The sequence below is a fragment of the Microtus pennsylvanicus genome, chromosome 2, assembly GCF_037038515.1.
Source record: "Microtus pennsylvanicus isolate mMicPen1 chromosome 2, mMicPen1.hap1, whole genome shotgun sequence".
In the NCBI taxonomy this organism is placed as follows: Eukaryota; Metazoa; Chordata; class Mammalia; order Rodentia; family Cricetidae; genus Microtus; species Microtus pennsylvanicus.
In genome coordinates, this window is record NC_134580.1 from 62,382,640 (window position 1) to 62,959,355 (window position 576,716).

General features: G+C 46.6%; 3 protein-coding genes and 1 long non-coding RNA gene across 12 annotated transcripts in view; 2 read left to right on the plus strand and 2 right to left on the minus strand.

The window, feature by feature from the left end:
* The first annotated feature begins 41,493 nt into the window (after window positions 1-41,493).
* Window positions 41,494-388,327, plus strand: Ncald (neurocalcin delta). 8 transcript variants are annotated; one of them, XM_075961176.1, is made up of 6 exons: window positions 41,494-41,618; window positions 155,021-155,077; window positions 228,156-228,206; window positions 366,943-367,339; window positions 382,915-383,020; window positions 385,800-388,327. In XM_075961176.1, the coding sequence occupies exons 4-6, from the start codon at window positions 366,962-366,964 to the stop codon at window positions 385,895-385,897; spliced, it is 582 nt and encodes a 193-aa protein (XP_075817291.1). In that variant the 5' UTR covers window positions 41,494-41,618; window positions 155,021-155,077; window positions 228,156-228,206; window positions 366,943-366,961; the 3' UTR covers window positions 385,898-388,327. The 8 variants fall into 8 exon arrangements, with proteins under 8 accessions (XP_075817291.1, XP_075817286.1, XP_075817285.1 ...); XM_075961171.1 differs by lacking the exon at window positions 41,494-41,618 and adding an exon at window positions 41,937-42,139; XM_075961170.1 differs by lacking the exon at window positions 41,494-41,618 and adding an exon at window positions 42,152-42,587.
* Window positions 106,775-108,343, plus strand: LOC142843582 (actin, cytoplasmic 2-like). The gene has a single exon (XM_075961169.1). The coding sequence runs from the start codon at window positions 106,814-106,816 to the stop codon at window positions 107,936-107,938; it is 1,125 nt and encodes a 374-aa protein (XP_075817284.1). The 5' UTR covers window positions 106,775-106,813; the 3' UTR covers window positions 107,939-108,343.
* A 5,039-nt stretch (window positions 388,328-393,366) lies between the features above and the next one.
* Grhl2 (grainyhead like transcription factor 2) lies at window positions 393,367-518,107 on the minus strand. 2 transcript variants are annotated; one of them, XM_075961180.1, is made up of 16 exons: window positions 517,741-518,107; window positions 487,116-487,311; window positions 482,769-482,836; window positions 478,081-478,474; window positions 468,302-468,357; window positions 466,462-466,618; window positions 463,671-463,782; window positions 436,132-436,226; window positions 416,119-416,277; window positions 413,715-413,802; window positions 413,162-413,301; window positions 409,257-409,288; window positions 405,056-405,147; window positions 401,925-402,010; window positions 395,555-395,619; window positions 393,367-393,729 (listed from the first exon to the last, which is right to left on the minus strand). In XM_075961180.1, the coding sequence occupies exons 1-16, from the start codon at window positions 517,758-517,760 to the stop codon at window positions 393,615-393,617; spliced, it is 1,875 nt and encodes a 624-aa protein (XP_075817295.1). In that variant the 5' UTR covers window positions 517,761-518,107; the 3' UTR covers window positions 393,367-393,614. The 2 variants fall into 2 exon arrangements, with proteins under 2 accessions (XP_075817295.1, XP_075817294.1); XM_075961179.1 differs by having other exon boundaries at window positions 405,056-405,150.
* A 32,696-nt stretch (window positions 518,108-550,803) lies between these two features.
* Window positions 550,804-576,716, minus strand: part of LOC142844826 (uncharacterized) — a 71,457-nt gene continuing 45,544 nt past the window's right edge. The window contains exons 2-3 of the long non-coding RNA XR_012909780.1: window positions 552,318-552,457; window positions 550,804-551,108 (exon numbers count right to left, since the gene is read on the minus strand). This is a non-coding gene — a long non-coding RNA (uncharacterized LOC142844826). The remainder of the gene's footprint in view (window positions 551,109-552,317; window positions 552,458-576,716) is intronic.

Sequence of the window (576,716 nt, forward strand, 5' to 3'; positions counted from 1 at the left end):
TCTGTTCAGTGTCTCCTGTGTGTACAGTGCACGTCACAGTCTGTTCAGTTTCTCCTGTGTGTGCAGGTCAGTGCACGTCACAGTCTGTTCAGTGTCTCCTGTGTGTACAGTGCATGTTACAGTCTGTTCAGTGTCTCCTGTGTGTGCAGTGCACGTCACAGTCTGTTCAGTGTCTCCTGTGTGTACAGTGCACGTCACAGTCTGTTCAGTTTCTCCTGTGTGTGCAGGTCAGTGCACGTCACAGTCTGTTCAGTGTCTCCTGTGTGTACAGTGCACGTCACAGTCTGTTCAGTGTCTCCTGTGTGTGCAGTGCATGTTACAGTCTGTTCAGTGTCTCCTGTGTGTACAGTGCATGTTACAGTCTGTTCAGTGTCTCCTGTGTGTACAGTGCACGTCACAGTCTGTTCAGTGTCTCCTGTGTGTGCAGTGCATGTTACAGTCTGTTCAGTGTCTCCTGTGTGTGCAGTGCATGTTACAGTCTGTTCAGTGTCTCCTGTGTGTACAGTGCACGTCACAGTCTGTTCAGTGTCTCCTGTGTGTGCAGTGCATGTTACAGTCTGTTCAGTGTCTCCTGTGTGTACAGTGCATGTTACAGTCTGTTCAGTGTCTCCTGTGTGTACAGTGCACGTCACAGTCTGTTCAGTGTCTCCTGTGTGTGCAGGTCAGTGCACGTCACAGTCTGTTCAGTTTCTCCTGTGTGTGCAGGTCAGTGCACGTCACAGTCTGTTCAGTGTCTCCTGTGTGTACAGTGCATGTCACAGTCTGTTCAGTGTCTCCTGTGTGTACAGTGCACGTCACAGTCTGTTCAGTGTCTCCTGTGTGTACAGTGCACGTCACAGTCTGTTCAGTGTCTCCTGTGTGTGCAGTGCACGTCACAGTCTGTTCAGTGTCTCCTGTGTGTACAGTGCACGTCACAGTCTGTTCAGTGTCTCCTGTGTGTGCAGTGCACGTCACAGTCTGTTCAGTGTCTCCTGTGTGTACAGTGCACGTCACAGTCTGTTCAGTGTCTCCTGTGTGTACAGTGCACGTCACAGTCTGTTCAGTGTCTCCTGTGTGTACAGTGCACGTCACAGTCTGTTCAGTGTCTCCTGTGTGTACAGTGCACGTCACAGTCTGTTCAGTGTCTCCTGTGTGTGCAGTGCATGTTACAGTCTGTTCAGTGTCTCCTGTGTGTACAGTGCATGTCACAGTCTGTTCAGTGTCTCCTGTGTGTACAGTGCACGTCACAGTCTGTTCAGTGTCTCCTGTGTGTGCAGTGCATGTTACAGTCTGTTCAGTGTCTCCTGTGTGTACAGTGCACGTCACAGTCTGTTCAGTGTCTCCTGTGTGTGCAGTGCATGTCACAGTCTGTTCAGTGTCTCCTGTGTGTACAGTGCACGTCACAGTCTGTTCAGTGTCTCCTGTGTGTACAGTGCACGTCACAGTCTGTTCAGTGTCTCCTGTGTGTACAGTGCATGTTACAGTCTGTTCAGTGTCTCCTGTGTGTGCAGTGCATGTTACAGTCTGTTCAGTGTCTCCTGTGTGTGCAGGTCAGTGCACGTCACAGTCTGTTCAGTGTCTCCTGTGTGTGCAGTGCATGTTACAGTCTGTTCAGTGTCTCCTGTGTGTACAGTGCACGTCACAGTCTGTTCAGTGTCTCCTGTGTGTGCAGTGCATGTTACAGTCTGTTCAGTGTCTCCTGTGTGTGCAGTGCATGTTACAGTCTGTTCAGTGTCTCCTGTGTGTACAGTGCACGTCACAGTCTGTTCAGTGTCTCCTGTGTGTACAGTGCATGTTACAGTCTGTTCAGTGTCTCCTGTGTGTGCAGTGCATGTTACAGTCTGTTCAGTGTCTCCTGTGTGTACAGTGCATGTTACAGTCTGTTCAGTGTCTCCTGTGTGTGCAGTGCATGTTACAGTCTGTTCAGTGTCTCCTGTGTGTGCAGTGCATGTTACAGTCTGTTCAGTGTCTCCTGTGTGTGCAGTGCATGTTACAGTCTGTTTAGTTTCTCCTGTGTGTGCAGGTCAGTGCACGTCACAGTCTGTTCAGTGTCTCCTGTGTGTACAGTGCACGTCACAGTCTGTTCAGTGTCTCCTGTGTGTACAGTGCACGTCACAGTCTGTTCAGTGTCTCCTGTGTGTGCAGTGCATGTCACAGTCTGTTCAGTGTCTCCTGTGTGTGCAGTGCATGTTACAGTCTGTTCAGTGTCTCCTGTGTGTACAGTGCACGTCACAGTCTGTTCAGTGTCTCCTGTGTGTGCAGTGCACGTCACAGTCTGTTCAGTGTCTCCTGTGTGTGCAGTGCATGTCACAGTCTGTTCAGTGTCTCCTGTGTGTACAGTGCACGTCACAGTCTGTTCAGTGTCTCCTGTGTGTACAGTGCACGTCACAGTCTGTTCAGTGTCTCCTGTGTGTACAGTGCACGTCACAGTCTGTTCAGTGTCTCCTGTGTGTGCAGTGCATGTTACAGTCTGTTCAGTTTCTCCTGTGTGTGCAGGTCAGTGCACGTCACAGTCTGTTCAGTGTCTCCTGTGTGTGCAGTGCATGTTACAGTCTGTTCAGTGTCTCCTGTGTGTGCAGTGCATGTTACAGTCTGTTCAGTGTCTCCTGTGTGTGCAGTGCATGTTACAGTCTGTTCAGTGTCTCCTGTGTGTACAGTGCACGTCACAGTCTGTTCAGTGTCTCCTGTGTGTACAGTGCACGTCACAGTCTGTTCAGTTTCTCCTGTGTGTGCAGGTCAATGCATGTCACAGTCTGTTCAGTGTCTCCTGTGTGTACAGTGCACGTCACAGTCTGTTCAGTGTCTCCTGTGTGTGCAGTGCATGTTACAGTCTGTTCAGTGTCTCCTGTGTGTGCAGTGCATGTTACAGTCTGTTCAGTGTCTCCTGTGTGTACAGTGCACGTCACAGTCTGTTCAGTGTCTCCTGTGTGTACAGTGCATGTTACAGTCTGTTCAGTGTCTCCTGTGTGTACAGTGCACGTCACAGTCTGTTCAGTTTCTCCTGTGTGTGCAGTGCATGTTACAGTCTGTTCAGTTTCTCCTGTGTGTGCAGGTCAGTGCACGTCACAGTCTGTTCAGTGTCTCCTGTGTGTACAGTGCACGTCACAGTCTGTTCAGTGTCTCCTGTGTGTACAGTGCACGTCACAGTCTGTTCAGTGTCTCCTGTGTGTGCAGTGCATGTCACAGTCTGTTCAGTGTCTCCTGTGTGTACAGTGCACGTCACAGTCTGTTCAGTGTCTCCTGTGTGTGCAGTGCATGTTACAGTCTGTTCAGTGTCTCCTGTGTGTGCAGTGCATGTCACAGTCTGTTCAGTGTCTCCTGTGTGTGCAGTGCATGTTACAGTCTGTTCAGTGTCTCCTGTGTGTACAGTGCACGTCACAGTCTGTTCAGTGTCTCCTGTGTGTGCAGTGCACGTCACAGTCTGTTCAGTGTCTCCTGTGTGTGCAGTGCACGTCACAGTCTGTTCAGTGTCTCCTGTGTGTACAGTGCACGTCACAGTCTGTTCAGTTTCTCCTGTGTGTGCAGGTCAGTGCACGTCACAGTCTGTTCAGTGTCTCCTGTGTGTACAGTGCACGTCACAGTCTGTTCAGTGTCTCCTGTGTGTGCAGTGCATGTTACAGTCTGTTCAGTGTCTCCTGTGTGTGCAGTGCATGTTACAGTCTGTTCAGTGTCTCCTGTGTGTGCAGTGCATGTTACAGTCTGTTCAGTGTCTCCTGTGTGTACAGTGCACGTCACAGTCTGTTCAGTGTCTCCTGTGTGTACAGTGCACGTCACAGTCTGTTCAGTTTCTCCTGTGTGTGCAGGTCAGTGCACGTCACAGTCTGTTCAGTGTCTCCTGTGTGTACAGTGCACGTCACAGTCTGTTCAGTGTCTCCTGTGTGTGCAGGTCAGTGCATGTTACAGTCTGTTCAGTGTCTCCTGTGTGTGCAGTGCACGTCACAGTCTGTTCAGTGTCTCCTGTGTGTACAGTGCACGTCACAGTCTGTTCAGTGTCTCCTGTGTGTGCAGGTCAGTGCACGTTACAGTCTGTTCAGTGTCTCCTGTGTGTACAGTGCACGTCACAGTCTGTTCAGTGTCTCCTGTGTGTACAGTGCATGTTACAGTCTGTTCAGTGTCTCCTGTGTGTACAGTGCATGTTACAGTCTGTTCAGTGTCTCCTGTGTGTACAGTGCACGTCACAGTCTGTTCAGTCTCCTGTGTGTGCAGTGCATGTTACAGTCTGTTCAGTGTCTCCTGTGTGTGCAGGTCAGTGCACGTCACAGTCTGTTCAGTGTCTCCTGTGTGTGCAGTGCACGTCACAGTCTGTTCAGTGTCTCCTGTGTGTACAGTGCACGTCACAGTCTATTCAGTGTCTCCTGTGTGTACAGTGCACGTCACAGTCTGTTCAGTGTCTCCTGTGTGTACAGTGCACGTCACAGTCTGTTCAGTGTCTCCTGTGTGTACAGTGCACGTCACAGTCTGTTCAGTGTCTCCTGTGTGTACAGTGCACGTCACAGTCTGTTCAGTGTCTCCTGTGTGTACAGTGCATGTTACAGTCTGTTCAGTGTCTCCTGTGTGTGCAGTGCACGTCACAGTCTGTTCAGTGTCTCCTGTGTGTACAGTGCACGTCACAGTCTGTTCAGTTTCTCCTGTGTGTGCAGGTCAGTGCACGTCACAGTCTGTTCAGTGTCTCCTGTGTGTACAGTGCACGTCACAGTCTGTTCAGTGTCTCCTGTGTGTGCAGTGCATGTTACAGTCTGTTCAGTGTCTCCTGTGTGTGCAGTGCATGTTACAGTCTGTTCAGTGTCTCCTGTGTGTACAGTGCACGTCACAGTCTGTTCAGTGTCTCCTGTGTGTACAGTGCATGTTACAGTCTGTTCAGTGTCTCCTGTGTGTACAGTGCACGTCACAGTCTGTTCAGTTTCTCCTGTGTGTGCAGTGCATGTTACAGTCTGTTCAGTTTCTCCTGTGTGTGCAGGTCAGTGCACGCCATACAGAAGAGCTCTGGAAGGCATTTCTTCCCTCCCCAGATCCCACCACACAAGAAATAGCCTGACTTTCTGAAGGTCGGAGTTTGGGTTTGCCTCCAGCCATTAGCTCTCTTCCTCAAGGGACGAGGCAGTCAAGAAACTGTTCACAACTGTGTGGGTCTCTGTCAGCTGCTGGATTCAAGGATCAACAGCACTGCTGATACTCATGACTTCACAGAGCTGATGGCCTAAAAGGCAAAGTGTTCTCTCTTATGGAGCCCGAGTGTGCAATGTCCTTTTCCTGAGAGCCCCTTTCTCTCCCTTAATGTCTGCAACCAATCTATGTTAAAAGCATTTCTCCATGAATTCCAGGTCATGGCTTATACTTCATTTTGATATGATAACCAATGTCCTGAAGTGTTGGGACCATTTGGAGTCCTGGCCTCCAGCTGCTCTTCCCTGCTAGAGATCTTTACTTTCCTTCTGATTTGAGTTACTAAAGGCTGTGTCAAAGTTGTTTACCAGCTCTGCTTCACGAGCACGTGTTGCCTTGGCCTTGAGGATCAGAGGATGAGGTTTTCACCTGTTGGCCCACCTGACTGTGTTGGGTATATAAGCCTCTGTGGCGCTATTCAATAAGAGGCTTCTTTACCAGTGACTAGAGGTGTGTGTCTTTGTGTGTTTGAATCTCCAGCCCCTTGCCCGAGGCCCACGAACTGTATGGTACACATAGAGTGAAGTTGGGCATTGTGCGCTACACTGAAGATGAAAATATTTTTCTCCACTGTGAGTCTTTATCCACTCTTTGCATTGAGTATGTGATTAATCATTTTAATTCTGAAATTTCTGTTTTCTCAGACTTGGAAACTTTCCCTAAACTTTCCCATGGTATCTCCTGTTCATGTTGAAAGTACTGTTAATTGAAAAAGTCCTTAAATTATCTGTTTCACATTCTAGATTTCCTCAATATTAGTTCCAGCCCTTCAATTTTGGTTTTATTCTTTTATCCTATTTTTAAAATGTTATTTTACAGTGTGGTGGTTTAGATAGGAATGATCCCATAGACTCATAGATTTGGATGCTTGGGGGAGTGGCACTGTTAGAAGGTGTGTCCTTGTTGAGGTAGGTGTGTCCTTGTTGGAGGAATGTGTCCTTAGGCTTGGGCTATGGGGTTTCAAATGTGCAAGTCAGGCCCAGTGTCTCTCTCTTCCTGTTACCTGCAGATCCAGGTGTAGAACTCTCAGCCACTTCTCCAGCAAGCACCATGTGTGCCTGTGTACCTACCGGCATGCTTCCTGCCATGATGACAGTGGACTAAATGTGTGAACCTGGAAGGCAGGTTGAAGCCTTCAGCTCAATCTGTGTCCATCAGAGCAGTAAGTGAGAGAGTGCTGTGTTCTGGCCCAGGCTTCTGCTATCTACTGTGCCGAGTCCCACATTGTAATCCCTCCACTTCTCAGCATTCTTTGCTGCTCTTCACTCCTTGTCTTTTAACCAGCATGTTTGCCAGCATTGATGGGGACTCAGATTTTATGAAAAAGTCACTTATGGTGGTGCCTACCGGTCATCACAGCAAGATGCTGGGCATTTGAGTCGCTGGCCTATAGAGCTACACTGTCTCAAAAGTTTCATGTAGGCGTTTCTTTAGCAAGATATCCTTTTTGTTTTTGTGGGAGGTATGTGTGTGTAATTAGCATATGCTGTGTAATATGTAATCACATTATTAACAGTTAAGGTCAGAAGGAAACAACTTGTGTTTGCCAATAGTCAGATATAAGGGAAATTGGGACAATTTGGCATAGGCAACAAAGCCTGCTATAACTTGTGAATGCATTACTCAATAAAGACATTGTGGGAAGACCCCCCCCCAAAAAGGTGGATCCTTCAGTTTGGCTCCATGGAACCCATAAGAATTCTTTGGGTTTGTGAAAACAGAAGTTTTTGACTTATACATTGTATAAACAGTAGCATATTTATGTCAGAATGACAGTGACAGATGTTTTTGCACAATGGAAAGTATTTTTAAGACTAAGGAAGACAGCTTGAGAGAGAAATTTGATAACTTGTATTTATCTTCACACCTTTACAACTTGCAGGTCTTGTATTTGTATTTTACTGAAATTTGTTTGGTGAAGTTGTCCTTTTAAACTGACAAAACCTCCCAGCTGTCAAACTGCACCAGAGATCTTTGAGGAGGATAAAATTTTACTTGAGTTACTGATTAAAGAATGACAGAGAACTTACTTGGTTGGCACCTAGAGCTACTCCTCAGGGTCCTTCATGGCACCAATGTAATGGTAAAAGTAAAATGTTGCAGGTTCCTGAGTGGCTGCAGCAGCAGAAACAGGAACCTGCAGCGTTGTCTCGTGGCGTGCCCATCTGTCTGTTCCTCCTTGTGGGACTGGCTGCCCCATTGAGGTCTCTCACCCACCATGTGGCTCCCTGCCTGGGACTGGCTGATCTTGGGATCCACTGCCTGCTGCCACTTTGGGGACCTGCAGTGTGGTCTCATGGCCCGTGGCCCACTGCAGCCGCTTGGGGAGCTGCAGCATTTTACTTTTACTATTACATATGTGGCATGCAGGCAGACGTGGTTGCTGGAGAAGGACCTGAGAGTTCTACACGTTGATTCTCAGGCAATAGAAAGTCAACTGAGATACTAGGCATGGCTTGAGCATGGGGACCTCAAAGCCTGCCTCCACAGTGACATACTTCCTCTAACAAGGCCACACCTACTGGTACAAAGCTACACCTCCTAATATTGCCACTCTGAATGAACTTTTGGAGGACACTTACATTTAAGCTACCGCATTCCTCTCCCTGGCCCCCATAAGCTTGTAACAATATCATAATGCAAAATGCATTTAGTCCAACTTCAAAAGTCCCCACCATCTATCACAGTCTGAACAATGTTTTAAAGTCCAACATTCAAAGTCTTTTCTGAGATTCATGTAATCTCTTAAATGTAACCCCTTGTAAAATAAAAATCAAAAAGCAGATCACATAACTTCCAACATATAATGACACAGGATATATATCAACATTCCAAAGTGTAGGGAAGCGAACATAGTGAAAAAATATTGGACCAAAACAAGCAAGACCAAAAGCCAGCTGGGCAAACTCCAAACCCTGTATCTCCATGTCTGATACTGAAATGCTCAGATCTCCAACTCCTTTCAGCTTCTTTCTCTCAGATTGTTTCTACTCCCTGTTAGCATCTCTCCTCTGAAGGTATTCCATGACTCTGGCAGGCCCAAATCATGGGTTCTCCAAGGCAGTCCAGGCTTCCCCTTCAAAGCTTCATGCAATGACCTCTCTAGGTCTCCATTCAGCTTTTTTTTTTTAGTTGTGAAGGCAAATTCCAGAGACCCTTTCTCCTTTCCTTAACTCTAAAGTCAGAACCTCATGGCCAAAGCTGCCAAGCTCTGCTGTTTACTGGGGCTAGAACATGGTTTCCTTGTTCAGTTATATCTTCACCAGCCTTCTGATTTTGATGGTTACCTTTACTGCCTAAGCTTGGCTGTCCTTGAACTTGCTCTGTAGACCAGGTCTACAGAGGAAAGGGTGAGGTGGTTTGTTAGTCTGGCAGCTTGAGGTGTGGTGGAGAGGCAGTGAAGAGCCACCTACTGATGGAAAAGCAGCGGTTTCAGCTTCTACGGCCTTTAGGGAGACTCAGCCATGACAGGACGCTCGGTGTTCACCTGCACTTTCTGTGTTCTGCCAGGCTCTCGCAGTCACACATCCTGTTCCTGTGCACTTCCCCATGTTGTGAGTTCTCAAGTCATAGAAACAAATGGCAGTTGAAATCTGCCAGGGGCACACTTGTGTGATCTGAGTAATGGTGGAGATGTTGGCCGTGATCTCAGCGGTCTGAGTAACGGTGGGGATGTTATGTTGGCTGTGATCTCAGCGGTCTGAGTAACGGTGGGGATGTTGGTCGTGATCTCAGTGGTCCCTCATCAAGAATGCTAGGGTTCAAGGTTTGTGAATAAGAATGTACCCTTCATTGTATCTTGAAATTTTCTTTTTTGGCATAATTAGCATTTATGAAAACCTTGTCACCTACAGGGTAATTTTGCAGTATCATTGGTAAGAGAAGCGGCACTCTTGTCTAAGCCCGTACCGCTAGTACATATCTGCAACAAGACTCCAGTCAAGGGGGCATGGCTCAAAGTCCCTTCATCCATTCACTGAGGGTGCCCAGATTTCTTTCCTACTGCCAGGGGTACTCCAAAAGATCCCTTGAGATGTGCACACTCACAATGCTCCGTTGGGAGGTGTCACCGAAGGTTTCATCTGTCTCTCTAGGGGCTGCAGCACAACCTGCTAAGTATCTGATTACACAGGGGTGGAGGGGCTTGTCTGCTGGAGCAGCTGAAGCAGCTGGAGCAGCTGGAGCAGCTGGAGCAGCAGTAGTGTATGTGGACGCCTCACTTGAGGGTAATTGATATCTGTTTGCTAGTCATATCTGGAGAATAAATCTCCATGGGAAAGATGAAAGAAAAGTAATTTTATTTCAAAGTACCAGGTGCAAGTAAACACAGTGTGCCATGTCTGAGTCCCAGCATGGGAGTTAATGACAGCCGGAGCTGTGTCATCACAGCCTGCCCTAACAAAACAACCAAAGCCCCTAAATGACAACAAAATGAAACCCCACACACCTGAACACCAGGTGGGATGGAATGCACTATAATCTCAGCACTCGGGAGGCTGGGGGTAGGAGAACCTGAAACAGCTGGTTACATCTATGGTCAGAAGGAAGCAATAGATGCTCGCATGATAACCCCACTGCTTTCTCCGCACCTATAAACCCAGGATCCCCTGCATAGGCCACAGTGCCTCTCACAGGGACATATCTTCTCATCTCAGTTGATGGAATCAAGATAAGCCAGCACGAGATAGGCATGCCCAGAGGCCCATCTCATGAGTGAGTCTAGATTCCGTCAGGCTGACAACGCTAACCAAGCGTCCTACTTGGCTGACTCCTCGAATCTCAAGGGCTCACAGTGTCCCTGGCACAGTTTACCGAGAGCAGAGATAGCATCAGCCTTCCTATCTCTGTGTAGACAGCACATTAAATCTCTATTCCAGTCATATTTTATGTGCACATTAAAATTCATCCTCATCTCTGGGACTCAGTGTAGGCTATTAGACTACAGGACTATTAGATTTCCTAACTATTCTAGATTGTCCATGGCCCCGGCCTTCTGTAATGGCAACTCTCTGTGCTTTTGGCGCCTTTCTCTTATGATTATTTTGGCACATGACATAATGGTTTTGTACCTGATCCACTTTAGGGTCTAGACCTATGGTTTTTGGACTTGCGTTGTCCTGGGTTGTTGCTCAGCCGTTGAACGTTTGCTTAGCACTGAAGAGGGACAGCGGTGGTGGCAGACACCCTGTGTTGTCCCTGACGTTTATGTGATGGACAGGAGGGGTTGCATGGTGAAGCTGCTGTCGTGCCGTTGAATGGTAGTTAGCTCCCATCACTCACCACACGCGTGGGAAACACACGCTTCATTTAATTTCCTAACTGTTTTAGTGAGAGGTGGTTTTTGTACCTGGTACCTGGTATGCTGGGATTGCTGGAGATAAAATCAAGACCTGCATTTTCCAGGAGGGTCGACACACAACGAGCAACGTGTATAAAATACTGCCTTCGTTTTTAGTTTCAGGAGCCATCGTGCCTTAAAGTGGCAAAGCCAGAACTCCGGGCCTGTTCTGAGTTTTGCTCAGAGCGCCCCAGTCCAGAGGGCACTGCGCTGGTGGGTAGCCCCTTCCGAGGGTGGCCCACCTCGACGTGGCTGTGAGAGGTGGGTTGTGCGGGAGCCTGCCAGGCTTCAGGGAAGCTTGCAGAGGTGAGAGCATCCCGAGCCAGCTGCTGGGAGCAGAGCTGCTGCAGGCAGCGGGGATTTGGTGTCATATGGCTGATGGAGAACTTATCGACCCAATTCCACCCAGTTCTCCTAAAGGGAGGAATCATTCCAGCATCTTGTTGGCTGTGAGTTGCCAGCCTCGCGTGCCTGTGAAGGGGTTAGGGGGAGCCAGGAGACAGAGGTTAGTGGGGCTTCTCTGGGGCCGGGAGGAAACAAAGAGAAGAGAGAGAGGCAGGGTGACAAGTCCCCTTCCTCCCCGATCTGCTCCACTTGGCTACTCTAAGGGTCCAGGTTCCCCTATCTGTTCCCTGGGGTTCACATGAAGGCACCTGCTCCCAGCACCCTTGGGGACCATGTAGTTTAGCGCTGTGTTCCTGGCTTCAACATGGTGGCGCTCTTGAACCACCAATCTCTCCGCTGGGAGGGTGGCTCTCCCACTGCAGGGACTCAGGAAGCAACTCTCTTCCCAGGAAGAGTCTGTCACCAGAGGAGCCGCCAGGCATCTGGACACAAAGATCTGTGAGCTCAACCCTCTCTCTCCCTTCAGGACAGATTTCCTGAAGGAACCGCTAGGGAATAACAGCCCTGGCCTGCTGGAAAGAGACCCAAGTCCAGGGGACAATGTAGAGGTGTGGGAAAAGCCTGTATTGTGGTTCAGACTGAAGGAGTCTGTTTCCATAAACGGATCCCAAGTGGCTACAGAAAGGCTGATAAGAAGCCACGAACCCTCCCTGTGAGGTGTCAGGGCACCTGGAGCTATCAGAGTTCCTGGGACTTCAGTGTTTGCTCAGCCACCATCTGGGCAGGAGGGGAGGGGTCAGAGACGATAGGAGGACAGCAGTTAGCCCCCGCCCCCACTCCTGGAGAAGCCCACCGAGGGGGCGAGGTCTAACTGCGGTCAGTGGGGGTGCGCTGGTGCGTTCTTTCGGTCCTGGACACCTGAAGGTCACTACCCCAGTGTGAAGTCAGGCCAACCGCGGGTGGGTGTTGTAGCAGTACTTAAAATAGCTCTCAGCATATGGTACTCAGTCAACCAGCGATTCTCAGCCTTCCTAACGCTGCGCCCCTTTAATCCAGGTCCTCATGCTATGGTCACCCCAACCGTAACATTATTTCTGTCGCTACTTCTTAACTGTTATTTTGCTACTGTTACGAATCATATACACATGGGATCTGGACACAAAGGATAGGCAGGACATCTGACATGTGACCCCCAAAGGGTCTCCACCCACAGGTCGAGACGGCTGCAGTAGACTTCGTCCAGTTACTGAAATTGGAATGCCATGCTCGAACATTCCCGTTAGTCTAGAAAAACACTGTCAGTCAGTTGGCTAAGGTTGTGTTGTTCTGTTGGTACCCTCTTGTGTCACCCTTTGAGTTTTTTTTCTTGTGTTTGTGCACATTTATGTGTGAGTGCCCACACGCGGCAGCGTGCCTGTGGAGGTCTGAGGACCTCTGCTGTTGGTTTGAGACAGGGTCTCGTGATGTTCGCCGTGGACAACCTCTCTGTGCTTCTCCTCTGTGTCTCCCTCCTCCTGCTGGAGCATGGGGACTACACATGCTAGTACCGTGTCTCGGGGTTCTAGGTGGACTCTGGGGATCTGAACCCAGGTCCTCAGGTCCTCACACTGGCACAGCCAAAGTTTTTACTCGCTGAGCCGTTTCCCCAGCAACCCTTTTTGGAGAGAGGGTTTTGTAGCCTAGGCTGGTCTTGAACTTGTGGCAATCTTCCTGCCTCAGCCTCCCACTTCTGGGGATTACAGGTGTGATTCACCTGCCTGGCAACAATTTCTTCATGCATAGATTTCCATCTGCAAATCTGACCGTGCACATTTTTAGCATGTATTTCCAATGCAGCAATTTTGCTACCTGGGAAGTACCTCCTCCTGCTTCCTTAGCCTCCTATATTCTGCCTATGGCATTTGAGCAGTGAACCGGAGTTCACATTAATTATCTGTGCAGCCTCAATGCCTTTTGTTGCTGTAATCATGACCATTTCCTTTTAAGGTTAATGAGGAAGTCATCAGCCCTAGTGAAGGGTAATTCCCGCGACGCCCAGCAAGGAGCTTCTGCAGCACGTGCTTTGCTGCTGGAAGGAGAGGCTGCTGTGCCTGGAGATCTCACCCCACACCTACGAGGATTCGGGCACAGCCTGACATGGAGGAAGAACCTTGTGGTGGCTTGCCTGGAGTGTGTGTTTGGAGGCCCCCTAGGGGGGAGGAAGGAGACGAAGGGTTCGCCCCATGCTGAGGCCCAGGTGCAAACCCTTCCCGACAGAAAAGAAGGTGAAGGCAGGACTTAAGGTGCTTTCACGAAACCTTGCCCACAGAGGGGCACAAAGCATGGATGGAAACTCTTTGAGAGAGGGACGTTTTTCTCTCCAGACCAACTTGGTATCTGAAAGTGGGGTGTGTCAGGATGTGGGCCATAGGCACCACCCACAATCACTAATTAAGAGAATGCCCACAGGCCTGCCTACAGCCTGATCTTACAGAAACACTGTCTCAGCTGAGGTTCCCTCCTCTCAGATGACTCTAGTCTATGTCATTTTAACATAACAATTAGCCAGGACACTAGCCCATATTTTCTGTTCTGTTGGGTGAATAAATTCCAGATCTCTGATTGAGCCCCCCCCCCCATTGTGCTTCACCAAGTAGACCTCTGAGATATGCAAATAAAACACTTTGGGAGCAATTTAGAAGTAACATTTTTTTTGATGGATTTAAATTTATCTTTTCCCTTAAGAGAACCCTACAAAGTTACAAAGTTTCCCAAATTTACCCAAAGAAGGAAATAGAAAATGATTTCCGAGGCTTTCCCCCCATGGCGTCATTATTGGAGAGCAGATGCTCTCTGTTTAGATCAGGACAAAGAATCCCTCCAGTTAATGAAATCACAGATTGCAGGCACTTCTCGATGAGAATGCAAATTGTTTGATTAGGGAGACCTCACTGTTTTGTGTGTGGTGCTGAGGTGGCTATTGAATTTAATTGGAGAACAGTTAGGATTGTAATACCCAGTCCCCCACCCCCAACTCTTTTAAATAAAGCACTAACTCTCTAGTCAGTTGGTTAATGATGCTGATCATATTGTTGTGAAATCAGAAATCGAGGATAGAAATCACTGTGAGTGGATTTGTGGAGATGAGCATCCTCTATCAGCCTGTGGATTATTCCAGGATGGAACCACCGGTGTCCTTCCTCAGATCCTCCCATGAAATAGCTCCTCATGGCGGTGCTGGTGAGGACAGAGGTGGTACGGCTGATGCCCACACATGGCCATACACTTCCCAAGCATATGACCTTATTAAATAGCAGCTATAACCACACAGATGAGCGCTATTACCAATCCCAGTTTACAGATGAGGAGATTGGAAATTTCTCAGAGATTAGGTTGTTCTAAGTCACATGGTCGTGCATGGCAGACCCATGAATGTTTGATTCCAAAGACTACTGTGATTGTTAAATAAAAATTTGGCACAATCGCGAATGACCTAGGACGGATGTCTCAGAGAGGGATTGTCTAGATGAGGTTGGCCTATGAGATTGTCTGTGGAGTATGTTTCGGTTACTCTGAAATGGGAAGTCGTGACAGGTATGGGTGGTACCGTTTCCTAGACACGTGGTCCTGAATTTGAGGAGTGGAGAAAGGTAGCTGAGTAGAGGCTTGCATGGCTTTTCCTTTCACTGGTGAACATAGCTGTCTACCCTGTCTGCCCTGGGAACTCCATACTTTCAACAATTACCTGCAGGGCCTCTTTTGTTGCCAGAGGCTACTAGTTCATTTCCCAACTGCTCTGACTCAAAATCACCACACAAACTATTTACTATACTGTTTGGCCAATAGCTTAGGCATATTTTTAGCTAGCTCTTACATCCTGAACTAACCCATCTCCATTAATCTGTGCATCGCCACGAGACTGTGGTTTACCAAGTTCCATCCGGCATCTGGCATCTGTCTCGGCAGGGCTCCATGGCTTCTCCTGATTCTACTTTTATTCTGGCTATATTCTGCTAAGTCGTTGGCCCAAAGCAGCTTCTTTATTAACCAATAAAAACAACACATACATAGAAGGGCTTCCCGCACCAACAGGCTGTGTGGGTTATCACAGTGGGTTGTGTGGAAGGACTGTAGCTGGTCTCCCTGCAGTGCAGCCCTCATGGAACTGTCCATGGTGGCTCCTTTAAAAGCTAAGAAGCCTTTAGGATCTTCCAGTATTGGCCACAGTGCTGGATTTCTTACCCATTCTCATAAACTACTTTCTACTCTCTTTTTGCTGGGCATTTTTTTTTTGCAGGGAGGAGGGGAGTTATTTTTAGTATATATACTTACAATAAGTATATATACTTACAATAAGTATATATACTCTCTCTTCATCTTTCTTTTTATGTGTTTGCGAATTACAGAGACATTAATGGGGAGTCTGATTTGTTTTTCTCATGCGTTGACATAGATTTCAGATTTTTTTTTTGTTGTTTTTCGAGTCAGGGTTTCTCTGTGGTTTTGGAGCCTGTCCTGGAATTAGCTCTTGTAGACCAGGCTGGTCTCGAACTCACAGAGATCCGCCTGCCTCTGCCTCCCGAGTGCTGGGATTAAAGGCGTGCGCCACCACCGCCCGGCAGATTTCAGATTTTTATGCTGATTTTCTGATGATGATAAATAGATACGTAGTTACCACATAATTAAATGATGAGTGCCCTCTTGTGAGAGAAATCATGGGCTACTTAGAGCATATCATTTGGTATCGCCTATCCATGTCTTTAAATCCTAGTAAAACAGAAAGAAAAAGGCCTATCTTAGTTAAATTTGGTAGGATAACTTTCTCTGTAGACAAGGCTGATCTTGAACTCACAGAGAGCTTCTGCCTCCTGAGTGCTGGGATTAACCACCACCTGGTTTATAAGGGCCACTTTCTTGTGTGTTTTTGTTTTTCGAGACAGAATTTCTCTGTGTAACAACCCTGACTAGCTTTTGTAGACCAGGCTGGCCTCGAACTCACAGAGATTCGCCTGCGTCTGCCTTCCGAGTGCTGAGATTAAAGGTGTGTACCACCACTGCATAAGGGCCACTTTTTAAGGATCAAAAGAAACTAATGTGTTTGTTTCTGTGTTACCATTTGCCCACAAATTGGTGCTTTTATTTATAGTCTGTGTAAATATTTACACCCCTGCCTTGTTATGCTCAGACCTGGCCAGGCGACTTGTTTAGACCAGTCAGGTATGGTCCACTTGAGAGCAAAAGTTACTGAGAGTCAGCATATTTGGTCCACAAGGCCGAATACTAGTATTGTTCTCCACGTAGTCTTCCTTACTAGCCGGAGTCCCCAGGTAACAACCAAAACTATCAAAACCACAGCTGATACTCATTGGCTAAGTGGAGCAAGGGAGAAACCAACCCTGGTTACAAGTTACTGGGTGTCTAGGACCATTTTTGACTGCAGGGTCACCTTGTCCATCCAGAAAGACACACCCAGCTACTGTTGTTCACTTCTGCAAAACTCGCTAGTGAAAAGGCGGCGCCAAACCAAATTCTTAGTGCCAGAATGCAGTAGATTTTGAATTTGACATGAATTTGACTGTTCAAACCCTTCTCTCGCTGGCTAGACTTTGCAGCTGCACTTTCCCGGTTTAGGTTGTTGATTCTAGATGGCTCTTCACACCCGTCTCTTGGCTGCATATAAAACCTGTGAACGTCTTACATACCAAAGCAGAGCTCGTGGAAGTAGTTTAGAGAATGCTAGCACAATAGTTCCTTGGAAAAAACAACAGAGTTGCCAAAAATAAAAACAAACATCTAATTTAGGCTAGTCCTAACCTAAAATTAAAGGAACCTCTTGTCTCCTTCCCCGTTGTGTTTACTTGTCAGATGGAATGAATGGATGAGTTAGTTCTATCAGGTTCGCCGGAAACATGTCGTCCAACAGAGAGTTGCATAACCCCAACATTTTAGGGGCAGAGGTGATATGAGCGGGTGATGTACCTGTAAGAATCTGAAGATTGCATGAGAAGCTAGAGCAAGAATCACTCAGCTGTGTGCAGCATCTGAGGCTTTAGTTCTTTCTATGAGGTGCAAAGGATGTGGGAAAACTCAATGGTCTGACGTAGATGCAAAGGGGATTGGCCATCAAACTCAATTGGTCATTCCGGTGGGCTGCCGTCTGGAAAGGAATAGACGCTTGCGGAGTCTCAGTTCTGAGGCTGAGGAAAGTAGTAAGAGACACAGTCATGGCCTGTTGTTAGTGGTTGATTACCCTTAAGCAGTCGGGGAGTCTGTGGACAGGAAAGGGTCTATGCGGGTTTCCGTTGATATCCTTGTGCTTTATAGGCCGCCTTGATTCCTGCCCCTGTGCCGGAAGTTGGGCACACATCCCAAGTGCTAGGCAAGCCCTCTAGAACTCTAGAAAAGTAAGGCCTAGTTTTTAATATATGAAATACATTGACCAGCCAGCTAGCTATTAACAATGTCAGAGATCTGAGGACAAATTACAGCGGGAGGTATGATCTAAACGGTCTATGCATTAATTAAAATGACAGAGACTAACTCACTGCCTGTACTGTTGCCCTAGGCTTCTGAGATCTTGATGGCTTCATTGGGGTCCTAAGTCCTTGATGGAGGAAGGTCATTGGTTAAATAAAAAGACACTGCTTGGTCCTCATTGGTTAGAAGATAGGTGGGAGGAGTAAACAGAACAGAACCCTGGGAGGAAGAGGAAGTGAGCTCAGACATCACAGCTCTCCTCTCCGGAGCAGATGCCTCAGAGAGACGCCATGCCCCAGCTCCGACCCAGGATGGACTTAGGCTAGAATCTTCCCGGTAAGACCGTGCTCACAGATTATTAGAGATGGGTTGATCGGGATATCAGAATTAGCCAGTAAGGGCTAGAGCTAAAGGGCCAAGCAGTGATTAAAAGAATACAGTGTCCGTGTAATTATTTCGGGGCATAAGCTAGCCGAGCAGGTGGCCGGGGTGCTGGGGACGCAGCCCCGCCGCCCTTATTACTACAAGTCCTCTGCTGTTATATGGGACAGCATTAAATTTTCAGTTGTCACACAGAGTGGCATCGACTTTCAGCTGCCAGATCCAGAAACTGAGAGATTTTCCTATGGATGAGGAAGTTAGGAAGATTGGCCTACCTTGATGGTAGACAGAGTAGGGCCATCAACCCAACAGTGGCCACAGTTTGTGCAGGGCTCTTGAGACAGGTGAGGTGTGGGACAGTTTTCCCTGGTGGTTGTTACCACAGTCCAGGTGGGGTCCTCATGTTCTACCTGTCCTCTTTGGGGACCTTAGGATTCCCACTAGTACTGACATCTCTGTCTGTTATGGGAAGCTTTTTCCATTAAACATTTAAAATGGCCTGTTCAGCAGATCTCTGAAAAGGTTTGAGGGCCATCTATGAAGTGTACTTGATATTAAATAAACTTGTTTTAGTTACTTGTCTTACGTTTAACCTGAAAACATATATAAGAGGCGAACAAAGCTTGTCCCTGTAAGTGAGTTACAGCTGTGAAGAGTCTGGTCATTTGTAAGGTGACTATTCATTTACATGTCTTAATTATCTTTAACAGTTTACAGCAAGGCAGTACCTTTTATAAGACTAGGATTCTGCAGTTATCTGTGTTAAATTTAGCCTTAAAAAACTGCAGATTTTGGGGCTGGAGAGACGACTCAGCAGTTAAGCACACTGGCTGCTCTTCCAGAGGTCCTGAGTTCAATTCCCGGCACCACATGGTGGCTCACAGCCATCTCTAACTTGGTACGATGCCCTCTTCTGGCATAAAGGCATACATGCAGATAGAGCCTGACCCAACCTAGAGTCACCTGGGAAGGAACAACCTCAGCTGAGAAATTGCCTGGATCAGAATGGCTTCGGCGACATCTATGAGAGGTTGTCTTGGCTGATGATGGATGTAGTGGCACCATGCCCAGGCAGGTGTGTCTGGGCTGTCTAAATAAGTTGGCTGAGCACATGTCATGACTGAGATGAGAGCTGCCTTCTTCCGTGGTCTCTGCCTCTAGATTCCTGCCCGACTTCTCTCGGTGATGAAATTTTGACATGGGGATATAAGCTGAAATCAGCCAACTTCCAAAGGACTTCTGGGCAGAGAGTTCGACAGAACCAGGGCAATTGCCTTGTAAATCCAGCATGAGGGTTGCCTGTGGCCCTGGCTGGTATGGGAAGAGAGGCAGTGTTTGTGACCACAGCTTCTCGTGTTGACCAAGGGCAACAGCTGGGCCATGGTTAAGATTATAGAGCAGAATAACCAAGGAAGCTTTTCAACCCCACCCCCACCCCAACTCAGTCTAGAAACTCCTATGTGTGTGTGTGTTTATGAATATGAAAAATTACATAGTCCCAATCTAGAGGATTTTTGATATAACCCTGACCAACTACTGGATCTCTTTAACCAAGAGCAGAAATGTTTTATTGTTCATACTCCTGCCCTGAACATATTACCTTGCTACTTCCAATGGACCAATATGTAATCAAGACCCTCCCCCCACTTCCCAAAGACCCGCCCCCCACACTGGCTAGTTTTGTTCAAGGGGTTAGCACTCTCAGGCCTTCCTGGAGCTTCATCAGCCTCTTCCCTTTCACTGACCTCTTCTTGTCTTAGGACGTTGTTGGGGTTGATCTTTTTATATTTCATGAGCTCATTTAGTCATAGCAGAACCAGCGAAACACAAGGTGTGAACTCATAATACAATTCCCTCCGACGAGAACAGATCACCAGGGAGCAGAAACAAAAGAATCGATATTTAAAGGAACGAGTGGGAGGTGAGTACTCAGGAAACAAGGCCTTTGCTGCCTGGAGGTTTAGCCTCTTCCTGTCCTCTCTCCCACAGTAGCCTCTCTACTTTTCCATCTGCCAGACAAAAAGATACCACAGGGTAGTGTCTTCCAAAGCAAAGCCAGGCTGTTATTGCACTTAACTGGCTCCTCTGAACCAAAACAGCGTCCAAAGGGTCAGAGGAAGGATGTGCCTGTGGACCACGTGGATCACGTGGGTACAAGGAAAGGCAGGTGAATCAAAAGTCTACCCCGCGGCGCATCACGGCTGATTGCAGGGTTAGGTGATTAGAAAGTGGCCTCTCTGAGAAGCTTCCCCCAGCTGCAGCCCACTGGAGACGCCAGCAGCTGAGGAGTGTGTGGGGAGGTGCCGAGGGAGAGCTGAGGACCACAGCTGTAAGGAATAATTCTTCATCTTCTCTGAAGAGAAACGCCCCCCCCCCCATGTCCCATCTTGCTATTCCAGAAAGATTAAATAATGGCCCCGTGGCAGTTGGAATGTAATGGCCTCCCTAAGCACATTGGGACTTAATGGCCTTGTTGGAGTCAGTGTGGCCTTGTTGGAGGAAGTGTGTCACACAGGGTCGGGTTTTGAGGCCCCCAGGCTTAAACTATGCTCAGTTCAGTTCCCTTCCTGTTGCCTGCGGATAAAGATGCAGGACTCACAGCTCCTCCTGCACCTCCTCTGCCTGCACACGGGTGTGTTTCTCGCCATGATGAGAATGGATTAAACCTCTGAAACTGTAAGTCACCACCACAATTAAATACCTTCCTTTAATGGTGTTGTCATGGTCATGATGTCTCTTCACAGCAACAGAAACCCTAACTAGGACAGGTACCAAAACAATGGGACGCTAGACATGGCCGTCCTTGGGGAATCTTTGAAGTTCCCTTAGCTACAGTAGTAGTATGTGTGTGTGTGTACATGTGTGTATGACGATAGGCTGGGAAGACTTAGGGAGTGGCAGAGGTCTCTGGCTAGCACTATTCTTTGTTCTTTAGGCTTCCTGGGAAACTCAATACAAAAACTGGCAGATAATGAGGGTTGCTATGTGCCCTACACAGAATCACAAAACTTACAGAAGGCTGGGAGATGGCGCAGCGAGTGTGCAGACAGAGGACCTTGGCTCAGATCCCTAGAGCTCTCTCAGCATTAGTGTAGAAGGCAGGTTTGTCACCTCACTGTCCCTAGAGTGAGACCTGAGGTAGAACAGGAAAATTCCAGGAATCTTGAGGATCAATTAGCTTAGTGTTCACAGCATGCGACAGACCCTGTCTCAAAGAAGGCAGAAGGCAAGGACTGGTAAGCCCAGGCTCTCCTCTGACCTCCACATGTCCTGTGGCATATACACTGGAGCCTATAGCCGAGGCTCTCCTCTGACCTCCACACGTGTTCTGGGGCATACACACTGGAGCCTATATTCTCTTTCATAAACAAGTTTCAAAGGTGAATCGTTCTTTGCAACGCATCTGACTAGAGTCAGACTCGTAGATGTCTTTGGTGCAGCGTCTTGGCCAGTTCACCCAGCGTTCAGCAGGAGAGCCATCTTCGCATGGGCATCAGCAGATGGGGTCCTTCTGGAGATGGCGGTATGGTTGAGATCCTCTCTGTTAGTCATGACGGCTGGATGTGAGGGCGGAAGCTGGCAGGCAGTGTGAGCCATCTGTGCACACCTTGGAAACGACGACCAAGACGTACAGAAGCCTGGTGGGACAGCCACAGTCTCGCGCTTTCTGTGTCGTGCTGCTCTTGGTTAGCGGATTACACAGCAGAGTTTGAATTCCTCCAGAGTTGGAGTTAGCTGCACCCTTCCACTTGTCTTTGTTAAAATTAAGCGATTTCATGTTCTCCGTGTTTTATCTGCTTTCTATGAATGGGTTTTGATCGTGTGAGTAACTTTCTTAACTGGATTAAGCCATTGTGGTATTCCGTTCCCTATGGAAGCACAAACAGTTTACAGAATATTCTTTTTCATGGTGCGTTACGAAGAAAGTACTTTTGCTAGCCGGAGATGGCGGCTCATGCCCATAACTACAGCACCCAGAGACTGGGGCCGGAGGATTTCAGCAAATCTGAGGTCAACCTGGGCTACCGAATAAGAATCTCTTATAAGAAGTTTCATCCCTTGTTGATAGTAAGCTAAGCAACTTCATTATCTTATTACTCATATGTAATATTTTATTTTTATGTTTCTTGTTTGCGAGTGGGCATGTAAACATTCAGTCATGAACTGAAAATGAAATCCTCTGGGCTTTCCTTTTATTGTGGTGCTTTATATTTTGGTTGTACAGAAATTAAATATGGAAATACAACCATGTTCTGTTTGATAAACATGGAGCAACTTGTTTTTCACTCTTACCATTAATTCCAAACCACAAACACCTTTAAACTGTCCAAGTCAGCTAAAATCCCAAGATTTTACAGCATCACCACTCTCTAACTCATCTTCACCACCCCTCCCCCATCTGTGCCCGTTATTCCCGTCTCTCTTGCCGTCACAGAGGATGATGTCATCAATGAGGAGGTCTCTGTGAGTCAGACTCACGTGTCCACCTTGGCTCTTGCTCACTTTGTCTTTGGCATGTTCTTCTCCACGCCTTGGGGTTAAGAGATGTCTCGGTCCCTGAAGTGCCTGCTGGGAAACCGTAAATACCCAAGGCTGATTCCCAGAAGCCGTGTAAAGTCTAGGCCCAGGCTCGGTACTACCCACAGTGGGCTGGGCCCGCCCACATCCCTCCTTAGTCAAGGCGGTACCCCACAGACCAACCTTATGGACACATGTCTTTTTCTATCAAGGTTTCCTCTTCCCAGGTAATGTCTGGGTTTGTGGCAAGCGGCACAGAACCAACCAGTGCAGCAGTGTCTTATGTGTTTGTGGTTCCTTTGTTGACCGACATCACACCGGTTGCTTTTCTGTTGTGATGAAGCCCTGTGGCCAAGGCAGCTGACAGAAGAGGGTTTGTTAGGGCTCCACTGCGTGTGGGGGCATGGCAATACAAAGATGGGCACTCCCGTGTGAACCGCAGGTGCAGAGCAGAGAGGGTGAGCTGGAAGTAGGCGAGGCCTTCTAGTCTTGAAGCTACCCCATGACGGCCTTCTCCAACAAAGCTGCACCACCTGAACCTCCCCGAACAGCGCCATCAGCTGGGGACCAAATTTGCCTGCCTGACGCTGCAGGGGACATTTCTTATTCCAATTGCTTCTGTGTGTGTGTGTGTGTGTGTTTCTATGAGGATAGACTTCACTGTAGAATCACAGCGTCTTTTTTCCACATCTCCTTTTCTTCGCCTCCTTTCCTTCTGGCCTTGTATCGTTCAGAGAGGCAGCACACTAATCCATGCGACAGACTCAACTTTCCGGGGACTCTGAGCTAAGGAAGATGGACTCAGTTACCGTTTGCTGTGCCCGCCCCCATAAACACCTTTTATTTAGAGGAACAAGAGCCATTGGTGCTCACACTTCACGTGTTATCGTGTGTTATTGTGTGTTGATTATCTTCCCCAGCTTCTCAAATTCTGTGCTCATGATGGCGGGTTTGAAACTCCTGACAATCAATCGACCATTTTGCTCAAGTTTTCATAGTGATTGGCTAGAAGGTGCCTACTACCTCAGACAGGGGCCGTTTGGGTCTTAGTGAGTGCGATTGTGTATTAGCAGTTCTGGTATGATCCAGGGACAGTGTCTGTCCACCTCCCAGGTTGCAGGCCCCAGGCTTCTTGCAGGGTGTGCTGTTGCTCTTGGGTTCGGTCCATGTAAACAGGGGCATTGCTGACAGGCACTTCTAGACAAAGCAGGGTGCAGAGCTTTCTTCCCTAAGTGGTTCTGATTTTTCTGTACTGTGCTGAGCAGGAGTAAAAACTCAGAAATATTTTAGGGTTCTTTTTTTCTTTGATAGCTAGGGGCCCAAAATAAATAAAATAATTGCTTGTACGTGCCTCTGTCTCTTTGTCTGCAACACTTCATGCAGTCAGATGAAAGCCTCCCCTCCCAAGGCTTTCTGTCTTCATGTAAATTAGGAGCAATTTATTTCCTGTTAGCCCCAGAACTTTATAAATATAGCCAGGCCAAAGAGGCTGTGGATAAAAGCAGGCCCTAGATGTTCAGCAAAAGCACATTTCTTCCAATGCCTTTGATTTTCAGAGCCACAAATTATAGACTCTTTTATCAGCAATCAGAGTTCAAGAGAAGGTGCCTGGCAGCGGAGCCAACACCTGCTTTCTTCCTTGGTCTCATTTTCTAGCATTTTTTCCAGGCTTTTCTCTTGGTTTAAGGGAGCTCTCCATCTGGAGATGACCTTACCATCTGACGGTGACTCCCGTGGAAAGGGCGTTCTGGTTGCCGTGCGCGTTAGACACCATAGACTGTCAAAGATATCCTACAATCCCCCCGACTTGAGTGAAACAAAGAAAACGCTCTTCCAAAGTTAGAGACCACTCCGTTAGTTCTCGAGGACAAAGCAGTGTGGGCAAAGGGGAAGCCATGTGAGCATGTGAGGTGAGGTAGTTAGTAACAGGAAATTAAAAATAAAAACCCTTGAATGTTTGTCTTGACTTCCTGGAGCCTGTAAGCCAAATAAACCTTTTCCTTTCACAAGTTGCTTTTGGTCAGAATGTTTTATTACAGCAATAGAGAAGCAAAGTAGGTCAGTTGGCTGTGCGGTTACAGCTGTCTCAAGGTCACAGAAGCCCTTGGAGCTGGGCAGGGGAGTGGGCATCGGGGTGCAGACACTGAGCCACCAGGAGCATGTGGGTAGGCCCACATGATGGGAAGGCAAGTCGAGAGAGGAATGCAGAACTTGTTGACTAGGAAGGAGTCGTGTTTTGAAGGCTCTTTTCTAATCAAATTTCAGAAATCTGTCTATTTTGTTTATCAGCTTTCTCCAAAGATGGTTTATTAGGAAATGTGATGGCCAGCCTCAGTTGTGAACTGGATGGGACTGAGAATCATCCTGGAGCCAACCCTCCGGGACCTTTACCTGCAGCGGGCAGACCCTCCCAACCCACAGGCTGCTGACCAGGACTCCGTGTGAAGGAGGGAGCATTCGCACCGGCCTTCATTTCTCTCTGCTTCCCGACCTCATGCTCCTTCCCCATATCTTCCCTGCCGTGATGGGTAGTCCCATCAAACTGTAAGCTGAAACGAACACTTCCCCTGGAAGCTGCTTTCCCTAAGTATTTTGCCACAGAAGCAGGAAAAGTAATGAAAAAATATTTCAATGCTTTACTGAGACACAACTGACATTTACTGAATGGCATCTCTCCAAAGGACACAATTCGAGAAGTCTTAATATTTATGCACTAGTGACGTGTCTGTAACCTTCCGAAATTTCCTTGAGTCTTTTGTAATTCTCCCTTCCTGCTCCTCTCACCCACAAATGGTGGTTTGTTTTCTGTCACAGACTTCTTAAGATATTATGGGACTGTGGTTCTGGGGAGCTGGCATACCGTCTTTCAGTCAACAAAATTGAGTCTCATACATGTTGCATGCATCAAAATTAGTATTTCATAGATTTTATTTCTCTATTTAGATTTAACTACACACATGTGCACATCTATGTGGGTGCCCTTAGAGCCCAGAAGAGGTTGTCGGAGCCCCTGGAGCTGGAGTTGCAGATGGTTGTGACCCGTTTGATGTGGGTGTTGTATAACTCAAATCCTCTGCAAGAGCAGTTGTGCTCGTATTTCGGAGCCCCGACTCCAGAACCAATTGTCTGTATTGACAAGGGATGCTCGGTTGTCTGGTGCACTGTACTTAACTCATTCAACTGTTGATGAATGTTTGAATGGTTATGAGTTTGGGGATTTTATGAGTAAAACAATCATGATACATATATGTAAGTCCCTTATGAGTAAAACAGCCATGGCACGTGTGTAAGTCCTTCTGTAACCTCGTGCTTTCATTTTCCTTGCGTGGATGCTTTGGAGACAAATTCTGGGTTCTGTATTTGGGATGCACTCAATACCTTAGGAAATTATCATGCTGGTTTGAAAATAGTCTTTAGTATTCCTGTCAGCAATTAATGGGGGTCCTAGTTAATCTGCATCCTGACCAACGTTTGCTTTGGTGAATATATAGCTATGTAGTGAGCGTGTAGCTTAGCTAATTTGTTGTGTGATGTTTTTCCTTTGGGCTTTTTGAAGGGTCCACCACCAAGCTCTCAAGTCAAGCACACACAGAGGTTTATTCTTAGTTATGAATGCTCGGTCTTCACTTGACTTGTTTCCTGACAACATTTTACAAATTCTTCCATACATCTTGTGCTTCTGTGTACCATTCTTTACTTCTTTCTCTGTGGCTGGCTGTGCAGCTGGGTGGCTGGCCCCTGACGTCCTCCTCTCCATGTTCTCTTGCTCCTCGTTTCTCCTTCTATTTATCCTGTCTTCAGCCCCATCTGTCCTTGCTCCTGCCTCACTCTCAGCCATTCAGCTCTTTATTAGGACCATCAGGTGTTTTAGACAGGCAAAGAATCACAGGGTCACAGAGTTAAACAAATGTAGCATAAACAAAAGCAACACACTTTGAACTCATATTCCCCAACATTAACTCCATATGATTTTGCTTTGTACTCCCTTGTTTCTTACACCTTGGCCTTCTGAGGAGCACCAGCCAGGTGTCTTGTGTGATGTTTCCTGGGATGAGCTGTGATGAAGTCTTAATCCCCGAGGCCTCAGCAGGTACCGTCTTTGATGAGGGGGTCCTTGGAGAGATGATTAAAGTGAAATGAGGGGTCCTAGTGTAGCCCTGAGCCAATGACACAGACACACACAGAGCGCCGTGTGGAGACACGAAGGAAAGATGACTGTCTCTAGGCCAGTAGGAGAGATGACCCCTGCGGTCACGTTTGTTATCCGATGTTCTCATGTTTACTTTGTGTTTTCCCTTGTATCTTAGCATGCCTTGTAGGGTTTTATTGGAAGAAGGCGCAACAGACACACTGGAAACGGGTAAGTTTGAAGTTAATGTTTGCTGAATCTGTAGATGTTGGGCACTGTAGTTGTTTATTGCCCTGGTTTGGTCAACCCTACAGACTACAGGTTTTCATAATATCTTAAATAGTTTGATTCTTGCAATTCCTTCTGTTGTAATCCATTCTTTTAAAAAAAGTTTTATTAATTATTTTATGTGCATAGGGGTTTTGTCTGCATGTATATCTGTGCATTGTGTGTGTGTGTGCCTGGTGCCCTGGGAGACCAGAGGAGGGCACTGGATTTCTTGAGACCAGAGTTACAGATGGTTGTGAGACACCATGTGGATGCTAGGAACTGAGCCCAGGTCCTCTGTAAGAGCAGCCTGTAGCAGGCTTTCTTTGGGTCACCAGCCAGCTCCCCAATCATGACAGAGATTTATTATTAGTTATGAATGCTCAGCCTTAGCCTAGGCTCATTTCTCAGTAGATCCTACAGATTATTTTAACTCATTTCTCTTCGTCTAAGGTTTGCCTGGAGCCTTTGCCTTTCTCTTATTCTGTGTGTCCTATACCAGGTCTGGTTCGCAGGCGGCTGCCTGGCTGGCTCCAGGCAGCTCCCTCTCTTTCTCCCCCTTTCTCTCTCCTCTCGAGCCTAGATTCCTCCTCCTGCTTATTCCCTGCCCACCAGCCCTGCCTACTGTCTACTGCCTAGCTACTGACCAGCTTTTTATTAGAACAATCAGGTGGCTTAGGCAGACAACGCAACACATCTTTACATCATTAAAGAAATGCCACGCAAACAAATATGACAGATCTTTGCCTCGTTCAACAAATCTTCCACAACAGCCGCCAGTGCTCTTTACCCCCGAGCCATCTCTCCAGCCCCATCTGTTAGCTTCCTGACTGACCTTTTCATATTTTTATCTTCTTCTTCCATGAATTATAGTATATTTTATGGTCTTTTGTGGTCTGATAAGAGCTAATATTTGTTCACTTCATTAAAATAGATCTTTGAGCCTTTTTCACCTTTTATGATACAATTTGATATGAATTGTTCCATACACACTAGAACCATAATGTAAGTGATTTTGAAACTTGAGAGAATTGTTTGTCTATTTTATTTTTGTCAAAAATCACGGTGATGCTTAATTTTAGTTGTCAAGTTGAAACAGTCTAGAAGCAGTTGGAAGGAGGGTCTGCATGAGGGACTGTCTAGATTAGGCTAGCCCATGGGCACATCTGTGGAGGATTATCTAGATCAGGCTAGCCCATGGGCACATCTGTGGAGGATTATCTAGATCAGTTTGGCCCATGGGCATGTCTTTGGAGGACTGTCTAGATCAGGCTAGCCCATGGGCATGTCTGTGGAGGACTGTCTAGATCAGGCTAGCCCATGGGCGTGTCTGTGGAGGACTGTCTAGATCAGGTTGGCCCATGGGCGTGTCTGTGGAGGACTGTCTAGATCAGGCTAGCCCATGGGCGTGTCTGTGGAGGACTGTCTAGATCAGGCTAGCCCATGGGCATGTCTGTGGAGGACTGTCTAGATCAGGTTGGCCCATGGGCGTGTCTGTGGAGGACTGTCTAGATCAGGCTAGCCCATGGGCATGTCTGTGGAGGACTGTCTAGATCAGGTTAGCCCATGGGCATGTCTGTGGAGGACTGTCTAGATCAGGCTAGCCCATGGGCATGTCTGTGGAGGACTGTCTAGATCAGGTTAGCCCATGGGCATGTCTGTGGAGGACTGTCTAGATCAGGTTAGCCCATGGGCATGTCTGTGGGTGTTGCCTTGATTGCTAACAGATGTGGGAAGATCCAGACTAGAAGTTGGTGGTACTGTTTCCTCAGGTACAGGAGTAGAGGTGTGAGCTGAGCAGGAAGCACACACATCAGCCCTCTCAGCTCTGTGGATCTGATGTGATTTGTTGCTCCTGCTGCCTTGCCCTGCCTCTGGGTGATGGACCATGACCTGGAGCTGTGAGTTAAAACAAAGCGCTGCCCTGAGTTGCATTTTTATCATGGTGTTTTATCATAGCAATGGAATCCAGATGAGGGCAGCAACCTTATTTAGAGCACATGGCTAGAGATCCAGGATTTCCTCTCTTTCTTTGCCCCTTCTGACTTTCTAGACTTTGAGAAAATATAGTTCATCCTGTCCTTGCTCGGAACTCTGCTATTTCTGCTTCCTAGTTCCTGCAGCATCTACTTGAAATACTTCCTGTCTTAAAACAGGGAAGTGGGCACGACTTCTTGCAAGGACAATTTAACTATAATTATCTCTTTTAAATACAGACTCCTCTTGATCAGTGATTTAATTCTGGGAACTTGTCCTGTCAATTTGCAATGGTCGAACAGTTATGGCCCCACAAATTCATGTCAAGAGCTAGTCTCCAAGGTGATGGAATTAGGAGCTGAGCCCCTCTTGAGTGGAGCTGGTACCTGTATAAAACAGGCCTCCTGGGAGACCCTTGCCACCCACCATGGGAGGGCACAACAGCAAAGCATCACTTATGAGCTGAGATATATAACCTTATAGATCTAAATTCTAAATCTGCTGGTATCTTGAGATTGTATTTCTCAATTTCTACAAAATTTTTATGATCTAAAATTATATAGTATTTGGTATCTTGTCAGGTAATCCTGAAAAGACAAAAAGAAAGGATTATCATGTATGTGCTCAAAGATGTATGTATGGAAATGTTTGTTCAGCATTGCTTATAATAACAAAAAGCTTAAAACTTACACACCCACTAATTAGGAGTTGATTAAATACAATGCGCTAGCAAGCACATCCTAAAGATTCTGCAGCCACAAAGACTAAAGAACAACTATGCACACTCATATAGAAGTGTTTGCACGCATCCTGCTGAGCATGTGTGGAATGCAGAGTGTCATTACAGAATTCTCACGTGTAGGATGACCCAGTCAAAGAATTTTCCTAACTTGTTTTTGACACACTTTTGTCTTTTCTAAATTTTGTTTTTACCACATTCAAGTATTTCTCAGTTTAAAGCAATACAGTCTCCACTTCTGGTCATGGTCAAGAACAAAGACTGAATCTTCCTTCTTGGCTCAATTGTCTAACATGCTAAGATATATGAACAGAGCTCTCTGGACATAGGACAGTAGCAAGCACAGGGGAAAAAGGAACTAGGTGAATCAGGCCTGGAGAATGTTCCCACCCAAGCCCAAGAAACCCCGCTGAGGCCCAGTGGTTCTCCGGTGGAGGAGAAACAGGCAGGAAGTGGGAAGTTACTATGGTGACTAGAACTTTTAAGGCTGTCTACCTGAGAGAGAAGAGCTGAGGGAAGGAGCGATCGGGAGGTCAGGAGAGAGTCCCCTGGAGACTTTTAAACATGTGTGCTGAAGAAGAGGCCGGGAGAGAATAGCATCAGCAGACTGAAGAAGTGGCTTAGCGTGCCCCAGACAGGCAGAGAGTGGTTCATACTCCTCCAGTCCGGGCGGGAAAGCTTTGGAGCACAGGGAATATTCAAGAGCATCAGTTTCGGTGGGAAAGGCTGCCTGTGGCTTGCCAAACAGTTAAGTCAAACTGTTGCCAGTTACTGAGCTTCCTCTGTTGTTGATGGTATTTTTTTTCTCTTTGACTTTTTACTCTTTTGGGGGGCCCACCACCCAGCTAGGGGCCTCTTCTTTTCTTGCTCTTTCTTTCTTGCTCTTCCTTTTCCTCCCAGATGTCTCCTCCTATTTATCCTCTCTGCCTGCCTATCCTGTCTCTTGCCTTGCTATTGGCTGTTCTGCTCTTTACTAGATCAATCAGGTGTTTTAGACAAAGTAACAGCTTCACAGTGTTAAACAAATGCAACATAAATGAACGCAACACATCTTTACATCATTAAACAAATGTTCCACAGCATACATGAATGTAACACACCTTAAAATAATAGTCTGCCACATTCATCCTCACAGGAAACTCGAAAATAGTTCGAAACTTGAAAATAGTTCAAAGAAATAGGGAGCTATCTAATAGAAAATAGTAAAATTCACAATGTCTGACAATCAATAAAAATGATCAGTCATGCAAAGAGCAGAAAGTATAACTTGAGAATAAAATTAATCTCGATAAGGGGACCTGGGAATGACACGGGTGATGGCAGACAAGGCTATTGCAACAATCATTATAAATTTATTCTGATGTGTTTCAGAATGTGAAGACTACTTACGTCAAGGAGCTACATGGGGAAATGGAAGCTGACCCAGGAGTAAACTTTAGAAATGTGCTATGTAATAATTAGATTGGATGCCAATGGAGACAGGATAGTTAAATCTGATGGCGTAGGAATAGAAAATATATAGAGAGAGGTATAGAAAGGCAGAGAGACAGAGAAAACCAGGGTGCTCTATTGTAAAAAATTAACAGAACGCCATGGAACTATGCAACAACTTTATCTGATGTAGCATACATGCATTTTATGTTTCTAAAGAATGTCTGTGGGAGGCTATTTTAAGAAACAATGGTCAAAAGTTTCCCAAGTTTGATGGGAAAAGCATTGTATAGATCAAAGAAATGAAATACGTTTCAATCACAAGAAACACAAAGAAAGACACACAATGTCTTATCTTCATCAGACTTCTTGAGACCAGTGACAAAGAGAAATGCTCGCAGCCACCGTGGAAGAGAGACACAGTGAGGACCGGAGCCTGAGGGCAGGCATCTCCGGGAAAGCCAGAATTTAGAAGACAGTGGGACTTTTCCACGTATTCAGAGACCCCACACTTCAAACTGCACTTGCAGCCAAAATAAACACCAGAGTAGAGGTGAAATCGACTTTTCAGACACATGAGATGTGCAAGCCTTCGTTAACAGAAGACCCTCATCCCAGGAAATGTTAGAGCAAGTCCTTCAGGCAGATGACAACCGAGGTCCAATGGGAATCTGGGGACACTTAGAAGCATGAAGAGCAATGGAAATGAGAAATATAATACTCATTTTTAAAAAGTCTTAACATAGAATTGTTTAAATAAAAATAAAGCCATTTTATTGTGAGTTTTTTCCCCCTCATACATACATAAACAGAGCCTCAAATACTTAGAGCCAAGAACTGATAGCACTCCAGGGGCAGGTAGACAATTTAAGGTACATTTGCCAAAATCCTCCCCAAATACTTTTCCAGTTTCTTGAAATATCCTCTTTGCCCAACAAGCACTGTAGAAAGGACCAGGCTGCTCAAATCCCACACATTTGGTGACTTCATTTTCAAACATTTCAGGATTTTCTAAGAAAACGTTCTGTTGTTGACTTCAGTTTAACCTGTTCATACCCAGAGAGCAGAGAAGACATCTCAATCTTGGAAAGTCATTAAAGCTTGTTTATAGTCAAGGATCTGTTATGTGCCCTGTACACCTGAAAAGAATGTTCACCGTGTTGCTCTTGGGAGGTCAATGAGATCAGATCAGTAGTGTTATCCAGGACCTGTGTGTCCTCGGAGAATCTCTGTTGCATGGCAGGTTGAAGTTTCCAGTGTATTCTAGGGTGTTCCTGCTGCAGGGCTGAACCTGTGGTCTGAGGCATCTGGCCCACGATGACTAGAAATACGCCTGGCACCTAACTGTAAATTGCAGAGCATTCCAACTTGAACTTGGTAGCTGATCATGCCATGCTACCATGAACGCATGGACAGGTATGCTCTTGTGACCTTAGACTTCCAGCGGGAGACCTCCAGTGTGAGACCGAGGGTAATAGTTTCATCATTAACTCAGGGGAAGTTAAGCTTTGGCTACCCCAAATTTACAATCGATCAGCCTGCTTAAATCTCCATTCAACAACCACACTTCCTGGTGCTTCCACTTAAAAAAACATAAATGTTTTTTATATGAAACAGGCTTCATCATCATCATCATCGAGAGAGAGAGAGACAGAGAGACAGAGAGAGAGAGACAGAGAGAGAAGGAGATTAAACAGTTTATAAAATCACAGAGTCCACCTGTAAGAAATGATGGTTTTGCAACTCCAGGCTGTGTTAGCGACTTCTCAAATCCAGACACGGGCTATCTAGGTATTTTGTTACATAGAGTTACTTTGTGAAGTTAACCATCATCCCCGGTCAATAGATACAATGATCAGCCAAAGGAAGGAGGCGATGTCTCAGGACATCATGGTATCTAGCACAGAAGTGGGACTCTGCTAGGCTTTGAGCTTTGCTTGCAAAGTTTTTACTCAGAAGTGAAAGCCAAAGTTTTTAATTTGCTAGAATTTCTTAAAATAATATATCCATTCAACTTCATCCCTTTAGGATTTCATATAACAGAGTTTAGCCTCCAATACCACACAAGGACTGGTTAACTGCAAAGTTTTGAAACTCTGTGGACCTGAAGCTCTTAACGCCGGGAGAGATAAAATGAAATGTCCCTCGATCAGAACATGACAGGGAAAGGATTGTGCAATGTGCCTTTTAAGTGGAAATAAAAGATGTGATCTGTCAAGAAATTTGTATTGAAATCACGGGGGAAGAAAGAGAAGCATGGATTCATCTTTCAACTGTAAAGAAATGAGTGGCAAGGCCAACCCAGTCAGTGGCAGAACGCAGTGTGAGAACATCAGTGTGATTTGGGGTTTGGTAATTGCTTTTTGTGAATGCGGTTCAGAATATTTTATAGCTATTCCATTTATTTTGATTGATTCTTAAAGTTTAGCATGCAGTAGTCCCGGAACCCAAAAGAAATTTCTTCTACCTTGAAACTGAAATAAATTTGCCCCATTGCCATCTCATTAAGCGAGGCTACAGTATGGCCTTTCTGTGTTTGGACAAAATTATAAACATGTTCTACAAATGCATTGAGGTGTGGCTCACGGAAACTGTAGTAAAGAGAGACTAGTTCAAAAGTGCCCTTAGAAGAATAATCTTTATTTTGAAAACCTGTATGTGTGTGGTACACGTGGCACATCTCTTAGGGAAGAGCTCATTTAAGAAGTAAAATAAATGCTTTTTTAAAAAACATAAAAGTTGTTGAAAACTAAAGAAAAAAAAGCCCATATTTTTAAATTATCAGATAGAGCCCAGAAATAAAAGAAAATAAAGCACAGAGGACAAAAGCAGAGTTATTGTGACCGGCTGAAATGGGAAACAGGGACAGGGACTGGGAAAATCCAGACAACATTCCTGCTCCTCCAGTCTGCCTTCAGCCTTGCTGAGCCACAAGAAGACTGAAGAAAACTCCCTTTCAAATCACTGTATAAAGGAAAGAAATGAAGGCGAGAGACTGAGGCAGGGCATCTTTTCCAACAGTCACATGCTTCTGTCTGCCTAAACTTGGATGCTCTTTCTCGCTTTGAGCCTTTCCCCCCCTAAGTCCTATATACCCTTCAGGATGCAGCTCCAATCCCATTTTGTCTCTAAAGGTCTTTTCAGTGGGATGTGATATCACTGTCCTATAAGGTCCAATCACCATATATCATGTTTATTTATGTCAATAAGCTTGATATTTACTCATTTATTATATTTCAAGATGGACTTCTAACTCTCATCTAGCCAACAGTGACCTTGACTTCTCATCCGCCTTCCTCTGCCTGGGGGGGGGTTGAAATCACAAGCGTGCTCCGGTACACTCAGTTTTCTGTAGGGTCAGGGTTGAATCTAGGTACATGCAGACACATTAGACCTTTAACAATGGAACCACACCCCCAGCTCTACCTCTTGTTGGCTATTCCATGTGATGAGAGAGTCTGTAGGGATGCGATGGGGGATGAGACCATCAGGTAAGCGCTCTGTCCTTTGGAGAGCATCTCTAGTGGCAGGTGGCAGTGAGGCAGAGGAGAGAAAAGACGGCAAACAACACAAGGCGCCAAGGGGCTTCTCTTGTAAATTCAAAAAGTGACAACTTGGAAAAATCACCAAGTGTTCTAACTGCTGAGCCATTTCTCCAACCCCATGATTATCAATCTTAATAATGATCCACCTGTAGCCCTGAGTCCTTCTGTTCCTGGGGATGATGGGTGGACTATCTATGGGGCTGTTAATACGCCGAGGGCTTTATTATGATTGCAGACCCAGTATCTCCAAGTGGAGACATTGCTGAGTCACCAATCTTTTCAAATCCTGCCTTGGCTGTGGGGTAATAGCGGCATCTTTCCTGGGAGGTTGGGTGAAGATGAAGCGTGTTGATGTGTGCTGTGTGCATCGAGTGTCCAGGACACACAGCACTCGGTTTTTCCTAACCATAAGACAAACGACATGGGACCAGGGGGTCGTCAGTCAAGGCATTTCCCCAGCATGCATGGGGCCTTGATTTTGATCTCCAGTCTTGGGAGATGTCTACAATGGAAGTGTTCTCAGACACCTGGTTGGTTCTTGTCACATCTTCCAGCTTGTGGGATATATCTATCATTTCCTTCTGTGGTATCTTTTCAGATGAAACAAGTACTCATTACCAAGTTAATCATTGATTGTTATGGGAAGGACTAATTAAAAATAATTTATTAGTTGTTGTATTTTATTAGCAAGGAAATTTAGAAAAGCAATCAGCTGTTGGAAGTGACTAGTCTGGATAAGAAGAGGCAGCCATGTAGGTTTAGAATGTGGTCGATTCATGTCCTAGTCAGGGTTTCTATGGCTGTGACAAACCACTGTGACCAAAAAGCAAGCTGGGGAGGAAAGGGTTTATTCAGCTCACACTCCCACAGCACTGGAGGAAGTCAGGACAGGAACTCAGGCAGGGCAGGATCCTGGGGACAGGAGCTGACGCGGAGGTCATAGAAGGGTGCTGCTTACTGGCCTGCTCCCCATGGCTCGCTCAGCCTGCTTTCTTATAGAACCAGGACCACACTCTCAGGGATGGCACTGCCCACAAAGGGCTGGGCCCTTGCCCATTAGTTTTAATTAAGGAAATGTCCTACAGCTGGGTCTTATGGAGCCACTTCCTCCACGGAAGTTCCCTCCTCTCAGATGACCACAGCTTGTGTCAAACTGACAGAAAACTCGCCAGCATAGTTCAGTCCCCGGTATCATAGAAAAGAAAAACAGTGGTGGGGGTCCTTCCTGTCCTGTGGCAATGAAGAGTGGGCCAGGAGTCCCGTGCGGCACTGGAGGATACTGCTTCTCAACAAAGTTCTTCCCACCCCTCCACTCCCCTCAGCGGAGTCATCTCCGTGGCTTTGTCAGCGTGTCCATTGAGAGTGGGCTTCAGCTGTAATGGAACGAAGACATATTATTAAATATAGGCATATTGGATGCAGGAAAAACCCCATCACTGGAGTGAAGGGTGTACACACATGATCGTTTCTGCTAGAAGGAGGAAGAGAGATCTCATAGAAATGCGGTCTTTTTCCAGTGGCTGTAAGAGGGGAGTGTGGACTTGAGAGACAGTGAGAGAGTGCTAAGTGGATAACAGGATCAAATTGTCTCAGGGGAGAGACAAATCCTGAGGCTGCATAACCAGGGGACACTCCTTGGGGGGCAGAAGCCAGATGGGCTGTTGGGTGGTCCTGAGGGATGGCAGGCTGACCTACATCTCAGGGGAGCTTGCTGAAGTTCTAGGCTGGTCAGTCTTCTGCAGGGGTCTAGGTGTCATGTGCCCCCAGGACGTGTGTGCATTGCCCTGGAACACAGGCTTAAGGAGTCTTCCCTTTAGGACTTAAGGTTGGTGAGGGTGGGTCTCAGTTTTGATTTCTGTGTATAGAAGACCCCAAACTCTGGGGCAGTTACGCTCCTTTCTCATACTGTAGTCCTGAACCATAACACCACTCTGTGTCCTACACACTGTTGCGGTCATCAGTTGTCAATTTGCAATGAATTTTTTTAATAACAAGTGAATCAGAAGCTGAAGGCCTTGAGATTGTCTTCTGTGAGCAGTTGGCCCTTTGAAGTCTTTCATCTTTCTAGCTGATCAATTTCAAAGCTTGAAGATGAGGAAGACAAGTGTTTGTCTCCGAGAGCAAGAGTGCTGTGTGCGAAGACAAGAGTCTTTAAGAGCGGTGCACAGCTTGCGATGTTTTAGTGCTTGTAGTCAATCTGTCTGGCATGGAAGGAAAGCAAACACATGTCAACACGTGTGCAGAACACAGCAAGTTGACTCACAGGGCTTGAGATCGGAAACAGTGAAGGAGAAAAGGCTTCTAGTCTGGAGGTCTCCAACACGCACTGGAGACTGGGATGACCTGTGGGAGCATGGGGTGTGCTTATGAACCCTGACACTAAACATGTACATGACACGATTTGCTCCTCCCAAGGGAGACTACCCAAGGTGCTCACTAACCTGGCCAGGGCAACTCTAACATCTGGGTGTTATACTTTGTAACCAGGCACCTCTTTTGTTTTACCGCACTCCAGTTCCACCTTTCCAAGTGACCCTGATCTCTCTCTCTCTCTCTCTCTCTCTCTCTCTCTCTCTCTCTCTCTCATCTCTGTCTCTGTCTCTGTCTCTGTCTCTCTCTCTCTCTCTGTGTGTGTGTGTGTGTGTTTGGAAGTCTGATACCAACAACTCCAGTACAAACTGAAATCACCCTTGCTAGGGTGGCATCTTCAGGAGCCAGGGACATCAGCTGAGATCATTGTATCATTTTCTCTGGGCCTCTACATCTGTGGCGTGTGGAGAATGGTTAGTGTGGTGTAAGGTAGTCTTTCTTCTGTCAGACTGAGAGTCCTTTTGCTCAGGGCAGTGAGGGCAGCAAAGAGTCCAGGGCTGTCGTTAGGGAGCCACATGGCACCTTTCCCAACATCTTTGCTTATTTACAGGACTGTGAACACCAGGAGTCCTTACCACAGAACATAAAGAATTTACCAGAGATGCTAATAGTGGGGTTAGCATTTTAAATAGTACCTAATACCTGCCCGGTATCTGAAGGAGGGATGCCCCGCTTGCCTGTTTCACACTATTGGTGAGAATGTAAGTTGGTTTACTCCTGATGAAAAACATTATGAAAGTTCCCTTGCAAACTTAAAGCAGAATGACCATCTAACCCAGCCTAAGCCTTCTGAAGTTATGAAGCAGTGTGTTGCAGAGATGCCCGGACTCCAGTGTGGGCTGCAGCCCTTGTCAGAGCAGTTCTTAAGGAAGACTTCAGAACACTCTGGAGCCGATATATGCACCCATCAGATGACTGCAGAAAGAAAAGGTGCTATGCATGTTTATAACACAGGATTTTTCAGCCTTTAAAGAAAGGAAATGCCATTTATGACAGCAGGGATGACGTCAGAGGGCAGTATGCTCGGCGACATGAGCCAGGTGCATGCAGACAGAAGCCACATGTTCTCACTTGCATGTGTGAGCTAAACAATCAGGCTCATGGGAACAGCGAGGAGGACAGTGGCCACAGAGGCATAGGGGTAGGTGCAGGGAGATGAGGGCCAAATGGTATAAGCTGAGTTAGGCAGGAAAAGGAAGAATAATTTCTTTCCTGTTGCGCTAGACAGCACAGCATGGCCTTATGCTACAAGAGGTATTAGATATTAAAAGGTAATAAGAGAATGGATATCAAATGTTTTCACTGTAAAAATGGTGTTTGAGGTGATGTCTCTGTTAATGAACTGGATTTAATTATCCCACATTGTATTCATAAATCATGAAATCTCTGTGCACCTCATAAATAAATGTATGTACCAACACTGTGGAGATACTGAGTTCCACTTCCACACCACCCAGGAGTGCTGACGAGGTAGTAGCCTGCACCGGCTTGCCTCCTCCACCTTCCTAGGTGTTTGGAGTGTCAGAACAATTGACTTGTTTTTTTGAAGCCCACTGAAATTGAGGGGATTCAGAATCACCATGGAAACAAAACCCTGAGCAAGTCTGTAAGGGCAATACTAGAATGATCTAACTGCAAAGGGAGACCCGTGTGTGAACAGCCTGACTCCAGGGCCTGCGGTCCCAGGGAGAATAAAAGGAAGATGAGCATGGCACCAGCATCAGCTCTTTCTGCCTCTTGACTGCCGACACAATGTGACTAGCCACCTGACATTCCGGCCGCCATGCCTTTCCTGCCATGACAGGCTGTTTCTTAAACTGTGAGCCAAACAAGCCTTCCTTTCTGTGAATTGATTTTGTTAGGCATTTCATTGCAGCAAGGAGAAAAGTATCAGAAATCAGCACCTGTCTTGGGTCTTCCAACCTCCCCAGTGGGGTTCACACAATCTGCTGAGTTGAGCCCTTGGCAGGTGGGAGAGACAGGGACGAGCAGGAGGTGACATAGCCCCCACCCCATTCCTGCTCTACTGCTCTCAGACCAGGTTCCCCGCCCCTTTCTCTCTCCTCTGTGGTGCTAATGCCTAATGCACATGCTCTGCTCTTTAGAGATTCCCAACCAAGACATCCTTTAAGCTCTGGCCACACTAGCTTTGTGTTTCCGAATGGGTTGTGGTTCCGCTCTCCCTCCAACTGAGACTCTGCATGCAGGAGGCAGAGGTAAGTGGATTCTCTGAGTTTGAGGCCAGCCTGGTCTACATAGTGAGTTCCAGCCCAAACTGAGCTATGTAGTGAGAACCCATGTTAAAAAATAATAATAAAACAAAAGGAAGAAAAGAAAGAAAAGAGGAGGAGGAAATGGAATATTGATACATTACAGCAATGAAGAACCTTGAGAATGTTATGCTAAGTAAAAGAAGCCAGGCACAATTTCATCCATATGAAATGCCCACAACAGACAAATCTATTTCTATATAAGGAATGAATTAGTGACTACCAGGGGCTAAGGATTGGAAGCAAAAAGCAAATATGAGCTAACAGGTATGAGATCTCTTTGGATGGGAGGGTGTGGATAAGATTAACTCTAAACTTGATTGTGGATTTGGTTATATAATTCTGTGCATCTATGAAAAAAATGCTTAAATGAGGATTACTATGGCATCGGAATAACTCTGTGCCCTCGGAGCTGTGTCCCTTGACTCCTGGTAGAAGCCTGGAAGCTCAGATGTTATTGAACCCTGTATACCCCACATCTTCTGCATGTCTCCAAGCGTTGCCATAGACCCAGTCAGTGACCCCATCCATGTTTTATGCCTGTTGCCTCCTCTTCCTCAAACTTCCGGCACTGTGGGGCAGAAGGGGCCACACAGGGGCTGTGACACTGGTGGCACTGACCTGACAGGTGACTGCCGAATTCTGTCGACAGCCTGGATACATTGGGCAAAGGACCGGCTTTTCACCTAGACCTCAGAACAGCGGCAACCAAAAACTTACATAGTTCATTCAACACTTTGAGGCTGGGTTGACTTTGACTAGAGGAAGCAAACCTCAGATAAGAAGGGACTTCTTCACTGCATTCCAATAAAGCTTTTTTAAAAGTCAAAACCACAAAACCATTAAATAATTACAAACTGGATAAAAATCTCTCTCTCAGATGAATCCCTGCTTCGGTCATAGCCACCTTCCATCTGCCTGTGCTGTCAGAGTTTACTGGGACCACAGAGGCCACAGAAGATGAGCTGATGACCAGGGGACATTCTGTGGCCTCCAAACCCTTCTTTTTGCTTACATAGCTTGAAAATACCTTGAAATAAATTATTACTTTAAAATTAGAAAAAAAAGCACATTAAAATGAACTTCTGACTTCTTTGGAAAAACTCAAACCTAAACTAAAATAAGATTAAAAAAAAAAGATGGTCACACCAGACATGCATTTCTCACATGGAAAAATGAGGCTGCCCTCTTCAAAACCATGGTGCCTTGCTTCGTTTGTTTCTGTTGCCATAGCAGAATTACAGAGACTGAGTAATTTGTAAAGAAAAAGGTTTATCTTGGCTCTTGGTTCTGGAGGCTGGAAAGTCCAAGACACAACTGCCTCCGTGAGGGCCACGTGCGGCTTCAGCGTATGGTAGGAAAACCAGAAGGGCAAGAGGTGCTAACTAGAAAGCCAGGGCTCCCTGACCCATCCTAACCCCTCCCAGTGGGTCCCACCTCCCAAATTGCCACACTGCCTAGCAATTGCAGTTGGAACAAACTTTTGGGGAACATCCTCAAATCATAGCAGTCCCCATCCCCCACCCCGCCCGTCTGCCTCTGTAAACCTACCTTAGGTCACAATTTCATCACCTGTTTTAATCTCTAGGGACATTTGAGTTTGCAATAGCGGCGGAGACCTTTCCTGGCCTCAAAACTGTGTTTTAGAGTTGTCTCGGGTTCTGCTTTCTGATTGGCTGATCCTATGGTGACTACCAATCCTATCTGCACAGCTGTCTTGTAAACACATCCATGTTGGATCACAGCCCTGAGTCACAGAATCTCTTGGGGTGGGGGTGAGGTCCAGGACTAGTTTTTAAAAATTAAAATTAAACAAACAAGCAAACAAACAATCCAATTCCAGGTGACTCTGGTGCTTGTCTAAAGTGTTGGGTTTATCGCTAAATCCACTCTAGACAAAGATTTGAATTTCGATTTGCTTTTCAATTTAACTGGACCCAAGGAATAACAGTTTTGGTTAGAGGAACTCTTTAGCTGATGTTCATTAGCATATGTGACTGCATGGACCTAAAGTGTCCCCTGTTCTGCATGTGTGTGTGCGCGTGTGTGTGCATGTGTGTGTGTGTGTAAGTGTATGGGCAGAGGCTAGGGGTCAACCTCAGGTGTCATTCCTCAGGCACTGTCCACCTGCCTGTCTCTCACCGGCCTGGGACATGCTCTTTAGACTGGGTTCCTTGGCCATTGAGCCCCAGGAATCCGCCTGTCTTCAGCTCCCAGTCAAGGTGCACAAACCCACACCACCTCCCCCGGCACTGGATCTGGTGGGGGAACTGAGGTCCTCAGGTTGGCCTGGCAAGTCCTTTCCTGGCTGAGATATCGCCACAGCTGGTAATGTCATTTCTCTCATCATAATATGGCTGCAGTCTTGCTAACACGCATGGCCAGGTCACTGTGCTTTCACTGCTCCGTTATTTTTAGCTGAGTTATTTTTGTTTGTTTGTTGTTTTAATTAAAGAAGAGTCACCTGGGTTGCCAAACAGGAGAAGTTACAGTGGCTTTTTCCGGAGGTCATGAGTAGCCAGCGCAACACGAAGGCACCCGACAAATACAGGGTGAACGAATTGTCAAGACATTTGGGGCTCACTGTCTTCAGATGGAGAGGCTGGTGACATCCAGCAGTGTGAGGGTGTGTAAGGGGCCCCTTCGCTGTCCATCTGTGCTGAGGTTTTGCTAAGCCATCGCTTGACAGAGATATCCGAGTAGAGAACAGGTCAGCGAGAAGGAGAAGTCATCCCACCTCGTGGACATATGGGTGCCAGAGAGGCTTGTTTTTGTGTGTGTGTGTCGGTTGGAAAAGGTTCTCGAGGATTCCTTGAACATACTGAGAGATGACAGGGACGCCATGCCTACCATTGCAAGCTTGGGAGAGATTCTAGGTTGAATCTGACCTCCCCAGCCCTCCAACAGATAACAGATAACCTTTGGAGAGTGCTTGACTGGAAGCCTGGGTGGTGGGCTGGGGTCCAAGGCAACCCGGGCTGAGGCCGGAGACTGCACCAGGGCAAGGCGGGGCTGCGGCTGCACCTGTGCCTCCCAGCTCCGACTGGTCCCCCTTACCCGGGCTGCCGAGCCCCATCCCACGGAGAGGCCACGGCCGCTTTGGGGAACGGTCGGCGAGAGTGGCTGGGGAGGGGGGCGCGGCTGCGGCCGTGCTGTCCAGGGGGAGGCGGGAGGAGGGAAGGCGCCGCCGCCTCGCCCGTGGCGACACAGACGCTGGGAGCGGCAGAGGCGGTGAGTCGCAGCGCCTTCCCTCCGCTGGCCCGGAGCGGGAGCCGCAGCTGGGCGGGTTAGCTGGGGAGCGACTGGGGAAGAGGCGCTCTCGGGTGCAGAGGGAGCAGGGGATGCAGGTGATCGCGGAGCCCCCAGCCCCGGGTCCTTGCTGCTCCTCCCCAGGTGCCACCCACCTTATCAGTGTCAACCCCCACGCCGGCGCCTAGCAGGGACCAGCAAGCTTTAAGCCCTTAGTCCCCCGCCCTCCGCCAGGCTGGTGGCTGGGGAGGAGAAAGCAACTTTGCAGGGGACCCGGCGTAGCGCGCTGGCTCGAAAGGGGGCGTTAGCGAGCCTGGCGGTCCGGACAAGTATCGAGCATCCCCACCCGGGACCAGGGGCGTCGGTATCGGCCCGCGGCGGGCCTGCAGGGTCGGCAGTGAAAAACCGCCGCTGGAAGCCTTATCCCGAGGTGGGTGGGTGGTTGGGGAGGGGGCTGAGGACTGCGCCAGGCGCCGCTGGAAGCTGAGGCAGCGATCCGCTGCGTTTTGGAGCCAAAGATTCTCATGTGTGGCCCTCGCGGGGCTGGGGAAGTGTGTGCTGGGAGAGACGCGTTCGAGAGTTTTCAGTGCATACCGATTTATTTTTAGCTTTGGAGAAGCAGGATGTGCAAAGTGGGTTGTATCAGCCCGGGAGGGGCAGGAGGTCTCCTTGTCCGCAGGAAACAGTATACAAGTTTCTCGTTGCAGATGCTTGCTCTAACTTTCATGCTGGGGAGGGGGGTGCGGAGGAGAGGTACGGAGAGGGAGAAGACTCCGTTTGACTCTTCCTGAGGGTGGGTTTGTCGGAGGCCACAGGCCAGGATGGCTAGGGAGATGCTGTGTCCCTAAACGTCAGTCCCCCACGGAAGATGCAGGTTCCATTCTGCTGGCTACTAGTGTGTCACACAGAAGCTGGGCTGCCAAGGTTCAGCTCTCTGAGAAGGAAACCACACAAGCCTCTGTTCAAAGTTTTCCTGGTGCTGACTATTTGAAAAGAACGTATGGCACTGTGTTACCAGGAGCAGGGTTGCTGGCGGGCACGCTGCGAGGGGTATGGGGGGGGGGGGGTTGGTGTGGCGGGCCGAATAGGCAATGTTCCTGAGGGTTTGTACTCTAACTGGGAGAGGCTTGCGTTTCATGGCCAAGGCAATGATGCCAGGGACTGCAAAGGAAGGCGGGTAGGATGGAGTGGTGGAGAAAAGATGAGAGGGGTTCGCACAGATGCGAGGGTGGGGTTGGGGTAGAGAAGATGTAACTCAGTATCCAGACACCCAAGGCAACACCCCTGTGGACGTTCCCAGCTGGCTCTGCAACCAGACCTGATAGATTTGAGTTCTGTATCAGACCAGAGCAGTGCCTACCCACCAGCCTCCCTTGGCCTCTTCTGTGGTTCCTGACGCAAGAAGGAAAAGGAGCTACCTCAGGGGTGCTGTGCCGATAAGATGTAGCCCTCAAGCCGGGTGGTTAGGTAGGGAACAAGTGAATGTGACCCTTGCTTATTTTTGTGGGTGTTGATTGATTTCCTTCTTGCCTGAATTGCTGCGGTTGCCTTTCCAGCTGCCTCGTTGGTCCCAATCAGAACCTCCTTGCTTCAGTTCATTCTCCATCCCGTGGACAGTCATTCTGAAAACAAAAATCTAAGCCTGTTTGTCTGGCTGATTTCCTCCATAGGAGTCTCAGAAGCTTTCCAGAAAAAAACCCTGACTCCAAGAACACACACAACCATGCTCCATCTCACCACAGCTTCTGCACCTCCGGGCGCCCTCCTTCCTGCCAACTCTTGTATCTCTTGGATCTTGTATCCCAGATGCTACCACAGGGCCACATCAGAACCTGGGCACACCCCTCCCAGGTGGCTGGCCTTGTTTCACGCAGACACCTCTTCTCACTCTTCACTGTGTCAATTTTCCTGCCTGCCAGGACCGGGGAAGAGGTGAGGTGGGGACTCTGGGTTTAGAGAGATGTTTGTTGAATGAATACATTAATATCAGTCAAGCAAAATTCAGTCTCTTTCACTCAAGCCAGAATTAAATATGGAGAATAATAAAGAGGAGAACTAAACACATCTTTGTACTTAATAATTCATTATCATAAAAGCATCAGAGAGTGCTGGAGATTCAAGAGAGGGAATGCCACTTTAGTCTTCCATGTGTCCTTTCGCTCTCTCTTCCCCTCCCTTTCTCCCTCCCTCCCTCCCTCCCTCCCTCCCTCCCTCCCTCCTCCTCCTCCTCCTCCTCCTCCTCCTCCTCCTCCTCCTCCTCCTCCTTCTTCTTCTTCTTCTTCTTCTTCTTCTTCTTTTCCTTCTCCCTCTCCCTCTCCCTCTCCCTCTCCCTCTCCCTCTCCCTCTCCCTCTCCCTCTCCCTCTCCCTCTCCCTCTCCCTCTCCCTCTCCCTCTCCCTCTCCCTCTCCCTCTCCCTCTCCTTCTCCTTCTCCTTCTTCTTCTTCTTCTTCTTCTTCTTCTTCTTCTTCTTCTCTCTCTCTCTCTCTCTCTCTCTCTCTCTCTCTCTCTCTCTCTCTCTTTCTCTCTCAGGATCTTAAGTAGCCCTAGCTCCAATTTGTTTTGTAGCTGAGGCTAAGCTATGGACTCACACTTCCCCCTGCTTCCGTACACCACATTCTGGACTCACAGACATGAGCTACCACGCCAGGTCAGAGGCACCATTGTGAGAGCCAATTATGAGATTCCAGCTGTGAGAGGCAGATGAGCCACCCCAAACTCCTCTCTGCTTAGCTCTCCCATAAGCCTGGCCATGGGGTGGAAGCCTGTCTCGCAAGCTTGAGAAGGGTAGGGCCATGACCAGCCTGACCCTCTAGTCCAGTGGTTCTCCACCTTCCCAGTGCTGCAACCCTTTAATACAGTTCCTCGTATTGCAGTGACCCCCCTACAACCATAAAATTTTTCACTGCTACTCATATTCGCCACTGTTATGAATTGTAATCTGCTGTGTGACTCCCCCCCTCCATGGGGTCATGGCCCACATATCGAGAACCACTGCCGTACCCCCTCCCCTCGAGAGTATGGTTTTCTTCTGGTGTGGGTCTCAGTGACTCCGATGAAAATAGGAAACCTCCTGTCCTTAAATCTCGCCATCACTTTTCAGGTGATCTGATTGGTCGTCTCAGGGTCAGCGTTCCCAATATTCCACTGTTGTCCACAGGATCCTGCAGGGAGCTAAGACGGCGCCTTGTTTTCTGCAGCCCTCCAGGCTGGCTTCAAGGCTTAGCAAGGAGCTTTAACCAAAAGCTACGTTTTCCTGTATTTAAAGGGATGTGAATAAAATCAAGCACAAAGAAGAATGTTTGGTAGAGACTTCCTTCTTCGTGGAAAAACTTGGCCAGCTGCGAGGCTGGAGCCAGACAAGTGGGTTTCATTTTGCATGTCATCTCTAATTGATTGGTAGTGACTGCCTAGAAAGATGGGGCCAGGCTCAGCAGGAGAGGGGGCTGTGGTCAATTAGTGATTTCTGTCAGGGAATGGGATTAGGAGGTGGTGACAGCGTTTGTCCTCATTCTTCCCATCCTGGAGGATGTCATGGGAGGACAGCAGAGGCAGAAGTCAGGGACAAAGTGTGGGATCCCTGCACGAAGGCAGGAACTTTCCCCTGCAGTGCTGAACAGACACCACAGATAACACATTTTCTGGGAACCGCGTGTGTTTTCATCTTTGCAGAGCTTCCCCCACCCTTGAAACATTAAAACTTTCTCTTTAGATTTATTTATTTAATCTTAAATAATTAAATGTTTTCCCGCATGTATGTCTGTCTCCTGCATGTGCGCTGGGGCCTGAAGAGGTGTGAAGAGGCGTTGGATTCCCTGGAGTTAATGATCGGCCTGAGTTGATTCCGTGTGATAGTGGGGACCAAACCTGGGTCTTCTGAGAGAGCAACAGGTGTTCTTAACCCTTGAGCCAACTTTCCAGCTTCAGAAAACCTTATAATTTTGTTGTGTGAGGAACTCCCAAACCCCGACTATTTTTTCTATTTTATTTTACTTGTATGGATGCTTTGCCAACGTGTGTATGTGTAACATGTGTGTCAGAGCCCCTGGATCTGGAGTTGTGACTCCAGCTTTGGTAGCAGGATCTAGTGTCTGGCCTGTTTTGATTTGTTCTCTTGGAGCTAGTGGCATTTTAAGCTCCTTGTCACTGTTGGAGAGCTGGAGGAGCCCTTACACAGTCGGGGTTTATGTCCAGGGAGGAGGGAGCTCCTCCCTCAGCACTGCTCACAGTGGCTTGCTCAGGTGTATTATCACATCGTAGATCCTGTTTAACTAGTGAGCCAGAGGCTGAGGGGCAAGGCTACTTCTCTTATAGAAAGCGGAGGTCACCAGGAGACAGGGCCCTGAATCTTGGACTGCACACAGATGCCGTCTAGACTCTTCACAGACACCCACTGTCTAGACTCTTCACAGACACCCACTGTCTAGACTCTTCACAGACACCCACTGTCTAGACTCTTCACAGACACCCACTGTCTAGACTCTTCACAGACACCCACTGTCTAGACTCTTCACAGACACCCACTGTCTAGACTCTTCACAGACACCCACTGTCTAGACTCTTCACAGACACCCACTGTCTAGACTCTTCACAGACACCCACTGTCTAGACTCTTCACAGACATTCACTGTCTAGACTCTTCACAGACATTCACTGTCTAGCCTCTTCACAGACACCCACTGGCTAGACTCTTCACAGACATTCACTGTCTAGACTCTTCACAGACACAGATGCTGTCTAGACTCTCCGCAGACCCATCTAGACTCTTCGCAGAGTTCCCCTCTCCAGATAAGGATTGGCAGGATTCAGCAACTTGCCCAATGTCACGTGGCTGCAAAAACAGTGGAGTTTGGGGTTGAAAATCACAATTTATGCACTTGGAAACACACACTTATTACTTGTGAACAAAATGTTCAAAGGGAGTTTGCTCTGGATCCAACCTCTCTGTTTCTGAAAAGATGGCTCATCCACTTCAGTAAATAGAAAGCATCTCCTGGCTGGAGAAAGTGAGAGAAAGAAGACAGAGCCCCCTCTCGCTCCCCGGCTGGGCTTTTACTCAAAGGATGCTTCGGAGCAGTTGCAGGCATGCTCAACACTGTGCTGGGTTCTCAGGATGCAGGCCGAACCGGCTCTAGTTCCCGTGTTTGTCACTTTGTGGTGTCACCAAATACCTAACACGGGTAACTTTAAAAGAGGAAATGCGTATTTTGCTTCATTTCTGAAGGTTCTGCTTAACCCTGGGCACAACACTGTGGGAGTGTGTGGCAGAGACTGTTCACCTCTGCACAGGCAGGAAGCAGAGAAGGGGAAGAGAAGGGGCTAGGGACAAGACGCCTCCATGGGCCCACCCAGTGATTCACTTTCTCTAGCTCAGTCCCTCCCAAGAAAATTCACAGACTCTCCACACAGCCTTCCCAGCTGCGGACCTGCACCTTAACATGTAAGTCTGTGGGAGACCTTTGCTATTCGAACAGTGCCATCTTCCTCCTTTTAATTCATATAGGGAAGGATCATCACAAGATTGGAGTACGGGGCAGGGCTCATATGATGGGGACAGCGACCTTTTATTTATGGTAGCCCCAGGAACACGGCTTGTGTACTAGGTGAGGAAAAAATATATATTGAATATATTAAAATCATGACTAAATGTAATCAGTATAAAACTTGCTATTTTAGCCATTTTAAGGGATGAGTTTTGTGTCACTGAGCACATTTGTGCTACTGTGCTCTCCCCAGAGCCCCTTGCTCTTTCTTAACTGAGGTTCTGGGCTTATTCAGCAGCCTTTCCCATTCTCCTCTGCCCTCTGCCCCTGACTACTCCTTCCTCCTTTCGTTCCTCTGAGACCGAGTACCTCAAGGACGCTGTGTCCTTGGCACTGTCCCCCACACTCACCTTTCGGGCAAAATGCCCCCAGGATTACCACGCTGTGACAGCTGTCAGAATGTCTTTCCTTCTCAAGGCGGAATGTACTCCATCACCTGCATCTGGCACCTGTGGCTGTCTGTTTGCCTGTTGCTGGGCACAGGTGTGTCCGTCTGTCGCTGTTGTGCACAACACCACTATGAACACAGCCGTGTAGGTGTGTGTTCAAGTTTCTACTTTCAGTTCTTTTAGCACTCAGAACTGAAATGGCTGGATCACATGATAGTCTATATTTAATCTCTTGTAACTTCCATGCTGTTTTCCACGAGGCCTCCATTTCACACGTCCTCCGGCAGGGCAGGGCAGAGGGCTGCGGGTTCTCTCCAGCTGGCCATTGTTTTCTTTTGTCCTCATGGGTGTGGAGGGTCGTAGCCTTGAAGGCAGATGAGGAGCAGGGACAGACCTTTGAAACTGGTTCTGGAGACGTGGGGAGCCACTGGATGTTTGTGACCCTGAGAACAGCATAATCAGAAGTCTCCTGACAGGGAGGGGAAGAGAAATCAGGCTGCAGGAGAGGGAGGGGCTTTCTCCACACCTGCGTGACCGAAACCTGGCATCCCTGTCCTGTGTGGTACTGAAGTTGGGAAGGGAGGTCAGCACGGCACTGTGGTATTTTCCTCAGACATGATGACTAGTTGTTCACGGTAAATACCTACTTGAGTCTTAAGTGTCGATTCAATTATTCCGGCAAACTCTATCATTTATCTACTAGGGTTCCATAATGAGGCACACTTGAAGGGTGGCAGGGACGGAAGCCAGCTGAGGTCGATGGACTGTTTACACAGGTGTGGGTATGGTGTGTGTGTGTGTGTGTGCCCTCGTGCATTCTACCCAAGGGGGCTGCCACAGCAGTTTCTGGAAGTGCTTTGAGAGTCAAGCTGATGGGAGAGCATTTCTTAAGGAGCGGAGCAACGCTCTTCATCCTTGCAGAGAGGTCCGTAGTCCGCGAAGTACCGGGTCACTCTTGTTCCCACTCTCCACTCTCCTGCCTATGGCACCTCCTAAGTGGCTAAACTGCCCTGAAGCCAGGGGCCAAATGGGCTTGGGACCAGGGTGCGGCTTGTAGGGCGCAGAAGGTAGGAGGGAGGCAGGGCACCCAGCGGTGGAGGGACCTTGGTAAAATGGCCTTGGCCCAGTGAGCAATCCCTTGGACTGGGCAGGGAGTCTCGCAGACAATGGGAGCAACAGGGACATTTCTCATTCTTCCAACTGGCTCTGGAGTGGCAGTCTGTCCCTAAACTCCGGTGACCTTAAGTCTGGTGTGGTCCTGGTAGGTCCCCTACCCCTCCACACCCAGGCATGGCTGGGGGCTCCGCAGCCCGAGCGAGCTCAGAGGAACTGGGTATTAGCATCACCAAGGGCTCCTTATTCTGCATTGGGGGAGTGGTTAGTTGCATTCTGGGACGAGATTGAGGCCCCTGTGCACTTAAAACGACAGCCTTAGGTGACTCAGAGTTCCCAACCCTGCTGCCTACAAACGTGAGGTCATACACGAGGGACGGAGCTGAGGCTTGTTCCTGCGTCTGTGGGACAAACTGCCGCAACTGGGCACCTCCACACGGTAGACACCAGTTCTTCCACAGCCGCGGGAGCTCTATGTCCAGAGACAGAGGTGTTGCTGGGGGCCCCGCCTCTCTAGGTACTCAAAGAGAATCCGTTCTTTTAACTGTGATTGATGCATCTATTCCTGTTTGTTTACTTAGAGATGGGGCCAGTGGGAGATAGAGGGGTGAGGGGGGGGATTTCTCTCAGTCCTTCTGATGGCTGTTGTCCTCACCTGCCCTGCTGTCCTCTCCTTTCTCCTACAGCTCCTGCTCTGCCCTCCTCACCTCCTCCTACAGCTCCTGCTCTGCCCTCCTCACCTCCTCCTACAGCTCCTGCTCTGCCCTCCTCACCTCCTCCTACAGCTCCTGCTCTGCCCTCCTCAGCTCCTCCTACAGCACCTGCTGTGCCATCCTCACCTCCCCCCTACAGCACCTGCTCTGCCCCTGCCCTCCTCACCTCCCCCTACAGCACCTGCTCTGCCCTCCTCACCTCCTCCTACAGCTCCTGCTCTGCCCTCCTCACCTCCCCCTACAGCACCTGCTCTGCCATCCTCACCTCCTCCTACAGCACCTGCTGTGCCATCCTCACCTCCCCCTACAGCACCTGCTCTGCCATCCTCACCTCCCCCCTACAGCACCTGCTCTGCCATCCTCACCTCCCCCCTACAGCACCTGCTCTGCCATCCTCACCTCCCCCTACAGCACCTGCTCTGCCATCCTCACCTCCTCCTACAGCACCTGCTCTGCCATCCTCACCTCCCCCTACAGCACCTGCTCTGCCATCCTCACCTCCCCCCTACAGCACCTGCTCTGCCATCCTCACCTCCCCCTACAGCACCTGCTCTGCCATCCTCACCTCCCCCTACAGCACCTGCTCTGCCATCCTCACCTCCCCCTACAGCACCTGCTCTGCCATCCTCACCTCCTCCTACAGCACCTGCTCTGCCATCCTCACCTCCCCCCTACAGCACCTGCTCTGCCCCTGCCCTCCTCACCTCCCCTACAGCACCTGCTCTGCCATTCTCACCTCCCCCCTACAGCACCTGCTCTGCCCCTGCCCTCCTCACCTCCCCTACAGCACCTGCTCTGCCATTCTCACCTCCCCCCTACAGCACCTGCTCTGCCCCTGCCCTCCTCACCTCCCCCTACAGCACCTGCTCTGCCCTCTTCACCTCCCCTACAGCACCTGCTCTGCCCCTGCCCTCCTCACCTCCCCTACAGCACCTGCTCTGCCCCTGCCCTCCTCACCTCCCCTACAGCACCTGCTCTGCCATCCTCACCTCCTCACCTCCCCCTACAGCACCTGCTCTGCCCTCCTCACCTCCCCCTACAGCACCTGCTCTGCCATCCTCACCTCCCCCCTACAGCACCTGCTCTGCCATCCTCACCTCCCCCCTACAGCACCTGCACTGATCCTACCCTTCTCACCTCCTCCCTACAGCACCTGCGCTGACCTTCGTTCTTCTCAGCAGAACCAAAGCACAATCCTTGAAGTCCTGCCTCATCTAATGGACTCAGCAGCTCTGGACTGGGCTTTGACCACACCTCTTGCTAATGCAGAGCAGGAAGTGAAGCTGTTATGATGAGTGCTTTTTCAGGACCAGCTTCTGGGCAGGGCTGGACAGTCTGGTCACATGCTTCAGCTTTACATTACTGTAATCAAACATCTGGATAACCCGTTTAAAAAGGAAGCAGGCATATCTGAACTCATGGTTTAAAAAGGAGGCAGGCATATCTGGACTCATGGTTTTGGAAGTTTTGGTCCATTTTCATGACCGTGAGTCCGTGGGGAGGCAGCGTGATGTTGGTGACAGAGGAAACTGCTCCCTTCTTGGTGGCCTGGGAGCAGGGGTGAGGGGGGAGGAAGGGGTTGGTCGCAAGATCTCCTCCAAGGGCGTGTCCCCAGGGACTGCTTTCCTGGATCTGACTTCCAGGCTCAGTAGTGATCATGTATCATGTTGGAGATGAAGAGTGTTTATTGGTTAAGCGTAAAGTGTTCCCGTGATTTAGCCTTCACCTCAGGACCAGTTGGAAGGGAAAGGGACACAGAGTGACATCCAAGGCAGACGATGCCATAGTCACCTGGATAAGTGGGACAGAGGAGAGTTTTAAATACGTTTTTAAATTTTGTCGACGCACTACGCTTTGGTGTTAGTCTACCTTTGGTTTATGAAATAGTTAGACTTTAAAGAGTGTTTTATTATTAGCAGATGTGGGCACGTGCATGTGGGAAGGTGTGTACGCCATGGCATACCTGAGGAGTGCAGAGGGACTGTTACAAGACTGGTTCTCTCCTCCTATTTTTATGTAGGTTTCGGATTTGAACTCAGTCCTCGGAAGGCAACCGCTTTGACCTGCTGAGCCATCTTCCCAGCCCAAGTATTTTTTCCCTCATTTAAAACACTTTATTTTTTTCACTTTTTGAGATTATAACACAAATACACTATCTTCTCTTTTCCTTCTCTCTGCCCATCGCCCCCTAAATTACCTCCTGCTTGCCTTCAAAGTCATTGCCTCTTTCTTTAAAACATTTTGTAAACGTTCATTCATTTTTTTAGTGTGTGAATATATGAATGTGTGTGTGTGAGTGTGTGTGCACTTATGTGCCACAAGGCACAGCATAGCAGATGTGGGGGTCAGAAGAACGTATCAGTCTCTCCTATCACGTGGGCTCTAAAGATTGAACTCAGCAGGCAGCAGGAGCCTTTATCAGTTCAGCCACCTTGTTGGTCCCCAAATATTTGAAAGAACATTTTTCTTAACAGATTGTTGGCCCAAAGTTGAGGCAGTAATGGCTTTATTACCTCTATCTTATTTTGTATGTCAGACTTGTTCTGTGTCTGGCTGGCTTCTCCCCAGGTCTCCTGGTGACTCCACCCTTCTTCATTCCGGTGTTCTCTTCCTGCCCAACTATTGGCCATTGAGTCCTTTATTATATAGAGACACCTTATGATCTTACTAATGTACACTTGTTACTTATTAATGACGTTTCTTTCTGTGCCTACTCTTTCTTCTTCTATATAGTCTTTTAATTAATATATTTTTATAATAGTGATAATTTTTGTTCAAGAGGTAGCAAAAATAGATTTAGATTTATATATGCTTTTCTAAACACCTTCATATTTCTGGTTGTCTGGGTGACATTTGCAAGAGGCTGTATGCTAATCTGCTTTTATTAAGGCAGAAATATAGTGGGAACTACTTTTAGACCCTTTTATATCTCTTCTTTTTCTCCACCAGACCACTTAATTGTTTTTATTTTTTCTGTTTTCATGATCCAAAGGTCGTGTATAGCTTCCTTCCTGTCAATCTCATTTGGGGTTTCTTTCACTTTATAAATTGACACGGGGAATCCATCCTTCCATTCAGGGTGGTGCATGTGTATTGATGCCTGCTCATTTAGTTTGTGGATACTAATGGTCTTTTCCTGGGTTGTCCAGATCAAGCTCAGACAAAAGTTATTATTATTATTATTATTATTGTATAAGATGAAGGCTTTGTGCGGTCTGTGGTGTGTAATCACAACACTTGGGAGTTGAGCGCTATGTAGGCTGTCTGCAGTGTGTGGCGGGTGAACACAACCCCTGTGTAGGGTGTGCAGTCTGCGGGGGGTGAACCCACCCTCTGGAGCCAGGCTAACCAGCCCTCCCTCTTTAGTTCTGCTACTTAGAAGCCGTGAGGCCCCACGGAGCTTGATTTCCAGGAGTCCACTGTAGCAATAATAATCCCTGCCCATGGGCTGTTCAGAGGACGGAGAGGATGAGGTGGTGGGTTTACCATGAAGGGCAAGGCAGGATGTCTCAACCATCGGCAGCATGCTGCTTCTCTTTAAGGTCAGAGCACAGGTGACCATCATTTTATTCTTATAAATTAAAGAGACAAATCTTGGGCTTGCTGTTCTCTTTAGTGAAATGCTTTAGTTTGAACAAATCTCTCAGAGAATTTCTTTCCGTGGTCAGCATTCTCGAGTGTGTTTACGAATGCACTGAAATTAAAAATCTCTATCTTACTCCTGCACTTTAAGGAACATGACCGTGAGGTTATCATGCATGATTCCAATGTGTGTGTGCATGTGTGCACACGTGTGTGTGTATGATTTATGTGTGCACGTGTGTAGTGTGTGTGTGTGTGAAAATGTGTGTCTCTGTGTGTGCTTGTGGAGACCAGAGGTTACTATCAGGTGTCTCTCTTTACCACTCTGCACCTTACAAGGCTCTCACTGAACCTGGGGTTCACTGATTGGCTAGACTGGCTGGTCAGTGAGACCCAGGGAACCCCCCTGTCTCTCTGTCTCCAGTGTTGGGGTAGCGGGCGTGACCACTCTGATGTGGGTGCTGGGCTCCCCTTCCTTGTCCTGTCAATAATCTACTCACCGAGCCACTTCCCAACCCTGAGCACAAGCTCTCTGATGGACATTTGTCCTGTGACTTGGAACCGTGGCGGGTGGGGGTGGGGGTTCTATGACTCTGAGTCCCCACTGCCTCGCTCTATGGAAGGTGTTGTGACAATTTCCACACTGCGCCAAAAACAGGCAGTGAGGACCAAATGTGTTCTGGGCTCTGAAGTTTCTCAAAAGGTACAGGGAGACATTTACAGAATGCACCCCCAGCCTATGAGCCATTCTTCCCTGTTCTGTTTTTCCATAGTTTTGAATATAAAACATTACCATAAAGACATCCGCACAGAGCAGAAAATTAGTAAGAAGAAAAAGCCACCCATATCCATGGATTAAAGACAACCAGGAGCATTCCTCTGTGCTGTTTTATATGGAAGCATTTCTTAGTTGCATAGTCATGTTTATATGTCATTTAAATTTCATGAGATTATGTGTGCCAAGAATTTTTCATTTCATTCCATAATCTTCATAGACAATACTTCCCTGAGAGCATAATACTCCACAGAGTGGGGACTCCCGCCTTGTGATTTCATTTTTGATCATTTAGTTAAACTTTCCAGAAGTGTCATGGCCATCATGGTTTTGTGCAATAACCTTTCTCGGTGTGAGATTGTACTCTGGATATATTTCTAGGTTGAAGACCTGAACATTAAAGAGAATCTTAACGCAGTTTTGCCATTTGCTTTCTACAGGGGTTAGAACAATCCATACTGGGTGTTGTATTGACTGCTTGTCTGGAATACCATAAGTAGACTATGTTTGCAGACACCACCTTCCCTGGGTATTTCTTTGATTATGAATGAAGCCAAACATATTTCTATTGTTGTACACCCATGGCATTTCTCCTTTTCCTTTTTAGTTATGGGTTCTTTGCCTTAGATGTCTTTCATATCAGTGAAAATAACATGTTTTCAAAAGAAAAAGGCGATGTGCACTTGTGGGGATTTGCTGCAACCCTGTGCATGAGTGTGCACATGCAGTGCAACCCTGTGCATGAGTGTGCACATGCAGTGCAACCCTGAGCACGAGTGTGCACATGCAGTGCAACCCTGAGCACGAGTGTGCACATGCAGTGCAACCCTGTGCACGAGTGTGCACATGCAGTGCAACCCTGTGCATGAGTGTGCACATCCAGTGCAACCCTGTGCATGAGTGTGCACATGCAGTGCAACCCTGTGCATGAGTGTGCACATGGAGTGCAACCCTGTGCATGAGTGTGCACATCCAGTGCAACCCTGTGCACGAGTGTGCACATCCAGTGCAACCCTGTGCATGAGTGTGCACATGCAGGCTGTCTAGGCTCTCACCTCTGCTCTCCTGGGCCTTGAGAGAGGCAATGTTAGAGCCAGGTGTGAATTTCTCTTCTGTTTTCCACAGGCTCAACATAAATAGAAAATACTAAATAAAATACATAAACAAGTAAAATATTTTTAAAAGCCAGAATTGTACCTGCACTGAAAATATTCAGGCTTTTTTCCTGTCATTATTCCTTAAACAACCCAATTTGACTACATAGCACTCAGATCGTAAGTATTACGACTACAATCTTCAAATGATTGGAATGATAGCGGGGTAGTGCACGTGTTGTGTGCCAATACCACACTGTTCTACATGGCACTGGAGGACCAGTAGGTGAGGAGTGGTGACATCGTTAGCATCAGTTGTCAACGTGAGGAGAGAGGATGCCAGCTTAGCCTGTAGACATGTGGGCACATGTGTCTTCTTAATGGCTAATTCATGCAGGAGGACCCGGGCCACTAGAAATAATGCCACAAGGAGTGAGCCAGGAAGGCACACTGCTCCACGGTCTCTGCATCAGTCTGGCTCTCACGACAGAGGTCTTGTTAAGATATTAGTCTGTAACTCGCTTTGTGTCTTCACATCACTACAGACTGTGGGAGTACGCTCTTCACCAACACGTCATGTCTCTGGTGTGTTTGCTGCGAAGCCTTCTAGGGTGCCATTTGCCAGTTTGGCATTATGGAGTGGGCAACTGTTTCCCTGCAGGTTCCTCCCACAGCACAGCCTGCTCGGCCCCATCAGAGTTGGATCAACATGCAGCTCTCTTGCCTGCTGATTGTAAAATATTCTTGACTGCAAAAAATCATTATTTAATTCAACTATCATTTGTTTCGGTGAAGGGAGAGGAAGAAACAAGGATCAAGATTGCCTATTTTTCTTCTTTAACATATTTGCAATTATCTCATCACATTTATTGAATGTTGCTTTTAAAAAGAAATTCAAAATCACCTTTCTGTAAAGCGGATGATGTGTCTTGAGCATCTTCTCAAACCAGCACTTCTGGGGAAGGGCAGTTCGGTACTGACTGGAGAGTCTATGGGCACACCGAGAACAGCTTGTTCAAGCCTTTGCCTTGAAATTTGAGTTCCACAGTGCTGGGGGTGTGTGACCCAAGGAGTTCCAGTGTCCTTGGGTGACTTCTCAGTCATTATCACCATCTGGCTGGGTGTAGGGCACACAAATAGCCTAGCCTTCAGCTGAGGAGGCTCAGCAGACCTCAGTGACCCACTCAGGGTCATTCCTATGCTCCTACCCATGATTATTATTTTGCATTCTGTGACTTAATGCATTCCATGTTGTTCACATTACCCCAGGCTGTACTCTTGTGACTTAGAGCATCCTGTATTGCTACATTACCCCAGGCTGTGCTCTTGTGACTTAAATATTTCGTGTTGCTCACCTTACCCTAGGCTGTGCTCTTGTGACTTAGAGCATTCTGTATTGCTCACATTACCCCAGGCTGTGCTTTTGTGATCCCCTTTTCTCAGCCACACATTTATTTTTGGAATTTCAGTTTTAGTGGGATCCTTTGATTGCCACGTGGAAAATGCCGGGAGTTTCTTTGGAAATCAGGCTCCTGGTCACCGCGTCTTTTATTGTTGCTCATCTTTATTAGCACACTGTCATTGGGCCTGCACAGTCCAAGGCACCAAACCAGAAACTGTGGGTTTTTTTATTTATCTCACTAAAGGTGGGAGATCCTTCCCATCATGCACGACGTGTAAGGGCACCGAGTGCTGAGTGCTCTCCATAGATGGACTGTGAGGTGTTTAGGACACCCAAGGACCCTAATGATGCATAATTCATAAACTGAGGTGGCCTTGGGGATCAACCTTAGATGTCTGCATCTTTGCGTCTAACCACACTTCCCAGCCTCAATGTGGTTGTCTTTGGATATGTAGATTAGTCATTTGATCAACTAGCATCTAAAAATAAACCTAGAAGCGTTGAGAGAGCCCTCCCCTTGGCTTGCATGACGTGTGTTCTAAGCCGTACTGTATAACTATTTACTTTTGCATTATGCATAGTGCTTAGCAACCACCAGTGGAAATGAAAGCTAAGAGTACAGGCTGACGTGGGGTTGCTGGCCAGCCAAGTCCCGGAGAGTTTCCCTGCCATCCATGTCCTGTACTCCTTGGTTCTCTAGTTCCTGTTTTCTGCCTTCTGGACTGGTGACCATGTGGTGACCAGAAAGAGGGACAGGGGGGCCGGTCCTGCCCTATGCTTGTGGCTGGAGGTTTCTCCTTTTGGGTCAGCATGGGTGGATGCAAGGATGGACTAGACTTGGCCACAACTGATGTCTGGGTACCAATGATGGCTGAGTCGGGTCTATGATATCTAAACTTGTCTGAATTGTGGGTCGACTATTAGGGCATCTACAGGAGCTGGGTGATGAACTCTTGGAGAACTCTCAAGTTAGAAAGTCCCTTGTGGGGTGCCAGAAGTTAGTGCTTCAATGCATTGTGGGTAAGAATTCATTACACCCAGATTGGGAAGAAACACAGAACATGCTCAGCTTGTATGTCAAGTGATTGGTTCTGAATTGAAGGTTTAACTTCTTCCTGCATGAATTGTCACTGTGCCCAACAGCTGTGCCCAGGGTGCCAGCCCTTCCAGTCTCAGCCTCTCTGTGGTTCTAAGAATGTTTTTTTTTTTTTGATTTTGTAGCCTAGCAATTGTACTAAATTATTCACATTCTGATTTCACCAGTGGACAAAGGAGGGATAACCTTGAGAATATAAATTTAATTCCCCAATTATTCTCTTTAAGTAAATAATACAGAACTAGATATATCGATTGGAGAATTGTGATAGGACTTTAGTGTTTTCCTGAAAAATATCAGACCTCTGGTGTAGCAGCTCACAGCTGTAAGCCCAGTGCTGGCAGGAGAGAGGAGGACCAGGCTACAGGAGATCCCGACTCAACAAATGGCAAACAAAAAAGCAAGCAAACCTGGGGTTCTCCTTTAAGGAAGTCACCTCTCGCTATTCTTGCTGGAACCCAGGGTTTGCTCTGCCACTGACTTATATCCCAAGCACTTGCCTCTTCATCTTAGTGCATTTAGGAAACAGTTCCAAAGAACATTTCTTTGAAAAACTTTCCTCCTAGTGGAAATAGGTTTGAAAATAAGGAAATCCTTTATAAATTATCTTTACCACCCCCTTCAGTAAAATCAGTTAATTTTCCTTTTCTAAAGACAGAAAGTGTAGCTGAGCAGCCTTGAATGACCAATCAGTGATTATTTGGTGAGGGACAGAGCCCTTGCAGGTTAGCGTAGTCTTCACAGTGGCACAGACCAGTCAAAGGGCAAAGTCACCCAGTCCGTAGGTGAACTATTTTTCTGACCTCAGAAGAGATGGCCCCTTGAAACAGGAAGCAATCATGGGACAGCGGTGGGGCAATGAGAGAAGGATCCTGGATCCCCCTGGTGATAGAGAAGGCTCTGGATCTTCCTGGTGATAGAAAAGGCTCTGGATCCCACTGATCTGCTTTCCTCAAATGGGAAGACCAGGAGGAACCCCTGCTTTCTAAGGAGTCTGTGCTCTTCTGAAGTGTGATGCCTGGGGCCCCTCCCCCAAGAGCAGGTGACACAGAGCTGTCTGGAATCTTAGATACTTGCATCAGCTGCAGAGGAAGTCTTTGGAGCTGGTTCACGAACCCTGATGGATGCAGGTACCGAGGCTATGGTGGAGCAAGGGGGTCTGGGTGGGTTATAAAGTGAAGCTGAGAACAGGGAGCATCCACCATCTGAACTCACCCAACTCACTCTCAGGCTACCCATGGCTAAGACTCCTCCCCGAGAAGAGTCGCACTGTACACATTCACATGTAGACAGTTTTATCTACAGTGGGGCTAGAGAGAAGACCCAGTCAGCAAAGCGCTCGTCAAGCATGGATTTGGATCCTTAGCCTCCACCTAAAGAGCTCAGATCCTGTGGTCCCGGCGCTGGTAGAGAGAGGAGGGGACAGGAGGGCCTGGGCTCCAGGTGGGTGAGAGATCTTGCCTCAAGGAAGGTGTGGTGCCACGCACACTGCGCCCCCCCCCCCCCCCCCCCGTGTCTGCGCTCTGTGTGCTGGCACCCAGTTCGCGAGCTTCGGGCAAGGGGCTGGAGGTTAAAATACACAGACACACACAGAGAGAGGGACAGCAACACGGGTCATTCTTGAATTCCCCAAGAATGCCCCCTTTATTGTGTTCAGGGGCAGATTATATGGAGATAGCCACGCCCCAGCCAAACCCACCAGAAACCACTCTCCTGCCATCAGGAACTCCTGAAGGTCTCGTGCTCAGAGCAGCTGTAGGCACTCAGATCAGGGGAAAACAAGTTGTTTACAAGAAATTCAGGATCTGGGGTCTCACTGCTCCCAACAGTGTGGGGCTGGAGGGTGACTCTGGCTGCTTTTTCAAAGGACCTGGGTTTGATTGTCAGCACCCACATGGCAGTTCACAACCATCCTAACTCCAGGGGATCTGCCATTCTCTCTGGCCTCTGATACACATAGAGCACACAGATACACATGCAGGCAAAATACCTATATATATAAAATAATATTTTTTTTAAAAAAATGGGGTGGTGGAAGCAGTAGAAAGACATACGACAATGACTTCTACTCTCCACATTCATGAACACACATGCATGAAAATTCATACACACATATATACCCAGATAAATACTCAAATGCACACACACACATACCCATACACACATATACACTTCCACATAGACACTCAGAAAGATATATGACAGACAGACACACATACATACAAACATATATACCCCTAGACAGACACACAGACACATGCACATGCAGACATACTGATTTATGCTAACCATTTTGTAAATTGTTGCTTTCAATTGAGTTTTCTCAGGGCTGAGAGCTAGGCTAGCATGTTGCTCAAAACGTTTGGAGAAAAAGAGCTTCACTGTAACAGTGAAAATTGTCACTGTTATGAATTTGGCTTCACTGTAATGGTGAAAATTGTCACTGTTATGAATTTGGCTTCATTGTAACAGTGAGGATCGCCACTATTATTAATGTGTGTATGGAGAGCAGGCGGCTCATGTGCACACAACATGCATGTGGAGGACAGAGGGCAATGTTTGGGGACCAGTTCTCTCTTTCTCTTATAAGACCTTGAGGATCAAACACAGGCCGTTAAGCTTGGCCACAGGTACCTTTGCCCACTAGGGATTTCGCTGGCCCCTTCTGCTCTAAGCTGCTAAGTTTGGGAAATGCTCCCTCCAGCATGCGGTGGTAAAAAAAGCCAGGCCTTGAATCCTGGAGGCTGCTAAGGGGACATGGTCTCTAACTGTTGTTCTGCTGAGGGGATGTGGTCTCTAACCGCTGTTCTGCTGAGAGGACGTGGTCTGCTGAGGGGACGTGGTCTCTAACTGCTGTTCTGCTGAGGGACGTGGTCTGCTGAGGGGACATGGTCTCTAACTGTTGTTCTGCTGAGGGACGTGGTCTCTAACTGCTGTTCTGCTGAGGGACGTGGTCTCTTACTGCTGTTCTGCTGAGGGGACGTGGTCTCTAACTGCTGTTCTGCTGAGAGGACGTGGTCTCTAACCGCTGTTCTGCTGAGAGGACGTGGTCTCTAACTGCTGTTCTGCTGAGGGGATGTGGTCTCTAACCGCTGTTCTGCTGAGAGGACGTGGTCTGCTGAGGGACGTGGTCTCTAACTGCTGTTCTGCTGAGGGACGTGGTCTCTAACTGCTGTTCTGCTGAGGGACGTGGTCTCTAACTGCCGTTCTGCTGAGGGGACGTGGTCTGCTGAGGGGACGTGGTCTGCTGAGGGGACGTGGTCTCTAACTGCTGGTCTGCTGAGGGACGTGGTCTCTAACTGCTGTTCTGCTGAGGGACGTGGTCTCTAACTGCTGGTCTGCTGAGGGACGTGGTCTCTAACTGCTGTTCTGCTGAGGGACGTGGTCTCTAACTGCTGTTCTGCTGAGGGGACGTGGTCTCTAACTGCTGTTCTGCTGAGGGGACATGGTCTCTAACTGCTGTTCTGCTGAGGGGACGTGGTCTGCTGAGGGGACGTGGTCTGCTGAGGGACGTGGTCTCTAACTGCTGTTCTGCTGAGGGGACGTGGTCTGCTGAGGGGACGTGGTCTGCTGAGGGACGTGGTCTCTAACTGCTGGTCTGCTGAGGGACGTGGTCTCTAACTGCTGTTCTGCTGAGGGACGTGGTCTCTAACTGCTGTTCTGCTGAGGGGACGTGGTCTCTAACTGCTGTTCTGCTGAGGGGACATGGTCTCTAACTGCTGTTCTGCTGAGGGACGTGGTCTCTAACTGCTGTTCTGCTGAGGGACGTGGTCTCTAACTGCTGTTCTGCTGAGGGGACATGGTCTCTAACTGCTGTTCTGCTGAGGGGACGTGGTCTCTAACTGCTGTTCTGCTGAGGGGACATGGTCTCTAACTGCTGTTCTGCTGAGGGACGTGGTCTCTAACTGCTGTTCTGCTGAGGGGACGTGGTCTGCTGAGGGGACGTGGTCTGCTGAGGGGACGTGGTCTCTAACTGCTGTTCTGCTGAGGGGACGTGGTCTCTAACTGCTGTTCTGCTGAGGGACGTGGTCTCTAACTGCCGTTCTCCTGAGGGACGTGGTCTCTAACTGCTGTTCTGCTGAGGGACGTGGTCTCTAACTGCTGTTCTGCTGAGGGACGTGGTCTCTAACTGCTGTTCTGCTGAGGGACGTGGTCTCTAACTGCTGTTCTGCTGAGGGACGTGGTCTGCTGAGGGGACGTGGTCTCTAACTGCTGTTCTGCTGAGGGACGTGGTCTCTAACTGCTGTTCTGCTGAGGGGACGTGGTCTCTAACTGCTGTTCTGCTGAGGGGACGTGGTCTCTAACTGCTGTTCTGCTGAGGGACGTGGTCTCTAACTGTTGTTCTGCTGAGGGACGTGGTCTCTAACTGTTGTTCTGCTGAGGGACGTGGTCTCTAACTGCTGTTCTGCTGAGGGACGTGGTCTCTAACTGCTGTTCTGCTGAGGGACGTGTTCTCTAACTGCTGTTCTGCTGAGGGACGTGGTCTCTAACTGCTGTTCTGCTGAGGGACGTGGTCTCTAACTGCTGATCTGCTGAGGGACGTGGTTTCTAACTGCTGTTCTGCTGTACTCCGAGGAGGGAAACCAAGACTGAAGCCAAGTGCAGCTGGGCCTGGCAGGGCCCCACACGAGCTCTGGCAGGCTAAGAGTGCGTCATTTTCTTTTGCAGCGGTCATGTGGTCTCTGTTTAATGAGCTTCTTTCTCTCCTGCCATCTGTTTCTTCGACTTGTATGTGGTCTCCAAATGCTCAACCCAGTCCATAAAGCTGAAGCCTGTGACTTTAATCCCCGAGAAACCCTTGCTTGCACTAATGAGCCAGCCATCTTCACTAGTCCAGTTCTTGTCCTCACTAGTCCAGTTCTCGTATCTGAGGCCGCACAGGCTTTTGGAGGCTGGCCAGCAAGTAACGACCTGCTTCTGGGCTAGCTGCTGATTCTGGTTTTGCTGATGGCCATCTCAAGCACATTTAGTGTCCCCATCGCCTTTTCCTGAGCAAGGGACGATGGTATGAGACGCACGCGGGAAAGCAGCTCACAACAGAAAACTATTACTTCAGAACCAAACTACATTCGCATATCAACGGACACTTTTGCTATCTGTATCAAATCTCAAAGGAAAAGAATCACTATCTGTCCATTTTTCGTTAGGTGGGAAATAGAAGCCTAATTCAAGGGGATGTAGGAAACAGTCAAACTGGTTCATGTAACTGGAGAGGCAAAGGCCTCAAGGGATGTCACTGGAAACCCATCCCTTAGCTTCCTCTTCCTCTGGATTGCTTTTGTTCTAAGGTGAATTCTTGTTTCCTGATATCAAGTCACCACTAGAAGGCTCCAGGCCCTTCTGCCACTGAGCCACCTCAGCAGGGGGCTCCCCTCCACTGTAGTGTCTGGGAAACCTCCAGATTCCATGCTTACTGCCCTCACAGTGGCCAAGGTGATTGGTCAGGCCAAGGGGGATCCTTAGAGAGAGGTGATTTCCCTCTTCCATGAGAACACTGGACAGGGGGATAGGGCAGTACAGTTTCCAGAATCATCTCAATGAGGGGCTGTCTACACTGGGTTAGCCTGTGGGCCCAGCGCTGGGGGTTTGTCTTCCGGGAGTTAAGCGAGGTTGAGACCTACCTCCGTGCGGATGGTACTGTTTTACAGACTGGGCCCTCAGTGGATAAGAGTAGAGAAAAGTAGCTGAACAAAGGCCAGCAGGCAGCGTGAGTGCCACTCCTGACCGTGGATATGGAATGACCGACCACTGTACCCAGTTCCTGCCCCTGAGACTCACCGGTAATGATAGACTACAGCCTAGAACTGTAAGCCAGGAGAACCCTGCCCTCCCTGAACTGCGTCTGTCAGAGTATTTTTTATCACAGCAACAGAAATGAAGCTGGGACCAGAGACAACAGATACTAACACCAGAGAGATGGGGAGGGGCTCTGCGCAGCCCAAAGCAACCCTCAGCACTGTTAAACACTTCCAGGTTTCTGCCAAATAACCGCACAGGCACAACCAGGATTTGGGCCCTTGGCTTTCATTTTCTCTGTACGCGGCAAATCTAAATAGCTAGGAAATCCAAAGTCTAGGAAAGGCTTTTAATGCCCATGTTCCCTAAGTCACAATTAAGAAAGATGACGCCAGCAGGAGAAAAGACATCAGCAGGATCGGAATGTTTGGAGAGAGTCGTCGCAGCACGGTCCCTTATCTTCATGCTCTGGTCTAGCAGGATGCTAAGGTCTGAGATGTTCCTGCTGGCTTGCCATCAGAAGCCAGCCCTGCTCTGGCATGGAAATGACTGGTGAATTATGGGAAGGCTTTGGGCAAAGCTTCAGCAGGGCCTAGGATTTAAGACCCAGCTTACCCGGCTAATGGGTAAAGTGCCTTGATTATACAAGACTGAACCCACACCCGCTGGGAAACTGCTGCTCAGTGGTGAAGCCTTTCACAAATCGGGAAGCTGGAGTCTTATGGGGTTAGACCAGCAGATGCTCTCCCTTGTAGATACAGGGTGGGGCCACGTGAGTTCTGGTACTGAGTAGAATATTGTGTGTGTGTGTGCGTGTGTCTTCACTTACTTTACCCCCAGCAATGACTTCAGATGTTTTTGGGGACAATGGCTGCTTGATTTTTCTCTGTCAAGCTTCCAGTGGTTTTCACTTATTTTAACTTAAATTTAAAGATTTATTTTATTTTCATGTGTATATGTGCACACCTGTGTGGGAGTAAATACATTGTGTGAAGGTTTCCTCTGAGGCTGGAGAGGGTATAGGACCCTGAGGCTCGAGTTACGGGCAACTGAGAAATCTAGATGTGGGTGCCGGGAACCGAACTCTGGTCCTCTGTAACAGCATCCTTAACCACTCACCCATCTCTTCAGCCCCTTTTACGTCTTTAAAAATGTGAGTTGGTGGGGTGGAAAACTGCTCTCCTATGACAAACTGCTTTTCCTCCTTTGCTTTCCTGAAGCAGCTGTTATTCCGTTGCTCGCTGTTTGGGGGTTTCCAAAAGCAAGCAACAGCTCCCTTAGGCAGAAAGGAGCACAGAAAAGCCTGAAGGAGTTCACAGAGTCAGGCTTGGAGGCCATGCAGCTAGGAACACACACAAATCCCGCCACTGGTGGCTCCATAGGCACTCATAGAGCCTTCGCTGAGTGCCCTGGCCGATAGGTGCTTTCCTCCCGAGGGGCCGTCCAATGCTGCTGCCTCTGGAAGCTGAGTATCTGTGCCACCTCCTACAGACTCGCAGCATGGTGGATGGTGGGCAGTCCCTCCTTCTCCACCTCACTCTGTCTGAAGAGGACGTCTCTGTGCTGCTGCTCCACTCAATCCTCGTGCTCACACCTGGTGCAAGTCACGGGGAAAATGTCTGCCTTCCACCTGGGGAGCTGTAGACATGTAGAAATTGCTCAAGAGTGGAATATCCCCCCAAATGCTTCTCACAGACCCAAGGGAGGGACCTTGTCTTGTCTACAGATGCTTGTCTGTTTCTCAATCATTTTGTGTTGCTGTGTGTCCACCAGCCTGACGCTGGCCGTCATAAAGAAGAGGTTCCTTTGCCTATGGTTCTGGAGGCTGAACACTAAGAGCAGGTGTGCCATTTGCTTGGGCTCTGATGAGCTGCACTTGTGATTGTATCCCAGCATGGCAGGAAAACAGAGAAATATCCTACCTTTACACTGGCTCACTTCCTCCATAACAGCTAAATAGGTGTCTGTGCCTACATGAAGGTGAAGGGGATCTCCAGAGAACAGACGGGGCACCCGGGGCTCAAAGACCAAGTTTATCCCCACGGTTCTGTTCCCCCAACAGCTGCAGTGCTGAGCTAGGGAAGGACAGAGTGTGGCAGAGGGCCAGCTGGGTCTCCGTTGAGCCCCAAACCCTGTTCTAGGCGCTTTACAAAGGTGGATTGGGCAATATAGTAAGAGAGATAGGGTTTACCTGTGTCTCTGCCCCTGACGGATGTGTCTTGAGAAGAGGTTTTACATAAAGTCATAAATGGAAGCTTTGGAGACTAGAATCTTCCAGCGGCGTGATTTGTTTTATGGTATAATTTATTATTAGATGGCTGGGATAACAGTGACAGCTGTGGCAAAATCTAGAGGAGCAAAGAGGACGTGAAAGCAGTGGGGACACCTTCGACCGGGGGCTTGGTGGGGAACATTATTGTCAGGTTTGTGACTTTTGTTTACAGCTGCATTTGCTTAACTGTGAAGCTGTGTTACTGTGCCTGTCTAAAACACCTGTTGGTCCTAATGAAGAGATGAACGGCCAATAGCAAGGCAGGAGCAAGGATAGGCGGGGCTGACCGGCAGAGAGCATAAATAGGAGAAATGAGGAAGGGGAGGAGCAAGAGAAGAAGGAGAGGAGGACACCAGGGGCCAGCCACCCAGCTACACAGCCAGCCACGGAGAAAGAAGGTAAGAAAGTACAGAAATAGAGAAAGATAAAAGACTAGAGGCAAAAGGTAGTCGGGTTAATTTAGGTTCAGAAAAGCTGGCTAGAAACAAGCCAAGCTAAGGCTGGGCATTTATAAGAAATAACAACCCCCATGTGTGATTTATCTGGGAGCTGAGTGGTGGGCCCCTCAAAAAGCCAAAAGAGTAAAACATCACACACCAGGGGCGTATTAAAGCCTTCTCAGTGGAGTCACTGATGGCAAAGGGTGCGATGCTGTGGTCTCCCTGCCTGGACCAGCATCCTGGAGGCGGCCTGCTAGCTATGGATAAGTTATTTAACCTTTGGACTTGCATTTCTTAAAAGACCCTGTCATCGAGACCTGTCCCACAGAGTTGGAGAGATTAAATGGAAAGGAACAGAGCAAGTCCCGCCCTCTACAGGTGTTAGTGAGCAAGTCCCGCCCTCTACAGGTGTTAGTGAGCAAGTCCCGCCCTCTACAGGTGTCAGTGAGCAAGTCCCGCCCTCTACAGGTGTCAGTGAGCAAGTCCCGCCCTCTACAGGTGTTAGTGAACAAGTCCCGCCCTCTACAGGTGTTAGTGAGCAAGTCCCGCCCTCTACAGGTGTTAGTGAGCAAGTCCCGCCCTCTACAGGTGTTAGTGAGCAAGTCCCTCCCTCTACAGGTGTTAGTGAGCAGGTCCCACCCTCTACAGGTATTAGCTCTTCACATTTTCCACAGGCAGAGAGTGAGCACTAGGTGTGTTTTGGGAGGAGGGAGGTAGCAGTTGTATATGAAGGATTTGTGGTGAGCCTAAGAGGGGGGCGAAGTCTTCCTCCTTGTCTCCCCTGCCCCCCCCCCCCCGTTTGCACTGGAGTTTGAACCCGAGGATTTCTGAGTGTAAGCGTCTGTGGCAGAGCTACAGGGCCGCACAGGATGCGTGTTTACAGAGAGCGCTCCTCTTCCTGGTCTGGCTCCCGAAAGGCTTCGGAGCCAAAGTGCACATCCTGACCCACCTAACGGGCTTCTCGTTGTGCTTGCACAGACTGGCCTTCTGCTTTATCAATCAGAGTCTCCAGCATTTGGTTGGCGCGAGCCTGTCCCCCAGAGCATCATCATCCCTGTGCAATCAGATAAAGTCAAATTCCTCAGTGTGCAAAACTGAAGACCAGGCCTTGGACCCGCGGTGACCCCTCCAAAGCGTGGGCATTGCTAGATGTAGCAGGAAACAGAAAGCTGGCCCACCCTGCGAGATCTTGCTCCTGAACTTTCCTAAACCTAAAAGCTGAATCTCAAGCATCTGGTGGGACTGGGCAAAGCCTTTCCGGTGCAAGGTGTCACGAGGTGTTCTCAGCCCATTGGGAAAGGGTGCATGCTGCCATGGCGCTGTGCAGCGCTCTGTAGCGCGTGCGTGCGTGCGTGTGTGTGTGTGTCATCCTGGGGGTCCGCAGCAGCAGGGGTCATCCTGGAAGTGGATTTGGGTTCCCAACATTTTTGTTAATCATACGCATTGGAGCCCCAGGAGACTTCTCCGAGCAGTGAGGACTGAACCTGAAGGTGCAGACAGCAGGTGGGCCTCTGGTATCGCTGCCAGCTCTGGTCTCTTTAGGTCCACCAGGTCCCACGTCTGAGTGCAGACATAGCGCAAATGCTTCCTCCACAAAGCCAGCTGGGAGCCACAGGGAGGTTACGCTGGCTCTAGGCTTGAGTTCCTTCCCACCTGTTTGCCTTACTGCCGCTATTTGAAATGTGAGTTGAGGGAATTGCTTTGTGGAATGAAGTGTTGGTTAATTTTAGAACTGAAAATGAAGTCAATTCAGATAGCTTATTAGAAAAACGTGGGTAGGTGGGAGGAGGAATGGAGGGGAGGGAGGGGAAAGGCTGGAATTACTAAAGTTGTGGGCCTGTGGATGGATACAGGTCCTGGTTCGAATCCTCTATGCCATGGCAATCCTGAGCACATATCAACTTGTTGTATAGAACTGACAATAATTAATTCAATTTGTGTGGTTATTCTCAGGTATTTGCTTCACCTGTACAGTTCAGGGTAAACATAAAATCCTGGTTATTTTGAAGAGAATTTAAGTTTTCAGTTATCTAATAGATGTGTTTTAGTTGAATTTGATGAGTTCCTTCTGAGGTGTTTTATTAGAAGTTTATTTTCTTTGCTCTACTTCCAACTTCTCTTTCATAAGATAGGAAATAAAAAGTGACTTTTATTTTCCTGCAGACTCAGGCTCCCTCAGCTGTAAGAGTTGGGACATAAAGCTCTCAGATGCCCTCTGTCACCTTAGCTAAATGCCGCCTGCATTTTGTTACTTTACCTTCTACAGTGGGACAGTCTTTTTGTGTCCGAGACTCACTAAGGCTCTATTACACGAGTCAGTCAATGAACGACCTCATATACTCTGTGCTCAGGGTTGTCAAGGAGACAGGCAGGATGGTTCAGTGCAAAGGCACAGGGTTGTCAAGGAGACCGGCAGGATGGCTCAGTGTGAAGGCACCTGCTACTGAGTCTGATGACCCGAGGGAAATCTCTGGGGCCCACATGGTGACAGGAGAAAACAGACTTCCAGTTGCTGTCTGACCTCTGTAGATACACAGTGGTGGCCCTTAAACATCAATGTAAAGTTAAAAGGAATTCAATATAAATATAATATAAAATATAACTAATATAAAATATAAACAATAAACAAAAGTGAAACAACACTCATCAAAGGCCCCCTTTCCATAGTTCATAGTCTAGAATAAGGCTGTGGCTGGAACACATGCCTGTGCCTCCTCTCAAAGGAGAATCACAGCGCCAACAGGAAATGCTCTGCACAGACAGGAAATGCTTTGCAGTACCAGCTGATGTGTCAGGACTCAGTTCTCTCCCCGGGACCAGTAGCTGCCAACCTACTGTCTACATCAGAGGCCTGTGCAGCCATTTTGTTTGACTTGAAGTACCTTAAAAACATATCACCAACTTAAAGGGACAAAAAGGATGCCTCGTTAAAAATGTGGTTTCGAGGCTTCTCTTGAAATTCGTGCCTGTAATACCGGGTCCAGTTCCCGCATGGCAGCAATTGGCTAGCGGAGAGGGCACGGGTGCATTCTACACCATTACACAACTCCGCACTCTGCCAGCACCTGCTGCCCATACTTCCTGCCCCTGCGATGGACGGTTCCTGCATCTTGCACGGAACCATACGGCATTTGTCCCTTTGTAATGGGCTTATTTCTTAGCATGGCCTCCAAGTTCATCCGTACTGGACCGGGTGTTGGTCTGAGTGGGTTGCGTTTCCATCCATCACTAGTGGATACTGGGCTGTCTGTTTTAAGTAACATGATGAAGCAGCACAGGGAGCCGAGTCCCTGAAAGACAATTGGTTTTGGAGCTAGGGTCTCTGGAACTTACTGCGTAGACTCGGCTGAACTTGCAGCAAAGCCATCATCCTCCTGCCTCTGTTTCCTGAGTGCTGGCCTCACAGGTGTGTGTCACCATGTCCAGCTCATGTTTAAAGTTTTGACAATCTTCGCAAGAGCCCCTCAGCTGGGCCCTCTGACCTCTAGCCTTGCCTTCTCCCACACTGAGCACTGGAGGATGAGCTTCAGTCTCGTGAACGAACTTCCGAATGGGGACCAAGCAGCATTCTTTCAGACATCCACAAAAGTGATGGAGGTGCTTAAGCGTTGTAAAAAGTAGTGACTGCCAGGTGTTTTCAAGGTTTGATATCACAATAATAACCATGTCCGGGAACACTACCGTGTGAGTTATTCAGCCTTGGGTTTGGTTCTGAGAAGTTCCTGTTTGAGAAGGAAATGTGTATGGTTTTCTTGATCAGAATGAAGCTAGTTTGCCTTTCTTCCAGTGCGCTGTGTACGCCATTGAGACCTTTTTGTTTTAGATGCTGGGAAACACTGAAATTATATACGAGTCATTTAGATTTTATTTCTGAGTTTTCAGGCTGTCTTAGGGTAGGAAAGACATGGTGGTTCTTTTCACTGTGTGTTCAGTGGGCAGGGGTTTAGCTCTTTGGAGAAATGGCTGTTTCTGACTTGGTTTTAATAGGGAAAGTAACATATTCTAAGTGTCATTATCTGTCAAGGGCATATCGTAATTCAATTTTATCATATGGAGAAAATGTTGATATCAACTTAGAATTTTAGAGATTTTGATACGCTGTGGGTTGGGATTTACATTGCTACTATTAGTCTAGCATTTTAGACTACTGTAGTTTCGGGTGTAACTTTCAAATTTTATTGATGTATGCATTTACTTTCGTGATAGAATCTCACTATGTAGCCCAGGCTGCCTTAGCCTTCTGAGTGCTAGGGTTATAGGTTATGTACAAACGCCCGGCTTGGATGTTTAAGAACACAGCCAGTAAGGTGCAGAGAGCATTTAACTTCCTGAGAGAACACGCTGTCTTGAAACACTTACAGAAATGGAGAAGTGGATTTGCAAACGGTTTGACATGCTGGTCGCAGATCCTCCTGCACGCTTCACTGTGGCTGGGCCTTCACAACTGCTCTCAAGGCTTCAAAGTTGCTTTAAAGCCTGGCTCCGTTTTAATGGCTCATCGGGAGCCTTGTGATTACATTTCTTTAAAAGTGTTTTTATTGCCTGATCTTCTAAAGTAATGGAGCAAGCCCTTCAATAGGCTGCAGCTTTAAGAAAATGGGCTACTCCCCAATCCCTGCCGTGTGTGTTTGTGTTTGTGTGTGTGTGTGTGTGTGTGTGTGTGTGTGTGTGTGTGTGTGTGTGTGTGGTTTAACCACCTTGGCTTAAACATTAAATCATGTGTGAAGGGTCAAGCCTATATCTTAACATGAACACGCTATCTGTTGACCTTCCTTCCTTCCTTCCTTCCTTCCTTCCTTCCTTCCTTCCTTCCTTCCTTATTTGGAGACGGCTGAGGTGGCTCTGAGGGTAAACTCACTTGCTGTCAAACCTGATAACCCGAGTTTGGACCTTGGGACCTAAAAACCACGTCTCCAAAGTTGTCCTCTGCCCTCCACACTAGAGGGCATGTGGGCACATCCTATCTACCCCCAAACAAACAAACAAATACGCATACATTTAAACTTTAAGATATGTAGGAAAGACACCTGAAGTCAAGTCTAAACTTTCTTGTCTCACCCCAATGTGTTGTAGTTTGAAGAGTCCTGTTCCTCTGTCCGGCCCCTGCTCCCAGGACTGGCAGTGTTTGTGGCTGTTAGAAGTGATTCACTTTCCTATATCAGCTCTGGGTGCCTTGGATTACAGATTTAGCATGCATTCAGCATAGGATGCCGCTACTAAGTTCAGGGGTGGAGTTCAGATCCTCCTGGATGGAGGAATCCACCTTTCTCCCACCATCTGCTGTCTGTCTTCCATCTCTGTTAACAGAAATCTCAGCCTGTTTGCTCTCACAGAGGCCACGAGGGTCACAGCAGCGGCATGTGTGCTGTCTCCTCACAGCCAGTGCCCGTCAGTGTACGTGTGTGTACAGTCCATAGCAGGAATGATGGTGTGTATGAAACCCAGGGGGTCCCGGATGACTCACCTCCGCTTCTGGAGACGAAATTGTCATAGAAGGCAGTGGTTGGCCAGCCCTGGCCACATGGCCATCGGGGAACAAAGGTTGAGGGAGGATGGGAGGTGGATTAATGGGGAAGGACACTTGCTGCACCAGCCTGAGGGCCCAGTCTGGATCCCAGGACTGGAGTAAAAATCCGGGTGGCTGTAACACTAGTAACACCGGTGTCAGCGGGGGCAGAGACAGGAGAATAGCTGGGGTCTGCTGGCTGCCAGCCTGACTCTGGAGTCAGTGATAGACCCTGTGTCAAGGGAATGAGGTCAACAGTATCAGAACAAGACACTCAAAGTCCTCTTCTGTCATGTGGGCACCTGCATCTTCATACATATGTAAACATATACCTCTGTGTGTGTGTGTATGGGTGTGTTGTGCTGTCTCTGTATCTTTCCCCCATCACACACACACACACACACACACACACACACACACACACACACACACACACAGACAGGCCATGCACCGATGAAGAGCAAAATGAAACAACAAGGGACTGTGGAGTGGTAGAGAAGGTTCCTTACTGAAAGGCAAGGGTCTGGCGTCAGCAAAAGCAAAGATCCCCAAAGTGCTGATCTGTCCCACAAGGTCTCCGAGTGGAACAGACTGGTTCTGCCTCTGTTTCCTGCAGAGTGAGTGGTGCTGGAAAGCTAGAGTTTAAGCCCCAGTCTTGAAGTTGCTCACAATGTGGGCTAAGCCAAATAACAAAGCAGGCTGGAGACATGATTCAATCGTTTTACCCTCTGCCTAGTTCTGTCTTAGCAAGAACATGTGTTTGCTAATGACTTCATACATTTCAGGGTGTACCTTCGGGGTAACAGTCTCCCCCCTCGATTCTGAGCATTTGCTTCGGCTAACTGGAGCCTTTCATTGAACTCACTAACAATACCTCCGGCACTGTACTAAACCAAACACAGGAGCCAATTTCCACTCGGTAGATTGGTCCAAATGCAGCCGATGCCCAGAACCTAAGCACAGGACCGAGGTGGTTTACCTTTCATGGCCTTGTTCTGGATAACTGGCGGACACATCTCTCCAGCTCTTCCCAGTTCGGTGATGGGGGCTCCTGCATCCCCATGTGGGAAACTTGTTTTGCTCCTATCTTATTGGTCCGGCTCAGTTCTTTGGCCTCCGGACCCCCGCCACACTGACTTTTCCTTCCTGACTCCATCTGCCAGCCTCTATTGATCTCTTCTTCCCACTGCATTTCTGGAACGGGCAGAGTCGGGTACTTGACAACTTACCAGACGCTCTGGCCAGTGTCCGGCTCTTACCACACAATATGACGCAGCACGTCCAAGCAGACATGTTACTACTGACACCGAGCCAGCCTAACTTTTCCCTAGACCACTGCAGCAAATGGCCAGCAATACAGAAGCTTGACCCAGCAGGGTTCTTCTTGTGCAGTTCCGAAGGCCAGAAATCTGAAACCACGGTGTGAGCAGGAACTGCTTACTCCAAAGGCTCTTGGGGACTTTCCTTCCTAGCTACTTCAGCCCCTGGAGGCTGCCTGGCGTCTGCTGCCTTCTGGGACTTGTGGATGCCTTCCGACGTCTTTTTATCTCCAGACGGTATTCCTTCTTAGGTGTCTCTGGACCCAGATCTCCCCTTTAGATGGATAGTTGTTGCTGATGAGGGCTGTCCCTACTCTAACATGGCCTCATCTAGACTACTTATGACCACAGAGATCTGGTTTCCAAGTAAAGCCACGTTCCCATCAGGAGTTAAGACTTTTGCATACCATTTATGGGGTAAAATTCAACCCATACGAAGTTTCTAACGGTATATCCCATGAAGTAGTACCGGGGGAAGTGTCAGCCACACAGTGAAGATACTGGTGGTTGCTGCCCTTGAGGCAGATAGGGTAAGAGCAGAGCAATGTGGAGGTGAGAGGGAGAGGTACCTGACCACTTCCTTATTGACAATGCCCAATGTCGACCTCCCAGAACTATGGTGAGGACCAGAGGAAAAGGGTGTGTGCTCAGGGCACCTGGCACACACACCATGTTCATTTACCTCTCCTAGTTAAACTGAGCTGATTTTGTGTACAAAGCGTCACAAGCTTCATTGTATACAGCATAGCGGTTACAGGTAAGTCATGCTGCTGGAGCCCGCTCAGACTCAATCCGTGTAGAAATACCAACACACAACAATCTCAGCACTGGGGCGGAGACAGGAGGATGCCTAGGGCTTGCCGGCCAGCAGTGCAGTCTAACTGGTGAGCTCCAGACCAGTGCGAGAGGATGCCTCAGCAGGAGGTCGCTGCATGTCGGAGGCATGACACCTGAAACTATGATGGTCCCTGTTTCCTGGTATGATGAACTTTTTATTTTTTAAAATATTGACAATACAAGCTACTATTTAATGAGCAATACTATAGTATTTCAAATAAATTACATTTTTTGGTTGGAAACAATTTCCTAAGGTTGAAATTTGTAAAAATTGGGACTATTAAATGATCATATCTAGTATTTGAAAAACATGATTTAATATAAATTTTGTTAACATCAAATCGTTATACCTATATTCAAAGGTTATATAGTAACTACCAGGTTGCATGAAGAGGTAATTTAATTCTGTTGTATTCCCCACAAAGAAATTATTTTCAATTTCTAATTTAAAAAGTATATGCCTAGATACAGTGACTGCCTTGTCAAGAGTAAATGATTCATTTTACAAAAGTTTTCTAAAATTATAACCTTCTTAACAGAACCATTACAAAATTCTCTACATTTTATTCCATACACTCAACCAACAGATGAAAGATAAAAGCAGGCAGCCTTGTCAAATCTGTAATAAACAACACACATGTAACAGACTTAACTGACAGAGAAGGCTAAAGCCAGCTCTACTCCTCTGCCAATGGACAAACCTCTAGGTCACCATCTACTGACCATAGTAACCATACTTCTTAACACCATTCTATTGAAAACAGATTGGGTGTTGTCTTAGGGCTTCTATTGCTGTGAAGAGACACCATGACCACGGCAACTCTTATAAAGGGAAACATTTAATGGAGGTAGCGGCTTATAGTCCAGAGGATCAGTCCATGATCATCGTGGCGGGAAGCGTGGCAGTGTGCAGGCAGACATGGCGCTGGCTACATCTTGAGGAGGAGGCAACAGGAAGTGGACTGTCACTGGGAGTAACTTGAGTGTAGGAGACCTCAAAAGCCACCCCACAGTGACACATTTCCTTCATCAAGACCACGCCCACTCCAACCAGGCCACACCTCCTAATAGTGCCACTCTCTTTGGGGTCTATTTTCTTTCAAACCACCATAGGTGGTTAGAAAAAGAAAATAAATGAATTCAATGATGTTTACCAAATACTGGCTCTTGGAATCGCTTAGGAAACATCCACGAGCATCACTGTGTGTCCTTGTAGGCTTCAAGGTCAAAGCACAGGTGCTGGCCCTGAGCGCTCTATCTGGGTGGAGGTTAGATTATGCTTTCAAAGCACCACAGGCGAGCCCTTTATCTCCTGAAGAATCTAAAGACTTGGCATCACTTAACAGAATCATTTGTTGATTTTATAGATATAAAACCAACTGTCAGCTGGGCAGTGGTGGCACACACCTTTAATCCCAGCAGAGGTAGGCAGATTTCTGTGAGTTCGAGGCCAGCCTGTTCTACCAGAGCTAGTTCCAAGACGGGCACCAAAGCTACACAAAGATACCCTGTCTCAAAGAAAGAAAAATTAAAAAAAAAACCCAACTGTCAAAGACACCACTTGGATATTCTGGAAAACTTTCTAAAACTGAGTTGGATGACAGACTCTCTGGCATCCTTCTTTAATGGGGAAACATGGGGGATGGAGTCCTGCCATGGCCACCACAGCTGAGGCTGGGAGACCATTGGGGCCTAGCTGAGCAGGGATTGGAGAGTAACTGGGAGAGCATTGGGTTTCCTGGGACTGACTGCAGGCAGGAGGGAGAAGAGAGATGAGATGGTACTGAAGCCATGGTGGAGGGCTGCAGACACGATGGCCGTGCCTGGGGTATGGGTACAGCAGCTGGTCATGAGGGCAAGGCGGTGCCCAACAGCCTGAAGCTTGTGCAGGTCCTGCCCCTGGACACGCTGCCAATCACATGAACAACATATCCGAGAGGAAGAATGGGTCATTTTCTGGGTTGTCTCCTTGAAAGATTTCCATCATCTGTGCTGCCATGGAAGCCATGTTGATGTCTCTGATCTGTACTGCCCCTGGAGGTGTTGAGCAAGGAAGCCTCTTTTGCAGTGGTATCGATGACTGCAGACTCATGACGGAGAATGAGAGACATTGAAGGCTTCTGTGCCAACCTCCCCCCATAAAGAAACAATCCAGACATGGAGTTATTAAAGAGTCCTTAACAATTGTGATAAAGATGCTGAAGTGCAGCTCACCACAATTTTATGGCTGCTAGTGGGGGTGGGGAAGGACTCAGTTCCCATAAGGGGCTGGCCACTGAGAGTTTGACCATGCTCCAATGAGTATATAAGCAGCACAAATTGAACTTGATATTTTTTCTTTTGGGGGGTGTACAAGGGTGGAAGAGGGGACCTGGGGGTGGAATGGAAAGTGAAGTGTGATCAGTATGAAATTCCCAAGTAATTAATAAAAAAAATATGTCGGGGAGAATGAGGAAACATGGGCGGTTAGGGTACAGATTCTGAAATTACCTTTTGCTAAGAGGGTAAAGGGCATGGGCAATGGAACTCGTGTGCAGGTTCCATATCGGGTGGGTGTTGGGGTAGGTGCCAGGTTCCTCTCCGCAGCATAAGTCAGTCTGGGAGACGCTGCAGGCAGGGCCACTGCATTTACCTCTCTGTGGTTTGAGGCAGTGAGGAATAGAAGAAGACTAAGATTCTCCACTGGGGAGAAGCTACCCCTCTGTCACGTAGGACACGAGGAATAATTCATCTTTACATAAGGAGGAAGGCTTTTGTTTGTTTTTTCTGATTTGGCTACATGGCTGAAAGTTGGCAGATCTACATGGTCAGAGCTGGCCAAGCCTACACAGCTGGAGGCAGAAGCAGCTGACCTTCCGGCAGGTCCTCGTCCTGTGAGGCCTGTATGTCACCTACTCCAGTGGGATGACTTGTGCTCCATTCTAGGGGGATTCTTGAGCCTGGGAGTATCCTGCCATGCAAGTATAGCAATTTTAACCCATTACTCAGTCTTCAGCTTTCATAACCAACTTTCATATACTTGATTTGCATATATTCTATATTAAACCTTAAGAATACTTTAAGCTTGTTTTGACTTATGTTAGACTTAATTTTGACAACCTATGCAGAATCCCATATGATAGGAGATAAAAATTGGTCTTTCTGTCCAAGCTTGTCCTGTAAATGAATCACATTTGTTACTGATTGATCATCAATTTGTATCTTAATTATCACTAACAGTTCATGAAAGTTTGTACCCTTTAAAAAAATTGGAATTTTAAATTTTTATTCCTGCTAAGTTTGAGCCTTAAAAAATTATGATTCTTGAATTAAAGATCTTTTTGTAATGTATTTTTACAAAATGGCAGTTTTTTATATGACTAAGTTTCTCCAAATAGCTAAAGCTTAATGAAGATAGCAAAAATATCACAGTTTTTATATGAGCCAATTTTAGAACAAACCATCTTGGAAGCCTGGTGCTGCCTCCCTGGTCTAAACACAGGGATACAATGATAGGCGGAGGGAAACCACGTGATCACCTTAACCAGGCCCGTGGCACGTTTCCATCCTGACGAGGTCACCAGCCAAGATGGCTGCAAGCCACATGGTACTCCAAGGTGAGCCCATACATACATAGTATGCTGTAGCAAATTCAGATTATTTGTAGATAGACGTTTGACCATTAGCATGTGTTGTTACAGAGTTGAAGCTGACTTTGTATGTTTGGAATCTGGAGCCTTTTAAAACCACACTTACAGATTTTGAGATATGTATTTTTGGAATGGTAACTATATACAAGCAGGACTTTTCAGGCTTGGAGGGATGGGAAAAAAAAGTAGGCCAAAAGCATGAAGCAAAACTCTCTGATTGGAACGCATTGGTTGTGTAGCCTTGCTAGCCAGCAAGCATCAGAGATCAGCCTGTCTCTGCCTCGTGCTGCTGGGGCTGCAGGTATACGCTGTGATGCTGACTTTTGATGGATCTGCTATTCTGAGGTGACCATTTCAGTAGAACAGGTTCTACTCAAAAGCTTTTGGTTTGGTCAATCTCAAAATGACTTCACCAGATTTTACCAGGTCTGGGTTGGGGTGAGATTTGGTCCTGGCTTGGTCTTGGTGTGATATTTGAAACTCTATTTCTCTGGGATTTTAATAAAATGTGCACAAAAGACTTGTATCATGTTGCACGTTCCAAAGAAAAATGCTTAGACAATGCTTCCCTTGTCTCTTTGAGAACTGTAGCTTTCTTCACTTAGCAGAATATGAAAATTAAGGAATTGAGTCATGTGGCATTGAATACACCTCCCCAAACAGTGCGCATTGCTGATTCTTCTCTGTATTGAACATTATTTACCCAAATGTCAAAACCCCCAAGTGTATGAGGAGACAGGGAGTGAAATGGTGGCGTGCAAGAAAGAATAAAAACCAGAAGTGTGGACGGGATAGAGGTGAGCGCCAACTGACTTGGGTGTTGGCTTTGTTGCTGAAGCCTTACAGTCGATAATAAGTCCATTGGTTTGTGCCCCCAAACTCCCATTAGTTTCAGCTACTGACGGCACTGGATTGAAGGGTTTTTTGGTACAAGGCTACTTCCGTGATTGGGGGCCAAAAGATTCCACAAAATTCTTACCACGCAACAAACCTCATGCAAGAGATTTATGGGGGTGGGAGGCAAAATGGCTGCCTCTGAGCAGGGCTAGAGACAGCGACAGGCCAGGCTGTGATGGTGGGCTTTATGGGGGTAACTAGGGAAGATACAGCGAGGACACGTGCCGCATTGGCTGTTAGCAATGGCCAGCAATGAGCGGGTAAGACAAGGCAAGAGTGGAGGTTATCTCTGTTGGGAAACGGGCAGTAAAGCAGGAGATGCTGACAGGACTCTCCCCCTACAAGACAGGTTTCTGCCTGCCGCCCACCCTGAGTGCCTCCCATCGTCTTTCTGATGGGTCTCTGGAGAGGGAACAGCTAGCCAAATATTGCAGAGTTGAGGAAGCTTATTTCACTTGGAACTAGAGATGAGAATGCAGAGGGGAAAAGAGCAATTAGGAGGAAAAAGAATACAAACAATTGAAGACAACATTAACAAAATAACTTCAGGATAATTCTAGAGAATTAAGAGAGGCTGCCTCATTCTTTAGACCAAAATATTGTGCTAGCAATTCAGTGGGACGCTGGGAAAATAGAAATCATTATTGGATATAAATAATGAATGAAAAAGGGTTTTGAGATCTTGTCTCAAACAAAACAGAACAACAAAAACAAAACCAAAAAATTCTCGGAAAAGTGTAGACCTGAAAGATCCAGAGGTGAGAAAACAGAAAATCCAGAATGTGTGTGGGTGGAGTGTTCTAACAGACAGGCTGCCAGCCAGAGAGGATTCCAAGGAGGCCATGGGAGGACCAAGATGAGGAGCAAGGGAGGGCGTGGGAGGACCAAGGTGAGGAGCAGGGAGGGCGTGGGAGGACCAAGGTGAGGAGCAGGGAGGGCATGGGAGGACCAAGGTGAGCAGGGAGGGCGTGGGAGGACCAAGGTGAGGAGCAGGGAGGGCGTGGGAGGACCAAGGTGAGGAGCAGGGAGGGCATGGGAGGACCAAGGTGAGCAGGGAGGGCGTGGGAGGACCAAGGTGAGCAGCAGGGAGGGTCTGGGAGGACCAAGGTGAGGAGCAGGGAGGGCGTGGGAGGACCAAGGTGAGGAGCAGGGAGGGCGTGGGAGGACCAAGGTGAGGAGCAGGGAGGGCGTGGGAGGACCAAGGTGAGGAGCAAGGAGGGCGTGGGAGGGCCAAGGTGAGGAGCAGGGAGGGCGTGGGAGGACCAAGGTGAGGAGCAGGGAGGGCGTGGGAGGACCAAGATGAGGAGCAGGGAGGGCGTGGGAGGACCAAGGTGAGAAGCAGGGAGGCCGTGGGCGGATCAAGATGAGGAGCAGGGAGGGCGTGGGAGGAATAAGATGAGGAGCAGGGAGGTGAGGGAGGATCAAGGTGAGGAGCAGGGAGGGCATGGGAGGACCAAGGTAAGGAGCAGGGAGGGCGTGGGAGGAATAAGATGAGGAGCAGGGAGGCGAGGGAGGGGCTCCATGGGTAAGAACACTTGCTGTGTCAGTATGAGTTTGAATCCCCAGCATGGTGTGCTACTGTCACCAGAGAACTGGGGGAGGTAGGGGGAGACAGGATTCTGAAAGCTGGTTGGCCTGTTAGCCTAACCAAAGCATAGTTTCTATTCACTGAGAGACTGTTTCAGGACAACGAGGTAGAAGGTATGGAGGTAGACACTTGATGTCTCTTTATCCTTGTGCACAAACATACATTCAAGCACATGTACACACACACACACACACACACACACACACACACACACACACACAGAGAGAGAGAGAGAGAGAGAGAGAGAGAGAGAGAGAGAGAGAGAGAGAGAGAGAAATATAAAGAAAATTCTAAGGGTTTGAGCTCACAGATTAGATCCAATGGGTGTGATAAGAACTCATGTCACCATGAAATTTTATACAAGGAACGAAGAAAATCTGACCTTTCCAAAGTTCTTGGCTGAGAAAACATTTACCTCCCCTGTACTTTCTTGAGTTCAAGACTAGCCAGCGCTACATAGGACCATCCTATCTCAACAACAACAAAACAACAAACACCCTCCCCCCCCACACACAAAGAATGCAGAGCCTTCTCACTATGCTGTCACTCACGCTAACTTTCAGCTTGTGGCCCCATCCCTAGCCTGCGAGTTATGAGAGAAGCAATCGCCGACCTGATGTGTGTATCAGACCCATGGGATTTGGATGAGATGCTCTCAGAAGGATGTCTTCAAGGAAGACAAACTATGCGAAGTTATGCCTGTATCGAGGGGAGTTTGAGTCTTAGGGAAGTTCTCAGGACACATAAAGCTGTGTGACAATCTAAGCAAAGGAAAAGCAAGGCACAGGCAGATGGAGCATGCCCAGAAAGCAACCTGCTTGAGGAAGTAGTTCATGGAGAGAGTCCATCCTAGACTAGTCATGCTAAATGTCATAATTCATCATTTGATGGTCAACACCATGGACCCAGGAAGCAGCTGACAATGTTGCTTTTGTTTTGTAAATACTGAAAACCACACTCGGGTTCATGGGGCTCGTGCCTTTTGGAGGCAAAGTTTGAAGCCAGGCTGTCTGGGTTCACGGGTGTTGTGCTGAGAATGCCAGGCTGTCTGGGTTCACGGGTGTTGTGCTGAGAATGCCAGGCTGCTGACACCCGAAGGTGATATTCCCGTGTAGACGGGAGACGCTGTGGGGAGATGGGAGGAAGTCGTACAGCCAAATTTTAGCCTCAAAGTAGGAAATAAGAGATGTCAAAATGCAAAAGGAAACATGAGATGACAAAGAAGAATTTATATGAAAATATGAAATAGAAAGTAAAGAGTTGAGAGTGGTGAAGGCTTGGTACAGGCTGCATTTTTCCTTTCAGCTTTATGGAGCCATTTGACTCTGTGTGTGTGTGAGTGAGTATATTCAGATCTGGTTTCTGAGCCTTGAGCTCACTGATTTGGTTAGGCTGGCTGTCCCAGAACTGGTGGGGATGCTCCTGTCTCCATCTCTGCAGCACAAAGATTACAGGTACATACTACCATGCCCAGCTTTAATTGTGAGTGCTATGGATCTGAACTCAGGTCCCTGTGCTTGCTTGGCAAACGCTTTAGCACCTGGGCCATTTTCTTTAAATACACAAACACATAAGCATCTGTTTGACTATCGCTCGTAGTTAAATAAGGCTGAAAAGGCTAGAGGAGCCCCGTGCTTGTGCTAGGTAGAGAGAATTTGCTCGTTTCATGACTGTAGCTCTGGCGCTTGGCTGGTCAGGGCAAGCCTGGGAGGCATGTTCTAGAAGGCATTGCTTGTTGCAGGATAAACTCAAATTCTGCTGAGATGCTTTGAAACATGAGTCTACTGTGTATGGATTATTTTAAGGGAAGCAAAGTGTCTTGGCTGGAGTCTGTGGATTTGATTAGACAACAGAGTCAAGGTTGTGGGGTCAGTGGACATTTTAGAGCTGTGTCCGGCTTTATGGGTTCATAAGCAAAGCAGTCACTGGGGTCAGATTCATCTCCGATGCGTGTTTGTTTATTGTCTCGTTCTTCAGCTGCTGTAAAAAGTTACTGTTAATCTATGCACGGACCGAAACGAGCTGACTTTTCTTTTGCCCCTTGGAAACGGAAGAGTGAGGATGCTCTCACCTTAGCACCGCTCTGGATGCTTCTGGTTCTCCAGTGCTTTACTCAGCATGGCCTGGGGAATAGTCCGAAAGGGAGCCAGGGCCTCAGCCCCTTCCCACCGCTCCTGCAGGCAAGGAAACTCTGCCTCCTGTTGAGGAGGCTTCTACTTGACCCTGTGGTGTCTGGAGAATAGGCCATTATTATTTTTCTGCTACTACTTACTGCAATTGTCATCATTATCATTATTAAAATGCTGAGTTCTTCACTGACAACCTGATGTCAGGAAGAATGTTTCTAGGATGCTGAGGAAATATGAATCTTCTATATTAAGCATATACCCTGGGGCTTGGGGCTTTGAGGGCATTACAAAGGCTGAGCGGATGACTGTTTGGAACTGAAGGGGCTGTGTTTTGCTTAGAGAGACACTACAATTTGGAGAGGCCCCTTTATAGTTCTGTCACTTCCTGACAGGGCCAGAGACTCCTATGTCTCTCACAGCAAGGCGCGGGATGAGGCTCCTGCCTCTTCTTCCTCATACCGTTGCCTCCATGACTGTTCATGACTGTTCAGGCTCCTGCTGGTGCAAGTATCATCCCCTCCCAGCTAGAGTTAGCACCTTGTCAAGGACTGCCGGACAAACGTTTGACCAAATGATGACCCATGTTTCTGTCCAGGGAATCCCCTTTACATGCAAACTTGATGCCTGGCTTTAGGTACGTACAACACAGCTCTCTGGTTGGCTTTATGGAAACGAACGGGAAATGCAGGAGAAGGAAGGTTGGTGGCTCAGAGCAGCAAGGACATGCTCCTAGTGCTACCCGAGAGTTCCCATGGGATGCGTGCAATCAAGAACAAGAGAAACGGGCTAAACGATTCTTAAGCCCAGGGACAGTTTGTGCCACAGCATAATCTTGTTTCCTTCAATGCCATATATAATAATAATGAATAATTTTCTATATGTAAAGGAATTTTCTGGACCAGTAAAAAACTAAACGACTTTCTAAAGAGATTAACCTAACAAATGAATGTACCCTTAAATCCCAACCAGACAGAGTTCTAGGCTGCTCTTATTTATATTCCTGAGATTTACTAACCCTATGGTAAATAGCACAATTTCTAACTTTATTAAAGTCATGAAAATTTTTTTTGACAATAAAACAAGTCCCCAAGAAAGAGGTCAGAAAAGGCCCTTCTAGCTATGTATGGTGGTACGTACTTGTAACCCTAGAACCGGGAAAGCTGTAGTTGGAGGACTGAGCATTCAGGGCCAATCTTGGCTACAGAGTGAGACCTGGACTAAAGAATAACTAAATAAATAGAAAGTAAATTGAAGGATGCTTTCATTATATCTGTTCGTAAAGAGCATTTCTCTAGCTCGCTGGGCCTGCGTAAGAGACCAGAACTGCTTCCTGTTTATGAGACTGAGATCATAAACAGATAAACACAGAGGTGCCAGCCCTTGTCGTAAGGGCATTTGCCTCATGGTGCTTATTATTTTAAATAAGACTTCCTTTTTGTTATCGTTGCATTTAGACACAGGTCTTGCTGCAATAGTATTTTTTCACTGGACAGTTAGGTGGGGAGCGTTAGAACAGGGCCTCAGGGAGTGAGGCTGGCAGCCTGAACTCATTTGTAGGTGACTATGGTCCAGGTGCTCCGGGCACCGCGTTGCAGAGGGGACACCATCAATCCCTCTGGGAAATTTCCTGAAAATCTTTTCTAGCATTAAAGCTTGTCTCACCGCTGGGACCCCCAGTCCCTCTCATGTTCTCAGACACTTAGTCTTGAGGCTTAGCAAGGCCAGCTAGAGCTCCTTGACACCACGTGGTAGCGCATCGTTTGAGAACCATCCATTTGGTGTGACACATGCCAGTCCCTGTGTGTCCTCGCGGTAGTATTTTTCGTTTACAGCCACCACGGAGTGTGCCCAGAGCCCACACTTAGGCTTGGCTCTTTTCTGGGCAGAAGGAAATTCCAAGTCTTCCCCTTTGGTGAACAAGAGTACATACTAAATTCCCTCCTCCTACACACCCAAGACAAGAGTGCTTGAATCCTGCGGGTTCCCTGAGGTTCAGTAACCAAGGCCAACAGAACAAAACACTGGGCTGCTTAGGAGTCAGGGTTGCAGACCTGCTGTGGCCTGACTGGTTTGCCTTCTCCTGCTGCTATCACCGGCAAGAATCGGCTGTAACGTTTATTGTTTCTGGCCAGTCTCAGAATAAATGCTTATAGGAAGCTGTCAAAGTGAGCCTGGTATTAGACTTTAAAGGTCAATTGGGGGTGGTTTAAATAAGGGCACCTGCTCGGAGTTGTGCAGAATAACGGAACTCTTAAGTGAGAAGTCAAAACAGAACATTGCTGGCTGCCGGCGGTGCCCTGCACTGTTAACCTTTCATGGGCAGTCACTGGAGGAGATGAATTATGTTTCCCGGGTGGAACGCTTTTTCTGAGAAGGTGGGTGGTGGCATGGATCTATTTTTATTAAGAAGGTTGGCAAAGCACACTGAAATGGCTGTTTGGCATCAAGTCTTCCCTGGCCTTTGACGAGGTAGATTAATCGGGGGGCCCCATCTCTGCGACATATCGTTGGGCAGGCTTTGTCATTCTTGGGCAAGTTTGCCATTATCCTTCTGTCTTCATTTTCTCACTTCCTTGAACGTGATTTAATGCACCGTGGCATGATGGAATCTCCTTAAACGCTGGCAGATTGCTTTGTGTGTGCGCAGGGAAAGCTATCCTATTTATTAATTACACCCTGCAGCCAATATTCACTTGGAGCTGTGAAGTGCGCAGCCGTGGGAGGTGCACGGGAGGGGCTGTGAAGACAGCCGCAGCTGTTGCTATGGGTAGAGATCGTTACTGGCATGCCCAGAAACTTTGAAGAAACACCAAAGGTAATTTTTAAAGCTTTATTTAATGAAAATTAAGTTCTGAACAGCAGGGATTTTGTATTCCCTTTGTGGAGAATGAAGATTAATCTCGCTCTGACCGAATGCCTGAAGAGCGGGTTCCACATGCAAGGCACAGAGTGTCTCACAAAGAAGAGGATCGGTCTATTTTGTTTCCATCAGCTCCCCCTGGCAGGGACTGCTGCTGTCGGACAACAGGAAGATGTATGTACACCTGGCTCTTGGTGTCCACTCCTGTAAGATGGGGAGACAACAATGGCCACCTAGCTGGTTTCTCCAGGCAGATATGGAGGCTGTGCAGTGTCGGGTCTCAGCCCACAAGTCGCTGCAGGTAGCTCAGGTAGAGTAGGTCTTGTGGAAAGGATTGGCAGAAAACTTCCCAAAGATAGGTGTTTCTACGGGCAAAGATGCTGCAAGGCAGCCAGGCTACAACGAAAGAAAGAGGGGCAGGAGATGACGAGAAAGGAAACTGAGGTCTGCACTGGCCAGGCCTGTAGCGCTTTTTCCTCTCTGCTTTGGAGCACAGGTGCAGCCTGGCCTCCAACCTTGCAGGCACATCCTTGACTCACGGGTGTATTCTTCTCCACTACCTGTCGAGATGCTAAGACTCACCTGCTTTTGTTGACTAAACACTAACGGGTGCCCGCTGTGTTTGGGCATGGTATCAAGCCGCTCCCCTTAGTAGAAAGTTAAGGCGGTAATCAGAAAAGCAGAGCAAATGAATCAATGAACTGTTGTGTGAAGGGAAAGGGGATCGAGATCCACAGAAAGTGAGCCTGCTATGTGGTCAAAGGAGGGTTGCAATCTTGAGTGCTAACCAGAACAGCAAGGCAGAGATCTAAGGAAGTTTGACTTTGGGCAGAGAGGTCAGTCTGTCAGGAACAACTAGTGTATTAGAGGGGCAGCCCAGAGCCATGGTATCTGGGGCAGAGTGCGCACGGAGATGCGGCAGGATTGAAGGTCTGAGACCGATTGGGAGAACTCACAGATGGACTTGTAGAGTGTTCTGTGATGGACACTTTTCATCTCCTAGAAGAAAGGAAGAGCCAGGGACCGGAAAGACCTTAAATTGGGGACTTGCCGTATCTGTTTAAAAGATCACTCCAGTGCGAATGGCAGGATGGAGAGGGCAGGAGTGGAAGCGAGGGGGGGCAGGGGGCAAGTAAAGGAACCCCCTTGAGAGGTGACAATGGAGAGAGGCAGCAGGGTTGGTGCAAAGTGGCCATCGGATGTCACAGTTCATGGGTGACGTGGATGTGAGAGGCTGAGGGAAGGATAAATCAAAGCTGATGACAAAGCCCCTGCCAGAGGCACTGGCTCCATAGGGTTTTCATTGACAGATGTAGGGAGGACTCGGAGAGCAATGGCAGGGGATTACATTTATCCTGTGGCTGTGTTGTTTGAGATGCCAACCAGAGGGCGAAGGATGCCACACTGCTCCTTAGGTGTCCGACTCTGGATCAGGGGAGGGGCCAGGACTGGATGGCAGCTACTTCCTGATGGATGTGGGATCTCCAAACCTCCAAACATAGCCAGGGAGACAGCAGTGTGTAGGAAGTCCGGAATTCGGTGTCTGTCTCCACCACAACACACAGGGCTCCTTCACGCCTGCTCTGACCTTTTATCCTAGTCAACGGAGTTCAAGAAAAATCGGTCAGACTTTGTGGGCAGAGCCACATTGTTTGAGAAAAGGCTGGCCTCCAACTCCCAGAGATCTGCCCACACTTTGCCTCCTAAGTGCTGGAATTGAAGCTATATCCAGCTTCGAATCTTATTTTGAGAGTTAGATCTATAATGAACTTTTTTTATATCCAATGATTTTTTTCTTGAAAGGATGCTTTTAAAAGTGATTATAACATTCTGAAGTTCCCACTACAGGGCATTTAGGTTATTTCAATGTCTTTTGTATTATACATAGGGCTGTGCTAAATATCTCTTCCATTTGTCTTTCTGATACTTTATTATTTGCATAATAAAACTCTAGGATACATTCCTGGAAGTAAATCGAGTGACAAGATATAAAGAATGTGCAGAATCTACGTGTGGGCCAGTTGCTCTCCAGATACTGCACCCTGTGCACTTGGGGTTCCCCTAAACCCTCTCTAGAAACATGCAGCAGGGTTTTAAAGTGTCTGGGGTTGTACGCCTTGACTCTCCTGTTTGTCCTGGGCGTGGCCGTGTGGGCAAGCATCACTCTCTGGGGCCTTTAGGCCGTGAGTCTGAGCACCCCTCTCTTGGTGTTAGGCCTGAGGATGGGCACCCCTCTCTGAGTGTTAGGCCTGAGGCTGGGCACCCCTCTCCAGGTCTTTTAGTCTTTGCTCACATTCTGTAATTGTTGGTTCCTGTGCCCTGTGTGGGAGTTTTTAACTGGACGGTTTTTTAGGTAAGGTGATTCGTTTTCCCCAAATGCACAGTGCCTGTTAAATGGATTATATAGGTCTGCGATCATTTTCAGTCTCCCGTCTGTGATATTGCTGGCTTTTCCTTTTCTCCATAAACTGGAGTTGCCTATAGAGCTGTCCTGGACCCCTATTTTATTACTTTGTTAGACAGAGTCATATGAAACTATCATTTTTAGGGAGTTGAAAAGTGGCTGAACCTGACATGTTCCTCCTGTAGGTCTGACTTTGTTCCCTTCTTTCTAGACCCTTCCTTCTGCCAAGGATCACACAGTCTGCCATGTGTGTAGTGATTTCTGTCCATCCCACCCTTGAAGGCATCACGGTTCCCACAGCCTTCTCTGCCTGTCTCTCCGGCAGCATTCCACCTGCCTGTTTCTTCCTGTGATTTTCTTTATCATTCACAAGTGCACAACTCCTCAGTTGTCAACCTTGATGAATTCTCACACCCGCATGACCCTACGCAACAGGCTTAGTTCAAGATACAGGCTTCCACCACCCTGGGAACTTGCTCATACTCCTGGCTGGTCACTAACCATTATCTACAACCAGAGATGTTAACTGCTCTGACCTCTATCACTATAGATGATTTCACATGGCCTTGAACTTCAAAGAAACGCAATCGTACTTACACCTTCTTCAGGTTTGGTTCTCGTCTCTCAGTACAAAATTCCCAACTATCTGTCGTCTGGGCGCGTCTGTGTCGTGTGTTTCCTGGGGGTGTGTTCATTTTTATTGCTGTGTAGGATTCCATTGTGTCAATATCTAGCTGGCAGGTTCTTCTGCTAATGGACACTTGGATTATTATAAAAATGCTTTTAACAGTCTTGAGCCAATTTTCTTTTGGAAATATCTGTAGGAATAGATTGCTGGCTTACGGGGTAGACATATTTAGTATCCAGAGAAAAAAAGCAAGCAGTTTCTGGATGAACTTATTCCATGTTGTGCTCTTTCCAGAAATATGTGGATTAGTGTGTTTGTGTGTGTGTAAAGGTCAGAACTTTTTGTTTTGTTTTTTTTGAGACAGGGTTTCTCTAGCCCTCACTGTCCTAGAACTCGCTCTGTAGACCAGGTTGGCCTCGAACTATGCCTCCTGAGTGCGGGGATTAAAGGCTTGCACCACCACTGCGTGGTGTGTAAAGGTCAGAACTTACGGGGGTTGGTTCTTTGCTTCCAGCATGAGGATCCTGGAGAGCAAACTCAGGCCATGGGTCTCCATATGCATCCACTAAGTATCTTGTTGGCCCACGTGTGTAAATTTTTGCAAAGAGGAATCTTCTGAGATCTTGAACCTGACTGTCGAATGGCTAGGTCGAGTTGAGAGAACTGATGCGATAAAATGTATCGTCCGTTTCATCTTGTTTTCTTTTTTTTTTCTTTCTTTTTTTTTTTTTTTTTGGTTTTTTCGAGACAGGGTTTCTCTGGTCCTAGAACTAGCTCTGTAGACCAGGCTGGTCTCGAACTCACAGAGATCCGCCTGCCTCTGCCTCCCAAGTGCTGGGATTAGAGGCGTGCGCCACCACCGCCCGGCTCATCTTGTTTTCTTTTACTATCACCTCAGTACTGCCAGGAAAGAAGCTTGGGCCTCTCTTGTTAACTGTATTTCTACATACTCGATCTGTGCGACTGTGCGTGACATGCACATGCGTGACCATCTTACATACTGAGGCAGGCCCCTCACTGAACACAGATGCTGTTCCTAGCAGTCTGACAAGCCAGATGCTGGGGGGGTTTGTGGCTCTGCTTCCTCAGCACTGAGATTACAGGCGGACTGCCACACCCTGGCTTTCATGTGGCTCCTGTGAACCTCTGGCCCGCAGACTTTCATGGAAAACTGTGGGCACCGAGCCAGCTCCCCGGACCCTCATCTTTCATTGTTTAAAACATAAGGTCGCAGACTGTAATTTTTAATTTTAGTTTTTTTCCTGGTTGCCAGCATGTGAGATCTATCATAGTTTGGCATACCAACTCTATCTCATTTCCCTTAACTCATTTCTTAGGTTTGTAGGCAGACTCCCTCGGGTTTGTTAGATACAAAACATATATTATTTCTCTTGGCCATGTATTTAGGAGTAGATCACCAGCTTAATCATATTTCATACTAAAGAAGGCCTGCTTCTCTTTTTCCAACATTAATCTCTCTCCCCTTTCTACCACATCTCATGGTTTCTGTGTATTTCTTTCTCCCTTCACACTGTAGGCTGCTTGAGGCGCAATGCTCCAGCATGACGCTCTCAACACCGGGGTATTAGCACTGGGGCTGGCTATGTGAGTGATATTAGGGAAGACAATGGGATTATTATTGATTATCAACTGTTGTGTTGTATGATTAGTAAAACAACCCCCAGGAAAGGGAACTGGTTGAAACCATTTTTTAAGTTGGTCCACCTGGATTCATGGCTTGGCTTGTGGCTGTCTGTTTTGTTGGCGTTCATTGTATCATTTCTATTTTTTTCTATAGACTTTTGCTAGTAGTTTGAGATGTCCAAAATAGCAGTGACTGTTTCTCCGGGGCAGCCCAGGAGCAAACAGTTCCCCGGACTGCACTGACTTCAGTCCCAATCCCACAAGCTTCTGTTGGTGTAGGAAACAACAAACAACAACAACCATCAAACCACCGCCCACAAAACCCCCTCAGTGCTGCTGGAGCGAAGCCTGGGAGAAGCTCAGCTCTCAGCTTTGGATTCCAGCAGGCTGCGTTATTTTTAGATTTCTGTTCTGCACTTGGAGTCAGAGGAGTGAGAAAGTGTGGAGCTGAGTGGGTGGTGGTCTTTCCCTGGAAGCAGGAGCCCTTGTCCTTCCTGGAGGCTCATGAGGCTGAAGGGGCAGCCCGTGTTCTGCAGAGGACTCCAGGGCCAGGGGATATGTGGGCTGGATTCTGATAGCTGTTCCTGCATTTGGCTGCAGTGGCCATTTTTCTTGTGAATTTCACTTTTCAGGAGCAGATTTGTTTCCTTCCATGCATCTCTGCGAGCTGCAGGGAGCTGTCAGGGCGTTAAATAGTAGGGGCAGGCGAGGAAGGCAGCTTGATTGGCAGGGCTCGCTCCCTGATTTCCCTCTGCCTTGGTAGTCAGCCCTTTTCTATCAGATAGAGCACTTACATGTATGTTACGTTTTTGTGAGTGAGTTAATTGAGAAACTTGAAAAAGGTTACACATGTAGTTTGAAGGCGACGTTAGCCACTTGATTGTGCTCTAGGTAAGAGTCTGTCCAGATGGATACAGTCTTTCAGTGGCTGCCGAGGATCCGTGTGGACACGGGCGTGAAGCAGTTCAGCCAGTTCCTTGTTGCTGGTATTGTTGCTGAAGCCCTGCTTTCTGCCTTTACCGAGACAAACCCTGCGGTGGGTGTTGTACATTGGTCTCGAGCACCTCACTGGTTACTTCCTAGAGTGAGTTCTCAGAATGCAAGTGCAGGGCCCACCCGATCACATCCCGCTTTTGATGTATACTGCCAAGCTTCTCTTTAGAAAACCCGACAATCTATATTCTCATCAACATCAAATTGAAAACATTTTCTTAATTGCGCTATTGCCAGCATGATTTTTGTGAGTCTTTTAAAAGGTTTAAAAATTGGTTTTTTTTGCTTGGCAAATAATAAATGTATAAATGTATTGACGACAGTAATGATTTTCCCATATGTGTTTATATTGTAGAACGATTACATCCAACTAGTTAATAAGTTATTTCACATGTCTTTTATTCTTTCCACGCTGAGAACATTTAAGATCCACTCTGGAAATTGGGAATTAGGGAGTACATCATCAGCTGCGGTCCCTCTGCTGGACAACACCTGCTAATCTCGATTAATCAGATTGGCCTACTTTACACCTGGGACATCTTCCTAGTCTCCCACCCAGCCGCCCCCAGCGGCCCTGATTGTGTGAGAACCTCTACCAGTTTGGCTCTGTAGATTGCTAGGATTGTTCCCTATGAATCTTTCTGTGCCTGGCTTAGCACAATGCCTCCCAGGATTGTCTATACTACCACAATCAACAGAATGTCATTCTCTTTTAAGGTCCACTAGTGTCCCACCCCACTGGTCCCCCCACTACCATGTTTCTATTCATCCGTGGGCATCTGTAAGGTTGGTTCTCTATGCTGACCACAGTGGACAGTGCTGCAGTGGGCATGAGCGTGATGACGTGTGTCTCAGATGCCAGCGTTCATTTGTTCTTCTAATGTGATGACCTTTAACAACTCCTGCCTCAGTCTCTCAACGGCCGGGGTTACAGGCGTGCAGCCCCATGCCTGATTCTGACATGCTACTGTCAGTTCATTTGAGATTATGCCCTGAGGAGACCCTTCTGGGTCCTGGCGGTTGCACTTTCCGCGAGGAATGGCCATGCTGTTTCCCAGGCTGCTGTCTTCGTTTATGTTCCCGCCAACATCATTCCAGGGTCTCTTTCTCCGTTCTTGCTGCTGTTGATAACACGTCAGGAGGTAAAGCATTGCCGTGTAATTTGCATTGTCCTTACACGTGAAGGTGAATACTTTTGCATATAACTACTATGTGCATATCTTTTTGAGAAATATCCATACGGGTTCTTGGCACACTGAATGAGGTGGTGCACTTATGCTCTCTCTATTCAGCGTGGAGAGTAGCTCTTCCCAGATGCACAATATAAAAATGTTCTCTCCCGGCCTGTGAGCGATCTCCACTCGGTTGCTTCCTTTGCTGCAGAGGAGCTCTTCAGCCCGGTGCGTTCCATTTGTCCATTTTTACTGTGTCTTTGAGGTCAGAGACAGTACGCGGTCACTCAGACATGTCAGGCTTCACTGTGAACTGTGAAATTATTCTATCTTATGTTATGGATATCGGTGTTTTGCCTGCATGCATGGCTAACACGTCACATGTATGCAGTGCCATTGGAGGGCAGAAGGGGTGTCGGAGCCCCTCAGAGTGGACCTGCCAGTGAGTATTGGGACTCAAACCCAGGTCCTCCGGAAAAGCACCTGGGGCTGTTAACCACTGAGCCATCTCTCTAGCCCCTGTTGGGGATTTTCACTTGAACTTTTGTGGATTTGTATTTTTGAGAGAATTATAAGTTAAATGGGAAACCAGATCTATTTCTAGTAGCAGAGACTCCATACTGGGAGCTGTATCTGTGGATGCTGCGGACCTGACAGAGCCTAAGAGACATCCTGAAGCCCTCGGGATGGCAGCAGGAAGTCATCTTTTCAGGCAGAGGGAGAGCTGTAGAGGAACACAGACAGAAGCAGGAGGAAGGACCCAATCCAGCACACATTGCCAGTACAAACGCTTCTTGAAAACAGAGCCCTTTCTTCCCTAGAGTGACCTACTAATGCTTGTATCCACAATGGGCATATGGAACACACCTGTAGCTAGATGGAGGCCAATCAAAAGGTGAGTCTTCATATCCAAAATCTGCAGTCTAAAACCACCATGAATTTTATGTTAAAATTCCAAAGAAAATCTGATGGATTTTTAAATGTCAGCTACTCCTGAATTCACAAATAGTTAATACCAGATACACACAAAAACTCAAGGTATCCTGGGAATCACAAATCTGATCTTTAAATCTAACACAAAAGTGCAAACCTGAATTATTTCCTCATCTGATATTTCCATCTTCCTGTTGTGTGAATGGGAAGCGGGGTGAGGTGACATGTTTTTAAACAGAAATGAGCCAAGATAATTGTCTCCTGTAGGCAGTGGGTGCCTCCTTGGCCAACAATTTAAGACCACAATATAGTTGCGTATCAGTTAAGACTTAATTTCGAATCCCCAGAACCTATAAAGGCAGGCACATGTGCTCGTAAGCCCAGTGCTCTTAGGGCAAGACGGAGTGAGACAGAGACAGGAGGATTACAGGAAGTTCACAGGCCAGACTGGTGGGTGTGGCGGTAAACAACAGAGGGGTTCTGGCCTCAAGAAGGTGGAAGCCAAGGACCAACAGGTTCTCCACCTCCACATGTGTGCTGTAGTATGAGTGTGCCATCACACACGCGCACACACACACACACACACACACACACACACATACACATGCACGCACGCACACGCATGCCCACCCCACAGTCAAAAGCTGTCATTCTCCTGCAGTGCAAACATCCCTGAATAGCCTCTACGGGGCAACTAAGTATTAGACCAGACATGAAAAATAAGCCAATGATCAAGACACATGTTTTTATTTAAAAAATTGTTTTAGAATAGACAGAATGAAGAAATCAGGTAGTAACAGAACCTGGAATAATTGGCCTGGCACAACAAGCGACTTTGGACTGGATGACAAGAGGGGCCTTGCTGGGGAGACAACAGCAGCTTGAGCCTAGGGAAGAGCATTGCAGGCAGGTGCAAAGGCCCTGAGGTTGGCTGATGCTGTGATGGGAACCTCAGCTGTCATTTCTAGGGAACAATGGATACAGATGTGGCCAATGCAGATGTGAAGGGAGGTCGAATGGATGAATGGCTCGAGACCAGTTTACTCAAGGGCTGTTAAAAAAAGGCTTCCTGCAACTGGAGTCCAGACTGAAAGTGATGTTAGGGGACAAAGGAGAAAAGGGCATGAGGAATAGGTTGGATACTGTGAAAGGGGCAGTGTGCTTGCTTGATGAGATCGGTGAGTTCTTTGTTCTCTGCTCTTCCATTGTACAACTGCTTCCTGCAGGAGCCAAGGTGTGTTAGCTAGTACAACAGCACGCACAATTGAACTCTTGACTCTTGTGAGGAGCAGGTGTACCCTGTGCAGCATGCAACGTACACCATACACCATATAGCATACAGTGTATACCATACAGTGTACACTGTACACCATATAGCATATACCATACACCAGACAGTGTAGACCGTACACCATATAGCATACAGCGTATACCATACAGTGTACACCGTATACCATACAGCATGCAGCATAAACCATAGGCTGCCTCAGCCACAAGCTCAGCTGACTTTGCAGCATACTTTCCCACAATTCAAAAGCTGTCCATCCACTCCGGTGGCACGAGGCAGCTGAGATTCAGCTGTTATGTCTTTATGAAGCTTTCTTCCTTGAATGCCCTGTCTGAAAGGAAATTGTGTCAAGGCTATATAAGGGCAGTTGGCGTGTGTGTGTGTGTGTGTGTGTGTGTGTGTGTGTGTGTGTGTGTACGTGTGTGTGTACGTGTGTACGTACGTACGTACGTACGTGTACACGTACGTGTGTGTATGCATGCATATGCACACTTGGGACAAGCTGATGCTTAACCGCTTTAAAAATACACAGCGTAGCAATGAGAAAGGCCACAGCAGGATTCAGCCTTTGAGTGACGTCTCTTCCCAGTGGCAGCTGGTCTGAGTTAGAACTCGTACCATGGGTAGCAGGCTTTTGCAGTGGCAGAAGGGGTGGTGGACCCCCTCTCTCCCCGGTAAGGACCAGGCAATGGCAAGGATGACTTTTTAACTGGGGTAGTTTGATCGGTCAAGCAGAATAACTTGATTTTTTTGTCTTTTGACTTCTCTGATTGGAAAGATTTCTATCTGTCTTTGGGAAATCTATTTTAAAATGTGAACAATTTGAGTCTGTGCAGCCAGAAGGAATAGAAATGATATAGGGATTGGTGTCCAGTCCATGGAGGTGGAGAGCTTGGAGGGGTCAGAAGGTCACAGGAACCTTGGAAAGATGGCATTAAGAACTAGCAATTGGTCAGGCAGCTGTTTCCTTCAAGAGCTGGGCTGCATAAAGACAGCTCTCTGTGCGATGCTGGGTGTGCATAATGGTTTTGACTGAACACAAATTGGTGTGTTTTGCATGAGTGGTAACGTGTACAGAGCTCACGTGACTTTCTCAGAGCACAAGCGTTAGGTGAAGGCTTCCTATTTGGACAAGCTGCAGGCCAGGTGAACTTTGCTCTGCTGCTGGTCTCCACCCCCGCCCCACACCCTCCAGGGAGATTTTGTAAATGAATGTATCTCTTGTTAAAATAAATGACAATAATAACAGAACAGCTATTTATGCAATGAATGTTTTTCCTCATTCTGCCCTAAACCTTACAAGGGCACAACTTTGTCTTGTCTTTGGTGTCTTGTCCTGGTGCCGCATCACTGGCAGAGCTGAGATGCAGTGATAAAATGAAGCTGTCCTAAGAACCGGCTGGGGCATGGCTGAGTGGGGAGAGTACTTGCCTAGCATGCACCAAAACCTGGGGTTGAGCCCCATCACTGCATAAAAACTGGACACAGTGATGCATGCCTGTAATTCCAGCACTCAGCGAGGTAGAGGTCAGGGGAATCAGAAGTTCAAGACATCCTGGGCTACATAGCAAGAGTTTGAGATCTATTTAAAAACAAAGAAGTTCGCAAGAGACCAGAACTCAGCACTTTAGTATTTCAGTTACACTCTGGGAAAGTGAGCAAGTGGACCATCTTGGGGTCATGCCTTTCATCCTAACATTTGGGAGGCAGAGGCAGTGAGTTCAAGGGCAGCCTGGTCTACACAGCAAGTTCCAGGCCAGCCAAGACTACAGAGTGAGACCCTGCCTCCACACAAAACAAAATGAATGAGCAGGGCAGTTCTGGAACCTGTCTTGTGACTGTTCCGTGTTCTACCCAATTGCCCCCACTGGATCATTTCGGTGTTGATTGGTGGCAGTAGAGGAGAGTAAAAAAAATGGCTCATTGTGCTGACACTTGGGTAGATCCAGCAAGCTGAACCTAGCAGGTGACAGAAAGAACCCCAGAGTGCCCTAAGACTGTCCTTCCAAGAATAGCAGGGCCTCATCTAGTTTTGAAATTATGTATAGTGGAAACCTTCAGAAGTCTGTAGACTGCTCTGTTTGGAAATGTGATGCTTTGGGAATGGGCTGGCTTTGTTTTCTTTGTGGGAGAGCAGTGGTGATATTTATAATATTGCAGATAGCTCCTAGAGCCCAGGGGAGTTTGAAATTGGGGACGAGATTGGAAAAGACCAGGCAGTGGGATAAAAAAGCTGAATTCCAAACAGAAAATGCTCTGTGGACACACTGAAGGCAGGATGAACCTGGGCTTATTTTTAAGCACTTGGAAACAGAGGGGGGATGCCCTCTGGGAAGGCTTGCGGAGAGTTGTTGGGAATCAGGCTGTAGTGGGGAAGAGAAGTTGCTACCACTCCACCCTGAGCTAATAGGCAGTCACCTTCGTGGGAGGTGGTGTCTGTGTGTAGGGCAGTGGAAACACACGGGCGGATATGAGAAAGGAACCTTGCTGATTGAATCAGGACCAAGCAGTGTGGCTTTCCATTCCAGATGAGCAGATGGAAATCTGTCTCATGTGCTCAGCAGCTCTATTTTGAGCCCAGAGAACATCTCCCCAACTGTTTCTTTCCTCTCTCCCCATTCCGTCTCCAGACCTGGAAGCCCCTCTGCTCTTTAGTTTTCTCGATTTAGTGGTAGGGTTGGCTCCAAAGCTGTACCTTGAGGTTTCTTGGCTGTGGGCTGAGAATTATCCACTGTGATACTTGAGTAGTTAGGACTCGAGTGACTAGGGGGTGGTGCTGGCTTCTCCAGGAATACCAGCTGGATGAGTGAGGGTGTGGGCAGAGAGGGAAGCTCACTTAGAACACAACCCCAGCCACTTGAAGTGTGAACTTTCTTCACTAGGCTGGCCACTGGTGCCTTGCACACGGCTCGCACGTTGTTAGAGGACAGTTGGCATCACTGGCTGGTATGAAATTCTTGGGCATTTAAATTGTATTTTATGTATATGGGTGTTTTCCTTGCATGTATGTCCATGTGTGTGCCTGGGGCCTGTGAAATCCCTAAGATGGCATCAGATTTCCTGGAACTAGAGTTGTGAGCAGCCATGGGTGCTGGGAGCCAACTCCTGGTTCTCTGGAAGAGCAGTCGTTGTTCCAGCCTGTCTCAGGTACCCCTTATCATGAGAAAATCAGCTTAGTTACTATAGACAACTGAGATAGGTACCTGACAGAGCTGTACATGTATGCTGGCATACACATGTGTTCTCTGTGTACGTGTGTGATGCACGCATGTGCACATACACACCTCTGCAGGCTTGAGCAGCTGTGCGGATGTCTGAATTACACCTCATAAACCCTGAAGTTGAAATAGGGGATCTTTCTGGTATTTCAAGGAAAGGAAAAGAAATAAGATACTTTCATCTGTTTGTTTTTTTTTTTTGTTTCAATGCTTTATTTCTGGAGAAAACCAAAATTTAAAAATAAGTCTGTATCCTTTCTTTTTGTTTTATTTTGCCCATGTAGACCAGCTCTGCTAAGCTGAGGGTCCTAGGACTAAGCTAACACACCTACCCACCAGGATGTGCCAACTGCTTTTGACATGGCTTCTGCTCTTATTGATGATGGCATCACTAGTCTAAGTGATGCCAGAGTATCAGTTGTGAGTCCCTTCTTCCTCAACGTCACCGTGGTCACTGTCGTCGTAGAGGACATGTCTATGCCTGCTTTCAGAGAAGCATAAATACAGTAAAGGTTCTCATGCTACCCTAAGATCTTCCAGCAGTCCCTGAGCTGTGGCAGGAGGAGGGGCTTCACTAAGTGTCTAAGTGACTAGTTCTAACGAGTGGGCAGAGGTCTAGATGGGTACCTGAGCTGTGGGGGTCACAGTCCCTTTAAAACACACACTGAAGCTGGGTGTGGTAGTGCACATCTTTAATTCCAGCACAAGGAAGACAGAAGCAGGTGGATCTTTGTGAATTTTGGGGCCAGCCTGCTCTACACAACAAGTCCCAGGCTAGCTGGGACTACCTAGGGAGACCCTATGTAAAAATAAAGTACAGAACTCTCGTTGCTTTTGTCTTCATGGCTTTATGGGTCCTTCGGTAACAGGTACTGGGAAGGACACAGATGAGCTGTGTCCCTTTAGAGCTGTCTGGCTGATTCTCCCTCCCTGCTCCCTGTAAGGTGGTGTGGGAGGGTAAAGGCAGGGACCCTGTTCTCCAGGACCTGTGGTGAACTTGGCATGGCATGTTCTTGTCATGGGAGAGGTGAGGCAAGGATCGGGTAAAAACAGGAACTCTGAGTGGGACCCCTGGGTCTTGGTTCCTGCCTCCCAGCCCCTGCTACTCATCAGTGAGTTGGACAAGCTACTTAGCATCTCTGTGAATGTTTCTTCACATGTGAAGTTTGGCTGAAGGCAGTAACTGCTCCGAGGACTAATACGTGTTTGTCCTTAGAACACTGCCTACTTCACAGCTGGTGGCATACCAGCGTTTGCTACCAATACTGATGTTTTTACCATTATTACTGTATTCCAGCAGTGCCACTCTGAGGTGGGCGGAGGTGGCAACTTTGTCATATAGTACAGGGAATGGGTTTCCTGAGCAGTTCTACCCACAGTTACCCTTACACTTGACCCTGAGGTTTTAGAGAGAATGGATTTTCGTTACTGTCTGCCCCATGCCATCTGGTTTTGACCTGTACCAGTTATAATATAAAGGGTTGAGCAAGCATCTTGGAAAGGAGGGATAGGCCTACTGCAGAGAAGGCTAGCAGGCATGATTTGCTTGGGACACTAAGACCTATACCAGAAAGATATGACGAGCCATACACTGGTTCTTCTTGGGCCCTTCTTGCCCCAGTGACATCTGTTTGAGGAATCTGAAGGCAAGTTGGATGAGAAATAAAGCTGTCTTGCAGAAGCAACCCATGGCCATACCTCAGTCCCTGGCAATGGGAGGTTCTGGAGCTGGAAGAGTTAACTCAGGGCCGCAGCAGCTGAACGTGCTGCATAAACAGCATTTGGGAATGAGATCACTTCTGTTTTAGGAACCTGAAGGCAAACACGGTTACATTTATTCTGTAATCATTGCCTGGCTTGAGACTGTTTATGTTTAGAAACTCATGCTGGAATATTTATCAGTCGGGTGCTGAAACCAAGCCTGGCTACTTCTGCCAAAAAGGAACCCGTTGGAGGCATGGGGTTCTTCCCGGGACTGAAGGAAACCCATGGAGTGTGTGGGGCCCAGCCTCATGTACGATTGTTCTGAAGGCTCGAGGGCAGTCTTTTCCAGACTCTTTTCAAGAGCAACCATTTTCCTTCGTGGTCCTCGGCCACTGGGGATCAGACTCCTGGGGTAGTCTGCTGCTTAGTCAGGAAGGGCCCTCATGAATGCCAGTGTGTCTGTGGAGGATGTAAGGACGGTTGCCGAGGAGCTGATGGGTGACTGATTGCCCCTGGCTGTCATCTTACAGCTAAGGTTTCCTGTCTTCTAATCTTTTTTTTTTTTAAAAAAATGGTTCTACATTTGAGCTTTTAGAGCAAGCTCGGGGTTGTAGGCCCATCAGCAACTGTGAATACAAGAATGCATGAGAGCTACATGGAGGCACAGGTGGAGCTGGAGTTTGGGAAGAGTGGCTGAGTCGGTGCGTGCTACTGTGACAGAACAAGGAGGACTAGATGATGTATAAAGAAGTTTGTTTCCTCATAGTTCGGGAGGCTGGGAGGTTTGATTGTCTGGTGTTGGCTGCTTTGGGTTCCCGGATGGTGTCTTCTCACCACACCCTTGGGAGGGGAGGTTGCTGTGAAGTCCCAGAAGGCAGAAGGGCCAGCTTGCGGACTGTGTGGCGTCTCTCTCATAGAGCCCCTTGTCGCACTCCAGGGGAAAGAGTCATCGTGGTAAAGCACCTTTTGAAGACCCCAGCTCTGGTACTGTTACACTGGTCATCACATTTCAACAGCTGTGTTCTGGAGGGCACATTCAAACCGTAGCTCTGTTCTCAATACCCCTCACACACTCGGGTCTGTTTCTCTGAGACTTCTCAACAAGAGCTTTAAATATTTTGACGTTTTCATTGAAAGACAATCTTTAAAACGTATCCCTTTGTCCATTTAGTCTCTCCACTCATTCTGTTTGTTTGCACTGGGAGTGAAGCAGGACTTCACAGGCAGGGTCTCCTGAGAAAGATCTGGAGGCAGGCCTCACGTAAAACTGCGCAGTTGTGTGGAGCGCAAGCCAGAAGACAGCAAGTGCTGTTTCAGACAGAGGAACGTTTGGGAAGCAGGTCTTCCCACGGCACGCGTGATACCGCACGTGAACTGAGAGCAGTGATTTGGATTCAGCTGGACAATTTAATCTTCAATGCGCTGCTAATGGTGTTGTGGGTTTTATTGGCTCTGAAGTTTGGGATTTAATTTGTATAGCTGTTCTTAGAGTACACAAGGCTTCGAGGGTCATTTCGTGCTTCTGTATGCTTAGCTGAGTTAATAAAAGTCAGCTCTGGGGGTCCTTGAGGCTTTCTTTCTCTTTAAAGGGGAGAACTTGATTCAAGGTCTGTAGACGCTGACCTGGGGGAGATAGTTACCACGCCCTAACTCCATCTCTTCATGAAGAGCCCTTGTCATGGGGCTACTGAGCTGACCGTATGACTTGCTGGTCCCATATTATGAGACATGAAAAAAGGCTTGAGAGAAACCGGTGACTCAGTCATCCTTTTCCATGAAGAAACATGCTGCTTCTCCTACCATAGATGATAGAGGGCTGCCTGTGTCCAGCTGAACCCAGTGTAGATCAGCTAAACTCTGACCATGGCAGAGGACTGATCAGCAGAGAGAGGCCTGTGGCGGTTTGTTGCAAAGCACTGTGGGGCAAGAGCTGAGCGATACAGTCTAGCACACTGGTTGGTCTGCAGCACCCCAGGGTGTATGCATCTAGTTACCATTCTAGTTGCTAGAGCCAGAATATGTGGCAGAAGTGACCCCAGGGAAGCAGGGTTTGTTCGGGCTCATGGTTTTGGGGGGGTCATCAACCCACCGAGGTCTGAAAGGCGTGGTGTGACTTGGTCCCTGGTGGTGGGAGGCTGCAGTATGGGTTCTTCCTATTCTGATAAATCAGGAAGCAGAGATGAGACTAGGACTAGGGCTGGTTTTGTAGCCAAGACCTGTCCTCAGTGACCCTCCTCTTACAGTCAGACCCCATCGCCTCCAAAACAGTGTGGCCTGCCAGCGGCCACGTGTTCAGACATGTGAGTGTGTGACATTTCCTATCAGCCTTACATCATAACAGCATATTAGCATGGGATTTAATTCTTTTTCTCCTGGTACTGGGGATTGAACCCTGGGACCAGCATCAGACAGGCAAGTGTTCTGCCCCCAAGCTACATGCCTAGCCTGTAAGAATTGGGTTTCATCAAACACGTATTATGGGCCAGTCATAGTCATAGTTGCCAGGGCCACAGCATGGAAAAAGACAGACCAAGTCTCAGAAGTGCAGGAAGTTCAAGGGTATGTTTTTGTTTCAAGGAGTATGAACATTATTGGAGATTTCCCCCTTTTCACATATTTCTTCCACTCTGAGGCTTTTGAAGAGCAGCAATGTAACCAGAGAGATGTGAACCCGTTTGTGAATGGGTTTACGTTGAGCAGAAGAGTCAGGAAGTGACACGGCTCCTGGGTTCTCCCCATTGTCACCGTCATTAAGGCTTTTACTCCCTTGGGTGCATGTGTAGAAATGTCTAGAAAGAACGTAAAAATAGATAAAATGAAAACTATCATCTGGTCTACCAATCTCATCCTTGGTTGATTTTGCTTCATACGGCACTGCGGCTGGGTTCCGTATCTAAAAATAATCGCCCTGTGTACGTGCAACTTCTCCAGGGTAAGTGGCTGTGTATGAGCTGATATTTATGTGTGCCTGGAAATTCTGCCGACTGCGGAGGTCTGCAGCAGCTGATCTGGAATGAAAACAGTCCTGGGAGGAGAATCTGAACACAGCGTTGAATACATTTAAAAACATTATCCAAATGACTGCAAAAGTTCAGTTTCATGAAATGTGAACAACCGGGAACGTGGAGCAACTCTTCACGTTTCTCGTTCCAGGAGGAGCTGGGCTGAACTGCAGCTGAGCATTCCCAGTTCTTAGAGGCCTTAACATTCCAAGCCCGGGTTTGGAATAACTGGAAAGGGAGCCACCAGTGTCCAGGCCGGTGCTGGGAGGGTAGTCACAGACAGGAGGCAACCGCAAAAACACTTTGAAACACAGCAGAACTGGGCACTTTCTCGCCTGTGTGATCAGCTTTGTGTGTGTAAGGCCCAGTGTGGGTGGCATATGGCTGGTAGGGAGCCTACACAGTCGTGTGGCTCGTTGCCCCCCCCCCCCCGGGAGATCCTTTGGCAGGGGTGTCGGTGGTTCTCAGTAAGGACCTGCCATTCCCCCTTCATCCCTCTGCAAACTCGACCTGATGTTTTTCTCTCAAGAGTTCCTGTTTGCTCAGGGCCCGTGTCCTCACCCGGCTGTCACTTCTGCGAGATGGACTGTGTGGGGATAGTTTAAGTAGGATTTCTGGACTATACCAGGTTTGCAAGACTGTGGAAATGGAAAGAAAAAAAGGACGGATTAGAGAGTGACACAGAGGCGAACAGCATGTGTGTCCTGCATATGGAAGGCACGCTGGAAATTCTTTCTACCATGAATGCCCTAATCTGAAGGTTGGAAATGAGGCCGACCACCAGATGGGGCGATGCAGCCAAACCTTGAGGCAGATTTGAGAGCAAGGCAGTCGGCTAGAGACGATGTTTGGTTTCTGGTTAGAGTGAAGGCTTTGCTTTGCTTGAGTTAAGCCCCGGTGCAGATGAGCAGCTGTAACGTGATCCTGAAGGACATGCTCTCAAGGCTGTTGGGGTTTCCGCATTCGTCTGGCAGCCTAGCGCCTCTCAGGCCCAGATGTTGCTGCTGGTCGGTTCCTATTACCGAGCTCTGGGTTATGGCATGGCAGTCATTCCTGGGACCACACACGGGGGAAGCTGAAGAGGAGCCAAGCATCCGGTCCCATCAGAAAGGTTCCATGCTTAGTTAGAAATAAGTGTGCAGGGTTAATTCCCCTCCTTTTCCAGCAGTCTGGGGTAAGCCATGAGCCGGTACCTGGGCTTGGAAGTGAAGTCTACATAGGCGGTCTAGACAGGCCAGAGGTGCGGTCAGAACCTGAGACCACAGAAGCCAGGTCCTAGATCCGAGTTTCTTAGGCTTGTTAGAAACATACTTCTCTATCTATTCCACACCTGCCCCGCCTGATACTCTCAGGGCTGGGCCTGTGTGTTCCTACTCTCTATCTCGTATTCTCAATGCCCAGTGGAGCCCACTTTCTCAGTATGTTTGCCTAATGAATGGAGGGGGCAGAGACATCTTGACATCCTGGAAGAATAGATTCTTAGACAATCAAGATACAGAGCTCGTGCTAGGAGAGATGTGAACTCCCGTGGAAGCACATGAGAGGGGCTTACCCAAGAATTAGGAGTGGTCAGGGAAGCTTCCACGTCCTGCAACTGAGAAAGTACTGACTGGAGCTTGACTCGGGCACTCTGTTCAAGTCCAGGTTCTACCCTCCATGATTTTGTGTCCTCACACACGGCGAGCCAACATTGTAAGTCCTGCCTTCTCTAACGTTGAAAGCACACCAAGTGCTTCTTCATGGGAGCCATGCTCCTTTCACTGACTGAGCCCTGACAGCTCTTTCTGGTGCCTGGATGTGAAAGGCACACAGCATCAGCCTTCTGTCTCCACAGAGCCTTATGAGCCAGGGCAGGACAAACGCAGAGATTCTGGGTGAGATGGCAACCTGAATCATGGAGAAGAGGAGAGGGGGCAGGAGGGAAGAAAGGGGAGAAGAGGGCAGGGGAAGAGAAGAGAAGGGGAAGAGGCATGGTCCTGGGTGTTCTTCCTGAGCGACTCCTTGGCGTACTGACCGGCTCCACGGAGAGCAGGGGTGGCTGGCCACACATTAGTTCTTTACAAGCACAGTTACTGCATTTTAATGTAAAATGTAGGTGTGCCCAGCTTTGTACACAGGGAGACATCCGTTATCTCCCCCATAGCTGTGAGAGTGGTCACGCAAAGAAGTCAGGGGGTTTCCTGAAGATGAAGGTCTATTTCAAGGAGCAGCTTGAGAGTTCTGACTTATTATTGCTTACAGTTCAAATTTCCCAAAGACATAGTGTGGTTGTTTGAAAGAAAATGACCCCCCAAAGGGAGGGATACTTTTAGGCGGTGTGGTCTTGTTGGAGGCAGTGAGTCAGTGTGGAGGTGGGCTTAGAGGTCTCATATATGCTCAAGAGACTCCCAGTGTATTAGTCTACTTCCTGTTGCTTGCATACCAACATGTGACAGCTCCTTCTCCAGCACGGTGTCTGCCTGCATGTTGCCATGTTCTCCATCATGATGATGGACTAAACCTCTGAAACTGTAAGCCAGCCCCAATTAAATGTAAGAGTTGCTTTGGTCATGGTGTCTCTTCACAGCAATAGAAGCCCTAAGACACATAGCAAGCAAACAGATAAGTGAAAAGAAAGGCAGCTCATATTGTTCTCACTCTCTTCTTGTTTTTTCTCTCTCTCTCTCCTTCCCCTCCTCCCTCTCCCTGTTTGTGTGCACCTGCAGATACATGTCTTAGAGGCCAGGCAAGAACTCTGTGTGTCCTGTGGGACACTCTTCTCTTTGTTTCTTTGGGACAGAGTCTCTCACTGAGCCTGGAGCTTTGCTGGCTGCCCTCTTTTCCACTGTGTTGGGGTTGGTTGTGTGTGTGTGTGTGCATGTGTGTATATATATGTAAGTGTGCACAGTTGTGTATGTGTGTGCATGTGTTTGCATGTGCATATATGCGTGTATGTGTGCGCATGTGTGTATGTGACCATGCCCTGCTTTTCACAGTTCTTCCAGGCTTGTGTGCAGGCACTCTTCCTTCTCTCTGGCCCTCCAGTTCTTTCTAAAAAGCTTAGCACACATTCTTTGTTGACATTTGAGAAAACAGGTGCAGTTCTGAATTCTGCATCTCCTATGCTATCAAATCTGAGTACTGTTTTTAAAAAGTGGAATTATCTAGACTGAATGTACACAAAAGTTGTTAGAGCTTTAAAAATGTCGGTCAGCCTGACATCTTAAAAGAGCCCATGTTACCTCCCAAGGTTGCATGTTCTTCTTTTTGCGAACCTCTACTGAAGAGAAGACTGAGCATTCTACGCTCTGGGTGTTTGGTAGCCACCCATGTCCCTGATGTAGGAGTCTGAGACCATGGCTTTTCTGCACTCTGGGTGTTGGGTAGCAGCCTATGTCCCTGTGTGGGAGTCTGAGACCGTGGCTTTTCTGCACTCTGGGTGTTGGGTAGCCACCCATGTCCCTGATGTAGGAGTCTGAGACCATGGCTTTTCTGCACTCTGGGTGTTGGGTAGCAGCCCATGTCCCTGTGTGGGAGTCTGAGACCGTGGCTTTGCCCTGCAGCAGCAGAGCTGTGCACAGCGATGCTCTACTCCTCATGTGCTCTCGCAAGGGCTCTCCAGAAATAACAAGATAGGTAAAGAGACAATTAGGTTTTAGCATGGTGTTCCATCATGGACTTCCAGACAGTGGGTGCCATGTCCCTAGAAGCATCCCACAGATACTTCACTTCTGCGCCTATCTTCTTGAACCAGCAGGGATAGTTTAGAAGTCATCTAGCTAAGTGTCGTCTTCATCAACACATACAGTGATCGCTTGCCTGCTCTGCAGCGGTGGGTGTGGCTCTACAGCCCTTCCATCACCATTGCAGGATGGTTTACAGACAGGCTGCTTCCTCAAACCAGACGTATGGGAAAGCTGTATGCCTCATTGGTGCTTAGAGATGCGTGAGACTTTCTCCAGTTTATCTGGTGGGCTATGGGGGGAGTGTGAATTAGTCAAGAGTCTCCACAGAAACAGACAGGACTATGTGTACCACAATGCATGCTGTCGCCTCTTGGTGTGCAGGGAGATTGGTTCAGGGTCTCCCACAGATGCCATATCCAATGCCACAACATAGAGCCTACACACTATCCTCCAGGACACTTTGTTACCAGTACATTGTTTATACTATCTAATATTATGTAAATGATCGTTCTATTGTATTATTTAAAGAATAATGACATGGAAATATTTACATTTTGTCAAGATGTGAGTTTTGGGAAACGTGTTTGATTTGGGTTATTGAATTAAAAAAAATTCAGAACCCCCTGAATATGAATGGATGCTTATGCATATACAGATACTCTTAACAAATATTTTACAGATACATAAATAGTATAATGTATACATTATAATATATAATGTACATATATAAGATTTATTTTTATCTGTATAGGCATTTTGACTGCATGTTTATGCATCATGTATGTGCAGTGCCTGTGGAGGCCAGAAGAGGGAGTCAGATCCCTTGGAACTGGAGTTAGAGACGGTTGTTGGTTTCTATGTGGGTGCTGGGAACTAATTTGGGTCCTGTGTATGAGCAAGAAGTGCTCTTAACTGCTTAACCACCTCTCTAACCCCTTATGAACATATCTTTAGTGGCTAGGAAAAAAAATCCAAAGAAAGACATGGCACATAAAAGTGAGACGAAATTCAAATTTCCGGCTCACACTCCGCCGCTGGTTTGCGCGTGTCTTCCAGCTGCTCTGTCTCCCCGGCATTCGCTAATCGCCATGGAAGAAGAAATCGCAGCGCTCGTCATTGACAATGGCTCCGGCATGTGCAAAGCTGGCTTTGCTGGCGACGACGCCCCCAGGGCCGTGTTCCCATCCATCGTCGGGCGCTCCCGACACCAGAGTGTCATGGTGGGTATGGGCCAGAAGGACTTGTACGTGGGTGACGAGGCCCAGAGCAAGAGAGGAATCCTGACCCTGAAGTACCCCATAGAGCACGGCATCGTCACCAACTGGGACGACATGGAGAAGATCTGGCATCACACCTTCTACAACAAGCTGCGTGTGGACCCTGAGGAGCACTCGGTGCTTCTGACTGAGGCCCCCCTGAACCCCAAAGCGAACAGAGAGAAGATGACGCAGATAATGTTTGAAACCTTCAACACCTCAGCCATGTACGTGGCCATTCAGGAGGTGCTGTCCCTGTATGCATCTGGGCGCACCACTGGCATTGTCATGGACTCTGGTGACGGGGTCACACACACAGTGCCCATCTACGAGGGCTACGCCCTTCCCCACACCATCTTGTGTCTGGCCCTGGCTGGCCGGGACCTGACAGACTACCTCATGAAGATCCTGACTGAGCGGGGCTACAGCTTCACCACCACGGCTGAGCGGAAAATCGTGCATGACATTGAGAAGCTGTGCTATGTTGCCCTGGATTTTGAGCAGGAAATGGCCACTGCTGCATCATCCTCTTCCTTGGAGAAGAGCTATAAGCTGCCTGACGGGCAGGTGATCACCATCGGCAATGAGCGGTTCCGGTGTCCAGAGGCTCTCTTCCAGCCTTCCTTCCTGGGCATGGAATCCTGTGGCATCCACAAGACCACCTTCAACTCCATCATGAAGTGCGACGTGGACATCTGCAAGGACCTGTATGCCAACACGGTGTTGTCCGGTGGTACCACCATGTACCCAGGCATTGCCGACAGGATGCAGAAGGAGATCACAGCCCTAGTGCCCAGCACGATGAAGATCAAGATCATCGCTCCCCCTGAGCGAAAGTACTCTGTCTGGATCGGCGGCTCCATCCTGGCCTCCCTGTCCACCTTCCAGAAGATGTGGATCAGCAAGCAGGAGTACGACGAGTCGGGCCCCTCCATCGTCCACCGCAAATGCTTCTAGATGTGGACGAGAAATCCCCAGCCTGGTGGATGTGTGAGCACCGTGCAGTGATCTGTGCAGGGTATTAGCTGACTGCTGACTTCCAGGATTTCTCGAGGCTGGCAAGGGTTCCTGAACCAGTTACCACTTCCGTCTTGCTGGTCTAACAGGGTGGGAAAGTCCAAGCCTTAGGACCCAGTTCTGGTGTTTTCCCTCCTGACCGCGTGGGTTGTTACTTGCCTTGAGTTGGGAACGTTTGCATTGACACCTGTAAATGTATTCATTCTTTTAATTTATGTAAGGTTTTTTGTACTCAATTTAAGAAATGACAAATTTTGGTTTTCTACTGTTCAGTGAGAACATTAGCCCCCAGCAACATGTCATTGTGTAAAGAAAAATAAAAGTGCTGCAGTAAAAAAAAAGAAATTCAAATTTCCGTGGCCAGGACTTTTTTTTAGAACATTGACACATTGGTTTATATTTGTTTTCTCTATGGCTGTTTTTTTAGCTATACCTGCAGTGCCAGGTGTTTGATTGGGACAAACTCTATGGCCTACAAAGCCTGCAGTGTTTACTGTCAGAATTTTCAGGGAAAGTCTATTGAGTTGACTTCCACACCAAGTGTAGGAGACCAAGACAAAAGCCAGGCATTTGGCTGAGTCCACTTGAGAGCCTGGTAGCAGGCAAGGAAAGAGACAGCGCCTCTGAGTCAAACTGAGTGCCTGGACTAGACGTGGGTTTAACGGCTTCAAGTTCTATGTATAGTCTGAGAAGATGTGAGTGACGGACCCAGAGGGCAGCGCAGCCTGTGAGAGCAGAGCCATGTCTGCCAGAGCTGTTAGCAGAAGGTCGTGACGGTGCGTGGGTCTGGGGTAGAGGCAGCAGGAGGCAATCAGGGAATGGAGCTCATAATTTTCTTTAGGCCCAAATGCATTAGATAAAAAGAACACAACCCAGTGGGAGGGACTTTGCCTTTCATTTTCTGATATCCTCAGGCAGCTATCTCAACCCCCCAATGGGATTCATCGCTGTAATTACTAAGATCTGAGGTGCACACTCTAAAAATGTCAGAAAAATGTATTATTTCCTTCAGAAAATTATCCTAAACTGCCACCGTGAAATGCTTTTAAAAAAACCCACAGTCTGTGTAGAAGTCTACCGAGTGCTTCTGAGAGATTCATCCTGTTTACTTTGCTGTTGACAGGAACAAAAAGCAGAGGAACACGACGTCCTCTTCCATGTAGGTAGGGCATCTGGAGGGTACAGGTTCTTGAGGCAGCTGCCATCTTGAAATGTTTCTTCCCACATTGGAACCCTGCTTTATTTCAGGTGTTACTGAGATGTCTTCTTTGATTCCGCCCTTTGTTGTGTGGAGTGATCTCCTTACAGAAAAGGTGCTTTCTAGAAGATGTGCGTTTTTTTAAAAAACGTAGAAACAACAGGACAGTTTGCCGGTGTGGATTCTGAATGGCACAATTTCGACTTCTGTGTTCTGATTGCTGGATTGACAGGGACGGCTCAAGGCTTGTCAAGTTCCCTGTATTATTTATTCTTGTTGTCTTTCCTCTCTTGCACTTTTGGGGTTCAGTGCTGCTCAATGAGACTGCTAGCTCAAAGGTCGAGTTCAAGCTCAGGAGCACGGGACAGTCAGTGGTCACACTGTTGTCAGAGAGTTGTGCACAGAAGTCGCTTTGTAGGCTTGTAAGGAGGAGAGAGAGCACACCACACCCATGTCACAGAGCCAGTGAGGCACAGGGCAAGACAGAGTGGCGGGGCGGGGCGGGGGGGGGAAGGCATTTAAGGGATGGCCTGCCAGAGGTCGGCCTGAGCCTCATGTTCAGCTTCTCAATACTACTTACAACTGAGGTTATCCAGATCCATTGCAATGTTTGGTGATTATGCCAAAGTTGCTATTTGCACATAGTTGAGTTTGTCTATATACTTTATACAAGCTATATATAAATGTAAATAATATATACTGCATAGAAAATACTTACTATATAAAACATGTGTCTCTATATATTCCTTTACTATGGTCTTATTTTTAATAATATGAGAACCTAGGAATGGAGCCACCATTTTTTGTCTCCCAAGTGGCCCTACAACCTATTAGAAGCAATATTATTTAATGCATAGGATAAATCAAATCCTTGAGTGATAAGTAGGTAATTTTGTCAGCGCTCAGCTTCTCACCTTGCTATTAAGTCATAGAATGTTAGCTCTGTTTGTTAAAAACACCCAAACAGGCCAGGCTCTGGTGGCACACATTTTTAATCCCAGCACTCAGGAGGCAGAGGCAGGCAGATCTTTGAGTTCGAGGCCAGCCTGGTCTACATAGGAAATAGGCTAGCCAGGGCCACACAAAGAAGCCCTGCCTTGAAAAAACAAGCAAACAAAACAAAGCACCAAGAGAGATACTTGGTTTGCTATGGACAGATAGTTGCTTTCAAAATGGTTTGAGTAAGACAGCTAGGGCTAGAGAGGTGACTCAGAAGGTGAAGGGTTTGCCATGCAAGCACTGGGCCATGTTACTCTGGGTGTGGTGGTGTGTTCTTTAACTCTGGTGTTCCTGCAGAGAGGTGGGAGATGAATCAGGAAAGTGCCTGGAAGCTTGGGGAGCAGCAACAAAGAGGCACTCACTCTGCTGTGAAGAAGAAGGCAAGGGCTGCTGCCCACAGCTGTCTTTTGACCTCTAACACAGCTGGGCACATGTGCACCCACATACAAATGCACACACATTGCACACCTCTCTCATGCGCGCATGCGATGGAAAACCATAAACTTAAAGAAATATTTGAAAAAATATATCTGATCAAAGACCATATTCAAAATCTTATAGCAAAGAACTATTGGAACTCAATAATAAGAAATAATTTAACTTAAAAATATCTGAATAGACACCTTGCTAAAGAAGATACAAAGTCAGTGCATAAACAAGGAAAGGATGGCCAGTATAATTTTCTGGAAATTACTATACACCTAAAACCCCAAACCCTGATATCACAAATGCTAGCCAGTGCTTTTGGTGCCCGTGGAGCCACAGGAATGACTCTTTATTCCATTGGGAATGAAAATAGTGCAGTCACTTTGGATGAACAGAATTTGTTTCTTGCAAAATTAAGCACACTACTTAAAAAAGGATTTATTATTAATGTACATGTGGTGTAGTGTGTATATGCTATGTGTGTGGTATGTGTGTGTGTATGTGTGGCATGTGTGTATGGTGTGTGTGTGGTATGTGTAGTGTGTAGCTTGTGTGTGCGCATTGTGCGTATGGTGTGTGTGTTGTGGGTGCAGGCAAGAGTGTGCCCATGCGTGCATTCAGTGCTTCGGGAGGCCAGAGGAGGGCACTAGACCCCTGGAACTGGACTTATCAGTGGTTTGTGAGCTGCTGTGTGGAACTGGGAACTGAACTCAGGTCCTTTGGAAGAGCAGCAAGCTCTCTTAACTGCTGAGCTATCTCTCTAGCCCCTTCCTTTAATTTTGCCCCCGCCCTTTATTCCCACCCAGAGCTGAGGACCTGAGGGTCTTGTGCTTGCTAGGCAAGGGCTCTACCATTGAGCAAACTCCCAACCCCTTCCAATGTACAAACAAGAAAATGCTATTCAGTGGAAAACACGAGCTATCTAGGCAGGGAAGGACAGCGAAGAAGCTTACATGCATGTTACTAAGTGAAATAAGTTAATTAGAAGAAACTGTATGCTATATGATGTCCTTCATAGGACTCTAGAAAAAGGCCAAACTATACAAAGAAGAAAAAGATGAGGGCAGGAGACGTGAATGAGGGGAGCACAGGGGATGATAGGGCAGGAAGCCGTTCTGCACGACATTGCAGTGATAGATACAGGCCACGATTCAATCACCAGAGCGTATAGAATATATGCCGTGAGGTCTCAAGTAAACCACTCATCTCTTATAACATGTGGCACACTGACACACACTGTGGGGAGGACATCGTGGCCTCAGGGGTGGGACACACTCTAGTTTCTACCCAAGTTTTTGGTCAACACAAAATTGCTCTAAAAATAAGATTGTGATTGTTTTAGAAAAAGGCAGAGATGTTAGCCTTGATCTGATTGGCCTTATTAATACTCATTAGTTTAGAAACCCCAACACTGATTAAAAGGGCAGGACACCATGCTCATGTAACCAGGTGACGGGCATACTTGGAAGGTCCATTTCCATCTCTCAGCTCTGCTGAAATGAGCGCCAATGGGATGGACACATGCATGGGACAGACCATCCAGAGAGAACACTGGGCTGCAGGGCTTGGAGACAGAGGGTGAGGCAATGGTGAGAAGCTCTTAGGATTTCTATTCCTTTCCAGACTAAAGAATACATGTAATGAAGCCAGAACGAGGGTGGTGGGCGTGTAAGGAACACACAGTCAGCCAGCCAAGGTCTGCCAAGTACCAACCACTGTGTGCCAGGCCCCGAGGATACAGGTGTCCAAATAGATGGGGCTCCACCCTCTAGAGACTGCAGTCTAATGGCTCTGATTTTCTTATGTTTGAGACAGACTCTCATGTAGTCCAAGCTGGCCTTGAACTCTCTGTAGCCAAGGATGACCTTAAACCCCTGTTCCCACCTCCCAAGTGCTGGGGTTGCAGATGCCTGCCCCATACTTGGCTTCAGTGGAGTTTCTTTGACTGTGAGATTGGGGAAGACAGTTTTAGTTCTGTTTCTAGCTGCAATGCCTACCGGCTGTGGCATCCTAAATGATTTTCATTATAAAATGGGGACTTAGATGTATCATTATTGTTGGATTTGAGGGCTGAATCAGGTTTATAAAGTGCTTTACACAGAGACTGCCCGCAGGTTAGAGTCACATCCCTTCCAGTGAGATTAGAAGGCAGTTAAGGCTGTTAAAGGTACGTGTACTCCCTTAACTCTGCCATTGCCACAGCTCAAGGCTTGACATAAAGACATTGATCCCAAAAGACGGCTCAGCAGCTATAGGCACTTGCCACTAGGCCCGCTGACCTAAGCTTGGTCCCAGTGGCCCCACGTCACGGAAGAACTGACTCTCACGAGTGGTCCTCTGACCTCCACAAGCATACTGTGGGACACATGCCTCCCCATTACACACATACAAATTAACAAAATAGATAAATAAATGTCAAAGAAAAGAAAACTTATAATGAGGCTGCAGTGTCTTGAAGAGTGAAGTCTTTTATCTCTTGACAAATGACCTAGTGAAGACAAGTCTCTCTCCTCAGAGGCCTTGCTGTAGCTACTGCTTCGGGGAGAAAGAATGTATGCATATGTACATGTGTGTGCACACATGCGTGCTTGAGTATGTGTACATGTACATACATGTAGTTGCATGTGTATGTTGCACATGTATGTACATGTGTGCATATATATTTTGTAATTATTTTTGTTCTCCACATAAGTAGAAACAAAACCTACAAATAAATTCAAGCACTTAGTGAGACCTATGACACACACCCTGTACACACATACATGCCTTATATGAACATGGACCATACACACACTCTACACACACATGTATCATGCCCACACAGTATACACATGCATCATAATACATACATCCTATATACTCCACCACATATACCATACATAAACAGATACATACCACACACACCTTATATATACATATAGACCATGCACACACACTATATATATAGCCTAAACATACATATACCATGCATACGCCACATACACATATCCTATACAAACATGCACCACACATAAACATGCCATACATAAACTGTATATACATACCATACACATGCACCATGCATACCCCCACATACATCATACACACCCCCATATGTATATATACACACACATATATTTACATGCACTGTGTTTGTATACCATGTACACACACACCCCCACACACAGATTTTGTTCACTTGTAAGCAGGTGGCAATAAACACTAATTAATAAAATCTCCCGCTGTGGCGTGAAGAAGCTCTGTCACCCAGCCCAGTGGCCCTGGGCTCCTTTCCTTTTCTCCTGCCCTGTAAATGGAAAGGGTTTCTAAGTGGCCAGCAGCAGCCATAGACATGAGAGCTGCTGCTCAGAGGATCCTGACAGAGCAGCGCAGGGGACTGAGGGCCGAGGGGACTCTGAACAGAGGGTGGTGCAGTTTCTCTCAGGAAACAATGGCTGTTTTTCTGAGTCGTGTGCCTTTATGGAGGAAGAGAGAAACAAGAATTGCATATTTGATACCTTTGGTGAAACCTTAATGTTAGTTTTATTAATTTTATTTATTTGGCATATATGTATATGAGTGCATCTGTTTTTGTGAAGGCCAGAGAGGAGGACTGGGCGTTCCCCTGTCACTCTGTGCCTTGAACCCTTGAGGTAATTGAGGTACTGAGATTATATTTTTCTGGGCGGGCTGGTGTCCAGCTAGCCAGCAATCCTCACGTCTCTGTGTGGGGCTTGCACGATAGGACCGCATCCAGCTCTTTATATAACTGGGATCTGAACTCAGGTCCTTGTGCAGTTGATCTACTTCTGATCCACGCATCCATCTCCACAGCCCCCAGTTTGATTACTTTGTCAAGAAATAAACAACAGATTCTCTGCATAGCCAAAAGCCTGATGCTGTTATTAATTAACTAACAAATTATTACTATATTTTTTCCTTAGCTGGGAATCTTTGGTCCGTGTTCTGTCTCAAAACTTAAAAGCTTCGTTCCTTCTGCTTTCCTCCCTGAGGGATCTCTGCTCATTATGGTCCTTGGATGTTTTATGAATTCTAATCTATAAGCTGCTCAAATCTTCTCAGAGCCGGGCAGGAATAAATCTTAAGTAAATGTAAAAATAGTATCTTGTCCTCGAGTGGGCAGTCTTCAAACCATAAATATAATCGAATTCCGGCTCACCCCTTGAACCCAAAGCTCTTGTTTAAATCATAGAGACATGTTTTTAGAGCTGTAGTTATTCTCTGCTGAAGATTATTCCTTTCTTCAGAGGCCAAGTTGGGCACTAAGTAGAGATTTTTTAAAATGATAATTGAAAGACAATTTATTCTTAAGTCTCTTAGAAACAGTGTGTTTTCACATCTATTGAAACCAGAAGAGTGTGGAGGGGGGTGGTGACATGCAAGGAGGGAAAGAAAGGAGAGATGAGGGGAAGAGTAGGGGAGAGGAGAAAGAAGGGGAGTGGAGGGTAAGGGAAGGAAGAAGAGAGGAGGGAAAGAAAGGAGAGATGAGGGGAAGAGTAGGGGAGAGGAGAAAGAAGGGGAGTGGAGGGTAAGGGAAGGAAGAAGAGAGGAGGGAAAGAAAGGAGAGATGAGGGGAAGAGTAGGGGAGAGGAGAAAGAAGGGGAGGGGAGGGTAAGGGAAGGAAGAAGAGAGGAGGGAAAGAAAGGAGAGATGAGGGGAAGAGTAGGGGAGAGGAGAAAGAAGGGGAGGGGAGGGTAAGGGAAGGAAGAAGAGAGGAGGGAAAGAAAGGAGAGATGAGGGGAGGAGAGAGGAGAAGGGAGGGTAAGGGAGGGTAACGAAGGGAAGAAGAGAGGAGGGAAGGAGAGGAGAGATGAGGGGAGGGGAGGGGAGGGTAGGAGAGAAGAGAAGGGAGGGGAGGGGAGAAGAGACAAGAGGTAGGGGAGGTGAGGGTAGGGGAGGGAAGAAGAGGAGGGACAGAGAGGAGAGGGGAGGGGAGGGTAAGGGAGGGAAGAAGGAGAGGAAGGACAGAGAGGAGAGATGAAGGGGAGGGTAGGAGAGAGGAGAAGGTAGAGAGGGGGAGGGAGGGTAAGGCAGGGAAGAAAAGAGGAGGGAAAAAAGGAGAGATAGATGAAGGGAGGGGAGTAGAGGGGAGAGGAGAGGAGGAAGAATGGTAAGTGCTGTGGGAACAGTATAGTACTGGGGTAGAATCTGAATTTCACGCATGTTAGTGGTGGTGTCTCAGTTTCCTCGGCAGAAAGACAGAGCAATAGTGCTCGCCAGCGAGGATTTCTGTGGGGAGTAAACTCGGTGAACGCCTTGTCCTGCCCTTCTTCCAGGGTCGATGGCGCGTCCTAGGGTAAATGCTCTGTCTGCACTAATGTTCATATCATGCCTGGCTGTATGCGGTGATTAATCAAGATTTAAATGAAACTAAAATTCAGTCTTCCGGGACATTAATCTCATTTCCTAGAGCGTCCCCTACGTGGCTGGTGGCTACTGTGTGGCAGTGACGGCGCAGTCTCACCACCCCAGAAATTCCGTGAGGCCAGCCTCTTCTGGGGCTTAGCCAACAGGGTTCGGGACACACGCACCCAGCCATCTTTCAACTATTGTCTAAAGTGGGAATGACACCAGATCGGCATAACCTTGCTAACAGTCAAATTATATACTGTGAGATAAATGAAAACACACGGATAACAGAAAAATATGGCCAGACAGTTAGATCTCTGGATCTTGCAGACAAATGGAGCCTCACATGCTTTGGTGGTGGCCTTGTAGCGTGTGAGAGACGGCAGGAGACGTGAGGAAAGTGTCTGGGGGGGGGGGGCTGAGAGCAGCTCCGGCTTGTAGTAGAGATCAAGTACCATGAAGTAAAGCCTGCTTTCATCTTAGTGAAGGGGTGAGTGTCTGTCTGCCTTCCTTTTCTGTCTCCACTTCTTCATCCCCATCTATCGTTCCCTCCCTCCACCCACCCTTCTGTCCGTCCATCTGTCCATCCGTCCATCCGTCCATCCATCCATCTGTCCATCCATCATCTATCTAATCTATCTATCTATCTATCTATCTATCTATCTATCTATCTATCTATCTATCTATCTATCTATCTATCTATCTATCATCCATCTATCATCCATCTATTTATCATCCATTCATCCATCTGTCTGTCTATCATCTATCTCTTTCTTTCCCTAGGAAGATTGTCTAAGACCCACAAGTCTTTATTACATGCTATTCTCAGCCAACAAAGTGGAGTTTAATAGGTGCTCGGCTTAACATCAGGGACCATGTACTCAACAATGAATTGTTATACTGTGATTAATAGACAATCAACGGTGACATTTAAAAATACACGTTGTGAGATGAGTTCAGATAAAGAGCAAAAATAATAACAGCATTGCCTATTTTTAGAGCAGCTGAAGCAATCTTGATCACATACGCTACTTATTTGGAGAACGGATTGTAAAACTTAGATGTTCTCTGAACACTTAGTCTCCAGTCCAGTGCCTACCACGTCACAGGCTCTACCAACATCAGCGGACTGCTCGAGATGGTTGGCATAAAATGCAGCATTGTCTTAAGCACTGGGGGGCATCATGGCATCAGCTTTGTGGGGCGGGGTCACAACCAACACTTCAAAGATACAGTGCAGTGAAGTGGAAGGGAGGATAAGCAGAGTATTCTGCTTGAGTTTAGGACAGAAAAATAATATATTGTGAATTGTTTGGTAGACAGACACATTCACACAGTGAGCTGGGACAAATAGTTTTTCACCATGGACCGTGATAAAACATGTTTTCTTAAAAGCTAGCGATACAGGAGAAATTCATTCATCAGTTGGACAGTAGAATCCTGTATTGACGAGGAGGACAACAGCTTGTGCATTTAATGTAGACTGGTGTAATTATCTTTTTATTTTCAGAAAAGTCAAAACTTATCTGGAAAGGGTTATGTATAATTCCACCTTGAGATGAAGAATAAAACACAGAAAGGTTTTAATTTCATTTTCATAAGTGTCCAGGGAGGTAGGCCTTGTAAGATAGATAGAAAGTCTCGGTGTGCGTCCCGAACACCCTGTGAGCGTAAACATTGTTCTCGAGGCCCCATGGCTGACGCACGCGTGACTTGACCTGACTGTCTGCAGGGTTCATGGGCTAGAACGGCTGCCCTATGCTTCCACATGGCAGTGCTCAGCCTCTTGACCACTGCGTTATGGCCCTGCCACCGTTCTAGAGCCCGGGGAAGTGACAGGTGATGAAACTGAGCCTGCTTCCCTGAGTTCAAGGCAGCATCCACCACAGCAGAGAACACAGTTCGGAAACACAGAGAAGGTGCTGCCCTTCGAGCCCTTTGAGCCCTTCTCATTCCTTTTCTAAGCTGTTGTCAAGGGACAGTGCCCTCCAATCCCGCACCCTGTGCCGGCACCATTCTGAGCCGGATCACACTGGGCTATCACAGAGCTTACCCACTAGCTTCTCTTAGCACCCCTGTTTTACTAATGTTTAGCCTGAAGCCTGCAAAGGACCTGAGAGTAGCCCAAGCCCACAAGCTACACATGGCAATGCTGGACCTGCAGCCCTGCCCTAGAGCTACGCGCTGACCCTGACAACACAGGGTCCATACATTGTTCTGGTTCATTTTCTTGGTCATACCTTTTCTTCACTCTCGTTCCTCCCTCCCTCCCTCCCTCCCTCCCTCCCTCCCTCCCTCCTTTCATTTCTCCCTCCCTTCCCTCCTCCCTCCCTCCCTCCTTTCATTTCTCCCTCCCTCCCTCCCTCCTTCCCTCCCTCCCTCATCTCTCTCCAGTTCCCCCTCTCCATTTTTCAGTGCTAGAGAAACCCAGGGCGTTGCACAGCACACCACTGAGCTCCGTCTGGTCCCTTCCGATTACTCATGGCAGGACGTTTCTGAGTTCATAGAAATATCCATTCCACTTAACATGGTCACACCATCAGCAGCTCTTTGTGGAACCAACAGGCTTTGTTCTCAGAACTCTTGCAGAAGCCCTGCCCCTGCTTCCCTCCAGTTTCCCAGATCTCCTCTTCTGGAGCTCAGGCCAGTGTGGCCTCAGAGTCGCACTGAGGACTAAGGTTTTTTATCTGTTTAATTTTATTAAATGCCCATTTCTTCCAGCCTTTTGTAAGAATAAATCCATTCTTCAGTTCTTTCTCTTATCAGAATTAAATTTATTTTTCTTTAGCTATTTAAAAGTTGGTTTAAAATAATCCACGTAGTGACTTCCCTTTGCCATATTCTTCCTATAAGGAGGCTATAATTGGCTGCAAGGGAAAATACCTTGAAATCCCAAGTGGAGGTGCTCGGAGTCCAGCAGCATTTTCATTTCAGTCTTCGGAGGCCGGCCAGAATCTGAACTGAAAGCTTGGGTTATTTTTCTTCCCTCTTAGACATACAACCAGAGCCCTGGAGCTCTGGGGCCATGAATGTCCTCTTTGGCATGGCCTTTGTTTTAGGTAGTGGCAGGGAAGTGAAGAGGACTGAGCGGTGTTTGTCCTTCTCAGTCCTCCAGCTCGAGTTTGATCAAATGCACCTGATACAGCTTACACCCTTGCTCTCTGGAGCCAGAGCAGCCGACTACCTCTGGACAACTCACCTGGAGGCCTTGTATTTCAGGTCATTCCTCAAGACTGTGTTCTTCTTTGATGAAGTCTGTCTTCTTCCGCCAGACTCCAGATCTGCAGCCTTGACTTGAAGGGTATTTTGTTCATGTTCAGATTTTCAATCTGGAACAGGCGGTTAGTGTTTCATCAAGAACACAGTCACGTGTTGCTGGGTTAGGGGATAAGACAGCTGTCAGCTATGGGGATCCTCTCAGAAAGGCACCTGAGAGCAGAGGACACCTCCAGACCCCAGACCTGTGTGCTCCAAAAGAGTCTCCGCCATTTAAATTTGCTTGCTGTGTGGGTGTGGCTGAAGCACCAGGGTTGGTGGGGGTCTGCTTTCCCTGTCACTTTTTCCTGCCTTGTCTAGTGTCTTGTCCTCCATGTGTAAGGACAAGGGAACCAGAGAGTTTTGTTTCAGCGTGACTGAGTTTGGATGGCTTTGTGCTCTCGGGGTCTCCTAGGAGGTCTTTGGATTGTTTAGACGCCTGTCTGTCAGCTGGAGCGCACCCTCCTGTCCCTGGCTCGTGACTTCCCTGTCTTCACTAACTCCTTTGCTCTCAGGAATCTGCAAGCTGCCTCACTTTCATTCCCTATGCTTCTGGGAGAGCCTGAGCGACAGGACCTAACTTGACTTGACCCGAATTCTGTCTGGTATGTGGTCTCCATCTTGCCTGATGATGAACATCCATGATGATGTAGACTCGGCGGGGGGGGGCACCCTCTTCATCACTGTCTTTCTGCTTAGATCAGCATGCTGCCCCAGCTTCCTTTGGCTCTCTAAGACAGAGCAAGGGGGCTGTTCCAGACTCAGGTCAATGAGGATGGCAGTTTTCAGGAAGCAGTTCTTATTCTGCTTTTATTTCTGAGTTCCTCACACCTGTGCCAAGGGATCTCCAGTCCTTGTAAACCTGGGTCACAGGTCATCACCGCCAGTGCTTCTGCACCTGGTACTTCCTGGGGGGTGGGGAGTAGGCGTGATTCTTCTGGTTTTTCTGATTTCCCGTTTGAGCATCTTTTTGGACATCTTCCCAGTGAATTAAGGTGGACTCTGAAATAAACCAACACGCCTCTGTGTGACTGGGTGATCAGATAAAGTGCCGTTACTGTGGCTTTTCATTTCCTTTATCAAAATTGTGTTGCTGGGAGGATTGAGTTTTGGAAATAAGAACAAGATAAAAAAGAGAGATTGGCTATTCAGTGTTCTGCACTGCACAGGTGAGAAAAAGAAACTTGGCTGGCCAACAAAAATCAGAACAATAAAATAAAATCAATAAACCAACGAGACAATTAGGCATCCACATGGACCTTATGAGTTTTTGTTTGTGTTTTGAGACAGGGTCTCACCGTGTGGCCCTGACTAAGCTGGAATTTACTTAGTAGACTAGTCTTGCCTTGCTCATAGACACCAACCCCTCTGCCTCCCAATTGCTGGCCCATGGCTGGCTAGACTTCCACACTTTGTGGTTGCCCCTAGCGATGAGGGCTAATCTTTACAAACTGAATTGAGACGTTAGAAGCCCAGGGATGCCTGAGTTGGTCTTGGGCTAGTGGTGCTGTGTAATGGGACACAGAACAAATCTAGGCAAACAGACCCTTAATCCCTACACGTTCATAGAGTCACAGTGTCCAGGAAGCAAGACCTGCCAGTCCAACACAGTAGCCCTGACGTGGAACTTCCCATCTGGTCTGGTAGTGTAATCTTTGATCATATGTTGTTTTATGCTTCTGTTTCTGTGTTAAAAGGAGGGTAAGTGGGAAGCCCTCCTTTACTATGTATGACTGGTAGCCCTGCAGGAGACATGGCCAATGCTCTCGCTCCTCTGGCAATTGCTCATGGGTTTTAGGATGACAAGTCCACCTGGAAGAAAGACCTCTTGCTATTGGCACACCTGACGCCTAGTCACATGTCACCTTACTCATGCTACAGACTATGATGCAGGCCACATGACCGACCATAGTAGCAGGGACCCACTTGTGGTGTCTGTATCCTCATCTCAACCCCAGAAAACGGTTTGAACCAAGGCTCTATTTGCAAGAAAGTCCTTATAGTCCTTCTGGAATGCACCACCAACTCGTCCACTGGTCTGTGTCCTGGCTGTCCTCGGGACAGGACCTGGAGGGCAGGGCACCATTGTGCTAAGTTTCACGTTCCTTTTCTCTGAGATAAGGCAGTGTTACCACTGTGGACCCTGTGAGAACTTTAGGCCGCACCCCCTTTCCAGGATTAATGCGAACGCTAGGGTGACTTTCTTGAAGTATTTAGATAACGCCATTGATAACGGGGATGACAAATACTTACCTAGTGCCTGCTGTCACTAGGCTTTATGCAAAAACCCTGAATTCTCTCTACCCTCTATGAAGGAGGTGTTTTGCATCCCCGTATGATACAAAGGAGTCTGAGGCAGGGTGACGTGTTGTCCTGGACCCATCTGGGGGACAACACAAGATCCAAATTAGGCTGCCCAGCATGGGAGTCTGTCCTTATCACTACTTCTTGAACTCCATTACAGTGATGTAAAATCAAAATAAAAATGCGCCTAAAACTAAGTAAGTGCTGACTTTTGGTAAAATATCAGCCTTCTGTCGGCCTTTTCAGGGTTAATGCTCTGGACAAGTGTCTTCCTCCCAAGTTGTGTTATTTCCATCTAGAGACAGAGCGTGATAGCATCAACAACACCTAACAATGGCCATTGCATTCCTTTTCTGTTTGTTGAGACAAGATCTCTCTCTGTAACCCAGGCCACCCTCAAGATCACCGTCCTCCTGTCTCAGCCTCCAGGGTGCTGTGTTACAGAAGTGAACTCATGCATAGCTGCCTTGTATCGGTTTATCTTGCCGTGTAACAGATTATTGTAACTCACAGACCGATGACCTCATAGTCCACATGGGTCCAGAGTCCAGCACAGGTTAGCGAGGTGATCCAGCTCCTCTGTCTGGGTCTCAACAGGCTGAACGCAAGGTAGCAACTGTGTTGGGATGCCCAGTGGGGTCTCAAGACCCTCTGTGCCACTCGGTGCTGGCTGGCAGCTTCCGTGGCTTCAGGTTGGAGTGCTGAGGTTCCTGTTCCATGCTGGTTGTGAGTGAGGTCCCCTCATTTTCCATAGATACCCATGGCAATTTGCAGCACAGATGTTTACTTCCTTCCTGGCCAGCAGGGAGTGTGTTTCTCTGACTTGTGATTCTTTGGGTCAACGGGGATGGGATGACTCTCCCATGGCCGCTCATCCCACGCTTGAGAGCTGGGTGAGGAGTAGCCGTCCCAACGTTTTCACAGCCACCACCCACCACCCTCTTTGAAGGGCAGATCATTAGACAGTATAGATATTATTACAAGTTCTACCTCGTGGAGTTGACGTTCCTGGGGAGTCTCTGCCAAGCGCTAAATGTGTGGAACTGTTTATTAGCCAAAGTGGCTACACCACCAAGATGTGGTTGAATGAATCTTTGGGATCAGGTGTTTTTCTGCTCAAGGCCCCTTGTTGTCATGGAGGACAATGAAGACCACTAAATGCCAGGTAGTGAAATTACTGAGCTAGCTCGCGAATGTGGTCTTGATAACAGTGTTTTCATAGACTGTGAGCTCTAGGCAGTGCCTTGGGCGATGGTCTTTTCCCATCTTGAGTGGCATTGTTTTATTTTAAATAATAAAGTTAGTATATTTGTCTTGCTGACCCTTATCAATTGTTATCTTTCCTTTGGTATGGGCAGAATCTGTGGGAAGGTACTGCTTTAGTTTTGGTCCCTTCTTCCTTTTGTTTTTGTTTTTCTGGAAGCAATTTTAATATGAAAGTTGATCTAGTTGTGAATTATCGTGGAGGAACTTCAGGGTCAATTTGGAACAGTAAGGCAAAGGCCACTAGGTAATCACTGTGAGTCACATGGTCTTCGTACCCTAATGAACAGCACAATCTGTATCAGGGAGGGATTTTGTCTGTGAGGTTTAATTGCCTTCCAACTTTAAATTCTGATGACCTAGGGGTGAGATGGGGAAAGGCAGGTACTTTATCTAGACAAGCATAGTGCATGCTGAAATTGCAGGCATTGGAACAATAAAAATCTTTCATCAATATTAAGAGATTTTTATTTGTAAAGTGCTGTGAGTTCCAGTCATTTTGTGTTTGTGCTTTCCAAAAGGAAGCAAGCCCTGTGTTTTAGATAAAAGAGGAGGGACCTGAGGAGACGTTCTTCAGTTTGTCCTCAAATGGTCAGGCCGAGAATTCCCATCTTCTAAGAGTTAGGGCTGAAGACAGTGACTTGTCGGGAATACTTAGAGCAATGGTGAGAGCATTCTTACATTTTTATGATAAATGGAATTCAAGCTAGTTGTAAAAAGTGAAATTGTTGAAATAGAAGTAAAACAAGAGTCTCTTACTTTTAATACTTTGAATAACAACTGTCCATATTCTGACATACTGTGAATGACATGTATAATATATACATACTTACTTGTCTAAGTCATGCTAAACAGATTCAACATCTGTGAACTACAATCTGGTAACTTTATTTTCAAATGTTATTCAGTTATGTTTTGAAGTTTTAAAACATTTTAATTCCTATCTATGTGTGTGCATGCATGCTTGTGTGTGTCAATGTCTGTTGTCTTTCTCTATTGCTTCCTGTCTTATTTTCTTGCTGAACCTGGAGCTCACCATTTCTACATGACTGGCAGCTATGAATCCTGGGGGCCCACTTGTCTGCACACATCCGAGCTCTGGGATTAGTTTGTATGTGTGTGCTGAGGATTTGAACTCAGAGTCTCTTGACTGTGCGTTTTACCTATGGAGCCACTCCCCACCCCCTGGAGATTTAACATGTAACTAAATATCTCTTCATACCTAATGATGGCTCTGGGTAGGCACATGGTGAGTCAGACTGCTTGAGTCCGAGTGAATCCTGGCTCATCCATGCTTGCTTTGCTTTGGTCTAGATATGTATCTTCAGGTAAACCCTTTCTCTTTGATAAGTAAAGGCAACAATGCAATTTCATAGTCTCACAATAAAGAGTAAATGAGTATACATGTTGACCAGTTTGCTTAAAATACAGCCTGGCACACAGTAATTGCTATAAAGTATTCTGCCTTTGTTGATGTCGTATGCAACTCTGTCTGCATGTGCTGGCTATGATTTGTTTTCTTTAGCATGGGCCGATATTTGATTAGGAATAATGATCCTGTATATACTTTTTCATGTGCCCATTAAAGTTATTTCTTTAAGTTACATGCTTGGAAGTAAAGTTCCTAGACAAAAATATAGATATCTTTTTAGGTTTTTTTTTTTTTTTTTTTTTGTCTTTTGGGGGCAATTTGTCTCGTGAAAGTCTGCATCGACTTACACTTCTGCTTGCAATGTTGTATTTCCTCATCTCCTTGGGCCTTAAGGCCACACTCATATCTTGTATTATTTTGATCTTGTGTTATTTCGATTTGCAGTTCTTGTGAGCTAGACAGATATTTTCCATGTGTTTATTTGCAATTTATACTTATTCATAAATCTTTGCTCTCCATCTTATTTTTACATTTCTCTTTCAAAGTGACATTGATTTTCATGTATCAGAGACTGAGCTTGTTTAAAAGCTACGGAGCTGAAGGGCTGCTCAGCATGTGGCATGCGCGACACAGACCATGGCCTCACACAAGTTGATTCCCACACAGGCAGGTGCTGTCTCTGACCTTCCATCAGAGATGTTCCACTACGGTCTGTTGCTTCTGTGTGAGAGGCGTGTTTGTAGAGCAACAGTATTTATTTCTCATGTAAATGACACACATGGTCATTAAGTAAGGGGTTGTCGGGCACAACGCTACAAATGCTGCTCGTCCCCGTCAGCATCCTGCCTCTGTAACTTCAGAGTCACCGCAGCTCTGTGGGCTTTGATGGATGAGATTTCATTAGCAGCAATTTGCATCTTACAATTGTGGTAAATATTGTGACTGCCCGGGGAAGGAGTCTTTTGGTTTACTAAGAAACGCGGTGTTTCTGAGTGGGTAACTGTTAGGTGTCTCCCGCACAGGTGGAGGAAGGCTTACTTTTCAATGCTCACTCAAACAGGAGGGAGCACTCAGCAGCGCTGCTTAGGTACTTCCTGAGTTCTGAAGACTCCCAGAAGCCAGGAGACCTCTGGCTGCACAATGTGCTGTCATCGGGCGCTGAATACCAGCTGTAACTGATAATCTGTGTTTGTTGGTCTTGCTTTGGGTTGGTCTTGTGTTGAGTTGGTCTGGCAGGGTAAAACACTTGATAAAACGTGCTTTTTAAGGTAGTACAAGTGAACTAGAGATGATGGGGGCAGTGTGTTCTGATCTAGAAGTCACACCTCAACTGAAGGGTCACTGACTATGTTCAGCTAATACAGGGAAGAATCTGTCATTACAGGAAGTAGCCTTCTAAAAGGTGGCCACCCAGAAGGCAAGGCTCATTTCCCAAAGCAGTAGAATCTCTTCCAGTAGAATCCAAGTTACCAAGACGTAAAGGTTACTGAATTCAAGATGAAAAAGGAGGATCCAATCACAGGGCAAGATGCCAGAGCAGATGGCTTTTGTAATTTCTCTAAATCCAGATTTTCAAGCACATGAGGTTTTATTTATTTATTTTTACTTGCTTGTTTGTTAGTTTGTGTTTTGCCGGTTTGTCTAATGGAGCACATTCACAGAAATGGAAACTGGATGATAATCAGCAGGGACAGAGCCGGGGGGTGGAGGGGGGTTGGTTAATGGACACAGACACCTGAGTTTGGAGTAGGGAGAAGTTCCGGGGATGCACAGACAGTACGTGAATACACCGAATGTTTCTGGGGTGTGCACTTAAGGTCACGACAGCGCTGGCAAGATGGCTCAGTGGGTGCAGTTGCTTGCTGCTAGGCCTGAAGATGCAAGTTCAATTCCTAGAACCAATGTGGTGGAAGAAAACTGACTCCCACAGGCTGTCTTCTGACCTCCAAATATGTTCTGTGGAGCATGTTCTTGGACATGCAAGTATGTGCATATGCACACACGCACACACATTCAGACACACACATGCACGCTGAAGAATGGTTAAGATAGTAAATTATGTTCTGTGTGTGTTTTTTATTTTACACACTAAAAGAAGAAAACAAAACAGTAAACCCACATGCCTACTGCGGGTTTTCTTTGACCAGTCAGTACAGGTGACGTGTATGTCCAAGGCAGGTCCTGCTTTCTGTTGGCTCACAGTCTGTTTCTGCCACAATTGAGTACTTTTCAAGCATTGGGAATCACACCAGGGTCTTGCTAGTGCTATACCAAACCTGTGGCCTCCACTGGAAAAAGAGTTATGTGTCTATATAAATATGCATGTTTTGTAAAAGGAAGAAAGCACTGTAGCTGATACGGCTCCTACTTCTGTAGTAGATGACAAGGTCATGGTATATATAGGTATGTTATGTAGATAAAATAGGTGTATATCAATGATAACATCTACTACAAACACACACATTTATTGGACTATATCTAACACAATACACTGTGTATGTGTTTCAGTTTTTCCTTATCCATCCCCATATTTCTCTTCTTTCCAGCCAGCCACTTGGTTCGCAGGGATTCTTTTTCTGGTGGTTTCCTCTAGGTCTTCATTGCTGAAGCGCCTGAGTCTTTAGTCACCGCCTTTTATTGGCTTGTTAAAATACTCTGCTAACTTTATCCTTGCACTTGGAAGAAACACAGGGCAGCCAGGGAACCCTCTGGATTCCAGACGTTCTCTCCTGTGCCGCCACTGTCAGCAGGAGCCGTATTTTAAGCTTGAGAACTCTGACTCGTTACCTCACTCGGGTGAGCCCGCTCTCTGTAAGCTGGCTCGGAGGCATGAGGGACTTAATATATCACTGTTGCAGTCTCAGGTTTGACCCCAGTGGAGCCATCATGTGGAAATAGTTTCCGATAGGAATAGCTAACTCTGCCACACCATGGGAACACAACATGATTGATTTGTATATTGTGTTATTAGGTGAACTAATACAAATAGATCCTCCAGCTTTAACCCTTGGCCCTTAGACCTATGGATTTTAGTTATCCAAGAAACTGCGCTTTGACTTGAGTTCCAATTGGAACACTGGATACATGGCACACAGCCGTCCAACTTGCTCCTAGTTACCAGCCATAGGTTAGTCTTCCGTCAGTGATCCCACCATTCTGCCCGTCTCTTTTGGGAGGTAAAACATATACAAAACAGAGAATTACACACTCCACACAGGCTGCTGTGAGCAGAGACTGCTCTTCCGTTCCCGGCCGCCCGGACCCGAATAATCACACAGAAACTATATTAATTACAACACTGTTTAGACTATTCACTCAGGCTTCTTATTAACTAACTCTTGCATCTTAAATTAACCCATTTCTATTAATCTGTGTATTGCCACGAAGCTGTGGCTTACTGGTAATATTTCAGTGTGTTCTTCAGCAGCTACATGGTGTCTGCCTCCTTCGGCAGCGTCTCTCTGACTCCATCTGCTCACTCTCTCTGTTCTGATTCCCTGCCTGGCTTACTCTGCTAATCCATTGACCCAAAGAGCTTTACCCATCGACCAATAAAAGCAACACAAATACAGAAGGACTGCCCACCTCAGCGTGCTATGGGAGATGTGAGGGTAAGCACATCTTGTCTTGTGAATGGGTGATGCTTATGAAAGATGAGGCACAGCTAAGGGGGAGCAGCTGTTCCAGTGAGGATGGTTTTTGTGCAATCCGGTGGTACAGATGCCTCGCTGGCCCATGTAGGCTCCTTGTTAGCATCTGCTGTTGGCAGGCTCCCCACTCACTAATGGTGAGGGCTGAATTTGCCTTGTAAGTCTACACAGAACCTCCTTAATGGTTGCCATGACGACTCTGAAGAGAAGTTCATGGAGAAGGCACTTAGGGTCTGACCTAGTTAGGGCTGTTATTGCTGTGATGAAACACTACAATCAAAAGCAACTTCCACATCACTGTTTATCATCAAAGGAAGTCTCTGGACAGGAACTCAAATGTGGCAGGAACCTGGAGCAGGAGCTGATACAGAGGTCATAGAGGGTGCTGCTTACTGGCCTGCTCCTCATGGCTTGCTCAGCCTGCTTTCTTATAGAACCAGGACCAGCAGTCCAGGGATGGCACCACCCATAATGGGTCAGACCGTTCATCAATCTCTAAGAAAATATCTACAGCCCAATCTTATGGAGGCATTCTCTGAATTGAGATTCCCTTCTCTCAGATAACTTTGTTTTTTGTCAAGATGGCAGAAAACTATATAGCATAAGATCCTAAAAAAGGAGGGAAAGACGATTGATACTCTCAAAATGTATTATCTTGTCCAGTTAATTATCTTGTCCAGTTAATTATCAAGAACCTTCTTAGTGGCGTCCTTAAGTGGATAAGACACAAATTTCATGATCTCCATCCATTCCAAAAGGTTATCATTATAACAATTCTCTCCAGATGTTTTGGGGTTTTCTAATTTTCTAATTCTGTCCTTTCTAATTTTACAACGATTTGGCCAAACCAAACACTACCTAGTTGAGTTGATACAGAGTCTGAGCCTTCTGCAGTTCTAAGAAAGTGGACATCTAGACATATGCCCAAGTTCTACTACTTGGGAAAATGTTCCTTTGTGTTTGAAGGGGCACGTCCGGGTGGATCCTGTGCCGGCCTGCCCCCAGGTAGTGCTGGTAGGCAGTGGAGGAGCACCTATGAATGTTTATAATGACCGCCAACCTGATGGGATCCAGAAGCCTCTGGAGACAAATCCCTGGGCACTTCTGTGAGGGGCTGTCCAGACTGAGAATGGCCTTGCTGAAATGTGGGCAATAGCCCTCAGTGGGCTGGGATCTGGGGCTGAATTAAAAGGAGGAACTAAACTGAGCACTGGCCTCCCTCTCCCCACATCCTGACTGAGGATGCCATGTGACCAACTGTCTCCAGCACTGTCGCCACGATGTCCCGCCATGGTGGGTTATGCTGGGGGAACTGCATCCCCAAAGGAAGACTTCCTCTCTTACTTTGCTTTTGTCACCGCAAGCCATAGGACTCATTGTTCAAGTCCCCAGGACACACTGAGGCTCAGTTACCACTTTCCCCTGGTGAGAGAAGCCAGCAGTACTTAGCTGATTTGATGGCTTGGGGGGGGGTCAAATGGTGACCAGTTTATAGTGCGCACCTCAAACACGGCCATCAGATGTCCATGGAGCTTTATGAAGGGGTTTTGAAGACAGAAAATTAGCAGCAGCTGCTTCTTCAGTGGAGAAAATTAACAATGACAACAGCAGGCTGGTTTTGTTTGAAACTCTTGTCTTCTAAGCTATGAGTCTTACATAGGGCTTGATATTGAACGTACTTTTATACCTAGATACAAGCAGCAATGCCTTCTGGGACCACAGGCGTATCTATGGAAAATCACTGGAGGCCGTAGAGTTCAGAGAGACAGGAGATGTATTTCCTTAGACAAATGACATTTTTCCTTGCTAACTGTTTATAGTACTGATAATAAAAATGTATTGTGGACATTTGGGGTGATCTTTCTCCAGTAATAATGGCTTCTGCTTTGCTTACCTGCCATGTCCTTAAACGCTTTAGAAAACAGCAGGGTGTTTTGTTTCTAAGGTGTTTCATGAGATCATTTCCCATTCTGTTTTTATTAAATTACATTATTTTATGATAAGACAGAGCCACAGTTTCCATTACAAATCAAATACATGATGAATCACCTCAAGGCAAACACATTTGTAATCAAACCAAGAAATAGTTCTGCCTCTGTGACCCATTTCTGTCATAACACCCTCCTCCTTCCATAAAGTAAATGGCATCTGTTTTTCTAATCATCACCCAAATATGTATCCCTAGATATTATAGCTTGTATTGCTTAATTAAAAAACAACACTTTAAAATTCATATATTTATCTATTTCATAGCATCTTTGTAGTTTGTGGGTGATCTGGGGGTCTACTCAGCGGTGTTTCTCACAGTCTGGATTTTTCTGGCAGTATCCTCGCTGGTTCTAGCTGTGTTCTTCTGTTCTTCAAGTCCCCCAAAGCATCCTCACTGGGTTTAGGGGTTTGATCTGACTTAAGACACACACACACACACACACACCCTTTGGTTAGAGTTCCAGGAGAGTTTCCCCTTGAGAAGTCCATGTTCTCCACAGGTCCGTCTCTTAGTAATATCAACAATTGCTGATGTTCAAGCTCAGAATCATTTCTCTATCGGGCTTTTCTTTAATCTTGACGTCCTGTAGCCAGGCCTGTGATCCGACTTTGGTGAGAATTGTTTTTCCTTTTCTAAGTTTCACTTGCCAGAAAAAAGCTTTCTCTAGACTTTGTTTACTAGACTTAAAAACCGCAGATCAGTTCTTTTGTTACCCTCCTCCCCAACACGTGTATCCACGTAGGAACTGGTGGCTTCTGCATGTGCCTGGGTTCCCTTGGATTTGCAACGGTTGTTTTGAGAGTCCAATAGATTGCAGGTTTGACCAGTGGAAATCTATTAAAGCTGACTCTGGATACTTCGCCTGGATATTATTCCTGGATGTCTTTTGTGGATATGAAGTTCTATGAACTGAAGAGTCAACAACTTCTCATGCCCAGCAGGCCTTGCTCCAACTTTTTGATGACCTTAACTGACCAGGGAATGTGTTTGAAACAGCAGGGAACGCCCTCTATAAAGAGGGAGTAAGTGGTTTCTATTTACAAACGCTGTTGGCTTTGTGTTTGGAGACCAGAACACTGGCTTCCTGGTGGGCTATTCTTCTTTGTAGATGAGATTGCTTCCCCAGTGCTGTCCCTGTTTTCCGGAAAGATTTGATATTAATAGTTTTCTCTAGAATGACTTATTCTTCTGCGAAGCAGGAAATCTTGTTTAGTCAAATGTCTGGGATGAAACTGTGAACACAAGAACACCAGTCCCTAATCCCCCCGAGCTCACTGCATAAACCAGCAGATCCCTACAAGTCACCTTTAGGGAAAAGCTAATCCAGTTTATGAAGCACGTGACTGCCTCAGGCTTCGGTGTGCACTGGATGCACCGTGCCTAGGAAATATCATTACTCCCCATCCGCAAAGGAAGCCGATTGCTTCTCCTCTTAGTCGCCCGCTGCTCCTGTAACTCAAATCCTGTTTTCTGTGTCTCGTTTTCTAGCTGGGACAATCCTGAGCCTTTTAACACCCTCGTTTTTGTTTATGTGATAGCAGCTTCCTGGCATTTGGGCTATGAAGAAGGTTTATGATGCAAAATTGACAGAAATAACACTTGACCCAGCACATAAAACAGAACTCACAAGAGAAAACAAAGGTCATTTTGAAGAGCTCATGACACGATCGCCTGTGACAGTCGCTTCTGGTTTATGTGGCTGGTGTCTAGGGCCGTTTTCTTTTCCTATGGGCGTGTGCTTGTAATACAGATTTGCACTTTTGGATGTTCTTGGGGGTTAGGAAGGCTTCAAAAAAGATGGGAGATTCTCCATGACTGTATCCTTACCTTCGGGCCTCTGCAATCATATCGTTGCTTTACTCCCAAGCCTTTGACAGGGTGAGGATGATCTCTCACTCAGTAAAGAGCTTGCCATTTAAGTGGAAGTCCTGAGTTCAATACCCAAGACACATAGACATACACACACGGGGAGCGGGGGGAGGAGACCTGGCATGAGAGTGTACGGCTGTTACCCCAGCTCTAGTGAGTAGGTAGATTCCTAGGGACTCATTGGCTAGTCAGCCCAGCCAAATCAGCATGTGAGATACACAAAGATATATATGCATATACACATATGTACACATAGGAACACACAGGAACACACATATGTACACATATGAACACACATATGTACACATATGTACACACATGAACACACATATGTACACGCAGGAACACACACGAACACACATGCATATAGACATGTGTACTCACCCACACACATATGTACACACAGGAACACACACATGAACACACATGCATATAGACATGTGTACTCACCCACACACATATGTACACACAGGAACACACACATGAACACACATGCATATAGACATGAGTGTGTACTCACCCATACACATTGGACATACAGGAACACACACACAAACCCTTTCACACACGCAGATATGCATAAATACTCATCCGCACACATATGTACACATAGAAACACACATTCCCTACTGTCTAGGGGGAAAGCATGAACTCCTATGGCTATGTTTTCTCTCCAGACTCATTCCCCATGTTTCTCACAGACTCCTCTTTGGATGGGCAATAGTGCATTGGTTCCTTCCTGTGTCCTTCTCCCCAACTCTGAGACTTGGTGAGTTTGGAAGGAAGTGGAAAGACTCGAAGGAGCTTTCTAAAAGGTTCTGTTGTGGTCATGAGTTTGGTTTTCTTCAGTCGTTACAGATACCAGTCAACACTGTGTTCTTTTCCTGGCCTCTTTCACAGGGCGGATCCCTAAATGTGACCTCCCCTTGGGATATTTAGTCTTCAGGGACAACCCATACATAGTCCTTTCCCTTCAGAGGAGAAAATATTAATGTCTATAGGAGGAAAAGCTTTCTTCTGGCTCTGTTCTGATGCCTTAGAATATCTGAAAGGGATTTTAGCAGATCAGAGGTCTATGATCCAAATGAGGATACTTCTGACAGGGCAATATTTACAGAGAAGGTGATAGTGGTGAGATTGGGTATTTAGTCCAGGGCAGTGGACTTAAGCCCCAAGAGTACCTGCAACCCAAGGCAAATTCTTGCTTTGGTGGCTACAGACCCTGCCACCGGCTCTGCCACATGAATAAATGTAGAAGGCACAGAGCTCTTTGTACTCATGGGTAAGCACTGGGGAACCTGGAATGCCCCACACAGAGGGTTGCTCCTTCAAGGGAAGAATGTTAAACCTGTTATCTGGCCAGAGACTGGACGCAGAAGCTCTCTTTAGCCTGGTGACTTGTTTGGCTAGAGACTTCGGGCTCCAGATGCTCCCCCAAACTTTTATTGTAAATTTGTTTCTCTCAGTAAATCTATTGAACCCATCTTTATGGACATGTCCTGATGGACAGATCAGTCAAGTGTGATCTGTATTTAGCTTACTTCGTTCCTCAAAGAAATTTATGTCTGGTTTGTTGTGCACTTGGAATTGAGTTAATTGTCACCAGAATACTTTTCACCAAGTTGCTCTGTGCTTAAATATGCCTGAAATAAACCACTTAGCATTAGATTCCTCAAGTTTGAGCCAACACCAGCTACTGGGTCATGTTGAGCCGAACGGCCTTCTTGCCTCCCATGGCTCGTTTCTTTGCAGTCCATTCTGGCTGGAAAGATCCCCCAAAGTAAAATTATAAATAAACAGAGTGGGAAGATGTATGCATGAGTCCTGCCCTACAACAAAGACGATTTAATTGGGCTTAAACTAAAAAAGAAGATGCCTGTAGAGAAATCAGAAACTTGATCTGTATGCTGGTTTTTTCTCTCTCTCTAGCTGGTAAATCCTTTGATGGTATGAAACATACAGTTTTTACTTATTATTTATCTTTTCATTAACCTATTCACGTATTCATCCAGCTTTTATTGAATGTCTGCAACTTGTAGGTGTGCTGCCAGATTCTGAGGAGAGATCAGTAGCATGGGGAGAGAACCTAAAAATAGCATCACATAATTATGTCCTTTTCTCTTGCTCCAGCTAGAATTTTCTATGAATAAACAAGCACATGCTTGTTATTTGTGTTGGGAAACCCCTCTAACATGTACCTTAATATACAAAATAATCTTGCTAGCATTGTTTTGAACCTTCACAACTGGCACCCCTGGATGGACATATGTTCGCTCTGCACCTCTTTTGTTAAAAGACCCACATGTGCAAAGATTTCTGTCTGAGAAGCTGTGGTGTAGCAGGAGAACCACACAGATGTGTGTTCGACCTCACAGGAGCTCTGATTACGTCAGCACACAGCACTGCTGAGCTGCAAGGGAGCCAGTGGCCCCTTTTACCTTCACAGTAGAAACAATCCAAAGCTTCTTGATAAAGGAAGGGAGGAGGCTGTTGCTATCACACAGTGGTTTTAAAAACGTGTATTGGGCTAGAGAGATGGCTCGGTGATTGAAAGCACTTGTCATTCTTGCAGAGGACTGACGAGCAGCTCCGAGTTACCTGTGTTGGGTGGCTCACAGTCACCTGTGACTCCAGACACAGGGGATCAGATGGCCTCTTCTGATCTCTGCAGGAGTCTGCCCTCACTTTCATGCACCATCCTCCCACATATATGTAACTAAAGCAAGATAAAAAAAATCTTTAAAAAATAATCTGGTGTTAAGCACTAGGCACTGTGTTAACCTCTGAGGATAAACAAGGATAAACATGTGTCCGAACAATTACTACTTCGAAAAGGTGATGAGCGTGCCTTGAACTTGGAAAGCGCTGAGGCAGTAGCCACACTCAGAGACAGAACCATCATTGTGGTAAATGCAATGACGGGCATGGGTGAGAAACACATGCTGGAGAGAAATGCCCTTTGCAACAGTCTCTCCAAGGGAATCCCATTCAAACAGAGAAAGAAAAATGAATTCAAGATAAGCAGCAGGTTGGTAGATGGGAAATGTCTCTGTCTTGCAGACTTGACTTTGCTGATGAGGGAATAGGCCTTTCAGAGCGATGGATAGTGGGGGGGGGGCAAGAACAAGAGAGAAGGGGGGAATAAGGAGGGTGAAGAGAGAAAGGAGAAATAAAGATAGAGATTAGAGATGTAGACAGAGAGAAGGGAGTGACCGTGTTGAAGGTAACATAGGAGCCAGAAGGCTTGTTAGGATGGGAAGTCTCAAGTATGATAACTAGAAAACCATAAGAAGTTTCATAAAACTGGAGCCATGGACATGGGGAGTACACCATGTTGAATCTTGAATTTTGAGTTTATCCTGGAGGCAGTTGAGTGGGCATGACCAAGGGTGGAGTTTCAGAAAGATCAGTCTCAAAGATGGATGAGTTGGTTGACAACACTAAAGTCTGGGGGAGCTGGCGTATGACCACTAAACGGATGCTAAAGGCCACCTCTAAGGCAGGAGTGCCCAACCGTCTGACATTGCACTATGACACTGTGGTCTACATACGTGCTGAGTCTCTTGGATCACACAAGGGTCATGGGACATAGGTCATGGGCACACCGATCCAAAGCAAAAGTGATCAGAATGGAGAATGGGAGCTGGATTGCTCAGTAGTCACGAGCCGTAGGGCTTCCTTACTGAAAGTGACTGTAGGAGGAACATCACATCCTGTCTCATGTGACGATGAAGACACAGGAAGAGAAGGAGCTGACTCCATTAAGGGATGCTGCATGCAGCGTGCCTCCATCAGTGCTCAGAGCTCACGGGAGAGCCAGCCTGATGTTATGCAATAGCTATCTAGTTAGTGCTTCCTGAGGTTAATAAAGTCCTGACTGAATATCTTTGATATGTTAACACAGCATTTATTGAAGGAACTGGAGGCATGTGAACTATTCATGAAAGAGTTTTCGCATTTTATAATGGACAGATTGCTTGACTCAGAGTGACTCATGATAGACTTTTTCTGAATGTGTTTGAGAGACACTCGACTTCATAAATTTGAAAATACATGTTTTTGGCCTTTTTAGAGGATGACTTCTTGTTTGTTTGCTTGTTTTATTTTTAAGGATTAGCTCTTACGATGAAGCTTGCCACATTCTGCTTTCTCCCCACTCAGTTTCCCACAAGGTCCACACGTCAACCTCTGGTTTTTGCTCTTCTTTATGAGGACCCGACAGCAGTCGGACTTAGGCTTGACACGACAAAACACGGAGTTTAGAGCGTTCTCGTCGTGAGCTGGGTCAGCGGTCGAAAAGGGCAGTGTGGTTGGACTAGCCCTAGATAATGTTATGAAGGCCACTTCAGAGAGTGCCTTTTATGGATGAGCATTCTCAGGATGCATGGGATAGCCTAGCTGGATAGCATCCTGCAAACCTGAGGCGGGAATGTGCCGGGGGCTTAGGCAGGCGTCAGGCCAAGCCCGTGCATAGCGCTTCTTCTTCTCTGTTCTTTGTCAGGCTGGAACTGTTGGCTGATAATGGTAGGACTTCTTGTGTGCGTCACGTTTCAGTGTCTAGTCCTTGGCCTCTGAACTTGGGAGTCTCTTTTCCAGTTAGAGAGTCACATATTTTGCAAGCTGGAAGGTTCCTTGATGATGAACTTAACCCAAACTCCTGGGAGAAAGTGTCACCCGTGAAAAGAGTTTAGGCAATATGGTTACAGTTTTCTGGCTGACTAATTAGTGACCGCTCTGCCTCCCCCCCACTCTCCAATCTGAACTCTGTGGAGAATGGTCAGGTGCCTAGCCTCCCTCTTCCTCCTCTCTGTTATTTGGCAAAAGTCAGAGTCTTCCTTCACTCGACAGAGCCTCTTGGAAATAACCCGACTCACTGGGAAGATGAAAACAAACATATTTCTCTGGAAACTTATTTTTGCCTCTTTCCAGATGGGCTTTCATTCGAGCCCAGCATGATTGCTTGCTCTTCTGAGAGCCTTCCACAGCCCAGCATGAGATCTCTCTAATGGTCTTGCTCCTGGTTGGAGATCAGGATGATGGTTCCAGCGCAAACCCATGTGCTCTGAAGTCAGGAAACGACAGGTGCTGTGGACTGCGGCCAGTTTGTTTACAGGTGGTGGTGCTCCAGACGCCCTCAGAAGCTGGCTCTGTGTTCGAGGGAAACTTGAGGCAGTAGGATTGCTGTGAGTTCAAGTCTGCACGAGCTAAGTAGTTAGGTTTTACCTCAAAAGAAAGAGCGGAGAGGGAGGAAGAGAAGAGAAACAGGAGGAACAAGACACCTCATTCTTTCTCTTATAACTTTGAAGAGTCCTTTTTGAGCCTCTGTTTTGTTAACTCTAAGGCATTTTCATTTCTGTCTCATCACTATTCTCTATGCGGTCCAAGCAGGCCTGAAGCTGGTGATTCTGGCCCCACCTGCATTGCAGGTCTGTGCCCAGCAAATTTCCTCACTTATGAGAGCTCATTTTATTTCTGGAAATCCCACCTGACTCCTTTATAACTCCCCATACCTACCAGAGTGCCCCATTTTGCTTGCATTTTACCCTTCTTTTCTCTGAGTCTTCAACATATTTTGACGGTGCTCTTGAAGCCTCTCTCCGTACCAACATATAGGTCACTCCACCCTAGTTGTGTTGTTTGCTTTATCTTGACAATGACTTGGCTTTTCTTTTCTCTTTTTTCAAGCAGCTTGTAATTTTCATAGCATGTGGGACAGTGTTCGTAGAAGAGCAGTGGATGACGAGGGTAATGCTGAGCACTGGGCACTGTCCTGTCAGGCTGCTGGTGTGGGGGCCGGGTCAGTCTCGCTACAGTCTGCCAACATTAGAGGTTCGTGATGAGCGTGGGTGAAACTGGACCCACAGCTGCTCACGGCTCCGCACTAGAGAACCGGGGGGTAGGAATTACCTTTGCCCGGGTGGGTCCAATGCACTAAGCTTTTATTGTCGAAGGTTTCATTAGCTTTCAGCTGACTGGATAGCTGCTCTGCCTAGGGAGTCTTCTTTACGTTCATCTCGAGCAGTGAGGTTGCTTTGCTCTGTGTGGGGAGAAGCTGTGGTGGTCAGTTCTCCTGGCCCAGTCTTCTTCTTAGGCAGCCTGATGTGTCCTGGCTTGGAGACAGGGCTGTGTGAGCGTTGAGCAGGGGATCTCTGCCTTGTTCCGACAGGTGTTTGAAGTGGAGAGAGTGGCCTGGTCCTCCCTCTGTGGCTTTTCCTTTGTGTAAGCGCAGAGACACTGGGGAGTTTTTTGTTCTTCCGTTGGGCAGATGGCAAGCTTTTGTTTCTGTCCATTCCCAGGGCTATTCCCTGTGGACAGTGGAGGGCTGAGGAGGTATTCTGTTGTTCTGTGTTTGAAAGCTGTGGCTCACCATGAAATATCATTCTGGGAAGAGACCGAGTCCTGTTCCTGTTTCTAAGTACAAGGGGGCATTCTCTAGTCTCTAACTTTGCCCTTAGTCTTTCTCATGAATGCCATGGCAGATCCATGGGGAACAGCACAAGAGGGGTTTATAGACTCCGTGAGGCTCCCAGGAATTCCAGGCGGCCAAGGAGACCACACTTGGCCTTTTAGACTCCATTCCATTTTAGCTGTTTCTCTCTTGGGTTTCTGATGGCCACCTTTTCCTACTATGTCTGGACAGCAGTGATATTTTATGTGTTCTTTTCTCCAAGGAGGGACGTGCCACATTTAACAAGTTAATTCTTATAATTGCCTTGAGACCATTGCCTTCTGATGGACTCAAATGAGGCATAACTTTATTAATTATGAGAGTGATATTTACCGTGACTCTCTATTACATACAACTGTGTATGATTTAAAGAGTTTAATAATCACTTGCATTAAAGGAAAATTTTGGCTGTAAATAAAAATGCCAATCAGAAATGAACAAAACTTGAATCAAAAGAAAACAACAAAAATCACAACCTAGCTGGGGGGGTGATGGTACATGCCTTTAATCCCAGCACTTGGGAGGCAGAGGTAGGCAGAGCTTTGAGTTGGAGGGCAGCCTGGTCTACAGAGTGAGCTCCAGGACAGCCAGGGCTACGCAGAGAAACCCTGTCTTGGAAAACGGAACAAAACAAACAAACAATTCACCACTTAATGCTTACTAGGCAAACTGAAGACTCAAATCTTACTCTTCTCCTGAGCTACAGTATTTGACATTTTTCTTTCTTTTGTGCCTACAGTAGTAGAGACAGGATAGGAGAGATTATCCCTAGGGTAAGGAGAGGAGAAAGGCTTGCTTTTTCCAACCTTAAATGTTTTTGTGGAAGGGACGTCAGAAAGAGACCAATGAATGAGTTAAGAATGAGACAATAGAGCGTGCTCAGCAGCTCCCAGCTCCAGAAGAGGCTGTGAAAGGAAGGGTGCTGAGGAAGGGTCACTAATGATGAAGGAGCTGAGGAGTGCGTCCTCCTAGTTCTGGACAAAGCTCAATGACTTAAGGCCATTTGCGGACCGGTCACCGGGGCTCCTCAACATCTTTCCTGCCTTCCTTATTTATCTTTGAGACAGGGTCTTACTCTGTAGCCCAGGTTAGCCCTATAATCCATTGGTTAGCACAGGCTAGTTTCTAACTTGCAGTAGTAATCCTCTCTTAGTCTCTTCAGTGCTGGGATTCTAGGCATGGGCTGCAACTGCTCCATGGTTGTGGTTTGAATTCACTCTGGTAGCTCCAGGAGCCACCATGGGGCCACCCAAACAGCACCCCTGAAAGCCTTTTGGAAATATGAAGTGTGGGCTGGGGCTGTCTGTAGTGCAGTGGTGGGGCTCTTCCCAGCATGCACAGGGTCCGGGGCTTGATATGGGGGAGGGGTGGTAACCCACAACTTTAAAAGAGAAATACAGCATCACAGTTACTACCTCAGACTTAGTGAGTCATACCCTTCCCTGTCAAAAGACTAATGAGAATGGTTCTTAAGCACTTGAATGTTTGAGAAGCAGTATTTTACATAATCACTATTTCTATTTTTTATAGTTGCATGCACTCCTAGTAATAAGATTAAAATCCTTCATATCAAAATATTGTGAAGGTAAGTCTCCTTGACGATACCCCGGGGTATAAGGCAGAGAATTAAAACACTTAAATACATCTCATAGTAAGATTATTCAATTTAACAGAACAATTATCACTGGTTTACATGTGGAATGCTTTAATTCTCATAGTCCTGTGAGCTTTGCCCTTCTAGCTCTCGAGTGCCCAGCTCCTTCTAACAGTAATCTTTCTGGGGCTTTCTCTTCTAAGGGATGGTGAATGAACCCACTGCTGAGGTCTGGGAGAGGACTGGAGCCTAGGGAAGCCCTCAGGGATGGTGTTAGTGCCCTGCTAAAGAAGCCAAAAGAAGCTCATCGCTCGCTGAAGGCCTGGTTCCCATAGGATTTTGCCTGGGACTTCTCACCCCTTAGCGCTGTGAGAAATGCCTACTGTTTAGATTTGAGTCTCTCTGTGTAGCCCTGGCTGGCCTGGAGCTCACTGAGATCGGGCTCCTGATTGCCTCCTAGTATAGATGGTCATCTGTTAGGGAAGCCAACGGAGGGAGAACGCATGTGTGGTGAACGTTGGTACCCACATAAAGGAGGGGCATGTTCTACTTATAGATGTTAAAGAATGGGTGGGATGAGAATGGCTCCCGATAAAGGACTGCGTGATTCAGGATGTGTTAGCATCCCAGGCCATGGCCAGCGAACTTCAAGCTACTGCAGGATTCCATTTGAATATTCTACAAAGCCTTCTAGAACACACACATGCACACGCATGCACACACACGCACACATGCATGTACACATGCACACACATGCACGCATGCATGTGCACACATGCGCTCATGCATACACAAAGACTTATGCACACACACATGCACACGTGCGCATTCCCTTAGACTGGGCTCCTCCAGCCTGCATGCTGCTGTTCCCCTCTGAGGAGAAACTTGCCATGGGTGAGCAGCCTGCCTTGTTCCCCTTTGCGTCCTTGTCATCCCTGACTTCTGCTGCGATGCTGATTTGTAAATTTCTAGCAACTGGTCCAGCTTCTCACAAAGGCTCACCCAGGAGTTTAAGTTGACAGATAATTGTCACCGCTGATTGCTTTGCTGACAGTGCTTTGTGGCTATTTTGGGCTTTTCTCGAGAGTTCCTTAATTAGAGAAAATAGCATCGTGTGCTGTCCAATCAGCCTCTTGTCAGATATTATTACATCCGTAGCAGAATCAGGCGACATTGGGTTGCTATGAGGTTGGCATCCTGTGTGGTACAATCCTCTGCCAGGACAGCGGTCCCCACCCAGCTCTGAGGAGGTTTGTTGCTGGGCTAAGGGAAGAACATCCCATGTCCTTATGCCTCCATTAGGGGCACCCATACAGGCATCCGTTCATGCAAATGTCACACCTCAAGGGGGCCGTTGCCTGATGGAATGCTCACTTTATTCTTTGGGAAGTCATATGTTGCAGGATTCTTTGGTACTTGCTTTTCTGTCTAGAGTGGGGATCCTCATTTGAGAAACGCAGACATGATCTAAGGTCGGTTCCTACTTGAGGGAGCCTTAAAGGTGGCTTCCCCTAAGGTCTAGTGAGATATTGATACACTGTCTTAATTTTATTTTATTTATTTTTATTTTATTTTATTTTTTATTTTAATTTATTTATTAAAGATTTCTGTATCTTCCCCGCTACCGCCTCCCATTTCCCTCCCCCTCCCCCAATTAAGTCCCCCCCCACTCAGCCCGAAAAGCAATCAGGGTTCCCTGTTTTGTGGGAAGTCCAAGGAACCCCCACCTCCATCCAGGTCTAGTAAGTTGAGCCTCCAAACTGCCTAGGCTCCCACAAAGCCAGTGCGTGCAGTAGGATCAGAAACCCATTGCCATTGTTCGTGAGTTCTCAGTAGTCCTCATTGTCCGCTATGTTCAGAGAGTCCGGTTTTATCCCAGGCTTTTCCAGACCCAGGCCAGCTGGTCTTGGTGAGTTCCCAGTAGAACATCCCCATTGTCTCAGTGTGTGGGTGCACCCCTTGCGGTCCTGAGTTCCTTGCTCGTGCTCCGTCTCCTTCTGCTCCTGATTTGGACCTTGAGATTTCAGTCCTGTGCTCCAATGTGGGTCTCTGTCTCTGTCTCCTTTCATCGCTTGCTGAAGGTTAATATTCAGGAGGATGCCTATATGTTTTTCTTTGGGTTCTCCTTATTTAGCTTCTCTAGGATCACTAATTATAGGCTCAATGTCCTTGGTTTATGGCTAGAAACCAAATATGAGTGAGTACATCCCATGTTCCTCTTTTTGGGTCTGGCTTACCTCACTCAGGATAGTGTTTTCTATTTCCATCCATTTGCATGCAAAATTCAAGAAGTCCTTGTTTTTTATTGCTGAGTAGTACTCTAATATGTATATATTCCATACTTTCTTCATCCATTCTTCCATTGAAGGGCATCTAGGTTGTTTCCAGGTTCTGGCTATTACAAACAATGCTGCTATGAACATCGTAGAGCATATACTTTTGTTGTATGATAAGGCCTCTCTTGGGTATATTCCCAAGAGTGGTATTGCTGGGTCCAGGGGTAAGTTGATCCCGAATTTCCTGAGAAACCGCCATACTGCTTTCCAAAGTGGTTGCACAAGTTTGCATTCCCACCAGCAATGGATGAGTGTACCTCTTTCTCCACAACCTCTCCAGCAAAGGCTATCATTGGTGTTTTTTATTTTAGCCATTCTGACAGGTGTAAGATGGTATCTTAAAGCTGTCTTGATTTGCATTTCCCTGATCGCTAAGGAAGTTGAGCATGACCTTAAGTGTCTTTTGGCCATTTGAAGTTCTTCTGTTGTCTAAAAAAGGTTGTCTTAAATTAAAATGTGGCAGGCTGTACGTTTCAAGGGGTTTGTCATTCTGAATCCAGAGTGCCCTTTACCAGCTATTAGCGGGAAGCTTCTCATCTGAGGCTCCTTGATAGGAATGCTTTATTTCAGAATAGCGCACACACTGCTCATGTGCTTATCTGCACATAAGCCAGGCATGAGAATTTTAAAAGATGACTGTCAAGTGCACACTGACAGTTCCCATTCCTTATTCCTGGAATTAACTCCTTGCATCAGTGATTGATTGCACTTGGTGAGGTAATCGGCAGTTAAGACACTGAAGGGGCGGTCCCTTTCTCAGGAACTTAACACTTTGATTGCCAAGTTCACTTTTGCCGGTTGCTCATGGCTTCCTCCAAGGTGTTGTGAGGATGCGTGCTTCTTCTGGAGTTTTCAGTGTTGGAGCAGAGAACAAAGACTACAGAATTGACTCAGGGTTGGACATCGAGACTTCCACAGAAATTCTGTCATATTCTTGGATTATGCCGAGAAGAAAGGGTGTGTGTGTCCGTGTCTATCCATCCATCTGTCTAAGTGTCCATCCAGGAGATGAAGTGGGGGTTGGTCATAAAGTGGGGATATGGGGAATCTAGCTCAGGTCCTCTGGAAGAATGTATGTGCTTTTAACCGCTGAGCCACCTGGATGCCTGCCTGCATGCATACACATGGAGTTCACGCAGTGTCTGCAGAATTCAGTAGAGGATGCAGGCTTCTCTGCGACTGGAGTTACAGATGGTTGTGAGCCACCATGTGGGTGCTGGGAACCAAACATGGACCCTCTCCCAGAGTAACAAGTGTTCTTTAACCCTGAGCTGTCCCTCCAGCCACAATTTCTAAGTATTTTATAACTGGCTTGCACCGCCCTGAGTCTTTGATTTAGCTTTGTGCTTCATTGTTGTTCTGAGGCACTGGGAACCCAAAAGCCAAGAATGGTGTGTCCCACGTCCAGTTTATTCCTGCCAGTGGCATGTATCCCTAGTACTTATTTTCTCAGGCAACATTTTGAAATTCCTCAAACTCTACCCTAGACAAGATAGAATTGACCGGAATCGTGCGGTTACCATGGCATCCAAAGACAGCCTTTGGAAGCTCACCGACTTCTCCAGACACAAAGACAGTAAACGGTTTGAAGGAACATTTTCTACCTCAGAGGCCGAGAATAGAAACAGTATTTATCTGAGGCAGTAAAGCTGATTTTCAGAACTTCTCTCCAGAATAATCTTTCTCAAGACGTCTGCTGAAAATTGCTCTGTGGTTTGGGTACGTTCGCATTGACTGGGACAGCTTCTCTTTCATCTCTAATCGGAAGGCTTCTTTCTGAATAAAACAGATGTGAGTGACCCTGGCTAAGAAATCCTTTTACATTTCAGAGAGTGGCTAAAGCTGTTGAGCCATCCTGTTAATTCAGGAGCAAAAATGAGGCTACCGAGAGAACAGGACAGATCTGTGTTCTCTAAGAGCACCCTCTCTCCTCTGGTGGAGTTCTTTGTTCCTGTCTTGAAGATACAATGTAACATGTGTATCTGAGGTTTAAAACAGTATTATGGGCTAGATGGAAAACTGGTTACTATGGAGAAGCAGATGAGCAAATCTATTATCTCCTCCCTTTTTGACACTAGCATCAGAATGGACTTTAATGAGAACCTGCGGTACCATGAGGTATCAACTTCGGTGCTCACTTTCTGTTAGATCTCTAAACGTATTTGCCCCTACAGCTGTTATAAAGCCTGAACTGCATCTGCACCATCCCATAAGCCCTTCCCAACCACAGTTCCGTTTTCTGTGCCCTTGTTACTTGAGCTAATGTATACCATATTCTCACACACAGGCAAGATTACGATGCTTTTATTTTTAGTTAAACAATTCTTTGATGCTAATCTAATTTCTATTAATTTCTGGTTAAATTAATTGAGAGGATTGGGTTTTATAGATTCTTATTGTTTGAAATTGTTGCTGCACGGAAAGGCCCCGGACCACCAGCTTTTTGCCTTAGAGTTAGGAGGCAGGGACTGTTTAAGCTGCTAATTTCTATTGTGTGGCATTCATGCAACACTCGGCTGCCGAGCCCTTCTTTAACCACGTTATTTGAACTACAAGGGGGGTAATAACTTCCCTTAGGCAGAGAGATTTTTGTTTGTTTTCAGCCCCTACCCTTTTCAGACGAAAGGACTGAGGGAACACAGGCAAGGCAAACTTCCCATACTCCACCCCTTGGTTGTTAGTGTTGTCCTTTGTTTTTATAAGACTGGATCTTCGGTACCTCAGGCTGGCCCCAAGCACTCACCAAGCAAGGATGACCTTTAAATTCCAAAGCTTTCTGCTTCTGCCTCTCAGGTGCTGGGGTTATAAGTATGCACCAGGAGCCCCTCCACTGCCTTCCCTTTAGAGTCTCCACTTCTGCCTTAAGAATCATAGGACAGGTCCTGAGTTCCTTGCTCGTGCTCCGTCTCCTTCTGCTCCTGATTTGGACCTTGAGATTTCTGTCCGGTGCTCCAATGTGGGTCTCTGTCTCTGTCTCCTTTCATCGCCTGATGAAGGTTAATATTCATGAGGATGCCTATGTGTTTGTCTTTGGATTCACCTTCTTATTTAGCTTCTCTAGGAACATGAATTATAAGCTTGCGAGGGGTGCACCCACACACTGAGACAATGGGGATGTTCTATTGGGAACTCACCAAGGCCAGCTGGCCTGGGTCTGAAAAAGCATGGGATAAATCCGGACTAGCTGAACATAGCGGACAATGAGGAATACTGAGAACTCAAGAACAATCGCAGTGGGTTTTTGATCCTACTGCACGTACTGGCTTTGGGGGAGCCTAGGCAGTTTGGATGCTCACCTTAGGAGACCTGGATAGAGGTGGGCGGTCCTTGGGCTTCCCACAGGTCAGGGAACCCTGATTGCTCTTCCAGCAGATGAGGGAGGGGGACTTGATCGGGGGAGGGGGAGGGAAATGGGAGGCGGTTGCGAGGAGGCAGAAATCCTTAATAAATAAATAAATTAAAAAAAAGAATCATAGGACAGAAACACACCGACCTACGAGTAAAGTACAAACATTGCTTAAAGCAAATCTTACAGGACACAGATAAGGAATAAGAAATGAAGCTCCCATGAAGAATTGACCTCACATGGCAAGTTGACAGAGGCTAGTAAACCGGGAAGTGTGACTGGGACAGAAGTTCCTTTGTCCTGACACTCTCCCCCAGCCCAGAGTTTCCCACTGCAGACTCCTGTCTTTCTGGTATATCGTGATACCTTAAGTGCGGCTAATTTAAATTCTGGTCTTAAGGAAGCAGAGTGAAGGTCAGAATACGCATCTTTGTTATATTAATGCCTTTAATTCAAAATAATATCTCTGAACAGCACAACTTAGGGCGACATTCATGACCCAGAAATGCGTCTTGCAAAACCAAACTTTTCCTGGAGGCAGGTGCCTCTAGCCTCCTCTTTCGGTCCCCCATCCAGCCTCAGGTTGCCCTATCAGAGTGGCACAGCAGGAGGAGGGGGAGCACCCAGAGCTGTTTATCGTGTACCCTCCCGTGCACCCCGGTTTGCTTTAAGTACCACAAACCAGGTCATTTTTCTCCCAGTTGTATTCTTTGGACTAGGAAAGCTCCCAACATCCAGGAAGAACTCTGCTTGAAGTGTAATTCTGTAATGAAACAGGTGGCATTTTTGGCCTGCTCTCAAGAAGCAGGGGCAGACAGATCTCCATGAGGTCTAGCCCAGCTCAGTCTAAACAGGGGGTTCCAAGCCAACTAGAGCTATCTTAGTCAGTGTTCTATTGCTGGGAGGAGACACCATGACCACAGCAACTCTTATAAAGGAAAGCATTTAACCGGGGCTGACTTAAAGTTTCAGAGGTGTAGTCCTTATCATCATGGCAGGGAAACATGGCAGCATGCAGGCAGAGATGGTGCCAGAGAAGGAGCTGAGAGTTCTGCATCAGGATCTGCAGGCAGCAAGAAGAGAGTGTCTGGGCTTGGTATAGGTTTTAAAATCTCAAAGACCACCCCCTATGAAACACTTCCTCCAACAAAGCCACACTTCTAATCCTTTCAAATAGCGCTGCTCCCTGGTGAGTAAGTGTTCAAATCTCTGAGCCTACAAGGGCGAGGGCTGTTCTCATTCAAACCGAAACAGCGGTCTTCGAGAAAGAAAGAGTAAGAGTAAAGCAAGTCTCACATTCCACCTCTGCCTATCCCCTCTCACGTCTGTGAAACATAGAAAATGCTGAGTGTAAGAATTCATCTGAAATAAATTTGAGTATAGAAGGGAAATGTGTATTTTCAATCTATTGACCTGGGCTGCAGGCAGCCTCAGGAGAGAGCTAACTTTCAAACCTGCCCTCAGGGAGGTCAAAATCTACTCAGAGAAACAGGCTCCCTGTAGAGGAAGGTGTGAGCAAAGTCAGTGTGGTTGGCCTGACCCAAAGGATGCCGACCACAAACATTTTGGTTTAAGAGAGAGGGAGGAATAGCAGGGCTCAACCATCTCTTTGTCACATTCTACAATTGCTTGTGTCTTTTCAAGGTTCTTCTTTTTCACTCTAAAACTGAATTCAGCTACTTGTTTAGGGAAGAACCATTCTAATTAACTTCCTTGGAAGAGAAGATGAACTTTGACATAGCTTTAATTGGCCTTTTTCTTTAAATAGTCAACTATGTAATAATTTAGTATTAATAAATAGTTACTTCCGTCTTTGTCTCACCTGGGTTACTAGGTTCAGTAGGACCATATTTTTCAAACTCTCCCATTAAGGGTCCACTGCTGAAGCTCTGACTTGGGATCCGGGAAGCCAGTTTTTCTTAACAAAGATTTCATTTTGGGGAGGGGGAATGGAAAGATGGTACAGCCGTTAAGAGCACTGACTGCTCTCGCAGAGGACCTGAGTTCAGTTCCCAGCTCCCACGTTGGGCAGCTCCGAATCACCTATAACCCCAGCTCCAGAAGATCCAATTCCTTTTTCTGGCCTCTGTGGGCACCAGAACTCACATGTTCTCACCCACACGCAGACACATGCATGTGTATGTATGTACATAACCGGAAAGGAAAATAATTTATTTTGGAATAATTTTCTCTTTCCAGTGAAGCTGCAAAGACAGTGTGAAGAGTCCCCTCCTCTTCTCTAGCCTCCCCTAATGTCAACATCTCAAATAACACAATGCAGTATCGAGACTAACAAGCCGACATCTGTATAATAGAACTAAGCTGCCGGTGGCTCAGACTGCCCCAGATTTCCCAGTAATGACCCTCTCTGTTCAATCCTCGATGTTCTGTCTTCTTAGCGGCCCTTCTTGTGTGGTGTTTCTGCACTTTTAACAAGATCCACTTCCTCTTGATGGGCACATTTGTGCTCTTCTCCCAAGTTAAGCGCTTATCAGCCAGGGACCTAGCGGAGCACATAGGGTGCAAGCTGCAGCATCCTGGAGAAATGGAACAAAATGTTGTTTACAGAGGTGGAGACAAAATTAAAGGAACAGATGGAGGTCGTTAAGGCAGCTGGGAGCTTTCTACCGTGGGAAGAGGTGCAGGAAGGAGAGCAGTGGTCAGACATGTATGTAGGAGAACAAGCCACTGACAGATCTCCTGCACCAGCCTCAATTTAGTAAACCTGACGTGACACTGGAAAGCGGGGTCAGGGTGTTTCATCTCCTGGCTGCAGACACAAAAGGAAGGGTGGAGAATGAATACATTTACATTTAGCCTTGGAAGCGTCCTGTTTATCAACCCGTAGCAAGTTCAGCAAATATGCTGGTGGAAGTTTAATAATGCAATGAAAACTGCAAATAAACAAATATCCAGACAGAATGAAGGAGGCGTCTCCTCAGGCAGTCACGGAATTGACAGCAGGCTTTTACAGGGAAGTAGACAACCTGGAGACGTTTGCATAGAACGGTGGTTTCCATTTTTTTCTGTTCTGTTACTTGGCTCTGGGTTTTGAAAGAATGATGGTTCCTTCTGAACAACAGCAAGTTCGGTTCTGGAAGAGAAGATACTGAAAATGTAATTTGCTTTTTATTCGAACTGCACAGTAATGAAGTCGAATGGGCAAGCATTCCTCTCGCTTGGCTGTGGGGACTCACGAGTCTTAGAACCCACGTTCCTGGCATTTGGCAGGTGCTGGTGTTTTCTGCTGTGTTTTGTCTTTGGATAGTGGGAATGAGTGGGTGAGATTCCTTTGTTTCATATGAGGAGTAGGAACTTAAAAGGTTGAATCAATCTGTATTTGCATTTTTTGACATTGAATACATTAGATTTTTTGCCAGAAAGCAGGTTCTGTGGAAATTCGTGGCCACCCAACTCCCCACCCCGTAATTCCTGCCTCACATATGTGCATCTTATCCCGTGGCTCCTCCAGGAGAGAAGCCCTTCTGCGTTCACCTTGAAAGTGCTTGCACTGGGGCCTTGGCAGGTTGGAAACTCCTTCCCGGGGTTTGAAGGAAGAACCTTCAGTGAAAGGACTACTGCAGACCCTAGAAATAAAGGGGTGGTCTGGCCAGAAACCAGCAGGGGTGGGAAGCCATTCTTATTTTGGTTCAAAGGATGAAAGGACAAATAATGAGATCTAGTAAGGGTTGTAACCGCAAGCAAAGATCTCAGGCAGAGGCCACGTGGGTGAGGCTTATCCAGACCCTTCAGTATAAGCCAAGTGAGGGAACAGCGGTCATACTCTTCCTTCCACCTGTGGGTGGTTTGTCCACTGATGAAAGCCAAGAGGAGAGAGAGGGCAAGAGTCAGGACTTGTCACTATGTTCCTGAGAAGGGGAGTGTAGATTGAGGAAAGAAATAGGAGACGGAAGGAGAGAGTCAGGAGGGCTTCCAGTGAAGACTGTAACAAAAGCCCGTGTTTATTGCCCACAGTCTTTATATACCCTAATCAAAGGGGGGAGGGCACATGACTTCCATGATACAAGGAACAAGCAGTAATTACCTCCTTACATCTCAAAACACCTGGTAACCACGCCCAAAGTCTAACAACCTGCTGTCCGGATTTGGAGGAGCAAGGCTTCCCGTAGCCACACCTTTGGTCAAACGTCTTCTTTGTCTTTGAGGGGCAAGAATAGGTTTGAACTCTCTGACCTTTGGAGGAGCAAGGCTTCCCATAGCCACACCTTTGGTCAAATGTCTTCTTTGTCTTTGAGGGGCAAGAATAGGTTTGAACTCTCTGACCTTTAGTCAAGATGGGACTGATCCAAAACTGTGGCTCTCACAGCAAGGGAGTGTGGATGGTGCCAGTCAGGGGAGATGTCCCAAGGGAGTGTGCAGAAGGCCACCTAACTGGCCCATCGTAACAGAACACTTTCCTCAAATGCAATTAACTGGCCCATTGTAACTCAGCCTGGTCCAGATTATCGTAAACTTAGATTTGGAGGAAATATAAACTAGATGCAGTAAACTAATAAGGAAATCTACTCTTTAAAGAGCAATTTATGGTTTTAAAATGAAGTCCTCTTCCCCATCCTGTTGAGGTTATTGGTTCGAAAACGCCCTATGTCTTTGAGTTACTTAGCCTCTTAGTATATTGAGAAAGATGTCATCCTTTAGTAATATGGAGGCTGAAGGAGCCTGTAGGCCTCTGAAGAAGGGGGCCCAGCAGTTGCCCCAGCTGGCATTGTCAGAGTTAAAATGGCCATTGCGGCCTGTGTGCGATTATTGCCCTAATGGGTTGTTTCTATTAGAGCTAATTGTAATTATTAAATAATCATTTCCAGTTGTCCACTGATGATTTGTGCATGAAATAATTTAATGAAAATAGACCCAAAAGTTTCAGCCATGGAAAGACCCATTTCTGGAGAAGAAAATATTTGTGCTCTCTCTTACCCTAGCTGCTAGTTCTTTGAAAACGAACACAGAGCGAACTTAATTGCTTCTGGCAACTCTCCGAGAATGTAGTCCCAGGATCTCTGCGGAGCCTGGTGTGAGCCTGGAGAAGCAGGAAGGGCTAGGAGTGCCGTCCTAGGAGAGGGACCTGAAGGTTTCTTGTTTAGCCATGTGTTCAGTGAGCGACACCTGGCAGCACAGTTCCAGGAAAAGGAGTTCATACTGGGTTTTCCTCTTCCTGGCAGATGATCTCTGAGAAAACTTAACATCAGCGTTCCCAAGGTGCTGATGCGCCTGTCACGGGCCTACACTTACTGTGTTTGTTCTAAATCCTTCCCATAGTAGTGATGGATTCTCAGGCAAAGCTGCCTTTAACGTTCCTGAAAGCAAAAAGGGTGTCTGCTGAAATAGTAGCTATTTATGCTGTATGTTCACACAGACTCTTATCAGGTCAATCTTGGCTTTTGTTGTTCCTTAGCCAGAAAGGGTCCGGACCTGTCTTTGTCTCCAGCCGCGTTGCCTACAGGAAAATACTGAGTAAAAAATGTTAAAATACGGCCATCAGCTCATGAGCGATTCACTCTAGTGGTCAGCCAGCCCAAGCAGGGATCAAAGGCCTCTGACTCTCATGGTTTACATGAATTTAATTGAAATTCTAAACAAAACTAAAAATAAATTTGTCTAGCATGCTTTACCAATGGACTGTTGCTGCTTGCCAAGGAACTAAATCAGTGGCTCACGGTTAACCTACTCTAAGCAAATGCTGTGACCTTTGCTGTTGCCTTGATTTGACCTGTGTGAGATACCAAAGCAGCCCCGGTGGCCGGTGCCACACCATGCTAGCTGCCTGTGACCCAAGTTAAGAGTCAGAACCCCATGACTTTGGGCATTGGCTCCAATGTATAGAAGGCCTCTGACCTTCCACAGTGCTTTTTGCTTGATTTCAACGTGGTTTCTGAAAGAGGATTGGTAAAACTCAGAGAAGTTGGGGTTCTTCCCAAAGATCTGAAAAGCAAAGCAGCCAGCCACTGGCTTTTACCGCAACCTCAGTCCAAAACGGCGATCCTGCTTTCAGCAATCTCAGAATGAGACTGAGAGTCATCTTTTCCCATCTTCTATTCCTCTCTAGTGCTGCGATTAAAGGCGTCATGCACCGCCTGGTTTCTACGGCAACCGGTGTGGTCACTGGGATTAAAGGTGTCACCACTGCCTGGTGTAAGGCTCATCAGTGGGGCTGCTTTGTTTATTAAAACAGGTGAAATGCAGGTTCCTATGTCAGTGAGCAGCAATTGTGCATGGCTCTGCTTCTGGCCTTTCGCGCTCCCTCAAACGTCAGTTGCTCACCGTGCTTGTCCTTCTAGTTCTTCAGAGGATACTCATTCCCTTTCCCACGGTTAGCTGTGTAACCAGAGCCCTCCCCCTGCCTGAGCTCTAGAGCTAACTTCTAGGCAGCTTCTCTGCTCAGTGTTCTCTTGCGCCTGCTACTGTAGCGAGCTGCGTGGAGTCACACCTGATGGAGATGTATAATCAACTCCTGAGATGGCTAAGGCCTGACCTATGCTATGATCACGCAATGATTATCAGCTGCCTGCATATGTGTGTACCTATGGGCAGTGCCCACCTGGCAATCCGGGATTGGCAGCCCGTGCCTACTTAAGGGCTCGGAGAGGTTTTGCCTGGAGAGAGGGAGAGAAGAGAGAGAGAATTGTAAAAGGTCTGGAATAAACTGCAGTGAGAAGAGCTCCGGTGTGTCGCGCGCCATCCTTGCAGGTCGAGGGTGGCCGTTACATGCTACCAACAGGCTTCCTGGACCATTACATATATCGGGTCTCTTGTTAAAAGCTCTCCTCCAGTCTACAGTGGGCAGGACAAAATCCTCTGTCTGTAGTCACCGTAAGTTCCTTTTTTGCAAATGCTGTGGGCAAGACTCAGTGCAAGATGCTTTAGGAAGGACAAACAGGCCACCTTGCTGGTCTTACACTGTGTCCTTGATTAGCTTGTGGTTTCCTGCATGGCAGACAGGGCATTGTTAGCTGTAAATGTGTAGGGCCAGTCAGGTCTCCAACCACATTCTTTATTAGATATTTCTAGTTTGTATCATTCTATAAGGTGTACAAGCTTGGAGACCCATGGAGTTCTCCCCAGGTTTCTGATGGGGCCTCTGATATTTCAAAAAACTAGCCGCCTAATACCCAGCACTGTATCAAACTCGTGGCATTTACAGCATGTTAAGGCCACCAAGAAGGACAACAGGGAACACACCACCGTAGACCAAGCTGGTTTTATTTTTGCACTGCAGCAAGAGAGGACTCATGTCCCGGAATGCTGTGGAGTCAGGAAGACATGGGCGCTGTTGAGACTGCAGACTGGTCAGAATCCTCTAGCGATGAAGTTTCTGGGACAGTCAGAAGTCTCATCTTTAGAATATGGACCTGTGCAGAGCTGTGGTTGGGTTTTATTGCCTCCTGCTGAGAGCCAGCCGGGTGAATGGACTGCTGTTATATGTCTGGACTCAGTTCGTCTTGCACATCGAGGTCTGTGTTATGAGTCATGGTTTCACAAGCTGCGGCTTTTACTTAAGTCCCAGGTCCCCTTCCACATGCTGGTTATAAGTTGAATTTGCTTTACTATAAAAGTAGAAGAAATAACGGCGCAGTCTCTCCTGGGAATTCCCAGTTGAGGCTATCATAATTGGCATGTGACGTAATAGAGTTAAGAAAAAAAGTTTTTCCCTTGTTCTTATTTTTTAGCATGCCGTTTTTGTTGTTTTTCTTGCATTATTTTTTTGAAGACAGGGTCATAGTTAGCTCAGGCTGGCTTTGAGTTTGCTGTGTAGCTGAGGCTGGCCTTGGACTCTTGATTCCGTCTGCTTCTACCTCCCAAGGACTGGGATTACAGGTGTGTGCCACCACATCCGACCAAGCATATTACTTTGTTGAAATTCTATGTTACACAAGGTTTATTTGCATACATTATACACTAAGCAAATTACATACTTTTTTAATTTAATTCCAACAATATGAAGTAGGTGATATTTTTCTTACTCTTATTTTAAAGTAAAGAAACTGAGATGCAAATCGGTTGACAAAGCATTCCTGGCCACCCTGCCAAGATACAAGGGCCTTGGACTTTATCAGACAAGCATTTACATAGGCGCTCTCCCAGTGCTTTTCCTAATCTGAAAAACAAAGCTTGGAAGTAGCTGTGACCTGGGAATGTGAGGTAGCTCCCCTGGGGTTACATGACGGAGGAGGATCTGGCATCAGGCACTGAGGCCTCTGAGCTGCTTCCCTGCTTCCCTTTAGCCCTGTCCTGTGGAGTCTAGACTCCCACATCTGTGTTCACCACCACTGAACAGCCTCAGGCCGGAAAAGATTCATGGATGTGTTAGCTGGGCTTGGCAGATAAATGGGATTATTTCTGCATGGATCATGGAAACCAGGCTCTGACATTCCACTGGGAGCAGGGGGCCTTGAGTAGCCCTGGGAACCAGAGCAGAACAGTCAAGAAACAATACAGTTCTGAAATACAGAAGATGGAGAAACAGTAGGTGGTGACCAATGGAGCTGGAGACAGGAATGAAAACCAGACTGGGGACTTCATTCTTCATGTGTGACCAAAAGGATGCCCTTCTCAATACCACACTTGGCTCCAAATGAGCATGCAGGAGGGGCTGGCAAGGATATTCATGCTGAAGGCAATTCCAGAGATGTTTTGAGCATGCCTGAGACAAAGGACGCTTCAGGGAAGAAGTGTTGTTCCTGAGACAGTCCTGAGGAAATGGCTTTAAAGAGCCCAGCGCCCATGTTAGTGTGTAAGCCCTTGCCACTACTTTCAATCAGTCCTGAGTCTGTAAGAACCTCCTTTGTGTCTGGAGTGCTGGGGGGGGGGGTTAATCTGCGTTTAGTGTTCACATCGATCTTATAAGGTAGATGCTATTCATGCCCTAATTATATAATTGAGGAAACACGCTCAGAGGACTCAAGGGGTTTGAGGAATTGACCCGACGGTGAGTGGTAGAAGCCAAGGCTTCCATCCGGTCTGATTCTCGCATTCATACTGTTGTATTGCCTCAAGGAGTTTGTGGCCTCTGTTTAGGAGATGCAAAATACCTCAAACTTCACAGCCTTCTTAGGTCCCTAGGAGGCTGGGGTGGCTGCGGGACTAAGAGCTGAGGGTTTCAGAGCTGGTTTATTCCTTCCCAGGTCTGGGCCGGAACCCTCTTTCTCTGCTTGCTTCCCTCCAGTCATTTCAGCAAGGAATATCACTTCTAAGTAATGCTCCCAAGGCTGCAGACTGAGGTCCTGGTCCCTGCTGGTTGACTGCGCTCTTCCTGGGGACACTGGTTCATTGTCCAATTAGCAGTTACCTTCGTGTGGTCCTTCCTGTCGCTGACGCTGACGGTAGCTCCCTTATTTAACTAACAGCAGGTGATGTGCCCTTGGAAACGCAGACACACAAAGGCCTTTGCTAATTGGGAGCTAGTGTTAGCTTGGCTAATTTAGGGGTGTGGCATTCCCAATCCCTGCTGCAGCAAAGGAAAGGTTGGGATAAGGCTCATGGATCGTGTATTCTTGAAAGAAGAGAGACTGTTGTAAAGTTTTTATCCTCTGTAGAATGCACTTAAAAGGTCTCTTACTTTATTGTTCTAAAATGAATTTTCCCACTGCCTCCGTTGTCAACCACAGGTAGAGCGGCTAGCAAGAGCCTGGGCCAAAGAGTGAAGTCACCTTGGAGCGTCCTTGGTAAGTTACACTTTCTGCATCTAACTGTAATTATTTCTCTCTCTCTCTCTCTCTCTCTCTCTCTCTCTCTCTCTCTCTCTCTCTCTCTCTGTGTGTGTGTGTGTGCGCGCGCGCGCGCACGCGTGTGCATGTACATGCAAGTATGAGACTGGAGAACAGGTCAATTTCGGGTGTTGTTCCTCAGGAGTCCTTGTGCTTTTGGGGCACAGTCTCTAGTAGGAATCTGGGATCCCCAGTTAGGTTGTGTTGACTTGCCAGCCCACCCCAGGGGTTCTCCTGTCCCCCCCCTCCCGCCCCCAGCACTGGGATTACAAACGTGAACCACACTCAGCTTTTACACACATGGGGACTGAACTCGGGTTCCCGTGTTGGCGTCCGGGCGTTTTACCAACACAGCTCTCTCCCTAGCCTCAGTTCTTCCAGTCTCTCATGGTGGTGGTCAGAAGACGTGACCTCATGGGGCATCTCAGTGATTAGACTAGAAAGTCTTTGGAAATCCCTTGGCAGACACACCCCTCAGTACGTAGTGAGAACTCTGCACACGATATTGCACTAAATACCAAGGAAATGGCTGTTGTATGGTAGGCTTGGGTATGGGCTGTGTGCTGCCTAACTCCCAAGATGGGCGTGGTAGAGATGCCACCCTGGGCTCATGCCTTCCCCCAAACTGCCTGAGTGTTTTCTGGGTATCAGTTCTTTTTACCCTCACTCCCATCCACTTTTACCCTTGCTGATGACCTAGACACAGATGTTATATCCATGTTCCAGTTTATCTGGCTGTTCAGCTTGGTGTGTGAGCCATTCATGCTATTATGGCATGGTTCAGTCCAGGTGACCTCTTTTCCGTCTGCCACAAAAGCCAGGGATGGTCTCGATGGTCTTGTTTTGTTTCGGTTGTTGATATATCATATATTGGTTGCCTTTATGTATTTTAGTGTTTCCTAGGCTACTTTTACATTTTCAACATTGGTGAGTAATACATATAATTTTAGCTTTAAAGATTACATTCATTTTGTGTGCCCTTGCGTTCAGGCGTGTGTGTTTACATATATGCTGTGTATATTCTGGGGATTGCACTTAATTCATCAGGCTTGGTGTCAAGTGTCTTTATCTAAAAAACGATCTCGACAGCTCCAAATTCTAGCTTTCCAATAATTTTGATAATGGAAATTCATGATTTCACTTGACCTTGAAAAATAATTACACTTCTGCTTAAGAGAACTTAACTGTATATGATCAGGGCAAGAAGAGAAAAGGGGAGACGTGGAAAGGTGGGAAGGAGTGTTAAGAACGAGCCCCATGGTCATTGGGGTAGAACCAGCAATCGTGTCTGCCTGTCCATCTGGCTCCAGCGAAGGACGGTCCCTGGCCACACCCACTGCTCAGCTGGCTCAGTTCTTAGTGGTTTTCCTTATGTGGGCATATTGCCCTGTGGGGCTTTAATAAGTACTTTATATGTCATGGGACTCAGAAGCCTGCTCCTTTAGCAAGTTCTCATCCCAAGAAATTGGGGTCCAGTCCAGCACCTGAACGGAAACTCAGAGCAGTGCTGAAACCGCTGATGAGCGGTGCAGCAAGTCCCTGTGAGACGTGTTCGTGAGTCTTTAGTCAGATGAGCGGTGCAGCAAGTCCCCATGAGACAGGTTCATGAGTCTTTAGTCAGACTGACCTTTTCAAGAGACCTCCTCTGTGTTGGATGGTGTGAAATGGTCCCGGGCTTCCCAGAGCTCCTGCCTCAGCCAGACAGAACCTGTGCAAATCCCTGCAGGTGCATTCCCTCCTCCTGTTTGCCCGCTGTCTTTTCCACCCAGGCCCTCTGCACGTGCTGTGGTACTGAACTCCATGCTCCTTAAGGTCCTGTCTTGCTTACTCCTCTCTGTTGGCGCCAGAAACTTGTGCCTCTCTGGGCTTCCCTGAGAAGGGAACTCAGACGAACGTATGTGGCACAGATAGCTGAAGTCCTACATATTCCAGAATTAACTCTTATTTCCCCAAAACTTTATTCAGAGAATTTCAAGGCCAGTGTTTTTGTATCGGTGGGCTTGTCTTTGGGATAGGTTAAGGCTGGCTTTTCTTCACAAGTCCAGTACTATGTGACGTAAGGGCCCATAGTTGTGAGTAGGTTGGGAACGTCTCTGTGAGAGGTGGAGGGTGTACCTTGATGTGATGTCTGTGACGGGCAGTCAACACACAGCCTCGCCAGCTTGCTGGATTAGGCGAGGTCAGGGTTCAGGAGACCTTGAGGAGATATTTTACATAGAAATAGGATGCTAGCCATTCCATGCCCTTCAAAGATGACTCATCTTGCCCTTGCCATTCTCAAAAAAATTATCAAGCATGTCTTCCTTTCTGCCTAAGCTCCAAATCAAGTTATTTTCTCCCACTGCCATCCAAGGAGCTGAATCAAAGCCAAGCTAGATGGCAGGAAGAAACTCTTGTCATTAAGAGAGAAAGAGAATCAAAAAGCCAAGAATAGCATTTGTGTGGGGTGGGCAGCCATGGGATGCTGGTGTAACTGCTGTCAGTCACGTTTGTCACCATCTGATGAGATGGTTGCTGTCGGCTTTGCTAGGACATGTTGTCTACCCCAGTGCCATGGTGTCTAAGAGAGTATGGGTTAGAAACAAGAATATTGACGACTGGGGAGGTTGCTCAGTTAATAAAGAGTTTTTCATGAGAGCGTGATGTCCTAAGTTCGATCCCCAGAACCTGCTTAAAAAGCCAGAGATGGCTGTGGCTTCCATTGCCACCAAGGTCATGGATGCCCCCGGGTCTGGACTGCTACCTGAGACCATGTTGTTGTCTGAGGCCCATTCTACCTCCAGGACTGAGCTGCTGCCAAGGACCATGTCTGGGTCTGTGTTCCTACTGTAACTAGTGTCTGTGTTACCACAGTGGGTCATGGGAATCATGTGTGTCAAGGTCTAAGGGCCATGCTGAGTAAGCCCCACTCCTCACTGGCCCTGGGATAGCTGGCCCTGCTCCTCACTGGACATCACAGCAGAAGAGTTGGACCTACCCCTATGGGAAAAGGTGCTCCCCCATACAAATGAAAATGTACACACACACTCTCTTACGTACACACACATGCACACAATGTACACACATATTCACACACATGATGGCACACATGCATATACACACACTGACAAATAGACACACTTGTGCATGCACACATGCATGCACACCCATGTACACACATATACGTGCATTCACACACATGCACACACATATACACACATATAAAATATATATAAAGAGAATCTCAGCAGGGCCTAAATCTCCATTTGCTTCCCACCTCTTCTCTTTGAAGCTGACCTAGAAAGCCGCCCCCTCCCTGGGTCAGCTGTGCTCTCTTTGTTTGCCAGAGTTTTCTCAAAGCCTTTGGCAGGAACAAACTATTCTGTGCACTTTGTAAGTGGAGGCTGTGACATGATTGGTACCCACGACAGGGTCTGGCCGATGATTGGTGCGCCCTTGCCGAGTGAACGAGTGACAAGTGAAAGGATTTAAGATTCTCTGCTTCTCTCTTTTTCTTGCAAGTTCCTTCCATTCAAAGCCAGGACTAGCTGTGCAGGGCTCAGGGGCTCAACAAAGGCCCTCAACAAATCTTTGTGCCTGGTCTGCCTCCTGCTGTTCCAGGTGTGCCCGGCTGGCATTTAAAGGAATGTGTTGTGAAAGCTTTTGTTAGCCCTCTCAATCTGATTGAGAGTATGGGACTTTACAAAGCCTCAAAACCAGAGGAATAGCTTTTCTAATTCTTCCTGGGCTAGAACTGGGGGAACAAAAGGATCCAGGCCACATCTTTCTAACCTGGGTGGGCAACTCTGGGTTCACGAGGGTGAGATGAACACAGTCATATACTCTGAGGAAGAGGAAGGGTTTTGGGAACAAGGAGAAGAACGCAACTTAACCAGAAAGCATCCACAATGAGGCTATCATCCAGGGTTTCTTTAAGTGATGTCTTTATCAATTCGCTGAGAATTTCATACAAGGTACTTTGATCTAAGTCAGCCCCCATTGACCTTCTCTCCCCAACTCCTTCTCTCCCTAACCCCACCACCCTACCTCCCCCACAACTTCATGTCCTTTTCTTGTTTAAACAAATAACCCCTGGACTCTCATTTGGGCTGCCTGTAGACTGCTGGGTGTGGGGCCATCCACTGAACATGGGCTACCTATTGGATACCACATCCTTGAAGAAAACTGAGCCCCCCTGCCCCAGAAGCCATCAGCTGTCCATAGCTGGGGTAAGGCTGGGGGGCTGGGGGTTGGCTCCTAAGCCCTTCTAACTCCCCCAGAAGCCATCAACTGTCCATAGCTGGGGTAAGGCTGGGGGGCTGGGGGGCTGGGGGTGGGCTCCTAAGCCCTTCTCATTCCACGCCCGATGCTGACTGACTTGACAGTGTGTAGGCACCCACAGCTGCCGAGGTGTCATGACTGCTGTGGTCCTATCTTGTGCAGGGGCAGCTCCCGTCTAGGCCTCCCCAACCTCTGGCTCTTAAGTCTTCCCACCCCCATGTTCCTAGGTGGTTCCTGAGTCTTGGGGAGAGGGGGCACTCCCTGTGGCTGAGCAATCCTATGACATTAGCTCTTCACTCTGACCAGTTATGAATCTCTGAGCTAACCACTGAACAAGTGAGGCCCAAGAACTGCACCAATAGAGACAGAAATTTGAAGGCAGTTTCTACTCTGCATTTAGCAGAATAATAGTCATAGGTTGACCTCCCGGTGCCTGTGAGCTCCCCCTGACCGTGTGCTCTTGACCAGATTTGCAGTGCCTTGTATGTGTTTCCTTTTGTGGAGTGTAGGCCCGTGATGTCAATCATTTATTTATTTGTGCGTTTTGGGGGTGGAGTGGGAATGGAGAAGCCAGTGTCTGCGTGGAGGAGCACAACTTTTGGTAGTCCTTTTTAATCCTTCTGCCATGTGGGTCACACTAAGGTCATCAGGCTTGGCATCAGGTGCCCCAACCTGCTATGCTGTCCTGCTGGCCTTGGCCTAAGATAGGAGCAATGACTTTTTTCCTGACTCCTTGAAACAATGTGGAGAGCTCTAGAATGATCATTAGTATCCTGGAATTTTACAAGGCAGCATTACATCATAACATTTCTTCAAGTTACAACATTATTTTGTTAAGCACAGCCATACCATTCTGTTATATCAACAGGCTATGATTTGGGTTGGTTGTTTCCATTTTTTTTAAACTATTATGGACCATGCTTCTGTGAGCATCTTGCATGCTCCAAATTTCTTGCTTTGTCTTTAAGTGAATGAATGCTACATTAAAGAGGGAAGACATTCCCGTGCCTCTGGATACAGCTTTTCAAAGGGCTGGGATGAATCACATTTAGTTCGTTTTGAAGGTTCTGTGCCCTGTCAATGATGTTTACGTCTGAACGGCCATCTGTTCATATCATTAATCTGAAGCCATAGCCTCCAAATTACATTCTCTTTGTCACTTTGCCATGCCACAAAAGAAGCTGGGTTCCTATCAGGGTCTCGGTATAGTATCACATACAATAAATGCCAAACTATCCAAAACAAGGAGAAAGCACCAATGTTATAGTTAGCAAAGAAATGAAAGTCCTCCAAAGTTCGTCTCTTCCCCTCAGTCAAGCCATGCTGGAACTGGTCCCGTTCATATGCTATCTTATTCCTCCACGGCTTTCCTGTTGATGCATACTATAGCTTGGGTATTCAGCTGCCTTCCCAGAAATGCCTACCCACCTCAGCCCACTCCAAAACATGACTCTCTTTGCTGTCTGGAACCTCCCCTGGGGAAGAGTCTGAGTATCTTGCAAAAGAGTTTGTTCATACTCAGATTTCACCCAGTGAGAAAGAGGAACGTAGTGGTTTGGATGAAACGCACCCCCGTAGGTCTTGGGCTTGAGCATCTGGTCCGATTGTGGAGGCTTAGGAGGCATGGCCTTGCTGGAGGAAGTGTGTCACTGGAGAGCAGGCTTTGATGTTTCAAAAGCCATGTGTTGTGTCCAGTGTATTCTCAGCTTCGAGTTTGTGGTTTAAGATATGGGCTCTCAGTCCTTGGTACCGCTGCATCTTGGTCTGTTGCTACAATTCCTTGATGTATGCGTATTGCTTCTGAACCCTGAGTCCCAAATAAAGCCAGCCTTCTGTGTGTGGCCTTGGTCATGGGCTTTATCAGCAACAGAACACTGACTAATACAAACTCCAAGCGGAGCTGAGGAACAAGGGGATGCTTCCTTAACTAACTAACAGTGACTAACCAACTAACAGTAACTAATACAAACTCCAAAGGGAGCTGAGGAACAAGGGGATGCTTCCTTAACTAGCAGTGATGAACCAACTAACTAACAGTAACTAATACAAACTCCAAAGGGAGCTGAGGAACAAGGGGATGCTTCCTTAACTAACTAACAATGACTAATCAACTAACTAACAGTAAGTAATACAAATGCCAAGCTGAGCTGATAAACAAGGATGTGCCTTTCCTAACTAAATAACACTAACTAATAGTAACTAATTATCTAACTAGCAGTAACTAATACAAACTCGAGGCTGAGCTGATGAACAAGGATATGCCTTCCTTAAAAGGAGTAGAGGAGATGCTGCTAGTCACACTGTAACACGTTAGTCTCTGTCACAGGTAATTATAACAACAACACGTTCAGTATGTTTTCTAAAGGACAGACACCATTCTACACTCTTTATTATTTCTGTCCCCCAAATCACAGCTATCCTACACTTCATCATTTCTGTCCCAAACCCCACAGCTATATAGATTAACATCATCGTGCCCTTGCTCTAGGTGGAGAAACTGACTTTGAAATGTTCTAAGAAACTTTAATGTCACACAGTGAGGGACAGAGACCGTCTGGTTCTGACATCTAGGTTTTAAACTATTGTACCCTGTAGCTCGTGTGGACAGTCAGCCCTAGGCAGCCAGAGGAATTGGTTCTAGGACCTCCTCAAGTGCTCGAGCTTCTTATGCAAGGCAGTGCGTTTCCCTCTAGCTGTGCTTATCCCTCTGAATACGTAAAACCTCTCTGGGTTACTTGCACACCTAATGCAGTTTGGATGACTGCTATACTGTTTGAGGCGCGTTTTCAATCTACGGCTGAGGTGTAGAAACTACATCTATGGGACACTCACCCTTTAGACACTCCCCCTGTACACAGGCATACACGTGTTACATTCACATTGCATGCATATAACCATTTCATATTTCTCTTCTTTTTGTCAAAATAGAACTTGAAAACCATATGGAGTTCCCATTTCTTATGAGTTTATTTTTTTAATGAAAATGCTGTTTAGGGGGATTTTCTGATGCTGCCTGTGCTAGCCTATCAGTGAGATCTTGATCTGTGCTGCGGTGTTGCTTCCATTACTTCTTCTTATGAGAAAATTTGATGAAGTCAGTGGGAGGGCGTCTTAGAACCTGGGCTGTGGAAAAGGACTTGATGGGATGCTGACAAGGTGTCCAAGAAAAGGCCTGTGACTTACGTTGCCTTTTAAAAAAGCAATTTCTTGAGTAAATGTGCACATCTTGCGTGGGGTCTCTGACAAACGCTCTGGCTTTCATCTTGGTATTGCTCCTCGGTCTGGTTCTTGTTTTTCAGTGGACAGCCATTGTATGCCGCAGCACTCAGATAAAAATCCCTCTTCTTGTGCAAAACTTGCTTGTGAGTTATAGAGACACATTCTTTTTTTCTCATCCAGAAAATTAAACATATTTTGTGTTTCTTTTGTTTGTTTTTTTGCTTGAGAAGAAAACGTCTGGCAAGGTGACTCCTCACCGTAAAAGCTGAAGTTCGGGGTGTCCTTCAGTGCTCTGACTAAAATGCTGCTAAATTCTGCTCTTCTGTGAGGGGCTCTGCCTGAGGCAAGCTACAGCCACCTGATTTTCTAGAGGGAGAGAATGTCAGGCAGGAGGCCTGAGGTCAAGGCTGTTCATTTCTCTTGATAAACAGCTGCTAAGGCTCGTGACTGGGCCTGGGTTTTATCGTCTTTATCTCTAAAAGGGAGGTTTATGCGTGGGGAGTGTTGAGGTCTACTCTGTGATGATAATATCTCTGTGGGTCTCCTGGCAGATCTAACCAGGGCATCAGGATCCACCCTCAGGCATTTGGAGTGACTCTCACCTCTGCCCGGTGCTCAAAGTGTCTAGCTCTGGCTCAAAACTATCCAATTAGAGAATGTGTCCTCAAGGTTAGGCAGTTGTTAAAATAAAAATACCCCCTGAAGTCTCTTTGTGAGGATGTGCCACAATTATTTAGCTGATTTAATACAGTGGCAATCATTTAGTAAAGAATAGATTGCCCATACTGAGCTGGGTTGTTGGTGAGTTCGGAGGGGAAGGGAGAAGGAGAAAGGCACTGGGATCCGTCTCTGTCCTTCAGGGACCTGTAACAATCATCTCTGCGTGAGTCTGCTGGGTTGACGATTGTCTCGGTTTACATGAAGGATGGAATTGCTGTCAGTCACAGTGGCCAAGCTTTAGTTTCTGCTTTTTGTTTTTAAAAATCACAGTCAGGCTTGAACAGGAATTTGTGCGAACTCCTGATGAACGGATGAAGGGATTTGGGCAAGGCAGGGCTTGTGGTGTGGCCTGACTAAAAACTGAGAGGTGGGAGCAAGGCCGTTTGGAAACAGCAGCGAGACGGAAGCACGGTGCTGCAGAAGATGAGCAGAAGGGAGGCCTGCTAGGAGCTTCGTACGGTAGGCCTGTGCAAAATCGTTCTGAGAGGCGCGAGCTAGGAAGGCTGCGGAGCCTCGGCCTCCACCCTTTGAGTGCCAATGAAAGGGTGCTTTGAGAATCTGACCTCATGGTGTTTCTAGGGATGAATGTTGAGTATAAATACTCTTGCCAGCAAAAATAAACAGCTTGGGAAGAAGGAAATGTCCCAGGGATCCTAAAGAGATGGGATAGGGCTTGGGACGTCCATCAAGTCTGTTCTCCATTCCCGGTGACCTTATCTTTATCTCCTTTCCGCTTTGATTTTTCTAGCTTTCAAAACTGGTAGTGTCTCAAGTGGTAAGAGGTCGCAGTTGCTTTGGGGGTTATATTTAGATTCCTCATGCTTTAAAAAGTATAAAAGTTATGAAATCTGCCTCATTGCACATTTCCTGGGTAAGGACCCATCTAACAATAGCACATTGGCTTTGGCTATTGCTACACAGCTAACTTGCACAAGCCACACTCATGTGCCTTTGCCATCTCCAATCTAAGCTGGTCCCAATGGGAGGGCTCATCTGTTCCATGCAATCTGAAAGCCATCAGATCCGCTTCCTAGATGGCAAGTCCGTCCTGGCTGTGAGCGGAGTGTTTGAAGGTCAGGGTTAGAAGCCAAAGGTCATGGGAACTTTGGTTCCTCTCTGCGTGGACCTGCCCACAGTTGCTTGGCTTCCATACAGTTTGTCTGCTCTTACAAAAGTGAAAAGAGAACGGGGTGGTGGGGAGAGAAAGAGAGAGAGAGAGAGAATGTGTTCTATAGCTCTTTGGATCTAAACCCGTTAGTTAACACCACAATTCCTACCACATCTGATTTTTTTTTTTTTTGGACCTAGGTCACTAAAGGCATCTACATTCAAAAGAAGGGAAATTCAGTTTTGCCACAGATGGAAGAAATGACATAGAAGTTGTCAACATCTTTAAAATAAAAACCAAAGTGTCCACAAGATTACTTTCTCTTCCCTCTTTAAGTGTACCTTTGAATATCCCCAGACTTGTCCATAGGGTAAGGGAAGCAGGACATGGGCTCAGCAAGGCAAGGGCAAGAGCACTCGGTTTACCTAGAGCAGGTGGACTCACCTCCTGAGCTGCCAGCCTGGCACTTCTGACTTGTGAGAAGTAGGAGTCTCTGTCACATGGCCCCCACTAGACTTTGTCTTTGATGCTTGATTAGTGACTTTAATTATTTTTGAGGGGCTTTAAAAAACAGGGTAAGGCAGAGCTGGACATATGCTCTGAGAATGCCCTTCCTGGTTGAAGCTGGGATTAACTGACAGCAAAGGATTAAGGAGAATGCAGGATAATCTTGTTTAGAGAAATTTTAGCACCTTGCTAGAGTAGACAGTCCTTAGGTGGGCCCTTGAATGCAGCATGCTCTAAGGTCCCTGCTGCTGAGTCTGACTTCTGCCATGGCTCACTAAGAGGGCTGGAGTCTAGGAGATGTTCCAGCCTCCCAGTGCACGGGGATGCTTGAGCAGTCACTGACACAGGACACGGAGTCCCAGATATATTAGTGGCAGGAATAGATTCCCTGCATAGAGTTGTGCCAAAAAGCCATGGCCAATCATGAAATACCATTCTTTGGGTCCAAGCGCAGAACTGGTTTTTTCATCATTCCCTAACCAGGTTCTTAAGGAAGCCTAAGCAAGTGATGTTGTACAATGCTCTCTTCGAATGGGTTCTGCCTTGCTAAAACCCTGCTCAACGACTTCTGGCTTGTCTCAAATTTAAAACACGGAGGGCAGAGGGTGTTAGTAACATCTGTTAAGCCTTTTCCATGGGTGGAAAGAACAGCCCTCGGTATTTGCTGCTTTTTCAGGTTTCTGAGAGTTGTTTTTGAGTCATTTGAAAATAGTTGGACACTTCCTGTACTCACTCCCCTCTGTCACTTAAAAGCGTTCACATCTATTCCATCTCCTATAGGACAGGATCCTTTTATTCTTTACAGTTTTTAATCACTTGTTCTATACTCAATACTCTTTAACCCAATGGCATAAATTGCTATGATGAGCTATATTAAATCTACTTATGTCATTAAACCATAGTCTGGAAGATGTCTACTTGTAAACCATGGCTCTCACTAAGTAGAGATATTTTAGCATTAAAATCTTTAGACAGCTTAAAGAATTCAAGGTAGAGAATGGTTTTTATAAATAAAATACAACCAGTTGGTTTCTTTCCTCTTTCCCTGGTCCTTCAGGGTATGTGGTTTTTGGAAATGTCAGGTAGAGGCATCTATGAGGCATGCTGGACAAAATACCATTGCAGGCTTCTACAGGGAAGAGAAACACACTCAACCAATAATTCACATTTAACCCTGTTTAAGGTGTTTCTCTGACCCAGGGAATCCAGAGAGAATAACCACTATGGCTGAAGCCACACTAGGCTGTTAGGGAAAAGGGAGCATGGGGCAGTGGCCATGCCTTCAGTGTGTACCTCCCCGAAAGATTACCAGAAGAGCTCTTCTTTCGGATCAACTGTAGAAGCTCCTTCATGGCAAATGCTAACCACAACCCTCAGACAAGGAGGCCGTCCTGGCATTCCATAGCATTCACCCTTCTGGGTATGGAGAAGACAGGAGATGGTTAGAGAAGGACCTGGAAGGACCGGTGAAAGCTGTGTCTGTGGACAAACACCCTGAGTTAGCTGTTTCACAGAGGTCAGGTGATGTGGGAGTGATTTCTTTCTAATCTGTTGCTTTCATTGGTTAATTAATAAAGAAACTGCCTAGGCCCATTTGATAGGCCAACCCTTAGGTAGGCAGAGTAAACAGAACAGAAGGCTGGGAGAAAGAAGCTGAGTCAGGGAGTCGCCATGATTCTCCCACTCCAGACAGACGCAGGCTAAGATCTTCCCTGGTAAGCTACCTTGTGGGCTACACAGATTATTAGAAATGGGTTAGGTCAATATGTAAGAGCTAGCCAATAAGAGGATGGAACTAATGGGCCAGGCAGTGTTTAAAAGAATACAGTTTCCGTGTAATTATTTCGGGGCATAAGCTAGCCATGCGGGCGGCCGGGTGCTGGGGACGCAGCCCGCAGTTCCCTATTACAACAGTCAGGCTCGCCAGAGCAAGTTTCCTTACAACAGGATAAGGGTGAGCATTCAGAGTGCACAAAAGTCGTCAGGGAGCTTGAGGCTTTGTATTTATGGCATCGTTCAGCCATGGCACAGGGAAAATAGCAGAGAAGGGGCTGCAGAGGCGGGCTGGTGGTTAAGAGCATGCACTGCTCTTGCTGAGGACCTGAGTTCAGTTCCCAGCACCCACACTGGGCAGATCACAACTGCCCACCCTGTTTTGGCCTCTGTGGACATTGTACCTACATGCGCACACCACCTCCCTGCCCAGAGCCATACACACAATTTAAAATAAGCAACAAATCTTAAAATAAGGAGCATGGGGAGAGCTAAGACACTCAGACTTTCTCCTAATGAAAGACTTTTAGTTCTTTTAAAACCTTGGCAAAAGCATTGAGATGGCCCTGGGGGTGGGCACACCCACCAGCTAAATGCTTCTGTTCATTACTGCCTAGGAGCGGAAGGGCGGGGCTCTAGAGGTGGGTGAACTTTTGTGGTACGTGTGCTCGGAAGGGAAAACCACTATCACCAGAATTCGGTGTGTTTCAAGAGTTGATTTATCTGATAGAATCTGGCCCCTCGTAGGTGCAGAATGGTCTATTCCATGGCTTCTTTCTTCACCGAAAATGGAAATGTCTCCACCAGGTTCACTCTGTAGGTCCACGTGGGCTGTCTCTGGGTGTGGAAGGGGAGAAATTGTATCTAGTGGTCCTCTTACAGTTTCTGACACGTGCTAACACGTGAGGTCACAGAACACAGGCTTCCTGGAAATGGCATGTAGAACGATGATAGGAATTTTCAAGACTACAACCTTTGTAAGAAGCCTAAATGCTTACACAGTGGCTCTCAGCACACAAAGAAGGTCGGAGGTGTCTGCCGTGGGATCTTCTTCAGTCCTGGAACACCACAAGCAGCTGGTATGTGGCAGACCGGGTGCCTATTCCAAAGAGCGTCTTAAGGCAGATCAAACGGCTTTGGCTTTGGTGTGTGGGATGAAGTGGACTCCTTAAGTAAAGTAAATAAAATAAAAGTGAACTTAACACTAACACCGAGAAACTGCCTACGTCAAGGCCAGTGTTTAGGACAAGGAACCCCCGGCCCATACAGGAGCCTTGCCCGCTATGTATGGCCAATTGTGTTTCTCTGGCATGGAAAAGTTCCCTGTGGTCTTTTCATTTGAGAGTCGTGTTGACCTGTCACAGGCCTCAAACTCGAATATTCACACAGGAAGCCTCTTGGTGGGAGGAGAAGCGAGTTGTGTTAACTGTTCTTGTTTGAGTCAGCCATGAGAGAAATTAATCTCCTTTTAAGCTGCTGGGTTTCGGATGACATTCTGTGGCCCAGCCACTGCTTTTGTTCTGGGATGAGTTATAAAATGTTTTTAATTAAAAAGTTTTCATCTTGCCCTCGTCTCTAAAAATACACCGTGGAAGAATACTATTTTAATTGGAAGAAATATTTAGCTCAATAAAACCGAAATACAAGTTCATGTAATCAGGAAACAAAATAACCAGGATCAGAAATCTTCAAGAGCCCAGGGGGTTCTCATGTCTGTGCGCACAGAAATTTACGGCAAAGCCTGCAGTTTGGCAGAGCGGACACCGAGGGACTCTGGCAATCAATGAACAAGTCAGACTTTTCCCCTGCTTGTGAGGCTGGTTTGAGAGACCTGACGTCAGTACCCTTGAGGGACCTGTGTGATGCCAGGGGTAGACTAGGAGGGGTGACTGGGCTGAAAGACAACAGTCGGGATAGTCCTCGTGTAGCAAGCATGAGACTGGAGCTCCAGCCCCAGAACCCAGGTGTGGCAGGGAGGACCGGAGTCTCATAGCATTGGAGAGGGGAGGTGGGGAACCCTAGGACCAGTCTCACTTGCTGGGTGAGTTCCAGGCCAATGAGAGAGGCAGGGCCTTAGGAATGATGGCTGCCATTCCTTTTCTGCATGTTGAAGGAGAGTGCACACACTGCCTTTGTTCATCTGTCTTCAGCACTGGGCGTCTGGTAGGGGTGCAGAGAGGCAGAATGAGCCTGATTCATTAGTAACTCACTCTTGCTAGGAGGTGCATTGGTTCCTCCGCACATTTTTTGGAGTGGGGGTGGCCTTGGGACCTTATCAGGTTTTAACAAGAGTTGAAAATTTTCCTGTTGAGTGCTGCTGAAAATGCCCCCTCTGCCCCGGTTCCTTACTTGACCCTGGTGTTGCTCACGGTCACTCTTGCTCTTGGAATCTTCTGGAATGAAAAGCTGCCTTGTGTTGTCCTTCCCAAGGGTTGCGCTCTCCTAGCCTATGTGTGGCCTGGCTGATTGGTCTTCAGCTTGTGACAAATGGCTGTCCCTCCTCGTCATGGCTCCTTATTCCCTAAAAAACAGATCTGCTTCTGCATCTCTTGGGTGGCAGATCATTCCAGACAAGGTTTTAGTGTCTCGGGATTATACAATTCCTACAACCATGGTAGCGCCAGCCTTTAGAGTCGGCACTCTCAGGAGACGGGCAGGCAGATGTTGTGTGGGTTTTTTTTTTTTAGCTTTTTGAGGGGCCCACCACCCAGCTCCCAAATCACACACTTGGAGACTTATTCTTAAATAAGAATGCCTGGCCTTAGCTTGGCTTGTTTCTTGCCAGCTTCTCTTAAATTAACCCATCTACCTTTCCCTCTGGGCTTGCTCCTTCCTTCCTTCCTTCCTTCCTTCCTTCCTTCCTTCCTTCCTTCCTTCCTTCCTTCCTTTCTCTTTCTTTCTTTCTTTCTTTCTTTCTTTCTTTCTTTCTTTCTTTCTTTCTTTCTTTCTTTCTTTCTTTCTTTCTTTCTTCTGTGTATCTTACTTTCCTTCTTACTCCATGGCTGGCCCCTTATGTCCTCTTTCCTTGTTCTCCTGTTCCTCCCAGATTTCTCCTCCTATTTATCCCCTCTGCCTGCCAGCCCTGCCTACCCTTGTTCCTGCTTCAGTATCGGGCGTTCATCTCTTTATTAGGACCATCAGGTGTTTTAGGCAGGCACAGTAACGCAGCTTCACAGGGTTAAACAAATGCAGCGTAAACAAAAGTCACACACCTGAAAATAATACTCCCCAACAGGCAGATCTCTGAGTTCTAGGCCAGCCTGATCAACAGAGTGAGTTCCAGGAGAGCCAGAGGTACACAGTGAGACCCTGCCTCAAAAACCAATTATGTTTCATTTCATTCACCTACTTATTTTGCTAAGCGCACTACTTTCTTTAAGATCCTTTCTCCCCACTCCTTCCTCCTGCTTCTCCTTTGCTTTTTCAGCATCCATTTGTTGAACCCATTCTGCCTTCCTTGATCCATGCTCAGTGCTGGAGGCAGGATGGCAAGCGGGACTTGTGGGATGCCGCCCTCTCAGGGCACAGCCATGAGTGATCGCTAGAAATGTCCATAGCCTTCACCAGCACCTCACCGTCACAACGCAGGGATGGCTTGGCATAGATTACACCTGTTCTCTATGTGGGGACCTCAGTCAGAATCTTAATCTCTTAAGCCAGTGGTTTTCAACCTTCGTAACGCTGCATCCCTTCAATACAGTTGCTCATGTTTTATGGTGGTGACCCCAACCATAAAATTATTTTCCTTGCTACTCGATAGCTATGATTTCTACTGTTATGAGTCATAATACAAATATTTTGGGGAATGGAAATTTGCCAGAGGGGCTGGAGAGATGGCTCAGTGGTTGAGAGCACTGGCTGCTCTTCCAGAGGTCCTGAGTTCAATTCCCAGTAACCACATGGTGGCTCATAACCATCTGTAATGAGATCTGGCGCCTTCTTCTGGTGTGTGGGCACACATGGAGGCAGAATGTTGTATACTTAATAAATAAATCTTTAAAAAAAAAAGAAAGAAAAGAAAGAAAGAAATTTGCCAGAGGAGTTGCAACACACAGGTTGAGAACCCCTGTCTTGTGGCTTCAGGTTTCTCATCCATAAAAATGGGATTCACAGGAAGGTACCAAGAAATTCAATTTATGTTCCAGCTCTGAGCAGAGCCTAGCTTAGCTGTGGGAATTTAGGGCGAGTGAAGACGAGGATAACAGCTGCAGCCGGGGGAACACTTGGAGGTAGCTTTACCTGGCGGAGATGCTTGTGCTCTCATTCTCTGGTGGGATCCGGCTGTTGGTGGGGACAGGAGCCGGCTAGTGGGAGGATGGCAAAGGAGAGAGGTCGGGTTCCCGGGGCTTCTTCACTTCAGCTCCTGGGGCTGTGGTTCGCATATGCCCTCACAGCCTTTTCTCTCTAAAGATTCAGAGATCTTTCGAAGCACTGGGACTGCACTCAGTCATCCTACACAGAAATTAGATGAAAACCATGCCACACTCCGGTGACTGCTGTAGGTCAGGAGAGTGCATTGCTATGGCAGGCTGTGGGCTGTGTAGGGAAGGCAGACCCCAGCCAGGGGAAGGCAGACCCCAGCCAGGGGAAGGCAGACCCCAGCCAGGGGAAGGCAGACCCCAGCCAGGGGAAGGCATAGCCGGTGTCCTGGAGGACAGGGCATGTTCAGGCTCACGTGTGTCACCCTTGGACAGGGATGAGAGCAATCACGAGTGTACAAGCATCCGGGTTGCTTTTCTCTCTTTCACACCAGGCTTTTTGTTTAACAGTATTGAAGTGGGTTCTCCTAGCCATCAAAGTGCTGAGACCGAATTTATGAGAAACTCGGCAATTCCAACAAAGATGTCCTAAAAGACAGAAAATGGGCTCCTGATTTTCTTAGAATCCTGTTTTGGTTTTTAGCTGAGGAATCCAAATGGACTAATACTGAATATCATATAAAAAATAGTTGAGGGCAGACTAGGGAACAGAGACTATAGCCACTGTGTTCTTTCTTCTTTCACACTAACCGTTGCTCGGTGATGTCCCGTCCTGCCCAGTCCCAACAGTTTGCTTCTTTTCATCTTCGAATTATCTCTTTCAACTTTTTCAGAGTTTGGGGGTCGGCGGTAGGGAATTTGACTGGCAGCTGCAAGGGCGGGGCTTGATTCAGCCTGGCTGAAAGATAAGTAACGCAAAGGCATCCTTTTATGTGTCTGCTTCTTTTAAGAGTAAGGAAAAGACCCTAGTAACGCAAGGTATGTCCTTATAAACGGCTAGTTGCCCAGCAGAGTCTGGGACCCTCCCTCGGCCTCTCACTTTCTCCTCCCCTTTCCCCAGTCCTTTCCTTACATGTCACGTGACAGTGTTTCTTGGCAGTACACTTATCACAGCAGTAATTGAAGAAGAGTTTTGGTGACTCCAAGGCTGCAGTGTGCACGAAGGTGGGGAGAAGGCTGATTGGTTGGCTCACGCTGGACCTGGACTTTCAGGGATCTTAGTGAGAGCTCACTTTGTTACCGGGTGGCAGCTAGTGTTTACTGAATGACAGGCACCTTCTCAGTGAAAGAATCTCTCCTTGTGAGGCTTGAAAACAGTCAAGCAAATAAACTGAAAATCATGTCTAAAAAAATCTACATGCAAGATTTGTTTTGTCTGTCGTTTGACTTTAAAATGTTTTTTTCCCTTGTATTTTTGGGGTGTTGTGTTATATGTGTTTAGTATAGGCATGTGTGTGTGTGTCACTGTGGATGGAGAGACCAGCCATCCCTTGGTCACTCTCCAAGTTTTCTTTGTCTTTTACTCGGAGGGTCTCACTGAACCTGTAGCTCCCTGGCTTAGTGAGGCTGGCAAGTTAGTGAGCTTCAGGATGCTGCCTGCCGGTCTAGCCACCCTCCCAAGCTGCTGTTAGAGGCCCAACAACTACTTCAGGCTTCTGATGTGAATTCTTTGCGTCCAAACCCAAGTCCTTACACTTGTGTGACAGGAACTTTACCAACTGAGCCACCTTCTCAGCCCTTTTCATTTATTGTTACTATTTAAAAATTCATACAGGTATAGATCGTTCGTTGAGCATATCCCTACCCTGTTCCCAGTGTTTCACTCACTTTTCTCTTCCCTCCTGCAATTTCACATACATATCAAGTCATATATATGCCCATATATAAAGTCATATATATTGTCATATATAAATATATGACCATATATATAAACTAATATATTTATATAAGTTACATATAAACTCATATGTTTATATATAAATTCAAATATATGTAGTGTTATATACATATAAAAAGTCATATATAGTTTTATATATATATAAAGTCATATATTATGTGATTATATAAAATCTAGGAGCTATAGAAGAAAACACAAATCTGTCTTCTGAGATTTGTTTGCTGGTATAACAACCTCTAGTCACATCCATTTTCCTGCACATGACACTAATTTTGTTTTTCTTTATGTCTGAAAAGAAAAAACCATTCTATCACATATAGGTAGCATCCTTTCCTCGTGCAGCCTCTGTCGCTGGGCACGGGGGTTGATGCCATCACTTAGCCATCCCGATGAGTTCACAGTAAGAGGCTGACCTGCAGCTAAGCCAGAGCACTCATCAAATGCTGCCGCTAACGTGGGTGTGAGCTTCTGAGTTTCCCACGCAGTGTGCTGATTTCAGACGAATTATCTTTTCATCAAGTGTGAGGTGGAGAGTGTGAGCGGCTCTCCTAGCCCAAAATCAGCGCAGGCAGAGTGGGTCATCAGCACGAGAGAGTCCTCGTGGGCAGGACTCCGGAGAGAGCAATCAGAAAGAGACACCGTGCACCAGTCAGGGTCCAACGAGAGGTGGTGGCTTGTTTGAGGAGAACCTAACTGAGAGGTGACTCATGAAAGTGAGCTTCTGAGATTGTTCTGAGCTGGTGCCTCCCAGGCCTGCCTGGCTAGATAGACTAGCGGAACCAGGGAGCCCTGGGTTCAGTGAGAGACCCTGCTCAGTAAATAATGTGGAGTGCACTTTAGGAAAGACACTAAAGAACAACCTCTACTCTCTACATGTATGTGCACACATGTGAAAGGGCACGCCTACACACATACAACCACACAGATGTAAACTTACCACATACACTTTCGTTTGCACTTGCAAAATAGGGAAATTTGGGAACTTTGGATGAGTCATGGTCTCATACCTGTGTCATGAAGTTTCTCAATGCCTGTCTCCCTGTTGGGTCCTCTGCTAGTTCAGCATTCTGCAGCATCGACAGGATGGCTTCCCACTCTGTGGCCATTAGTGATTCACTGTCAAGTCGCCACAGTTTAGAATCCCCTGCAAAGAAAGTCTCAGGGAGAAATTGCCTAGATCAGGTTGGCCTGCTGGCATGCTGGCGAGAAATAGTTTTCTTAATTGGGTTTGTTGAGGTGAGAAGATCCACCCTAAATGTGGTTGGCACCATTTGGTGGGCTGACCCATGGAGTAGGTAAGAGTAGAGAACACTAGCTGAGCAACAAGCATACAAGCCTTTTGTGGTGGTTTGAATGAAACTGACCCCCATAAGTTCATAGGGAATGATGCTGTTAGGAGGTGTGGCTTTGCTGGAGTAGGTGTGGTCTTGTTGGAGTAGGTGTGGCCTTGTTTGAAGAAGTGTATCAATGGGCGTGGGCTTTGAGATTTCAGAAGCCCAAGCCAGGCCCAGTGTTACTAATCCTTCCTGCTGCCTGCCCTCCAACTGTGGAACTCTCAGGTCTTCTCCAGCACCATGCCCACCTGTACCCCTCCAGGGTGACAACAGACTAAACCACTGGACCTGTGAGCCAGCCCCAGTTAGATACTTTCCTTTGTAAGAGTTGCCGTGGTCATGGTGTCTCATCACAGCAATGGAAACCCTAACTAACACACCATCTTAGTTACTTTTCCATTGTTGTGGTAAGAAACCGTGACCATGGCAACTTCTAGAGGAAAGAGTTTATTTGACACTCACAGTTTAGGAGTGTTAAAGTCCATGGCCATCTTGGTGGGCAGCCTGAAGCAGGCTGGCATGGTACTAGAGTGGTAGCTGAGAGCTCATATCTTGATCCACAAGCACCAGAGGCCACTAACTGGGAATAACAAGGGAGTTTTGAAACTCCAAAGCACACCTCTAATGACACACCTCCTCCAACAAAGTCACAGCTCCCGATCCTTCCCAAACAATTCTACCAACTCGGGAGCAAGTATTCAAATCTATGAGACTCTAGAGGGCATTCTCAATAAACCTCCACACACGCACTCCATTCTGTCTTGCTTCTGTCTGTGGTTGTGATGTGACTGCCTGTCTCACTTCTGACTCTGGGTGTGATGTGACCGCCTGTCTCACTTTGGACTGTATTTGTGATGTGACTGCCTGTTTCACTTCTGTGTTTGTGATGTGACCAGCTGTCTCACTTCTGACTCTGGCTGTGATATGACCGCCTGTCTCACTTTGGACTGTATTTGTGATGTGACTGCCTGTTTCACTTCTGACTGTGTTTGTGATGTGACCAGCTGTCTCACTTCTGACTATGGTTGTGATGTGACCGACTGTCTCACTTCTGACTGTGGCTGTGATGTGACCGACTGTCTCAAGCTCCTGCTACTCTGGTGCCCTGCAGGGATGGACTGCAACCTGGAATTCTGAACTAAAATTTTCCCTTTCTCCTCAAAGTTGCTGTTTGTTATAGCAACAGAAATGGGTACAGAACATCCTGCTCATCCCTTCCCGCTGCAGGGTGTACGTTCCTGTCAACACTCCTGTCTCTGTTAATTTCTTTAATGGCGCAGTCTGAAGTGTCTCTGTCCTATCTTAGCTCATGTAGATACCATCTTAATGCAGACAGGCAGCCTGAATCTAGTTTCTCCTAGGCAGCTCTTGAGGACTTCCAGATTTGGGGTTTTTCGGTGTAGAACGTCTTAATTACACTAAGGGGAGGGTGACGCCTCTTTCAAGTACCTCAAACACAGTGCTTGTTCTCTCATGACTACTGTTCGTCTGTCTCTAAACCGTGTACCTGGGCTGGGCAAAAGACACCTCCAGTGTGGTATCAGGTGCTAAGGACACCACAGATACTCTTAGTGACAGTCCCTGCGGGTAGGTTGAGCAGGTTTCACAGTAGCTTCCGAATGCCATCTCCTCTACAAACAACCTCTTAACAACACGGTGGGTTCAAGTAGGACGCTAAGGGGCTTCTTCCAAGTTAAAACTAACAAAAACCCCAGTGCAACAATGGCAGAGGCAGATCTTCTTAAAAACGGCTGGTTAAATCCCGTTTTGGACAGAGTCCTTGAGACCTAACAGCTCTACACAGCCACACGCTGTTAGAATGTGCCTCTTCTACACAGGTGGGAAATCTCGTTGGGGGTGATGCTATTTCAGTTAGGGCTGGAAGAATTCTACAAAGCATCCAGACTCCTTGACTGACAGAGGCTGTTCTTCTGGATGGGCAGGCAGAAATGAAAAGAAAATTCTGCAAAGAAAGCTTCAGTTACTACAACAATATTGTTATAGCTGTGGATCAGAGTCAGGAGAGCACACACTGGGGTTTCTAGGGTCTTGTTTCCAGGAACAAAGAATTGGAGAGAGTTTATTAAAAAAAACAGTGAGAGCTCTTCCCACAGTGGAAGTGGGCCAAGTGGGCCAGAGAGCCAGGGCCTTCGGGGCCTCAAGGGCCTGAGCCTCTCTGAGTGGTTTCCACTGTGCCCACCAGCTCCTTTGTTGGGCAGAACAAGCCTTTTGCCTATACTCTGTCCCTTACGTGCAGCCCTGGTGGGGAGGGACTTGTAATCTTCCAGCTGGCTTTATGTCGGTCTTCATGCGAGGCCTCCACCTTACTACCCTGCTTCAACATCTTAGTGCATGGCTCTCCGCCTTACTACCCTGCTCAATGTCTCAGTGCAGCAACACCTAATGCGATTAGAGGGCCCGTGCAGGTGCGAAGGGGTGGAGAGGACAAGGGATCTAAGTAACTCCCATTATTCCCTTGTTAAGAATATGGAGTACAAGGGATCAAAGAGTGAGCGACTGCCTGGATTTGGGGTCTGGACAGTATAAGCTGAGCTAAGCGGGACTTGCCTTGGACATAAATGTCGCTGGCAGCCTCGTCACCACAGGGAATGGGAAGAGCAAAGCCAGCAAGAGGCAGCTGACTTAGTGCTTGTGGGGCTGTTTCTTCCTCCGATCTTCCTTTTCCCTATTCTCCTCCTCCATATCCTCCTCCTCTTTGTCCTTCCTCACTACTTTTCTGTACTATATTAACTATAGACGAGTGACTAAGGTCACTGAATGGTCTGTCTTTATTACAGAGGCACACACAGACACAGAGGTACACACATACGCAGGCACACATGCACACACAGAGACATGTACACACAGAGACACACAAACATAGAGGCACAGACTCAGAGAGAGACAGACACAGATAGACAGAGAGAGATCCTTGTGTTTTATTTTTCCCAGACCTCAAAGAGATCTAAGAGCTTGGATCTGTCTACTTTATAGAAGGTTGTGTTCGGTCTCAAAGGGGTTCAGTCCCAGGCTTCAGCACCAGATGAGTGAAAAAAAGGAAGGCCATGACTGCTCCTAGGAATGCTGGAGGAGGGTTTATTGTAGATAAAGGGGACACATAGGCAGTGACAGGGACATCCGGGAGAGTCCAGAGTGAACATGGTCAGACTGAGCTGGGCCGTGTCGGAGAGAGGGAGAACAAGAGAAAGAGAGAAGCAGCTGACCGAAAGGGCCACGTGTGTGATAGTTGTGTAGTTTTGTCTCTTTGTAAGGCTCCTCTCAGTGACATCAGGACCTGCCCCTGGGGCTTCACTGGCTTTTGGAACCCTGTTCCCCATGCTGGATTGCCTTGCCCAGCATTGACACAAGGGGAGGAGCTTGGTCCTGCCTTAACTTGATGCGCCAGGCTTTGCTCAAGCCTGTGGGAGGCCTGCGCCTTTCTGAAGGGAGGAAGAGTGGAAGAGGAGAGGAATCGATGGGAAGGGGGGACGTGGAGGAGAGGAGGGAAGGGAAACTGTGGGGGATATGTAAAATAAATGAAGAAATGGTATTTAAATAATTTTTTTTTAAAAAAGATAGGAAAAACAAGACCCAGGCTTCTCCAATTGCAAGCAGTCTGCCCAGCTGGTGCAGGCAAGAGACGCGGCCCAGGAGCCTGAGAATGGCCCTGCAGAGCTTGGCGCTGATAGAAATGGAGCCATCACTTGGATGGCTCCGCAGCAATTCTTTTAATTAAAAATATCTCCAGCTTTACAGTGTGAACAAGGAACAAACGGTTCTGCATGTTACCAGATCTAGTGCGACAGGTGGTGAGCTCAGCTTCGCCCTGGGGGCTTTTCTGTCACATACAACGTACCAAATGCCAAGGTAGCTTTAATGACTGAGCCAATCAGAGCTCCAGCTTGCCCTTCCTCCTGTGTGAGCAGGAGACATTGGAATTAGGCTCAGGAGCAACCTGGGTCTACAGGAGTTTGTCCACCGTGCTTTGGTAACTGCTGTCTTCGACAGGGCCAGGGCTTCCATGGTTTGTGGGCACGCTCACCAGTTTGATAGTGCGTGTGTTGGGGCCTTCTAAGACTTTATCTGGAAAGGAAGTAATCTATTGATAGGGTTCGAAAAGTGCAGTACAGAGAGTGCACATGTCACTGGGCCTTGTCTTCATGTTAAAAGATGTTTACTTATGAGTGTGTGTGTGTTTGTGAGTGTGTCTCTGTGCATGCACATATATTAGTTCATGTAAAGGCCAGAAGAGACAACAGCACCCCTCTATCTCTTGTCACTCATTCTCTTGAGATCGCACCTCTCCCTCAGTCTGGGTCTCCTGAAAGCCACCAAGCCCCAGCAATCATCACTAGTCTCCTTCAGCTGGGCTTGTGGGTGTTTGTGGAGATTCCTCTTAAGAGCTGAGCCCTCTCTCCAGCCCCCAATTTCTTCTTTTTAACTGGGAATGACTGAAGGGTTTGGAGTATGGAGGGTAGAGAAGGAAACCCCACGCACTCATGGTCGTGCAGAAAGACACTCAGATGCACATAAGCCTTCTTACGGGACAAAGCTCCATAGCCTGTTTCTTCTTCTGTTCTGGCTGGTGACACGGCATCCACACTTCATGAGAGTAGTCACAAGGGAAGCTGCGGATGCTGTTACTACTCTGCTCAACCATCATCTACCCCGGGCTCCAGCCTGAAACAGCATGTGTGTGTGTGTGTGTGTGTGTGTGTGTGTGTGTGTGTGTGTGTGCAGTTGTGTACCTGTGTATGTATCTGTGTGTGTGTGTGCACTCATGTGTTTGTGTGTATCTGTGTGTGCACATGTGTGTCCGGGTGTGTATCTGTGTGTGCGCACACTTCTGTGTCTCTGTGTGTATCTGTTTGTGTACACTTGTGTGTTTGTGTGTGTACACTTGTTGTGTATCTGTGTGTATGCACTACTGTGTGTGTATCTGTGTGTTTGCACTTGTGTGCCTATGTGTATGCACTTGTGTGTTTGTGTATCTGTGTGTGCACTTGTATAACTGTGGGCACGTATATGTCTTTGTGTGTGTCTGTGTGTGTTAGTGCTGCAATGGATATGCCAACAAGTAGCTCAAATGCTAGAAACACAGGACCACTTTGGAGTGGAGAGTCCACCTGTGCCTCCTGCTGCCTCCAGTGGGAGAGCAGTCAGTGCTTAGGGGCATAGATCCGTTCTTTGGCCCTGGGGTTTAGGGCCACCTGCTTGTTAGTAGTCTCTGGCACCAAAGTTCTAGATTCTGCTTTTAGAAGCATCACTGAAGGGTGTTCATGGTGCAGGGAACGGAACTTCTACATATTTGTCCAGTTTCCTTCCACAAGGCAGCAGTGACTGCACTGTTGTTCCTCAGCGGCACTGCGGCTGCACCTGAGCTGACTGCTGCTTCAGCCAGTCCCTGCAGCTTCTCAGGCAGTGGCCTCCTGCCTGAGATCTGCCTTTCCTGCTGCAGCCACCAAATGTAGCTTTTAACTGAATCTCTAATGCTCTGTTTACCAATAAAGACTCGGGAGTCAGAGGCTGGGGTGAAAACCTGCTAGCTCAGAGGTTGACGAGCAACTAGCTGACCTTCTCAGTTCACCAGCATCTGAGAAAGAGCACCAAAGAGAAACATTACACTCCAGTTCCCCTGCTACATCGTGTGTATCTGTCTAAACATCTTCCGGCCTCCTTCTGACTCTCTATGATACTCTCTGTCAACTAGTTGCCGGCTTCTCCTCCTGCCCCAAGTTTGGTTTTATTTCATTAATGTAAACACATACTCAGGTTCACAGTGTGATCGAATATCCTGCAACACTGTATCTACTCAAATTGAGCAAGCAGCCTTGAGATTTGTTCTACTCAGAAAAGGAAGGGATCACCAGGAAGAGACATCCTCACCCAGAGAGGAAGAAGTCTTGGAGTCATGTTGTTTTGACATCAGAATGTGGACAGGGACTCATGTCTTTGAATTTTAACGGTTTCTTTGATGAGTTGGAGTGGTGACTCAGTGGCTATGACCAGAGGACCTGGGTTCTGCCAGCACCCGTGCCAGGCTCCTCACAGCTGCCTGTAACCCTAGCTCTAGGAGACCTCACGCTCTTTGGAATGCCATGTGCACATAGCCACGCCCCACATACACACAACTAAAAACAATAAACATTCATTTAAATTTTATTTTAAAATAGTTTTTACAAAATCATTTTTGAATCCCTTGCTTTGTGTTTTGATGCATTGTGTCTGAGGGAGACAACTGAAAGAAGGGAGAGACGGATGGTGCTAGCTCATCATTCCAGAGCTTTCCGCCCCCAGCTGGGGTGAGGCAGCGTGTCTGTGGTCAGAAGTCTGTGGTAGAAGAGGGCTGCTCACTCTGGACAGCTGAGGTGGGGTAGGGGAGCCCAAGGTCAGGCACGTACATCGCAGATCAAAACAAGTTCCCACCTTCTCAAGCGTGTCCCACAACAGCACCGCAGAATGGACGCCAAACCTCAATACAGGAGCCCATGGCTGGGGGCATTTCATATTTAAATAATAAAAAGTCTTGTTCCTACCATCTTTTTGGAAAAATAGAAATTGAATATATTTCTTTATCAGCTTCTGTTATGTGATTGATTGATTTTTCTTGAGACAGGGTTTCTTTGTGTAGCTCTAGCTGTCCCAGAACTCACTCTCATAGACAAGGCTGACCTTGAACTCACAGAGATCTGCCTCCCTCTGCCTCCCAAGTGCTGGGATTAAACGCATTCATCACCAACACCCGGGTCTGTTATAGTTTTAAACATTGCCCTTTGCCCTTTGCTATGGTTTTAAAGCAAGGGTAAGCTGTTGCTGCCAACAGCTAGGCAAGGGCTTGGGTTGTTTGTGCTGGTGGTGTCCTGCATTTTCTGCTCCAGCCCCTCCTCTGGCCAAGAGCATGTTATCATAAGCATGCCATGGCACGCAGTATTCCAGGAAAGTGGGGTCGGGAGATCTGTGTGCTTTCATGTCTAGTTTGCCTCCTCACTTAACATTATGTCATGTTATTCCACTCTCAAAAGTTCAGATGTGAAGGGTGGATTTATCTCAACAATCTTTAGACACTGTGGCTATTATTATCTCCGCATTTAAAGCAATGCTCCCATGAACCTCGCTGTTTGGGAATCTCTGTGAGCCTCTGATTATTTTTCTTCAAGGCAGACTCTCAAACACGAAGTATCTGGAGCTGGAAACAAGTTTGACTTGTTCATGCCTCTAGATGAGAGAGCTGTCTCTCTCATTCTCGTTAACACGGACAAAGTTTTGGAAAGCTTTGCTACTTACCAGTAAGAAACACATGACTTCTACTGTTGCTTCATGTGTTCTTACAAATTGTTTACATTGTGTGTGTGTGTGTGCATGCGTGCATGCGCGAGCTGCACTGTGTGTATGAAGATGAGAGAATAACTTGTAGGAGCTGGTTCTCAGCCGAGGGAAGCATTTTTACCAGCCGAGCGTCTGCCTGGTCTCAAGTTGCTGTGGCCTTTCTGTTTGTTCGTTTTTTAAAATTGCTATTGGGTCAAGCTATTTTATTATACTGCTATTTTATATTTTGTTCATTTTTCCCCACTAGAGTATTTTTACATTATTTCATGATTTGCAGGTGCATTTTTTTTGTATTTTAGGCAATTACCTATTCATAATAATTCTATTTTCCTCCAGTTTTATATTATCTAGTAACGTAAAATGTTTTTATTTTTATAAGTCAAATTTTCCAATTTATCCCTTTTGTTACAGTTCATCTTATTAAGTGATGAACATATCATAGTGAGAATCAGGCAGCACAGCCTTGCTATTTTTTAACCAAGAGTTCAGGCCATAGAAAATCCAGAGCGTGTGTCTTCACTGCTGGCCTGTATCGCACCTCTGCGTTTGGCTTTTCTAACGCGCTCCTCAGGAACCTTTAGGGAGCATCTTGCACGTCATGCATCCCATTCTTTGCCTCGAGAGTTTCTCTTTTTTACAGATGATAAAGAATGTGTCTCCGGGCAGTGGTGGCACACACCTTTAATCCCAGCACTCAGGAGGCAGAGGCAGGCGGATCTCTGTGAGTTCGAGGCCAGCCTGGTCTACAAAGGGAGTTCCAGGACAGGCTCCAAAACTACAGAGAAACCCTGTCTCGAAAAACAAAACAAAACTAAACAACAACAAAAAAAGAATGTGTCGCTGTCTCCTGTGGGATGCTACTCTCCTTTTAACACGAGGTCACGATTGACTGTCCCTATGGGCAGTTGGGAATTCTAGAAGCATCCAATCATTTAGACAAAGACTTTGATGTCTAAATATGGCACTTCGCGGCAGAGGTTGCTGGCTGCTCTCCACACTTGCTTCCTCCTGGAGCTGCCACTCAGCCGGACACATTGTTCAACTGTGCTGTTGGCTGCGGCAGGTCGTAGGGCCACGGCCAGTGAAGTACAATGTACACCTCTTCCTGAGTTCACTTGCGCTGTTGGCTATGGTAGCTCATGGGACTATGGCCAGTGAAGTAGGATGTACACCTCTTCCTGAGCTGGCCCGTGACCACACTTTTTACCCTCTACTCTGTTCCGTGGTAGCTCTGAAAGTCAAGCATTAACATGAGTGGAGCCCCTGAATGCCGTCAGCTAAACCTCCACCTGAGTCCATGAGCAGTAGCACTAAACTTGCCTTAAGTGAAGCCACTGGGTGTGAAGGGTTATTGGCGTTGACTTAGTGAACACCTTAGTCTCACAGTCAAACTAGGGGAGATTCAGACATAGCAGCACACGGGGGAGAAGTTTGACATGGTGGCGGGCCTTTTCTTTCTTTTGTGTCTGCTTCTGTTGCCGGTGGAATTTCTGCCCTGTTAAGACCACCGAGATGAAAAGATGAACTTGGGTTTGACAGGCTTCCTTGACGCGACTTTGACTACCTGGCACATTGCCTTGTTTTTTTAAAATTTACTTGTAAAGCTTTGTTCTTATTTCATGTGCATGAGAGTTTTCCTCACATGATGTAGCTCACATCACAAGCGTGCATTACCTTTGGAGGCCGGAAGAGGATGTCACATCCTCTGGAACTGGAGTTGTAGGTGGTTGTGAGCCACTATGTGGGTGCTGGGAACTGAACCTGAATTCTCTGAGAGAGCAGACAGTGCTCTTAACTGCTGAGCCATCTCTCTAGCCCCACATTGCTCCTTCCTTCCTTCCTTCCTTCCTTCCTTCCTTCCTTCCTTCCTTCCTTCCTTCCTTCATCTCTGTCTCTGTTGGCCAGGAATCCTTTTTCCAAGAGGATCACTAAGTTGTCACTGAGGAGGTTATGATGGGACTTTGGGAAGCTGTAGATATCTGTACTTTCTTGACGGGGTGGGGGGGGCATAGTGAGACACAATTTGGACTTCTGCTTAAACAATATTCTAGGAACTTCTTTTGGGAGATAAGTTGATGCATCTAGGGCTGTAGATTTCCATCTCAGATCTGGGAGTATCATTAAATACATCTGAGCGAAGTGCCAGCTTTAACTGCTCTTTCTCAAATCTCTCTAAATTCTGTTTTGATAAATTTTCCATTATGGCCTGGAGCAAAAGGCTTTTAGGCTAAAATTCGCTTATTTTCTATCTAGAAATTAAGTAGGGAGAGAGGAGGTGTGCAATAGGAAACTCACGGGTTGTGCAGAGCAGCCTGGAAAGCTCTCTGTAAGCTTGACCGAATGGCTGGCTGGCAGATGGGCCCCAGGAGTCCTCGGCAGTGCTAGAGTCAGGCTTTCTAAATGCTGGAGCAGCTTTTACCAGCCAAGAGTTAATTTATCGTTGGGTGGTTTTGAATTTAAGATCCTTCTCTGCCTCCCAAGTACTGGGATTACCATGCCCCACTCACAGCTTCAGGAGTGGCCGTCATCTTGGTCTGGAGAAGGAGACTGAGTTGGGAAAGGATGGCTTTAAATTGAAGCGGTGACATTTGGGTGGAGATTTGCAAGACAAGAATGGCGTTTCAGACAGACGGAACTGAAAAACAAATCCTCAGGGGAAAGCATTCAAAGCCTGGGGCATTTGAAACAGGAGTGAGGTCTGGTGAGACTCGGCCAGCAAGGGCAAGCACAGGCATGGTGGGGTGGGTAGTAAGCAGGGTAGTGTTTGCAGTTAGGGTTGCTGTTCCTTGCCTCACCAGCAGGAGGCTGAAACACACAGAGGTTCTGTGATTTTCTTCCCCCAGAGTCATAGCTGTGGCATGGCGCAGGTGGCATTGGCTGTAGTTTGAGCCACTCCAGTTTGCACAGGTTCCGCATGCTCTGTGTCCCATCTTCTCTGGCACAGGCACCCACACTATTCCTCCCTGTGAAACAGTACTAGTGTGATAAATAATTTCTAATGAGATGTGTGCTTTATCAGGATGGTGGAAGCATGGTATAGGACACCGAAGCCGGAGGGAAAGACCTCCTACAGGTCAAATCTGGGGTAGTTTGAACATTAGAAATGGTAAATTTGGCAAATGGATGGATCTAGAAAACATTGAGTGAGGTAACCCAGACACAGAGAGACAATTATCATATGTACTCACTTATAAGCAGTTTTAAACATAAAACAAAGAAAACCAGCCTACAATTCTCAACCCCAGAGAACAATGAGAACACTAAGAGAGACGCACATGGATCTAATCTACATGGGAAGTAGAAAAAGACAAGATCTCCTGAGTAAATTTAGGAGCATGGGGACCTTAAAAGAGGGTAGAAGCGGGGGGGGGGGGGAGGGCGGAGAAAAATCAAAACAATCTATTTATTTATTTATTTATTTATTTATTTATTTATTTATTTATTTATTGTTTTTTTTCGAGACAGGGTTTCTCTGTGGTTTTGGAGCCTGTCCCGGAACTAGCTCTTGTAGACCAGGCTGGTCTCGAACTCACAGAGATCCGCCTGCCTCTGCCTCCCGAGTGCTGGGATTAAAGGTGTGCGCCACCATCGCCTGGCTAATAAAAACAATTTAAAATGACAAATTTAGTTCAGTGGATCAAAAAAGAAATCTGAGTCCATATTAGCATAAATGGTTACCAAATAAATATATAATGTGTAAGTTTCCCGAGGAGTGGGATATTTACAAGGTTTTAAAGCACCTTATTGTGAAATACCAACAAATCACAAAAAAATGAGCAATTTATACTTGTCTTTTTTTTCTAATTAACAGTACTAGTAATGAAATAAATCAAAATTATGTTGCACCTGCTCAGGGCAAGAAGCAAAACATGGCGCCATGCCTCTGATCTTCCCATCAAAGATACCTACCCTGAGGTGAATTGTGAGCACACACCAGGAAAGCGCATACTGAGGCCCATTATTTCCAAGGTCTTAGAAGTCAAGGAGAGACCAGCAGGTTGCAGGTTGGAGGAAGCTAAGTAGCAAGGCAGAGAAATGCAGCTTGCAACCCACGGACTCTCCAGATGTTGGCAGCCGTATGGTGGTTGTGAGATAAGGACACAGAGCTCTCCTGGGCGATATTTCATGTCAGAGCTTATTTCAAAGGGCTCAAATAATCTGCTTCTGCCGCTTCCATATATGTGTGTAAGTGATTGTTTCCAACTAAAGCATTAAGAATTAAATCAAAGTAGGGCTGGGAGGTAGGTAGTTAGTTCATTTGGGGACGTGAACATGAGTTTGTATTCCCAGCACCTATGTAAGTAAGGGGGACATGGTGGCGTCTACTCACAATTCCAGTGCTAGGGAGGCAGAAATGTGAATTCCTGGGACTTGCTAGCCAGCTGGACTAATCACTCAGTAAACTCCAGGTCTGTGAGTCAACGCACGGAGGATGACGCCTGAATAATGACACCCGAGGTTGACCTCTGAGCTCTGCGTGCACCCAACACCCACACACAAATAATAAAAATTGATTATAAGACTAAGAAACTAGTGTCCCTTGTAGTGGGCACAGTTGTATTTATAATAAAGCCATGCTAGGAAGCTTGAGGGCCCTGGAACAGGGTTGCCTGGGTTTGAATCCCGGTCCTTTATATTCTCCTTGGCTCTGTTTCCTCTTCTGTTTTGGTGAGATCACCATGCAGAGCCCTCCAAGAAGAGGCGTTCCGGTATGGCAAAGGTCAGCAGGCAGACACCGCTGTCATTGGATGGCACATTTCCACCTTCCCGTCCTCCTATAATAGCATAGCTGGCCAAATGATTGCCAGGAAGGCCCTTCTCGGGATGCTTTTCTGTGTGTTGTAACTGAGCTCAACTTACAAATGACCCATTATGCTATAAAAGAATGTTCCAGAAGTGCTGTGAGATTGCTGTGATCCAGTTATGGACTAGGAGAAGAGCTACTGGAGAGATCCTGCTGGGCCAACTCTGGTCAGCCTGATACAATTGTAAGATATCACCAAATTAAAGCATTCTGATGGCTAATGTCCCCCACAAACACTGCCAACAGTCAGAATAGGGGTTCTCAGGATTTGGAATCCTGAACTGGCCATTGGAAATCCCATTTTCAGAATGAGAAGACTCTCAGAGATCCTAGGTCTACCTCTCCCTTTTTATAGGTGAGGAGCCTAAGGCTCAGCATGGGGATGGATGCCTTGCGTGGATCAGTCCACTAGCGTCAGAACTCTAGGCAGTCCGATGCAGAAGTTAGGAGCTTGGGTCATGCTGAGGTCCCGTGGAAGGAGAAGAGCTTTTCTGGAGAATTAATAATGGTACTGAGAAGGACTTAGCAGACTCCCCAGGCTGAGATCTTCACCCCAGTGCCCTGTCAGTGCCTCAGCCCTAAACTCCCTGGGTGTCTGCGTACCACACCTCCCAAGCTGTCAAGAAAGCCCTGGCTCAGCTTCTCACTGGCACTACCGTGCTTTTGTAGGCTCTTCTGCAAACTGACATAATGCCAGGCTTTGACCTGGGCGCCCGACCGACCACCTGCATGAGTCAACGGTCGGGTCAGATTCCTCAAGTGCTCTAAGTCACTCTGTGTCCCCACCACACTCTAGGAGACTCCGACTATTTTTGGGAAGAAAACAAATATCTTTCCGTCTGCCAGTGAGTTTGCCAAGACACATCCTGATTCATTGCACATCCACCAAGATACAAAGCTCTAAAAATAGCAGACTGGCTCTAATGTTTCATCTGGCAGCAGGACTCCAAGTTCATATGAACTGCAATCAGTATTTTAGGCTGATTTCATTTAATCTCCTGGGTACTATGCTCTGCGGCTGTGGAGGGCAACTTGCTGTTTGGCTTCATCTCAACTTGCTGCTTGGCTTTAGATTAAGGCTTTGTGCTCATAAAGAAAAACAACAGCAGCATCTGACCACCCATCTGTTTAATATTTATTTCCCCCTTTCTTTTTTTAAACTCCTTGTTATGCTAGCATTACTGGTTCTAAATAGAGTGTCCACATTTGACTGCTTTGTCCCTTTTAAAACCCCCTTTCCTCATTGGTCTAATTAGAATTTATAATATGCTAGGGTTAGAACCCTCTCAATGCAGAAAACCAAAATCACATTCATAACTCCCTACAGTTAGACAATAATGTTTCCTACTTTGAGGCACATGCATAGGAAACCTTTCTTGCCCTCACATTTTTTTGGTTTACTCAACGATGGCTTGTCTAGAACGCATTCCCTGCTCAGCACCTCCCTGGTTTATTAGGTTGGGAAAACGTTGAGTGGGTAAAGAGCGCACAGAGAAGGGAAGTCAAGGGCTAGTGGCCATTGCGGTCGCGATCCTCCCAGCTGTGCCACTGCGTGGGCCAAGGGACACTGGCCTTGCCCTGTGCTCTGCTTCCAACCGTTACCTGGCTCGGTCCTGTGAGGTCTAATATAACATGGGACTATGGGACGGAGTTAGTCATCTACGGTTTCTCGACTGACAATCAGGTGACCATTAAGTTGCAATCTTAAGCTCTCTCTCACATCTCTCTTTCTCCTTCCTCCCTGCCTTATTCCATTCTTCCCCTCTTTCCATCATACACACGCACACACACACACAAACAAACATATCCACATATACACATACATACATATACACACACACGTGCATATACCTATATTGCTATACCATTTCAAGGAGGTTCTTTTTGTTGTGTGTTTTCAGCCATGCTTGTGGTTTAGGGACATTTGAAGGTCAGTAATTGCTGTGGCTTGGAGCATCTCGCTCTGATTAGGTAGCTCTTCCGGCCGTGCTGGCTGTGTTTGGATAGACACTTTAAGAGAACCTGGTTTGAATTGATTTGTTTAAACACAGACATTGGACTCATTGTGAATCTGTTGTGTTTCCAAGTCTGGCATGCAACCAGCCTGACATTTCCCTGTGTGGTCAGGCATGGTGCCGGGCGAACTGAGCCTTTTGGGAGTGGATGATGTTCCTCTAATATTACATTTGTTACCTAGATTGTGAGGGCTTGGGGAAACTCAAAAATCTCTAATTTCAAACTTACAGAAGACATTTAGGAATGACACAGAATATTATTCTTTCTGTGTGTTTTCTGTTTTTCAAGACAGGGTTCTCTTTGTAGCTCTGGCTGTCCTGAAACTAGCTCTGTAGATCAGGCTGGCCTCAAATTCACAGAGATCTGCCTGCCTCTGCCTCCCAGGTGCTGGGGTTAAAGGTATGCGCCACCATCAGTTGACAAGGGAGAAGAATTCTGTACTGATTATCTCCTTCTCCTCTTCTTCTTCCTTCTCCTCTTCCTCCTCCTCCCCTTCCTTCTCCTCTTTTTTTCTCTCTTCTCCTTTTTCCTCGAATGCAAATTACTATTCCTGTTGTAGAATGACAGAGTCACAGAGAGAATATATGAAGGGGATGTGGGAGGCAGGGAGTTAAGTTGAGAAGGAATAGACAGGACAAAGGCAGGCAGACCAGGGTGAGAAGGAGGGGCTGTGTGATTACTTATAGTTGTCATGTGACTTGACCCACCTGGGCAAGTGCAAAGGGTTGATCACTGAAGGATTTCCAAAGCAGAATGTCTGGTCTCAACAATGTCCTGTCATCTTCTGCTGTCATAATTTAGGAGCAATTTATTGAGCATCTGGGATGCTCATGTCACCTACCTGATTGTTGTAAGTACAGATGATTAGGATCCAGGTCCAGCCCTGCATCCAGGCAGGTGCTCCTTCTGGCTCAGGCTCTGCCCTGTGCTGTGCTCTTTAACCCAAGCTTCTGTTAACTGCTCGCTCCATCTGGGCTGACTCTGTCCCGTGAAAAGGCCAGAATCTGTGTCTGACTCCCTGGCCATATAGAGTCTTTGGGGAACTGTGATGTAATCTGTTGTTAACAGCAGGAGACAGACCACATGTCACAGGTCACAGTCTCTCCTAGTTTCAGACACCAGCCCAAGCTCTGGGGTTTTCAGACCACGTGTGCCTCTCACTCATGGGTTACAGTCAGAGCGTTCTCACCACCCCCTTGGGTTGACAATCGGCAGGATGAGTCACAGGACTCAGGGCAGTATGGTCACTGTGATTCTTTATGACCGCAGTTTAATTACAAAGGACAGAAGCTTGGACCAGGCTAGTAAGCAGATGGTGGGAAGACATCCGGGGGGCTCCCACATGTGACATGTGAATGCCTTCAAGGCACACCACCTCCTTGACATATTGGGGTGTGGCATCAACCAGAAAACTCATCTGTGTGTTTGAATTCAGAAGTTGTTCTTGGTGTTTGTTGTCATTGAACATGTGGTGGTCTCGTCTTCCTCCCCCTCCTTCCCCTGGAGGTCAGGCTGCTATCAAGTAGTTCAGAGCTCCAAATCTTGAATCCATTGAAGAACAAGGGAGCCAGATCCCCAGAGCAGGAAGGAGCTGGCGTTGAGATTCAGGAGTAGAAGTAGGAAGCCATTGAAGGTTTTGGCCATTTTGGACAAAGCAGACATAAACTAAACACATGACAAATGGTCCTCCAGAGGGGATTGTTCCAAACACTCTGTCTTCATCAAAAGCAAGCCACTCCCAGTGTTGTGTGACAATGGTGGCTGTGTCCACAGACGTCTGCATGGCCATTGGACAAGCAGTGCCATGTCCTGTCAACTCCTTCCAGCTCATGAGAACAGCACGTTTTTACCAAGCACTTCCCATAAGGTGCGTTCAGGGCTAAACCCAGTTCTTTACAGATGCTTATGTGGTAGAACCTTCACTCCACTACTTCACGTCAAACGTCCTGATCCTTCAGCAAGCGTTGCTTAGTTTCTTTTTCTCTTCCTGTGTCCCAGTGCTGGACATTGAACCAGGGCCTTGTGCATGCTAAACGATGCTCTACCATTGAGCTGTTTTCCAGTGGCCTCCTTCCTTCATCTAGGCCCTACTTCCTTCATAGGAGGTTTTGCAAGTGAGCTCTGCTCTCGATGATCTTAACCTGAGGAATTAGGGTGCCAAGCCACCAATGGTCACCCAATAAAAGCTACCCAAGAGAGAGGTTCTGCATTCGTTGTTCCACACCCAAGAACAGGGAAAGATGAAGAGAGAGCGGAGTAAATGTGGGTTAGAGAGAGAAATGAGAGAGAGAGTGGGGAGGGGTCCAGGGAAGATGGACCGTGGTGCTGCCCTGCCTAGAGGTCTTTTGAGAGTCTAATAGTGGGACCTGGGTAGAGACTGAGAGATCCTTATTGGGATCTGTCATTTTTATGCATCATGAGTGAGCCAGGGAGAGGTCTATTTGTCCTATACATATTCCTTGGCCCAGCTGGAGAGATATTTTTGTGTTATTCATCCAGTCTGGGGGGGCATGGTCACATGTATTATTTAATTACCCCATGGGCCTTGCTCTTACTTTCTGGGGACAGCTAACACCTACTTTAATACCAGGTGGGGACCAAGTATCTAAAACTTGAATGTGAAGGACATTTCAGAGTTAGTAAGAGTCCCGATAGCAATCATCTGTCACTTGACTTACATCCCAGAGATTTCAGAGAGACTGTCGCAGTCTCCGGCCTCCCACAGTATGCGTTAAACTGGGAAGCATCAACACTCTTGAGATGCCCAGATGAAGGCTCACATCATACCAGAAATGGTTGGATATGGTGACAGAGGAGGCAGGTAACACGGTCGCAACTGTCCCGTCTACTCAGATTGGAAGCAAAGGGCACCTCTTCCAAATGTGAACACGTGATTGTCCTTAAAGCTACACTAACGTAGTGAGGCCTTCGAGTCGTAGGCCAGCGGCAGAAGCCTTCCTAAGAGAAAACTGGGCTCCTTCCCAGGTACCCAGGATGCACACCCACCCACATTGCTCCAAACCTGTGGGGAGAAGGAAGCAGCAAGACGGGAGCGAACTGTGGGGGAGAGGAAGGTGCGGGCCAGGAAGGGGAGAATCCTGTGACTGCCGACCTCCAGCCGGTTCTGCCAGGTGCGGCTGCCCACGCAGGCGGTTGGCAAGCTGTGTGGAGGGCTCTATTCTAATCTGCTGGAGGAGCTCTTTGCTACTTTACTACCCTGGAAAGAATCAGCTCGGAGAACTTCTCAGTACCATCCCCTTTGAAGCTGCTGGTCGCAGCCTTCACATCAAATGGCTCCCACACCCTCCCCTTGCCCTTCTCTTCAGTCATGATATGGCAGATACTGAATTTGCCTGTGTGGGCTTATGCTTGGAGCTGATGGGACCTGCCTAGCATGAGCCCCTGGTCACATGTGTGCTCTGTGGCTGTGCTCGGTGATGAGCGAAGGGAAGCGGACACAGCGTTAGAGATGGTTTTCCTGCAGCGAGGGCTGCGTAGTATCTGATTGCCATTTCCCGCATGGCTTCGCCTGGGGTCTGTAGTCAGGGTAACTGAGAGAGAGAAGGGGGTGTGGCCCAGCGGGCCAGGGCTTATAGAGAGGCAATGCCAGGATCAGAAAGCACGGTCCATGCCTGGTGTTTTCTAAGGCTGCTGGGGTTTCAGCTGGTTTAGGTGAGGCAGAAGCCCAGGACAATGTGAAGTGTTTGTGCTGTTGACAGACTGCAGCCTCGAGTCACTTCCAATGACATTCTCCATACGGACAAGACTGTGGTCTCACTTGCCGCAGAATCAAGAGTGAGAAGGAGCAGCCGTCTGGGGTTCCTCCCAGCTCCCACTTGTACTCCGGGCCAGCATTTTCCAGGGGTGAGCTTGGCTCTAATACTGCCCTGGCAATAGCTTGTTCCTTTCAGATGAATTGACCAAATAAAGTTCTCTGCGTAGACTAGAAAAAACCTTTAAACCCGACAAACACCGCACAACCTCTCTCCCGGCTCTTCCGCAGCCCACGCTTGCCAGCAGTGCCTGCGGGCCTGGCTTGGGGCTCCACGCTCTAGGGAGGAGGGGCGTCAGCAGGGAAGGTGGTAGCTGCTTGATCCCACCAACAAATTTTTGAGGAACAGTTTGACACTAAGTAGACGCCAGGAGCCACTGTGGAGACAACATTAATAGCAGTCAAGGAAACTCAAGTCTATAGGCTTAAGTGTCTTGTTTAGGATTCCTTTGTTTGTTTATTCAAGTAATAGCTGAGCATTGGACCCTGGAAGGAATGATGAAGTAAGGTATGGATAAAATGTTCAGTCTCTAGTTGCTGGAGGCTCCAGGCAGCCTTTCAAACACAGATGCCTCGAAACCAAGCCGTGAAAAGTCGAAGCTGCCACTGAAGGAGGCAGGAGGAAGGGGCACGGCTCAGACTTATACCACGGCCAGAGTGGTATGCCCTTTCCACGTGCCTAGGGAGCATGTCCTCTCCTCATTCATATATATTTGTAAACCCCTTACTGCCTTGGCCTGACACTGCTGAGCACGTTTGAGCCGCCTTGTATCTTAGTTACGGTTTGTGTGGCTGTGATGAAACACCATGACCAAGACCACTTGGGGAGGAAAGGGTTTAGTTCAGCTACTCTTTGAGGTGACAGTCCATCACTGAGGGGACTCAGGGCAGGACCCTGGAGGCAGGAGCTGATGCAGAGGCTATGGAGGGGAGCTGCTTACTGGCTTGCTTGCTCAGCCTGCTTTCTTATAGAACCCAGGACCACCAGCCCAGGGATGGCACCACCCACGATGGGCTGGGCCCTCCCCCATCAGTCACCAATTAAGAAAATGCCCTACAGATTTGTTTTCCACCCAATTTTATGGAGGCATTTTTAAAATTGAGGATCCCTCCTCTCAGGTGACTCTGGTTTGTGTCGAGTTGACATAAAATTACCCAGTACACCTGCCGTTGTTCTTTCTCCTCTCTCGAGGTTTCAGGTGTATACAGATTAAAACCCTCCCGTGTTACTGTCAACAACATTTACACCAAATATTTTGCCATCACAACACATGGGGTATAATTTTGTATTCCATATTCTTCCTTATCGTATTTTAGCTTAGGAATAATATTGCATCACATTGTATTTATGATTTCTGCCACCTGTTCCCAGTGTCAATAGCACACATTATTGTTTTTAATTACTGCAGTGTTCTATTTCTAGGTTTCTATTTCCTACCCTGCCAACCATGCTGTGGAACAGACACCCAAAGAATACAGGAGCAGATGACAGCCACAGGTGCTTGCTTCCAGCTTAGGAGCCTGCACGTTAGCTGGGCGTGCCTGGCCTTGGATCCTGGCTGTGGGCTCTGATCTGGTCTGTCCCACAAGGCACTCGTTCTTGTTGGGTCAGCAGGTGGCCAGGACACATTGTTCTCCTGTATCAGAAACTCAGCCCGGGGAAGTGGACGTGCACAATGTCTCTTATGTTGAAAGCTTCGACACCGCTTACTGTCACTTCTGCCCATATCCCAGGGGCCGAAGCAGATCTCCCGCCAATAACGCTATCTAAGCCACAAAGGTACATATTAGGCCTTTGGTGGGAGCAGCTACAGAATCCAGGGGCAGAGCCAGGGATGGTGGACTGGGAGGGCAGGGCCGTTTGTTGGTTGCATGGCTGTATCGGGGGAAAGTGTGTCTGCGGTCACTTCAACCCTTTTGTCCTTAGCATCACTATCAACCCTGACTTTGGATGCCTGGTCCCGCTAGCTCCCAAGCCGTGGAAAGGTCACACCATGCAAGTCACGTTGCCTCTCTGCTTTCCCACCCCACCTCAGACACTTTCAGGTTCGTTGAGTCAGGAGCCACTTGCTCATCTGCTTCCCAGCATCCAATCTTTCTTTCAGCGCTGTTATCTCTTTCTTCTTTCTCCCTGTGGGGTTTTGCCTGTAATAAAACCCTTTTACTGTTGTTTTGTGGGATTTGGGGGAAGAGTAAGGCTAAATGCCTGCTTTCAATCCATCATTGTTCCCACCTGGCTCTTCCTGACACGGTAATGATCAGCGGCCTTCTCCACATCAGCTACTCCCGCTTTAACTTTGGCCGCTCCATGTTGCCGGGGACAACCAAGAAGAGGAACTTTGAGGATATGCCTGACAGCACGGTGACGCATCTCTTAGTTTGGGTTGTAGGCGCACAGCATTGCTGCGGAGTTAACCCTTTTCTCCTCAGTCTGTTGTCCGAAGACACCATCTATCTCTTCAGAGTTCTGACCATAGGGTATTATATCTTATCTGAACCTGAGTCTTCACACTTGGGCCACACTCACTCACACACACACACTCCCCTGTTAGATTTTTTTAGACCTAAGTAAAATAATAAAAAAAAAAATCCAAAATGTACCTGTCTGGTCTCTCCTGACTGCCTCCATTCTGCTCCTCCCAGTTTGTTAGTAATGGTGCTAGGAAGAAAACCTTGCACGCCCTTCTTTGGTCTAAGATTTGGTATTTACAGTGGATTGACAATCAGTGTTTCATATTGTCCAGATGGGAGGAAGAAGGATGAGAATGCTGCGGTACAAAACATGACACCCTAATGTCACATGGCCCACAGCCTCTGTGGTGGCACTGGGGATACATGGCAAACATACATGTGTTACGGTAGGTGAAAGCCGTCTCGAAACATTGTATAGTGCTGGTGGGATGGGATCCACAAACATTCCAACAAAGAGCAGAATGGGAATGAACTGTGACCAGGAAACTGGGGTTCAGATTCCCATTTGGCCATTAGGTTCCACATGATGTCAGTAAATTGATCTCAGCTGAGAAATGAGTCTCTTTGTGAAGGCAGAAGATACAAAATAATTCCACACTAGTTCAGAATTACATATAATAAAGGGTTATTTATTTAGGGGAGACCCACAGATCACTGTCCTAGATCACAGTCCTCTGCACAAAAGGGGAACAGGAACACAGTCTAGCAGCCGGAAGTGAGAGTTGGAAGGAAGAAGAGTGAGTGCATGCTCTACAGCTGCATTTATAGTAGAAGAGACCATGCCCAAGTGGGCTGGTATCTTAAAGTATTAGCTGAAGGAGCAGAAGGAGCTCCCACAGCACCTCCCCCTTTTGTCTAAATAAGAGAGTTCCAAACACAATACAAAACTATATATACTTGAACAGATATCAAGTATAAGATCAAAATTACAACCAGCATAAACAATATTAAGCAAGGAACTCCTAAGGAGTCTAAGTCTTATATTTGAAATGGCTTGGCTAGATCCTAAGAGGATGGTAACTACAACTATCTAATCTTCAACCCCATTGAAAGCCTAAGAAGGGAGATAATATTACTTGAGTAGGCAGGAAGTACAATCAAGGCAGCTTCCAAAATGTGCAGTAGATGACAGAGACAACCAGTTGCCTGAGCAATCACCCAAAGTCTTATTTGCAATGTTGAAGCAACCAACTTTGGCTGTGGCCTAGAGTAACTGACAGACCATTTTCAGAGGCTGGAAATTTTTCAAAACTATCTTACCCTATCTTGGCAAGATTTGACAGTCTTTTTTCTTGTATCCTGCTTGTCCTGTCTGGACATGGTGCAATTTGTTAGTGGCCAAGGCATGGACAGTTTCTTGTTCAAAGACCAGTTGTGCCAAGAAGAAGAAAAACTCCAAATGGAATGTCTTTGGTGCCCAACAATCTCTTGGAAATATGTTGGTGCTGCCAGGAGCAATCGTGTCTCACATAAACAAAACAGAATCCTAAGTTTTTTAAATTCCATGTTCTACAGATCTTTGAAGTGGTTGAAAGTTACCTATCTATGCAGAATACAGTCTCCATGTATCTAAAGAACCGAATTAGTCTGAATAAAAGTATAACAAACATGACTGGCTATTGACCTATAATACTTAATACCTATATAACTTAAAGATTAAAACTTCATACCAGAATATTAAACAATCTTTAAACAACTGTGCAGTAAAGGACAATGGCATCAAATGTAAACAATGTAAAAATCTTAATCAGAGGTAGAAATATATAATGCAATATGATAAATATATCTTAAAATTGTATCAATATACAAAATGTCTTAAACAGACACAGAAACATGTATGCATATGATGTGACAAAATAATTTTGCATAGGTGTACAAATATTGTAAACAGAAATAACAAATATAATTGGAACTTGTGTCAATATACAAGAAACTATACTGTGTAAATTGTTCATAAATAATAGCTCACAAGTAAATTGTTCATAAATAATAGCTCACAAGTATTCACTCTACTACTCACTATTATTATTATTAGTGAGAATAAGTTCACACTAAATTATCTATTATCCTATTCAATCTCTCTTTTATTTTTTTTGAGATCTCTGGGCCTACATAATTTCTACCCCAACCCTCAACCTTATGTGAGTAATCGAATTCCTTGTCTACACCTTCTTAGATGCCCTATTTTTCCATACTTAAAACATTTGGCATTTTGGTGTCTCCTCATACCATTGGAAATTGCTTCTCCTATCCAAGCTTCAGTATTATAGTCAAATGTTTCAACATTCATTGTATGTAAGATCCATTCATCTGTGGGTGCTGATCTAATCTTTAAAGGCCCAAAGATCTTCTTACATTCTAAGTTGGCATTTTCAAAAGCTAAGGATTCAATTAGTGCACATCTAGCTTCTGGATCTGTCACTCCTAATTGTACAGCCTTAGTTAATTTTTGTATTAAGGCAATAAAGGGTTCTCTCTGACCCTGTTTAACCCCCTAATATATGACTCCGTCCTCTTTCCTAGTTCCTGAATCCTGTCCCAAGCATTTAAACCTGCTGTGCTACATAGGGGCAAGGTGCATTCATCATAGTAAGCCTGTTCCTGAGGATCAGAATAATGACCCTCGCCAAGAATTTGATCTTGGGAAGTGTCAAATCCTTTTGCTTTCCCCTGTTGCTCTAAATTGTTTGCCTCTTCTCTCCAATAACACTTCCAAAGCAGCTGAGGTCCATATTCTAGGATGGCTGAGGTTAATTGAAGCCAATTGTGTAGAGTAGCCTTAGTGCTTGAAGCCCATGCTTTTACCATTTCCCTGACAAAAGGTGAATGTAGCCCATAAGAAACTATTGCTTGTTTTATTTCTTTTAGATTGCTCATACATTTCAGTTCCCTTGCATATTCTTTGACTACTTTTGGGTACTTTGTGCCAGATGGTCTTTCTGAGAAAATTACCAGATATGCAGTTGAAACTCTGTAAGTCATTCAGGGGTTTGGCATGTCCTTGTACCTTCTCTCCCTGCTCACCAATTTCAATAAATTCCTCAATCTTTTCAAATCTTTTTGCTACTGCCTTTTAAAAGTCCAAATCTCCTATCCAGTGTTCTGTTCTAATGTCCTCACTGAAGATTCCAACTAGTTCAGTAAAGAAAATGTATCATCTTTTATTTTATATATCATAAACTTTTCAATAAATTCTGACAGATTCAACAACGCAAATTCTTTCAGAAAATTTTGTTAAATTGATGCTATCCCTCTCAATAGTACTGAACCATTTTTAATGAGGTAATATTGAAAACAAAGCTAATTCCTAGAATCAAGTAATAGGAAGGAAAATAGCATAAATCTTAGAGGATACCTTTCATAATATAAGGAAAATAATTATTGGACTCTTGGATGTTATCAGTCATTTTTTGTAGTTTTCAGATCTTACTGTCACAAAGTAATTACAATGAATTAGAGTAGGTGTATTAATTGTTATCAGCCAGCAGGCTTTGCATTTGTAGTCATGTGGCCAAGAGACACTACCAACAGCAAACAGCACGTGTTGCTTTCTTAGGTACTGAAAAATGCTTTGTTTAACAAATTAAGAACAGTTATTAAGGTGATGAAATGATTCTAAGAGTTGGGGCCCAGGATAAAGAGAGAAAACCCAAAGTTTTTTGTCAGTGCGAGTTGCAGACTGTGTGCACCGTGGGGACTGCAGGCAACAGTGTGTGGGTCGGCATGTAATACACAGATAGGCAGCATGTTGTGAGCTGGGGAGTGCTGAGCAGCAGCCTGCTGAATCCGAGGGCCGGCTTCAGCCGTGGGTAGGAGAGTCAGTACCCAACACAACACAATCCCAAAAAGTGTGGATTGGCCCCCATGTTTGGACACCAGATGATAGTGGAAGATACAAAATAATCCCACACTAGTTCAGAGTTATGTATAATAAAGGGTTATTTATTTGGGGGAGACTTACAGATCAGTGTCCTAGATCACAATCCTTTGTATGAATGGGGAACAGGAACAGAGTCTAGCAGCCAGAAGGGAGAGCCGAAAGCAAGAGAGTGAGCACAGGCTTTACAGCTGCATTTGTAGTATAAGAGATCATGCCCAAGTGGGCTGGAATCTTAAAGGCTATTGGCTGAAGGAGTGGAAGGAGCTCCCACAGCATCTTTGCTTGTTGGATTGTTGGGAAAAGAAAAGGGGGACAATGGAGATCTGTTTGCTAAGTAAATGCTGTAAAAAAGGCAAGACTGATTTGGAGTAGCCCATAAGTGCCCTTAAGGCAGGTTGGTGCAAGCAGCCCATTGTTGGGCGTTTTCTGCTGTCTGGGGACACCATTCCTTTCAAACTGAATGAGTGTTGCAATTTGTTGACTATTAGACATACTTAAAAATAAACTCCTGGGTGTTATGGTAGTGTTATTGCTATTGCTTTAAAATGACAAAAACTGAGGGCTCAGGAAGTTAAGTGTGTTGGGGAAGACCATCTCAACAACTAGTACAACCAGGATGTGCCCTCTAGCAGGTTGCCCCCAGGGTAGCACTGCCCCCACCCTGGGGCTCTTGGGTGACCTCCATGCACACTGCCATCCTCTCCTGGTAGCTCCTTTGCAGACTCTAATTCCTTGCTGTGAGGGTCACTGCATGCCCTGAGGGGTCACTGCATGCCAGGGTTCTTTCCCAGTACTTTCCTGCAAACATGCTCTCTATCTGTGGCTTTAGCTGCCATATGTATTGGTTACTTTGCTTGTTGCTGTGGCCAAACACCTATCAGTGGGAGCAGCAGGGGGAGTATAAAGGCCCTGGTCAGATGGCATCTGTAGTCAGGAAATAGCACTAGCAGCTGGAGACCACATATTTACACACAGAAGCCTCTGGGGGACAGTTTGCATCCAGGCCACACCTCCATCTATCTGCTGACGCATTCCATGCTTCTGTCCAGCCCAGGCCTCTCTCTTGGTTCCCAGAGAGGTTGATCCAATTGCCTATTGTCTTTATCTGAGTTTCAATCCCTTCTACATAATGTTTACCTACAATGCTTCATCTTCCTCCTATGTGTGCTCCTTCTAAGGGTAGACATCATGGAGGCAGGCGGGTACAAGCCATAAGAACAACCTTCAGTGTCCTTATTCTTCTCCAAACCCACGTAGCTCATCGGTCCTTCCACCTTCCCTAAATTTGCTCAACGTTGCCTATCTTGATTCAACACCCTAGATCCAGTATTGCCAGTTAGCTAGATTAGTGTGTTATCCCAAAGTGACCCTTCTCTAGTCCTGCAACCCTGTGGTCCCTACCTCACATTGCCATAAACAAGACCTATCCACAATATGAGACTAACCATGGACCTTCTTGCTTAGAAGGCGTCAAGGTCTCCCAATGACCTTCAAATAAAGCTGCCTTCCTACTCTGTCTCCTTAGGCTGGTGGGAGCTGCGTTCCTGCTTTGGTTTCCATCTTTTTCTATAGGCAGAGTGAGCTTCTCTTAGCCTGTCCCTTTCCCCTAAAGCCTTTGCACATCACTTTTGGAGAAAGCGTGTATGGCTGGTCCTGAGAATGGGCTTTATTTCCCACCCACCAGCTTCTCACATCCAGATCTTTGCCTTCTTTCTATATTCTTTACAGAGAATTTCCCCCCTGGGAAGTCTTCTTTGACTTTGCAGAGGAAGTGCCTTTGATCACCCTATGTAACACTTACCATAATTTATTGCAATTGCTGGTTTAATTGTCCATCTCTGTGGCTACTTGTAAAACCCCTTAAGGCCAGGCTCCATGTGAGTCCAGCTCATTACTCCTTGAAACTAACAAAACGTCTGGCACATAACAAAACTCTATTTATTTATTGAATATTGAATGTTGCATAAAAACATCAAAAGCTATAAATTAGCCAAACAAGACCCCCCAAAATTCAATGCTTTTTGTCTCTAGTAGGTCAGATCACCAAGTGAGAAGACAAGCTGGAGACAAGTTTGTCTTTTTAGTCAGAACATTGGGAAACCAGAGAAAGTAGGAGAGGCTCCTCATCCCAGTTTGACAGAGCAGATTCACTCAGAGTTCTGATCTCTTGTAACCCCGGGATGCAAGATAATGATGAGACAGTGGTCAGAGAGATGTGTGCAGCTCTGGGGGTTCTAAATGTAGCGTGTCCCAGGAAACGGGAAACATTGGCAACCATGTGCCCAACACTGGCCTCTTCTCTCTCAGTTCTCAGAGTAGTTGATCCAAATGCTTATTGTGTCTACCTGGGAAAGTTAAGAACACCCCCAGCTCCTCAGAGGAAAAACTTTTTTTTAATTTATTTATTTATTAAAGATTTCTGTCTCTTCCCCACCACCGCCTCCCATTTCCCTCCCCCTCCCCCAATTAAGTCCCCTCCCCCTCCTCAGCCCGAAAAGCAATCAGGGTTCCCTGTCCTATGGGAAGTCCAAGGAACCCCCACCTCCATCCAGGTCTAGCAAGTTGGGCATCCAAACTGCCTAGGTTCCCACAAAGCCAGTGCGTGAAAAACTTACTCATGCACTTTCTTCTTGGCTACCATGCCTGCTCCTCCCAGGAGGAGGCACCTGCTGCCCATTTAGCTTTGACTGTCATCTCTTCAAGCCTTAAAATCCTTGCTTCTAGGAAGATTCATTGGCCACTTAGGAAACCTTGAAATCAGGGAGTGAGTGCTACCCTCACCTCCAGCATCTTAAAACTTGATGTCCAAGTGTGTCATTATCCTAACAGAGCATCGCCCATGTCCAGCAGCAGAGGAGGTAGCGAGCCTCACAGTATTAGCCCAGGTGCTTTTACTAAACTAATGTGTGACACACTTTGCTCCACGTTCACCGTGGCTTAGTCTCTTCTGTAAACAGTTGAAGCAGCTTCATCTTACAGAGGAACCCCGAGGCCAACAGCAAGTCCTGCCTTCCAAAGGGGATGAAGTTATCCGTGGGATCTGTTGGTTTCCTATCTTGTTCCAGTTTGCTTATGAACTGTTTCGGGCTCTGTAATTAGAAGACTACATGTACACATTTCATTAACCCATTCTCCGTTTTAGCTCCTGACTCTTCCCTTCTTGCCTTCATTCCCCTAACCCTTACCATTGAGGGTGAGGTCCTCTGCAAGGGCAGCAGGAGCTCTTAACCTGCAAACCACCTCTGGCCCCAGCAGAACTTTCTTATCTGTAAACATAGACCAGTGCTGGGTGAAGCTGTATATTACCAAGATGGTGCACTGGGGTACTGCCGCCAGCATACCTGGTTTCAAAGGACTGCTCAACCATCCCCACCAGCTGCATGGCCCACTGAAAACTAATGCTCTTGGCTCTCAGTTTCTCTATCCATTGTGACGTAGATGATAAGATATATCGTAGATGATAAGATAACGTAGATGATAAGATATTTGATGTGAGGATTAAATGGGTTGAAGGTGACGTCTTTAGCACAGTGCCTTTAGTGAGTGTTACTTTTTATTATTCTCTCTCTCTCTCCCATTGCCCTGGTTTGTAAGTATTCCATTGGGTAAAATGGGAAAAGCATTTGGAACCATGCCTGTCCCAAAGTCAGCCTCTAAGCTAAAGACTGTTGCTGTTGTCAGGTTGCGGTATATCTCTGCAGAGTGCTAGGGATCAAATCTGATGCCATGCACTATTAAGGCAAGTTCTCTGCCACCAAGATGCACCCCTACTAGGCTTCCTGGGCTCCCTTATTCTCCAGGCAAAGGTGAGTGTGTCATCTGCCTGTCCCACAGTCCCACAACCCAGGACAATCAGACGCGACAGGGAGTCAAGTCAAAGCAGGAACTCAGTTTATTACTGTGGGCATCCGCTTATGAAGGTTAAGCAACATCCTTTGATGTGAGGGTACCTCCAGTCAATGAGAGGTGGTCAAACCCTCCCCCTGGCTGGAGGGGCATCTATCTAGCTTTTGCTGTCTCATCCTCACTCAAACTCAAGCCAGACTTTTTCTCTGTCCTATAGGCCTTTGAGGTACAGGCCCTGAGATAATTTTGGGCCAGCACACCCCTGCCCCGCCCACCCCATTAGGCTGAGTTTGTTGATTTCTCCAACAGGCTGGGGGAGGGGCGGCACCTCCCCTGGATCCCACCATACACTGACCATCTGCTCACGGAATTTTCCACCGGTGCCGTCATTGTTTGGGTTCTGTTTTCCATTTTGAAATGTACAGGCAAGAGTCGGAAATTCATTGCCTGAGACTGGTTAAGATGAAAGTTTGTCATAGCACAGCAAGATCTGAGACTTCTGGTGCGGGACACCTGCCTCTGGGACTTCTGGTGGGGGACACCTACCTCTGAGACTTCTGGTGTGGGGGGACACCTGCCTCTAGGACTTCTGGTGGGGGAACACCTGCCTCTGGGACTTCTGGTGGGGGACACCTGCCTCTGAGGCTTCTGGTGTGGGGGGACACCTGCCTCTAGGACTTCTGGTGGGGGGCACCTGCCTCTTCTCATGGGCCCATATGGTTTCCCATGTGCCTCTGGGAGCATGAGCTGGCAGTAAGGGTATGTGCCATCCTCTTATTGGGAAGCTACTTGCAGTGTTTGAGATGAATGATGTCAAATGAAACTTGGGACTCCTCCCTTTCACACCACTTTCTGTAAAATATTTGCCTGGTTTCAAATATCATATTTCATATCCATGATTGAAAATGAAATTTTACCTACAATCATGAAGAACTGCTGCTTTCAAAGACACTTTATCCAAAACATGACTCTTTCGAGTAGAGTCTAAATAGATTCCGTCACCAGAGAAGAAATTAAAATCCAGGTGTTTGGGAGCAGCAGAGAAGAAAACAAGTATCAATTTGTCACTTGTGGCTTTTGGTCATCCTTACATGAGACATGTCTTTGTCTTCCTGTAAGCCAGTCGGCCCGTGCTTGGGATATTTTAATGACTGTGCAGAATAGACACCTTATTAGCTATAGATAGATGGCTTATCTCAGGAATTGCCACAGTGGGGCTGAGACTCCTGTCACTTTGTGTCACCTGTCATCCCTGCTCCCTAAGAGTCTCTGCAGGTGCTTGCCCATGACAGGTACACCACAGAGTCCCCTGTGTGAGCCCTGTCTGTCTTATTAGTTGGGAGGATACAGAGGGTTCTTTTTTTTTTTTCCTGGAGTCTGGCTCATGGGTTTAGCGTTTGTGTCAAACAAAATTCTGAGACTTGTCAGTTGATGTAGAGAGTGAATGGATGGGCGTTCTGCTAGACACCTGATGGATGGGACACGCGATCTACCCTGGCGGCTTGAGGCGTGTTACAGCCGAACCTACAGGAGAAAATGTCTTCAGCGGAATTTCTTTATTTTATTTTTTCTTATTATTTGATACATGAAAATCCTAAATATATTGAATCCCTTCCTTGGTGAGAAGTTGAAATCTCTTGTCCTCTTGAAAAAATAATCATTTGTAGACCTTCTTTTTAAATTTCACCTAAAACATTTTTATAGCGTCGGTGTTTGTCCCTCCCAATTCACGGTCCTGTTTGGGAGCCTCTGGCTGCACGCAGCTGCTTTATCCACTTCAGCAACGGCAGGCTGGCTGGTCTGTGTGGGGTAAAGTCTGCTTATAAACCGTTCATTTTCGTGTAGTTTTTCACCTTCATCATCAGCTCACTGGGTCCTGCTCTGTTTATTCCATGCGTTGTTCCTGACCTGCAATGGCATTGTCTGTCATTTCACAGCCGTGTTTGTTGTAATCAGCTCACCCTCCGGCTGTAAGCGCCGTACCTGCTGCTGTGTGTAGTCTCAGTGGGAGAGAGAAGCTGTAGCCCAGAAGGTTAAGCAGAAGCAGGGGCTCTGGCCCCCATCCCCGCAGCCAGGGCTGTGGAGTATATTTGCATCTTACTTGCCGTATTACTTGATAGGAATGTGTCGTGGTCATCTGGCCTGGCCCAGACTTGGTTTCAGTGATGGGTGGCCATCCTGATGGGGGTGGCTATGAAACACCCACAAGCCTTCACTTCTTTTCCATGTTTCCTTTGAGAGCTTCTCGTGCCTTGTTAGAAAGCTCTTAAGATCTAACAGGATCCTTCTATTGCTGCCTGAGACAACCAGTTTTGCTTCCATCTTTGCCACGATAACTGCTTTCCTAAAAGCATGTGGGATTCATCGTAACATGGCTGGTAAAAGCTTTCTCCCAATTACCATCTCAGAGCTGAAAACGGGAAGCTTGCTCTGCTCCAAATGTGAATCAATGTTCAAAAAGCACAACTTTGGCCTTGAAAAGAATGTTTAGTGCTAAAAAAATGAATAAATAAAAAGCAACAGGTGTACGTGAAGGCCTCTCTCCTAAGCCGCTTTTCTGTGTCGAGTGGCATCCTGGACCATCTTTTTTGTTGGTTTTATTTTTAAACAATGCGCTGGGGACAGCACCCAGGAGCTTTAAAGAAAGACTGACCTGAGATCTCACCGCCACTTACTTGCCGTTCAGTCTTGGGGTCATTAGTTAGCATTAGTTAGCACTTGGATTAGGGGCGTTCGAAGCTGCATCATGGGGTTGTGTAAGGGTCAAGGGCCAGCAGCAAGTAGTAGACAGGCACTCGACTAAGTCAACCCCATGTGTCACCCGCTGAGAAGTCCACTGCACTGACAACAACAAAACCTTATCAGCTGAATCAGCCCTTGCAGCTGTTGGCAGAGGGGCGAACAGAGGTTTCTGTGTTTGGTTGTTTTTTTTTTTCCCCCTGAGAAGAAAAGATTAGCTGGGCAAACTCTTCTCAACCAGAATGGAGATGAGAGAGAATGCTGAGCTACTGGAAAGCCTTTAAACTCCAATTTGCAAATAGAGAGAGAGAATTAATTAAAAACAATCATTAAGTCATTGAAAGAGCTGGGGAGACAACCTACTTAACAGTGCTTTCGGCTGGTTCCTGTGCAATTAGTTTCTGTGTGATTTAGGAAGGCGTGCCTCATTAAAACTGCACTCCAGACAGCCCATCAACCTCTATGTGTTCTCCTTTCAAAGACCTGGAATTCAGTTTCTACAACCCTGAGAACACCAGATTGTTAAATACAGGGAAATGCTGTCTGCTGGCCCCAGAACTGTGGGGAGATCTTCATGGCTGCTGATTGATATCGTCGCTGGCTTTCCCGGTCTCTTTGTTAATTCGTTGAACACTTATTGACAGCCAGTGATAGCCTGATACCTAATTACTCAGATGGAACTATTCTGAGCTAATTTCTTCCAACGTCATGATACAGAGATAAATCTTGCTTTCTACAAGATGGGGGAAATTGTTCTTTCTCTCTCCATGCGTGGTGATCCTTGTGGGAGCCAAACACTTGACAGTATAGATTTAACTGAGTGTTAAATTTAATAAATATCTATTGCATATTCCATTCCATACTCTGGATGATGCAATGCTTAATTGTTTGACTTGCAGTAACAAATGAGAGGCTGACCCAGCCCTGTGGTAACACCAGGAAGATGCTGACAAGTCCCTAGGTGACAAGCTGCCCGTCATAGCCCTGTGTACAGCACAGGCTGAAGGTCTGACCTCAGCTTCAGGCTCGAGGATGCACCACAGGTCTTTGTCACTGTTTAAGTATCCTCGGTACAGTTACTCGTCGCATGTTTTTATTGCCAATTCCAAACTTTTTACTGCCGTTCTTGGTGGCTCATCATTAACAGAGATAGCAAGACTGAGCTGAGCCACACTGTTTGCCTGCTTAGCTTGACTCCATAGTTTGTCTGAACATTATCATTCCTTCCTACATGACTTGATCACGATGTTGTCTTTAAGAATAAGATGGTCCCGAGGCTATGTAGAACATGGCTATTGGGAGATGTGGCTGGATTCCAATCTCCACAGCTTCAGCAAAGCCTGGATGTAACCATGGAGGCAAAGAGCATCTCTTAGGGTGGGGTAAGAGAGTCATGAAGGCTAAATGTAATCCCCCAAAGTGTAACATAAATCATCAAATGTGTCATTATATTCATGTGCTACATTGCTAGTCCATACACATAAAATATAAAATGATTAGCAGTAATTTCTCATTGTTGGTAGAGGTCTAACAGGCCCTATATCTGGTGGTCAAATGAGAGACTGGTGGGATAACTAAGAAAAAAGGGCCTGGGATGAACTACTGAACAGAAAGCTTGTTATGGGAAGTCTTGGAAAGATACAGAAGCCCTGGGAATCCCTAAAGAAAAGCCCTTCCAAACACTCCTGCATTGCTGGTGGGGGTGCAAACTGGTACAGCTTCTTTTGGATATCAGTATGATGATTTCTCAGAAAATTAGGAAACTGCCTTCCTCAAGATCAAGCAATACCACTTTTGGGTATATATCCAAAGGATGCTCAATCATGCCACAAGGACATGGGCTCAACTATGTTCATAGCAGCGTTGTTTGTCATAGCCAGAACCTAGAAACAACCTAAATGCCTCTTAACTGAAGAATGGATAAGGACAATGTGGTACATCTACACAATGGAGTAATACACAGAAGAAAAAAAAATGACAGCTTGAATTTTGCAGGCAAATGGGTGGATCTAGAAAACATTATATTGAGTGAGGTAAGCCAGATTCAGAAAGACAAATATCATAAGTACTCACTCATAAGTGGTTTTTAGACATAAAGCAAAGAAAACCAGCCTACAGTTCACAATCCCAGAGAACCTAGACAACAATGAGGACCCTAAAAGAGACTTACATAGATCTAATCTACATGGGAAATAGAAAAAGACAAGATCTTCTGAGTAAATTGGGAGCATGGGGACCATGGAAGAGAGGGTAGAAGAAGAAGGGAGAGGAGCAGAGATAAATGTAGAGCTCAATTTAACAAAAGAGAGAAAAAAGCCCTTTTAAGTCAGGCTCAATGCAGAGGGTGCAAAGACCAAGAGTCTAAGGCTTCCAGAAACATCTTGTCTTTTGTAATGTCCCTGTGGACAACCAACCATCTTGAGGGCTGAGCATACCCCCCAGTTCTCCAGTTACTTTCCCGGTGTCCTCTGTCACAGCAATGGTTTTCTTTATCAAAATCATCACACATACAGGGTTTTTTTTTTAAACCAATGTCTTTGCTTGTTTATTTTTCATGATTTATCTCCTCCCAAGAATACGAGCTCTAGAAGTGTAGGTACCATGTCAGTCAGCACGTGCAACCCCGTGAAAACAAGGCTGCAATGCATTATTGTTAAGTACTTGTGGTATGGTAAATAAGAAAAATACAGTTCTTAGCCATACGGCATGACGTAAAGAGTACTGAATGAGAACAGAGAGGTCCCAAGAAGAATCTTAGGTTCTATTTGGTTAGGTTCATTAACAGATCAGATGTTTAAAAAGAGATCACTGGAAGAATGTTAGGTTCCTTTTGGGTAGGTTCATTAACAGTTTAGTCATTTAGGAGGAGACAGAAAGCACGCAAATCAAATTGAACAATGGCAGAAACTGGAAGATGTATCTAATGTCATGGAGTGAAATTTCAAATGATCTCAATTCCAAGGCAAGAAGAGTAAATACATGAAGAGGTGTTGTGAGGAACCGCTTGTTTGTTCCTGGCTGCTCAGCCCCAAAATAGCCACACAGAAACTGTATTACTTAAATCAGTGCTTGGCCCATTAGCTCTAGCTTCTTATTTGCTAACTCTTACATCTTAATTTAACCCATCTCCATTAATCTGTGCATCACCATGAAGTCATGACCTACCAGCAAAGTTTCAGCATGTCTGTCTCCGTCAGTGGCTCCATGGCTTTTCCCTGATTCCACCCTCTTTCTCCCAGCATTCAGCCTAGCTTTTCCCACCTAAGTTCTACCTTGCTATAGGCCAAGTCAGTTTCTTTATTCATTAACCAATAAAAGCAACACATAGACAGAGGCCCTCCCACACCAAAGGGGCAAAATTGAATCTACATTTAGATTTCAAATCTGCTTTTCTCAGATGGAATGTAATAGCCAACTAAAACAAGCCAGGGTCCCGTAGCAGACAGTATGCAGGAGACTTGGATTTATTGACCATGTGCTAATCTGAGCCCCACCCCAAACTATATCTTTGTAGAATTGTAATGAAACCCCACCTTAGTCATACATGGAAACCTACTGTGAATATAGCAAATGAATAAGCAAAATGTAGCGATGCTAAGATGCTAAGGGCTCAGCCTCAGGGACCTGTTTGGGGGAAGAAACTGTGTTTTGTTTCATATTGCTTTCTCTGCTTTGGTCCCTAAGCAACTCTAATGCATGGACTGGGATGGGAGCTTCTGCATTGACTGTAAACCCCGCAGCCCACATCCTTCTTGCCTAGGACTTGGCACCTCTGCTTTGCCACTGGTCATTCTTCCTTCACTGGTTTTCTTCTCCTAACCATTCTCATCTTATACGTTGTATATTGCCTTCCATCTTTGTAGTCTCCATCCTATAACAACAGTCCTGCATAGTCCCATTCCTGACTAAGAGTTGCCCAGGCCCATTGTCTCCAATTCTGTTTGACCTCACTCCTCTCGGAAATCTACCCTATTACTCCACCACATTCTTTCTTCAAGGCCACTCATGACTTTTGTGTTCCTAGAATTCTGGATAATTATAACTTAATGGCTTGAATGAGGATGACTCCCATAGGTTCGCATACCAGTTGTTTCCCAGCTGGTGGAAGTGTTTGGAAAGGAATACGAGTAGTAGCCTTGTCACTAGGAGGAGGAGCTGTGTCCCTAGAGATGGGCTTTGAGATTACAAAAGACTTGCACCATCCTAGTGTGCTTTCCTCTCTCTGTCTGGCTGTAGCTCAAGATGCAAGCCCTCAGCCATTCCTTTCCTCTGCCATTATGGGCTCTCAGAAGCCATAAACCCCAAACAAACTCTTTATTCTATGAGTTGCCTTGATGTCTTATTACAGCAATAGAAATATAACCAAGACAATGGCTAAGACCCAGCCAGAGAGTCTAACAAGACTCAAACATACTTATTCCAACTAGCTGTAGGGTCCCTCTGAGACTCGTTCTCCCCATCTACAAAATGAAGGCCCTAACTTCAATGGCACAGGATTTGTAAGAGGTTGTCCGTGGATGAATTCATCTCTGAAGGCTTTGGGGAGGAGTTCCCCTGGGAGACCAGCTTCCAGTCAGATCCCAGATTATCATTCAAAACACAGCCCAGACTGAAAGCCAATGTTGCAAGCTCAGACTACTTTCACAGCCGTTTAGGCATGAAATAGACAGGAACATCTTAAAACCAGTGCTCTCCTGTTATTTTTAGTTCTGCCTTCTCTAATGTGTTTTCTTCTGGGAGTCGTAGAATAGACCGTGCTCAGAACACAGTCCAAACTCCAACCGAATCTACCCCTCAGTCAGCCTCAGCTCCTGCCATCCCTTCTAAACTCCTCAGACCTCTTGACAGCCAGATCCATGCTGGTGCTACAGCTTGAATATTAAAGCCCCCCTCCCTGGCTCGTGCTGAATCGCTGGTACCCAGCCAGCAGTCCTATTTTGGGAGATTGTGGAAACTTTAGGGTTTGGGGCCTTGCTAGAGAAAGTAGGTCACTGGAGGCATGTCCTTGGAGGTCTTTTCCCCCTGGCCTCTTTCTTCCTCTCTCTTTCTCTACATCCTGTCCACTGTGAGGTGAAAAGGTTCCTCTAGTACCAGATGTTTTTGTTATCGTGAGAGTCTACCCACAAATACGGCGCTAAGCAATAGTGGACAGGACCTCATGCTAAGCAATAATGGACAGGACCTCTGAAACCACATGCCACAGTGAACACTTCCCCCTTAAGTTGGTATCTTGGTATTTTGGAATGAGTAGGCGTCTCCACCTGTGAATCTCTCTAGGAGCTGCTTCCTCTGCATGCACCCACTGTTTGCTAACCCTTGGCTACCCTTCCCTTCTCTCCCTTCACTTCTCAAGCTAGAAGACCCTTCCTCAGAGCCCTCCATCCTACGGAGATTCTTCTGAATCCCTTCCCGTCTCAGATCTGATTTCTGACCCTCATAACAGTGCACACTTGTGCACATATAGATGGCCCTGGGGGTTGGTTTCAGGGCTGCGTACGTGTGTTATATTGAGACTTGTTTCCCTGTCTAGATCTTATGTGTTGTGAGAACAGGGATTTTACTCGTCTTGTTGGCTGTGCACTCTGACTGTGCTTGGAATAGTCAGATATTTAGACTGTTTTCTAAGCGGCTAAGAATGAATAAAGGCATAAATCAGTGAAAGGGGAAGATGAGTAGGAGGGTAAGCAAGCCTACGTCACAGAGCGTGGCAGCGTGAGGACTGTGTACGATGGCCACCTCTGACTGTGACTGCATATCAGAGTTATCCTTGGAACGAAAGAGAAAGGTCTGGGTCCCTCGGGCGCAGAGAAGCTTTGGAACCATTTGCTGGGTACCACCTCCTCTGTGCCCTCATCTTGGCCCTTCTCAGTAGATGTTATCCTTATTGGCTTGTATGGTGAGCACTGACCCTTGGAGTTTGGAAAGAGAAGGAATATGGAAACTAGTGTTTTTACCTTAGTTCACCCGCCACCCAGAGAGATCCACCCACCATCTTATCCAAACCTCGGCTTTGCCTAGCTTGGCTACCTGTGGCGTTTCTACTTATTCCCGCTGAGACTTGGGATGTCTAGGAGTTCTTGAGAACTAAATGAGAAGATCATCCATTGAGCCCTTGGCCTTAGGAGTCAAATTCTAGCCCTGCAACTTGTGTGCCAGTCTGGATTCCCAGTCTTTTTATTTTTTTTATTTTTTCTTATTTATTTATTTATTTATTTAAGATTTCTGCCTCCTCCCCTCTACCACCTCCCATATCCCTCCCCCTCCCTCAATCAAGTCCCCCTCCCTCATCAGCCCGAAAAAGAGCAGTCCAGGTTCCCTGCCTTGTGGGAAGTCCAAGGACCTCCCACCTTCTTCCAGGTCTAGTAAGGTGAGCATCCAAACTGCCTAGGCTCCTACAAAGCCAGTACGTGCAGTAGAATCAAAACCCAGTGTCATTGATCTTGACTTCTCAGCAGTCCTCATTGTCCGCTATGTTCAGCGAGTCCGGTTTTATCCCATGCTTTTTCAGACCCAGTCCAGCTGGTCTTGTTGAGTTCCTGATAGATCATCCCCAATGTTTCAGTATGTGGGTGCACCCCTCGCGGTCCTGAGTTCCTTGCTTGTGCTCTCTCTCCTTCTGCTCCTGATTTGGACCTTGGGATTTCAGTTTGGTGTTCCAATTTGGGTCTCTGTCTCTGTCTGCTTTCATTACCCGATGAAAGTTAATCTCCAGGAGGATGACTATATGTCTTTCTTTGGGTTCACCTTCTTATTTAGCTTCTCTAGGATCACAAATTATAGGCTCAGTGTCCTTTATTTATGGCTAGAAACCAAATATGAGTGAGTACATCCCATGTTCCTCTTTTTGGGTCAGGATAATGTTTTCTATTCCCATCCATTTGCATGCAGTCCATTTACATCCCAGTCTTTTTATTTTAAACTGGGAATCGTCACGACTTAGGGATGCTTCTGAAGAGTGAGTTGGCCAACTCATATAAGGGGTTTGGCTCTATACTTGTGAACAGTCAGTATTTGGTATTAATTCATCATTGCAAGGCCTTTAAAATGCATTTGATTTCCTTTTAATCACCCTCCTGTAAGCATAGAAATATACACTATGTCAACAGATGTGTGCTGAGAAACTGGAATCATTTTTGAAAACCAGAGGCCATGAGGAGGATATCAGTGGCTTATAGAATGTTAGCTGCTGAATAAATAAATAGGCCTTGGGAAAGAGGAGGCGGGAGACATGAACGGTCTTTCCAAGGCACTGTGGTGACTGGCGGCCCAACTCCCTGTGCTGTTGTTAGCTGCAGCTTAAATATCCGGAGAGAACCAGCTTCTGCCTTGTGCTTGGGCCCATCCATGGTAAGGAGAGGAGCGTGGGCCTGCTTGAGGACCAGAGCCATGGGGACTCAGGGCAGACAGTTCTAGAAGGCTCAGATGCTGACTAGACAAAATGACCCTCACACCGACATCTTCTGACTCCTGTTTGGCCTCTTCCCTGCCCACATTTAGTTGTTCTCTGTTGTAACCCAGCACCCTCTCCCTCTGTCTTCTCAATGATTTTCTATGAGTGGCTTCTGCACTGTTGACCCGTTCATGTCGTCATTGAGTCAGTGCATGCTGACGGGATCTGTAGCAATTATCAGCTTACATCAATGAACCAGACATGTTTATGTCCTCAAAGACTTCCTTCCCAGTGAGGATAGACAGAGAAACACAAAAGAAATATACCCATTATGTGGTAATGGGGCTAACGGTCAATGCCCATGGAAAACGTCGAAGACGGAGAAGGTTGCCCTGTTCGTGAATCTGTCTTCTACCTATCCTCTTTTGATGACTTCATTTGTCTGTAGTAAATGATGGGCTGGCTTCTCTCCTTAGGAGTGAGCACTTCAGCATTCCCTAGATAAGACACCCTCGTGATTTGACTACTGGGTGATTGCATTTTCCTTAATTGAGCCAGCCAAGCCCTTTCCAGAGTGTTCCATTGCAGGCGACCTGACAGAGGAGAGAACTGTCTCTGAGCCCTCCATGTCCTCTGTGACATTTTGGAGCATGCTGGTTGTCTAAAGAAGACCTTTGTTTAATCCCATGCAGCCAATCTCTGTTCTCTGGAATCAGGCTGGTTTCTTGGTGTCCATTTTAAATATATATGTGTGTGTGTGTGTGTGTGTGTGTGTGTGTGTGTGTGTGTGTGTATACATACATTCACTTTCTGGGTTTTAGATCAACTGTAGACCATAAATAAGAGAAGTAATCACGCCTTGTGACTTAAGTCACAGAATGATGACATCAGAATGAAGCCCAGCCCTGGGAGGACCTAGTCCAGATAAAATGGTAGCAATGGCAGTAACACAGTTTTGTTTTATTTTGTTTCTAACAGAGATCAAACCCAAGACCTTAGTGCATGCTAAGCATGCACTTGGTTATGGAGCTGCGCTAGCAGGCCCAGAAATGGTTTTTAAAAGACAAGTTAGAACCCTATTAAATCACTCTATCTATAGTTAATGCTCATGTTTACCACATTTGAAAGAGCCAGATTAATCCTCCTCTGTGGACTCAGGCTAAAAGCAGAAAGTGAGACGAGGAAAGGCTTTGAAATAGTTTTGTGCACTGGTGCGTCGTCTTTGTGGGCAAAGGCATCTTCTCCACAAATCCGACAGCCCGAGTTCAATCTCTGGAGCCCATGAGGGAAAGAGAAGGGACTCTGGAAGTTATCTCTGTCCTCGTCCCGCATGCCATGGCACCCGTGCATGGTGCTGTCTTCTCGGCAATCATTTTTCGTTGAAATGAAAGAAAAATTGAAAACAATTATTAGCTGCCTCTGTAAAGCGTGGCACTCAGATGTCCCCTCCTTGCAGGATGTGTGGCTCCTCAATGACAAGGCTGTCCTTGACACAGCTTTGGTTCCGGTGCCGTGTTTGAGATGGTCAGCTGTGTTGTGAGTATATTTAGCTTATGCTAAATGCCCCTGGGAAGATGAACATCATCTGTTTTCAGTTTAATTGTGTTTGGGGCATGGTACATTTTTTCCAGATGAATAAATATTAAACATTTCCCACTTCCTGAGGAAAACTAAGGTTGAATTTGAGGCATGAGTTATCAAACATACTTTAAATCCCATGAAAAAGAAATGTAAGGAGCGATGGGCTGTTTACAAGACTTTAAAAAACGTATTGCTCTGTAAAAATGCCAGGTTTCAGATGAAAAATTGTATACATGCCTGATGGGCCATTGACTCGTCCCATTCCTACTAGCGTGGAGGGATGGCAGGGCTGACCAGGGCTTGGCGGTAGTGCCTCAGGAATACTGCAGCTCCACAGCGCCTCCCCACAACACTGAAACTGCTCCACGTCATGCTCGATCCAGATGCTGACAGCCCCTAAAGCCTCCACAGCACACCAACTTGGAGATTTGCATATTCAAATAGAAAATATCTTAAGCCTTATCACTGTCATAAAAGAGTTTGCTCTGGGCTGATGGAAAAGTCAATTTAACCAGCAACATTCATCTGCTTCTTCATAAACCGTAAAGCTTCCCAGCAGAGATCTTAAAGGAAAAGTTGAAGCCAACTGTAAATAGATTTAGGAGGATGACGGCATATTCCTCTTCGTGTGTCCACAGCATGTGGTCATTCTGATCAACCCCCTGCTAACAGATGCTCAGGACCTCAGCCTCCTGGAGCTTCCATCATCCCCCATCCTCTGTCTTCCCAGTCGTAGCATAAATTAGGAAGGTGCGTAGCAGAACACTCTGGATGTGAATCGTCTCCCCTGGTCCCAGGCACATGTGTTTGTAGGTAGCATGTGTCTCTATGTAGAGAGGTCTGTGGGTAGACTATGGGTAGATAGCATGTGTCTCTCTGTAGAGTGGACTGTGTAGACTATGGGTAGATAGTATGTGTTTCTATGTAGAGTGGACTGTGTAGACTATGGGTAGGTAGCACGTGTCTCTGTAGAGTGGACTGTGTAGACTATGGGTAGGTAGCACGTGTCTCTGTAGAGTGGACTGTGTAGACTATGGGTAGGTAGCACGTGTCTCTATGTAGAGTGGACTGTGTAGACTATGGGTAGATAGCATGTGTCTCTATGTAGAGTGGACTGTGTAGACTATGGGTAGGTAGCATGTGTCTCTGTAGAGTGGACTGTGTAGACTATGGGTAGGTAGCACGTGTCTCTATGTAGAGTGGACTGTGTAGACTATGGGTAGATAGCATGTGTCTCTATGTAGAGTGGACTGTGTAGACTATGGGTAGATAGTATGTGTCTCTATGTAGAGTGGACTGTGTAGACTGGGTAGGTAGCACGTGTCTCTGTAGAGTGGACTGTGTAGACTATGGGTAGATAGAACGTGTCTCTATGTAGAGTGGACTGTGTAGACTATGGGTAGGTAGCACGTGTCTCTGTAGAGTGGACTGTGTAGACTATGGGTAGGTAGCACGTGTCTCTATGTAGAGTGGACTGTGTAGACTGGGTAGGTAGCATGTGTCTCTGTAGAGTGGACTGTGTAGACTGGGTAGGTAGCATGTGTCTCTATGTAGAGTGGACTGTGTAGACTATGGGTAGGTAGCACGTGTCTCTGTAGAGTGGACTGTGTAGACTATGGGTAGATAGCATGTGTCTCTATGTAGAGTGGACTGTGTAGACTATGGGTAGATAGTATGTGTCTCTATGTAGAGTGGACTGTGTAGACTGGGTAGGTAGCACGTGTCTCTGTAGAGTGGACTGTGTAGACTATGGGTAGATAGAACGTGTCTCTATGTAGAGTGGACTGTGTAGACTATGGGTAGGTAGCACGTGTCTCTGTAGAGTGGACTGTGTAGACTATGGGTAGGTAGCACGTGTCTCTATGTAGAGTGGACTGTGTAGACTGGGTAGGTAGCATGTGTCTCTGTAGAGTGGACTGTGTAGACTGGGTAGGTAGCATGTGTCTCTATGTAGAGTGGACTGTGTAGACTATGGGTAGGTAGCACGTGTCTCTGTAGAGTGGACTGTGTAGACTATGGGTAGGTAGCACGTGTCTCTCTGTAGAGTGGACTGTGTAGACTATGGGTAGGTAGCACGTGTCTCTGTAGAGTGGACTGTGTAGACTATGGGTAGGTAGCACGTGTCTCTATGTAGAGTGGACTGTGTAGACTATGGGTAGGTAGCACGTGTCTCTGTAGAGTGGACTGTGTAGACTATGGGTAGGTAGCATGTGTCTCTGTAGAGTGGACTGTGTAGACTGGGTAGGTAGCACGTGTCTCTGTAGAGTGGACTGTGTAGACTATGGGTAGGTAGCATGTGTCTCTGTAGAGTGGACTGTGTAGACTATGGGTAGGTAGCATGTGTCTCTATGTAGAGTGGACTGTGTAGACTATGGGTAGGTAGCACGTGTCTCTGTAGAGTGGACTGTGTAGACTATGGGTAGGTAGCACGTGTCTCTATGTAGAGTGGACTGTGTAGACTATGGGTAGGTAGCACGTGTCTCTGTAGAGTGGACTGTGTAGACTATGGGTAGGTAGCATGTGTCTCTATGTAGAGTGGACTGTGTAGACTATGGGTAGGTAGCACGTGTCTATGTAGAGTGGACTGTGTAGACTATGGGTAGGTAGCACGTGTCTCTGTAGAGTGGACTGTGTAGACTATGGGTAGGTAGCACGTGTCTCTATGTAGAGTGGACTGTGTAGACTATGGGTAGGTAGCACGTGTCTCTGTAGAGTGGACTGTGTAGACTATGGGTAGATAGCATGTGTCTCTATGTAGAGTGGACTGTGTAGACTATGGGTAGGTAGCACGTGTCTATGTAGAGTGGACTGTGTAGACTATGGGTAGGTAGCACGTGTCTCTGTAGAGTGGACTGTGTAGACTATGGGTAGGTAGCATGTGTCTCTATGTAGAGTGGACTGTGTAGACTATGGGTAGGTAGCACGTGTCTCTGTAGAGTGGACTGTGTAGACTATGGGTAGGTAGCACGTGTCTCTATGTAGAGTGGACTGTGTAGACTATGGGTAGGTAGCACGTGTCTCTGTAGAGTGGACTGTGTAGACTATGGGTAGGTAGCATGTGTCTCTGTAGAGTGGACTGTGTAGACTGGGTAGGTAGCACGTGTCTCTGTAGAGTGGACTGTGTAGACTATGGGTAGGTAGCATGTGTCTCTGTAGAGTGGACTGTGTAGACTATGGGTAGGTAGCACGTGTCTCTGTAGAGTGGACTGTGTAGACTATGGGTAGATAGCATGTGTCTCTCTGTAGAGTGGACTGTGTAGACTATGGGTAGGTAGCACGTGTCTCTGTAGAGTGGACTGTGTAGACTATGGGTAGGTAGCACGTGTCTCTGTAGAGTGGACTGTGTAGACTATGGGTAGGTAGCATGTGTCTCTGTAGAGTGGACTGTGTAGACTATGGGTAGGTAGCACGTGTCTCTGTAGAGTGGACTGTGTAGACTATGGGTAGGTAGCACGTGTCTCTGTAGAGTGGACTGTGTAGACTATGGGTAGGTAGCATGTGTCTCTGTAGAGTGGACTGTGTAGACTATGGGTAGGTAGCACGTGTCTCTATGTAGAGTGGACTGTGTAGACTATGGGTAGGTAGCACGTGTCTCTGTAGAGTGGACTGTGTAGACTATGGGTAGATAGTATGTGTCTCTCTGTAGAGTGGACTGTGTAGACTGGGTAGGTAGCACGTGTCTCTATGTAGAGTGGACTGTGTAGACTATGGGTAGGTAGCACGTGTCTCTATGTAGAGTGGACTGTGTAGACTATGGGTAGATAGTATGTGTCTCTCTGTAGAGTGGACTGTGTAGACTGGGTAGGTAGCACGTGTCTCTATGTAGAGTGGACTGTGTAGACTATGGGTAGATAGTATGTGTCTCTATGTAGAGTGGACTGTGTAGACTATGGGTAGGTAGCATGTGTCTCTATGTAGAGTGGACTGTGTAGACTATGGGTAGATAGTATGTGTCTCTATGTAGAGTGGACTGTGTAGACTATGGGTAGATAGTATGTATCTCTATGTAGAGTGGACTGTGTAGACTATGGGTAGGTAGCACGTGTCTCTGTAGAGTGGACTGTGTAGACTATGGGTAGGTAGCACGTGTCTCTGTAGAGTGGACTGTGTAGACTATGGGTAGATAGTATGTGTCTCTATGTAGAGTGGACTGTGTAGACTATGGGTAGATAGTATGTATCTCTATGTAGAGTGGACTGTGTAGACTATGGGTAGGTAGCACGTGTCTCTGTAGAGTGGACTGTGTAGACTATGGGTAGGTAGCACGTGTCTCTGTAGAGTGGACTGTGTAGACTATGGGTAGGTAGCACGTGTCTCTGTAGAGTGGACTGTGTAGACTATGGGTAGATAGCATGTGTCTCTATGTAGAGTGGACTGTGTAGACTATGGGTAGATAGTATGTGTCTCTATGTAGAGTGGACTGTGTAGACTATGGGTAGATAGTATGTGTCTCTATGTAGAGTGGACTGTGTAGACTATGGGTAGGTAGCACGTCTCTCTGTAGAGTGGACTGTGTAGACTATGGGTAGGTAGCACGTGTCTCTATGTAGAGTGGACTGTGTAGACTATGGGTAGGTAGCACGTGTCTCTGTAGAGTGGACTGTGTAGACTATGGGTAGATAGAACGTGTCTCTATGTAGAGTGGACTGTGTAGACTATGGGTAGATAGTATGTGTCTCTATGTAGAGTGGACTGTGTAGACTATGGGTAGGTAGCACGTGTCTCTGTAGAGTGGACTGTGTAGACTATGGGTAGGTAGCACGTGTCTCTGTATAGTGGACTGTGTAGACTATGGGTAGATAGCATGTATCTCTATGTAGAGTGGACTGTGTAGACTATGGGTAGGTAGCACGTGTCTCTGTAGAGTGGACTGTGTAGACTATGGGTAGGTAGCACGTGTCTCTGTAGAGTGGACTGTGTAGACTATGGGTAGGTAGCACGTGTCTCTGTAGAGTGGACTGTGTAGACTATGGGTAGGTAGCACGTGTCTCTGTATAGTGGACTGTGTAGACTATGGGTAGATAGCATGTATCTCTATGTAGAGTGGACTGTGTAGACTATGGGTAGGTAGCACGTGTCTCTGTAGAGTGGACTGTGTAGACTATGGGTAGGTAGCACGTGTCTCTGTAGAGTGGACTGTGTAGACTATGGGTAGGTAGCACGTGTCTCTGTAGAGTGGACTGTGTAGACTATGGGTAGGTAGCACGTGTCTCTGTAGAGTGGACTGTGTAGACTATGGGTAGATAGCATGTATCTCTATGTAGAGTGGACTGTGTAGACTATGGGTAGATAGCATGTGTCTCTATGTAGAGTGGACTGTGTAGACTATGGGTAGGTAGAACGTGTCTCTATGTAGAGTGGACTGTGTAGACTATGGGTAGGTAGCACGTGTCTCTGTAGAGTGGACTGTGTAGACTGGGAAGGTAGCACGTGTCTCTGTAGAGTGGACTGTGTAGACTATGGGTAGGTAGCACGTGTCTCTGTATAGTGGACTGTGTAGACTATGGGTAGATAGCATGTATCTCTATGTAGAGTGGACTGTGTAGACTATGGGTAGGTAGCACGTGTCTCTGTAGAGTGGACTGTGTAGACTATGGGTAGGTAGCACGTGTCTCTGTAGAGTGGACTGTGTAGACTATGGGTAGGTAGCACGTGTCTCTGTAGAGTGGACTGTGTAGACTATGGGTAGGTAGCACGTGTCTCTGTAGAGTGGACTGTGTAGACTATGGGTAGATAGCATGTATCTCTATGTAGAGTGGACTGTGTAGACTATGGGTAGATAGCATGTGTCTCTATGTAGAGTGGACTGTGTAGACTATGGGTAGGTAGAACGTGTCTCTATGTAGAGTGGACTGTGTAGACTATGGGTAGGTAGCACGTGTCTCTGTAGAGTGGACTGTGTAGACTATGGGTAGGTAGCACGTGTCTCTGTAGAGTGGACTGTGTAGACTATGGGTAGGTAGCACGTGTCTCTGTAGAGTGGACTGTGTAGACTATGGGTAGGTAGCACGTGTCTCTGTAGAGTGGACTGTGTAGACTATGGGTAGGTAGCACGTGTCTCTGTAGAGTGGACTGTGTAGACTATGGGTAGGTAGCACGTGTCTCTGTAGAGTGGACTGTGTAGACTATGGGTAGGTAGCACGTGTCTCTGTAGAGTGGACTGTGTAGACTATGGGTAGATAGTATGTGTCTCTATGTAGAGTGGACTGTGTAGACTATAGGTAGGTAGCATGTGTCTCTGTAGAGTGGACTGTGTAGACTATGGGTAGGTAGCACGTGTCTCTGTAGAGTGGACTGTGTAGACTGGGTAGGTAGCACGTGTCTCTGTAGAGTGGACTGTGTAGACTATGGGTAGGTAGCACGTGTCTCTATGTAGAGTGGACTGTGTAGACTATGGGTAGGTAGCACGTGTCTCTGTAGAGTGGACTGTGTAGACTATGGGTAGATAGTATGTATCTCTATGTAGAGTGGACTGTGTAGACTATAGGTAGGTAGCATGTGTCTCTGTAGAGTGGACTGTGTAGACTATGGGTAGGTAGCACGTGTCTCTATGTAGAGTGGACTGTGTAGACTATGGGTAGGTAGCACGTGTCTCTGTAGAGTGGACTGTGTAGACTATGGGTAGATAGTATGTGTCTCTATGTAGAGTGGACTGTGTAGACTATGGGTAGGTAGCACGTGTCTCTGTAGAGTGGACTGTGTAGACTATGGGTAGGTAGCACGTGTCTCTATGTAGAGTGGACTGTGTAGACTATGGGTAGATAGTATGTGTCTCTATGTAGAGTGGACTGTGTAGACTATGGGTAGGTAGCACGTGTCTCTATGTAGAGTGGACTGTGTAGACTATGGGTAGATAGTATGTGTCTCTATGTAGAGTGGACTGTGTAGACTATGGGTAGGTAGCACGTGTCTCTGTAGAGTGGACTGTGTAGACTATGGGTAGGTAGCACGTGTCTCTATGTAGAGTGGACTGTGTAGACTATGGGTAGATAGTATGTGTCTCTATGTAGAGTGGACTGTGTAGACTATGGGTAGGTAGCACGTGTCTCTGTAGAGTGGACTGTGTAGACTATGGGTAGGTAGCATGTGTCTCTATGTAGAGTGGACTGTGTAGACTATGGGTAGGTAGCACGTGTCTCTGTAGAGTGGACTGTGTAGACTATGGGTAGGTAGCACGTGTCTCTATGTAGAGTGGACTGTGTAGACTATGGGTAGGTAGCACGTGTCTCTATGTAGAGTGGACTGTGTAGACTATGGGTAGGTAGCACGTGTCTCTATGTAGAGTGGACTGTGTAGACTATGGGTAGATAGTATGTGTCTCTATGTAGAGTGGACTGTGTAGACTATGGGTAGGTAGCACGTGTCTCTGTAGAGTGGACTGTGTAGACTATGGGTAGGTAGCACGTGTCTCTGTAGAGTGGACTGTGTAGACTATGGGTAGGTAGCACGTGTCTCTGTAGAGTGGACTGTGTAGACTATGGGTAGGTAGCACGTGTCTCTGTAGAGTGGACTGTGTAGACTATGGGTAGGTAGCACGTGTCTCTATGTAGAGTGGACTGTGTAGACTATGGGTAGGTAGCACCTGTCTCTGTAGAGTGGACTGTGTAGACTATGGGTAGGTAGCATGTGTCTCTGTAGAGTGGACTATGTAGACTATGGGTAGGTAGCACGTGTCTCTGTAGAGTGGACTGTGTAGACTATGGGTAGGTAGCACGTGTCTCTATGTAGAGTGGACTGTGTAGACTATGGGTAGGTAGCACGTGTCTCTGTAGAGTGGACTGTGTAGACTATGGGTAGGTAGCATGTGTCTCTGTAGAGTGGACTGTGTAGACTATGAGTAGGTAGCACGTGTCTCTGTAGAGTGGACTGTGTAGACTATGGGTAGGTAGCACGTGTCTCTGTAGAGTGGACTGTGTAGACTATGAGTAGGTAGCACGTGTCTCTGTAGAGTGGACTGTGTAGACTATGGGTAGGTAGCACGTGTCTCTATGTAGAGTGGACTGTGTAGACTATGGGTAGGTAGCACGTGTCTCTGTAGAGTGGTCTGTGTGTAGACTATGGGTAGGTAGCACGTGTCTCTATGTAGAGTGGACTGTGTAGACTATGGGTAGGTAGCACGTGTCTCTGTAGAGTGGACTGTGTAGACTATGGGTAGATAGCATGTGTCTCTATGTAGAGTGGACTGTGTAGACTATGGGTAGGTAGCATGTGTCTCTGTAGAGTGGTCTGTGTGTAGACTATGAGTAGGTAGCACGTGTCTCTGTAGAGTGGACTGTGTAGACTATGGGTAGGTAGCACGTGTCTCTATGTAGAGTGGACTGGGTAGACTATGGGTAGGTAGCACGTGTCTCTGTAGAGTGGACTGTGTAGACTATGGGTAGGTAGCATGTGTCTCTGTAGAGTGGACTGTGTAGACTATAGGTAGGTAGCATGTGTCTCTATGTAGAGTGGACTGTGTAGACTATGGGTAGGTAGCATGTGTCTCTGTAGAGTGGACTGTGTAGACTGGGTAGGTAGCATGTGTCTCTATGTAGAGTGGACTGTGTAGACTATGGGTAGGTAGCACGTGTCTCTGTAGAGTGGACTGTGTAGACTATAGGTAGGTAGCATGTGTCTCTATGTAGAGTGGACTGTGTAGACTATGGGTAGGTAGCATGTGTCTCTGTAGAGTGGACTGTGTAGACTGGGTAGGTAGCATGTGTCTCTATGTAGAGTGGACTGTGTAGACTATGGGTAGGTAGCACGTGTCTCTGTAGAGTGGACTGTGTAGACTATGGGTAGGTAGCACGTGTCTCTATGTAGAGTGGACTGTGTAGACTATGGGTAGGTAGCACGTGTCTCTGTAGAGTGGACTGTGTAGACTATGGGTAGGTAGCACGTGTCTCTATGTAGAGTGGACTGTGTAGACTATGGGTAGGTAGCACGTGTCTCTGTAGAGTGGACTGTGTAGACTATGGGTAGGTAGCATGTGTCTCTGTAGAGTGGACTGTGTAGACTGGGTAGGTAGCACGTGTCTCTGTAGAGTGGACTGTGTAGACTATGGGTAGGTAGCATGTGTCTCTGTAGAGTGGACTGTGTAGACTATGGGTAGGTAGCACGTGTCTCTATGTAGAGTGGACTGTGTAGACTGGGTAGGTAGCACGTGTCTCTGTAGAGTGGACTGTGTAGACTATGGGTAGGTAGCATGTGTCTCTGTAGAGTGGACTGTGTAGACTATGGGTAGGTAGCACGTGTCTCTATGTAGAGTGGACTGTGTAGACTGGGTAGGTAGCACGTGTCTCTATGTAGAGTGGACTGTGTAGACTATGGGTAGATAGTATGTGTCTCTATGTAGAGTGGACTGTGTAGACTATGGGTAGGTAGCATGTGTCTCTATGTAGAGTGGACTGTGTAGACTATGGGTAGATAGTATGTGTCTCTATGTAGAGTGGACTGTGTAGACTATGGGTAGATAGTATGTATCTCTATGTAGAGTGGACTGTGTAGACTATGGGTAGGTAGCACGTGTCTCTGTAGAGTGGACTGTGTAGACTATGGGTAGGTAGCACGTGTCTCTGTAGAGTGGACTGTGTAGACTATGGGTAGATAGTATGTGTCTCTATGTAGAGTGGACTGTGTAGACTATGGGTAGATAGTATGTATCTCTATGTAGAGTGGACTGTGTAGACTATGGGTAGGTAGCACGTGTCTCTGTAGAGTGGACTGTGTAGACTATGGGTAGGTAGCACGTGTCTCTGTAGAGTGGACTGTGTAGACTATGGGTAGGTAGCACGTGTCTCTGTAGAGTGGACTGTGTAGACTATGGGTAGATAGAACGTGTCTCTATGTAGAGTGGACTGTGTAGACTATGGGTAGATAGTATGTGTCTCTATGTAGAGTGGACTGTGTAGACTATGGGTAGATAGTATGTGTCTCTATGTAGAGTGGACTGTGTAGACTATGGGTAGATAGTATGTGTCTCTATGTAGAGTGGACTGTGTAGACTATGGGTAGATAGTATGTGTCTCTCTGTAGAGTGGACTGTGTAGACTGGGTAGGTAGCACGTGTCTCTGTAGAGTGGACTGTGTAGACTATGGGTAGATAGTATGTGTCTCTATGTAGAGTGGACTGTGTAGACTATGGGTAGGTAGCACGTGTCTCTGTAGAGTGGACTGTGTAGACTATGGGTAGGTAGCACGTGTCTCTGTAGAGTGGACTGTGTAGACTATGGGTAGGTAGCACGTGTCTCTGTAGAGTGGACTGTGTAGACTGGGTAGGTAGCACGTGTCTCTGTAGAGTGGACTGTGTAGACTATAGGTAGGTAGCATGTGTCTATGTAGAGTGGACTGTGTAGACTATGGGTAGATAGCATGTGTCTCTATGTAGAGTGGACTGTGTAGACTATGGGTAGGTAGCACGTGTCTCTGTAGAGTGGACTGTGTAGACTGGGTAGGTAGCACGTGTCTCTGTAGAGTGGACTGTGTAGACTATAGGTAGGTAGCATGTGTCTATGTAGAGTGGACTGTGTAGACTATGGGTAGGTAGCACGTGTCTCTGTAGAGTGGACTGTGTAGACTGGGTAGGTAGCACGTGTCTCTGTAGAGTGGACTGTGTAGACTATAGGTAGGTAGCATGTGTCTATGTAGAGTGGACTGTGTAGACTATGGGTAGATAGCATGTGTCTCTATGTAGAGTGGACTGTGTAGACTATGGGTAGGTAGCACGTGTCTCTGTAGAGTGGACTGTGTAGACTATGGGTAGGTAGAACGTGTCTCTGTAGAGTGGACTGTGTAGACTATGGGTAGGTAGCACGTGTCTCTGTAGAGTGGACTGTGTAGACTATGGGTAGGTAGCACGTGTCTCTGTAGAGTGGACTGTGTAGACTATGGGTAGGTAGCACGTGTCTCTGTAGAGTGGACTGTGTAGACTATGGGTAGGTAGCATGTGTCTCTGTAGAGTGGACTGTGTAGACTATGGGTAGGTAGCACGTGTCTCTATGTAGAGTGGACTGTGTAGACTATAGGTAGGTAGCATGTGTCTATGTAGAGTGGACTGTGTAGACTATGGGTAGATAGCATGTGTCTCTATGTAGAGTGGACTGTGTAGACTATGGGTAGGTAGCACGTGTCTCTGTAGAGTGGACTGTGTAGACTATGGGTAGATAGCATGTGTCTCTATGTAGAGTGGACTGTGTAGACTATGGGTAGGTAGCACGTGTCTCTGTAGAGTGGACTGTGTAGACTATGGGTAGGTAGCACGTGTCTCTGTAGAGTGGACTGTGTAGACTATGGGTAGATAGCATGTGTCTCTATGTAGAGTGGACTGTGTAGACTATGGGTAGGTAGCACGTGTCTCTGTAGAGTGGACTGTGTAGACTATGGGTAGATAGCATGTGTCTCTATGTAGAGTGGACTGTGTAGACTATGGGTAGGTAGCACGTGTCTCTGTAGAGTGGACTGTGTAGACTGGGTAGGTAGCACGTGTCTCTGTAGAGTGGACTGTGTAGACTATGGGTAGATAGCATGTGTCTCTATGTAGAGTGGACTGTGTAGACTATGGGTAGGTAGCACGTGTCTCTGTAGAGTGGACTGTGTAGACTGGGTAGGTAGCACGTGTCTCTATGTAGAGTGGACTATGTAGACTATGGGTAGGTAGCATGTGTCTCTGTAGAGTGGACTGTGTAGACTATGGGTAGGTAGCACGTGTCTCTGTAGAGTGGACTGTGTAGACTATGGGTAGGTAGCACGTGTCTCTGTAGAGTGGACTGTGTAGACTATGGGTAGATAGCATGTGTCTCTATGTAGAGTGGACTGTGTAGACTATGGGTAGGTAGCACGTGTCTCTGTAGAGTGGACTGTGTAGACTATGGGTAGATAGTATGTGTCTCTATGTAGAGTGGACTGTGTAGACTATAGGTAGGTAGCATGTGTCTATGTAGAGTGGTCTGTGTGTAGACTATGGGTAGGTAGATTGCATTTTAAGTGTACACTGGTCTGTAGGAAGATCTGAAGCCAGTGCAAAGGCTTAGAGAAAAGAGAATTCTCCTGGCCTGTGCTGCTGGCTTACCAGCTGCCCTGATCCTTCACAAGCTCTTAGGTGTGATGCTGTGGGGCTCCATGGCAGGGTCAGATTGCTCACTGGCTTTGCCATTTCACCCTGCCCCCGGTAAATTCTCAAAGCCTGACATGGAGCTGACTATACATACTTTAAAATATGCAAACCATTGTGGATTTTCTTTATCATTTCCACACCCTAGCAATGAAAAAGCTTCAGAACGCCATCCTTGAAGTTATATGCTTGGATGTCTCCAAAATAACTGAGTTAAAGGACAGTCTATAAAAAATCATCCAGTCATATTTTTTTCTGTTCTAAATTGTGCTCAGAGAGATTTCTTTTATTTAAGCCAAAGCTTTTCAATGGTGTCTATTAAATGTATAGACTTCAAGTGAGAAACTCACAAGAATCTGTTTTACATCAGAATTATTCTATGGCTGAAACTAAACATAAAGGAAGATCGGTCACTTCTGGAACACTCAGAGGTTCAACTGTTGGCCAGCTGAAATATATTGCCGCTATTCTGTAGGCAAAGGTATAAGCTGCAGGCAAAGAAGCTCCGAGTTCTGTCTCAACTCCCTTCAGTTCTCTGACAAGGCTCGGAAGAGCCCTTGGTGTACTGCCTGAGATGAGCGTGGCCACAAATGGTGCCTCGCCAAATCCTCAAACACACAGAACTCAGCAGTTATGTTTTCTATCACGTCAGTTACCTTTTCATGTTGAATTATTACAATCGGTGTTTTAACTTTAAAACAATCAGGAAGGATGAATGATTGTACAGTCCTTGGGCTTTTACCCCCAGTAAAGGTAGCATTGATCCTTACTAATTCAGTGATGCCAGCTGGGATTTTTAAAGCAGATCTTCTTAGAGGGCTTTGGCCTCTTGGTAGCTTTGGAATTACATTATAGAGATCGATTGGATTGTCTAGACTGGTGGCCCCAGAGGTATTAAAATGTCCTTTCTTCAAAGAGAGGGCTTAAACTCCAGACACGTGTCCATTAGTGGTGGGGTCTAGAGACCCCATCTTCTGCCTCGGAGCTTTCTCCGCAGACCCGCCGAGTTGGTCTCCTCCCAGGCGGCTCACTTGGATCCTTTCATTCTCCTGGGCTCTATTGTCCCGAGAATCTAACTTTCTGCTTTTAGTTATCTGCTTCCACCATGTGTTCCTGAGATAAAACCCAGCTTAGCAGGCTCAGTCAACAGGAGCTTTTCCCCAAGGAACCATCTACCATTCCTTACTGATGCTTTAAAAGATTTATATGTGTGTGTATGTGTTTTTGTGTGTGCACGCATGTATGTGCAATGTACACATGAAGACCAAAGGACCACTGGGGGTGTCATTCCTCAGGAGCCGTTTACCTAGTTTGTGAGCCAGACTCTTCCATTTGGCCTCTAACTAGTCCCAGCAAGACTAGTTAGTAGTAGGGTAGGCTAGTCACAGCAAGGCTAGTTAGTAGTAGGGTAGGCTAGCCACAGCAACTAGTTAGTAGTAGGGTAGGCTAGCCATGGCAACTAGTTAGTAGTAGGATAGGCTAGTCATAACAACTAGTTAGTAGTAGGGTAGGCTAGTCATAACAACTAGTTAGTAGTAGGGTAGGCTAGCCCCAGCAAACCCAGGGCTCTGCCTGTCTGCCTCTCCAGCACTGATCTCAAGTCTGTGTCACCACGCCTGGCATCTTTATGTGGATTCCAGGGATGAAATGTGGGTCCTCTGGCTGTGTGACAAGCTCCTTATGGGCTGGGCAATGTCCCCAGCACTGTGGATTGTGACTGCTCAGTGTGTTATTTTACAGTCATGTTTTACACACATGGAAGGCATCTCCTTTGGTGCTAGGCGCTAACCCTGAGGACCCGTCTTCTCCAGTGTCCTTCCTCCTCAGGGCCTCAGATCCTCAGGATCTTCCAAGGATCCTGGAACTGTTAGGGAGTCAATCCCGGCCTCCCATGGTATTGGCTCTGTCTTGTGTCCTAGAGGAGCCTATCTTGTTGATCTGCGCCAGTGACTCAGGAAGCCAAGCCTCCGGCGCGCCCCTCGAGCACTGCGAGGATGCCCCTGAAAGGTGTTGCTCACTTCTGTTCTGTTGCCTGTTTCTTTCAGATCATTCTCAACTCCGGTCCTGTGGAGCCTCCTGAAAGTGACAGCCACACAGTAAGTGCACATTTAGAATTCTCTTCTCGGCTGCACACGGGAACCTGTGTTTTATTCAATGCTTTCACGAAAATCGTTTCGTTCAAGTATTTTATCGGTGAACAGCAGCAGAAGGAATGAGGGTTTTATGTACAGGAGAAACACTGAGCCATCGCTTTAAAATTGATAGAACTAATAAATGGACAGAGATGAAAAAATAACGCTCAGATTACCTCCAGGGATACACACAGCAACCTCCCCTGACATGTTAAAGCTGGGCCATCATCCAAGCGGTATTTCAGACGGTGCCAGGCATCAATCATAGCAGAGCCTGGCACTTGACGAGCACATATATGTTTGGGGAATGTATAGATGGGTTGGATGACTTGGCAGTTTGAGATAGCATCTCTGTGAGCCCTCATTCCGTATTGTGAGGCAATGTGGAGCCTTGGGAAGTGCGCCAGCTGTGGATCTGGGTTCTTCGTTTCGATCCCCGACTCTGCCTCTTAGTGGCTACCCCTATGTCAGCTCCTCTCTGTGGCCTGATGTCCTCTCCCTTACAATGATTCTAATAGGACCTCCTCGCTGGCTGATATGATTGCCATTTAAAATACTTGTTAAAGTTTGATTTTATTTCTTATTGTTCTGTGTTTGGGGTTTGTTAAGACAGAATCTCACTCCACAGCTCAGGCTGTCTCCAGACTCACTATGGAGCCCAGGCTGGCCATGAACTTACTGCCCTTCTTTTGTCTCTCCCTACTGAGTGCTGGGATTATGGGTATGAGTTGTCATGTCCAGAAATGAGGACATGACATGACAAGGGTAGGAACATCTGCGTGTCTTGTGTGGAGACTGAAGCACTGGTTTGCTTTAAAAGCATCGACACCCCCATAGCATTGAGCTCCCTGTACATAAAACTCTGCTTCCCAGGTCTGTTCTACAGTAAAAGCGGGGTTCTTTGAGTAAAGGGTTGATTAAGACGAGGGCAGGAAATGCACAAGATAAGCTTAGAGTATCCCATGGTGTTAGAAACTGAAGAAATGAAAAAGAAAAGTTCCCCACCTGCCCCTCACGCAAACGTGGGGCCCAGCTGCAAGAGCTCCCGATGGCTGGGACAGTTTCAGCCACGTAATAAATAAAACAGCCTTGAGCTATAACCTAAGGGATGCATACCTGCGCTCATATCAATGATTGGGTGGATAAACAATAAATGGTGGAGACCCCTCCCCAGTAGAAGAATCTCAGCTAGGATCTTCCCCCACCCCCAGTGGAAGAATCTCAGCTAATTTTCTTATAGAGTGCAGAGTGGGAAGGGGGAAGAAGCAATCCTACGTCAGACAGAAGCGTTCCCTGCTCTGGGGGATGGAGACCAGAGCTTTGTCCCTGCCAGGCAAGCCCTCTACTGTCTCACCTCCACCAGGGAATCACGGTTCACATCACGGTGAACCATCATATCAATAAGAGACATCTTTAATCTATAGTGAGAAGGACACTTTACCTTTGGGATTTTCATCCCCACATGTTCCCTGACTCTAACCATGAGGCAAACGTAAGACGAAGTCTAATATCTGTCTATTCTAAATGTTTGGTCACAACTCTTTCGAACCATCAGTGTAGTTAAAACAGGCGATGTGGGAGAAATTGTCCCAGGCAGACGCCTAAGTCAGACTATGACTGAATGTCATCTCGTATCATAGCCAAGTCGACTTTGGGGCGGACATAAAGCTAAGAAAGCAGGAATAAAGTGTGGAGTGTAGTTGGCAATGAGATGTGGTGTGTTTTATCATGTATTGGTTGTGATACACACCGTTATTAACATTTGGATAGCTGAGTCCACAGTTTCTCTCTGCCTATCTTCACAATGGTCCTATAAATTCTTAACTTATAAATATTGGAAGATTAAATTTTAATTTTTTAAAAGTGAAAGTATACCTCTCCCTCAAAGCAACAGCAAACAAACCAAGCCTTCCAATGTAAAAAATTTTTTTTATTTATGTGTATATGTGTGTGGTATGTGCACATGTTTGCAGTTACCCACAGAAGCTAGAAGAAAGTGTCAGATCCCCCAGAGCTTGAGTCCCAGGCAGTTGTGAGCCACCCAACATGGGTGCTGGGAACCTTCAGGTTCTCTGCAAGGAGTCTCTCTGGGCCATTGAGCCATCCCTACAACCCCCACCTGCTAATTTTTAAGTATGGGGAAGAAAACCACTTTGGTGTATAATTTGTTTGTGTTCAAGATTCCTACCTAGAGAAGTATATTCATCAATGAACTTTTAAATTACACAGGCAATATTCATTTATACAGCATTCAGCTATATTTTATATCATCCTTGGAAAGAAGAGCAAGTTGGGTGTGGTAGTGCATGTCTGTAATCCCAGCACTCATGAGGCTGAGGTAGGAGGATCTGGAGTTCAGGGTCTGGCTACATAATGGGTCCCTGTTTGGAAATAAAAAATACAAACAGTAATAACAACTAGGGAAAAAAACAGGGAACAAAATAATTGTCAAAGCTGAAACATAATTATTTGAGTAGAAAGAGAATTAGAATTCTCTCGGTTCCTTCTGCCTTGCTGTGGCCACACACCTGACAGAAAAATGGAAGGCGAAAATGGAGAATTAGAATTCTCTTGGTTCCTTCTGCCTCGCTGTGGCCACACACCTGACAGGAAACAGAAGGGAACAGATGCTCGTCTGACTCATGGTTTTGGAGAGATTGCAGCCTGGCATAGCTGGGAAACCAAGGCAAAATGGCTCCATCTGTAGAGGAGACAAGGCAACAACAGTATTTCCCCCGCAGACCATGAAATGGAGAAAGCTACCTGGAACCAGGGCTGGGAATAACCTCCAAGGGCTTGTCTCTGTTAACCCAACCCTGCCTCACCTCCTAAAGACCCCACAGCCTTCAAACAATGCACAAGTGAGGGCCTCGTGTTCAAAACATGAGCCTGTGGGACACTTCAAAGCCAAGGCATAACAGAAACCGTGAGTCTTGTTGTCTATTGCTACATAACAAACCACCACAAATACAGGACTTAGATCTGTTTCCATGCGCTGAGTCCGCGGGCATCTAGCCCCAGCTTTGCTTACTGTCTCACAAGCCAGCTGTTCATCCCTCTGGTCCTTTATCAGGGCTCAAGGGTTTTCTTTCAGTTCATGAAGTTACGAAATTCAGTTGCACTTGGAATACTGAGTCTCTGGTTTTCTTTGGGACTGTCACCTGGATCTGTCCTCGTCAAGGAACTACCCATCACCCCATGCTCTGTGACATTTCATAACCCTGTGTCCACATGACAGCTTATGGTCTCAAAGCCAGCGGAAGACTCTCTTGTCTTCTGAGTTGGTGTCTTACAAAGCAATTAGGGAAATACCTACCCAGTTGGCATTACCATCGCTGGCTAAAAGGTAATGACAGGCCAAGCCTGAGCTTCACAGGCAAGACTCACACTGAGGATCGCTCGAGGGTATACTTATGTGTATAGGTCATGAGTTGTGGGACATTGGGATCTCATGGCTGTTGGGATCGCTACCATAGTCAAGCAAAGCAGCAAAAGTCGGGATTAAAGGGATATGCTCACTGCTTGCTTCTGAACAGATTTCTGTTGGAGGTAAACAAATGGGTTTGCCTCTCACCCCAAACTAACAGCGCCCTTCAAAGTTATCAGATGAGAGTTAGGATTACATGAAGATCAAGGCATCAGAAAAAAATACTTGGAGACAGTTCTTAAATGTATCACTGTATCTCTGACTAGTCTTTTTCTAGCACATAAATATGCTCTTGGCAACCATGTTTATGAATTTTGAGAACTCACTCAGTCAAAGCTCAGATAATGTAATAGCACTGCCTGTTTTTCGTGGTTATTCATTTTAAGGCAATTTGGTTTTTTTCATACTTTCATTTCAAACTTCTGTCCACTAATAACTAATTGGTAGAATGATATCATTAAAGTTGTAGGTCTCATGCTTTACATGTGTTTGCGTGTTTAAAATATATTGGGTATTCGCTTTTGCAGACTCCTTATCATGAATTCTGAGTCCTTTTCTCATTAAATATCACACACAGAAACCACTGGCGTTGCCATGGTTCTCCATAAATTATTGTAACCACTACCTACATCTTTGGCATCTTGGGTTATCTTTTTCTCATTTTGGTCTGGTGGCTCTGTGAAAACCGAATCATCGAGAAGCCCTATTGCATATTTAGGCTTCAGAAGTCACCTTCCAGCAGCTGCTTGACTGAAAATAAACTCAGGACTCTGCCAGCATCTGTGGGTGGGCTTGGGTCTCGTGATCGCTGTCCAGAGAGTCCCTGATGAGGCCACTAAAAGCCAGTGAGGGGACACAAAGTCTTTGCTATTTAGGACTCAGATCTGCAGCTGTCTTGATGGAGGCCTAAGGTGAGGCAAGGGGGAAACACACATTGGAAGTCATTCTGCTAAGACACTGCAGGAAAACCGGATTCCATGGTCCTCCTGCCTCCCTTCTCTCCTTTCCGAGTCTTCTCCCCATTTCCCAGCTCACCCACAGTAAGCCTCGGGCTGTAGATGTTGGCTTCTCTTGTGCCAAGGGCTCTAAAGGGCTGTGTTCCAGAGCAATGGAGCCTAATAGACTGCGGCTATTGGTGAAATTACTCATTTATCACCAAAAAGTCAATGCTTCCTCCCTTCCTTCTTTTCTGCTTTGGGGTTGTTTTCTTTGTAGAAACTAAATAAAGGTGTCTTTTTAAAACATATAGACAATAGTGGAGGTAAAAACAAGTCACCTTTCCTGCCTGGGGCAAGCGCATGCAGGGATGTGTTTATCTCTGGGTGAGAGATGGTGAGTCTTCCTCAGGCTACCTCCAGTGGAACCATCTAGAATCCCCCTCAGCTCCTGACCTCTGGTGTCACTCAAGCTCTTCCGTGTGTTTCTTTCCTGGGTGGGGCTTGGGATCACCCAACAGTGTCCTCAGATTTATTTGACACATACCTTAATGTATAAATCTGGTAACTCACCTCTTACTGAAATTCTGGATGTGTTTAGCTGACAGTTGTAGCAATGATCAATAGGCTTTGTGTGGGAAGATGGTTTGCTTTGAAGTGCAGCATTGTATTAGTAAGACCTCAACAATGCATCTGCCATCGGGTTTTTGTTTCTGGGGACAAACTAATGGCGTTTGCTTGTCAGTGATTAGGGAGCGCCCAAGCAGCAACTGGAGCAGGCAGTGCAAGCCCACGCTGTAAACAAGACAAACACTTACCCACTCATGCCGTTTCTCTGTATCCGATACTGCCCCTGAGACTGTGACTCCGGCAGAGCTGACACCACCCCCTTCAAGTCTGACCTCTTCTTTCCTGAAGTTCAAATCACACAGAGATTCTGAGCTTCCTGCCCCGACTTTCTCATGGGTTGCTTGCTGCTGGGACAGTTTCTCTCAAAGGACTATACAATCTTTGAAAAGCAAGAACTTAGAAGTTTGCTTGTGTTTAATAACATAACACTAAACTCAGTGTCCCTGGTGCTCGATGTCACTAGTTCTCATCCCCCCCTTCTTCTTCCTCTTCTCCTCCTGTCCTCTTCCTCCTCCTCCTTCCTCCTCTTACCTAACAGAGTTCTTTCAATGGAGTATGGTACAACCTCTCCATTTCAGGAGCACAAACACCGGTAGGCCCAGCAAAGCCTCCACACCTGTTCTTAGGACCACCCCGTCTTCCTTGTCTGCCCATCCTCGAGCCCCCACCTTTCTTTCCAGGCATCTGCTCTACATCTCAGCCTCTGGATCTTCTCCTTGAGGGCATTCCAACTGAAAATTAGCTGTCCTAAGTGGATCGTGTCCTAAGAAATCAAGCCATGAGTCAGAATGACTTTAAGACCCAAAGTAATGTACCTCCAATGTTGAGCTTCCTGACTCTGGAAACATGGAAGTATTTTTTAATCCATATGGCTCCCCTTAAATCATATCACAAATGCAGTTGCTTATGCTGAGAGCTGTTTGAAAAGTGGAAACCCAAACTCCTGCCGTTTGGGTCAGATGCTCTGGGGCAGGGAGGGTCAGGCTACTCCACAGCTGAGGAGGCTGACGGGAACTAAAAGAAAGCTTTTCTCATTTTGCTTCCACTCCCCATCTTTCTGCTTACTGACCATAAGTGCTTGGGCAAATTTCTGAGTTTGGAGGTTGAGGTCAAGAGTGGGACCACTGAGCAAGACAGCAATGGAGGCGGAGATAGGAGGATGTCACAGAATAGCGCTTGCCACCTTCTAGGAAGCAATGAATGTTGGCCCATGGCTGTGCCTGTTCAGCCATGGCACCTCTTTCATCTCTGGTCCATTCTTGGAAGCACCTGATGGGGAGTACGATGGGGAGTGCTCTCACCCCGAGTGGGAGATGCCAAACTGCAGCAGTTCAGTTGGAGGTCTGGCTTGCTCGTGGTTCCAGAGCCAGGCAGTCTCTCATTCTGTGAGATAAACCAGGCTTCCAGCGGGGCAAGCAGGGGGCAGGGGGCAGAAGGAAATAAGAAGCAAAGGACAGCTTGCTCGTTTCCAGAGGTCTTGTTCTCCCTAATCTCATAGGGCAGAAATAGAGAGGTGTTCTTTATCATGCCTGCTCATAGAAACTGCCCTGCTCTGACCGACTGCTATAGATAACTTTAATCATCAATCTTCCTCCTCCCCGCTCCCCCTAACAGGTTTCAGGCTTCAGTTTGTTTACATAATACTTAGCATGTATGACTCTGTTATGATCTGGTCTGTGTAGGTTTACTCCATGTGGCTTGTCTAAAATTATGGCTTCCTATAAACTCTTGCTTAGCATGCATCTTATCATCGCAGCTGAGGGATAAAGGTGGCTTCCTCCTTGATTGAAGCCTTGTGTTTCCAAGTTTCCCTTCTCCTGTGGTCTGTGCGGCCTTCACAGTCAGTGTCTGTTCTCTCCTTTTACCCCACACTTAGTCAACAGTGGGCTTATTTGGAAAGATAAAGGATCCTGGATCTTTCTAACATGTTGTTATATAATGTGTTGATTATAAGAGTTATATGAGAACTCAGTATGCGTATATGCATGTATTTTTATTGCCAAGGATGTGCCAAGGAAGATGGGACTGCCATGGCTTGGAATGCTCCAACTCAGTGCTGTTGGGGTCACTAAAGGAAGCAGAGACTCAGGAAAGCTCCAACTGCCCCCCCCCCAGCTAAAATGCTGGTCATGTTGCTTGGAAAGAGAAGCAAACTCCTCAACCCAAGCATATAAAATTAGAAGGATGTAAAAGCAAGCCTGCTGCCAGAGGGGAGGGGTTGGCAGAATGGGTTGGATCCTCGCAGCCACCTGGTGTGTGATTTAACACTGCTCTGAGCTTTTGTTCCATGATATTTGTGACTGGGTTTATTCCTAGTCCCTTGTCAAAAGCAGCGTTTTTATAAACGGGTGGATGTCTTCCTTCCATTCTTGTTTACACCGTCCCATCCTGCTGTTTACAAGATTGGTCTCTCACACTCTGCCTGGGGTGTTTTCTATTATTGTGTAGCTAAAATTGCCAGAGGAGTCTTTAAGGCACTCTCTTTGGAGAGGCAGGGGAGCTGTGCTACCCTGCAGGCTCTCTCTCTGTGTGGTGCAGCGTCTCCCCCACGAAAGGGGCACATAGCTATTATGAACCTGTGACCAGCTGTGAAACTTTGCACATCCGAATATTTTGAATGCTTGAATGTATCTGTTGTGTATCTCATGATAGAGCTCACGTTGGCTGGTGCCTAGGGCCGAAGGAGGTGTGACTCCTCAAAGTGGAGCCCTTCCTACCTTCTTCCCAGCTTTGTGTTATTGCAATGAAGTGATTGCTTCCTCTCCCTGCTCGTTCACACCCCTCCCTCATCTTCATCCTTCTCACCCATTGCCATGGTCCTAGCCTCTGTGTTCAGATGGTGACAAGGGATGGCGACACCCAGGACCCACTGGAAAGGGAAATTGTAGGTTTGTCTTGATGTTTCTAAAGCGAGGAAGCCAGAAAAATAAGATCTCGAAAAGCACTGCTTCGACTACATCTGCTCTCCTCCTAGCTGTGTTGGTTCTTTGTACCCAGAGGGACAGCTTAGGCAAATGGGTAGAGTCAAGTTTGCCCTTGACTTTCTGGAGTTTCTTCTTGGCCTCACCTTACCAGGAGCCCTTTCCACGCTCTCTGTGGCAGGTCCCCTCCTCTGCTTCTGTTGACACTTCACGTGCCACAGACCTTTGTCATGGGGCAGATGCTGTTTCACCTTTCTGTGTCTTCCCTGTGTGCTAATTTCCACCCCCACCAAACATCTCAGTTATATAATCCTCAGGAGTAGAGCTCTCTAACCTGAACTGGGCACTGTGGTACAGATTGGTGCTATTGGAGCACTCTGGTGTAGATTAGGAGCACGGAGAGCCTGTGATTTGCAGATTTCCATCCTAGAGAAGGCAGCAGCTGTCACAGAGGCTTTGTAAGTGTCTATCTGTAAGAAGCAGGGTGACAAGAAAGGGACCCAATTCCAAAGCTCAGAGGAGAGATAGCAATGGGTAGGTGGCTCTCTCTCAGAGTCCGTGACTTGATATCACAGAGATTTAAGATGCTAACGTGAACTTGACGGTATCTGTACCTGGAGACACTAAGTTTGTGCAGAAGTGACTTCTTGACATCAGTTCCTAATGACTTATTTAGTTACTTCAATCTGTTAATGCGGTTCCTTTTAAAAAAAGATTTAGTTATTTTTATTTCATGAATGTTTTGCATACATGTACATGTGATACCCTCAGAGGCTAGAAGAGGGTTACCAGCTACTTTGGAACTGGAGTTACAGATGGTTGTTAGCTACCACGTGAGTGCTGGGAACCTAACCTGGGTCCTCTGCAAAAAGAGCAAAGTGCTCCTAACCACTGAGCAATCTCTCTGGCCCACGATATGATTACCTTCTAACTGATTTGCTCTTGTAATTCAGCAAATAGTATATATTTGCCACCAATCTACATGTGTCCCTTTAAAAGCGATCTACACTTAAGTCTGAATGTGACCCAATAGGGGAAGGCCTTAGATTGTGTCCTGAAGGCCCCAAGGTGGCCATAGGACAGTGAGCTGAGAAAGATCACATCGGAGCAGGCTCTGGGCACTGGCCGGGGGTGTGGACTTCACACACTGGCTAGTGAAGAGCTTCTTCAACCAAGGGAGCGACACCCCCACACTCAGACTTTAGGGTGCTCATTCAGCGGCCATGTGTGGAGGTTACAAAATAAGAGAATAGAGATTATGAAACTAGTTAAAGCCAGTTTCAAAAGAGTGGTAGGATTTGATGATGGGCTCAAACCTACAGGTCCCAGGAATATGGAAGAGAAGGCAGATTTGAGAGCCATGGTTGCAGTAAAGCCAACCAAGATTTGGCCACTGGAACAAGGAGGGAAGCGGGATCTGGAGCTGATGTATTTGGAAGGCCAAAGAAGATAACAAAAACTAAGGTTTCGAGGGAGCAAGATTGGGGTCATAGCAGAATCTCCATTTCAAATGAGTTCAGACATGCTATAAATATCCACAGAAAAACACAGAAATGAGAAAAGAGGGGGAAGAGGTGAAAGGGAGAGAGCAGCAAAGGCTGGGGGCAGAGAGGAAGATTTAGTCTTTTTCTTTTTTCTGGGAAAAAAGTTATTACCGGAGCTATAAGACAGAAAACTAAGGGGAGAAGTTACAGATAAACTCTGAAGAAACAGATACAGTAGTTGTCAGATTAAAGAGTAGGGAGCCCGGAACTGAGACTCAGATGGAAAAGAATACTATTTCATTATCAAAATTCCCAGACAAAATTTTAGACTATATATACTAAAAATCTTTTTAATGTTGATCTAAAATTCAATTTAACTAAAAGTTTAGTATTTTTGTTTGGCTTGATCTGGCAACTCTAGACAGTGGTGATACCCTCATTTATACATTGGCCAGAAGAGGAGGGGAGGAAGAGACTATAGTGAGCCTAGGAATGACACACAGGTCCCAGGAAAAGTCCGGAAGTTGCTGCTGCATGGCCACAGAATCAAGAGGCACAATGTATTAGAGCTGAGAAGGGTCAAACCCACTGCCCTGGACTGTTGGGAATCCGTAGGCAGCTTGTGGGCAGCAAATGGAGAGCTGGCTGTCCTAGGTGAAGGAGTAGAGGCAGTGAGAAGGAACCTGTGTCTTCTGATTAGGAAGCAGGTAGGCAGCAGGAGGAGAGCAATGTCTGTTAAGGTGGCAGAGAAGAAGGCAAACCTTCAGGATTGAGGGAGGCTGAGGAAGAGCCAGAGAGGCAGACTCAGAATGGAAGAGGGGCGGTGGGGAGGTGTGGGAGCCCTGGGAGGGGGGTTATGAATAGATGGTAAATTGATATTTGCAGGGGGCTGCACCCTGTTCACCTGGTTCCTTGGAGGAAGCAGCAAGCAGGAAAAAGATGTGGTGTTAAGAGGCAGGAATGCCATAGAAAACCCTTCACGCACAGCTAGACTGGGTCATCGGGAGAGAATGAGACAGAGGCAAAATTGGGGAACAGAAAGGAAGGCTCGGGCTCAAAATAAACCCTGTTTGTTGATTGTGGGAGGGATAAGATGAAGAATGCAGAGGGGCTTGCAGCTCATCCAAGAGGGAGCGCTTTGTCTCCCTCCACATGTGTTTTCTTTCTATTCTAGCAATCCATATCGGCTCACAGCAGGAGGAAGTGCTCACCAGGGAGAGAGCAATAACAACAGCAGAATTAAACAGGCTCTCTCTTCTCCATTTCCTCAAGCCCAGAGATCCTGACCTGCACACAACCAGGGTTGTTTGTCCACATCCACAGTTTAGAAAAGGCACAGCAGGCATGGCTGGGGGCGGGCATGTTTGGAGTCTTGTGGAGTCCTAGTCTGGCGTTCTTGCCATCATGTAGACCATGTCTTTGTGATCAAGGGCCTTGCCATGTCACACTCAGGTATCAGGGATTGACAGACCTATATACACACCCTGATCCCATCACCCTTCTGCGCACTGGAAGCAGTTGGAAGTTCTGCAGGTGGGAAGATGCGGTCAAGCCTGCAATTTCGCAGCCTCTTTACCTCTCTTCTTGCAAGAGTAGAGGCGCTGTGTGCAGCCCTTGGAGGGAGCCTTTACAGAGCTGCAGAAATGAGAGAGAGAGAGAGAGAGAGAGAGAGAGAGAGAGAGAGAGAGAGAGCGCCCAGACAGTTATTTCGAGGAGGGGGTGGGGCGGTACTGCCTGCTGAAGCTCTCCTGCCTCCAGATAACATTTCCAGTCCTGCTCGAAAGTACTTTCTCTTCCTCCCTGCGGCCCCAACACAAAGGCACAAATGAAATTCCTAAAAGCAGACACTGCTGTCTGGTTATTTTTAGTATTTGATGTTAGTATTTATCAAGCTTTGCAGTGTTAATTTGTCCTCCCACCCATTTATCTTCCTGCCTCCTTGTACTAGGCTTAGAAAGAGACTCACAGGAGAAGCAGCTGGTGACCTCGCAGAAACGTGTCCTAGAGAGAGGAGCACGGGTCTTTAAAATCAATCTTCTTCACCCCTGCTTTGCAGAGAAGAAAGCTGGAATCTGCTAGCCATGGGAGCAATAAAACCATTGGTGAATTCGAACCCATTAGACTGTCTGGGTAGTATATTTAGTCGGGTCAAGTACCCTGATAACAAAACTTGGTTCAGGAGTCCTCCCATGCAGAAGGTTCAGGAGTCCTCCCATGCAGAAGGTTCAGGAGTCCTCCCATGCGGAAGGTTCAGGAGTCCTCCCATGTGGAAGGTTCAGGAGTCCTCCCATGCAGAAGCAGCCACGATGCTGAACTGAACCAGAGGCCAGGTTAACAATGAGTCTGAGGGAAGCAGATTCCCAGAGGAGAGAGAAGGAAAGCATCCATGTTAACAGCTGGGCTTGAGACAGCTAGAAGGCTGGAGATCAACTGGGCTAGCCTGGGACTAGAGCTTGAGACAACCAGAAGGCTGGAGATCAACTGGGCTAGCCTGGAACTAGGGCTTGAGACAGTATAAGGCTGGAGATCATTTGGGTTGACCTGAAACTAGGGTTTGAGACAGCCAGAAGGCTGGGGACCAACTGGGCTAGCCTGGGACTAGGCAGAGGAAAATGCTGTGCCCTAAGAAACTGCGGCTGAGCACTGACACCCCACCCATTGCTGCCTCAACTTCCTGCCCTGGAAGGAAAGCCAGAACATATATATGCTCGCATAGAGGAGCTCCAGGAAGCCTTCTAACAGAGAGCTGTGGGACATTTTCCGAATACAAAACACTTGGCTCTTGGGCCCCTTTCCTACCCATCCAATGTCTTTAGCTCCCAGGAAGCAGGCAGGAGTGGGTTTCTCTGGTATTGCTGTGGTGTAACAGCCTTGGGCACACATGGTAGGTGTGTCCTTGTTAGTTTTCTGTGAACTCAACACAAGCTAGAGGATGTCTCTGTCAGGTTGGCCCATAGGCAAGTCTGTAGGGCATTTTCTCCATGAATGATTGGTATGGAAAGGCCCAGACCTCCAAAGAAGGTGCCTCCCCCGGAGAGGTGGTCCTGAGTTGTATAAGAAAGCAGGCTGAGCAGGTACAAGGAGCAAACCAGTAAGCAGCACTTCCCCCATGGCCTCTGCTCCAGTTTCTGTCCTGAGCTCTCATCCTGACATCTTTCAAGGATGAACAGTGATGTGGAAGTGTAAGCCATATTTTTCTAATATTTAAATTAAAATTAGAATGCCCAAAGCAATGTGTCAAAAGAATAACGTAAACCCCACTTTAAGATTTATATACAGCAATCGATTAATTGCCGTAGTCAGGACTACATAACACCAGCACGGGGCAGTAGACACATTGGCAAGAGAGCCTCTCAGAAGACCTGGAAGCTGTCAGAAGTGCTAGCCCAGTGCTTTGTGGTTGGTGTGTCAACGTAATTCAGTGAAGAAATATTCTCTCAGATGAGTAGTGCTGGGGGTAGCTAGATATCTCGAGAGGTTTAGGCTGGTGAGCCGGGTCAGTAGGTAAAGATGTCTGCCCCCAAGACTGACGACCTGAGCGTTATCTCAAGGACCCAGCTCTCCTCAGCTGTCTTCTGACCCCACTCATGTCTGTGTTTCACACGCATGAGCGCACACACACTTACACACGTGTACACGTGTGCACACATTCTCTCTTGCACCCACACATACACAGTGTAGTTTTAAAAATTGACCAACAAAGATTTAAATATCAAACGAAAACAAAAGCTTCAAAACGCAGCACTTTACATCGCCCCATGTGGACCTTAAATTTGAACATAGAACAAAACTTTCAGGAGGAAACCTTCAGGACCCATGGGTTGCTGCCGAGTCCAAACACAATCCACAAAAGTAAAAAAAAAAAAAAAACTGACTGCATCCAAATTAAGATGAAAGGCTGGAAGATGAGGAGATGGGAGAAATCAGCTGAACGTGAACCTGACAAGAGACACCTTTGAAGTAGGCAGAGGACTCAGCACACAGCAGGTGCATAAGGAGCTGAAGGACCCCGTGGGGAACGACAGGAGACTGGAGACATTTCACTGTACAGAATTCAGTAATGACCAGCGCACCCTCCCATACTGGGGAAATGAAATGAAGACAGCCATGGGGACAGCGCTACACTACTGTCAGAACAGCAAAGTAAGCAATAGTAACAACGTGAAATGCTGACAAAGATGTAACACTCCACGCAGTCTTCCACTCTTGAGAGGTCCTCTGGAAAATACTGCGACCATGTCTTAAATGTAAGTATGCACTTACCATATGACCTGGAAATCACTGCACCACTGCAGGGAGCAGTCACCCTAAAGCAATTGGAACAGATACAGATGAACTATTGTACATAGTTGTTCGTAGCAGCTTTTGTAAAAGCCCCAAATTCAAAACAAATATAGTGTTCTATGTAGGGAAGTGGGCAAGCAAACTGTGGGACTCTCATTCCGTGGAACGTCACTCAGGTGGGAAAAGGATTAAATGGTTGATATCTGCAACAACTTGGAAGAATTTCAAAAATGCTCCGCTGGATGTGTGTGTGTGTGTAAGTAAACAGTATTGCTGTTTATAAACATATATGTTTCTATGTAATACAGCCGCATGGCTATGTTTATTGACATCTGTATGGGACAAAGTTACAAAGGGGGAAGCTAGAGAGGTCTCCAGGAATGGACAGGACTCTAAAATGGTGGACGGTGAGGCCCTGTGCTTTTGTGGGGCCCTTCTGTGTCTTGGGTACATAGATGGTTACAAAAACATATATATACATATGACAAAGGCATGCCAAGCTACAAAAATTCACAGTGTATGCATTTGCCTAAGCAAAGCACTGTTCAATTTTGCTGTTCTTCTGTTTTATTTACTTTATAATCAGATGATTCCCTTTCTCTCATTCCCTATGCTTCTAAAATCTTCCGGGATTTGTATACAGTTGTTTCGTGTTGTCTAGCATTTCACCAAATAAATATGGCATTGTTCTGTTGATGGATATTGTTGTTAAGTCTAGCTTCTTGCCATTTTGAATAAAGGTGTTAAAATATACCATATATAATATATATAAAAACATGTGGGTGGGTGCAAATACTCAAAAAAGCTCATCCTGTTATATCGGTCTGTTTGTATTACTATAACAAAATGTTCAAGACTGGGTCATTTACAGACAACAAGATGAATTTCCCACGGTTCTGGAGACCAGAAAGTGCAAGTCAAAGGTGCTGGGAGGTTCAGTTTCTGGCAGTCCCATCTTTGCTTCCACAGGAAATCCTTGACACAGCATCCTCAGGAGGGAGCAGATGCTGGATCCTGCAGCCAAACAGTAGACAGGCAGAAGGACATGATGGTTTGCACAGGGCGCTAGACCCACAGCTCTTAATGGTGTTGCACTAGGAATGAAGCTTCAGCCTGAATCGTGGGGGCACACATCGGGCCTGCCCCAGCCCCGGACGATGTCGGGAGAAGCAGACTTGCTCAGAAGGGTGTGTGAGCCCTCAGTTCCCTAGAATGAAGTCGTTTCTGTGTTGCTGCTATCAATTCACACCCACAATAAAGTCTAATTGGCATTTTCATGATGACGCATGCAATTTCTGTTTCTCATCTGCCCATGCGCCATGCCTGTCATGACGACGCATGCGCAGTTGCTCGGCTTTTTTCATCTGCCCATGAGCCATGCCTACCTTTCTTCTCTGTGGCATGCCTGTTGGATCTATTGCTTGCTTTGGTGTCGTGTTGTTTTATTTAATGGCTGACTCATAGCATTTCCTTATATAATTTGGATAGTGGTGTTTGGCCTATATGGTTTTTTTTTAACTTTTATATAATATATATATATATATAATTTATATAATAATATTTCATTATTTTGGGGGTGGTATGGATGGGGCTCATGCACCTGACACACACAGCACACTTCTGAAGGTCAGAGGACAATTTTCTGAAGTTGATGCTCTCCTTCCTGGGGATAGAGGCAGGCCCCCCAGTCTTGGGGGCAGATAGCTTGATCTGCTGAGCCCCCCACAAGCCTCTCCTTTTAAACTTCTTTCTCTTACCTTAACATTCCTTTTACAAATACGGCAGTCTTTCTTTCTATGGTTAGCACTTATATGCCTTGAAGAGTCCTTTCCCATTTTTGAGGTCAGAAAAAATGTTATTTTTTTTTATCTCCCTCTAAACATTTAAGCCTTTTTGCTTTTCACAGCTAAACCCTTAATCCCCCTGGAATCAGTCTTTGGTATGGTTTCTTCTTGGCTGGGTGAGTTATTTCAACTTTCATGGGAGCTCCAATAGCTGTTAATAGCTCAGTGAATGAGAAAATCAAGGAAGAAACCTCCTCCGTCACAGGATTTGGGAAGAGGGCCTCCTCTCCCCTAGACACCCTGGAGAGAAATTATATTGAAATAAAACAAGTGTCCTTTGCTTCAGCAAAGGAAGGTTTGCTTTAGCGAGCACGCGAGAGAGAGAGAGAGAGAGAGAGAGAGAGAGAAAGAGAGAGGGGGGGGGGGAGGGAGGGAGGGAGGGAGGGAGAGAGGGAGAGAGGGAGAGAGGGAGAGAGAGGGAGAGAGGGAGGAAGGAAGGAAGGAAGGAAGGAAGGAAAGAAAGGAGGGTGGGAGGTGAATCTTCTACTACCATTTGAACTATAATTTGAAGAGTATATCAAGTCATTTAAATAACCTACTTGTTGCTTGATTTTCCTTTTTGACACCAGGGTCTCATGTAGCCCAGGCTGGCCTTGAATTGAGCTTTGTAGTCAAGGGTTACCTAGAACCCCTGATCTTCAGGTACTGGGATTACAGGTGTGGACTGCCAGCCTGGCTTAGAAACTTTGGAGAAGGACCCACATTTCTGCCTTAGTAGGACTCAACAATGGATGAGCGTGTGAAGGGTTTTCCTGTATGATGTTCAGAGCATGGACTCTATATAGTGACCATCCTCTGAACACTAACCTAACCTAGTACCTAGCGCAGTGCCTAACCTAGTACGGCAGTTGTCAGTGGCTGAGAGCTCAGGAGACATGACTGCAAGCCACGGATTCTCACTATCTCACGATCAAGGTGGTTGTGAAAATTTCTTGGTGCAGGACTATGTTCTGTGGCCTATAACAAGAGCCCTTCTAGAATGGCTTACGCAAACAGAGCTTTCTTATTCTCAAGTGCCAGTCCAGGAGCAGGCTGGGCAGGCCAGTGTGGTGGCATCGTTTGCTTTAGGTCTTATACTGTGCGGCTTTTACCTTGTAACCTCCATCCACAGCACTTCCGTTCACACGTCCAGGACCCCACACTGGCTCACTCATGCCTCCTCCTCAGCTGAAAGTCCCTTCTTTAAACAGAACTAGTGTTCTGGAGGGAGAGAGGCAGGCTGACATTGGGGAGGCAGCCGACAGCATCTGTCATGGTCTCTGCTTCCAGCGCTGATGTCTGCCCACTCTGGCAGAGCTGTCTGGATGGCAAAATGAAAGACGGAAAGCAAAGGAATCTCTCACACCATAGAATGCATTTCGTAACCGCGAAGGAGTTCTGAGTCATTTCCTCGGGGAGTAAAGCCCGTGTTGATAGAGAATTCTAGTAAAGCAAGGCCTGGGAAATTCAGAGCCATACAATACAGCCTTGCTCTTCCTGGTTTGGGCAGCCGACAAGCCAAGGCCTAGTCTAGTGTTTTTTGGACACATGTGTTAGCTGTCAATCTTCCAGCTCATTGTCGAGCCTTGCTGTGGTAGAGATGTCTGGCTTCTTTCCACATGTCTATCCGTTCCTCCCTTGCTCTCTCTCCAAGAACCCCGAATGCCTCTCCGTGTTGTTTTTATTTATGTTGACCCTAGTTTCACCTCTTGGGATAAACCCGGGTTAGCTGAAGTCATTCTGTGTGTTAGACTTGACCAAACGGTGGCGTACAGGTTCAGCCTGAGTGACACTGGGGTGTTTGGGGAGGACGATGAGGCTGCTGTCCTCTCCGGTGACTGAAATCAGAGCCATGGCCTGAGAATAAAGCCATCCTACAGGGAACAGCTGTGCCAAGAGAGCCGCCAGGGAGCAAACTGTGCAGCGCGTTTCTGTTTTCCCCAAATCAGCCTGACTCTGGTCTGATTTTGTTTCTTTTTCCAGCTTGAATGTTCCAAACTATTTCCGTGTTTTGTTCTTTTCTGTAGGTGAATTTGAGTTGTGCGCTTCATCACATACACAGGATCCCTATACTTTTATTATTTTAAATGAGCCCTGTGGTTTGATAACGTATTATTTTATGTATCTCTATGTCTGTGTGTGTGTACACTGATACATAAATCCATTTGCTTTGAAGCTGATAGTCTTTGGCTATCGCTGAGTGCACATGTTTTCCCCCAGAGTTGCATGGCCGGAGTGGCATCTGTCCAGCATGCTGAGACCACGAAAAGCCCAGCACCGCTCTTTGAGGGGACTGTGCCTACGACACTCACCCTGAGTACTTTGATCCTGTGGCCAGGAAGGCTGAGCTGCGATGGTTCTCATAGGTGTATTTCCTGCTTCCTGTTTGCAAAGAAGACATAAAAGTCACTTCAACTTTCTTGCTGCTGCCAAGCGTTCTGGTAATGCAGACGCTGGCTGTCAGGGGTCGCAACTGCAGAGCCGCACCTGCTGCTCCTGAGAAAAGCGCCCTGGAGAGCGAGCGTGGAAGCCCAATGTGCTGGGACCAAGCCATGTGAGGTCTTCCTAAGCTCTCAAGAGGCCTGGATTTTTAGACTGGGTAAATTCTGATTTAAAGCACACAGATGTTTGTGCTGGTAAGATGGCTGAGTCTTCACATTTGCATCTGGTAAACTGGCTTATGTCTGTCCCCAGAGCTTTGCCAAGGGGGCCCATTGCCACGGTTGGCATGAGGAATTTAGACAGTACCACAGGCAAAGCTGAGCATTTATTCTAGCTCTCCGAGAAGACAAGAAAAACCTGTTCTGGTCTATGCAACTGACTAGATGGGAGCCTTATTTAGGTATCACATTTATGGAAACAAAGCAAGTCAAAAAGCAAAATAGATTTAGCAGTGGAGTGAAAGACTGGCTGTTGCTTCCTAGGAAAAGATGAATGCATCCGACCCTTGCCCTTCGTACCTCTCAACTCTCCTGTTTGTCATGGAGAATCGATTCTACCGTACTATGTTGGGATTTTTTTTCTGATTTGGAATGAATCTGCTGAGAATCTCGTACAGTGCGGTGGGAGGGGGGGACGACGGCAAAAGTGAGTTTCCTGCTGAGATAGGAGCAGGGTCGCTTCCTAGTTTGACATCAGTCTCAGCCATCCCATTGGTTATGTAGGAACCCGTCTCTTCAGGAAGGGAACTCTACTCTTATGTGAGTTTCTTGGAAAATGTTCAGAGTAAGCTAATGGACCCAGCTGAGAACTTGCCGATATTTGGAGGCAGGCTAAAATCGCATAGGTGTTGGCAACCGTGTGCTTGTCTATGTGTGCATGTGTGCTGGAGTCAAAGCATGCCTGTTAATCTCAACGTGTTCTTGGCCAAACAGTTTTGTGTGAGCAGAAAATGGCAAAAATTAAAATGAATAAGGGCAAGACTAAAAGGGTTTAATAAAAAAAAAAAAGTTGGCCTTAGAGGGAAGGATACCAAGTCTATGGAATGAACTTTTAGCCCCTCTCAGGTCTCTTCGCCTTGGCCACACAGCTCACTACCTCATCAGGGTGAACTGAGAAAGTGAAAGTAAAATTCTGTGTTCCAGATTCGCTAGGCTGATTCCTTTAAGGAAACCTGTAGGCCAGTGTGAAGTCGTATTTGAATTTAATGGCTTTCCCCCTGCTGGCACTGGAGCTGAGTCTCAGCCCATGGTGTTTCTCCTGGAGGCAGAGAACCAAAACTGCGCATTAACAGCATGGAAGCTGGAGGAGTGCTTTCTTCCTGCGATGTGTGAGCTGCTTGTGGATGTCATCACGCTAGACGTGGCAATCATTCTGACATCAGTCTAAACCATCATAGAACATCCTAGAGCACGCGTGGGAGTCAACACGGGAATTCCTCTCCTTAATGTGGGAATGTGGGCAGGATTCACAATAACACTGTTGGCTTCTAGGGTGTTATCTTTGTTCTTTGTGACAGGGTTTCACTATGGAGCCCTGAGTGGCCTTGATCAGACTTCTGCCTCAGCCTCCTGAGGACTAGGGCTTTGCCTGGCTAGGCATCTGGTTGCTCCTGCCCCGCCCCTGCATCCTCATCCCCCTTGTGTCTGCGGTCTCTGCTGAGTCTGTGGTGTGGATCTCTTCCAGAGTGAACCTAAAGAAGGTTCAGCTTTCTCTCTGGTTCGTATGGGGAGCTCCCAGAACCACAAGTTCACACATGGAGCATTGGCTATACCCATAAAAGACTAGTTAGGTGAGAGATTGACAGGCAAGCTCTCAGAGAGTAAAGAAGCCATTCTTAGATTGACAGCTCATGGCTGAAGAGAGCAGGGACAATCTAGGGGGAAAGTGATTCTTCCATACAAGTTAAGACCTCTTAACTGGGTGTTCCTAAAAGAGTGATAAGTCTCCAAATCCCCCTGAATTTTTTGGGTTATGGAGAATTCTGTATGAAAATTTAGACATGAGGAAGAATTGTCTCATGGCTAATCTCAATAGCAGTGGGCAGTAAGGCTATGTAAGGAAATTAGATTATTCAGAGAAAGAGTCAAAAGTGGAGGTCTCCACTAGGTCCTTCCCTCTGATGGGGAACCCTGTAAAAGAGGGGGTGGAAGCCACCAGGAGACCATGACTCACTGAATCAGCAAAGCAGGGCTCCTTCACATGGCCCTCACAGAGGCCGAGGTGGCAAGCACAGGGCCTGCACGCGTGTACCGGATTCTCTGCACATGTGTGTAGCCCTGTGGGACTCCTAACTGTGGGAGTGGGTGTGTCTTTGGCTCTTTTGCCTGCTCTTGGGACTCTTTTCCTCTTACTGAGTTGACTTGTTCAGACTTCATAGGAGGGTTTTGCCTTGACTTGTTGGATCTCGTTTGGTCCTGTTTGTCATCTTCTCTTGGAGGCCTGCTCTTTTCCTGAAGAGGAAATGGCAGGAGAGTGGATCTAGGTGAGAGGGGAGATGGGGGAATGTCTGGGAGGAGTGGAGGGAGGGGAAACTGTGTTGGGATGTATTGTTTGAGAGAAGAATCTATTTTCAATAAAAATAATTCACCTAAAAGAGAATGAATGTTCCGATGATGATGGCTGGCTTTTAGTTCCTTTACGCAAGGATTAATTTTTTTCTGGGCCCTCAAGAAATTGCTACTCTTCCCCGAGTCTCCCCAGGTGACCAGCTTCTCCACTAAAGAGTGTTATGAAGAATTACTTTTTATTTTCTGATGTGGGTTTTTCTTTCTTTTCTTCTGTGCCATTAATGACCACTTCCCTCGTTCTCTTAAAACAAGGAAGGAAACCCCTTAGGGATGTATTGTTTCCTGCACAGTAATCACCGGTGATTTTAAGGTGTGCCATCAAATAACAGCTTTCAGACTGAGAGCTCACTAAGTGTTGCTTCCAACGTCCCATAAATGCCCCTGTCACAAAGTGCCTTTCTTTTTCAACTGACTACCAGTCATTACAGAATAATAATGGAGAGAGATTGTCTTTTGAGACACAGAGTGCAGGATGCCAAATATTCAGAGGACAATTCAAGTTTGAGCCTCGATGTTTACAAACGCTCAAATGGTGCCTAGTGTTGATCATCCACATAATTGAGTCTAGGACAGCGTTTTCCACCCATCACGTATTCAATCCCCGAACAGCTAATGCATTCAATGAAAAACAAAAACAAAACAGCCTTTTCATCGGGACACATAAAGCATAGAAGGGGGGCAGCTAATTTCCTAGCAGTTTTGTAAACAAATCCTTCTGGTGTTCTACAGAGACAGGAGCATGTGCCTGAGCAGATAAATGGCCATTTCAGTAACAGTCGTGTGTTGACTCGTGACCTCCAGAGGAATGAAAGGGTTTACCACATTTTCGGTAGCAGTTCCTGCTCCTAGAAGTATGTTTTGTTTATCCGTGTGTCAGGCACCGTATCTGACCAGGGACCAGGAAGGTATGACGTCTGCCTACCACTTAGTAGGGTGGTACTTTACTTTGACCCTTGGATCTCTCCCCAAAGGCCCATGAAATGAAGACTTAGTTCCCATTCCATGGAACTATTGAGAGAGGTGGTGTTTTCAAGAGGTGGATCTAGTGGAAGAAAGTTATAGCACTGAGGACACACTGGCCCCCATCTCTTCTTGATTTCCAGACACCATGAGGCAAACAGCTTCTCCCACTATCCACGCTGCCATGTGGAACTATCTCCCCACGAGCCTAAAAGCAATGGGCTCAGCTGACACCTCGAAAGTGTGAGATAAAACCAAATCCTTTTAGTCTGATTTATCTCAGGTATTTAGCACCGCCACACAAAGCCAACATGGATAGATAACTTTTGCGGGAAGTCATGACCAAATAGCCATGCATGCGTAGATCACATATGTGTGGACGGTTGCAATGAGGAAGGAAGAGTAACAGAGATCTGTGAGCCTGTGTACTTCTGATACCACACCTCTAATATCACCCCTGGCTTCCCTGGGGTAAGGAGAGATGGGTGTCCCATGAGAATTCTGAAGTTGCAGCAAAGACCTGAGATGGCAGGAAAGACGGAGCCCAGAGCTCTGTCGACCCTGAGCCATGGCCAGTGATGCTGTAAAGCAAGGGGCCATGACATAAAGGGACTAGGAGAGAACGAATCATCTGTAACAAGGAGCATGGTTTGTAATTTCTCTCGTTGGTGTGAAAATAAAAGGAGCTCACCGTGGACCAACAATTCTGTCCTTGTGAGAATTCATCTCTTTATCCATTCATCTGTCCAGCCAAAAGACTGAGGCCGAATTCACTGATAGCACAGATATTAAATTATAGTGGAATGGACAGATGGGCCACCAATAAACAAATGTACGGGTTCCACGGTGTTGTTATTTATGAATGTATGATATAAGTGGTGTTTAGATAAGACTTAGATATGTACAATATGTCATTGGGGTATAGTGACTCCTCTGCTGAGTGAGCTGAAGGTTCGTGTCCTAGCTGCCGTGAGATGGCCTTCTGGATTGATGTCCAGGGCACGAGTCAGCCAAAGGCTGCCGAGAACTTCCAGAGAGACGAGTACTAACTTATTCCTGATTTTGCAGACTGGACGGGGCCACTGCTCTCCTTCTGCCTCACCACTTCTCTCTGGAGGGGCAGGGGATAGACAGGCAGGACAGTGAAAGTCTCTATGGGAAAACAGTGCAGCCTGGGCAGCCTAAAAAGGCCCTGAGGCAGAAGACTCCAGAGTCTTCCTGTGTCTTTTTATACAGGTAGAGTAGAGCTTGTTAGAGATTTAATGTAGTTCATAGACTTTGCACATTCATCACCTCTAGGCAAGACTGGTGTCTCAGTCAGTGGACACATCCAAGGAGGATTAGTTCATCCCCGTGCTCGCTGAAGCCGTTATTTGATGGTGTACCTTAAAATTATCTATGACTCACAGCCCAGAACAATGCTTCCCTGGAGCCCTGTTTGAGCCCTGATTCTGGTGACACACGGTACTTAAATAAGGCACACTTAATGAGATCAATTCCCGTTTTATAGGTTTGCAGTTGGGCCTGTCTTCTCTGGAGCTCTGCTTAAATTGTTCCCCATGACAGTGGAGCCTGTGGACACAGGTCTGTAATCCCCCTGTCTAGGAGGCTGAGGCCGGAGGATTGCAAGCACAAGGCTTACTTGGCCTGCAGAAACGAATTCCTCATGGCCATGCATACATATAGATAAAGAAAGTAGATGGACTTGAACCAGGGCACCTACTACAGGGGTCTCTGTCAAGTCTGGGATGCAGAAGTCAGGTTCGCTCTAAGTGGCGGGAAGCATAAGGATGAGGCCTCTGAATCTTGAGGAATGTTGGACTTTCAGGCCTTAAAAGGGTAGGAGTCAAAGTGGCTCCTTCTGTAGTGTCTGCTGTCTTGGTCCAGGGTGCTAGAACAAAATGTCATAAATGCTGCAGATTACAGCAACAGCATTTGTATCTTATAGTTCTGGAGGCTGCAGGTCTCTAATTAAGGTATTGGCAGATTCTCTGTCTGGGGAGGGTCTGTGTCATAGTCCAGAGACTGTGCCTTTTCTAACGTTCTCAGAATAGATGGGGGATGGGATGGATGGGTGTGGGGGGAAGAAGAGGGTGTGTGTGTGTGTGTGTGTGTGTGTGTGTGTGTGTGTGCACGCATGCGCGCGTGTGCGTTGTGCATAGAGAATGGAGAACAACCTCATTGTGGTTTCTCAGACACTGCCACCCTTTTGTGTAACAATGTCTGTCACTGGCCTGGAACTCACCACGTAGGCCTGACCAACTGGCTAACTGACAAACCCCAGGAATCTGCCCATCTTGACTTCTTCAGGGTTAGGATTGCATGTGTGCGCCGCTGTGTCCAGGTTTTTAAATGTGTCCTCATGCTTCATGCCAGATACTTCACCAACTAAGCCCTCTCCCCAGTGTCTTAGCTGTGAAGAGACACCGTGACCATGGCAACTCTTACAAAGGAAACATTTAATTGAGGCTGACTGACATTTTCAGAGGTTTAGACTGTTAATGTGGTGGCGGCACACGGGCAGACACGGTGCAGGAGAAGGAGCTGTGAGTTTTCCATCTTGATCCACAGGCAGCAGCAGGAGACTGAGCTGCACTGGCCAGATGTGAACATTTTAGACCCCAAGGTCTGCCTCCCCAGTGACACACTTCTTCCCACAAAGCCACACCTCCTAATAGTGCTGCTGCCTAGGTGCAAGCATTCAAACCCATGAGTCTAGGGGGGGCCACTCCTATTCAAGCCAGCACATCATGTGTGTGTGTACGTGTTTGTGGTCTCTTTTATATAAACACCAGATCTCCCTGATGAGGTCTTTGCCTTTGTAGTCTAATCGTTTTCTCCTAACCTCATCACCAGGAGACTAGGATTTCAACATATGGCTCTGGTAATTTTGAATCGATTTAACAACTCCATTGTAAGAGCTTTCCTGATCATGTAGGATGCTGAGCAGTAATGTGGGGGCAATAGATGACCTCAGTCATGACGACTATCTCTAGACGTTGTCAACGTCTCCTGGGAGGGACAACCACCCTCAGCTAAGAGTCGCTGCTTTGGCCGTCATTATCAGTGACTCAGATGGTTGATTTTAACTTCGTGTCCCAGTTACATGGCAAATTTGCCTGTTCAGCTAGTAGTATATTTACTGTCCTGTGCTTCTTACGGCACACACACACACACAGTATCACGGAACTAGAATTGGAAGACTAAATAGTTGGGGATTTGCACATCCAGGTTGCACAATCCTAAGGGGCAGGATCAGGTATGCACTCGAGAGTCTTATTTTCTTTTCTGAACTTACATGGTGCTTCAATTGTCTTAAAAGATCACTAATGAGAACGTCAGGGCCTGACTCTGACTCCAATTCTCACACTTGAGTAACATTTACAAACACACTTAATGAAGTAAACTCTGACCTTATATGAACTCGGAAACAGCATGGCGGGGAAAGAGGCCACTGTATCTCCTGGTGCCGATACTTGCCCTTTTCATGTAAGTTATTGTAACGGAGCGCTGATATCTTGTGGTTTAATCAGAACTTCTGGCAATGGGAACACTGTGTTCTCTCTGTCATTGTAAAGCTTAGAAGTGGCATTTTAAAATTGCTTTACTCTTACATGGCTAGATCTCCTAAAGAAGTATTTCACCATGCCATGGAGCTCCAAGAAGACTTCAGAATATATACGTTTATACAGACATATGGCTAATATATGGTACCATAAAGGAAGTGGTTTCTTAAAATTCTTTTTCCTGTTGTTTTCCTCCTGCCTCCAAGTGTTACACATGGCTCACATGAAGTCAGACTGTTAGCAAGATAGAGCTGTCTCTGTGTTGCTCTCATGTTCAGGGCTGTTTAAGGATCTCTCTCCTAGAAGGTTCAGAGGCTCTGGGCTAGTGCTTCTTAAATGTTCTGTAGAGATAATGCACCTTTCTGTGCAGGACCAGGACTTGGACCCTCAGGAAACCCAAAGGCAACTGCAGCAGTGGCCACACAGTCTGTATCCTGTTGACTGACAGGACTCTGCTTGATCACACCCTTGGATATGGCGTTAACATCTGACCACTGGGCCACAGCGAGTGGTGATGTGCTTATCATCCTGTGGACCGATGAGGTTGGCCCCAGGTCCTGTCTGAAGTAGCACTGCCCTCCTCAGAATCAGAATAGCAGTTTTACATTAGAGAATCCCAGCATCCTCTACTATCTTCCCGTTTTCTGCATCATAGCTATCTTAAGTTCTTCTATTAACCGCTTCTCTATTGCTGTGATAGAACATCATGACCAATGGCTAATTAAAAATAAGTACTTAACCAGTACTTAATTCCAGAGGGTTAGAATCCATGATGGTTGTGGTGGCTTGATGGAATGGCTTCCATATATGGCCCCTGTGTGACCCCCAGATTCCTGCATTTGTGTGGTTGGTCCCCATTTGGTAGAACTGTTTAGGAAAGAGTAAAACGTATAGCCTTGTGTGAAGAGCTGTGTCAGTGGGGTGGGCGTGGAGAGTTCAAAATCTCTTGCCATTTCTGCTTAGTTCTCTCTGCCTCATGCCTGTAGATTGAGATGTGAGCTCCCAGCCACTGCTCAGCATCATGCTCCCTGCCATGGACTCTAACGCTCTGTGACTATGAGTCCCAAATTAAATGCTTTCTTTTATAAGTTGCCTTGGTCATGATGTCTTACCATAGCAACTGAAAAGTAGCTAACCTGATGGCAGAGGGAAGGCAGGGCAGCAGGGAGAGCTGAGTGTTCAGAGTACCGTGGGAATGGCAATGAGGGTTTGAAGCCTCAAAGTCTGCCCCTAGAGACACACCTTCTCCAACATGGCCACACCTCCTAATCCTTCCCAAAGAGTTCCACCAACCAGGGACCAAGTATTCAAACATGTGAACCTAGCAGGATGTTCTCAATTCCTGATCTGCACCAGGAAGATCAGGACTTCCCTGGACTAGGATATCCTAGGGTCTCATAAGAAAGAAAAGTTGAACGACTTTGAGAAGAAAGAAGGACCACAAGCCTTTTCTAAAAACAATCAGGTAGGACCCAGTTTGCCAGCAGATCACAGGTAGAAAGGGTAGGAAGAGAGGAACAGCCACTCTGTGATTGACATCTGTTCAATTCTAAGACCTGCAGAGGGACTTTAGGAGTCAGATCTGTGTGCACGTGGATCAATTCCATGTCCTTTTTAAGGAAGGACCTGGATCTTTCTCACGCGTTTTTCAATCTTCCCGCTTTCCACGTCCCTGCCTTTGTTTTTCCTCTGTTGTATCCTAGAGTTGCTGATTAATTATGCACCCAGTTTCCCCTGTGCACTTGCTAATTGGATGCTTTGAACAATTGCTCCATGCTGGCTCAAATAATTAGCACAGAATTAAAGGACTGAGGGGTGCTGAGCAAGATAGACCACAGTGGTCACAGAAATCCAGCAAAAATCACCCGAAGTAGCTGTTGCCCCAGGAAGCAATGGAGGGGATACTGAGCAGAGGGATTAGAAAATCTACTCACGGAGAAGTGATGGAGGGGACAGGATCGTCAGGAGGGACTATTCTAAGATAGAATATTTTATTAATTCTTTGAGAGTTTCAGATATGCAGACAATGTATTTTTCTTATATTCATCCTCCACTTCTCACCTTAACTCCTCCCAGACCCACCCTCCAAATGCCCAACCCATCCCCACTTTGTGTCTTTTTAAAAACTCACTGAGTCTAGTGTGTGCTGCCCGAAAACTCATGAGTGTGTGGCCATCCACTGGAACATGGTTGACCCACCAGGGGCCACAGCCTTAAGGAAAGCTGACTCTTTGTCCCAGAAGCCATCATCTATCAATAGCCCCTAAGGCTGGGTCTCACGAGCTCCTTTCTCTTCTGTGACAGGCTATCTACTGGGTTCATCTTGTACAGATAATCACAGCTGTTGTACATTAATGCGTACAGTCCTGTCATGCCCAGAGGACATTGCATTATGGTCCTCTCTGACCTCTGGCTTTTAGAGTCTTTCTACCTCTTCTCCCGGATAGTCCCAGAAGCAGTGGCAAGAGCCAATATGCACACCCCATTCCTGACTGAGCACCCCAGTGACATTTGTTCTCTGTACTTTGATCAGCTATAAATTGCTGAATTTCTTGTCATCCACTGCACTAAGGTGAGGACTGAGTCACAGTAGCCTGTTGTTATAGAGATGTGGATTCAGAGGGTAGTTTAATAGTCTGTCCACTTTGCACAATAGTAGTAGCACATTCACCCCAAGGCCTGTGGGTGGGTCTGTTCTTAAGTATAACTACAACATTTGCAAGGAGGGACAGCCTTGGGCATGTTGGCTGGGCAATCCTCAATAGCTGGTGCCTCCTGCTAAGAAGGTTTCCCCAAGCAGGGTGAAGAAATGAATGGATTTAGAGTCCCATATGCTGACTTCTGTGCTGGACTCTTCCATTTTCTAACCGGGGCTCGGAGCAGATTACTGATCTTCTCTGAAATTGACGTTCTTCATCCGTGGGTAAAAACCACATAGTCCATGTGTCATAAAGTTGCGGTAAGAGTAAGTGAGATCAAGTTGGGTAGAGTGCCCAGACCGCTTTCTGTACAGAGGAAACTCTAGCTAGCCATTATTAATGTGAAGTTAGGCTATTCATGCCATGATGCAATAATAGTAAAACATTAACATGGGAATGTGCTTAGCCTGGCGCAAACCAGGATTTAATACCCCCGAGGAAAGCCGATCTCTCCATTTCTTCCTTTCTACTGTTTGCTGGCCACTTTATTTTCTTCCCCTGCTACCTTTTAGCTTCCACTCAGGGACATGAGAATTTAAAAATTGGGTAAGCAGAGAACAGATGTCCAGCGGAGACCTTCAGTTAGTTGTTGGACCGAAACAGATGTGTGGGAAATACTGAATGAAGGCCTCCAGACTCCAGCTGGCCACATAAGCCCTGGAAGCCTTTGCCATGTATTCCATCATCCTGAGAGGCTACTGATTCAGCGTTGAGACACAGGTGATTTACAGCCACACCAGACTCCAGATCGCCCACCACTGTTAAAATGTCAGCCTTCCCAACGGCGAGGATTTGTGTGTCCCTTTGTCTCCTGCTAATGCTCTAGCGTCTAGACTGCAGCCATGAGAGTCCTCCATCTGGTTCGTGGGCCAATCTCACCCACCCTGAGTCATTTCTCTGATTGGATTTCTCTTAAATCAAGCTAGATGCCAGCCTCGCTGGGCACCAGGAAGACTCATTTAGCTGTAGAGATGGGAGGGACCTAGAATGGGTAAGGTTGTTTTTAAACTTTAGTTCCTACTGCTCTTCGCAGGGGTGATGCCGGGACAAACCATGGTAGGGGTTCAGCCTCTAGACAGAAAAGAATGGACGCTTCAGATGGGGGACTTAATGGCAAGGCCGCCTTGACTAGTTGGCTCTTCATTCAGAGGCGACTGCACAGCTCTCTTTGGTCCCCATGAAACTGAATTCTCACCTAGTGAATCACAGGGAAGCAGCTGCTTTTCCACCCTCTGTCCAGCACTCAGGGCTTTGTCAGAGAAGGAGAGAAAGCCAGAGGCTGACATCAGGCTGTCCTTCCAGGATCCCAGTTGTTCCCATAAATGCTGTTTCCAAGCCTTAGCCACTTGAGTCCCAGCTCCATGATCTTCACATTCTCTCTATGCTATTTTTAAACTTAATATTTTGGGAAGGGTGAGGATTTCAAGACTGGGTTTATCTGTAGCTTTGGAACCTGTCCTGGAACTAGCTCTTGTAGACCAGGCTGGCCCCAACTCAGAGATCTGCCTGCCTCTGCCTCCCGAGTGCTGGGATTTAAGGAGTGAGCCACCACTGCCTGGCTAAACTTAATGCTTTTTAAAGACCCACTTCCTCTTTCCACACTGACTTGACCTGAGTCCCACATAGCAATACCTGGGAAATCACCAGTTTCATGTCCCAATTCTATTTTTGCTCTAGTATGTTAAAACAAATACACTACTATCCTTCACCGTAGCGATGCCCCATTCAAGTGACATCAGGTAATATTCACAGTGTGTAGACCACACTTTGAGAGATACTTCCACAAAGCCAAGGCTCAGACCCCTGAGGTATTGTCCTGCCTGGAAGGTTCTTTCTTCTTCTGGTGATCACAGAGCTTAAGAAGAAAGTAAGGGCCCAGATCTCTACCAAAATATTAGGTATATCATTCCAAGGCATTAGGAATTGCACATTTACCTTCTGGTGAGGCACAGATGTGACTAAGCATTCTCTTTGAGGGAGAAGACAGGGACTATGAACCATGAAAAGTATTTTGCTGGGTAAAAATAAACAAACAAATAAATAAATGTCAATGGGGCCAGTGAAGATGGCTCAGTGGGTGGCCCGATGACCTGAGTTTGGTTTTCAAAACCTACATGGTGGAAGGAGAGACTGACTTTTGCAAGTTCCCTCTGCTGTGTACACGCGCGCGCACACACACACACACACACACACACACACACACTGAACATAACATGCATTTTAAAAGTCAGTAACCATGGAAAGGAGCTAGAGCAAGAACGATTAATCCAACCAAGGGAGAGCAACAGCAAAAGAAGAGGATTGCAGACAGAACACTCGTGGGGAGTACTCGTTCTAGGCGAAGTGGAAGGATACATGGAAGGCAGGACACATCCCAGGGGTCCTCAATTTCTCCCTTTAGACTTTCACTATGGGAACGTGCAGTTCTCACAGTGTCACTTGTGATCAGCCAGGGCCTTATTAGACACGACTGGGAAGATGGGATTCCCACATCTTCCTGCATCCTCTGGGCATGTCATCCTGACATACAGCGTTGGTGTGAAAGGCAAATTCAATGCACCAGACTCTAAGAGTCAGCAGTGAACTAGATTCTTCTCCCAGCATCCTTTCCACTTAAGAAAGGGACAGATCTTAGGATTATGATAACACAGATCTGATGGATTCAGGCCCACACAGTCTCCAGAGTTAGTTAAAGAGTAAATACTCCTCTAAAACTGTGCATCCTCCGAATTACAGAGGAATTAAACTATCTAGGGATGTCTTCTTTGGCACATAGCTGAAGTCAAAGCCTGCAGATGAGCACAGTCTGTTTATGAAGAGCTGATTTGGGCCTCACTGCAATCCATCAGGTCTCTGTAGACTCTGGGAGAATTTTGGTTATGGGGAGGGAAGTATAGTACAGAGCCAGATTAACCACCAGTGTTCTTGGATACCTCTGTTGTTTTCGATTCCCCAGATTTTTCTATTCAAAGAATGTCCACTAAGACAGAACATTGGTATGGTTTCTGGGCTTTCCAAAAGGGCACAGGAACTTATGAGGAGGTTGACTGTGGGCTGTACCTCAGAGAACAGATTCTGCCAGAATACAAGTGCTCTTTGTTATCTGCCAAGAACGCTGGTGATTACCCTTTCTGGGAGGAATATAGGGAAACCTCAAGAATTAAGTTGCACTTAAAGTACATGAAACACAGTCTCATATTCCATTCTCCCCAAACACAAGCTAGTGTATTTACAATACCATCGACAGCACAATTACAACAACAGCCAGTGTATTTACAATAGCATCTACAGCACAATTACAACAACAGCCAGTGTATTTACAATAGCATCTACAGTACAATTACAACAACAGCTAGTGTATTTACAATACCATCTACAGTAAAATTACAACAACAGCCAATGTATTTACAATACCACCGACAGTACAATTACAACACCAGCTCGTGTATTTACAATACCATCTACAGTAAAATTACAACAACAGCTAGTGTATTTACAATACCATCGACAATACAATTACAACACAAAGCTAGTCTATTGACAATACCATCTTGGTTTCTTCCCAGACTTGCGGGGATACTCCTTTGACATTAGGCTTGTGTGTGCCTGCTGTTCATTAGATAAATTATGAACATTTTCTTCTTTCCTTGTCCCTTTTTGATCAGGTCATTTCTACTTAAGTTCTCTTGTCCTATTTCCTTATGTATCTCTCCTTCATTAAACAATTTTAATTTATATAATTTTGTGTGTATGAATATTTTGCATGCATTTATGTATATGTGTGTACTACATTCATGCATGGTGCCTGTGGATATCGGAAGAGGGCGTCAGATCCCCTGAAACTGAGTTACAGATGGTTGTGAGCCTCCATGTGGCTGTTGGGAACTGAACGAGGGTCCTCTGCATCAAGTACTCTTTACCACTGAGTCATCTCTGTATCCACCTTCCTTATTTCTTCGTTTTGTTCATAGATCCATACTTCTAAAGAGGTCTATATCATTTCTACAAAATTTTCTTCTCATAATAATAGTTATTTTGCTTTTCAAACTTCTCAAGACCATGTCAAAGCCTTGACCAAACTAAGCATTCATGTACGGTCTGTGAATCTCAGAGGCAGCAGTGACAGACTGGCCACATCCAGAGAAGATTCAGACCATGCTGTACATCACTTCAGTTACACACACCTCACTGCTTTAAATAGTCTTAGGATAATTCAGGAAAGGAACAGAAAAAAACAGAACAAAGCAAATCAAAATCAAACTAAAACAAAAAGCTCTTGGATTCCAGCACGCACTTCATTTTGTGTGAATTTTTTTATTCTTGTTTGTTTCTCAAGAATTTCGTGTGAACAAACTAACTCTGGGGACTATCTACACAACCAAGTCAAAACTGAACAGAATCCCCTAAGATAAAACTAGCAGCTTGGGAAGGTATTTTCCTGTTTGGCATTTGGTCTGATTCCCCTCGGAAACATGCCTCCAGCATGGCTCTGGCCAGAGGACAGCACCACTTTCCCACAAGTCTAAGCCACTGGAGCAGCCGCGTCACTGGCATGGGATGACATTGTAAGCTTATGGCATTAGAGGGGCCGCAGAAGGCGGAGGGACAAAGCTCCCAGTCCCTGCTGCTTCTGGTGAATTAGCATTGCACTCATGCTGATGGCCTGATGTGTTTTCTGTTTTTAATTTCCTCAATTTTCAAACTGTAGAATAACAAAATACGCTGTCTGTTTCCTGGAAACAGAAAACACAAGTAAATATTTGAGAAATTTGATATAGAGAAAGTGGGTTTGAAGCTTCTCAAAAAGATGCATGAATTTAAGTCCAAGTAAATGCGGTTCGTCCTTGCTTCTGGTTTGTCGGGGTTGGAAGACGTTCGTCTTCCTAGACAAAGCCCAAGAAGCCCCATAGGTTATGTGTACGTGGACAGATAGATAGCACCATCTGTGCTGCACAGCACGACATTTAAAATCTCGAATATGTGTGCAGACTTTAGCGTAAGCCTTCATGACAACAGTATATTTCTTTCTTTGAGCCCATGTTATTGCATAGTCCGTGACGGTGCCCAAGGCAAGAATTCCAGCTTGTCCTCTGGCATCCCAGTGCCTTCTCTTCCTTTCCCACTTCTGGTTCTCTTGCAAGCATTCTGGATTAGCTTGTATAATGAGGTCCGGCAAATTAGGGGTCTAAACAATGCCAGCTTAGAGTCACTCCTGAAAGTCGGAGTCTAAATTCAAGGTCTTGGACAGAGCTTAACTCCTCCTGGAAGGCTAGAGGGGAATAGCCATCTTGGTTTTTCTCATCTTCTAGAGGCTCATAGATTCTCTCTCTCAACCATTGGCTCCCACCGTCCACATCAGCTTTTGAGATGATTCTCTATGTGTCTCTTCAGCAGACTTTTGTAACCACAGAGGCCCACCCAGGGAATCCAGGATGGTCTTCCCTCTTGATAGGCTTGACAGAGCCCCGTTTCTGAAGCCAAAAGGAAAGGAAAGATTGTACAGACTCCCAGCCTGGGGGATGAGCGTCTTTGGGAAGCCTTTCTCACACAGTACCCTACAGCTTCTCATAGGATCCCCCTTCCACCCCATTCTCTCCCCTTACACACACACACACGCAGACCTCTACACACACATATACATACACACGCAGACACATACACACACACACACACGTATAAACATACATATAACCCTCCCACCTCTACACATATAAATATCCATACACACAGACACATACAAACACACTCATACATATAAACCCAGACACAAACACACACACCCCTACACATACAAATATACATACACACAGAGACACATACACACACATATAAACACACATACAACCCCCCCATACCCCTACACATACAAATTATACATACACACAGAGACACATATACACAAAGACACATGTCAACTGACATGACACACAGACACAAAGACATACACATACATATACACACAAACAGACACACTCACATAAAACTGTCCAAGCAAAGGCTGCCACTGGTCCTAAAAGTGGCTCATACCAAATGGACAGGGAATTCTGGGATGACAGCTACCTAGAAGGTGAGGCTTTAGAAGGTCAGTCTGCCCTTAAGAAGGGCACATAGTTTAGAGGCTGGGACCTGATATGGGAAGTGATGTATGCTGTGAATATGTTTTATTGGTTAATAAACAATTTAACAGAGTAAAGTCAGGCTGAAAGAGATTATAGAGAGAGAGTAGGTGGAATCAGGGAGAAGGCATATAGCCGCATGAGAAGACAAACACCTCCACCAGAACCCACCGAAACTTTACCAGTAGGCCATGACCTCGTGGTGATGCACAGATTAATAGACATGGGTTAGTTTAGGATATAAGAGCTAGCTAATATAAAATATGCTTAAACTATTGGCCAAACAGTATTGCAAATAATATTGTTTCTCTGTGATTATCTTGGTTTTGGACAACTGGGAACAAACAAGTAGCCTCCCCCAAGACTCTTTGACCCTAAGAAGTATCACAAATGAAAGCTAAGTACAGAAGGCTTCTCTGAAGCTGGGGCCTCTTGATGGAGGCCATGCTGATGGTCGCAAGACAGGCAGCATAAGTGGAAACCTGTAGATGGGATGTAGTTAGAGGAGACACCCACTCCTGTAGATAGAGGAGACACCCACTCCTGTAGATAGAGGAGACACCCACTCCTGTAGATAAAGGAGGTACCCACTCCTGTAGATAGATACAGACACCCACTCCTGTACATAGAGGAGACACCCACTCCTGTAGATAGAGGAGGCACTCACTCCTGTAGATAAAGGAGGTACCCACTCCTGTAGATAGATACAGACACCCACTCCTGTAGATAGAGGAGGCACTCACTCCTGTAGATAGAGGAGGCACTCACTCCTGTAGATAAAGGAGGTACCCACTCCTGTAGATAGATACAGACACCCACTCCTGTAGATAGAGGAGATACCCACTCCTCTAAAGGAGGCAGTAGAAATGCAGAGCCCCTCCCCCCCAAAAAACCAGCATGGCTGCATTAGGGGTTTCAAAACTATAAACCCCTAGAAACATATTTTTCTTTTATTTAAGTATTGTACATGCTGAGGAAAATAACAATGTGAAATCACATGGTAAGACCCTAGCTCAAAATATAAAATAAAATAATCTACATGAAAGCACCCATAATTAATCTCCTCGTTCGGTCAGCCTGGGATTCCAGCACCCTCAGAGGTTGGCAGCATACCCTGGTTAGGGTCCTGCTTTCTTGTTGGCCATAGAGATCCTTGTATAGTGAAGAGACTCATTCCCAGCCCTTACAGCCTCTCTGGAAAAGCCTGGCGTGAGGGGCCACCTGCCAGCGACCCGTGAAAAGCTGTGTCCCTAAGTCACCCACTGTAGGGCAGTAAGTAGCCTAGCTCCTTCCTGAAGCTACAGAAGGTTGATTGGGGCCAATGCAGATGACAGGGTGTGTGCTCTCAGCCTGGGGAAGTGTCTGAGTGCAAGAGGGTGTTCTGATTGCTCATTAGCGTGGTTCAGTTCTCTGCCCTGCTGAGTGCCGGAGTCAGATGAGGAGCTTAAAAAAAAAGACCCAGCATCCACGAGATTCTGACCTCACTGCTGAGGGGAGCCTGGGCCCCAACATTTTTCAGAGCCCTCTCTCCGTGGGTACTTGAACCACCCGCCACCCTACTTGGCTCTTCCCCACCTTGGAATGACGGACTCCTCTGGGTCTCTGTCAAATGTAACTGTCTCTAAGAGTCTTTTCCTCTCTGCCCAATCGTCCTCCCCAGGCTGGCCTGTGCCACTTTCTCTCCTCAGAGAGTTTTTGCGTCTTTCAAAGCATTTCATGACATGATGGCACCACAGCTGCTGTGAAGAGGAAATGAGTTGCTTTCAGTGGGAATGCAGTGTTGCCCCAAGGTCTCATGCCTAAATATTAGCTTCCCTGTTATTTTAAGAATACCAGGCAGAGAATGGAATGCTCCCTGAGCTGACCTGGCTGAAGGGGGAAGACTGAAGTGGGGGCAGACAGTGACAGAAGAGGCCTTTTCTTGTTTCTTGTTTTTTTTGTAATAAAGGGGAGAGGATCCACGCTTTCTAAAATGGAAGTCTAGTCTTTGGCAGAGGCCAAGTGGAGAGAAACCCCATACCTTTAGTTACTGTTCCAATATCTGTAAGTCAACCCGATAACAGAAAAGCCTCTGCGCTTGTGGAGGGGGTGTGGCCATGAGCAACAGGGATGTTGCTCTGTCTTCTGTCCCACGCCTTCCACTCTGAAGGATGAAAGGAAACTAGAAGGCTCTGGAGTGAACAGGGGTGCAATTTGCAGAGTCACCTGGGAGACAGTCACCGGGGCAGTATGGAGACAGACTCCTACTGCAGCCTGTGAATCAGCGCTGAGATACAGCAGCTGTGGGCACTTGGTGCTCTTACCTCACCCTCCCTTGAGCCCTTCTCTGTGAGATGACAGCGAGGGGAGCCTCTGCCTCGTTGGTCGTCGTGGAAAAGAACAACAAACAACAAAGTGTGTAGGTGCAGTTCTTAGGAAATAGCAAGTTCTTGGCCAACGTTTGTTATTAATAATGCGGTTTAAAAGGCTAGCCTGCTAGAGAGTGCTAGGGAAAGGTCGCCTGCGGTCACGTGGTCGTCAGCCCCAGGTACTGGGAGGATTGTTGGGGGGCAGGATGGTCCCTGCTGGGGGAAACTGATGTTGATTAAATGAAACATTCAGCCTAGTCAGTGAGATCCATGCAGAGCTGAGTGAGGGTATCTGTCCATTCTAAATATTTGATCAGAACTCTGTTTAACTATGCTAACAAGAGGGACTTGCTGGCTGATACTGGCTTGAAGCATGAGTAGCTTGCTTTAGACAAAGCATAATACAGAACATTCTTCATATTTTCTAACTTTTATGGAGCTAGGAAGGCCAAGCCCAAGAAAAGTCAACAGGTCACAATGAAGAAAGCATTGTTTGTTGGGACATGGCCTCCAATTTGTAGTCTTAGTGCCTGTGACTCCAGAGGGCTAGGCTGGTGAGCGCAAACCCACTAAGTCCCAGAAACAACAGAATCACGTGAGCAGTTCATTGTCACATAGAGATAAGCTTCGTGTAACAACTACCTTCCTGATAAAATTACCTAATTCTGAGCTTTATTGTTTGATTTATCTCCCCATGAACTTATATGGTGATAATCTGCAAAAAAACCATGTCTTTGTTTCTGATTGATCAAAATTCATGTAACTTCTGCGGTACAAGTAAACTGGCGGCTTTAGGGAAATAGCCTCGTTCGCTGTTTAAAATAATCCGGCAAGGCCATCTTCTGCCATGACAGTTGCATCGTTGTGTGTGGATAACGAGGTGACCGAGTTTTTGAGAGGAAGGAATATGTCGTCTGTCCACCATGGAAACATAACACAGTGACATGAAACCCAAACAGAATAGATGCCTGGACATAAGGCCGGCCTTGACCACTGCCCTGCTACCGAAAGCACTGATAGGCGAACACCAGTGTCCCCACCTGTCTTCCTACCTCGTGAAGCCATAGGGTGACACACAGAGAACTGAGGGGGGAGCACCCGAGTTCCAGGCTGTCTGCTCGTCGTCCATGGCAAGTCCTCACCACTGTGGGAGTCTGAGAGACAGCATAATGGCCTTGAAATCCCTGCTTGACTTTGCTCAGGCTGTGTCTTCCAGGTTTGCCATGAGGTCTTTGTTCCCTCTTCTCCTCCCAGTTATACATCCGACATGCGTTAGCATCTCTGTATGTTGTACTTTAACAGTCCTCTGCAATGGGACCTCCCCAGCATGGGCTGGGAAACCCCAATGGCCCCGAGAGTGGCAAGAATTTCATTCCTCTCCCCAGACTGTTTCCTGAGGCCAGGGTCCCCCTTCTCTAACCTCCCAACTATTAACAAGAACTCAAGCCAAAGAGCAAAGGCTACCCTATCTGTTTTCCCGGTTTCTATAACCCATTATGACAAATTTTACTAACTTCAAATGCTATTGATTTCATCTCACAGTTCTGGAAGCCAGAGACCTACTGTGAGGGAGCCCACAATGAAATCAGCGCAGACCCTGTGGGGCTAGACCCTGGTCCTTGCTTTCCCACCCTTAAGAGTGCTGAGCTTTGAGTTTTATTAACACTGCTGCTAATAGAACTTATTTACCTTGAAATTTATATGGTTCAATTTATTTATCTGTTTTTTTTTTTTGATTTTGGGGATTTGTTTGTTTCTTGAGCTTAGTCTCCTGCAGATCAGGCTGACCTTGAACTCTGTATCTAGCAAGACTGGACTAGAACTGATCCCTCCCGCCTTTGCCCACCCAGTGCTGGGATTATAGAAGAGTAATCCAGTTCATTTTTTAACAATGTCTTTGTTTTACAACCAGCTTATAGCTAAAAACAATCAATTATCAGGGATATTGATGGTACAGCCACCACCATCTCCACACTTGTAGGCACTGTGTCTCTACTGCTGCTCTAGGTTTCTCTGAAAAGGAAGACGGAGACTTAGCTCCTTAAGTACCCCACTCTAACCCTGGTGGAAACATCCCTTATCAGTAAGTTTCTCTTCTCAGCACAACAGTGTCACAGCTGTGAATACAGCTTCCAGGCTAAAGAGGGGGCTGTACAAGCATAAAGATGTGAGTTCAAATCCCCACAGCCCATTTAAAGTCAGGCATGGTCTTGCATGTGCCTGTAACCTCACACTATGGGATGGAGACAGAAAGATTACCCTGGCTTGTTGGTTGCCAGCCTAGAGCCAAGTTCAGTGAGAGTCCCTGTCTCAGGGATAATGTGGGGATGGACAGAATGGGATGCTCAAATTTGTCTTCTGGCTTCTGAGCTGCATGTGGGCATAGATGTGCATGCACACGCATGCGCGCGTACATATCAGTTTCACGGCTATTTTATATATGTTGTATCTTAGCCACATGTGATTGAATTTCCTCTTTTATAAAATGTTTCAGTCTTGGGGTCTTACACGACCATCATCCCACGTCTGGGAGAGCTTAGAGTTCTTTTCAGGGGACCCGACTTGTCAGGTATCCTGGTAGTCTCTTCTTTCTGTGTTTCTTGAAGCTAAAATAACCAATCTCTGCTCCAGCCAGGACGCATTGTTGTTCTGGCTCACTTGCCCCTCATCCGGAGGGCGCCCCCTGCCTTTCTTGGCGTAGGTTCTGGCTCACTTGCCCCTCATCCGGAGGGCGCTCCCTGCCTTTTTTGGTGTAGGTTCTGGCTTACTTGCCCCTCACCCGGAGGGCGCTCCCTGTCCCTTTCTTTCTTGGTGTGGGTGTTCCCTGTAAACTTCTTTTCATCTTTCCTGATTTCTCTGGTTGTTTCTGAGAACACAAATAAGGTCCATGCTTCCTGGAAAGCATCTTGACACAGGACACATCGGAGGTAATTATCGTGAACACGCATGAAGACATACCATAATCTAATTCGTGACTTAGAGATTAGCTTCATAGCTCTAATTTCTTATGGAGGCTCATTTCCCCTTGTGGAGGCAGTGTTCCTTTGCTGCATCTGAAAGTTTTCCATTCTGGTTTCTAAACCTCTTTTTATAATTACCTCTTATTTCTTTCTAAAATGGTTTGGATCTTCTCTGCTATTGGCATTTTTAAAATGTGATATTATCTTTTTTTTGAGTTTTTGGTACAGAGACTTGCTGTGCAGCCCTGGAGAGCTGGGACTCACTGTATAGCACTAGCTGGCCTAGAGCTCACATGATCCTCTGGGCCTTGCCACCCAAGTGCTGATCTACAGCTTAGCACTGTCGCACAGCTAAGGTCTCATTTGGATGCTGTCTGGACTATAGATGTAAATTTCATACTCTCTAATATTGTGTACAGGTTTTATTTGGGGAAAGAGGCTAATGGTTATGTTCAACTTGTCATATTTAATATGGACTCCAATGCATGGATTTAACAGTTTTGCCAAATTGCCTGCATATTGTATTAACACACCTTGTGTTCCAAGTGGGCCTTCCCACCTGAGACAAACATCTCCGGAAAACACTCTCGCACACACATAGCAGTGTGTCTACTTGGCCATTCTAAATCCAGTCACGCTAATGATGACGACTGCCATCTTGTCTTCTCAGGAACATAGGCCATTTTAATTGCATACCAACATATTTGCCACCTCATGGTGGGTGGGGAGATGATGGCTCTGTGAGGGATTTGCCCAGATGTAAGCTACCTGTTGCGAAGCTAGGATAATCCTGGGCGAGCCAAGCAAGCCAGCCACCTTCGTGCTTGCCTTCATTTCCTTGGTTATCGTGATTTCCCCTAAACTCTTGGATGCTGTAGCGAGGAGCAACAAGCTGTCTGCTTATTGAAGATCACAATACAACCTTGAATTTAAACAGATTGTTTACATTTGTAATCTCATACTAGAGAGAAAAATGCATCACACATAAGGGATACTAGGGAAAACAAGAAAAGAAAATAATAAAGCAGGGTGTGCGTGAAAGTAGAAAGGCAAAGAATAGCGGAGAAAACGGTGGAGGGGCAGTGGGGTGTGTGGGCCTTTCCAGCACACAGACTTCTGTAATGCAAGGTTCTCCTAATGGCTGTTGAGTTCTCGCTTCTAGGGGACCAAAGCATTTAAAACCAGACCGGAAGTAGCTTGAGACAGTTGCCCTTACGTGAGTCGGTCAGTGTGTTTAAAGGCAGCTGGTGTTCTTGCCATGTCCATCCCTGCAAGCAATGGCAGGCGGAACCTGATACCATGTTTCAAACAACTTGTAGGGGCCACAAAGGACCGCTTTCAACTTTCTGGGTAATTACTAAGTTAAAATAGGGCTTTATTTTTGGAATACTTTTTATCTCATTTTACAAGGCTTACACGGCTCTTGGGTTCACCCAGATGCTCCATCTCTGACTTAAAATCCTTGAAGCAATAGTTGCTTCGCAAAGCCCCTGTCTGCTGCTTTGTCTCCTGCAGTGACCTGGAGGTCAGCCAGGCCTCTCCCATGACTGTTGGTGTCGAAGGGCCTTGGGTTGGTGGTAGAGGGGGGTTATATGGGGTGAGAGTGGGGAGGGGGCTCCCTGAGAGGTTTAAACAGATGGACACCAATGTTTCAGGGAGAAGCTACTGAGCTCACACCCTCCTTAGTTCTTCTACCTGTCGGCAGAGAGCAAACAGCTCCTTAGCCTTGTCCAGCTTCCACTTCCTCCCCACCAGCAACCCTATAGGTCTAGTCTGCTCTGCCGCAATGAGGAACTTGAGCAGCTGCTTGCTTCTCCTGGTGTATAGGAGGCGCCAGCTGCTGCCACTGGTCAAGCTACCAGAGTCTTGTGTGGGGAAGGTTATTAACGTCAGAAAGAAATACATTCTAATCAGCTTGCATCTCTCAAACACATAAAACCGTCAGAGTGTAGTGCGGGGAGACTTTGATCTCTGTCTTCCAGGCTCTGCTACCATAAATGCCAAAGTGGGGCTTCGCTTATCTCCTCTTTTATTCTCGGGGAATCTTTTTATTCCCAGTTATCTTCCCATCCCAGTGTGGCTAGCCCCACAGGAGGAATATTAATGTGCCTGCTTCCAAGAAGTTCTAAAGCTGCCTGGGGTATTGTTTCCAAGTGTTTCAACCCCTGTTTACCAGAGAAGTTGATTCTCTTAGCCACTGAGCAGAACTTAAGTGTGTGTGAGTATATTAACCCTACTGACAAGGATACTAATGTATCTTCATCTTACATGAGGAAACTGAGGCAAAGAGGCGATAAGATAGATAGTGAGCGATAGAACCAAGTTCTAAACACAGGCAAAGCGGAGCCCAGTGGATATCCTGAGCTGAGCGTCCCCATCTCTGGAGAAGCTGCTCTTCTTCTTTTTTTTTTTTCTTTTTTTTCTCTTTTTTTGCAGGCAGAAGACAGAAACATGGATAGACAAGACATGCAGGGTGAGGTTGAATGTTTATTCAGGGGGTTATGGAGGAGGAAGGGTGAAGGGGGGACAGAGAGAGAGGGAGAGAGAGAGAAAGAGAGAGAGAGAGAGAGAAGAGGAGAAAGAGACAGAGAAGGGGGGAAGCAGAGAAGTGGGGAGAGAGGCAGAAGCAAAGCTGCCTCTCCGAGAGGAAGATGGAAAAGAGCGAAGCAGCTCTTCTTAATCAGTGCTCCAGCTCACAAGATGTTGATTTATTTTTGTAGAGAGCACAGACCATCTAAAAATTCAGAAAATGTATACAGAAATGTGGATTTTTTTTTTGGCTGTTTGAAACTGGAAATGGTGGGCCTCGTTAGCGTTCATTGCCTGCTCAGTGACAGCGGCTGAGATGCAGGCAGCTGTTTGGACAGACATCCATCAAGGCAGACCACAGACAGCCTCCTGCCAAGTTTCCTGGATGACTTCTAGCAGCTTGGGGACCAATGGATTCTCTTGTACAGCTCAGGTACATCATGAACTAGCTCCAAGACGCAGCTACTGATGTCCTAGAGACCAAACTTGCCTCTCCCTGTAAATTAGGTTCCTGGTGATGGCTATTAATTGATGTGTCCCAACGATAAAAACCGAATGACAATGAGTCACTTGCCGCCCGAGGTCCCCAGCCCATGTTCCTCTGACAAAGGTTTTCATCAGCTGATGTTGTGGGTAGATGCATCACAAGAAGTCAGATTTTCATTCGATACAGAAAGGTGATTTTAAAGCCAGCATGCCTTGTCTGGGAGTCCAGGGCAGGTTCCCGAAGGGCTCAGGACAGTACACAGGGGAAAAGCACACAATTCAATGCAGAAGTCCCCAGGGTAGGTAGACTGTCCTGAGTGTCACTCAGTCGCTCACGAGTTTCCATTTCTTTATCTGCTATGGTTTGTCATTTAAACGGCCTCCAAAAGTCTATATGCTAAAGATTTGGCCCCTAGCCCAGGGTACTATTGAACAGCAAATCCATTAGGCTGTGGGACTTACAAGAAACTAGAGAGGTCATACAAGGCATGCCTTTACAGAAGATGTTGAGACCCTGGTCCCTTCCCGCTTTTCCCTTTTCTTCCCAGCTGCCACGGGTGAGTAGCTCTCTCCTGTCCCGTGCTCCCTGCCATGGAGTCCTGGCTCAACACAGGCGCCCAGCACAGGGGACCCAGGCTGATTCCCAAAACCCTAACTATAGAGCATGGAAAAGTAGAAATGAAGCCAGGTCACACACAATAAAAGGACAGCAGAGCTCCTTTATTGAGACGGCTGTCCAAGCCGGCCAAAGGGATACAGCCAGGAAGGAATGGAGGTCACGTGGCTTCCGTGATAAAAGGTAATAGCAAGCTTTAATGGATTTGCTGTGAATGGTTTCACATTGGTAATTGTCTATCCAGCATGGGCACTGTGCCCCCAAAAAATCTTGTTTCTTGTACCCAAGCATTGTGACCCTGAGGTGTGCAGTCAGGTGGCCGAGTTAACTATGGGTCGCCTGAGATCTCCTGTCTCAGTGCTGTTCTCTTACAGAAACGTCACGTCCTTGGATTTGGTTTGACTAGAGGGCTGCAGTTGCTCCAGCTGCTATAAGAACACAGGGCCAGGATAGAAGAGGCACAGACCAGCTCCAACGACCAAACAGTCCTGCACTGGAGTCCTGAGCAGAGAGTTTTCAAACGGTCAGCATGGCGGTTTGCAAAGCCAAGCAGATGACTCCAAGGTTGAGGCTGCAAAGGGAACAGATAATATGAAGACAAAGTCACCATGCTTGTGACTTGTTTCAGTCATCCATCTGTAAACTCCAGACAAGATTCAGGGTTTGTGGCCAACGCTGTCTTTGGGTCTCTGCAGAGTAACCCAAACTACCATTGCCATTGTCTCTGTATCAGAGGGGCTTTTCTTCTGCAAGCCCGTGTGGTGCAGCTGTGTGTCCTCCAAACTGGTGATGTTTAAGTTAATTAAGAGCAAATGCTATGACCTCACAACTTGTCTGGTGTCTGGAGCTCATTCTGGGTGCACACCACAGATGGGGAATGAGTTTTCTCCTTGAGAACCTTTTTCTTTTGCGTCTGTCATTGGGTAGCCATCTTAAACTCCAGAGTTTCAGCTTGGTTTAGTCACAAGAGACTCATCATCTACTAATATTCAGGTTAGGGGCCTAACCACGTGCTTTGTCTCAGTGGTGGGAAGCTGACCAACAGCTGTCTGAACCCATAACGAAATTAGACCGAGGGATTTATAAACACTAGAAACGTGTTGTTCACAGAGCACAACAACCCCAAGTCAAGGGCCAGTCCATTGGAGGTTAGTGAGGGCCTGCGTCTCCATGGATGGTGCTTTATTAAAAGCTGTTCTTCCACTACCTTCAGCCTTGCCCGCAAGGATGCCCAACCCAGCTTAACCAGTTCCCCAAATGCCACACACAGCTCTCCAAAGCCACCAGAGTGCAGAGTAGCTTTCATCATAAAATTGGGAGGGACATTCAGTCTGTAGAACCAAGCTTTGGGCTTTTCCTTCTTCTTAATCACACTCACTATATATATATTTATAGCTAAGTTAAAATGGTATATATATACACTATTATATATATATACCATTTTATATATTTATATATATACTATTTTATATATTTATATACCTTTAGACCATGAAATATTGTATAACAATTCACAAGCTTCTCACAAGTCTACATGATCTCAGAGTCTTCATTTTATTATTTCCTCCCTTCTTTGTCCCCACTTCCATCTTTTCTTCTAGTTCAGCATTTCCTAAGATGTAGGCCCTAAAACACTAATATCATAAGATCCACAGAACTAAAAACTGTTTGTGATAAAAACAAATTTGGGGGGATTCTTGATACTTTAATCTCCTAATTTGGAAATTTTCTTTGCATGTAAAAATTTACTCACGACTTGGGGCTGGAGAGCTGGCTCAGCAGCTGAGAGTCGATACTGCAGTCCCTGGAGGCCCATGTTTGATTTCCAGCACCCACTCTGGATGGCTCACAACTACAGAAGATCTGCCACCTCAGGCCTTGTTCTGATAGGGCAGCTTGTTAGTTCCTGACTGCTCAGTCCCGAAATAATCACACAGAAACCATATTATTTAAAGCACTGCTTGGCCCATTAGCTCTAGCTTCTTATTTGTTAACTCTAACATCTTAATTTAACCCATCTCTATTAATTTGTGTATTGCCATGAGGCTGTGACTTACTGGATAAAGTTTTCGCGTCTGTGTCCAGCAGAGTTACATGGCTTCTCTCTGACTATGCCTCCTTTTTAACATCATTTAGCTTTGTTCCCTTCACCCCCCACCCCGCCTACCTAAGTTCTGCCCTATCCACAGGCCAAGGTGGTGTCTTTATTCACCGGCGGTATTCACAGCATACAGAGGGGACTCCCACATCATGACCTCCTCTGTAGGAAGAGCACTCCAGTGTACACAACTACACCACACACATACACAATTAGAATATAATATTTTTAATTAAAAACATCGGGAACTCACCAAGGCCAGCTGGCCTGGGTCTGAAAAAGCCTGGGATAAAACCGGACTCGCTGAACATAGTGGACAATGAGGACTACTGAGAACTCAAGAACAATGGCAATGGGTTTTTGATCCAACTGCACGTACTGGCTTTGGGGGAGCCTAGGCAGTTTGGATGCTCACCTTACTAGACCTGGATGGAGGTGGGTGGTCCTTGGACTTCCCACAGGTCAGGGAACCCTGATTGCTCTTTGGGCTGATGAGGGAGGGGGACTTGTTCGGGGGAGGGGAAGGAAATGGGAGGCGGTGGCGGGGAGGAGGCAGACATCTTAAAGAAAGAATCGTGTTTTAGACTCATAGATTTATCTAACTCCCGGAGAGCGGGCTTCGTGTTTTCTACTCTTGATGTCACGTGTTGGAAGATATAAGAATGGAAATGAGAAATCTCTTATATGTATAAAATTGGCCTGAGTCTTTCAGACTTTCATCTCTGATTTCCTAATGGCTTCAGACAGAGCTCTTTTGTTCCAGTTTGCGCTGGTCTTCGTTTGTCAGATTCCCCAAGAGCCTTCAACAGCCGAGCTTTTCCGCCCTCCTTTCTTCTCCAAGTGGCCTCTTGCCGAGAGGACATTAACCTCATGAAAGGTCTTTGAGACAAGCACCAGACAACTGTTCAAGATGAGATTGTTCTGTCCTCTTTCTCTCATGTTATATTATGAATAATATCATCTTTCAGAGTGCAGTCTGGTCTGTAGTAAGCACATGTGTGTGGCAGTCGGCTGCTGCGTCCATCCCTATGTATAGACGACCGTTTCCCAGGACCTTGGAAATCCTTGACTTGGGCCATCTCTGCTGTGTCCCTTTGACGGACTGCTTCAGGGTTTGTACCAGAGATGGCAGGACATCATGGGCCATGAGCATTTTCCCGTGCAGGACCAGCAATCTGGGCTCTTTTAGGCTAGTGTGTCACATTAATTTTTGTCAACTGGACACAAATGTAGACATACCTGTAGCACAAATTCTAGTTGGTCTCAATAATAAAAACTCAGATATAGATATTAATGCTGAAGATGAGAGAAGCAGAGCAGCCAGTCACTAGAGAGTTCTTTTACCTCTACCAATGCTTAGACCAAAGGGCTGCTGGTGTCCTCAGACTTCATCCTTGGTCTGCAACTGTCTCCACCAAACCTCAGACTGCCCTGAGCTCCTGTCTCCTTCTGCCTTCTCTGCCCAGCCATATCACTCCTGCCTCTGCCTCCCTAGGATTAAAGGCTTATGATCCCAAGTGCTGGTATCACCTTTATGTGAGCTCTGTTTCTCTTTTATACACAGATTCAATCTTGTGTAGCCCAGGATGGCCTTGAACTAACAAAGATCCCTCTACCTCCTCTCCGACTCCTGAGTCCTGGGATTAAAGATGTGTGCCACCACTCCCTAGCCTCTAGTGGCTTAGCTCTGTACTCTGATCTTCAGGCAAACTCTATTTTTAAAATATAAACAAAATACCATTACACATACGTAGGAAGAGGGCTTCTCAGCTAAGGAATTCTTTTGGTCAGATTAGTCTGTGGGGCATTTTCTTGATTGATGATTGATGTAGGAGGGCCCAGCCTACAGGAGGTGGGTCACCCCTGGGCAGTGGTCCTGGATGATATAAAAAGAAATCTGAATGCATTTTTTTCTTGTCAAGTAGATATAAAGTGCTCTCACATAATTCTCTGGATTATTTTGACTCATTTATTGAGTCCAAATTTAGTAATCATCTACTATAAGCCAGATACTAGGCTATGTGTTCCATAGTCTCTTCATGGTACATGTACAGCTCCCAGTCTGCACACAGTTGATCAGTGCAGATTGCATGTTTATGCAAAAGATGAGCGATCATCTTGACACGGAGCAAGCTGTGGGATGTGAGAACATGCCGGGTTAGCTTTGTATGAAAACTATTTTGTATACACTATGTAGTTATAAATAGAGATAATTTTCCCTTAAATTCTTATCTCCTCCATATCCTGCGCCCTTCATCTCCTCCCCTTTGTCCTTCCCTCCTTCTGCACTAACATAGTCAATTGACGAATCCCACACCTTAACCCCTTTCTGCTTGATGCCCATTAATGGAGGTTCTAGAAGCACCAGTTACTCTGCCAGGTTCCCTGAGTTCTTCCAGGGCTGGCCACATGTCCCTGTTGAAGTCCCTCGATACAAGCAACAGCATTCAGGGACCTTTATGGAAAGATGCCATTGCTCTATGAAATGAACAGAAAAGAAAGATCTTTGGGGGAGTTCACCTCCCGGTTCTCCCTCCTTGGGTTGAAGAGCCATTGTGTGGCCATGAGGCGACCAGGATGAGGCTGGGAACTCTGAACGTGGACACACACAAGGAGTGAAAGCACCTGGTGTTGGATGGCATTTTCGGTCCTCTCAACCCCTTAGCAAATGCTTACATTCAGCCCGTGATAACACTAGAGTACCATTCTATGCCAACACCTGTTTGTTCCCATCACAAAGAGAAGGTTCACTCTTAATACTTTCTCGTACTTTTCTCTTCTGCCTTGATTTCCCCTTTTTTTCTCCCTAGTTAGTACTGCACTATGTCCCCCGTCATCTGTTGTATTCCTAATTTCCAGACCCTCAAGTGTGACCGCTGTTCAAAAATAAAATCTGACAGAGGAAATTCTGTTCAAATGAGCTTGTTAGGATGGTCCGATCCAGTATGACTGGCATCCTCAAAAGAAGAGGATGTTTGAGTGCATAGCCCCAGAGGGATGGCTGTCTCCTTGCCAAAGAGGAGGCCTCAGGTGAAACAGCCTTGCTGGCAACCTTCCTTGATCTTGTACTTACAGCTTCCAGGACTATACGACTAAAATTCTTCTGTTTAGGTGATGGAAGTCTTTTGGTGGAGTGGGGGCAGGGGCAGTATTTAAACTTAAAAGTTAACAATCCATCATTGGGTGAAGACAGGGCAGAAACTCAGTCAAGATCTTGATGCATCAGTCATGAAGGAATGGTGCTTGCTGGCTTATCAACAAACTCATGTTCTCATAGCTTTCTTGTACAGCCAGAGAGTGCTGGGAGGGTCTAGCTCACTGTGGGTGGCTCTAGTCCCTGTGCAAGCAAACCTTATCAGATAGATACACACTCACTCCTGCTTGGTTTAAGTGGAATTCAAGAGCAAGGATTCCTTCAGTGGAGTCTCCTGCAGTTACACGATACTATTTCCCCCACAGGTCTCTTTGATAAACACGGTAGGATTGCTGGGAAGTCACAGAGCCTTTTGGGGGCGGAGCTTAGTGAGGTCCTGAGAAAAGGGCTGTGAGCCTCTGCTTTCTTCCTCTTTCTCAGTTGTTTCCTATCTGATGAGGTCAGCAACTTGTCCCGCCATGATGTTCCCACCATCCAGCCTGTCTACCAGGGTCTACTGGATCCTGGTCTGTAACCTCCAAAACTCAGCCCAAACCACCTTTTCTCTTTACCAGGTAATAACTGCAGGCATCATGTTTCATTATGGTCAGTGACAGGATGCTGACCAATACAAGGAACTCCTTTGGGTCTCCTTGGCCACAATTGCATCACATGCTCCTGTGTGGTCACCACAGTCATCTGGAATAGTCAAAGCTCTCGCTGTTTGGCTGGAGTAGAACCTGCCTGTCTTGCAGTTCACAGATTGAGAATGGCGGGAATAAGACCATAAATACCATTCTGCTAAAAATGAGCCTCATAAACCAGGAACAGCTTTGCTCTCCCGCCCCATGGTCCCAATCAGGACACACTGATTCTGCTGGAGACATTTTCTATGGCCACAACCTGGTATAGTTGCTCTTGGCAGCCAGCTGGTGAGGCACCACAAGCATTGCTTCCAGGTAGGCCCAGAGGCACAGAAAAGTTCCTCCCCTCCCGAAGTCAAGCATCCGGCCCTTGTGTCCGGGAGCCGAGGCTGAGAAGCCCCCAGAGGAGAGGGGAAGAGGCTGTGGCTATTCTTGTTTGAATGTGGCTGTTGTCCACAACATCACATTTTATACCCAAAAGAAAAATAGAAAAAACAGTGGTCAAACAGATCAACAGCATTGTATTAGTCAGGGATTGGGAGGGAGATCGTGTCTGCGGTGGTTGGATCCGTGATGTGCAGCCTTCCTGTGGCCTGCAGCATCCCAACAGCAGGAGCTGATCTGATGACACTGCCTGCCAGTGCCCTCCCTCCCCAGTCTATAACTTTCTGTCAGGGACCCGAGAGAAGCAGAAAGAGCATCTGTGCAGACTAAAAGTGGAAAAGGAGATGAGAAATGATTATTTGGAAATAAACCTAGATGCCAGCTTAGGTCCCCTGAGACTGTAGTCTGACACATAAGCAGGACTAAAAATATGAAAATATGGTATTGTCAGTCTAATCACTAGATTCCAGCCAGCTCTAAATAGAGTAGGATCTCAGTTGCCGTGTAGACGCATTGTGCCTTCACATTGAAGAGATATTAATAACTGTGCTTTGGTATATTGTCTGTATACGCTTAAAATACATTCGTTATTTCAAAAAGTAGCTCTTTAAGTGTTAAACTCAGACTTTTTTTAATACCGGTCCATGGTGACATTTGTCATAGGTAATAAACGGTGCGGTGAAATGTGTTTGTGGTTTCGATTGCAACTCAGCGGTTTCTAAACTCTGCTAGGCCATTTAAATATGGTTTAGATGAGTGAGTGACAGACAGGCTTGTTTCCACAAAGGCAGCAAGATTAAAAATAAGCCCGCGTGGGGACCTGTCACTTCCTGTGTGGACGCCGTCATTTATTTTCCTGTCTGGGTGATGGCTGTTGTCTGTAGCATCACACTGCTATTTTCCAATTAAAAACAAAAAATGTAGCATAGAAAGTGGCCGAACTGATCAATAGCTTTGTGTTAGTCGGGGTCCTCCAGAGGACCAGGGCTGAGAGAATGGATATGTATCAAGGAGACTATTAGATTGGATACAGGACACGGTCAGGATAGATCACAGAGGCTGCCTCACACTGGGGAACCTGAGAGCCCCGTGGCTCTCAGTCATGAGCTGGATGTCTCAGCAGTCCCGATCTAGTACTAAACACCTGGGGTGTTCCTGAAGAGCTGCTGGTTGTTGGCCCATGTAGAAAGCAGAAGACTGGGTTCTGATGTCTGTGGAGGATGTCATTAGCAGCAGCCAGAGGGCGAGCAGGCAAAAAGCTTTTCCCCTTTGACCTCCTTAGACTGGGACACCACCCAAAAGTGTTACCCATGTTTAGGGTGCACCTTCCCGTTTCACCTAACCCGATAAAGAAAGCCCCTCCTGGGTGTGCCTACGGGTTTGTCTTCTCTTAGCTGACTCCAGATCCAGTCAAGTTGACAGCTAAGACTGGTCATTACAGACATGGTGCTTGGGTTTGTGCAAATTCAGGGTGCACTTACTCTTCTTACAAGTAGTTGGTAATACTTACATGTGGACCTAGCTACTGCGGATTCAAACAACCACAGGCTGACAATGTTTGCAAGGAAGGAAAGCACATGTCCTGAAAACATGCAGACTTTGTTTTTCTTGGCCTTAATCCCCACATAAGGCAGTGCAACAATGATTTGTGTTTATAATTTACATTGTATTGGGTTTTATAAGAAGTCTAGAGAGGACTTAAAGTATATGAGAGTTTATTCATATGTTTTATGCCACTATTTTGGCACTTTGTGTACACGACTTGAACATCCACTTCCGTGTACACATGTATGTGTATCGAGATAGCTTGACCTGTTAAGCTGACACAGCTCTCCCAGAAGGAGGAGTATCAGTTGCAGTTGCTGATAGCCCGGATCAGACTCGCCTGTGGGCATAGCTGTGGGGGAGATTGTCTTGACTGTTAATTATTTCCTCGTCCACTGTGGGTGGCTCCATCCCTAAGCAAGTAGACTCAAACTATCTAAAACAAAAAAAAAAGCTAGCTGAGTAATACACACTATCCTTTGGAGCCAGATAGTAATCAGCATCCTCCAGGTTCCTGCCACACTTCTTTGGCTATGAAGTGAATGTCTTGTGTGGAATAGCAAGCAGGCCCTGCCTTCAGGGTCGCACTTTGAGTTCTTTCCTTGACCTTCCTTAATGGTGCCAACAAACACTATGCTTCCCTAAGTCAGCTTGGTTGGAGTGTCTGTCACAACCACAGACCTGCAGCTAGAAGTGTGGGTCCTGGAGCCAAGGCTCCCAAACACAGATGGATATTAGAGTGAATCAACTTTGCGTGCGCAGTGCAGGACACTGCCTAGGCTATCTCCCAGCATGCACAGTGCAGGACACTGCCTAGGCTATCTCCCAGGCTGCGCTTTACAAGACCCGCTCAACAGCACATTTGCTTAGCTGCTCCTTAATCGATTGACAGATACTCTGCATTCGGCTTCATTTTTCAAAGAATTGCCAAGGATGTAACTAACACATGTTCCTATATACTTATATGTGTTTTCTCATATGTGATCATATGAACTCACATGTGAGTTCCTATAGCATCATCATCTATGTCCCGGCAATGCTGAAGCACACATGGGCAGCTGTTTATGGCGATTCTCCAGTTGTTTCTTTCCCGGGCAGTAGATGCTTGTGTTACTGTCACACCCAAGGTCCCACAGTCTTCCTTTACGCTGTCTCTCCAGTGTTTTGGGGGCCTTCCTCTTCACCTTATCCCGTGCACGCCTCCAAACAGTGCTATCTTTGTGTATCTGCCATCATTCATTCTCATAACATGGCCGAGGGATCTCAAGCACTGTTGCTGTATCCTATAGTTTACTTCCGTCTGTAGATGGAGATGTTTCTTGATGTCATCCTGGCGCAGTCTAGAGTTCCTATATGTTCACTGCAATTTCTTATACTTAACCAGAAGTACAAGCTGGAGCCATTCCCTTTAGTTCAGTCTCCAGTCGAGTATAAACCTAGCAGTCTCTTAGGAATTTTCTTTCAGCCTGAAAATGTTCTTCCGCTGAGTTTTTCTGTTAGTTGCTTATGGATGACAGCTAATGATGTTTTACACGTCTAAGAGCCCTTCATTTCCTTATTATGCAGGCAGAGCTGGCGTTGGCTCCAGGCTCCTCGCTATTAATAGCTGCTGAAGATGCGCTGCACATCTAATCTGGCGCTGCCTGTGGTGACACAATTGGTTCTCAGTTACTTTACTGCCAATATGTGCAGCTCACGCCACGGGGAGCGCTGAGCTAATTGATGAAGTCTCTGCGCTTCAGGACTCAGTCTAAGACACACTCTCCTCTCTCTGGGTCCATCAGCATCCCAGGTCTCTTTGGTTTGGTACTATGACTGAAGTCAGAGAGGCTGATCACCTCCTAGATGCGATTTTCTCTATGTTCACTCTGGGAAGATGGGAGCCCCCAGGCAGCTTCTGAATTTCCGTATAAGAACCAGGGTTGTAGACACCGAAGGGGGTTAGAGGGCTTGTTTTGGATGTATGTCTGTGTGACAAGCATTTTTGTTTTGTTTAAATTGTTTCTAGGAAGCTGTGAGAAAAGTGATGGGTATTTGGTTGGGAGAAGGGTAAAATTCCTTATCATCCTCTGCAAGCCTTGGTCCCTTCTCACAGAATGTCTCTTCTGCTGCCACCACTGAAGGGCATGTTGCCTAACACAGCCTTTCAGTATATGGCATCAGCTGCCTCTGGGAGCTTACTGCTTTCCTGTCCACCGTGACTATACCAAACACAGGATGCATGGCTTTTTCCTTTCTTCTCTTCCTTAGTTTGGGGTGTTCCCGATTGTGGATTCATCCCCATCTCCCCTTTGTCTCTTCTTCCACAGTTCTAGTCCCTACAGGTCAGACAGGAACACTCACTCATTGTCTATCACACAGTTTTCCTGGGCTAAAGGTTCTTGGAAAGGGCGTGAGGTCTTACCTTAACACTCTAACTGTTCAGATGGTCTCTGGATTTGGCTGGCATTTGATGTGTGTTGTGTGAAGATCTTTCTGCTACCATGGCACCAGCATCAGTACCGAAGGACTGCGCAGTGGAAGGGTGGGTAGCAAAGCACAACTCTGTGAACATGAGCTTGTTTGGAGGATACAGATGGATACTGTGTCCCTGCCTTGGTAAAGGTTGACATACCCTCTTACATTGATCACTGGCTGTCGTCGTGAGTCCTCCTCTTAGCCACATTCCACAGCAAGCTCCAAGGTGCCCTGATATAGTCCTGTCAGTGCATCTGTAAATACAGTGTACATATTGACAAAACAGAGCCCTGGTTTATCCGTGACCTTCCAATACAACCAAACGCTGTTTTTGTTTGTCACAGTTTGATCTCAATGAACGCCTGGAGATTGACTTGGCTTATTAAACATCTAGAATATACTGCTCTTTTCCAGGATGACTGAGCATGAACAGCACCAAATTTTTTTATTTTAAAAATTATTAATTCTCAGAAGGAAAAGCTTCAAATGTTCAGTGACTGTGGACAGATATGGGACCTTGGGCTATGTGACGTTTCTCACAAGGTCTCAAAGTCTAGGGCACTTTTCTCCTCTATTTTAGAGAACCTGGTTGTTATCCCAGCAAAAATGCTTGGTCATTGTATTAATTATGGCACACCAATGATGCTGCGTCTTTTATGGGCTCAGTCACTCAGTGGCTGCCAGGTGCTTAGCCTTGTATTTGGGTTCAAAGTGAACCTGACAGGCATGATTCCTGCCTCGGGGTCTTCAGGGTTAGAGATTACACAGACCAGTGTATGGAGGTGTAATAAGGGGTGCGTTTCTATTTTAAAGCTTCCATTAACCCATAAGGCATCAGCCACCTTTAAGAGACTTTCTCAAAACTCTTGGAGCATCGTCATTGCTGTGTTCAGAGCCCAGCCCAGGCAGGCGAGGGCCTGTGGAGATGTCATGGTGGCAAAGGGGTACCATCGTGATGTGGTAGACCTGGAGAACCGGCACAGTCAGGGTTTACATGTGTAGTCTAGGTGGTTTGCAGAGTGACGATACCTGTCAGCAGTGGGTGGTAGTCTCCCCTGGAGCCTCGGTGCCTAAGGAGAGAACTCGGGAAGCAACTGCGGCTGGAGTTGCCATGGGCTCTCTCCTCTGGGGGAAGAGATCTGAGGTAGATTTTGCTCATACATCAAAATCTGATTGACTGGTGTAGCTGTCCAGGTGGTATAAAAGAACTAAACTGTTGTGGTTTCTGTCGTGTCTTACACTGCACTTAACTAAGTTGAGTTCATTTATGGGGTATCTGATGCCCATAAATAATCACATCAGGGACTAAGGGGCTTGTGCTCTTTGGGTTTTTGTGCACTTGACACAAACTTAGACCTCTCTGGGAAGGGGGAACCTTAATTAAGAAAATACCTCCACAAAATTACCTGGAAGCTAGTCTCTAGGGCTTGCTTTTGATTAATGGTTGATGTGAGAGGGTCCAACCCAGCGACACCCCTGAGCAGGTGATCTTGATAGCATAAGAAAGCAGGTTGAGCAAGCCATGAGCAGCAGGCCAGTAAACAGCCCCTCCATGGGAACTGCACAGCCCCTGCCGGCAGCTTCCTGCCTTGAGTTCTGGTCCTGACTACCCTCCATGACCTGAGAGCTGTAGGATAAAACGAGCCCTTTCCCCTCTGAGTTGCCTTTGGCCATGGTGTTTTATCGCAGCAATAAAAGTCCTAAGACAGGGCTCTTAGTGGTCTTTTGTTATTCTTTGACAATTTCATATATGCATTTAGTGAATTTTAGTCATCCGTATTCCCCGTTGTCCTCTCTTATTTCCTGTCCCCCTCTCTCTCTTGCTGAGATCTTTCTTCCCAGCCAGTTCCTCTCCCACTAAATGTTAGGGGAAGACACACAAAACTAAAACCACATCAAACAACTTGTTTACTGGCACATGGGCAATATTTAGAAGCCAGTTCCTATTAAAGTTGTCTGATTAGCAAAACAGTATTAAGTCCCTTACTAGAGTCTAGGACCTCCCCTGACACCAGTTCTTGGTCAAGTTTACAGTAACAGGCTTGAATTCCCTCCTGAGGAGCGCGCCTCACATCCAGTCAACAAGTGGTCGGTTACCTCCGTCATAATCATGATACGAACACATCTGTGGGCACACCTTGCCTGGAAGGTCAGGGTTGTCGTTTTCAGGGTTCTCGGCTGGGCTCAAGACCAGTGATGACTTTATAATCCCAGCAATCTTCATAGCACTTTCCAGAACTGTGAAAAACAGGTAGGAGGAAGCAATCTTCCAGCTGTGTTTCAGCATGGTTCCTCTTGTAACCAAAGTGTATGGTGCCTTCAGCAGTAAGGTCTTACCCAGAAATCCTGGCGGTCAACCCAGAACAATAGCGATCACTCATACTGTCCAGAGAAGAACTCATGGGGAGGTAGCCTGCTCCTGGAACTAGGCTTTGGTTTAGTAGTCTTTAGCTTCATAGAGGAGCGTTATTGATTCATGCAGGGCACCTCTGTGCAAATTTCTTTTTTAAAATTACATTTTAAAAAGCTTACAAAATAGGCTTCCATGTAGCCTTTTCCTGCATCTGTTGGTTGTCCTTCTCATCCAGCCCTAGTTAAAACTTCCCACCCTCTGTCCTGCTTTCCAAAACTCTGTCACCTGTGTTCTGTTCCCTCTCCCAGAGGCCTCTTTGTTTCTTCCTTCCTCCCCTGATGGGCCTCTACAGTCATGACAAGTTAGGTACCAAGAGTCCATAGACAGGGTCCACCTCTGAGAAGAGGACTTTGGGCATTTGTCTTTCTGGGCCTGGGTTACCTTGTTCAGTGTAATTTCCCTGCAATTTTCATACAAGAGTTTTTCTTTATAGCTGAATAAAATTCCATTGTGCCTGCATACCATATTTTCACAATTCATTCATCGGCTGGTGGACATCTGGGCTGGTTCCATTTCCAGCTGTTGTGACTAGAGCAGCCATGAGCATGGATATTCAAGTGTCGCTGTAGGGGGTACAGTCTTTGGGGTGTATGCCCCAGGGAGATACAGCTGAGTCATATGGAAGGTCTATATTTAGTTCTGTGAGGAACCCCCACACTAGCTTCCACAGTGGCCTCACCAGTTTATACCCCTACCAAGAATGAGTAAGAATCCCACTTTCCTCAAGTCCTCACCAGCACTTGCTGTTGTTTCTTTTATACTAGGAGTTCTTAGTTTTTGAAACAGGTTCTCGCGAAGTAGACCAGGCTGGCCTTGGACTCTCTTCCATCCCCCGTCCATCCCCGAGCGTGGGGATCCCAGGCAGCACCACCATGCCTGGTAAGGGTTTCTGTTCTGATGTCAGGGGTTTTACAGCTCAGAGTAGGGACAGGAACATGGGGCAGGCAGGCTTAAAGTCTCAGAGAAAGTGCCAGTCAGAAATAAAAGTAGATCTTTATTTTTAGTAAGAAAACAAGAGGATTGTGTAGGTGGTTTTGGTAGGTGAGAGAGGGTACTAGCTTGACCACAATGTCAAAGGTCACACTAAAAGAAAAAAAAATCAAATTTATTACAAATACTGTAGATCAAGATTACCTATGCTCAACATGTCAATCTTGAATTTAGAACATGCCAGGATTCTCTAGGCCATGAGAGAGATTTTAGTGCAGGGCACATGAGTGATACCTGAATACCTGACAAGCATATGCAGAAAATTGGGGGGTTTGGGCCAGTCTAACTTTCTCTTACTTGGTGGTAATTTAAAGCTTAGAGATGAGCAGTGATCTTAGAGTGGACAAATGGAGGCGTAGTCTGGTGAGTTAATCAGGACGTGGGGATTACGGGAGTTTTCAAGTGTCATTAGCCATATAGGCTCCTTTGTCTAGACAGTTTTCCAATGAGGCTGGACCCATCAAGCCGCCAAGGGTGGAGATGGAGCAAGCTGTGATCTTTAGCAACCCCCCCCCACTGAAGACTTCCTCTTCGAGCCCCACCCACCAAGCGCACAGTCTAAAGAGTTCCAGGTCACTGTCCACAGTTCGCTAGGGAAAGTTCAAGAGTCCAGGAAGCAGAAATGAATGTCGTTTCCCCAGAACCCTGCTTGGCAGAGGCAGAAGCAAATCTGGGCTTGTTTTGTTGCCTGGTTTGTTTTACTGACTTTGGCCTCTGGAAGAGTTTGAGAAGCTACATGATTTGCATATCTTCCGTTTGTGTTTACAAATGCCTGCAGCATCTGTCGGATTAGAGGAAGAGAGGAGAAGGATGTGTGTTGTGTGCTCTGGCGGAGGATCTAGGTTCAGCTCCCTGCATCTTTACTCTTGTGTCTGCTGGATTAGACTCAGTTCATCCTTGCTAGGAAGGCCCCTCCATGAACCCCACACACAGCTCCTTCTCCCACAGAGAAGGGTTGCAGTGCTTGTTCTTGTGTTCTTTGTGAGCCTCAGTTGACAGTAATACTGTCTCAAAGGCTTTGGTACGGGGCCTACCATATGTCTCAATACATAAAGAAGCTTGCTGCCCAGACTGAAAATTTTGAACTCAATCCCCTCTGGATCCACATGGTGGAAAGAAAGAAAGGAAGGAAGGAAGAAAGAGAGAGAGAGAGAGAGAGAGAGAGAGAGAGAGAGAGAGAGAGAGAGAGAGAGAGAAAGAAAAAGAAAGGAGTTCTGAAAATTGTCCTTTGCCCTTCATACACATCACACATATAGCTTAAAATGAAAACCTCTGGTACAGGGTTGAGGATGCAGCTCAGTGGTAGAGCTTGCCTAGCAATGCAAGGATCTGAGTCCAATCCCAGCACATCAAAACAAACGGCCAGGCGGTGGTGGCGCACACCTTTAATACCAGCACTTGAGAAGCAGAGGCAGGCAGATTTCTGTGAGTTCGAGGCCAGCCTGGTCTACAGAGTGAGTTCCAGGGCAGCCAGAACTACACAGTGAGATCCTATCTTGATCAACAACAAAAACCAAACAAAAAAAAATAAGCTAACAACAACCTTCATGAGGTTGTGAGGGTAGCCTGGTCAGTAAAGTGCTTGCCTTGCACTCTGAGAACCTAGTGAGATTCCCAGAGCCATATAAAGGAGGAGGAGGAGGAGGAAGAGGAGGAGCTGCTGCCAGATGTGGTGGCATCTGCTTTTGATCGCATTGCTGGTAAGGCAATGGCACACAAGTATCTGGGGCTCACTGGCCAGCCGGCCTAGCATACTTGGTGAGCTCCAGGCCAATGAGGGACACTGTCTTTTTTCAAAGGTGCATGGAGGCTTAGAAATGATACCCAAAGTTGACCTCTGGCCGCCGCATGCAGGAACACACAAGTACCCCTGCATACACACACTCACATCAGCAGGCACACACACAGAACAACATTTATGCAGCTTAACCTTCACGAGCTAAGAGTCACACAGTCACACAGACGCTGGACAGAATTCCTCAGGTTGTTGAGCTGCAGGCTGTGGCCAAGGAAATACCACTTGGAATAGTGTTTAGAGTAGAACTTTATTAGATAAGTTGTCTTCAAATGGGAAGCACTTTAAAACGGGACCCTGAGCAGGTCAGTCCCCAGAGAAAAGCCAGCATAGAATTTCTGACTGGGACAAGGGGAGGAACAGAGAAGCAGAAGACCAGGAAAAGGGAGTGCCTCCCCCACATGCCTGGTGAGTCTCTGAGTGCGGAAAAGGCTCCTCCAACTAAACCTGAAGCCTGGCTTTCTGTGGCGGAGGCTTTCTTCGGGCAGTGCTAACTGGACATGTCACTAACCTAGCACTTCTTCGTTTGTTAGAGAAGTGACCTGTGGTGCAAAGTCATCAGCTCTGGTCCTGGCTCCCATCTCTTCCCTTTCCTGTGCCCCTGCCAGCTCTGACTCAGCTGGGGGCAGTGCCTGGATTCATACATTCTCCCCGAAAAGCACCCATTATTCAGTTTCTCCTTTCCTTTTGCCAGTTAAGGGGAGAAGGATGGATTTGGATTTACCTTCTGCAGAATTATTCTAGAACAATGGGTATCTTTTCCAGGGGATTGAGTTCCTATAAATTCTCAGCAGTCGCTGAAGCCAGGTTTCCACCCAGGGAAAGGCTGAGAGCTGCCTGGCATCGCCCAGCACAGCCGGGTCCATCACTTCTCCTCTGCGAGCTCTTCCCCCAGCCAGAACTCTGCTCCAGGGAGGAGGAACAGTTAACTATGCTTATTCTTTGGAAATTGCAAATTTTATTTTAAACTGGGATAGTTTCCAGTTTTAAATATTTGACTCTTTTTCATTGAGTTTGGATAATAATTTTTTGAAATTAAACCTTAGGTACAGGATGTCAGCACTGCGGGTTATTCGATCAGTAATATTGAATGAACAGAATCAATTTTAAAAGTTCATCTTCATTGCTAACGAGAGAGAGGAAATTGCAGACACTTGGGGTCCTCTGTGTTTTGTTTAGTTTATCAACTAAACCATAAACAGCCTTCGGCCAAGACAGTTCCCTAAATCCACTGAATTATATTATTGTTAAGATGCCTCGAACTAGATATTCAGGTTTTTGGCTTGGGTACATGTTGTAACATTGGCTACTTAATCTTTTGTGTAAGTTTTTGAGTAATAATAAAAGGAAATTGTCCCCACTGTCAGTCTTTAGATGACATCCATCCTCGCTCAGAGGATGGTAGAGGGCCGCCAGCACTGGCACCACCTGAGAACTTTCCAGAAATGCAGATGATTTGGCTCTGTGTTTCCAGGCACTAGCAAGAACCTGCATTTCAGTCGGTCACCAGGTGACTCGAATACATGCTGGGCTAGTCCGAGACTTTCATTTGTCACTTGAGGAAAGCAGAGGAGCAGGCAGGTTCTCAGAGTTCAAGGTGAAACCACAAGCCACGATAAAGCGCCACATCTTGGCAGCAAGCTCCGTAGCCTCCCTGGATCTAAGCTTATGGTGTCACTGAAGGCTTCACAACACCTGCTTCACACTACATTTTACCATGGTCACAAAGTGAAGGAATATTCTGGAACACCTCCTGTGGTGTCCACGTTCCTAAAAATCTCTGAGAAATCTGCACACAGAAATGACGTAATCATTTCAGCACCAACAGATAAGGAGCATGCCACCCTCTGCATGGGCTGCGGATAGCTTCTGGAGGTGGCAGGGCCACAGGGAAGCAGGTCCAAACCCACAATGTTGATGTTGGAGTTCTCACTGTTTATGTAAGGAAATACAACCATCAACCCAAACATGGCTATCATTGACTGGCTCCTGAAGTCAGGTGTTCTCTTAAGACAATAAACAGAGCCTGTTTCTCCAGTTTCAGGTTTGCTGTAGTTAATACAGGCCATCTCCTTGGACTGGCTTAGCTTTTATTTCCACTGCAAACAGGACTATCCATAGAATAGCCCGGGTTCCCCCACACACACCCCGTGTTCATGTCCTAACAGCTGTCATTACAGAGATGTCCAAGCTTGACTGCCCAACCTTCTCTGTACCTTGCTGAGTACAGAGAAGCCAAGCTAGGGAGTCAAATGTTGAATGTTTCTGACAGAGAGGGAGAAACGGCCTATCCCATTTCCAGGTCTGAAGTCCCCTGCCTCAGGCAGAGGGCCGGGCTGCTAGAGCCTGAAACAGGAATTCCACACGTTCCTGGGCTTGAAGAAGCAGAAACCCTTCACCCTGGAGGAGGCAGTGACGGACATTCTTTAGTTAATGAGAATGATTGTTTATAACCAAGATGCTGCACCAGTCAAGATGCTGGAAGCTGAGCAGATGGGGACCTTCAGGAAACGACCCTCCCCTCTCCAATTTTTTCTGCCTCTCAGACTAATGGCACAGTCCAGACAAGCCCAGGAGACAGATTTGGCTAAAGAGCCCTCCGTGTGTATTGCTCATCACAAGAGAATGTTCCAAATGTTTCCAATAAAAGCAACTCTGGGCATCATGGTTGCTTGGTGAGAGTGGCGTCGGCAGGCATGGGTTCCTTGTCTCTGAGGTCTCGGGGAATATGGGTTCCCTTAACCCCATGCAGCCTCAGTCTGAAATGGTAGGAGGATGCATTATGCTCGGGCATTGACAGATGAGTTCTGGAGCGACATCTGTAGGGACATCGGATAGCTCTCCATCTCGGTTGTTGAGTACCGCTGGCTGAAGATGCAGGGTGTTGGGGGGGGGGGTTGGCTGAAGATGCAGGGTGTGTGGGGGGGGGTTGGCTGAAGATGCAGGGTGTGGGGGGGGCTTGGCTGAAGATGCAGGGTGTATGTGGGGGGGGGTTGGCTGAAGATGCAGGGTGTGTGTAGGGGGGCGGGTGTGACAACACAAGCCGAGCACCCCGGGAAATGACCCTAGGTTCACAAGAAAGGCTAAAGTGAATCTACAAAGCAAATGACCCTTTCAAGGGAAAGTGGGTGTCTGATGTTTCTATTTTTCTTGGAAAGATTGTCGATGGAGACGATAGAGATTGTAAAACCAAAGAAGCCACAGCTTTGGCAAAGGCTCCATTACTACTAGAAATTTTGGGGAGTCTCACTAGAGTTGCCACATATGCTGAGAAATCAGGGTGCCCTCTTGGGTACCTCATTAGTCTCATTAGTGAAAGAATCACTTAGGAACAGACCCAAACGAAAGCTTGAGGACTATTTTTCTAGAGCTTAAGAGAAAACCCCAGGGCAGCCAAGGCATAAATCCAAGGCAGCTGCCTGGAGGAGGAGGAGGAAGGAGACAGAAAGAGAAAGGACTGTGTGGATCGTGCAGGTATGGCTGCTAGGCGCACGGTGGTCAGGTGGGCAGGTGGGCCGGGGAGCTACGGAGAAAGGGTAAGGCCAGCCACAGTGCAAAACAAATGAAACTCACACTTAGGCTCTGGACAGCACCAGGGAAACAAGAACGAAGGGGGGGGGGGAGAAGGGAGGGGAGAGAGGAGTTCTTCCCAATCAGGCCTGGCAGACCCACCAGAACCTCAAGGCAGCACGTAGGCTGTTCTGGGGGCTGGGCATTGTCGGAAGGAAAACCCCATTATCTCACTAAAGAGCTAATGATTCCTTCTGTCTCACAAACAGGACTTAAGGTGGGGACTCCCTGCACCCCTTCCTAGTTGTACACCCTTAGTTAGGTCATTGACCTGAGGATGTTAGGTCTCTACTCAGGCCAGAGACTCCATCCTTCTGGGCCATGGCTGCTACTGTGATGTTATGAGAGGGGATCTGACTGTAGAACTTCCTGATTGTCGAGAGCTGACATGCGGCACATCCGGAGCCCTCGTCATCTTGGGCTATTCGCAGTCCCCTTAACGGCCATTTATTGCTGACCTCTCTGACCAATATCCTTGTGACTATCATTTGAAGCACTTGGGAGATGTATTAACAGACAATAGCTTCCAAAAATGAAAAGCTAATAATATCATCAGATTGCATCTGAAACCCAGAGTTAAAATGTCCTGTAACCTTTGACCTGGTATTTCCACCAATGTGGAATTGGCTGACTTCATTCGCTGACTGATTTTTGCTGGACAACTATAACACCGTCATGAACTCATTACCATGTTGGGAAATTGTATTGGGAATAACCCGAATCCATATTCCCAGGCCACGGTCCTTCATACATGGCTCCAGAGTCAATCACCTCTTAGTCCCTTTGAGGTGAGGGCTGCATTTGCATCACTAAGATGTAGCTGTGTAGGGCTGGTGAAATGTTCTTAGAGAAAGGTGCTTGTCTGTCGCCAAGCCTGGGGACCCAAATTTAACCCCAGGGTACCACGTGGTAGAAAGAGAGAACTGATTTTCACAATTGTGTTGTTCTTTAATTTCTACATGCAAGATGCAGTGTGCACTTGTGTGTGTGTGGGGGGGGTGCGTGCACACACAAATAAATAAATGCAATTAAAATATTTAAAGCTATATGGGGAAGTGTAGAAGGAGCAGCAGGCTGCATTCCTGCCACCCGGCTCCCAGCCGCCTGCCTAGCTTATGCCCCAAAATAACACACAAATTGTATTCATTTAAACACTGCCTGGCCCTTTAGTTCTAGCCTCTTCTTGACTAACTCTCATATCTTGATTAACCCATTTCTATTAATGTATGTAGCACCACAAGTTGGTGGCTTACCGGGAAAGATTCAGCATGTCTGACCTGGCAGCTAGATCCATGGCATCTGGCTCACTTCCCTTCTTCCCAGCCTTCTGTTCTGTTTACTCCACCTAACTAATTTTCTGTCCTATCAAAGGGCCAAGGCATTCTCTTTATTATCCAATGAAATAAACACAAAACAGAAGACTCACCCACATCAGGGAAGACTGTGGCAGTGGCCCGCAGAGCTTAGAATTTCAAACATTCTAGTCAATGCCATCTCTTGGATGGCTGCCAGGGCGACTCACAGGGAACTGGAGATGAACTTGAGAATGAATTTACACAAGGTGATGGATTTGGGTAACCCGACGGCAAGGCGGAGTGTCCACGCAGTGACAATCATGCCGTGGGGAAAGGCTTTGCACTGTGTTCCTCCTCGTTTCATCTGGTGGCAATCTTATGAGGTGGTCCTCTTAACCGGCCATATTATCCTTGAGCCAAAAGCCGAGTGTGCTTCCCACTCCACCAGGGGCCTCTGGATCCATGCTGTGAAAGCAAACTCTCCAGAAATACTTTCCTAAAACTGAAGAGAGAGGGCCTGGAGAGATGGCTCAGGGACTAGGGTTCCTGGTTCTTCAGAGAGCCCTGGACTGATCCCCAGCAACCATGTGGCTCTCCAATTCCAGCATGTCTGGCATCCTCTTCTGGGCTCCGTGAGCATCAGACACACACATGATGCTCAGATATACAAACAAGGAAAACACTCATGCATATGAAATAGAATAGTACATTTTTAAGTTAAAAAAATTAGAAGAAAGAAATAACCTTTACTGATATTGACGCACGGTTTGAGCCTAGCATATCCCATCAGTTACATTATACTGAGTGTGGTATCTGATTCTATCTCAGTTTATTTAGCTGCAGTGGAATCAATTTATAGATTTCATCAGTTTATATCTCCTCCACTCTGATAGAATAGATACGCAAATTAAAATGATTCTTGCAGGGGGAGAGAGAGAGAAATGACTGAGGCTGACGTGAAGCAGCAAGCCCAAGAGACAGGAGGGCAAACGCTCAGACTATAGGACCCTGAGGACAATGGGAATGGCTCTGAGATAAGGAATTGCCGAAACTTTTTCCAGAAAAGGATTTGCAGCGTGCTTTGTTTTCACTGACCTTGATGCTGTGTTATAACTCAGTATCCCTCCAACCTTATAAAAAAAGCAAAAGGACACTGGGAAGCATGGTGATTAGCAAATGATTGGGCCACTGAGGACAGACAGCATAGACACAGACTGTGGTCCCCTGACCTCCTCCTGTAGACATGAGATCCACAGCAGAACCTCACCAGACTTGTTGATAAAAATTGAGATGATTTTTGTGAGAATTTTTTTATGCAAAAGTAAAAAAAAAAAGCTGCCTGTAACCAGGTAGATTCTCGTCCTTCTAAATGGAGTTAAAAAATGGTCCAAGGGCTAGGGAGATGACAGGTAGAGCCCTTGCGATGTCAGGCATGTTCAGTCTCAGACCTCCAGGACCCATGTAAATGCCACCTGCAGTTCTTCAAAGTGTGGAAAGAGGAGATCCCTAGCAAGTTGGCTAGCTAGACTAGTGAGCTCTGGGTTTGAGATGCCCTGCCTCGGTTCATAAGATGCAAGACTGTGGAGGAAAACATTCGACATCAGTTTTGGACCTCCACACACTCACACTAGATATGTGTGTGCCCGCACACATGCAAAAAGAAGGGGGAAAGAAAACAGTTTTCTTTTAAAAAGGTCACACACACATGGGCACACACAAGCTCATGCACACAAACAAATGCATGGGCACACACACATATACATTTATATCTATGTCATGCCAAATGCTTGCTTGTCAGCTAATACTGTCAGAACGGGAATAGAAAATATTACTGTGAAGAAACAAGGATGACGACAGATGATGCAGAGTGGGATGCTTGCCATTTGCTGTGTGTTGTCAATCAGTCTCAGTGCAGGGTGTTGGCTGCACTCGTTTTAGTAGCTCTTATGAGGCGCCTCAGTGCGCTCTCTCACTCGCTCTGTCTGTCTGTCTGCCTCTCTCTCTGGTGTGTGTGTGTGTGTGTGTACATACATGTGCATTCCTGTTGCACTTGGGGAAAGAACACTAAGAAAGATAGCTTCTCCCAAAATAGATCACTTCTCTGCTTACAGAATGCTTTGTGGGAACTTTGGGGTGGGTACCCACTGAGACCAGATGTGAGCCACTCATGGGAAAGGGTTGGAACCAGACTCACTGATGCTAGGAGTGCACAAGCTGGTACGGAATGTGATCTGTATGGGCTCGGCCTCTCAGAGGGAGACTGTATAACTCTGTACAGTGAAATAGGTTGTAGCCGCAAACATCTTCAGTTACGTATAGACTGAGTTCCAAAGTCATTTCCTGTCAGACTCTCAGGGGGATGGTTAAACTTAGGATGAATTATGTATTTTTTCTTTAAGGAGAGAATTCAAATATGTTGACCTTTTCTGGGATAAAAATTATTCTAGCCATCTAGTAAATAGTTTATAAAATAATCACTGTGGCATTTTCATGAAGAATGTTTCTCAGAAGGCATGCCTTAAGTAACTGAATGCTTCATTCCCCCAAATGCATCACCTAGACCAAAGGACTGTCTCCTCTCTGCACCCCTCAGAGACACCGCATGAATCTCTCCCTCTCTCCCTCTATCCATGCACGAAATGCATGTTGATCGTGGATTGGGTATCAGAGTTCATGACGGCAAGTGGGAAAAGCAGCCTTTAAAATATGAGTGAGATGTATACATATGATAAGTGTTGAAGGAAAATAAAAAGCAGAAGGGGTTAAGGAGTGCCGGGGATACACTGTGATTTTAACTTCAGCAATAGTTGAGAAGATGGTACTGCATGAAGAACTGAAGGATGCCCATGACAGATGATTAGAGGCCTGGAGTGGGGAGGAAGCTGCCACCAGGAAAGAGGGAAGACAGAAGGTGTCCCCAGACCTGGTAGAAGCCCAGATGGGCTTAGGGGACTTGGATTTTGTCCAAGTGAAGCCCCTGCAAGGCTCCAAGCTGAAGGAGGGCTGTGCTCTGTCTCCTGCTTTTGCTGGAGTGTTTGAGCCATGTTGCAGGGCAGGCTGAATGGGGACAGTGCCGCAGAGAACCGTGAGGAGAAATGGCTCACAGTCACCTGGGCTGGGGTGGAGGCCATCAAAGAGTTTGGTGCTCAAGCCTCACGAATGAACTACTGAGTGTCCCCTGGCTGCACAGGACAGTCTCAGTATCTACCGCAATGCCACGTCCTTAAAGCCACAAGATGTCTCCCTAGAGAACTATGCCATTATGGGGACGGTGTTGAATGCATTATCTATGTTACAGGTGAGAAGCCGCCTGGAGAGAAACAGTAATTTGTCTAAAGATTAGAAAGGGAGATGTGTTGTGGGTTGAGTTTAGGCACTTGGTCCCCAGCTAGTGGTGTTATTTGGGGACTTGTGGAGCCTCTAGAACACAGAGCCCTTAGCTGTTGAGCTGACACAGTGATGTGGAATCCCGCATTCCAGAGAGTTACTTGTTTATCCCTTCTGTGCATTCCAAAGTGGCCCCATCTAAGAAGACCTTTCAGTGACCCTTGTGAGAGGGTCTTGACTCACAGTGTCCCTGTTATGTACACGTCAAGGTTAATAGGAAAAACCTCCCACGATGTCAGGCAAAGGGAGTTTATCAATTGTTTGCCCTTTCCAGTGTGTCTTAGTGCTGAGGTAAACAAGAGGAATAATGAATCGATTGAGCTAATTCTGAAGAAGCGAAGGGGTTTATAAAAGAGATGATGATGGATTTTCCTGGCATTATTAAAAGAAGGCAGGGGTGTGTGTGCTGGTACCCCACAATGGTGAGTTTATTTTTAATCCTGGAAGCCGTTGTCAGCTTGAAAACAGTGATGCTAATGTTTTGTGTGGGGGTACAGCTTTGGACCCCATCAGGTCCATGGTACAAAAAGCCAGGAGGGCTCAATAGATAGGAAGGCTGGCGCAGATGCTGCCAATGGCATAACAAAGGCCAGCTTCTATATAAAGGTTGGAGAAAGGCCAGGATGGCAGTTAGCACGGAGCACAGCTTCAGTTCTCCAGGCACAGGGGGTGGTTTTTCTTCCCTTATGATTTGAGCTGAGAACAAAGGAACAATTGATTGGATGTAGAAGTCCCATGACAAGTAAATGACACTTTGTTCTGGGTAATTGTAGGGTTCACATTGTTTCTTTATCAGTTGATCAAAAAGGAAATTAAAATCTGCTAGGCAAACTGCCCCCGGGAAGATCAACAAATAAGCCACTGAATTCAATTTTCTTCTAGGGTTCTGGAAGGTGAACGGACAGGTATTTCCAGAATTTTTCTCTTGTTGAACTCAGTTGGGACTCCCCTGTATGCTTGGTTGTCTGGCCTTGTTCCTCGGGTGGTTGTCATCTTCCAATCCACTTGGAGAATTTTATGACCCCCGGTCCCAAGCCTTCTTTGAAGGACAGCACTTTCTGGGTATAATTTGAATTTTCCAGCATTTTAAGAACCATATAGATGTCCAATGATTCTTTCCCTCATTTTCTTTCCCTTTTGTTGCAATGAAGAGACACCATGACCATGGCGACTCTTATGAAGAAAACATTTCATTGGGATGGCTCGTTTACATTTCAGAGGTTCAGTCCATTATCATAATGACAGGGAGCATGGTGGCGAGCAGGCAGACATGGTGCTGGAGAAGCTGAGAGTCCTACATCTTGCAGGCAACAGGAAGTTGACTGAGACCCTGGATGGTATTCTTAGCACAGGAGACCTGAAAGTCTCACAATGACATACTTTCTCCAACAAGGCCATACCTCAAAATAGTGCCACTCCCTGTGAGATTATGGGGTCCAATTATGTTCAGACCACCACACCTGAGGATGTACATATGTGTGTAGGTGCATGTGTGTGCATGTATGTGGATGCCAGAGACTGATGCCCGGTATCTTTCCAAGTTGATATTCTACAAGGTCTCTCACTGCATCTGAAGCTCACCCGTTTGGCAAGACTGGTTGGCCAGTGAGGTCCGGGAATCTCATGTCTCTGCTTTGCTAGCATTGTAATTATAAGTGTGAGAGGCTGTGCCTGGCTTTTTATGTGTGTGCCGGGGATCCAGATTCATGTCTTCAGGCTGGTACAGCAAGCGTGCAGAATAGTTTTGTCAACTTGACACAAACTAGAGACCTTTGAGGAGAGGGAACCTCAGCTGAGGAACTGCCCCCGTCAGATGGATTGTAGGCATGTCTGTGAGCCCCAGTGTCTTTATTAACGATTGCTGATCCACCGTGGGTGGCGCCACCCCCAGCTGGGTGGTCTTGGGCTATATAAGGAAGCAAGCTGAGCAAGCCATGGTGAGTAAGTAACTGAGTGGCAGTGGTCCTTAGTCTCTACTTCAGTTCCTGCCTCCAGGTTGCCGCCTCAGTTTTCGTTCATGATGAACTGTGAGCTAGAAGATGAAATAAACCCTTTCCTTCCCACAATGCTTTGGCCAGTGTTTTAACCACAGCAACAAGCAACACGTCAGAATAGCAAGCGTTTTGCCAACTGAGCCATCTGCCCAGTTCTCCTCCTTGTTTCTAGAAAACATCTTTCCTTTCCATCCCATGAAGAAGCCCAAAGCCTTGGAAGGTTTTGCATATTCATTTCCTGGAGGTCTTGCCAAGATGGTTCGAAAATGCTGCTCGAAAACTTCACCATAAAAAATGCTTGGAAATGGAAGGGCCAAGCTTGAAATGCTGGCCACTGGGGGGGGGGGGGCTTGTGAGCGCAGCTTCAGAATGGCCACTGGTGGCCTAGTGAGCTCAGCTTCAGAATGGCTACTGGGGGGCTAGTGAGCTCAGCTTTAGAGTGGCCACTGGGGGGCTAGTGAGCTCAGCTTTAGAGTGGCCACTGGGGGGCTAGTGAGCGCAGCTTCAGAATGGCCACTAGGGGGGGTGGCTAGTGAGCTCAGCTTCAGAATGGCCACTGGGGGGGTGGCTAGTGAGCTCAGCTTCAGAATGGCCACTGGGGGCTAGTGAGCTCAGCTTCAGAGTGGCCATTGGTGGGCTAGTGAGCGCAGCTTCAGAATGGCCACTGGGGGGCTAGTGAGCTCAGCTTCAGAATGGCCACTGGGGGCTAGTGAGCTCAGCTTCAGAGTGGCCATTGGTGGGCTAGTGAGCTCAGCTTCAGGATGGCCACTGGGGACTAGTGAGCTCAGCTTCAGAGTGGCCATTGGTGGGCTAGTGAGCTCAGCTTCAGAAACCAAGGCTTGGGAGAAGAACTCAGCACAGCCCTTCTGGTCATCCAAGACTCTTCAAACTGCAGCTTTGGAAGCTTGCCCCAGGAAGGGGTTTATCATCCAGTCTCCAGGTCTCTCTTCCCTCTGATGGGGTGGGGGTTAATGCTGTACACAATCCACTATATTCTAATTTCCTAAATGTCTAGCAACTTGCAGCGTTATGTTGACATTCTGTGAGGAGACATCATTTATCAGAAAACTTGTGAACTTTATGTAAATGCAAAGTATGGTGGGGAATGTGAACACCCTGGAAAGGCTTATAAAACAAAAGCAGGCTGTGTGTTATGTATGGGCTTTGTTTGGGTTGGCTGTGATTCCAGTCATTAGGGGTTTCTCTTTCAGTCCGGCCTTTGTTTTGTTTTGATTAATAATCGTCATAAAATTAAATGAGGAAAGAAGAAACCATATTAGGTATGTCAAACAAAGGAGGTTTAATCGGAACCTGCAAAATGGGAGCTAGGACAGGGCGGAGAGTGTAATGCCTCCACCACTGGAAGGACAGGACAGCGGAGAAGATGCTCGGTACCCAAATGGAGATTGCTGAGCTGTCCAGGTTCAGTTTTGTAATCTCCTAATTGTCCTGCTGGAACCAGAAAGGCTGTCACGGATGCTCCAGGTGCTGATCACTGCTCAACATCAGGATTCAACTGCAAGTGGGCAAGATTCTGGGGGATGTAGTTTGCAATATCCAGCACCCTGCAACAGAGTCAAGCACGGAGGGGAGGAGGGATTGGGAGCAAGCAGGCAGAAGAGGCCACCAACTCTTTCATATGGAGGCAGAACATTCTAGATGCACAGGTCATGGACTGTGCGGTGGATGAGTTAGAGTCTCCCACCCAGCTCCAACCATGAGGAAATGTTTGGCATTTTTTTTTGTTTGCTTCCCACAACACTAAAGCAGTTATTTGCTTTTATTTATTATTATAATTCATGTGCCTCTTCCCTGTGTGGCATGTAAAAGTCAGAGGACAAGTTTCAGGACTTCTGTTCTACCGTGTGGATTCTGGGCATCAAATCCAGCTGTCAGGCCTGGCTGTAAGTACCTTTGGTCACTAACCAAGCTGCAATTGCCTGAAACATACGTGTATTTGTGTGTGTGTGTGTGTGTGTGTGTGTGTGAGAGAGAGAGAGAGAGAGAGAGAGAGAGAGAGAGAGAGAGAGAGAGAGAGAATGGCTGTGAGTCCTCCCCCACCTTGTTTTGAACTGGGGTCTCTGTATCTTTGGATATCCCAGACTAGCTGGCCCTTGAACTTCGGGCATCCCCTGTCAGTCCTCCTACCTATCTCTCTAGTGGACTGCTGGGGTCACAGATGTGAGTTACTACAACCAGCTCTTACAGAGGCTCTGGGGATCCAAGTTCAGATCTCTGTACATACATGGCAAACACTTCTGCCCCTGAGCCATCTCTCCAGACTACATTTTAAATTTTGAATAGTTTCCATTTGTTTCATATTTAAAGAAAGATTCTGACTGAAATAATCCATCTGTATATTCTCTAGTTGATCTTTTATGATCCATTTTGATTTTGCAAGTTTTGGAGTCAAGGCAACAAATATGGAAAAACCCTCCATAAAGGAACAGCTGCCTCACAGACATGTCCCACTGGCGACTCCTAGTAGCTCAATGAGGGGAAGGCTGCCTTTAGCTTCTGGAAAGGTGTGTCTCAGGGAAGACTTCAGCACTCTTTTTCTCAGAGCTAGAAGAAAACTTTCTGCCTCCCTTTCTCCTCCTCCTCCTCCTCCTCCTCCTCCTCCTCCTCCTCCTCCTCCTCTTCCCTATAGAGGACATTTTTATTTAAACCATCGCAGATGTGCTTGTGTATGTTTTGCATATGATCTCACATGTTTCCCCTTACATTACTGTTAACTTGATTACATATCTAGTGGTGGTGTCAGCTGCTGTACAGATAAGATCCATGCAGGTTTTGTCCTTTTACTTTCTAGGCTCTGCCTTCCTTTCTAGCCAACTCAGTAGCCTCATACCCTTGGTGAAAGTCTTTTTATTTATAATTTGAGGGTTTCCCCACTATGGGCAGAATGACTTTTTTAGTAACTTGCCAGGGTGCTTCCTCTCTACTTGGTAAAACAATTCTATGTCTCAAAGACCCAAACTGCAGCCTGGCAGATAGGGGAAAGACTCCTCAGTTTGGGAAGCTTGTTGCCTGAATCTCCCCCATAACATGGGGTCCCAGGTTCTTTCTAGTGTCCATTTGCCTGTGTCTATCCCTTCCTGCCAATGCCCCCCGTACAGGGCCTGGTGGCGAGCTGGCACTTAGAGGCTCAACAAACATTTGGCTATCCAGCTGCGGGTATTGGAAAGCTCTGTTTGTCACGTGGTATCAGTCACATGATTCACAATCTCAAAACAACTGGATTCAAATCCAGTTACTGTCTCTTATTAACTATGCGAGCTTAGGAAAGTTATTAATGTTTCCATAAAATCAAGGGGAGATGGCTGCCTCCCTTTGTGTCCCTGTCCATGCTGCTCACAACTAGAATGTGCTGAATACTTCATAAATGCCAGCTTACTGACATTCCGTTTCTTGTTGACAATAGCATATGTAAATATCCATCTGATCAGGACCTCGATAAATAATTCAGTAAATGAATTTTAAGGATTTATAAATAAGAAGCCATCTGTACATGAACAGGATCTGCTTTCGGCATGAATCATCGGAATCATCTGGAAGCCTTGTGAGGCAGAAAACAACTGAATGAACTTGAAATGTCTGAGTTTTCCCGCGCAAGCATGGGTAAACCCAATCACGTGTGTAATTACGTGTGCATGAGACAGATTTTGGCATGGGCCTGCTTTGGAATTTCATGTTCTGGTAAACTAGCCATGTTCTGGTACACAGTGAGACTTTGAAGCTAACGGCTGGTTGTGATATGTTGATTGGCTGTTGCTCCTTTATTGCTGCCCCGGGCTGGTTGTCTGGATTGATGGTGGGTCATCTCCATGCATGGACAATGGATTCTCTCGGTCCTTCTTCACTCATGGCACGGGTGCTGTGGGGCCCTTGCTCACCAGGCCGGAGTGACACGAACATTAGAACAATGTATCTAAAGATGAGCTCATTGCTTCTTTCTGGTCCAAAATGCTTTAAAGAGTATTTAATTGGACATGTATGCATGATAGGGGTGTCACAAACGGCCAGACAGTGTAACAGATTTTTCTCGTGAGACCCAATAGCTGGAAAAGGGCCACACCAGAGATTAACAAGGAGCTAATGCGATAATGACAACAAGGATGACCTCACCATGGCAAATTAGGAATTGGGGGACAAAATGAGATTAATTTTGGAATTGTGCAAAGCTGTTTATGAAGAACCAAATTCTGGGCCACAATAGGAACAGCCATCAAGTACAATTCATAGACAAGGAAATACAAGCATGCGAGTGGGTGCGCGTGGGCACACACACACACACACACACACACACACACACACACACACACACGTCGTGCTTAGTGCCAAGAAAACTGCAGAGAAATGGTGTGTCTAGTTCTTGTTACCGACAACGAGATAATTCCAGCTCATTTGAGCGTCTAAGGAGAAAGTCTATTGGCAAGCTGACTCATCTTCAGAGCCACAACTCCTAGGAATCATTGCTGTCAGGAAGAAAGCGCAGTGATCAAGGATGTTTACATGTTGCTATTTATGATAGAGAAACTCAGAAGCAAAGGAACTGGCTGCTGCAGAAAAATGCTTGACTATCAACATGGAAGAATTATTGGAATTTGGTCTGCAATTGGAAAAGATAGAAAAAAAGCTGCTTGGAGGTCTCCATTAGCCTGCCGAGAACAAAAAGGAGATGAGCCATGTTTGGTTTCTCCAAGTTCTGGATTTGAGTGGCACCCCTTGCCAGGGCCTGCTGGTACCAGGCAGGCCCTCCATGCAGCACAGACGCCCTCCCAAGACTCCCGTTTGTCCAGTCTGGAGCTTTGGTTCACGCCACATGTGACTGCTGTGAAAGCTGAGTGAGTGAATCCTGGCAACACTTGTACAGACAGCCGTGGGCAACCTGTCTAGAAAAAAACCAAGCCGGGCAGTGGTGGTGCACGCCTTTAATCCCAGCACTCAGGAGGCAGAGGCAGGCAGATCTCTGAGTTCCAGGCCATCCTAGTCTATGAAAGCTAGTTCCAGGACAGCCTCCAAAGCTACACAGAGAAACCCTGTCTCAAAAAACAAAAACAACCAAACAGAAAGACAAAGCGCGAGGAATGAGGGAAGTTCTTGTTTGTGATAATAGAGGGGGTGAAGTGTTTACTTTAGGATTAGTGTTTTATAGTATCTTATAATTTTTAAATGTTAACATTTTCAAGGATATATTGCTCAGCTTAACTATCTCTCAGGGTGAAATCCCCTCAGGGTTTCCTTTAAGGCAGCTGAGATGATTTCTCAAGCCCATCACACCAGTTCAGAATGCCCACCCTGAACCAGAGAGTCCAGGGGCCAGACAAAATGGTCCCCTTGTATCCCGATCATCTGCGGGTCCGACTTAGAGAATCTGCCTTTGTAGATGTCTGATTATTCCACACCTGTGAGGATATAGTGTCGCTCCTTGAGAGCCAAATCTTGTTTGAAATCTCTGATGTCAGAAGGCCCCTTTAGAACACGGATGGTCTAACACTGCTTCAGAAGGCTGCATTCACCGGAGGTCGCTTCCACCTGACCCGCCCAGAATAATGCGTCTTTCAGGCCGTGGGGCCCTGAATGGGTCGCTCTCAGCTCTTCTCTCTAAGGCGATTATTCTGAAAATCTGCCCTGTCCACAAGGCCTTCTCGGCAGCTGGACAATGAGATGCATCTTTCTGTCAGCTCGATCTCTTTTCTCATTTTTATAGTTCATTTTATTTTGGTGGCTGCTTGGCTAAAGAAGGAAAACCCTGCCTGGACCCTGCCTTTCTGTGCACCTGCCTTCAAACTGTCAGCGACTCACAAGGCAAGAGGCTGGAATGGGTTCCTAGCAGGCCTGGGACCTGTGAGAACGGCGAAGAGAGGCGTTGTCTAAATGGGGGTGGCAAGGAAATAAAATGATGGTCTGGAAAGAACACATCCCAAGGCCTGAGCTCTGACAGTGGCCTGCAGATTAGCTGTGCAGAGGGTGGCGCTGCTCGAGTCTCCTGAGGCTGCCCTGCTGCGCTGCTGGGGAGCAGGAAGCCTGGCACTGCCAGGCCCACGAGCATCTTCCCAGGAAGAACAAGGGGCTTCCAATCTGGCTCATAGGTCCTGTGACAATGGCAGGATCAGGTTCACTCTGGGTGTTGTGTGCAGCAGGATCAGGTTCACTCTGGGTGTTGTGTGCAGCAGGATCAGGTTCACTCTGGGTGTTATACATAGTAGGACTAGGGTTCGCTCTGGGTGTTGTGTGCAGCAGGATCAGGTTCACTCTGGGTGTTATACATAGTAGGACTAGGGTTCACTCTGGGTGTTGTGTGCAGCAGGATCAGGTTCACTCTAGGTGTTGTGTGCAGCAGGTCAGGTTCACTCTGGGTGTTGTGTGCAGCAGGATCAGGTTCGCTTTGGGTGTTGTGTGCAGCAGGATCAGGTTCACTCTGGGTGTTTTGTGTAGCAGGATCAGGTTCACTCTGGGTGTTGTGTGCAGCAGGATCAGGTTCACTCTGGGTGTTGTGTGCAGCAGGATCAGGTTCACTCTGGGTGTTGTGTGCAGCAGGTCAGGTTCACTCTGGGTGTTGTGTGCAGCAGGTCAGGTTCACTCTGGGTGTTGTGTGCAGCAGGATCAGGTTCACTCTGGGTGTTGTGTGCAGCAGGTCAGGTTCACTCTGGGTGTTGTGTGCAGCAGGATCAGGTTCGCTCTGGGTGTTGCCCATTCTTTGGGCTCATACAATTTGTAGCATGCGTCCACCCTGCAGTGTTTCGGGGGAGGAAAGCTTCCTTCACCTCTGATGGCTGGTGCAGGTAGGCCTAGACTGCCCTAACGGAAGAAAAGCATCAAACGTCATGGAAGCCTTACATGGCCCAGGTGCCGAGGAAGGAAATTAAGAGCCCAGCAATGGTCTGAATGCCTCTTTGATCCACCGTCAAGGGCTGGCGGAAAGTAAATCGTGTGTGGAGGAAAAAGGAAAGCAATTATTTTCAGATCCATACGGAATTCTCTAAGCTCAAAGAACGCATCTTTTCTTCCTGGAACGGGGAGGGGCCTCTGCTGCATGGGGCTTTTATCTCCTGCTTTCAAAAGAGAGGGGTGAGATTGGAATGCCTTCTCTCTTGCTGTCTTCCAATGCCCTTAGCTCAAGGTGATCCTGCCATCAAAGGGATGCGTTTGGGGTGCCTGTTCTCCCACCCTCCATCACCACACAGTTTTACCAGCACAGACTCTTCTGTGTTCTGTGCTCAGCCCTCCCTCCAGCCCTCCAGGCCTCCAGCCCCTGACCACCACTTGCCCTGTCCAGGTAGCTTGCAGTTGGTACCATGCTTAGCTTTTCTAGTTGGTATCTTTTCCTTAGTAATGTGTATTTAGGGCATTTTCGTGTCATTTCTTATATCTATCTAATTTTTTTAATAGTAAATAATATTTCACAGTCTAAATACTTTGTATTTATTTCTCTATTATCTGAAGGACATCTTGTTGTTTTCCAAAGCTTGGCAGTTATGAGCAGAGCTGCTATAAACATCCACAGGCTAGTTTTCAGCTCTTTTAGGTAAGTGTTAAAGAACACAGTGTCTGTGCCACGTGTTAAGGGTATGTTTTTACAAATCTGCTGTCCAGAATGACTGTGGGTATGCATTGCTACCAGCAGGGAGCGAGAGTCCCCATCACTCCTGGTGCTCACGGGCACTTGGTGTCCATGCTTGAGATTCTGACAGCAAAGGACGTATAGTGGGCCTTCTTGTTCTGATTGACATTTTGCTGATAATATCTGATACTGTGCATATGTCCATATTGCTTTTTCTTTTCTACTGTACGTCTTCTTCATTGTGGTGTCTGTTGAGCTCCTTGGGATGGTTTCTGACAAGGTTTCTTTCCCTGCTGAGTTTTGAAAGTTCTTGAGTATTTTGGAGAACAGTCCTGTTCCTGATGTGTTTTCTCAGAAGCAAGTTTGTAACTGTCTCCTCATTCTGTTGATACTGACTTCCACAGAGCGGTGCCTGTGTGTTTGTGTGTGTCCATGTCCAGAGATAGGTATTAGGCATTCTCCATTCTAATTTTTGAGACAGCATCTCTCATTGAACCTAGACTTCACCGATACTTCAAAACTGGCCAGTGGGACCCCGGATTTGCCTGCCTTGCCTTCCCTGGGGCTGGGATTTCAGTCACGCTGCCATCTGAGCAGTGTTTGCCTGGGTGGCTGGGATCAAACTCGGGGGCTCATACTTACATGCACACACCTCACCTACTGACCCATCTCTCCTGTCCCATAAGAAGTTTTATTTTTAAATTTATTCTTTTTATCTGTGCACATGTATGTGTGTGTGCGCACATACGTGAACCTACAGAAGACAAAGGAAGACATCAGATCTCCTCGAGCTGGAGCTCCAGGAGGTTGTGAGCCATGCATGTGGGTTACTCAGGTTCTCTAGAAGAACAAGTACACACTCTTGACTGCTGGATCATCTCTCTAGCTCTAGAGGTTGTTTTTTTTAATAATAAAAATGATTTAAATGGTCTTACCAAGTACCCTTCTCATGAGTCATGCTTCTGGATTTGGACCTACAAGCCCAGCATGGCAGCATCACCTCGATTCTCCCTAATTATCTTCTAGGGTGTCTAGAGTTTCCATTTCACTTCAGTCTGTTGACACTTCTTTAAAGAATATTTTTTAATTTGTTCTTTAACAATTGCTTCCACTCCCAGCTCCCTGCTCCTAATCATCCCTGCAATGCCCTTCCCAACAAGATGACCGGCTTTGCACTAGCTTGTTATAAAGGTTAGGATCAAGTTTTGCTAGATTCTTTCTCTTTTGTATCTGGACTCTCAATTGTTCCAGAGCCTAGAGTCTCATTCCCATCAGGCAAGTGCTGTAACCTGACCTATACCCCCAGCGCCCAGCAGATTTATTTCAGAAAGACTATTGTTGCTCCATTGTATTGCCTTTTGATCAGCTGACTATATGTGAGTCTGTTTGTGAGCACCCCTCACTCTTTCTAGCAATCTCTTTGTAGCACACTTGGTGTGGCTTTATTTTGTGTCGACTTCACTCCCCAGCAGCCCTAACCTTTGTCCATTCCCTTCAGACTTGTGCTGGCTACTCTAGGCCTGTGGCCTCTCTAGATGAACCACTTTGTTGGAATCCAACGACTAAATCCTAAATCTCTGGAACTGTAATCGAAGTCCATTGCATCTGTAGACCAGAGTTTCTTAAACTTTTCCTACCTGCAGCTCCATTCACCAAAGGAGTCTATTGTGATGTAGGCCAATAGGTGTAAAAAATAGGTATGCAAACCAAACATTTTGAGATTTAAAATTCATAAAGAAGTTCATTTTAAAAACCATTCCTCTCGGTACACAGACAATTATACCATTCATGGAAGACGAAAGCAAATCTATTACTAGTGAGATTGATGTCCTTGTTTATACATAAAAATTAAGTCTTGGCTGAACATTTCATACTGCAGAGGGTCGAGAATCTTCGATATTTTTCATCTAATTAATATTTTGATTTTATGACCATCAATGCTGAGAACATGATGTTGCATAAATGCATAGTACGAAATGGGAATTCTGTCTGAATCCTAAGCCAAAGTCCACTTACTGATTTTAATGAAGCTTAATGAAACTCAAGTCAACAATTGGAACAGCGATTTTTTTTAAAATTGGACATTGTAACAAAATTGTTTCATACCTGCTGAGGAATGATGGCAAGAAAATACTCAGCCAGCACTTGGGAGGCAGAGGCAGGTGGATCTCTGTGAGTTCGAGATCAGCCTGGTCTACAAGAGCTAGTTCCAGGACAGGCTCCAAAACCACAGAGAAACCCTGTCTCGAAAAAACCAAAAAAAAAAAAAGAAAGAAAGAAAGAAAATACTCAGTCTTTGTTTTCTATAATTAAGTCATTGTTTTTCTATAAGAATGAAAAGAAACTTAAATAGCCTGCAACAGCTTTGAATCTGCACTGCACGGAAGTATCTCAGGCAGTGTTGGTATTGCAAAGAGTGGCCGCAGGCTTAGTGCAAAATGCACATGTTGTGTATTCAGAACCAAGGCTGCGGTGATGTCACACGGTGCTATAGACCAAGCTGCTGAGAGCAGAGACCGGCACTGTTACGCTTGTCTCTGTGCATGGCCTAACCGCATTCTTCAGTTCTCTGACTTTGTTCACTAGAATTTTACCATTTTCCTCGAACTTTCTACAGATTTAGCTGTGTGGATCCCTAAGTACTTCATATTAGGAGGTGCTAATGTGAATGATAGTGTGCTTTTAATTTCAGTTCTGCTTGTCCACTAATACATAGAATGGAAGAAAGCGGTCTGTGTAGCACAAATAATAAAACCCAGAGACAGATATGGGTTCAACTTGAAGATCAGAAAAGCAAGCAGCCAATCACTAGAGAGCTCTTACCTCTAAAAACTCCTCAGACTGAAAGAGAGCAAGTTTCTGTCTCATGCAGCCTTATATGCCTCTCTTGTGCTGCGATTAAAGGCGGGAGCCGCCACCATTTGGATCTGTCTCTGCATTGATCTGGTGTAGTCCACAGTGGCCTTGAGCTCCCAGAGAACTCACCTGCCTGTCTACCAAATCCTGGGATTAAAGGTGTGTGACACCACTGCCTGGCCTATGGAGGCTTAGTTTTACCCACTGGTCTTCAGGCAGGCAAGCTGTATTTATAAAACGTAAATAAAGGATCACTGTAAATCTGCGTTTGTGTACTCGCCTAAGTCTCGCTGCTTTGCTGTAATTGCCTTCAGTTCCAGAAAGATCTCGCTGATTCTTGTCCCGCAGGATCAGGATATCTGCAAGCAGAGTTCTCCTTATTTTCACTCTTTTCTTTTCTACTGGACTAGCTAGTATTCCCAGGAATGAGGGAGAGGGGCGTGGGAGGCACCGTCTCTACCTTGTTGCTGATCTTGGTGGGGAAGCTTTGGTCTGTGCTCTGAAGTGTGGTGCAGTTATGGGTTCTCTGGGCTGTTCTTCCTAAGTTAGGAAGGCTTCTTCTCATCCTTATTTACTGAAAGTTCTACCCATAAACAGATGTCGGATTTTGTCAAACACTTCCTTTTTTCATCTTTTATTATGGTGATAGGAAATATCCTTGGAACTGTTCATGTGACTGATTATTGAGCCGATTGGAAAAATCTCGGGCCTCCCCTGACATCTTAGTTGTTTGTTATAGCATGTGATTCTCTTAAGCACTGCTGGATGGATTTGCTGAGGTTTTGTTGAGGATTTTTGCAGCTGTCCAGATGTGAGGTATTGCTCTGCTGTTTCCTTGTAAGGAAATTGGTCTTCGGGTAACTTCGGCCTTACGGAATAGGTTAGCCAGGAATCCTTCGCCCCCCCTCCTCTAAGATGCTGTAGAGAATCAGAGCAACATCTCCCTTGTCTGGTGTAATTCCCTAATGAAAACATCTGGGCCTATGCTTTCCATTTGGGATGATGATTAGTTATTTATTTATTTTTATAAATATGAGCTGTTTTGGATTATATATCCTGATAGTATTTTCCAGAGATATTCCTGAGCATAAATACCTTCAAGTCTTCAGCTCATGTAGTAAGAACTGGGCAAGTTGCCAACATTTTGGTTGGGCAGGAGGTCCTTAGCATACGAGTTTCCACCCATAAAGACGATGGGGCCCTAGAATAGTAGTTTTTATGATCCAGGATCTGGAGAACTCACTGTTCTCCCAGAAGGTCTGAGTGTGTGTGTGTGTGTGTGTGTGTGTGTGTGTGTGTGTGTGTGTGTGTGTAGGGGGTTATGGAGAGATGGTTCAGTTTAAGAGCAGTTGCAGGTCTTGCACAGGACCCAGATTCAGTTCCCAACACCCATATAGTGTCTCAGTCACCTGTAACTCCAGCTCCAGGGCCTCTGACATCTCCTGTCCCCTGCAGGCACTGGCCACACACAGCACAAACATTCATACATGCATGCACACATACAGATACAATAAATCATTAAATATTTCTGTGTATGTGTGTGTAATATGATTTTAAACAGATTTTTTAAATAAATCATACTGATTTTCCTAGGAAATACGTCTCTAAGCCTTTTTATTCTTTTTATTCAGTCTGAGACCCTCATCTGTGAATGGTGCTACCTCTTCCCTCTTCAGGGAAGACTCTCTGTAAATACCCTTATACCTACTTGGAAGTGTATCTCCTAGGTGACTAAATCCAGTCAAGCTGACAATAAAAATATAACTCTCACAACTAGCGACATTAAAAATGTTTTGTGTGCCTATTTGCTGTGCTTTTGATAATGTTTATTTTTCACGTCTTCTGCCCCTTTTCTGGTTGGACTGTTTATTACTGGATCTTGGGGTTCTCTGGGAGCCTCAATATGAGTCATTTGTCCTTCCACTTGCAAGTGTACTTCCTCCAGTCTGCCCTGAAGTGTTAGCCTCTTCTCAGAACACTTGCTCCTTTGTAGCCCCCTTCCTTTGTCAGTCTTGTCTTTGGTGTAGACCTCTCAAATTTTCCCTGAGGCTTCTTTTTCAAGATGTAACTTCATGCACCCACCTGTTGGGTCTGTGTGTGTGGCGAGGGGTTCAGATTGAGGGTTTCTGCCTGCTAGAGATAACTAATTGCCCCCATTACATCATGCTGAAAAGAATTTCTTTCCTCCATGTAATTAATTGTCTCTATTGATCAAAAATCAATTGGCCTGAGTCATGCATAGTGGCCATGCCTCTACTCCCAGGATTAGCTTAATAATTTGTACAATCGTTCAAATTGTGTATTTTATGTTGGATGAGTTTTGGTGGCTTTTATTTTTAATGAGTCAGTTTTTTCCTAAATTACCAATTTTATAGAGGTAGCATTTGCCACAGTATCTTTATCACAATAATAACCCTGGAGCAACGCCCTTCCCTTTCATGGCCATAGCGTTGATTTCATTTTCCCCTTCAGTCTGGATAGAGCCTTATCAACTTTGTTGTTTTAAACAGCTGGCTGGTTCTCAGTTTTGTTACCTTTTCTGTTTTCAGTTATCTCTATTTCCGTTCTTTTAGTACCATCCTTCCTTCTGTGTCTAATACGGTCTTGTTCTTCTCCTTAACTATGAAAGAACTCATTCTTCAATTATTTAACCCTAGCACATTAGCGGTCTCAGGTTTTGTTTTAGAGGACTTTTAATTGTGTTGGTGTGCAGGGAGAGGGGTTCTCCATGTGTGTACGGTGACAGTGGCCAGAGCTGGAGTTGCCGGTGGTTGTGAGCCACCTGCACAGGTGCTGGGACTGAACCTGGGTCGTCCGTTGAGAACAGTATAACCTCTTACCTGCTGAGCCATTACCTTACTTCTCCAGCTCCTGGTCTTGCTTTGATGTGTAGAACTCCCTGTGTTTTTATTTATTTATTTCCTTCTGCATATTAAGTGTACTCAGGTCCCTGTTTGACTACAGAGAAGTATCATGTGGGTCTGTTCCCTTTCCCCAAATAAAACCTCCTCCAGCTCTGTTGCATGGCGCCTTTCTCTTGTGCATCGCTTTTTAAATGGCAACAATAGACCTTGACTGGTTAGATGACATCTTTGACCCCTAGGATTTTCTTTTTCTTTTTTAATTAATTTGGAAATGATGTGTGAAAATTTTCAGAGACCCTGGATGGCATCTTCTTGTGTTATAATAAGGAGAGGGTTTGTGTACTCTAGAAGGAAGCAAGAATACAGGAGATTACCTTATTTTAGGTATTGTAGTGACTTTGCAGTAGTTGTTGGCTCTATGAGGCCCCATGTATTTGTCTTCTAATAATTATAGGATTTAATATTTCATTTATGAGAACTGAAAACTTAAGCTGCTTACCATGCTCAGGCCTCTTGGTGGATCCAAAACTTCACTTTGTCCCCTGGGTCCACCAGAACCAGGCAGAGTTTCTGTCTGCCTTGTGGCCCCATGCCTCCCTTCAGGCTTTCCCATAGGCTACTCGGGAACTAGCAAACGCAGGCAGGGAGGACAGGGGTTGGGGTCCCTTCTCTTTGGTGCTGTTTTTCGGTGTTTGTCTCTTCAGTTTCTGAGGATTTTCAGAGCCCCACACCACTTCAGAATTCTGATTACTGGGTCTGTGAGACGGTTCAGTGGATCGGAGTACTCACTATACGCGTCTCAGCACGTGTGTATACAGACAGAGTGGCATGTGTCTGTAGCCCAGTGACTGGGAGAGAAGGCAGGGGAAAGGAGGAGTCCGCTGGGGCTTGCCGGCTACCAGCCTAACTGGAAACCAGCAAGCTCCAAGGTTCTGTAAGACACCCTGCCTCAAACATGAGCAATAAAGACGCCGTGTCTTCCTCTGGCCTTCCCCATGGACACATGAACACCTGTACCTGCACACATTTATGTCCAAACATCCATAACACACACGCACGTGCTTGCACACACACATAGGCACACACCAACTACTGGAGGAGAAAATAGCAGATAATGTTAGGATTTCTTCAATGTCTTCTGGTAGAAGAAATAGAACAGCTTTCCTTCTTCCTCTTGTTCTGCATTCTTTCCCTAATCCATGAGTCATTCCACGCTCAGGGAGCTCTTGCTGTGTCTGGGCTCTGTCCTAACCACGGGCAACATGACAGATAGGATCCTTGCCCTGGAGGTCTTCATAGACTTGCTAAAGCTGGATGGATGACCAAGAGCTGGTGAACACACGCTGCTTCCCCTGCCCTGTGGCGAGGGTCAGAATTTTATGATCTCATCCCCTTGCCATCCTCGCAATGACCTCAGCATGTAGGTGCTGTAGCTTGGGGCACTTTTGTGACGTGCCCAAGGTCCAACCAAAACACGTAAGATTTGAATCAGACAGTTCCAAGAATAGGTAGAGCCTCTCACTGATGTGAAGACAGTAGAGACAGTCACGTCACTGCCTAGGAATAGTGAGGGTTTTTACGGCTGATTAGAATTGTCTACTCACAGTCCAAAGCACCTGTTAGTTGAGGCATGCAAACCCTGTATTTACCACATATTCCTGGCAAAACAGGCCAACTAATAATAGGCGACCAGCCCTACTTTTGGTAAGTAAAAATTATTGGGGAGACCTGTGTTTGAGTGGATATTTTAAAATCAAGTGAATCATTTTCACCTTTAAAATGACCTGACCTTCAGAAAATGAGTTGGAGTGTATTCTCTGTAGTGTAATACAGTGTCGTGGGAGAAAGCACCGTGAGTTGCCTACAATGTTCTGCATCTATTAGCTGAACTGGTAGACATCTGAGCTCCAAGGAGGTTGGTGTGACGGTTTTAACCCTGCAGATGACGGCAGCTTCGTTATCTGTAAGCAAACTCTCAATCCTGTGTTGTTTACAAGGAGAATGGATGATGGGAAGTTAGGTGCTTGCTGTAGGAAACAGGTCCCCATTTTCTCATGGGGAATACAGTCCCTGGTCAGCTTAACCTGCCAGACAAGCCCAAGTCAGGATAGAGTGAAGCGTACTTATAAAATCGACAGGAAACTCAAAAGGAAGAGGGCCCATTTTCTCATGGGGAATACAGTCCCTGGTCAGCTTAACCTGCCAAACAAGCCCAAGTCAGGATAGAGTGAAGCGTACTTATAAAATCGACAGGAAACTCAAAAGGAAGAGGGGCTAGTTTTTACCAATTTTTAAGTGCAGGGCTGACATGTAGAGGTTTCTAAGAACTTGCTTCTGAAGACATCACCTACTGGTGGAAGCTGGCATTGCAACTTCCTGCTCTGTAAATAAAGGAGCTGCAGCTGAGGCTTCCCAGCCTGGGCTAAGACTAGTCAGGCAGCCAGCGGGGAGAAGTTGATCCCTGGCCTTCTGTCCCTGCCTTCTCCCCTCCTCACCGCATCACTAGGACCCACACTCTGAACAGAAAGCCAGCACTATAAATAGAATGTGGATTTGGGCATTAGAACCATTGCTTACATCTGCCCCTTATAAGGCATCCAAACCAACTTACATAGACACTGGCTTCAACTGTTGTCATCCAAACAAGTAGCTCCATCCCCAACTGTCACCAGTCTGAAATTAAAGGATCTTTCTTTATAGTTTACCTTTATGTGAGGCAGGCTACCACCAACAGCTTCAGGAAAATAATTATTCCAATAAAAAAAATCCATCTTATCTTTAATTGGGGCTAGCGTGGAAATCAAGAAGAAAAATGGGATGGGAAGCTTCCATGGCCAAGCAGATCAGGCACTAGTCTTGTGAAAGAGGCAGGTCTTCTTACTTTCTTGAAGATGTTTTATCCCGTGACACAAGTGTAATTTTACCAGTTGAGTCCCAGAGCTACTCATATATCTTATATGTGTATGTGTGCATATATATATGTGTGTGCATGTGTATGAGTATGAGTGTGTAGGCACACATATGTGCGTGTGGGTGTGTACATGTGTGTGTGCATGTGTATATGTGTGTGCACAGATGTGTAAGTGTGCATTTGTGTATGCATGTTTATATGTGAGTATGCATACAAATGTGTTTGTGAGTGTGCATGAGCGTGTGTGTGTATGTGTGTATGTGTGTGTGTGTGTGTGTGTGAAAGTCTTGTAACTCTGGCTCATGAGGGTCTTTTTGGAACAATCTCTTCTCCCCTTTTAGCTCCCTTGTCCTTTGAAAAAGTCCACATTTTCTAAAGGGCTTTTTCTTAGTACCATCCTCTGGGGTTCATTTACTTTTGTTTAATTAGTTTCCTGTTAATTAAGAATGAGAATTAGCTGGGTTCTAAGCATGCTCGCAGAGCTAGAGGTAAGCTAGAGTGGCCCCAAAGGAAATGGGGCTGTAATTTGGGAACAGGTGGGCCGGGCCTTCTTCTGCTCTCTGGTCTAGGTAATTCCGCTGAACTTGGTGTCTGTGGGCTATAGATTCATTCACGTGACGAGAAAACCCAGCTAGCCCTTGTGGGTCAGAGAATCGTGGGCGGTAGAAGCTGGTGCCTGCAGGGGGGCTTTTGTCTTTTTCTTCTAATCTCCGAGTCATTCAAAGTTGTGTCGTTGTGGAAGTTTTCCAGCCTTCATTTTTCCAAAGAATCTCACCTGCTTGCTATGTCGCGTTTCCTGTCTGGATCCTTCGGCTGCTCCGTCTTCAGTCAATGCGCTCTCAGTACCCTGATGTGGATTCAATTTTAAGAATAATTTTCCTATCAATACCCCCTTTGAAAGCTGTTTCCCCTCAGTTTATTTACAGGGTGATTTAATTCACTAAGAAAACCACGTCATGCAAGTTTTCAGTTTCTTTCCTTGAGTGGAGGGGGAGGGGCTTCATGCTGTGATAGCAAGGCTGTGGGTCACAGCGTGTATTTCCTGGCAACTGGGGAAAGGACCGGCAAGCTTTAACGATGAAAGTTGTAGGCACTAGTGAGTCACAACTTTGAGGGTTGTGGTTATCAGGCACCATTCACGATGGCTTTGCACTCCGTGTGTATGCACGCATTGCACACACACACACAAGCCACACATCAGTGACAGATGACCTATTGAAATAATTTCAGAGCCGGTCTGTGGTTGCTACGACAACCAATGCTCTCTTGGCTTTTATCTGGCCATGTGACAGGGACTTTGACGTCAGCCAGAGGCAGAGTCTGTGCCTGAGTCTGTCCGCATAGTCAAAGGCTTGTGAGAATCTGGTGGATGCTGGACCTCGCTGCTGAGGCTGTCGCTGCTGCTGTTGCTTTCACTGCGGTTGTTACTTCCCAGGGGCTGCAGGAGCATGGACTACTAAACCCCACATTGCTACGTGAGGTAACCAGCTTGCTTTATACGCCGGAGTTACGCGTTTTCCCAGCCTGTGGTGGTTTTTTTTTTTTTCTCTTCCCTCTTAACCTCCTACAACTTTGTCTTCAGGAGCGGTTACTGATGGACCCAGGCAAAGAATGCGAAGTGACTTCTAGTTATGCATTTCAGGCAGTCTCTGGAATGTGGTTAGATTTGGATTAATGTTCCGTGAAGTAGGTTAAAATGTAATCTCCTTGCGAAACACTTGCTAACATACATTATTTAAAGATTCGCATTGTGCGGCGTGAGCCAAACGTGCTCCCTCGAATTCCAGGAATCCTCGTTCGGTATTGTTCTGAGTCTAACAACTCCAGCACTGCCTGGCAGGGTGCAGCTAACTTTTCCTTGTTGCAGCTGCTGATTCTGCATCAGCCCACGGCCGTTTGGGTTTGGTTTCTCTCAGCTGCAGCGTGTACTCTTGGCGTCAATGAGAGCAGGGAGATAAGACGCTAGACTTTGAAAGTTGTGGTTCTTAGTGTACAAAAGGGCTTTCAGCACCCTGTAAACAACGGGGACACTGGCAACAGCTTCCTGTTTAGAGAGAAAGAATCTCCAATGTGCCAAGGAAGTCGGGGTGGGACCTATACATGTGTGTGTGGTTGCGTTTTGGGTGTTACTGTAAAGTCTTTCTGTGGCTTTCTCTGAAAACCCTGTAGTGAAGAGGAGGGACCAGGTGGCCTTTTCTAAGGAGCCCTGTGGGCTGGTTCAGATTTTTATTCTTAATTAAAATAATTATTTATATAAGAAAACAAGAGCCTGAAACCAAATGTTCATTGTTGTGAGGTCTACCTTAATTGCAGCACAGATTTAAAATGCTCACAAAAATTTTGCTCCAGGTCTTGCGTGAGTAAATTTGGTAACTCTGCCGAGCAAGGGTTCTCACCTCTCCAGTTCTCTGATACCCTGGGCTCAAGGTTGTTGTGGGGGCATTGCTATGGTTCTGCTAGCTCCTTCTGTAGCTTGTAGTTTCAAGGAAAACGCTGGCTCTGAAGCAAGCCTAGATGTATAAACAGGATTCTAAATCCTGCAGATTTAACAGAATCGAGGCATATTTTAGAGTACCATATGGAAGAGAACCAGCATATATGGAGTTGAGCAGAGACCGGCTGTATGCTGATGAGATGTTAGTTGTGTTTCAGCTCAGTGGAAGAATACGTTATTTTTGATCATATTACCAGGTGCAGAAATTTAAGTTATGCCCTTTACACTTGTGGGTGAGAACCTTGAACAGCTCTCAGCTACAGTGGTCACTGACTAACTGCTTGTATCAATTATTTCCCGAGTAGCTTTCAATGAGCAGACCTATTTTGAGCAGAGCTTCCATGAGGACTGTCCAATGTCTGAAGGGCTTGTATGGACCACGTACCTATTAACACAGCTTCCCATCCTTTACCTCCCCTCGTGATTCCAGTAACTCAGAGGCTACCTCTTTAACATGCCAACTGGTGTGTGACATTTCATTTGTGCATGGTGAGGGCAGTCATTGCTGTCATTTGGCATACACTCGGTGACCAACTTTTCGGGCTCCAACTCCAATGTCGTAATTCTTACTCTTGATTCTCTCCCTGGGTTTGTGTGCAAAGCCCTTATACATGAGACTAGATTTCAATAATAAAAATGAGAGAGAGAGAGAGAGAGAGAGAGAGAGAGAGAGAGAGAGAGAGAGAGAGAGAAGAGGGGAAGAGAGAGAGTTGATGCTAGGGGCAAAATGTCAGTGAGAAAGTTGGAAAGCCGCCTCCGAGAAGAAAGGTGCTGCTTTCAAAGCCACAGGTCCTTTTTTTTTTTTATAGCAAAATAAGGAAAAAGGACTCGTGAGCAGCATCTACCTGCAGCAGTGCGACTGTGTTGCCTTCAAGGTCAAGTTTGCTTCAGCCTCAAAAGATGCCAGTGTGGAAGGATTTACTCTAGACACCGGCTGCTGCATTATTGAGTGCTTTGTGTAGAGTTTCAGGAAACCTTAATCCTTTCGGGGCCATGAGCATGTTTGGCAATCTTGGTAAAGCCTACGGACTCTTTTCAGGATGATATCTAAACAACATAAAACAAATCATGCCGATTGCAAAGGAAGCCACTTCCCGTTAAAATGTGTTCAAAATAACAAGAGGCCATGAATTTGATAAAGATCAGAGGGGGGGTGGTATATGGATGAGGTTGGAGGGAGAAAAGGGAAGGAGAGAGGTGAATAATTACATTATAATCTCAAAAATAAAAAAATAAAATGAACTATTTCTTTAATTAGGATAGTATATGTACTTTGTTGATATGTTCTTAAATCATACAAAGCAGCAGCTGCTGCAATGGCGATCATAATTTTGGAGTGGTGTTATCCATGAATGCTGTTTTGAGATTGAGCTAGTCTAACAACTGCCTTACGAAATGCAAATATCTGTGATTTCTCTTGGCAACAATGTCACAACCATTTTGGTTTGTGACCCACATTGTAAAGGAAGGAAATACTGAATTTCAGTTTGGGATTGTGGAAACGGAAGATGTCATGTTTTTAACCACCCAAGTTCCCAGGGTTCTTCTGAATTCTGTCTGCCTTAGAGTTAACTAATATGTTAGTTTGTGTGACCAAAAGCACTCAGAACCCACTGCACAAAGTCCATAGCCTCGTTTTGGTTCCACAGCATCTGATTTTATTCTTGGACCATGAGAATGTCACAGTATTCTCTAAATACCTGGTGCAGAGATGGGTGGTGTGGTCCCTCAGCTGCTGACCTGTCTTTACTCTCCTCTGCCTTTGTCATCCTAAGTCTTCTGTGACCTGGGCTGAGAGAGTCTCACCCGGTTCACTATGGGTAACGAGGGAAACAGAGTGTTGACACGTTATGGAAGTTCAAACCACGCACCACGGAGGGCTGTGGCTGTTTACAGAGACCTTTATCCGCACGGGGAAGGTGACAAAGCGGTGCTTAGATGAGCATGTCAGGCGCTATGTAAGATCCAGTGAAGGAATCCATGCGCTAACAACCTTTAGAGCAGCATTAAAGACTTTCTAGCTTAAAGCAAACCATACATAGACGCAAACCGACAACAAGCAAAGCTATTTCCAGCCGCACAAGGCTGACTTGTCAGGAGCCTCCAGAATGGTAAGCATTCAACAGGAAGTGGGGAAAGGAGACACTTCCCGAGAAAGCTGAGCTGCACGCACAACATGTTTATGCTGGAAGCAGGAGGTGCAAATGTTATTGTTTACCTCGACATACCAGAAAAGCTCCCATTCCCCACATTGCTTTGGATGAGAAGGAACTAGTGCTGGCTTCCGTGTGTGCCACTGGGGAGCCCTGCAGTCGGTTGGCAGCTGTCACAGCCCTGTGTTTAGAAAGTCCAAAGCCAGCCTTTCGATTACATCATCACCTACCGCCCCAGCGTGAAAGAATGGAGCTAAGATGTTTTGCACAAGCTGTTGTTTAAACCAAATCCAAATCCCTTGAATCTGAAATGGAAGCTGAGCGATTTTCCTTCGTGCATTCTCAGAGGGATTACCAAAGAGGATGTTCTCGAATAGTTCTTGCTCTTTGGATTAGGAAAAACACCTGCGTGGAGACTGAGTCTCTGTGGAAACCTGCGGGGAAACTTGGAAAAGTCTAACATCTCCAACTGCCCTTTGCCTCTTAATGGTAGTGTTGGAAATTTCAGCACAGAAAGGAATGTGTCACTATTTTGTTTTTACAAAATCAACTTTATTTTTAAAGTGCTGCCTTGTGGTGGAAAGCCAATTAGGAACAGCATTACAAAATTTAACATTTTTAAAATTGTTTCCAGAAGGGAGGCCATAAAATTCAGTGCTCATTAAGACCTGTATACGAAATTGTATGACAAATATTTAAGTCCCCTGGTGCCACGGTCTCCAAACCAATATCAATCCATTTCTGATTTTAAATTTCTGTGCTTAAATTTATTTATGAAATATATATCTGTAGATGCCATTGATGTCATGCTAAAATGGCTCAGTGCATACGAGCACTTCCTGCTCTTTGAAAGGGCCTGAGTTCAGCCCCCAGAAACCATGCCAAGTGGCTCACAACTGCTTCTACTTCCATTCAGGAGATCTGATGCCCTCTTCGAGCCTCCACAGGCACCAGCGTACATGCAGCATACCCTCACACAGGCGCACACACGGGCTCCTCCTACTGCTGCTCATAATAATGATAATTTAATCAATTTAAATGGAACATACTTCTATCACAATAAAGTTCTATAATTAGTTTGCAGGCAAGAAGTCACTGATCTAAAAGATCTTCCTGTTGTTGCCTTGCTCACTAGGAAGCTTCTCCGTGGCGTCTGAGTTCTGTTCAGTCACTCCAGCACAGTAGAGGCCTGTGCGCAGGTGTACTGGTTACTTTTCTTGTGGCCGTGACAAAAACACCAACAAAGGCAAACTAACAATGGAAGGCATTGATCTGGCTCACGACTAAAGGGATGTGGTCCATCGTGGTAGGGACAGCATGACAGCAGGACCGTGAAGTGGCTGGTCACATTACTTTCAGGAAGCTGGATGAGATGTTGTTTGCCGTCCCCTTTGTTATTTAGTTCAGGGCCCCAGCTGATGGGATGGCGCCTCCCACAGGTAGGATGGGTTTCCTCACCTCCAGTTACCCAGGCTAGAAATCCCTCACAAATGTGCTTTTAGATTTATCTCTTAGGTGATCCTAGATCCTGTCAAGCTGACAGTCAAGACTAATCACTGCATCAAGGTAACACGGTTTAAATGATGATTCTGAAATTTCTTTGTTTCTGTTACTGTATGCCCACCTGCTGTTAATATATACTAAACGGAATGACTGCATGCTAAGGGGACTCCCACAGACCACAGGTGATTTCGAAGATGCAATAACAAATAGCATTCCCTAACAGTGAAAGCATCCTCTACCTTCCCATCTCTTACCAAGGATCAGTTGCAGCAGGATCAGCCAACGGTCAATCATTATCAGCTGGCTTCTGTGGCCATCACATTATTTTAGGCATTTTGAACGTCTACTACTGGAGTGGAGAGCGCTGGTGGCTTGATTTCATAGACTCTGGCTTCTTGACTAAGCTTTTAACTCAAGCATTTGGGCTTTGATACACTCAGTAAGTTCTGAACACCTACTGTGTACCAATATTGATCATGAGTTCTGCTTTGAGAAACAAAACAAGTCAGGGCCCCGCTGTTGGGATGCTTACGGTCAACTGTAAAGGAACTCTAAGGGACGCTTACACTCTGACTGGGTAGGGAATCAGAAACCTGTGTGTGCCCGCAACCAGGATCCCTCCCTGACAGCCACACTGTTTACTGTGGTCAGAAAAGAAAGTCCTCACTAAAATCCATCAAAGGAAGCAAGACAAAGAACCTGGAAACCATGAAAGTCTACTCCAGAATCAAACTTCCCAAGAGGTAGGTAGCTGCTGTACAGCCAGTTTCACGGGTGAGCGATCTGTTCCCCTCGCAGATTCCGAGATTCCAGGGATGTCAAGCCTGTCCCCAGTGGACCAAAGGTTATTTGTCCCCTCATTCAGGAGATAAGTGACCAGTAGAATGATTTACTCTTAGCCAATACTCAGGATTATTCAAGCAATGGGAGCCACTTTATTCTCTAGAGCCGTCTTTATATTTGTGCCCAAGTAGCTCCCATGTTTCCTGTGTTAACCCAGTTAAGAATAGGCTCTCAGCTTCGACAAACAGACCCATGTTCCAGGGTCTAATACAATACTGCCTGTCTTCCCTTGCTCACAAATCTGGTTTGAGAAAAACTGCTGTTTTGCACAGTCACCCAGGGACTTAGGCTCTTCCTGAGCTGCCCCGAGTGCAAATCCTGTCTTTAGCACTTCCTGTTAGCGCTTTTTAAACAGGCATGGTTTTCCCATCTGGATAACACCAGTACCCATCAACCTCCTTCCATAGTAACTGACAGATATTAAGAACCCAAAGACTTGACTTTCTATCAGTTATCTCAGACTCTATCAATGATGCCAGCACCATCCAGAGGCCAGGCAAAAGCATTTCCAGGGTTAGAGAAGGTGTATCCCTGGTGTTACGATACAGACAACTCTAAGGAAGCTATATAGATTTCTAAGTTCTATTTCCCCCGCAATATCCCAGATTTTATTTTAATGAGGAAACAGAGACACAAAGGGCAAAACAAACTTCCCAGTGACACAGAAACAGATAAGGAAGCTCTAACGCTTGGGGTTCCGAGTCCTGGCTCTGCGCTCCCCCTGCAGCGTGGCTCTTCCAGGAGAGCATAGTGTGTTTCCCCCAGAAGTGCAGTTAGAGCGTGGGGCAGATTATAACCCCCAAAACTGGTCAAAAAATCCTAATCACTCCCATGGGCTTTTGTGAAATATTGTCAATATTCATTAAGAGGTGGGATAGTATACTATCCTTTCAACCTAAATGGGCTTGTGATTGACCCAACTGAGAGACCATAGTGAAATGAAGTAACATGAATTTCAAGGGGAGAGCATTAAAAATTTCCCTTCCTCTATGTTTATCTCATGTGTGATATTCATCCCTGCCTCCATGTGTGAAGAAGCCCAGACAATATGGAGAGGCCTTATTGTTGTTTCGGCTGATGGCCCCGACAATGCCCATTGTCCACAGCTGAATCTGTGAATGAGGAATCTACAGATGACTCCAGACCCCAGCTGTGGTCTCTCTGCCAGGTTAACCCTGGATACGTTTTCTTTCTGAGCCCCTCCTCACAGTTGTCTTAAGCCCGAAAGCTTTTAGCTAATGTTTTAGGTCGTTGGGGTAAGGAGTGTGTCAAAGCTAATGGTGCAATATTCGCATGGCAGCCTCAACTTTAGAAACATAAAGGTTAAAAGTCTTCTGTGCTCTCATGTAAGTGTCTAACCTAGCCTAAAATAATTTGAGGAAAAATGTCTTTTTGTTACTAATCAACTTATCAACGACGATAGCTCAGTCTGCGAGATGCTCAACATGCCAGCGTGAGGCCCTGAGTTCAGGTTCCCAGACATAGTGGGTACCCTTCTACTGGGCAAGGTGGGGTGGGTGGGGAAGTAGGATCCGCCCATCCTTGAGGGCTCACTGGCCAGCCAGTCTAGCTGAAATGGGGGCTCTAGGCCCATGCATATATTACGTACCCACTTGCACACACACACTGTCCATGCATATATATGACATACCCATATGCACACAATACACACACACACACACTGTCCATGCATATATATGGCATACCAATATGCACACAATACACACACACACACACTGTCCATGCATATATATGACATACCCATATGCACACAATACACACACACTGTCCATGCATATATATGATATACCCATATGCACACAATACACACACACACACACACTGTCCATTCATATATATGGCATACCCATATGCACACAATACACACACACACACACACTGTCCATGCATATATATGACATACCCATATGCACACAATACACACACACACACACTGTCCATGCATATATATGACATACCCATATGCACACAATACACACACACACTGTCCATGCATATATATGACATACCCATATGCACACAATACACACACACACACACTGTCCATGCATATATATGACATACCCATAATGCACACAATACACACACACACTGTCCATGCATATATATGACATACCCATATGCACACAATACACACACACACACTGTCCATGCATATATATGACATACCCATATGCACACAATACACACACACACACACTGTCCATGCATATATATGACATACCCATATGCACACAATACACACACACACACACTGTCCATGCATATATATGACATACCATATGCACACAACACACACACACACACTGTCCATGCATATATATGGCATACCCATATGCACACAATACACACACACACACTGTCCATGCATATATATGACATACCCATATGCACACAATACACACACACACACACTGTCCATGCATATATATGACATACCCATATGCACACAATACACACACACACACACACTGCCCAAACACCCACTACATACCCACATCCGTGCACATACATACCCTGCCCTTGACTATACTACATACCCACATTCCCACACAAGCATGAGTGAGCTGAGGACACACCCCGCCTGTAAATTCGGAACAGCAGCCTGTATTCCACGCTCTGGGTTTACAGTGATGAGCTGTGCACCCTAGTGAAACCTCTCCCACATCCTCCTGCCTACCATCCCTCCCTATGGAGGTCTGTGTGAACAGCAATGTTTGTACTTTCTTCCTTGTCCTTGTCTTGCCTTACACACACACACACACACACACACACACACACATGTCCTCTATCTAATCGGCTGCCTACTGTGCTATTGTTAGCCTTGCTGTCTCCTTGGCACTCTCTGCCATTCCCAGTGCTTTAGGGACTATTTTTCATTCTAATGGTAAAACTAGGGAAATCCCTTGGTGGGGTAATATTTAGCTCACCCAGCAGCCCTTTCTCCTCTTAACCAAGCTGCCAAAATGGCAAATGTCCTGCTGGCTTGTGGCTGCTCATGCCAAGCAAACAGAACACTAGAATCCTCAGAAACGCTGTCCCTTTGCATTTGCTTGAAGAGGCATCTACGTGCCTTCTGCTGCAGAGAGGTCAGTGCCTCCGAATCCTATGCGTGCTTGAGCTGCTCCAGTCCTGCTGGGCTCCTGTGTTCCCCTAAGAAGCGCCCATTCCTATATGCTCTCACTGATTGTCAACTCGTGCAGCTGGGCACCTGTGAACGGCTTTCTTCTGCCTGAGTACTACTCAGAGACACTGGCGTCCATTGGTGACAGAGGCTGTTATCTGTCTGTCAGTGACCTGCCAATGGGCTTTCTTTACTAAAGATACAAAAGGTGTCACTCTGGTTAGGGAGGCTGGGCAGTACTTATGGCCGAGGTAGAGCTCTGCCCTCTATCCTGGTGAAATGTCTGCATCCTGGTCTCATGGAAGTACTCACTGATTCTCGCAGACTGAGATGACTTTTGACAGGAAGTGAGCTTGAATGGAAAGTTTGACTTGAACAATGGATATCAAGTGATGATTCATGGGTAACATTATATATTTAATATTAGGACCCCAAAGAGTATCTACCCATTTGGAATCAAGAAAGTGGTTAGGAAACCTAAAACCCTGTAATCCCTAAGGGAAGCCTGCAGAGGACCTGAAATGCTTCCGTTTAAGCTGCATTGGTCAGCTCGGGCAATGGGAAGCTAGCGGAGGTCAGAGGCGCCGAGGCAGCAAATGTGTTTACAGGGATGCGATGTGTTAATGGCCTCTTCCCTTTGCCACATTCAGGTTTGTTTAAAAGGTCTGGATAGATACGTTAAGGAACTGTTTCGTTTTTCTCCATTTTGCTCATTAGGAAATCTCTAACTTCTAAGCTAAAAAAAAATAATAATAATAATGTGTCTTCATTTGCCCCCTGCTGTGTGAGCTGTGGTGCTCTTTCCAGTTTGACTGAGTGGTGCTTGGAGCTCTGAAGCACAGTTTTAAAGGTGTCAGTCACCATCCTACAAATCCCCAAACCAAGTGAATACTTCAAGACTTCATGAAAATTATAATTAGCCGGGCGGTGGTGGTGCATGCACAACAAAAAAAATTATAATTACTATCCCTAATAAAAACCCTGGACCATTGCCTTGTGTGCTCACATGTATTTAAGAGTTTGGCTCTCAGTCTTGCTGGAAGAGGTGTCACCAGGGGTGGGTTTTACAGCTTCAAAAGCCCACACCAGGTGCAGTCTCAGGTGCTCTCTGCCTGCTGCCTCTGGATCCAGGCGGAAGCTCTCAGCTCCTGCTCCCGCGCCATGCCCGCTTGTCTGCCAGCATACTCTCCAGGGTGATGGCCACGGGCTCCCCCTCTGAAACTGTAAGCAAGGCTCCAATTAAACGCTTCCTTTTATAAGTTGCCCTGGTAAGGGTGCCTCTTCGCAGCCATAGAACAGTAACTAAGCCACCTCATTACTCTGAAAAATCTTCAGCTCGATTCACCAGTGAAAACCTGAACTGTTCGGGGAAGTATTAGTAGTAAACCTTTGTACCTTTCATGACATCTGACATCTTTGACTACAGTCACCAATACTGTATTAGGCAATTATCAGAATGTTCTTAGCCAGAATTCTTAAGAAAAAATATTTTGACTCATACAGAGAAAAATGTATGCATGGCATATGTAGCGTGAAACAGAGTGGAAGACAAATCTTTGCGTGGCCAACTAAAGCCTTTGCTAACTGTTCTATTGGAGTGCAAGGTCAGATTCTGTATTGATAGTGGCTTAGCCCAGCATGTTGGGGATCCATGTTGTCCAGAGTCCTGGCACGAGGGAAACTGGATTAGCAACATTGTTTCAGCTCTCCAGTTACCTATGTCCCAGAAGAGTTGGGGACAGTCACTGCGGCTTTGGTGATGAGGAAAAGTAGGCCTTACCCTTGCAAACAGCTTCTAAGTGGACATAACTTTCACGTCCCGGGGCCATGGCCCTCTGCGGCTTCTTGCTCCCTCCCAAGGAGTGGCCTGGGAACCTTGCCAAGCTGGGAGCCCCTATAGTAAGTTCATCTGCCAGCAGTGGCTACCGATGGTCATGCACCCGCAGGGCCATTCCTTTCCAGAGACCTTGACCAAAATTTACATGGAAGTTAAAGTTTTCTTCCAAGTACTCTCACTGCTATAGTCAGATATTTCCCATGCAATGGAAGCCGCTAAAGAATGATGCAGTCAAAAGCCACTGTTTGAAAGAAACTGAAAACCCTCTGGGCTCATCCTCAGAATGCTTCAACCTCAAGTCAACCATTGCAATTTAGAAGACCGTCTCCTCTCCTGACCCTCCAAGGAACCCATGAATGAATGTCAGTGACTGACTGAGAGGTGGTCCCTGCCCCATCACCACCCTGCCGGGAAGATCAGCTGCTTAGTCCCCAAAAGTACCAGCCTGGCTCTGTTCCTGGTTGGCTGAAAGAGACTGAGTGTATTATAAAAACAGCAGGCCTCATGTTATATTGTGCCCAGACTTAAATTCAGTAGAAAACGCTTCCCCACTGAGGTCAAATCTACACGTCAGTTTTGCCATTTCAATGATTTTGAGTGTGCAGTTCAGCGGTGGTAATGGCATTCGCCTGTGTCACAATGTTACCTCTCTCCATCTCCAGAACTTTCCAGTCTTTCCAAGGTGAAGCTTCAGAACCATTCCAGCAGTGGTTCTCAACCTTCCTAACGCTGAGACCCTTTCATACACACAGTTCACATTGTGGTGACCCCAGCCGTTACATTGTTTTTGTTGCTACTTGATAACAGCAATTTTGCTACTGTTATGAATTGTAATATAAATATCTGGTATGCAGGGTGTCTGATACACAGCCCCTGGGAAAGGGTTGTTGAACCCCTCAAAGGGGTTGTGACCCACAGGTTATGAACGGCTGCATTAAATGACTACAGCCGCCTCCCTTCCCACCAACATCCGGGCAGACTCTTGACAGTTTTTAAACAGGAACATTTTGAAGTAGGGCCTGTCTTTTATCTATTGTGCATGTTCTTCGAGTAATAAGGTCTGCATTAAAATACCTGAAACGATTAGAACCGTCCTTAGGCATTTACAAGTGGGGAAACGCATATAGTATTTCTTGACATACAGATTTCAGTCGTACAAAAGTGGGCTTATGTTCTTGAGATTGAAGGAGGAGATGGAGGGATGATAATGGCCACTGTTGTCCTCTTTCTTAGTTGTCTGCCTTTTAAACTACGCTACCCTAGTCAGCAACTACAACTCTGCTTAGCAGCTAAGCCCCAAGGGTTGCGGCCTGAAGAAATTTTGTTCTCTCAGGCACCGTCTCTTTCAAAACTACTAAGGGACCTTCTCTAAATCTCTGTCCTGCTAAAGAATTCGAGATTCAAAGGTTGAGGTAGAATCCCGTTTTCCAGGGAGGCTTAATAGCAAGCAGTTTGCCTCCTCGCATCTCCCAGGAAGTCCTCGCATTCCCCTCCCCCCTTGCCTTGCCCTTTTGCACCTGGCTCCTCCCTACTACTTCCTATCAGCTAGTTGCTGCAGCCTCCAGATCACAGTTGAATCTTATTTCATCAAACACATCTTTGCATCATTAAATAAATGTTCCAGAGCATAAACAAAAGTAACAATAACACACCTTAAAATAATATTCTACTAGTCACCTACATTTTCATTTTCTTTTATTTTCAATTTGAGTGTGCGTGTGTGCGCGCGCGCACACACACATGCCAGAGAACCAATTTGGGAGTAGGTTCCCTCCTTCCACTGTGGGTTCTGGGGGTGGAAGTCAGATCGTCAGGTTTGAGCAGCAGGTGTTTTTACCAGCTGAGATCACCCCAAGCCATCTCTGCAGCGCTGGGTACCGTTTTTATGAAATCATTTACCATGCCATCCTGAGTACCCTAAAGAAAATCCTTGGACCTGGGAAGTTGTCTGACCCCAGTGTGAGTCTCAGTCTTGTGTTGGTCCTTGTGATGGTGACTAAATTGCCGACTTCACGGAGCCCAGATTCACCTGGGAAGACCAGGTCAGTCAGGGGCCATGTCTGGGAGAGATTTTCTTAAGTAGGTTGATTGGTGTGGGGAGACCCAGCCTAAGCATGAGCAGCACCATTCCCTGGATTTGGGTCTACAGGGTTAAAAAAGAGGAAGGGAGCTGAACAGGGCATGCCTTCGTGCTCCCTCCAGGCCTGACTGTGGATACCACCAGGTTCCAGCTCCAGCCTCACCAGCCCCACAGTGATGGGCTGTGACTTGGAATTGTCAGCTGAATGAATCTTCTTTCAGTTACTCTGTCAAAGTGTTCTATCACAGCAACACGAAGGGAAACTAGGGCAGTCTTTAATTAATAGTCATCTTAAGTAGCAGATTAAATCAATTTATGATAGAGTAGAACATTTGGAAAACAGAAGACAATGAAAAAATGAAATACCACTACATTATCTGCTGCCTAAAATTAGCCACTGCAAATGTTTTTAAGGGGAAACATTGTATATAATTTTACTCTCGTAGAAGAAAGAGGGCTCTAAAATGGAAATGAGAATTTGGAGGTCAGATAACATCTGTAAATCGGGAATTTCTGATTTCCAACTAAATTATATTTCTAATTAAAAGTTAAAAATCAATCAAGAGCTGAGAGATTAGGGTTTTACTCTGAAGGGGACTTGTTTCTTAGTAGATACAGGCTTAAATTTTCAGTTACCAAAGCTTAATTCCCTCTTTCATGAAGACTAGAGAAAGACGTGTATAATCAAAGAGAAGCACCACTGGGGGAGAAAACAAAAGCTGACCGCACCTACAGGACTGTTCTCCCGGCAGAGAGGAGATTTAACAGAGAAAGAAAGCAGAGTCCATGGTGTCCCTTCCAGAAAGAACAGTAGACCACCAGCAGGGACGCCACCACCCCCTCACACAAGTGGACAGACCCACGGAAAATCCAGAGTTCTTGACCTGCCTCTTCTTGGCTGCTCGGCTTCTGAGTTTTGTGTGCTCCGTTATTGCTTAAACACCCACTGTGCTTTCTGTTTCTTATTGCTATCCACTTGTCTTCTGACATTTCTCGGGATCTTTGTCTTCTCCAGTTGACCTGGAGAATCAAGTCTAGGGCATGCATGACATGCCCCAGGCTCCTTTCTAATTCTTAATTATTCAGTCATGATAGAGTGAAGGTTCATTTAGGCAAGGAATATAAAATCTGCATGTGCTTCTGGTAGGATGCTTGGAAAAGAAATGTTTATGTAGAATATAGGAGACTGTGGTAGATAATTTAGAAAATACAGAAGAAATATCACTGTTGGTGTCTTGTGGCTTCAGGCTAGCCACTGCTATTTTAAGGTTAGAAACTGTGTTGTATTTAACTTTACTTTAATAGGAGGAAAGGTGAATTAAACTGGGGGTTTGAATCCCTGGCTCAAATCTCATGTCTTGTTAAAACTTCTCTTTACCAAGCTCCTTGGATTGCTTTCAAACTCAGCCAGTCCGCTGGGCTGTTTTTCCCATGACAAATGGAGGCTTTCCATTATCTCCAGGTTCACCTCTCTCTTACAGTCATTTTCAGTCTTCCTGTGGTGTATTTATTTATAAAAATTTTTAATGGTAAAAGGACTGTGATCTTCAATTTCCCCTATAATTGAGAATATAGTCAAGATAACTTCCCACCATGAATTTGTGACCTTCGTTCCATTGTCTTCAAGAAGCATAAAAAGCCAAAGGGAAGCTAGCTGCCATTTTTATTTTGATGCCTTTGGAAGGGGGCTTCTCCCACGTCTGTGGGCTTCTAGTATCTTCCTCCTTATCTTGCTGATCATAAATTTCACTAGAAAGGGTCCAGCTATGTCTTTCAGGTTTTGTTTGTTTGTTTGATTTGGTTTGATTTATCTTCATGATTGCGTTCCAGGGTTTTGAAATCCCAATTGACTCAAGGCTTCTTTGGGAAAGCATTCCTAAAGTGACATCTCTCTTTGTTTTCCTCTTCTTTAATATCCTGACTCTCTCTTCTGTGTTCTTGCTTTTCTCTCATATTTTCTTCACTTGTTTTTACATGAATTCGAAGATTTTCCCCAACTTTGTCCTTTGCGTCACAGATTCAGTTTTGTGTCGTTTTATTGCAATTATTCAGCCTCCCATGGAGCCTAGTTAGTTTGGTTTTATTCATCATTTTATGAGTGTTTTGCCTAAAATGTATGTCTGTGCCTGATGCCCACAGAAGTCAGAAGAAAGCGTCAGATCCCCTGTAACTAAGTGGAGTTTTAGATGGCTATCAGTCACCCTGTGGATGCTGAGAATCAAGCCTGGGACCTCTGGAGGAGCAGCCAGTGTCCTCAACCACTGAGCAATAGCTCCAGCCCCCAGGCTCCATCCCCTTATGTCCTTTGTTTCTCCTCAGTGATGGTTAAGAGTTGACTTGCTCAGCCAAATTAATAAAGAGCTGAGTTGACAGGCGGAGGTAGCCAGGGGAATCCCTGGGTAGTTATGGGAGAATAGTGTTCTGCTTCTTGTCATGGAAGCTGGAGCTGGGAGCTGCTCATGGAAGGCACACGTGTGAGAAGTGGACAAGAGGCTCATGCCTGTCCCAGCTGCCAACATGAAGAATGCTTTGTTTCCAGGAGTGAACTTCTGACGTGCACCCTTCTGGGGAGCGTGGAGTCAGGGAGAAAAAGGTGGGACCCAGCATTCTGCAGAGCCTTCTTAAAAGCCACCTCCTCCTTGTTAATTGAGACTTACATTCCACGGGGTTCTGTGGGAAGGAACAGCACTCACCTCTTAGCTGCTCACTCTGAAATCTGTTTTATATCCTAATTTTTTTTTTTGATTTTTCGAGACAGGGTTTCTCTGTAGCTTTTTTGGTTCCTGTCCTGGAACTAGCTCTTGTAGACCAGTCTGGCCTCGAACTCACAGAGATCCGCCTGCCTCTGCCTCCCGAGTGCTGGGATTAAAGGCGTGCGCCACCACCGCCTGGCTTATATCCTAATTTTTATTGGCCTGATTCAACCACATCTGTGATGTTTTCCATAAATTCCCAGAAGATCCTTCAAATGTATTTCTACTGATCCCACCCTCTTCTAGATGTCTTCCTTCCCACACATTTCCTGGGAGACATAAGCACGTGGGTTTTTAAGTTAGATTCTGTGAACATCTAGGGTGGTTGGCCCAGGGTGTTGGCTCATGACTGGCATGGGGCCATGGCACATGTCAACTTTCTATGGAGCTATTCTTTCCTTCACTGTTACCGACAACACTTCTAGCCCTAGTATAATAATATAAACCAGTGTATATTGTGAATAGACTCATATGACAAATGTGATCATTTTATAAAGTGAACAAAGTGAAAAACAGTGGATCATATGAGTCCGGCCTTGGGCTCAGGCCCACTCCTCTGTCTCAGCGCTGTATAAAGACATAGAATACAAACCCTAGCTACAGCTCTGATCCCACAGTTGTACAGTTTCAGTCTGTCCTCTTCCGTTAAGACTGAAAGTTCCCCTATGGTAAACACGGTGCCTCCGTAAGGCTGTGGCAAGGCGCGTAACACTAAAGACGAAAGGTTAAATGAAAGAACAAAGAAATGAACACGCTTGATGTTGGCCTTAGGAGGAGGTGCACTGTCTTTCCTTGCTAAAATGACCCTGGCATCCTTGGTAGTCTGGAGAGGCTCTGGAGAAGGTCGTTGCAAGCAAAGGGGATAATTTGGTCAAGACAGAGCACACCCTTCGGTGTGCTATCACAGAGAGCTATCAATCACTACTTCTTCCAAACCAAACCTCTTTTCTCTGCTGTGCCCGTGTGTTCTGAGAAGTTCTTTAATTATTACCAGCCTGGGAGCACAGGTCTCAGTAGAACTATTGTCATTGCTTCAGTTCAATGGGCATCAGGAAAGCCTTCGTGGTTGAATACAATCATGATTTAAAGTCTGTGCCCATCTTGTTTGCAAGTCTCTATCAAAGGATATGCTTGCAGCGTCAGAGACTGCAAGCCGTCTCTTCCCAGGAGCATTCCAAAGCCGCAGGTAGATTGGAATGGTGCTTGTAAGCCACGCTTGGTTTCTGTTGCCTGCTGGAAGCGGGTGGAGGGTGAAGACCCGCAGGTGTGGTGCACTGCTTGCTCACGAAACTGCTTGGCTTCCTATCTCAGAAATGCCCTGTGCTATGTTGGAAAGTCTCCTCAGAGGGCTTTGCCTACAATTTCCAATAATTTCATTCAAAACAAAACCTACTAGTTGTTGGGAATAAGTAGGCTCTCAATTCCTGGTTAATCAAAATTAATCTTTTAATTTTGAGATGTGTGTTATTTTATCTGCAAAGTAGGCGATCAATAAATATGGGGGTAGTGAGTGAAAAGAGAAAGGTTCAAGGACAGTGGGAGTCTGCCTTTCCTGACATAGTCATGGAGCACTTTCTCTAGAGGTTATTCAGGTAGGGGCGGGGCTCTACTATTGGCTATGTCATCCAGTCTCTGGATCGACCCTTTTCACTCCTGCCGTGTCCTACACACATCAGCCATCTTTGAGTTCTGAGACTAATTTACTCTAGGATTTTGAAGGTATTGATGGACAAGTGAATCTTTCTTTTTTTTTTTTTTTTTTTTTGCCCATGCACAGGATTGCCTGGGTTACTCCAAGGGGACATCTATGGCTTTCCAACTTCTTAAGAATGAAGCTATACAACCTATCAACATTGTGAGGTTAGCTGTGTGACACTAGAGAACGGGATGTCCCCAGTTCTGTGACTCAGAAGCAATCTTGGTGAAGTCCCAGGCTACCTTGATCAGAAAATGAGGTCTGGGGATGCCACAGTGTAAAATCCCAGAAGTCCGTGCAGCGGTGAGGGCTGAAGTCTTGAAGAAAGAAAGATGCCCTAGGGGTGATACTGGCAGGGATGCGGAGGTCCTTGAATTGCTGAGTCTCAGCTGAGTCTGAACTGCTGGGCCCATGAGGAGCACCTCCCTGAGCTGACTCTGGGTCCTTGGTGGAATCTTCCCGTTACAACATCTATGGACAGGTCTCTCTCTGGGCTGGAGCCAGATCTTATGGAATGGTTGAGAGGTGCAGATGCCTGACTAAATTCAGAATTTTAGGCCCAGAACCTATAGATGAGGGTGTGAGATTCACCTCTTTCTAAAACTCCCTTGGTGGTTCCTAACTCACACCTGGAGATCCCCTCGCACTTCCCCAAGGCCTCAGTCTATAAGGATTTGAGATAGCGACAGATCACAAGCACCAGGAGCTTCAAAACCTCACAGCAGCTCCGCACACAATGGGAGGCAGGTCCTATGCCATCTGCTTTAAGTATCAAGGCCTTGCCTTCAGGAGAGTGTAAATGATAAAGTCACAGTCCCAACACCAACCCCACATGGCAGACCAGGTAGCATCGCTAGAAACTCTTGTAGGTATGTATCATGGGTTCTTGTCCGGACCACTGTAACCAAAGTCAACTCTGACCAAGTTAACTCTTCTCAACAGAGTCCTTGTGAATCCCTCAATACAGATAGCCAAAGATCAGGGCTGTCAGATTTCAGGATCTGGCTACCTAAGTGGGCCATAACGGGCAGGGAGCATGCTGTGTTTGTCTTCCTTAAAGCCTAGGAGAACATCCAGCTTATAATAGATACACAGTGAGTCCGTGTTGGGTTGGAGGCTGGCCATGTGGGAATTGGAGGACAGAGTTGTCTTAGTAAAGGTTTTCTATTGCTATAAAGAGACACCATGACCACAGCAACTCTTACAAAGGAGAACATTCAATTGGAGTGGCTCTCTTACAGTTTCAGAGGTTCAGCCCATTACCTCATGGTGGGGAGCATGGTGGCATGCAGGCAGATGTGGTGCTGGAGTAGCAGAGAGTCCTATGTCTTGCAGGCAACAGGAAGTTGACTAAGGCAGTATGTTGAGCATGGGAAGCCTCAGAGCCCACCCCCACAGTGGCACACTTCCTCCGAGAAGAACACACTTTCACCAACAAAGCCACACCTCTGAATGGTGTCAGTCCTGTTGTGGAAAGTTACCTTAACTATGTAAGGATGTGTTACATTTGCTTGTGCTGTGGATTATTACTTTAACTATGTAAAGGTGTGGTGAATTTTTTTAATTATGTAAAGATGTGTTGCTGTTTTACCTTACCTGCCTAAGGCACCTGATTGGTCTAATAAAAAGCTGAATGGTCAATAACCAGGCAAAAGAGATGGTGGAGCTGGCAGGCAGAGAGAATAAGTAGGAGGAAGAATCTAAGCTCAAGAGAGAAGAGAACAAGGGGAAAAGAGAGAAAGGGAGACAGACAGACAGATACAGAGGAAGCAGGAAAATAGTACACACAGAAAGGTAAAAAGCCCCAAGGCAAGATGTAGACGAAGAGAAAAAGGTTAAGTTAGGTTATAAGAGCTAGTGGGACAAGTGTAAGCTAAGGCTGAGCATTCATTACTAATAATAAGTCTCCATGTCTTTATTTGGGAGCTGGTTGGCAGCCAAAAGAAATCCTGCTCCACACTCCCTACAAGATTATGGGGACCAATGGCATTCAAGCTACCACAGGGGTCATGACAGTGAGGCGCTAGTCCAGCAACGCAAGATTTCCTGTGAGAATTTCAAATCTTAATTCACATTTCCCTACTGACCTTTTCAGAGTGACATCTCCATCTTACATTAATTTCCCTCCTTCTCCTCCAAGAGTAAGCTAAGGAACATGAAGTTTTTATTTCCAAACCTCATAAAGTAAAAGTATACTCTGTCCCATTATTTTTTTTTAACTGCAAACACCCAATGTCCTTGCATTTTCACTGTGTCTAAGCGATACCCCATGACCATCAAAACCGCTGTGCCTCGCCATCACTGAGGTAAATCAGTATTTAACACCATTACTGAGGAGGGAACCAAAGCCCAACAACAGATAGTAATGAGAGTCAGACACACGGTCCTTATCCCTCTGCCAGCCTCGGGGTCAGCACACTCGCACCATCCTTGGAGGAATATGTGGAGATTGAAACTTAGGAAAAGTGTTCTATGGATACCTGTGTTGGGGAACATTGGTCTCACATAATACTGAGAGAGCTTTAAATAAAATATCACTGCTAGGTCTCACTGAATATTCAACTGTGGATCCTATACAAAAAAAGAAAAAAAGACTTAACAAGGTAATGTTCGTTTGCAGGTAGGGCTGAGAAAGCCAATCCAGGCAGTGGGTGCTCCTGGACCACCCAAGCTCCCAACTTAATCCAGCAGTGTCTCTCCTAGGTCACCACTCTCCTGCATTAGGGAGGCCTGCCTATGGAACCTTCTGGAAATGTGAACATTTAGCTTGAGTTCCAAACATTTTGTGACCAGCGTGGGAATGTATCCACACTCACGTTTTAAGAGGATAACATCTATTATGGGAGGTGTGTTGTAATAGGAGCAGCGGGGCTGCGTCCCCAGCACCCCAGCCACCTGCTAGCTTATGCCTCGAAATAATTACATGGACACTGTATTCTTTTAAACACTGCTGGGCCCATTATATCTAGCCTCTTCTCAGCTAACTCTCGCACCTGGACTAGCCCATTTCTAATCGTGTGTAGCACTGAAGTGCGCTTACCGGGAAGATTCTAGCCTACGTCCATTCTGGGTCGGAGCTTCATCGCGTGTGCCCCAGAGAGTAGAGCTATCGCCTCTGTCCTGAAGAGGGGAGCATGGCGTCTCTCTAAGCTCACTTCCTCTTCCTCCCAGCATTCTGTTCTGTTTACTCCTCCCACCTATGTTTTAACCTATCAGGGCCAAGCAGTTTCTTTATTGTTTAACCAATGAAATCAACAGATTGATATATGACACTCCCACATCAGAGGCAGCTGGTCACATTGCAGCTGCAGTTAAGAAGAGGGTTCAAGACCAACCTGTTTTACAAACTAAGTTCCTGGCCAACTAGGGCTACCTAATGAGACCCTGTCTCAATTCCCTCCCCCCCCACATGTATGTGCCCCTAAAATGGAAATAGAGTGCACATTGGACTTGCCCTCTTCCAACAAGGTTTTCCCTCCTTCAGGTTTGGTGGCCTTCCTAGACATCGCCACAGCTGACTAAATGTTCAAACACAGACACCCACTAGAGAGAGTTACATGGAAGCCTGTGACTGGAGGTTTCTCTCCAACCTGCCAGTTCCCGAAGAACCACTCAGAGGCTTAATACTAATTATAAACTGTTTGGCCTATTAGCTCAGGCTTTATTATTCACTAGCTCTTATAGCTAAATTAATCCATTTCTATTATTCTATATTTTACCACAAGGTGCATGACTTGTTATCTCACATACTGCTTCGCCAGTGGCTGCTGGCTTCTCCCTGACTCCTCCCCTTTTTTTCCCTGTGTCCCTATTTTGATTTCCCACCTTGCTCTATTCTGCCTGGCTATATGGCCAAGTCAGCTCCTTTATTAACCAATGATAATAAAACATATTCACAGCATACAGAGAGACATCCCACATCAGAAGCCCTATTATTATAAATATTGTTTCAAACCTTAGTAAGTATGCTTTTTTAAACCTGAAATACAATGTAGTCTAAACTGTCTGCAACCCATATAAGAAGTAAGTCACAATTGATTTTAGATTAAACACATCGACATTGGAAATGGTTTGGAAGTCTGACTTTAGAAAACATGGCTGGGGCTGTCTGTGCCCTGTGCCTTGAGAGGAAAAAAGAGAAGCCTTGGAAGTTTGCATTGTTTGCCAAGTGTGTCAAGAGTCCCGGTTGTCCCTGATGGTAGCTGGCACACACAGGCAAGTCACTCGCTCTGACTTAATAAGAAACAGCAGCTTCTTGCCAGCCTGCTCTTTTGCGGGAAGCCAACAGAGGGTTTGCACACAGGACCTGTCATTTTTAATCATTGCTCTGTGTAACTTGTTGCCAGGGAATAAAAGCATGTCTGTTAGGAAACCTTGGATAATTGGGAAATATGCAGAAATGAAAATGGTATTTCCACTGACCTGGGCTACAGATGATAATGTCAACTTCAAGTCTTTGAGGAGGTGATCTCCCAGTGCCCGGCATTATTCTTTACCCCAAACAACATTCGGCTGTTTTGAGGTGATGATGAACAGAGCATCTCCAAAGAGGAACCAACCTCTGTGCCTTTGACTCTTCTGAGGTCTAGTATCTGCACAAGGGAGTTGGTAGGTGCTGCCCTGTGGGAGGGCACAGGAGCACACAGCAGGGTCTTCAAACCCGGGGCTGTTCTCCCGAAGTCTATGGCTGCAAGGGATGCATTTCTGGGATCAAATAGCAATAGTGATGTTAGGAACCTTCCAGAACTATGGGACTCTGAGTCCTTCATGCTCAATGACAAGGACAGAGTCTGTTGGTGGCCTTTGCTCCTGGTTGAGGGCTGTTCCTGGACCAGTGGGTCCCTGTCCATGGTGGCAGCGTCCTTCAGCCAGCACTCTGCAAAGCCCTGGGAATGGAGGTGGCTCAGGCTTTCTTAACTGGGTTATCTGAATCCTCTTCTGCCACCCACCCTGGCTAATTTTGTCCGAGATTTCACAGTGCTTCTAAATTTATATATGTAAACAAACAGGGACACACTTTTCTTCAAGTCATTTGTTAGAATTCAAATTAGGACGTGGTTTTCCGTCCTTCATACAACCAGGCAGAAGAAAGAGTCCAGTGCAGATGGTGTTCAAAGTATCTCAACAAACAGAGAAGGGGTGGGGCGCGGGCATCCCCTGCTAACCTGCCTAACTGTTTTTGTTTTGTGAAGTGTGGTCAGAATGAATGGCGACAATTCCAACAGAGTTTGCCTGGGTGATTTTCCAAGGGAAGAAAGATATGACCCTCCACTGTTCTGAAAATAACCAAGACACTGTACTCGTAAAATCATATAGGTCAGGTGTTATGAGTAGCTTTCTTTCTGCAGAGGGAGATCAATGAGGACCATCTGTTGGGCATCCAGGATAGACTCTAGGAAGCTGCAAGTCTGTTTTTATTTTATCTTATTTTATCATCTTCGTCAACATCATCATATATATGCCCATTGTATCCTAGAGAGAGAGAGAAGGGAGAGAGAGAGAAAGGGTGTGCATATGGGTGATTGAGTAAGTGAGAACATGGGAGGGGAGGAATTGAGGAAGGGGAAACCTTTATCAGAATATATTGCATTTTTCAATTTTAAAAAATGTGTAAGTTTATACACATAGAAAATTTCACTCACAGTTTGGAAGTTTGGGTTAGGGGTCCAATCATAGCTTATTTCCTCCTGACAGACTTCTAAAGTTTCTCTTGTGTTGTAAACAGAAATGACCAATTCCCCTCCAAAAAAAACTGAAGAACATCTTTGAGAATATGCTATAATTTGTCTGAAAAGCAGCTTTTCCTAAAATCCAAAATAACTGAAAATCAGAAGATATTCGATGGGGTCGGGGAGACCAGAAAGAGCACTTGGGGTGCAATCTTTGGGGTGCTGTGCTGTGTGCATGAGGCGTTGGAGCAGCTTCTTGGGTGAGAATCAGGTGACTTTGGTGACTGAGGGTATGAACTCTGTGGGAACTGCTCAGAAAATGAGGTTTATGTGTGCTGCAGGGATGAGGGGCCCCAGGGCATGGGGGACCGCGGTCAGACACTAGCCTAGGGCTGGTGCTGAAATGGCCCACAAGTGTCTGTGTGGTTCAGTCTGGAACTGAGGGACGAGGGTGTTTCCAGGGTGCCCGGGGAACTTCCGGGTGTGAGTTCCCTGTATTCCTAACCTCTGTGTTGAGCCTCCTGAGCTCTGAGCTGGTATTTTATCCTATGTAGTAGGTTGGATTTAGAAAAACTTTCTCCTCGTGCCCAATTCCTTGTCACGTGCTTCCCCACAACTCATATCCTTACCCTTTCTCTCTCTTCATGACAACAGCCCCGATGAGCGCTCTAATCAAATCTCATTCTGGACATAAATGAAGATTCTAGAAGTATCTTACTTTTTACTGGAAAAATAAATGTTTACCTGAGCTTACCCTTTAAAGGTATCGGTAATCCTAAAGCTTCACCAGTTCTTGGTGCCCTCTGGCTTATTGTCCATATTGGGCGTTGAGAAGAGCTGCAGGCCCCGTAGCTTTCACTGCCAAAGACAGCCACTGACCTTTTGCAGTGACCCACTTCCAGAATGTTGTCCCCTTCGGTACAATGTAGCAACTGTGAGCGCAGCAAACGTCTCTGGTGCTCCTTGAATCCACACCAGTGTCCTAATAGGAAAGGGCAGAAATGTGTCTTCTCTCTTACCCAGCCTGGAACTAGGATTTGGTGTGGCTCTCCTCTGGGGGTGGCGGGTACGTTTTGTGTACTCGGAGCTGTACATAGAAGACTGTGTTAAGAGATTGCATTTGCTGCCTTGTTCTTTAACATGGGAACCAGGCCAGGATACAGGATACAACCTTGCTCACTTCTCTACACAGCTAAGAGCTTCTTTTTTTTTTAATATTTATTTATTTATTTATTTATTTATTATGTATATAATATTCTGTCTGTCTGTATGCCTGCAGGCCAGAAGAGGGCACCAGATCCCATTACAGATGGTTGTGAGCCACCATGTGGTTGCTGGGAATTGAACTCAGGACCTTTGGAAGAGCAGGCAATGCTCTTAACCTCTGAGCCATCTCTTAAGCCAAGCTTCACAGTTCTCACTTGCCAATGCTTGGCCCCTCCCTCCACAAACCAGTCTTCCTGCAGGAGGCGGGTTCTGTCTTGGAGTGATTCACTGATCAGAACAAGTTGGCCTTAAATCATGGTGCGGCCACTTACTGGCTGGCTTAGTGACATTTCTCAGTTTCTCTTAACATCTGCCTCCTCCCACAGTGGCATGAACCATGGGGCCTGGATAGAATGTCGCATAGAAGCACCTGCCGCCACGGTGGAGCGCTCCCTAGCGGCGGCTGATGGTATTAACATGTCCGAAGTGATCCTTTCAAAGTCAGACCTGAAGCCCTTTTCCCGAGTCCCCATCCCGGCTAGGAGCACCCCTATCCAGCACCCCTTCGGAGTGAAGGTCTTTCAGACTGGGTTTGGGTTTTGTCAATTTGACACAAGTTAGGGTCATAGGGGAAGAGGGGGCACACACACACACACATGCATTTCTGGGGTTGGTGACTTTTTGTTATTGTCACAAAACACCTGACACACAACCTAAGGAAGAAAATACTAATTTGGCTCATAGTATCAGGGGTTCAACCCATGTTGCTTAGTCCCATACACTTGGGCAGAGCACCGGGCAGGAGTTAGGTCTTGAAAACACTGCTTCACCTCACCAGGGACGGAAGCACAAGGCAAGACAGGATGGGGCCAAGGACAAGATGGCACCAAACACACCCCATCTCTAGTGACTCCTTCCTAAATCCCACCTCTTAAAACTTCTAGCACCTCCCAAATTAGCACCATCCACTGGCAACCTCGGTTTTCAGTAAACCCAGGGGGGTGGGTGGGGAGCATTTCATATCGAAACTGTGGCGTTGAGACTGCATGGGTGGGGGGGTGCAGTCATAAGGAACTGGATGGGTGATGGTGGTGCCCTACATTTCATGATCTGCAGGGCAAGTGACTAAACCAGAAACCAGAGAGGGACGAGGCGTAAGTTCCAGCCCAGAGACCAGCTTCAAAGATGGCGTTTTCATTTACGTTTGCAGGGAAGAACAAAGCCACGTTTGAAGGCAGTCGGATGAGAGGCAGTCTCTCCTACATGGATGGGGTTTAGGTGCTTGTCCTCTTCTGGTCTTCAGGTGGCTGAAGGAAGCTCACCCACGTCAGGAGCCATGGGCCTTACTCTGTCTACCAGTGTGAATGTTAGTCTCCTCCAGACACATTCACAGGAACACCCAGGGTGTTGTCCCACTAAGTATCATGGCCCAGACCAGTTGACGGGTATGGTAGCTATTGTACAGGAAGTCCAAACATCGGACTCCTGATCCTTTGGACCTGAATCGCTCCGCGTATACCTTTTGAGAAGTCTTCATCTTGGATGTTTTCACCTTGCGGGAACAAACAGCCTTTTTTAAGCACTCAAAAAGCTGAGCCACGCATCACTGTGGTGCCTTCCTTGCAAGTTAATTTTTTATCTTGTTCTAATATTTATAATCATATTTTCTTATGAGAATAAATAGAATTTTGTGGTCTTTATAGTATGATCCAAAAAAAGTGAGTGGTACTCTCTCGGGGTTCCGAAGAGGGCTGGAGAGATAGAGAAGCACCCAGAATATCCATGCTATTTGGGGAAGCATATATATGTCAGTTAAGATAAGGTTCCATTGCCTGACCACACCCTGAGCAAGAGCAGCAGAGACAAGATAGATGAGTTCTCTCCCTCGTCTCAGCTGGCAACTGAGAGAGAAGAAATGGGGCACCCCAGGTCATCCATGGCCCCACTCCTTCCCTGTTTTTACTCTTTGTTTTGTTCTTACTGGGTTATGCTTATTGTACAGTAGACTCTGGCTCATGTTCCTACATAGATGTTCTGTACCAGGGATGCAAGGCAGAGGAGGAGAAGACGTGGCTTCCTATTAAGGACATGACCCAGATACTGTACATCTCACTTCTATTCATAAATGACCGCTCACAGCTAGTCACATGACCATTCTTTCCCCGAGCCAGGAACCACTATGTTGTGTGGTCACATGCCAGCTGGGGAGATCCGGTTACCAATGTTAAAAGGGGAGCTAGAGAAATGGCAGCCACTAAAGCATTAGCTGTGCAGACGTGAGGAGCCGAGTTTGACCCTGGCACTCAGGTGGCAAACAGACTGTGGTGGGGCACACCGTGATCCCAGCACTGAATAAGCAGAGATGGGCAGGTGCCCGGGACCAAGCAGTGAGAGACTGTATCATTAAATGAGGTAGACGGCTCCTGACGAGTGATGCCTGGGGTTATCATCTGCCTTGTATGCACACATGTGCACACACACATACACACGAGGGGGGGGACCACTGTGGAACAACTTAGGTAAGTCCCTACTCTGCCAATATCTGTAAATACCTCTATCACTTCTGACTAAACCATAAAGTCTAAAGAGCAAGGTGTGTTTTATAGTCTATTGGATCACTTTAAGTTCTCAATCAATATTTGTGATTGGGAAATTTGTTTAATGTATTTTCATCCAGGTGATTTGGGGGGGGGGGGAGTTTTTATTATAACGCCCAAAACAAACACCATTCAATCCCTAGTGTAAATACTGGCGAATCGATGTCACAGGATCCCAGTGTCAGAGAAAGGTCCTCTACGGTGGCTTCCACGTGCCCTTGTTCTAAGCTGGGGCACCTGAAGGACGGGACTCACTATCGGCTGCCTGTGCAAGCTGACCACCTGCCTCACTGGTGACCCCGAGACAAGGCTACTGCTGTAGCAAACTCGCTGACCTAATTTTGGAAACTAGAAGGCAGTGCTAAGTGCAATCGGGGCACCCCACATTCTGTTCCTAACTCAGCACGCTCTGTGAGAGCCGGGATCCCGGGCCTCCCCTCCCCCAGGTAGCAGTAAGTCTGGGAGATTTGTTCCATCCCGCTCAGAAGGCAATGAGAACGGATCCTGCTGCAGGAAGTAAACAGAGCAACAGTAATGCATCCCTCCCCTGAATGTGAACATCTGTTCAAACTTTTCGCAGCTCCCAGGAGGAAGGAGAGCCAGCACCAGGCCTCCAGCTATAAAGGGACTACTCTGCGCATGCGGTCCTGCTAACTGAGATTTATGGTGATGAGTCCTGACCTCACCCCGGGCTTATCTCTGCAGTATCTTTGAAAAAAGTACCAAGCTGGTCAAGAAATAAGTCAAGCAGGGGGAGAAAGAGCGATGGTTTTCATATTCGCGAGAGAAGGCTTTGCAGGGCATCACGACCCGTTTGACCTGACGTGCTGCTGAGGCCAAGGGAGGTGCTGTCTCAGGACGGAGTCCAGCCCTACCCCCTGTGAGAACTTAGGCTCGGCATAAAGTGAGAGAAACAGACGGTTCTCTGGATACTGGAATTTCACCGATGTTTCGGCTCTTTCTTCACGTTTGTTGGTTAGGATAGCCAGCTGCACCAGGAACCTCAGGCGCTCCCCAGCCAGAGGTCAGTTTGCATTGCCCCTGGGATGAATGGGGTTCCTCCCCCTCCTGTTGTCATCTGTCTTTCCCAGAATAGTCAGCAGCAGCAGCATGGCCTTTGGCCAGCGCTCTCCTCCTTCCCAGTGCAGGAGGTTCTGGCCACTGCTCTGCCTAGCTCCCAGCTGGCTCTCATTTCCAGCTGCCTCTGAGCCCCCTGGCCAGGAGGTAATGCTGCAGAATGATAATCTTTGTAAAAATAAAACCCGTTGCTAGCCAGGCCAGCCAAGCTGTGTGGGAGGAGTGGAAAATTCGGGCTATGTGTTCTTGATGTGACGGATTGTCAGTAGCTGAGGTGTTCTGTGTGGTGAGCTGGGATGAGCTGTATCCAGGCCTGAGCTGTGTGAGAGATACCGCTCCATAGTCCTTGGGTCTCCTCAGGACCAGACTCGGGGCTGGAGCTATAGTCACAGATTGGCCCTGCTATTGGGCCACCTTCTTGATTTGAGCGACCCTGGGAAATCTGGTTTGGCCGCCCTTAGCTGAACTCCAAAGGAGAGCAAGCCCTGGGACACAGCCCAGCTCACCCCCAGTGTGCCCCATCAATGGTACACTTCTCTCTCCTTGGTTAAGCTCTGACATCAGCTTCAGTTGATACTTGCCACATGGAATGACTCTGGAAATTCCATGTGGACACCTGAAATCCAGGTGCTGTTTATTTATCTATTTGGAAGGGGGGTTCTTGTTCAGGGGTGTCTAAACATTTCAGTACTTCTGGTTCCTGTACCCTTTGTTGTTTGGTTGTATAGATGCAAGAGACGTGAAGAGAACATCACGTTTCTCCCCCCAAAGGCAGCGCGTCTCCAGGTGCTCTGAAGGACTCAGTTCAGATGAAAGTTTCCAGAAATTAGTAATGTCGCTTCTCCCTTGCATTGTTGATGACTCCCCTCTTCTAGGTATCAAGAGATTCAGGGTAACCCTTATCCCTCCTCCCAGCCTATGTCCTCCTCCCTCATCCCTCCTTTTCCTTCCTCTTTCCTCCCTATGTCCTCTTCCTCCCGCTCCTCCCTCCCCTTTTTCTCCCTTTCTCTCCCTCTCCTTTTACCTCTTTCCCTCCTCCTCCTCTTCTCCCTCTCCTTTTTCCTCCCACTCTCCTGCCTCCTACTCTTCTTGGACCCTCCTTTCTCCCTTGATATTCTGAGGACTACTCTGGCTTGCTGCATATAGGACTTCAGAGAGAATCTTGGTAGACACTGCTCCTGCCCTGGCATCGGAGCACCATGTGAATCTGCTGGACACTTTGCTGTAAGCCTTTCTCGCTATGGACAGTCACTACTGTTTCCTTTTGTGAATGCTTTCTTGTCTTCCAAGAAGCATTTCAGATTAAGCAATGATGTCAAGGACGTGGGCGGCTTCTGCTTGTGTGTTTGGCTGATTGATTTGCAGATGGTTGCCATAAATATTATAACACCAGGCTCCTATATTGCAAATATTAATTTGTGGAGTAGGCTGGAGGCCCAAATGGAGATATAGCTTCCCCGAGACCCAGTGGACAAGATGGAGTTGCTCTTTCTAGGAAAAGAGCCCTGAGATCTCTGTGGGATTCAGCTCTCGGGGTCAGAGCTGGATGGAACTCTATTGCATCTCTTGGATGTGTAAATTCAGATTAAATAGCAAAATAACAGTTGCACGCCCTGCACGTCAGCACCGTGCTGGAGACAGATGCACACCAACCACCCCTGCTGTGGGGCTCACGGTTCCGTGAAGGCCCCTGTGTCGGTAGCCCTGTAGTGGGTCTGTGAGCATTGGTGTAGCAGTTGGAGGCACAGCAGGAGCTGCACAGAGTGAGGGAGAACTGGAGGGGAAGGGATGCTGTGCTCCAGCTGCGGAGGAGCACTGGGTGCTGAGTGCAGGCCTCGGGCTAAATCGGTCATGTTGGTGAGCAAGTCACGGAGTGCCTTAAAGCCTTTCGTTGTTCCTGGTATTCAGAGAGAGAGAGAGAGAGAGAGAGAGAGAGAGAGAGAGAGAGAGAGAGAGAGAGAGAGAGAGAGAGAGTACAGTGTCAGGAAAAGGGCTCAAGGTGGTATTTGACACCCAGAGCATGCTCAATGACATCTGCCATTGTTGCAGGCTTCCTTAAGGGTTAGTGTAGGGACAGGGGCACTGAGGCATCAGTAGAGACCCGGTGAGGGTGGGGTGGAGGGCTCAGGGCCTACCTAGGGGAGTCTGGCCCTTTACGGCTGCCTAGGGGAGTCTGGCCCTCTATGGCTGGGGCAGGAGTAAACTGAGAAAGGGTCAAATGCTTTAGAAAAGGCAGCTGGGCCAGGTCGGAAAGCCACTGACTGGTCTCCCTGACCTTGAGAACAGTGGTGAGATATTGACGACTGCTCTGGAGCAGGAGGATGCTGGTTTGGGGAGGAGTAAACTAGTGGAGGGGAGACCCAGGCGCATTCACTTGCTGGAGCTGAAGTCCTGCCAGCTGCCGCCTATAAGTGAAGGCGGGGCCAATTACAGTGGTGAGAAAAAAAGAAAAACAGCATAATAAATGTTTTCTGATGTCAAATTGATTATAAAGGGGTGGTGGTGGTGGCAGGGCAGCTTTGGCGGCACACACCTTCAATCCCAGCACTCAGGAGATGGAGACAGGTAGGCGGATAGCTCTGGGCTTGAGGCCAGCTTAGTTTATACAGAAAGGTCCAGGCCAGTCAGGGCTGCACTGAGACCCTGTCTTAAAAATTAAGAGTGAGCCCTGAAAGCATGTACGTTACAAGTAATACCATATGGGTTGAGCAGGTTGCATCTATATATTAGAAATATATATATTGATATATAACAATAATGAAAGCGGTCATGAGTTTGAGAGTAGAAGTTGAAGGAAGAAAGGAAGGAAATGATGTAATTATAATCTCAAAAAAATATATTTTTAAAATTCAATAAAGAAAATTAAACCTGGGGGCCACTTAGCCGTGGAGTGATAAAGAAAGCAGACAAACGTAATAGCCTGTCACTGGGGAAAGGAGCACTGTGGGGACAGGGACTCAGGCATTCTCAGACTTGGGAAGCTGGCAGCCTCTTCTTGCCCATCCTCTGAGCTTCCTCATTCTCTGGAAAGGGAGCTGCCCAGCAGGTGGTGGCCTCTCTCCAGCTCCGCTCAGGCAGTTTCATGAGAGTCCCTTTAAGGTCAGGGCCAGAGTCGCCTCCTGAGAGATCCTGAAGGTCAAGCAAGAGACAGCAACGGACAGCAAAGGAACCAGCAACTTTGGTCAGTATTCTCATGGCTCTGCGTGGCACCTTAGATGGTCCGTTGGTTCTCTTTTCAAAACGAAGACTGGCGTTTTGACTTCGGAAAGTAGCTTTTCCTGTTGAAATGGAAACGTTATCAGAGGCGGCATGAATCATGGGAAAGAGGGAACTACGGTGCAGAGCCGCGTTTGATGAGAGCTTGAGGGCGCACTCTGAAGGCCATCTCAGGTAAACAGCAGGGTGTGCAGGGTGTGCAGGGCGTGCGTGGTGATGTGTAAATATTGACATGGAACCAGCAGGGAACGGGGATAGGAGAAGGGGGCTGTGGCATGACATGGCTCTGGCTTTACTGGAAACTCGCCGTTTTATGATGGATGCAATAAAATCCTAAGGAAAAGACAGACACAAAGAGATGGAGCCTCTATTGCCTCTGATAGCACTGGTCTTTTTGTTATCTCGGGCACCTTTATTGGAAAAATGGCTGTGGACTGCGGGCTAATTTATTACAGGGTGAATCAGCACCAATGCTTTGCTGCATAGTAGAGATTCTAATAGAATAAACATAATAATCCTGAAGCAAAACACCGCACGTATATTGAGCTAGAATCTTAATAGGAAACCTCCCTCTGTGAAACTTTTGTCGGGCGCGCATTGAAGAGGCATGCCGCAGGCTAGGCACAAAGAAAGCTGCCTCCTTCTTGTTTCAGTTAAGTCCTCAGAAATCCCATTCATGGTTTTAGCAGGCAAGCCAGTGTCTCTTTCTGGAAGAGATAGCTAACCCCCTTATATGTGAGTTATCTCTTAGCTCAGTAAGTTAGCCCCCAGTCCCACGACTATCTTACAAGTGTCCATGACCCAGTGCTGAGATTAAAGGCCTGAGCCGCCCAAGTGGGAAATACCTATCACTCTCATATTCCGGAAGGGCTTTTCCAGTTCCCTCCTCTGAGATTTTACACATCTAGGCTGCATTTGCTCCTCATGCCACACAATGGCGCTACTGAACAAGAACCCTGTGCAGCCCTGTGCACGGCTCAGGACCGGGCCCAGCTGATTCAAGGCCTCTTACAGGTGACCACCTGAGAGGCTCTTTCCTCCCAAGGACATCCATTCAAATACTGAGCCAGCTTTTCTATGACTCCTCAAAATAGAGGATGGAGAAACTGAATTTTTGGATATTTAATGTCTGGTGGAGCCCGACCATCAGACACCTCAGTACATTTAGTGTGTTTGGGAGTTGTTTTTGTTGTTGCTGCTGCTTCCCATGTTATCTGTCTTGATTCAAGACTTGAGATGGTTCTTCCTGAGCTCACAGTGTTGTGTGACCTTAGAGAATCATAACTACCACACATTTTCACCTGCTAAGGTATGTTTAACCTCAGGTGTGGAGTCATTGTACATGTAAATTCACAAACACCACAAAGGTCAGAAGTAAGTGCCTAGCCCCAAAAGGTTGATCCCACCCCATTCTCCTCTGTACAGAAGGTGTTCATCGTTCATTGAAAAGGACTTGGGCCTAGAATATCGTCAGGATAGGAGGAGAGATGTTGCCATCTAGTTCCCTGGCTTTTACAAAATCTCTTCCTGACCCCATTTCTGCCAGTGGGCCTGAGAATGTGGGATGCAGCTGGCAAGAGCAGCTGGGGGAGCAAGATTCTGACAGAAGTCAGAGCCTGGGGGGTGGTAGAGCCAAGAGCCTGGAGAGAGGAATCATGGGCAGTGTGCTTCATGAGAAAGTTCTCTGTGTTCCGGCTCTGGGCATCAGCACTGATGGCTGCCAGGGCCATTGTTACCCAACGGCAGCTGCTCTGCTGTAGCTAACAGAGCATAGCTGTGCAGGCCAAGCTGAGGGCTTGTCTATGTGATAAACACGATGTAGAATTTATCATCCAAATGGGAGACACTTAGAACAAAGGGAGCACTGTGAAAATGAAAGCAGGGCACAGGTGTGAGCCAGAAAGGGCAACTGGGGGCTGGAATCGATATGTTCTATAGATACCTTCAAACCAAGCCAATAACTGTGAATAATAAATTATTCCTGTTACCAAGGAAGCTCGGGAGAGGGAGGGCAAGTTTTGCCACCCAAAGGAGGCAACATGGTTGGAGAGAGAAGAGTCATATACAAGGCAGCTGCCAGCAACCATTCAATGGGTACTTAGCAAGTGCCAACCAAACAGTAGTCACAGAATGTGGCAGAAAAGCCTGGGTGAAGCCCCGGAGCCGTTATATCTGGGCAGTGACCTTGGGCAAGGCGCTTAGCCTCTGGCTGGACATCCACTCAGGTTGGCTGGTTGATTGTCTGATTGATAATTCACCCAGTGAGTGAACCCCATGGGCTTGCTCTGTTCAAGCTTCTGGCATGGCCTAAAGGGCTCTCCTCTCTACAGGGAGACAGCCCCGGTTCAAGTCGTTGCTCTGTGGCTTGCTTTGAGACTTTGAACCCTTATTGTACGTGAGAAAGCACTAGCATTGAACTTCTGCCTCTGAATGGTTTCCTGAAAGAATGGGTTCTTTGAGGAAGCTCATCGGCCCATGGAGACCATGCACCCAGCTAGCGATGAGGCTTAATCTAAAAACAATTGAACTGATTATAGAGTAAATACTTTAGAAGAGAAAGACCAATGGCCTCATTTCAGGATAATGTAGTTAGTCCAGGAGCTGCAATCTAGTCAACCACGGAACCATGATTAAAACATAGGCACTAGAGAGCGAAGCAATGGCTTCAAAAGGCTTGACTGAAGGGCCATGAAAGCCTGCCAAGCTGGACCCAGGTTGTCTTCAGTGTAGAAAACACTCACACACGCACTCATACACACGCATACTCACACACATGCACGCATATACACACACACACACATTGTACGGGGAGAGAAGCAGAAGATGACACCTCTTATTACATGCTGCTGCTTTGTGGAACCAGCAAATATCATAGGCTCGCCGGCCTTCAGAGAGCCCAGCTCTGCCCGCCACGCACACTTCTTGTCCTGTGTTGCCTTTGTCAGCATGCACCGTGATGCACTTGGGGGGGGGAGGGGATGTTCTGCTGTTGTCGCCTCTGCACTTTCTTCCTGACCGCCAGTGGTAGGAGCTGGGCGATCTTGGATAGCCCACTGGATCTCTGTGCTTCCTCTTCTTTCTCTTGTGTGATTGTAGTGCCAACTTCAGGGGTGTTCATGAGGATTAAATATTAGCATGTGTGCACCCCTGTTTCCTAGCCGGTGCTTTGTAGGGGTCTGGTCAGTAGTGAAAAGTCAGGTAACCAAACAGAGCCCGCCAAGTAGGGGGCAGGCAGGGAAAGATGGCGTGTGTGATGGTTTCATAAGTGTGACCTCACATTCACAAAAGGCCACACTGATACTTACGTCAGTATCTCCCTGTAAGCAGCTGATACAGCAATTTAGTTACTCTGGGGACTCCCCATGGCACTTACCATGGGACCCTGGCTATGTCACCTGTGGTAAGGTATGAACTAGTATTCTATATGAATCTTATAGTCTTAGCCAATATTATAATCATGGTGCATCAAGTCATTAAATTCATGAACACATGAAATACTTAAAATTACAATTTTAATTGTAAATTATTAATCTGATTTTCTTTTTACTTTTTTTTTATGAACCAACAAGACAGTAGCTTACTCCAGGCTTAAACTCAAGCCTTTGGGTTATTTTCTAAAACAGCCCGTCCTGTTTCATCACAGGTGAGAAGGGCTGAGTGGATGGTTGAAGCACGATTAATAAAAACTCAGAAACAGAAACTGGGGCTCAACCTGAAGACTAGAAAGAGCAAAGCACTGAGCTCTTACCTCGACCTCAGTCTGAAAATGGTCATCCTGCCTCCAGGAATCTCAGAAGGAGACTGTGTCTGAGAGCTGTCTCCTCCCCTCTTATACTCCTCTCTAGTTCTGGGATTAAAGGCAAGCACCACTACAGCTTGGTTTCTATGGCAAACTAGTGTGGCTACTGGGATTAAAGGTGTGTGTCACCACTGCCTGGTATGTAAGGCTAGCCAGTGTGGCTGTTTTACTTTTATGATCCTCAGGCAAGCTTTATTTATTATTAAAATACAGATGAAATGCCCCTACAGATGGTAGCAAGTGGTTCAGATAGGCTCTGGCCTCACATTGTGGTTCCTGTAGAACCATCACTTCCCCAGGCTCTGCACAGGAAGGCAACCCTGGCCAACAGAAGGAAGAGGCACGTTGCAGGGCTGATGTGGTGTCCCTCGCCAGAATGTCTTCAGGTATGCACCTCAAAAACTGCACCTCTAGGTTGGACTGCTGGGGCACCTGGCTTTTTAGCATAGGTTCTGGGGGTTGAACTCAAGTCCTCTGGCTCGTAAGACAAGCATGTTACTGATGGAGCCATCTTCCCTGCCAGAGAAATGCTGGCGGCATTTGTATGAAACTGTGAGCCGAAGAGAAAGAATCTAGTGACTGACTTTCCTCACCTGAGTCTCGACTCCCAGTTTCTTTTTTTTTTTTTTTTTTGTTTTTTCGAGACAGGGTTTCTCTGGTGGTTTTGGAGCCTGTCCTGGAACTAGCTCTTGTAGACCAGACTGGTCTCGAACTCACAGAGATCCGCCAGCCTCTGCCTCCCGAGTGCTGGGATTAAAGGCGTGCACCACCACCGCCCAGCTTCGACTCCCAGTTTCAGAGCCATTTTCACACTCTTGGTACTGCTTGGGCCCTTTAAGTCTAGGCTTATATGTATTTTAAGCAAACACTTCCTTTTCCATGCCCTTCTATGTGGACTGCCACCGGAAGGTGTGACCCAGGTGGGTGTTCCCACCTCAAATAATCCAACAATAAGAGTTCTTAGTAGTTCATGGCTGCTGGAGGAGCTGACTTCCTCAGCAGTGTAGACACGGGCACATCGCTCATCATCCATCAAAGAACCTCCACGTTCACACGAATAACCCTAGCAAGCTCAAGAGGGTCACGTAAAAAGGACATGAGAATGAGACTTGCTGGGAGAAAGGGGTTCAGAGCAGAGCGAAGGGGACAAGGGAACAGGAGAGTGGAAATGACCTCTTTCTTTTCCAGCTGTTGGCAGATGTATGTGGGTAGATAAGATAGATAGATAGATAGATAGATAGATAGATAGATAGATAGATAGATAGATAGATGTAGATGGATAGATATAGATAGGTGATAGATAGATAGATAGATAGATAGATAGATAGATAGATAGATAGATAGATGTAGATGGATAGATATAGATAGGTGATAGATAGATGATAGAGATAGATAGGTGATAGATGTAGATAGATATAGATGATGGATAGATATAGAGATAGATAGATAAATAGATAGATAGATAGATAGATAGATAGATAGATAGATAGATGATAGGTAGGTAAGTAGGTATATAGACAGACAGACAGATAGATCCCATGTGCACATAGATAGATAGATCCCATATATATATGATTTATTAGAGCGGCTTAAAGCCTGTGATCCAGCTAGACCAACACGGCTATCTCCTGGCAGGCAAGCCGAGACTACAGTGGTTGTTTGTCCTCGGGCTGTCTGTCTCAGCAGTCCCAGTCAGGTGTTTCTGAAGAGTTGCTGATTCCGTGTAGGGATCCGGATGAAGTAGGTTCTCACATAACAGGATAGATGAAACTGCCCTGGAGAGTCAGGACAAGCAAATGCTTCCTTTTCCCGTGTCCTTCACATGGGCTGCTGCCAGAAGGTGTGACCCAGAAAATCCCTCACTGGCGCCCAGTCGCTTGGGTCTCAGTTGATTCCGGATGTGGTCCACACCAGGATCAGTCATTACAAGATGACCCGTTAGAATAGCCAAGTGCACCTGTTAGCCAAAGAGAAACAGGAAATTATTCTGAATCAACAGGAGCATGAGTAATAAATTTGAAATATTTTTCTTTTTTTTATAATTACTAGACTTTCCTTTTTAAGATTTTTTTTTTAATTCAGTGTTTGTGTGTGGGTGTGTGTTCATGCGTTCAGCGACCTTCCAGGGCCACAGGTGTCATACCCCGCCCCCTGATCTGAGTCACAGGGGGTTATGAAGCCACCCAGTGTGGGCACCTGAAGTGAAATAGAATCCTCCCAGGAGCTGTGTTCACTCCTAACTGCTGAGCCATCTCTCCAGTCCTGAGGATTCTTCTGGCGGATCCTTCTCACGCTGCCTATGAGGGCTCCTGGTGAACTGGGAATGGGCTGTGTGGCCGGCTTTCTCAGGGGCAGCCAGAGAGACTTGGCATGGTCAAGCCTTGAGCGCCCTCCTCCACCTACCCTAAGGCACTGCATAAACAGTCCTTTTCCCCTTTATAAAAAGCCTGGACGCTTGGCTGTGGCCGCTGGGCGACTGTGATCACTTCCTGCTCCCACTATGGGGACACGAGTTAGCAGAGATTCCCATGGGCCATTTCCTGGTCGCGTTCGACCTCAACACAGAAGATATGGCAGATGGACGGACACCAAAACAGGCTCCCCTACCTACAGGAGGACCTGATTCTCCAGATGTTCTCAGGCCCCAACAGGAAGAGCTTTGAACACAGCACCAGGCTGAGGATCCGGGTGTGGGGCTAAGGGATGGGATGAGATGGGATGGGATGACCTTGTGTTTAGCGCGCCCAAGCCCCAGGGCTCAGTCCCAGCACCCATTCAGCATGCCCAGGCCCAGGGCTCAGTCCCAGCACCCACTGAGCATGCCCAGGCCCAGGCCTCAGTCCCAGCACCCAAAGAGAAAGGAAACCCATTCAAAGCTTCACACTGAATCGCGAGCCGCTGCATTCAGAGAGCTCCTGCATGCTTCATCCTGCGGGCATTTTATAATTCCATCTCCTCAATCTGTGAAGAAACTGGTTTATTGTCATTCTACCTCCTCTATCATCTCTGACTGATAAAAATTGCCCCCATATCTAGATGTCACAGCTGTGTCTCGTGAGGGAGTCTAAGGAAGGAGGGCTTTGGAGAGTTGGGAGGGAAATCTTCACTTTCTCTTTGTACTTCCCTGGTGTCCTGGTTACGCTTGTTATTGTTGGGTTGAAACACCACGACCAAAGCAGCCTGGAAAGAAAGGGTTTATTCAGCTTACACTTCCATCACTGAAGGAAGTCAGGACAGGAACTTAGCAGGGCAGGGACCTGGAGACAGGAGCTGATGTAGAGGCCATGGAGGGAGCTGCTTACTGGCTCGCTCCTCAGGCTTGCTCAGTCTGCTTTCTTATAGAACCCAGGACCAGCAGCGCAGGGATGGCACCACCCACAAGGGGATGGGCCCTCCCCCATCAATTATTAATTAAGAAAATGCCCCACGGTCAGATCTCATGGGGGAATTTTCTCAGTTGAGGGTCCCTCCTTCCAGATGACTCTAGCTTGTGTCAAGTTGACATAAAACTAGCCAGCAGCCCACCTGCAACATCCACATGAACACCTATGCTCTCCCCAGTGATCATCAAGCCCCCTTCACATTCCTGAGCCGTTTGGGTGATAGGCCCAAACCACCATGATAACCACCTCTGAAGCCAACCTTGTCATGAAGATAGCTCCTACCCTTCTTGTAGATTAAATGTTTTCCTGCTAGAACCTTTTCTAGCCTGTGCCTTTTGAAGGTAAAGAGCATGGTTTCTGAGGTAAGCAGTTATCTCTCTGGTCTACCAGCTGACAGACACCCCCAGCCTTCCATCCCACCTGGTGTTTAGTCTACCCTGTTACCCAGGCACATGCACACACAGCTTTCAAGAAATGCTGGTGACGGAATTCCGCAGAGCATCTCTTCGGGGAAAACAAAAACAAAACAAAAAACATCATTCTTAGGTGTGTTATGGGGCACGGTTTACACTTTTAGCTAAGAATAATGTTCATTCTGACTTTTTTAAATAAAATATTTCTATGAATCCTTTGAGGATTTCAAGCATGTATGCAATGTAGTTTGATCACATTTACCCCCTAACTGTTCTTCCAGACCCAGCTTCCACCACCATTCAAATGTCCTTTGAAACACACACACACACACATTTAGAAAACTCACCAGTCCAATTTATGCTGTCTGTAAACATGCAGGTGTGGGGCCATCCAATAGAACATGGTTGACCTCCCAGGGACCACACCCTTAAAGAAAACCAACGCTTCCTTCCTCAGAAGCCAGCAACTGCCAACAGTGCCTCACCTAAGGGTGGGGGCTCATCATTCCCTCCCCGTCACTCCAGTTACTAAGGACAAGTCTCATTTACATAAACATTCTTTAAACACACCAGAATCTTTGTAAACTAATAAGGAATACAGCAAGTATCAGGTTGTTGTGTTTAAGTGTAATATCACACTTAAAATACAGGTGCTAAGATTTTGAAAAATGATCCAACTCACTCTTAATCTAAAACACATGCTCACTCCTGTTTGGCGCTGGGCTTCTGTATATGATCCTTTTGTTATCATTGGTTTTTCTGTGAACACAATCAAATCTTCATTTTGCATAATTTTATCATGATGGATCATGCTACCCTTTTAAAAAAAAAGCAAGCAATTGGCTTGGGAAATTAGAATGATGTTCTCTATCATTTCATATACTGTCACATATCCCCAGAGGCATGAGAATATTGGCAAATTCACGCCCCATTATTCAAATAGAGTCACTATCCCCCACACCACACCCTTGCCTGTATAGCTCTCTCCTTTGACAAAACTGCTCACATGAATTTCATATTTCTCCTCTGGCATTCTTTAGCTATAATCACTCTGTTCCAGCCCATGCTCAAAGTCTGGATTCGTGAGACTTTGAGAGTAAACATATCAGAGTCCTCAGACATAGCCTCAAGGTGGAAGAATGAGGCCCTCACTTCCAGTCATTTGCATCATGGTTTTATTTGTGCCTCGGAATGTGCTGTGCCTGCCTCATAAATCTAAGGTGTTTGCTGGTTATGCATGGTGAATGCATAGTTCTAATGTCACCTCTGCCTAGCTCATCTATGCAGCTCGCCACAGAGGCTGTGCTTGCTGGCCCCGTGTCCGCTACACAGCTCCTGCTAATAAACTTTGCAACCGTGCGCGGTTAAACTTGAATGACCAGAAGTTACATCCATGTAGAAAAGACAGAAGGTGGTTTCCTTTGCACTTGCCATTAGTGAGGTTAGTACATTCCCAGGTCCAGCAATGTGGGCAGTTTTAAGTATGTGATTATCTATTTGTGAGGGACACGGGTGGTAAGATGTTTCCGCTTGGCCTGGCCTGGTTAGCAGAGGGGCAAGTGTTAAGGTTTGTATGTGAGTGCACACACATGCTCATGTGTTTAGCCACTTTTTGATCACCGGATCATGAAATTTAAGTCTATCTGATGCCACTCAGCTGTCCCAGCTCAGGTGTGAAGGCCAAGAGAAGCTCAGAGCGTTTGACCTATTTACGGACGTTTGGAAAGATTTTATTTTCTGCCTTTATTCTAGTGCCGTCCTTTATCTCCTGGGATTTGCTGTGATGTGAGGACTAGAGACTGAGCCACTCTTACTAGCATCAAGAAGAGCGTACACACACACACACACACACATATCCACATGCATATGCACACACACACATCATCCTCCCTAAACCTCTGCTGTGCTTTCTTCCAAGTCCCTGTGCTGACTGAGGAAAATACAAGGTTTTCTGAACCTTGCTATCTAACCCGTTAGATGGATACTTAAATCTTGACTCTCCGATTCTTTAATATGAAGATACTCTTTCACACAACATTTGAAGGATCTACTGAAAGAGAAATACTGTGAGCTTCCCGTAAATTCATCCAGGAAGGTACCGTGTTTCACTCGCGTTTGTAACACTGGTTACTGCTGGGCATGGACTTTGAGTCAGTCGGTGTCGGTGGTGAGAACAAGTGTGTTTAAAAGATGAACTGATTTGATCATAAAAGGCGCATCCTCTGTTTTACTAAGAACAGTTATGTCTTGTTTTACTGAAAGCTGAGCAGGATGGTAAGGGGCAGAAGAGAACGGGTCACACCAAAACTGACAGAACCGAGTTATAACTCTGTCCAGTAGTAGACTTTTATTGAGGAGCCGGTATGTGCTGAGTGCTGTTCTAGACTCTTGGGTTGTGGGGATTGTGAGCAAGAGAACCAAAACTGTGCCTTTTCAAAGCCTTCTCAGTAGGGGAAGACATACAGTAAACCTCATAAAATGGTTAGTGTTGAAGTCTTCAGTGTTAATTAAGGCAGACAGTAACATGCACAAGGAGGGTCAGACATTAAAACTGTAACCAGAAATGTGAGAGAGGGCACCCTGGAAAGTTGATGTTGGGGTTACCTTGAAGGAGGTGAGCGGGTTGTGCCGGTGGATGCTATCCTAGCTGCCTTGAAACTGTACAGAGCGAACTCACAGCAGGAATATAACCGATGCTTGGAGACCACCATAAAGGATGGGGTCAGAGGCATTGCCATGTTTTCTCTCCACGGTAGATGGTCTGTAGTGTTGGTTCTTGAAGCAGAGCACCTTGTGAGTGCCAACTGGGTTCTTCAAGGAATGGCTGTATAGGAAAGGAGTGGAATGGGGGAGCTGCAGCAGGAGAAATGGCTGCTCTTGCCAATGCGAGGAGGTTTGTTAGTGATAATAGTTACAGAAGAGGCGGGCTCAGTCTGCAAGCACAGCATAGGCCCTGGTGAAGTCCTCGCCTGGGTCCTTGTCTTCTCAGGGAACGAATTCCGCCGAGAGAGACACAGATGGTTTAAGCAAAAGCTTATTTAGCAAGGCAAACTGCAATCCAATATGAACTCACCCCAGGTGAGTGTGGCAGCCCATTGGGTTCTACAGTGTGGATTTCTAAGAAGTTTCTTATGGGCCTCCCTCCTGTGATGTCATTGCTAAGCTCCTCCCCCAGGATGCCACCTTTAGTTCACCCCTCTGTACCTTGCATGCTCTGGATTTTACTTCCCTGGGTATTGGGGGGTTTGCTGGTGGGATACAAAGAAAGCGCCCTGCCATTCCATTTCTGAGATGGTGGCAAGAACCTGCTTCACCTCAAGATGCCAACCACAAAGCAGCATTTTAACCCCCGGGGGACACTCCAACAGTGGTTCCCTTGATTACCTCATCCATCATGCCCTGCCTATCTAGTCAGATAGATAGACTAGATCGACATGACACCCACCTCCCCACATCAGGTCTGCCTCGCCACCTCCTCTCACAGAATCAGAGATAAAATACAAATCAAGACAGGCCCTCTCCTGCAATTGGTTCAACATCTGGCTAGAGATGCTGACCTTGAGCAAATTGTGTAAATAACCAATTCCTGGCGCGGTTAAACAGAAGCTGTGACAGGGGTGTGTAGATGGAGCTCAGTTAGTTCCCGATGCTCAGAGGTCTCTGGAGAGGGAGGATGTTGGAAAATGCGAGCACCTAGGTAGAAAGGATGGTCTTTGGGGCTACGGCGCACAAAAGAGATCTGGGGGAACAGGAACACCCAGGGAGGCCAGTAAGGGGTGCCATCCATGTCAGGAAACTGAAGGCTCCTCCTACAGAAGGTACTCACCACCACTTTCTGCTCCGGCACCCCCAGAATCACATGACTGAAGTCACTGATGGTACTCACCCATCATTCATGGCTTCTAGCTACAGAGCCACAGCCTCCCAGAACCAGGAGGGAGGGACAGAGCGAAATGGAAACACATATCACCAAGAGTTCACTAGTAGACCAAGCTGGTCTGAACTCACTGTGATCCTCCTGCCTCTGCCTCCTGAGAACTGGCTCAAGGCCTGTGCCACCAAGCTTAGCTTCTTAAGTGTTTTACAGCCAGTCACACTGTTTCCCCCACCTTACCTTGGTTTCCCCCGCTTACAGCGGCAGGTACCCATGCCCTACTCCATCCAAAAATACTTCACGGAAATTCTAGCAACAAACAATTCAATAACCTTTATTTCAGTTCAATGATGGCCTTATTTGCTTGTAAGTTTTTGTTAATCTCTTGTGTCTGATTTATAAATTAAACTTTTTCATGGATACATATAAGAAAAATAGCATAGTTATGTATGGGGTCACTACTCTCTGTGGATTCAGACATGCGCACAGGATCTCAGAACATATCCCATTCAGATAACAGGGAACTACCAAAATGATGCATTCTTCTGGTGATGAGACAGGTGAAAAGTGATGTTTCCATATTTTAAGGAGGGAAAAAATATTGTTAGACAATACTCAGTTGAGATTTTTCTATCAAAAATATGTTTTATTGATATCAATGTAAAAAATAAAACTTTGAAAAGAGCCCAAGGCCAGTCCTTCCCCAGTCTAAAATGCCTATGCGGTAAAATAAGTCCTCCAGTGTCTTAGAACCTGCAGCCCTGAGCTCGCCCAGAGAAAGTAGGGCTTCATCTCCTGCCGTGGGGGAGACTACAGAAAGAACAGTCTATCGAGTCTGCAGCCCAGCAGCAGCCTTTGTGCCAGGTCAGCTTACGCCCTACCCTGTCACCTCACGCAGGGAAAGTGGTTGTAGGTGTGTGACTGTCACCCAGGAAGCACGAGTCACCTCACACAGGGAAAGTGGTCGTAGTGTGAAGCACGAGTCACCTCAGGCAGGGAAAGTGGTCGTAGGTGAGTGACCATCATCCAGGAAGCACGAGTCACCTCACACAGGGAAAGTGGTCGTAGGTGTGTGACTGTCACCCAGGAAGCACGAGTCACCTCACACAGGGAAAGTGGTCGTAGTGTGAAGCACGAGTCACCTCAGGCAGGGAAAGTGGTCGTAGGTGTGTGACCATCATCCAGGAAGCACGAGTCACCTCACACAGGGAAAGTGGTCGTAGGTGTGTGACCATCATCCAGGAAGCACGAGTCACCTCACACAGGGAAAGTGGTCGTAGGTGTGTGACCATCATCCAGGAAGCACGAGTCACCTCACACAGGGAAAGTGGTCATAGGTGAGTGACCATCATCCAGGAAGCACGAGTCACCTCACACAGGGAAAGTGGTCGTAGTGTGAAGCACGAGTCACCTCAGGCAGGGAAAGTGGTCGTAGGTGTGTGACCATCATCCAGGAAGCACGAGTCACCTCACACAGGGAAAGTGGTCGTAGGTGTGTGACCGTCATCCAGGAAGCACGAGTCACCTCACACAGGGAAAGTGGTCGTAGGTGAGTGACCATCATCCAGGAAGCACGAGTCACCTCACACAGGGAAAGTGGTCGTAGGTGTGTGACCATCATCCAGGAAGCACGAGTCACCTCACACAGGGAAAGTGGTCGTAGGTGTGTGACCATCATCCAGGAAGCACGAGTCACCTCACACAGGGAAAGTGGTCGTAGGTGAGTGACCATCACCCAGGAAGTGCGAGGCATTTCTTGGAAAAGAGACTTGACTGTAAGCAGTGGAATTGTTAACTGACTTCAGCGAGCCACTTAAACTTCCTTCCTTCCTTCCTTCTTTCCTTCTTTCCTTCTTTCCTTCCTTCCTTCCTTCCTTCCTTCCTTCCTTCCTTCCTTCCTTCCTTCCTTCCTTCCTGATTTATGTGTGTGCCTATGTGAATTTACTTGTACTACCTGTGTGTGCAGGAGTCCATGAAGGTCAGAAGAGGGCACTCAATCTCCTGGACCTGCAGTCACAAACAGTTGTGAACTGCCGTGTGAGCGCTCGGCACTGAACCTGGGTGCGCGGCAAGAGCTGCAAGCTCTCTCCAACCTCTTCAGCAAGCTATTTTGTTGTCGGCATGGGGCTGTGAGTCCTAGACCCTTACCTCAGCTTGTTTTACCACAGACTAGAGACAATACTCTGTTTTAGAAAATGATGATGTCGGGATGTTACACGCCTCCCCAGTCCTCTCCTCCATACCTAACTCCTCCCTTGATGCGTTTGGTTTAATGTCCTAAGCTGCCTGAGTGTGCAGCCAGCTGCTTTGGGTGGCCTCCCGCCACACTCCGCTAGTTTTGCAGCAGGGATGCTCTCAGGCCCCTCCAGTTCTTGATAAGTCATGCTTTTTCCTGGTAAGAATCATAAGCAGACAGTGCAGGCATGAATTTGTAGATTTGAACCATCAGTCAGATGCGGACACCTGAAACAAGCCATAGTAAAGGGCACGCTTTTCCTGTTGTTCATAGCATGTGTAATCTTCTTCCTGAGATTTTAGGAACTGTTTCTCTAGCTGTGTGTTCATAATTGAAACAGAAGAGGCAAAGCGATCGCTTAGTGGGAGGGTTGAGCTCCCCCACAAGAAGCAGGCGTTTCAACCACCCTGCTCTCTTCTGGGGACCGCTGAGGGTTCTGGGTCCTTCATTACAGCCAGTGTGAGTTTGGCCGCTAGCACCTTGTACATTCCATTTTAGGAGAGCTTGGTGCAGTTTGCACGGAGACTTCTCCTCCAAAGTTAGCCAGGCTGCCGAGGGTAAGTTATGGGCTTTTCCCTGGAAAATCTAATTCTGGGAGCTGAGGAGTGAAGACAGGGAGTTTTCAGAACCTTTTGGGGAATCACAGAAGTGCAAGGCCACATGCTCCTCCCCTCACAGATGCAGAACAGAAGAAGGGGGACCGCGCCCTTCGCTGGCCACTGCTGTCTTTAGTGGAGGTGTGGTGGGTTTATTTTGAACTGTGGTTTCTTTTCTTTTTAGATAGAAAGTTGGTTTCACCTATCAAGTTCTTGGTTCTCTAGTGATGATTTGGTGTCTTCTCATTTATTTGTTGTTTTCCATCTATACCAAAATCTATACTTCTCTTCTTCCCTTCCCTTCTCTCCCCTCCAATCATCTCCCCTCCCTGCCCTTCTTTTCCCTTCCCTTTTTCCCCTCCCCCATCCCTCCTCCCTTCCCTTCTTTTTCCTTTTCTTCCCCACTTCCCTGGAAGATTGCATGTGGTCCAAAATAAACTAAGAAATCCCACACTGCCCTTCTTGGAGTAAACCGTTGAGAATGCCAGTGTTTGAGAAGCAGGTATGTCTCACCTGAGGAAACACGGAACTAAAGCAAAGATCCTTGAGAAACGTGCAGGGTGTCTGAAACGAAAAGAGACTGAGGGTACACTGACGTTGACTCGGCGCCTGCACAACTCTTGGGCAAGCAAAGGGGGCACAGACCATGTTCTGAGGGTGCCCCATAGGAGTCTGGGTAGACATGGGGTACACAGAGTATTTCAGATTTGAAACCAACTTCTGTTCCTACGCTTTGGCTCAAAAACACCCCAAAGCAAACAAAGGAGCTAAGCAGTGGAGTGACATAGTCTGGCTTGTGGTTTTAAAAAGTCACTCCAGGGCTGAGCGAATAGATTGGGGCTGGGAAGTGGGGCTCAGGAAGGGAAGACCTTACAGGACCAGGAAGGACCACTGGTGTCCTCGCTGGGGTGGTGATGAAGATGGCGGGCAAGGTGGATTGGAAATTTCGGTGAGAGAATCAATGTCCTATGCCAAAGGAATTAAAACAACAGAAATCACAGGCGACTCTTGTCTCTTGGAGTGAGCAACCAGAAGGTGGGGCGGGAAGTCCTTTATAGAGATGGGGTCCACTGGAATCTGGGAACCCGGGAGTCTCCAGCGCCTGTTCATTCTGAGCACTTTCAGTGTGCAGCCCTGAACTGGGCATGCAGGATACCCACCGAAAGGAACATGGTCTCTGCCTCTGTGCGTGATCCTACACAGAACCCGCCAGTTCTGCCTTCTCATTCTCCTTCCTTGGTTCCATCCATTGCCTATGGTCCAAACGTCAGAGCATAAGGCCCCAGGCGCAATGGCTCTGGAGACTTAGAACGAGTCTTTGGCTGCACACTCTATACATGCTGAAGCCTCCCACATTCGTATTGGCTGTGTGGACCCCTTCTGACTCCAGACTGCAGATTCCTGCAGCCATGTGTATAATGGACGTGAACTTCTGTTTTATTTTGCCCGCTCCCCTCTGTGCCCCCACACCTTATAACCCGGGAACCCTAGCATCGAGCTGTATCTGGAATCCAGCGACCTGTCCCACCATTGCTGCTGTGAATGCTCCAATTCCAGCCAGCACAGCCTGTGGCTGGGCCACTGCAAGGCCTTCCTCATGGGTCTCCCTCAGGGTTCTCCGTTGTGAGCTTGTCTTAGCCCCGAAGCCACAGCAGTGGAAACAAAGCACTCCTTCACTCCTCTAGCTCGAGGTCAAGCCCTTGCACAGATGATGTGATCCCTCGTGGCCCTGTCGGCCTCATCTTCTCATCCTCTCATGCCCTGTGCTCTGCCATATTCTGTGTCACGCCAAGTGTGCCCCTAGTTCAGTTTAGCCGTTCTCTGACCTCTTCGTGGCTCTGCTCTGGTCCATGGTACTTTCTCGACGGGGCCTTCTCTGGCTTCTTAGTCAGAACTCCGGCTCATCTGGCACTCGCCTCCCGTCCTCTTTACCTTCTCCGTGGCACGCGTCTACTCAACATTTCACTTCCTGTTTTCATTTCCTATATTACCGTTCTTGTTTCCTGTATATCTCTTGCCACTGGTTAGAAACACCATTTAGGGAGGACCTCCGCCTGCCTGGCCCCCGTGGGTCCTCAGAACTTTCTCCAACACACACTTAGTGCCTATTTGTGACATAAAGGGGCCACTAGGAGACTGCTCTTCTCGTCCTCTTCCTTCTGACGTCTTATGAAATGGTTATGATTTCTGCATGTGCTTTGTTCATAATATAATAAAGGGCAGAATGAAAAAGCCAATGCCCAGACACCCATGGCTGGCTTCTCAGAGAGCTGTGGGACTTAGATCGGGCCAATCAGTGTTTCTGAGTTCTAATCTCTTTGCTAATAAAATGGAGAAAGTCTACCCTGCCGGTCACACAGTAAACGTGAACGTTCAGTAAAATAGCGTATGAAGGGTAATTGTCTTACTCTTGTATTTTCCTGAAACAATATCTGAGGCTGTATTCACAAGAAAGCCAGTTTATTTATTTCGCAGTTTTGGAGGTAGAAAGGCTATGGTAGGTGGCTCTGCCTGTTGAGCTCTGGTAGGGCCTTTGAGTCATGTCACAGCATGGTAGGTATCATCATGCCAGAGGCACCGATGACACTGAGAGAGGTCACATGGAAAAACAGAAAGCAGGAAGCTGGGCAGGGGCAAGCCTGCCCCTTCTGTAATAACCTATTTTCTCAAGAGCTGATGCAAGGGACTTATCCCTCCCTGCAAGGCAGCATTACATCAACTGTGATAGAGGAACCCCACAACCTACCTACCTTCCACCAGGCCTCGCCTCTTAGTGACTCTGCTGTCTCAGCACCGCTGGGAACCAACCTGCAGCACACCAGGCTATGGTGTTACAACAAAACCATTCCTAACTCAACACCAGACCTTTCTATATGCAATGCCTCACCGCATCCTCACGTCAGGAGAGCAGAATGTGAACCTGCAATAAACTCATTTCACCAAGGTGCACTCCCGAATCATTTCCTCAACAATTAAACAACAGAGCTAGCCTTTGAACCCAAGCGTTTTCTTTTTTAAAAAAATCTTATTTATGTGTGTGTATGTTCGTGCAAGGGCAGGTGTGCTGCATGGTAGATCTCCTGGGGATAGGAGTTACAGGGGCTGTGAGCCTCCCAGTGTGGGAATGTGGGTGATGGGGACTGAACTCAGGTCCTCTGTAAGGGCAGTGCATACTCCTTCCTGATGAACTATCTCCGGCTCCTGAATCCCTGCACTCTCCTCTGTCCTGTTATGTCCAATAGCACAAAATCAGCTAATGACTGTGAAGCAATGAAGATCTGACCCAGGGCTCAACTTCTGTTTCTGTACTAGTTTCTTCCTGACCATTAACTAATGCAGTATTTCCCTGGAGTTATTCTCCATGCCCTTCATCTATTCAAATAGGCATACACTCCTGTTTTCCAAAAGAAAACCCCCAGACCTTCCTCCCCTCTACCCAAAGAATGAAAGTCTATCACAGGTCTACTCATGAATGAAACCTATCAATCACAGGTCTACTCATGATTGAAACCTATCACAGGTCTCCAGGTCTACCCATGAATGAAAGCCTATCACAGGTCTACCCATGAATGAAAGTCTCACAGGTCTACCCATGATTGAAAGTCTATCACAGGTTTACACATGAATGAAAGTCTCACAGGTCTACCCATGAATGAAAGCCTATCCCAGGTCAAGGCTTCTGGTTTCTTTCTGGCCAAGCAAATGCAGATGGTGTCATTGAGTTCAGTCGAGAAATTGTTGACAGCTCCAGAAACAAACCCTGGATGGAGCTGCAAACGCCAGCCTCCCAGATGACTTAGTTTATGCTCCTCTCTGTGTTTGTGTTACAGTCTTTCTGTGCTAATGAGACTGTGAATGTGGTTTAATTAATGTTTACTGAAAAATAGCTGCACACAGATCAGCCTTCCGAGAGAGTTAGTCAGGATGTTGAGGCAATGTTGTTCCCTGTACAAAACAGCTAATAAGTGAGAAGTACTTTATAAGGCTGGGAAAGGACCGGAAGTTGGCTTTGAAGAAGCAGAGCTTTGTTTCCACGGGAAAAGAAGTCACTCCTTAGACAGGTAGATTTAAACATTAAAATAGTAACCCCCCCCCCCATTTCCTCAGGCACCAGATGATTTGCAGATAACAGACCTGTAATGGTGGCGATCTGATTGGAAACACGGCAGCCATCTGATTGGATGGATACCATACCAAAGAGCTGAATCCACAGAACTCCTGAAAGGAGAACTTGAAATCGCTTGCAAATTCCAAATCCCACCAAACGTGTTGGCTGTCTGCAAACCTATGCATTATGTATCAACTCCTGTTTCTGAATTCTGGCCACAGGCAAATTGCCAACATAACAACTAAATGAGGGTTTTAAAATTCTAATACAAGCGAGCCTCTATCTTAGGGAGGATTCTTACTTCCAGGAGAGGGAAGTGAACATTATAGGGATGTTCAGTTTATAAATCCAATCTGTGCTTCATTTGTAAGTTAATTTTTTTTCCCTCTGTATAAGTGGGTTTCGCTCAACCTCACATTCACAGGGACCTCTAAATGAGGTCTCCCTGCAGCTGTCGCTCACGCTAATAGCAGGAAAGTCCGCCTCATCGCCTCAACCCCTCACAGGTTGCCTCATGGGAGTCAAGCAGAGCCAGGGTCCAGCTGCATGGCAGAACTCAGATTCTAAAAGGTGCGAGACTGAGTACCAGAGCTAGATGAGGGGACAGGCTTCATCGTTTCCCCCGCACAGCAGGTCACCATTAACAAAGGTGTGTGTTGCAAAATAACCAGCGAAGAAGAAGCTTTGAAGATGTTTGAGATGATAATATGCTAATTAGCCTGCTCTGGCCATCACACTGGGCACACGGCTATAGAAACATCGCATTGTAAGCCACATATATATAATAACTATGAGTCAATTACAGAGACAATAAAACCAACCAGTCGGGCGATTCCTAAGGATCCTAAGGTTTCCCCATCTATGGATGTTAGAAAGGTTTGAGCCCTGGGAGTTGCAAACACTGCCCTTGTAGGAATTTCTTCCGAGTAAGGGCCTCAGACAGTTCAGTACCAGAGGCCCTGAGACCAAGCTGCCGCTCTAACCACTGGGTGGTTTCTAGTGTGACCAAGAGCATGGGAAAGCCAGTTGCCTCCTGACAATGCCTCCTCTTCCAGGATGATCCTGCGTGTCCATCTGCTAATAAGTCATCTTTCTGTCTACCAGCAATGTTTTTTCCCACTTGTTCCTTTGGCCTTAGTTCACAATAGGCCCAGTGGGATGAGCCCCAGTGAAGCAAAGCCAGCACCTCCCAGTATAATCTGCTGCAGGGCAGACAGTGTGTGTGTGGGGGGGGGGGGAGGTGATAAATATTCCAACGTGGGAAATCAGTCAGAATTAAGATTGGGCTGTATTGTCCTCAGGTCACCTGGAAATGCAAGGGCGCAGACTCTTCTATGACAAAGGGTGTATTTTGACTACAGTCCTAGCTAGTGTTAATGGTCACCATGACAAAGTCTCTAGTCAATTTTGAGAGGAATTGCCTAGTAGATCAGATTGGCCTGTGTGTGTATCTCTAGAGGATTGCCTCAATTGTTAGTTGATACAGGAGGCCCCAGACCAAATACATCTCGCCTACTCAGCATCCAGGCATCCCAGCCCACTGTAGAACAAAACTCTCAGCTGTGGGTCAGGACTGCACATGAGATCCCTCAAGGGGATGGGTAGCATGCGAACACGTGGCATCATGTAAAAGGCTTCTCGTACCAAAGATTAATTCAAGGACTGGAGCGCTGGCTCAGGCGTTATAGCACTAGCTGTTCTTGCAGAGGACCACAGTTCAGTTCCCAGCCCCCACATGTCAGCTCACAATCGTCCACAATTCCAGTTCCAGAGGGTCCAATGCCCTCTTCTGACCTCCTTAGGCACCAGGCCCACACAGATACACATTGTGCAGGCAAAATTTTCAAACACATAAATCTAATGTAATTTTTAACTCTAGTCAAACATATAATGAATCCGAGATGTTTCCGGCGGAGCTTATGTGAGTTGCGCCGTGGAATGTCACTGCAACATTGGCTCAGTGTGCACACTTTGCACCAAACAGCCCGCTGCCACACCACACAGCCCGCTGCCACACCACACAAGGCCAGTGATGTCTGCCTGAAATAGCACAGCTGGATTCAAGTCTCCTTCATGTTGGTGTCTACTCTGTACACAAAGGCTTCCATTCTGGTGAAAGCAGACAGGTTTAATCACAGACAACAAAGATGCTTCATATCTTCCTTCTGCCTACCTTCCTCATATTTGTCTGGAATCAGTGTATCTCTGGGTTAGACTGTGTGAGGCAAACAAGCACACCCCTCTCATTAGTAGCTAATTCTGCTGTTACCTTTAGCAACTGGGAAATGTTTATAAAAGAATTGTTTTCAAATGTCTGGCTTTTTATAAGTAAGTGTTTCATCTGCATATCTGAAGAGCCGCAGTGGAAGGCCCGCTGGAGAGTATCCGCAGCTTCCTCGTGGACAGTGCCGCCCACGGAGCAGAGGCGCAACCGTGCCATGCGGTTGGGAGAGCACGGAACCAGATATCACTGGTCTGGGTGATGCCCAAAACTAAAAATTCACAAAAGTACAATTCTGCTGGATATGAATCACTTTTGTACCATTGTCAAGTTGAAAAAATAATCTGGGAACTAGGTTTAATAACATATTTAAATATGTCCACACACACACAGTGTGGAAGCACTCACACCGAAATACTAGCTGCGTTTGTCTCAGCGACTCGGGTTTGAAGATGCTGCTGCTTTGTTCCGTGCAACGCTGTGGTTATTTACTCTTTGGTTGTGGGCACGTGCCACTGTTAGGATAAGACGATACAAGGTTTTGTTCCCTAGGCCATAATCACAGGGTGGGAACAGCTTTCTGAAGCACCATCTTCACCATCTACACACCAAGTGGCCTGTAGTCTAACTGGAGCAGCAGAGGTTCACACTGGGTTTCCATTTTCCTTCTTCTTGCACTATGGCTTCCAGAAGTACACGAGTCACACTTTACATGGAAGCATACTGAGAATGAAACATGCTAAAATCTCTCTTTGTCTCTCTCTCCCTTCTTCCCTCTCCCTCTTCTATTCCTTTCGTTCTACTTAGAGAATTTGAAATTAGAACTCTTGCAAATTGATAAATTAAGAATGAATTGTCTGCATGCCTATCTGACCATCTCTTCACCCATCTGACCGACTATCCAACCATCCATCCATCCCTTTCTGGTTGGTTCTAGCTAACACAACTTTTCTGCATCTTTGACTTATTTTCTATCATTTTCTTTAGCTATCAGGCTAATATAGAGTTTGTTTTTCCCTCTCCCCAAGGAACAATCCCAGATGATCATATGACCCTAAAAGATAGCTCTAAAAACTATGATATGTATTTTCTTTCCTCTTTGCAGTTAAGTTCTTGCCACCAGGATGGGGAAACAGAACAGCAAACTGCGCCCTGAAGTCATGCAAGACTTGCTGGAAAGCACGGACTTCACTGAGCATGAGATCCAGGAGTGGTACAAGGGCTTCTTGAGAGACTGCCCCAGCGGACACTTATCAATGGAAGAGTTTAAGAAAATATACGGGAACTTTTTCCCTTATGGGGATGCTTCCAAATTTGCAGAGCACGTCTTCCGCACCTTCGATGCAAACGGAGACGGGACAATAGACTTTAGGGAGTTCATCATCGCCCTGAGCGTAACGTCGAGGGGCAAGCTGGAGCAGAAGCTCAAGTGGGCCTTCAGCATGTATGACCTGGATGGCAACGGTTACATCAGCAAGGCAGAGATGCTGGAGATTGTACAGGTAGGGCCCCTGGCCTGGCAGAGATAAGGGCATTTGTCACAAGACCCAGATGGGCCCTGGGAGAGCGCAGGTCTGTGTTTATAAGATGGTGTGTTGCCAGGACAGTTAATATGGTTCACTTAGTGGTTCTGAAAATTTTGAATTTGCATGCAACAGACATTACATAAAAATCTAAGTTGGTTGGAATGTCTTGAAAACTTAGGAGCTCCAGCTACACTGCCTACACATTCTTAACTGTCAGTGGTCACCACACTGCGGAGGGACGGGGCTCTTCTGTTGGCCACCCTTGGTACAATCCCCCCATTGATCAGCTACAACTGCCTGCCCAGACTTGGAGTTTGGGGTCTTGTCTTCCAAAGTTGTGTCAGCCCCGAGTTGGGTGCCCACCTGCATTTTACAGGGACTAACTCTGTGGCTTTGATCTCTTGGCCAGGAGAAGCGTCTTCACCTGTAAAACAGAACTGTCATGTCATGGGGTTAAGATTAGAGATGATTCTCCATGTCACTGTTCTGTTGCTGTGAAGAGCCCCCATGACCAAGGCAACTCTTACAAAAGAAAGCATTTAGTTGGGGGCTTGCTTACCAATTTGGGAGGTTAATTCATGGTCATCATGACAGGAAGCAGACAGGAAGGCACTGGAGCAGTAGCTGAGAACCTTACATCTTGATCCAAAGGCAGAGAGAGAGACTGGGCCTGGTGTTGGCTTTTGAAACCTCAGAGCTCACCCCCAGTGACACACCTACTCCAACAAGGTCACACCTCCTAAACCTTTCTAAACAGCTCCACTATGTGTAGACCAAGCTTTCAAACATGAACCTATGGATACTGTTGTCATCCAAACCACCACCCCTGCCTAGCCCAGGGCCAGCCACATAGAAAAGACGGTTGTCATTAATTTGCAGGTTTGTAGACTCTTAAACAAGAGCAGGGGCTGGACTCGAAGCTTTGCCCCATCAGAGGTACAAATAGATCACCATTTTCCTAGGAGACAGTGCATCTGGCCTCCCCCAACCACCCCTCCCGGGACTGGCTGGTGGGACGGTGGCAGTTGCAGAGTGCTAAGCAGTGGGTGGGACCCAGAGACAAGCCTGAGGAGGAGGTCAGGAGGGCTTCAGTGGCAGGTGGTATTAAGGACTAGGTGGATGGCCAAACCATTGCGGTCCAGGCAGGTGAGGGGAGCACAGGGAGGTAGCATACATCAGCAGAGAGCAGGGTTTCTTAGAGGGCTCAGTTCAGAGGTCCTATTCCCCTGGGGACAGCTGGACAGATGTCCTACTTAGATAGAGTGGCTGCCCTGGGAAAATGGTGGAGCGTTGAATGGGAAGGGGTGTAACAAGGGAAGAGTGCAGCTAGCTGGCGGAGAACCTCAGGGACCATGACAATGGAAACCAGACAGAGCTGAAAAGACTAATTTAGAGCTGTGACTGAACCTGAACCTGGCAGCAAGAACAAAGGGTGGAGCCTGCAGGGGCGTTAAAGGGACAGCACAAGCATTGGGAAGATGCGGGACCAGGGGTCTCCAGGACACCACCTCCCCCAGCAATGTCTCCCAGCTCTGCTAAGCACTTCTCTTTTCTGACTGTTCACTAGTAACTGTCCCTTCACCAGAGGGTAATGAAATTAAAAAGTTAGATCAAAATAATCCCTTAGTGATGTAGATCTTAGCAGAAATAAAGGTTGTCTGTCCTTCCCTGCGAGGGTGGACATCAAATGTAAAAGATGGGCAGATAAAGGGCTTGAGAGATAGGTCAGCAGTTAAGAAGAGCTGCTTATTCCTCCAGAAGACCTGGGTTCAATTCCCAGCACACATGGCAGTTGACAACCATCTGTAACTCTACAATAAAATAAAAATATTAAGAGAAAGTTATTCATTATTTCATCCTACTCACTACTGAAAATTTTTAAATGACATATTTCCTGACTCTTTCACTGCTTTAAAAATTCAATTAATTCTATAAAGTATATGTAATTTTCTATCTTGCCATTTCACCAACCAAAAAACACAAGTATTGGTGTGTTTATAAAAATGTCATAAAAAGGGGTTGGAGAGATGGCTCAGAGGTTAAGAGCACTGCCTGATCTTTCAAAGGTCCAGAGTTCAATTCTAACACCCATATGGTGGTTCACAACCATCTATAATGAGATCTGGTGTGTGCAGGCATACATGCAGGTAGAACACTGGATACATAATAAATAAATAAGTAGTTTTAAAAGTCATAGAAATGTTTAATAAATATAGGCAATGACTACATAATAATCCAACAGTATATTATAATTACTTAATTTTTTTACTGCTGGATATTTAGGCTACTTCCACTTTTCACTTTTAGACAAAATAGTTCATCTTTTAAAAATAAAATAAATCAATAAAGTTTTTATTTGTAGGATAATTTTCTTGGCCTGGAATCCTGTAGTATGAGGAGTGAGGCCCCTTTTGTTCCATCCCACTCAGCTAGCTTACACCCGTAGTAGGAGGGCATGGGCCGCATCCCGCAGCCCGGCCTGCTTAACCCCAAAATAACAAAGAAATTGTATTAATTTAATTGCTGCCTGGCCCATTATATCTAGCCTCTTCTTGGCTAACTCTCACATTTTGATGTAACCCATTTCCATTAATCTGTGTATAACCATGAGGTCGTGGCTTACCGGGAAAGTTTCAGCATCTCTGACCTGCCGACTTCATGGCAGCTCTCCCTGTCTGCCTTCCTCCTCCCAGCATTCAGTTCTGCTGTTTTCCTGCCTATCTAAGTACTGTCCTATCAAAAGGCCAAGGCAGTTTCTTTATTTAACCAATGAAAGCAACACAAAATACAGAAGGACCTCCTACACCAGAATCCCAATAACTGGGTCAAAGGGCATGGACACTTCTAAGATGTCTTGATACATTCTGTCAGGGTATTTTTCCTAATGCCTCCTCAAGCATATATAGAACATCTCCATAGTATTTTACAGTTTCCAAAGTTATTCATTGTGCTAGAGAGAGAACTCACCCCCAGTTACCTGAAGACATCACCAACAGGCCTCATCTCATGAAGATTCTGCCTCCTTCCCGTATGGCCACAGACACAGGACCAAACCTTTGCATACTGGGCTCTGGGCACATAGGATCCAGCTGTAGCTTGCATCCTTATTAGGCTTTTTTGGCTGTTGTGATTTGTTTTCTTATTTGGTGCTGAGAGGAGGACAAGGTGCTTCGTGAGCACAAGGCAGTCACACTCAGTAAACTGCACCTTAGCTCTTACTTCACAGGGTTTGCCTTTCCCGGCTTGGAGGGCTGGGCTCCACCCCTGCAAGGGCACAGAGGGCTGAGCTGGTCCTCATTTTGGACAAAATTTCTTCCTAAGTGGAGTCTGGACTAGAAATGCCCGTGAGTCGGTGTTGTCCCTGACATTGTTTGACCAGTTTTCCTGGGTTTTGTGGCTGCTGCTGCTGAACTTGTAAATGCCAAGACAGGAAGGAACCGTCAAAGATGTGATCTTTGGGAAAAGGAGACACAGCTGTGCTCCCTCCTCTGTTGACCACAGCTTGGCAGGGACCCTGGCAAGGGGAGCAGTGTTCGGAAAAGATGTTGTCCCTGTGCCTTGGAGTGCAGTTTGGAAGAGAAAGTGAGAAAACTGCAGGACAAGCAGAGGATGCCAGCAGACCTGAACCCTGGGGGTGAGGCGGAGGCAGAGTCGGGGGTTCCACCCTGTTTCCTAGGGAACACAAAGCCTGGTAAATCCCGAGGTGTGCTGAGCCTGCCACAGGCAGCTCCTCATTGTAGAGTGCCCCAAGCCACTGCCAGGCCTCCGTGAGTGTCCAGACCTAAACTCTAAGAACACGCATGGCCTCCAAACATGCCTGCGTGACTATGAGGGTCTTAAGAAGCCTGCCAATGGAAGACTCAGATGCCCTCAACCATTTTATACGACCCATATCCTAATGGTTAATATTTATGATTGCAAATACCACAGGGCACCCTGAAGTGACTTCAGATCATCAAAGAGATTAAATTAGATGTCAAACCATTTTCATACCAGGGGCTGCTTTGCCAGCTAAGAATTCACGCATCCACTTCATTCTTATGCTAATCCCCACTCTCAATTATTCCTGATGAATTGGAGTCCTGTGTTGGATCTCACCGAGCCTTACATTCTGATTTTTCTTTTCTTTTGTTCCCTCCCCCTTTGAAGGCCCTGGCGCTGTCACAGGAAGCCCCGTGTGGGGATGCTCTTGGCTTTGCCCTAGCTAGTCGGCACCATTTAGGAAAACACTCATTTGGTTAGTCACTGCTGCGGCTCAGGGCCGAGATTGGCTAAACAGCTGTTAGGAAGCAGGAAGGTGGGACCAGCTGTGGCCCGGGAGCACCCTAAACAAACTCAGAGTCTGAGTTTGAAAGTCACACGCTCTGACAGCAGTTTCCTAGCTGAGTCCTCCTGCCTCCCTTCAAGACTTAGCAATTCAAGCCATTTAGTGGGGGGAGGCGCAGATTTAGGATGAGCTGCAAACACTAACGACGGGGCCAGGATGTAGACCAGGAGGAAAATGAGCACTTGGGCTTTGCATGGATGGGGAGAGAGAGAGATGTCATTCAGAAATCAATCCTCCATTCGTTGTACTCAGATATTGCCTGTGGCTTGGTATCGGTAGTCACGTCACGGCGTTTGTGACAAAAGAAAACAGCAAACTAGAATTCATTTCTATTTCCTGATATCGGTGGGAAAGGCTAGATGCGCCACACGGTCTAGATTCAGTGTGCTGCTGAAGCAGGCTGAATTAGCCTCCTACAGCAGCTACTGTAAGGAGCATCCAGCCTCAGTCTGGCCTCAGCTTCACTGCACTAAAATTAAGGTGTCCTGAGAGCCAGAGCCATTTGGAGGGGAGATTTCTTCTCTTCCTCAGTTTCTAGAAGATGCTTACATTCCCAGATATGTGTCCCTGCTCATTCACTGTCAGAGTCAGCTGCGGCAGACTCACACTGCTGGACCGTGACTCCGCTTCTCTCTCCCATTGCATGCACTCGTTCATGCAGCTATGAATATTAATCACCTGCTCCTTATGTCTTGCTGGGGCCATGCGTGGGATCTAAAGGCACACTCTCTCATCTCCATATCTGAGATTCAACTTGTTTTGTGAAATCTCCTTTCTATCTAAGGTCAGACGGCTCTAGGTTCCAAGGGTTAGGACGTGGCCATACGTGGGGGATTATTGTTCCGTCTCCCACATATGCTGGGTGTAACTGTGGCTCTCTTTTATAGAAAACTATTAGTTCTCACTATTTTGGTGTACCATCATCGGGATAAACACGCAAAATCATCTGTGAATTTGGTTAGAGCATTAAATGAACTTTTTTTTTAACATTTTTGAGCTTATTTCCTTTTAGTGACAAATTTAGGATCATGATTTTGGACTGGTTTTGATTATTGCGCTGAAGTTCTTTCTTGGAGTCTCAAGGCATTGTTTCAACTTTGATCTTTCCTCCATTGTGCACTAGATTCTTTCCTCTTGATGGGAACACAGTCTGCCAGTGACTTTATGAGGAAGAAGAATCTTTTCTGCCCTTCATAGTTCCAGCTCCCTGCCCTGCTGGGGACAGTCTGAATGCCCACACACCTGTCATAGCACAGGCTGAGTCTAAGGAAGGGGCCAAGTAACAGTTGAGAGGCACCAGCAAATCTCCCGTGGGTGCCTAGAACTTCTCGGAGCGGTGGGAGACAGAAGCAACCCCTGGGGGATGATAGGCACGCATCATTCAGTATAAGAGATGGGGCTACCCTTGCCTCCCTTCTGTTCTTTCTCAGGAAGTCAGTAAGCAAGAGTCTTGCAAGGACAACAGCAGCAGGCTGTCACCGGTGAGATGTACAGGTACTGCCCCACAGCAGCCTTACAACTGAATGCGAGTGACAAGCTAGGCAAAAGTCACCTTACCCAAAGGAGAGATGCGGAGCAGGGCTCCTGAGTGAAGCGGGCTGATGGTGGGATGCACAAACCATTTAGTGTCTTCTGGAGTGAGTGTGGAATGCTTTTTGTTTATCAGAACTTTGGTCTGTCGACCTGTGGTTTTCCCCAGCATTGGGATATTATTTTAGTAATGATGCTTTTGAATCTCTTTCTGAGTTTCGCTCTCTCTTGGCTCGTTCAGTCTCTGTGTATGGACTCCACAGCCCAGAGGCCACATACCACCTACCAGCGTCCTGCTGTGTTGCAGATGTTACGTTTTCTCCCTTTCTGTCTTGGGTGGCTTCCCCTCATGTCTGCACCAGTTCTTTCTACCGGAAGGTCTAGTTTGCCATCAATCTCTCTCTGTGTATTTTCCACCTCGAACGTTGCAGCTTTCGTTGCCAGGAGTTTGATCTAGGGCTCCTTTGTGTCTTCCCCTGTCTATTTTGGGGACACGGCAGCACGGTTTCTGTAACTGTCTCGATGGCCTCTGCTAATTATAACATCCATGTCAGTTCTAGGCCACTTGACGGATCCCTTCCTCCCCCTGAGTGCTATGGTGGCAGTTTCCTCACACGCCTGCTACATTTTTATTGGGCACGAGACATTGTGAGATTTTTTTTTTAATATTTTTTTAAATATAAATATCCCTATGCTTTGTTCTGAGATGTAGCTAAGTTGCTTGGAAACAGCTTCAACTTTCCAGACCTTGCTTTTAAAATTTGATAGGTGACGCAGAGCAGGGTCATCTATGACTAATTCCCCACTACTGAGGTAAGGCCTTTCAAAGCAGGCAGGCCCACACAAATCAGGAGGTTTTCCATGGATGGGAAAAACAGACTTTCTTCTTGACCTCGGACCAGGCGCTCTCCCACTCACCCTTTCATCTGGTTCTTTCCACCCAGTCTTTGGCCGCTCTCCGTCTGCACAGGACTCAGCTGGATATCCAGAGGGACTGATGGCTGCTCTCTGGGGTTCTCTGTGTGGCTGGACACCCAACGGGACTGATGGTTGCTCTCTGGGGTTCTCTCTGTGTGTCTCTCTCCTTTATTGTAACCTGTCCTGAAACACTAAGCACTTTGGTCTGCCCCGCATTTTCATTCTGTTCACCTACCAGCAAGTCTATCAAGCTCCATGTAAGTCCCTTCCTGCAGCTGTCGTCAGACACTGCCACAGCATCGCGATGGCTGCCCAGGACTTGCTTACCTCTTCTGTTTCTAGTTTCTCAGGAATCACTGTCCTTAGCTGCCTAATTTACAGGTTCTGTGTGCACTGTCTTTTTAAGAGTAAATGTACTCTGCAACCATGTCATGCGTGTGTGTAATCCATCCTGATTACTCTCACCCGTCAACTTTCTCCTACGTCCTTCCCATTCTCACACACCATGCAAGTTACTTTCCTTTTGTTCTGTGACCCGGTGAGTTTAACCAGTGCCATCGTGCTGCGACAGGTGTTGTCTTTGGGGTTTTGCTGTCGATGGATTTAGACAGGAGGGTAATCCGGTCCCTAAGCATCCTGGCTGTAAGCAGCGCACTCTGTTCTCATCTTAACATCCGTCCTGATCACCTGTCTCTGCCACCTGTGCTGTGAGTTCCCTGACCTGGACAATGTTTTCCTCTTCTAAATCTAAGGACATTGTGTCGTCCCTGTGCTTATCGTAAACCAACATTCATTTGTCAAATGAAGCGAGCACTAGGCTCCAAAGCATACAGAGATAGAGAAGCATCCTGAATGGAAGCCATGTAGATACCACCAGGAGGAGAAATTTCATGAAGACGCATCATGGATCGTGTATTGTTAGTCCCACCAGGTAGAAGAGGAGGAAGAACAGAGAACACTGGGAGAGGCAGCTAGCATCAGACTGAGTCTAGGCTCTGACAGAATCTTCTTGGGGTGCTAATTTTATCAATGCTTTGTAACAGAAGGACTGGCCAAATCAGTTTGGGAGATACTAGATAAAAGAGGACTCACTGGGTATCTTCAGTGTAGGAACTCGTAGGGCCTTTAACTGCGGTGGTCAAGCAGCATAAAGCAGGGTTTCCCACCCTGTTTGGTGATGGTTGGCCTGAGGGCATGTTGAAAGACATTTTTCTTAGAAAGAACGCTCCGGAAATGTACAGTTATCTGACATGCTTGTCCAGCCTGTGTGTGGGTAGCTTTAATTTTCATACACATACGTCTACAGATCATCCAATGTCCATTGCCCTTAAAATGAGTTTTTAAAAAAGGCATTGTGCTGGACCCCTTTGTTTTATTTTAATCTTGTTTTTGCATCCCTACTGCAGTTTCTTCCCCTCCGTCCTCTCTTCCCAGTCCCCTCCTTCCCTCGTTGTAAGAGGCTGCTTGTTTGTCCTAGTCACCCAGAACCAAATTAACCACACCGAAACTTTATTAATTAAATCACTGCTTGGTTCATTAGCTCTAGCTTCTTATTGGCTAACTCTTATATCTTATTATATCTTAATTTAACCCATTTCTGTAATCTGAATATTGCCACATGGCTGTGGCTTACTGGGTAAAGTTCCTGTGTCTGTCTCTGGTGGGCTACATGGCTTCCCTCTGACTCTGCCTTCTTTCTCCCAGCATTCAGTTTAGTTTTCCCTTCATACCCTATTCTACCCTGCACAGGCCTAAGACAGTTTCTTTATTAACCAATGGTATTCACAACTTATAGAGGGGAATCCCACATCATCCGCCCCCTCCCCAGCCTCTCTCCTCCCATACAATCCTCCTCCTCTGTTTCTCTTCCCTTAGACATCAGCCAGCTATGGCAGATCAAGTTGCAGTGAGACTGGGCACCCCCTCTTCTATTAAGAACGGATGATGCAATCTGGTAAGAGGAGAGGGTCCCCAAAGCAGGCAACGTAGTCAGAGACATCCCTGATCTCAACTGTTAGGAGCCCCGCAAGAAGACCAGACTACATTACTGTAACATATGTGCAGAGGACCTAGGTCAGTCCAATGTTGGCTCCCTGGTTGCTGGTTCAGTCTCTGTGAGCCCCTATGAACCAAGACTAACAGATTCTGTGAGTTGTCCTTGGCCCCTCTGACTCTGCAGGATTCTCTGAGCTCTACTAAATGTTTGACTGTGGGTCTCATCATCTGTTTCCACCAGTTGCTGGGTGAAGCCTCTTGGATGACAATTATGCTAGGTAACAATTTATGAGTATAGCAGAATATCACTAGGCATCATTTCATTGACTTTTTTCTTTTGGCTTGTCATATTTGGTTCTGTCCTGGGTCTCTGGGCTGTCCTGTCTCTGACCCTCCAGGCAGTGTCAGGATGAGTTCCCTCTATGTTATGGGTCTCACCTGATCCCTCCTGTTCCCATTCTTATACCCCCTGTCCAGAACCCTCCCCACATTCCCCCAGTTACATCTATGCTATTTCCTCTTCACAGTGAGATTACCCCTTGATCTTTCCTTGTTACTTAACCCCTCTGGGTCTGTAGATTTTAGCATGGTTCTCCTTTACAGCTAATATCCACTTAGGAGTGAGTGCATACCATGTTTGTCTTTCTGGATCTGGGTTACTTCACTCAGTATGATTTTTCTAGTTCCATGCATTTGCCAGTAAATTTCATGATGTCATTATTTTTAACAGCTGAATAATACCCATTACATAAATGTACCATATTTTCTTTCTCCATTCTTCTGGTGAGGGGGACATCTAGGTTGTTTCCAGCTTCTGGCTACTTAGAATAATGCCACTATGAACATAGTTGATGAAGTGTCCTTGCGGTATTGTGGAGCATCCTTTGGGTATATGCCCAGGCGTGGCATAGCTGCGTCTTGAGGTAGATCAATTCCCAAGTTTGCACTCCCGTCAGCAAAGAAGTGTTCTCCTTGCTCTATAGCTTTGCCAGTATAAGCTGTCACTTGTGTTTTTGATGTTAGCCTTCTTGACAGATGCAAGATGAAATCTCAGAGTCATTTTGATTTTGCATTTCCCCAGTGGCTAAGAATGTTAAACATTTCTTTAAGTGATTCTCGGCCATTTGAGATTCTTCTATTGTGAATTCTCTGTTTGGATCTGTGTCCCATTTTAATTGGATTATTTAGTTTGTTGATGTCTAGTTTCTTGAATTCTTTATATATTTTGGAGATCAGTCCTCTGTCATATGTGGCACTGATGAGGATCTTTTCCCATTCTGTAGACTGCCCTTTTCTCCTTTGCCTTACAGAAGCTTTCCAGTTTCTTGAGGTCCTATTTATTAATTGTTGGTCTCAATGCCTGCTCTATTGGTGTTTAAGTTCAGGAAGTTATCTCCTGAGCCAAGGCATTCAAAGCTATTCCCTACTTTCTCTTCTATCGGGTTCAGCGCATCTAGTTTTGTGTTGAGGTCTTTGATCCACTTGGACTTGAGTTTTGTGTAGGATGATGGATAGAGATCTATTTGTATTCTTCTACATGTTGACATCCAGTCAGACCAGCACCATTTGTTGAAGATGTTTCCTTTTTTCCATTGTATAGTTTTTTACTCTTTGTCAAAAATCGAGAGTCCATAGGTGTGTGGATTTACCTTTGGGTCTTCAATTTGATTCCATTGATCAACCTGTCTTTTTTTTTTAATTGCCAATACCATGTTGTTTTTACTACTATTTATCCATGGTACAGTTTGAAATCAGGGATGGTGATATCTCTGAAAGTTCTTTTATTGTACAAGATTGCTTTAGCTAGCCTTTTTTTTTTCATATGAAATTGAGTATTCTTTTAAGGTCCGTAAAGAATTGTGTTGGAATTTTGATGGGAATTATGTTGAATTTATTGATTGTTTTGGCAAAATGACCATTTTTACTATGTTAATCTTACCAATCCATGAACATGGAAGATCTTTTCATCTTCTAATATGTTTTCAACTTTTTTCCTCAAAGACTTGAAGTTCTTGTCATATAGGCCTGTTGTTTGAGTTTTCTGTCCCACCCAGTCCTTGTCCTGCCTGGTTTCTGTAGTTGTTAGGTCCCAAAGAAATCACACAGAGGTCTACATTAGTTATAAACTGATTGGCCCATTAGCTCAGGCTTCTTATTAACTCTTATAACTTATATTAGCCCATTCTTGTCCATGTTAACAGCTTGGTACCTTTCTCATCAAGGCAGTCATATCTTACTTGCTCAGTGGTTGGATCAGGACTGCAGCCTAGGACTTTCTTCTTTCCAGAATTCTCCTGTTCTCATTGACCAGCCTCTACTTCCTGTCTGGTTGTCCCGCCTACACTTCCTGCCTGGCTACAGACCATTGTCCCATACCATTTTCCCCTCTTAAAAAAAAAAAAAACCAAGAACTCTGAATCTAATATCCTTTGTTTAGCTTTTCTCCTGATCATTAGCCATAACAACTTGTAACCAACATTCTAAACAAAGGAAAATATCCATAGTTCATTTTTTGGGGGAATGTGGGCACAGTTTTCCAAACTACTTTCTGCTGGTTGGGGGCACTGATAATCTTATGGGGACCTAAAGAAAATTTAGAATTATGATCAAGTCCTGACTGGAGTATCCTGTGAGGCTGGTGTGGGACAATAGGCAGTGTATGAATCTGCGGCTTAGGATCTTTGAGGCTCTCAGGCTCACAAAGGATAAAACAGGCAAAGTGGATTCAGACCTTACCTTTAGCAGAAAAACTTCCAGGTTATTCTTTCCCAAGTACAGCTTCTATAGACGTATAAGATGAGATGTCTTCATTGAGAGGGGAGTGAGAGAGGCTAGTGAGATGGCTCACTGGTTCTGAACTCTGGCTGCTCCTCCAGAGGCTGCAGGTGGATTCCTAGCACCCGCATGCTGCTCACAGCAGCCTTTGACTCTAGTTCCAGGGACTGTCTTAATTCGGTTTTCATTGCTGTAAAGAGACACCATGACCACGACAACTCTTTTAAAGAAAACATTTGATTGGGGTGGCTCTCTTACAGTTCAGAGGTTCAGTCCATTAGCACCATGGTGGGGAGCATAGTGGCGTGCAGGCAGATGTGCTGGCTACAAACCTCAAAGCCCACCCCCACAGTGGCACACTTCCTCCAAGGCCATATCTACTCCAACAAAGCCACACCTCCTAATAGTGCCACTCTCTGAGATTATGGGAGCCAGTTTCATTCACACCATCACAGAATCTGACACCCTCTTCTGGCCTCCAGGCAAACATTCATGCACATAAGATTAAAATGCTTTAAATAACCACATACAAGGGAGGATTGAAATGCTGGTCTCTTTCCTTTACGGTACCTGAAATCCTCAGGAGAATTCCGTGAAGGATGCTGATTTAGTTAGCTTTCCAGGCAGACATGAGAAATGATTAGTACCATTCCAGACATGCAGACACTGGTTGTATTTCAAAACTATTAACAACAACAAAAAAGTTTTTCATAGTCTTTTATCCTGGCATATAAATCTTTACAAGCATGTCTTTATCCACAAACTATCGCGCTGCTCAGCTTCTTTGGTCTTCGTCTGCATCAGAGAGCCCCAAGGGGCTGGTTCTCTGAGGGAAGATCCTAAATTTTCTCAGCAAGAGAAGGTTTGGTTTCCTTCAGAGATAGTACCTTGATTCTTAGAATTGTGCCTGGCCTTAGTTGGTGCACAACCCTGTCATTCCATTGTGTTTTTTTACACTGATCCTAAGAGCTTGTTCCTTCAGAGAAGACGGAGGGAGGGAGGGAGCGAGGGAGGGAGGGAGGGAGGGAGGGAGGGAGGGAGGGAGGGAGAAAGTACCGCAAAGAAGCAGAAACCATCAAGCCAAGGTGAGGATCTCCCCGAGCCTACCAGGGAACAGCCCCAGCTGGCTTCTGACTGTGTCCCTAAGGGACCCTTCTAGGTTAATTAAAAACAGGCCGCCTTTGCCAGGCCTCTTACTGACACTGCTAAACATAAGATGGGAAAGTAGCCTGCTTCCTCAATGATTTAATCCCATTACATTTGGGGAAGAAGGTGCTAATAAAAGACGCGGTGTGGCTCCGAGCACTGCCTGGGGCCATGTCTTCTCTAGAGCCAGCTTCTCTATGCTCTAGTAGCCAGGTCTGGGGAAGAGAAAAGAGCATCAACTACATAGTAAACTGGGGCTGGGGAACAGTCCACGAATCCCATTGGTTAATTGGTGCCCAAAGAACGAATCTAACCTGATCACTGTAACAAAGATTTTGGAAAGGTCCGTCTTCTAACTGAAACCTCACCTTCGCGAGTCTGCACATCCCCAGCCCAGTCTCCGGCTCTGGTTACGGTCTTAGGAGGCTAGCTGGAGCCCTGGAGAGGGAGCTGTTTGTAGGTTGGCGGCATTTCTCAGAAACCAGTTCTACTTCTTTATCCTTACAGCCAAGGTGCAGGCTTCCTCTCCATCCTGCCTGGTGTTTGCTCCATCTTTCATGTCTGTCTCCACTGAAGTGGGAGTGTTAGCCATCAAAGTCCCAAGAAGGGGAATTTCATTAGCCCAGGCCTTTGAGGCCCAGAGTTCTTGAAAGATCAATGGGTTCTAACAGATTGCTAGGGCACTGAGGAGACAAGGGCTTTCAAGACAACTACTAAGACATTGCTGGGGTGCCTGTTCCCATCTACACAGTGATCCCTGAAAGGTGGGGCACTTTTGGGGTACAGTGTGGTATCCTCCAAGCTCCTTTCTAAAAGACGGGTGAGCTGTGGGAGAACCAAGCTGATCAAATGCTTCTCTTTTTAAAGCCTTATGCTTTCTCCATGTTTGCCTCCATTGTGGGCCCTTGGGGAGGCCTGCCCCAACCTCGTCATTGCAATCCTAACATCCCATCACGCCACAGTCACCTTTGCACGCTCCACAGCACTCTTACACTCATCCTGTGTGCCAGATATGCAAGGGCATCTGCCAGCTTTGGTTCATAGTAAAAACCCCAGAGGACGAAGGCAGAGCCAGGCCCAGCTCCTGGTGTGGTATACTCACACAGAAACCTTCTGGTGAATGAGTGAACTGGGTAAATGAATGGAACTGAGAACGGGGGGGTGGGGGGGGGAGATCAACTAAGGGCAGGGGAAAGTGTCTGCGGGACCTTCCAAATCTGTAAGTCCCTGCATTTGTCTGCGGTGTTGGCAGATAAGCATCGTGGGGGGGGGGGGGGGGGCTATTGGCAGCTGTTGGCAGATTCAGAACCTTTAGTGAGTTTTGCAGAATGTTAAACTTTATATATATACAAATGCGCGTTTACAGAGGCAGAGAGAAGTGGGAGGGAAAGGAAGGCAACGGAGGTTCTGAGGACAGAGAGGGACATTGCACAGAGAAGCATACTAGGAGGAAAGTGAGAGAAGGCAGCTAGGTGGGGACAGCCACTCTGGAACAAAATCTCTAAACCGATGCTACACAAGACCTTCCAGTAGCACCAGCGGTGGCCTGTTGAGCGGCTAGGTGTGACTGCCACAGTCACAGAAGGAGGGTGTCCTGGCCAACCACACTTTAGCATAAGTGGAATGAAATGATCCCAAATAGGCTACAATGGAGCCGTTTGTGCAGAAGAAGGCGATCCATCACCCACTGAGATGGAAGGGAAGGGGAACATGCCTGGCTTCCCGCAGGACGGTCACATACCCATCTATCCTAGTACTTGAGTCGGGGTTGGGGGCAGGCAGTCAAACTCTCAGATGAGAAAGGCGTGTGAATGAAGCCCCTGACCCAGGAAACCCAAACACATGACCAAGCTGGTGGGAACTGACAGCGACCTCAGGAGAACATCTCTCAAGATGCTCCTGGGACCAGTCACCAACACAGGCAAAGCAGCCTCAGCAGAGATACAAGCAGATCTGAAAGAGATCATAGTTCCTGGAAAACAAGCCCTTCCTTTGTTTATAAAATAGTCCTCAGCTGACACCTCTGCAAGTCCTGAGGTGGCCAAGGCCTGTCCTGGGAAGAAGCTGTGCTGCTGTAAACTGACGGGAGAGGGGGGCTGAGGTCCAGATACAATGTTGTTACTGCTGAGGTCAGATATGGCACTACTGTTGCTGCTCTGAGATTCCTGAGCTTATGAGAGCTCATAAAGATGCTTAGTGTGGTGTGTGTGGGTGGCGTGTGTGTGTGTGTAGTGTATTGTGGTATGTGTGTGCATGGTGTGGTGTAGTGTGTAGTATGTATGTGTATGTGTGTATGTATGTAGTGTGTATGTAGGTGTGTGTGTAGTGTGCTGTGGTGTGGGGGGGTGGTTTGATATGTGTGCATGGTGTTTGTGTAGTGTGTGTGGGTGGGTATTTTGTCAATGGTTTCATCTTGCATTAGTCTGGAGTTAACCAGAAAGCGTAGAGATCTCAGCTTCCCCACTTTAAACAATCGCTCCCTCTGTGGCCAGCAGCTCAGATAAAGTGTTACAGCCATAGCAGTGACACAGATGGAGGCCTGAGAGAGACGGCCGACTGGGTGCAGGGAAGGGTCACTATGCCCCTCTCACAAGCACCACTCAGATTTGAACCTAACCGTCGGGAACGCCTTGACGCATTTACCTCAGTGCAGGTAGCAGTTGTAGTCTTTGCCAGTTGGCAATGCCGAGAGCATCACTGGTGACAACGGGTTCTGCTGGCCTTGCTTCTGCGAGGGGCGACACATCCTGTCCTCTAGCAAAGCCTGGGGGCAGATGCAGCTCCCCCAGCACTGGCACTTGGTAAAGCTACCGTGGGTTTGCATGCTGCCACATCACCACCCTGTCGCTTCTGTCCCTAGGCAATCTACAAAATGGTGTCCTCTGTCATGAAAATGCCTGAAGATGAATCAACCCCAGAGAAAAGGACAGAGAAGATCTTCCGCCAGATGGACACCAACAGAGATGGTAGGAGGCTGGAGGGCTGGGCTTGGGCTGGGCTGCTGGTGGGGTCCGGGCAGGGCATCTCCACTAGAGGGACCTGACACAAGGTGCTCTGTGAGAGCCACCTGGCCTGGGCAGAAGGAGCAGAGCTGGGTGGACCCCGGAGCAAACCGCGGAGCTGGGTGGAGGGTGCTGCGATAAATGGATGCACAAACCAAAGCCGACAGGAAAGCTGAGTTCAAACAAAACAGACAAGTCTGGTGTGGTGGTGACAGGCAGATCACATGTTTGAGGACAGCATGGGCTCCGCAAGGAAACCGTATCTGTAAAATAAGTAAATGTAAAAATGATTTCTGTACATGTGACTGTCACACAGAAAGCACGAGACCCAAACAACTGACTTCTTTTTGGCATAACTATGCCTGTATGGTTTTTCTGGGGCATGGCTTCCTCTAAGGGCTTGCTTGTTATTCAACTGAAGTTCAAAACTATTTTGGCATTCTTACTTTTTGTGCCAAACCTTGAAATGCTATCCAGAAGTACCTGAGTTTATGGTGCTAAGTCAAGGCTGACCCAGTGTCAAAAGCTTCACAGCTCTTTAAAAATTTTCCATCCATTTATTATTTATGTGTATGTAGAAGCATGCCCATATGAGTGTGTGTGTACCACAGTGGTCAGAAAAGGGCATATGACCCCCGGGAACTGGAGCTACAGGTGGGTGTGATCTGCCCAACATGGGTGCTGGGAATCAAACCCTGGTCCTCTGCAAGAGCAGTAAGTGGTCTTGACCGCTGGGCCATCTCTCCAGACCCTCATTTTTAAAATGTAAATTTTATTTTCTTTATTATGCTGTGTGTGATATTAGGCATCTTATTACATGACCTGTCTGTGCACGCATGGAGGTCAGAAGACAGCTTCATGGGGTCAGTTTCTCTCCCTTCACCTTTACGTAGGTTTCAGGGGTCACATTTGGGTCTTCAGGTTTGTGCAGCAGACACATTTACCCAGTGAGCCGTCTCTCTGGCCCCAGGTCTACAGCTCTTGGTACTTAGCAAGTCTCCTCAGAGGTGCAGAAATGAGCCAGACCCAGCTTCACATGCTGTGTCCAAGAGAAGGGTCCGCATACAGCAAGCCTTTTTGTACCCCCACACATGGGGCACCAGCTCCCTGCGAATCTTGGGTTGTGAGATACAAGCCTGTCTGTTTGCTGTCTCCTCAACAGAGTGGCCTGACCTATTCCCCTCACGTGCCTCGATTCACAGCACGTCGTTTGTTTTGCAGAGTTCAAGCAAACATGGGGTTGTTTTAACAGCTAATGAACTTGCTGATGTTGAACCACAGGTTCTTGTAGTCTGGGGAGCATGGTGGCTTTAAAATCCAGCCTTCTCCTGAGAGAAAGATTAAAGGATGGGAGACAAACCACCTCTAATGTGTGGCTCACAGGCAATGGCAGAGTCTCGCCACTGGTACTGTTTCTACAGGACCGAAGGGCCCTGGCTGGGTTACTGTTCCCAACGCAGCTGACAACACCGCCCCAGCTTTGCTAACAAAAGATTTGTTTAAATAAAGAAAGCTATAGGGATGGAAGCAGAAGGGAAGGAGAAGGAGGGATTGCTGAGCACCTGGAAGATGCACTGCTTTAGCTCAGGCCTTGGCTTCAGGGCATCGGGGCGGAGTCTGCTGTCCCTTCTCACCAGGAGAGCAGACTTCACATAAAGCCTGCTGCCATCAAAAGTGTTCTCAGTTAAGTCTTTGTATTTCACTTCTGGCCTCTGCAGCTACAGGCAAGTCAACATGGGCGTCTGCGCAAGAGGGCGGAGAATTTATGTTGGGTACCAAGTGTTCTAGAGCTTGTGGTTCCTGCTGCAGGCGCCTGAGACTTCAAGGCGTTCAAATGGTACTTCTGCTCCCATCACCTCAGGATCAGCCTGCAGTCCCTGAGCTGAGGAGGCCCTGAAGTGCACAGGCCTGGAGGAGCCTGCCAGGCCTGGTACCTGTCTCTGGAAGTGTGGATAGGAAAGGAAGGGCCAAGCTGGGCAAAGGTGCCTAGGAGTTCTGTTCCCAGGTGACCAGTGAATGAGTCCCTTCATTCAAAGGGCCACTGTGGATGTGACAGGAATGGGGAACACAGCCCCTGACCACTTCTCCACGATGACAATGACAGAGAACCCTGACTGGAAGAAAGTTGAGGAAAAGGAGGGATACCAGGATCCAAGTTCCTGAGGTGGCAGAGGCAAGAGGTCTAGTGCATAAAGGAAGCCCGGGCTAATAGTAAGAGTCCATATCAAAAAAAGGAAGAAAAGGAGTGGGGGGAAAACAGGTCCCTGGCTTCCATCTCAAGCCACCTGGGTCGAGGGACCAGTGGGTCACCCTCTATCTAGAACACATTCCTTTATTCTCCTTTGGATGAAGACACTATTGCCTTCAAACACTTGTTCAGAAGAACCTACATTCCTGCTCTGCCCAAGCACACCTGTGCACAGCAACCAAAAACTTCATGGCCACAGCCCTGCATCTCAAGAGCCTGCAACTCAAATGAGGGGGGGGATACTCATTCTTCAGGCACTGAGTGGGCCCCTCCAGGTAGGCAGAGGCAGAAGAGCAGAGATTCAGATCAGGGTGAGCCAACACTCTCTCCAAGCCGTGGGTCCTGGTCATGGTAGCTGATGTCATGGCGAGCAGAGAAGTGGGGTCCCTTCCTCATGATCTCCTGGCTTCTAGGGAGGGACGCCGTGGGCTCCTGCTGCTCCCGTACAGCGCCAAGGGCTGTGGGCTTGCACTCACTGGTCCTCTTGCTTCCTAGGAAAGCTCTCCCTGGAAGAATTCATCCGAGGGGCCAAGAGCGACCCATCCATCGTGCGTCTCCTACAGTGCGACCCCAGCAGTGCTGGCCAGTTCTGAGCCGTGCACCCCAAGGACGCTACAGCTGCTTGTGTCTTCTGATTAGCGTTGAAATTTTTTTTTTTTTGGCCAAACAATATTGATGGTGACACTGTCCCCTCTTGGGTCAGATGTGCCCTCCTGTGACATCTTTGCCTCTTGCTTCTTTTGTCGTGGATGCTTTGTGGGGATGCCCAGAGCCCCGTGTGCTATGGAGAGCATGAGCACACTTTGCGGTGTCCCTGCCAGATGACTTTTTATCTTACCATTATCTCCACCCCCTTTGATTCTAATGTCTCTATCTTAAAACCCAAGGCTTGGGGGCAAGAGAAGGGAATTCCACCCAGCGCATAGGGGCTCTGTTTGAAAGACAGAAGAAGAGGTTATTACAGGGAGCTGGGACATTACCACAAGAGGCTCACTCCCCTCTCTACCCCAGCAGGCTGTAGTTTCTAAGCTGTGAACATTTCAAGGTAAATTAACAGAGGAGATGCGGGAAGACGGCTCAGCTATTTTTTTCCCACAGGTTTACACGAGTTGAGCTAATACGAGTTTCTTTGAAAAATCGGACACAGATGGTAACATTCTAAAACCAGACCCATCTAACTGCCTACTTGTGATTTATAAAAAGACTGCTGTATATAAAACATTGGGTATTGCAGACCAAATCAAGTGTTTTGCCTTGTAAATGCATGTCTAGTGATTGCTGATACAATCTTACTCCCGAAGACTATTCTTAGTAGCTGATCATGAAGCCAGCCACAATGAATGCCAATGTCTTGTTTTAAAGTCCTACCTGTCTTTGCACAAATGTACCCAGTCAACAAGTATATTTTATATACTCTGTAAAATTACGAAGGAATGACGGATGACAAAGGCCCAGTTTTGATGTTTGAATGGTTTTCCGGAGTCAAGGAGGCTGGAGGACATGAGGAAGGCAGTTTTCCAAGCGTCTTTTCCAGCACCCACAGCTCCACACGGACAGGGGCCAAGGCCCAGCAACGCACCAGCGGCGAATGCAGGCGTGACGCGTTTCTAAGCAGATGAATGTTCAATAGACTCGAAAAACAAACAGGACTTCCTAACAGTTTAACCCACATCCTTGGTGGGGGAGCCAGATCTAGAATGTTCATTTTTCCTGCCCACAGGTGCCCTTCGAAGAGTCAGTTGTGGGACAGCTAGGTAATTCATCCACTCCAAGAGCCAGCGAGGGGGCCTGCAGTATCCAAGGCCTATGGGGATCCCTCACCGCATCACTCACATACACTGCTTTGGAATGAGGGCTGGGAATAGGAACTTCTGGCCCCTGGCAAGCCAAAGCCCCACAAACAGCTCAAGGGTGTCTGTGCGGAACCTGCTTAAGAGGAGGCAGGAAGGTCTCTGTCTGCTGCCAAGCCACTTCCTGTAGAACAAGAACCACATAAAGATAAACCTGACCGCAGGGACAGTGTGCCGAGAGGTTCCTGCCAGCCTGTAGCCTCATCCCCGCCCCCGCCCCCGCCCCAATGACACTCATACCTGGCAGAAGTTCAAACTTGAATGGTGGATTAAAATGAATCACTTCATAGGTTGAAATTTGAGACCTAGATTTTGTAATCTTAATTTTTCCTAGTGTTGTTTCCTCACATTTGTACCAAGGCTTGCCAAATCCTGTGGGCCAGATGGCAAAGTCTGCTTTTGAGCAGCAGAATGAACCCAAGTTGTAGAAAAGACCCAGCACACCGGTCACTGGGAACTGGACTCACACAGCCCTCTCTGAACTGAGGACTTGATTCCTCTGTCTGGTCTGGTCTGATGAGTGTCATCAGTGTCGGAGAATCCTCAAGGGGCCGCCTCCAGCTGAGTCAGAATCAGGTTTCCTAGAACTCAGAGCCAGTGTGGGAACTAGAAAAAGTGACTTCCAGCTATAGGGAAACGAAGAGCCTGAGGCATAGGTTGTGAGCCCTGCGGTCCCCAGAAGGCATGCAGAGTGTCAGAAATGGCTAGCCACACAGACACAACACACCAGGGCCGTTTTCTCCCCTCTTCTCTTCCCCACCTCTCCTCACACAGGTATGGGCATTCCTAATTTATGCATTTTGACCAAGGGACTTCATAGCACCCAGACAGCTGGGTGCCTGAAGACACATCCCTCCGGTGAGGCATTGCTCCGGCTGCGTCCTGGGGTAGCTGGAGGAAGTGGAGTCTGATTTGTTCCCAGTAGAGGCAGCCTGTGATGTCCACGGGACAGGACTAAATGGCGTATGACTTGAAGGACGCTTCAAAGTTGACTGTTCATACCTCGCTTAAGATGGAGAAGGGTGCTGTGAGTGCTCTGGCACCCCAGCAGTACACCCAGGGGGACTGTCTACAAATGAATTTAATAATATGTATGTCATACTACGTGGTGTGGTCCCGTTCTCAGTTGATTGTATAGCTCTTGCCTGGCATTAAAGCATGTTAGTTATTTAATATCGTTGTCTGGAACCTGAGATTTTCCTCACTAAAACTACCCCAGCTGACTGTGTCTTAGGGGGGTGGGAGAAGAGTTTTGAAGCATTGTTGATCCTTGTATGACTTCCTTCCTTCCTTCCCAGGTTGGCCTTCACTCCCTCCCATTTCCTCTCTTTTCCCAAACATGAGGTACAAAAGCAAAAACCCTGGCAAACTCCTCCTCAGTAAGATCAGGGAAAGTCTGAAGAAAGCAATGTAATCGTCTCTCTTTCCACTGTCAGGGAAGATTCTGTGAGGAGGTGACAGGATGGAAAGTCTCTGGTGCTCTCCCTGGCCTCGATGGCAGCCCGAAACGCTAATGCTGTATGAACAGAGGCTCCCTGGAGTAGGAGCTCCAACAGCCCCGTCAAAGGCCATGTGGACCGCGGGAGAGCAGATGTGGAGAAATCTTTTCCTACTGCACGCGTTAGTCTCTAGCGGTGACGGTGGGAAGGTGGCCCGAGGCCCTAAGGAGCCTGCATACTTACAACCCAGCGATTTCCACACATTAATGCCCTGGAGGTGCCTGTTCCCTGGGAGTCTCCTGTACTGGGTGGCGTTGATGTGTGGCGCAGTCCCGTGAGTGGCCCATGGTCCCAGAAATCCCTAGGGATGCGAAGACATTGCCAATAAGGAACTAACCACTAGGCGACTCAGAGCACCCAGACCTTGGGAAGGCTAACTATATGAATTGACCTGGAGTAACTGACATTTTTGTGTTTCTCTGGAAGAAATGGTGAGGACCCTTAAAAGTGCAAGGCAGCTGGACTTGCTAGCCCCTACCCTTAGCAAAATATTCACCATTATGGGGCTGGAGAGATGGCTAAGAGGTTAAGAGCACTGGCTGTTCTTTCAGAGGTTCTGAGTTCAATTCCCAGCAACCACATGGTGACTCACAACTATCTGTAATGAGATCTGGTCCCCTCTTCTGGCGGGCAGGGATACATGCAGGCAGAACACTGTATACATAATTAATAGATAAATCTTAAAAAAATATTCGCCATTATGCACAAGATTGAGCCCATCAACATGTTGTCATGGATGGGAGTGGAAGGTGGGGATGGGGGGGCAAGACTCCACCCCTCCTGAGTAGCTTTTGCAGTTAACAGTTGCTGGGGATGGTTAAAATGAAGAGGGTAGGAGGGGGGCACAAGAGGAGGTAATGAGGGATGAACATGACCAAATTCTACATGCATGCAAATAAGATGTAATTACCACATGCTAATAAAATACTCACCAGTACACGTTGCGCCAGGCTGAAGGTCTTCCATGGCGGCAGCTCTGGGTTGGGCTCATGCTGAGCTATCCCAGTCAGTGCAGGTGTGGAAGGCTTGGAAGAGTACATGTGAGTTGGGGAGGCGTGGCTAGCAAAGAAGTTGCCAGAAGAGGAGTACTTGACTCAAGATCAGTTGTGAATTTCTGTCCTGCCTCAAACACCACTCTGAATACCTTAGCTCTCACCCAATGGCAAGTCGGAAATGTTCTCTCCCAAGTGGTACGTAACGGATATTTGACGCCCAATGAACAAGAGCGGTGTGCCATCTGGAGCGTCCTCTCTCCACATGGCTCCCCTCTTCTGCTTCGGGCTTATCTAAGGCCCCAGCACCTTCCCTCAACTGTTTCCCAGTGCTAGCCATCCACCGACGGAGAGGAACCTGGAAGTACAGAGCTGAAGGACCCTTGGGAACAAGTGGAATGGAGCACCAGGAAAATGACCCCAGCTCAGGGATCTGGGGCAGGGGGTTGACAACTACAGTTCTCTGTGACAGCCACAAGAAAGGGGAAGATGTGGTGAGCAACCAGGCAGGTGTGAAGATAGACATAAGAGGGAGGATGTGGATGGTGAGAACAAAAACTTCCGGCCTATTTCATCCCAGTTTCCACAATAAACACCCCTTACCCTAGGCCTGTTCCTCCCTGCCCCTGATGTGCGTGAGCACAGAGGGCAAGGGTCCCGCTGGGGTTGAAGTCAACCAGGGAAGGCTTTTTTGGAGGCAAGGTTTTAGCGCTGTGCCTGGGGAGAGAAGGGGGCGCTGTAAAGAATGCTAGGAAGGCTGTTTGTTGGGGTGGAGGCTCTTGGGAGATCACTGAAGATGCCAGCTGAGGCAAGGGGACAGTTCTGTAATGTGGTTTGCCATAGGAGCCCTAAGATAGGCTGTACTCTTAAGGGTCAGAAAGTGTGGCTATGGAATTGAAGTATGAGCCTTGTGACTTTTGTCTCTCCCTAGAGGTTGGCACATATGTAAAAAAGCATAAAGAATCTCCAGAAATCAAAAGCGCCAATGAGAAGGTGCAGGCGGAACCAGTCAAGAGCAACTGTGCTGGGGCCTTCCAGAGCCGCCCGAGGCCTCTTGCTTCCCTCTTTGGGCCTCTTCTCATCTTAGCCTGGCATACCAGGAGGAGGGAGGATTGGGAGAGTAAGTCTATGCTTCCTTGTAGGCAGAACCTAAAGAGCAGTCCAGACCCCAGGTCACAGATCCTCTTCCTGGAAGGCAAAGAGCGCCAGTAGTCACCACAGAAATCACCAGACGCTGCGGTTTGACTCGTGTGTATATTTATTTCTTCTTACAAATGTACAAAAAATAAAATAACATTTATAGTTCATAGATTCCCCCTTTCCCCTTTACAAAACTGTTAAGTTACATTTTCTCTTTTTTTTTAATGTGGGAGCCGATTGTACACATAGATCCCCCTTAACTCATCGTTCAGAAAGGGCCATTCTTAGAATTTGGCACAAACCCTCTGGTCCTGCTGCATTTTCATGACTGTTAGATACAAAGGAAAACCAATGTTGACTTGTTTCGGGCATCACAGGATTCTGCCCCAGGACATGCCTTAGTCTTTCAGAAACTGATTTCAATATGATGACAGCCCACTCACTGTGCCTTCTTCTGTTGGTTCCAATTTCTAAACACCAGGGAAGTTTCAACAATGTTAGGACGTGGGACGAAAACACTTTCTTGCTTCATGCATCCCTCATCTTTTATGGATCAAAAACAATAACAACAAAAACTTCTTTATGTGGGTGAGATTGATTCAGGGGACAGTGTCAAGGCAAGCGTTTCCATCCCGCTGGAGTGTTTTTGTTCCGGCAATGAAGCTCAGCAAAGCTCAGCTAGCACAGCAGGGGGCAGACACACAGAAGCCCCAGTGGGCGCTCCGGAACCTGACGCTGTAACACTCTTGTGGCACTGGCTTCTATCCCTTGTTCTGGCAATGGCTTTCACAAGGACCGCTTAGGGGTTCAGGACAAAGGCAAAGCCAAGCCATCTCTGGCCTGTCTTCAGCCTTACATCAGACCGGCAGTTTTCCAGAGAGACTGAAGAGAAGATCTGGTAGCCCGTCAGGCGACTACATACCTGTCTTCTCCTTCCTCCGGAGTCCTGCATGCATCCGGAAGGTCTGCCAATCATGTTTTGAGTTAACCCCAAGCAGTGTAGAACATATATTTCCGACAGAGTTACTGTGTCCTAGATCAGAGACCACTAGTGCCCTGGAGGGTCCCCAAGCTGCTGGTTCAAGGAATGGCATTAGGAGTGAAGATGAGAAACAGCTGAGCACAGGGCTGTGCTGGGGCTCTCAGAAAGGCGGCCCTGCTACCCCTTGGGACACTCTTCACTGTACCTACTGTCCACTCCATTCCATCTCTCTTCAGCTTGGAGAGCAACAGCTGGACTAAAGTCAGCCTTAGCTGTTCCGGGCTTCAGGGGCACGTGGGGCAAGGAGGCAGAAGCCGAGAGCAGAGCCTCCAGGTTCAGATATCAAAGTGCTTCACAAATCTGGGCCTTTCCATGGAAGCTGTCCCATTATCCAGGCCTCGGAGGGCGATTGCGTGGCTACCCAAACTAGTGCTCAGCCCATGGGGACACATACAAGTCCCTAAGTACTGACCTGTCCTCTCAAATCAAAGAGAACAGCAGCCCATGGTGGGGCATGCTTTCGTGACTGTTCAGGACAGCAGTTTTCTCTTGACCTCCCAAGGGTAAGGAGGTCTCGTGTGCCTCCCAAAGCTGGTTTTAGAAGTGCCAGGGCTCCCATGGTTTTCCACAGCCTGCATGGATAACCTCATCTCTTCCGGTCTCCAGAAGCAAGGAGATGCCACACCTGCTATTCACAGCCCAGCCGAGTGGCTGGCTCACTTCGCAAAACTGCAGTTGGGTGTTCAAGGGGGCCACTCGAGATGAAGGACAAGCATGTAAACTGTGAGGCACTTCTGTGTATGGGATCCCAGTGTCGGCCAAGCAGTTCTGCAGCAGGTCCCAGCGACAGGGCCCCAGAGTAAACCCCTGCAGAAACTTTGCAAAAGGCTTAAGATGCCCCATACCAAGCTAAACAAGGCACCGGCGGTATGGCCTTGCCCAGACATCTTGCCATGAGATAAAATACGATGGGCTCAAGGAAGTTTGAGGAGAAAGGGCTCCATCTGGAGACAGGAAACAAGGCCTCGGGCATGGCCCAATGAAGAGTCTATCCTGGCATTCACCACAGTCACACAACACCCCCAAAGACCACTTTCCTAGCCTCCTCTTGGATAGAGCAGAATGCTCCTTGTCTCTGGGTATGTGTCTCCTCCAGGCCAGTGGCAGTAAACATGCCCATACACCACAGATAAAATATATTATCACAATATTATGAACAAAATATGTACATGTCACCAGGCATACGTTGTGTTCCTTATTACTGACATAGTAGCGGAATATCTTCCTGTACATGGCCCAGTGGCTACTTGCTGAGAGATCCCCTGGAGGTATTCAGTAAAATAACCTTCCTCAGAGCTATCTGAAAGTTTGGGGCCAGGAAATGGTGTCCTTCTTACCCCATCCATGAAGACTGCACCAAGAAGTAGCTCATCTTGACCATTCACTCAAAAGATGTGGAGAGCTAAGAGAAACACAGCGGCTTCCCGGGCTCTTCGAGATGGGTGGACCGGCTGTGCTTCCCTTGAAGGAGAAACTCTGGGTGTCTTACACGAAGCCATCAGTAACTGGAGTCCTGGATCAGGCTCTTGGGGAGAAATGGGCAATAAATAAGGGCCTGGCAGGCCTAAAGAAATTTGCTGAGGGGCTCAGGCTTTAGCTCCACGGGGAGCAAGTGGAGGAGCTGAACATTGGCAGTCACCGGGCCTTGGGCCCCGCCCCCTTCCAGCAGTCTTTGTAACAGCCTTGTGAGGTGGGTGAGATGGATCTCCAGGTTCCGGGAGGATCCCATCCATCCCAGGGAGGAGTGCACTGAAGAAAGCTCCTGTGGAGGGGACTTGGGCCAGGGCTCATATCTCCATAAGTGTGATCTTGAAGCCTTCCACCATGCTCTCCATGTTGAGGATGAAGGTGTCCTCATTGGAATAGTGCTCAATGATGTTATCATCCATGTTCACCAGGATGCTGTCAAGGTCGGGGTGAGAAACAAAGCCAGTGAACCCTTCAGGCTGACTGCTCCCTAACCTGCTAGTTCCTTCCCCCAGAACTGCGTTAAAGAAAGCAGAGCCTGAGTTTCCCTGAACTACGTTCATGATCCTTATTGAAAGGGTTCTGAGACCATTTGGCCCAACCCTTATGTCTTTACACATTAGTCAACGGTGCCTCAGAAGTTAGCCGAGTTCCAAACAATCGTTGGCTACTAACAGAATCACAGCCCAAATAGTTCGGCAACAAAGGACTTTCGTTACGAACCTCAGCTGCCCTTAGCTGAACACATATGTATGGTAAATGACAGTACACACAGCCTCACAGCAACTTGAAAGGCAGGCTCTATCGTCGGTAATTCACAGGTAAGAAACAATCCAGAAAGGTCTGCAGTTCCCCAAGCTCAGCCAGCCAGTGAGAACAAGGTTATGTCTGAAGCCGGCTTTGCCTCACCCCCAAGCTGCCTCACCATCTCGCCTCCACTGCCTACTCTATGGTGGTTTGGTTTCAGGAAAACCACCTTCCAGAGTCTAGCTGTGATTTTTTTTTAATTATATTTTGTTTTATACATGAGTGTTTTGCCTGAATGTATGCATGTGTACCATAAGTGTGCCTGGTGCCCTCGGGGTTCAGAGGAGGATATTAATCACCTGGGACTAGAATGGCAGATGGTTCTAAGTCACCATGGGGGTGCTGAAACAGAACCAGGGTCCTGTAAAGAGCCCCACGTGGTCTTAGCCGGTAAGCCGTCCCTCCAGCACCTCTACCTGTGACTGGGAGGTGCCCAAGAGGGTCTCATTCCTGTTGTCAAAGTCTGAGAGGGAATGGCTTGCCGAATCATTTGATGCTGGCCTGTGATAGCATCAGCTTGCTCCTTCTCAGGCAAAACTACCCATGTTTTGTGGTTCACTGTAAGAATACAGGCCTGTGCACAGCACTTCACACAGACACATAGGCTCTCTAGCCAGCGGGACTTGAGGAGTTGCCCCCAGCCCACAGCATCCACTCAGTTGGAACTGAGTTTCCAACAAGAGCTTAAGTAGGATGCTTACTCAGTCAGCCAAGGATCCGATTTCAGAGCCCGGAAATCCCAGGTCATGTTTCCTTCATGCAGAGGGCTCAGAGAAGAGTTCAAGTAACTACTCTTAGAGGAAGCCCTAGGAGGGCCTTGAAAGGGGCTGAGCTGAGTGAAGGTCTTGAGCCCTGAGGCTACAGACACCCCCATCCCCAATCTGTGAGGCCTGGAGCACAATGCTTAAGCCAGCCCTGGGCTTCCTTTCCTCATCCGTAAGCTCATACATTAGCAATGAGAAACAGGGAACTCAGCACCTCTGACCACCCAACCAGCAAGGACCAATTGTTCTTAACAGTACGGGCAAGCAGGTCTGCCGGCCATTCGAGAAGGTTTCATTAATGATTACATCCTCTCATCCCCTACACATCCTCAACCAATCTGTTCCTACCGTGTCGCTCAGGAGCCAACACCAAGAGTGCTGACCTTCATTTTCCCAGTGTCCCCACCGCCCCTCTATCCCACTGCCCCTCTATCCCACCGCCCCTCTATCCCACCACCTCTCTATCCCACCGCCTCTCTATCCCTCTGCCCTTTTAACACTGTCTGTACAGGAAAGCATCTCAGGGGACACATTGACAGTACACTGTGGGTTTCCCTGCCTCAGTCACTAAAGATCTTTAAACGGCATCGTGAGCCACAGATAGAACAAGATGTTTAAAAAAAAAAAAGTACCATTTTAAAAATGCACCTTCTAGACATGGAAGCTAGCGAGGTTAGTGTCTCTCTTACCCCTTTTTGCTCTTCTTATAAAGCTTTGTGATTTTCTCCACTGGTAGTCCATACTTCTCGGACAGCTGAAACATGAATAACAGGCAAGCTGGTCAGCAGGGGACAGGGGCACAGGGAAAAGCAATGTAGAACATTCCAGCTCAGCACACATTGCACTGGACACAGCACAGGCTCCCCTAATGAGACAAGTTGGGAAACCTCAGTTTCCCTGAACTACCCAAGCCTCTGGCTCTGAGAATCAGTAAAATGAGGTTCTGAAAAGTGAAAAAATCCCAGTTAGCAAATGGTGGGGTCTCAACCTCACTATGTCCCCGACTATTCTCATCATGTCGTGCTTCCTCTGCCCTTGGCAGGAAGAGAAAAAGAAACATGCACTGCAGCCCTGATATGAGCACCTCGCCTGTGCGGGCTCAGGGTTTGTATCTAGTACTACCCTGATTTTGACTTGCTCAAAGCAATCAGCAAAACAATCTTGATAAAAGTGGAATTTTTGACTGGTTTATATCTTTTTTTAAAAAGTGTCTAATCAGCCGGGCGGTGGTGGCGCACGCCTTTAATCCCAGCACTCGGGAGGCAGAGGCAGGCGGATCTCTGGGAGTTCGAGACCAGCCTGGTCTACAGAGCTAGTTCCAGGACAGGCTCCAAAGCCACAGAGAAACCCTGTCTCGAAAAACCAAAAAAAAAAAAAAGTGTCTAATCACAATGTTGGATTAAGCAGGTAGCCATACCTCAGAACAGATTTCAGGTGAGCCAGGTGTATGTAGTAGCACATACACACCTGGGACCCCAGCACTAAGGCCAGAGACGTGAGCATCTGAGTTCAACTGAGCTGCGCAGTGCGCTCCAGACAGCCTCAACAGGGAGAAAAACAGTGCGAGGGGATAAAAAGATTTATATGAATTTTTATATAAAATTTATATGATTTTTTATCTGAAAGAAGAGACCCTGAAAGTATAGGAAGTAGTAAACATGAGCTGACTGTTTGTATAACTATCATCTTAAAGTACAGTTTCCTAGGGAGACATGAAACCTGCAGAACAAGGTTAGATATTATTAACAGTATGGAATGTCAAAATATCAGTAGATCAAAACCAACCACAAAGAAAAATAACATCCGGGAAGCATTTTTAAGATGCAAACAACAGACGCGGCGCAAACTGCGGTAAGTTGACAAAGACTGGATGGGGAGCAGGCTAGGGGAGAAGCCACAACAAACAGCACTTCACAGAATAAAATATTGTGTAATGGGCGTCTGGAAACTGTGCTGCACTTTTGTTTAAATCTTCCAAGTGAAAGAAGAGTGGGATAGCACTTTTAATTTTTCAAACTATCAAGGAGGCAAATGAGGAGCCAGAGAGGCAGCTTGGCAGGGAAAAGCATTTCTGATGGTCTGGTGCCCCCTCCTGGCTTCCACGAGGACCTGCGCACACAGGGCAGACACACATCTAAAACAGAGCGAAAGTGAAGTGGTACTCTAGCATTGGTGGGAGCATGAGGTCAGCAGGGTTCGGGTTCTGGAGATGAGACAATGAAGCGCAGCCTCCCGGGAAACAAGTTTGGCCAAGGCAAAGCTTTTAAAGCCTAAGCGTCTGGGCCACAGACCCCGTGTCTAGTGATCTTACAGGAACACTCTCACACTCAGAGATGTTCTGAAGATCACTGTTCATTAGAGAGAAAACTTAACAAATATTCAAATGTCTTAATATTTTCTTCACAGACCTCATTTAAAAATTTGGGAAGCTTATATTGCTTACATTTTTTTTTAAGATTCTTGGCATATTATGTGGGGACAAATAAGTGAAAATCTGTCTATACAGTATAATCTTTTCCTCATTTTTAACCTTTACGTATGTTTAAATGTACAGAAAATATTGAAATGGCATGCCAATCTATGAATGGTGCCTCCGGTTGATAAATGGTCTGAGCCGAGCATCCTTTACTTTGTGTAATTCTGCAGCCCTTCTTTATACGATTGTGTCATTTTGTAAAACAAAGTGGCAAGAGCTGACAGATGCCCTCTGGAAAGACCTGCTTCCAAATACTGCCACGCCCTCTCGACCAAAATCACTAGTGGCTCACAGGAAGCTCAGGCAGGCGAGGTTTGAGACCACACTTAGAAAGAGCCACAGAGGCTAGAAAGGGGGCTGAAGAGCCCCAGGAGAGAGCAGGCATCCCGGGAAGAGTCTGTCCAGAGAACTTTAGGTTCCTACCCTCCTGTTCCCACCACAGGGCAGAAAGAACTCTGCCACCCTCCCTCTCTGTCCTAAGCCCAGATGTCTTGCTTCTGGGTATGTAGGGGGAAAAGAGACTGGACAAGCAGCCACCTGCCACGTGGGACAGGCCATCCGTGGTCCTGATGAGGCTCCCCACAGCCACAGTCAGCCCGAATGAACAAAATGCTTTGAAAAAGAACAAAAGCAGCACACTTCTTGGCCAGTGAGATAGCTCGAGGGTAAAAGGCTCTTGTTACCAAACCTGACAACCCGAGTCCAACCCCCAGAAACTGCAAGACGGAAAGGCAAGAACTCTGAGTCTAGCAAGGTGTTCTCTGACTTCCACGTGTACCATGACAATGGACGGATAGAGAAACCTTTCTGACGGGAGCATAGAGGCGGCAAAGCAGACTGCAGAGCCTGTGCTGGAAGGTCCCCTTTGAAGAGAAAGTAGACGGATGACGAGCAGATGAAAGGCAGAGAGGATGAGCAGGAGCATGACATCATGAGAAGCCAAAGTTAAGGAAAAGGGAACAGTTACAAAACTGCGTCCAACAGCACCAGGGTAGATATCAGACACCAGGAAGCCTGCAAGTACGGTGGGAGACTGACTTATTTCAGGATTGGAGAAATCTGGCAGATAAGTCAGAATGATTTGATTGATCCAGTTTATATGATAAAATGCAGGTACACACATGTGTATCACATCTCCCAAAGAGACGCTGTCATGTAGTGGGTGACAAAGGCAGGCCACAGTGGGCCATACTCAATACAGTGAAAAAAGAAAACCTGAGAAATTAATCAAAAATGTTTTGCCTTTCAGAAGTATTCCCTTACATGGCTTCCACCCTCTTCTCTCTTCCTTCCATTGAGGCCCCTACTGTAAGTCAGTCCTCCTGGTGTCCAGATTCGCATATGCAAATCAAAAGGGAGACTCTCTGGTTGGCTAGGTTGGGAGAGTGCTTGCCAGCAACCTGGGCCCTGGGTTTGATCCCCGAGAGCACACAGATTGGGTATGGTGGTCACACTTGTAATCTCAGGGCTCTAGGCCATCCTCTACACAGCAAGTTTTGAAGCCAGTCTGGGATATGCTATAGGAGACCCAGGGAGGGAGGGAGGAGGGAGGTGGGGAGGGACCCAATAAGGTGACTAGTTCTGTCCCTTGGGCTCTGGTCTGAATTGAGCTCTTGCTGAAGCAATGACATCCTCATGTGACTTAACTTCCTTACTCATTCCCTGGGCTTCTAGAAGCACTCAGCGAACAGAGCGCGCCCACAGGAACTGCTTGAGAGCGGCCTGCTGCCACACGAGTAAGCTATTTCCTTGGCATGACTGGCCAAGGCCGCAGCTTTCTACCCTGAGGTTTGCAGGTTCTCAAGGGGGGTGGACAGGAAGTGACCTCAAGGTTGTCCTGACCTCCACACCTGCTACAGCCATGCTCACACCTGAAAATACATTCTTGTGCACATACAAACACACAGATTTTTTTTTTTTTGAGCAAGCAAACCATTTTCTAGATAACAGAGCTACCCCACCCTGTCACGTGGCCTGGCTCCTGGGCTACACAAACAGCCACCACCCCAAACTGTCCATGAACCTGACAGGCACTGGCACCTTCTGACTCAAATGTCAAGACACACCTGAGGAAAAGATGGGAACACTGCTCTATCTAGATGACAAGAGCACATCTCAGCACTGTCAATAATCATCATTTTAAAGAAAAGGAAATCTTAAAAAGACTGAAAAGGAGGGGCACATGACGTGAAAGAGGCAAAGAGACTGTGGAGGTTGCCAGGGAGGACGGGGACAGGAAGTGGGGGGGGGGGGGATGAGGGAGGAAAGTCGGCTAAAATTTGCTTTGTTCAAAATCATTACAGTGACATCTAAAGCCTTGTATGCTAAGGCCAAAAACTGCAGTGAAATAAGTGGAAGGCATTCATTTTCAAGGCCTTCATACTCCAGCATACATTCTTTTTAAACATATATATCCAAGTAATTTACGGCTGAAGACAGGGGCTCTGGACGGGGAGATGGGGGCGCACTCTCTAGGGAGGGGAGCCCAGTCCTCAGCTATGGAGAAGTCACATGACCCACAATGTCCGCCACCTGCTCCCGAGGAATGTTTGCACTGCCATGTTAATGTCTTTGGTGGCTCCACTTTATAGGCGATACCAAGGCCACCCTTTTCATATAGCTCACTCAGAAATGTGACAAACAGTGGGACCTATCAGGTAGATGGTCCTGCAGGACACACAGGGACCTGGTCTAGATCTGCGGTACCCACCCCTCAGACACTGAGGACAAAATACACATTGAAAAAAAAAACCCTGGTTCACCCCTTCTAGGCCTTCTGCAGTATCTGTTCTTACCAGTTTAAAATTAGAGCTGGGGGTGGTGGCACACACCTTTAGTTGTAGCACTGGGGTTGGGGTGGGGGTGGGGCCAAAGGCAGGCAGATTCCTGAATTATAGGCTTTGTCTACACAGTGAATTACAGGCTGACTGAGGCTTCATAGTGAGACCCTGTTTCAAAACAAAATTATGGTTCATTAGGGGGGATATATTCGCTGGGCAATGGTGGTGTATACCTCCAGCCCTCAGGAGACAGAGAGAGGCAGATCTCTATGAGTTCGAGGCCAGTCTGGTCTACAGAGTGAGTTCCAGGACAGGCTCCAAAGCTACAGAGAAACCCCATCTTGAGCAAACAAACCGAGATATTCCATATGCTTTCTTGCATTTACTTCTCGGTTGGTTTCTATTTTGTGTGGAACAGAAATCAATGCTCCCCCACCAACCATGACAAAGAAAAAAAATCCTACCAAGCCCTCCACGTGTGCTTTTTGGACGGTGGCCTTGCCGCTGTGCTCAGAATGACCTGGGACATGAACTACCACTGCAGGGCAGCCTGAGACCCACAGTGCTCACATTCTTATGCATTATCATCAGTTTTTCTGATTATCAGCAAGAACTATAGATAATCATCATACCTTCACAATATTACACAATGGTTCGTCTGAATTCTAAACACCCCCATCATTTCCAAAGTGCACTGTGCATCGAGCACTGTGCCACCTCCTGCTCCTGTGTCCCCAGCAGCCACACGCCGGCTTTCTCTCTCCAAGAAGTCATTGATTCTGGATATTAGTGATGAATCGAATCATGTAATAGAAGGCATTTTGTGTCTCCCTGACCAACTTTACTCTAAATACTCCCAAAGAATCGGAAACAGACGTCTAAACAGAAACGAGCCCATGAACATTCCCGGAAGCACATATACAATCGCACCCCAAAAGGAGAGACATTGGTCTGTCAGGTGAATAAATGAGGAAATGAACCATGCTGTCCATACAATGGACGATTACTTTGCTAGCTGCAAAAAGGAATGAGATACTGGTCTGTAACACATTCTACCATGCTGGACACCAAGGGAGAAGAGAAACAAAAGGGATGGGCAGGCGACCACGTTGCGTGGCCCTACACATAGGAACTTCTTCACATGGCAATGTTTGGCCATAAGCCCAAATACTGTCCACCAGAACAGCCTCTCAGGCCAGCAGCCACCCAGCAGAGACAAGAGACACTCACTATTGGTGTCCCCATGACCCTACACCCCTGATCTTTCACCACACTATAGAAGAGGAGAGTGAGCACACAGCACATGCTCATGGCACCGGCAAACCTGGGTGAGGCGTGTGTGCGTGTGTGTCTGTGCATGCGACTCAGGCAGAAACTGAGTTTTCCCTAGGCCGTGTTGACTGAGCCTGCTCAGGGTCAGCAGTGAGGATGGGAGAATCACTAGATCTTTCCCCTGCACCAACCTGTCCTCACTCCGCTTTGGAATATGCTACCGTAGCCAGCAAGGCACCACAGAGATTTCAGCTGTGTATACTTGGAAGCTGTGTGCACCTAATTCGGTTTTTTGCTAACAGATGATGAAAACCCATGTTATCCCTCCTCCTCAGCATCTGACCAGGATGATTTGTCAGACACCAACATGAACTGGCCGGTTATTCTTAAGAGTCAATCCTAACATGCTGATGACACAGATGTGGACATTCCCAAACATCTCAGCGCTTTGTTTTCTTTCTAAAGCTCCTTCTGGAGCCACCCTGGTAGCTGGGCAGGGCTCCTGGGGACTGGAAGGGACTTGTGGCTTACCGCTTCCATCAGGCCCTTCACCGTGGGTGACTTCAGCATCAGTGCGTCGAACACGTCATCATTTTCCTTCCTCACGTACAAAAGCACTGCAAGAGAATGGAAGACCAGTGTGACTGGAGACCCAAGGGACTGCTTTCTGTCACATGGGCATCTCAAGACATCACCTGCTCCGACAGCAGGCTAACTCCTATTGGATGTAAGCGCTCTGCTGCCTATACCCACGCTGGAGTTTCTCAAGTTGGGCAGGCACAAGGTCTCTATGACTACGTCCATTTGCATCTTTGCTCACTTAGTCAACAGCATTGAAGGCTCCTGGGTACCACAGGCTGTCTATACCAAGAGTCAGGGTTATAGTTAGTTCATCCAGCCCTGCATTTAGGGAGTTTGTGGTCCACTAGGAGAGGAAAGGCTTCAGACAATTTAGACACCACTGAGAATCATGAAGGGAAAACCATGAGTCAGTGCTTTCCAGGCAGCTCTTGCCTTGGTGTCAGGGTGACAGCCAGGAAGCGGGGGTTCAAGGATCTCCGAGTTGTGAAGATCATGTGAGCATCAAGTCTAGGAAGGGGTGACACTGGGAGGAAGACGGGGGTGGGCAGACAACCTACAGGTGCACAGGGCTGCAAGGGCGATGGGGTACTTCCTGGGACACAGGAGAATCACAGAGCTGAGTATAAATTCAGCTCGGGCCCTGCCGTGGCCATAACGGCTCCATCTCTCCACGCCTGCATCACCTGGACAGAACACTAGGATCTACCATATATGGTCACCTGCAAGTTCTATGAAGTAAGGCCCCGTGGTGAGCTTAGCCTAGGCCCCCACACAGAGACCCAGTGCACAAGCTACAGAAGCTGTCGGGAAGCTGTTGTGGTTCTTGTTCCTCTGTAGAACTTCTGAATTAGAGAGACTACTGACTAAGATGGACGGGACAGGGACCGCAGCTCCTGAGCAATGGAAACGGCCCTCAGAGAGGCTAATGCCCCTGCACAGACACGGCCACCCTTGCTGCTGCTTCTCCTTATCACCGTGCCCCCCAACTGTGCCCGCCGCTCCGGCAATCATGCTGCAGGTCAGTTCTCTCGGGTGCAGTCCTGTATAGCCCAGAAGGCTGACTGTTCTCTTTGTCCCCCACATCTGTCCGCAGCCCAGCTCAAAAACCCCAGTGAGCCTAGATCTCATCTACAGTCGAATATCCTCCTAGCCACCTGCACCACCTGCAGAAGAACAAGATCTGGAAAGTGAAATGTGGTAAATCCAAACCTCCACGCCCCCAATCCTCCATCCCAAAGGTTCCTTGAAGCTGCTGCTTGTTAAGGCCACATGGCCAGGGACTCTGCCCAAGGCCCCTTCCATGGCCAAGGAACATTCGGTTAGGGAAGACAGGAAAGAGGGAGGAGGGAGCGGGGAAGAGGAGAGACTTAGGCACTACAGTGCCTTTTCTTCATCAGATATAAAAATGAGTGCCAGCCGGGCAATGGTGGTGCACACCTTTAATCCCAGCACTCAGGAGGCAGAGGCAGGCGGATCTCTGTGAGTTCGAGACCAGCCTGGTCTACATAGCTAGTTACAGGACAGGCTCCAAAGCCACAGAGAAACCCTGTCTCGAAAAACCCTAAATAAATAAATAAATAAATAAAAATGGAGTGCCAATTAAATAAGCAGACTGACTATGTCACCAAAAATTTACTAATTTAGTCCCTTGAAGCGATACTATATAGTTTACATGCCGGCTAAAACTTCCTAGTGACCAGAGGGTTATCAAAAGAGGAGGCAATGTGAGAAAAACACAGAAAAACACTTAGAACACAGACCCTAATTATATCCGGACAAGGAAAGTTAAATTCAAGGGGAAGCCCCAAGTGGTGGCTATTATTTACTTGGAAATTCTGCAACTTCTTTCTGAAGCTCTCAACACCAAGGGGTTGGAGGGGGGGCGGGATTTCCAGCAGGTTGACCCTAGGGAAACCTGGAATTACATTCTATTAAAATGAGCATCACTTACAAATAACCTCTACTCAAACCATTGCCTTTCAAACATGATTGTCCTGGTTGCTCGGAGGTAACTGGAAAGTGCTAAAGTGTTCTCGGTCTGTGCCAGAGAGGGGCAGCAGCCAGTCGGGCGGCAACAGCCATCCTGGAGTGTATGCTGGGCTACAGACCACTAGAGGGCTTGCCCAGGGAGTTCTCATAGCTGCACTCTGTGGTGTGGCTGTGGCAGCAATCATCCCACCCACCAAGGCATCACTGTACACCTCAGACACACCTCAATCAAAGCCAAAGGCAGACAGCCTCTTGTGGAGCCAGATTCTGACCCAGGCACCCCACAAAAAAATAACAACCAGTAGCGATGGCTTTGGTGCTAATTGTGACCACCTCCTTCTTGGGAAACTTCCTACAGATAACCAGTAGGAGCCGCCACTGACCCTGAATCCCTGAGCCAAGGCAAGAAGCCCAGGGACTTCTCCATCCTTCCCCAAAGTGGAGTTGGGGGGTGGGGTGGGTGTGGTTTTCTTTCCACAGGTAGGTTAGGGTATCCCCTATGTCTCTCTGACTTTGAAGCATCAGAAACCTTGCCTTAACTTTGAATTAACATCCAATACACTTTCTGGTGGTAATCTTGGTGCCAGTTTCACAAGCTTCTGAAAAGCAGTAGCTGGACCAGCTACCAAGTTGTAAATGTGGAGCCGAGGTACAATTCCACACACCAGAGTGACTCTTGGTTTCCCTGTGACTCTGCCCTAGCTGAGTAAAGTTAGGGAGGAAAAGGTACCAAGGAATGGAGGCGAGACTATGTGACAGAGAGCTGGGAGCCAGAGGCTTTGTGGGCACGTCCGGCCTCTTGTTGACCATTTCCACCTATTGGTTCATGGAGAAGGCACTGACACACACATACACACGCACGCACACGTGCCGCCTCTTCTGAACTGTACATCACTGCTGAATGGCTCGGGAAACACCGCCATTCTCCCAAGGCAAAGGAGAGGCCTGTTATTCCCGTGTCTGGAAAACCAACCACGGGTGGCACCGATTCTGTCTCGGGTTGAGTTCTTCCTGACAAGACACAACCCAGCCTTCACACAGGAACGGCGGTGCCCTCGGCCCTATCGGTGTGGTGTGCCATGGAGAGATACCTCGCTTTATGTTTTCCTCCTTAATCTGCTTGGATGGCGTCGGGCCGAACTCCTCTTCCATGGGCCGGAACATCCGTTTAACGAGGACGCTGCTGCTGGAGAAGACGGGCGGAAATGGTGAGTACAGCGAAGAGGGCCACACGCTCTGGGCTCTGCGGGCGCCTGTCCTTTCTCCGTTCACACCTCTCTTCCCCCTGCAGGTCCCAAGTCATCCCCATCAAGGGATAAAGCACACACCATCTTTAGAGGGAAGACCTAAGGCTCCATGCTGAAGATGGACCCACAAAAGTGGGGGTGCTGGGCCCATCTCCCCTTTTCTGTTCAGAAGAACAGGGCCACGGAGGAGCTGGTTAATACCAGTGGCTGCGTGGCACCCAAGTTGCAGCAGCCCCTCATATCCATCAGAGGCCTGGTTTCCTGGTGCTCCTGACGGTCCCTTGGAGCACAGTAGGGGACAAGACAGGCCACCTCCACAGAGCTCTGCTGGGGATTGTCCTGATTACCCACAGTTCTCCCTTCCCTAGTTGCCACAGGAGAAGGTGCTGAGCCCTGACCTTCTCTGATACCCGTGCATTTGTTTCCCAAGTCCCTGAGTGTTGCAGGCACACGGAGGAAAGGGAAAGACCGCATGAGAGGAAGAGACATTAGGGAAGTGAGATCAGCTATTCTTTAGTCTCAGTCCCACAGATGCGGGTCTGTGGAAAACATTAACTTCTCTGGGGATTATCTGGCCCATCACTTAGAATTCTAAGGACAGAAACTCTGAGGTCAGGCCATCTTGACTGATTTAAAATCCTTGTTTCATAGTTTATTACTGTACAAATTCGGACATGTTTCCCAACTTCCTTGGGCCTCAGTCTCTTTATCTTTGGAAGGAGACTGTTGATGCAGAAATGACAATATTTGAGGAACTGGAAATATTAATCACACTGAGTTGATCATTACACACTGTGTACATGACAAACGATCATCCCATGCCCTGTAAATGAGTACAAATATTATGTACCAAATAAAAATTAATTAACTTAATAAAATGTAAAAAGAGGCTGGAGAGGGGCTCATCAGTAAGGACTGTATGCCGCTCATGCAGAGGACTGGACTTAGGTTTCGAGCACCCATGTCAGGTGGCTCGGGCTTCTGTAAATCCAGGTCCAAAGGATCCAATCCATCTGCCTCCATGAACATCTGCACATATGTGCACATACCCACATGCAACTTACATAATTTAAAAGAAGAAAAATTAAAAGTTTTAGAGTCAGGTCAAAGAATCTAATGAATGTTGCGGACTCAGGGTTAGTATCAGTGAAGAGCCAGACGAAGATAAAAGATGCTAATGATCACAGACTGCAGAGATTTCTGGGTAAGAAGTACGGAGAAGACCAGGTGAAATGCTAAGGGCAGAGGGATCAAATAGCCTTCCACAGCATCCTCAGTGTAGACTAGAGAAAACCAAAGCCGGGCCCGAGCGGCTGGCACCAGGCTTCATGAGGATAAACAGCAGTCGGGGATGGACCCGGACTTCCTGAGCTCAAAGCCAACATTCTTTTCATGACGCCATGCTGTCTCTTATAAAATATGTGATTTAAAGATTAGCACTCTAATCATTTCTGTTTGTTCCAACCACTGAAATTTGATTATTTCTGTCTCAAGATAAAAAGAACAAACTAATTGTTTTTGGTTTTGAGATGGGAGTTTTACTGTGTACGCTGGGACGGCTTCAAACTTTTGTGCCTCGGCTACCTGATTTCTGGGATCACGGGCGTGAGTCACAATGCTTGGCTTTCTAATCAATACTCAGAGCACCTACAACTGATTTTAGGTTTGGTCCTGGTCAAGTTTCCAGACCTCAGCAGCTTGAGGGCCATTTAATTAGTTCCTTTGAGATTCCTCAAGGGGGCAAACTTTCTCTGTCGAGGGCCCAACAAATCTACAGACATTTCAGACTCCTGCTGCTGTTTCACAAACAACATTAAAGACAATACATAAGGGAACTAACACAGATGCGTCCCAGGAAAACACCCTGCAGAGGCTCAAGGATGCTTCATCTCACACATCATGGGATATCAATCTAAGACTGTAGGCTATTCAAAACCAGGAGAATGGGGCTGGGTGTGGTGGCATACGCCTTTAATTCCAGCACTCAGGAGGAAGATGCAAGCCTATCTCTGTGAGTCTGAGGCCAGCCTGGTCTACAGAGTGTATTCCAGGGAAGCCAACGCTCCATAGTGAGACCCTGCCCGTCATACACCTGCCCCCTCTTCACACACACACACACACACACACACACACACACACACACACACACCAAAAGAGATCTGGCCCTCAGCCTGTCCCTTGACAACTTTGGCTCCAACAATGGGGTCAACAATATCTGGTACGCTCTGTCACCAGCTATGAAATGTCTTATGTCGGATGGGGAAGCCTAGGTTTGACTGTGCACAAGGAGGAAATCATCTCATGGTCTTAGTGGCACACACTAATACAAGCAATGGACATAAAACAGATATTGAGGAATGAATACAACTTTCTCACTTTAAAGAGAAAAATATAGCGTTCAGCTTATAAGAAGGGAGTTCCCAATATAATTCATGTGATTCTAAAATTGTTTATCCTGAAAATCAAGCTTCAGAAGACAAAAACAAACAAACAAACAAAAACCAACTTAGTGGTTGAGTTGGCGCGAGCTGACTTGGAGGTTAAGGGCACAGAGGACCTGGGTTTGATTCCCAGTGTCTGCAAGGCAGCTGACAATCATCTGGAACTTCAGGTCCAGGGACCCAATGCCCTCTTCTGGCCTGTGTGGGTACCATCCATGCAGCTGGTACACAGACACACGCAAAATGCCTATACACATTTATTATTTATTTAGTTGTTTAAATTTAGTGGTCTCCCACGCGGGAAATTAAGACGTTAGGAGACAAAACCATATTTTAACTAGGGTCAGTGGCAGGCAGAAAAAGAAGTTTGAATGCTGAGGCAGGAGGAGGCTTATCCAGACAGCAGAGCAAGAACCAATGGGCGGAGCCTAAAAGCTGCTCAACAGATACAGAACGTGCGGCGACAATCTCAACTGTTAACACATGTGGAACGAGGGACCCCGAGGAGATTTGTAAAGCACGCTTTTGGGTGTGTCTGAGAGGGTGTTTCCAGAAAGAGTTCATTAACTGGAGCAGACCATACCAAACATGGTGGAGTCATTCAAAGGCTGGAGGCCTAAATGACACAAAAGGGCGCATCCTATAGCTGGCAAAGACATTCTCTTCTTGTTTTCAGGCCACAAAGGGGATCAGAGTTGACATCTGCCCCACCTCTGCCCCATGCTCTGCCACATACCCAAATGTAATGGAGCCAACACGGTTAGCCGTTCCAAAACCAGGCGCCAAAGTGCCCTTTCCCCAAACCTAATTCTAAACTCTAAAATTCTAAAAGCTGAAACCATTCAGCCTATACAAGCAAGACAATGAACTTCCTCGTATAAGAGAGCATTCCATCACTGGCAGCACGCACACGCGTAGAAGGAGAAGGCAGCTCAACACCTGGCTCCCAAGAACATGCTGTAGACATTACGATGGCCTAGAAAAGAATCGTGTCACTGGCTTCAGTAACTGCAAACTCCTGAGTGCAGAAAATGAGTTAAGGATAGAAAGCACATTGAAGAGTTAGCTGTCCTGTCCCTACAAACCTCCAGGGGTATATGTTCTTGGCAAAGATGGAGAGCATCTTGTCCCTGTTACACAGAGACGCTGGAAGACACTGGAGGCAACCTCTTATCTGAAGCCCACAGGGCAGTGAACAAGTTCTCAGCCTGCTCTGTCAGGTCCCAGTCAAGGACTTCACCTACAGTGAAGGCTTCAGGAGCTGTGTTGCCTTAGGAAAGTCTCTCATGCTCTCGGCTAGATTCTGTGCTGGGATCAAACCATGGGAAGGAAGCAAGAGCTATCAGAGAGATCTTAGCAAATGGAGCACTAGAAGAGATGGGTCACTTTTACTCAGGGAGACCATAGGAAGGAAGGGGGACAGAAAGAGGGGTGTGTGCGGAAGAAAGACAGCCACCCAGCTACCGCTACCAACAGCCCCTTGGCAGTTCTAAGTCACAAGCACACAGGAAGTCACACCTCCTGCCCAGGGTAGTCCAGGGTCAGAAGGTCCATTGCCACCCATATAAACATTAAATGCTTATAATGAAATGGCCACGTCTTACCCTTCTCGTTCATCATCTGCGTTGTAATACACCTGTGGGGAAAACAACAGACACATGTAGACCGGGAATGGAGCAAACCCTCTCTTAAGGAGAAAAAGATACATTAGATAAGCAATGCTTGTTCTCTCTCTGTGCATGTGTGTGTGCACACTTGTGTGTGTGTGCACGCCTCTAAGGAAATGCAACCTCCTCGTATTCTCACTCAGGATGATCTTTAGATTTTATAAAGAAATTCAGAAACATGACTATTTCTAGGGAAAGTTAGTCTGGCCTAACCAGATTACTCCCGCCCTCTGCGCTGACATTAAGAAAAACCATTGGTGAGATCCAAACACATTGTGTTCAGGCTGTTGGGGGATCCCTAGGTGGGCTGGCTCTTGAGTAGTCAAGAGAGCCATAGCAAGATGGCAGTAACAGAGCCTCTGTGTTTGCTCCCCAAAGGAGTCTGGCTTACTCTAGTTTCCCATAGTCACAGAAATGCAGGGTCTCAAAGAAACAAATGGCCAACTGAGGTGCCTATTTAACATACCAAAGCAGAGGCTGGCCAGTTCTCCCAGAATCCCTCAGTACCTGTGGCTCCTCCCAACCCCTCCCAGGGGCGGGGCTTCCACTTCCCTCCTCCCAGCCTGATCCCTGTATAAAAGCCATTTGGGCTACACTGCTCTTCCCGGCCTCTTGGCCCTGGATGCATCTCTTGGGTGGTGGTTCCTCTCTTGCTCTCCCTCCCCGTCTTTCCTCTCATGGTCTGGTTTAGACTGCCAGCCATGTTCGGCCTGGACTCTTCCCTCTACCTGCTTTCTCCCTTACATCTATGATAAAATCTTCTCCATACTTTAGGAGTAGCCATGTCCTCCTCCTTTTATTTCATTTCTTCATTCATTATCTACCTTCAGGCTGTAAAGGTCACGTGGCAAAGAGTAGCTTTCCAAAGGCAAGTGTTGTTAGGAGAACTCAGGGGCAAGCACAGTCAATTTGTGAAGCCTCCTGCTGGGCAGCGGTGGCACACACAGAGGCAGGAGGATCTCTGTGAGTTCAAGGCCAGCCTGGTCTACAGAGGGAGTTCCAGAACAGCCAGGGCTGTTACATAGAGAAACCCAAACCAGAAAGGAAAGCAAGAAAAAGGAAAGGAAAGGAAAGGAAAGGAAAGGAAAGGAAAGGAAAGGAAAGGAAAGGAAAGGAAAGGAAAGGAAAGGAAAGGAAAGGAAAGGAAAGGAAAGGAAAAAGGAAAAGGAAAAGGTGAAGCCCCCTTCCGAATAATGGAAAAGTACAGAGGGTCCCTTGTGGTAGTATAGGCTCTTACCCCTGTTATTTCTAAAGCTTAACAGTGGGCCTTTTGTGAATTGCATCTGTGTATGTGTTTGGGTGGTCAAGAATACCCAAATCAGTTTTGAACATTCATGTAGTCTCTTCTAAAGCTGGCACTGTCCCTACCCAATTTGGACCTTGGCAGCCTCCCTCCCTTACCCTCTCAGGGCTTCCAGCAGCACTGGGGGTGTCGACAAACCCAGGCCTAGTTACATAACGAACAAAGGTACCGGAAATGCTCCTGAGTCATTCTAGCGAGCAGCTCGGATGTGGAGAAGAACTCTGTCCTCTTAGACTTTTTTTATGACTATTGTTATATTGGATTTTGTTTCTTTTTGAACAGAAAGCCATGAATGTAAAAGCTTTGTGTTCAGCACCCCAAGGTTCAGTGCAGCATCCTTCTGCCTCAAGGACCTCTTCAGCACCTAGCTCTTCCCAGAAAGCAACATTTAAAAGCTCCAGATAACCTCTGTTCCATTCTTCTGCCTTGCAAAGTGATTGACAGCAGGCTATTCACAGGTCAGACAAGTGACAGCCAAGTGTAGCTGCCCAGACCTCCAGTAAGGCGCGCTTCTGACACTCACTCTGAATCCAGGGGCACAGGGACCCCAGGGTGCTGTGAAGTAGGCTTAGGTCAAGCAGTACCAAGCCGCTAGGCTGCTCTGTCTGGTGAGGACAACAAACTCTCCAGGTCGCGTTTCCTCAGAGTCTGCCTTGGGCGTGACACTGAGGGGCACCCACCCAGGGCTATGAGACCAACCAGGCTGGGACACTATTCCTCTTGAGATTCATTTAGGGCTTTGTGTATTTCAGAGACATCTTGCCAAGAGATTACACATCAGGCAACTTTCAAGGGTGACGTGGCACCACAGCCAGAGTTGTGACCGGAAGCAAAAGGGTTTAACTCTGTTAGCTATTGCTCTTCTGCAAGATGTGGGGACCTCACTCCCAGCTACAGGCTTGGGGACATTTTAAAAAGGGGACAGAAAACACACACACCATACACACTCACATAAACACCATACACACACACACCACACATACACACACGCACACACACACCACACACACACACACTCACATACACACCATACACACACACACACACTCACATACACATATTCTTGCTGTCTTCTCTGAACAGTATTAATCCTTTCCTATGTCTTGGTTTCAATGGAATAGGGCAAGATAGAAATGTAAAATACTTCTTAGCAGAAATGCACTCCACACAGAAAGCATGGGTATAGTTATCACCACATTTTTTTTTTTCGAGACAGGGTTTCTCTGTGGCTTTGGAGCCTGTCCTGGAACTAGCTCTGTAGACCAGGCTGGTCTCAAACTCACAGAGATCCGCCTGCCTCTGCCTCCCAAGTGCTGGGATTAAAGGCGTGCGCCACCATCGCCCGGCTTTATCACCACATTTTATCATGAACAGGGAGAGACGTGTGGGTACACGTGCGCACACACTCACATGCACAGACACACATACACACACGCGCGCGGGCACATACACACGTGCACACACACTCACATGCGCAGACACTCATGTGTGTGTGCACGCGCACACACACACACACACTAAAGCCCTCTCGTTGTATAGCTGCCCCGTCACTACATCAAACATTCTCCAGAAAGAGGAGACCCCAGCAATATTTCTCCTTCAGACTGAGGTCCACCCCAGCACTCAGAGTGGGAGGGGCCTTGAGTCTACCTTTATGCTTCTATTTCTCAAAACAGTCCTTTCACCCAAGGACTCTGGATCCAAAAGAGAACCAATCAATGCAAAATTAAAATCCCAGTTAGTGTGGCCAAAGCCACTCTGGCCAACACTAAGGAACCTCTTTTATTTTTCTCCACCCTTAATGAAGAAAAGGGAGAAACTTTCCCTTGCAGAGGGCTCGGCCATCACCAGCTCAGCGGGCAGCTCAGCTCAGCGGCCCTGGAGCACAGGACGCAGACACACTGGTACCCTGCTTTTTGTTTTCATCGGACAATATCATAATTAGTTCTCCTGTGGATATATAGTGTTCATCACTGAGCTCGCAGCTTCTGCCTACACTTCCACAAAACTAAGCAGTCATGACCTATCGAACATTTATTTGGTTTTAAATCCTTCACGGCATTTGAAAATAAAACCATAGAATTTAGGTTTTTGAAGGAAGAGCTACTATATGATTTCTTCATCCTTCAGATGAGAAACGATTTATTCATTCAGTGAGAACTATTAATTACTTAGGAAAAAATTGTTGACAAGATCTTCATCCCACCTCCCCCACAAATGTAGGAAGTTATTGATAGTTTTACTTTTCACCACTAGGTGGTGGTGTGTGCCCTGATAGCACTGCTAGACTCAGCAGAATTTATAGGCTTATATGTTGCTTTGTCTACAATTTTCTAATGACAGCTCACACTTTCTTTGCCTTAGAATGTGAGTATTTTCTCAAGATAGTATTTTCTGGAAAAAGAAAGAAATCTTTTTGTACGCAATGGTACCGACTTTCCTGTGCTGCTAGACACGAGGGTGTTTATTTGGGGTCGGCTCTGCCAGAGCGCCAACACAGGCGAGGAGGGCGCCAGGAGGGCTTGAGCAGGGGTCCTACCTGTCCAGTCCTCTGCAGGTTTGCGAAGTGAACATCCGGGATGAAGAGCACGGGCTGCGAGTGCAGGTCGGGCATGGTTTTGAAGTAGGTGATGTCACTCTTCTTCTGTAAAGGCATGGCGGCCAGCTTCCCGTCAGAGGCTGCGGGCAACCACAGAGTCCACCATCAGGGTTCCATGTGGCTGAGAATGCTCGGCCATATTCTCCCCAGAAGCTTTCCCGGCGCCCTAGACATGACTATGCGTTGAGCACAGGCTTCCAGGAAGTTCTGCAGGAGGAGTGAAAGTTCCTCCACTTCCTGCTGCTCGCCCTGGAGTCCTGGGTGTGAGACTTTTCCATATGAAGGACCCCCATCTCCCCACCCAACATCAAGTGCGACCCCAAGCCTCTCCCCTTTCCCCACTCCTGCAAGGGCAAAGCAGGCCATCTCTTGGGCATTTCTTTGCACCTTCCCCTGCAGACAGCCTCCTTCTGCCTGTCTTCCCATAGGACCCTGCTGGCTGGGATCTCCCCTTAGCACAGGCAGTCTTGGGGTGAGGGTGGGGGTGACTCACAGTTGTTGCACTGGCTTTGGGAGGCCTGACCCTTCCCTTTCTTCCTGTTCTGTTTTCTTTCTTCATCTCGGATTTTTCTTTCTGCTCCCTGACAGGGAAAGCAAGGAGAGACCAAGCAAGGTATGTTCTCAGAGCATACAAGGATATTGACACACATACACACACACACACACACACACACACGCACACACACACACACGCACCATGAAGATGGGAAGCCTCGGTTCCCTCCCTGTGGTGCAACCCTCAGACCTGTAGGCTGCACTCTTGACCTGGGATAGATGCCGACTGACCCAGCTTGCCTCCTCTTTCTGTCTCACACCTATTTCATGACCGTGAGTTTCGAATCCACGAGGAAAGAGCCAGCTAACTTTTCTAGCTAGGTGTTGCCTACCGAGTAACTCGGTGCTCTAACAGAGTCGCCGAGGCCCTGGCACATTGAGTCTGGGACAAGACAGACATCCTCCCTTCTGCAAGAGGATCTCCAAAATATGCATGCTTGGAATGGGAAAAGGCAGCATTGTGAGGTGCATACAGGGCACTTAGCTATGTGTAGGGAGCTCTGTAGAATTTAGTGTTCTACTAAAACAGATTTGGGTCTTGCTCCTGCTCTGACTTCACGCTGTGATGGACTGTGACCTGGAAGTGTAAAATGAAATAAACCTGTTCTTCCATAAGCTGCTTTAGGTCGCCCGTGCTATCACAGCAGATGGCAGGGTGATCTGAGGAGAAATGCTCCCACAGCTTGGGGATTTGGAGACTTGGTGATGATGTTTGGGAAGGTGGTAGGTTTTCTGGAAGAAGTGCACTATGGGGGTGGATGTTGAGAGTTTAGGGCCTCACCCACTTCCAGTTTCTCGCTTTGCTTTATGTCTGCACTGAACATGATCTCTCAACCTGCTCCAACTTTGATACACGCTGTTCGCTGCTACACCTCACCTACCAAGATAAACTCTCAACCCTCTGCACCCAGAGCCAGAGTAAACTCTTCAACAATTGTTTTGGTCATGGTATTTTATCACAGCAAGAGAAAAAGTAAGTAATACAGAGGGATACAGCCCAAGAAAATTTACTTTTAAATTAGGGTATTGTCTATACTGCTCTACGAGAGTAGTCCAGAATTGTTTTAAAAATTATTGCCGCCGGGCAGTGCCACTCAGCAAGCAGAGGCAGGCGGATCTCTGTGAGTTTGAGGCCAGCCTGGTCTACAGAGTGAGTTCCTGGACAGCCAGAGCTACACAGAAAAATTCTGTCTCAGGAAATGTGTGTGTGTGTGTGTGTGTGTGTGTGTGTGTGTGTGTGTGTGTGTGTGTGTGTCTGTCTGTCTGTCTGTCTGTCTGTCTTCCTTCTCTTCTGGAAAACACCATATGGCAAATGATGCAGATGCAGTGGGAAGACCCAGAGAGCAGGCTGGGAGGCCACAGAGGCCTCTGCAGGGATCAGGTTGGTTCCAGGACTGAGGTAGTAGAGGCCTCAGGGCTTGTGGAGGTAAAGCGAAGACCTGGAGTGGATCCCTACCACCACACTTGGCCACCTGGAGTCCCTGGAGATCCACCTGCTCTCCCCACCCCTTTAAGGAACCTAAGATTACTGACTTTTTTCTAGATGCATCCCTGAAGGACTGGGTTCTGAAGACCACGCCCGTACAGACGCTGCTATGAGGACCAGGTTCAAGGCTGTGGTCACTACTGAGGACTGCAGTGGTCATGCTGACCTGGGTGTTAAGTGGTCCAAGGAAGCAGTCACTGCCTTTCCAGGAGTCATCTTGGCCAAGCTTTCCATTGTCCCTGAGTGGAGTGGCTACCGAGGGAATGGCCCCACACTGTTCCCTGCAAGGTGACAGGCTGAAGTGGTTCTGTGTTGATGTGTCTCATGCCTGCCCTGAGAGACTGGCATCATCTCTGTCCCATGCCCAAGAAGCTACTTATGATGGCTGGTGTTGATGACTGCTACACATCAGCCAGGACCACTGCCACCCGGGGCAACTTTGCCAAGGCCACCTTTGATGCCATCTCCATGACCTATGGCTACCTGACCCTCACAGGGACTGAACTCCTCGGTCTTAGGCTCCAAACCCCCAAACTGTAAAGATAGGTTTCCATTGCTTACACCACCTAGCCTGTGGTATTTTGTTTTAGCAGCCTGAGGACTAAGCCATAGGCCAATGCCAGCCACTAAATTAATGGTTAGAAGGGCAGACATGCTGAGAATAGCAGCAGCCAAGACAAAGGGCAGCAGACTGGGGATACCTTGACTATCTAATAGGCCCTGGGAATGAAAGACTAGCACTCCCGTGTGGTTGAGAAATGATTCCTTAGACACGAACAGACAAGGGAGGAAGGCCATCAAACAGCATCCAGTCATAACCAGAGTACCTTCCTGACAAGCTGCTGTCTTTGCTCACCTTGTCACAGAAGACCTTGATCTGGCAGTATGCTCTGTGGATGGGTTTATTGCTGCGGTTGTTGTAACTGTATGTGTCGATCTGAATCATCAAAGGAAGCCCTTTCACGCCCTTTTGGGAGGAGAAATCTGTACTCAAGCAATTCACGGTGATGAAAATCTGGAGGAGGGAGAAAAAGAAGAAAGTTCATGAACTGCCATACAGAGGATCTCCAGAGTGACGCAAGCAGACACGTAGAGCGAAAGTCTGACGTGAACCTATCAGGACAACGACAGATGTTCAATACCTTCCCATAGACCCTGCTGAATGTACAAATGTATGTAGTATTTGGCTGTAAACTTCTCTTTTTTCAAGACAGGGTTTCTCTGTGTGGCTCTGGCTGTCCTGAAACTCACTCTGTAGACCAGGCTGGGCTCAGACTCAGTGTGCCACCTGCCTCTGCCTCCTGAGTGCTGGGATTAAAGATGGGCCCTACCACATCCTGGCAAGAAAGGAAAAAAAAGCCCAGTGGTGGCACACACTCAGGTAGAACTCTGAGTTCGAGGCTAGCCTGGTCTACACAATGAGTTCTAGGACAGCCAAGGCTACAAAGAGAAACCCCGGTTAGAAAATAAATATTCACTAGAAACTTCTGAACAATTTGCTTACATATCTGACCTTTAAATAGACAATTTAAACAGCCTTACAGAAAGGACATCAGCAAAGCCGCACTCTCTTAGCCATGAGTGAGTTAATTAAAACACTGCTTTCCCCACATATCAGTGATCCCTTCTGGAGCTGGAGAGACGGCGCAGCAGCAAGAGCACCTGCTGCTCTTTCAGACGAACAGGGTTTGGGTCCCAGGGCCCAGGTGGTGGCTCACAATTGATGTAACTCCAGTTCTAGGAGATCTGACACCATCTTCTGGCCTCTTGTTAGCCAGAAGTAGTGGCACACACCTGTAGTCCCAGTCTTCTGTGTGCACGTGGCATGCATTCGTACACTCAGGCACACTTTCACTAAGTTAACTATGCATACATGCATGCGTATACTCAGGCACACTTTCATTAAGTTAACTATGCATACATGCATGCGTGCATACACTCGGGCACACTTTCATTAAGTTAACTATGCATATATGCATGCGTGCATACACTTGGGCACACTTTCATTAAGTTAACTATGCATACATGCATGCATACACTCAGGCACACTTTCATTAAGTTAACTATGCATACATGCATGCGTACATATACTCGGGCACACTTTCACTAAGTTAACTATGCATACATGCATGCGTGCATACACTCGGGCACACTTTCATTAAGTTAACTATGCATACATGCATGCGTGCATACACTCGGGCACACTTTCATTAAGTTAACTATGCATACATGCATGCGTGCATACACTCGGGCACACTTTCATTAAGTTAACTATGCATACATGCATGCGTGCATACACTCGGGCACACTTTCATTAAGTTAACTATGCATACATGCATGCATACACTCGGGCACACTTTCATTAAGTTAACTATGCATACATGCATGAGTGCATACACTTGGGCACACTTTCATTAAGTTAACTATGCATACATGCATGCGTACATATACTCGGGCACACTTTCATTAAGTTAACTAATCAAAGAAGTTCCCTTCCCCCACTTTAAATTTTTTTACAAGACAGGATTTCTCTGTAGCTTTGGAGCCTGTCCTGGAACTCGCTCTTGCAGACCAGGCTGGCCTCGAACTCACAGAGATCCACCTGCTTCTGCCTCCCAAGTACTGGGATTAAAGGTGTGCGCCACCACTGCCCAGCTAAGTTGTCATTTCTAATAGTATAACTTTCCCTAGCCTCTGACCTGCAAGACTAGAAAGCAAGAAAGCAGGAAAGGAAGGAAGGGAGGGAGAGAGAGAGGGAAGGAGGGAGGGAGGAAAGGTGGGAGGGAGGGAGGGAGGGAGGAAAGATTGAACTAGAAAAAACTTCCGTTTTAATCCAGCAATACTAAAACCTCGTTGTATTTATATAAAACTTTGTTTTCCTAGACTGGGAAGCGTGGGAGCTGGGATAATTGATTATTTAATCTGACGGGCACCTAATGTAATGCCTAGCAAAGAACAGAGACTCACAAAGCTCTAGACAGATGACCTATCCTGCAGAAAGCCCACTAGATGAAAGTCAAAAGCCCAACTGCAGCCCCTACTCGAGCACTGGAAAGCTAAGGGACCTCAGACAGGTCACTCAACATTTTCAGCTTTCCACGGTCCCATTAAAGCACCTGAAAAGCCTCTGCCGGCAGAAGAAACCTGAACACCAATCTCCATGTTAGTAGGAAAGGATAAGAGCTGGCAATGGAAGGAAATGGAAAATAACAGCAGCATCGGCTGCCTCCCATCGGCAGGAAGTGGCAGTACACCCGCCATCCCAGCAATAGAGGGCCTGAGTTAGGGGGATTGTGAGGCCCAGTGCAACCTGGGAAATAGAGCAAGGTTCTGCCAGAGGGAAAGAACAAAATCCTCACAGCATGTGGCATCAAGAAATACAAAATAAAAACTTTTAAAACCTTCAAACAAAAAACAAAAACAAAACACCTATAATAGAAATGACGGGAGCCCAATAAGGTGGGAAACTCTAGCCCGTTTTTAAGGTTCCGTTTGATTAACCGAATAAAAACGAGTTTCACTGTAAAGGGTGTAGAGACAGAGGGCGGGTGTAAATGAGCGATTAAATCGGCAAAAATGACCCTTGTTCTACACAATGACAGGTCACAGTCAAAAGATGCCCTTTGTCATAGTTTGGATCTGTAATTCTCCAGAGACTAGGGTGTGAGTGCTAACTGAGGCTGGGAGGTGCACTGACCCGGGAACTAGGTCTCTAAGCCTTTGAAGGTTACAGCCAGCCCCTGCTTCTCTGCCTTCCTTGATGTGACAGCCCCTGATACATGCTCCTGTCGTGATGCATCCCAGTCACAATGGACTGAAGCCTTCTGAAACTCAGAGAAGCAACTGTTCTGGTCACAGACACACAAGAAACTGACACACCGTTTCAAGATGATTCCCATCAGGACGACACAGAGAAACCCTGTCTCAGAAAAGGAAGGAGAAAAAAAGAGAAAAAGAAAAGATTCTGGTGAGAATGACAGAAAAACAACAAAAGTCACCGGGGAAGAACAGGGCATGTATTTATTACGTATAACACAACTTTTCAAAAGTTCTGACCCCTGGGCTTTTGATGGATGTCAAAACCTAGACCTTTCGTGTTCCTGTGAGATGCTCAGGATGACATCCCTGCAGGGTGACAAAGACCTTCCATTTCTCCTAAGCACCGTCCTGCTGCTTGAAGCCCCACAGACGTGGGTAATTTGCACCACCAGGCATCTAATTTCCAAGGCTTTACACCTCTTTATGCACTGTGACCCCCTCCTTGTAATCTCGGGTGCATTAGCAAGGCACCGGGACAGCTGACAAGTTTCTGTGCCAATCACCACAACTTTGCCGGCTGTGCCACAGGCACCCGCCTTTCCAGCCTCCGCCTAAAAAAAAAACGAATCACTCTAGACTTTTTCTGTCTCATCAGTAGAAAAGATCTAGAGAGATCTAGTGTGTGGGTGCTTTGAGAGGTTGATTGGATTTGTGTTTAAGAACTAAATTTTTCCCTGTTTCTTTGGTTTTGAGACAGGCTCTGCCTCTGTATCCCAAGGTCACGGGGACTTGGGACTCGCTCTTTAGAACCAACTGGTGTTAAACATATGATCCTCTCAATTCAGACTCTTTAGAGCTGGAATTATAGGCACCATGCCCAACAAGAATGAGTGAATTTTAGCTCCTTTACACACAGACATGGGTGCACGTGTGCACATGCAGAACACACACACATGCATGAAGGGAAAGGATAACTGTATAAGGCAATAAATATGTTAATTTCCATACCTTATTCTTCATATGGATCCTGTAATATCATTTGTGTATCTTAAATAATAAGATATTATTTAATTTATATTAATTTTATATTAATGAAAGATACCTTAAATATATATACTCATTTCACTCATGTATTCTTTCCATTTATTTATTCTGTCTATAAGAATCCATGGAAACACACAATGGATCATACAGTGCTGGGACATTAGAAATAGAGACAGATGCTAAGTCGGCCTCGTAGAGCTAACAGCTCAGGGGAGGATGGAGCAGAGGCCCCAGGCATGAAGTTCTTAGCCTTGAGGATATGAGTTAGATATAAGCCACAGGAACACAGGCTTGAGCAGGAGCCTCACAAATTCTAAGGAACAGGGGCGAGGAGGGGGTGAGATCAACAACGACACAAATGCCTGAGTAGTGGGGACTCTTAAACACTATGACCGTCAGGAGGCTTCCAGAGTAGAAGCTGGTTGTCCCTAACAGTCACGGTAACAGAGAATGCTACCTCCAGGCTTGGAGAGCCCCTGAGTGGCAGAGAAATTCTATTTAACACTCCACTCAAGGGGCAAATGTTTTCAAATGCCTTGAGTTTCCTGAGGCTGTGCTAGCACAAACATATAAGCTACGGGCCCATGAACCACAACAGACGGGTGGGATGGGGTGAGAAGCAACGTGCTGGTTGGTGCCTTAGAGATTACAATGGCTTCATTGACCATTGATTTGCATGTCAGGAAAGAGGTGTCCTTTTCTGGGGACACTTGACTTTTTTTACTGCTGGCAATGCGGCTATCTTGGCCAGAATGCAGCTTTGTGTCAGCAAATTAAATGTTCACTCTGCTGAACCGTATGGTTGTCCCTAATTCTGGCCATGTGTTTCACAGAGATCTTCCTGATGGCGGCACCTCAGTACTGTGTGTGTGTGTGTGTGTGTGTGTGTGTGTGTGTGTGTGTGTGTTTCCCCCACTCTGTGAAAAGGCCTACCTAGTAGAAGAGAAGCTAATGTTCTGGTGGACATTTCCTACGTGACTGGGCTTTATTCATGGCGGGCTCTAACTTACACACCCATTCACTGTGGGTCTACATGCTAGGTAGAAAGAAGGTGCTAATTACGATCTCTCTGCTGCAAGTCTAAGAGAGCTAGAGCAATAGATCATTACTACTTACAAGGACCACTTAAGTAGCCTGGTCATCGACAGCCAATGGGATGCTCACTGACAATGTACCACAATAAATAGACTCAATCGTCCTTGCAGAAGCTATAAAAGTCAGTCACCCGGGACACACAGTCCTTAAAAGTCAATTGAGTTCCATGGGGAGACATTTAGACTCAATGCTCTTAAAATAGAAAGGGTCTCCACAGAAGGCCCCATGTGGCACAGATTCGAGGCATCCTGATCCCATAAAAGGTAACCTGCAGGAGTTTGCCTTCTGTGCAACCCTGCGCTGGCATCTCAGTGAGTGGAGCAGGCAGGGTGCGATGTTCTGCTCAGCACCGCTCCTTCTCCTGCAGACAGAGCCCACAGAAAGAGCTGGCAGTGCCTAATGGCATCCATCTCAGCCCGGCTGTGCCACACTCAGAATCCAAATGGTTGAACTTTAACCAAAGTGGGGGGCGGGAGGGTGGAGAGGCACAGAATGGAAGGCCTGGGAACTGATAAGCACTCACTTGTCCCTTTCATCTTGCAAACCCAACCATGTCCCAGCTCCACGGGCAGCGTGCAAACACGAGAGCAACTTTCTGGAAATTCACCTACAAGGAACCTGGTGTAAACGTGTTAGGTTTGAGGAGGGCAAGGGATGAGGTCACCCACTGAATGTTCATCCAGATGCCAAGCACGGAAAGCTGTTTTTACCGTCAGCAGGAGCTCGGACCAAACAGAGAACAGATGGACCAGGTAAATAACCGCAGGCATTTGAGTTACACACGCGACAGTTGTGAGGCCTCTCCTTCCACACCGCACTTTCCAAACCTCAGGTGTGTTCTCATCGTACAAGCACACTCTCCCGGTGTGTTCTAATTGTACAAGCACACTTTCCCGCCTTCGGGAGAACTAATTAAATCATGAGCACTCAGGCAAATAGTAGAGAGCATTCCAATTTCCTCACAGGTTTAGAGTGAATCAGATCGTTTCTAAATGTGCTTAGACGCCTTTCCCTGGAAAAGCACCTGATGTTTTAGAAATAAAAATGTGAATGACAACTGCTACATGAGAGTGACAATTGCTACATGAGAGTGACAACTGCTACATGTGAATGACAACTGCTACATGAGAGTGACAATTGCTACATGAGAGTGACAATTGCTACATGAGAGTGACAACTGCTACATGAGAATGACAACTGCTACATGAGAGTGACAATTGCTACATGAGAGTGACAATTGCTACATGAGAGTGACAATTGCTACATGAGAGTGACAACTGCTACATGAGAATGACAACTGCTACATGAGAATGACAATTGCTACATGAGAGTGACAACTGCTACATGAGAGTGACAATTGCTACATGAGAGTGACAACTACTACATGAGAGTGACAATTGCTACATGAGAGTGACAACTGCTACATGAGAGTGACAATTACTACATGAGAATGACAATTGCTACATGAGAGTGACAATTGCTACATGTGAATGACAATTGCTACATGAGAATGACAATTGCTACATGAGAGTGACAATTGCTACATGAGTGACAATTGCTACATGAGAATGACAATTGCTACATGAGAGTGACAATTGCTACATGAGAGTGACAATTGCTACATGAGAGTGACAACTGCTACATGAGAATGACAATTGCTACATGAGAGTGACAATTGCTACATGAGAATGACAATTGCTACATGAGAGTGACAATTGCTACATGAGAGTGACAACTGCTACATGAGAGTGACAACTGCTACATGAGAATGACAATTGCTACATGAGAGTGACAACTGCTACATGAGAATGACAATTGCTACATGAGAGTGACAATTGCTACATGAGAGTGACAACTGCTACATGAGAATGACAACTGCTACATGAGAATGACAATTGCTACATGAGAGTGACAATTGCTACATGAGAGTGACAATTGCTACATGAGAGTGACAATTGCTACATGAGAATGACAATTGCCACATGTGAGTGGCAATTCCTGCTTTGTGACCTCTAGCAAACAAGAGACTTTGCAGAGTCTCAAACTCAGCTATGCGCCAAGCATGTGGGGAGGTTTATTAAAACAAACGGCCTCCTGTGGGCTTCAGAACCACTGTGGTTCTGGGATTTCCCAGTAAAGCAACTGACCCTACCTTTAATTGACTTAGAAAGCAGCTTGAAATTTAAAGCATTTGTCTAAGGAACCACACAGGCATCAGCCACAGTCACAGCACAGGCGTGCACTGAGAAGCAGGTGTAAGGCCAGAAGCCAGTCTTTCAAAACTGACATGTAAACACACAAGAGTGCTGTTGCCTATTCTGCTCTGTTTTGTTCTTGCTGCCTCTTCCTCTCCCTTCTTCCTCTCCTCCTCCTCTCCCTCCCTTTATCTTTCCCTAGACAGGGTTTCACTATATGGCTCTAGCTGTTCTGGAACACACTACATCGACCAAGCCGGCCTGAACTCAGAGATCCTCCTGCCTCTGACTCCCAAGTGCTAAAATTCATTCTTGCCTCTTACTACACACCTTTAGGTAACTTCCATACATTTTGTCATTTTTTTCATCCACTTTGATAAGATTATACGAGTGCAGATGCAATAACAATTGAGACACGTGCCGTTGGTATGGCTGAATACACACTCTCGCTTTCCACCGTGGCTTTCCAGTTCTTCCGCCATCTGCTGCTGTTGTTTCCAGAGCACATCAGGGTCACCGCCCCCACCCCCTGCTGTCCTTGTCAGGGAGCACAGGACACCCCCTCCTCTTTCAGCTCTTGGTTCAGTGCTAACTCTTCAGACAGACCAACCTCCGGCCTCCCCACCCAGAGTCACTTTTCTCCCTCCCAACCAGAAGCACGTTCTACCAAGTTTCTCTTTACTGTTTTCTTCATACACTTAGTATTTCAATTTAATCTGTTGTTTGTTGTTTAGCGTTTAATTACCTGTGTGCTCCATGCTGGCTAAAAGCCCGTAAGAAGAACTCTTTGTTGGCCTCAAATCAGCTGCATTATGCCAGGCTTGGGCTCCTCAGAAAATATTTACTCAATGAGATAAGGGAACATAAATTATTTTTCCAAATATGCTTTTTTCCCTTTTATGCCCAGTCTTTCATAAGTAATAACTCCTGGAGGCCAAGGCTGACATAAACAACTGAAGTTTTCAGGGTCACAGCGTGGGGTCCACTGTGACCCGGTGTCTTCTCTGCAGCTATCTGACTGCTTGTCTGTGTGCCCATCTACCTACCGATGGATGCGTTAACATCTAAGTACCAACTACATATTCAGTACGATCGTCTGTCTCTCCATCTAACTACCTCCCCATCCACACACGCTCACACCCTCTAGACGGATGAGCAGTACAGAGTACTATAACAGCAGACCCTGCTCTGGGGGAAAAGCAGTGTTCGTTCCCAGGTCTAGTCAGTGTTGTGGAACAAGCATAACCAGGAACCAAGTCCAACAACCCAGACCATACCTGCTGTGAGAATTCAGAGAAGGAACTGCGGGATAAGGGAGAGATAAAGGGAACTGGGGGGGGGGGGGGTGTGCAGGATGCCTAGGGGGTAAGTCGGGAAAGACTTGCAGTGGAACAGGGCTGCGAAGAGGCACAGAGAGAAACTCATGCAACCAGTACTGGAGCTGCCCTGGGGCCAAGTAAGAGAAGTAGATCTAGGTGACAGAACCAAGTTAGAGGCCTGGAGAGAGACTGGGAAAAGCCATGGGCCTCTGAAAAGGGAGGGCCCACACCCCAGGTAAGCCGACAGTGAGAAAACTCGGGCCAGCAAAGAGCAGGAAGTGTTCACTCAAGAGGCCTGGAGTAAATGGGCTTCCAAGCTAAAATTCTCCAAGGCAGGACTGACCTACAGTGCAGGGTTTTCCAGAGGCCAACTTTCTCTATAACTGAGAGCAAGATTAAATGCACAAACACAAACAGGAAAAAGAAAGAAAAAAGAAAGAGGGGGGAGGGAGAGAAGGAAGGAAGGAAGGAAGGAAGGAAGGAAGGAAGGAAGGAAGGAAGGAAGGAAGGAAGGAAAGAGATGGAGGGGGGATCTAGGGAGGAAGGAAGGAAGGCTCCCTCAGCCAACCCTTCTGATTTCAGACCCTATGTTTTAAGCAGCTCCAACAACCCCCACCTTGGTACTATGGTATTTAAATGAGGTCATATTTTTAAACTGGAAAGGGCTATGCAGTAAAATCCACAGAGTTCCCCCACCATCCCGGTAACACAGCACTGCCCACAAGCCAGCCTCTGTGGTGCTCATCTCTGCAAATGCACATCCTCAGAACAAGGGCACAGTCAACCAGGCCTCCCTGTCCACTGGTCGGGTAGCCCCCTCTGCCCCACAAGGGCCCCAGTGCAAGCTCTTTCCCAGGGGGCACCACCTGGTTCTCCCTCAGGGAGTTAGTGAAGCCAACCTCAGATGACTCCAACATGGATCTGTTTAAAAGTCTCATTAACAAGCAAACACTAAATTGAGGTAAACTTATTCTTAAAACAGCAAATTTACTTCTCCACAGAAATTTGCTGGAGAGATATCTAAGTCAGAAGCCTCCACTAGACTTAAATGCCCTGTTGAGCTCTGCCACCCCAGCAGGTCTTGCACAGCAGCAAACTGGGGCAAGGAAGACCTAGGAGTCACTGCCTAACTAACAGTCCTTTGCCTCTGAGTGCTGCGATTAAAGGCGTGCGTCACCACATATGGCTCACTCAACTTCTTGGTGGTTTTGTTTTCTTGTTCTCTCTCTCTCTCTTTCTCTCTCTCACTCTTTCTGGAAGGACCTCATGTACTCCTTGTTTGTGTGATGCAGAGATCAAAACCAGGGCTTTGTGTATGCTAGGTAAGCAGCCTTCCAACTTGGCCATATCCCCAGCTCTTAAAACTTAGGCTTGTAGTGCTTGAACCTGATCTGAATATAAAAGGTACAAAAGGGCAAATTTCACGCTTTCTGACTCCTTTGCTCCCGGGTAAGCATTGACATGATATGCAAATTCCTGGCTTTTTCTCTGCAGGGGGCGGGGGTGGCAGCAGAGACTACATACAGTCCGGGTTCTCACTTCTACTGAGCAATGAATCTGATCATTCTCTGCTGTTTAAAAGTACTTACATATAGATTGGCAATTTCTCCCATTAGGCTGTTATCAACCTTTAGTATATAAGCGATGCCACAAAACAGGGTTCAGTGCCACCATAATATTCAATTTAATGAAACTCAGACACGGTGGCACTGCTTAAACTACATATTTCTGTATAACCACACAAATCTGCACACCAATGTGCACGGGAATATGGATTCACCATCAAGTTTGCTTTCTTCAGCTGAGAGCAGGCTTTCTCAGCCACATCTTTATAGACATGAGTTTTCAAATCCGAGTTCCCCTCAATCACTAGCAAGTCTTATTAAAACTCCTGTTTGGGGGCTCCACCCCCAAAGTTCCACACTCAGCAGGCCTGGGGTGAGGCCCAAGTGTGCGTCCTAACAGTGTCCCAAACTGGGTCGGCTTTCTTGACTGGCTCTTCCTCCTCCTCATCCTCCTCTTTCCCAGTCCTCGTCTGCAGCCTCCTTACTCGCCACCCATTCCTTCCCTGCCTCCTGGTTCCCTACATTTCCAAAGCCTTGCTCCGGCCAGCCTTTGCCCGCTTGTCTCCTGTCCACCACAGATGATCCGTATTGAGCATCCTTACAAAAGACTCTGTTGTCTTCTGGGCTCCATAGACCCTGCTCTTGAGCCTTCCAGTGTCTGAGCTCCCCTTCCCCATCTGGCATGTCATCTTTCTAACCCCTAAGATGCAGCAGATCGCTCAGCCCTCTCTTCAATCTTCCCTGATCCCACGGAAAGGGCATCCTCTATCTACACGGAAAGTACAGAAGTGATGAAGTGCAGAACAAGTTAGGTGGGGGCTGGGGGTTGAGAAAACCTGGAAAAGCATTAGTAGTGGGTTGATCTAGGCTTAGGTTTTGTGTCGTTAACCATATTATTATAATTTCTTATCTAAACCTTTAAAATAAAAGATACAGAAAAATGACAGAAGAGAAAATAAAATCAAGAGCCAGGCACAATGGTGTCTGCCTGCAACCCCAGGGCTGGGAGATGGAGGCAGGGGTCCTAGAAGTCCATCTCAGTCCCAGGTCTGTCCTAACTGGCCACAAACCCCATCTTCCTAACTGGTACCTCAAGTGCTTCCTCAGAGAAAGCCCTGTCAGTGAGTGGGGATGTTTGTTGCTTCAAGGTTCTCCCAGCAGAGAGCAGCACCTCAGGAGGAGCACACACAACCTAGGCGTGAAATCGTGGCCTTCTCATGTATGCATTTGCTGTGTTACCGAGGGAAGCTAGCTAACCTTAAATCACCTGTTGGCTAAATGAAAAATGTCACCTGCTTAGAAACACGAATAATTGGATAATATATATAAAAGCCTGGCATGGCTAGGCGCCTGGGATAGAGTAATTGGTGAGCAAATATCAGTCACTGTGCACACAAGCGCATACCATTGGGTCATGAAATACAAATGTGTAATCCAACTCCCTGCACTGCACAATAGTTCATAGCTGCTGAGAGCCATAAGCAGAATGCACGGCAGAAACCATGGCTACTCCACACTGTAAGAAGAGATTATTCCCAGTTCACAAGCCCTCGCTCCAGCCTCCTTGCTTTTCCCGTCAGCCCTTACCTTATAAAGGAGGAACAAAGGCATGGCTTTGTTTAAGTTCAATACCAAAGACTCCAGCAAATGTTTGCCTTGCCCTTTTAAAGCTCCCTCCGCCCACACCACACCCCAGCAAACACATAAAAACACCATTTGCCCTGCTTGGCAGTGTGTAACTCAATCTTCTCGAGACCTCTCCCAGGAGCCTCTCCCAGCGCACTCTTTACTTTTGAAACCATGGGATGCCCCATAATACTCTCTATCAGATAACCTGCTTAGAATCGGGCCCAAGTTAAGCAATGCTGGGATGCAATGGCTGTGCAAATGGCAGTCTCTCAAGTACCATAGAAGCCCCCAGGCAAAGACATCAACTTACTAGGGGTTATGGGGTCGGGGATCAGCAAAGTTAGAACCTCGGTCACTCGGAAATATGGTCTCCTTTAGACGGCCCATTGGCTCTCGCTTTGTGCATCCTGAAAACCAATATTTGCACACCTTGCCACATGTCTGGGGTCCAGTGATCTCTTCTTACAGTGTGGTTTCTGCCGTTCAAGGGGGAGAGCACTGCCCACTTAGAAGCATGCCCTGGGAAAGGCTCATCATGACCATGAGCCTTTTAAAAATTACTTTTCAGATCTATTTATTTTATTCTATGTATAGGAGGGCTTTGCCTACATATATGTGTGTGTACCACTTGTATGGCTCATGCCCTAGAGTTCAGAAGGTAACAGATTTCTCAGAAAAGGCATCCCAGGTGGTCGTGAGACACCAGGTGGGTGCTGGGAATAGAACCTGGGTCCTCTACAAGAGTAACTAGTGCTCTTAACCGCTGCATCGTCTCCAGTGCCCCAAGTGTAGCTTACAGAGTCCTATGCTTGGCGCCCAACATATTAAAGCACAGTGTAACGGCACATGCCTGTAATCCCAGCACAGAAAATGGAAGAAGGGCAGTCAAGGGTCCATGCTCAGCCTCTGCTGAGACCTTGTCTCAACAACAGCATCCGCTAAACATCTAAGAGGAAACAGAAATGCTGGAAAAGAGACAGACAAACGGGGCCGAGTAGACGGCTCAGCAATCGAGCCTTCAATGCTCTTCCCCAGGACCCAAGTTCAGCTTCCAGCACCCACATCTGGTGGTTCACAGCTGCCTGTAACTTCAGTTCCAGGGGAATCTGAGATCTTCTTTTGGCTTCTGTGGGCACCACACACACACACACACACACACACAAACTAAAAGAAGAAAGAAAAAGAAGGAGGCATGAAAAGAAATAACAAATCTGAGACATGATAGATCCGCTGTGATTGGGTACTGAGTGTAAGCTGACCTCTCATTAGTGTGACCTCAAAGTAACAACCACACGGCAGGGAGTGTACGAGAAGATTGCCGTGAGTCTGCTCTTCCCGATTCCCTGCTTCCTCGTGGGAAATGTCACTGCCATCACAGACCTGCTCTGTCACCAAGCTGTCTCCTAAGCTAGAGGAGACATTACTGACTTGTGCGCAGGAAGTTGGGTGGGGCTTGCTCAGCACTAGCTGCCCTTTGAGAAGGCAACCCCTGAAGGAGGACACCACCCACACAAGGAGAAAGGGAAGATGCCAAGACCTCACAAGGGCAAAGGCGGTCTCTCTGGAGGACACTGCTCATCAAATCTCCACAACGACTCGGCCAACTTGTCTACAGAACAATCAAAGCCGCGCTCGGGCATCCCATGGGCTTCTGTCTCCCTTACGGATGGCCTTCAGATACACAAAGGCCTCTTACCCCTCCCTACTTGTCACTAGCCAATCATGTCAACAATCACTCCTCAGAAATGGCCTCAGTTTTTAAATGACATCTTTTTAATGTTGAAGCAAAAATCGGTTACTTGTCATTAATTAAAGTATCGAGGGGAATGGCTCAGGGGAAATGTCAGCATGACATGCCACACCCACCTTGCTGGCTCCTACAGGTTCAAATTTACAGGTGAGCTTCTATTGTAAATCCAGTTCTGTGTGTGTGTGTGTGTGTGTGTGTGTGTGTACACTCAAGTGCACACATGAACACATATGTATAAAGGTCAGAGAACGACTTGTAGGAATCAGTTCTTTCCTTCTACCATGTGAGTTCCAGAGACAGAACTCTGATCTCATCGGCATTGGTGGCAAGAACCGTCACCTACTGAGCCAGCTCACAGGCCCTCCAGTTTCTATGCCTTTTCTAAAGCATAGAAAAAGAAGCAAAGTTAGAGGAACCCACCCTTATCTGCTAGTTTACATGTGAATGTGTTTTGTTTCTTAAATGCTGTACCTCTTACATGGTTTTGGATAAAGGAAAGAGAAGGAAACTATTCACATACTGGAAAAAAAAGTATAAGAAAATCACATGGAGAAAACCATAAAAATGAATTAGAGAATACCAGAGAAAGAGCTGGTATGATGGGAAGATGAAGAATAAGCATGTGAAGGTAGAAAGAACCCACTGATATCACAGAACTGCAGTATTAGAGAACAATGCCTTTAGAAGGTACGAGCGAGTTCATTGCTGTGCAAGAGCCACTGCTGGACTAGTCAGCACACACACACATGCATACACATGTACATGAGCCTGCACACACACAGAACTCACTAACATCAGGCTAGTCAGGAGAGAGAGGCTGATGTTGGTTTAGTCTGCATACACACACATGAACACAAGCACACACATGCACTCCATTGATAAGAGCTTAGTAGCAGTGGTTGTGGCCATTCCCATGAACGGCTTTCATGATACAAAGAAGGAATAAGGATAAGGATAAGAAAATAATAAGGAATAAGGATAAGGAAGCTCTGAGCACAAAAGTGTTAAACCAGCACAGTATCCCTGCTGGGGCTGGGTGAGTGTGGGCCCAGGACACTGAGGAGGGGGAGGTGAGTGGCCAAGCAGGATGGGGTCTTCAAATGGCTTTGCCTGAGGACGTGCAGCCGAATGTGTTTTCCCTCCTGACCCCTGTAAGTTACATCCTACATTCTGTGAGGTAGGAAAATCACAGGATCCATCTTGTTTTAATGTCTGAGTTCCTTCTGTGAAGATGGTAAGAGAGGAGCCGGAGGGTAGCATCCGCCCTCCCATTTACCTAATCTTGCAGTGCTGGGATGCAAATCCAAATCTGAGATCCACACACATGTCATATGTGATGCCTCCAGTGTCATCCTAAATGCTTGTTAACACAGTTGTGTCCCTGAACAGCCCTAAAATGACTTTCTTCTTGAGGGGGTCTTTCCCAGTCCTAGCAAGCTGGAAGAATGTTCACAGGTGACTTGATGACAAGGTCCTGCTCTACCCTGGGGAGCAGAGATGCTGGCCTCAAATGCAACAAAGAGAATCCTCACTGTACCAGTTAGTTTCATGGTCATAAATTAGTCTAGGTTTTTCTTTTAAAATTGTCAAAAGAAATGCCTGGGGGTAAAAGCACTCGTCTCGTGAGCTTGACAGTCTGAGACCCATGCCCAGAACCTACATAAGAAGTTAAGTGCACCTTGATCTCAGTGTGTTTCCTGGGAGACAGGAGGCAGGGACAGAGAATGGAAGCTCGCATCCTCCTGTCTAGAGTGTGGAGAGAGGCAGAGGTAAGAGGCCCTGGCTCAAAGCAAGGTACAAAGAGAATCTGAAAGCTGACCTCTGACCTCTACATGCATACCCTGGCTCCTGTGCAACCATGCTCGCACACACAGAGACACAATGATAATAAACAACCATGCTTGCACACACAGAGACAAAATGATAATAAACAAAAAATTTCTATTTCTAAGGAAAGATGAGATTAATACTCATCTCTGATGGTGGCGAGGGAGAAATATTTTTACTGAATCAAGATCCTTCCAAAACATTGGCTGCAGAGAGATTTTTCTTCTTCTTCTTCTTCTTCTTCTTCTTCTTCTTCTTCTTCTTCTTCTTCTTCTTCTTCTTCTTCTTCTCTCTCTCTCTCTCTCTCTCTCTCTCTCTCTCTCTCTCTCTCTCTCTCTCTGTTTTGTTCTTTGAGAAAGGGTTTCTCTTTGTAGCTATGGCTGTCCTAGAACCAGCTCTTGTACACCAGGGTGGCCTTGAACTCAGAGAGATCTGCCAGCCTCTGCCTCCCAGTGCTGGGATTAAAGGTGTGCGCCACTATTGGCCAGCGAGAGATTTTTTTAAAACACTTAAAGGTGAAGAAGCTCCTTCATTATAGCATTTGATTGAGTGTAGGAAGGGGCAAACACAGAGACGGGGTGAGGGGCGGGGATTGGTGTCCTGATAGGGTGAAGGACCCAAAGAGGACTGTGATCCACAGCATTGTCACAAGACACCCAGCAGCACCCCAACACTATACTATACTACACTATACTATACTATACTATACTATACTATACTATACTATACTACACTACACTACACTATACTATACTATACGTCACCATGAGACCTCTCTAGCAGGTCAGTCTTGGAATCACCATGAACGGGGAGACGGCACTGAATGAAAAGGTGGAGGGAAGGGCTTCAGGACTCTCCTTGGGAGCCTGGGAAAGGACTGCAGTTAGGGCTGCCACTGTGTGGGTGACGTCACCGCCGTGGACGCTCAGAGCCCTCCCACAGCACTCTCAGCTCTCTGCTCTTCACAAACCAGCCCCTTGGAGACGCGTGTTGGCAAGCCTGCTTTTTAAGTGCCAGCATTTGGTGACAAAGAAAAACTTAGAATCATCCCTGTGAATGAGAGCGTGGTATACAGCTCTCCCGCCATATTCCTCTGGGCAGGACCTTAGGCATCTGTGGAATGCTTCTTCCCCCACTCCCCACCATTTCACAGCTGGCCAAAAGAAAACTGAGGAAGGGAAAGCCAGATGCTGGAAGCTGGACTTGTGGCAGAGCCTGTAATACTAGCATTTGGAAGAGTGAGGCAGGAGGATTACTGTGAGTTCACAGCCAGCCTAGGCTACACAGAGAGACCCTGTTTGAAAACCACCCCCTGCCCCAAGCAAAAAAGAACACATATGTTGGCTACTCTGGTGTAAGGACTAGGCCCTGAGCCTGCAGCTCACTGCAGGGACCTTGGGCTGCACTGACCCAGCACCACGCTGACCGGTTCCCATGGTTCCCACACTGTGACAGTGGCAATGCTCAGAACCTCCAGAACCTCGACATCTAGACACCAAGGACCAGAGACAATGCTCAGCCCAGACTGCACAGACCCCGTAGGGAAACAGGCCCTGTCGAAGACAGGCCTAGCACAACCGGAAAAACAGGCTCTGAGAGGCGGGCCATCATTGCAGGCTCTGTCTCCACCAGGCTGTGGCTGGGAGCGTGGGAACAGCCTCTCCGAGAGCTGCTCCCATCACTAAAGGAAGCTGAATGATTCCCTGGCCTCTCCATGCGTTTGTTCTAGAGGACAGATAGATACAGCATGCAAGGCAGCCACAGAGGCAGTGGGGCCACGGAGTGGGACAAGGGAAGGCACCCGGAGGCTGAGCACTGGTCTAGAACATGGGAGGCCCTGGGTACCACACAGGATGCACACACACTAAATAAATAATCAAATTTTTTAGAAGAGGAGCTAAGGCGAAGGCCCAGTGGGTAAAGTCCTTGATACATGAGAGTGAGAACCATTTCGAATTTTATTATGTGGCCACCACCCTGACCCAGGGAACCATAGAAGACCTGAACCTAGGGTTGATGCCACTGCGCATAAAAATTCAAACATACATCATGGCTAGAGAGAAAGGGACAACTAGGAAAAAGTAGTGAGTGTGCACTCATCGTGAGAACCCACGCACAACCTTGCCCATGGTTTCTAGAACTCGATTATCCAAAATAATTCCTAGACCTGCAGCAACAACAAATAATCTTCTAAATCTGGTATTACAGTGTATGCCTGTAATCCCAGACCCTCTCAAAGAATGATACCAACCAAACAGAAACTCCTTGTTTTTAAATATGGGTAAGAACATTAAATTTTGCAATGGTTCATAAATGCTTTAATATTCCCACGTGTAGCCGGGCGGTGGTGGCGCACGCCTTTAATCCCAGCACTCGGGAGGCAGAGGCAGGCGGATCTCTGTGAGTTCGAGACCAGCCTGGTCTACAGAGCTAGTTTCAGGACAGGTTCCAAAGCCACAGAGAAACCCTGTCTCGAAAAACCAAAAAAAAAAAAAAAAATATTCCCATGTGTATTGGTTGTCTTGTGAACCACAAGTCTCTCTTCTCTGTCCAAGTTAAAAAGAAAAACCCTGTGCTACAGACTGAGACCCCTCACGGCCACCCCTGCCCCGCCCCTTGAAGCCTACAGAGAATGGGCCAGTGTGAACGGAAGTGCAACTCCTGGCATCAACAAGCACAGGCTTCACAAGGCCACCATTCTTTCTGCTTTGCTGCACGTCTTCCCCACAACTGCTATGCTGTGTTGCTTTTTGCAGTCTGCTTACTATAAACTCAGTGACGTTTTAGGGAATGGCCTCAGACTCTACGGACGTGAAAGCAAGCTCCATCAAGTCCGCTCAGCATCCCAGGCCGAGGGGTTGGCTTTCAGCCCTTGTCTCCAAATGCTCTTCTGGTTTGTAGAATCGTTTGCAGCTTTTAAAATTTACCCTTCAGTTAACAGAATGACAGCCACTAAGGATAGACATTAAGAAACGAAACAAACTCGCTACAGAAAGTAGCATGAAATACTTCCTAAAAGCAATTGATATTGTCAGTGTGTATAAGAAAATCAGCATGTCTGCCAAGTACATGTATGCATACATGTGCAAACCAACAAACACCCAAGCACGCATGTGTACACCCAGACATGTGTCCACACACATTTAAAAAGCAAGTGAGCACTTGTATATGACAAGCCAGTGGTATGGAATGAACTGGCTGGACAGTCAGCTTAGCCCCAGATCAACCACCCCATCGGTTGCCATGGAGCCCAACCCTTCTGATTTCCGCATTCTCTACTGAAACACTTCACCTCTAACAGCCATGACCACAGACTGTGACACTGAAAACATAGATGACAAGTCATGGTTAGAGCTAGCTTTAACACTGTGGGACAGCTGATGTAGAGCCCAGTGAGTGTGAAGTGGCTTCGGCCTCTCTCTGGTCACACTGTTGTTGGGTTACTAGGTCCCTACTGGATCCCTGGCTGGATGGCCAGCACCCATGCCCCAGCAGGCTGGTTGGTGCAGTAGAGACATTCCAACACATCCCAGCGCTGTGCCCTTACACAGCTGGCCCCTTGTGTAGTAGAGCATAAAGAGAAAGACAAAGACAAGGGGCCTGGCTCAAGTGAGGGAGGGAGGGGTGGCAGGAGCCTTGGGACAGCACAGACAAACCTCTGTGAGCTGTGACAGTGTTGGGAGGGAGGAGGGAGCTAAACAGTAGTGGCAGCCAAGAGCACGCGGTGAGTGCGGGCATGCCAGAGACACTCTTTGCCTGACTTTGCCTGACGTTCTGTGTGAAGCTTGATCTTGCATCCTGTGGAAAGAAAGGCCTGTCCCCTTCTCTCCAGGCTACACTGCTGATCTGTCACCTTGTGCCCACTTGGGTCACCTTTCTCGGGCCTAAAGCCAGTTTCACCTGCATTGTTTTATACCTGAGTGGAAGGAGACACTGAGCAATTCATGTTCTTCTGGAAAGCCCGCCTGCAAACTCAAGCCAGTTTCCTCTCTCACCCAGCCTCCTCGCAGAGGACAATGAGGCATTGACAGCCTTGTTTACAGACTGAAGACAAGGCCTCCCAACACTCACCCAGGTGGTGCACAACTGAAGCAGAAAACCAGCTTAGCCTTTATCTGAAAGGTTCCTGTAAGTGCAAAATGAGGCTGAAGAACCCGAAGAAGCTGAGAATTACACAAACTTGTGACTGAGAGCAAACAGGGCTATCTGTGGAAACCTCTCTTATCCAAACTCAGGCAGTGGCGACATCTGTCCTTGACACCTGTTTGTGGGGATGCTATTCGCCTCCCATCTTAACCACACTTGCCCCCAGAGGAACAGAAAGGGTCGAACAGAAAGGGTCAAACAGTCGACAAAGTGTTTCAAAGCCACAGTGCTGAAATGTGATTGTCAGTCCAGGACACAAGATGTCTGATGGTGGCACAGAGAAGCCTAGGGGTTGTAGGAGACTTTGAGTGACAGCTGCACATTCTATAATGGAGCCCACAACCTGAAGGACTGCGGAGTGATGTGGTAGCTGACCTTATTTTGTCAGAGCAGAGCCTGCCCACTCGGAGTCCCCACAAAAGGGCAAAGCTGTGAGGCTTCTAAAAAATGAAAAGTTGATTTTCTTCCTTCTGACTCAAAACTACATACACAGCATTTTGGAAGAGTCTTCAGGGAATAGTCAATACAAGTTTCACTAACCTTTGCCTCTTCGTTCACATCCCAGGTGAAGGAAACAGCATTGTACGCGATCTCTTCGATGTTCCCAATGGTGTTGAAGCTCTCCTTGTAATCGGCTATGACATTGGAAGAGAAAAAAGTCTTAGCAGAGTAGCCAGGTGGGAAAGCATACTACTGCCCATAGTCCCTGCACTGGGAGGTAAAGACCGAGGCTCTGGAGTTCAGGGTTATCCTTAGGACCAAGTGAGACCAGTCTGGGAGACCCCAGCTCAAAACACACCATTCACATACACGCCACACACAAACACACACATACCAACAGTGATAGGAGTCTCTCGATAACACATTGTCAAAGAACAAGGTTTAAATTTGCTGATTTTTCTGACTACTTTTGTAATAAACTACAAATTTCTGCTGATACTATTCCTCCACCGCTGAAACACTGTACACACGTTCTTTTATTAAAGGAGTAAATCTTTATAAACCATGTCTTTATCTGATTTGATCATTAATTCATTTTGCTTTTTTTTCTTATCACCTTCCTTCTGGCTTTCTTGACAGGTCCTCCACAGGGACTTTTTTTTTTTTTTTTTTTTTTTTGGAAAACAAAATATTCTGTCAATCAGATGGTGTCACTAGGACTTTGGTAAAGAAACTACATGACAGGAAAGGTCTTCATGTGCAGATAGGGTGGGGGTCAAACACAGGCCTAAACATACTAAGCACATGCTCTACCATTGAACTGTACCCCCATGCCAAAAAAAGATATTGATAAAACTAATTTTTGTACTCTAGAGAGTTGAGTGGATCACACTTGGTTGATGGTCATCACTCCAGTCTCGGGCCTATTGTCACTCCTTAGATACTATGTATCCACTCCCTTCCATCCTGTATACTATGTATCCACTCCCTTACATCCTGTATACTATGTATCCACTCCCTTCCATCCTGTATACTATGTATCCATTCCCTTCCATCCTGCATACTATGTATCCACTCCCTTCCATCCTATATACTATGTATCCACTCCCTTCCTACATACTATGTATCCATTCCCTTCCATCCTGTATACTATGTATCCATCCCCTTCCATCCTATATACTATGTATCCACTCCCTTCCATCCTGTATACTATGTATCCATACCCTTCCATCCTGTATACTATGTATCCATTCCCTTCCATCCTGCATACTATGTATCCACTCCCTTCCATCCTATATACTATGTATCCACTCCCTTCCATCCTGTATACTATGTATCCATTCCCTTCCATCCTGCATACTATGTATCCACTCCCTTCCATCCTGCATACTATGTATCCATTCCCTTCCATCCTGTATACTATGTATCCATTCCCTTCCATCCTATATACTATGTATCCACTCCCTTCCATCCTATATACTATGTATCCACTCCCTTCCATCCTGTATACTATGTATCCACTCCCTTCCATCCTGTATACTATGTATCCACTCCCTTCCATCCTGTATACTATGTATCCACTCCCTTCCATCCTGCATACTATGTATCCATTCCCTTCCATCCTGCATACTATGTATCCACTCCCTTCCATCCTGCATACTATGTATCCATTCCCTTCCATCCTGCATACTATGTATCCATTCCCTTCCATCCTATATACTATGTATCCACTCCCTTCCATCCTATATACTATGTATCCACTCCCTTCCATCCTGTATACTATGTATCCACTCCCTTCCATCCTATATACTATGTATCCACTCCCTTCCATCCTGCATACTATGTATCCATTCCCTTCAATCCTGTATACTATGTATCCACTCCCTTCCATCCTGCATACTATGTATCCATTCCCTTCCATCCTGTATACTATGTATCCACTCCCTTCCATCCTGTATACTATGTATCCACTCCCTTCCATCCTGTATACTATGTATCCACTCCCTTCCATCCTGCATACTATGTATCCATTCCCTTCCATCCTATATACTATGTATCCACTCCCTTCCATCCTATATACTATGTATCCACTCCCTTCCATCCTGTATACTATGTATCCACTCCCTTCCATCCTATATACTATGTATCCACTCCCTTCCATCCTGCATACTATGTATCCATTCCCTTCCATCCTGTATACTATGTATCCACTCCCTTCCATCCTGCATACTATGTATCCATTCCCTTCCATCCTGTATACTATGTATCCACTCCCTTCCATCCTGTATACTATGTATCCATTCCCTTCCATCCTGTATACTATGTATCCACTCCCTTCCATCCTGCATACTATGTATCCATTCCCTTCCATCCTATATACTATGTATCCACTCCCTTCCATCCTATATACTATGTATCCACTCCCTTCCATCCTGTATACTATGTATCCACTCCCTTCCATCCTGTATACTATGTATCCATTCCCTTCCATTCTGCATACTATGTATCCACTCCCTTCCATCCTGCATACTATGTATCCATTCCCTTCCATCCTATATACGATGTATCCACTCCCTTCCATCCTGTATACTATGTATCCATTCCCTTCCATCGTATATACTATGTATCCATTCCCTTCCATCCTGCATACTATATATCCATTCCCTTCCATCCTGCATACTATGTATCCATTCCCTTCCATCCTATATACTATGTATCCACTCCCTTCCATCCTGCATACTATGTATCCACTCCCTTCCATCCTGTATACTATGTATCCACTTCCTTCCATCCTGTATACTATGTATCCATTCCCTTCCATCCTGCATACTATGTATCCATTCCCTTCCATCCTATATACTATGTATCCACTCCCTTCCATCCTATATACTATGTATCCACTCCCTTCCATCCTGTATACTATGTATCCACTCCCTTCCATCCTGCATACTATGTATCCACTCCCTTCCATCCTGTATACTATGTATCCACTCCCTTCCATCCTATATACTATGTATCCACTCCCTTCCATCCTGCATACTATGTATCCATTCCCTTCCATCCTATATACTATGTATCCACTCCCTTCCATCCTGTATACTATGTATCCATTCCCTTCCATCCTGCATACTATGTATCCATTCCCTTCCATCATGTATACTATGTATCCACTCCCTTCCATCCTGCATACTATGTATCCATTCCCTTCCATCCTGCATACTATATATCCATTCCCTTCCATCCTGCATACTATGTATCCATTCCCTTCCATCCTGCATACTATGTATCCATTCCCTTCCATCCTATATACTATGTATCCACTCCCTTCCATCCTGTATACTATGTATCCATTCCCTTCCATCGTATATACTATGTATCCATTCCCTTCCATCCTGCATACTATATATCCATTCCCTTCCATCCTGCATACTATGTATCCATTCCCTTCCATCCTATATACTATGTATCCACTCCCTTCCATCCTGCATATTATGTATCCACTCCCTTCCATCCTGTATACTATGTATCCACTCCCTTCCATCCTGTATACTATGTATCCATTCCCTTCCATCCTGCATACTATGTATCCATTCCCTTCCATCCTATATACTATGTATCCACTCCCTTCCATCCTATATACTATGTATCCACTCCCTTCCATCCTTTATACTATGTATCCACTCCCTTCCATCCTGCATACTATGTATCCACTCCCTTCCATCCTGTATACTATGTATCCACTCCCTTCCATCCTATATACTATGTATCCACTCCCTTCCATCCTATATACTATGTATCCACTCCCTTCCATCCTGTATACTATGTATCCATTCCCTTCCATCCTATATACTATGTATCCACTCCCTTCCATCCTGTATACTATGTATCCATTCCCTTCCATCCTGCATACTATGTATCCACTCCCTTCCATCCTATATACTATGTATCCATTCCCTTCCATCCTGCATACTATGTATCTACTCCCTTCCATCCTGTATACTATGTATCCACTCCCTTCCATCCTGTATACTATGTATCCACTCCCTTCCATCCTGTATACTATGTATCCACTCCCTTCCATCCTGTATACTATGTATCCATACCCTTCCATCCTGTATACTATGTATCCATTCCCTTCCATCCTGCATACTATGTATCCACTCCCTTCCATCCTATATACTATGTATCCACTCCCTTCCATCCTGTATACTATGTATCCATTCCCTTCCATCCTGCATACTATGTATCCACTCCCTTCCATCCTGCATACTATGTATCCATTCCCTTCCATCCTGTATACTATGTATCCATTCCCTTCCATCCTATATACTATGTATCCACTCCCTTCCATCCTATATACTATGTATCCACTCCCTTCCATCCTGTATACTATGTATCCACTCCCTTCCATCCTGTATACTATGTATCCACTCCCTTCCATCCTGTATACTATGTATCCACTCCCTTCCATCCTGCATACTATGTATCCATTCCCTTCCATCCTGCATACTATGTATCCACTCCCTTCCATCCTGCATACTATGTATCCATTCCCTTCCATCCTGCATACTATGTATCCATTCCCTTCCATCCTATATACTATGTATCCACTCCCTTCCATCCTATATACTATGTATCCACTCCCTTCCATCCTGTATACTATGTATCCACTCCCTTCCATCCTATATACTATGTATCCACTCCCTTCCATCCTGCATACTATGTATCCATTCCCTTCAATCCTGTATACTATGTATCCACTCCCTTCCATCCTGCATACTATGTATCCATTCCCTTCCATCCTGTATACTATGTATCCACTCCCTTCCATCCTGTATACTATGTATCCACTCCCTTCCATCCTGTATACTATGTATCCACTCCCTTCCATCCTGCATACTATGTATCCATTCCCTTCCATCCTATATACTATGTATCCACTCCCTTCCATCCTATATACTATGTATCCACTCCCTTCCATCCTGTATACTATGTATCCACTCCCTTCCATCCTATATACTATGTATCCACTCCCTTCCATCCTGCATACTATGTATCCATTCCCTTCCATCCTGTATACTATGTATCCACTCCCTTCCATCCTGCATACTATGTATCCATTCCCTTCCATCCTGTATACTATGTATCCACTCCCTTCCATCCTGTATACTATGTATCCATTCCCTTCCATCCTGTATACTATGTATCCACTCCCTTCCATCCTGCATACTATGTATCCATTCCCTTCCATCCTATATACTATGTATCCACTCCCTTCCATCCTATATACTATGTATCCACTCCCTTCCATCCTGTATACTATGTATCCACTCCCTTCCATCCTGTATACTATGTATCCATTCCCTTCCATTCTGCATACTATGTATCCACTCCCTTCCATCCTGCATACTATGTATCCATTCCCTTCCATCCTATATACGATGTATCCACTCCCTTCCATCCTGTATACTATGTATCCATTCCCTTCCATCGTATATACTATGTATCCATTCCCTTCCATCCTGCATACTATATATCCATTCCCTTCCATCCTGCATACTATGTATCCATTCCCTTCCATCCTATATACTATGTATCCACTCCCTTCCATCCTGCATACTATGTATCCACTCCCTTCCATCCTGTATACTATGTATCCACTTCCTTCCATCCTGTATACTATGTATCCATTCCCTTCCATCCTGCATACTATGTATCCATTCCCTTCCATCCTATATACTATGTATCCACTCCCTTCCATCCTATATACTATGTATCCACTCCCTTCCATCCTGTATACTATGTATCCACTCCCTTCCATCCTGCATACTATGTATCCACTCCCTTCCATCCTGTATACTATGTATCCACTCCCTTCCATCCTATATACTATGTATCCACTCCCTTCCATCCTGCATACTATGTATCCATTCCCTTCCATCCTATATACTATGTATCCACTCCCTTCCATCCTGTATACTATGTATCCATTCCCTTCCATCCTGCATACTATGTATCCATTCCCTTCCATCATGTATACTATGTATCCACTCCCTTCCATCCTGCATACTATGTATCCATTCCCTTCCATCCTGCATACTATATATCCATTCCCTTCCATCCTGCATACTATGTATCCATTCCCTTCCATCCTGCATACTATGTATCCATTCCCTTCCATCCTATATACTATGTATCCACTCCCTTCCATCCTGTATACTATGTATCCATTCCCTTCCATCGTATATACTATGTATCCATTCCCTTCCATCCTGCATACTATATATCCATTCCCTTCCATCCTGCATACTATGTATCCATTCCCTTCCATCCTATATACTATGTATCCACTCCCTTCCATCCTGCATATTATGTATCCACTCCCTTCCATCCTGTATACTATGTATCCACTCCCTTCCATCCTGTATACTATGTATCCATTCCCTTCCATCCTGCATACTATGTATCCATTCCCTTCCATCCTATATACTATGTATCCACTCCCTTCCATCCTATATACTATGTATCCACTCCCTTCCATCCTGTATACTATGTATCCACTCCCTTCCATCCTGCATACTATGTATCCACTCCCTTCCATCCTGTATACTATGTATCCACTCCCTTCCATCCTATATACTATGTATCCACTCCCTTCCATCCTATATACTATGTATCCACTCCCTTCCATCCTGTATACTATGTATCCATTCCCTTCCATCCTATATACTATGTATCCACTCCCTTCCATCCTGTATACTATGTATCCATTCCCTTCCATCCTGCATACTATGTATCCACTCCCTTCCATCCTATATACTATGTATCCATTCCCTTCCATCCTGCATACTATGTATCTACTCCCTTCCATCCTGTATACTATGTATCCACTCCCTTCCATCCTGTATACTATGTATCCACTCCCTTCCATCCTGTATACTATGTATCCACTCCCTTCCATCCTATATACTATGTATCCACTCCCTTCCATCCTGTATACTATGTATCCACTCCCTTCCATCCTGCATACTATGTATCCATTCCCTTCCATCCTATATACTATGTATCCACTCCCTTCCATCCTGTATACTATGTATCCATTCCCTTCCATCCTATATACTATGTATCCACTCCCTTCCATCCTGCATACTATGTATCCACTCCCTTCCATCCTGCATACTATGTATCCATTCCCTTCCATCCTGCATACTATGTATCCATTCCCTTCCATCCTGCATACTATGTATCCATTCCCTTCCATCCTGCATACTATGTATCCACTCCCTTCCATCCTGCATACTATGTATCCACTCCCTTCCATCCTGCATACTATGTATCCACTCCCTTCCATCCTGCATACTATGTATCCACTCCCTTCCATCCTGTATACTATGTATCCACTCCCTTCCATCCTGCATACTATGTATCCACTCCCTTCCATCCTGCATACTATGTATCCACTCCCTTCCATCCTATATACTATGTATCCACTCCCTTCCATCCTGCATACTATGTATCCATTCCCTTACATCCTGCATACTATGTATCCACTCCCTTCCATCCTGTATACTATGTATCCACTCCCTTCCATCCTGCATACTATGTATCCACTCCCTTCCATCCTGCATACTATGTATCCATTCCCTTCCATCCTGCATACTATGTATCCATTCCCTTCCATCATGTATACTATGTATCCATTCCCTTCCATCCAGCATACTATGTACCCACTCCCTTCCATCCTGCATACTATGTATCCATTCCCATCCTGCATACTATGTATCCATTCCCTTCCATCCTGCATACTATGTATCCATTCCCTTCCATCCTGCATACTATGTATCCATTCCCTTACATCCTGCATACTATGTATCCACTCCCTTCCATCCTGTATACTATGTATCCACTCCCTTCCATCCTGTATACTATGTATCCACTCCCTTCCATCCTGTATACTATGTATCCATTCCCTTCCATCCTGCATACTATGTATCCACTCCCTTCCATCCTGCATACTATGTATCCATTCCCATCCTACATACTATGTATCCATTCCCTTCCATCCTGCATACTATGTATCCACTCCCTTCCATCCTGTATACTATGTATCCACTCCCTTCCATCCTGCATACTATGTATCATTCCCTTCCATCCTGCATACTATGTATCCACTCCCTTCCATCCTGCATACTATGTATCCACTCCCTTCCATCCTGCATACTATGTATCCACTCCCTTCCATCCTGCATACTATGTATCCACTCCCTTCCATCCTGCATACTATGTATCTACTCCCTTCCATCCTGTATACTATGTATCCACTCCCTTCCATCCTGTATACTATGTATCCACTCCCTTCCATCCTGCATACTATGTATCCACTCCCTTCCATCCTATATACTATGTATCCACTCCCTTCCATCCTGTATACTATGTATCCACTCCCTTCCATCCTGCATACTATGTATCCACTCCCTTCCATCCTGTATACTATGTATCCATTCCCTTCCATCCTGCATACTATGTATCCACTCCCTTCCATCCTATATACTATGTATCCACTCCCTTCCATCCTGCATACTATGTATCCACTCCCTTCCATCCTGCATACTATGTATCCATTCCCTTCGATCCTATATACTATGTATCCACTCCCTTCCATCCTGTATACTATGTATCCATTCCCTTCCATCCTGCATACTATGTATCCACTCCCTTCCATCCTGCATACTATGTATCCACTCCCTTCCATCCTGCATACTATGTATCCACTCCCATCCTGCATACTATGTATCCATTCCCATCCTACATACTATGTATCCATTCCCTTCCATCCTGCATACTATGTATCCACTCCCTTCCATCCTGTATACTATGTATCCACTCCCTTCCATCCTGCATACTATGTATCCACTCCCATCCTGCATACTATGTATCCATTCCCTTCCATCCTGCATACTATTTATCCATTCCCATCCTACATACTATGTATCCATTCCCTTCCATCCTGCATACTATGTATCCACTCCCTTCCATCCTGTATACTATGTATCCACTCCCTTCCATCCTGCATACTATGTATCCACTCCCATCCTGCATACTATGTATCCATTCCCTTCCATCCTGCATACTATGTATCCATTCCCTTCCATCCTGTATACTATGTATCCATTCCCTTCCATCCTGCATACTATGTATCCACTCCCATCCTGCATACTATGTATCCACTCCCTTCCATCCTGCATACTATGTATCCACTCCCTTCCATCCTGCATACTATGTATCCACTCCCTTCCATCCTGTATACTATGTATCCACTCCCTTCCATCCTGCATACTATGTATCCACTCCCTTCCATCCTGTATACTATGTATCCACTCCCTTCCATCCTGCATACTATGTATCCACTCCCTTCCATCCTGCATACTATGTATCCACTCCCTTCCATCCTGTATACTATATATCCACTCCCTTCCATCCCGTTTGACTCCCTCAGCAAGACAGTAGCAACCAACAGGAGATATGTGCTCTGTATTGTCATGGGCATGGTGAGCTGACATCTCTGCTCACACAGCTTAGGTGTTTATAAGCCAAGGTTGTGGGTGCAATAAATACTTAAGATATATTTATTCTACAGAGCTCAGCTTTAACTGGGTGTCCTGTATTTAATATGGCAGCCCTCACCACTTTATTTCCATCTATGACTACACTGAAACTCATGGTAACCAGCAGGCATAATTTCCTATTTCCTCTCCCAGATGATTAAAATGCCTGTTACCTCAGATAGCACTGCAGGAAGAGTTCTTACTGCTAGGATCAGAATGGCTGCAGGAAAACCTAGAACTGTACTCTCCAGAATGACTCTTCAGACTCCATTAGGATAGGCTGCTCGTCTAGCCTCAGGCTGAATTCTATTTCCCCCTCTTTCTCAGATCTCTTCTACTTTCTACCCACCCTGAGGGGCTGAAAGTGGCATCGCTGGATGTTATGTCTACGTTTCTTATATGTTTACAAGATAGCATCTCCTTGCTGCATCTAGCCAGCCAGGGTTCTTATGGAGAGATCTCGCTCATTTTCTTTGTGCCCGTTCCTATTCCTGCCTAAAGAAACCTCAAAGCAAGGTAATACCATTTTTTTGGCATAGTTTTGTTTTGTTTTGTTTTTGTAACCTAAACTGGCCTTGAACTCAAAATGCCTTCTCTGATTACTGAGCTTACAGTTCTGAGACACTAGACCCAATCCTAGATTTTTATGTTTTAAACAAAGCACATAAAGTTTTTTTAATATTTATTTATTTATTATGTATATAATATTCTGTCTGTGTGTATGTCTGCAGGCCAGAAGAGGGCACCAGACCTCATTCCAGATGGTTGTGAGCCACCATGTGGTTGCTGGGAATTGAACTCAGGACCTTTGGAAGAGCAGGCAATGCTCTTAACCACTGAGCCATCTCTCCAGCCCAGCACATAAACTTTTAACATGCAAGGATATATATTCAACATAGGGAAGTCAGGCAAGTATGTATATTCAACATAGGGAAGTCAGCCAAAAATAAATAATTTAAAAGCAACCACAGTCTGCTGACCCACAATTAACTACCTTTATACCTATCTATGGGGCTGGAGAGATGGCTCAGGGGTTAAGAGCACTGGCTGCTCTTCCAGAGATCCTGAGTTCAATTCTCAGCAACCACATGGTGGTTCATAACCATCTAGAGTGAGATCTGGTGCCCTCTTCTGGCATACAAGTGAACATGCAAGCAAAACATTGGATACATAATAAAAAGTCTTTATCTGTGTGTTCTTTCTTATCTAGCTCCCTTTCTCCAAAACATGCAGATATTTTTACACAGTAATGTAATAAATACTTTTTCATTGCTGTCTGTATTGTTTTGATTGGTGCATCTCTAGCATCTTCCCATACCTAAACCTTTGGTAAGATTATTGTTGGGGACCAAATACCACCATATCAGAACTTGTGGCATGACTTTATTCTTGTTTCTATCTTTGGATTTTGCTTTTCTGTTTTAGTTTTGGTTTTTTAAAGGGGTATTTTGGTTTGGTTTTGAGGGGTTTTTTGGGGGGTAGGTTTTTTATTTTGGTTTGGTTTTCTTTCAGGGGGGTAGCTTTGAGACAGGGTTTCTCTGTTATAGCCCTGGCTGTCCTATAACTCACTCTGTAGACCAGGCTGGCCTCAAACTCAGAGATCCCCCAGCCTCAGACTCCTAAGTGCTTGGATTAAAGACATGTGCCCCCACCACCCAGCTGTGATTTTATTCTCATTGGTCACCCAGTTAACAGTTAATAGTTAACTGCACCAGTGTTTAATTTATTTTATAGCTAAATGTTATATAAATTTAATTATATTCCATTAAAGTAAATTCTCAGGGGCAGGTGGAGCCTACTGGTACAGCAAGGGCCAGAGAAAGGAGAGGTTGGATTCAACACTGTGCACCAACACAAAAGAAAATCTAAAAAGCGCATTCTCAGAAATAAGGATTTTGCTTTGTTTTGTTTTGTTGCGACAAGTTCTCAACGGGTAGCCCTCACTGGCCTGGAACTTTTGCCTCCCAAGTGTGGCCATTAAGGATGCGTGCCACCAGTCCCAGCTATCATCTTAAGGCTCATCAATTTGGTCAAACTGTTCTAGGGAAGAACAATTTACACCCAGGGTGATTGTGCCCTTTCTTCTCAGACCGCCTCTTTCCAAGCTGATATTCAGAACCTGGTCCCTTACTTTTGGCAAGCCAACAACTTTCACACTTAGAGAGAGAAGGAGAAAACCAAATTTGAAAACTGAATTCCTTGATTCTTCAGGAAGCACCGCTGAGATTATTTGTTTGAGCAAAGAGCAGTTTGAAGGTCAGCTGTAATTAAGAAAGCCAATGCCAATCAGAAATGCAGACAAAGCGAGGAGATTGGACAAAGCACCTAAGACACCATGGATTCCTACATCACAACATTTTATTTTCCCAGTTTTAATTTCTCCCCTAAAGAGGCTGAAAAAAGGAAAAGCTGCCATACCAAGTGCAATATACAAACACTCCAGAATCTTCTTATCTTGCATTCAATCAACAGACACGATAACCAAAATGTTTACTGTGTGCCAAGAGATGTCCTCACTAGGTCTCTCATCTTATAGCTTTTTCAATAGAGAAAACAGAACACAAGTAAACACATAATATAAATAAACAAGACAATTATCCTAAATCTGCCTGCTTTTTCAAATGAAACTTGATTTTTCTTTTTACTAATGTTTCCAGCCCATCAAAAACAGAAAATTAAGATGAAGGCAGTTTTATTAATTATGGTAATTGACACACAAAAGGGCAATCACACAGCTGAGCAAGGAGCCCCAGAAGACTTGGAATCACGGGGAGGAGCAAAGGTGATGAAACCCAGCTCCGTGATGCCCTGCTGCTGGCCATAAACCCAAAACCTCCAGGCTAAGGTTGCTGTATTCTGGACAAGTCAGGGCAAGTGATGTGGAGATCCATAGCCACGGACATCCTTCAGGGTGTGCCGGGGTGTGCCGGGGTGTGTCAGGGTGTGCCAGGGTGCCCCAGAGCAGAGTGGGTAGTCATGGATTCCCAGGGCTTGGAGACTGCCTGGCCAGTGCTGCTCAGTAGGTGGGGCCACCAGAGGCAGTAGAGGCCTTTGGTGAGGTGCAGGCCACTGCCAGAGATTTTCATTCCATGAGCATGGCCAGGACAGCATCTCTGCCAGCTCCCAGACCATCTCGTATGGCTCCTTTGCTGCCTACTTTCTCCACACAAGGAGTTGTGGTTCTGTGGCAGAACGGTTGGCTCCTTTAGGCACTTTTGGTTCGTGCCTCACACGGTCTAAGAAAACACTTTAGTCTTCACTTACAAAGTTCATATAAGACTATCTGTCCCCCTAAAAACCTTTCCATGTTGGTGGACACACGCCATATACAGGAGGACCAGCCATCTCTCAGGGACTCTCAGACACAACCCATTCTAAGAGGTCTATCCTTATGCCCAGGGTGGACTCAGAAACACTGTTTCCTTCTGCTAAAGTCACTGCCATCTTCTGGACTTCACACCCATAGGCTTTTGAGATGATAACTGTGCTCTAGGCCTTGTGCCAAAACCGAGGTCTTTTGCCTCCTCCAGTCCTTGCAGCCGTTCCTGCAGTATCAGCATGCCCACTCCTACTGAGAAATCAAGCTGCGGAAATCCCAGAGCTACCACAGATCAGCTACGTTTGCGTTCAGGCCTGCCTGATACCAATAGCCACACTTTCAATTGCAATTTCAAGCATAAGTCATCAGCAGACATTGATAACACATGCTTTGGTAACTACTTTATGAAGTGCTGAGGGAATGTATGTTGAAGGCAGAAAATGAAGCATTTGGGGACTGTGGGAAGTCACTTAACAAAGGAGGGCAGAAATAGGGCACTACTTTAAAAAAAAGATTTATTTATTTATTATGTATACAGTGTTTTGTCTGCATGTATGCTGCAGGCCAGAAGAGGGCACCAGATCTCATTACAGATAGTTGTGAGCTACCATGTGGTTGCTGGGAATCAAACTCAGGTCCAGCCATCATCTCTCCAGCCCCAAGGAATAGGGAGGAACTTCTACAGAGAAGGGACAAACAAAAAATCTCCAGAACCCGAATCACGAGAAGGCTCAGGAAGAAGTTCAAGCAAGCCCATCCATGCAAACCAAAGGCACTGACTGGTGTGGTGGGAAAATGATGCTCGCTGAGGTACACTGGTCTGTACTCTGTCACTTGCATTTTAAATAAACACTGACTGACCAGTAGCCAGGCAGGAAGTATAGGCAGGGTGACAAGACAGGAAGTAGAGGCGGGGCAGCGAGAATTCTGGGAAAAGGGAAGTTTCAGTCTGCAATCATCACCCAGAGACAGAGGAAGCCAGACACAGAGCAAGTAAGATGTGACTGCCTCACCGAAAAAGGTACCAACCCACGTGGCTAACACAGACAAGAATTATGGGCTAATATAAGTTGTAAGAGCTAATAAGAAGCGTGAGCTACCATGCCAATGAGTTTATAATTAATGTAGACCTCTGTGTGTTTCTTTGGGAATGAACTACTGTGGGACCTAGTCGGACAGAAACCCAGTTAACAGAGGCTCACGTTTTTTTACAGTGTCTGTTGGAAGGTATTGAGTACACCTGTGTGCACACTTACCACATGCATTTCTGGCACATTATATTCTGCATAGAAATTATGGGATGCCACTGTGTTTAATTTCGGAGGAGGTAGGATGCTAAGTGAATCCTTCTGTTATCTTTTACTTTTATCTTTTGCATACAATCAGTGGTCTGTTAATTGCGTGTTTTCTTTTAACTCAGTCTGAGGCTACCTCAAACTGATGGTAAGGGCACCGTGATGTTGGATGGCAGTCAAAGGAAAAGCTAGCTCCTGAGCCTTAATTAAGTTTCGTGCACTTGGAGAATTATAACTGCCGCCCTTTAATTATTCTCTATATTGTTGGAGATTAAACAGGGTGGTATAATTAATACAGAAGATGGCACTCTCCTGGAAGACGTGGATTCTGCCTGGACTAGTGAAATAATGAAGGTGGAATGCTGGAGACGAGTCTGGGAACTGTGCCAGGTCTGCGCACAGCCACGGCAGCCGCGGCAGAAGCTTTTTCTTGCTCCTGAGAATATGGCATGGTAGATATGTCTGGGGCTCTGATTCCAAAGGTCCGTCTGGAGGGTGAAAGTCAGGCTACAGCTAGCAAGCGCATTAGCTGTGGAATCCTAGGCCTATGAACTCTTCTGTGACCCTTAGTGAGTTACTTCTGAAGAACAGAAATACTACCTAAAGAAGGCACCGCTGCTTGACATGGTGGACAATGGCCATACCTGACCCCAAACATCTGTGTCTCCCATCTGCAGGCCTGAGTGATGATCTCACAGAGGAAAGTAGGTCATGTGAGGCAGGGAGGGAGTGAGGAAGGGAGGAAGGAAGGGGAAAAAAAAACTAAAGAACATATAAGCACGTTAAGTTCCTCTCCAACACTGCTCTTACTTGGTTTGTGTTTTAGTCTGTTTTCTGTTACTACACTGAATAACATGGGCTTTAGTATGTTGCTATTAAAAAAAAATAGCATGTAGCTTTCCAGGATAAGAAGCCCAAAAAAATGGCCTGTAGTAAGACCTTTCTCATTTCACAACCATGGGTAGGGGAATCACATGGAAACACGGGGAACACGCCGGCTCAGGAGCCCCTCCAGCACATCTGCCTCTCGTGACCCCATCGCATCATTCCCCGCTCACACACACTAGCACATAGACTGGGGATCAGGTTCCCAACCCATGAACTCTGGGGAACACACTACAACCACACTGGTTATTGAGGGCCAGGCTAGGACAAAGCTCTGTCTCCACACAAAACCAAACTCTTTTGGCTTCTGTGACACAGAATCTTTCAAGTGTGGACCTTTTTAAGACATAATCCAGCACGTTTCCGGGTGAGATCATGAATACGTGTGACCAACACTGAGTGAGTCTTTCGTGTTCTTACTCTACAGCAGTCAATGTGTTTTGCTATCTACTCGGCATGGCTCATTATAATGGCCTCCCTGGTGTGACTGAAAATGACATCCTTCCTAGGATTCTCTTTGCACTAAAATCTATGATTTTGTGTGTGCGTTTGGTTTCTGGGGCAGGAATTGTATTTCTAGGGAAGGAATTATATAGGGCAATGTTACATACTTCAATATAATAACAATATAAATCAAAGTAAGAAAAACAATGCGTTATAGAGTATTATTTTTTTATTTTTATTTTTTTTTTTTTTTTTGGTTTTTCGAGACAGGGTTTCTCTGTGGTTTTTTTTTTTTTTTTTGGAGCCTGTCCTGGAACTAGCTCTTGTAGACCAGGCTGGTCTCGAACTCACAGAGATCCGCCTGCCTCTGCCTCCCGAGTGCTGGGATTAAAGGCGTGCGCCACCACCGCCCGGCTTATAGAGTATTATTATGTTCCTTGTATGTCGTTATTTTTTTTATACAAGTTTATTTCACTTTTTATTATTTACTTATTATGTGTACAGTGTTCCCTCCACACCAGAAGAGGGCACCGGATCTCAAAATTGATGGTTATGAGCTAGTATGTGTTTGCTGGGAATTGAACTCAGGACCGAAGAGCAGTGTTCTTAACCTCTGAGCCACCTCTCCAGCCCCACTGACTTCATTTTTAAGAAGGCTTGTCCTTGGGCCGGGGAGATGGCTCAGTGGAGAAAGTGCTTACCAAGCAAAGCATGAAGACTTAGTTTGGACCACACACACACACACACAGAGAGACAGAGACAGACAGACAGACAGAGAGACAGAGAGACAGACAGAAGCACACACAAGTGTGTCTTGACCTGCAATTTACTTCAAAACAATAATGGTGAAATAACCTCAATGATAGTTCATACGCCGTGTGTAAGCATGTATCTGCACATATATTGAGCCTATATATACATCGTGGCTTAAAACTACACACCTAATCAACTTGGCTAGACAGAAACTTTTCTAATTGGTCTATGTGACTCAGAGAGTTTTAACTTGAACTGTTTTGTTGCTGGCCTACACAACATTAATCTGTGAACCACACAAAAGCACCTGGCACCTTCAGAGAGTTTTCTGAATGTATAAAAATACAAACTGTGCTTTGGTGATCATTTAGACTTCTGTATAATATAGAGTGTTCGTTATCTGCTCCAGTTTCCCAGTCTCTTTCATCACTTGATGCCTTGGGGCTTTGTGGGGCAGAAACGGGACCTGAAGACTATCAAAAACACAGAGCTAGAAGTTACTGCCTTTCTTAGGATAATCACTCCAGCAGTGACTCTGACCTTTCCCGCCCCACATCAAATAACTCCAGAAATAGTGGTCTGTGGTAAAACCAACTGATTTTTAAAAGAAATAATTAAAATAAAATAGAATCAGTTTTCTCAAATGATGGTACTTTACACTATTGCTAAGAATCTCAAGAAGTGAGCTCCTAGGAAGCATTCATGGTCATTTCAAAAGCCCATCATGGTGGTGCATCAGTTGGCACTAGACATAACTGTGGAAGTGCTCAGCAGAGGAACAGAGCACTAAATGGAATAGATCCACATAGGGAAATGGCCTTCTGATCACCAGGGGTGCCACACACTCTCAGTCCTCGTGTGGATAATCACAGAATCGTCACTAAATTGAAACTCCCAATTCCTCCACCTTCTAGCTTCCCAAGTGCCGCATGCTGCCAGTTAAATCTATCAGGCTAGTCACGGAAAGATGAATCTGCTCCATTGGGGAGGGAGGGTTGGGGGGGTTAGAGGACCAACGTGACGAACCACAAGGATGGTTCCTGACGTCTCCACTTACTTTTACTTATTTTCTAGCATTATTAGAGGGTTTGATAAAATTTCAAGACTGAGATGCTGTTCTTTTAAATGTATCTTTTGGTAAAGCTAGATTAGATTTGTCCTCCAAAGAGAAAAAATGATTGCTACGGTACTGAACAACGGTGACTCCAGTCACCTGGGCATCTGAGTCCCACAGCCTGGACAGGTAGATGGCTTGTCTAAGTCGGTCCTCCATTCATACAGGGGTGACTATGACCAATCACAACAAAACTTTTATTCTGGAGAATTAGTATCTTGGGGAAAGATCAAAGTGGAGATGCTGAGCTCCAGGAGACTCATTTATTAAGAAGCCCTTGCTTATTTCAACATGCATCTTTAAAAGGGGGAAACGCTTCTTGAGGTCTCATCAAAAACATCCCCAAGTAAAGACAGCATCAGGTTTCAAGCAGAACACAAAAATTAAACAAATGGGAAGTATAAATTACACAATGAGTAGATTGCACCCTACCTATGGAAGACGTGCCTTCAGGGTAGTCAAGTCAGTACCCAGAAAAGCAGGGCAACAGGGGGAAGGGAAGGGAGGGAGGGAATACAGCATTTTATAGCCCTCAACACATGGCTCAGGTGTCTCTCTGTGTGTATGTTTGTGTGTGTGCCTGTGTATGTTTGTGTGCGTGCGTGCTTGTGTTTGTGTGTGTGTCTATGTGTGTGTGCCTGTGTGTTTCTGTATATGTGCATGCTTGTGTCTGTGTTTGTGTGTGTCTGTGTGTGCAAGCATGTGCACTGTGTTTCTGTGTGTTTGTGTGTGTCTGTGTGTGCACGGGCACGTGAGTGTGTATGTGTCTCTGTGTGCACGCATGTGCATGTGTGTGTCTGTGTGTGCAAGTGAGCGTTTATGTGTCTCTGTGTGTGCACGTGTGTGTCTGTGCGTGTTTCTGTGTGTGTTTGTATACGAGCACACTGAACTCTCATTATCATCTGGCAAAGTCTCTGTTTATGGAGCAGCTCCACCCTCTCATTAAAATGTGGCAGGGTGGGGGGAGGGGGAGACGCAGGACAGGGGCGTGTCTTCCAGAATCCACTACACTCAATCCTCCCTGGGACACTCCTGATTAGTCACTTGGGCTCAAATAGTCCCGAGAAAAGAAAAGCTGTTATCAGAAAAGACTCATTAAACAATAATGTTCTGGACCTAGAAAGACAAAACTTGGCCGGGCGGTGGTGGCGCACGCCTTTAATCCCAGCACTCGGGAGGCAGAGACAGGCGGATCTCTGTGAGTTCGAGACCAGCCTGGTCTACAAGAGCTAGTTCCAGGACAGGCTCCAAAACCACAAAGAAACCCTGTCTCGAAAAACCAAAAAAAAAAAAAAAGACAAAACTTCCTTAGTCTAAGAGCAGAAAGGAAAAATGGGGGAAAGGCTACAAAAACATGCAACTCCGAATTTCCAAATCTTGCCTCTTTGTTTTTGTTTGCTGTAAAGCAATTTCCAATTTGTTCGATCCAGTAAAACTAACATTTTCTCGCTAGGTTTAAAAGGAGAATTCCCCCCTCCCCGGTTTATTAGCATGCATGATGCTTCTACGCTCAGTCATCGGATCTTAGTTACCTAGGTTTATCAAAAAACCTAGTGTGTAATAAAAGGGCAGCTAATACAAGAAATTCCATTGCTGGGCTGGAGGACGATCAGTCAGCCAAAGGCTTGCCTTGCCAGCATGGGGCCCAAATTCAACCCCCCAGAACCCAGGGGGTTTTTTTTGTTTTTTTTTTGTTTTGTTTTTTTTAAATCTGAATGTGATGACATACTTGCAATCCTATATTAGGGAGACAAGGACAGACAGATTCAGCTAACCAAGTCCAGGCCAATGAGCGATATACACCAGAGAACTGACAGCCAAGGTGGACCTGTGGCTTTCCTACGTACCTCTCTCTCTCTCTCTCTCTCTCTCTCTCTCTCTCTCTCTCTCTCTCTCTCTCTCTCTCTGTGTGTGTGTGTGTGTGTGTGTGTGTGTGTGTGTGTGTGTCTGTCTGTCTGTCTGTCTGTCTGCCTGTCTGTCTGTCTCTCCACATACACAGAAAAATGACACAAAATGAGTTCCTACAGAGTTGAGTCCCCTGTAGCACACTTCCTCGTTAACTAGACAAGAACATCCGTGCTTACCAAAACTGCCCTATAGATGCCCAAGGGCACCCGAAAGACTTGCTCAAACACTCAACATTGGCCAAACACCTACTATGTACAATATTCTGTACCAGGTGCTGGGTATGTAAATGTTCGTTCAGATAACCAGGTCATCGGGGTGAAGGACAGGATGAAGCCAACAGCCAAGGAAATAGAGCAACAGCAACAGCAATGTGATAAATCCTGAATGGGGGAGGGGGCTGCTAACAGACTGGCTCTTAAGTGAACTGTCTCGTGGGAGGGTGGAGGGTATGGAGGATATATCGCCTGCAAGAAGAGCCCTGGAGAACGAGGAATTTGAGAATAAATGGGGGGAAGGCAGAAAAGGTAAAAATATCCCTATAGATATAGCATTGGGCAGTTTTCAGAGATGATATCAAGCTGGATTGAGACATGAATAGATAGGGAGCTGGGGTAAAATCTAGGGACACGGAAGACAGAGGTCCAGGGCGGGAGCTGAGGAATGAGCCCCAACCTTTGGGTGCTCTGTCCATGTAGCACCTCACCTTGACCCTCTCACAGAGGGAAACGGGGAGCCCAGGGCCACTCCTATAAGTGGGGGGGGGGGGGGGGAACTGGTGAACTTCAAATTGAGACATGCAAGCAATAAACAGAAACCCAAGTGGGTCTGTTATTACCCGAATTAGTTTCTGCCTGGACAAATACTCGGCTTTATAGCATGCTTGCATTTTATGATATTTTAAACACCTAACCTCACACCTGATGATGCTTTTATCACATAAATGTTTCCCAACCAAAGCTGAAGATGAAAAGGAATTTTCAACAACCACAGCTTCAGCACCGCCCTCCGGAGCAGAGCCTCTTACCCAGCAGGAAGATCTTGTAGGTTCCTGACGGGCACCCCATGGGCCCCTCACACCTGGTTCTGAAGAGGAGATGGGCTCAGAGCCTCTCCCCCTGCCAGCCTTCACAGGCTGTTTTAAATGCTGGGGTGATCTCAAGATTTTGTTTTACTTTGCAATCAAGTTTAATTTTTAAGTATGTTTCGAAATATAGATGCAACCTAAAACTGTCCTAAGATGAACTTCCTTCACTGGTTGCTAAGGAAAAAAGCCCCAGACTTTCCAGAAAGTGGGCGGGAGAATCTGAGCTAAGCTTACAGGAGCGGTCAGTGGCTAGATCCCCTCATGGGGCTCATCATCTCCTCCTCGGGGCCACAAAATCCACCTCCGCTGTCCAACTCAACACCAGATTGCTGAGATGTCTTATAAAACAGCAGCTAGGTACAGCAACACAGCAGGGCAGAGCCAGGCTCCTCCAGAAAACTCCAGAGGAAGAAGATCTCATTTGAATACAATTCTCATTTGCATGGGTCTCGCACAGGAAGCTACAACCTGAATAGTTCACAATGGGCGTCAGGACTCTGGGCTTGAGAACCTTCTGGGAGGTTTCATCTGATCTTCAGATGGAATTAAATTTACAGGAATATTTTTATGCCATTGCAACTGAGTTTTCACACAAAGGGCTCCCATCCCATGAAACTATTACAATGGGACACAATTTTAAAATGACTTTTAAGACATAAGTTTGTACTGGATACACACACACAGGCTCACAGACCCAAATCCTATAATGGCTTGCTAATAACTGAAAATCAAATGTATAATTACAGGATTACTATTAACGCTACACCTAGTAAACCCCGTGGCAGGAAATAATGACTGCAAACCAAGTCAGAGACTGAATAAGAACACAAGGCAGCCCCACGGCCTCTAAAGTGCTGTCCACTGGCACTGCAAAGTACTGGCGCTGCTTTGGGAATGGAAACCCGCTTCCGCCACCCCGCCCCTGCCCGGGACATGGAAAGAATGGGGATGTGCACTATTTTGGACCATCTAAACTGTAACACAGTGAGAGAATCCGGGATTGTGTCCACAAGCTGGCTGCGGGTCTATCGTCACGATGCTGATGAGTTGTGGACCACCATCTCAGTTACTGTCCCTCTTTGAAAGGTAACTGAAAAATTGTTGCGTTTATTCACGGAGTAGACTTCACAGCCCAGACTTGGGATCCATTTCCAGGATTTCTCATGCTTGTAAAACTAGCAACTTTCTTATGCAAATGACCCCAAGAAGCTGCCCAGCTGCTCTTTAGGCGGGCAGCTGCCCTAGAGAGCACGCACCAATAGCTGGCCTACCTCTGCTCCCCCATGACTGGCCACCCTCACCCCCAGGAGTAGGGGCAGTCACTGCCTGGCTGGTAGCGCTGTGCTGTCCTTCCATGGCCCTCTTCTCCCTCATCCACACATTACCAGTTCCTTTCCCACTGTGTCCTTTCCCCACAAGAGGGCCCAGAATTCGCTCTCCCATTAGAGTCCTGACAGTTGTCCAAGATGCTTGTCTAAACCCCAAAAGTGAAGGTGGACTCACCTTGGAGAAAGATCATGTGTCTGTTTGCCTCTTATGTCTACACATTCTCTCCTGTCTCTACTGAGATGCATTCTGAAGGGCTGACATGCAATCTCACAGAACCTCTTGGACAAATGGTAAGATACACTATGCGGAGAGTTTCTAGGATTCCTCCTGGACTCACCAAACCCATTTCGTTTAATAACAGAAAAGCACAGATTAGCTAAGAACAAGGTAAGCATGTATAAAGAGCCCATGGGCATGCATAGGCTCCTGTGTGTGTGCAAGCACCCCAACTCTCCAACAAAACTGCATAACTCTTTTGTAGAGGAAAGACGACGTCAAAGCAAAAGGAATGAGACTCTTCGCTTAGTTCCTTCCAACATCTACTCTGTGATGCTCCTCTGTGAAGATGCTGGGGAAGGTGGTAGCCAAAGGACCACAACAACATCCTTGACGCTCTGCACAGCTCCAGGACTGGCCAGCAACAGCCAACAAAGCTCTGGGGTGGCCAACAAGGTCTTAACTGGTCAGAGTCACTGGTCCTTGCAGGTCTGTGGACCCCTGGGCACTCTCTCCAGCTCAGACAGCTTCCATTAGGCCTCAGTGTGTGCTGTATGGAAACAGCTTGACCCAGGGACCCTTTTAGAATCGGAGATCAGCAAGTTCCATTGGTCATGAATCTATTGCTCTCTGATTACCACAAATCCCTTCAAAAAGCAAATCTTGCCGCAACCGAATTTATTCTGTATTCCTGCTTTCTGTTCCCTGCACTGGTTCCATCAGCTCCCTCTCCCCCCATCTGTCTCTCTCTCTCTGTCTCTCTCGTCTCTCTCTCTCTTATGCAAGAGAGCTTGAGCCTCTCCTATCTTGTCTCTGTAACAGGCCTGGCTGCCCTGGAACTAGACCAAGCTGGCCTTGAACTCACAGAGACCCAGCTGCCTCTGCCTCCCTGGTGCTGACATTAAAGGCTTGTGTCACCACCTGCTAGCATCCTATCTTTTTTATTAGATCTATAAAAGTCTTCCAATATCATTGTTTTTAATCTTGACCATTTTATGTAGGCGGGTGTTATTTCCTGGCTTTCAGTTCCTTCTTGACTCATAGAGCTTTGACGTTCCTTCGGAAATATCCACCCCAGAAACCATCCTTTTGAAATGCCAATTGTCTTCTTGCCTTTGTGTAGTGGCAACAGAGGGCAAGGCCTTTCCTTAGCTACATTCTAATCTCCAGGGCTGAAAAAGGCCTGGCCTACAGAAGACGTTCAATAAACTTCAGCTGAATGGATATATGCAAATTTCCTCAAGTTGGTGTGGAAAAACACATGGGCCTTGCTGACTCAATGTCTGAATACAATGGGGAGCCTTTAAACTCAAAGACAAACACAAATATCATTTACATGGCTTTCCATGTGGGAGGCATAATTGACAAGCAATGCTTCTTGAGCAGCAGAACGTAAACTTATTTACAGCCTGGAATAATTGCCATTAGTCAAGGCACTCACAAGAAAGAGCTGTGTGACTTGTGTTTGTCTGACTTCTGTGGAGTCCTCACCCCACCCCAAACAGTCTAGGAACCAGCACATAAGAACCACACATCTGAACCAGCTTTCAGATATTCCAGACCTCACCCCACCCCAAACAGTCTAGGAACCAGCACATAAGAACCACACATCTGAACCAGCTTTCAGATATTCCAGATCTACGCAACAGTCCCAGTTAGGTAGTAGGTAGGTAGGTAGGTAGGTAGGTAGGTAGGTAGGTAGGTAGTAGTCAATCTTCGGTGTTGAAAGGCAAGGACAAAGGCAGCAGGCTATCGGAGTGAGTTATGGTGTCTGCTGTCACTCTGGGACCAGAACCAAGAGTCAACCAGACACTGTAATAGAGCAAAGAAACCACAGAGAGGGGGAGCAGTCACCACACTCACCACGGGTGGACTTGGATGGAGTTCTTGCCCTGCCATCTCACAACCCAGCTTTCAGGCAACACAACAATTGTTTGGAGGGTGAATTTTCACTTGTTTGTTTATTCATCCCGACCACAGCCTCCCCTCCAGAGCAGGAATTTTGTTAGTACATGATGGATAGAGAGCTTGGAGCATAGGAGGTGGGGCACAAGGAGTAACTGTTGCTAGGGTACAGTTCATTCCCTCACACCGACCGTCTGCCAGTCTGGGAGCCTCGTGCACACATCCGCTCACACTCATTCAGCGCTTACAGAACACACACTGCGTCTCTGGCTTTGTGCTAAGCACAGAGCAGAGGCTTATCATGGAGTTTACCTCCTAGAAAGAGAGGAAACAGCAAGAAACACAAACATACACGAATAAACAGTAGCCGACTCGGAGACAGGGGTGCTGATGCGAGGTACAGATAAGAGTCGGGGGGTGATGGGACCACACAGCGACAGAAATCTCATTGATAAGATGCGTGTTCGTGCAAAGAGCACCCTGGGTGGGAGTGGGGGTAGCTGATGAAGAGACGTCTTGGCTGAAAACTTGCAGACTCTGGGAACACAGGCTCAATCTGGTCCTGGCTTCGGTTCCTTTCTTTCTCATGGAGCCACAGATGAACTTCTGGGGTTCCTCTGGTCACAAGGCAGCATACAACACCTTGCCAGAGTGAAGGACGAGGAATGGGTGATGAGGGGCGGCCTCCAAAAAAATATAAGCTTGTGTAAGGAACAGCAAAAATGTCCTCCCACTGTAACTGATGCAAGAGCTGGTGCATATCCCTAAGCATGAATGCAGGGGCATGCTGGGTAAATGAAAAGCTTGGTTGGGGGGAAAGTCCGTGGCAGGAGGGGGAACTTGGCTCCCTGCAGGGGTAGGAGCGGAAACACAGAGAGGTGGAGAACAGGGATTGGGGCTGGCTACCTCAGCACCCTACAAAGTGAGGTGAAAACACTCATGCCCATACCCAGACCTGTGGCAGGCAGAATTTAGAGACCGTGGGTCCTATAATGTCTAACACTAAAGACTGCAGGGCATAGTGGCACGGGGCTTTAAACCCAGCCCTTGGGAGGCAGAGCTCTGTAAATCTGAGACCATCCTGCTCTACAGATGAGTCCCAGGTCAGTCACTGCTACATAGTGAGACCCTGTATCAAAAGAAGAACTTAGCTTAGATCAATAAGACGGCCAGTGGAAGCCCCTACTTTTAAGCCTGAGGACATAGATTCAATTCCAGAAAGCCACATGGTAAGAAGAAAGCCAATTCCTACAGTGTCCTCTGTGTCCTCTGACGCTCACACACATTCACACATACGTTTATTTTAAATGTACAATGAACTTTAAAGAGGCCTGGGTCTCAGTTTCTCATTCAAAAACTGAAGGTCACTGACTAGCGGTAACAACAGACACTGGTGGAGATCTGGGAACTGTCTTTTGGTTGCTGTTAGATTTATCTGATTGTGTGTCTAAATTTCTGAGTGTTTCGCCTGCGTGGATATGTATGCACCATGTGCATACCTGGTGTCCAGGGAGGACAGAAGAGGCTTTGGATGTGCTAGAACTAGATCACAAATGCTTATGAGCCGCCACGTGGATGCTAGGTATTGAACCTGGGTGTTCTGTGAGAGCAGAGGCTAGCAAAAGGCCTAACCACTGCACCATCTCCAGCCAGGAATGTGGGTGTGTTTATTTGTTTGTTTGTTTGTTTGTTTGAATCTTGACTGAACCTCCAGTTGCATAGTTTTTCCCTGAGCAATTTTCAGGCTTAAGTTAGACTCGGAGGGAGATTAGGCTCTGGAAGCATAGGAACAGATTCTATGCCTTGATCTCAGGCTGGAAACAAGCAGCCTAGCCTCCCATGAAGCTTTTTGTTAAATGTCATCTTAAAGAGTGTGTGTGTGTGTTTACACGTGCAGAAGTGTGCATACGCACGTCTTTTTGCACCCACACTCTGCACTCACACACATGTGAGGCTCTCTAGGGGAGGAAAGGCTGAAAGCAAACGGGAGGTAACAAAGAAGAGATTTAGCTGAAGGACCTGAGAGGCGGGAAATTACTGCAGTCCCTGAAAACTTAACCCCATACCAGTGTCAGCGCGGAATAGGCAGGCAAGCCAGCAAGACGCCTCGATTACTTGTCTTATTTGAACTGAGCCCATATTTCTATTTAATTGCTTCTCTCATTTTCTTGGGCAATAATTATAAGACTAACTTTTCAAATAAAATAAAATTGCTCCTCCGCTCGCTGCACAGGCAGTTACAGAACAGGTTAGGACAAGTTCCCCGGTCCTTTGTCCCAGAGCACTGGATTAGGAAGACAGTTCTTACCCCAGCACTTGTACTGACTTTGAGGACAGTCACCTCACATGGCAGATCCTTCTCCCTGCCTCAGTTTCCTGTGTGTCTCTCTCCATCCACTCAAGCCCTCTGTGTGTGGAGATGAGGGAAATGAGGAATGGGAGGAGCTTAACCATTCTACAGGCTGTATGCAAATTAGTTTTAAAATGCCCTCTAGTGACCCTCTAATCTAGTCACTAGCTTATCTCTGCCATCTGATCATCTGGTCCAGGGAGCTACTAAGGGTAGGTACCACAATAAAAAAAAATCTACAAAGCCCTGTTCCGTTGTTTAGGAAATGAAAACAAGAATCCTTTTACCAGGTTAATACTATGTGATATCCAGTGAAAATCTGCCTTCTGCCTTCCTTCACTGAGACCATAGCCTTAGTCTAAAGAAAGGGTTATGACCATAAATACAAGAAAATGTGATTTGCTTTATTTTTTCTGTGAATAATATTACTAAACCCATGTATTACTGCCTATACGTTCATGAAATTTCCGATTGTTTTGAAATCTATTTCATTTCTCCAGCTCTCCTCTGGGTCTCGAAGCTTATCTTCACAAATTCCATCTCTGGGGCCCTGTGCCCCCTGGCATTGGGTTCGATCTCACCAGTGAGAAACCCAGGTGTGGAGCTCAGAAGCAGGAAACTCTGGGCACTTCTCCAGGTTGGCACCGAGCTTGCGGCTGGCAGCAGTTCCTCTGGGTTCCACCTCCCAATGGAAAGCTGCTTCCTCTGTGGTCCCCGCTCCCACTGGGTGGCTCCCCTTTGATTCCCCAATCCCTCAGATACTATCAGGATTGCCTCCCAATACTCCATCCTTTCCAAACTTGGCAAGGAACTGCTTGACTACTTGGCAAGATGTCTGCCTTTCTGTCTGGACCCTGGGGAGATGGTGCTGTCCGGAAGCCTCCTTGGTCTCTAGAGAGCAGACATTGCGTTTAGGAGCAGACAATAAACTCAGCAGGCTCATTTCTTCTGGCCTGGTAGACCAGGTCTCTCAGGTCTTCTGACCACCTATTCTTGCAGTGGGTTCATGTGGGAATGAAAAGGACTTGGAACAGAGCTGCAGAGTCACAAGACAGACAGACAGACACACACACACACCGCCCCGAGGGGTCTTGATCCCTGAGCTTTATCATGGAGAGGGGATAAGAGTTTATCTGACCTGCTCACGGCCTGTTTGGCACAAACACGGACATGGAAATGTTTTGGACACTGTCATGATTCTCGCAAACACATTACTGTTAGTATGTAAATTGAATTTGTTGGAAGGGAAATGCCTTGTTCTCTTCTCAGCCCGACTGATTTTCAGTCTGACGTGTGTACTAACCATATTATCACAGGTAGCATGCATGATCCCTGCAGGCAAAGCCCTGCATGAGTCTCTACTGTGGTCACTGTACTGGGCTCCGACTGGCAGCCTGCTAGCTTGCTGGAGCCTAGAGTCAGGCAACTCACCAATGTCCAGGACCCTCTGCTTGGCTGTGTGCTGCCGGGAATGCCAGTATTTCCAGTATTTCAGCTGCTCATCTCGGTTCTTGTCCTCACTGAAGACTACCATCACCACACTCTGCAGGGGAGAAGAGCCGCCGTTAGCCTCTCGTTCAGTGTCCCACTACGTCACACAGTCCCCACTCTGGCAGTGCTACCATGGGTATGTTTCTAGAATGAACCTTTTATTGTTTAAGAAAGTACAGAGAGCTGGGCACAGTGGGGCTCTGGTCTTTAATCCACACTCGGGAGACAAAAGCAGGCAGACTCCTGAGTTTGAAGTCAGCCTGGTCTACAGACTGAGTTCCAGGACAGCAAAGGCTACACAGAGAAACCGTGTCTCGAAGAATAAACAAAACAAAACAAAACAAAAATGACCAGAGAATAGGGCAATGAGATACCTCAATGAGTTAAGGCGTTTGCTACCAAGCCTAGCAACCTGAGTTAGACTTCACAGACCCAGAGGGTGGAAGGAGAGAACCAACTTCCACAAGTTATCCCCTGTGTGGGCCTTACGCGTGTACACACCACCCACACACACAAACTACAAACAGCACAGAGGAGCAGAACCCGTATTCTTCCCGCACCATCACAAACAATCAGACGAAGCAATCCGGCAGCTTTGCTATTTTGAGTGATTCGCTAGAGCACCAATGGGCATTTGGTTTGCCCTGGGAATCAACTCGTCTGAAAGCTTCTGTCTTAGAAGGAACTGGTGTCCTCTAAAGCAGCAGACATCCGTCTCTCGACTAGAAGAGCCTCCGGCTGGAGTGCAGCAGGTAATGGAGGGTTACACAGGAAATATAGAAATGCTAGGAGACAACTCACACTGATCAACAGAGATTTAAAACCCCACAAGTACAAGGGCAGCTATACACGTCAATAAAATGTGATTGTTCCTTACGTGAGCTAGAGAACTAATTCTTATCTCACAGAAATAAGAATCCAAACTTCAACTCCGTTCTAAATTACAAACAGACTCATTAAACTGAATTTATATATATATTCACTGTCATTTCTGGAATGCAGGCGGCAATCCCCCTGTCTCAGCCTCCGGAAAGATGGAATTATAAGTATGTAACCAAACTGGTTCAGATAACATTTTCAATCAAAATGGAACAAAAGGAGATAAAATTTGAATATTAACCAATTTTTTTGTTTTGTTTTGGATTTTGGATGTTTTTATTTGTTTGTTTGGTTGGTTGGTTTTGGTTTTTTGAGACAGAATTTTTCTGCGTAGCCCTGTCTATCCTAGAACTTGCTTGAGGCCAGTCTGGTCTATAAAACTTGAACTTTCAGAGATCCATCTCCCTCTGCCTCCCAAGTACTGGTATTAGAGGTGTGCACCATCATACCCAGCATAAAATTTCCATATTAAAAGATTTCATGATCTCATCAAAGTGGACCTGTTGGGAGACTGTTGTCCCTTCCTTAGATGGCTGCCACCATTTCAGAGTGTTTAAACGGTACTGTGTGGAACTCATGCATATATGGTTATATTCTTGCCTGGAACTTAAGACTTCTTAAAGGAAAAACAAATGCATCCCAGGTATTCTTCCAAGACACCCATGTCTAAATGGAGAACTCTGGGAGAATTTCTCTGTTTTTCTTTCCTTCAGGAAGCTCCAAGGAACAGTTTCTAGTCATAGTTGGTTTTCTTGGTGGTACTGGGGATGGAGCCCAAAGCCTCCCACAGACTAGAACTAGACAACCCCAGCACAATGCAACCCCCTCATGCTTAGAAGAGTTAGAGACAGGAAGCTGGCACCTACGCCAGAGGCCCCTCCCATCTTAACTATCGTCACTTATTAGCTTCTGAAAGCCAAGTTTTCGTACATGTCATATTACAACAGTACAATGAGTTCATTATTATTCAAAAGGGTCATGGTTAGTTTCAATAAGTTATTGGATATGTGGTATCTATACAGTCCCTCGTACGGGAAGACACTGTCACCGTGGGACCTCTTCATGCAGTGTCCTCCACCCTGGCTCTGCCATAGGGTTGGAACATGTCAATGTTCCTCACAACGGCCAATGGGCTCACCGCGCAGCAGGCACGCAGTGGGAGCACGGTGCCCTAGACGCGCTACAGCTCCCTACTTCTCACTGCTGGTACAGCAGCAAGAAGCGGCATAGCACAGACCAGGAAAACCTATTCTGCAGGAAACCCTTCCTAAAGCCCGCAGTAACTTTCCTTTCAAGTAGAGACAGATTAGCTGACCCCTCCCTGTTGGCAGTGGTGGGAATACCAGATACTGGCAGGCTCCCAAAGCAGACAGCGAGGACTCTGGTGTCGTTTCCCACAAATGAGATTCATACTCATGAACCTGAAATCCCTCCAAGCTACTGCTGGCGGGGATGGGAGTTCATCTTGTGAATTCTGTGTAAGCCGAGAGCTGTAGAAGGCTTTGGGAGACTTGTAAATGGTCCAGGACTCAGCAAGAAATATTCTCAGCTACCCTGCACCCACAAACATCCTGATTTACAGGCCAACTGAAAGCAGCTACACAGCCTACAAGCCGGGAATGAGGTAAGAGGAATTTCTTGGATACGATGAAAAAGCATGTTCAACCAAGTTGCTCCCCTGGGGTTTATTGGTTACTGATTAAAATGATAAACTAGGAGCCAATCGGTTCTCTTGCACCAAACTTTCTGAGCTATTTATTTTGGAATTTTTTTTCCATGCCATTCCACAAGGATATGAGGAGTAATACCAGCCCTCCGGCTACCCCATACTTTAGAGAAATGCGGCCCATACCCTGACTTTGCTGATGGGGTGTCGGAAGCATTTGTTGTCTCCGGTCTCACTGAGGGTTATGGCATAGAACTGTCCTTTGTTGAGGTAGGTCATGGGGCCCTCCCCCTGCTTCTGACGGAGAGATTTGGTGGCTTCCAGGGTGTACTGAAACGTCCCGCTGTGAAGAGAGAAGAGCGGTCAGCGCAAGCATGTGAATGTTCAGGCCTCACATAGACAGAACTTTACACAAATATTAGCAAACATTTACTCTACATTACAGACAAAACACGCAATATAGCAGCAGAAATGAGTCCAGACCAAGGGTCAGTGCTCTATAATATCCACAGCATTTTTAACCATGGCTCATAAACCAGATGGTTTAAGTGGGGAGAAAGTCCAGGATGTGCTGGGCAAACTCATGCCAGAGAACCGTGGGCAGATCTTGGGATATTCAGCTTAAGAACAAGTCAGACATCAGTGTTTCTCTTCAGTTTATGTATTTGCCCAGTTTTCTTCATATCTAGCCACAACTTACCCAAAAATATCTCAGAATATGAAAACCCCACATTCAAACGTTCACTACTAAGCATTCTTCTCCCTCTCTTACAGGGGGTGTTTTCATCTCGTTTGGTTTGCTTTACAATAAAGGGGCTTGAACTCACAACCTCACACATTCCAGGACAGTGTCCTATCACTGAGCTACATCCTCATTTTAAGAAGAGGTCTTGCTGGAGATTAGACTGCCCTGGAAGTTGGTTGTGATCTTCTACCTCAAACTTCTGGACAGGCATCGTAGGCACATGCCACAAGAGCTGGCCATTTCTTGTTTACAGACCTGCAGAGGGATTCACGGTGAGGCTACTCCAAACTGGGCTTGCAGATGACGGCTTGCGAAAACTGGTGCACTGGCTGCCTTTGCAAACAAGGTTTTATTGTAACACTAGGGTCTGGTGTTTGCTGTCTAGCTCATTGCAGAAAGAGCTGCAGATCTCTGCTCAAATAGAATTTCTTATTTTTTTAAATATTTATTTTATTTATTTATTATGTATACAATATTCTGTCTGTGTGTATGCCTGCAGGTCAGAAGAGGGCACCAGACCCCATTCCAGATGGTTGTGAGCCACCATGTGGTTGCCGGGAATTGAACTCAGGACCTTTGGAAGAGCAGGCAATGCTCTTAACCACTGAGCCATCTCTCCAGCCCCTAGAATTTCTTATTTTTAAGCTACTGTCTATAAAACAAAACACATTGACTTTTTCTAATTCTAAAGACTATATCAATTGTTTAAACTTAATATAATAGGCTCGAACCATATCTTTTCCGTTTGATTTGTCCTTCCAGAAAGACTTGTTTCGGTTTCACTGTGGGATAATGCACAGAAGACGGCATAATAAACTCGCTTTGTGACTCGCTGGTCCCTCTCCTCTGCTCAGTTATGCGGCCCACTCATCCCTCAGTCTCCAGAAGGCAGGGGCCACTCAAACACAAACTCACTAACAGGATTAAGGGAAGTCTACTTTCCGTGTTAAATATATTTTAACTTTAAGAGTAAGAAATCATTTAACTTTTTTTTTTAATTTCTCTTATTTGATAAAAACCTGAGCGTTGGTGTTGGAGAGATGGTTCAGTGGTTAAGAGCACCGCTCTTTCAGAAATCCCAGGTTTGGTTCCCAGCACCCACGTGACAGCTCACAACCATCAGTAACTGTGGCTCCAGGCCAGGGGAAATCCCTCCTCTGGCCTCTATGGGAACCAGGTACACAAGTGGTGCACAGACATACGTGCCGAGAAAAGACCTGACACATAAAGTCATAGAACAAACGGTAAAGGCTGTCAGTTACATGCCTCCTGGTGACCTACCTTGATGCCTGGTCATACATGTAATCCTCAGCTCCGACAGAAGCACTCCGAAATTTCTGAAAATTTTAAATTATACATTTAAAACAAATAGCCTGGGAATATATGTAAACAATAAAAAACAAAAACCAAATGTAAACAATAATGTAGAAGCAACTATATCCTATTCCCATTTCACCCTCTCCTGGAGAGGGAAGATTAGTGTGTTCCCAAGATATCTGCAGGGGTCCTGTGTCTTCAAACATATAAACCATTTTTTTTCAATTTTCTGTTTTTCCTAACAATTTATTTCAACTGCTACAAATACAAAATCAGTGGAAACCTAATTACAGACAAAATGACATACCCAAGGCTGCTAATAGGTGCTTAGAAGCACAGTTTCCAGAGTAGGACCATCAAGGATCAATTTTTAGCTAATTTACCTGACACATGAAAGTGTGTGGTATTTTCTCTGTTAAGGATGACTCATAAACCTGGTGGTGGTGGTGAGGCCAGCCTGGTCTACAGAGCCAGTTCCAAGACAATCAGGTCTACACAGAGAAACCCTGTCCCCTTACCTGCCCCCCCAAAAGTCTGTTCACTGTGTGTGATCACATTAAACAGACTGGCAGAACACTGAAAGTGTGATCGGTAAGCACGAACATTTTGTGTGTGTGTCAGATCCTAGTAAATAGTAACATGCTGACTGAACCCAGTCTTCTAACCACCTCTCCTGGCAGATGTTCTCAGAGACTTTGAGAGGCGGCTCTAAGGTTAGTGTTACACCAACAGCAGCCTTGTGTGTGTGTGTGCACGCGTGCACTGCTACATTGACACAGTTTCAGATTTTAATGCTAAGAGAAGTGACACAGCTCAGTATGTGAAGGGTCTTGTCCACAAACCTGAGGGCCTGAGTTTGATACCCAAAGATCACATAGCAGAAGGGGAAGACTAACATCTGTAAGTTTTCCTCTGACCTCCCCACACACCATGGCCCATGATCACACACAAGAACACACACACAGTATTGGTATAAGAACAGACAGGAGGACCAATGAAACAGAATAGAAGACCCAGATATCAATCCACACATCTTCAAGCACCTGATCTTTGATAAAGAAGCAAAAAATATCAAATGGAAAAAAGAAAGCATATTTAACAAGTGGTGCTGGCATAACAGGATATCAACATGTAGAAGAATGAAAATAGACCCATATCTATCACCATGCACAAAACTGAAGTCCAAATGGATCAAAGACCTCAACATAAAGTCAGCCACACTGAACCTTATAGAAGAGAAAGTGAATGCATTGGCACAGGGAACCACTTCCTAAATAGAACCACAGCAGCACAGACACTGAGAAACAATAAATAGGACCTCCTGAAACTGAAAAGCTTAGGACATGGTCAACAAGACAAAATGACAGCCTACAGAATGGGAAAAGATCTCCACTAACCCCACATCAAACAGAGGTCTGATCTCCGAAATATACAAAGAACTCAAGAAATTGGACACCAAAAGAACAAATAATTCAATAAAAAACGGAGTACAGACCTAAACAGAGAATTCTCAACAGAGGAATCTAAAATGGCTAAAAGACACTTAAGGAAATGTTCAACATCCTTAGTCGTCAGAGAAATGCAAATCAAAACAACTCTGAGATTCCATCTTACACCTGTAAGAATGGCCAAAATCAAAAAACACTGATGACAACTTATGCTGGAGAGGTTGTGGGGGAAAGGGAACACTTCTGCATTGCTGGTGGGAACGCAAACTGGTACAACCCTTTGGATGTCAGTGTGGCAATTTCTCAGAAAATTAGGAAACAACCTTCCTCAAGACCCAGCAATAACACTTTTAGATATATATCCAAAGGATGCTCAATCGTGCCACAAGGACATGTGCTCAACTATGTCCATAGCAGCTTTGTTTATCATAGCTGGAAACAACCTAAGTGCCCCTCGATCAAAGAATGAATAAGGGAAATGTGGTACATTTACACAATGGAGTACTACACAGCAGAAATAAAATAATGACAGCTTGAATTTTGCAGGAAAATGGATAGAGCTAGAAAACATTATTTTGAGTGAGGTAACCCAGACACAAAGGGACAATTATCACATGTACTCATTCATAGGTGGTTTTTAAACATAAAGCAAAGAAAGCCAGCCTACAAACCACAATCCCAGAGAACTTAGACAACAATGAGAACACTAAGAGAGATTTACATAGATCTAATCTACATGGGAAATAGAAAGTAGAAAAAGGCAAGATCTCCTGAGTAAATTGGGAGAATGGGGACCTTGGGGGAGGGTTGAAGGGGGAAGAGGAGAAGCAGGGAAGGGAGCAGAGAAAAATGTAGAGCTCAATAAAAAAAAAAGGTACACACACAAACTCTTGACCTATAAATCAAATATAATATGGGTGAAAGGGCATGCATACATGTTGTCCACACATACGTACATACGGTCCTTCCTCTCTGACCCTGTGAGTCATCTGTTTGTGGAACCTTCTCCTTCCTCTCATCTCCACTCTTTGTCCAAATGCTCTTCAGAGCCCCCACTTATCATGTTCAGAATTCAGCATCATCTAACTCTGCAGTTTCTGTTGGCATACTATAGTCCTTCTCATCTAGTCTTATTCCTCAGACCCAATAAGATGGGCTTCCCTCAGAGTTTCCCCACCCACATGAGCTCTGCACACCGTACAAGAGTCGGTCGACTTAACAATCATGGCGGAGAATCGAATGCACTGCTTTGTTTCTTTCGCCATTGGTCAGTCTGTAAGCCCTTCTGTGAGAATTTCCTAGAGCTTTACCATCTGCTTGGTGCTAGAAGACATATAGAAAATATATAAAATACCGCCTTGGCCTCAAGAAAAAAAAATGGTTGAGAAGAACATATTTACATAAAAAGCAACAACAAAGTAAACTAAAATACAGCAACCAACTGTGCATGGAAGTCCATGGTGAATCTCTCATTCATTCATGTGTCCTAGAGGAAGAATCCATGGTGAATCTCATTCATTCATGTGTCCTAGAGGAAGAAGTCCATGTGAATCTCATTCATTCATGTGTCCTAGAGGAAGAAGTCCATGTGAATCTCTCATTCATTCATGGATCCTAGAGGAAGAATCCATGGTGAATCTCTCATTCATTCACATGTCCTAGAGGAAAGAGCATAGAGTGGGCCTTACCAGGGAGAAACAGAAAGTCTGCAGAGAATCCACCATCTGTGGGCTTTGGTGGACAAAAGCAGCTAAGAAGGGAATTCAGATAAAAGGGAGCCACCTGAGTCAAGGTGAGGCGATGAGTATAAACATCGACAGTAAGGTTAAAAAAATGCCCTGATAAACCATTATGCAACAAAAAAAACTTCCCAAATACCCTTGAGTTTGTTTTGAGTTGGCTAGGCACATAGCCTGCCCTTATGTACGGTTTGTATACACAGTATCATAATTTTTTTTTTAAAGAAAACATCTGTGGACAAACTAAGAAGGGGAAAACTCATGGTCTAGATGGTCACAGTCCACTGCAGTAGACATATGTGCTGTGTAAGCCTAAGTTAACAAACACTCAAATGCCCCTTTACTCAGCCAGCTAAGTTGTTAAATCTGGCTGTCGACTTAGCCTATTGGAAGGCACGGAAAAAAGTGTTCATTGTTACCGAAAGTTCTGTTCAGCTGGACTGGTCTATGGCTCAGAATTAGGAAATTGTGATGTGGGCGCGTACCCTGATGTTTTCTAAGGTGTTTGAGGAAGTGGCTTTGGATAGGAAGGATGATTTCCAAGGTCTGAGCTTCAAGGACGCTGCAACAATTCCAGCAACCGTGGGAGTCAGCATTAAGGAGCATGGCTATATGAATCTTTCCATGCTCTGGGCTTAGTGGCCTAAGGAAGGGACAGGGGGCTGCACACACTGGACTTGTGAAACCCATGTTTTTACTCTCCCAGGTGGTGTGGGAACATACGATACTGTGAGAACTTATCTCACTGGCAATAAAAGCAGGCCAACACCAGAGTTCTGTTCCAGTTCTTAAATGTCTATGTGTAAGAAAGCGGACGCCACCTATGTGATCATCTTTCCTCATTGTTAATTTTTCTTTGATTCTTTTATATTATCTTTATAGTCTTTTTTTTTTTAAACTAAGTAGACAGTCCACTTAGAAAACATCACCGTCATTTAGATGTTCACTTGGTACGTGGCATGGGCCTAGATGATTTAGGGTTGAGAATTAGGGCCCAAATGCTTTTCTGACCACTGTTGTCAGGGGCCTCCACTCCACGCAGAGCCTTTAGTACTGCGTATAGCATCATAAAAAGGCCAGCAGACACAGACCGCTGCACCCCGCCACAGTTTCATGCAAAACAGTTACCGATTTCTTACTCATCTGGACTCGGTAAAGAAATGATAATACTGTGTATACAAACCGTACATAAGGGCAGGCCATGTGCCTAGCCAACTCAAAACAAACTCAAGAGTATTTGGATTTTTTTGTTTGTTTGTTTCATAATGGTGTATCTGGGCATTTTTTTTAACCTTACTGGCCCTTTGCTTATATATTATAGTTTCCAATTTGGTATTTTTATGGAGAGCGAGTGTGTGTGGGTACGTGTGTGTGTGTGTGTGTGTGTGTGTGTGTGTGTGTGTATGTTCGCTTCTCTTTCTTTTCGTTTGGATTTTTTTCCTCTTATTTATTTGCTTTGTTTTATTCTGGATTGTTTTATTTGCCCATTTCTTTACCTCTTTTTTTTTTTTAAAGATTTATTATGTATACAGTGTTCTGCCTGCTTGCATCCCTGCCCACCAGAAGAGGGCACCACATCTCATTACATATGGTTGTGAACCTCGATGTGGTTACAGGAACTGAACTCAGGACCTCTGGAAGAATAGCGGATGCTCCCAACCATTTGGATGGGGAGGTGGAGTGGATCTGGGAGAAGATGAGAGAGGGAACCACGATCAGAACATACTGGATGAAAAAAATATATTTTCAACTAAAAAGTGTGAGAACATAGATTAGGTCCTCACACATCAGCATATTTAAAATGGCTATTAGCATTCTGGTTTTGGTCTTGAGAGGCAAAGAGAAGACATATGCTAAGAATATATACCACAATAAGACAAGCATTATCTGTGGGAAAATCTGAGTCAGTTAAACAGAGCTATGTCTTTTCTCACTGGTTTCAACTTTCTCGTTCGTTCAATCATTTGCCTGAGTGTGCTAAAGACTCTCTTCACGCCAGCTGGTGAGCCACGCGTGAAAGGTGCCGTGTTAAGCAAGACCAGAGCAGGTCCCATCTTTACGAATGTTTCTAGAAGGGCAGAGCATGCATCATACTCTTGCAAAAAGAGAAAGAAAAATCCAAGGCTAGGATGTCACTCAGTGGTAGCACAGTGGCTCGGTAGTTGTAGGCCAAGTTCAGTCCTCATTACGAACTGTGCTATCACCATGTTAGAGCCGGCATGTTCTGTGAGAGCAAGTCACAGCCCAGGAGAACCACACCCTGTCCTGACTTCCCAGCCACAATGCTCCTGGTGTAACACAGACAAGGCTGACAAGGGAGGCACCATCCTCCGCTGAACCCCACATTCACAGTATCACAGCTACCAACGTGAGCCCCAGCTCCTCTGAGTAACTGTAGCTTTCTGAGCAGACACCCTGGGCCTGCCATGTTGGACTCACGCCACCTCCAGAACAAGGACTATAGCGATGCCCAGGTTTACATTTTGCAAGTTCCAACCCTAACTGCTCCGTTCCCTCGCACTTTCTCCCGTGGCAAACAAATGTGATTAATTCATCCAGAATCCCCAGACACTCCTAGGGTTTGCTGGAATGAAGTTCTAGGTTTTAGACAAGTTCTCCTTAATCAAATTCTCCTGAAGAATGATTTCACAGTCACGCTTACGCCACCTGGCAAGGAGACGGTTAACGACCACAGACTCGTAGATCTACGATCTGTATATCACAGATCATGGGCTCACAGGTCATTCAGTTCAGTTCACACCAGTGGAAAAACATCTACAAAGCAAACTCTGCCTTCTCTGACTGGAGGGAGCAGAGCTAGCTTCCCTTTTGCATCCAGGGAATTTGCTAACTCAAGGACTCCAAGAAGCTCCAGGACAACAGCTTCCTTCACACCCGTCTTCATCTGAACCACACACAAATCTGACCACAGGTCTCCCAGAAAGTGTGGCCGTTCCCTGGTCCACATCCACACACTCTGTGACTGACATATCTCTACACCAATGGCAATCCACACATAAAAAATCCTGGGCTTCCCAGGAGACTGAGCGATGGCCTCGGCTACCTGCTTTTCTCCAGCAGCACTCCTGGGCTCCTGGGAGCAAGAACCCAACAGTATCAGACTACAAGATTCCTGACTCAGATTAAAACTACAAAAGGCTGTTGTTGACCTTAAGTGATGTCACATAAGCTGGTTGGCAGATTTTTTTTTTCCTTTTTATTACAAGGTCATTAAAAGTCTAGTTGTAAAACTACCAAATTCAAGGAAATGTGATCGCCCCTCGGGGCAAAGAATGGCTTAGCTCTGACTGAGGTCACTCCCGAGTTCCACTGTGACAGGAACCCACAAGCATCCGGTGCCAGCCGTGGCAGGGTTGCTAGTGTCTCTTTGAGAGCAACTGCTGCTGGCCAACCTGTTGTGCTCTGGTCCCTACCTGAAAGATAAGCAATATCTATTGGATAGATAAGGAACATTCAGATTTTAAACAAACATTGTGTGGGTCATTGTCTTATGCAATAGAATTAATGAGAATCTCAAAGCAACACTTCTCCGAGGAGACAAGTGAACAGACAGTTTGCCTGGTTGCTGTAATGACCACTCCTCCTAAGAAAACACAGATGGCAATCCCAAAACAGTTGTCACTTAGAATGCTGCTGCTGTGGTGTGGCTGTGCCCCTTAAGGCTCATGTCTAAGAACTTGAGCCCCAACACAGGAGTCTTAGGAGGTGGTAGTGATATCTCACTTGTATTCTAATAAATAAAGCTTGCCTGAGGATCAGAGAGTAAGACAGCCCCACTGGTCAGCCTTTCAGGCCAGGCAGTGGTGACACACACCTTTAATCCCAGTAGCGACACTAGTTGCCATAGAAACCGGATGGTAGTGGTGCTTGCCTTTAATCCCAGCCCTAGACAGGAATATAAGATGGGAGGAGACAGCTCTCAGACAGTCTCATTCAGAGGATTGAGGCAAGATCGCCATTTTGGACTAAGGCAGAGGTAACAGCCAGTGGCTGTTTTGCTTTTCTGACCTTCAGGCAAGCTTTATTTGCTAAAATCCAGATGAAATATCACTACAGATGGGTCACATAAACTAGCCTCCAGTACGAACGGTGAGCTCATTATGGCCAGCACAGGGCTGTAGTGAAAACGAATTTGTCATCTGTCACGGGCATGTAGCCCTTCCACCCTTCTGCCTTGTAACAACAATCATCATCAGATGGGGCTCATAGCTCTTAGGTGTCTCTGTCCCAACAGCACTGAACAGGAAGCCAGATGAGGACACTTGGCATGCTGCCAATGCACTTGCTTCTCTCAGGGAACCAGCAGTCTCTGCACACCCTGCTTTAGAGGCCCAGGAAAGCTAAAAACCAAAAAGCCAATGGCTAGGTCAAGAACTGGAGACGGCGCCTACCGTGATATCCTCAATGGATAACCCAAGATTCCACGGCAGTGAATGGACACAGAATCTTTCCAAACTTAGTAAATGTGCTGAACAACTAGGTATCAATATACACACGGGAGCCCAGCCTTGCTTCATACCATGTCTAAAACAGACATGGCTCAGCAGAGAGGGTCTGACAAGCTGCATTCAGTCTCCAAGATCCACGTGACGGAAAGACAATGTGACGCAGGAAAGCTGTCCTCTGACCTCCATCGGCATGTGCACACACAAAAGAACTCAAAATAATAATAACTAAACCAGGTGGAGACGGCATACACCTTTAATCCCAGCACTCAGGAGGCGGAGGCAGGTCAACCTCTGGGTTTGAAGCCGGCCTGGTCTACAGAGCAGGTTACAGAATGGCCAGAGTTACACAGAGAAACCCTGTCTCAAAAAGCCTATTAATAATAATAATAATAAATGCAAATTTAGAGCCAGACATATTGGTGCATGCTTTTAGGCCCAGCGCTTGAGAAGCAGAGACAGGTAGATATCTCTGTGAGTTTGAGGACAGGCTGGGCTACATACTGAGTTCCAGGATAGTCAGCGCCACATAGATCCTTTCTTCAAAAGATAGATAGATAAATAAAATCAGAAAAAAATTATAAAATTATTTTTAAGTGGATCAGAAATCAACATCTAAAAGGGGAAAGTACTAGCTATCTAGAAATTCATACAAGAGAATTGCTGAGACATTGGTTTAGAGACACACGAGAAAATTGTTGAGAACGCGTTAAGGCATTGATGACAAAAGACATCTTAACATTTAAAAGAATAAACTACAAGACAAATTTGATAAGATAAATTTGATCTGATTATATGATGCAGACTCACTAAAGCATATAGATGATAGTGACTTATATCCATTCCCCTAACCTAAAGAACTCTTTACAGTTTAATAAAAAAAAAAAATAAAAGTTGCCAAAGACTTGAACAGACACTCCACATAAGATAAAAGGCAAACAATTACACGAAACAGTACTCAGACACAGGGGACAGCATAGTAGTGCAGACGATTGGAAACAGCAGAAAGAACAGACGCCACCGAGCAATTTCTAAACCAGCTGCAGTTAAGCAGACTAGTCATATGGGCATGCAGTGTGGAGAGCAGGAAAACCCTGCATCACTGATGAGAGTGAAAATAACTCATAAGCGCTGTATTTTATCTATGCACCTCATAAAACCCACTACCACCTCACAGTCCAGCAGTCAACTCCAGCCCTAGACACCCGCCAGAAATGAAGGACCACACTCACTAAAACATACACCTGTCTGTTCAGCAAAGCCTTCATCATGATAACCCCAAACTGGAAGCAACCAATACCCACTTACTAGCGGACTGGTCAATAAACTGTGATATGTACTCACCTAGGAATACTGGTCAGAGATTTAAAGACACAGACTGTTTACAGACAAGCAAAAATAAATCCAAAAATATGCTAAATGAAAGAAGACAATATAAAAGAATATAGTGCATTCACCTTCCATGGAATTTTACAGGAAGGAACGCTACAGTGACAGAGGCCGATTAGCAATTGCCAAGAGCCAGGAGAAGGAATGTTTCAAGGTCAAAGACGTTCATTTTAGGGTAAAAAATTTCTACACTGTGCCTCTGACATTGATACCCAACTGTAAATAATTACTAAAATTCTACATTTATGCACTTAGAACTTGAGAATCTAAAACATGTAGATAAACAAAACGGTTGTGCTGTGATGTGTTTGAGCCCCAGAATCCTCTCAGCTCTCTATTTGTTACAAAGTATACACGCATAAACATTGGATTATTGACAACACAACCAACTTCCAGAATATTCAAGCGGACAAAAGCTGCAAAGAGCTACACTGTCTAAAAAAAAAAAAAAAAAAATGGCATGCAACATTTTTAGCTCTACCATCTGGAAAGTTCCAAAGAGCTGAAGGTGAGAACTGCACAGCATAAGCTTCTCCTAACCCCACATAAATAACTAAGATTTAAAGCAAAACAAAATATAATCTAAGAGACAGGCAGAAATATTCCTCCACGTATTTAAACATACCAAATTACCGGCAAACGCTCCTTTTCATGCAGCCCCTTAAATGGAGAACGAGAATGCTGTGTGTTCTGGGACTCACCTCGGGCGCCCCGTCCTTGAAGCTCTCACTGTAGGTGCTGTCGGGGGTGCTGCGCTGGTCGTCCTTGAGATAGGAACTGTGGCAGGCTATGGAGGGCAGGTCGTACTGCGTCTGTTCGAAGATGACCACGCGCTGCTCCTCGCCGTCCGCGCGGGGATAGTGCACCGGAGGCGCCACAAACACCGGCGTGAAGTCCTCGGCTTTGACCACGGTGATGCCTGACACCGGGATGACTGCCGGGCTCTCGCTGATGGACACGCTGTACTGCTCACGCTTCGAGCTCTCCACGTGGTCCTGGCTGAGACACAGGTTAACTGGGACCGTCTTCAGCACCTGCACACGGTTTTCGCCTCCGCTCAGAGTGCTCTGGGCTTCGCTGGGGCCGAGGCAGTTTCTGTGTGTTCAGAGCCATGACATGATAAAATTAGAACAAACCTCCACTTTTAAAACCTGATAGATAGTACAACCTTTGCAGGTAGCCATCCTGCTAAACCAGGAGCAGAAGGGCTGGAGGGAACTTCATAATGGGGTGCCGTGGATCTTTGTGTCATTAGAACTAAGACAGCTAAGTATGTGTGCCCCTGAGTGACACAGTGAAGTCTCAACTTTCTATAGAACATACACCCCACTTTTTAAAAAGGTTTAACGGTGGCCCCAAATCTGCCCACGGCTTGACAGCTACCATTCAGCTCTGCAGAAACAGAAGACCTGGGAGACTGAATATCAGAGGAGCCAGGAAGACATGTCAAGGCAGTTTCCTTATTGGCAAGAGAAATCTATTAACACGTCAGACACATGAGGAGGGAGGATAGAAGGACCAGTCTAAAGTAAAATTAACTCTTAAAACCTAACTCCAACCCTGCATAAGTACAATCTGTACTCCAGAAGGCAGAGGCAGGGGGATCCTCAAGTTCAAGGCCAACATAGCAAGTTCCGGGCCAGCCAGGCCTACACAGTGAAACTGTTTTAATTAAATATAAACTCTGAACATCTAACAATAAGTAGAATTGTGATATTATTTCTTCAAATAAACAAATCAAAAGGAGAAGTATGAAATATTGTGACGTTTGAGGCAGTGACTGAAACTGGATTTAGCAATATTTAATACTGCTAATTTAGTTGTTGGTAAGATTTTATTTATAATAAACTTCATTTATTTATAATAAATGCCCTTTTTAGAGATACAAATCGGAAGCAAAGATGAAATGACAGTGAAATTTAAGGTGTTTGAGGAGAGCACGGTGGCTAACAGGAAAACAGAAAGACTGTGGTTGCTGCCCTGCACGGGGATGGCGATAGGGCTCGTGGCTCCATTCTCTGGTGATGGGTGCAAACTCTCCAAAGGGGAAAAAGATCACCATGGTGACTCATGCATGCAATCCCAGCAACTGGGAGATTAACTCTGAAGCCAGCCTGGGCTACTTACTGAGTTCCAGGCCAACCTGGGCTATCATCAAGTGAAACCTTGTCTCAGTCAGAGAGAGAGAGAGAGAGAGAGAGAGAGAGAGAGAGAGAGAGAGAGAGAGAGAGAGAGAGAGGAGGAGGAGGAGGAGGAGGAGGAGGAGGAGAAGAAGAAGAAGAAGAAGAAGAAGAAGAAGAAGAAGAAGAAGAAGAAGAAGAAGAAGAAGAAGAAAGAAAGAAAGAAAGACACGGCAATTTGAAGGGTTAACAGGAAGCATATTTTTTACATTTTGTGAAACAAAGTAAAAAATGATCATTACACTTTCATCAGCTAAGAAATAACAGTTCAGGGACAGTCCTGTATTTATTACTTTAGGGGTTTAAGAAAGTGCTTACGGTGGGGGCGGGGGGGGGGGGTTGTAAGTACCACGACTGTGGTATAGAGAAAGAAAGCGGTCCAGAAAGGTAAGTTTTGGCAGGATATAATGAGATACTTTTTAAAAAATGATCTTGTTAACAGAGGCCCTCTGCTCGGTTAAGCTTGTGAAAAGGGAATTTGTGTATGGCTTTCCAGTACACAGAGAAGAGAAAGTACGAGGTTTTATTGACCCTCTTCTTTGTTCATTGTGATGTGAACTGAGTTACTTTTTTTTTTTTTTTTTTTTTTTTTTTGGTTTTTTGAGACAGGGTTTCTCTGTGGTTTTGGAGCCTGTCCTGGAACTAGCTCTGTAGACCAGGCTGGTCTCAAACTCACAGAGATCCGCCTGCCTCTGCCTCCCAAGTGCTGGGATTAAAGGCGTGTGCCACCACCTCCCAGCTGAACTGAGTTACTTTTATCTAGCATGACCTTCATGGGGTCAACTGGCATATTTTGTTGAAAGAAATAACTGTTTGGATAAAGTTGGTTTTCTCAAGAATCAAGCTCTCCCAGTTTCTCTCCATAAAGGATAAGCAAGAGTCTCTGCGCTTACCTACCAAGCAAGAGGTGACGATTGTAGCTATGAATTTTCAGCAAGAACTTCAAAGGAAAGCTTCAGAAAGAAGGACTCTCCATAAACCAAGCCAGCAGAAAGATTCGCGAGTAGCTGAGGCTGTCACGGATATGCAGCAGTGACTCTAAGAATTAACTTCCCGAAGAATACACTCTACAGGTCTACAGACATGGCTTTAAGCGCTAAACTGTTCTCGTGGCCAAATAACAGAGTGATCACACGGAAGACACAGTGAAGGTCTAGACATGTTTGAAATGACTCCAACGAGCCAAACGATGTCAAAGTTCAGGCCACCCATTTGATCAGCATTTCATAAAAGCCCCGTTCCGAATACTCCATGGAATGTTAATGGATGCTCCGTGAAAAGAGGAACCCATTATAAAAATCAGAGTTAGAAAACAAACAGGGACAAACTATGTTTCCATAACAAGACCACCTTAGTGGATCCAAGCAAGACTCAATGAACGCCCTTGGGCGTTCCGTCATCTCTTTTGCTGTAGTCTAGGACTTACTAACCCATTTCACCCAGGACCATCAGCACTGAAGGCGGGCTGCAAATGGGCTCTTCTACACAAACTATAACATGACAATGGCCCCTTAGCCACCTGAGACCCAGCACACACAGTACTACTGGCTTGCCAAAAGATTCTTATCTCTCTTTAGTCTATTTCAAGCCAGATTTCTTCATTCTCTGCTTATTATAAGAACGTGAATATTAAGCAAAAAGCCCAAGTCAAAATATCTTTCAGTGTTCTTATTATTAAGTAAATAAGCAAATTACAGAGCTATACAAACCTAGTCAAATTGTTCATATAAAAATTCATAGATTCCTCTTTGGCCTCGGCGGCAAGATGAGGAAAGAAGTGTCATTGGAAAGCACAGCCATAAGACGCACACCTTGTGCTGCCAGTGTGGCTCCAAGGCCTGCCACCTTCAGAAAGAGTCAACCAGTGGCAAATGTGGCTTCACTGCCAAGTGCGAGAGAAATTAGGAGATGAGGCACCTAAAAATTGTCTATTGAAGATTTGGACATGGTTCCTATGAAGGGATCCATGAAGATCCCAAGAGGGCAGCTGTTGAAGTATCCAGCTCATCTTGAGGATTTCAATTCATCATAACATAAATGTTCTAGTTTCAAAAAAAAAATTCATAGATTCAGGAAGACTTAATGCCACAGAATTTCAAAAATACAACTCCCCCAAACGGGGGGCAGAGACGAGACAGGTGATTTGTGGGGCAACAGCTGAGCAAAGCATTTAGTCCCTTCTGGTCCCCTTCTTCACATAATCCTATCAGAAGAGAAGGGACCCTGCAGTCACTCCAGACTGCGACAGCAGGCATGAAATCCTGCTGAGACAGGACGGGAAGCCATCTACGTCACAACCGAAAGGTGACAAGCTACACATGCCAAGAGACATCCTCCACCTGGCTTCATCAGAAATAAGTCGCGATTGCCCCTTTCTGTCTTCCTGTCACCCAGCTCCTTAGCTCCACTGGGTGGCATACGATCTCCTAACATCTGGCGGCTGCTGGCAGCCACTCAGAGTCTCTACCAGTCACCTCTCTGGGCTCAGTACTGCATTTCCCTCACCTAGGGAATCCTTGGAGAGTCTCATTCCCTAAGGACGGGACTGCAGGAGAATGTGAGACTAAGCAGAGACTGCAATCAGCAGCAGCCTCTTCATGGCTACCACCCTGAGCTCCTCATGAGCGCCTCATCTGAGGGAACTTGCTGATGACCCTCTGGATGCACAGGAAAACCTGCCTTTTCCTAGCAAGAGATCAAGATTTGGTCCAGACTCCCAAAAGACAGACAAAAACAAGGCTTTGACCCTACCTCTTTTAAAAACAAACTTCCAGCTCAAGTTATACTTGTGATCTAATTTTATGTGCATCAATGGTTTGCCTACAGGCACCTATGGGTAGTGCTTGCACGCCGGGGACCCATGGAGATCACAAGAGGGTAACAGAGCCCCCGAAACTGGAGTTAGGAAGATTGTGAACCACCATGTGGGTGCTGGGACTCAAACCCAGGTCCTGAGCAAGAAAAACAATTGCTCACTGAGTCTCTCTACAGGCTGTTTGGGGGGTGGGCAGTTTTTGGAGACAGGGTCTCTCTATGTATTCCTGGCTGTCTAGGAACTCAATATGGCCTCATCCTCAGAGATCTGCCTTCCTCTGCTTCCCAAGGGCTGGGGTCAAAGGTGTGTGCCATTGTACCTGGCTATCTTTTGCAACAAACATAGAAAAGGAGTCATTTCTAGGGGCAAACGTATTCCTTTACGTGGATCGTACCTTTTATCCTGGTCTTCTTGGCTGTCGCTTGCTTTGCTCACAGACAGAAGTCTCTTGTCTCGAGGAACCTGGAAATCAACAGAGAACTGTCAGACTCAATGACCACATGCAGAGGAAGACACCAACACAGGCAAAGAGGTGCAATGGAACTCTCTGAAGAAGTAGAAGGTTACTGTTGGGAAATGATGAATGAGTAGCCTGGGTGGAAGCAGAGACAGAGGGGTGACCAGTGCTCGTCCACGCTAATCGTGAGTCAGCTGACCCAAGAGATGCTCCTATGTGTCCCAGTCTCTGCAACAGGTGAGACAGAGTCATGTGTATGGGGTGAAGATGGGCATGAAAGAAAGTAAACCATTGAGAAACATGGAGTAAGCTTCCTCTCAGGTGCTCACGAGAGCGTGGGGAAGGTCCTGGGTGGGACTTGGTGGTTGAACGAGTCAGTTAAAGAGCATCTAATAGAAGCACTCCATAACCCCTGGCTAAGAAGCTGTCTTCAGTCTTTCTAATGCATTTCATTCCTAAGCATGACGCCAACATATCACCAGACACATTACTGAAAATTCTCTGAGTAAAGGGAGACGCCACCCAATCCAGACATATGCATAGTAAATGGTTTGGATTTGGTTGCATTGGTAGAGTCTTTGCATTTGATTTGGGACTTGTTTGTTTGTGGGTAACTTTGAAGAGCTTCTTCTTAGCCAACAGTATCAGTGAGATAAACACACCGACGGGGAGGATATAAATAGGCTCCTCTAAGAATTCCCATGGCTTCCACTCAGCCAAATACATTTACAAGCTGAGTTGGCTGAACTAAGAGAGGGGTAAAAGTCATTAGGAAGTTGGAAACCTAAAGTTTGACCACTCAAGTCTAAGTCAGACTCAGTCCTGTGTTCCTCATCTGTACACTGGACTTCCGGATAATTCTGAACTCAGAGGTCTGTGGTGGGGTTGGAGCTCTGTGTCCAAGCACTCAGGTGTGGCTGGTACTTTATCCAGGTAAGCCAGCTATAAGGTCTCCGTTCATCCTTCCTGCAGGAGACGCGGGGTCAGCACACTTGCTGTCTTATCTCCTCCTGTGACATTGTCTGCCATGTCACCATGCTGTAAAGAAGGCCCTGGCCAGTCACCAGTGCTGTGTGCTTAGATCCTCCATCCTCCAGGGTCATAAGCAAAACAAACTTCAACACTTTATGAATTATCTGGGGTATTCAGAAATGGAAAATGGACTCAGACATAAGCTAAACCGTCTTTTAGGTATCTAACTCAATCTGTTATGTTTTTCAGGCATGTTTAAAATGCATGGAAAGGTCATACTTAACTTTGGAGGAACTACTGCTGCTGGGAGTCCTTAGGAGGCCATCACTTAAAGAAAAGGACGTGATTTGGGTGTCCGGTAAGTTTTGTGCAAATTCTCTACCCTGTATCTCACAATATTCGCTGATAGATTTGAGCTTGAGTCATGATGTTTACGTACATGCAAGAGGAGATAACGCAGCCAGTCCCCTATTTCCCAACATCCAGCTGCCCATACTCAGTCTCTGAGTCTCTGATCTTGTGGTGTTGTGAGGGCCAGAGTTATATTACATGATTTAATTACTGTGCCTCAGAGATCTATGAAACAAAAATGCCCCTGATCTGAAGCCACTTGCCCCAGGACAGACAGCTCCTGGAGGGCTGGAGGCTGCTGTTTACAGGAGATTAACAAGCCACATTCTCATTCCCCTAAACAAGTTTGTTGGACCCATCTGCACCAGGTGTGCTTGATCACATGTGAGGGAGGTATGTGGGCAGGAAATGTCAGGATGTGTGCTTGCCAGATTGACTGGCAGGAGGAGCGCAGGCAGGAAGTACATCAGGATGTATACTTGCCCCTGATTGGACCTCGTGGGAAATGCCCTGCAAGTCCTGACTCAGGGCCATTTCAGAGAACCAGGTAAGGACCTGGCCAGAGCCACCCACCTGGCAAGTATTTAAAGCGTGCTTCAGATTTGGCTTTAAGGTGTGGCGTTTGTCTTCGTCTCTACCAATGGGATCAACAGTAAACCTGGTATTAATGACTAATTTACTTGGTCTCAAGGTTAGCCAATCTTTTGTACTAACACAAACCAAATATGCCGCCAAATACAGGTAACTGAAGTTATGTCCACTCACAACAACAATAGTTCTGTCTGACAGAACAGGGCAAGGGAGACGTCATAGGAGGTAAAGTGCAGCACGGGCCTTGCGACCTGAGTTGGGCCCCCAGAACACAAAGGCTCACATCTCTAACGCCAACATTCTTGCTGTGAATTTGAATTTAGAGGTAGAGACAGAACAAGCAGCCAGGAGCCCTAAGCCAGCTAGCCTGGAGTAAGCTGCAGAGACGCACAAACAAGAGACCTGCCCCCCACACCCTGTCTCTCAAACACACACTAAATAAAATCCAAAAAAAATTAAAAATAAAAAATAAACATGTTAATATATTTCTTTTTTTCTTTCTTTCTTTTTTTTTTTTTTTTTTTTGGTTTTTCAAGACAGGATTTCTCTGTAGCTTTGGAGCCTATTCTGGAACTAGCTCTTATAAGACCAGGTTGGCCTCAAACTCACATAGATCCACCTGGCTCTACCTCCCGAGTGCTGGGATTAAAGGCATACGCCGCCACCACCATCACCTGGCTTAATATATTTCTTTAAAGCCTTTTAAAACGACTAGTTGTCATACTGGTCATAAACGTCAGAAGAAATTATCTTGACCTGAACACTTAAAACAGGAATATCTGAATGATGTGTCAATAAATTTTTAATTGCTAAAACTGTCAAATGTTGACTATTTTTCTGCAATAAGGAAAAGGTGCCTATCCACTTCTCTCTGAGCAACAGACTGAAAACAAGCCAAAAGAAAGCCCAGGGGTCCCGGGCCTTGAACTCAGATCAGCCTGCTTCTGCCTCCACCGCTGAGATTAAAGGTTTGCCAACCATGCCCGGCTCCATTCTTGTGTTTCACAGTGAACTCTTCAGTCAGAAAAGATGAAGAGAAATCACGAACAGAAAAGAGGAACAAACAAAGCTACCAAGTCTGTCCTTTCTCTGCATCCTGCCATCCAGGCCTGCATCCCCTGGCAGTCCCTTCCTGATGTATCAGGAGTCACGCTGGCATCTTTAAAGCTTCAAGAAAAAGCTATCGGTGCCTGTGAACACATCCTTCCTGGGTAAGGAGGAGAAAGCCAAGCTAGACGAGCAAAAGTCCCCGTGAGATAACCTAGAGCTTCCTGATAAAGGATGCATTTACTTGAGGGAATAATGTGCTCAGCTAAAATGCCCCGGCAGGCCTACCTGTACCCTCCATGCCCATCCAACACCTTACTGTCTGTCTTAGCTGAGCACTCAGACGCAGAGACCCAAGGTCAAATTCTTGTTCTCGGTGCTTTCGTCCAAAAGCTGATCTCCCCATGATGGAAGGTGAATGAGAGAGAGGTGGCAGTCAGCTTCCAACCAGCAAGTCGACACTCCCACCACGCTGCATTAGCTAAAAACATCTCCAGCCAGCGCAGCCACCAATGTTCCTCATTTGCTAAATAAAACACGTGTCGATCTTCCCCGTGTCAACAGTTCTCGGAGGGCAGATCACAGCTCTTCACACTTAAAACCACTTGTTTCTTGTTTAACTTCCTGCGATACTCTTACTTTAAAAAATGTCCGGCCAAAGACTTTTTCAAAATGAAAACAAATGGACACAGTCAGGAGGTGGATTTGCTGAAGGTCCCTCCCTGAGTCCCCAAAAAAGAGGCATCTAGGGGGCCCAAATGTTTCTCATTAAACTGAAAAACCAAGAGACGAGTAAATGCTGATGGCTGAACAACAGCTAATCATGGCATAGTCGCGTAGAGCGAAGCTCCTAACCAGAAAGCAAAAAGTCGCAGAAGGAAAATAAGCAACAGTCCAGCTCTAGGGGATCTGACACGTTCTTCTGACTTCTGAAGGCACACATACACACACACATGCACACATGCACAGACACAGATATATAGATATATAGACAATTTTTTATTAATTTTTACTGAGCTCTACATTTTTTCTGTTCCCCTCTCACCCTCTCCCCTCCCCTTCCACCCTCTCCTCCCAAGGTCCCCATGCTCCCAATTTGCTCAGGAGATCTTATCTTTTTCTACTTCCCAAATAAATATTTTTTTTAAAGAAATAAGTATCCCTAATTTCTGAGTAGAAATAAAGTTGGGTTTCATGAAGGAGGGGCAACACAAAAAGAAGCAGAATTCCACCAAAGTCCCCTGGTAAGAACCGGTCGCATCTTGCCATGGATAAAATGCGGCCCTGGAGGCAGAGGGAGGAGGAGGTCGCTCCGAGACCCACCTTGTAATAGTCGTAGAGAAGGCCAAGGGCAGCAGCGCTGTCCTCATCTCCATTGATGCTCATCATGGCCTTGGTGGCCGCAGTCAGGGGGTTCTCCAGGTATGACTTCCAGGCTTCATCCTCGCTGGTGTAGGCTCTTCGGCTATTGAACGGAGGGTCACTGGGCATGGGCACCAAGGCCACTAGTCTTTTATTACTAGAAGAACAAGAAAGACGTAAGGCTCATTAACAGGAACTTTTCCATTTCCCCTCTGATCCTGTACGTGTCATGTCGTTACCCGGGTTTGTATTCCCCTAGAGGAAGACAGGAGCAACCACCACGTTGCACTTAGCCCCAGCGTCCATCATCCCTGGGCACAGATGTGGTGACAGCTTTTTTAAAGGTGCTGTGGGGACAGCTCGGGGCTGCAGAGGGCGGACTGCTCTTCAGAGGACCCAGGTTCAGCTCCAGCACCCATCAGGAACCACAGTACCGGAGAGTCACTCTGTGGCCTCTGAAGGAAACGCCACTCACGTAGCACACGTAAGCACATAAACTCTCCGACACAGACACACACGCACACGTAAATAAGTATTTTTAAGGGTAGTATATCCAGTCAGTTTATGCTGCTCTCCTTAAAACTTAGCTTTCTGTGTCTAATCATCCTGAATAACTTAATTATTCTTCGTTAATGAGCACTAGAATGAAAGCCTGTGAGAATAATTTCCTTAAACTAAATTCTAATTTAAAACATTATTAGTCACAAATAATCAATAGGTCAATGGTTCAAATTGATTTTTCAGATAATTTAATCTTGCTTGAAAGTGGTAGGGCACTACAGACCAATCTTAACATCTTCATGGGAACAGCAACATAGGTACTTGGCAAACAGTACACAGTGACAGATAACGCTCTGGAGGACAGGAAGAAATGGGCTCTACATGTAAATACATCTGCTGCAGGATGCTGTCAAGTTAAGATGACATGGAAGCATTAGGTTAGGAGTGAGGAAACCAATGGCATACCTAAGGAATTTCCCCAAGAGTCCGTGAGTAAATTAGTGCCAACCAGGTCAACCTTGTGTAGAGCAGCAATCTACAAGGCAGCGTCTTATGGTCAGTATGACAGAGACTCAAATACCCAAAGACCATGACAGCCCCCTGCAAACTCCCCATGGCGGACCCAACGTGTCAAGTAACAGAGTCTGGTTTCTTGGCCCTTTCTCCTTGTTCACTGAAAGGGAACCAAGCGGAACAAGGATACTGTGTCCAGGCAACACCTTCTCTGACACACGGTCCCCTGGCATGGATAGGTGGGTGGTAATGCCAGTGACGGAAACAACAACAATCAATGGAAACTCAGCCACCTAGACCTTCTGGTGGTCATGCAGTTCCCAAAGACAACCCTGAGAATCTCCTGATGGTTGGTGTTCTCTGACTCGTTTTATGACAGACCTGTGTGAACTCCCCAAGAACAGTGTATCAAAGGACCTTTGTGTGGGGTCCAAAAGCCACATTTGAGTTGCTACAAAGTATTTGAGCTGGGGTGGCACAGGTGGGAAGTAACTCGTATCAGGTGGACTCTTAGCGCTACAGTCTCACGGCCCACTTGAGCTCTCTGTGGTGGTGATTTCATGGAACCCACTGGGGAGAAGGAATACTGGCTACACTGCAAATAACAATTCAGAGTGGACTGTCCCGTTTCTTCCGAGTGAGACAAATGCCTACTGATGATTAGGCAGTGGAGTGACAGGGAGTGACACGGCTCTGGAGGTGAGTGCTTGCCCAGTGGCCCATGGTGAACGAGAAGTGAGCAAATACCCGTGTTTGCTCCTCCTGCCTTAAGTAGGGTTAGCAATGCCCACCTGCCTGCCTCATAGCATGGAAATGATAGACAACTGGGTCCTCGGGAGGACGCAGGGCTCTGAGACTAAGTGGCATTGCCACTGTCATACTCTTCTGTGTTCCTATCCGTTTCTGTGCCTTTCAGGCTTCGTTAAAGTTGATTCTGATTTATGAAGGGTAAACCTATTATCACTAATTAAAGGGAAAGCAGACTTGCTCATCTGACACTTGCTTTTCCACGGGCTTTGTTGGGAGCCCGATGGGCGGCACCTGTGCTATTGAACGCGGAGGGATGAACAGGACACTGTCACCCACAGGGCCTAGCAGACGCCTGGAGAGCCACTTTCTGCAAGGGCTGTGATAAGGAGACACTTGCTGATCCTGATGACAGGAGGAGAGGTGGGAAATATTTTTAAACTAATATATTTCATCATTCAGGATGAATATTTTTATAAATGAAGTATATTTATACTCGTGTTAGAAAGTCCAATAGAAAAACTCTCTTTTTCTGAAAAAAATTTCATAGTATTTCCACTTTGTAGAAAATGACTGATGACGGAGGGTAAGTTCATGTGCAGGCTGGGAGTGTCTGTGAGCAGAAGAAATGAGACCTGGGGGAGAAACCAGGAGAACGGGGGTCCTGTGGTGGTGGTTTATTTGGGCCTCCCATGTCTGTTTCACTCAGAAAGTGAAACAGAAAACTGAGTACAGTTGTTCTCGGGAGAGTCACTCAGCGCAACAGTGAAAAGGGGAGACTTAGAAAAAATTCCAAAATTTAAACTTCGAAGCATGGTTTCGGGTGTGAATTGCTCGTGTGTCATCGTAAGATTGGAAACTCTGAGGCTTAACCATCGTATCCTAGGAGAGCCATGCTTGCAATAGCTCGCTGTCGGAAGGAACAGACCTTGCTGCTGTTGCCTGAAAAGAGCAGGGCGGCTGTGCGGAGGGCGTGGCTCGCACTGGCTCTCTGCCAAAACACGTAGCAGGAAGTGGTGGCCCCATTGCTGCACAGATTTTTCTTGACTCTTCCTCCTTAGCTCCCAGTTTCTTCCTGTTGACTCCAGCTCATCCTGGCCCAGTTGTTGGTGACTTTAGGGCTTACCCAGTATCTCCCCTAGGAGGAACCTGCATGGCTAAGGGGGCGGGGGGGGGGCATTCTGGAAATCACAATTCCTTTCCACTTTTTTACTTTATTTTTGATAACATAAAAGGGTCCTTTTATGCTCTCCCTTTTAACTGTGTGATGTCTTTGCTTTATTCTTCAGAGATCATGGTCTATCTGATACAGAACACTGCAGAATGAAGTTTGATCTGATAAAAACAAAGTCATTTCTCTGATATGCTGGGAACAAAAGTGTAATTACTAGTGGACGGAAATGAAAGTGCACGGAGCAGCATTTACTAGCCAGAATGGTCTTTGTTTTGTTGCACGTGTTTTAAGAGGTGCTTTCTAAAGGTTTACCTAAAGCTTTATCACCATTCACCAGGAAAGACAGTTCAAATTCAGTTTCAGTCAATTCCTACAGGATTTCTCTCTGTAGCCCTGGCCAGCTGGAACTGGCCTTGAATTCAGAGAGCAGCCTGCCTCTGCCTTGGAGTGCAGGGATTAAAGCCTGAGCCTCTGCTGGGCTTGCTTCAATGAGTTCTTTTTTTTTAAGATTTATTATTATTATTTATTTATTATGTATACAATATTCTCTCTGTGTGTATGCCTGCAGGCCAGAAGAGGGCACCAGACCTCATTACAGATGGTTGAGAGCCACCATGTGGTTGCTGGGAATTGAACTCAGGACCTTTGGAAGAGCAGGCAATGCTCTTACCCTCTGAGCCATCTCTCCAGCCCTTCAATGAGTTTTTAATTGTCTTGTGAAGCCTCAGGGTTCACAATCTGGGCCGCCTAGCACACACTCTGAGCTGATGTGAACTTGACCTCTGGGTCCCTCTTGGAGGAAAAACAAATGCAGGCGAGCAGCAGAGCGTTCACACCGTTCTTGTTTCCTCTGGCGAGCAGCAGAGCGTTCACACCGTTCTTGTTTCCTCTGGCGAGCAGCAGAGTATTCACACCGCTCTTGTTTCCTCTGGCGAGCAGCAGAGCGTTCACACCGCTCTTGTTTCCTCTGGTGAGCAGCAGGGAGCAATTTGTGAGGACACTGCCTGAGATGTGTGTGTGTGAACTGAAATCTAATGCGCTCACGACAGTTGTAAGGGACTTTCACGGCTATCTACTTTTCCAGCTTTAGAACAGTTTGGGTATTGGTGTCAGATGATTTCGGGAGAGCCTCCCACGAAGTGCAGGGTCTCAGACACTGTTCTACAGCTGGGAAGGGACACCAGGACCACAGCAAGGCTTACAAAGGAAAGCCTGTCATTGGGGAAGTGCTCACACTTTCAGAAGCTAGTCCATTATCATCACAGCAGGGGGTATTGCGGCCTGCAGGCAGGCACTGGGTCAGCAGCTGGGAGCTACATCCTGACCCACAGGCAGAGAGAGAAGAAGCCTTCTGCCTTGGGCTTTTGAAAACTCCATGCCCACCCCCTAGTGACACACTTCCTCCACAAGGCAGCACCTCCTAGTTCTTTTAATCCTATCAAAAAGTCTCACTACCTGATGACTGAGCATTCAAATACAGGAGCCTATGGGGCCCGTTCCTCTTCAACTGTTGCAATGTTCCAACCACTTCTTAGTTAAAGTATGTGTTTTCCAAACAACCCTCCCCCCAAAACTTGAAGCCAGGCTCAGATTCCATGTTTTTCATACAGAAGAATCATTGAGTTTGCCAGAGATCTTGCAGAAGACACTGTGGGACCTGGATTGCAGCCCGCTCAAGGCCTCTGAAGCAGCTTTCTCAGCTGGCAGTACTTGGCTCAGTGCTATTGTTAGAAGGCAGTTTCTTAGGCGGGTGTGATGACACGTGCCTTTGTCTTCAATCCCAGCACTCAGGTGGCAGAGACAGAAGGAGCTCTGCAAGTTCAAGGTCATCCTGGTCTACAGAACAAGTTCCAGGATGGCCAGGGCTACATGGAGAAACCCTGTCTCAAAACACAAAAAATAAAAGGAAAAAAAATCAAAAAAGAATCACCAAAAAATATAAGGGGAAAGGTTCATTGTTTTTTTAAATTAAAATAAAATTTTTAGGAGTGCTAAATAAAAACATCGGGGGGGGGGGTAGAATTTAGGTACTGGGGATGAAAGCAGGTAATTACCCAGGCATTTTGCCTGGCTTTTGCTGAGGATTGAACCTTGGGGCTTCATTCACGCTGTATGTACTACTGAGCCTTATCCCTAGCCCTTCCTAGTTTAAAAAAAAAAAAAATATGACACAGTTAAAAAGGATGCAGAATAATTATGTAGAACATTCTACACACAGAGTTACAGGGATGGTGAGGGGCTCAGTGGATAAAGGCGCTTGACACCACACAGATGAGCTGAGGTCAGTCTCTGGGTCCACGTGGCAGGAAGAGAGAAGCGGCTCACAGCTGGTTGCCCTCTGAAACCCATACACTTGCTGTGGGCGCACAGGCACGGAATCCATTCCTACACACAAATAACATAACTATGTGAAGATGCACACAAACCTAAAAGAGGTTGAGAAGAAAGCAATGGAGAGAAAGGAATCATTTAAAATAACAGAAGAAAATGTCCTTTAGTTAGTCAAAACTTAAGTCTTGAGAGAAACAAGGTCACAGCGTGTTCAAAAGAATCATTAAACAAACACCTCTGTCCATACCCAGGTGAAATTTCAACATCAAAATTCAAATTTAAAAATGCTACATAAACTTGGAAAAAACAAAAACTGTCCAGAGGACATAAACAGGCCTCAGACTTCAGTTTCTCTGTGCAAGAGATGAAAAGAAGAGAAAAACAAAGAAAGAAGGGGGGAGAGGAAGGAAGGGGATGGGAGAGAGGGAAGCTGCCTTTCTAAATGAAAAAAACAAGAAAATAGATTTGACCATGGAGTAGTAAACATAGCAAAAGACCAGCTAACTAGATGGAAAAACAAGGACCATCATCTTGAAGGGACTCAAAAGCTATTCTATCCATCTATCCTTTTAGGAAGAATAATTCAAGGACATGGTGGTGCACATCTTTATTCCTAGAACTCGGGAGACAGAGGGAGGTGGATCTCTGTGAGTTCCAGGCCATTCTGGTCTATATAGCAAGTTTGAGGCAGCCAGAGCTACATAGTGAGAGTCTGTCTCAAAAGAGAGGAAAAAAGAGAATAATTTCTTGATTCAAAGTGGAAAAAAAGACATGTATTTTTATAGAAAACAAAATCAATATAGCCATCAGAGACAACCAAATGAGCCAGTACAGTATGAAATTAATTTAACTAATTTCTCACCATGGAAACATAATTTATGCCATGAAGAAAAGATTCTTAAACCTAACATCAAACAAAAAGTAAAGTGTAACTTTTAAAGGTATGGAAATTTTACATTGTATTTTTAAAAATACTAATATTAATTCCAGATATGGATAGAAAGTATAAGTTTAAATATGCTATTTAGAAAAAAAAGAAGTCAGCCAGATGTGGTTGTATATGCCTTTAGTCCCAGAACTTGGGAGGCAGAAGTAGGCAGATCTCTGTGAGTTGGAAGCCATTTTATTCTACATAGTGAGCCCAAAGACAGGCAGAACTACATAAAGAAACCCTGTCTCAAAATAACAGAAGAGAAAAATATTAAAAAAAAAAAACACAAAGACAAACAAATAAAGAACCTAAGCAAACAAACAAACAAAACCCCACACATTTATGGCCTTCAAGATGCCTTAGTGGATAAAGGCACCTGCCACCAAGCCTCATGTGGTAGGAGAGGACCAGCTCCAGCATTTGTCCTCTGACCTCCAATGACATAGCTCTTCCCACACACATAGATACAGACAGACAGATGATAGATAGATAGATAGATAGATAGATAGATAGATAGATAGATAGATAGATAGATAGATAGATAGATGCTGGATGGAATGATGATGATGATACATACATACATACATACATACATACATACATACATACATACATACATAGGTAGATAGAGATGTAGAGAAATATCCAATAGTGACAATTACTAGGATAAAAAAGGTGAAGAAATGTTAGGGCAGGACTGGAGAGATGACTCAGTGGTTAAGAGCATGTACTGCAGTTCCCAGTGCCCGTGTTGGGGAGTGAAGCTACCTGTAGCTACAGCTTCAGGGGATCCAATACCTTTAGCCTCCATGGACATCCACACACATGGCTCTCAATTACACAGACACACACATCCACATGATTAAATACTAAGAAAAAAAATGGAAAGAAAACGTAGAGCAGCAGTTATCTCAGGGAGTGCAGACTCCTGGAAAGCCCCTTAGATCCTCCCAAGATCATCGAGGAGGAAGCCAGGACACTTCTCCCCTCACCAAGGCTGCTTCCTCCCACAAACCAGGCCCAGCAGCAGGCTGGGTGTGAGAGATGTTTCTCTTGCCACACATGCAAAATGGAAACAAAGAAACAAACAAGCTGTTGGCATTTGAAATTGTTCCTGGTAACACTGTATACCATATTAATTTTGTTCATTTCAAACCTTGGGGAAAGTTCCATCCAACAAAGTTGTAGGTGTGTGTAAAAGCACTTTGAAACACAGTGTCTATGTGTGCTTTTATGCCGTGGCACACGTCTGGAGGACAGAGCCAGTCCCCTTGTTTCTAGTCCCACCTATGTCTCAGGGATGAAGCTCAAGTCATCAGGCTTAGAGGCAGGAGCTCCCCATCTCTGAAGAGAAAGAACGACAAACTAATAAGCTACCTGTCCGGGCAACGTTTTCTAAAATAGGAATCCAATATAAGTCTCGCACTCAAGAAACAAACTGACGGCGTTTGTTGAAAATTATCAATCACATCTGAATTTTTGAGCACATTTAAAACTTGCTTTCAATCACTATTAAAACTTCATAATATTCACATACTCTCTGGTGAGATCTATGAAAATGGGAATGGATGGGATTTCTCGCTTTTATGCCAGGAGAACTGCTTCCATGGGGGATGATCTGAATTAGGCAGTATTTTAAGCTGCTGGAAGAGTGCGCCAAAATCCCAGATAGGCAAGCCAACTGCTCCAGGTACAGATGAGGACTGAAGGCCTCAGTGGAGCAGAGTTCACGAATTTCCTCCTCTGCGTTGCATTAACCTTTCACACACTACTGGTGAATTAGGGCTGGCGTATGTATGCGCGTGCGCACAGACACACACCACACACACACACACACACCACACACACACACACACACACACACACACACACACCACAATTTTCTTTTTCAGGACACCTAAGCAAACCAACATTTTCAACAGACTTAATGAGAACACAGATAGGAGACCAGCCGCCATCTGGTGAACCACAGTTGAAAATTGGAAAAGCATAAACCACCCCTCTCCACACTAATATGTATTTGTTTCAGAAAAACTAGTTGTTTTTATTTTAGACAAGGTCCCCTTAACACGCAACGGATTTGTAGTTATTATTTTAATGCATTCATTCTTAACGGTCTTAAATTTCTCTCTAACATGTTACTCTTTTATGGGGTGCTGTGGTGGAGTATCCTAGACTTACATTCTACACCAAGCTATATCCCAGCCCATCTTCTAATATGATGAAAATCAATGAAATCTATATAAACATGAAGGCCAACACAACAGTCTTCAATCATTAGTGAGTTCAAAGGACTCTGGAGCCAGTGGAGAAGGAAGGACATGGTGCCATGTGGTTATCGTTCCAGGACTACAACTTCACTGTAGCAGGGAGTTACATGCTTACATGAACATGAATAGAGGCTAAAGGTTAAAGAGCTGAGCATGTAACATGTTAAGGGGAAGAATACCAGAAAAATTGATGAAAATAAAGTAGATAGACATAATCAAAGAAACAAACGCGTACAATTATTATGAACAAAAAGGAAATGAATGATGAAAATAGATGTAAGAAAAAGCTGTTTAAGAGCCAGTGAGATGGCTGCATAGGTCAAGGTGCCTGGCATGCAAGCCTGGCAAACTGGGCTCAATCCCTGAAACTCATGAAATGATAGGAAAGACTCAAGCACCTCCACAAACCAGTCCTCGTCACCACAGATCTGTGGGACACGCATGCACACCCATGCACACATTAATTATAATTTCTTTTATAATAGTTTTAAGACTAATGAAGTGGAAAAGATAACTAACAAACTGATGAGCCTGGTGCCACATGACTGTAATAATCCCAGCACTCTGGAGGCAGAGGCGGGCAAATCTATGTGAGCTTGAGACCAGTGGAGTCTACGGAGTTCCAAGACAGCCAGGGCTGTTATACAGTGAAAGACTGTCAAGAAAAAGAAAGAGGGGGAGGAGGGGGAAGAAGAGGAGGAAGAGGAGGAAGAAGAGGAGGGAAAGAAGGAGCACGTTGTATTCCCAAGTCTCCCTCAGTATCCAGTTTCAGAACCCAGCCTCTGACACAGACTGAAAGGGGCAAGGAATCTGACCTAAAAGAACACTAACATTGAGAAAGTGAATGTTGCCACTTTAATCCCAGCACCCAGGTGCATAGGCAGAAGGATCTCTGAGTTTGAGGCCAGCCCGGTCTACAGAGCAAGTTCCAGGACAATCAGGACTACACAGAGAAACCCTGTCTCAAAAACAAAAAGGGAAAAAAGATGGAGAGAGAAAAGAAAAATGAACAAATTGACAAAAAATAACCAAATAGCCAAGCAGGAGAAGAAGAGAGAATGTTAGACACAGCACACATTTAATAAAAAGAGAATTCCAAGTTAGGTTATGCAAACTGAGAGCAGGGAGAAGCTCTCTAGCGGGAAGCATTTGTAGAAGAAACGTGAATATCCATGATTCCCTTACCTGAAGAGACAGTCACTTTCCAGTAGAGAAACCTCGAAGTGACTGCCTTAACCAGGTGCCGAGGGCAGAACTCTTAAAACAAAGGGGAAACGGTCAAGTGAGGAGACCGAGCTGGTGACTGGTGACTACGGCACAGGGCTAAACAAGCAGGGGAAAGTCTGTAAGAACACAAAAATAAAAACAAGTGGCTTTGGGTGGAGCTGTGATCTGTGCGCAGCATCTGTCATGTTGCTTCCAATGGAATATAGATGGAATAAAAGGCCACCCTGTGAGAGAAGGGCTGACCCCTGGGAGGTGACGACTTCCCTTTATAAGGCAGGAAGCATTCTTGATCCCCCTGAAACCTGGTCTCTTCCTGGGGAATCACACAATCACCCCTATGGCAGGATGAATACCTTCCTCCCTTGTCTACCAGCAAAACTGCTCCTTGACTCCTGGAGACCAGCAAGGTGGGGTCCGCAGGTAAAGACACTGCTGCCAAGACTTGTGATGGAGCTTGATGCCCCAGCCCCACACAGTGGAGAAAGCTGACTCTGGCAAATTGTCCTCAGACCTCCCTCCACACAAGTGCTATGGCACACATTAAATAAAAACAAACATTTGAACTTTGTGGGGGAGGGCTCAGGCAACAATGACAAAGGCGGGTCCAGTCTCTGCCCTGATGGAGCTTTCCTAGATGAACACACAATTGCAGATGTGACAAGTGCAGATGAAGAGAAAGCACAGGGTGTTGGAAGAGAGTCTCTCCTGGGGGCCAAGCCCAACTCACTAACTCTAGAGGTCAGAGAGTCCAGACCACTGGAGTAGCTGACTCTTCCCTAGGGACTCTTCCCAGCCAGCGAAAAGAAGAAAAAGAAAAGGAAAGGAAAGGAAGAGGAAGAAGAAGAGGAAGGAGGAGGGAGAAAGGAAGGAAGGAAAGAAGGAAGGAAGGGAAGGAAGGAAGGAAGGAAGGAAGGAAGGAAGGAAGGAAGGAAGGAAGGAAAAATCTTCAAAAGAAAGAAAGTAACTACTGGCCAAGTACAGACACACACGGACAGCAGATTACACTAGGGTTTGTCATTCACTTTTCTGATTTGATATTAATTCTCTTCACTTATCGGGGAAGGGGAATGGGAAATGCTGTGCCATGGAGCACACATGGACAAGTTATGGAAGTTGTTCATGTGAGTTCTGGGGATCACACTCAGACTGCCAGGTTGAGCATCAAAGGCCCTTACGGCCTGGGCTGTCGTCTTACCAGCCCAGTATCTAGGACTGGGTTCACCTGGACTCCGAGTGAGAAGACTAATGGGCAAGGTCTTCTGCCAGGAAAGCATCTGGTCACATGCATTTTACATCACTCTGGCAATGGAGGGTGGGAAGAAAAGAACAGGTGCTAAGAAACTAGCGTGAGGGGCTGGGAAGATGCTCAGCGGTTAAGACAGTAGATACTACAGCTGGGCAGTGGTAGTGCATGCTTTTAGTCCCAGCACTCAGGAGGCAGAGGCAAGCGGATCTATGTGAGTTCAAAGCCAGCCTGGTCTACAGAGCTAATGCCAAGACAGCTAGGGCCGTTACACAGAGAAACCCTGTCTCGGAAAAAATAGAAAAATAGTATTCAAAACAGATACTCTGACTAACAGTTGGAATCAGGCTCCATCTTTAACAATGCCACACAGGAAGGGGCAGGGAGGTTCACACACAGAGCATCCCAGAACACAGATTATATAAGTGTCCTTTCTGTAAAACAAGACAAATAACTTGACTGTATTGCATAGCAAATGTGACCGGGGGTCGGGGGGGGGGGGGGCGCACAGGTACAGTTTGGAGTACAGGGCGCACCTACAATACTTCTTGGGCCTCGGCACATTCCTTAATACAGCAAAAATAAGCAAAGGTAAGCCCAAAAGGAAGTGACAGACGTGAGGAGCTAAACTTTGGCCTGCCCTGTGGAAATTTAGATAGACCTCTGAAGGCACTGTCTAAAAGGCAAAAGTAAGTTATGAATATCTTTCTCTTGAGGACAATGGACAACAACAAAAAAGATAGCAATTGAATATTAAAGTTGTCGAAAGTGTATAATGCATTCCCCATTCCCCCTCATCTCTAAAACAGAATTTCATGAAAGTAGAATTGGATCCTAAAGTTCATATGGAAAAAGAAATGCAAAACTTAGCAACAATTTCCGAAGAGCAGCCCACCAGCCTAACAATTCCAGACACTGCAGCTTGTGCGAAGCTATTCTGTGGTCACCCCTGAAACACACATCAGTGGGACAGAAATAGTCATGAAAATGTCCCAAATCCCCCACAGAAATTTAATATATGATAAAAAATAGAATTTTAAATAAGTAGAAGAACTATGAAAACTAGGAAAACAAGTATGAAAATAGCCTCATTCTTCAACAGATCACCTCCAGATGAATCAAAGCTTCCAACAGAACCTTGAAACCATCTTTTTGTTTATCCCTATTTAATTTTAGGGCAGAGAAACCTTATTAAGAAAAACCACAGGTTGAAAAATGCAACAAAAAAAAAGAAGGAAGGAAGAAAAGGAGAGAGGGAGGGAGGAAGCAAGAAAAGGAGGGAGGGAGGAGGGAGGGAGGAAGAAACATAGAAAAAAAGGGACTGAAGACAAGACTGAGCAGTTAACAGCACATACTGCTCTTTCTGAGGACCTTAGTTCCCAGCACTTATATAAGGTGGCTTACAAATGCTGCAACCCCAGTACCAGGGGGATCTCACACTTCTGATGTCCAAGAACATTTGCATTCAGATATACATACTCCTCTCCTGCCACACACAATTAAAATAATAAAAAACACATCTTTTGAAAAAATGAGAGAAACAACCGGGCGGTGGTGGTGCACTCCTTTAATCCCAGCACTTGGAAGGCATAGGCTGGTGGATCTTTGTTAGTTCAAGACCAGCCTGGTCTACAAGAGCTAGTTCCAGGACAGGTTCCAAAGATACAGAGAAACCCTGTCAAGAGAGAGAGAGGGAGAGGGAGGGAGAGAGAGAACAAAATGAATCAAAAAGGATGAATTTGTAAGAATTTGAAATCTCTAAGGAACTAAGTCATGGCACAACCCAAAGACACACACATGGTATAGGCAGTGAGATGTCTCTGTCAATTCTAGAGTTTTAAAAGTTGCTTATAATGCACTTTCTGTTTACTTGGGTAATATTATATCCTAGAGTCTTTGAAGGAGTTAAAAATTAGTTATAATTATAGTTTTCCTTAGATAAAAGATGAAGTAGATATAAATGTTATAACTATAATTCTTGCTTGACACCTGTTTTGTTATATGTAATTTTACTATGTTAAAGTTAAAACCTTCCTTTTTATTTAAACAAAAAAGGAAAAACGGTGTAGGAGGTACTTCTGCCTATGTGTTGCTTTTATTGGTTACTGAATAAAGAAGGTGGCTTGGGCCTATAGCAGGGCAGAACAGAGCTAGGCGGGGAAAACTAAACTGAATGCTGGGAGAAAGAGTCTGGAGATGCCATGCAGCCACTGCCAGGGACAGACAAGCCAGAACCTTGCCAGTAAGCCACAGCCACATGGCAATATACAGATTAATAGAAGTGGGTTAAATTAAGATGTAAGAACTAGCCAATAAGAAGCTAGAGCTAGGCTGGAGAGATGGCTCAGTGGTTAAGAGCATTGCCTGCTCTTCCAAAGGTCCTGAGTTCAATTCCCGGCAGCCACATGGTGGCTCACAACCATCTGTAAAGAGGTCTGGTGCCCTCTTCCGGCCTGCAGACATGCACACAGACAGAATATTGTATACATAATAAATAAATAAATATTTAAAAAAAAAGAAGCTAGAGCTAATTGGCCAAGTAGTGATTTAGGTAATATAGTTTCTGAGTGATTATTTCTGGTCTGAGAAGCTGGGAACAAACAAGTGGCCTCCTACAACAATGGTAAGCAATGATGACTACCTCATTATACAAACAGCTTCTAAGAAACAAAAAAAGACCAATAACAAAAAATGATAAAGTACATTAACTTCCTCTCTTTCTCTCACACACATATACACACACACAAATAAAAGTAAAAAATAAATTAATGATAAAATCGACTTCTGGCATATACAGATAGTTTGCAAAAGCTGGGCCCACACAGTGTGACCCTTAGTTCCTCAAAGGCTGCCCTTGCTTTACAAGTTTCATGGCAGAGAAAGTCAAAAATCCTAGATAACATAAGAACTTTTTAAATGGGTTCTAAAATGGGCGGTGGTGCACACCTTTAATCCCAACACTCGGGGAGGCAGAGGAAAGCGGATCTCTGTGAGCTCCAGGACAGGCTTCAAAGCTACAGAGAAACCTTGTCTTGAAACACAAAACCAAAAAATAAAAATACCACCACCAGCAATAAACAACACAAATTTTAATGTTAAGTTTTACTTTAATCACAGGGTCCTGGAAATTTATCTTTGCCCTCATTTAAAACAGCATCATTTTTTAAGATTGTTACTTTTACTTTTATTTGGTGTGTGTGAACACTAGACCATGCACGGGTGTATTACAGTGTGCAGCGGTGTGGCAGTCAGAGGACGATCTGTGGGACAAGCTGTCTGTACCATATGGATTTCTGAGACTGCACTTGGGTGGCCAGGCTTGATGACAAGCACCCTAACCACTGAGCCATCTCACCGACCTGTACCCCTACTTTTTAGACAAACCACTGAGCATTTCCTGACCATTAATATGCCCGGGAGGCGGGAGGTGAGCCTGACCGAGCTGAGCGATGAAAACACAGGGGTGTCCGTGTTCACGGGAGAGAGCACCAGCCCCAGGACTTTGGCTCATTCCTCAGTCTGCACCTATCTCGCCTTCCTCTTCCAGCTGATTGTCTGAAGAATGGGAGCCAAACATGAAATGGCTGTTTCTCTAAGACGGCTTGTTTTCCTTCTAATGACATCGTTAAGCCTTCAATTGGCAGCCTGTGTCGTTTGGGGCCTCCGCACCGAGGAGGTGCGGGCCGTGAGTCTGGCTTCTCCTCACTCAGCGCGCCCGTGAGATGTATAAGGGGTGAGTCCTCCGTGTTGCGGTGTTTATCCTGTGCTCGTTCATCTGCGCTCTGCTTGCAGAAGGTCCCATCCTTTCCTGCAGCGGAAGTGCTGATCTGAGTCGTGTTTAATGACAAAGAACTAGGACCCGGTCTTAGACTCAGGGGTGGCTCAACGCCTATTATAAACTGTGTTTACTAGCTGGGAAATCTCTAGAGCTGAACTCTCGATTCCAAACCACAAAATAAACAAATACAAAGCTCAATCTTCCTGATGCTGCGCCCCTTTAATACAGTTCCTCATAACGTGATGACCTCCAATCATAAAATTATTTTCATTGCTACTTCATAACTGTAATTTTATTACTGTTAAGAATCTTAATGTGGGGGGCTGGAGAGATGGCTCAGCGGTTAAGAGCATTGCCTGCTCTTCCAAAGGTCCTGAGTTCAATTCCCAGCAACCACATGGTGGCTCACAACCATCTGTAATGGTGCCCTCTTCTGGCCTTCAGGCATACACACAGAAAGAATATTGCATAAATAAATAAATAAATAAATAATATTTTTAAAAAAAGAATCTTAATGTGGGCCTGGAGAGATGGCTCAGAGGGTAAGAACACAGGCTGTTCTTCCAGAGGTCCTGAGTTCAATTCCCAGCAACCACATGGTGGCTCACAACCACCTGTAATGAGATCTGGTGCCCTCTCCTGGCCTGCATTCATGCATGCAAACAGAACACTGTATGCATATAAATAAATAAATCTTTTTTAAAAAAGAAAAAAAAAGAATCTTAATGTATGGCACTTGCCTTTAATTCCAGCACATAGGAGGCAGAGGCAGGAGGATCTCTATGAGTTCAAGGCCAACCTGATCTACAAGAGCTAGTTCCAGGGCAGGCTCCAAAGCTACAGAGAAACCCTGTCTCAAAAAACCAAAAAAGAATCTTAAGTTAACTATTTTTGGAGATAGAAGGTTTCCAAATGGGTCGAGACCCACAGGTTCAGAAGCACTGCTCTGTGAAGTGGGAGAAGGTTGTGAGAGGCTGGTCTGAGGGTACAGCTCTGTGGTAGAGTGGCTCCTTAGCAGGGTTAATGCCCTGGCTGGAAGGAAGGAAGAAGGGAGGGGCAGAGAGGGAGAGAGGAAGAGAAGGAAGGAAGGGAAGTTAGAGGAAAGGAAAACTCAAAAGAACTGAGCATACACATCTTCTAGTTGGCAAAGATTAGGAAGCAGACAGACTGCCTTATCAGAGGAGTGTGTCACTGCTGGCTCAGACCCACCCGCCATGGGCGGGAGTTTTAATTAGGATGAAATAACTGGAGGGTAATTTGGAACTAAGAACCAAATGTTTGAATTCCAGTTTCTTGGGATGTGTTTAAGTCCTGCACGAAACCTTAGCTGTAAGGATGGTGGATAAAGTACTGACTTCAGTAGGAAAAGCAAAGGAGAAATGGCTGACTTAGCTTGAAGAGCCCCATTCCATGTAAAACTGCAAAGCCTTTAAAGTGTTCATCACTACAGAAAGCAACCTAAAATAAATAACAATTTAAAAATTAAGTTACTGGCCAGGCTGTCATGTTCCTTTACTCTCAGCACTGGGAGGCAGAGGCAGGGGGATCTCTGGTTTATTCAAGGCCAGCCTGGTCTACAGAATGAGTTCCAGGACAGCCAGAGCTGTTACACAGAGAACCCCTGTCTTGTGAAAAATCAAGAGATAAAAAGCAACTGCCAGATGTAATGGTGCACTCCTCTAACCTCAGCAGAGGCAGGGGAATCTTAGTGATTTGGAGGCCAACTACATAGCAAGTTCCAGGCTGCTTAAAGCTACATAGTGAGATCCTGCCTCAAAAAAAAAAAAAAAAAAAAACCGTTATGTACAAATGAAAACCTGTACCATAAAACACCTTCACTTACGGGCAGCCTGAAACCAGATGTGGTTGCACATCTGTAATTCCAGCACTTGGGAGGTGGAGGCAGGAGGTCATCCTTCATGAAGTGCAGCCTGGGTTCCAGAAGACTGCCGTCTATGGTAGCAGTGTGGGAAGGCATGAGGTAGATCATCCAGACGTACAAGTGTGCATAGAAAATAACCCAGGGGCTGTGGAAGCGATTCAGTGGCCAAGAGTGCTTGCTGAGCAGCATGAGAACCTGTGGCTTTCCTGGTTCACAATTACAACCCCTGACCTGGGGAAGGTGGTAGAGACAGGAGGACCACTGGAACTTGCTGAAGACGCCTAGCTGAAAACGGGTGAGCACAGTATTCAGCGGGATACCCTGCCTCAGGGGAAAAAGGCAGAGAAGTTGAGGCTATATAATATCTGTCTCTGGCCTTGCACATGTACATACATACATACCTATACATACAGACACGCATATACATACACACGTACATACATATACATATGCATATGTCACACATAAAACAAAATCTAATCTATAAGCCGGGAGTGGTGGCACTGGGTGTGGTGGTACATGCCTTTTTTCCCAGCACTCAGGACAGAGAGGCAGGAGCATCTCTGTGAGTTCAAGACCTGCCTAGTCTACATACTGGGTTCCAGAACAGCTAGTCAGACCCTGTCTGCCTCAAAAATATATCAAAATCCAACTGATATCATATAACAAAAATCTAGGAATTCTAGAGAAAACTTTCTCTAGAATTATTTTTATTTGTGTATATGTGTGTGCCTAGGTTGAGTTTTGACACGTGTGCAGGTGTCATGGAGGTCAGGTCCCCTGGAGCTGGAGTTACAGGTGGTTGTGAGCTGTCTGACATGGGTGCTGGGAACTGAACATGGGTCCTCAGGAAGAGATCAAATACTCTTTACCACCGTGCCAACTCTCCAGCCCTAGAGAAACATTTTTATACATCTTCCGTGCTCCAGGAATATTTTGCACACTTAATCCAATCTTTGGTCACAAAGGCTCTGAAGAGCAAGTTTAGTTCACTGGCCAGGAGTGAGTGGGTGTGAGGCAGCATGGGCACTTGGATCTAGACGAGTTCCTGGCTTGAGCAGAGCTGTCCTGTTCTTTGGGAGGAACAGAGGGAGAAGAACGTGTCAGCCTGTCTAGTGAAGGAAAGGAAAGAGCCTATACGCTGTTCTGCCTAGTTCATTTCAACTTCAGTGACCAATGAATTGTGTCTCCAAGTTCATAGGCAAATTAAATAAGCAGGTTTGTGTGTTTTGCTATTTTGTTTTGTTTGGGGGTTTTTTGTTTGTTTTCAAAACAGGGTTTCTCAGTGTTACCTGGCTGTCTCTGGAACCAGGCTGGCCTTGAACTCACAGAGTTTCACCAGTCTCTGCCTCCCAAGGGCTGGGAATCAAGGGTGTGCACCACCACACCCAGGGCCAGGTTACTGGATACAATGCAGAGAATTTACCCTAGGCAGTTTGCTGCAATCCAAGACAAACGCGGGGTAAACCAGGGACCAGGCAGACCCTTTCCTTCTACACCCTCCTCTGTAAGGACACCTAGCTTTGGTTAGACTTCCAGCACCCACGGATGATTTTTTTAACTATAATATTTCAAGCCTGGAAACTTAATGGACAGAGGAGGGGAGAGGCAGGGGAGTGGGAGAAAAGAGAGCCAGACAAATCCCACCTTCGAACACACCACGCCAGCGCATACCTACTGCCTTTTCACACACTTGAGTTCTACAGCCAATGGCTGCTTTCATCCTTGCTCACACAACTTTGGCAAGATCTCTGATTCCCCAAAGTCGGCTTCTCCAAGTTCGAATCGCATACTCTTTGTTCTCTGCTGTAAATGCTCTCTGGGTCCGTTAAGAAGCAGATAACTTAATGTTTGTGAGGAAGCTTCGGTAAAGGCTTCTGAAGTGAGGCTCAAGAACCGGACTGCAGAGTGGTCTTTACAGAAGCGGTTAGCTGGGCAGAAGTCAGTTCCCGCGATGGAGAAAGGGCCATTAGCTCAGTCCTGCACTGTTCTCAACTTTAGAGGGCCAATTTCAGACTCTCCCAGGGCATTCTGGCAGGAATCAGCACAGCTGGAGCTAACAACACCCCTCTCCAAGGTCACTCCAGAGCAGAAGCTTTCTTCTGGAGAAACTCCGACGCGCAAACAGGCACACGTGCCGTTACTGGGCGGGGGAGGGGCGGCAAAAAATTTCTTGCGGTCTCATTCATTCTCCAGCTTCAAATTGCACCAAGATAGGAAGTTCCTGCACTGCTCTTTTTTTTTTTTTTTTTTTTTTTTTTTTTTGTTTTGTTTTGTTTTTCGACAGGGTTTCTCTGTGGTTTTGGAGCCTGTCCTGGAACTAGCTCTTGTAGACCAGGTGCTTTTTTGAAAAGTAACTACTTTTCAAAATTGTATTCAGTAATTGGGCTTCACAAAACTCCCAAAGACAGGGTCATTGAGCCACAAAACCTGCGGTCCCCAGGTGTGTGAAGGAACAGAGCAGGCCAGTGGGCACAGTCATGGAGCAACCAGGCATCCAGGGCCAGAAAGGGGAGGTGGGGGTTTTATTTACTGGTGCACTAGGACAAGTGTTACCGTTTATTTATATCCGCCTGCCTCTGCCTCCTCAGTGCTGGAATTAAAGGTGTGTGCCGCCACTGCCTGGAGAACTCTCCATGTATATTTAACTACATCTGCATCTTATGTTTGTCTTTTAGTCAATATGAATGATATACACATTTAAGATTTATTTTTATTATTTTTAACTATACATACATGTGGGTACATTATGTATATACGTGCAAATGTGTGCTGGTTGGTGCCCATGGAAGCCAGTAGGGTTGGATCCCCTGGAGTGATTGAGTCACCCAGTATGAGTGCTGGGAATCAAACTCTAGTCTGTTGAAAGAGCAAAAAAAGCTCTTCATTACTTAACCACCCCTCCAGGCTCTGGCTTACATACTTTAAGAGTATCTAGCCGTGTGGTTGTAGTGCAGGAAGAGGCAGACAGATCTCTGTGAGTTCAAAGTCAGCCTGGTCGACAGAGCTAGCTCCAGGACAGCCAGGGCTACACAGAAAAACCCTGGCGTGCGGGCGAGTGAGAGAGGGAGGGAGGGAGGGAGGGAGGGAGGGAGGGAGGGAGGGAGGGAGGGAGGAGAGACTGTAGTCTTTATCAGGGCTTTTGTGTCTTAAACAAGATTGTTCCAACACAACTTCCAAAGGGCTTGTTGTGCTTTCCTGTCGCCTTAAGGGACAAGCCACGCCCACTTTCATTACCTCTGACCTGCCTGCCGCCATCTTGGGCCCTTCCTTTTCTGCTTCCTTGACATGCGTGCTTTTTATTATAAGGAAGACCTGGGAATGTTATGGTTTTGGTCCCTTTAAGAGACAAGCCACACCCATTCCCCTCCCCATCCGCTGAGGCAGGCTGATTTTCAGCTTCCGGCCTGAGCTCGCTCTCTTTTCCATCTTCCTCTCGGAGAGGCAGCTTCGCTTCTGCCTCTCTCCCCACTTCTCTGCTTTCCCCCCTTCTCTGTCTCTGTCTCTTTCTCCTCTTCTCTCTCTCCCCCCCCTCTCTGTCCCCCACTTTACCCTTCCTCCTTCCATAACCCCCTGAATAAACATTCAACCTCACCCTGCCTGTCGTGTCTATCCATGTTTCTGTCTTCTGCCCACCCGCCATGTGTCTCCCTGCCTGGGACCAGCCATTGCTCGGGGACCAGCAGCCATCTCTGCCTGGGGCCCACTGCCTGCTGCCACATGGCCCGCCACCACTGCTCTGAGACCAGCCGCTGTCTGCCGCCACATGGCCCGCCGCCGCCGCTCTGGGACCGGCAGCCATTTCTGCTGCCTACTGCCGCGGGGATCTTGGAGCATTTTTTAAAAAGAACAACAGGGCTCCTGACCAAAGAATGTCTACTTCAGAGGGTTTAATCCCTCAGTACATGAGATGGAGATTTTTTTTAAATATTAATTTATTATGTATACAATGTTCTGTGTGTATGCCTGAAGGCCAGAAGAGGGCACCAGATCTCATTACAGATGGTTGTGAGCCACCAAGTGGTTGCTGGTAATTGAACTCAGGACTTTTGGAAGAGCAGGCAATGCTCTTAACCACTGAGCCATTTCTCCAGCCTGAGATGGAGATTTTTATTCCCAGCCTAAATGAGTAACAGCTGTGTGCCCTGATGTGCAATAACATTTGACTTACTTGGTGTAAGATGTAAGACTGCAGCTGCTATCCTTTGTTCCTTTAATAATTTTTTATTTTTTTATTTTATGTACATTTGCCTGCATGTATCTCTGGGTGAAGGTATCAGAAGCACTGGAAACGGAGTTACAGACAGGTATAAGCTGGCATGTGGGTGCTGGGAATTGAACCCGGGTCCTATGGAAGAGCAGCATTGCTCTAAATTGCTGAGTCATCCCCCAAGCCCCAGCAGCTGCTGTTCTTTTTTTTTTTTTTAATATTTATTATGTCTGTGTGTATCTCTGCAGGCCAGAAGAGAGCACCAGACCTCATTACAGATGGTTGTGAGCCACCATGCGATTGCTAGGAATTCAACTCAGGACCTTTGGAAGGGCAGGCAATGCTCTTAACCACTGAGCCATCCCTCCAGCCCCTCTTATTATTTATATTTTATTTTATTTTTAATATTTATTTATTTATTATGTATACAATGTGTGAATGCCTGAAGGCCAGAAGAGGGCATCAGATCTCATTACAGATGGTTGTGAGCCACCATGTGGTTGCTGGGAATTGAACTCAGGACCTTTGGAAGAGCAGGCAATGCTCTTAACCGCTGAGCCATCTCTCCAGCCCCATTATTTATATTTTATATGTATATACTTCCTCTGAACTCTAAGCTGTGATTTTGGCAGTATTTCCTTACAATGTATTTCCTGAATTATGTTTTATTAAAGGGGGCATAAAAAAAAGAAGGGGGAAGGAAGAAGGAGCAGTAAGGGAAGAAGAGGAGGAGGGGAGGAGAAAAGAAGAGAGGAGAGGGAAAGGGGAGGAGCAGAAAAGGAAGGACAGCAGAGGGGAGGAGACAAGAAGAAGGGAGGAGGAAAAGACGGGAGGGGGAGGGGAAACCTTCTTAAGATTTTAGTGAATGTTTGGTTCATTCCCCATTACCTCACTCTCCTTCGATGGGCCTAGTAGAACCATTCCAGGACCACGTCAGTGAAGTTCTCAGAGTCCCTGCCAGCTCGTATCTGATTTCCTGGACCCCTTATCTACCAGTCAGCCCTGGGAGGCTGTGCGGGGCAGGAACCCTCTAGTGAAGCCACCTAGCTGCCCTTTGGGCTTCTCGGCCCTCGCCATGCCCCCTGCTGGAGGCCTCAAATCATTCTGGATCTTAATCAGAACATCTTTGGTTCTGGAGCACCAGGAGGGGCTCATGAAGAGCAGTCAGGCCAGCAGCCTGGTATCTCTGGACCCTAGGAACCTCCACCAGCCCAGACCCCTTTGAAGGGAAGATGCAGACTCCAGACATTGGGGAGGCGAGTCTCTTCGGGGACCACTTCCCTCAACTCCATTTTGCAGATGGAAAAGGAAGAAATAATGAATACTCTCATCTTATGTTAATTATCTTATTGGCAATACAGGAAGGCGGTAACTGCTACTTTGTTCCTGTCTTCTTTGAAAAGATAGATCAGGGAAGTACAGAAAGCAGTGCTTTTATGGGGCTCACTGAACTGAGAAGTAAGGCAACAGTGTGGGGTGAGTGTGGGAAGGAAGGCCCCTGGGAACCTACGGGAGGGCACTCAGAGCCAGAGTGAGCATTCACAGACTCTGTCACCACGATACTACTATGCCTACTTCCTCCAAAGACAAAGAAGCAAGCTTTCCCAGACCACTCCAGACTTTGTTCCCCGAGTACAATCCTAGCATATAGCACAGAGAGGACACCAAACACTTGGCTTATGAAATGTTCAACCCCAAATCCTTAACTTAGTTACTCACGTGACCAACATGGGCCCTAAGATTTGTTCCATCTTAGGATCCTAGGCTTCAGGTTAAAACCAACCCAATTCCCCAGGAATAATTAATTTCATGCCATCCACCTGTCTCTGAAATCCAATCCGGCCACTTTGCTCCTGCCTGTCTGCTGAGCAAACACTGGCCACTCCACCCTTGCTGAAGCAGCTTCATCCTGTCCATGCTTGCTTTACCCCTTCTTTCCCTCTCCCCAAGTCTTTCCACACCTCGGAAGCCCTTCCTGATTGGGGGGAGGGGGTCAAGGTCAGAGTGTCTGCCTAACTGCTAGCCTAGCACATGGGATGCCCTGAGTTCCATTCTCGAGCAACAAAATATAAACAATTGAATGAATGAATGAATGAATGAATGAATGAATGAATGAGTGAGCAAATAAATAAATGAAACCAAAAACTGAAAAGCCAAGAGCACAGGCCTTTTACAGAGAAGTGGGCCCTTCAGTGTTTATACAGGCGTTAACTGTTGCTTTCCTTGCCTGCCCTGAGCCCAAGTGAAATCAGACCACCGCAAAGCGCTGCTTTGCTGCGCCCCGCTCACTACCACCCACATTCTTTACAAAGTAAAATTTGTTGCTTCACAGGCCTGGGGCAGCTCCCGCTTACACAGACTGCCCTCCCATGCAAATGCGCTCTCCTTCTCTACAGCCCAGACTTATTTTCGTAACAATATACTCTGAAATCCTCAGAACCTCAGCCAGACCTAGTGGCTATTCTAGTAGCAATTCAGAATGTGTAGTCTTAATAAGTAATATTGTTACTCCTCACCAGCACACCCAGTTAAAATATTTCTCTTTTCCCATTAGAGTTGGGATGGGGGAGGGTTACAATCCCCGCAGATACTTTGTTTCTGTTACACACAACCTTCATAGCCCTGCACTGTCTGCCCTTTACTGGTAAGAAGCCTATAGCAGTAGCTGGAGGGAAGCTCAACAGTTAAGAGCTCTGGCTGCTTCCAAAGGACCTAGGTTCAATTCCCATTAACCACAAGATGGCTCACAACCATCTGTGACTCCAGTTCCAGGGAATCCCAGGCTGGCCTCTGCAGGCACCAGGCAAGCAAAAGGTGGACAGACATATACCCAGGAAAAACAGCATAAAAATCATAAACACAAACATATGTGTGTGTGTGTTGCTGATGATTTATAAACAGCAGGCTGCGATGCGGCAAGCCTTTGATCAAGCCCAGTACTCAAGGAAGCAGAGGCAGGTGAATCTTGGGTTCTGGCAGCTGGAGCTACACAGAGAAATCCTGTCTCAAAAAACAAACAAACAAAACTTATGGTGGAACTGGGAACACCACCATGTTTGCCTGGCATATGGGAGGTGCTGGCTTTGACCCCCAAGATTGCCAAGGAAAGAAATGCAAGAGCATAAATTATACCTTGCTAGCAATGGATAAACAAATAAAACTGATACCAAGGAAGCTGGATTTGTCTAGGAGATAGCACTACACAGGCCGTACAAATGGGAGCTCAGAGGGAATCTGGGGGCCCAAGGGAATGCTGTTGGTAGACTCCCAGGTTATGAGTTGGTGTGGCTAACCCACTGCCAACTAGTCCTCTTGGGCCAAAGCGAATTCCTACTTCAGCCTGTCGCTGCTCGCTGAGGAATTCTTCCTGGGCAGGTTTGCCAAGCTGATGGCTCTGGTCTCGGAGCAGGCCTAGATAGGCTGTTTCATTAACAGCAGTCCCTGGGTACCCTGGGAGGCAGAGATGTGAGGACCCCCCAAAATGGGTGCCAGGGATTAAATTAGACAGGGCAGCACCTGGTGTTATTATCTGAGCCTTGGACCAAGGTGACAAGGATGGGCTGCTGGGCTCTGAAGGCTAAAGCAAGGCAGCAAAGTTTAAAACCATGAGTGGGCAAACAGCGACAGTAAGACTCAAGTCACCTTCCCATGCAATGCTCAGTTCTCCCCAGATATTATAGGACGACTAACAAGTAAAGAGTATCAGGCAGACGGATCAAAAAGGACCAAGGAATAAAAACATGTTGGTTCAGGCGAGCGGGGAGGCAAAGAAAAGAGAAAAAGTACTATTCAGACAAAGCATTCATTAAAAAAAATCAGAATGCTTGCCTGGCATGGTGGCACACGCCTTTAATCCTAGCATTTGAGAGGCAGAGGCAGGTAGACCTCAGAGTTTGAGGCCAGCCTGGCCTACAGAGCGAGTTCCAGGACAGCCAGGGTTACAAAGAGAAACCCCAGCTCGAAGAAAAATAGAAACAAACAAATGAAGCGAAACAAATCAGAAATGCTCACTTGATATCCCAACACTCCACAGGCGGAAGGATCAGGGGCTTAAGTTTATCCTTGGCTAGCGAGTTTGCCACTAGCCTGAGCTATGGGAGACTTTTGTTAAAAAAAAAAAAAGACAAAAGAGGAAGAGATGGAAGGAAAGGGAAGGAAGGAGGGAAATGAGAGAGAAAAAAATAATAAGTGCCTGGCTAGACCAGAGTCAGGAAAGAGAACCGAAGCAACTGCCTGTCTCACCTAAGAATTCTTTAAAAGTAAATTTAACAGCTCACCCTAAAGTCAGCCTTGTCAGTACACACCTTCCATCGCCCATCTCGGGGTTCTTGAGCTCAGTTACTGGGGTGTAAACGTTTCTTTTACGTCTGACTTTCCTGGTTACTTTCCTAAACTGTCCTTTCTACTTTGCAGAAACGAGATTCCCACTCCAGTGTAGTGGGTGCCCACCGCTAATCCGACCACCGCAGTAGAGGTTGAAGCAGGGGACCCGAGATTCATGACTAACCTGATCTACATAGCGAGGCTTAGTCATCTTGGACTTGATTTCAGTCCTCCTTAAAAGAACCCTGGGCCCGTTTAGGCAGCACCGTCTAATCACGGTCATCTACTCACAACTCCCAAGAGCCCAGAAAGAACGCCTGTAGGATCTTTTCTGGCCCAGTTGTTTCAGCAGGGACCAACATCTCACTAGAGCTCTTTACCTTACCTCTGAGCTGGAAACACTGAATATCAATTCAAAGACGGGGGAACCCTCGGGAAGTGCCACAATGTGAAACTAGAGACAGGCTTCATACCCAAGTCGACTGAGGACCAGGACAGGAGATCGTGAAAGACTTCAAACCGGTCTTTAGCAGCTCAGTAAACAGGTGAGCTGTCAAAATGACCCCCAACACACACACTCTTCCCTAAACCACAGTTTAGCAAAACAATGAGAGCAAACAACCTCGGGAGGAGGTCTAGGAATTCTAGCTTCCGGTTAGAATCATTTCGGCGGCAGTGTCAACCGAGGTAGCCTAAGGGAGAGTAGGAGGTGGCCTCCTTTCACCGAGGCGCGGGCAAGCTTCTGAAGTCCCCAATTTTGCATTTATTGTGTAAAGTGGGCATTGAAAGGATTAGCTAGCTCCATAATTAAGCCGAAAATGAAGTTAAAGCCTGGGTCAGAGCTTCTGTGCAGACTCCTGGGCCATCTGGAGAAAACAATAGCACACCTCTAAGGGCTGAGGGCTATCTGTGGTTTGTCGCTAGCCTCCGGTGGGTGGTTTGTTTGTTGTTTGTTTGAGCAATCAGAAGCTTAGGGAGGAAGGATAGCAAGAATTCCTGGGTGGAATTCCATTATTAAGCATAAACATTATTCCCAGATTTTTTAGACTATATTTTGGTAGTGTTCCTCGACATTTTGTTGGTTTCTTTTTAGGTAAATCCATCTTGCCTGTGGGTCAATTCTGTGGATGCTGGGACATCAAGCAAAGCAGTGTGCAGTACTTTCTTTTAGAGGCATTTGACAAATCCAAGCTCTCGAACAGGTGCGGTTTGCAGAAGCTGAAGGAGAGCTAGGGGACGGTAAGGCAGTCTCGGGCACAGGCTGAAGTGATAGATCTGGGCTGTGCCAAGAGCCCGGTAGGCTAAATCCAGAGGTGGGAGAGGTGGGAGTGTCTAGTAAACCCCGCCTGCACTGGGGGCCCCTCTGCTGGGAGTACATTTATTCACCGTGCAAGCCTGCACGGTTTAGCCCTCTGTAGTGTCCCAGGAGGGCCAAGGAAGGACACTGGACTGCCGGGCTCAGCTGGGACTTACCATTTACTCACTGACTGTGGCTTCCTGACTGCTCTATATGAGCACAACTTTGTGACTGAGTACACGGCAGGCGGGTGTCTGGATCAATAAGGAACGGATTCCTGTTGATTTACTAGTTACCTTATCTCCCTTACTTCACCCACTTCCTAGTCATGCTCACCTCAAGGCCTTTGCCTGGGAAACTTCTACTCCAGCTATCTTCAGGGCTTGAGCCCTCTTCTGGTCTTTCCTCACGTCCTGGCTCTATGTGAAACATATCCTCCTAAATCATAAATCTTCAAAAGCTCAGCTTTTCAGCAAGCGTCTGTGCTAACCTAATTTCTTATGTTTATTTCTCAACAGTGGACCTTGTTCTCCTAACATATGCTAAACCTGTAAGCACTAGTGAATCTCAACATCTGGATCACAGTGTTCAATATACAGGGTCTCAAGATATAGTTGAGGTGAAAAAATGAATATGTATTTGTACTGGTATCGTGGCGATATGATAAATTATTGGCATTTTTTAACGTTAAAAATATGTAATATAGCCAAATTAATGAAAAACAAAGAAAATCTTAACACATTTAGACAACTCCTTAAGCTAAAACACACAAAACAATAATAATAATTAGTTGTGATGTATTTTTAACTGTAACTTTTAGGCTCTTGTCGGGTACTGGAATAAATCCATGTCCATTTTTGGCTTGCCCTCCACTGCAGTGCCCCCCCCTTAAGGACATGGCCAGCTCCATACATCTTTGTTTCTTCCTACAATGCTTACCAGAACATACTGCAAGCAGTACAGAATGCTTTACGCTTATGAAAATATCTGTATAGTCGATTATTACATATGCACATGTGTGTTCCCTCTTCATATGCTTTATGTAATTCCACAGTAAAATAAACAAGAGTTTCTTTTTTTGTAGACCAGGCTGGTCTTGAACTCACAGAGACACACCTGCTACCCCCTTTGGGAAGAGTTTCTTCTCGAAGAGCCTCGCTTACCAACATCCTTGTTGACAAAAATCGTCAACTCTCATAGAAGTTGAAGGTGGGCGAGCAGAACATTCTAAAGTGCACACAGAGACGAAATGTCCGCCCCCCCCCTCTTCTTTAAGGAGGGGTCACACAAGACAGAGCATTTCACCCTGAAAAGTCACCAGCAAAGACAACAGTGGGCCTGTCTGTGCAAGGCTCAGGGGTTGAGGCCCTTGCTGCCAGTCTGACACCCAGAAACCACATGGAAGAAAAGAACCAATGTTTTCAAGTTGTCTTCTGACCGCCGTGTGCAAGCTTCAATAGCTGCACACACACACACACACACACACACACACACACGAAATAAATATATTAGTAAACAGTATTATTTATATAAATCATAACAAGATGACCCATCTTCAGGGCAAACTTTCTCACTAGAAACCCCTTCCTAAAGCAAGGTAAAAAGATTACCTGCATCTTGCTTGGATTTGGGATTTAATCTCTAAGAGTTTGCTCTGGGGGAGCATTTCCAGAAAGCACAGGCAGGCCTCCTAGGCACAATTTACCAGGAAACACTGCAAGCTCCTGCTCGGAGCCTCTCCCTTGTTCAGGTGACTGGCAGCCTCACCGACCTATTCAGGCACTTTCTCTTGGAATCTCAACCCCATAAAATGCCTCATCAGCCCCCATGCATCCCTGCAGGGGCCCGGTAAAATATGAACATTAAGAAAGTGAAGTGTGCAGGGCATGGTGGGGCCTGCCTTTAATCCCAGCATTAGGGAGGCAGACACAACCGTATTTGAGTTCAAAAACTGCCTGGTCTCCAGAGTTAGTTGTTCCAGGACAACCAGAGCTACAAAGAAATCCCTGTCTTAAGAAGGGGGAGGGGGGTTGACAGGAAGGAAAGAAAAAGAAAAGGAGAGAGAGAGAATCTCAGATTCCCAAAAGTGACCCGGAAGTCATAGACGACCTCAAACATTTCTCCACCGTTTGAGCAGAGAAAGCAAAGGAGTTTTGACTGTGGTCTTCTTACCGCATCGTTAGTTAGTTTTCCCAGGATGCAAAATGAAATCCTGGGAACCACTAGGTAAAAGCTACTTCCATTAAATGCTCGTGTAATCCTAGATAGGCATTAGCCATAAAAACTAGGTAATGCGTACTCGTCAAACCAGATTGTTAGTACTCGGTACTTAGACTCAATAGTGAATAAATTATCCCCATTGGCGCTAAGTATAACCTGGGGAGAATAAATACCCATCCACTTTCATTCGTAATTCTTTTGACTCATGTAGTGCCGCCAAACTAAGCAGTCAAGCTAAATGTTAATTGTGCGATTAAAGTGAACATGCAGCCGCTGTTTTTTCCGAACACTAAACTCAAAACAATTCAACCCACACACACAGGAAAACCAAAACGTTGTGATTGCCTTGGATTTGAGTTACATACGTTTGACTCCTTCCACTATGAAGCTAAGGTGGTGGTGGAGACGTGGGTGGGTTGTCTCCTACAACTGACGGCTTTCCAATCCTTAGGCCACTGTCTAGTCCCTGGCCGAGATTCGAACATTTGTTCTTCGATCCCCGTAGGGACTGAGCAGTTAAACTTTAAAGGGTGACGACCGTGGTAGGTTCCTAAGTATGACAGCAGGCATCCGGCACAGGCCAGACCCGCGACTTTCGTAGGGAAGCTGGCCCTTCCTCTCCATCCCAGCTCGGGTCAGTCAGGCTTCCCACTCCGCCCTCCTCCCTTCCGGGTCCCTCAAAATGGGACTGGTCCTGTGCACTTGTCGGTGGAGACTCTCGGAAAGGTCCCCTTGGCAGGGCCACGCGAACAGAGTAAAGTTACCAGGGACAGCAAAAGGGCGGCCTCTGAGGACTTCCAATAGGACGCAGCCAGTTCCCGGCCTGGGACGCCCGGGGGTGGGGGGGGAGGGGAGGAAGTGTCGCCACCAAATGGAAGGAGGACAACGGGACCCACCTCCGGCCCCCTCCCGCGCCCGCCCTCGGCCCCACCTCCCCCGGCTCGCACAAAGCCGTCCCCAAGGCGGGGACCGCGACGGACCAGGCCCAGCGCCCCGAGGCTCGCGCCGCAGCTCCCCGCCGGTCGAGAGTTACGATCCAGGACGCGGAGTGTCCGGAGTCCCTGCGCCCCACGGTCCCCCCATTTCCATCGAAAGCCTCGGTGAAGGCCGATCGAGCCCCACGCCCGAGGTGGCGGCCTCCGAGCAGTGGGCCGCGCGGTCACCGGACGCGTAGGAGCCTGCGACGTCGGGGCTCAGGAGACTGGTCCAAGTGTGGGTGCCCCTTCATTGCGGGCCTCAAAATCAGTCCCCCCATTTCCCAGAGGTCCTGTCCCGCACCTGCATGAGGTGACCGAACAATGCGTGGGCGGCGGGAGGGAGCGAGGAGCGGCACACCCACGGGCCCCTCAATTGCGGCCTGCCCGCGCCTCGCTCCCGTCGGGGGCCCACGCCGCAGCGCACACGCACCCCTGGCCGCCCCATGGGGAAGATGGCCGTGTCTGCAGCCGCATAAAAGCCCTTTGTTGAGCGCACACAAAAGCGGCCCAGACCGCTTTTGCAAAGCAGGCCCTTTGGCCTAATCGAAGGAGGTTGACTGAACTTCCAAAAGGCCCAGGAAGTCAAACTGGGGAGCAGTTCCAGGCAAGGGGGCCTCCCGCCACCATCTACCAAAATCTCAATCCGTGCCCAAGGGTTGGTCAGGTCAGGGCAGTGGGAGCTGCGGTCGTTCGTTGGGGAGGAAGCAGAGAAAAACCCATGTTTCCTAAGAAGGCCCAAAAGGGGTATTAAACGTTCACGTTCATGTAGGGTTTTCTCCCCTAAATCGGGGTAGAAATAAAATCCGAGAGGGTCTGGATCCACCAAAAATGGAAAAAAGCAAAAAGAAAAAATACAAAAACAAAAACCAACAATATCAACTTAAAAAAAACACACAACAAACCAGTTGCCATCAGCCCAAAGTGGCAGCAGCTGCAGCCGCCGGCGCGTGCGATCCACTTACTTGTCCGACTCTTGTGACATGTTTGATCCAATGAACTCGCTCCCCTTTTCCTGGCGCCTCAGCCTCTGGTGAAACTGGACTTTCAAGTCTGTGCAGGTGAAGGTGTGTGAGAGCGCCCGAGATGGCAGAACAAGAGCTACAGGTAATTCTGCTTTCGTCCCCCCTCACCACTCTCGCTCGCCCGCTCGCTCGCTCGCTCGCGCCCTCACCTAGCCGGAAAGGTGGGATGGGGGGGGGAGGCGGCCCTCACATGGGGCCCGCGCTCGGAGGCGGCCCGGCGGCGCGGAGTCCTCCCGGATCGTGGCAATGGGCAGACACAGAGCGGAAAGTGGCGGACTTGGGCGGCCACAGGTAACTTTCTCGCACGGCGCTGAATTCTTTCACTAAAGGGTACAAGCCCGAGGGCCGAGCTGCGCCGTGATTGGCTGCGCAGCTCGCTCAGGTGAGCTGCCATTGGCAGAGGCGCGCTCAGGTAAGGCCCTTCTCCAAGCGCAGGTAACTAACTCACTGCGAAGTTTCCCGGAGTGCAGCGGTGGTGGCAGGCTGGCGACGCTGCCGAGAGTGCTTCACCTTACTTTTTTTTTTTTTGCCTTCCTTCCCTGACTAGGGGCCGGGGAGGAGGTGACAGGAGAGGAGCCACGGGGAGCACCACCTGCAGACACCGGGTGCTGGGGGTCCAACCGAAGGACGATCGAGGACTGAACTCAGAGATCAACAAGGCACCCGGAACCAAATGGGCAGTGCACCAGCTGCCACTTGACACCCGCTGGACGGCCTGGGTGATGGACAGAAGAGTCAGGGACGAGAGTTACGAGTTACGTTAGGCTAAGAGTGGAAAAGAAACGGCTTGCTGGGCCTGTTGCGTAATTGCATTTTTAGCATTCTTATCCACAAGAAACTCTTCTCGCGCCCTGATGCATAGAAGATAGCAGGTCGTTTCAGTTCTCAAGTAGCCGAGCCACCTTGCCTGAGCTGGACCTACGAAGAGCGGCGAGGCTTTGATGGAGAACGGAGATTCGCTTGGATAGACTCTTGAGATGGCCCGGCGCACCTCTTCCATCTCACTGCAGCCTGGGATTCCTGCGCTGCGGAAGAACTCCATCTGTGTCATAAGCCTGTCGCCGGTTGACATTTCTAGGCAAGCATCAACATTTACATTGTAATTCAATAGAAGCAGCTACTACAAAGGCGCTTTATCCTTGCAGTTTAACATGGTTGCCAGGGGAACAAAAGCTGGGCGAAACTGACTTTTCTGTGGTTTCTCTCCTCCTGGTTGGGAACAACTCGAATTAGCCCAGGTGTAATTTATAACCGCTGCTACCAGAGGAAAGTATTTGTGGGAGTTCTGGCAGGGATCTAGCCCGTACATGCGGACTGTGGAAATGCAGGAACCTTTGCCACGTGTTACTTCAGGTTAATGCTAGAGCTGACGGACTTGATACTACTTCTGTATTAACCTTTGCCGCCACCGATTTCCTGGGAATTAAATCACAAGACTAGGTTTCGTTGTTCCTTGTTTCCACTCTTAGCAAATGACTTCCACAATTGTATTCTTTTTTAAAATAATACTACAAGCACCCATAAGTGTACTTTTAAAAGTAATGTATTTTAACACAATTTTAACACGGTACCCATGTCCCCCTTAGAGACAACCACTGTCCACTGTCGGCTGGTCGTTCTATGATTGCCTTCCTGTTTCCCAGAAACGCACCGTGCTATCCCTCGATGTATCAATAACGAAATAATCTGACCACTGCTCCTTTTGCCTGGTCACCTTCCAGTTCTGGATCTTCAGCACCGGTCCCTCTCAATATAGAGACTAACAACTGAGTGTCTATGCGAGTTCCGGGGACAACAGAGCCCAGTGGTGTTTTCTGACTGTTCTCTTATAAACTTCTTTTACTTTTTATTTAATTTATTATGAACCTATCCTAATATGTTTCTACTATGGATTGATCAAGTGACTGTAAAATTTATTTTCCAAATGGTCAAACGACCAGTTCCATCCTCCCCAGCAAACGTGCCCACAGAATTCCCGCCCTTCCAGTCCTAGGGAGGTGGGCTGTTTTATGGACCCACAGCTCAGGTGTCATTCTGGGACACCAAGCTCTACACCGTGCGCCTTCTTTGAGGGTTTATTTTTCAATTCCCATGGCACATGGTATTTTTTTGTTTTGGTTTATTTTGTATATTTGTTTGTTTTTGGTTTTTTGAGACCAGGTTTCTCTGTAACTTTGGAGACTGTCCTGGAACTAGCTCTTGTAGAGCAGGCTGGCCTCGAACTCATAGAGATCTGCCCGCCTCTGTCCCAAGAGTGCTGGAATGAAAGGCATGGCCGTACCACCTGGCTTGTTTATTTTGTTTTGAGAGAGAGTCTCCATGTAGCCCTTGCTGCCTGAATCTAGCTGTGTATATGAGACTGGTTACAAATTTGTGTTTGCCCTCCTGCTCAGGGCCCTGGCATCCATTGTTGCACCTTGACCTTTTTGTTTTTCCTGTGTTTTTTGAGACAAGGTTTCCCTGTGTAGTTCTGGCTGGCCTGGAACTCACAGACATTGGCCTGCCTCTGCCTCCTGAGTACTGGAATTAAAAGCGCACTACCACTGCCTGGCCACCCCTTAGTTATTTTAAGAACCCTTCAAATTTGTAAAATAGTTTTTACTATTGTTACTTTAAAAATACAGTTTAAATACAATAGTTCTTGTTACTTTTTAAATACAATCCTGTGACTGCCATGGCTACAATCCCCCCCCCCCCTTTTGAGGCTATTGTTTATTCAGAGTTTTCTGCCTGCCCTTGGCTTTCTCTGAGTTTACTTCCCTGAGGAGGCTCCCGGTGGCAGAGCCTCCTACAGCTGTCTGCAGGCCTTTCACTCTGTGCTCCTAGGTAAGGATGAGATCTTAAGAACCTCTTCAGCAACCCTGTGGTGGTGGTGAGTGGGCTCGCTCCCTGGTGGACCTGCTGTCTTCCCCTCGGAGCTCTTGAGTCATGAGGCGTCTACCGTGTCTTGCACTCTGGAGCATTCACCAGCAAGTGATGTCTGGAAGCCATTCTAGGGAGGGCCTGGGTGAGCCACCCTGCAGCCCTTCCCGGTCTTTCCTTTTCTGGGGGCTCTGATTCCTGTCCTTGTGTAAATGGTGGGCAAGTGTTTCTCCTGCTGGCGGCCAGAGACAGACAGAACAGGGAATTGGAAAATACTTCTTGTTAGAAGCTAAAACACCCAAAGAAGAGATGTGCAGTGTTTGACCTGTGGGGTACAGTCCCATGAAGAGATAGCTCCCACCAGAGCACTGCACAAAACCCGCTGCAGCCCCTTTGGGTTTCCATGACCTTACTCTCATGTATGAATGGAGAATAAAGACCTGCAGACAAGTGGGGAGAGGTCAGAAGGACCCAACACCTCCAGCTGCTATTACCTGGACCCCTGATTTTAGCTGCTTGCCTCTCCCGTACCCACCAGGGCCCCGAGTCTACTTGCCAGTGTCCCCCATGGGTGCCTCAGGTGTCTCCAAGGTCAGATCATCCTGTGTTTTTAGAACAACTGAGCCTTTTCTGCACTGACCTCTATGAGCATTCGTGTGTGACTTCTGTTGTCCCCTCGGGCCACTTTCTACTCCACCACTCTTAGCTGGGGTATCTATTCCTGTGAGAAACACTGACCAAAGTAACTTCAGAGGAAAGAGTTGATTTCAACTTACATTTCCATACCCCGGGCCACCACTGATGGAGTCAGGGTAGGAATTGAAGCAGAAGCCATGAAGAAGTGTGCCACTCCACCCCACCCTACCCCTCCCTGTCACTTCAGATCTCTTTTGGTGATGGTCTTTCCTTCATATTCTTTTTTTAAATATTCTTTATTTATTAATTATGTATAGTGTTATGCCTGCATGTATGTCTGCAGGCAGAAGAGGGTACCAGATCTCATTATAGATGGTTGTGAGCCACCGTGTGGTTGCTGGGAATTGAACTCAGGACCTCTGGAAGAGCAGGCAGAGTTCTTAACCGCTGAGCTATCTCTCCAGCCCCTCCTTCATGTTCTTGGTTCCTGTGAATTTATCCTTTTTATGACCTCTTATTGTGCTTTTTTTTTTTTTTTTTAGTGGTGGCAGAGGGGGCTGGAGCGATGGCTCAGTGGTTAGGAGCACAGGCTGCTCTTCTTGAGGTCCTGAGTTCAATTCCCAGCAACTGCATGGTGGCTCACAACCATCTGTAATGAGATCTGGTGCCTTCCTCTGGTGGCACGGGCATACATTGAGGCAGAATGTTGTATATATAATAAATAAATAAATCTTTAAAAAAAATTGGCATGGGTCAATATGCCAGCTTTAAACATATCTGTTTCCAACATTATCCCAAAGTTTTTGCCAAACTCCACCAAATGGGTTTGTGCAAACAAGGTGACCATTGCAGCTTGATGTGGTCCTCTAGGGCTGGCGTGTGGATCCCTATCTGCAATCCCAGCATTCAGGAGGCTCAGGCGAGAGCTTTCACAGCTGGTCCTTCCTTCTGCCGCTTTCTAATGACCAAATTCCTTTCTTCTGACATCCAGTGAGTCAACACTGATTAGATAATTTGTGTGGATTAGGTGAAGAAAAAGTTTCAAATGGATCATTTTAAATGGTCCCCCATGGGGCCGGAGCAGTGGATCAGCCTTTAAGAGCACTTGCTGCTCTTGCAGAAGACTCAGCTCCAATTTCCAGCACCCATGGAGGCTCATAGAAATCTATTACAGTTTCAGGGGATCCAATGCCCTCTGAAGGGGCAGACCCACACGGAAGCATAACACCTCTACACAGAAAATAATAATAAATAACCGAAGTTGTCAACCCTGAGACTACCTTTTTACCCAATTGTTTTGATTTCTTTGACACGTGAGTTAAGTAAATCTAAGTTTCTGCCTCACACATTATGAAACAATCCTTTCCTGCATATGTCTTTATCTATATGCTTCCATTAACACAGTAGCTCCCAAATGTGGTCCCCGTCAAATCGGATCACAAGGTGCCTACTGAGATTGTAAAGTGACCAACTCACCCAAATTCAAGTAGGTGAGCAGCAGGCTGCTTCTCAAAAGCCCCCACCATGCTCAGCTGGGTCAGGTCTCAAGAAGCACAGAAGTGCAGCATTCAGACAGAATGGAGCAACACACACCAGGCCTCTGTGGCTTGCTTATTTGATCAAAGGCCACTGTCCTTGAATAGAATAGTTAGCATATCAAAAATGAATGAATAAACAGATAATTGGATGAATAGAAAGTGAACTTGTACCTCGCCACAGTGTGCATCACTACTTCAGAATTTTCAGCACAGCATAGAATTTGGTCACTTAAAAAATCTACACTAGCCAGGCTGTGGTGGCAAGTGCCCTTCAACACAGCATTCTGAAGACAAGGCAGGCAGATCTTTGAGTTCGAGGCCAGCCTGAGGACTAGGACAACCAAAACTGCATAGACCAAAGGGGAGGAAAAAAGAAAGTGTTTTTTGTAAATCTCCCACAGAAACAATTACATTGATTACTACTATAATTTAAATAATGATTTTAGCATCGATTAAAATGGCAAATACCGTTAAAGGTAAAATTTTAGTATTATTTAGTATTTGTGCTGCTCCCTCCACCCCCTTTTGAAATAGGACCTCTCTATCTACATAGCCCTGACTATCCTGGTCTCAAACTCACAGATATCTGTCTGCCTCTGCCTCCTGAGGGGCACCAAAGATGTGCACCACTAAGCCCTGCCCAACCTTTTCTTTTGTAATGGTGAATCCCTTACTGGGAAGTTGGAGATACAGATGTTACAGTAGAAAAGTCCAGTTTTGTTTTTTTTTTTCGTTTTTCGAGACAGGGTTTCTCTGTGGCTTTGGAGCCTGTCCTGGAACTAGCTCTGTAGACCAGGCTGGTCTCGAACTCACAGAGATCCGCCTGCCTCTGCCTCCCGAGTGCTGGGATTAAAGGCGTGCGCCACCACCACCCGGCGAAAAGTCCAGTTTTTAAAGGCTGAAGATTGCATCGAGCAAGTCTGCCTGCGGTGTTTTACCTAAGCTGACAGTGCATCACCAAGAGACGGCGGTATCAGCCGTTAGGCACTAAAAACACCAACTTGCAAAGGCGATTGCCACTGGGCCCCAAAACAGAAGAAGAGAACTGATTTCTGAAAGCTGTTTTCTGACCTTCACTGCATGTTATTGAGCACACACACACATACACACATGCTCACATACACCCACACACTAAATAAACAAACATAAAATTAAAAACTAAACAAAGCATTAACTTGTTCCATCGGTTATCATCTGCAAGAACAAACATTGTAAAGAATAAGATGTACCTGGAAGATGAGAATGTGAAACTAACATAGGGACTTACAACAATCCAATGGACATTAAATGCATGTCTCTCACAATCTGAAGCCACTTCTTCAGCCAAAGGAGAAACAAGGTTTGCGTTTTACTCTCAGGATGGCAAGTATTTCAGCTGCTAGAGCTGGCCATTGGTACCCCTTCATCCTAAAAAAAGAGTGTCCTTTACAGGTGTGCATTTGTCTAGAATGTGCAAGGGTGCTTTAATCCCCAGCACCCCACAGAATATTTATCTTTGTTGTTTCTGCCTTTTTTTTAAAGATTTATTTTATGTGTATCGGTATTTTGCCTGTGTTTCTGTATGTGCACCACACGTGTGCCTGGTGCCTACAGAGTTCAGAGGAGGGTGTTGGGGCCCCTAGAACTGGAGTTACAAATGGTTGTAAGCCACCTTGTGATGCTGGGAATTGAACCCAGGTTCTCTGCAAGAGCAACAAGTGCTCTTAACTGCTGAGCCATCTCTCCAGCCCCCTCGGCTACTTCTTAACTACCTGCTGATATTAGACAGGAAGGGTGAGAGTAAAGATGACAGAATTTGGAAGCTGGAAGGTGACTGAAGGAAGAGGCATTGATTTTGCATCAGAAAGATGAGTGTGACTCTCTGGGACACTGAGGACCCGGGCTGTTTATCCTATACAACCTCAGAAGAGCTGAGAAGATCAAGCTGTGTCACTGAGGGTCAGTCAGAGAGACCGGAAGGGCTGGTACCAGGGACATCAATTCCAAAGCTTGGTTAGAAGTGTGTAAGTCAGGGCAGCAGTGTTTCATCTTTACCATGCATGAGACCCTAGGTTCCGTCCCTGGTACCACCCACAAAACGCTGTGGGACTAGAGGGCTCCCACCCAGGAAGGCTCCCATCTGGATGAGTTTTCTAGGCGTGCCACAGCAAGGCACCACACACAGAAGCCTCACAGCAGAAAAGCACTTTCTCACAGGGCCGGAGGGTGGGCGTCTGGTCATGGTGCCAGAGGGAGGAGTGTCTTCTAAAGCCTCCCTTCTAGGCTTGTAGGGAGCCATCTTTATGACTTCATGAGGTCTTCTCATTGTGAGCACATGGCTGTGGCCTAATTGCTTCTCACAGGGACATCTATCTATCCTGTGCTATTGTGGGTTTGTTCCCATCCAGGTAACTTCAACTCTCTCTGTCTCTCTCTCTGTCTCTCTCCCTCCCTCCCAGATTTTCCTTTACTACTGGAGCCATCTCAACAGCGCTTTCATAACATCTTTTCAATTCTCCAGACTGTCACAGTCAGAAGGAGGGAAGCAGCCTTCAGCACAGCTCAACACACCTCCACTCAGTTGCAACAGCAGGATACTGGTGTATTTTAAGCATACCGAAGGAGGAAGTCTTCCAGATCAGGTACATCAGGGACTGAAACACTGGATCTATAACAAGGAGAGTAAGGGAAAGGTCACCTGCTCAGGGAGGTGATACCATCTCCTCGCTTCCTCCTCCCAGCTTTAGAGCCTGGAGCCAAGTTTATACTGCAACCACCCTTGCCTCACCCCCCAGGCAAGAGATCAGAGGATTTTTTCCTTGCTTAAATTAAAAATCTTAGAACAAAGATCTACGTGTAAATATTAGTATGTGGGTGTTCCCCAGGCAGAGAGAAAGAGACTGAAGAAAGGAGAGGAAGAAGGAAGAAGGGAGAGAGAGGGGGAGGGACTAAGGGAAAAGGCATTCTTATCCCAAAGGAATCAAAAAACATTATACATCAGAACCTTTTCTTTTTCTCCCCCTTCCTACCCCTGTGTAGCATCTTACAGATTAGTGCAAGAAATATTCCTTCAAAAAGATGGAATTCCAGTGCTTGGATACACAAAGGCAGGAGAATCAGGTTCAGGGTCTTCCCTATGTGCTAAGCATAGGTAAAAAGAGGCCAGCATGAAGGGGGGGAGGGGGAAGGAAGGGAGGCAGAGAGGGAGGGAAGAAGGAAAGGAAGGAAGAAAGGAAAGAGAGAGAGAGAGAAGACTTTGAGGAAAACAAACAGTGCAGAGAAGGGATAAAGATTGCATAATTAGGTGGGGGCGCACACCTTTAACCCCAGCACTCAGGAGGCAGAGGCAGGCTGATCTCTGTGAGTTCAAGGCCAGCCTGGTCTACAGAGCAAGGGCCAGGACAGCCGGGACTACACAGAGAAACCCTGTCTCAAAAAACAAACAACAAAATGATTGCATAATTAATATAATTAATGTGTTGGGGCCAGGCATAGTGGCACAGGCTTTTACTCCCATAGCTCAGGAGGCAAAAACAGGCAGATCTGAGTTTGAGGCCAGCCTGATCTACATAGAAAATTCTGTGACAGCCAGGACTACACACAGCAAAACCCTGTCTCAAAAAAAAAAACAAAAACTAATAAGATAAAATAAATGATGGTTTCATGGGAGCTGGAGGTTCATTGGTTAAAAGCACTGGCTGCTCTTCAGAGGTCCTGAGTTCAATTCCCAGCACCCACAAGAAGGTTCACAATCTTCTATAACTATAGTCCAGTGGTTTCCAATGCCCTCTTCTGGTGTGCATGCGTGCATGCAAACAAAACCCCTATACACATGAAATGCATAATAAATAAATATTTTTAAAAAATTAGTTTCAGAGGAATCACAATTTGAGTAAGGCCTTGGAAGACGTGCAGCCTGGGAGGGGCAGGACATGTTAACCCTCTGCACTGTCTCCTCGCTGTGAAGGCTTGTCCTCATCCTGCTGATCAGAGTGACTCTCTCCATGGGGAGTTATTATCTTTTTAATTAATTTCATTTTATATACACTAGTGTTTTGCCTTCAAGTTTGTCTGTATGGGAGAATCGGGTCCCCCAGAAGAGTTACAGTTGTGGGCTGCCATGCGGTTGCTGGGAATTGAACTGAAGTCCTTCGGAAGAGCAGTCAGTACTCTTAGCCACTAAGTCCCTCTAGTCCCTAGGGAAGTTATTATTATCACCATTGCTTTGATGGTCTAATCAGCTTTGAAGAAACAGAAGAAAGATGATTTGCCCAAGATAAAATGCCAACACAAGGACCCAGAGACCACAGCGGCTGCTATAGAACAGAATGTTCCCTTTGCTTTGTCATGAGACAGGTTTACTGTTAATGTCTCAAAATCTTGAAAACATCTCAATCTGGAAAAACAACCAGATAATAGAAGACAGCCCTTCTCTGTTTGAGAACCTTCAGCAATGCCCAACAGATAAAGCAACCTACCTGCTTCCCCATCCCTCCCTGCCTAATTTCATCCGTGCTCTTCCAGAGGTTCAGTGTGGTCTGGGTGAGGTCTGGAGGCCACAGGCGAAGAGAAAAGTTTGGGACTTTTTTTTTTCTCTGTAGCTTTGGAGCCTGTCCTGGAACCTGGAACTAGCTCTTGTACACCAGGCTGAGCCTTCAACTCCCAGAGATCTGCCTACCTCTGCCTCCTGAGTGCTGGGATTAAAGGCTCCACCACTGCCCTGCCAAGTTTGGGATCTTTAAATCACAAGTATGAGTGTGCTGCCAGAAATCTTGAATTAAAGAACAGACGGTGAGGGACACCTTTAGAGCAGGCATTTAAGAGGCAGAGACAGGTGAATCTTTGCAAGTTCCAGGATAGCCTGGTCTACACAGTGAATTTCAGGTCGGCCAGGGCTACATAGGGAGACCCTGTCTCAAAAAAGGAAGAAAGAAATAATGAATTATAAAATGGGGATGAATCAAAAATACCAGAAAAAAATATTTTTTAAAACTTCCTTTTCTTTTTTGTTTGCATGTTTTTTGAGACAGTGTTGCTCTGTGTAATAGACCTGACTGTCCTTGAACTCAAACTTGGTGTGCAAACCAAGTTGACTTTGAACTCAGGGATCCCTTTCGTGGGCCACCACAGCCTGACTGGCCCTCTGTTTCTTATGAAAAGATTTTGCTCTGATTCCTTAATGATTATAACTTTATTTTATTACTTATTATAAGAAATGAATTTATTATAGAATTTTTTTTTAGATTTATTTATTATGGATACAATGTTCTGTCTGCATGAATGCCTGCAGGTCAGGAGAGGGAGCCACCATGTGGTTGCTGGGAATCGAACTCAGGACCTCTGGATGAGCAAGCTGTGTTCTCAACCACTGAGCCATCTCTCCAGCCCCCAAAATTATTTTACTATAAAAATTCTGTTTCTTCTGACTTCTGTGTCTCACCTCTCTTCTAACTGAGCTAACCATCATTTCCTGTCTCAACTCTCTGATTGTGTCCTTCAGTTGCTAGGAATTTCCCAAGTATTCACCCATCAACTTAAAGACCTGACTAAAAAGAGTGAGGGGGGATTGCAGCCCAGTGGGAGGACACCCCCTGACATAAGCAGTCTGATCCCTAGCCCTGACTGGTGTGTAAACAAACAGAGCTAGAAGCCGTGGTCAGTGGTCAGTAATCAAAGACAATTCAAGGGAATGAAAGAAGTCTTTGAGTGGAATTTTGCTGGAAATCTGGGAGAGCATTGGTGAGTCACCAGCTACCTGGATTGCCCCCAAGCAATATGCAAATTATGTCTTCTGCAGGGACAGCCATCCCCCGCCCCCTATGCTCTCCTCTGCCTGCACCGTCTCAGCCACTGCAAAGTCAGACAGTCTGAAAGAGAAGTGAAGGGTCCGCCAGCCCAGCCCTGTAACCCTAGCCACAGACTCTGTCTCTCCAGTAGCGAATAGGCTGGAAGGCAGAGATAGGGAGTGTGGCTGGGAGTATGTATTGTGGACACACTTAATGACTTCTTAAAGGTTTTAACAAGTATTTTAAGTTAAATTTCAGCTGGAAAAAAAAAGCGGGATGGAAGTTGTGAATGCCTTTAATCCCAGCAGAGAGAGGCAAGACCAGCCTGGTCTCCATAGAGAGCTCCAGGTCAGTCAGAGCTACATAGTGAGACCTATCTTGAGAAAAAACAAAAGCAAAATCATATTGAATATGAATACCCAGATGACAGGGCAATAACGGTCCTTGCTGGTCAACCTCTGCTCACACTGTGCCTCCTCAGCCCCGGGCTAGACTTAAGTCGCCATCTCTAACTCTCCTCTATTGCTTTCCTAACATCTGTTTTCTACTCTGCGCCTTTAATCCTTAATGAGGGGAAACTGGGATCACTGTAAGAATGCCCATTTCTTTGCAGAAATAAAGGACACAAGATCCTTGTCATACAGAGAAGCCCACTGTTCAGAGCTTAAATCAACTTCCCCAGCATGTGTCTAGAAACGGACCTTGAGACATGGTGGCTGTGATGATCATTGATATGGGATTCCGCTCTGTATGCTGTGAATACCATTGGTTAATATAAGGAACTGCTTTGGGCCTATAGCAGGGCACAACTTAGCTAGACAGGGAAAACTAAACTGAATGCTGAGAGGAAGAAGGCAGAGTCAGGGAGAAGCCATGGAGCCGTTGCCAGAGACAAACATGCTGAAACTTTGTTGTAGGCCACAACCTCATGGTAATGCACAGATTAATAGAAATGGGTTAAATTAATATGTAAGAGTTAGCCAATAAGAAGCTAGAGCTAATGGGCCAAGCAGTGACGAACTAGCAGCCTCCAACAGGTCATCTTGAATGAATTTGGATCAACTAAGAGATGCACTCCCAGGAGAGTTAATGAGTTATTTCCTACAAGGACTGGTTTCTTGAGGTGGACAGACCCACCCTCACAGTGGGCAGCAGCCCAGATGGAAAGTGTTGCTGCTTTTCCTGCCAGCTTTTACTATCCCATTGCTTCTACTCCCTCTGGGCTTCAGCTACTCCAGCCTCTCTCCAGGAATCCTCTGGGAGTATTCAACCTCTGGGACTAAGCAGCTACTGATGCTCAGACTCTCTGGTATACAGAGGGCCCTTGTTGAACAACCCAGCCTGTGCTATATAATGCAATCCAATTATCTCCTCTGTGATATACATTCATGTTGTTGCTTTTGTTCCCTAGAGAACACCGAGTAATACAAGAAAAAGCCAGCTAGCACAGGTGTGCTTGTGGTGGGATATTTGTACATTGGGTGAAGATGTATTGCTGAATGGTGTAATAAAAAGCTGAATAGATACACAAGATTTCAGGAAATAGAAAGAGGAGGAGGAACTGAGAAATGCAGAAGAAACAAGAAGACACAGAGAAGAAACAGGAAGAGCAAGATAGAAGAGAGGTAATGCCGCATGATAGAACGTGGATTAATATAAATGAGTTAAGTTATAAGAGCTGATTAGGGCTCTTTTCCATCTTCCTCTCCGAGAGGCAGCTTTGCTTCTGTCTCTCTCCCCACTTCTCTGCTTCCCCCCCTTCTCTGTCTCTTTCTCCTCTTCTCTTTCTGTCTCTTCTCTCTCTCTCTCTTTCCCTCTCTCTCTGTCCCCCCCCTTCACCCTTCCTCCTCCATAACCCCCTGAATAAACATTCAACCTCAAAAAAAAAAAAAAAAAAAGAGCTGATTAGGAACAAGCCTAAGCTGTATGCCTAGCTTTTATAATTAGTAAGAAGTCTCTGTGTCATTATCTGGGAGCTGGCTGGGGACACAGAAAAGGACTCATTACATACTGTGTATGTGTGTGTGTGTGTGTGTGTTCCTGCCATGATGCTCTGTGTGTCTGAAACCATGGGTTGAAATAAATTTTTGTTCCCTCTAAGGGCCTGACATCAGCCATCTTGCCATATCAGAAGTGACCAGGTCCTTCCTCCCAGGAATCTCATCCCAGCCTGAACTTCCTATGGATCAAATAAAAACATGAATGTTAAGAGATTTCTGTGTGCGATATTTATCAATCAACTCAAATATGTGTGCATTCCTAATGTTTATTTTCAGGTGGTGGTGGTTTGTTGCAGCTGGTGTGTGGAGGACAGATGTCATTACTATTGTTTATTTTCAGGTGGTGATGGTTTGTTGCAGCTGGTGTGTGGAGGACAGATGTTTTGAAGCTATCTATGCTGCAAGAATTTTCTTATTTCCTAATTTTTCTAAAAAAAAAAAATAACAGAATCTTTCCAGTAACCACTGTTGAAAGATACAGTAACTACTCCTGACTCACTTCCATTTCAAATTATTTCCTGTCCACCATCTCTAAACCATTTAATAAATCTTGCTCATTTTAACCTTGAAGCAACATTTAGAATCAACAGGAGGTAGAGTTTGTTCCAATAAGTGGGGTTGGAGTCCCCCTGTGTAGATGGTGGATATGCTTACTCTCTAATCCCTGTGTGCTAAGAGGTGGTTCAGAGACAGGCTGGCAAGGTCCAGTGAGGGACTGTGCCCTAGGAGTGATTGACATTTCGCTGAGATGCGTGGACTCTCACTAGACAGCTGTATATGATTCACTAAGGAACACACATCACACACACACTGCTAAGCATCACTTAGGTGTGCGATTTTTTGCTTTTGTTTTGTTTTGTTTTGTTATTGTTTTTTGGTTGTGAAAACAGTTTCTCTGTGTAGCCTTGGCTGTCTGTCCTGGAACTCACTCTATAATCCAGGTTGGCCTAGAGCTCACTGAGATCCACCTTCCTCTGCCTCCCAAGTGCTGGGATTAAAGGCCTACGCCACCACTGCCCAGCTTGTTTGTATGTTAATTGTGTTTCTAGTCACTGATGTGTGTGTGCCATCTCATCTTGACTTCAAAAATTTAATTTGGCATAAAGTTCCTGCATCAGAATTCAGTGTATCTGTGGAAATTCACTCTGCCATGGGGGACCCTATTTGTGATGACCTGAATATCTACTTAGGTAAAATTTAACATGAATTTTAAAACTCCTTACCTTCTCAAGGACACAGAAAGCAAGGGAAACCGGGCCAACTGGTCCTCTTCTTATCTCTCCAGTTAAAAGCCTGAGGGGGCCTTTTTCTTGGTTATTGTTTTCTCTCATTAGCACTCTTGTTCCCTCAGAGTGTTGCAGCCTGGGACAAGGACTTTTGGGGTTCATTTTCTGGCACTTTGTTGTGTTTCTGCTCCCAAAAAATTTATTTGCAGGATAGACCCCAAACAAGACTGTGTTTACTTTTTCTACACCTTGGGAAGCGGTGTAAATTTGGTGCAAAGACCCCCAAGGGGAAGAAGAAAGGGGGGGCTTTGCTTTGTGCACATCTGGAGTCAGGGGGCAGGCTTTGTTTACCCCAGGCATTATCAGCTAATTAAAAGGGTAAGGAAATATACGGATAATGACAGATAATTGTGAGAGGAGACAGCTCTCTGTGAAGTGGGCTAATCAACTGGATGGGCTGAGAGGGCAGGTTTTGGGAGCTGCTCGTTGTGTTGAAATTACTTTTGGGCAGAGTAGGTTCCGCTGGGATCAGAGATGGGGTCATTCCTCCGCAGCCTCCTGAGGATGATTCCAGAACTCCTCAACCCACCCCTGCCCGTTCCTAGACCGTGGATGCTTCAGTCCCTTGGGTAAAATACTCTAGGATTTGCACGTAACCAGCACACTTCATGTACACTTCATGTGATGTCCACTCTAGGGACTTAACTGTCTATGATGTAAATATGCCAATAGCTGTATTGTTTAGGAAATGGCAGAAAAATATCTACACACGCGCCCAGTCAGGAGGCAGCAGTTTCCCTCTTGGATATTTCTGATCCTGCCCTGGCTGAGCAGGCAGGTACAGGAGCCTCGGGTGTCCTCAGGGAGACAGCAGCCCAGAAGGCTGAGGACCAGTCTCTGCCTCCGGTCCAGCTTGCCCCTCCTGTCGCCTGTGACTACTGATGCAGGTTCAGCCAGGCAGCTCTGGTTTTCTCCGCCAGTGAGCATTCAGCATTCTGTTCTGAGGCCTTGCTTTCGGGGCCAGGTTTGCAGAACTAACAAAGCCCGAGGTGGGGTCCCCTGCCTAGAAAGGCCAGAGAAAAATGGATGAGTCAAGCTATACCTGGCAGATTGCCGGCTCCACGTTCAGAGAGGGCCTTCTACCTGCATTGTAATGGACATATGAAAATACTATTGACATATTTCTCCTAAAAAAATTTTTTTTTTTTTTTTTTGGTTTTTCAAGACAGGGTTTCTCTGTGGTTTTGGAGCCTGTCCTGGAACTAGCTCTTGTAGACCAGGCTGGTCTCGAACTCAGAGATCCGCCTGCCTCTGCCTCCCGAGTGCTGGGAATAAAGGCGTGCGCCACCACCGCCCGTCTCCTAAAAATATTTTTACTGTGGCAAAAAAATTGTACCATAATAACTCATCTCAGTGTGCTTTAAGGGCACATAGCTCTGTTGTGTTATGCTTATTCGTGTAGTTGGTTATCTCTAAGCCAGCTCTGAGACTCTTTTCTGTCTTTTAAAATAAACGTTTTGTACCATTAAATGACTCGTTTCTCCCTCCCCCTCAGCCCTGACAACCCCACTTGACTTTGTCCTTTACACACTGACTACTGTTTAAGGTTGAATAATATAATAATCCATTATATTCGCACTGCATGTGCTCCATTTTTTGTCTGTTTGGACTGAGAATTAAATCTTGTTTCCCCTTTATTTTTCGTCATTTTATTTCTTATTTAAGATGCATTTGGTTTTTGGGGAGCAGGGTACCACAGTCCACATGTGGTCAGGGTGAGACTCAGGCTGTCAGGCTCAGCAGCCAGCACCTTCCCCTGCTGAGCCCTCTCACCAGCCCCTGGAATCTCAGTTTTCTTTTCAGTGGACATCTGCGCTGTTACAGCGGAAAAACGACTGGGAATAACAACGCTGCTATAAACACAAGCGCAGACACCTCTTTGGGATTCTGCTGTCAGCTGCCTTAGATATGAACTCAGGAGTGAAAGTTCGTGTGCTTTTAACTTTCCAAGGAATCATACACTACCTTTTAATTTTTTGTTGTTTTGGTTTGGGTTTTTTTTTTGAGTCCGCATTCCTCTGCATAGCCCAGGCTATCCTAGAACTCACTCTATAGACCCAGGTGGCTTTGAACTCAGAGATCTGCACGTCTCTGCCTTTGGAGTGCCAGGACTAAAGGTGTGCAAAACCACCACCTGATGATAAATAAACCATTTTATAAAACTAGACGTGCTTGCAAGAGGGCTCGCCTGTAATGCTAGCACTCCTAAGAGGAGGCAAGACCTGGGATGCACTCTTGGCCAGTTAACCTGGGGTCCACAGAAACAAGGAGAGAGAGAGAGAGAGCCCGACAGGTGGAAGGAGAAAGCAGCTCCCACAGCTGTCCTCTGACCTCCACGCGCGCACACACATGCACACACAGAGTTTTTAAATAACTTATTTATACTTTAAACTTTACTTATTTTATGTGTATAAGTACACGTCTGTGTACTGTGTGCATGTCCGGTGCCTATGGAGGCCAGAAAAAGACATCAGATTCTCCTGGGACTGGAGCCAGCGTGTGGGTGCTGGGAACTGAATCCCAGGCCCCTAAAGAGCAGCAAGTGCTCTAACCGCTGAGCCATCCATCCCACAGCAATGTATGTTTTCTCTTCTTTTAAATAGGCCAGAGTGGGGGACGGGAATGCAGAAAGTTGTAGGTACCAACACCTAAAAGGAAGGCTCTAGAACCTGTATTGAAATGTGGTTCCTCCGTGGCTTCGCTGTACGGAAAAGCCACCTCCCCTGCCTGACCATTAGCGTTCCCACTGCTATAAAGGGACCCATGATGACCATGTCGGATCAAAAATGGCTGGGATTTAAGAGAAGGTGTTTGTAAGGGGCCTCCTGCACAAGACTTCCGGTTCTCTCTGCTCTCCCACCCTCTAGGGCTAGAGAAAGTAAGGCCGTGTGCTGAAATACAGGGAAGAGAGACTCAGACCCTACTTCACCATGCAGGGCTTTGTCCCGCTCTGTGTAAACCCAAAATAAGGTTCAGAAACCTTGGCCACTGTCTCTGCTTAGATCTGGCCCCCCCTCAGTTCCCCACCCCTCAGAACTCTCCCTGCAGGGGCTGTCTGCCTGAGGTTGAGCCTGGTCCCTCCCTGACTCCAGCCCATGCTGGGCACAAAGGGGTCTCAGGGGGAAAAGCCCTCCCTCTGGCTGTTGCTCCCTTTGTCATTAGCAGACGTCTCTGAAGGAAAAACAAAGACCAGAATAAAGGAATGGGGGTGGGGGCGCTGAACCTCAGTCTTCCTGCAATGAAATGTGCAGGAGACTGAGCCCTAGACTTCAGAACCCAAGACAAGGTCACTCCCAACTGTGTTTCCCTTTTGAGGCCCTGGTCTTTGGGTGCAGATGCTTTAATCACCACTCCATGCTTCTTAGGAGGTTCCTGAACTCCCAAGCCGTGGAGTCCTGGCACGTGTCTTTCAGGGGCTGGCACTGTTGAACTTGACCCTGTGGGCTCCCTGCATTTCCCTCTGCTACAGCAAGCAAACGTCTCAAATGAGCTATTTAATGGTCCTTCCCCACTTCCCCTCTGCTCCAGCGACATCAGGGCTTTAAATCCTTTTTTTCCCATTCAAATTGATTTTTCCAAAGGGACAAAATGTTTTTCTGTTTTATACAATTCTGTCCTGAATCCACTATAGGGCATTTGCATGGCTATTTATTTACTTAGGGTGTGAGGTCTTCTATCCAGACCAGCGTGGGAAGACAGCACCCCTTTCCCCCCACACCTCATTCCCTCTATGCTCTCCAGAGGGCAAGGGGCTGGTTTCTTCTATTTGCCTGAGTGCAGACACTTGCTTGTTTTACAACCAGCTGAGAGGGATACAACTGCAATCTAATGCCTGTAGCACGATTAATAAAAACCAGAGTCAGATATTGGGGTTCAACCTGAAAGTCAGAAAAGAAAAACAGTCCTTACCTCTACCTCTGTCCAAAATGATGACCTTGCCTCCAAAAATCTCAGAATGAGACTGTGACTGAGAGCTGGAGGAAGGAAAGAGGGATTTGAGAGAAAGAGGTGAGAAGGAGAATCCAGACCCAACATAAAGTGTTGGGACCATTTGGAGTCCTGGCCTCCAGCTGATCTTCCCTGTTAGAGATCTTTACTTTGCTTCTGATTTGAGTTACTGAAAGCTGTGTCAAAGTTGTTGCCTTGCCTTGAGGATCAGAGGATAAGGTTTTCACCTGTTGGCCCACCTGACTGTGTTGGGTATATAAGCCTCCGTGGTGCTATTGAAGAAAGGGCTTCTTACCAGTGACTAGAGGTCCGTGTCTCTGTCTCTCTGTTATTTATTTATTTATTTGTTTATTTATTTATTATGTATAATAATATTTTGTGTGTATGCCTGCAGGCCAGAAGAGGGCACCAGACCCCATTACAGATGGTTGTGAGCCACCATGTGGTTGCTGGGAATTGAACTCAGGACCTTTGGAAGAGCAAGCAATGCTCTTAACCTCTGAGCCATCTCTCCAGCCCCTCTCTGTCTCTCTGTATGTGTATGTTTGTGTGTTTCAGCCTCCAGCCCCTTGCCGAAGCTCAGGAACTGTATGGTAGCGCATAGAGCACAGACAGGCGTTGTGCACTGCAATAAAGTACTCTAAACACACCTCATACATATGCACTCAGCACATATCTGCTGAGCAGAGAAGGTCGCTCAGAGTTTCTAGTGTGTGGGAGACCCTGGGCACTAACAAATATACAAATATGAATAAGTAACACACACATCATCACACATATACAACATACCCCTACACACTTTTCACCCTCCACAAACACACCACACAAACACACCACACACACATCACACACTACACATACCACACACCACACACACATCACACACACAAACACACACCACATATACACATCACACCTTCCACCCTCCACAAACACACCACACAAACACACCACACACACATCACACACTACACATACCACACACCACACAAACACACCACACACACACAAACACACACCACATATACACATCACACCTTCCACCCTCCACAAACACACCACAACCACACATACCATGCACATACCACACACACAGACACACTGCACACACATTTTACAGTCCCAAGATTCCTTCCTCATTCGAGGACTTGTTTGCAGGTTCTGGAAGGGAGCACAGCTACTCTGTATCCTTGACTGAAGACCATCCTCGTCCGTTTCGGGAAGGTTCTCTTCATCATCGGAGAGCCGTGAGGGAAGAAGGGGACATCCAGTCAGCCAGCCAGATCAGTCAAATCAACCCTGGCCATCAAAGGGATGACAGATGTCACCCTCAAGGCCTCCTTCCCTGTTTGACAAGGAGAAATCCCCATGCCTTTGGGTTCAGTGTTCACTACCTGAATAAAATACATATGGAGGGGAACAGCAAGATCAACTGGCCGTGTAAGGGGTGGCTTCTCGCTGGAAGCCTGGGAAAATCTCCTGCTCCAAAGAAGTCTAGATGCCACAACAGGGGCCGCACAAGCCATGTGTGCCTCCAAGGAGCCCTTATCATTCTTTCTTTTTTTTCTTTTTTGTTTTTGTTTTCTAAGACAGGGTTTTTCTTTGTAGTCCTGGTTGCCCTGGAACTGGCTTTGCAGACCAGGCTGACCTCGAACTCACAGAGATCCTCCTGCTGCTGCCTCCCAAGTGTGGGATTAAAGGCATGTGCCCCCTGCGCCCAGCGAGAAGCCCTTTTCAAAGCACTGTTTTGAGAATTTGGTTTCTTGTCTGTTGAGGATCATACACTGTCGGCTTACTACTCAAGGTAAAGTCAATGTCTCCTCTGCTCTGGCTGCAAAGAACCAAAGTGGTGTGGCTGCAGAGCTGAGGGACACAGAGAATGTCCTCAGACTCTCTGACTCGATGTCCTCCTTGCTCTTCCATAGCCCAGCTTTTCCTGTCCAGGGTTCTAAGTCACTATCACCCACCACTACAACCACAGTTACAGGCAACAGATGGAATTCATTCCTGTCACGTCTGCTATAGTCCCGATCTGTTCTTAAGTAACAAGAGAAAGCAACTGCAATCCTCTTGAAATCTTAATCTTGACCTCAAGCAAATTAAAACCAGATACCTTTGCTATTGTTTTCTTCCTTCCTTCCTTCCGTCCTTCCTTCCTTCCTTCCTTCCTTCCTTCCTTCCTTCCTTCCTTTCTTTCCTTCCTTTCTTCCTTCTTTCCTTCCTTCCTCCTTTGTTTCTTTCCTTTGTTTTTTGACTCTGTATAGTCAGGGCTGGAACTAACTTTGTAGACCAGGCTGACCTTGAACTAAGAGACCCACCTGCTTTACCTCCCAAGTGCTAGAATTAAGTGCACCACCATTGCCCCGGGTTGATTCTTAAGAGAGATTCCCTAGGTTGGGTTGTGGGCCAGGCCTTTAATCCCAGCACTCTGGAGGCTGCGTCAGCAACAGTTCTGTGAGTTTGAGGCCAGTTTAGTCTACAGAGAAAGTCCCAGGATAGTTAGGACTACATAGAAAAACCCTTTCTCAAAGAACAAAGAGAGAGTTTCTCAAACTCACCACCTCCCTGCTGCAGCTTCTGGAGTACTGAGACTACAAGCCTGTACCTCCATAATGCACCAAAAATAAGGCAGTTTATGATTGGTCTGAAAGATAAAATAGAAGTTAATGATTTGACTCGTTCAAGAATCGAACATCTTTTTTAAAATACAGATTTGTACGCGAGTATGTGTTCGTGTTTGCATATGTACAAACTTGTATATAGGTGCCTACAGAGGCCAGAAGAGGGCTCTGATTCTCTGGAGTTAGAGTTATTGGTGGCTGTAGACAGAATTTTCTGTCCTGTCCAGTCCTGCAGCTGTTCAGTCCCAAAGAAATACACAGAGGCTTATATTAATTATAAACTGGCCTATTAGCTCAGGCTTATTATTAACTAGCTCTTACAACTTAAATTTATCCATACTTCTTATTTATGTTTAGTCATGTGGCTTGGTACCTTTTCTCAGTGAGGCATTCTCATCTTGCTTCCTCTGCATCTGGCTGGTGACTCACTCTCTGCCTTTCTTCTTCCCAGAATTCTTAGTCTGGTTGCCCCACCTATCCTTCCTGCCTGGCTACTGGCCAATCAATGTTTTATTAAACCGATATGAATGACATTTTTTTTTTTTTTTTTGGTTTTTCAAGACAGGGTTTCTCTGTGGCTTTGGAGCCTGTCCTGGAACTAGCTCTGTAGACCAGGCTGGTCTCAAACTCACAGAGATCCGCCTGTCTCTGCCTCCCGAGTGCTGGGATTAAAGGCGTGCGCCACCATTACCCGGCTTTGAATGGCTTTGAATGACAAATCTTTACAGTGTACGAAAGCATTATCCCACAGCATTTCCCCTTTTTTCTTTCCAAAACAAGAACTCTGAATCTAATCACCTTTGTTTAGCTTTCTTCCTGACTATTATTCATAACAACTTGTAACCAACATGCTAAACAAAGACAAACATTCATATCCATAATTTTTGGGAATGTGGATATAGTTTTCTAGGCTACCTCCTGCTGATTGGGGATGCTCATAATCTTATGGGGACCCAAAGGATATTTAGGATTATGGTCAAGCATTGATTGGAGTATTCTGTGAGGCTTGATCTCCTTAGCCAGCAGTCTTGAGGCTGTTCTAAATGTAGAACACCCAGAGGAAACTGCAGTAGGTAGCTGTGAGCCTTCTTTTCCGGCGAGGTCACACACAGACAACTTCCACACGGAAGACATATAGGCAGGCCTGCTGCCTGTTCAGGATGGACATGACAGGAGGGTCAGCACAGTCGTTCCACAGGTAAACTACAGGCTGTGTCCAACAGTGACTTAGAAGTGCTCCCTTTGTGGCCTTGAAGTCCTCGCTCTTCAGAGACCAACAGATCTAAAGTAGGCTGTAGAAAGAGGCCCCAAAGCTCCCTTCTGTCCCGGCATACCTCAGTCTCACCTGGTTTGGACGTCCAATGGTAGGTACCCAGTCAGCATTTATTGGCCTGGTTTGGTGAAGAGGCCAGGCTAAGTCACACCCAGGTAAATGTACTGACTTCGGTGAGAGATGGAGCTGCCAGAGCCCGTCAGCCCTCCTTGTTCCTTTACGTTTTTAGTAGTCATTCTGTGACGAGTGAAAGAGAAAGAGAAGACAAGAGGGAACAGGAGGCGGCACAGGGTCCCAGTGAGAGGGGGACACTTGGACTCTGCTTGTTGTTTCAATGCCTCAGTTGCTAGGGCCATCACAGCCGCTGTGTCTTTGACTGTGTCATATGGAATCACCTTAAAATCCTTAGAGGTTTCTCATGCTGTGTTACACTTTTGCACACTTGTGTATGTGCCCGCTTCAACACAGACTGAGATACCTACTGACTGCCAGGCACCGGGGAGGCCTGGGCACTAGGTGAGAACGGAGGTGCAAGGCTAAGGCGCCTGCTGCATGGAAGGAGAGGTGTGGAGACAGGCATAGACATGGAAGACAGTACTGGACAGGACTGGACCAATGGCTTCTGGTCTGTGCAGATGGTACTGAAGCAACACCAAATGAAACCTGGGAGACAGACACCAGGCTCTGGAATGGGCTTTAGGGCTGAGTGGAACTCTCCTGAGCACTAGGCCACATATGAAGACTGGGTGATGACAAGTCACCTTGCACGTATCCCTGGAGACACAGGCAGACACAAGGCTCTGGTGACTGCACATCCAGGCATTTCAGGGGAGGTGTTTGTGCTCAGACTGTGTCTAACAGGCAGGCTTCCAGTGTTCTCTGAGACATGTTATCTTCAGAGAGCAACAGAACTCAAGTGGACCTCAGGAAAGGGCCCAGAGGACTTCAAGGACCATGCCTTCTGCTGCTTTGGGGCTAGCCTACAACAAGCATCTGCTAGGCTTAACCATGAATGGTGGTCCCTGGGTCCACAACCAAAACAACCCATGCAAATGAACTTGGAAACAAAGCCAAAACCAGGGGATGGAGAAACAAGTTGAGGACAGTCTGCTGCAGGAGACCAGGCTTTCTTGGGCTCTTGGACACCAAATTCTGGTATGAGAACTGCATCTTCTCTCTTTCCACTGGACTATAGAAGATTAAAAATTCCTCCTAGATCAGGGCCTAGCCAAGTCACAATTGGCAAAGGAAGTATAATTTGAATTCCAACCCAGGGGCGAAACCAACAACACAGCAGGACAGTCCTCACTGGGTACCAGGCATGCCAGTAGGCACGTTGTTTGTTCTTCAATCTTTTGTTTTTTAAATAATTTATTTGACTTTATTTTATGTGCATGAAGGTGTCAGATCCCCTGGAACTGGAGCTACAGACAGCTGTGAGTTGCTGGGAATTGAACACAGGTCCTCTATAAGAGACAACTAGTGCACTTAATCTCGCCAGCCCTGTTCTTTAATGTTTGTCTTAACTGATGAGGGAAACTGAGGCTTGGATGAAAGCAAACTGCACAATAGATTACACAGAGTGTCACTTTCCTCGCAACACACCCTTCTCCTCTAGTGTTGGGGACTGAACCCGGGCTGGCACGTGCCCCGTGATGGCTCTCTGAGGCAGCTACTGAAGACATTCCTACCCGTATTGCACGGCAGCAGTTCCATGTCACCGGAAGCCAAAGCTGAACAACGCAGCACAAGCAGTAAAGTGTGGTGATACTTTGTTTGTGATCTAACAAATAAAGCTTGCCTGAAGATCAGAGTGCAGAGCTAGCCACACCATAGAGGCCAGGCAGTGGTGGCACACACCTTTAATCCCAGCATTCGGGAGACAGAGGCTGGCAGATCTCTGTGAGTTCAAGGCCACCGTGGGCTACCGGAGATTGAATCTGTCTAAAAGAGAAACAGAGGCAGGAGGTGGTGGCTCACACCTTTAATCCCAGCACTAGGGAGGTGGAGATGGGAAGGGATATGGCTGGGCAGAGAGAGGAATATAAGGCAGGAGGAGACAAGAGCTCAGGGCATTCAGTCTGAGGACTGGTAAAGACAGGATACCCCGTTGGGTCTGAGGATCCGGTAGAACTAGTGGCTGGCTGTTCTGCTTCTCTGATCTTTCAGCTTTCACCCCTAATATCTGACTTCAGGATTTTATTATGATGACCAATTCGAAATCGTGCTACAGTGGAGTATTATTCTCTTCTTTTGAGATGAGTTTCTTTAAAAATAAAAATTGTTTGTGTACAACTAGCAAGAGCAAGTCTTCTCCTCTACCATGTGGGTTCCAGGGACTGATCTCTTTTTTTTTTTTTTGGTTTTTCGAGACAGGGTTTCTCTGTGGCTTTGGAGCCTGACCTGGAACTAGCTCTGTAGACCAGGCTGGTCTCAAACTCACAGAGATCCGCCTGCCTCTGCCTCCCAAGTGCTGGGATTAAGGCGTGTGCCACCATCGCCCGGCTCCAGGGACTGATCTCAGGGTCAGGGTTTAGAAACATGTGCCTTTACCTGCCAAGCCATCTCCACAACCAAGTGATGAGTTTTTATCTGAGCATTTGTGGCTTTGGCGGAGTGGGCTTTTTCACATCAGAAGCTGACACAAAATCATGGTTTTAAAAACAACAGATCACACTGGGCGGTGGGTAGTGGCACACACATCTAATCCCAGCACTCTGGAGGCAGAGGCCGGATCTTTACGAATTCAAGGCCAGCCTGGTCTACAGAGTGAGTTTCAGGAGAGCCAGGGCTTCACAGAGAAACACCCTGTTTTGAAAAATCAAAACAAATCGTAGAACACAGAGATGGTGGAGGCTGAATCCCGCCTCTGTCTAGTTATATGTGCCCGAGCTGATACTGAAAGGCAATTATCTTCACTGCAGCCAGACAGAGGCTGTTTGAACTTGGCTGGTTATGGGCACTAACAGAGTGAACTCGAACAGAAAAATAAACATACAACAAGTGTTCAAAGCTCTGGGTGTTATGATTGCTAATTGAGAAAGGCTCTAAATGATACCTGCTGGGGCGTAGGAATTTTTCTCCAGGGGATTAGTGGCTCGGAGGAGTCACACTGGTTCTGTTTCTTCTGCCCCCACCACCTAAAGAAAACTAAAAAAAAAAAGAAGCAGATTCCAGTGCTCAAGTCAGGCAGGAGTCAATACATTTCTGAGGACTGAGGACAGCCAAACCCCCTTGGACTTGAGCCTCTTTGCACAAGCATGTTGACACGCACACACGCTCAGATTCACACGTATACATGCATACTCTCAGGCCTAAATCCATAACCCCCGCTCACATGCTCCTGTCACACTTGTTCTCTGGCATATTTATATGCAAAGCCACACCCGCTCACTGGCAATCCCACATCCACACGCAAACATACTGTTTCCCTCCCACACACAGAAGCTGTTGTTCACGCTCTGTTGCTCATGCACGTACATGCACCACACACCCTGCACAGGTTGACTCTGGCAGAGCAGCTGCAGCTGCACCACCCTGCCCATCCCTTTCTGGCAGTGTTTGTTCAGACCCACGCTGGCCGCAGTGCTGCCTCGCTTCTGTGCTGGGCCTGGTCACACTGTCCCTCACTCCACCTAGGTGTGCACTCAGAGGGTGCTGAAACACACACGGCTGTGTGGACCGGTATTTCTCTTCTTCCGTGTGTGTGTGTGTGTGTGTGTGTGTGTGTGTGTGTGTGGTTTTTCGAGACAGGGTTTCTCTGTGTAATAGTCCTGGTATTCTGGCATCTTCTTTGTAGACCAGGCTGGCCTCAAATTTAGAGATCCACCTGCCTTTGCCTCCAGAGTGCTGCAATTAAAGGCATGCGCCACCCCACCCCTCACCCCGGATCTGAACAACATTTCTGTAGGGAAAGGCCCCAGCTCTTGAGCCAGTGCCAGCATGTAGCTCAGTTCCCCTTTGCCACACCATCCCCTTCCCTTTCTCATGGCATCTTAGTGTGGTAAGAAGGCTTTGAAAAATTAAGGTCACTTCATGGTTCTGAGACCTTGTGTGAGCTGCTGAAGCTTGAGTCCCATTTCCTTTCCTGTAAGCTGGTTAATAGATCACAGCTTCAGAGGGTGTCAAGTCCTGGGCTGCAGCAAATGAGCTACCCCCACAGGGGGTGTTATCAGAGATCAGCAAAGGAGCTATCTCCACAGGGGGTGTTATCAGAGATAAGCTATCCTTAGCTGATAGCTGTGAAAGCCTCTCCTACTCACTCCTAGCTCACCCTGACTAACTCTCCTGCCAAGTGAGGCAGCCTTGGGCCACTATGGCTCCAATTTTAAAAAAAGAAATGGTGCCAACCCAGTGCACCGGTTACCACCACGAGCAAAGCGACTTCGTGCCGTGACCGCCGTTCCTAACTAATGAAGGCGTGCAGAGGAAACCTTAAGAGAACCTTCACTCTTCCATAGAGGAAGTTCAAGAATGAGCTCATATGTCTTCGATACGCTGGACAAAGCTCTCTCCCACTGAAGGCCTGAAAATAAGGCCCCCTTTCCTTGTGATCTGTTCCCTTTTTCCTTCAAACGTCTAATGTGCTGGTCAGGGCCTATTCATGCTGTTTGTTTGCTGCAGTGCTGTAGATCAGACTAGAGGTTTCAAGACGTGGTAGGCCCTACCATTAAGTTATACTTCTAGCCCGATCTGCATGCCATTTGGTTTGTGTGTGTGTGTGTGTGTGTGTGTGTGTGTGCTTACATTCACCACCTGCATGCAGGTGCCCACAGAGGCCAGAAGAAATAGTCTATAGACCCAACTTTTCAGCCCTTTTAACCCTCCCTTTTAATGAGGAGGGGGGGAAGGACTAGGTACCACAGTTCCTTAGTTCCCAGGGGCAGGAAACAGCAGAGAAGAACTCCACAAATACTGAAGATAAAATATCTTTTCCCACTTTGCCAAGTGTGGTCCCACCAAGCATCTTTCTTAAGAATGGCTGTTAAGTCCCACCTCTTTAGCACCTCCTATGTTCCTGGCACTTCTGCCTCTCACAGACTCTTCCTTCTCACAGTGCTGACCACAGTGGGCATGGCACAATTAGCACTTTAACCTAGTCACCGTTTCTCTCTTACCATGTGAAGTACCTCAGGAGCACACAGGCCTCCTGGGCTGTGTCCAACTGAGCAGCCGTATCCAGAACAGCATCTGGTATAGAGGGGCTTCTTACATGCTCAGTGAATGGGGAATACACTGCAGAGCAGAGCAACGGGGGAAGTTCATACCGCTCCACTTCACACACAGAGGCAGGAAGCTCAGAAAGGCTCTCCCTGGAGATAGTGCTTCATGGTCCTGGGAACCAAACACTGTCTCTTTCTCAGCTACCGAAGTGATGAGCACAGCGAGCTCACTCTCTTCGTGCTGCTCTTGCTTAGTCCATTCCTTTCTACTGTTCTGAGCACAGGGTCCACCCCCAACAACATTCAGTTTCCAGGGGGCCTTTTGGCTTTGCTCTCCTCTGTGTCCCGGAGATTCTGGCTAAGCAGCAGATGAGGATGAATAGTGCAAGGGATGAACCAGCCTGCCTGAACCCACACATTCAGAACACAGTCCCACCTTCCACCAACCAGTTCTTCTCTGTCTTGTCTTAGCAGGCGGCCTCACCTCTAAGTAGGGCCAATCCTCTCCTAAGCTGGACCCAGCTAATTCTCCCCTTCCGTCATTCTCGAACATCTCTCCTTTCACAAGTTGCTGACCCCATCTGAGCTACCACCAAGTCCCCTGTCCCCGTGCCCCCGAGGTCTATGCAACAGCCCCATAACCTGTCTCCTGCATCGACTTTTGTGGTCCATTCCATTTGTTAGAATGAGCTTCCAAGTTCCATTTATGACAAGTGGATGCCCATCCCCCATGTGAGAAAGTCAGCGTTACTCAGTGTCTCTCACTGAGCTGCTGGGACCATTGTTTTAACACAGCTACAGCGTTCTAACCAGGACAAAGTTAACAGAATTACACTGTAGCAACATGGATGCAGTAAAAAACTAACAGTTGCAAAGAGTCCTGAATACGACACAATAAATAAGATGAAGGCATTAAAAAGTAGCAAAATATGACAAAATACGTTACAAAATTTACAAAACACATAAAGGGCTGGATTGTAGTTCAATGATGCAGTTACCTGGTATTCCTGAGTCCCAGGACTACACAGCAAAATAACAAAATCCCAAAGACTTTTCCTGCTGCCCTAGAGTCTCACCCAGTTCCTTTGTAGTGGTAAGAGCGTGGTGAGGGCTCCTGGCTTTTTAGAGATAGTCCCTTGGTCCTCTACTCTTCCACCTCCTGCCTCCAATTCTCATTCTTCAGACTCAGGTTAAAATGTCAGTTCTTCCAGCAAACCGTCCATTTCCCCCAAGACTGTGCAAGGCGCCCTGACCTGAGCTCCCAGCCCAGAACTGTCACACTTCATGGAAGCTGCATACCGGACAAATGATCCATCTTGGTCATCGATGTGCTCGGGTCCTGAACGTGGCACTCTGTGAACACTCAGGGTTACATGCAACAGGCTATAACACTGATTGACTGTGGAGGGGGTAGTCTGTATGTCCTACTTAGTGGATACATCCCCCAGAATTATGCCGTGCTCAGCCTAAACACATAAGCAGCCCCACAAATGATTCATATGTATAACTAAATGAGTTTTGTTATCATTGATGTTCTCTGTTAATAATGAAACAGACATTTGGCAGAAGGAAAAAAAAACTTGATTTAGCAATGGCCTTGAAAAGGCCAAAGAATGAGGTATTTGCAACTAGGGGGAAAAAAGCGAAAGCCAAAAGCAATGGCCATGAATTTTGGATGCACATTAGAGTCACCTGGGGCTCTGAGAACACACTGTTCTCGGGCCCAGAGGTGGCTTTAAGCTGACTCTCTAGTGTGGGACCTGTGGTGCTATTTTTTTTTTTAATCTCTCCTCCGATGTCTTTAATGAGCTGGCTGAGAACCTCTTGCCTTAGGAGCATCCAAGTGCATCCAAACAGCTCAAGAACCCACCTGGCAATCATTAACCTTGCTCTTCCACACCTGGCTCAGGAGTCACAAGCTGGGACACCAGGCTAGAACCCTTTCTGGCTGCCGGGCATCTCACCTCTGATTGCTCTGCCTCAGAGTGGCGTGGAAGTGGCGTGTTTATCACTGCGCAGCACTGACACACACAGCTCCTCCATAGTTTTCTATATCCACACGCCTTCCTTCCCTACAGGTACTCTCGCCCTGTTTAACATCGACCAACGTACACTTGTATTTCCACACTTTGTGTTTCCGTGACTGTTGTTGTGTAACCTGGGCCTCAGGAATCCTGGGAAAGTGTGCAACAAGTGAACTACGGTCCAGTCGTATACAAACCTTCTCAATGTACTTTGCTATTTTTTTTAAATGCCCGTGTCTTTGTTTCATTTATTGTGCCGTGCTCAGGACTCCTTGTACCCATGTGTTCAGAGTGGTGACGTGAAGTCCGCTTCCACCTTGTCCAAGTTACGTCTCTCTTGCTGTGTTGAAACACTGACAGAGCCTAGCTGGGGAAGAAAGGGCTTATTCCAGCTTCCTCGTTTGAGTTCAACCCGGAGGGAAGTCAGGACAGGAACCTGGAGGCAGTAACTGAAGCACGGGACAGAGAGAACACTTTTTATTGCTTTTTTTTGCTTTCTTCTACAGCCCAGGACCACCTACCTTCCCAGGAACGGTACTGCCCACAGTGGGCTGGGCCCTCCTACATCAATCCACAGATATGCCCACAGCCAGTCTGATGGAAGCAGTTCCTCAGCTGAGGGTCCCTCAATCCAGGTGACTCTAGCTTGTCTTAGGTTGGTATGTTCGCACCCCCTTCCCAATAGCCATCCACACTGCCCTGAGGTTCCCAACACAATAGCCACACACTGATCATCTGTCCCACGTCTCCTGTGGACTGCATGAGAGTTTACCTGGGATAAATAAATGTCTTTTCGGTCTATAAAATACAATACTATAGTTCTTTTGGGGAAGGGGGTTCAAGACAGGGTTTCTCTAAGTTAACAGTCCTGGCTGTCCCGGAATTCTCTCTGTAGACCAGGCTGACCTCAAACTCACAGATCTGCCTGCCTCTGCCTCCCAGCTGCTGGAACTAAAGGTATGCACCGCTATGCCCAGTTCATATTATAATTCTCGTTATTCATGTGTTTTGAAATAATGGATAATTTTACCACATCCCAACAGTAAAAGCTAGTGACTTTTGTAACAGTTGCAATGGACTGCAACCATCTATGTGAACGGCTGGTGTCACCACCTGCACTTCCAGCACGTGGAAGACTAGGGCCAGAGGACAGCTGGAAACTCAGGGCCAGCCTAGGCTACAAGGTAAGTTTGAGGCCAGCCTGGGCTACATAGCAAGACTCCGTCTAAGAAAAACAAAACAAACCGGGCATGGCAGCACACATCTATACAATCCCTGAATTTGGGAGGTGGTGGCAGGAAGGTGAGACACAAAGGCATCTTCCTCTGGGTAGCAAGTTCAAGGCCATCCTGGGCCACTGGATGAAACACAGAAGAAAAAAAACAGAAACTGAACATATTCCTCATTCCAGAAAAATGGTTAAGAATCTTGATGTCTTAGTTTTATTTAACCCCAGAATCCTTTCAGACTGGATTTTAGGAGAAGGGCTAGTTTCCCACGAGAACCACTGAGCAGTGTCAGATGCAATTGCAACATCCTCCGGGCCTTCTTGACTGTTTCTAAAATGTCAACGGTTACATTACTTCTCACGCTGCTGGATCTTTAGCTGAAATTCTTCCAGGCTAAGCAAACCCCAAACCAAAAGTCAGTTTAAAGGATCAGGCAATGGCCAGCCCTGAAAACACACACATAAGTGACATGATAAAGACTGAGCAAGGTGTATTTATGTCTTTAGAAATATATTCACGGCAGGGCAGGGCAATGGTGGCTCACACCTTTAATCCCAGCACTAGGGAGACAGAGGCAGGTGGATCTCTGTGAGTTCAGTAACAGCCAGGGCTACAGATCAAGTTTCACTACAGTCAGGGTGGTTACAAAGAGAAACCCTGGCCCTTTCCGAGTCACCGTCAAGATGGCCTAAGGGGAGCAGAAGAAGAAGCGGACCTTCCACAAGTTCACCTACCCTGGCGTGGACCTGGACCAGCTGCTGGACATGTCCTATGAGCAGCTGATGGAGCTCTACAGCGCCCGGCAGAGGCGACGCCTCAACCGCGGCCTGCAGCCATCTCTCCAGCCCCCTGCTCACTTCTTTAGATGCACCGCCTTGTGTGTCCTTCACAAAACACCGTCTCTGACCCTACGCCCCAACCCTCCTGCGCTTGCCCACTGCTTTTGGCCTTAATGTAAATACTGGAGGGAAATAGCAGTGTCTGTGATTTACTTTGTATCTCAGAAAGCCTTTTGTAAGTCCTGGAACGCACGACACACAGGCAGAGTGTTCCTCTGTTGTCACAGTTGATGAAGGGCTTTTGAAAGTTTGCCAGCATAAGAAATGGGTTTCTGTTTTGTTGGAGACAGAGACTCAGGCACCCCAGTCTCGATCTGTAGCTCTCTCCAGGGTGGAGGATGACTTTGAACTCCTCCCCCATCTAAGTCTTGGGATTGGAGGTGTGAATCACCACACAGTGCAATAAAAACAACTTTACTTTTTCTTAAAGATTTTTTTGATTATTTACTTGTTTTGGGATGTATGAGAGTTTTGTTGGTGTGTGTGTATATATATGTATGTATATATGTATGTATGTGCATCATGTATGTGTCTGGTGCCGAGGGGGCCAGAAAAGGGCATCAGATCCCCTGGAACTTGAGTTATAGATTGTTGTGAACACCGTGTAGGTGCCGGGAAACCAGATCAGCAGGCAAAGTTGTCTGCCAACAAACCTGACAACCTGAATTAGGTCCTGAGTTCCTGGGACCCACACATAGATGCCTCCTTTGTCTCATTTACCCCTCTGCTAGAAAAGACAACCTATCTCATTTGCCTTTCTCATGTTCTGCAAGAACAGATAGCCCAAGCTCTTAGCTGGTGTGGGAGGTCCTTCTGTCTATGTGTTGCTTTTATTGGTTAATGAATAAAGCTGTTTCAGCCAGTGGCTTAGCAGAATTGGGCAAGGTGGGAGTTTCAAGCAGATAGAGGAGGAGAGAGTAGGCAGAGTCAAGGAGAAGCCATGTAGCTGCCTGCAGGAGACAGATGCACCAGAATCTTGCCAGTAAGCCACAGACATGTGGAGATACAATTATAATAGAAATGGGTTAATTTAAGATATGAGTTAGACAGAGATATGCTTAAGCTGTTGACCAAAGAGTATTGCAATTAATACAGATTTTTGTGTGATTATTGCAGGAGTCTGGGCAGCCAGGAAACAGACAAGCAGCCTCCCCTAACACATAGACATACACAAATACACATAATTTAAAATCAAAATAAAGGCTAGAGAGACGGTTCAGTGGTTTAGGCCCTGGCTGCTCAGAATAAGCAGAGACCACCTGGAGCAGTGTCTTAAAAAGCACAGGCTTGAGTCGCCCTGATTAGAAGGTGACCTCACCCTTGTACTAGCTGAATGCCCCTAGGTGAGTCTTTCCACATCTCTAAACTGTACACTCTTCATGTGTCAGTCAGGCTTGGTCACCTCATAACCCGGGACAACCAGAGAGGTTAAATAAGAAAACACAGACGAGAGGGCTGCAGAGGTCATGCATAGCACCAGACACAGTCTCCTGTCATGACCAGGATGGATCCCAGGCCGCCACGTACTCCTTGGGGGCTGGGAGGGAGCTCCAAACCAGGACCCAGAAAGGAGAGCATACGTCAGACAGGCCTTCTGACAGGATACCCTTTGCTCTGCAAAGGAGCAGATGGGAGGAGGATACTCACTAGGCCGGCTCTGGGCCCCGAGGAGCTTTCTCTCCCCGGAGCCAGCCCAGCAGGTTTGACTCTGGTGAACAAGTCTGAGCTGGACAGACCAAGCAGGAAGTGCCAGTTCCTGCTCTGCATGACTCGATCCTGAGCTTCTGAGCTTCTGGTAGCATAACCTGTCCTGCCCAAGGGGGAGAAAGATCCCAGCAAACTGGCCTGACAGCCCAACGCTGTCTCAACCTCATTGGGGAGGCTTGTGTTCTGAAGCTGGAATTTTGAAGCTGTCTTAGGAGCCACCTTGGAGACTGCTTTCCTTGTCACTTGTTTCTGTGATCATGACGTCTCCAGCCTACGATTTCTCCATTGCCTGTAGCCCCCTAAGTGAAGAACCTGACTGACAGATGTCACCAACTCGTCCAGGCCTCCTCTCTGGGTCCCAGGTCTGTAGCTGTCGAGGAAGCTTTTGATTCAGGAGGCAGGCATCACAGTCTTGGATCTGTTACCGAGAGAACACAATTGAGAATCAGTTACCAAAACAAACAAGCATACCCTGTCGCTTCCAATTTGAGAGAATGGAATCCTGAGGGGAAACACAGAGGGAAGAAGGGATGGTTTTTAAGACAGTCTGTATTCTACCCACATGTCCCCAAGAAGGGAAGCCCAGGGTATTCCCACTCGAGGGCCTTGAGGGAAGTCCCCAAGCCTGGTCCTCAGCTGATCCAGGTGCCCCATGACTCCTCAGTCTGGATGTCATTCAAGAGATTTGGGACTAGGGACTGGTGTAGTTTAGTGGAAAGAGAAGAGAGATCTGGGACTAGGGACTGATGTGGTTTAGTTGGTAAGAGAAGAGAGATCTGGGACTAGGGACTGGTGTAGTTTAGTGGAAAGAGAAGAGAGATCTGGGACTAGGGACTGGTGTGGTTTAGTTGGTAAGAGAAGAGAGATCTGGGACTAGGGACTGGTGTAGTTTAGTGGAAAGAGAAGAGAGAATTGGGACTAGGGACTGGTGTAGTTTACTGGCAGGCAGAGAGAGCTCTTGCCCAGCACATGTGAGGCCTTGTGGTCCGTCCAGCACAAAACAAAATAAAACACCCACAGCGGTAACAAAGCCGCACAGGGCCCTGGGTGACAGCCCTGTTTATTACTGGGGAAGTCAGCTGAGGTCCAGACAGTACTGGGGACCTGCCCAAGGCCTTTCATAGAGCAGTTTCCGGGCTGAGACGTGGGACACAGTCTAGGAGAAGAAAGCGATTTTCACCCCTGACTCACCAGGTTCCCATCTATTCGCCTTTTGGTTAAGGTGGGCAGGCTGTGATTGCCAAGGAGAATTTAGTCGGTTTCACATCAGGAGCCCTGGCTCCCCCAAGGGCTTTCCTGTCATCTTGGATTACCCCTGGTGCGCTTGTCTAGAAACCCCACAAGGTTCATCTTTAGTTTCAACATCTATGAGGAAGGAGAAAAGAGAGTCCGTGTACCAGTTAAAAGTCATCCTTCGGATCTTCGTCAGCCCTGGCGAAAATAATCGCGGGGTTTTCGGGAGCTACGGAAAGGTCAAAGGTTTGCAGGTTTAGCGTTTCGTGGGAACATGCGCACGTTTGGCCTAGCCCCAAGTGCCTGGTGGACCTGTTTGACAGGTAACAATTAGAGAGGAAGGGTTTGCGGGGCTGGAATGCGGCTGGAGAGGCCGCGGTGGGATCTGGTTTACCTGCTCCGCAGGTGGGGCCTGCTGCCCCGACAGGCATGTGCACGCACGGCATTCCAGAGAATCGGTTTTCTTTCAAAGCCGGTGATGACTGCAGGGCACAAGACGGTTGGGTTGAGCCCTGGCTGGGAGCCGTTAGCAGTCTGCAAGGTAAAGAAGCAAAATAAATAGTTCCCTGAAGACAACTCGCGGAAGAGACTGCAAAGGCATTCAGAACTTAAGGGGAAAAAAAAGGTCTAAAATAAATGTGTGGGTTTTTTTTTTTGTCTTTTCTGTCTCAAAGCTTGAGAAACTCCAGACCAGTATAAAATGACAAGGATAATAGAATTGAAATGCCATACTTCTCCTCTTCTGACTTTTTTTTAAATTCCATTTTAAAGAAGTGAGGCTTCTGTGGAAAACTTGAGAGGCTATCTTCCTCTCAGAGCTAAACATGGTTCTTCTTCTCAGAGTTGCTGCAGAAGAGAAGGATCCTTTTCTTCAATAAATTGTAGCTAACGTGCGGATTTCGAAAGTTACAAATATTATCCTGGGACTCGGGTTCGAATTCTTCTGAGTAATTCTATCCTAAATGAGGAAGGCCCTGGATTCCACTCGGTCTAGAGAAGAGCAGGGAGGGACGGTTTCTGATAAAGCCTAATTAAAGAAAAGTAGTTGAAAATAAACAGTTTCTCTTTTAAAGAAACCAGAGATTAGGGGACTAGGGTAGTGTGTGTGTGTGTGTGTGTGTGTGTGTGTGTGTGTGTGTGTGTAATACGGTAACAGTGCAGAATCTATAGACATAATATGACTTCCTTCATTCAGAGGCATTAGGGGGCTGTAGGGTGTCTGCCTAGCACTCTTGGGTCCATCCCAGTACCACACCCCACACCCAGCCTGTAATCCCTCAGCACTGGAATGTGAAAGCAGGCTCAGAAGTTTGAGGAAATCCTTGGCTATATTGTTTGAGGCTAGCCTGAGTTACAGAAGCCTGCCTCAAAAACCATAAAAGCAAAAAGAAGGGGGTGAGGTTATGGTGACGTGAACTCCCCTGCACTGTATGCCTGGCTGATGAGAGGGAAGAACCCAAACTCGCATTATCTTTGACATGAGAATTATAATATAATGGGGAACTTGGCTAAGGCAACTCCAAGCTCTTCGAGAATCTCCAAGTCACTTATCTTTTACTTTTATTTACAAGTTCGTTTTCTAAAATCTCGGTCCCCTTCTTTCTCATTTCTTTTCACGGGGGGAGGGGCATTTAGCCCACTCCTTTCAAGGGGTAGACACTTCCTGGTTTGCTAGGAGAGGCGGGAGTTCCGAAGCGCTCAAACCAGTGGGCGCCTGCGCTCTCTCAGGACAGGAGAGAAGTGCCTTACCTGCTTACAGTCAATTCTAGCCAAGCAGAGGATCTCGCAATCCCGCAGGCAGGAAACAGACAAGCCAACTCAAAACTAACTGCCGTGGACTCCTGCTAGTAGCAAAAAGGCTGCCGATACAGCAACCCAGCGGAGATAGCTTTTCATGGACCATTTACCCGAAATTCCAAATGTCATGAATGAAAAAAAATTCAGAACAGTCTGCCCTGCAGTGATGACACATGCCTTTAATCCTAGCTCTCAGGAGGCAGAGGCAGGTGGATCTCTGTGAGTTCAAGGCCAGCCTGCTCTACAGAGTGAGTTCCAGTATAGCTAGGGCTAAACTGAGAAACCCTATCTTGAAAAACCAGACCAAATAAAACAAACAAAAAGTCAAAGCCGTAACCCGTGCTCAGCGGCTGAGTGCGTCATGATCAGGGCTCGGACACCGGCTCGTTTAATCTCCATCCCAACCCAGAAGCAAGCATGCCCACGACACGCGTTGCAGAGGACAGAGAGACCCCAGAACTTGCTCATGATCTTATGTCTGGTAGGTGGCAGAGCTAAGGCCTGAGCACAGACAACTGGTTCGTTCATTCAGAAAGTAAACTGTTCCAAGGCAGGTGCAGGCCTTGGGTTATTAAAGATGTTAAGTGAGAACCAAGTAGACCCTTCATAGAGTCTGATCATTACCTCAGACCCCAAAACTGGACCGCTTCACCTTCCCTTAGGTGGCTTCCTACTCACATAAACACTCATGGATAATGCCCCCACCCACCCACCAGAGACACGGCTGACCTTCACCCTCGCCCTGGCTACACCCTCAGCAGCTGGGTATCTACAGGCAGAGGACTGTGGGCATTTTCTAGGGCAATGTAGCTCATTTATATCATAGTCCTGCTTTGTTTTATTTGTGAAGTTAGGGGTGTTGTGCTTTCCTGTCCCTTAAAGGGACCAAAACCATAACAAGGGGGAGTGGCCGATTAAAATCCCTGAGGCAGGGCTGGTGTGACTGCTGCTATTTGAGAAGGGTTAGAAGGTTGTGACCTGTTGTGGAATAACCTTTTTGTACACTGTGAAGATGCGTTTTTACTAAGGCACCTGAGGTATAGACTGAGAGCAAGACATAGAGGATGCTGGGAAGAAGAAGGGTGGAGTCGCCAGCTAGACGGGGAGGGAGACAGACAGGCAGGAGGGCTGGTAAATGTCACGAGTCACGTGGCAGCACATAGGTGAATAGAAATGGGTTAATTAAGTTATTAGAGCCAGCGAGACAAGCAAAAGCTATTGGCTGCACTTTCATAATTAATAAGTCTGTGAGTTGTGATTGGGAAGCTGGTTGGCGGGACAGAAAAATCTACCTACAGTAACCTTGTTGGAGTCCATGTGGCCTTATAAGAGGGAGGGTGTTGGGGGATGGAGAGATGGCTCGGAGGTTAAGAGCACTGACTGCTCTTCCAGAGGTCCCCAGTTCAATTCCCAGCAGCCACATGGTGACTCACAACCATCTGTAATGAGATCTGGTGCCCTCTTTTGGCCTGCAGCATACATACAGGCAAAACACTGTATACATAATTAATAAATAAATCTTTTTAAGGGCTGGAGAGATGGCTCAGTGTCCCAGCAACCACATGGTGGCTCACGTCCATCTGTAATGGGGTCTGGTGCCCTCTTCTGGCCTGCAGGAATACACACAGACAGAATATTGCATACATAATAAATAAATATTTTTTAAAAAATCTTTTTTTTTTTAAAAAAAGAGGAAGGTGTCACTGGGGTGCTTTGGTTTCCAAAGCTCATGCCAGGCCCAGTCCTTCCTGATCAGGGTGCAGCTCTTAGCTGCTTCTCCAGTACTAAGCCTATAAGCCGCCATAGTCTCTGCCTTGATGATAATGGACTTTGCCTCTGAAAGTGTAAGCAAGCCCCCACTTAAATGCTTTCCTTCATAAGAGCTGTGTGGCAGCCATGCGGTGGTGGTGCATGCCTTTAATCTCAGCACCAGGAGGCAGAGGCAAGCAGATCTCTGTGAGTTCGAGGGCAGCCTGGTCTACAAAGTGAGTTCCAGGACAGGCTCCAAATCTACAGAAAAACCCTGTCTCCAAAAAAAAAAAAAAAAATTACCATGGCCCTGGTGTCTCTTGGCAGCAGCAACAGCACAGTGACTTAGGCAGGTACTTCTTAGGAATCTTGAAATCTTGAGGAAAAAAATAATAATATTATGAAATAGTTTGTCCTTTTTATTCCCCCCAAAACAGCTATTGCCAATTCAAACAAACAAACCCATTTTGTTCATTAAGTGAAAAAAACCTCCAAAGGTATTTTTTAAGATTAAAAATATTTTTTTTATTCATGTGCATGTGTCTGTGTGACATATGAGTTTAAGTCCCCATAGAGGCCAGAAGAGGGTGTTGGATCCCTTAGAGCTGGAGATACAGATGATTGTGAGCCGCCCAGCATGGTTGCTGGAAACCAAACTGACCTCCTCTGAGCAGCAAAAGCTCTTAACCACTGAACTACTTCTCCAGGCCCGCAAACTTGTCTCTTCAGAGAATGTAAGCAGTAAAGAAGACACTAGGTCAAAGCATCTGATGCAGAGCTGAAGGAAGAGGGCATAAGTTCTCTAAGATGGTGCTGAGGAGGGTCCACCACCCATCCTGCCCGGGAAGAACTCTGGGGCTCCCATGTAAGAGTCTCTACACACTGTCTTCTAGATGCCAAGGTGCTTCTAAACTGGAGCCAAGACTCACTTAATAGTGGGGTTTATTGGGGGTGCCCACGTGCGTGGGACCCGTAGGAAGTCAGCCTCAAGAGCAGACAGCTCTCCAGTGCTCTTGTGATATTTGCAACCCTCCTTTCATAGTACGGTCCCCTTCTACGTGCCTCTGTTCCGTTCCCCTTTTTTGTCTCTGCTCCGTATTTCTGTTTATTGTCTACAAATGGCTATCCAGTAGCCAAATCTACAAGTTTACTCAAGTTCTGCTTCTTCAGGATGTCTTGGCTGAACCCCTGAGAGATACACAGTCTAGCTCAGGTACAGACCTGGACCATGCCAAGATTACTAGTCTGTGGATGGGCTGCGCTTGAGAGCCTGATTCTCATCGGGTCCAGGCCGACTCCATGCCAAGACTCTGAGCTTGTGGATGGACTGACTGCACTTGAGAACCTGGTTCTCGTGGATTCCATGCCGACTCCACGCCAAGACTCTGAGCCTGTGGATGGACTGACTGAGCTTGAGAACCTGGTTCTCGTGGATTCCATGCCGACTCCACGCCAAGACTCTGAGCCTGTGGATGGACTGACTGAGCTTGAGAACCTGGTTCTCGTGGATTCCATGCCGACTCCACGCCAAGACTCTGAGCCTGTGGATGGACTGACTGAGCTTGAGAGCCCAGTTCTCATAGGGTCCAGACTCTGGCACCTGGTTTCTTGCCTATTTAGCAGAAGTATCGATTGGTCAAGAAAGATTAGAGACTTCTACCTTCTTTTGTTTTGTTTGTTGTTTTTGAGACAGGGTCTCACTTTGTAGTTCAGTTGTCCTGAAATTCACTATGTAGATAGAGATTCTGCCTCCTAAATGCTGAGATTAGAGCCATGTGCCACTATGCCCAGCCGGACTTTCCGACTTCGTAATGATAATACTAAAATATAGAATCCATTCTTAAACACCAAGTACAGCCTTTGAAATACATTTCCCACACCTTCTTATCCCAGTGTTCTGTTCTGTTTTATTAAGTCTTGTTTTATGACGGGCTCTTGCTATGCTGCCTAGGCTGGCCTTGAACTCACAATCCTCTTACCTCCCCCTCACCAGTTCTGGGATACAGGAGTGAGCCACCACATTGTTCCGTTCCATTTAAAGAAGAGAAACTCCAATAGTTACATCACCACCTCGATTTCCTTACAAGGTGCTTCCTCTCGAAGAAGACCTGGTATCTACACATGAAAGCTGCCCTTCTGAGGAGACCGGAGTGACTTGAAGCGGCTGTCTTCAAGTAGATGAAGAGAAATTCCTGAGCTAGCACTAAGGCCTTCTCTGATTTGCTTTCCAGTTGTACTAGGAGTGGGAAGAGAAGGTTAAGCCATGAGAGCAGAGAGAGAAGACAGAAGTGAAGGGGGTTGAACAGAACTGAGTGGAGACAGAGAGGGAATGGAGGGAGGAGAGCCAGCTAGGATCAAAGGAGAGCCAAAAGCTGGCGCTTCCACCCAGAGTCAGGTCTCTTGAGTGGAAGGGGAGCAAGAACATGGAAATCCAGCAGGAGTACCAGGCTGGGTAGTCAGGTGAGTGAGCACCCACATTTGAAATCCTTCCCCGGAGCTTGAAGTCCCACTTCCTCTGGGTTCCTCTACTGCCAGCCACTACCCAGCCATGGCCTCTGACCTAAACAGCTTTTGGTGGGAAGACTTGGAAGCTGGAGTAAACTGCACCCAAGCCAGAGAGGGTGGAGCATCTCAGAAGGGCTCTCCGACAGTGGGTTCTGAAAGTCGCCTACAGACTGCCTGTAACTTGTTCCTGCCAGGGCTGAGTTCACACCGCTCCAATTTGTTCTGGAATATTCCTTTGGCAGTGTCTCAGATGAAGTTTTCCACACATCTGTCTAAGCAGTGTGAGGGCGGATATATTACCTGTGGACTGCTAAGGAGGGGGCTCTGGAGTCCAGGCCCAGTTTGGATCTGGTGCCCACTTCCAATCTGAGGGGTGGGGTGAAGCCTGTGCTAGTTGGCTGCAGAGGCCCCAGGTGGAAATCTTTAAGACGGGGGTGGTGTGAAGATGAAAGGGACTCCTGCGGGGGAAAATACTCAACAGAAAACCAACTTTGTGAACGACTTTGTGTATTTTGAAGATTCAATGAAGCATTTTAAATAAAGACGGGAATAATTTAAATTAAGGCTATGTGGGACCAGTTCAAACTGGGCCATGAAAAGTGTAAAGCGTCCTCTCAGGATATTATTCACCCTATAAAAACAGAACATATTTGTTCACGGTAAACATGTCAGAACAGCGGCTGTGGAGAGCAAGTGTTGACTGGTCCCTGTCCAATCTGCCAATTTCCAGATAAAGCCTGGGAGAGGATAGGTGACACACTGCCACAACACCGTACTGGGGGCCTTTCTCCGTCATCATTTCAGCACCAACACAGAGTCCATCAGTAAACGCTCAAGACACTGTTCCCATGACAACTGGACAATGCGGGAGGGGGGAAGCTCCGTTTGACTCTAAAGACATTGTGATGCGCCTGGTCTGTCCAGCAGAAGAGGGCAGCCCCAGGGCTGTGAGATAGAGTAGTCTCATGGCTAAGGGGGGGTGGCGGCTCACGCCTTTAACCCTGCACTCTGGAGGCAGAGGCAGGTGGATCTCTGTGAGTTTGAGGCCAGCCTGGTCTACAGAGTGAGTTCCAGGATAGTTGGGGCTACATAGTGAGACCCTGTCCCAAGATCAAGTTACAGTTGAACCTGGACTGTTTGCAAGAAGAGTAGGTGCTCTCAACTGCTGAGCAATGAATTCAGTCTCCTGATTTTTTTTCTCCTAAATTAAATCACTTCTTTTACCCGAATCAATTATCTTTGAATAAAATTATTAGTTTCTCCCAAGCAAATTTTATCTGTGAATTTATAGCTTTGAGGAGCTCAGCTTTTCTAAAATTAATTGAAATGCATAACTATTACATTGGCCTTTTAAAAAAAAGCTAAGTAGATATTGTGTAGTTGTGAGTGGGTGCAGGGTGTACCTTAGTAAACCCCAGACTCTAGGGAGCTTTCTGGGAATCAGGGAAACCTGGCTGAGGATGCCTGATTTGTCTGGGCAGCGGGCCTGTGGGTGCTGGCGCTGTCAGTAACTGGCTAATCAATCCTGAGCTAGTCATTATCATAGTGTCTCCAAAAGCTGCTCTGATCACGCCCTGAGCTTCTTCTCAATTATTTGTGATTTTCCAAGGTTTGCTTGCACGACCTGGCACCTTGCCTGGCTGTGCCAGGAGCTGTGGGTCTCTAAATGCAAGCCCCTTCTGTGCTTGCTTTCCTGGGGATATTACAAAATTAGCCTTATGCTTCTCAGCCTGGCCGTGGAAGAAAAACAAAAAAAAACTTCATTTCTTTGCTTGAGTTACAGAGGGGAGAAAGGTCAAAGAGAAACAAAAAGAAGTTGTTGGGTGACTTTGAAGAACTGCATTTAACTGTACTGCCCTATCACAGTCTGCTAGCTTCCCTAGAATGTGTGAGAAAAAGGCAGACCTGGACAACTACACCGCAGAGCCCAGAATAATGGTGCATGGTTAATCAAGTGCAAATCTGCTCTCACTCCGCCTTTCTTTCCTCATCTGGGAAACAATGCGTTTGAGCAAGATCGTTTGTCAAAGTCTCTCAGGTTCCTGACTGCATGATCTCAGCTTCTGTCTTTAAAACGTTCCGGTTTGCAGCTTGATCAAATCCCTCTTGACAGAGCCAGCTTAGGAGACAATGGAGGTCGCTTTTCGGGACTCTGCTCTCTGACACTGTGCCATGCAGGTTCCTGTGAGTTTCCCAACCTCTGCCTGAGGCGGGACTGAGGGAGATGTCTCAGGGCCCTGTGGCCCACCATGTGTTCATTGGCTGTCTGTCTCTGTGAGCTGCGTAAGTCAGGGTCCAGGTGGGGGGCACAGCACTTCAGTGCGTGGTTCTGGCGGCACCTTAGAAGGTGGATCGGCCTCCTTAAGCCTTGGCTCCTTTATCAGCCAATGTGCAGAGGACAGATTGCAGGCTTTCCAAAGGCCAAGGGACAGATGCTGGGGTGCCTAGTGTCTTGAATATAGAAAGTACCAAGAAGGAGTCTGTCTCTACCACCGCTGCTGTGGGCTAAATTGTGCTTCTATCACTTGTATGTAGATGTCCTCATAGTGAGCTCAGAATGAAATCAATGTTGCAGCAATTCAAACATGGCTTTCCAGCTTCAGAACAGGGAAAGTAAATCTGTTGGTTAAGTCACCCCGTCTGCGGTGATTGTTAGGCAACTTTGGTAAATTCACAGCTGATACTGCACCAAAAGACAACGGTGATCTTGGCTTTCACAATACAATTTGATGCAGTGCAAATTCTAATTGGTCTTCATAATAAAAACCTGGAGTCAGATATTAGGGAGTGAAAGCTGGAAGATTAGAGAAGCACAACAGCCAGCCACGAGTTCTTATCTCTTCGAAATCCTCAGACTGAATGGGGTATCCTGTCTCTCCAAGTCCTCGCACTGAATGCTCAGACTGAATGCCCCGAACTCCTGTCTCCTCTTGCCTTATGTTCCTCTCTCTGCTCAGCCATATCCCTTTCTGTCTCCACCTCCCTAGTGTTGGGACTAAAGGCCTGTGACTCCCAAGTACTGGGATTAAAATTGTGAACCACCATTGCCTGACTCTGTTTCTCTTGTAAACTGGATCAATCTCGCATAGCCCAAGGTAGCCTTGAACTCACAGAGATCCTTCTGCCTCTTATCTCCCCAGTGCTGGGATTATAGATGTGTGCCACCACTGCCTGGCCTCCATGGCTAACTAGTGGATTGCTCCACACTCTGATATTTGTTCGAGCACAAACACAGTATCAGCACAGTTTGAAAAGAGCAGGTGGCACAGAGAAGGTGGGGGGATAAGGTATTCAGAGGGAAGAAAGGGAAGGAGGTGAAGATTCTAAACAGTACCAGGCCTGGCGACCTCAAGATGCCCTTGACAGCTAAGGACAGATGGAGCGTTTTCTTCCGGGGACAGCACGCACAGTACAAGGACGCCCTTCGCCACCAGGGACACAGCACCTCACCTCTAAAAATGATGGAGAAAAAGTCAACCCTACCCAAAGCCAGGTGAAGAGCTATCCAGCCGGTGGATAAACGGTGCCCAAGCCTTCATTTGTGCTGTCCAGACAACTTGAGAAAAACACATTCCACATTCCAGCCCACAGAGGCAGTAGCATCATTTGTATGGTATAAAGGCCCAAACAACCTGACTCCCCTCTCTTCAGCTATGAAAAGAATGGGAGTGGGAGAGAGGAGGGGCTGACTTGAAGCCCCTGCCCCGTGTATGTGTCTATTACAATGTATGGAAATACGATTGCGACAGGCTGCACCTCACGTCTTCATCATTAATTTAAAGTGCACATCTCTAAATGAACCAGAATAAGCAAGGTGGGAGAGGCACGCCATTCTCTGCCTGCTTGAAGGATTGCCAAGGATTAGTGAGCTCATGTCTGTAAAGCCATCTAGCAAAGACAACCTGGAGAGCTTGGAGATGCCACTGTCCTCTCCCCACAGCCCTCAAAGCTAAAGACATCCCGGAGTCTGCCTCAGGCTTCGATCTACTTAAATATCAGAGAACATGATTAAATGCTATTCTGCAAAAAAAAAAAGAAAAAGAAAAAGAAAAAAATTCTTCACTTTACTGACATGTGTATGTGTGTGTCTGAGTGCCCATTCACGCGTGTGCAGTGCCTGCAGAGGTGGGAAGAGGACATCCCATCCCATGCAGCATACATTGATGCCATCTGCCAAACACAGGTGTTAGGTCTTGAACTCTTTGCTCTGCAGAAGCAGCAAGCGCTGAGCCAGCCCTCCAGCCCCCTGCCATGGTGACTTTAATCACTCACTCATCCATGGTTGTAAACCTTTATGGACTTTGTAATTTATTGACTTATTTATTTAGTGCTATTGCATGAGTCTCAAGTATGCTCTCTTCCACTGAGTTGCAAGCCTAACTCCTACAGAGGCATGTTAAATACTTAAGTGTTTTACCTTAGCTTTTAGTCCTTTCAGTTAGCGGAATATTATATGATTTACTTGTGTTCCTGCAAAATCTTTGTAATACTTTTAAAGATGCTATGTTGAAGTACAACTTACATACAATAAAATTTGCCCACTTGATATATAATTCAATGACTTCTGGTAAATGCATAGACATATTACTGTCACCAAAAACCACTTAAAATGTATTTTATGTGCACCGGTGTTTTACAGCATGTTTGTCTGTTTACCAATGTGTCCCCTGTGCCCAAAGGAGGAGATTCAGACAGATGAGAGTGGCCATGTAGGTGCGGGCAATATAACTGGGGTCCTGTGGAAGGGCAGTCAGTGTTCATAACCACTGAGTCATCCAAAATCCACTCTTAAAATATTCCATCCCTCCCAAAGTTCCCCTGCTCTCTGAATTATAGTTCTGTATATTCTAGAATTAGTGTATGGCTTTTTTCACTAAGCACAACGTTTTGGTTTGGGGTGGTGTTGCTGTTTGTTTTACTAAGATAGCATTTCCCCTGGTAGCCCGGGATGTTCTCAAAACCATAAACTTCCTGCCTCCGCCTTCTGACTGCATACATCACGCTGCCCAGATAGCAAATTGTTTTGTTTTGTTTAAAAAAAAAAAACTTTCTATATGGCTATGCATCCTTAGTTTGTCCCTTTTCTCCAGTGAATGAGATCTGATTTGTACAGATTATCACATTTTGCTTTTCTAGTCACAGGCGATAGACAAGTGAGTTTTTTCCAAATCTTAGCCATTGTGACATCTGCAACCAGGAGCAGATGTCTTCGTGTGACTATTTGGTGAGTATCTTCTGTTTCTCTTTGTCAGCTAACTGGACTGAAAATGCCTAGTCACCAGGTAACTCTGTTTTAACTTGTCTAAACAAAATGCTGTGGGCTGGGTGACCTGGACCACACCTTTAGTCCTGGCACTCAGGAGGCAGAGGCAGGAGGGTCTCTGAGTTCAAGGTCTACCTGGTCTGCATAGCAAGCTCCAGGACAACCAGGGCTACATAGTGAGACCCTGTCTCAAAACAAATAACAAAACAAAACAAAACAAAACAGAAAAGGTGCCAAGCTGTTTCCAGGTGGCCACAGCAGCTATGTGCTCACCAAAAACACACAAAGGCCCAAGCTTCTCTATGTTTGTAATTGCCGTTTATTTAATTTGTAATCTGTCAAGAGAGTCTACAGCTTCATCTTCTTGCCTTTGTCATTACATGTGTGGTACCCAGAGGAACAGAGAGCTTTGTGCATGCTGGGAAGGCACCCCGGCTGCAGTGCACCTCAGCTCTCATGGCATTTTTCAAAGTAAGGTTTCCCTAAGATACTTGCTCTGCAGCCCAGGAAGGCTTAGAACGTGTGGCCCTCTTTTCTTTGCTTTCCTAGTGGCCAAGATTATACAGGGCAAGCAGCAGCACCAGCTTCCTTGTGTTTTCTCTCCACCCCAGCTTCTTTTATCTATTGTTATCTTGCAAAGAACATCCTTACATCTTACATTGCTTGTTTCCTCTTTGTCTTACAATTTCTCCTGCCCCCATGTTGCAGAGCTGAAGAGCAAGCTTTGCCACGGTAGTGTTTTACCACTGACCTATGGTACCAGCCCTTGTTTTTGCTTTGTTTGTTTTGGTTTGTTTTGGGTTATTCCAGGGTTTCTCTGTGTAGCCCTGGCTGTTCTGGAACTCACTCTGCAAACCAAGCTGGCCTCAAACTCAGGAATCTGCCTGCCTCTGCCTCTCAAGTGCTGGGATTAAAAGTGTGTGCCACCACCGCCTGACTCAGAACCAGCCCTTGGTTGTATAATTTTTTAACAGGAACTATAAAGAGGATTACTGGCCTGTGGGCTATGCCTGACTTGCGTAGAAGGAACAGCCTTGAAAGTGGGTGGCTTTCACACCAGGGGCTAATTAATGTTGATTGGGTACTTACCACCCCAGGCCAATCATTTACAGCCGCCATTTAAGGGAATCTTCACTTTTACTCTTAGGTGGGTGTGAAGCTCTTCACTGACCAGATGAGGACACTCAACAGTCCGGCCCAGTCTGATTAGGAGGGAGGTAGCAGATAGGATTGCAGCCCTGGACAGCTCCTTGTTCTGTGTTGTTCCTTCCTGGGCGGAGCCACTGGGAAGGAGAAAACCACCCATCTCTGGCGAGTGCCCTGCTCATCACGAGCACCTGTGCCTGTCGCCCAGCAGCTGCTTGGGCCCTTTTTAGAAGGAAGATACCATTCTTAGGATTCAATAGAGCTGCCGAGAAATTAAACAGCAGGGGCTAGAGGAAGCCAGAAAAAGGTCATTCTTTGGTTGCCCCTTCCCACTCTTCTTTAGTCTTTGTAGGTGGCCACTACACTAAAAGCTTTCTATTTTTGTTTATTCTATGTTTTTTTAAGCATTTATTTATTTATACAGTATTCTGTCTGATTGTATGCCTGCAGGCCAGAAGAGGGCACCAGACCTCATTACAGATGGTTGTGAGCCACCATGTGGTTGCTGGGAATTGAACTCAGGACCTTTGGAAGAGCAGGCAATGCTCTTAACCACTGAGCCATCTCTCCAGCCCTATGTTTTGGTTTTTAAATGTCTGTCTCTTTGAAGCAGGTCTAGTTGGCCTTGGACAGGTGGTGCTTCGCTGTACCTGTTTCTGCAGAGGACTGAGATTACAGGCACGTGCAGCCCTGCCCAGCCTTTACTTGTTTGCCTTACATTTATTTACTCTGTGTGTGTGTGTATGTGTGTAAGACACAGGACAATCTTGGATATTTTCCCTCTGGAACCATCCATCTCCCCTGAGGCAGGGTTTCTCATTGACCTAGAACTCACCAATTACAATAGTATGGACCAGTATTTTTTTTATTAATTTATTTATTTATTAAAGATTTCTGTCTCTTCCCCGCCACCGCCTCCCATTTCCCTCCCCCTCCCCCAATTAAGTCTCCCCCCAGCCCGAAAAGCAATCAGGGTTCCCTGTCCTGTGGGAAGTCCAAGGAACCCCCACCTTCATCCAGGTCTAGTAAGTTGAGCATCCAAACTGCCTAGGCTCCCACAAAGCCAGTGCGTGCAGTAGGATCAGAAACCCATTGCCATTGTTCTTGAGTTCTCAGTAGTCCTCATTGGACCAGTATTTTTATATGGGTGCTGGGGATCAAACTCGGGTCTTTAGCCTTTTATTTGTTTGTTTATGTGTATGAGTATTTGTCTGTTTGTATGTGCACCACATGATTCAGTGCCCTCTGAAGGCAGAAGAGGGACTCAAATCCCCTGGAACTGGATTTACAGACAGTTGCTAGGGACCGTATGGATGCAGGGAACTAAACTCAGGTCCTCTGGAAGATCAGCGAAGCTCTAACCGCTGACCCATCTCATCAGCTCCATCGTCAGTCCTTCGAACCTAGACCAGAGGACCTCCTGCCCTTTGGTTTGGCAGTGTGGACTAAGAGGAAGACCTCAGGACAGCTGGCAAGAACACACAGAATTGGAGCTGCTCTTCAGAACAAAGCCGGTAGCTCACTGGGGCGGTGGCACCAGCATCGATGTCTTCTACTCAAAGGACCATGTGGTCCCTGCTTGGAAGCCTGCAGCTCAGTACAATGGATACTTTCTGAGCTCAGAATCACGGGGGCACGGTTTCCGAGGTCTCTTGAACAAGCTCCACGCAGGTGGCCCGGGCCAGCAGAGTCTGAGCACCCGCTTTGTGCAGGTGGGGACTTGGGCTGCCTGGCCCATGGCTTAGCCAGTCCCCAGTCAAAGCTGGCATTGATGAGAACAGTGGGTCCTGTTTCACTCAAAGGCTGTGCCCTGAAACAGCACCAGGCTAAAAGTAGCTCCTCCATCCCCCGGGGGATGCTTTGAGTGCAAAAAGTCAGGGCCCCAGGCTCTCTTTTCCAGCTCCCGCTGCCAGAAGCGACCTCACACTCAGGCTATTGTTTAGACGTTTGCCCCTGCCCCAAATGACCTTCCTAAGCTCATATCTGCCACCCTTGCAGGCGTGACTCAGCATGTCATTCATTCACATTGCACGAGGAGTTACACCTGCCAGGAACACTCTGGACTGGGAGACTATCAGAGTCCTAGGTGTTCATCAGCATTCCTTCTCTATGCTCTAGCTTTAGCTTGCTTTTCCTTCCTTCCTTCCCTCCTCCCTTCTTTCCTTTCTTCCTTACCTCCTTCCTTCTTTCTTTCTTCCCTCCCTCCCTCCCTCCCTTCCTTCCTTCCTTCCTTCCTTCCTGCCTTCCTGCCTTCCTGCCTTCCTGCCTTCCTGCCTTCCTGCCTTCTATTCCTTTCCAATCTCATTTGTGACATATTCTGTTGCATAACACTATTCCTGGGAAGGGAAAAAAAAATCTCCTCACCTCAGATAGAAACTGATAACAGATTAAAGTAACAATACCAGCAAAATCCAAGTTGGTGAACCCATGAGTTTACTGGGGTTAATTTACAAGAGTTGTGAGTGAGGTGTTACTTACAGGAACATGGATGACTCAAGGCAGCTATAGCCCTGAAAAGTCTATCCCAGCACGGGTAACAGCTCTTGAAAACTAGACCCTGGAGTTTTCTGCATGATCTGTGGGCAGCTGGAGAAGTTGAAGTGGAAGGGAGGGGCCCCATGAATCCTGTAAGTTTCAGGGACCTCCTGAGATTTGTGAGTTTACTTCCTGAGTTTTAATGAGTCTCCATTTAGAACTTCCAAGTTTTCTTCTAGGATGGAAGGAAGGAAATTTCTCCACAGCTTCCTGTTTTCCCATGGGCTTCTCAAACTGTGATGCTTTGGGATGCATTTCCATCCCATTCCTTGGTTCATGGTTCTACTCTGTGATCTCAGTTTATCCTGCAAGTAGTCACTTATGGATTATCCACTAGCTTGATCCACCTGACGTATAACTTCTATATATCTGCTAAGAATTTACAAATCTTCCTCCAGCTCTCCTGGAGCTCCAGACCTGTGCATAATCCACCGTCCTTTGTCCCTTTCTCTATAAAGCTGACCAAAGAATCCAACTTTCGTTTGTAGAGTAAAGATGGGAGGTGAGGTGAGAATGAAGTGTCATCTTATCTACCCAGCCATCCACCTACAAGCACTGTGTTCATGTTGGATGTGGAACTCAAGACTAAGGACCAGAAAGACGAACTGGAAGACATCGTGTCCACTGCTATAGACGGTACATGCAGTGTGTTCAGCTGACCGCTTGACAGATGTAAGTGAAGTAGAATGGGTACCCAGAGGTGGGATTTGCTAACAACCTGTAAAAACCTGTACAGGCAAGAGGACTAGAGATGTCCCGAGAGATCTCTGGAATTTTGTTTATCTAAGTATCTTGAGTATCTAAGAACAAATGGATAGACAGCCAGGAAATATTAGCAACTGTGAGGATGGACGCCAATGGCCAGTGTAGATAGAGCTCCAGGAGAAAGCAGGACCTCCACCCAATACAAGAGCACAGCACACCACTCTTTTCCAAGATGCTGTAAATGCCTTCCTTGCTGCCACACAAAAGCCTCAATAGTGGGGCTGGAGAGATGGCTCAGTGGTTAAGAGCATTGCCTGCTCTTCCAAAGGTCCTGAGTTCAATTCCCAGCAACCACATGGTGGCTCACAACCATCTGTAATGAGGTCTGGTGCCCTCTTCTGGCCTGCAGACATACACACAGACAGAATATTGTATATATAATAAATAAATAAATAAATATTTTTGAAAAAGCCTCAACAGTGAAATAGAATCAGAGATGAAGTACCATTCAGTCTCAGAGCCCTCAGACTTATGACTCTGTTATCAAAGCACACGTGCTAGCAGGACATGGTGGTGCACACCTTTAATCCCAGCACTTGGGAGGCAGAGACATTGGATCTCTGTCAGTTCGAGGACAGCCTGGTCTACAAAGCAAGTTCCAGGGCAGCCAGAGATGTTACACAGAAAAAGCATATCTCAAGGAAAAACAAAAAAAGAAACAAACAAAAACAAGGAAAGAAAAAGACAAAAAGCACAAAAGAACCACGTGTGCCAAGTTGCTGCCTCAGCTCGCTGTCATCTTCCTGCCCCGTGGAAGCTCCCCTGGTCTGTAAGCAAATACACGAAACTGTAAACCAACAGTCTGTTTTATTTTTATCTTCATTTCTTTCCCCATCCCCTGCACCATTGTAGTTCGGTGGTCCTGGGACTCACTGAGGCCCACCCTGGCCTCAGACTCAAGGCGATCTTCCTGCCGCAGCCTCCCCAGGACTGCGATCACAGGCCTCCGCTGCCAAACCCAGCACACAGCCTTTCTGTATGGTTAAGGAAATGACGTAAATATAAAGAAATAGTAAGAGTGGCCTGCTGTGCTTTCATACAGGGTAGAGGTGGAGGTCCTGCTTTCTCCTGGGGGCTCCGCTCCACACTGGTCACTGGAGCCCCTCACAGCTGCTAATCTTCACTGTCTGTCTGTCTGTCTGTCTGTGCTTTTTATACAATTAAGGAAATAATAAGCCCAGTAATTTGCCCAAGGTCGCACAGCTAGAGTGAGCTAAGGCCTCAGACGTCTGTTTTGGGCTCCTCTGCTGCTTTGGGCTTTCTTTGCCAGTTCCCACCTTACTCAGGCAGCCAGGATGGGACAGAGCAGAGAGGCAGGTGAAAACCACAGGTTTGGACTCTTCACTCAAGGAAGTAAAAGGGCCAGAAAACAGAAGTGTCGCATGGGGAGGGCACCCAGGCTGCAGAGGTGACATCAGGCGTCTACTTAACTGGCTGTTTTGTTTCAATGTGCTCCTTGGAAACACCAAGAAAAAAATCTTGGTCCCTTGAACTTGATTTTCATTATGATTGTTATGATAAGTGTTCTGTTCTGGGTTAAAAGTGCTATTTGAAGCAATCAGTCAACCCCCAGCTTCGGAGGCCTGTGTGTACTCTGAGACTGTGTGCAGTGTTCAAGGTACAGAGGATGACAGGGTGGCCCTGCCCAGAATAGACCACGACAGCCACTCACCAGGTGAGCTCCTCTCTGTCACACTGATTCCATGAAATCCCCAATTCAGATCCATCTGGGCCAACACAGAACTAGTCTCAGGCAAGGGACGAGACTGAGAAAGGAACGAGGGGAGGGGGAAGGGAGGAGCGGAAAGGAAGGGGGAAGGAGATGGCTCGAGAGGGAGGGTAAACAGATTTAGTTGGCATTTTCTTCCCCTAACAGGCATATCTGAGGACAGATAGCCAAGGAAAGAAAAATTGAATAGATGCTTAACTAAGAAGCAGAGGGGGAAGCAGAGATGACTTGGTGTTCCTCGCAGAGTTCTGGTCTGGCTCTGAATGAGTTACCAAGAGCAGTATTTGAGGGAGAAAGTTAGCAAGAGGGCCCAGTGGCGGGAAGCAACAGTCATCTAGTTGAAAGGCTCTCCACAGATCCCCTTCGTCCCCCGCCATGCCTGACACATCCTGGGGTTTTGTGTGCCTACAGCCATGTGCTCTGCCCTGTTCTTTGTGCACAGACGCCGGATGAGACCAGGGAAGCACTTGCCTTGCCTTGGTCTAAACACATAAAGATTGAAGCAGGCAAACACAGATTCAACGCAGGCTTCAGCCCTGGATCCTTACGTCGGAGCTGACTAGTAGTCAAGGGCTAAGATGAAGGAGTCACGTGTGCCTTGGGAGATGGCCACACTCATGCAGCGACGCTCACTCTCGGAGGCAGGGTTTCTGTGTGAACTGACGGTGGGTAACGGTGGGAAGGCCATTGTGTAGGGAGGGTGTCCCTCACGGTCATTCATTGTCTCTCACTTAGGTTGTTTTGGAGTGACTTGAGTAAGAGCGGGCTGTTTTCCTTTAGACAGCCTCTTGGCAGTCCTACAGACACCAGTGAGCTATTGCTGCATAATAGGTTGCTTAATGAGCCACCCTAACACTCACGATTTCTATCAGCAAGCCTCTATTCCCACGCTCAGGAGTCTGTCTGTCTGCTCTAGACTAGCTGAGACCGCAGTGAGCCTGGGTCCTGCGGCCAGGGCTCCTCACAGGGCTTTGCTCTGGGACACAGGTCAAGGATTGACCAGCCAAGGGCAGTTGAGAGTGTTGTTCAGACATGGAGGGTTTCAAGAGGTTCCTTGCCTCCTCACAACGCTGCCAAATGCTTCTTTCTTTCTTTCTTTCTTTCTTTCTTTCTTTCTTTCTTTCTTTCTTCCGTCCTTCCTTCCTTTCTTTTCTTCTCTCTCTCTCTCTCTCTCTCTCTCTATATATATATATATATATATATATATATATATATATATATATATATTTTTTTTTTTTTTTTAATTTTCTTTGACAAGGATTCACATATGGAGCTCACTATATAGGCCAAACTGGCCTGGAACTCAGAGATCTACCTGCCTCTGTCTCCGGAGGGCTGAGATTAAAGGTCTGTATTAAATGCCTGGCACCAGATGCTTTTCAGCCATTTTTTTCTGCCTCTAACTTTATTAAAACACTTTTTTTTTGCTTTTGTTTGTTTGTTTGTTTGTTTTGATATTACATGTATTGGTGTTTTGCCATGGGTGTCAGGTTCTCTGGAACTGGAGTTACAGACAGTTATGAGTTGCCATGTGGGTGCTGGGAATTGAACCCCAGTCCTCTAGAAGAGCAGTCAAGGCTCTTATCCCCTGGATCATCTCTCCAGTCCCCTGCCTTTAACTTTTACAACTCAGACAAAAGAGAATAGACATTCTGTCAGCCTAGCGGAAGTTAGCTTAACCTACAGAGTCTGAGTTTGGGAGGAAAGGGCAGTGCCTGCTTTTCATAGTGAGCGCGGCAGATGCTTCCTAGTGGAGGGCTCCGAACAGCCACTGAAGTATGGTTTGCCATACTTCAACAAATGTATTTGTTTTTATGTGTATGATTATTTTGCATATATATATATATAGTGATGGCTATTCTTGGTTGTCAGTCTGACTACATCTGGAATTAACTAAAGCCCCAAAATGGCTGGACACACCAGTGAGGGGTTTTTGCTTAATTAAATCATTTGAATTGCGAAGATCCACCTTTAATTTGGGCCACACCTTCTTTTGGAAGGCATGTAAAGGACCTTAGAAGGAAGCTCGCTTTCTCTCTCTCTCTCTCTCTGCCTGCTTGACCTTGCTCATGCTAACCAGTCCATTTTTTCATTGGCATTAGAGTCTACTTCTTCAGGGTCTGGGATAGACCTGAGCCCATCTGAGACATCCAGCCTCGAGGACTGAACAATGACCAGACTCTTGAGACTTCTGTTTTATGCAGCCATCACTGATATAGCTAGACCGCAGCCTGTAAGCTATTCTAATATATCCCCTTTATACACACAGACACACACACACATGCATACACACATGCATGTGCACACACATAAGCACACACAGACACATACAGACATGCACACACATGCATGCACACACAGATACATACAGACATGCACACACATGCATACACACATGTACATGCACACATGTGCGCACACATGCATGCATGCACACACAGACACATACAGACATACACACATGCGTACACACATGCATGTGCACACACAAGCACACACAGACACATACAGACATGCAGACACACACATGCATACACACATGTATGTGCACATACAGACACACATGCATGCATACATACATATGCACACACATTCATTCTGTAAGTTCTGTGACTCTGGAGAATTCTGACTAACACACATATACCCCACATATCCTCAGAGGTCAGAAGAGGGAGTTGGATCCTCAGGAACTGGAGTTACAGAGGATGAGGGTACTGGGAATTGAACCTGGGCCTTCTGCAAGAGCAATAGTCCCCACTAGAGAGCCTTTTAAGCATCTCCTGGTAACACCGACTTCCTCTTCCATATGTGGCTGTATCCCAAGGATGCCTGGGAACATTCTTGAGGGCAGAGGACTCCTTCATGTGGGCTTCTCCTGGGAACTTCAAGACCACAATAGAGCTCCTTGCTGTGCTTCCCTCTCCAATGTCCTATAAGCCCTGTGCCTAACACCCCCAAAACAGAATCTGTCAACTCTCCTAATCCTGACCTCCATCTTCTCCATCTCACCCGTGGGCTTCAGCGACAAGAGATAGGGGTCAGATGAGGCTGTCCTTCCAAACCTCCCTTCTGCCATCAGACCAATTCATGGCTGTCCACTGGGTCAGCTGCTGTTTCAGAGGCAAGAATCCAGAGGTGAACAGGGTAGGCTCTTTGGCTCCTGGAGCTTCTATCTCTAAATATTTCTCACCCTTGCCCTCCCTATCTCTGCCAGGCTGAGCCTATAAGCATGCCAGACTCTTCCTGCAGCCTGTTTACTCAGCACCTCACTGGACCCTCACTCCTCCTGAGTTTCCATCCTGCAATGTGGCCCCCCACTCCTTTTACTATCTCGGTGGCATACCATCATCCTCATACTGGTCCTCATACATCTGGGCTGGGCAGGGCAGCTTGCAAGAAAATTATTCAATGCAAAGTAAAAGCCAAGGAAATGACAAAATTCAAGAATGCTCGTGCACTGTAGGGAGGCAACAACTGTTCTCTTGTAAAGGAAGACTTTCAACACCAGTATATTCAAGGATGTGCTGACCTCACAATGGAAGCCAGGAGATGTGCCACCTTGGGGAAGGGGTTTTGCTGTTGTTTCCACAGGATAAGAAAAACTATAAATACCATCAAAATTAATAAAGATTCAGTTTGAAAAAGAGAAACATCTTGAGAAAGAGAAATGACAGCTCATTCACAGAGGTGACAACCATATAGGTAGTAAGAAAACCCCATAAGGGTTTGGGCAGGGTTCAAGTCTTGTCTTTGCAGTAAAATACTCATCTTCAAAGAGCCAAGAGACCTTAGATATCCAGATGCCTAAAGACGAAAATATAACTATCTAGAAAGGATCACCAAGCAAAGAGAAATCTGGCTCATGATGCTATATTATCTGCATGGTAAAATTTGATTATCTGAACACGTATACATCGCTACTTAAAAATAAGAGCTGGCTTTGGAATTGGACCATGGCTATCCTTCTATAAATCCAAACATGTTGTTAAAAAAAAATTTCAGAATTTTGGTCTCATGTCAGAAGCCATCTGGTATGGGACAGAAAGAAGATAGATTTTAATGAAATATTTTACTTTTCTCCATGTTCATTTGTCTATATTGTATCTTTTGTTGAATATATGTCTATAGGAATGAATTTTAAGTTTTCAGTAATAAACAGTAGACAGCACTTGCAAGAGCCACTCCTATGGAAGACAGAAGACAACTTTTATTGTTTATGTTTATTATTTACTATCATTTATATGTCATTTATATTTTATTATATATAATTTATAAATTATGTTATTTTTTATTATTGATTATTGTTATTTACTTTTTCAGGGTTTCACTGTGTAACCCTGGCCATCCTGGAACCTGCTCTGTAGCCCAGATTGGTATCAAACTCAGAAATTCACCTGCCTCTGCTTCCCAAGTGCTGAGATTTAAGGTAGGTGCTACCACCACCTGCTTTGAAGGAAATTTTTTTTTAATCAGAAAAAAAAATACAATATTAGCATCGTTTCCTAGATTTTTTTTCCACATTAAAAAAATCAAAGCAGGGGGCTGGAGAGGTGGCTCAGTGGTGAAGAGCACTGGCTGCTCTTCCAGAGGTCATGGGTTCAATTCCCAACACTCACGTGGTGGTTTACAACTGTCTGTAATGCAGCTCAAAGTCATCTGACACCTCATACAGACAGGAATGCAGACAAAACACCAATTCACATAAAAGAAAAATAAATAAATCACTTAAAACAAAAAAATCCAAAGCTATAGTGTTCCGCTTCCGCTTTGTCAGTGTAGTGAGCGTTGTCCAACAGCTTTGGAGAGTGGCATGTTTTGATTTTGTATACTTTTTTGGCTTTTTGCTACAGGATTTCTCTGTGTAGCTCTGGCTGTTCTGGAACTCACCCTGTAGACCAGGCTGGCCTTGAACTCTCAGAGATCTGCCTGCCTCTGCCTCCTGAGTGTACTGTACCACCACTGCCCGGCTGGATTTCATGTACTCTTAAAGAGGTTTTCCTAGGATTTGTTTGTCTCCTGCTCTTGTCCCTTTCTCCTTCCTGTCCTCACTCCTTTTTTTTTTTGTTTTTGTTTTTCGAGACAGGGTTTCTTTGTAGCTTTGGAGCCTATCCTGGAACTCACTCTGTAGACTGAGCTGTCCTTGAACTCACAGAGATCTATCTGCCTGTCTCTGCCTCCCGAGTGGTGGGAATAAAGGTGAGCACCACCACCGCCGCCCGGCTTCACTCCTTCTTAAAGTGAGGGTGAGGATGTGATTAAGAACTTTAGCTTCTCTGAACAGACGCTCTGAATGGTAAACTGTAGTGCTCACTCAGTTTGAGACAAGGATGTTTAGCTTGATTCTCTGGACAGCTGGACCGCGCTCGCTGTAAAGGTGTGCACCACCGTGCTGGCCATGTGAGCTTATTTTGAGACAGCATTTCAGTAGAACTTGTATATGTGTCCTAAGGCATCAGCACAGGACAGGACAACCTCTAACCCACAGCGGCAGTCACAGGATTGATGTTATCTTCCAGATCACTGGTCTCAGATTTATGCTCTTGCAGATTCAGACGGTGAGTTGGAGGTGTTTGGGGGATGAATGGGACTTCCACAACTCTCCCCTGAACTTTCATCTCTTATGTCAAGCAAGAAAGGGTCACTTCCCTAGGAAAAGCTGCATACGTGCACACACACACACACACACACACATATACACACATGAATGCACACACACACATATACACACACATATACACACATGAATGCACACACACACCACCACCGCTGCTACCATTCTAGATCTAGATCTCCCTCCACTCCCTGATGAGTTCCACAGTTCTGGAGGAGCAGCTGTCAGTCAACCAGACAAGGTCTCTCCCTGCCAAGCCAGCCCCGGACCGGCATGACCATCAAGGCCTTCTGTTTGTGGTAACAGACAAGAAAATAATAGCATAGAAGGGAAGAGTCAGGCTGCTGTTTCTTCATCCTGGGCCGTGAGGGGAGGCCTCACCGCTGAGGCAGTAGAGGTGTGCAGGAAGTGAGGGAAGAAACGGAGGATTTCACTGTCCTCAGGCAGGAGGAAGGGTCTGCGGTTTGAGGTGGGACTGTGTCTAAGAAACAGCCCAAAGGGTGCGAGGCTACAAGGAACAACAGGAAAAAAGTCAGGAAGGTTGGGTTAGGCCAGCTCTGACCCCAAGGACTGACCCCAAGGTCACTGTGGCACTTGGGTCTTTACTCTGAGATTAGAGGCATCCAGGCATTTGTAGCAAGGAAGCGACAGGCTCTGGCTCAGGTAGGGACCCTTGTCAAGAGGACTTTAGAAGAGCCAGGGGCCTGAGGAGAGGGCAGGAGTAAGTATGTGCAAAGAAACGGAGGTCAGATCCTTGAGAGTCACGTCACGCAGGCCCCAGGGTTTCCGCCTGAGCGATGAGGAAGACTGCCATTACTGCGCTGCAGCCTGAGGGGGAAAACGGGCTGCAGGCACAGCACAGGGAAAGGAAAGACCGGAGCCCAGGTGCTCCTCCGGAGGGGGTTGAGTGGTGTGGCGGGTCAGGCTGTCAGCTGGACAGACCAGACTGGAGTGCAGGGGAGAAGGACAGGATAGAGGCACAGGTGTGAGAGGCACTGGCATAAAGGTGAATCTCTGAACTCTCAGACTGCTTGAGAACAGCAGGAAGGGAAAACCCTTCAGAGCGCAGGGAAGATGGGGGCACCCGTGTCTCCCCAGTGAAGAGGATGACTGTCACAGAGCCTCTCATATCTCAGTCCCCATCGGCGGTGCTGGTGTTGACCGTGTGCTGGGAGGAGACCTGCACGCCATGATAGGCAGATAAGGAAGGGGTCGGGGAAGAGGAGGGGGACTCTGAATGACGGCTATATGGGAGACGTTCTGAAGCTGAGGGTACCAGAAACCCTGAGGCTAGAAGGAGCCACCTATAAAACTTAGAGTGGTCCCCACGATGGCAGCAAGACTCAGAGGGAAAGAAATGTGAGCTGGAACCCAGTCTCAGCTACGAAGGGAAGTGGGTGGATCTATAACCCAGCAGCAGTGCAGCCCAAAGGGCACTTTCCCCAAACAGCCTCAGAGGAGGGCAGGCTCTGGGCGGCAGGCACCGAGGAGGAGCTGAGAGAGCCGGCCAAGGCAGAAATCTTTGTGGGTTTTGTTTGTTTTTATCTTTTTTAAAAAAATATTTATTTATTATGTATACAATATTCTGTCTGTGTGTATGTCTGCAGGCCAGAAGAGGGGGCCAGATCTCATTACAGATGGTTGTGAGCCACCATGTGGTTGCTGGGAGTTGAACTCAGGACCTTTGGAAGAG

Bases quoted from the DNA above. Each gene is read 5' to 3' on its own strand.
- LOC142843582 (XM_075961169.1), top strand. From the start codon at position 106,814: ATGGAAGAAGAAATCGCAGCGCTCGTCATTGACAATGGCTCCGGCATG.
- Ncald (XM_075961176.1), top strand. From the start codon at position 366,962: ATGGGGAAACAGAACAGCAAACTGCGCCCTGAAGTCATGCAAGACTTG. The intron at 367,340-382,914 runs GTAGGGCCCCTG...TTCTGTCCCTAG, and splicing joins AGATGCTGGAGATTGTACAG to GCAATCTACAAAATGGTGTC. The intron at 383,021-385,799 runs GTAGGAGGCTGG...CTTGCTTCCTAG, and splicing joins GATGGACACCAACAGAGATG to GAAAGCTCTCCCTGGAAGAA.
- Grhl2 (XM_075961179.1), bottom strand. From the start codon at position 517,760: ATGTCACAAGAGTCGGACAA. The intron at 416,278-436,131 runs GTTAGTGAAACT...TCCCTCCTCCAG, and splicing joins ATGTGAACGAAGAGGCAAAG to ATTTTCATCACCGTGAATTG. The intron at 409,289-413,161 runs GTAGGACCCCTG...TTTTCCCCACAG, and splicing joins ACCTGCAGAGGACTGGACAG to GTGTATTACAACGCAGATGA.